The sequence below is a fragment of the Giraffa tippelskirchi genome, chromosome 10 (genome assembly GCF_054371585.1).
Source record: "Giraffa tippelskirchi isolate mGirTip1 chromosome 10, T2T-mGirTip1v1.2.pri, whole genome shotgun sequence".
Taxonomy (NCBI): domain Eukaryota; kingdom Metazoa; phylum Chordata; class Mammalia; order Artiodactyla; family Giraffidae; genus Giraffa; species Giraffa tippelskirchi.
In genome coordinates this window covers 147,147,917-147,579,912 of record NC_137284.1, presented here as the reverse complement: position 1 = coordinate 147,579,912, position 431,996 = coordinate 147,147,917, and the positions used below count along the sequence as shown (strand labels likewise).

At 41.7% G+C, this 431,996-nt stretch overlaps 5 protein-coding genes, 5 long non-coding RNA genes and 1 pseudogene across 57 annotated transcripts; 5 read left to right on the top strand and 6 right to left on the bottom strand.

Moving 5' to 3' along the window:
* Positions 1-16,545: 16,545 nt before the first annotated feature.
* LOC145523645 (uncharacterized) lies at positions 16,546-54,192 on the bottom strand. The gene is made up of 4 exons (XR_014066803.1): positions 53,088-54,192; positions 52,312-52,433; positions 42,847-43,019; positions 16,546-16,966 (listed from the first exon to the last, which is right to left on the bottom strand). It is a non-coding gene; the product is annotated as an uncharacterized LOC145523645 (long non-coding RNA).
* Positions 30,124-41,118, bottom strand: LOC145523650 (uncharacterized). Its single transcript, XR_014066809.1, has 3 exons — positions 40,868-41,118; positions 35,264-38,181; positions 30,124-31,747 (listed from the first exon to the last, which is right to left on the bottom strand). It is a non-coding gene; the product is annotated as an uncharacterized LOC145523650 (long non-coding RNA).
* A 76-nt stretch (positions 54,193-54,268) lies between the features above and the next one.
* Positions 54,269-235,125, top strand: BRAF (B-Raf proto-oncogene, serine/threonine kinase). 26 transcript variants are annotated; one of them, XR_014066797.1, is made up of 21 exons: positions 54,269-54,633; positions 63,991-64,102; positions 125,224-125,325; positions 137,009-137,272; positions 149,930-150,033; positions 150,891-150,993; positions 156,786-156,934; positions 157,791-157,910; positions 160,271-160,430; positions 172,901-172,937; positions 176,669-176,805; positions 177,712-177,829; positions 180,606-180,690; positions 181,729-181,905; positions 199,826-199,872; positions 200,676-200,794; positions 204,496-204,627; positions 213,510-213,644; positions 217,120-217,273; positions 231,368-231,632; positions 234,902-235,125. XR_014066797.1 is itself a non-coding variant. In XM_081534332.1 (21 exons), exons 3-21 carry the CDS (start codon positions 95,122-95,124, stop codon positions 231,403-231,405), a joined length of 2,208 nt encoding a protein of 735 aa, XP_081390458.1. In that variant the 5' UTR covers positions 54,269-54,633; positions 63,991-64,102; positions 95,080-95,121; the 3' UTR covers positions 231,406-235,125. The 26 variants fall into 26 exon arrangements, 19 of the variants coding, with proteins under 19 accessions (XP_081390458.1, XP_081390452.1, XP_081390457.1 ...); XM_081534332.1 differs by adding an exon at positions 95,080-95,148 and having other exon boundaries at positions 231,368-235,125; XM_081534326.1 differs by lacking the exons at positions 231,368-231,632; positions 234,902-235,125 and adding exons at positions 216,127-216,177; positions 223,018-224,378.
* LOC145524992 (5S ribosomal RNA) lies at positions 156,366-156,484 on the top strand (annotated as a pseudogene).
* Positions 234,649-242,876, bottom strand: NDUFB2 (NADH:ubiquinone oxidoreductase subunit B2). The gene is made up of 3 exons (XM_081534346.1): positions 242,727-242,876; positions 238,482-238,626; positions 234,649-237,215 (listed from the first exon to the last, which is right to left on the bottom strand). Exons 1-3 carry the CDS (start codon positions 242,831-242,833, stop codon positions 237,141-237,143), a joined length of 327 nt encoding a protein of 108 aa, XP_081390472.1. The 5' UTR covers positions 242,834-242,876; the 3' UTR covers positions 234,649-237,140.
* Positions 242,877-242,941: 65 nt separating this feature from the next.
* On the top strand, positions 242,942-260,766 carry LOC145523646 (uncharacterized). Its single transcript, XR_014066804.1, has 7 exons — positions 242,942-243,487; positions 245,753-245,955; positions 252,345-252,473; positions 253,892-253,917; positions 255,649-255,726; positions 257,611-257,727; positions 259,355-260,766. It is a non-coding gene; the product is annotated as an uncharacterized LOC145523646 (long non-coding RNA).
* Positions 247,694-276,746, bottom strand: ADCK2 (aarF domain containing kinase 2). 3 transcript variants are annotated; one of them, XM_081534341.1, is made up of 16 exons: positions 276,342-276,746; positions 276,087-276,164; positions 272,526-272,655; positions 272,214-272,432; positions 271,982-272,028; positions 270,292-270,421; positions 268,014-268,153; positions 263,373-263,479; positions 261,704-262,607; positions 259,860-260,006; positions 257,593-257,721; positions 256,524-256,619; positions 256,121-256,372; positions 254,451-254,579; positions 253,163-253,216; positions 247,694-248,112 (listed from the first exon to the last, which is right to left on the bottom strand). In XM_081534341.1, exons 7-16 carry the CDS (start codon positions 268,044-268,046, stop codon positions 247,972-247,974), a joined length of 1,992 nt encoding a protein of 663 aa, XP_081390467.1. In that variant the 5' UTR covers positions 268,047-268,153; positions 270,292-270,421; positions 271,982-272,028; positions 272,214-272,432; positions 272,526-272,655; positions 276,087-276,164; positions 276,342-276,746; the 3' UTR covers positions 247,694-247,971. The 3 variants fall into 3 exon arrangements, with proteins under 3 accessions (XP_081390467.1, XP_081390468.1, XP_081390470.1); XM_081534342.1 differs by lacking the exons at positions 263,373-263,479; positions 268,014-268,153; positions 270,292-270,421; ... (3 more) ...; positions 276,087-276,164; positions 276,342-276,746 and having other exon boundaries at positions 261,704-263,309; XM_081534344.1 differs by lacking the exons at positions 253,163-253,216; positions 263,373-263,479; positions 268,014-268,153; ... (4 more) ...; positions 276,087-276,164; positions 276,342-276,746 and having other exon boundaries at positions 261,704-263,309.
* DENND2A (DENN domain containing 2A) lies at positions 262,942-375,827 on the top strand. Of its 7 annotated transcripts, none has more exons than XM_081534315.1 (22): positions 262,942-263,000; positions 267,953-268,087; positions 306,275-306,374; positions 309,810-310,967; positions 326,433-326,560; positions 328,120-328,241; positions 334,881-335,081; positions 340,004-340,097; positions 340,486-340,536; positions 341,680-341,867; positions 346,576-346,685; positions 347,906-347,975; positions 349,075-349,152; positions 352,538-352,678; positions 353,253-353,420; positions 354,009-354,157; positions 367,509-367,686; positions 369,443-369,484; positions 372,385-372,502; positions 372,887-373,138; positions 374,518-374,604; positions 375,484-375,827. In XM_081534315.1, the coding sequence occupies exons 4-22, from the start codon at positions 309,940-309,942 to the stop codon at positions 375,513-375,515; spliced, it is 3,237 nt and encodes a 1,078-aa protein (XP_081390441.1). In that variant the 5' UTR covers positions 262,942-263,000; positions 267,953-268,087; positions 306,275-306,374; positions 309,810-309,939; the 3' UTR covers positions 375,516-375,827. The 7 variants fall into 7 exon arrangements, with proteins under 7 accessions (XP_081390441.1, XP_081390437.1, XP_081390442.1 ...); XM_081534313.1 differs by lacking the exons at positions 262,942-263,000; positions 267,953-268,087 and adding exons at positions 276,800-277,045; positions 304,814-304,929; XM_081534311.1 differs by lacking the exons at positions 262,942-263,000; positions 267,953-268,087 and adding an exon at positions 276,777-277,045.
* Positions 325,394-342,252, bottom strand: LOC145523648 (uncharacterized). Of its 2 annotated transcripts, none has more exons than XR_014066806.1 (3): positions 341,132-342,252; positions 327,960-328,468; positions 325,394-327,701 (listed from the first exon to the last, which is right to left on the bottom strand). It is a non-coding gene; the product is annotated as an uncharacterized LOC145523648 (long non-coding RNA). The 2 variants fall into 2 exon arrangements; XR_014066807.1 differs by having other exon boundaries at positions 325,394-327,561.
* A 34,953-nt stretch (positions 375,828-410,780) lies between the features above and the next one.
* MKRN1 (makorin ring finger protein 1) lies at positions 410,781-430,626 on the top strand. 14 transcript variants are annotated; one of them, XM_081534308.1, is made up of 10 exons: positions 411,663-411,812; positions 412,175-412,222; positions 415,650-415,757; positions 417,504-417,632; positions 423,913-424,139; positions 424,609-424,835; positions 426,790-427,004; positions 427,733-427,843; positions 428,404-428,542; positions 428,903-430,626. In XM_081534308.1, the coding sequence occupies exons 4-10, from the start codon at positions 417,511-417,513 to the stop codon at positions 429,110-429,112; spliced, it is 1,251 nt and encodes a 416-aa protein (XP_081390434.1). In that variant the 5' UTR covers positions 411,663-411,812; positions 412,175-412,222; positions 415,650-415,757; positions 417,504-417,510; the 3' UTR covers positions 429,113-430,626. The 14 variants fall into 14 exon arrangements, with proteins under 14 accessions (XP_081390422.1, XP_081390436.1, XP_081390435.1 ...); XM_081534306.1 differs by lacking the exons at positions 411,663-411,812; positions 412,175-412,222 and adding an exon at positions 411,366-411,609; XM_081534298.1 differs by lacking the exon at positions 412,175-412,222 and having other exon boundaries at positions 411,366-411,760.
* LOC145523636 (uncharacterized) lies at positions 415,447-418,796 on the bottom strand. Its single transcript, XR_014066794.1, has 3 exons — positions 418,509-418,796; positions 417,296-417,403; positions 415,447-416,240 (listed from the first exon to the last, which is right to left on the bottom strand). It is a non-coding gene; the product is annotated as an uncharacterized LOC145523636 (long non-coding RNA).
* Positions 430,627-431,996: the final 1,370 nt, after the last annotated feature.

Sequence of the window (431,996 nt, the reverse complement as noted above, 5' to 3'; positions counted from 1 at the left end):
AACTAATTATTCTCTCTTCTGTGCTCCCTGATACTTGACACCCACATCCAGTACATACCTCTTCAAACCACATTATAATTATGTGCACCCGTGTCTGTGTCCCCCACAAGACGGTAAGTTACCCAGGGGTAAAGGGCAGGCCTTATTCATCTATGTTCCCCAGCACCCAGCCGAGGACTTGGAACAGTAGCTCAATAAATGTTACATGAAAACTACTTTTCATGATCTTTCCTCTCATTGTTCTCCAGTCATGTCATAGTAAATCTTGTGCTGCCTGAAGATTTTCATATGGTAACCTTCTATCCTTTAATAAACTCTTTTTACATCCTTAATTTGCTAATTTACAGTCATGATTCAAAAACATTTCCCCTGGCTTACAAACAATCTCTGAGCCTATGCTTTACTGGGATAACTATTTCTGCCACTTTTCCTTTGCATACAGACCTCTTCCACAACATAACATATCCATTGCTGATGAAAAGCCAGCTTACAGAGCAAATATTTGGGGGCAGCAGTGGTAGATGGTATAATAAAAGGAATTATTGTATCTATTTATTTATATTGAGCCTGTCTTGATGCCAATATTTCCTTACAGGTATCTAACTGGTATTGCTGAACTGTTTGTGAGTGAAAGGCAAAAAATAATAATAATAATAACACACAACAGTAAAGAGAAGAAAGTAAAGTAGAAGATAAGTAGTGATCCGAGTCACAATAATTAATAGCTGTGTTCTTAAGACAAACACACTAGAAAACCCACAGGTAATTATGGGGCACTTACAGAGTTGGCACAACCCCTCAGATTAACAGTGAACTCTTGAGAAACTTTATACAGTCATGTACCAGCCTGTATGAGGTAACCCACAGCCAGAGATGTTTACCAGTAATATACAAGAGTATAAGAGGCATTTACACTGCTCGTGCTGGTCATCGATGCAAAGCCATAAGCAGAACGTGGTCCAAAAGACTCACCCAAATGGCCCCAAAATTGGTCTCAGTCGTTGTTCACATGTATTCTGAATGTATAGCCCTGACAGTGGTAATCAAGAGATATTATGTAGGGAAGCTTTTGCTTTCTAAAGAGGCCTTTGCAATATTTATCAAGAGGTTAAATATGAATATCCTTTGACTCAGGATTTCCATGTGACTGTAGCATAGGAATAAAGATACAAATGCACAAAAATGTTCACTATGGTTTTTATAAAAAAAGTACTTGTTTATCAATAGCAAAGTTATTAACTAAGCTGTACTATACATCCATACCCTGGATATTAAACAACTAGTTCTTAAAAAGAGATATATGTATATTTCCTGACATTGGAAAATGTCAATGATACAACATTTTAAAAACTCAAGTAGCAGAATATTCTATTATAGTATGAACCTACTTAAAAATTATGCGTAAGAACACATATACAGACACGTACACATCTATTTATATATGCATAACATATGTTTGTTTTTGAGATTGCATCCAAGTACTGCATTTTGGACTCTTTTGTTGACCATGATGGCTACTCCATTTCTTCTAAGGGATTCTTGCCCACAGTAGTAGATATAATGGTCATCTGAGTTAAATTCACCCATTCCAGTCCATCTTAGTTCACTGATTCCTAGAATGTCGACGTTCACTCTTGCCATCTCCTGTTTGACCACTTCCAATTTGCCTTGATTCATGGACCTAACATTCCAGGTTCCTATGCAATATTGCTCTTTACAGCATCGGACTTTGCGTCTATCACCAGTCACATCCACAGTTGGGTATCGTTTTTGCTTTGGCTCCATCCCATCATTCTTTCTGGAGTTATTTCTCCACTGATCTCCATTAGCATATTGGGCATTTACTGACCTGGGGAGTTCATCTTTCAGTGTCCTATCTTTTTGCCTTTTCATACTGTTCATGGGGTTCTCAAGGCAAGAATCCAAGTCTATGCCCCGACCAGTAATGCCAGTGATGCCAGTAACGCCAAAGAAGCTGAAGTTGAACGGTTCTATGAAGACCTACAAGACCTTTTAGAACTAACACCCAAAAAAGATGTCCTTTTCATTATAGGGGACTGGAATGCAAAAGTAGGAAGTCAAGAAACACCTGGCGTAACAGGCAAGTTTGCCCTTGGAGTACAGAATGAAGCAGGGCAAAGGCTAATAGAGTTTTGCCAAGAGAACACACTGGTAATAGCAAATACCCTATTCCAACAACACAAGAGAAGACTCTACACGTGGACATCACCAGATGGTCAACACCAAAATCAGATTGATTATATTCTTTGAAGCCAAAGATGGAGAAGCTCTATACAGTCAGCAAAAACAAGACCGGGAGCAGACTGTGGCTCGGATCATGAACTGCTTATTGCCAAATTCAGACTTAAATTGAAGAAAGTAGGGAAAACCACTAGACCATTCAGGTATGACCTAGATCAAATCCCTTATGAGTATACCGTGAAAGTGACAAATAGATTTAAGGGTCTAGACCTGATAGACAGAGTGCCTGATGAACTATGGACAGAGGTTCGTGACATTGTACAGGAAACAGGGATCAAGAAAATCCCCAAGGAAAAGAAATGCAAAAAAGCAAAATGGCTGTCTGAGGACGCCTTACAGATAGCTGGGAAGAGAAGAGAAGCGAAAAGCAAAGGAGAAAAGGAAAGATATTCCCATCTGAATGCAGAGTTCCAAAGAATAGCAAGGAGAGATAAGAAAGCTTTCCTCAGCGATCAGTGCAAAGAAATAGAGGAAAACAACAGATTGGGAAAGACTAGAGATCTCTTCAAGAAAATTAGAGATACCAAAGGAACATTTCATGCAAAGACAGGCTCGATAAAGGACAGAAATGGTATGGACCTAACAGAAGCAGAAGATATTAAGAAGAGGTGGCAAGAATACACAGAAGAACTGTACAAAAGAGATCTTCACGACCCAGATAATCACGATGGTGTGATCACTCACCTAGAGCCAGACATCCTGGAATGTGAAGTCAAGTGGGCCTTAGAAAGCATCACTACGAACAAAGCTAGTGGAGGTGATGGAATTCCAGTTGAGCTATTTCAAATCCTCAAAGGTGATGCTGTGAAAGTGCTGCACTCGATATGCCAGCAAATTTGGAAAACTCAGCAGTGGCCACAGGACTGGAAGAGGTCAGTCTTCATTCCAATCCCAAAGAAAGGCAATGCCAAAGAATGCTCAAACTACCGCACAATTGCACTCATCTCACATGCTAGTAAAGTAATGCTCAAAATTCTCCAAGCCAGGCTTCAGCAATACGTGAACCGTGAACTTCCAGATGTTCAAGCTGGTTTTAGAAAAGGCAGAGGAACCAGAGATCAAATTGCCAATATCCGCTGGATCATCGAAAAAGCAAGAGAGTTCCAGAAAAACATCTATTTCTGCTTTATTGACTATGCCAAAGCCTTTGACTGTGTGGATCACAATAAACTGTGGAAAATTCTGAAAGAGATGGGAATACCAGGCCATAGGACCTGTCTCTTGAGAAACCTGTATGCAGGTCAGGAAGCAACAGTTCGAACTGGACATGGAACAACAGACTGGTTCCAAATGGGAAAAGGAGTATGTCAAGGCTGTATATTGTCACCCTGCTTATTTAACTTATATGCAGAGTACATCATGAGAAACGCTGGGCTGGAAGAAACACAAGCTGGAATCAAGATTGCTGGGAGAAATATCAATAACCTCAGATATGCGGATGACACCACACTTATGGCAGAAAGTGAAGAAGAACTAAAGAGCCTCTTGATGAAAGTGAAAGAGGAGAGTGAAAAAGTTGGCTTAAAGCTCAACATTCAGAAAACTAAGATCATGGCATCTGGTCCCATCACTTCATGGGAAATAGATGGGGAAACAGTGGAAACAGTGTCAGACTTTATTTTTTTGGGCTCCAAAATCACTGCTGATGGTGATTGCAGCCATGAAATTAAAAGATGCTTGCTCCTTGGAAGGAAGGTTATGGCCAACCTAGATAGCATATTTAAAAGCAGAGACATTACTTTGCCAACAAAAGTCTGTCTAGTCAAGGCTATGGTTTTTCCAGTGGTCATATATGGATGTGAGAGTTGGACGGTGAAGAAAGCTGAGTGCCGAAGAATTGATGCTTTTGAACTGTGGTGTTGGAGAAGACTCTTGAGAGTCCCTTGGACTGCAAGGAGATCCAATCAATCCATCCTAAAAGAGATCAATCCTGGGTGTTCATTGGAAGGTCTGATGTTGAAGCTGAAACTCCAATACTTTGGCCACCTCACGCGAAGGGTTGACTCATTGGAAAAGACCCTAATGCTGGGTAGGATTGGGGGCGGGAGGAGAAGGGGATGACAGAGGATGAGATGGTTGGATGGCATCACTGACTCAATGGACATGGGTTTGGGTAGACTCCAGGAGTTGGTGATGGACAGAGAGGCCTGGCGTGCTGCAATTCATGGGGTCGCAAAGAGTCGGACACAACTGAGCGACTGAACTGAACTGAACATATGTTTGTAAGCCTATCCACCAAACTGCTTACTGTGATTATATCGAGTAAGAAATCACTTTCCCTTTTATAGCATATACATTTCTTACTGTTGTTGTTTGGTCACTAAGTCATGTCCGACTCTTTGTGACTCCACGGACCAGGCTGCTCTCTGTCCATGGAATTTTCCAGGTAAGAATACTGGAGTGGGTTGCCATGCCCTCCTCCAGGGGATCTTCCTGATCCAGGGATTGAACCTGTGTTTCCTGCATTAGCAGGCGGATTCTTTATCACAGACCCACCAGGAAAACACATACATTTGTATTTTTTAAAAACTTTCGATTTTGGCAAAATTTCAGTTTTACATTACATTGCAAAAATAGTGCAAAGAGTTACTTTACAACCTCCACACAGATTCCCCAAATGTCACATTTGTTTTCTCTCTCCCTCTTCCTTCTCCCACTTCCTCTCTTTCTCTCTCTCCTTCTCTTTCTGTGTGTATATGTGAATTTTTAAAACTGAGAGTAAGTTGCAGACATGATTCCCCTGTACCTCTAAATACTTGAGAATCTATTTACTAAAGCAAAGCACTCTATTACATAACCACAGTACAATTACCAAAATCAGGAAAATCAAGAAATTAACTTCGATAAAAAGCTATTAGCTAATCTACAAATCATATTTCAACTATTATCCCAATAATGACTTTTGTAGGAAAAGAAAATCTCAGATAATGGATTGCATTCAGCTGTCATGTTTCTTTAGTCTCCTTTTATCAGAAACAGTGCCTCAGTCTTTCTTTTTGTTGTTTTGCTTTTTAAAAAATTTTTGATTATGCTGGGTCGTCCTCGTTGTGTGCATGGGCTTTTCTCTAGTGGCACGAGTAGGGCTATTCTTGGTTGTGGTGCTTGGGTTTCTCATTGCCGCAGCCCCTCTTGTTGCAGAACACAGGCTATAGGCATGCAGGCTTCAGTAGTTGCAGCATATATGCTTAGCAGTTGCAGCCTACAGGCTCTAGGACACAGGTTCAGTAGTTGTGGTGCATGGGCTCAGTTGCCCCGAGGCATGTGGGATACTCCTGGACCAGGGATCGAACCCATGTCCCCTGCATTGGCAGGTGGATTCCCATCCACTGTACTACCAGGCAAGTTCTTTCTCTGTGTTTCATGATCCTGATGTTTCTGATGAATAAAGTCCAAGTATTTTGAAGAATGTGCCTCAGTTTGGAATTGTCTGATGTTTCCTCATGATTCAGGTTATCATTTGGGATGGGACTATCACAGGTGTGATGTGTTCGTCCCCGTATCAGGAGGCACACAATGAACCATCACAGGTGCTGTTAAGCTTCGAACACTTGGTGAAGGTGACGTATGCCAGGTTTCTCCACTGTTAATTTACTAGCTTTTCCTTCGTAATAGTAACTTTCTAATTCCATCATTCCTTCTACATTAATTAGTTGTTGTGTGTTAGTCGCTCAGTCATGCCCAGCTCTTTGCAACCCCATGGACTGTAGCCTGCTAGGCTTCTCTGTCCATGGAATTCTCCAGGCAAGAATACTGGAGTGGGTTGCCATGCCCTTCTCCAGGAGATCTTCCCAACCCAGGGATCAAACCTGGGTCTCCTGCATTGCAGGCAGATTCTTTATTATCTGAGCTACTTGGGAAGCCCTAAGTAGCTAATTAACTAACATTAATTAGTTAGAATATTACTATTAAGGAAAATTTTCCCCTTCCCATTTATTCATTATTCGTTCTTTGTTTCATACACTCATACTGGTTTAAACTCATGGAGTCTTTACTATCATTATTTATTTTGATGCTCAAATTGTCCCAGGTTTGGTCAGGAGGAGTCCCTATTACCCAAATCCTATGTTCTTCTGCTATATTCCCTCTTTCTTTGCTCATTGCCTTACTTTCTGACACCAAAATGTTGCACACTCATCTTGCACTTTCCCAGCCCCAGCCCTGGAATCAGCCATTTCTCCAAGGAAGATGTGGTTCCTTTTAATGAAGAATGGCACTTAGAAACCAAGATATGAGTGCTAAGTGTGCTCATTGCTACTGGGTGTCATCGTTTTGGGGCCCTCTCAGACAGAGCTGTTAAACATATAATATATGAATTTATATCCTCTCAATACACACATATCTAAATCTATTTCTATTTTTAGCTATCTAAATATGTTTCTAAATACTGCAAGTTCATACCCATGCCTTCAATTCCAATCCAATACCACTGACTCCCTTTAGATTTCCCTCACCACACCCTTCTTTCTTTGAGCACATTCTTACTGTCTGACACAAGGCAATTAGACAATGAACCTTAAAAAATGTGGAGTTAATCTGACTTTCATTCTACCTCTTGGAATTTAGCCAAAAAGTATAATCAAGTATGTTTGCAAAAATTAACAAAAATGATGACAGCCACATCACTGTTTATAAGGACAATAACTTTAGAAACTACCTAAATGTCCAACAAGGATAATTTAGTGAATAAAATATATCAATATAACAGAATGCAGAGAGGTGGTTAAGAACAGATCCTAAATCCAAGCAGACTAAGTTTGAATCCCAGCTCTACCAATTATTATATGTGTGACATCTAATAAGCTACTTCTTTTCTACATGCTTCAATTTCCCATGTGTAACATGAAGATAATATTACTTTCTTCATAGGCCAGCCATGAAGATCAAATTTAATTTATGTAAAGCACTTGGAACTGTGCCTGGCATATAGTAAATACAATGTAAGTGCTAGTTGTTATTATTAATATTGTTGCATGTGTACTAAATCACTTATCCCATCATTAAAATGATACAGAAAAACTTATGATATGATATTGGAAATATGCCCAAAAGTTAACAAATGTTTACTCTTGGGTGATACCATTGTAAATGACTTTTATAAACTTCTTGCTTCTTTCAGTTTTCTAACTTTTCCACAAAAGCATCCATGACTTGCTTAATTAAAATTTTTAAATAAATAAATAAATGCCACTGGAGCAACTGGAAAAAAAAAAGTGGATTTTTTTCTTCCCAAGAACACAGAAGCAAAAATAAGCAATGTTGTCTGACTATAGGTTCAGTGGCACCAACCTGGGCACTACTAGATTATAATACTTTTATCTACATAGTAATTGCCTTGTTAAATACACATTTCAGAGGCTTGTTTAAAACTATAACATTCGGGAATTTTCCTGGTGGTGCAGTAGTTAAGACTCTGTGCTTCCACTGAAGAGGGTCTGAGTTCAATTCCTGGTTGGGGAACCAAGATTCCACATGCCATGAGGTGTGGCCATAAATAAACAAATAAGACCTATAGTATCTGCTGTCACTTTAGTTTCACAAGCTGTTTTGATATTTTTCCTGTAATTAGGCAATGTGCCAGCAGGTGGCAGTAGTGCATCAGTCATGGCTGAGTCATTTGACCAATAAGGATTTTTACTATAGGAAGGTGTTCTAATATATTGAAACATACATGGTTTTATTCTTTGCTCTGTTTTAATTCTTTACGAAAATCTTTTAACTTAATTGAATATGGTAGCTATTTATTACATACCAAGATAAAGAAAAGAGAAAACAAAAGATTTAACAACAACAACAAAATACTCAAGAAAAGTTAGAGCCTAGGCAACCAGAGTAACTTAAAGGAATATTAGCTTGCCTTTCTAGTACTCCTAATCAACTATAAAGCTCCAGGCTGCTTCCTGTGACTGTCCTGAAATGTATTTTTCGTATGGCTAAAGAAAAAGAACAAGAAAACTATCCTTGTTAGGTTTCTCCTAGTTGCAGGATTAAAAAAAAAAGTCCAACTTTTAGAGCTGGAAGCAACCTTAGAGATTTAGTCAAAGTCCCCATATAACAGCTGAAGAAATTAGCATGTCTTGAGCCAGATGTTTTGCCCTAGGGCCCCTGAAAATGCAGAACTAGATCCCAGGTTACAGAAGGACTCTTGGCAAATGTCCTCAAACAGGGCACAAATGTCAATTTGTGTAATCTGTGGTCACTTTATAAGGCTGGGTTTACCAAGCCAGTGCTTTACAAACCAAGCAGTTCGTTCCTCTTAGTCACTGTGTTTACAATTCAGGTAAGTTAAAAGATAAATTCCTCTTAGTAGATGCTAGACCAGCCACTGAGGTTTTGTCCAAGTAGAAACAATCATGAAGACTTACATTATAATTTCAAGTAAACATTAAATGTGTTAGCAGAATTGATAACCAATACAAATATTTGAATAATCCACAATGATGAAATAAAAATAAGTAGATTTAAAGTATAAATAAAACATATGAAACTACAAATATCTGCCCTTCTTACACTGAATTTCAAATTGTATGAATGCTTCATCTAATTCTGATTCTCCTTACTTCACTTCAAAAGAGGAACCACTTCCTCTCACTTAGGCTCCACATCTCCATGTAGCTCACCTTCTGTGCCCTGACACTCAACTTTTACATTTATCTATTGTTTCTGTTTATCATGGGGTAATAATAAAGAGAGAATAACTGAGAGACTCCCAGTTAGCTTTGCCCCAGTTCCCTAACTCTTCTATTTCTCTGTGTCTTTTGAAAATGAGGAACTGTGTGTTCTGCAACCCATAGCTATCTGTCAATCTTAGGGAAAGGTCTTAAGACATCGTTCCTTGAATCCATGGCTACTACAAATTTATTGTAGAAACTCAGAAATTCTAAGAAAAGAATGGAAAACGTGAAGAGGCCTCAAAACCAGCATGAAAATCCACCTCTCGAGACTCTCTAACCATCCCCTCCCAGTCACCTCCACACTTCATGATCAGCAGCTCACTGACAGTCACAGGCGTTTCTTTCAAATAGTCTTATCAAAGTTTGCAGTCCAACTGGTTCCTAACAGAGACCAGCTTTGCCTTCATAATGAATCATTACTTTTGCTTTCTTTGAAATATATCCTCAGACTTTGGGGGTATGTGCTTTGCATTTAAAATAGCTTATGGATATACAATGAAAGAAAAGAGAAGGAAAACTTTATTAATCTCTGGACTGGAGATAACTTTTTAAGTTTAAAAATAAAAGAAAATAAGAGATTAAAATCTGAGGTGTATCAAATATTTAAACTTTTATACATCAAAAAGATACAGAAGCAATACAAGCAATCACTTGAGAGAAATATTTACTAAAACAAATATTATGGCCCAAGAATTAAATGAGCTCATACAAATGAGTTAAAAAAAACCTCTCTAAATTCTCAATAGACAATGGACAAACAATATGAATAGACAATGCACATGCAATTGGATGATAGACATTTGGTAAAATGATTAACTTCACAAAAATCAAATAGCCAAGAAGTAAAACTATAAATACATGATAATTTACCCACCTACAAGTTGAGCAAAGATGTGTTATAATGTGAATGTTAACTGATGAAAGTGTGGCGAAATGGGTCCTTTTGTATTTTGCTGGTGGCAGGAATAAAAATTAATACAACTTTTCAGGACAGCAATTTCACAATGTGTTTGCTGCTGCTGCTAAGTCGCTTCAGTTGTGTCCAACTCTGTGCGACCCCATAGACAGCAGCCCACCAGGCTCCGCCATCCCTGGGATTCTCCAGGCAAGAATACTGGAGTGGGCTGCCATTTCCTTCTCCAGTGCATGAAAGGGAAAAGTGAAAGTGAAGTCACTCTGTCGTGTCCGACTCTTAGCGACCCCATGGACTGCAGCCTACCAGGCTCCTCTGTCCATGGAGAGGCTTTAAAATGTTCTACACTCTGACCTTGAAATTCCATTCTTAGTAACCTATGCTAAAGCAGTTATCCAAAATATGCACAAATATTTTGGCATCAAGATGAATGGTGTAAAACTTTATATTCAGGTGAAAAATAGACATTGACTTAACATCTAATGATAGAAGTCTGTTTAGGCAAATTCTATAAATAAAACACTAGGTAGCCACTTGAAATTATAGTTATAAACAATTTTTTAAGTAAGAAAAAGGCCTGTCTTATAATATTGTGTTAAAAGCAGAGCATAAATATTTGTTATGCATGAGTCAAGAGAGTAAAGGAGTATTTCTAAAGGTTGATAGTGTTGTAACTAGGAGATGGGATCTCAGTTAATTTTATTGCTTTTTTATACTTTTATGCATTTTACAAATTTTCTGCATTCAATATGTATTTCTTTTCTAATTAGAAAAAAGATATAAAAGAAGGAGAAAAGCCAAAGAACAACAAAAAAAATTAATAAAATGACTGTGATTTCTCCACCCTCCCTCAATAACAAAAAAAGTTTCCAGAAGACCCTGCAAACCCACCCTTCAGGTAGTCCTTCTGGCCTGTTGTTTACAAAGAGGAGTTGGTATATTGCAATATTATGTGGTAAATTGAGAAATACCCTAGTTCCTGCCACATGTCTTTATAGGGTGCTGAGTTCTCTGCAATAACACGTATAATAATCTTTTTAGCAATCCCTGCAATTAGGGGGTTGCCAAACTGGAATTGTTCCTCTGAGACAGGTAAACACACATATGCACACACACACAATACCAGACTCAGAACCAACTTACCCCCTTGAAGAAAAACGGTGTAATCAGCTCTCCTTTTGGATGGAAAGATAGTCTACCAAATCTAAATATAAACAGATTTTGGTTTGTTTGTTTCAAAAACATACAGATTATTAGCTTCCACCACATATTGGTCAGAAGTCAGGTAGATGATACCGTGTCTCAGGGGTATCATAGTGTTCTCTGGACCTTAGGACAACAAGCTAAACTGGTGACTAGTAGGAAGCAGAGAGCCACTGAGCTTTGGAGTTGAATAAGCAATGAAGGAGGTTCTCAAGCTGCACCGTGAGAACCAATTTTCTCAAGCAAAACTTAATTACAACTGCACAATTATCAAAACATTTATGGAGAAGGCTAACCTTACACCCACTGCTGAGTTCCTGTTAAGCTGATTTCCTTTAGCTGAAATATTCCCATGGAGTGTGTGTATTCGTGTGTGTATGTGAGAGAGAGAGAGAAACAGAGAGGGGGAGATAAACAGAGAGATGAGCAGGCAATTACTACTGTTTTTGCTCAATATCAACACTACTTTGTCTCTTCCTCATAAGGCTAAATATCTCTCCCTTGACAAGAATCCTAGTTGGAGGATACCTTAGCGAGCACCTTGTACTGGTCCAGCTACTGTTTTAAACACAAGAAAACCACTTTTCCAAGGTTATACAGCTCATCAGTGGTCCTGGTTTTAGCGGAACCTGGTTCTCTGAGCTTGATTCCATTGTTACTGTTTCACTGCCTGAGCAGTTTGGTATCCTTGGTTGCTTTTCTCATAGGAAAAACTAACATATGTATTTCAGATTGTGTCTTTGAATGGAAAGAAAATAAAAGATTAAGACAATCGATCAAATAATTCCATAGCAGGGAAATAATTGCCATTTGTGGTCTGAAGGAGTCTCACTGCCCTGGGACTACAATTTGGAGTGACTTGGTGAAGGGCCCCCACACCAAGCACTGCTGACCATACAAATGAGATTCCACCCATGCAGGGACAGGAAAGAAAAGGCACCCTGGCCAGGTAGCCAGGCATCAAGGACAAACAGGTGATTTGAGGGAGAAGGATGGGAGTGCATGCAAGGCAAAGAGCAGGCAGATGGATAAAGAGTCTGTTTCATCTCCATGCGTTGTTTGAAAATAGGGTCAGGGGTCTTCAGAGGAACTCACGAGTGGGCCTTTCATCACAGCCACACGCAAACACACACACACACACTCACATACCTCTTAGACTCTGCCTTAGGGCAGTGCTGATATACAGACACACTTTTTGTACTCTCTTCTTAAAACAATTTATTTATTTATTTGGCTGTGCCAGCTCACAGTTGCAGCACACAATATTTTCGATCTTTGTTGCAGCATGCAGGATCTTTAGCTGAGGCACGTGGGATCTAGTTCCCTGACCAGGGATTGAACCCCGGGCCCCCTGCACTGAGAGAGAAGAGTTCTAGCCACTGGATCACCAGGAAAGTCCTGGTCCTCTTTCCTTTTGAACCTGCAATTTCTTCTCCTTTATTGCTCTGATGTGGCTAACTTTTATCTGTTCTTAAACACTTAGTTCAGAGGCTTCCCCTATGGCTCAGTGGTTAAGAATCCATCTGCAAAGCAAGAGATGCAAGGTTCAATCCCTGAGCCAGGAAGATCCCCTGGAGAAGGCCATGGCAACCCACTTCAGTATTATTACCAGGAAAATCCACGGACAAAGGAGCCAGATGGGCTACAGTCCATGGGATGGCAAAGAGTCGGATACCACTGAAGTGACTGAGCGCGCGCGCACACACACACACACACACACACACACACACACAGTTCAAGCAACCCTGCCTTCTCTGAGTCACTCCCCCATTCCTCCCACTCTCACCAAAATGGTGTTACACACCCTTCCTCTGTGTTCCCACACAACTCAGAGTGCTCTACCAAAGTGATTTTCACACTGCATGGCAATTGTCAGTCTCTGCTAAAGGGACCATCAGCTACTCAAGGACAGGGACCCCATCTTTCCTCTTTATATCCCAGTGCCCAACACTAGAAGGAAATGGCAACCCACTCCAGTATTCTTACTTGGCTTGGTGGACAACAGTCCATGGGGTCACAAAGAGTTGCACATGACTGAGTGACTCACACTTTCACCGTCACCAAACACTAGGGGCTTCCCATGTGGGGCTAGTGGAAAAGAACCCACCTGCCAATGCAGGGGATATAAGAGACACATGTTTGATCCCTGGATTGGTAAGACCCCCTGGAGAAGGGCATGGAAATCCACTCCAGTATTCTTGCCTGGAGACCACAGACAGAGGAGCCTGGCAGGCTACAGTCCATGGGGTCACAAAGAGTCAGACATGACTGAAGCAACTTAGCACGCATGCACGCACACACTGAACAATAGGCCTGTCACAGGTTAATGAGTAAATGAATCCATTCATCAAGAAGATGATGACAGAGCACGTATTTTGTGCTAGCACTGGGCAAGCTCCTGAAGACACAGCAGTGGGTGAGATATACACATCCCTGCCTTCATAACACTCCCCAAAGTGTCTCTAAAGAAATGATATTTAACATGATGGATGAATGTCAGATCATCCTGACATTAAAAATTTCCTATCCTGCAGTATTGTCCTACTTCAGTTTAAAATAGACTCAAGGAGAAATATTTATTAGGATTAAGGTTTTGTTAGACAAGCTAAATTTTATAGAGTACTAACAGGGAGACAGTACAGACAAATTGGCTTGAGGCTGGTTACCAGTAACTCCTAAAAAGATAGACATTATATTCTTATACTAGAATAAAGACAGTCATGACCAAACCTTACTTAATTGAATTCTGCTAATTTTGAATCTATGAATTACTCAGAAATTGGCTGACCTATACTTTGACACTGCACACAGAGAATCAGACTTCTGGGGAAAACTAAGAAGAACAACCGCCATATACCTCTTCAAAGTTTCTATCTTTCATACATAACATCTGGTCTCATAACGAGACTCTAGCTACTTCCACCTTTCAGATCTTTACCTGCGAGTTTTAGCCACTCTCAGTAGGATGCAGTAAAGAATCTGAAGTTTGATGACTCACTGTTCTATCTGAAATGAGTACTTGGGCCACGATTCAGGTGAGGACACTAACTTCAGGTGATGTTTCAGGCACTGACTCCATCATCACACACAAGGAGTCCTCAAGTTCCAATCTGAAATGTTACGTTTTTATTAAAATGTAGACTTCTGCCTTTAAGAATAGAGCTTAGAGCTGAGGAATCTTATTACTATTATTATTATTTTGTGGCCACATTGCATGGCATGTGGGACCTTAGTTCCCAGATCAGGAATCAAACCCTCACCGCTGCAGTACAAGCACAGAGTCTTAACCACTGGACCACCAGGGAATCCCACAGAGCTGAGGAATCTTAACTCATCACTTCTTTTCTCTCACCATGTCCAGATCTTGAGGAAAAATACCTCTTCAATATAAGAGCAGCAGCATGTTAAAATGGACTTTTCAGCTGAGTCACCACAGCTCTAGCTATTTGATACGAAAGGAATTTTCTTTTCTTAAAAAAATATTTATTTATTTGACTGTGCTGTGTCTTACTGATGGCATGCGGGATCAAGTTCCCTGACCAGGGATGGAACCCAGATCCCCGGAATTGGGAGCACAGAGTCTTGGCCACTGGACCAACAGAGAAATCCCAAAGGAATTTTCAAGATGGACTACCTGATAGGAATTTTTCAGTAGATATCTAAAACATTGGTAGCATGGCTCTTAGAAACACTTTACCCTTTATCAATCGCCTCACATGGTTATTATCATTTGCTTGCCTTTTTTTTTTTTGGTGAGAACACTTAAGATTTCCTCTCTTAGCCAGGATGTGGAAGCAACCTAAATGTCCATCACCAGATGAATGGATAAAAAAGATGCGGAACATGTATACAATGGTATATTACTTGGCCATAAAAAGGAACAATGGGTCATTTGTAGAGATGTGAATGGACCTAGAGTCTGTCATAGAGAGAGAAGTAAATCAGAAAGAGAAAAACAAATATTATGCATTAATGCACATATGCGGAATCCTCTATGCTTTTGTGTATACAGTTCCCTCTGGCTAAGGCATTCTTTTCCTTCAGTGTCATGTGACCCATCTCTCTGATTTCTGCCCTACTGAGCTCTGCTGTCACCTTCCTAAGATCCCCAGATGGGAAGGCTGCTCTGCCCCTGGGCTCCATTGCAGGAACACAGCCTGAAGATAGCTCTCAGTTCAGTTCAGTTCAGTCGCTCAGTCATGTCTGACTCTTTGCAACCCCATGAATCGCAGCACGCCAGACCTCCCTGTCCATCACCAACTCCCGGAGTCTATCCCAACCGATATCCATCGAGTCAGTGATGCCATCCAACCATCTCATCCTCTGTCGTCCCCTTCTTCTCCCGCCCCCAATCCTACCCAGCATTAGGGTCTTTTCCAATGAGTCAACTCTTTGCATGAGGTAGCCAAAGTATTGGAGTTTCAGCTTCAACATCAGTCCTTCCAATGAACACCCAGGACTGATCTCCTTTAGGATGGATTGATTGGATCTCCTTGCAGTCCAAGGGACTCTCAAGAGTCTTCTCCAACACCACAGTTCAAAAGCATCAATTCTGCGGAGCTCAGCTTTCTTCATCATCCAACTCTCACATCCATACATGACCACTGGAAAAACCATAGCCTTGACTAGACGGACTTTTGTTGGCAAAGTAATGTCTCTGCTTTTAAATATGCTATCTAGGTTGGCCATTGGCTGTTTGCCTCTGTCTTCCTCAAAGATGTAATCATGTCTTCCTAGCATATTGGACATTTTCAACAACATTCACTGAATTTATGGATGGTGGAATAAGGCTATCAGAGTATTTTCCCAAGATTATGTATCAAGGAACCATGACCTTTGACCTCAAAGCCTAAGTTCTTTCACTATACCATGCTGGAGGTTTCTCTGTTTATCCTCAACTCAAGTCCCAACTTCCAAGCATCTGTGTGATTTTGTTTTGAAGCTGGTATGCAACTTCATGTGACCAATACCTTGAATAAGCACATCTTCAGGGAATGTAATCAGGGAGCACATCTTTATTTTTGCCTCCCACTGTTCCTCTCCTCCAGCTCAGACCATCTGTAGACAGGAAGCTTTCTTCACTTCATGCTTCACCCCTCTCCTTCCTCTTGCTAAATAACCCAAATTTCTGGGTTCTCTTAAGTTGAAGGGGTGAAAAAGCAAAAAAAAACAGAGCTGGAAAACAGGGTTGGAAGGAAGGTGCTTGCTTCAGGTGCAAAATTTTAAAGGCATCAGTAATCAAGATAAATCATGTGAAGTTTTTTTAAGAAATCAAATGCAAAAACTCCAGGATGAACAACACACCAAAAATGTAAATAAAGATGGACTGTCCAGTTTTGTTTGTCTTATGACCTTGAGTTATTGTGCAATGGGAACAGTGTTTCGAATCATCAGCCTGTAGTTCCAGGGCCACGGGGTCATCATGTCCCCTGATGAGTATGTTTGTGAGGGTTTACAATGGAGAGAGAACAGACTGGGCAACCCAGACTTCATGTGTCATCCTGTTTTTAGATCGTGAAATCTTTATTAACATTTCCACTTGGTTCAACATACAGGTGATCATTTGGTAAGTCTACATAGGGGTGCAGATTGGCACAGCACTGAAGGAAAGTTCTTATCTGACTGGTAGACCTGGAAGGTGACTTTACAGCACTGGGCCTGGCAGATGTCTCTAAATGATATTTTCTCTCATGAGACTCTTCTTGGGTTCCTTGGAGGCAGCCCCTGGGAACTCTGGGCTGCATTTCCTGTGGTGTGAGAGACAAGTGTTTTCTGCAGGTTGGCCAGTTTTCTCTCTGGTTTCTCAGAGGTTTGCTCCATGGAGACTCTTGTCTTCTGCAGTCCCTCCTTCCTTCGTGTGGTCCTTTGGGGCTGGGTCCAGTATGGCTCCCAGGTGGCTCAGCGGTAACGAATCTGCCTGCAACACAGGAGATGTGGGTTCAATTCCTGGGTTGGGAAGATCCCCTGGAGAAGGAAATGGCAACCCACTCCAGTATTCTTGCCTGGGAAGTCCCACGGACAGAGAAGCCTGGCAGGTTACAATCCATGGGGTCGCAAAGAGTTGAACCACAACCGAGTGACTAAACAACAACAACCAGTGTGGGTCCAGCTGGGCTCTCTACTGAGAGGCCACAGTGGGTGTTCAGAATACTCAAGCATCCTCTGCTCTGAGACTCTGGGAGCAGGTTCTGGGAGCAGGACCACCCCAAGCAGCCACTCTCTTATACTCTCACTATCCTTCTTTGCTTCTGGATCTGAAGTTGGCCCTTCTCTAGCTTGGGGCTTTTCCAGGTAGGAGTCAGGCACCGGTTCGCTGTGTGTCTTCTTTCCTTATCTGATATAAAGGGAGAATTACCCCCTACTCCCCTGAGGGGTGAGAGAGAGAATCACAGAACAATTTTCCCCAAGTCAATTTTGCTACAAATTCTTCTTTTTCCACAATTTGCTTCTTTTATTAATATATGTTAATTAGCTTGACTGTGGCAATTATTTCATAATGTATACATACAGCAAAGCAGCAAGATGTACACCTTAAATACACACAATTTTTATTTGTCAATTATTCCTCAGTAAAGATGAGGGTGGAGGAATATGAAGGGCGAGCCATAGTAACATCACTGGTTTTCTGTACACATTTGTGAGACATTCTAGTTAAATCTCACACACAGAAGGTGCCATAGAATGCTAATTATCCTTCTCATTACTTCTATCCTGTTGTTATTATATATCTGCTGGCCAAGACTCAGGCTAAGGATATTGATGCTGGTTACACTCCATATCTAGGGTGTACCTTTCACATACTGTAGGTTTTGTGAACGGCAGCGGCTGGAATTGGTCTTGCCAAGATTTTATTTCAAGGATAAAGTCTTAAAGGCTTCCTGTGTCTTTAAGAACATGGTAAAATATACAGGCTTACATCCCTTAGGAGTAAAATCTTATTGTCCTCTTGGATCTTTGATCTTCCCAGCAAAAAATTTATAAAATCTAAGCAGTGGGCCTCAGGATCCTCTGGGTCCAAGCTGCCTCTGGCATGGAGGTGGAAGGTGATGAAAAGACAGGTAATGCCAACAAGTGAGAAACACTAATTAACAGGAAGTCTTTGGCTCAGACTTTCTCCCGTGAATGTTGCTTATGCTATGCAGACAGAACCTGTCCATCCTGACCGTGGTCTATGTAATTTGTACAGGGCCTGTAAAGCAGGCTGCCACAGCATGTGAGTGTGGCCTGTAGGAGTGGCAGCCCACACAGAGGGCAGAGGGTCTGGAATGTTTGGCATTGTTTCTTCATCTGATCTCTTACCCACCAAATGCAGTTGTCCATAAATAAAAGACAGGGCCCAAGAGAAAACAATTTCTGGACCAGAATTGTGGAACCTCACCTTAGATGAAAACAATTCAGATTATTTCCCACTGAGCCACACAGGGATGTCCCCAAAATTACTGTCTTAGGCTGCTAATGGGGTTACTTTGGAAGGTGATGAAAATTTTCTAAAATTAGATATTGTGGTCATCTTGCTCTGAATAGACTGAAAATCAGTGAATTGTACATTTAAATGGGTGAATTCTATGGAATGTAGATTATATCTCAGTAAAGCTGTCGTTTCATTTTTTTCAAAAGTGCTCAGCTGCTCAGTCGTGTCCAACTCTTTGTGACCCCATGGACTGTAGCCCACCAGGCTCCTCTGCCCATGGAATTTTCCAGGCAAGAATACTGGAGTGGGTTGTCATTTCCTACTCCAGGGGATCTTCCCAACCCAGTGATCAAACCTGCATCTGTTTAGTGGGCAGGTTCTTAACCACTGTGCCACCTGGGAAGTCCTTTTTTCAAAAGTACTTGCATATAAAAAATAAAAAATTTACCAGTGTAGTAAGATTATGAATCTCCATCCACCAATCTGCCTTAGAAAAAAAAAGTGGTTTTTTTGGACCTCAGATCTAAAGGGATGAGTAGGATGTATAAAGGTTCTGGGGCACTGTTAACAGAAATAACATGTAAATCAAAAGAAGCAAGTCACTTCTCTTTTCTCCAGGTTTCCTATCTACAAGTAGATGGGAAATCTATAGACAGGAAATAAAGCTAACAAAGGAGATGTGTAGCTTCCAAAGTCCCAGGCCCAGCATAAAAGGGCAGAGAAGAGTGGGTCTGGAGCTAAAAGACAATAACTTAAAAATCAGTACAAAGGCCCCTCAGCAAAAGGAAGAGGAACCTTGGGGAAAATCATAGAATCAATAAATAACAGAAAACCCAAAATTGATAAAAAAACTGATTTTTTAAAAAGTTGTTAAGTTTAGTTAGTTAGTTCAGTTGCTCAGTCATGTCCGACTCTTTGCGACCCCATGAATCACAGCAAGTCAGGCCTCCCTGTCCACCACCAACTCCCAGAGTTTACCCAAACTCATGTCCATTGAGTCAGTGACACCATCCAACCATCTCATCCTCTGTCGTCCCCTTCTCCTCCTGCCCTCAATCTTTCCCAGCATCAGGGTATTTTCCAATGAGTCAGCTCTTCACATCAGATGGCCAAAGTATTGGAGTTTCAGCTTCAACATCAGTCCTTCCAATGAACACCCAGGATCGATCTCCTTTAGGATGGACTGGTTGGATCTCCTTGCAGTCCAAGGGACTCTCAAGAGTCTTCTCCAACACCACAGTTCAAAAGCATCAATTATTTGGTGCTCAGCTTTCTTTATAGTCCAACTCTCACATCCATACATGACTACTGGAAAAACCATAGCTTTGACTAGACCGACTTTTGTTGGCAAAGTAATGTCTCTGCTTTCTAATATGGTGTCTAGGTTGGTCATAGCTTTTCTTCCAAGGAGCAAGCATCTTTTAATTTCATGGCTGCAATCACCATCTACAGTGATTTTGGAGCCCAGAAAAATAAAGTCAGCCACTGTTTCCAGTTTCCCCACCTATTTGCCATGAAGTGATGGGACCGGATGCCATGATCTTAGTTTTCTGAATGTTGAGCTTTAAGACAACTTTTTCACTCTCTTTCACTTTCATCAGGAGGCTCTTTAGTTTGTCTTTGCTTTCTGCCATAAGGGTGGTGTCATCTGCATATCTGAGGTTATTCAACAGAATAAAATGATAACCCAGAAATAAATCCTTGCATATGTGTTCAAATGATTTTTGACAAGGATACCAAGACCATTCAATGGAGGAAGGACAGTCTTTTCAACAAATGGTATAGGGAAGATTGGATAGCCACACGTAGAACAGTGGAGTTGGACCCTCACTTACACCATATATAAAAATTTACTTAGGGGAATTCCCTGGCAGTCAGTGGTTAGGACTTCATGCTTCCACTGCAGGGGGCATAGGTTGATCCCTGGTTGGGGAACTAAGATCCCACATGTCCCGTGGTGCAGCCAAATAAATTTTTTTTTAATTAACTCAGAATGGATTAAAGACCTAAACATAAGAGTAAAAACCATAAAACTTTTAGAAGAAATGCATCTTGTTATTTAATTTGACAATGATTTCTTGGAATGACACAGGCACAGACAACTAAAGTGAAAAATAGATCAACTGGACTACATCAAGATTTACAATTTCTGTGAATCAGAGGACACAAGCAGGACTTCCTTGGTAGTTCCGTGGGTAAGAATCCATCTGCCTACACAGGGGACACGGGTTTCATCCCTAATCTGGGAAGATTCCACTTGCCGCAGGGCAAGTAAGCCCACGAGCTGCAGTTACTGAAGCCTGTGTGCCTAGAGCCTGTGATCTGCAACAAGAGAAGCCACCACAACGAGAAGACTGTGCACTGCAACTAGATAGTCTCCACTCTCCACAACTAGAGAAAGCCCAAGCACAGCAACAAAGACCCAGTGCATCCAAAAATAAAAATAAATTAATTTAAAAAAACTTGAAAAACAGAGTAAAAAGTCAACCCACTGAATGGGAGAAAATACTTACAAACCATATATCTGATAAGTAGTAAATATTCAGAATATATAAAGAACTCCTACAATTCAACAATAACAAAAATCCCCAAGTAACATAATTAAAAGACAGGCAAAGGATTTAAGTAGATATTTCTGAAAAAAAAAAGTTATGCAAATACCAACAAGCACAAGAAAAGATGCTCAATGCCACTAGGCATTGAATGGAATGTGTGCTCAGTCGCGTCTGACTCTTTGCAGCCCCATGGGCTGTGGCCTGCGAGGTTCCTCTGCCCATGGAATTTTCCAGGCATGAATACTGGAGTGGCATGCCATTTCCTCCTCCAGGAGATTTTCCTGATCTAGGGATCAAACTCGTGTCTCTTGTGTCTCCTGCATTGGCAGGCAGATTCTTTACTACTGGTGCCACCTGGGAAGCGCCAAATAAAAATAAATCCTCAAAACTAAATAAATAAATAACCACATAATCCAGCAATTCCACTTCAGGATATATACCCCAAAGAATTGAAAGCAGGGTCTTAAAGAGACACTTGTACGTCCATGTTCAAAGCAGCACTATTCACAATATCTGAAAGGTAGAAGCAACCCAAATGTTCATTTACCACTGATGGATGAATGGATAAACAAATGTAGCATATATATACACAAGAGGAATTTTATTAGGTCTTTTGTTGAATTTTTTATAATATTACTTCCATTTTATGTTTTGCTTTTTCTGGCCACTAGGCATGTGGGGTCTTAGCTCCTCGACCAAGGGCTGAATCTGCACCACCTGCGTGGGAAGGCAAAAGTCTTAACCACTGGACTACCAGGAAAAATCCCCAAAGAGAATATTATTCAGCCTTAAAAATGAAGGACAGGGACTTCCCTGGTGGTCCAGTGGTTAAGACTCTGTGCCTCTACTGCAGGGGGTGATGGTTTGATCCCTAGTTCCGCATGCCGTAGCTCAGTAAAAAAAAAAAGGACATCTTGTCATATGCTACAACATAGATGAACTGTGAGGACACTATGCTAAGTGAAATAAACCAGTCACAAAAGGACAAATACTGTATGATTCCACTTGTGTGAAATCCTAAAGTAGTCGAATTCATAGAGATAGAAAATAGAATGCTGGTTGCCAGAGGTTGGGGGTGGGGAAGTTAGCATTTAATGGGTATAGAGTTGAAATTGGGACAGACGACAAAGTTCTGGTGATGGCTGCACAACAGTGTGAATGTACTTAATGTCACTGAACTGTACACTGAAAAAATACTCAGCATGGTAAATCTGATGTGTAGCTTATTACAACTTGTAATGAATGAATGGTAGAAAGTATCTGTAATGCATAAAATCAACAAAGAACTAACATCCCAATTATACAATGGGCCACTAAAAATTAATAAGGTGGTGATAACCCAAGAGAAAGACTAGGAAAAATGTATAAATAGCACTTCACAGAAGAGAAAAACACTGACAGACTTTTGTGTTTACCCAACAGCCATTCACCTCTTCTTCCTTATTAACAGAAGCCAGATTTTGTTCCAGGTAGCAATGCTTTCAGCTAAAAATATTCACGTTCTAGAATTTTCTTGCATATCAAAGAGGCCATACAATATAGTCTTGACCATGGAAACAAAAATGAAAGTGCTGAGGATTTCTGGAGAAGTTTTTCATTATTGATACAGCTAATGCCTTTTCTTCCTTCCTCTTGTACAAATGTGTGTTCAAAGCATGGAGATGCAGCAGCTATATTGTGCATAACAGGCAACCAGCAAAAGAACACAGGCCAAAACACTGAAAGTGTGGAAAGATATTAATACAAGAAGCCTGGACTCAGAGACTTCCTTGTACCAGACCTAGACTACCTACTTATTCCCCAATTTTTTGTGGTGTGAGCCAAATACTCCTCCATCTAGTTATAGCCCCATTGAAGTTTTTGGTTTCTTGGAAGTGAAATTATTCCCGACCAATTTTGACTTTCTTTTTAAGGTATGAGAACCCACAAGAATAAGAAAACAAAATTGTGGAATTGGTCAGAGAATACCAAGAATCAATCATTTCAGGCTGAGAAGGTGGTCAAATTTGATATGAAATATCTGGGCAGAATATCATCTATCATATCTTGTCATATAATGTGCAGTCTATAAAGTGCTACAGGAAAGAAATAGCAAAGTAGAGGAGATGAAGGAGTTTTATGAATAGGAGCTGCTTTTTATGTGAAGCGGTCAGAAAGAAAACTGAGGTAATGTGAAAAATAGGCAGACACCAGAGGGAAGTGAAAGAGGGAGAGAGCCGTGAGGTCACCTGGATGACACTGTCCAAGCAGTGGGTGTAGGAGGAGTATCCTGGGAATGTTTATGGAAGAACAGGAGTCAAAAAAAAAAGAGGAGGATAGTAAAAACTGATGTAGAGGGGACTGTGGTGGGGGAGGGGAGTGAGAGCATGGAAGGCCTTTGGGCCACTGTAAGGACTCTGAGTGTGGTAGGAAGCCAAATTGTTAGGGAACCAATGATCAAACTGCCCACCCTGGGCAGGCGCCACAGTAACCATTTGCATGAGTTATTTTACGACCCGAGGTCCTAATAAGGAACACAGAACTAACAAGCCACCACCAGCCTAAAGAATTCGGGAAAGGCCAAAAGGAGACGCCACATGTCCTACTCAGAATCCTCCTCACTGGAATCCATTTAGGCTGAGCAATGCCTACATCACTAGGGAGGACCCTGAGCCAGAATGATTGGGCAGAGACAACCCAAGACTAAAGTCTGAGACTGTGGGCCACTTGGCCCAGCAGTCCTTCTGGGTTCCCTTGCCCTCTTGCTCTCCACCCGGGTACCTCTTCCCAATAAAATCTCTTCCTTTGTCAGCATGTGTATCTCTGCAGACAACTCATTTCCGAGCGTCAGACAAGAGCCCACTCTCAGGCCCTGGAAGGGGTCTGCTTTCCTGCAAAAAAATATCTTGCCACTTCCAGCAAACGGTCTCCAAAAAGGAGCAAACTGAAACTCAAGTTAGCCAGATGCAAACAGAGGGAAGGGAGTGTGGAAAACCTCAGGGCTAAGAGGGTCTCTGTCTGCAGAAGCCCACTGTCCTGGAGCTGGGATCCTCGTGAAACTGAAAAAGTCAGCTGCTTCAATACCTTACCCTGAGGTCCAAGCAAGCCAGGCTGCGAAGCAACAGGCCAGCAGGGCAGAAGACTGGAAGCCCAGAATTTTAACCAGTACCTTTCCTGTTAAGAATTATTTGCCTGACAAAGAAGGAATGTCAGTGGAAGAAGATGGGATTAAGGGTGTTGTCTTCCTGCCTTTGCTTTAAAAGCACTGCAAGGCTGTTGTTGTTCAGTCGATAAATCGTGTTCAATTCTTTGTGACACCATGAACTACAGCATGCCAGGCTACCCTGTCCTTCACTATCTCCGAGAATTTGCTCAGATTCGTGTCCACTGAATCGGTGATGCTATCTAACCATTTCAGCCTCTGCTGCCCCCTTCACCTTTTGCCTTTAATGTCTCCCAGCATCAGGGGCTGGGACCATTACATTCTGGGAGTGGAGGCCTGGCAGAGTATTAAGGCTGGCCTAAGAGTCCCAAATTCTCAGACTCAAAGACTATCTATTAATATAAAAAATCTTGACTGTGGTTACATGCACAAAGAATTAATTAGAAATAGATACTCCAAAAACCTACTAGGTTTAAGAGAACTGTGTAGATTAAAAAACAAACAAAAAGAAGACAAACAAAACGTGGTAACAGCCTGTGGCTACTGAATTTAAGCAATCTCTGGGACCCCAAATAGAGCCAGGAGAAAGAGAAGGTCACTATCTCCAGAGATGGAGGGAGACACAGGTTTACCCCAGGGAAAAGATTAGGGGCTACCAGACTGGCTCATCAAGGAACTTATTTCTCTATCAGGGCCGGGAGTCCTCACTGTTCCTGTCTAGTAGGATTCAGTAATTGTCCAGCAGGATTTGATTAATTTCTAAAGGTTGGTAACTGCTGTAATTTCCCATTTCCCCCTTTCTCTGAGTGGGAGTTTTATTGCCATTATCCTGGTCTTCTCACCACTGTATATCAGGTATCCTGGACACTAGCAACTTGTCATTAATGTTGCGAAAGTCTTGGCTCCCTGTCCACTGATGCTGAATAAAAATATGGACAGAGAGACTGGAGGAAATAGAAAAGAGCAGTTTTAGTCTTTGCCAGGCCAAGGGAAAACACAATAGGCTAGCACCTCAACAATTGTGCCCTCCTCTCTCTCAGGAACAGGGAGAGGTTTTATATCCTCATGAAGGTCATGCTTTTTCTTTTGCAAAGTTTCTTTTTTTTTTCTTTTGCAAAGTTTGCTGGCATCAGGCAACTTAGCAACTGGTCTGGTGTCCCTGAAGTTATCACCCATGTCCTCTCTGAAATGAAGAATCCTACAAGAGAGTGTAGGGGTAGAAGAATGCCAGGTGCAAAATACGATTCATATGAAGTCAGAGAGTAATTAGCTTTGCTTAGCTTTGTGAAGGACAAGTCTAGCTATAAGTGTTTGTTAGTAGTAACAGCTAAAGAATAACAAAGATTGCTTAACTCTTTCAAGCCTGTTTATGCTGTTTCCCACAGGTAGACGATTGCTATGGAAAAAGGTGACCCTAGGTGACACCTGTTTTTCCACTTTGTCCTACTTTGCTTTCTACTCAACTGGATGTGGTTTGTGCCCCTCCATAGTTAAGGTAAGAAGGAGGAGGGGAAAACCGGTAAAAGACAAGACAGATCTTATCTAGTACTGTAACTGGCATATTAACGTATAACAATCTAGTCCACATTCATTTCAGTTCAGTCGCTCAATCGTGTCCAACTCTTTGCGACCCTGTGAACCACAGCACGCCAGGCCTCCCTGTCCATCATTAGTACCAACTTAATTTCAATTGTATGCAAAAAACCTTGCTCCTATAAGCTCCATTCCCTTCCTGCTCCTTTGTGCTATTACTGTCACACAATACACATTGTATGTGCATCAACACAGATCTATAATTATTGCTTTATGTATCAGTCTTTTAAATCAAGAAAAATAAAGAATTACAAACAAAAAATACAGTCGTATTGCTTTTAATATTTACCTTTGCAATTACCTTTACAAGTGTGCTTTACTTCATGAGAATTCAAGTTACTATCTAGTATTTTTCTTAAAAAAATATTTATTTTATTTGACTGTGCCAGGTCTTAGTTGTGGCATGAAGGATATTCAGTTGCAGCATGTGGGATCTAGCTTCCTGACCAGGGATCCAACCCACGCCCCTTGCGTTGAACATGGACTCTTAGCCACTGGACCACCAGGGAAGTCCCTATAGTATCTTTTTATTTCAGCCTGAAGGAGTCCCTTTAGTGCTTCTTATAGGGCAGGTCTGCTAGCAATACATTCTTTCCAGTTTTTGCTTATCTAAGAAAGCCATGTTTCTCCTTTATCTTCGAAAGATAGTTTGCTATTGTTGTTTGTTTGGATATAGAATTCTTAATTGACAGCATTTTCTTTCAGCATTTTGAATATGTGACCCCAGTGCCTTCTGGCCTCCATAGCTTCTGTAAGAAATCAAATGATAATCTTATTGAAGATCCCTTGTAATGTGATGGGTCACTTAACTCTTGTTGCTTTCAAGGTTCTCTTTGTCTGACTTTTGATAGTTTGATTATGATGTGCCGAGCTCTGACTCTCTTCTTGTTTATTCTAGTTGGAGTTTGTTGAATTTGATGTGTATAGTAATGTGTGACATTAAATTTGGCAAGTTTGGGGCTACTTTTTTTTTCAAATCCTCTTTCTGCCCTTTGTCTGACTTTTCTTCTGGGGCTACCATAACTCATATGTTGGTACACTTAATGATGGCTTATAATCTCTAGGGCTCTCTTCATTTTTTTTTTCTTTCTTTTTGTTCTTCACATTAGATAACTTCAATTTAATTAACTTTAAAGTTCACTGATTCTTTCTTCTGTATGTTCAAATCTTCTGTTGAGCTCTTCAAGCTAAATTTTCATTTCAGTTTGTGTACTTTTTCATCTCCAGAATTGCCACTTATACATTATTGTTAACTATAGTTTATATTAGGTATCCAGAACTTATTCATCTTATAACTAAAAGTTTGTACTTTTTGATTACTATCTCCCCCTTTCCAACCTATTCTTCCATGGCTAGATAAGTCTGTGTTCTAAAAACTTTGTTTAACCAGAAGTCACAAAAATACTTTACTATCTTTTCTTTTAGATGTTTTATAGTTTAAGCTTTTATGTTTAGGTTTATGATAAATTCAGAATTAATTTTTAGATTTTCAAAGACGGCAGAGGAGTAGGTGGACATGGAGCACATCTCTCTCCCTGGATACATCAGGAATACACCTTCAGACACAGACGTGGATGCAGAACACCAGCTGAGAGCAGACAGGAGTATCTGACCAGAGGAAAAGAATATAGAGAACCACGCAAAACTTGAGATCAAGCCCTGAGCCTTTGGAGTGGGAGTTCTGACTCCAAGACCGCAGACCACCAGAGAACTAACCCTAGGGAGTATCAAATAGTGAGAACTCACACAAAGGAAACCACTTGAGTACAAGACCCGGCATCACCCAACCACCAGTAGCACCCTATGCTGGACGCTTCATCTAAACAACAAACAAAACAAAAATACAAACCCAATCATCAGCAGACAGGATCACCACCTCACTCAGCCTTGCCCATCAGAGGAAAAACAAACAAAAACTAAGCACAAATCTCACCCTATATGAAGCTTATACAAACCACTGAACCAACCTTAGGAGAGCAAAAACCAAAAGGAAGAAAGAATTCAACCTTGAAGCCTGGGAAAAGGAGAACTCAAACACAATAAGTTTAAAAAAAAATAATGAAAAGGCAGAGAAATACTACACAAGTGAAGGAACAAACTAGAAACACAGAAGTCCAAATAAATGAAGAGGAAATAGGCAAACTACCTGAAAAAGAATTCAGAATAATGATAGTAAAGATGATCAAAAACCTTGAAAACAAAGTGGAGAAAATGCAAGAATCAATTTACAAAGACCTAGAAGAATTAAAGAATAAACCTACAGAGACAAGCAACACAATTACTGAAATTAAAGATACTCTAGAAGGATTCAATAATAGAATATCTGAAGCACAAGAACCAGTGAGCTGGAAGATAAAATGGTGGAAATAACTTCTGAAGAGCAGAAGAAAGTAAAGAGAATGAAAAGAACTGAGGATAGTCTCAGAGACCTCTGGGATAATATCAAATGCCCAACATTCTAATTATAGGGGTCCCAGAAGAAGAAGAGAAAAAGAAAAGGTATGAGAAAATTTTTGAAGAGATTATAGTTGAAAATTTCTCCAGAATTAATTATTATATATGATGTGAGATAGTTAAGGACTTTCTATACTGATATCCAGTTCTAGTATAATTTGTTAAAAATATTTGCTTTTTTATAAATCTTATAAAATTTTATAAATTTTATAAATAAAATTATTTTATAAGATTATAAAATAATCTTTTATAAAAAGATTGCTTTAATATCTTTGCTGAAAATGAAATGATTATATGTGTGTGTGTGTTTCTGGGCTTCTTCTTTAGTTTCATTCATCTATTAGTTGATCCCTATACCAGTACTATGCTGCCTTGATTATTTTAGATTTATAGTAAATACTGAAGTCAAGCAATGTTAGTCCTCCACCTTTTTATTATTTTGTAAGACTGCTTCGGATTTTAGAATGAGCTTTCAACCAAAAAAAAAAAAGTATAGTGGAATTATGATTGAGACTGCATTCAACCCGCACTGTACTGTCTCTTAGTAGTGTCTGACTCCTGGCAGCCCCGTGGACTGTAGCCCATCAGGCTCCTCTGTCCACGGAATTTTTCAGGTGAGAATACTGGAGTGAGTTGCCATGCCCTCCTCCAGGGGACCTTCCTGACCCAGGGATAGAACCCAAGTCTCCTGTGTCTCCTGCACTGGCATGCAGAGTCTTCACCACTGAACCACCTGGGAAGCCTAAAAGCATAGATGCATTAACAATATTGAATCAGCCAATCCACATGGTTAGGGAAGCCCAGTCCTCCTCCTGTGTGTCCCTCCTTTAAACTCGCACTACTACCATGCCCACAACACTTCTGACACTAGATATATGGTGGTTTTCTCATCCCAAACAATTCTCTGTGACACCAGTTGGGAGTCCTACAATTTAACTCAATTCTACCTGGAGATGGCAACAGACCCCACAAGTTAAGGGCTCATTACTGTGAGACTGGCCCCACTTCAGATGTCAGTCACTAGGTCCCCAGGTGAGCCACAAATTCTGACTAACTTGGCTATAGTTCAAGGTTTCCCATGATCTCCTCCCCGCTGGATTCTATTACTTGCTAGAACAGCTCACAGAGCTCAGGTAAATACTTGCTTACATTTACCTGTTTAGTGTATAATAAAGGATAACATAAAGGACACAGGTGAACATCCAGATGAAGAGTTACACAGGGCAAGGTTTGGGAGGGTCCTGTGGAACTGGAATCTGTCACATTCCCAGTATATGGATATGTTCACCTATGTAGAAGCTATACAAACTCCACACTATTGGGGTTTTAATGGAGGCTTCATCATGTAGACATGATCAGTTACTATTCCATTTTTAGCACCTCTCTCCTCTCCTAGAGAATGAGGGAGTGGGACTGAAAATTCCACGCTTCTAACCAAGGCTTGGTCTTTCTGGTGACCAGCTCTGACCCAGGAATCAGCCAGCAGTCCATCCAGAATTGCCTCATTAAAACATAAAACATTCCTATCACCCAGGAAATTCTAAGGAATTCAGAAGCCTTGTGTCAAAAACTAGGGTCAAATATTAGAACAAAAGATGCTCCCAGTGCTCTTATCATTTGGAAATTACAAGAGTTTCAGAATCTCTATGCCAGGAACTTGGGTTAGAGATGAAATGAAAAACAGGATTCTCTCAGCATCCGTATTAATAAGGGATTCAGGACCTCTGTGTTAGGAACCAAGGATAGAGACCAATATATGTATTTCTTATTATTTCACACTATGAGTATGGTTAATTCATCATTTATTTAGATTTTCTTTAATTATTCTTAACAATGTCTAATAATTTTAGTGTAGTTACACATCTTTTGTTAAATTTATTTCTAAGCATTTTAGCTTTCTATAATTATTATAAACAGAGTTTTTTTAGTATTTCATTTTCCAATTATTTTTACTATGATATATATACAACTGATTTTTTATAACCTTGTATCCTGAAAGTGAAAGTTGCTCAGTTGAGTCCGACTCTTTGCAAACCCATGGACTATACAGTCCATGGAATTCTCCAGGCCAGAATACTGGAGTGGGTAGCCTTTTCCTTCTCTAAGGGATCTTCCCAACCCAGGGATAGAACCCAGGTCTCCTGGGACCTTGTTAAATTCACATATTATTTGTGGTGGTTGCTTTATGGAATCCATAGGATTTTCCTCATATTTTAAATCATATTATCTGCAAACAGAGACTCAGACCCAACACTTTCAGTTCAGTTCAGTCGCTCAGTCGTGTCTGACTCTTTGCGACCCCATGGACTGCAGCATTCCAGGCCTCCCTGTCCATCACCAACTCCTGGAGTTGGGAGCCGGTGATGACATCCAACCATTTCATCCTCTGTTTTCCCTGTCTCCTCCCACCTTCAATGTTTCCCAGCATCAGGGTCTTTTCCAATGAGTCAGTTCTTCGCATCGGGTGGCCAAAGTATTGGAGTTTCAGCTTCAGCATCAGTCTTTCCAATGAATATTCAGGACTGATTTCCTTTAGGATAGACTGGTTGGATCTCCTTGCTGTTCAAGGGACTTTCAAGAGTCTTCTCCAACACCACAGTTCAAAAGCATCAATTCTGTGGCACTCAGCTCCTTACAGTCCAACTCTCACATCCATACATGACTACTGGAAAAAACCATAGCTTCGACACTTTATATCCCACCAATAAAGAAATCTTTCTAAATTTGTATCTTTAGTATGACCTCTTCCCTGACTTGCATGTATACTAATTCTTAACATTTTCCCTAGGCATTTTTTATTCCGCAAGGTTTTTAGGTAAAATTTACATAATATAACATTTACCATTTTAAAGTGTACAAGTGTTTGGTTTTTTTTTTTAGCATATTCACGAATTTATGCAATCGTCACCATTATCTAACTCCAGAGCATTTTTTTCACCTCCAAAAGATACCCTGTGCCCATTAGTAGTCATTCCTCATTCTTCCTCCCCTCAACCACTGGCAAACTATTAATTTGTTTGTCTCTACATATTTGCCTATTCTGGACATCTTATATAAATGGAATCATACAACATGCAACCTTTTCTGTCTGACTGCTTTCATTTAGAATAATGTTTTCTTGGTTCCTCCGTGTTGAAGCATGTGTCAGTACTTCACTCCTTTAAATGTCTGAATAATACTCCATTGTAAGAGTATATAACATTTTGTTTATCCATTCATCAGTTTATGGACATTTGGATTGCTTTTTGGCTATTATAAATAATACTGCTATGGGCATCCATGTACAAGTTTTCATGTGAACATATGGTTTCAATTATCTTGGGTATAAACCTAAAAGTGGAATTGCTAGGTCATGCTTCCCTGGTGGTTCAGAGGGTAAAGCACCTGCCTGCAATGCGGGAGACCTGGGTTCAATCTCTGGGTTGAGAAGATCTCCTGGAGAAGGAAATGGCAACTCACTCCAGTACTCTTGCCTGGAAAAATACCATGGACGGAGAAGCCTGATAAACTACAGTCCATGGGATCGCAAAGAGTCAGACACGACTGAGCAACTTCACTTTCTTTCACTTTCACAGTAACCTTATTAGAAAATTTATAGATTTGTTATTTGGCTTAGAACAAAGGTGTTACCAAACTCGACCTACTTATCTGCTGATAAGGATTTTAATTTAAAAAGACCCTTTGACAACAAAATAAGAAAAACCAAACACTACTCCCCACAATACTCTAAGACAAGACACCTTGATAACCGTGAAAATATTTTCTTTCTCAGTATAAATTTGACTGCACTTTTCCTCAAGGTAAAGAATATTCTTGCCTTCCCCAGTGACTCAGAGATAAAGAATCCAGCTGCAATGCAGAAGACACAGAAGACTCAGATTCAATCCCTGGATTGGGAAGATCCCCTGGAGGAGGAAATGGCAACCCACTCCAGTATGCCTGCCGGGAAAATTCCATAGACAGAGGAGCCTGGTGGGCTACAGTACATGGGGTCACAAAGAGTTGGACATGACTGAACACAAGCACAAAGAGTACTCTTAGCAAGGAATTAGATAAAAGGTTGGAATTAGATAAAAAACCTGTAAAGGTTACATAGAAAAATAAATTACTGAGTATAGCAACAGTGAACACATAAGTGAACACATCGATTTGTTAAAAGCGTGAACATTTATTTTAAAAGTTTTACTCTGGGTTCATAAATGACAAAGAAGATAATTACACTAAACTCATATGCATTTCTCATGTTTCTTTCCATTAGTTTTTGTCTGCTGTATAATTTCTTATTTTGCAAATTGATTTCTTATTTTACTTTTTTATTTTTGGCCACACTGTGCAGCATGCAGGATCTCAGTTCCCTGACCAGGAATCAAACCCATGCCCCCTGCAATGGAAGCACCGAGTCTTAGCCACTGGACCACCAGGGAATTCCCTTTGTGGCTTTTAAAAAAAAGCTTCTTTGAGATTTCTTCTGGGGAAAAACACTGTCCCTCTTCATCATCAAAGACAGCTGGGAGATGTATGATGCTTTATGACTTCAATTACTCTATTAATAATATAAAACATATCTTTAATAAGTGAAAATATTAATAAACCTTTATGAGTCTAATTAGGGACAAATAAAGGAAATAAAAATATACACGATTAGGAATGAGATAGGAGATATACCAGAGATGGCGTGATTAAAAGAATTCTAAGAGAATACCACATACACCTTTATGTCGATACATTTGAAAGCTGGAGATAGATGATTTCCTATATAAACCAAACCTATCCAAGAAAGATGGCAAACATGAATAGAACAATTACTATAGGTAGAGTTGAAAGTGTTTTAAATTCACCCATTGTAAACTGTGCCAGAACCAAATAGGTTCCTAGCAGATTTTTATTTACTCTTTAAAGAACATAATATTTAATGTGGTTTAAACTATTCTTGGCTATTAATGGAAAGATAGAAAGCCCAGTAGTTCATTTTATAAAGTTGCTGCTGCTGCTGCTAAGTCGCTTCGTCGTGTCTGACTCTGTGTGACCCCATAGACAGCAGCCCACCAGGCTCCCCCGTCCCTGGGATTCTCCAGGCAAGAACACTGGAGTGGGTTGCCATTTCCTTCTCCAATGCGTGAAAGTGAAGTCGTTCAGTCGTGTCTGACTCTTAGCGACCCCATGGACTGCAGCCTACCAGGCTCCTCCGTTCATGGGATTTTCCAGGCAAGAGTACTAGAGTGGGTTGCCATTGCCAACAAATTTTAAATATAAACTTGATGAAGAAAATGCAAAAAAAAAAGGAAGAATGTAGACCAGTCTCATTCATGAGTATAGACACATATTTCCAAGTTTATAAGTATAGATGCATGGTTCCAAACAATTTACATTTAATCCAGTAATGTAATCAAATGTTTCTGAGGTGGGTAATAATAAGAATTCCATCAATATATTCCATTCTGTCAACAAATTTTAAGAAGAAAAACTATATAATCATGTTAACAGGTGCTAAAAAGATTTTTGATAAAAGCCAGCAGCAATTCCTAATAAAAATTCTACATAAAATAGAAGGACACCTTTCATATAATGGATTATTTACCAAATCCCAACAGAAAATAGCCTAAATAGCAAAATACCAAAACTATTTCACTAAAATCAATAAGCAGTCAGGACGCTATGTTAGTATTATTAAACACTGTCTTGAACAATCCAGTACATTCAGTGTGACAGGAAAAATGGTACAAATATTATGAGAAAAGGAGATGAAACTCAAGAGGTACAGATTAAAAAAACACTGCAAGAATTAATAACAGAATTTGATAAGATGCTTGAAGACAAGATCAATGTATAGGAATTACTGATTTTTCTCTACTCACTTTAATAAACATTTAGAAAAGGAAATGAGGTTAAAAATGCTACTCACAATAGGAGAAAAACATATATATTACTTAGAGATAAATTTGACAAGAAAAGCACAGCAAATAGAGATAATAATAATATCTTATTTCAGAACAAGAAGCAAGTGCTGAACAAAAGGAAAAGCATTCATGTTCTTAGCTGAGGACATTAACACTAGAAAGTCAATTTTCTCATAACAATACATAAATTTAATAAAATTTCAATTAATACTCTAGGGTATGGATGCAGGTTGGAATTAGATAAAATACCTGTAAAGTTTATACACTAAAATAAACGATTGCATATAGCAAAATAAACAATAAAGGAGGACTTAGCAGACATTAGAACACACTGAAAAGTCACTGTTATCTAAATTAGCCAAACATATCAATGGAAGGGAATAAGAATTCAGAAAGATTTCAGCATACATGTGAAAAGTAATATGGGATAAAGGTGGGTGGAATCACTGTGGGAAAGAAGAATTATATAATAAATGGTGCTAACTATTGAGCCAGATATTAAAAATATACAGATAGATAAAATCTTTAAAATATTAATCAAACAAAATCTTTGAGGAAATAAAATCTAGGAAAATATATATTTAATCAACAGGTAGATAGCATTGGAAGGCCAGAAGGTATAAAAGAAAGAAAAAGATACATACGACTCTAAAAATTTTTAAACTTTGGTATGAATAAATATGGAAGAGATAGCATAATTTAAACTAAGAGACAACCGATTCGGAAAAAATATTTACGTAACAGAAGGGGATAGTCAACAACTATGATAAATAATGAACTCTTACAAACTAAGGCACAAGAGAATAAGAAACTAGTAGAAAAGTAGGCAGAAGACATTTAACAGACAATTCACAGAAGAAAAAAAGTTAACAACTGATAAACACATAAAAATACTATGATCAGGAAAATATAAAGTAACTATGAGATATCACTTTAAATCTATGTCAAAAAATTTCTAAAGTGATAATGGCCAGTACTAGCAAGAATGTGGGAAGGAGATCCAAATGTATCGTTGGTGGAAATAGGAAGTATTAGAGACTTTTTGTAAAATAATCGACAGGATCTATTCAAATGGCAACCCACTCCAGTATTCCTGTCCGGAGAATCCCATGGACAGAGGAGCCTGGTGAGCTACAGTCCATAGGGTCACAAAGAGTCAGACATGACTAAAGAGACTGAGCACATACCTTTTTCAAACAACGTCATACCTGCTTTTTTTTGGCCTCACTGAACAACTTGTGGGGATCTCAGTTCCCCAACCAGGGATTGAACCCAGGCCATGGCAGTTGATTTTGAGGGATTATCAGATATTTTTAGTAATATTAAGAAAAGTAAGATGTCTAGTGTGGTCAACTTGTCACCGAGTGACCAACAGTTCTCCTCAACAAATGGTGCAATATATCAAGGCTCAGCATTGGTCTCTCTGGCTGGCAGGTTGGCACCAGTAGCTACAGCCATTTTGGCAAGTAGGTGGCCAGACTGTTGGGTCCATGAGTAACCTCAGTCTCTTCTCCCACAGCCAATTTGCTCATGTGCCTATTGTGCCAGTACTGGGATGTCTTATGACATAGGCTAGCTGACATCAACTAGCCTAACCGTTTTGTCTCTTTGCTTGTTTAATGCCTTATCCATGTGTGGATGCTCCCTGGCAGATGTTAACATTTGATATAAAGATCTGCTCACTGGTGTCAACTCTCACAGGTCTATTCACAAGGCTTTTCCCTAGATTTCCTTGTACAGATCTGTCAGTCTCTTCTTTCTAGGTTCCTGATCATTGACCATGGCTAAAGAATCTGCATATACTCTCCTCTTGGCCCACTTCTCCTCCTACAAAGTGCATGACCAGTGGTACCATTCATGACTCTGCCTGTTGGGAAGATCTTCCCTGCCTACAATTGTTCAAGGTTACCCCTAAAAGTGGATATAATAATGCTGCCATAATCATATTCAGTTTTCCTCCATGTACCAGAGACATCACTTTGCCAACAATGGTCTGTATAGTCAAAGCTATGGTTTTTCCAGTAGTCATGTAAGGACATAAGAGTTGGACCATAAAGAAGGCTGAGCACTAAAGAATTGATGCTTTCAAGCTGTAGTGCTGGAGAAGAGTCTTGAGAGTCCCTTGGACAACAAGGAGATCAAACCAATCAATCCCAAAGGAGATCAACCCTGAATATTCATTGGAAAGACTGATGCTGAGGCTGAAGCTCCTATACTTTGGCCACCTGATGCACAGAGCTGACTCACTGGAAAAGATCCTGATGCTAGAAAAGATTCAGGGCATGAGGAGAAGGAGGAGACAGAGGATAAGATGGTTGGATGGCATCACCAACTCAATGGACATGAGTTTGAGCAAACTCCAGGAGATAGTAAAGGACAGGGAAGCCTGCTGTGCTGCAGTTCACGAGGTGGCAAAGAGTCAGGCACAACTTAGCAACTGAAGAACTAACAACAACCTACACCTCTGTGAACCTGCTCCTTTAGCTGGTTTTATAGGACCTCCCCTGACAAGACAGAAGTATGAGTGAGGAAGAGGGTACCTGTACGTGGGGGGTCTAGGTTCCCTTTCTGCCCTCTGGTCTTCCTTGATGTCACTCTTTTGACGAATGGCTGCAGGGCCATCTGACATAACTGGGCAGGTCTGACAAAATCCCTCATGAGCATTTCTGGACCCGTGGCTCCTTAGCTCCTCACAGTCTAATAGTCTGTCTCTATGAGGGCCCAGTAATACACCAGGAGATGTTTCTCAAAGGTGTGTAATTCTCTTCTTCAAATGGCATATCCTCACTCCTGAAGGTCAGCACAGTGTGACTCTCCCAGCGGAGCTTGCTTCATACTGAACTCTGTACTGAACAGATTTATCTTTTTAACAAATTCACCTCAAAACTCAGGTATGAGTGAAAACTGTGGAAATGGAGAAAAATTTAAATAATTTAAGTAAGCGATAATATACTGTTATGAGAATCACTCTATTCAACACTGGTTCACAGTCCTTGATCCACCTACAAGTCACTCCAATCCCTCCTGTAAATGGGCTGTTGGAAGGCCTATCTCATCAGTCCTCCATATACACTTGAATCTGGAACACTGTTGAGACTCTCGCTGGATCCCTGCTGTGAGAGAACATAATAATATCTGGCAAGAGCTTACAAAACTAACCAATGTAAATTCCCAGATGTTATCAGAATAAATGAATAAAATGACGACATATTAACTCAAAACTCAAAATCACAATGACTTGGGTTCCTACCCGGTGTTTGATAGTTTGAACCTCAGCAGCGCATTTAAGGCAGCCTGTAATTATTTCTGGGAACCTGCGAAAGCGATGCTTCCCAGGATCAGACAGCCACATTGCCCAGTTCCGGGGGTACAATTGACACTGTGTCTTGGGTGAACATCACTCCCCGGAGCACAACTGAGATTCACAGTAAGTAAAATGTGAATGGTGTCCTTGCAATGGCACAGCATTGACCCTGAGCCTTTAAGGTGTTCACAGACCAATTCCCATTCAGGATCTACTATGTTCTTCCTCCTCTGCTTCAGGTGCCCCTGGCCATTGCTGTCCTTGACACTGTCTAAAAGAGAACCACTGATACTAATGTTGAGGACGCCCATGGCAGCTCCCCATTACTCACGCCAAGGATGCAGTCCCTTAATAGTCCTAGCTCCATTGTTTGCCCATATCAGATCAGGCTTGGGTTTTGTGCAGAAATTCAGAGAAAGGCCTACTCCCTACAGCCATGGCACTTTGCTTCTCAGGTACTTAAGCCCAGACCTCATAGTCTTTCACCAAAGTGATCAATCAGCTTCCTGTCTCCATTCATTCTTCATCTCCTGCAAACAGCTCTCAACATCACTCCCTACGAAGAGTCCACCTTAGCTACAAAAATAAGCAACTGGTTTTGGGTAACCTGCCTCAATGCGTAATACAAATATGCCTCCATATGCCTTCTCCAACCTCTATCCAAAAGGACAAAGAAGCATATATCTAAATCAGAACACCTAATATTTGTGGTTATTCAGTGGTTGTTGTTGTTGTTCAGTTGCTAAGTTGTGTCTGACCCTTTGTGACCACATGGACTGCAGCATGCCAGGCTCCTCTGTCCTCCAGTATTCAATGGTGTTTATATGTATGTATTTTGAGGAAAAAAAGATCGGGTACTTGCTTTATATCCAGACCCATTCAAGAAATGAAACTTCATAACTTTTAAAAATCTTTAATTTACTGAGCATATTTAGCATTTCCAAACTATCTTCCTATGATTTATTTTTCTACAGACAATAATTAAATAAGCCACATCCAAAGTAATTAACTGTATGTGGAAAACTTGACAATGAAATAAGTCTTCAGGGACAGAGAAAGGAAAACTGGTTTTATACCTTCCATAACTTGAAGTTTCCAACATGCTGCAAGGTCAAATTACAAGGACAAGTGTCTTGAGGAAAGCTATGATGGCCTTGAAGAAATAGTTCCTGTTCCATATTATCAAGACAACTGTAATATTGCTTATTGTTTACAAACACCTTATAACTAGAATGTCAATTCAACACAAAAGGAATAAACAGATACCTTCAGACTTAGTAAAAATAAGCTAGTTAAGAATACGGATGACCCTCACCTTGGATATTGCAGTAATTAGCCATGTCAATTTTTTTTAGAAAGAGGCTTTAATAACTTTCTTCAGTGTGTTTATTTCACCTTTAACTTGTAAATTTTTAGCTTGAGACCTCTCTAAGCATCCTTCCATATGGGGTGAGGAGTTTCAACCTTGATCTATATATTAAGAAACTTCTAAAGATACAGTAATATTATGAAGTTGCTGTCTGCATTTATCAGTATCTTGTAAACTAACAGCAGAAAAATTCAGCTTCTGGTTGAGTCCAGCCTAGCTGTCTGCCACCACTCTAGCCTTGCTCTCACTGACAGTCTCCTGCTTGTAAGTTTTAGGGCAGTTTTAACTGTATTTTCTCTTCAGTGTTTCAAAAATCTTTGGGCCTAGTCTCACCCAGAACAATCGACTACATTTACAGTATGTTTGAAAGGCATCACATAGCAGGAAATACAAATACGATAAAATATTCAGTTTTCTTTAAAGTAATAGAGTTCTTGGCACCTTAAGTTCCTAATATCTAACTTCTATCATTATTTTAGCAATTAATAACATTTGCTAAAGAGTGAATTAATGTCCTGTGCAAAATCATGGAAGATATATTTATACTCATGTAAGAAAAATTCTTATTTGAAAAGTGCTACCTTCAGACCATTACTAATTCTGAACAGTATAAAAGGGTCAGAATAATTTAGGATATTTGTTTCCCAAACCAATAGTGTTAAATATGACTTAAATTATCTGGTACTGAGTCATGAAAATAAAAGTGAAGAGAAGTGATCATGGAAGATGCTGAAACCAGAAACCAGGAGCAAAAAAGACAGCTGAAAACTTATCGAAGAAATAAATAAGAATTTTAAAAGAAGAATCCAGATTTTTCAGAGGACACCTAAAATGGAAAAGATGTGAAGATGAAGAGAGATACATTTGCCAATTTATTGTTTAAAAACTTCAGAGGTAGCTTAATTCAATTACTAAAAAAAGATTACAGAAATCAACTTAAAGATTTTTGTTATATCTACAGCAGAGAATGAAGTATATAGTTAGTATTTATACTTATATTAAAAAGTCAAAAGGTGGTACCATCAAATGAGATTTTAAAAAATATTAAAGATGAGCAGCTGTTAAAGCAGAAAGTGCAGATTGTAGAGCTTGGTTTGGTACTTGTGGAGTCTGCACTGTTTGTGACATATTCAAGTGAAGGTATCTAGTTGGTAGTTGGATACTGAAGGCTGAGGTCAAGGTGGAGATACTTAGACTGTGATATGGATGTAGAAGTCATCATTGCAAATAAAACCAATGGAACTGATAAGAGAATAAAAGGAGTTCTGTGAGAAAAAAAAGTTGGCAGAAGATGAAAGCCCAGGTTATATCTATGGTAAAACCGCAAATGGTGAAAGTAGACCCTCAAAAGGAAACCAAGAAAGAACTGATCTCTTATGAGGAGTATCAGGAATGTGTAGAGTCATAAAATCTAAGGCAACAGAGATTTTTGAGAAAAAGGAGACAGCTAACAGTATCAAATGCATAATGAGTGATACTTCATACTATGAGGTAGGGAAGGAGATAAGAATGAATAAAAATGCACAGATGTTCCTACTTAGGGGAGCTGGAAACTAGAGTTGATGCCTTAAAGCCTCTATTTCTTCCATGAAACAGGAAGCAAGATTCTACAGACAGGTTTATATACCTAAGAATCAAAGACAAAAGCAAAACACAGATTTAGAAACCAGCATTAGAGACATTAAACACACACACACAAAACAGTAACAGAAGTTCTGATGTCTCTAATGTTGAGAATTATTAGCGATTTGCTTTTTAACCATCTATTGTATGTGTGCATGTCCCTTGAACAGCAAGGAGATCCAATCAGTCAATCCTAAAGGAAATCAACACTGAATGTTCATTGGAAGGACTGATGCTGTGGGTGAAACTCTAATACTTTGCTCACCTAATGAAAAGAACCGTCTCATTGGAAAAGACCCTGATGCTGGGAAAGATTGAAGGCAGGAGGAGAAGTGGATGACAGAGGATGAGATGGTTGGATGTCATCACCGACTCAATGGACACAAGTTTGAGCAAATTCTGGGAGATGGTGAAGGACAGGGAAGCCTGGTATGCTGCAGTCCATGGGGTCGCAAAGAGTCGGACAGGACTGAGTGATTAAAAAACAACAACTGTATATAGTCAAGGCTCTTTAATAGTGACAGTAAGTGCTGAAGCAAACAAACCAAAATCTAATACTCTCATTATTGTTCAGATCACATAAAAGCCTAGTACCGTGTCTAGCACCCAGTAGGTACACAGTAACTATTTGTGGAATGAATGAAGAAATGAAGACATGAACTATGAGACAGCATAAAAATATCTTAAGAATGAGAAGATACTAGGACAGGTCTTGTTGCAAATATTTGAAATTTAAAAATACGTACTCCAAACACACACTTATATTAACATAACAACATTTAAGATGTGAGAAAATTCTCACTTGATAGGTAGAGAGGTGCATTACAGGGTCTTACTAAAACCTGAGCGAGATACAGCAAAATTTTTGTTTCATGATTCTTATTGTCTATAAATCATGACACAAAATGGTTTAATTCCAGTGTATCAGAAAATAAAAGGTATTTTCAAACAAGATTTATCAGAAGTAGATCCTAGGCAGGTCATGTAAGAAGAAGGTAAAACTTGATGTATTATTTTTATAATAAAAACTGTTTCTTCCAACAGATTTGGAAAAACTACAGACATACAGAAGAGCTAAAAGAATAGTATTACAAATGCATTAACTGTCTGGATTCCCCAACTGTTAATATTTGCAGCTTTTCTTTATCTCTTTCTCCATTTGTTTCTCAGCCACTGTAAAATATGTTGCAGATATGACATTTCAGCCCTAAACACTTCACCACTCATCTCATAGAAATAAGAATATTAACATTAATTAAATTAATTAACATTAATTCAAAATTACCACTTAATATATAGCCCATATTTAGATTTTCCCAACTGTTCCTAACATATCTCTTCGAGTTTATTTTCTTATCCAGGATTCAGTTAAGTTTCATGTATTACATTTGATTGTTATAGCTCTTCATTCTGTTTTAAACTAGAATAGTCCTCTGCCCTTGACCTCTTTTGTTTTTCACAATGGTGAATTTTTAAAGAGTTAGAGCTGGTTGTCTTATATTTATAATGTCCCACATTCTGGCTCTGATTGTTTCCTCATGATTACATCCAGGTTGAACACTTTTGGACCCAAACCCAACACAGATGATGCACTGCATTAGCACTTTTATAATAGTGAACTGTTCCCCTACTGGTGATGCTAAGTTTTATTACTTGGCTAATATAGTGGCTCCCAGATCTCTCCATTGTAAATATACACTTCCCCTTTATAATTAATAAGAGGTCTGTGCGGTGGAATTATGAAACCATAAGACGGTCCTGTTTCCCAGCAGTTTTTTACCCAATAATAGTTTCAGCAAGTCTTCATGGTCCTGACCTAGACTAATTACCACACTGGTGGTTGCAAAATGGTGATTTTTCTAATTCTATCATATCCTTGTTCTTGCATATACAAGGTACATCCTGTGCAAACTCAGTTTATAAATTTACTGTCCCAGATGGATGTTCAGTTCGGTTCAGTCACACAGTCATGTCCGACTCTTTGTGACCCCATGAACCACAGCACGCTAGGCCTCCCTGTCCATCACCAACTCCCGGAGTCCACCCAAACCCATGACCATCAAGTCGATGATGCCATCCAACCATCTCATCCTCTGTCGTCCCCTTCTCCTCCTGCCCTCAATCTTTCCCAGCATCAGGGTCTTTTCAAATGAGTCAGCTCTTTGCATCAGGTGGCCAAAGTATTGGAGTTTCAGCTTCAACATCAGCCCTTCCAGATGCATGAACCATTTGTTAAAGAAGTTCATGCTACTTTTAATGGAGAACGGCATTTCAAAATCAAGATCCAGGTACCAGATATGCTTACTACTATTCCTAAGCACTTCTCTCAGTGGGCAGAGCTAACAAGCTATGAACTATATCTATACCAATCTATGAGTCTACATCTATATCAATACAGAGTACACATATACATAAGTATTTATATACTTCTATACACATAAGTACTTACATATATACAAGACTTCCCAGGTGGCTCAGTGGTAAAGAATCCACCTGCCAATGCAGAAGACACAGGAGACTTGGGTTTGATCCTTGGGTTGGGAAGATGCCTTGGAGGAGGAAATGGCAACCCACTCCAGTGTTCTTGCCTGGGAAAGCCAATGGACAGAGGAGTCTGGCGGGCTGTAGTCGATGGAATTGCAAAGAGTCAGAAACGGACTGAGCGACTGAGCATATATATGTATATATATACACACACACACACACAAAAGTAGTTATATAGTATGCATATATACTCTATATAGGTATAGATATAAATAAAGATGTATAAATTATAAGTATTTATAAAGATATACAGTTGACCTCTTGAACGACGCAGGCGTTAGAGGCACTGACTCTCCTTGCACTTGAAAATCCATGTGTAAGTTAGAGTTGGCCCTCTGTATACACAATTCCTCTATACTCGCATTTCTGCATCTGTGGATTCAATCAACCTTGGATCATGTAGTACTATAGTATTTACTATTAAAAAAAGACCTATAGATAGGTAGACCTGTGCAGCTCCAATCTGTGTTATTCAAGGGGCAGCTGTACACAATTATATAGCATTTGGCCTTGGAGTACAGAATGAATCAGGGCAAAGGCTAACAGAGTTTTGCCAAAAGAATGCTCTGGTCATAGCAAACACCCTCTTCCAACAACACAAGAGATGACGCTACACTTGGACATCATCAGATGGTCAACACCAAAATCAGATTGATTATATTCTTTGTAGCCGAAGATGGAGAAGCTTATATAGTCCCCAAAAACAAGATCAGGAGCTGACTGTAGCTCAGATCATGAACTCCTTATTGACACATTCAGACTTAAATTGAAAAATGTAGGGAAAACCACTAGACCATTCAGGTATGACCTAAATCAAATCCTTTACAAGTATACAGTGAAAGTGAAAAATAGACTCAAGGGATTAGATCTAATAGAGTGCCTGAAAAACTATGCACAGAGGTTTGTAATATTGTACAGGAGGTGGAGATCAAAACGATCCCCAAGAAAAAGAAATCCAAGAAGGCAAAATGGTTGTCTGAGGAGGCCTTACAAATAGCTGAGAAAAGAAGAGAAGTGAAAGGCAAAGGAGAAAAGGAAAGATATACCTATCTGAATACAGAGTCCCAAAGAATAGCAAGGGGTGATAAGAAAGCCTTCCTAAGTGAACAATGCAAAGAAATAAAGGAAAACAACAGAATGGGAAAGACTAGAGATCTCTTCAAGAAAATTAGAGATACCAAGGAAACATTTCATGCAAAGATGGGCACAATAAAGGACAGAAACTGTATGGACCTCGCAGAAGCAGAAGATACTAAGACGAGGTGGCAAGAATACACAGAAGAGCTATACAAAAAAGATCTTCACGACCCAGATAATCACGATGGTGTGATCACTCACCTAGAGCCAGACATCTTGGGGTGCCAAGTCAAGTAGGCCTTAGGAAGCATCACTATGAACAAAGCTAGTGGAAGTGATGGAATTTCAGCTGAGCTATTTCAAGTCCTAAAAGATGATGCTGCGAAAGTGCTGCACTCAATATGCCAGCAAATTTGGAAAACTCAGCAGTGGTCACAGGACTGGAAATGGTCAGTTTTCATTCCAATCCCAAAGAAAGGCAGTGCCAAAGAATATTCACACTACTGCAAAATTGCACTCATTTCATATGCTAGTGAAGTAATGCTCAAAATTCTCCAAGCTTGGCTTCAACAGTATGTGAACCCAGAGCTTCCAGATGTTCAAGCTGGATTTAGAAAAGGCAGAGGAACCAGAGATCAAATTGCCAACATCCATTGGATCATCAAAAAAGCAAGAGAAGTCCAGAAAAACATCTACTTCTGCTTCATTTACTATTCTAAAGCCTTTGACTGTGTGGATCACAACAAACTGGAAAATTCTGAAAGAGATGGGAATATCAGACCATCTCACCTGCCTCCTGAGAAGCCTGTATGTAGTCAAGAAACAACAGAACCAGACATGGAACAATGGACTGGTTCAAAATTGGGAAAAGAGTATGTCAAGGCTGTATATTGTCACCCTGCTTATTTAACTTCTATGCAAAATACATCATGGGAAATGCCAGGCTGGATGAAGCAGAAGCTGGAATCAGGATTGCTGGGAGAAATATCAATAACCTCAGATATGCAGATGATATCACCCTTATGGCAGAAAGCGAAGAGGAACTAAAGAGCCTCCTGATGAAGGTGAAAGAGGAGCATGAAAAACATGGGTTTAAAACTCAACATTCAAAAAACAAAGATCATGGCATCCAGTGCCATCATTTCATGGCAAATAGATGGGGAAACAATGCAAACAGTGAAAGACTTTATTTTCTTGGGCTCCGAAATCACTGCAGATGGTGACTGCAGCCATGAAATTAAAAGACACTTGCTCCTTGGAATAAAAGCTATGACAAACCTATACAGCATATTAAAAGTAGGGACAATCTTTGCCAATGAAGGTCCATACAGTCAAAGCTTTGGTTTTTCCAGCAATCATGTATGGATCTTACAGGTGGACCATAAAGAAAACTGAGCACCGAAGAACTGATGCTTTTGAACTGTGGTGTTGGAGAAGACTGTTGAGAGTCTCTTGGACTGCAAGGAGATCAAACCAGTCAATCCTAAAGGAAATCAATCCTGAATATTCATTGGAAGGACTGATGCTGAAGCTGAAGCTCCATTAATTTGGCCACATGATGCAAAGAACTGACTCGTTGGAAAAGACCCTGATGCTGGGAAAGATTGAAGGCAGGAGAAGAAGGGGACAACAGAGCATGAGATGACTGGATGGCATCACCGACTCAAAGGACATGAGTTTGAGCAAGCTCTGGGAGATGGTGAAGGACAGGGAGGCCTGGCGTGCTGCAGTGCATGAGGTTGCAAACAGTAGGACATGACTGAGCAACTGAACAACAAGAACAACACTTATACAGTAGCATGTTTTTACACAACTGATATACTTATTAGCATATGTGTTTCTAATTGCATCATTTCTTCTCTGTATATTAACTAACATATATTCTTTTAAAAATTATACAATGTCTATGTGTGTGTGTATATATATATATATATGTATGTGTGTGTGTGTGTATGTATTTCCCCCACTAAATCTTATGTTAGTACTACTACATTCCAATTAAATACAACACCACAGCATTCTTCTTCAACTACCCCTATTCCATGTGTGTTTCTACTTTTTCCACAGTATGAACCCAGATTCCCAATAGCAATATATGTACTCATTTGCTCTACGCCGCAATAACTACAAACTGTTTCAGAATTACAAAACCAAGATTACTACCAATAATAAATATAAATAAAGATTTATTTGCAATTAATTTTGTGTTTAGATTCTTTTCCAGTAAGTACTTAATCAGAAGCAGAAGCACTAGGAAATGTAAATAATTTATTTACATTAGGGATTTGATATTATGCAACTGTGGATCTGGGAAGACAGTCTATGTGAGACCAGGGTCTACTGCTGGAAACCATGAGGAGGGACTGCAGGATAAGTCAAACTCTTACCACCCAGGGCTCTCATGACAACTCCCATGACGGACATACTGTAGGAGAAGACAGTGCTCTCCACCACAGGTAAAAGTGCACTCATAGAAATGGTAGCAGTTATTGGCATTTCTGGATTACGAGAGAGAGCCACCAAAGAGCTCTAAAAGTTACCCTCACAGATTCATATCTTATATCTTTGGTGAACAGACTTTGGACCCTCTCATGGGATAGATGTACCCTCTTATGTAAGTTCATGAATCAAAGTCAATTGGACACGGTCAAGCAGAACATCACCATATTAGGAATCAGTGAACCAAAATGGATGGGAAAGGGCAAACTTAATTCAGATGACCATTATATCTACTACTGTGGGCAAGAATCCCATAGACAAAATGGAGTAGCCCTCAAAGTCAACAAGAGAGTCTGAAATGCAGTACTTGGGTGCAGTCTCAAAACTGACAGAACGATCTTGGTTATTTCCAAGGCCAACCATTCAATACCACAGTAATCCAAACATATGCCCTAACCACAGATGCTGAAGAAGCTGAAGTTGACCAGTTCTATGAAGACCTACAAGACCTTCTAGAACTAACACAAAAAAAGAGGTCCTTTCCATCATGGGGGATTGGAATGCAAAAGTAGGGAATCAAGAGATACCTGGAATAACATGTAAGTTTGGCCATGGAGTACAAAATGATGTAGGGTAAAGGCTAACAGTTTTGCCAAGAGAACATACTGGTCATAGCAAACACCCTTTTCAAACAACCCAAGAGATGACTCTACACATGGACATCACCAGATGGTCAATACTGAAATCAGACTGATTATGTTCTTTGCAATCGAAGATGGAGAAGCTCTATGCAGTCAGCAAAAACAAGACCTAAGAGCTAACTGACTCTGGCTCAGATGATCAGCTCCTTATGGCAAAATCCAGGCTCAAATTGACGAAAGTAGGGAAAACCACTAGGCCATACAGATATGACCTAAATCAAATTTCTAATGATTATATAGTGGAGGTGACAAATAGATTCAAGGGATTAGATCTGGTAGATAGAGTGCCTGAATGACTGTGGATGGAAGTTAGTAACACTGTACAGGAGGCAGTGACCAAAACCATCCCAAAGAAAAATAAATGCAAGAAGGCAAAGTGGTTATCTGAGGAGATTTTACAAATAATTGAGGAAAGAAGAGTAGTGAAAGGCAAGGGAGAAAGGGAAAGATATATCTAACTGAATATAGAGTTCCAGGGAAGAGCAAGGAGAAATATGAAGGCCTTCTAAAGTGAATAATGCAAAGAAATAGAGGAAAACAATAGAAACAGAAACACTAGAGATCTCTTCAAGAAAACTGGAGACATCAAGTGAAAATTTTATGCAAGAATGGGCACTATAAATGGCAGAAGCTATTAGGACCCAACAGAAGCAGAACAGACCAAGAAGAAGTGACAAGAACACAGAGAAGAACTGTACAAAAAAGGTCTTAATGACTCAGATAACCATGATGGTGTGGTCACTCACCTAGAGCCGGACATCCTGGAATGTGAAGTCAAGTGGGCTTTAGAAAGCATTACTATGAACAAAGCTATTGAAGATGACAGAACTCCAGCTGAGCTATTTCAAATCCTAAAAGATCATGCTGTTAAAGTGCTGCACTCAATATGTCACCAAATTTGGACAACTCAGCAGTGGCCACAGGATTGAAAAAGTTCAGTTTTCATTCCAATCCCAAAGAAAAGCAATGCCAAAGACTATTAAAATTACCACACAATTGTGCTCATTTCACATGCTAGCAAGGTTATTCTCAAAATCCTTCAAGCTAGACTTCAGTAACATGTGAACTGAGAACTTCCAGATGTACAACCTGAATTTTGAAGAGGTGGAGGAACCAGAGATCAAATTGCCAACATCCATTATATTATGAAGAAAGCAAGGAAATTACAAAAAACATCTACTTCTGCTTCATTGGCTAAGCTAAAGTCCTTCCTTGACTGTGTGGATTCAACAAACTGTGGAAAATTCTTAAAGAGACGGGAATACCAGACCATCTTACCTGCCCTGAGAAACCTACATGGGTGTTAAGAAGCAACAGTTAGAACTGGACATGGAACAACGGACTGGTTCCAAATTGGGAAAGGAATTTGACAAGGCTGAATGGTGTCACTCTGCCTAATCGAAAGCTGGAATCCAGACTGACGGGACAAATGTCAACAACCTTACACATGCAGATGATATCACTCTAATGGCATAACATGAAAAGGAACTAAAGAGCCTCTTGATGAGGGTGAAAGAGGAGAGGGAAAAAGCTAGCTTAAAACTCAACATTCAAAAATCTAAGATCATGGCAGCCTGTCCCATCACTTCATGGCAAACAGAAGGAGAAAAAGTGGAAGCAGTGACAGATTTTCTTGGGCTCCAAAATCACTGTGGATGTTGACTACAGCCATGAATTAAAAGATGCTTGCTCCTTGGAAGAAAAGCTATGACAAACCTAGACACCATATTAAAAAGCAGAGACATCACTTTGCAAACAAAGGTCTGTATAGTCAAAGCTATGGTTTTCCAGTAGTCATGTACAGATATGAAAGCTGGACCATGAAAAAGGCTGGGCATTAGGGAAGTGATGCTTTTGAACTGTGGTGCAGGAGAAGACTCTTGAGAGTCCCTTGGACAGCAAGGAGATCAAACCAGTTAATCCTAAAGGAAATCAACCGTGAATATTCATTGGAAGGACCGACGCTGAAGCTCCAATACTTTGGCCACTGACATGAAGAATCAACTCATCGGAAAAGACCCTGATGCTGGGAAAGATTGAAGGCAAAAGGAGAAGGGGCCAGCAGAAGTTAACATGGTTAGATAGCATCATTGACTCAATGGACATGAATTTGATCAAACTGGAAGACAGTGGAGGACAGAGGAGGCTGGCATGTTGCAGTCCATGGGGGTCACAAAGACTTGGACAGGATTTAGTGACTGACCAACAACAATGGGATATACTTAAGGAGATGGTCAGCAGGTCTTAAAGGATGTAAGAGGATTCTGGGAAACAGGTCCAGTTGAGATAATTTAACACAGTAAATCCACCATAGTCTCCAGTCAGGAAATGAATTAATCATTTTATCTGTATGTGTGTTAGTCATTCAGTTGTGTCCGACTCCTTGCAGCCTCATGGAGTATAGCCCTCTAGGCTCCTCTGTCCATGGAATTCTCCAGGCAAGAATACTGGAGTGGGTTGCCTTTCTTTTCTCAAGGGGAATCTTCCTGATCCAGGAATCGAACCCAGATCTCCTACACTGCAGGCAGATTCTTTACCATCTGAGCCACCAGGAAAGCCCTTTCTTCATATAGTTATGTTATTAATTTGATGTGAAATTAGATTTAGTTTTTTAGATTGTACTTTTTCATTTATTTACACTCATAAAGTAAAACCATATTAAAGGTATACTCAGGTAACTCAGGGAAGTCTTGCTCCCACCATACCTCCTCCACCCTCATCCCTTAGCAGGTACTATTTTCAATATATAGATATAGTTTTCCATATCTGATATGGAAAGCTACACCTACACCTTGAAATAAAAGCAAACTTTAAAAATTCAGCACCCCATATTACCAAATTCATAAAGAATGTTCCAAAGAACTCTATCTAATTAACAAGACCAAGGATAGTATAAGCAAGATGTTATACGATTAAATAGCATATTTATATAAATATCCTCTGTTAAATGTTAGAAATATAATATTTAACAAATTTCATGAATTAAAAAGCAAGATCTTCCTTCAAGAGTTAAAGTCTGAGAAATATTAGTTCAGTGGAAGAGATGACCAACGCTAAAATGACTGAAAATCTAGACTTGATGTAATAGCATTTTATTTAAAAAACAACAAACGTTTTTTTGCTGACTGTAACCTTCCTATGTAAGAATAATGGGGTGGGATTGCTTATATGATTTTTTTATAATATTAACAAGTGCATGGTTCCTAGATTATTGCAATGAGAGAGTCTATTATTTGTTAGTTGGACCAAATCTGGAACAGTGTTTAATTCACAGGACCACGTTTTAAGAGAAACATTGAAAAGAGTACACAGAAGGAAGAGAAAAATGCCTTCAGAGAACTTCCTTCAAATATTTGAAAGCAGTTACACAGAATAAGAAACAGATTCATCCTGTGTTCCTCTATTAGGCAAAACTTAGATCAGAATATAGATGTCACAAAGAGGAAGATTTCAAGTTACAGTTGAGTAGAGGATTGTATTAGTGAGGTCTCCCTCACTAAAGTATCTGAGTAGATTCTAGAATTTTACAGATGAGATTCCAAGTGTCTCTCAGTAGGAAGGTTGTGTGGAATCAATTCTCTGATTCTATTTTCTATGTGCACCTAAATACTTACAAGAGTAATCTACTATTAAACAACACAGGAAGTATTATTTGTAATGATGACCTTGATTAATAAAGAAAATATTAAACTGTGATTAGCTATACAGCATTGAACATGGTTAGAGTTTCTAAGCTTCCTAGAAGCCTTTTACCAGTTTTCAGTAATTGACAACATTCATGAGGGATGAGACCTGGCTGGTCAGTCTGGCTCATGGATGGGACTATCCAGTGTCTATTGAAATGCAGGTTTCAGGATAGAAACACCAGTTGGAAATAAACGTATAGTCAGGGAAGAGCGGGTCAGACATAGCAGCAAGGCTTTGTAACAGTGTCTCGGTCATCCACTGGAGCAATATTCTGAGTAGTGTTTCTCACCTAGATTGTTTTCCAGCATCCTGTGAAACCATGAATGCCGTAGAGGAAAAGGGGATGGTGTGCATGTGTGCTCGTCATGTTCAACTCTTTGTGACCCCAAGGGGATGGTGAGCAAAAGCTAAAAGAACTGTGTTGACTAAAATGTCTGCAAGACTTTAGAATGCAAGATAATACTGCTTTGATGCCCATATGGCATGCTATAACACAAAAGGGAGGTGTTATTTCTGTTTCTGCTCAACACAAACTGGCTTGGCTCATTACAGGCTCCGAGAACACAGTGTCACTGTTTTGTGTAGAGGGTTTCAGCACATCAATACTGTCTATGTGAGCACTGAGATTTAGGGGGAAATGTCCAAGACGAGAGAGTTAGGCTGTGTCCAAAGGCCAAGGACCTGCATTTATTTTTGCAAAGAGTGGAGGCCTCTGAATCTAAAGAAAGAAGGTAAAGGCTTCTTCATGACCATACTGAGATATGTCTTGGCAATTCTCTGTAATTAAAGGGGGAGAGTGTAAGTGTAAAATCCCCTCTGGAGAAGATAAGGGTAAGTAGCCATTTCTACAGAGTAGCTAGTTCATTATTCTAAACATGATCTGTCTGAAATGAAGTATGTCTGTAAATTCTTTGGCATGTTTTTCGTTGAATTTGGGAAGGATTTCGTGACTTACTCGTATCCAATAAAATGTAGCAGAAGTGATGCTGTGTGACTTCGGAAGCTAGGTCATAAAATGCAATACAGCTTCCACCTTGCTTACAGGAACCAGAGGGTATGGAGCCCTCAGCCACCTTGTTAGAAGTCTCACTACTCTGAGGCAGTCACGCTAGGAGGAAGCTCAGGCCACCTGAAGAGAGGAATTCTGGCTGACTGTCCTAGTTATGGTCCCAGCTTCAAACATCAGCGATAGGAGGAAATCAGCTTCCCAATGATTCCAGTTCCCTACCACCGAGACACCTCCAGGCAGTCAATCTTCCCAGTCGAGGTCACAAACATCACGGGGCAGAACTAAGCCACGTCTACTATGCCTTGCCTGAATTCTGACCAAGAGGGTGACTATATTTTATAAAGGGCAAACCTATTATATTTGATCCTCACAATGTTACAGATAGACAGGACTGGCATTATCATTACCCTCATTTTAGAGACTGAAAGAACAGCAGCCTTACCAGAACAGTGCTTACCAGACTTGAGATTATACAGCCAAGATGTGGCATGCCGACACTAAAATACTAATCTTCGGACTCCAAAGTTTATGCTTTCCACTATATTTTTCCATCTGGATTCTGTGGGTCTTTAGAACGGCCTAGAAGATATATCAAAGAAGATACATCCAGAATTTGATGATGAAGTCAGAAAACACTGAATAAACGAAAGCTATAAATATTAAATGGATGAGATCCCCCATCCTGTGGAGAAAAAATAAGAGATGATCTACAGATCGTGGCAGATAAAGAAGGTTATACTTTAAAATGTAACCAATGGAAAAAAATCTTGGGAGTTTTAATGCTATGAAGAAGTGAGATAATGATGTGATATTTCTAGGGGTTGATTTTTTAAAAAATGAAATAGGACAGGACTATTAGAGAATAAAAACTCTGCCAATTGTATTCCTGATAGTATCGAGGGGGAAAGTTGCTACAATTGGCTGCTGGTTCCATGTTCCTCTGCTCAGAATTCCCTATAGTAAAGAAGGGTCCTTCAGACTTGTATAGCTTAATGACATTATCCTTTACCATCATCCTCTACCATCATCCTCATTTACACTACTTTTGTCAAGCCATCTTTTGATTTAAATTTAGTGTCTCAAAGAGACTTCTCTACTTAGAAGAAAAGTACAGAGAATACTATGCTCATTCGATAGGTGGTATTCTATTTTTCCCCTATTGTCCCCTATTTTTCAATGTAGGGGAATATTAGCATTCTGATTAAACAAGAAGCCTCACACAGAACTCCTTACCTTGGGAGTAATGATCAGCTCCTGGGCTCATATTGACTCTATCCATACGCAGGCATCCTGCTTCAGATGTCAGTAGGATAGCTTTCTATCTCTTGAATCATGGTGAATACAAGAAGGTCACTGGTGACTTCCTCCCATGGTAGTCCACTTAGAGCATACCATGACTTGATGCTTAGGTTATTTTGTGATTACCTGTACTCCATCAGGAGTTCACAGTAATTCTCACTGCTTTTCACTCTGATTTTTCCCTTTCTTAAGTTTTTTCCCCAGCACATTCCCCCTTCTTTTCACGTAAATGTATTCTTTAATAATAAGCCAGATTTAACGAATTCCATTTTGTAATTGGGCCTCTCAAAGGTAATTTACCTCTCCTCTCGTTTTCACGCATATTTGCATAGAGAATGCCTTGGGCTATTCTGTTTATGAACTGCACAAAAGTACTTAAAATATTTTGAATCATTTTCTTGAAAATTAAATGATTCAAGTTTGGATGCTTCAGATGTCTAGAATGCTCCATGCCTTGTGCAGGCCTTAGTGCATGGTAAGTGATCCACTTCCATTTGTTAAATGAACGAATCTGGAAAACGAAAAACAGACTAAAACATTTCATTCCTAAACGATGGTAAGGAAAAAAAAAAAGCTTTTAGACTTCCATTTAGACCCGCTTTGACAGACCAATCCTTTAATGAAGAGGATCCAAGCATCATTCTGGTAACCTGGCTTTTCCTAAATATATTTCTATCAAATTCTGCTTGGCTGTTGCAACCTCGGGGTTTCGAGTCTTATTTTTTTTTTCTTTTTTTTTTTTTTAAGCTTCAAGTCTTATTTTTATGACTCGGAGACGTTCGTTGTAATGATAATGGAAATAACACAGTAGTATGGGCTTTCCGCCTTTCCCCCTCTAGGATTTCAACTTCTTCTCCAATCTCCTCTTCGAATAAATCCGACAACACAGAACAGGTTTAGGACTGAGGAGAAGAGAATTAATCGGAGCCATGGAAACTGCCGAGCGGAGGAAACGTGGGAGAGGAGGGTGGGCAGGAGGGGTAGGCACCCTCCCCAGACGACGGCGCGAGGGCGCTCCGAGGATCACGTCACGCACCTCGGGTGACGTCACGACCGTGACACGCGGGTGACGCCGTTGCCGCGGCGACTTCCAGTCGTCTCCGCCCCCTACCCCCGCCCCGCCCCCCCCGGCCTAGCGTCCTTCCCCCAATCCCCTCAGGCTCAGCTGCGCCGGGGGCCGCAGGCCGGTTCCCGAGGTGGCCCAGGCGCCCTCCCACCGCCGACGCCGCCCGGGCCGCCCCTCCTCACCGGCCCCCGTCCTCCGCCTCCTCCTCCCCCCGCCCTCCGCCTCCCTTCCCCCTCCCCGCCCAGCAGCGGTCGCTCGGGCCCGGCTCTCGGTTATAAGATGGCGGCGCTGAGCGGCGGCGGCGGCGGCGGCGGCGGCGGCGCGGAGCAGGGCCAGGCTCTGTTCAACGGGGACATGGAGCCCGAGGCCGGCGCCGCGGCCTCTTTGGCTGCGGACCCCGCCATTCCCGAGGAGGTGAGTGCCGGCGCACCCTGCACCCCTCCGATCTCGGGGCTCGGCTGACTGGTGTTTATTTTGGGGGAAAGAGGTGGCGTTGGGGGCTCCAGTTGCCCTCAGCCACCTTCTCCTCGGGGCTCTGCGGGCTGGGAGACTGGCTTTCCCCACCTGTCCCTCCCCGCCTGGCAGGAGCTCGCTACGTAAACACACACAATGGCCCAGAGGGGGTTTCCCTGGTCCGCGCTCGGGGCTTGAGGGATTCGGGCAGCCGCGGTGGAGCAGGAGGCTATCAATAGGGGGCGAGACTCGGGGTTGGTCCGAGAAGGTCACGGCTGGCTGAAGGTAGCCAGCCTCGCATCTCCTGGATGTTTTCTTTATTTTTTTTGGGGGGGGGGCGGGGAGGGGGAGCTGGGGCCGGCATCCTGGTGAGTGAAATACGTGGGTTAGTAGCCGGGGCCGGGACCCCAGCCCGAGTTAACGTTGTGTGTAATTATTACATGGTCACGGTGAAGATGGGCGCATCATTCTCTCTCTACCTCTCCCCACCTCTCCCCGACTCTCCCCCTTTTCAGGCCGCTGCCCTCCCTCCGCTTCTCTACTTGTTAGGGCGGAGGGGAGGATTTCTCGTCACCTGTTTTAACCAGCTAATGGTTTAGATCTAGCCTCTACTTTTTCAATCCTGAGTGCCAGTGTTTCCGTTCTTTCTTCCATCCCGACCTCAGACCCCCGGTTCCTAATGTTTGTCAGTGTCGCCAGCTGGTAACCCCCATCCCAATTCCACCTGCCTCCCCGCTCCTTTGCCAGTGGTCGGACCTGCCTGCTCCTAACCGCAGCTTCTGCTTAAGACGATTTTTTGCACTCCTCTTGTCTTAGTCTTGTTGAGGCCCTCTACTTCATTCCCCCGCTTCGTAACATGTTAAGGTCACAAATCCTTCTGGACACTTTGGAACTTCTTACTTTATGAATCCTAAAGCTGTCAAGATTCTGTCAGATTTCACTTGCTTTCCTGGCACCTTTTAGTCCATCATCCATTGTACATCCACACCTCTTTGTTTATTCCTACCTGTGGTTTTTAAATAGGTGTGATTGATTTCTTTTTCTGTCCTCTTTTTTTTCTTTCACTTTTTCTTCTTTAGTCCTTCCATCTCTCAGCCACTGTTTATTTTAGTCTCTTATCACCTTGTCAGATTACTTTCTTTACATTTTGTTTTTATTATGTAAAATGTATTACATAAAATAATACACTTTATTATGCTTTCCAAATAATGAGATAATGTATGGTATGATAACTGTGCTTTGTAATTATTGATTAGATAATGTGATTTAACGCCATTGACTGCTCAAAGTTCTTTCCTTCGTACTACAGCACTTGACATTTTATTGCCCAATTCTCATAACGTATCATTCTTTCTTCTGTCTATGCAGTTCTCTTTTTCCTGCATCATCATCTTTACTTTGAGATTCATCCCATATGCTTGTTGTATTCAGTATCAGTTTGTTCACAGTACTATTTGTTTTTCATTCTCTTACACCACTTGCATTTGTGCCCAAGATGTGTTCTGTAGTATCGTTTGATCTCATCTTAAGTTCTCATTTGTATATATCTATAAATATATATTATAAAAAATAATAGGCATCGGTTATGAATTGTAATTTTCTGATTGTAACATTGTTTTTGTTGAGAACTTTGTTTCCAACATATAAATATCTATATAGATATATGTGATGTGTGTATGTATATATATGTGTGTGTGTGTGTGTGTGTGTGTGTATCCTTTACACCACTTCCCACTTACTTTTCTGTTTGCATTTCTGCTCAGATCAGTTTCCTTTAATATCTGTTCATTTCCTCTAGTTTCTTGGGTTTTAAGGATAGTGGTCATCCCTTCTTCCATTTCCTAGTTCATTCTGTTTTCCTTGTCCCCAGTTGCCATTCATTCTGCTTTGTTTCCTGGCTTTTGGTACTTAACTTGCTGAGGCTTCCTCTTGTCTTCCCCACACCTCCACATTCCTTCTTATTTATAAACAACTTTGTTCCGTTGACATGGAAATTTATTTTTAGAATACATTGTTTTTAATGGATAAATACTTGGGGTCACATCTGCTGTCTATTTTTTCCATGAATCGGATATGCCTTTGTCTTACTCCTCACAGGTGCTTCTAGGCTTGCTTTACTTTATACCTCTTGTGTGGTTTTGTTGAATTGCATCCAGAAGAATGGGAAGATTAATGGGGCTTCCCTGGTGGCTCAGATGGTAAAGAATCTGCGTGCAATGCAGGAGACCTGGGTTCAATCCTTGGGTCCGGAAGGTCCCCTGGAGAAGGGAATGGCTACCCACTCCAGTGTTCTTGCTTGGAGAATTCCATGGACAGAAGCTGGCAGGCTACAGTCCATTAGGTCACAGAGTCAAACCCGACTGAGCAACTGACACTTTCTCTTTCTATGAAATTGTAATTCTGATTATAACATTATTTTCATTGAAAACTTTGTTTCAAAATTATTAGAACAGTTTGCAGTGATATAGAGAAATTTTTTGTTAAGTACAATGTCTGCTATTTTATTTGAAAGGCCCAGATTGTTTGAGCTGTACTCTGAAGATTCTGACTCAGTAGGTGAGAGCTAGGGCCATGAGTTTCTGTATTTGGCACACTTCCTGGGCAGTTCTCATGTGCCAATACTTGAGAACTTCTAGGCTAGATGAATTCAAGTTTAAATTGGTAATAATTGGAAAAGATATTACTATCTCTTGAAACCAAAAGTATACTCTTAACTAATTTTCAGTAGAAGTGTTTCCCCCTGCCTCCTCTACCCAAGTTTTTACGGCTAGTGATGAATAGTAGTTTTTCCTCCATATTTTCTTATAAGAGTATTTGACTGGGGGAGGGGAGAGTAAAGGGTTAAAAACTAATCTCTTTTCAATATAAATATCAATGTTATGGATGATAGAATAAATTCCTCCAAAAAATAATTTTAAATTTGAAGTTGGCTTACTGTCATATTTTAAACTGTCTTCCTTATATGCACTTTAGGAGATAATGTTATGATTGTCAAGTGCATAGAACGAAATGAAAAAAAGTGTCTAAAGAATTACCTTACTTGACAGTAAAGTACAGATTTTTAAAAGTTTCTCAGAGGAAAAACACATTTATTATTGAAAAATTAGAAACACATAAGTGCAAAAAATTTTGAAAAATTACCTGTAATCTTGCCACTAAGATATAATTACTATAAAACATTTTAGTGTATATACATACATTTTTTTATGCTTGCATAATGTATGTGGTTTTGTAATATTTTTAAACAGCATCATAAAAGATTTAATGTGTGATTTTAACAATTTTTTATATTGTTTTTAATTTAAAAAATTTTGTTGTCAGACATCTTAAACATAGAATGTAGATTTAGTTTTTAAAATTATGTTGGTAAGTGAACAAATTTCATATCCTGTATTTGTAAGTATTACTTTGTAGAAGCTCAAAATAGAATAATCTGATAAATGACAGGAGCTTATTAAATATTTATAAAATAAATGTGCTTTTACTTTTGTCATTAAACATTTACTTCTGACCATTTATATTTCCCTGATGTTATTTTCTTTCTATGACCATATGGTATAGTATGGGACATTATGACGATATGGTATAAAAATTTTTTTTTTTTCTTAAAGTGTTATGCCAGGGTATGATGTTTATTAACCATTCCTCTTACGGTGTATTTTTGTAGAAAGGAGCCTCTTACAATTGCATTACAATTAAAATTGTATTGTTTTCAAAATCTGTTATCACCAACCTTGGTTAAACTGTGTAATTATAATAATGCACTGACTAGGTAGTATTCTGGGATAGTATGTCCTTTATAATGAGATTTGGTGTGTTAAAATACATTTTTATGAATCATGCCAAACCAGGTTGAATTGCATCATACTTTTAAAAAGTGGTAGGCCTGCTAAACTTTGTGTTTCTACAATTCTGACTATTGCTGTATGAACTTGTTAAGATACATTTCAAAGTGGACAAAACATGCCTGTTAGTTAAAACCATAAAATAACTGTGTGTCTTTGGTGTTTCTAGCATTCCCTTTCTGTAGTCTTTCTCTCTTATCATTTAATGAACTCCCTCCTTTAGGCACCACTCACCTCTTCTTTTATTTAGAAATTTTCTGACCTCTGTCACTTACGTATGCTGACCCTTAAAGGAATTGATAGTCAGTAAATGGACAAGAAAGAAACTTTGAAACTGAGTACTCGAATCCTTGAATATAGTAAAACCTGAAAGCAACTTGATTTAATTGTATTTAGATAATAGGCTAGACAAATTTTATTAAGACTATAGGCGAGAGAAGTCTGATTTATTTTGATTCCTGTTTCTGGCTTTACTGTTGAGGGAGCCAATCAGGTCATAAAAAATGGAAACCTACGCTCTTTGAGTGCTGGGGAAGAAAGGGAGGGAGCTTTGATAGCATTTGTAGACTGCTTTGTTAGCGTTTTCTAAGACCTGATGCTTACTTGTTGAAGAATGAGACATTTATTTAATGTTCTTTTTTCTCCAACCATAAAGCTCTTTTTCTCCTTTAGAAATGCAAAAGTGCATTTTTCCCCTTGACATCTTGATATTAATTTAGCTGGTACTTAGTGAACATTTTGTGTCATCTTCCTCTTTTATGAAATTCAGTATGTTCCTGTGCTTCCTAAATTTCTGCCTTGATTGTCAGATAAACCTTTAGAGTCAGTGGCTTTTACTGAATTTTTCTTCCTCAGAAGTTGAATTGTTTTGAGTCCTTTTACTCATTCTCTTTGTCTAGTTCATCTGAATTGGTTATTCTGTAGAATCAGGATCAGCAATAGTTATACAGCTTCTGAATTCAAAATGGATGAGCCGGTTGAGGAGCTTTTCTGTTTTGTAAACAATGCTTGCATGGTCATAACGTTGTAGATAAGAACCAAAAATCTAGCCTTATTTCTTCTATTCCTTCCTTAAATATTTGGTGGAGGCATTGACATGTTCTGAGAAGTGGTTTTTATTTTTCAGTTTTCTTTTGTCTACCAATCTAATTTGCTATCATGCATAATTAGCACGGTAGTCAGAAGAAACTCTTTCATACAGCCTCTACTCTAACATTAAGCGGTTATTTTTTTCTCCCCTCTATCCTCTGAGATTATTTTGGTTTCCATGTTTTCTCTTGGGTTTAAAAAACTGTTATTCTTGTTCCTCCTCATATCAGGACTGTGCTTATAGAGGCAAAGTGGTGCTCAGTAACATTACATTTCTTTCTGGGTTCTGGGAATGCCCTTGATAAAGAATATAAAAATTGCTCTGAACTCAGTTAACTTTATATCTTTTGGAAGCTGTGTAACATCATTTTTATTCTTGTAATATAGCTGCAATTATTGACAGCACTTTGGGGACAAATGTGCCATAAGATTGTGGTTTTCCAAGTACTATAGAGCTGTAGTACTGTATATTTAATTTAATAGGAAACTGTCAAACTTTTCTAAATTGCCACTCACAGTGAATTGAGAGTTCCAAACTTTATCCTTGTCGACACTTGGATTATTAGTCTTGTTAGTTTTAGCAGTTCTAATATGTATGCAGTAGTAGCTCATTGTGGTTTTTATTTGCGTTTTCCTAATGATTAATGATATTTGACATCTGTTTATATGCTTAGTTCCGTTCAGTTCAATCACTCATTCGTGTCTGACTCTTTGTGACCCCATGGACTGCAGCACGCCAGGCCTCCCTGTCCATCACCAACTCCTGAAGTTTATTCAAACTCATGTACATTGAGTCGGTGATGCTATCCAACCATCTCATCCTCTGTCATCCCCTTCTCCTCCTGCCCTCAATCTTTCCCAGCATCAGAGTCTTTTCAGATGAGTCAGCTCTTCGCATCAAGTGGCCAAAGTATTGGAGTTTCAGCTTCAACATCAGTCCTTCCAGTGAATATTCAGGACTGATCTCTTTTAGGATGGACTGGTTGGATCTCCTTGCAGTCCAAGGGACTCTCAAGAGTCTTCTCCAACACCACAGTTCAAAAGCATCAATTCTTCAGCACCCAGCTTTCTTTATAGTCCAATTCTCACACCCATACATGACTACTTGAAAAATCATAGCCTTGACTAGACGGACCTTTTTTGGCAAAGTAATGTCTCTGCTTTTTAATATGCTGTCTAGGTTGGTCATAACTTTTCTTCCAAGGAATAGCGTCTTTTAATTTCATGACTGCAGTCACCATCTGCAGTGATTTTGGAGCCCCCCAAAATAAAGTCTGCTACTGTTTCCACTGTTTCCCTATTTGCCGTGAAGTGATGGGACCGGATGCCCTGATCTTAGTCTTCTGAATGTTGAGCTTTAAGCCAACTTTTTCACTCCTCTTTCACTTTCATCAAGAGGCTCTTTAGTTCTTCTTCACTTTCTGCCATAAGGGTGATGTCATCTGCATATCTGAGGTTATTGATATTTCTCCTGCCAGTCTTGATTCCCGGAGAAGGCAATGGCACCCCACTCCAGTACTCTTGCCTGGAAAATCCCATGGACGAAGGAGCCTTATAGGCTGCAGTCCATGGGGTCGCTAAGAGTTGGACACGACTGAGCGACTTCACTTTCACGTTTCACTTTCATGCATTGGAGAAGGAAATGGCAACCCACTCCAGTATTCTTGCCTGGAGAATCCCAGGGACGGGGGAGCCTGGTGGGCTGCCGTCTATGGGGTCACACAGAGTCGGACACGACTGAAGCGACTTAGCAGCAGCAGCAGCAGTCTTGATTCCAGCTTGCGCTTCCTCCAGCCCAGCGTTTCTCATGATGTACTCTGCATATAAGTTAAATAAGCAGGATGACAATATACAGCCTTGACATACTCTTTTTTTCCTATTAGGAACCAGTCTGTTGTTCTATGTCCAGTTCTAACTGTTGCTTCCTGACCTGCATACAGATCTCTCAAGAGGCAGGTCAGGTGGTCTGGTATTCCCATCTCTTTCAGAATTTTCCAGTTTATTGTGATCCGCACAGTCAAAGGCTTTGATAGTCAATAAAGCAGAAGTAGATGTTTTTCTGGAACTCCCTTGCTTTTTCTGTGATATGACGGATGTTGGCAATTTGATCTTGGGTTCCCCTGCCTTTTCTAAATCCAGCTTGAACATCTGGAAGTTCACGGTTCACGTATTGCTGAAGCCTGGCTTGGAGAATTTTGAGCATTACTTTCCTAGCGAGTGAGATGAGTGCAATTGTGCAGTAGTTTGAGCATTCTTTGGCATTGCCTTTTTTTGGGATTGGAATGAAAACTGACCTTTTCCAGTCCTGTGGCCACTGCTGAGTTTTCCAAATTTGCTGGCATATTGAGTGCAGCACTTTCACAGCATCATCTTTTTGGATTTGAAATAGCTCAACTGGAATTCCATCACCTCCACTAGCTTTGTTCATAGTGATGCTTCCTAAGACCCACTTGACTTCCCATTCCAGGATGTCTGGCTCTAGTGAGTGATCCCACCATTGTGATTATCTGGGTCGTGAAGATCTTTTTTGTATAGTTCTTCAGTGTATTCTTGCCACCTCTTCTTAATATCTTCTGCTTCTGTTAAGTCCATACAATTTCTGTCCTTTTTGGGCCCATGTTTGCGTGAAATGTTCCCTTGGTATCTCTAATTTTCTTGAAGAGATCTCTAGTCTTTCCCATTCTATTCTTTTCCTCTATTTCTTTGCACTCATCACTGAGGAAGGCTTTCTTATCTCTCCTTGCTATTCTTTGGAACTCTGTATTCAAATGGGTAAATCTTTCCTTTTCTCCTTTGCTTTTTGCTTCTCTTCTTTTCACAGCTATTTGTAAGGCCTCCTCAGACAGCCATTTTGCTTTTTTGCATTTCTTTTTCTTGGGGATGTTCTTGATCCCGTTATTCTGTACATTGTCACAAACCTCCAACCATAGTTCATCAGGCACTTTGTCTATCAGCTCTAGTTCCTTAAATCTATTTCTCATTCACTTAGTCATATATTTTCTTTGGTAAAGTAGCCATTCAAATCTTTTTATTCAGTATTTACCTTCTTATTATGGAGTTGTAAGAATGTTGTGCACATAACCTGGATACAAGTTCTTTGTATCAGACATGTGTTGTGTACATGCCTCCCAGTCTATGGCTTGTCTTTTCATTTTCCTAAATGTTCTTTGAAGAGTAGAAATTTTGTTTTGATGAAATCAAATTTGTCAAATTTTTCTTTTATGTTTCATGCATTCTGTGTGCTACCCAGTATATTTTGCCCAACTTAAAGCCATAAAATTTTCTCCCATGTTTTCTCCTATAAGTTTTACAGTTTTAGCTTTTATATTTTGGTCTGTGATCCTTTTGGAGTTAGTTTTTCTATATATTGTGAAGTACGGGTTAAGGTTTGGTCATTCGTTTTCATATGGATGTCCAGTTGTTTCACCTTTCTTGAAGAGACTAACCTTTTTCTGTTGAATTACCTTGGCACCTGCATTTAAATCAGTTGATTGTGTTTGAGTTTTATACTCTGTTTTATTGACCTGTATGTCTCCTCTTTGCCTGGTACCACACTGTCTTGATTACTGTAGCTTTATAGTTCAGTCTTAAAATTAAGTAGATTCAGTTTGTAGGATTTTTAGACCTTTAAAATTTGATTTTTAAAATTCTTTTGTGCTATTGTATTTTTTGACAGGACAGGGTTTGTAATTTTCTCCCAGTTCTCGAAGGTGTCTTCTAGCCAGGAAAAGTTTAAACTCACTGTAGTCTATAGTTAACACATCCCTTCCTTGATGTATTTGGTGGAGCGGTTGTGAAAAGTGGCAGATACAGAAAACATGTTTCATCCAAAATTAACTTCATAAGAAATGAAGAAGATATTCTAGTAGGTGGCACCAGAAGGCCAACAGTGTCCTTTTTTTTTTTTAACGTACATTTCAAAAATATTAACTCTAAATCAAGATATGTATGGGTGAAAGTGAATATGTTAGGTTGTTTATTCACCAAAAAAGTTATGGAAAATGTGAATCAAGTGGTAGGAATTACTAGTCTATAATACTAGCTATGTTATTCTCCGTCTTCACTGTGAGTTTTTCTATTTGAAATCTATGTCATGTTCTGTGATGTTCCAGAATTAGCACCTTTATTACTCTTAGAGTCATCATTAAATTGTTTTTACTAAGGATAAGCATATGGTGGTGGTTGGTCATATTTCTGCCTTTTTCATTGGGACCCATAGGACCTATTACCTTGTTTTAAATTACAGTGGTGATAGCTTTTTATTCCATAGCCTGAAGGGCTTCCCTGCAATGTAAAATGATAGTTCTAGTCATGATTTTACTTAAGAATTTTGAATACATTACCTGATATTTTTGTTTGTTTGTTTGTTTGTTTCCTTGTTAAGGAAGGAAAACTTACGACTTAAACTTATCAGCGAAAGTCTTGGAATACCTGACTTGGTACAGGGTCATATGACAGTTGGGAGGATAGATGCTATTCAGGCTTCTGTTCATGTTGTAAGTAGTATTATTCTAATTGCATCTGGCTACTTTGCAAATTTTGAAATGGCACTTACAGGGAGAGAGAACCACAACATTTTTGGAGACTATTTTCAACTGTTGTTCCAAAATCAGTGTGTTTTAAAAAAGTATGCATCTCCTTATTGTAAAAAGATGCCTTGTGTTTAAATTGAGAAATACTCTGCTTTTGTTTTATATTTTTCTTTCACTAAATATGTAACCTTTAACGTAATAACACCAGAAAAATTTGACTTTATTTCCAGAATGGCTTACCTTAAATTTTAGGATGCTTTGAATTAGTCACTTATCTTTGACTATTTGAAACAGTTTAAATACTGCTTGGGGGTTATTCTTCTGTTGACCTAAGATTTTTATACTGTATTTGCTGCATTACAGCACTTATTTTGCAAAGTAAATTTCTGTTTGTATTTATAGATGTGCTTTATTAAAGGAGTTTACTAGCTCCAGCAGTGATATTGTAAATAGTTATTAGAACTTCTATTTTTTTTTTCCCCACATTGGGTCTAATCCCATTTTGTCTGTTTTAAAGTTTATACTCTCTACCTAGAAATCTCTCCAAAGCATAAAGGGAAAAACCCCAACAGTAACTAATTTGAGAGTTTTATTTTCAAAGAGTTCTTAGTAGCGTAATTTCTGGTAATGTATGAAGGTAATTTAATTTCCATTTATTATTAAAAAAAAAATCCTACCTTTTCCATGAGTTCCAAACAATTACTGCCTTTCTAACTTTTTTCTTTTACTATGAAAAGATAAAGAACTATTGTTAATTATTGCTACATAACTCAGAATTCATTTTTTACACATCACATTACTAAATTTCCATGAGAATAGTGTCAGAGAGCTTGAGCAAACTCTGGGAGATAGTGAGGGCCACGGAAGCTGGACATTCTGCAGTTCATGGGGTCCCAAAGAGTTGGACATGATTGAGTGACTGAACAGCAACAGGTGTCAGAGAACTTCAGATAGAGAAGACTTAATGAGTTAGTATAGTCCTTGCATTCCTGTTGTACAACTACTAAAAGTGTTCATTTCATCTTAGTTTTTACATGCTTGTTCCTAAAATTTGAAATGTTTTACCCATATATTCTTTCTGCATGTCTTCTCACATTAACAGTAAATTACACAATCTTAAAGTTTCAATATGCATAAAGATTTAGTGCAGTATAACGTTTTGGTAAGTTTATTGCAGGTGATTTTTCTACTACTGAATTTGGCACTTCAGTTGCTCTATGTATTTAGGAATCAAACTTTTAGTTATTGGTTATCATGAATGGGTACTTGAGAGAATATCATGAAGTCATAACTATTCAGTGTCATAGCCATTCATACGCTGCTTGGTTTTCACTGGCAATTCTTGATCCTTGTCCTGCCCTTCCTCATGCTATGCACTGAACTTGTAAGTGGGTAACAGGGGTAGCGTGAGAATACGTACAAGTCTTCACAGAATTATAGTTGTGTTATTTTTCTGCCAATTTTGGGGACAAAGATAAATATATGCGAAATTTTGCTTTCAGAAATCTTTCTGGCGTTTTTAAAGACTGTCCAATGACATACTTTTAGTACAGGGCTCTAGTTGTCAAAAACTTTTGGTTAGTTCTTAATGTAGGACTGATGATTGACCCAGTAGAATGGTTTCAATGTTGCCAACATTCTATTAGTGTTATCTTTAAACCACTATTGAATTAAAGAAATTTAAAGTGGCAGCATATTGGTATTTTGGGTAAACATTTCATAGGAATGAGGTATCTTCTCTTTATGATAGTAGAAAGACTGTATCTCATGGCTTTATAGGAAAAATGGTTACCATTAGGACTTGTGTTTTGGCATTTTTAAAGCTATTGTCCACCATTTGCCTTATCATCCTTCCAAAACTACATTGATAAATTTTGTATTGAGTCATTTCACAGGACAATAGGTATTTATATATTCAATAAATATTTGAATTTCTACTGTGCCAAGTAGTAGTCTAGCTGCTTAGTACATTTAAAGCCAAAACAATGCAAAGATCTCTCCTTATCTAGCTTACATTCTGGTGTAGGGGTGTATGTGTGTATGAGAGAGAGAAACAAACACACACATAAAAAGAAAATTTTATAGTGTGTTTGAAGGTAGTAAGTACTATGGAAAAATGAAAGAGCAGGTAAAGTTTGGGGGTTAGGTAGCTATTTAAAATAGATGTGGGTAGGACCTTGTCTGAAAAGGGTGATATTGGAGCAAAGATTTTAGGAGAGCAGAGAAAAACATATCAGAAGAACCAAGATCAAAGGTTCTGAGCCAGGAATGTACCTTGCCTACTCAAAAACAGCAAGGGTGCCAGAGGTGCTGCAGTGCCTTGAGGAAGGGAGGTGAATAGTAGGATGAAATCTAAGAGGTGTTGAAGCAGCAGTGGGAGCATGACCACGGGCCGTGTGAGGAGTTTGACTTTAAGTGAAATACGTAGCAGCTGTGATCTGACTTTTGTGGAAATAGGAATGTTCTGATGGCTATGGGGGCGATAGGTTGTAAAGGGCCAGGATAGACGCAAGGGAGCCAGGGAGGGGCCTCGTCCAGTCCTCTAAGGCAGTGGCTTACCAGATTGGTAGCAGAAGAGGTCTTGGGAAGTGGTCAGATTTTGGACATTTTGAAAGTAGAGCTGACAGAATTTGTTGATAGATTGAATGTGAGATGTGCAGGAAAGAGAGGTGTCATGGGAAAGGGGAGGGTACAGATTAAGAATTCAGTTTTGAGGATGGTAAGTTTGAAATACCTATTAGATGTCCAAAATGTTGAGTAAGCAGTTGGTACATGAGTCTGGAATTTGAGAGTGAGGTCCAGTGGCAGAGACTGTTCACCATATCTGTATCTTATTTTCTTTGAATATAAAGCTAGACAATTCTCCCTTGTAGTTAGGTGTGATCATGTGATTAAGTTCAGGCTAATGTAATATGAGCACAAGTGATGTGCACACATTCTAGGTCTAGGCCATACCATCATCTTCCTTCTGGTTTTTCGCTTCTAGCCTGCTGGAACAGAGGTGATCTTTAAGGAAAGTTGGAAGCCATCTGTTGTAAATAGTACATTGTCCACCAGTCTAGATAAGAACCATCTTGCCAACCTGTTTAGCCACCTAGTACTATTAGATGAAAAAGAAATAAATTTAATGAGTTTGAGTCCTTATACCTTTAAGATGTATTTGTTATAACAGCTAACTTTAAATCTGGGCATTTAGGTGTTTTTCTTTTTGTTTTTTTAGAGTCAGTGTCACCACTTATTCATCCTAGGAGCTTTATTATTCCACAAATCTTATTTTCACTTTATATCTGATGTTTTTTTTTAATCAAGATATTTCCCTCCATGACTAACCCACTTCACCATTCAGCCAGAGAATCCATTCCAGTGTTCACTAAATTACATTTAAAAATTTTCTCTTACATCAAATTAGTTTTATTTTCTCTTTTAATTTTTATTGGGGGCTTCCTTAGTGGCTTGGATGGTAAAGAATCTGCCTGCAATGCAGGAGACCTAAGCTCGGTCCCTGGGTTGGGAAGATCCCTTGGAGAAGGGAATGGTAACCCACTCCAGTATTCTTGCCTGGAGAATCCCATGGACAGAGGAGCCTGGCAGGCTATAGTCCGTGGAATCGCAAAGAATCAGACACGACTGAGTGACTAACTTACTCACTTATAGTTGCTTTACAGTGTTGTGTTAGTTTCTGCTGTGCAGCAAAGTGAATCAGTTATGTGTTTATATATATTCACTCTTTTTTAGATTTCCTTCCCGTTTAGGTCACCACAGAGCACTGAATAGAGTTCCCTGTGCTGTACAATAGGTTCTCATTTGTTCTTCGTTGTTCAGTCGCTAAGTTGTGTCCGACTCTTTGCAACCCCATGGACTCCAGCACATCAGGATTCCCTGATGTTTCCCATCTCCTGGAGTTTGCTTAAACTCATGTCCGTGGAGTCTGTAATACCATCCAACCATCTCATGCTCTGTTGCCCCCTTTTTCCTCCTGCCCTCAATCTTTCCCAGCATCAGGGTCTTTTCCAGTGAGCCAGCTCTTTGCATCACGTGGCCAAAGTATTGGCGCTTCAGCTTCAGAATCAGTCTTTCCAATGAATATTCAGAGTTGATTTCCTTTAGGATTGACTAGTTTGATCTCCATGCTGTCCAAGGAACTCTCAAGAGTCTTCTCCAACACCACCTTTCAAAAGCATCAATTCTTCAGCGCTTAGCCTTCTTTGTGGTCCAACTCTCATACCCATACATGACTACTGGAAAAACCATAGCTCTGATTAGACGGACCTTTGTCAGCAGGGTAATGTCTCTGCTCTTTAATATGCTGTCTAGGTTGGTCATAACTTTTCTTCCAGGGAGCAAGCGTCTTTTAATTTCATGGCTTCAGTCACCATCTGCAGTGATTTTGGATCCCAGGAAAATAAAATCTGCCACTGTTTCCACTTTTTCCCCATCTGTTTGCCATGAAATGATGGGACCAGATACCATTATCTTAGTTTTTAGAATGCTGAGTTTCCAGTCAGCTTTTTCACTCTCCTCTTTCACTTTCATCAAGAGGCTGTTTAATTCCTCTTCAGTTTCTGCTGTTAGAGTGGTATCATCTGCATGGCCGAGGTTCTTGATATTTCTCCTGACAATCTTGATTCCAGCTTATGTTTCATCAGCCCGGCATTTCCCATGATGTACTCTGCATAGAAGTTAAGTAAGCAAGGTGACAATATACAGCCTTGATGTACTCCTTTCCCAATTTTGAACCAGTCTGTTGTTCTATATCTGGTTCTAACCATTTCTTGTTGACCTGCAACAGGTTTCTCAGAAGACAGGTCAGGTGGTCTGGTATTCGCATCTCTTTAAGAATTTTCCACAGTTTGTTGTGATCCACACAAAGGTTTTATCATAGTCAGTGAAGCAGAAGTAGATGTTTTTCTGGAATTCCCTTGCTTTCTCTATGATCCAGCAAATGTTGGCAATTTGATCTCTGGTTCCTCTGCCTTTGCAAAATCCAACTGGTACATCTGGAAGTTCTTATTTCACGTACTGCTGAAGCCTAGCTTGAAGGATTTTGACCATTTCCTCGCTAGCATGTGAAATGAGCGCAGTTGTATGGTAGTTGGAATATTCTTTGGCATTACCTTTCTCTGGGATTGGAATGAGAACTGACCTTTTCCTGTCCTGTGGCCACTGCTGAGTTTTCCAAATTTGCTGACATATTGAGTGCAGCCCTTTAACAGCATCATTTTTTAGGATTTTGACTAGCTGAAATTCCATCCCCTCCACTAATCATAGTAATGCTTCCTAAGGCCCACTTGACTTCATATTTCAGAATGTCCAGCTCTAGGTAAGTGACAGCACCATTGTGGTTATCTGGATAATAACCAGACCTTTTTTGTATAGTTGTTCTAGGTATTCTTGCCACCTCTTTTTAATCTCTTCTGCTTTTGTTAGGTTCATACTGTTTCTGTCCTTTATTGTGTCCATCTTTGCATGAAATATTCCTTTGGTATCTCCAATTTTGTTGAAGTGATCTCTAGTCTTTCCCATTCTATTGTTTTCTCCTAATTCTTTGCACCATTCACTTTAGAAGCCCTTCTTTTCTCTCCTTGCTAGTTTCTGGAACTCGGCATTTAGTTGGATATATCTTTCCCTTTCTCCCTTGCCTTTGTCTTCTCTTAATTTTTTCAGCTATTTGTAAGGTCTCCTCAGGCAACCACTTTGCCTTCTTGCATTTCTTTTTCTTTGGGATGGTTTTGGTCACTGCCTCCTGTACAGTGTTACAAACTTCTGTCCACAGTGTTTGTTGGACATCTGTATGTCTTCTTTGGAGAAATATCTATTTAGGTTTTCTCATTTTTGATTGTGTTGCCTTTTTTTTTTTTTTTTTTTTGATACTGAGCTGTGTGTATATCTATTGTTGTTTAGTTGCTAAGTCATGTCCAACTCTTTTGCAGTCCCATGGACTGCAGCCTCCCAGGTTTCTCTCTCCATGGGATTTTCTAAGCAAGAATACTGGAGTGGGTTGCCGTTTCCTTCTCCTGAGGATCTTCCTAACACAAGGATCAAACCCACGTCCCCTGCCTTGCAGGTGGAGTCTTTGCCTTTGAGCCACCAGGGAAGCCCGTTTGTATATTAGGTGGTTTTTAAAGCTGTGAGATCGATATGGTCATCAAGGGAATGAGCATAGATAGGCAAAAGAAGAGCTCCAAGGTTGGAGAAAAGAGGAGGAACTTGAGGAGCAACCAGTGAGGTAGAAAATTAAATGAAGAAAGTTTATTAACAGAGAGTGGTCATTTGTGTATGCTGCTATGTTAAGTAAGATAAAGACTAAGGATTTTCCACTCGAGTTAAGGTATGGATGGTATTGATGATTTATATACGAAGATGCTGAGGGAGATACTCTGATTGAGTGAGTTTAAGAGAGAATAGGATGGGACATGAAGATAGTGAAGACTTTTCCTGCCAAGGGAAAAGAGAAATGGGACCATAGCTAGTGAAGGAGTTGTGGTCATGAGATTTTTTTTTTTAATGGTAAAAAGGTAAGGGCATATAATGAAAGAATGAACCATTATGGTGTAAAACATTAGTGATTTCAAGAGAGACGGAAGAATTGCTGGAGCAATGTCTGAACAGGCCAAAGGGAAAGGAATTTTGTGTACAAGTGGATGGACTGGCTCCCAGTAGGAGCAGTCTACTGAGACGAAGCATCAGAGACTTTGTCTTTGATGATAAGTGGTAGGGCAGAGTATGTAGAGTAGCAGTGCTGATAGGTAGATAGATATGATGCTGGGAATCTGTACGTGTTGTCTTCCAGTTGCCTCATTTTTTCCCAGTGAAGACAGACTGAAGGTTATCAGCTAAGATACCTTGGTGTTTTGGTGTTTTGGGGATGTGGTGTTTTAAGGAGAAAGGTAAAGATGTTAGAGGTTGTTAGAAGTGTGTGAGAGTAAATAGACTAGGAATAGTGAAATTGATAGACAATATCAGGTTATTTCCCTGGAGAAGGAAATGGCAACCCACTCTAGTACTCTTGCCTGGAGAACTCCATGAACAGAGGACCCTTGCAGGCTACAGTTCATGGGATCACACAGAGTCGAACACGACTGTGTGACTATGTTCAGTTCAGTTCATTAGGTTATTTTACTTAGTATTTTACTTGCTGTTGTCCAGACAGCATTGTGGGCCTCCTAACTTGTCCTAGATCAAAGTTCAATGTAACTTGCCAAGGCAATTTAATAATTGATATGAGTCATTCTCATTTTGACTCACAAACATAGAATCATTGGGAAATAGAACATGAATTATTACTTCTTCATGAAGTATCTGCCATTATCCTGCTAGGAAAGCTAAATTTGGAGAGATCTGGTTACTAATTTTCTTTCTAAAAGTAATTATTTATTGAAAAATTTTTGAATATTGTTTTTTCTTTCTGGAATAGCATCCCAGCTATTGCAGCCTAATTTTTATACTGTTCAGTTCAGTCGCTCAGTCGTGTCCGACTCTTTCCAACCCCATGAATTGCAGCACGCCAGGCCTCTCTGTCCATCACCAATTCCCGGAGTTTACCCAAACCCATGTCCATCGAGTCGGTGATGCCATCCAACCATCTCATCCTCTGTCGTCCCCTTCTCCTCCCGCCCCCAATCCTACCCAGCATTAGGGTCTTTTCCAATGAGTCAACCCTTTGCATGAGGTGCCCAAAGTATTGGAGTTTCAGCTTCAACATCAGACATTCCAATGAACACCCAGGATTGATCTCTTTTAGGATGGATTGATTGGATCTCCTTGCAGTCCAAGGGACTCTCAAGAGTCTTCTCCAACACCACAGTTCAAAAGCATCAATTCTTCGGCACTCAGCTTTCTTCACCGTCCAACTCTCACATCCATACATGACCACTGGAAAAACCATAGCCTTGACTAGACGGACTTTTGTTGGCAAAGTAATGTCTCTGCTTTTAAATGTGCTATCTAGGTTGGCCATAAACTTCCTTCCAAGGAGTAAGCGTCTTTTAATTTCATGGCTGCAATCACCATCAGCAGTGATTTTGGAGCCCAAAAAAATAAAGTCTGACACTGTTTCCACTGTTTCCCCATCTATTTCCCATGAAGTGATGGGACCGGATGCCATGATCTTAGTTTTCCGAACATTGAGCTTTTAAGCCAACTTTTTCACTCTCCTCTTTCACCTTCATCAAGAGGCTCTTCAGTTCTTCTTCACTTTCTGCCGTAAGGGTGATGTCATCCGCATATCTGAGGTTATTGATATTTCTCCCGGCAATCTTGATTCCAGCTTGTGTTTCTTCCAGCCCAGCGTTTCTCATGATGTACTCTGCATATAAGTTAAATAAGCAGGGTGACAATATACAGCCTTGACATACTCCTTTTCCTATTTGGAACCAGTCTGTTGTTCCATGTCCAGTTCGAACTGTTGCTTCCTGACCTGCATACAGGTTTCTCAAGAGACAGGTCAGATGGTCTGGTATTCCCATCTCTTTCAGAATTTTCCACAGTTTGTTGTGATCCACACAGTCAAAGGCTTTGGCATAGTCAATAAAGCAGAAATAGATGTTTTTCTGGTACTCTCTTGCTTTTTCGATGATCCATAGGATGTTGGCAATTTGATCTCTGGTTCCTCTGCCTTTTCTAAAACCAGCTTGAACATCTGGAAGTTCACGGTTCACGTATTGTTGAAGCCTGGCTTGGAGAATTTTGAGCATGACTTTACTAGCATGTGAGATGAGTGCAATTGTGCGGTAGTTTGAGCATTCTTTGGCATTGCCTTTCTTTGGGATTGGAACGAAGACTGAACTCTTCCAGTCCTATGGCCACTGCTGAGTTTTCCAAATTTGCTGGCATATCGAGTGCAGCACTTTCACAGCATCACCTTTGAGGATTTGAAATAGCTCAACTGGAATTCCATCAGCTCCACTAGCTTTGTTCGTAGTGATGCTTCCTAAGGCCCACTTGACTTCACATTCCAGGATGTCTGGCTCTAGGTGAGTGATCACACCATCGTGATTATCTGGGTCGTGAAGATCTTTTTTGTACAGTTCTTCTGTGTATTCTTGCCACCTCTTCTTAATATCTTCTGCTTCTGTTAGGTCCATACCATTTCTATCCTTTATCGAGCCCATCTTTGCATGAAATGTTCCTTAGGTATCTCTAATTTTCTTGAAGAGATCTCTAGTCTTTCCCAATCTGTTGTTTTCCTCTATTTCTTTGCACTGATCGCTGAGGAAGGCTTTCTTATCTCTCCTTGCTATTCTTTGGAACTCTGCATTCAGATGGGAATATCTTTCCTTTTCGCTTCTCTTCTCTTCCCAGCTATCTGTAAGGCCTCCTCAGACAGCCATTTTGCTTTTTTGCATTTCTTCTCCATGGGGATTTTCTTGATCCCTGTCTCCTGTACAATGTCACGAACCTCTGTCCATAGTTCATCAGGCACTCTGTCTATCAGGTCTAGACCCTTAAATCTATTTGTCACTTCCACGGTATACTCATAAGGGATTTGATCTAGGTCATACCTGAATGGTCTAGTGGTTTTCCCTACTTTCTTCAATTTAAGTCTGAATTTGGCAATAAGCAGTTCATGATCTGAGCCACAGTCTGCTCCTGGTCTTGTTTTTGCTGACTGTATAGAGCTTCTCCATCTTTGGCTTCAAAGAATATAATCAATCTGATTTCGGTGTTGACCATCTGGTGATGTCCACGTGTAGAGTCTTCTCTTGTGTTGTTGGAATAGGGTGTTTGCTATTACCAGTGCATTCTCTTGGCAAAACTCTATTAGCCTTTGCCCTGCTTCATTCTGTACTCCAAGGCCAAACTTTTATACTGTACAGTGAAGCAATTGCTATCCTGTTACTTTATTTTAAGAACCCTCCAAATTTGACCTGTCTTCACTTGTGCTTTTCCTGCTGCCTGAAATACAGATTCCCCCTCCTAAACCCATCCGCCAAACCTTTCAAACTTGGTTCACTTATTGTTGGAAGCCTTCCTTATCCCCTTTCCAAGACCTAGTTAGGTGCTTCTACTTTGTGCTTTTGTAGCCTCCTGAAGTATATCAGTATCATTTTACTTACTGTATTGTGTTACTGGCTTTTTGTTGTTATGTGTCTACTCCCTCTAGACCAGCATTGTTCAGTCAAGATAGCTGTCATGATCAAAATGTTCCCTCATGCCCAATATGTCCACATGTGGCTATTGTGTACTCAGAATATGTATAGTAAGACCAAGTACTGGCTTTCAAATTTTCATTTAATTCAAATTTAAATAGTCAACACTTGGCTATGGCTACCTTGGTCAGTTCTAGACCTTTTAAAAGTCAAGATTCACTTATTTAGAAGATAGACTCACAGACATAGAAAACAAACTTCTGGTTACCAAAGGGAAAAAGAGAGAGGGGGGGAGGGAGGAGTTTGAGATTAATAGATACACACTATTGTATATGAAATAGGTAAGCAAGGACCTGCTGTACAGCACAGGGAACCATATTCAATATCTTGTAATAACCTATAATGGAAAAGAATCTGGAGAAGTGTATATATATATGTATACATAACCAAATCACTTTGTTGTATCCTTGAAAGTAACACAGCTATACTTCAATGAAATTGTCAAGGGTTGTGCAGACCTTATTAGCCTATGCTGCTGCTGCTAAGTCGCTTCATAAGGTCTTGATGGAAGTTAATGTTTAACCTAGGCAAGTAGAAGGAAGGAAAAGGACTGTAATAGGCAGTGGAAATAGAATTCGAAAAGAATTGGAGTTGGAAATTCGTAAGGTAGTTTTTTTTAAAGAACAGAATAGTCTGTAGGTAAGTGAATTGTATGAAGTAAAATGTGGCTAAATTAGATGCCACTGGATTGTAGAAAATAATGATTGACTGAAAAAAATTTTTAACTTTATATTATATGCAGTGGGATGAAACTGGAGATTTAAAATAAAAAATTATAAAAGTTATATTCCAGGGTGATTGAATTGGTGAGTGTCTGTAGGGTAGAATCAAGATGGAAAGAGGTCAAACAACAAAAAATGTTTATAGAAAGACTTGGTAGTCAGGTGTTACACTAGGCCACAGTTGGCTGTTGGGTTCTTTGAAAACAGATACTGAGACATTTTTTGCAGTGCAAGATTTTATTAGAAATCAATACCTGCAAGAGGAAGAGGCACTGTGTGGGACTGAGCAGAGAAAAAAGTTCTCTCATCAAAGTATTGTGATATAAGCCTCAGAAAACCTTTACCTATCAGCGTAGAGCTCTGGAGTGAGAGATTGCCTATCAGAGAGACCCATATTTAAGCCAAGATGGCTGGGCCTTTGTTTGGTCTCTAATCCTGGCAGCAGTTGAGGTGGACCTTGGAGGAGGGGACATTTGGAGGCTGTCTGCTGACTAGACTCACAGCGGGGCAGCAGTTCCTTCCATGAAGAAACGCTTGGTGTTGCATCCCTGTGTCTTCTACAGCCAGAGGGTCTGCGTGTAGGCAGTTCTTCCCTAGAGGAAAGGTTCTGAATACTTGAAGGTGTTTTGCTTTTTAGCAAGGTGGGGGAACAGGGCACTTACTAGCATTCAGTGAGCAAGGACCGGGAAAGTCAGCCTTCCCACAGCGTTCAGGACAGTCTGTATATTTTAAAATTGTTCAGATAATCTAGAATGGGTTGCTAGACTTTGAGGTAGGGGAAAAAAGTGATCGTAATGATCTGAGCTTAGAAACTAACTTTGTTTTACATATGAGTCATTATTTTCATAGAGTACACTAGAAGTTTCAGGAATTTATCACATATATTGGAGAAACATCAAAAGTTTTCAATCAGACCTTTATCAAGAGTTCTTTACCACTTTGGAAAATCACATAAATTATGGCAGTGCCACTTGTATAGTATTGGTGACTCAGATACTCTTCTCCTCAGTCTGCAGTTGTAACCACCACAGTCACAGTGATTCTGCATACAGATGCAAGCACCTGATGGCCTTGTTATGTTGTTTATTACAGTAATTGCTTTCACATTTTGAAATTAATATTTTATTATAACTTAATTTCTTTCATCTGATTGAAAGTACAGTTAGGGTATTATATTGACTTTTTAAATTGTGCTTATGTAGTTTATCTCTAAATTTCAAGAAGCAGTACAAAATAGTTGTCATAAAGTGCGGAAATAGATTTGTTTTCAGTAATGGTAGATTGGGTTATTCAGACAAACTTTTGATGAAGACAACTAAAAATCTTTGAAACATTATTTTAAAAGATCTTAATGAAGAGCTGAAAAGATAATGGAGCATTGTGTGTGTGTGCACAGTCACTCAGTTATGTCTGACTCTTTGTAACCCTGTGGACTGTAGCCCACCTGGCTGCTCTGTCCATGGAATTTTCCAGGCACGAATACTGGAGCAGGTTCCCATTTCCTACTCCGGGAGATCTTCCCAACCCAGGGATCAAACCCGTGTCTCCTGCATTGGCAAGTAGATTGTTTACCACAGTGCCACCTGAGAAGCCCAATACAGACTTGCCAGACCAAAAGCAAAAACCCAAAGAAAAAAGAAGGTGATGAAGTAGCTTTTGCCCTAGGGGCATTTGCCAGTCTGTTTGAAGTTGGGCTTTGGTTTTGGTGGACGTCATGGGGGTGAAGAGGACAGAAGTCAAGACCTAGAGTTCATCCAAGGTGACCATCAAAAAGAAGAACGACTCCATTGAGGATGGTACTCCAGTAATTTCATCATTAGGTTAAAGGTGAAAGACAACTGTTTACCTATTCCAATATCAAGGGAGTTGTAGGGTTGATTGGAGCAGGGCAAGAAAAAGGAAATTAATTAAAATAAACTGTTCAAGTCTTGACCATAGTTTTAGCCTGCACACTGATTGACAGTTACATTTGTCCTGCTGGGGTGATCCAGGTCCCCTTTTATCATGGCTCTTGTGTCCGACTGGTGGTACTCCCAAGGTTTGGCAGAAGGAAAGGCAAATCATCTGTAGGGCAGAGTCTTTTTCACTCTGAGGGAATTACCAACAGAAATTTTTCAAGGACAGAAAGCAGTAGTACATTGTCATAAGTAACCAGGCATATTTGAAAAAAACTAGGCAAAATTACATGATGTATGTATAGTTTGGTGCAAAAGTAATTGTGATTTTTGCATTATTGAAATTTGCCATTTGATACTGGAATGCATTCCAAATAAATGTGGTTATGTTATATATCATTTTAATGTGCATTTCTCACTTTATGTTTTTTTTTGCTAATGACTTATTACTTGCTGTTTGTTTAAATTTTTTTGACTGTAGAAATGATGTCAGACAAAAAGCAAATTCAAGCAATTTTTTTATTCGAGCTCAAAATAGCTTGAAAACAGCAGAAACAGTTTGCAACATCAACAATGCATTTGACCCAGGAACTGCTAACAAAGGTACAGTGCAGTGGTCATTCAAGAAGTTCTGCAAAGGAGACGAGAGCCTTGAAGATGAGGAGCATAGTGGCCAGCCATCAGAAGTTGACAACGACCAATTGAGAGCCATCATTGAAGCTGATCCTCTTACAACTACATGAGAAGTTGCTAAAGAACTCAGCGTTGACCATTTTGTGGTCGTTCAGCATTTGAAGCAAATTAGAAAGGTGAAAAAGCTCGATAAGTGGGTGCCTCATGAGCTGACCACAAATTAAAAAACTCATTGAAGTTCTATCTTCTCTTATTGTAGCCAACAACAATGCACCATTTCTTGACCGGATTGTGACTTGCGATGAAAACTGAATTTTGTATGACAACTGGCAATGACCAATTCAGTGGTTGGACTGAGAAGAAGCTCCAAAGCACTTCCCTCTCAAAGCCAAACTTGCACCATAAAAAGGTCATGGTTACTGTTTGGTGGTCTGCTTCTGATCTGGTCCACTACAGCTTTCTGAATCCTGGCGAAACTATTACATCTAAGAAGTATACTGAGCAATTCAGTGAGACACCCCGAAAACAGCCATGCCTGCAGCTGCCATTAGTCAACAGAAAGGGCCCAGTTCTTCTCAGCAATACTCAAATGTATATCACACAACCAGCGCATCAAAAGTTGAACAAACTGGGCTGCAAAGTTTGCCTCATCTGCCATACTCACCTGACCTCTCGCCAGCTGACTACTGACTGCTTCAGCATCTCGACAGCTATTTGCAGGGAAACCACTTGCACAGCCAGCAAGGGGCAGAAAAATGGTTTTGAAGAGTCTGTTGAATCCCGAAGCACAAATATTTATGCTACAGGAATAAACAAACTTATTTCTCATTGGTAAAATATGTGTTGATTGTAATGGTTCCTGTCTTGATTAATAAAGATGTGTTTGAGCCTAATTATAATGATTTAAAATTCACAGTCTGAAAGTGCAGTTACTTTTGTACTAACCTAATAGAATTCAAGTCATATAGTTAAGATTTGTGTAGTTTTAAAAATTGAGATATAACTGACACATAAGTGGTTTTTCTTTGTATACGTATACCTCAAAGTAAGTTTTTTACAAAGAAAAATATAGTAACATGCATGGAAATGGCACTGTGAATAATAGTGAAGAGCATAAATGGATCCACAAAATTCTTAGATGTTGCAAATATCACTGAAGTTAAAACAGTTGTTTTTTATGTTTAAAGGATCAAAGACATTTGAAGAGAAGCAGGAAAGAAGACGTATGAAGTGACACTTTGTTGTTGTTCAGTCACTAAGTTGTGTCTGACTGCATCCTCGTCGACAGCAACACTACAGGCTTCCCTGTCCTTCACTATCTCTTGGATAGTGAAGCTCATATCCATAGAGTCGGAGATGCTATCTAATCATCTCATCCTCTTCTGCCCCCTTCTCCTTTTGTCTTCAGTCTTTCCCAGCATCACGGTCCTTTCCAGTGAGTGGTCTCTTCACATCAGGTGGCCAAAGTAGTGGAGGTTCAGCTTCAGCAACAGTCCTTCCAGTGAATATTCAGGGCTTATTTTCTTTAGGATTGACTGGTTTGATCTCCTTGCAGTCCAAGGGACTATCAAGGATCTTCTCCAACACACTTTGAAAGTGTTAGTTCTTTGGCCCTCAGCTTTCTTTATGGTTCAGCTCTCACATGCATGCATGACTACTGGAAAAACCATAGCTTTGACTACATGGACCTTTGTCAGCAAAGTGGTGTCTCTGCTTTTTAATATGCTGTCTAGGTTTGCCATAGCTTTCTTCCCAAGGAGCAAACATTTTTTTAATTTCATAGCTGCAGTCACTGTCAGCAGTGATCCCTTGAATCTGTTTGTCACCTCCACTGTATAATGGTAAGGGATTTGATTTAGATCATACCTGAATGGCTCAGGACTTCCCTGGTGGTTCAGACCGTAAAAGAATCCACGTGCAATGCAGGAGACACAGGTTCTATCCCTGGGTCGGAAAGATCCCTGGAGAAGGGAATGGTAGCCCACTCTGGTATTCCTGGATGAAGAATCCCCATGGACAGAGGAACCTGGCAGGCTATAGTCCATGGGGTCGCAAAGAGTTGGATACAACTGAGCAACTGACGCTGAATGGCCTAGTGGTTCTCCATAGTAATTCCCTTCAATTTAAGTCTGAATTTTGTAAAGAGGGCTCATGATCTGAGCCACAGTCAGCTCCAGGTCATGTAAAAACAGCTCTAACTGTATGCAAAGAATATAGTCAGTCTGATTTTGGTGTTGACTATCTAGTGATGTCCATGTGTAGAGTTGTCTCTTGGGTTGTTGGTAAATAGTGTTTGCTATGACCAGTGTGTTCTCTTGACAAAACTCTGTTAGCCTTTGCCCTGCTTCATTTTGTACTCCGAGGCTAAACTTGCCTGTTACTCCAGGTATCTCTTGATTTCCTACTTTTGCCTTCCAATCCTCTATGATGAAAAGAACGTCTTTTTTTTTTTGGTGTTTGTTCTAGAAGGTCTTGTAGGTCTGCATAGAACCACTCAACTTCAGCTTTTTGGCATTGGTGGTTGGGGCATAGAGTTGGATTACTGTGATGTTGAATGGTTTGCCTTAGAAATGAATGGAGATCATTCTTTTTTGAGATTGCACCCAAGGACTGCATTTCAGACTCGTTTGTTGACTATGATGGCTACTCCATTTCTTCTATGGGTTTCTTGCCCACAGTAGTAGATGCAGTGGTCATTGAAATTAAATTTGCCCATTCCCATCCATCTTAGTTCACGAATTCCTAAGATGTTGATGTTCACTCTTGCCATCTCCTGCTTGACCACCTCTCATTTACCTTGATTCATGGACCTGACAGTCCAGGTTCCTATTCTTTATTGTTCTTTACAGCATCAGACTTTACTTTCACCACCAGACACATCCACAAGCCGTCGTTTCCACTTTGGCTTGGCTGCTTCATTTTTTTCTGGCGCTATTAGTAATTACTCTGTGTTCTTCCCCAATAGCATATGGACACCTTCCAACCTGGGGGCTCATCTTCCGATGTCATCTCTTTTTGTCTTTTCATACTGTCCACACAAGAATGGGCTGTTTCATACTGTTTTCCAGGCAAGAATACTGAAGTAGGTGCCATTCCCTTCTCCAGTGGACCATGTTTCAGAAATCTTCACAGTGACCCATCCATCTTGGGTGGCCCTGTACGGCATGGCTCATAGCTTCATTGAATTGCACAACCTTTGCCACAGTAAGGCTGTGATCCATAAAGTGGAAAAAGTGACATAATGTACTTGAAAAAACCAAAGAGAAATTTCAGAAACAAAACTATGTCAAATATACCTAAGGGGAAAATTTATCAAATTATACCTAGCTGAAGAAAGCATTAGTTACCTGGATGGTAAGGCATAAGAAACTCCAGAATGCACCACAGAGAGTCAAAGACATGGAAAATACTGAAGGGAGGTGAAGTGTTGTGAAAGACAGAGTGAGACCTAACATAATTAATCAGAGCTCCAGAAAGAGAAGAAAAAGAGATTGATACCAAGGTAAGGTTTGAAAAGGTATTTCTGGCTGACAAATTTCTAGTTTTGATGAGAAACCAGCAATAGATTTAAGAAGCTCTGTGAATTTTTAACAGTATCAATAAAAAGACATCTGTAGCCACACAAATCATATAGTGAAACGGCATAAACTTGAATACAAAGAGAAAAATCTTAAAAGCAGCCCAAGGAAGATTTCTTTCAAAGTAGCAACCATAGACCAAAAGCTGAGTTCTCAATAGGAAAACATATATTCACAAAATACCTGCAGATTTATATTTATAAATTCTATACTTAAGTATCACTCAAGGATGAGGGTAAAATAAACATCTTGTTGAACAAAGTCCATCAGCCCTTGGGTAAAGGAAATGGAAGGATGTGTCATACTTTAGACAGAAAGTTTTACATATTTGACTGTATAAAACAAGTTTCAACAGATTTCAGAAGATTGAAATAAAAAGAGCATCTTTTCTTTCCATAACACATTTTTATTAAAATTTGTCAGCAAGGTAGTTTTAAAAGCTTCATATGTTTATAGAGTGTATAACCACTTTGAGTTAATTCATATGTTAAGAAAGAAATCACAATGGAAATTAGAAAGTACCTTGAGCTGGATGAGTACTTAATTTTGATGTCAAGTTGTGGAATTTGATCGATCTCAGGTTGTTAAAGGTGGGATAAGGAGATGTTATGTCCCTCACATTTAAAGGATCTTGACAGAAAAATAGAAATTACCCAGCACCAGTCTATGAAAGATTCTTTATTGGAAAAAAAAAATAACTTGAATCTTATCAAATCTCTTGATCAGATCTCTAGATCTAGCTGGTTTGTGGAAAATGTGGGAACAAGGTAAGTGACCCCGTGAGAAAACAAATCCACCAAATCAAACCAGAAAGTGGGACTTTCTACAGTATACCTGACTTTTTTTCCTGACAAATCAATGTCACTGTAAAGGAAAGAAGAGTAGGGAAAAGGAAAGGATAGGTGTACTATTAAAATAAAAGTTTTGATTAATGTAACAGTCACTCCTCCCTAGTGGAAACAAAATTAAAGTTGTAGAATGCAACTGAAATAGTGCATGAACAAAAATTCAGTCTTAAATGTGTTTGCTGCAATACAAGAAGTCTCATTAATAATTAAGTTTGATATCCATTTATAAGAGCAACTTAATTTTGATGAAACCTGGAAAATAAAGAAGGAAGTAAATAATAAAGAAGAGGGTCATACAGTGGAGAGCAAAGGCAAAATTTACTTTTTAGAAAGGGAAACAGGTAAATCTTGAATGGTAGTGATCAAGAAAAAAAGTCAAAATAACCAAGAGCAAGGAGCAAAAAAGAAGTAGGAGAGCAGGGGAGAAGATGGTATTACATGTCCTGAAAACATTTTAAAAGATCAAAGACAGAATTATGAATGGTTTTAAGCCAGTTAATTAGAAAACATCACAGAAATGGACAAATTCCTAGAAAAATAACACCAAAGCTGACTCTAGAATATTCAGAAAACCTGAAGGAATATTACAGCTTAAACCTGTAAGTAGTCAAAGCTTTCCCACAAAGAAAACTAATAGTTCATTCAAGGAACAGAATTTCTGTCTTGCATATGTTCTTCCAGAGAACAGTGAGAGAGAAAATGTTCTCAACGTCTTTTAAAGTTAGCATAACTTTGATTCCAAAACGAGACAAGAAGAAATTGTAAAAGAAAATTAACAGATTACTTTCTTTTATAAGCAAAGATGTAAAATTTCTAAATAAGATATTAGGGTATTTATCTAAATAAAGTGAGAGTGCATTATAACCAAGTTAGATTTATCCTAGAAATGTAAGATTTGAAAAATAAATAAATAAAATAAATTTATTTAAGAAAAATAAATTTATTTGTAATACCATCTTAACAGCTTAGATATGAAACATGATCTGCTGAATAGTTGCAAACAGTGCTTGATAAAATTGAGCATTCATTCATCATAAAACCTGAAACAAAACTCATGTGCTAAGGGTATCTACTATAAAAAAATCAAGTTTCATAATGTTGGAATATTGAAAAGTTTCCCTCTGAGATTGGGAGAGATACAATGTCCATTATGACTACTTTTTGTCAGCATTATACTAAAAGTTGTGACCTTCACTAAAGCAAGAAAAAGAAATTTTAAAAACTTGAAGTGGAAAGGAAGAAATAAAACTATCACTATTCACAGACTTAACATGAGTGTGTATTTAGAAAAATCTAAAGGTATCTACATTGTTAAAAACAGGGTTTAACAAGATTGCTGATTAGGAAAATGAAAGATCACCTCTTACTATATTCTAGCAAATAAGAAAAATCTAAAACTGTAATTTCAAAATAGAACAAAAAATATGTACCCAGAAATAAGTCTAAAAAACAAGTGTAAGACTTCTAGGATCCTTGTTGAAATAAATTTTAGAAGACCTAGTAATTGAAGCAAAATACCATATCCATGGATTGATAAAATATTTTATCACCATTATCATTATACCCCTGATTTTTCATAATGCCCAACAAAAACTACTCATTAAAAAATAATTCCTTCTCTCTCTCTTTCCCCCCTTTGGTAACCTCTATTATACTTTGTCTTTATGGGTTTGCCTATTCTAGGTACCTCATATAAGTGAAATAATATATTATTTGTTCTTCAGCAGATGAAATGTAGTGTCTGTCTTATTTCACTAAGCTTAATGTTTTCAGAGTCCATCTTAGTGATGATATATATCATACTAACCACCAAACTCTTTTCCCGCTGGCATTCCATTTACGTTCTCACCAGCAATGCATGAGGATTCCAATTTTTTCACATCCTGTAAGCATTGGTGGTTCACTGATAAATTCTTGCCTGCCAATTTCTCCACATCCTTACCAACATTTCCAATGTTTTAAAAAATTTTTAGCTATCTTAGTGGACATGAATTGGTATCTCATTGTGAGGTTTTTTGAAAACTGCATTTGTGGCATGTGGGATCTTAGTTCCCCAACAAGAGATCAAACCCATGCCCCCTGCAGTGGAAGTGTGGATCCTTAACCGTTGGTCCGCCAGGGAAGTCCCTCATTGTGAGTTTTGTATTGGGTGATTTATTTTTAATGGCAGCTCCTCAAAAATCTAAACAGAATTATAACACTACCCAGGAATTGAAAACAGAGACTTGAACAGATAGACTATATATCTATACTGTATATATATATATTAGTATGCACGCCTGGTCACTCAGTCATGTCTGACTCTCTGATCCTTTGGACTGTGGCCTTCCATGTTCCTCTGTCCACGGGATTCTCCTGGCAAGAATACTGCAGTGGGGTACTGTTTCCTCCTCCAGGGCCTCTTCCCAACCCAGGGATCAAACCCATGTCTCCTGCACTGCAGGGGGATGCTTTGCTGCTGAGCCACCAGGGAAGCCCATATACTGCTGCTGCTAAGTCGCTTCAGTCGTGTCTGACCATGTGCAGCCCCATAGATAGCAGCCCACCAGGCTCCTCTGTCCCTGGGATTCTCCATGCAAGAATAGTGGAGTGGGTTGCCATTTCCTTCTCCAATGCATGCATGCGTGCTAAGTCGCTTCAGTCGTGTCCAACTCTGTTCGACCCCATGGACAGCAGCCCACCAGGCTCCTCTGTCCTCAGGATTCTTCAGGCAAGAATACTGGAGTGGGTTGCCATTTCCTTCTCCATATACTGCTGCTGCTGCTGCTAAGTCGGTTTAGTCGTGTCCGACTCGGTGCGACCCCATAGACGGCAGCCCACCAGGCTCCCCCGTCCTTGGGCTTCTCCAGGCAAGAACACTGGAGTGGGTTGCCATTTCCTTCTCCAGTGCATGAACGGGAAAAGTGAAAGTGAAGTCGCTCAGTCGTGTCCGACTCTTAGCGACCCCATGGACTGTAGCCTACCAGGCTCCTCCGTCCATGGGATTTTCCAGGCAAGAGTCTCCATATACTAGATGTCTGCTAATGTCTACTAATATTGATTGCAGGGTTATTTACAATAAGCAACAGGTGGAAACAACCCAAATGTCCATCAACAGATAAATGAAATGTAGTGCATACAATGAAATATTACTCAGTCATAAAAAGGAATGAGGTTCTGATACATGATATAACATGAGTAAACCTTGAAAGTGTTTTGGTAAGTGAATTTAGCCAGACACAGAGGACAAATACTGTAATTCTATTTATATGAAATACTTGGAATAGGCAAATTCATAGAGACAGAAAGTAGAATAGAGGTTACCAGGGGCTGGAAGATGAGGGAATGGGAGTTACTGATTAATATGAGCATTAGTTTGGGTAAACTCCGGGAGTTGGTGATGGACAGGGAGGCCTGGTGTGCTGCGATTCATGGGGTCACAAAGAGTTGGACACGACTGAGCAACTGAACTGAACTGAGTTTAATGTCAGGTGGAACCTAGTCTTACTTCTCACCATAGTGCAGACTTTTTTTTCTGTAACATTCCTGACAGATGTTCAGTTGAATACCCTTAATAGTAAGGCAGTTTGTTCCTTTGTCAAGTATCTTTACTATTAATAAAGATAAAATTGTAGAGCTCAAATTTACCCTCTCTAGGTTCAAACTTCAGTCTTAGTTTAGTTCTCTGAGACAACACAGAACAGTCTGTCTCTATCTCATACCCTGACTCTCTTATTGTTTGACATGAACACACACACACACCGTTTAGACCTTTCTTTGACACTGTTTACTTGTTTGCCTTCAAACGTATTCAAGTCATCCCATCCAAAAACAAAAATACTTTCCCTTACTCTGTTACCCCTTGAGCTTTTTACTTCTGGTCACTAAATGCCTTTTCTTAGTAACTCACTCAAACCTTATTTCTTGAAAGTCCGTCTTCCATTTCTGTTGCACAGCTGAATTCTGGTCTTTTGAAGGCCACTGGTGGTGGTGGTTTAGTCGCTAAGTCGTGTCCGACTCTTGCGACACCATTGACTGTAGCCTGCCAGGCTCCTCTGTCCATGGTGTTCTCTAGGCAAGAATGCTGGAATGGGTTGCCATTTCCTTCTTCAGGGGATCTTCCTGACCCAGGGATCGAACCCCGGTCTCCTGCATTGCAGGCAGATTCTTTACCAACTGAGCTACAAGGCAAGCCCTTGAAGGCCACTATGTGCCCTTAATAGTCAAGCTCCCCTGTGAACTAGTGTCAGTTCTCATTTCCAGTTATCTCTTGAGTATTTTACCTTAATGTCTCACTGACATCACAGAGTGAGCAGGTCCAAAACTGCGTTAGATATCTTTCCCTTTCAATCTTCTTCCCTTTTGGTAATATTTTCCATTTAGCATACCTATGCTTGAAACTTCAGAGCATCTCTGATTTCACCTATCTTCTTTTTCCCGTGCAGTCAGTGGAACTATCATGATTGGGATTATTAGTGCTTTTATAAGTGACCTCAGAGAGCTAACTTGTCCCTTCTTCCATGTGAGATTACAGCTAGAAAGCACCATCTGCAACCACAGAGTGGATCTTCACCAGACCCTGAATCTGTTGGCACCTTGATTGTGGACTTCTCAGCCTTTAAATCTGTGACATGTCTATTTACAGATCACTCAGTTCGTGGTGTTATTTAATAAGCAGTCCAAACAGAGTAAGACAATTGCTATTCCTATTAAGGCTTATGAGACTGTGACCTCCAGGTCAGTAAGGAGTATCATTACAGAATTCCTGATGCCCTGTATATCATGTGACACTAGTATTAGGCCTTTATAAAGTATGTGTCCAAAGTATGAGTTACTTTTAGAATTAGATAATACATCTGAGAACCCCATGTATTATTATGTCCAGTACATCAGTTCAGTTCAGTCGCTCAGTCGTGTCCGACTCTTTGCGACCCCATGAACTGCAGCACGCCAGGCCTCCCTGTCCATCACCAACTCCTGGAGTCTACCCAAACCCATGTCCATTGAGTCGGTGATGCCATACAGCCATCTCATCCTCTGTCGTTCCCTTCTCCTCCTGCCCCCAATCCTTCCCAGCATTAGAGTCTTTTCCAGTGAGTCAACTCTTCACATGAGGTGGCCAAAATATTGGAGTTTCAGCTTCAACATCAGTCCTTCCAATGAACACCCAGGACTGATCTCCTTTAGGATGGACTGGTTGGATCTCCTTACAGTCCAAGGGACTCTCAAGAGTCTTCTCCAACACCACAGTTCAGTGATTCTTTTCCTTATAAGATAGTTTATGCTTTACATTCATTGATTATATTTATTCATTCTTTTGTTTAAAGTTTAAAAATATTGAGCTCCCTTGTGCTGGTTGCTGGGTACTATGATAGAGAAATGAGTGTCAGTCTCTGTCTTTAAGGATCTTATAGTCTAGTGGTAGAAGCAGACAAATCAAGAATTAGAGACAGTATACTATGTTTAAAGTGTGGTCCAGGTGCCAGAGGAATCATAGAAGAGGAGCATATAATTCAAAATGGTTGTAGGGGATAGAGGATGGAAAGATTTTTTAGAAAAGGGATACTTAAACTGAATTTTAGCTATTGAAGATGTGCAAGACTTTCATAAAGAAGAGTAATTAAACTTTATTTAGAGACACTAAGCAACACCCAAATGAGTTATATACCATATCCTGAGGATGGATTGAAAGACTGAATGGTGAAAATGTCAGTTTTTCTCAAATTGATCTCAGTAATTTATTGAAATCTACACCTCTGTCAGTTTTTCTGGGGAACTTGACAGCTTGATTAACGGTTTCTTTTGAAGTAAAAAGAGGCAAGAATTGCCAAGATATTCTTAAAGAACAGTAAGATGAGACGACTTCTGTAATACATTTTTTCAGTCAACAAATTTGAATGCCTTCTATATGTGAAGCACTGCTGGGCCCTGGTTATTACCTTGGTGAATAAGACACGTGGCTCCCACCAAAGGTCACATTTAGATTTATTTCTGGTGATATCTGGAGGTTTTAACAAACCACTTCTAAAATGTCAGATGAGTGCCAAGAATATGAACAGACTTATCACTCTAATTTTTATTATATGATTTTTTTTTCATATTTAAAAATTTTCCTCATTGTATATGTTTTTTGTCTATATTTTCCTTTGTGAATTTTTTTAAATGGTAGGAAGCCTAGAAGTAGACTGGTTTTTCTTTAAATAGATCTTTAAGAGTGTCAGTTGTGTTACAGCCTTGTTAGAAAGGCAGGAGAGGGTTGGGATCTGCTGCTGAGTGATGTCCAGAGCAGTTAACCTGACCTTGGGGAGCCAGGGAGAGTGACTTTGAGGGTTCCACAGGCATGGTTTTGAGGCCTAGGCAGTTGGGTATCTGTGGTCTAGCCTGTGGGATGTCTTAGGTGCCTATAAGAAGAAAAGGGAAGATGAATAACAAAGTGATAGATGATATTATATAAGTAGAGGTTGCTAAATGAGCTTGATATGCTTTTATGGGGGTAGGTGGGTGGAAACATGCTTAATAGCAAATTAGTTGCTTATTGCATTAAATAAATGAAGTTCTACCCCACCTCTTTCTTACTATGCATAAAAATTAATTACTAGTGGATTGAGGATTAAATACAAAAGACAAACTCAGAAAGCTTTTTAAAAGAAGGGGCATACTTTTATGAGCTCAGAGCAGGGAAGGATTTCTTGAGACTGAAAAAACCATAAAAATTGATGAATTTTTGACTATGTTAAAAATAGAAACTTAATTATTGAGACTCTCTTAAGAGACTAAAAGATAAAGTACAGGATCAAAGATGTTTGCAACACATGCAGTAGCTACCTATTGCTGATAACAAATATTTGTCTCTCTGGTTCTGTGGGTCAGGGATCTGAGAGCAACTTAGCTTGGTGGTTCTAGCTCAGGGTCTCTTGTGGGGCTGCAGCCAAGGTGTCAGCTGGGCCTGCAGTTATCTCGGTGCTGGACTGAAGAAGGACCTCATTTTGTGCTCCCTCATGCACATGTGGCAGCCTTAGAAGGTCCAGTTCCAGGTTCACTCACATGGGCCTCCTTATAAGGGCCCTCTCACAGCATGGCAGCTGGCTTTCCCAGGATGAGAGATCCAGACAAGAGGGAGACAGACTCTCTAAGGTGACAGCCACAGTCTTGGGCTGGGGGGGGGAGTGGTGAGTCAAAGTCAGTTACTTGTGTCCAGCTCTTCGTGACCCCATGGACTGTAGCCCGCCAGGCTCCTCTTCCATGGAATTCTCCAGGCAGGAATACTGGTGTGGGGTGCCATTCTTTCCTCCAGGGATCTTCCTGACCCAGGGATCAAAGCCAGGTCTCCTGCACTGCAAGGAGACTCTTTAACCATCTGAGCTACTGGGGTCTTTTTTTTTTTTCTAAAGCTGTGTTCCCTGTGCTCTCCAATATATTCTTGTAGCTTATTTATTTTATACACAGTCATGCTGCTGCTGCTGCTGCTAAGTTGGTTTAGTCATGTCTGACTCTGTGCGACCCCATAGACAGCAGCCAGGCTCCACCGTTCCTGGGATTCTCCAGGCGAGAACACTGGAGTGGGTTGCCATTTCCTTCTCCAGTGCATGAAAGTGAAAAGTGGAAGTGAAGTCGCTCAGTCGTGTCCGACTCTTTGCAACCACATGGACTGCAGCCCACCAGGCTCCTCCATCCATGGGATTCTCCAGGCAAGAGTACTGGAGTGGGTTGCCATTGCCTTCCCCATACATAGTCATTTGTACCTCTTAAGCCTCTACCTCTGTTTTACCCCTCCCTCCTTTTGCTTTCCTACTGGTTCTGTAATCTCTGTGACTCTGTTTGGTTATATTTATCACTTGTTTTATTTCTTAGATTCCATATGTAAGTGTATTTGTCTTTTTATGTCTAACTTATTTCACTAAGCATGATATCCTCCAAGTACGTCCATGTTGTGGCAAATGGCAAAAGTTCATTCTTTTTTATGGCTGAGTAGTATTCCATGTGTATCTATAGATCTGCCGCATTCTTTATCCATTCGTCTGTTGATGGACACTTAGGTTGATTGTCTTCTTAAAACTTAATCTTAAAAGTGACATCGCATCACTTATGCCAGTCTATTCAATAGCAAGTCAGTAAGCCCAGCCCATACTCAAGGAGGTGATTGTACAAAGGCATGAATGTCAAGAGGTGACAATCATTGGGGCCATTATAGATGTTACATCCACCATGTAATGAATGGACAACTGTTATGGAAAATATACCTAAGGAACTGTTCACTAAGACAAAGAACACCAAGTAGAAAAAGGACAAAAAAGTCTGAGAAGGCATTTGATGATAAAAGAAATTTAAATGACTAGTGAACATATTTAAAAGATCATTATCCTCATTAACAATTGAGTAGAAACTCAAACCAATGGAGACAATTTTATACAGGCTACACTGACATAAATATCTGACAGCATCAAGCATTAGCAAGGATTTGGAGCAATGGGAGTTCTTCCACTGCTGGTAGAAGTGTGAATTGATAAACCACTTTGCAAAATAATAGTTTTCTACAATCTACAATACTACTGCTAGGCAGTTACCCTAGACCAGTGGTTGTAAGATTTGAGTGTGTATCAGAATCACTTGTCGGGGTGCAGACAGATGTCTGGGCCCACCCCAGAGTTTCTGATTCAGTTGGAGTGGAATGGAACCTGGTAATTTGTGTTATTGACAAGTTCCTAGGTGATGGGAACTTGGCCAAGGAATCATACTTTGAGAACTAACCATTGTGCTAGAGAAATGTGTCAATATATGGACTAGGAAGCTTACTTATAGAAAAATGTTCATAGCAGCATTATTCCTATTAACCCCAAAGTATACAGACACAAAACTCAGGTGTCCATCAATAGTTCATTGGATAGATAAATCATTGTATATTCATTTATGGAATAAAAATATTGTTCAGATAGAAAATCTATCTCCTCCATCGATCCGTATGAATCTCCCAAACATAATTTAGTCAAACATTAGAAAATCACAGAAGATTCTTTTCATGATTCTATTCATAAAAAGTTCAAAAACGAATGGAATTAACTATATTGTTCAGGAATGCAAATCAAGTTATCAAGTTCTATAAAAAGTCCTACTGGGATTTTCATAGTGATTGTGTTAAATTTATATATTAATATGGGGACATAGATATTTACAAATTGAATTTTCTAGTTCATGAACATGGTCTTGATCCTCATTTATTTTAGTCCCATTATTTCCTTAAATAAATGTCTCTAGTTTTCTGTATAATATTCTTATACTTTGAGGAGTGGGGGATTAGTTTTATTCCCAAGAATCTTTTGTGCTACTGCAAATGGGATTAAAAAAAAAAATTTATTGTAGGGAACCGATTGTTTCTTTTGTACATTGATTTTTTTTTAAATCTGATTCTTATAGAAGTCATGTTCTCAAATTCATCAGTGGATTGTCTTGGATTTTTAAGTAATACTCATATGTACAAATAATGATTGTTTTCTTTTTTCCTTTCCCACGCGTAAGCCTCTCTTTGTTTTCACACACTGCTTAGGGTCTTGCATACAATATTTGAAAGTTGTAGTGATCTATATCACTACATCTTTATTTCTCCTATCTTTGATGGGAATGCTTCTATATGCTTGGTGATGCAGTTTCTAGTTTGAGAGATTTATGTGTGTGTGTGTTTCAATCATAAATGGGTATTGAATTTTGTCAGATTTTTTTACCCACATCTATTAAGGTGATTGTATGGTTTTCTTCTTCTACTAATGTAATTTAATTCATTACATTTGCCATACAACTTTTTATTTAGTGCTGTTACATCTGTGCTTATAAATGAGATTAGTCTATAACTTTCTTGTACTGTTCTACCCAGTTTTGGTATCAGAATTATATTTGTGTTGTTAGGAAGAGCTGATTAATTTTCTTAAGAATTTTTTTATGGTCTTGAAGAGTTTTTATAACAGAGAAAATGTTTCTTGAAATAAAATGATTATGGTTTTATCATTGCTTAGGATTCCCTGATTTAACTAACCTTTTCAATTAACCAACTATCGGACTTCAGGATTACAATTGTAATGATTTACTTTGTAGAGCTGGGGTTGCAATTTCTCTTAGCACCCTACTTTTCTGGTCATCTAAACTTATAGCTGAATTATTAGGCAAAATGTTTTCAAACTTTCTCTTTTGGAATGGCCGTTTACTCTCTCAGAACCATAAGTTCTTCCTTGCTACAAAGCAGGGTTTTCGTAGGATACTAAATTGATCAACAGTAGTTCAGATTCTCATTACTTCTTGCTGATAGTTGTAGCATGTTTTTAATGAGAGTTGGCCTCTAGTACCTCTCTGACTTATTAGTTAACTTAAACATTGTTGCCAGAGTAAACAACCTAAAATATATATCTAATCAGATCAAAAGACATTTGTAACAAAAACTGCATTTAAAAAAGTTACTGTATGTGCTGGCTTAGATAAGTCTCTGCTATCAGCTGTCCGTTAAAAAATTAGTTTAAAAATATATACATGCACACAAATTCTGAATTGCGATTATCTGCTATAAGAGTTTCGGAGAAGGCAATGGCACCCCACTCCAGTACTCTTGCCTGGAAAATCCCATGGACGGAGGAGCCTGGTAGGCTGTAGTCCATGGGGTCGCTAAGAGTCAGACATGACTGAGCGACTTCACTTTCACTTTTCCTGTTCATGCACTGGAGAAGGAAATGGCAACCCATTCCAGTATTCTTACCTGGAGAATCCCAGGGATGGCGGAGCCTGGTGGGCTGCCGTCTATGGGGTCGCACAGAGTCGGACACGACTGAAGCGACTTAGCAGCAGCAGCAGCTATAAGAGTTTAATGAGTACGCAGTATAGATTGGGAGGAGGTTAGTGAGGAGAGGCCTCTTGGAGGAAGTGAAATGTAAAAATCTCTTCTATCTGAACAAGTTGTGCTAGCTTGGAAAAGTTCTGAGCCAAGTTTTCCAGGAAGAAGGAATAGCGGTAAAGGTTTGCTGCTGAAACACCATTGTGGTTGAGTTTATTGAGTAAGGTATGGAGAGAATAGTGCCTAATGAGGCAGGAGATAGACGGGCAAAATCCTTTAGGATCTTGTATGCTTTGCTAAGAACTTCAGGTTTTATTATGAGTCATTGAGGAGCCGGTGAAAGGTTTAAGCAAGAATGATTGTGATCAGATTTGTGTTTTAGAGATTTCACTCTGACTGTGGAGAAAGGATATGAGAGGAATGGAAGTAGGGCAAAAGAAGTGGGGGAACCAGTTAGGATGCCTTTGTAAATAGTAATTCAGGGAGAAAAGGTAGTAGTTTAGAGTAATGATAGTAAACAAGGTAATGCATGGAATGATTGTCTCATAAAGCCATTAAAATAACCTATGAAGTATGAACAGAAAAAGATTTGGAATAAACTTATCAACAGTTCATCTAGTAAATGGTGATACAGAATTGAAACCTAGGGTGTTAACCATTTGATCATGTCTTTAAAATAAAAGCCAAGCTCCACTGAAGAATTTTCAGCCTAACTTTATTACCTTTATCACCTTTATCACCAATGCTATAGCCAGACCAAACTATGGCAATAGTTAATTTGAACATAACCTGTACCTTGATGCCACTGATGATTGTTTACTATGACTAGAGTACTCTAACCGCATATACTTAATAAAATTCAGACTATCCTTTGGGATCCAGGTCAAATATGAAGCTTTCCAAATTTGCCTCCTGATACACATTGTCCCTTTACCTTCTTTTGAAGAGAGTAGTTTGTTTGTATTGTAATATGTTAATCCAGCAGATATTTATGTGATGACTGTGTGCTGGGCACTGTGTGTACACATTGTGGACATATTTATATATAGAAATAGATATAGTCGCTGTCACTATAGAACCTATAGCCCGGAGTTAACACAGACTTTGAACAAAATCTGTGCACACATATTGTTGTTTAGTCGTGCAGTCGTATCTGACTCTTTGCAACCCCATGGACTGCAGCACACCAGGCTTCCCTGTCCTTCAGTGTCTCCCAGAGTTTGCTCCAACTCATGTCCATGGAGTCAGTGATGCCATCTAACCATCGCATCCTCTGCCATCCTCTTCTCCTTCTGCCCTCTTTACCAGCATCAGAGGCAGTTGGCTTTTCACATCAGGTGACCAAAGTATTGGAGCTTCAGCTTCAGCATCAATCCTTCCAGTGAATATTCAGAGTTGATTTCCTTTAGGATTGACTGATCTCCTTGCTGTCCAAGGTATTCTCAAGAGTCTTCTCCAGTACCACAGTTTGAAAGCATCAATTCTTTGGTGCTCAGCCTTCTTTATGGTCCAACTGTCACATCCGTACATGACTACTGGAAAAACCATAGCTTTGACTACAGAGACTTTGTTGGCAAAATGATGTCTCTGCTTTTTAATATGCTGTCTAGATTTGTCATAGCTTTTCTTCCAAGGAGCTGCTGCTGCTGCTGCTAAGTCACTTCAGTTGTGTCTGACTCTGTGCGACCCCATAGACGGCAGCCCACCCATGTCCGCCATCCCTGGGATTCTCCAAGCAAGAATACTGGAGTGGGTTGCCATTTCCTTCTCCAGTGCATGAAAGGGAAAAGTGAAAGTGAGGTCGCTCAGTCGTGTCCAACTCTTAGCGACCCCATGGACACGCAGCCCACCAGGCTCCTCCGTCCATGAGTTTTTCCAGGCAAGAGTACTGGAGTGGGGTGCCACTGCCTTCTCCTTCCAAGGAGCAAGTGTCTTTTAATTTCATGGCTGCAGTCACCATCTGCAGTGATTTTGGAGCCCAAGAAAATAAAGTCTTTCACTGTTTTCATTGTTTCCCCATCTATTTGCCATGAAGTGATGGGACCGGATGCCATGATCTTGATTTTTTGATTGTTGAGTTTTAAGCCAGCCTTTTCACTCTCCTCTTTCACCTTCGTCTAGAGGCTCTTTAGGTCCTCTTCGCTTTCTGCCATTTCTGCACACACATATTTGAATTAATAATTATAAATTTTGAAAAGTGATTATTAAGGAATAGTAAAGAGTGCCTGTGGGTTCTTGAAACCCTTAGAGGGTCCTTAAGTCAAAACTGTTTTTATAATACTAAGACATTATTTGCATTTTCACTCTCATTCTCTTGTGAATATACAGTGATGTGGTGTGTCATAGTGCCGCAGATTGAATGCAGAAGATATGAGAATTCAGATGTCTTCTGTTAAGGTAGATATTAATTAGTATTATAAAAGAATGCCAGTTTCCATCTTCACTGTTTTTTGTTGTTTTGGAAAGTGTAGTTATGTTTTTTCGTAAAAACTAGATAATTTGTGTTAATGAACGTGTTGTAATTTTTAAGTGAATTACGTATAAAAATTTCTTGGATATAATTTTAATATAGGTGAATATTGATTACTATAACCTACATGAATAAGGCCTCAATAATTTTTAAGACTCTAAAGGGATCCTGAAACTAGAAACTTTTAAGAGTCTTTCTGTAGTGAGAACCTGACTTAAGTTGGTAGCTTCTGCAGAAGTAAAAGATACCTTATGTTTCCTTTTAAACTCTTATGTTTTTTCTAAAAAATTGAGTCTGGTTATCTCCGTATCTCTAAAGCCTGTAATTATTTGCATATAGTGGATATGTTTGTTAAATTCCATTGTTAAAGTCTATTGTAGCTGGTACATTGTTCGAAGCCTTTGTTCAGATACTGTCATTTCTAATTGCTAAAGGAGATGGATCTAGATTCAGATCCCTCTTCTTATGAGTTTGAGCAAGTTACTTAACCTTGCTGAGCCTTACCACTCATCTGTAAGATGGAATACATATTATCTTATTCTGTTGTAGTGATATAATGAGTTAATACATGTAACCTGATTAGTAAGTGATACTTACTATTTTATTGTGTGTTTTTACAAACACACCTATTTCTGTGCCTGTTGTTATTTTACATACAGAGCATGTACATACTGGACTTAGTTATATTAGTAGGCAGAGAGATCTGTGAATAAGTATGTAATTTAAAAAAGTCACCATTTAAGTACATATAACAGTTTATCAGGAAGGTTGAAAACCAAAATAATGTATTTTGTGGTTATTCATCTTCATAGACAAGGGAACTGAAACAAAATGTGGGCTTGGAATAGTTTTAAGTAACCCCGTTATACTATAAGAATAGGGACAGTGCCTCACATTTACTGAATCTTTGAACAGTATTAAATAGCTGGAGATACTTCAAAACATACTTTAGAAACCTTGAAAAATAAGTACTGTAGATTAAAGGTTAAGCCCCAAAATATCGCACATGGCTGATTGAAAAAGTAACTAAAGGCACCATGGAAGAAAAACAGAATTGCCCTGAGAGAATAATATGAGATGTTACAGAGTGTGACTAAATATGATCTAGTAAAATAAGAGAACATAGGACATCCTACCTGTGGTGGATTCTAAATTCAGTGGTTTAAATCCTAACTATATTAAAGGTAGACTCCGTAAGATAACAGTGCAGAATGTTTGCCAAGGGGTGACCAGGAAATAGGAAGATCAAGTGACTGCTTTGCTTTTCATAGCAGAAAGCTGTAGGAAAATTATCCTTTATATTCTCTTTGGAAGCAGATAGTTCAGTTGTGCTTAAAAACAAAAAAAGAGAAATAATGTTTTTTCTTAAATGAGATAAAAACTAAGTTGGCTACACTTCTAGGTTTGGACCTAGAACTTGGTCACGTTTTAAATAGAAAGGGTTGTAGACATTCTGTTCTTTGTTCAGTTGTGAAGTTTTCTAGGATGTGTGTATGTATGTATCCTATATATACACACATACATATATTCATAGTATTTCTTATTTGAAGATTTTGTCAGTTTAAGGTTTACTTGATTTTTCATTGATTATTACTGTGTATTATCTCCATAGCTGTAGTCTTTGAACTTGCAGTCCCTTAGGTTGTGATCTCACTTGTATTTAAAGCAAATGAACAGCTATCCTGCTAGTTACGTTTGCTATTTAAGTTGATCATGCAGTCAGTGCCAGTTGATTGAAAAAGGTTGTTAATTGAAAATGGTTAAAATGGAAAATGATTTAAGGAAAGAAGGAGATACATATTTCAATATAAAGCATATAAATATATTCATATGCCTATATTTTGATATAGGGTTTAAGTTTTTTGTTTGATTAATGGTATTCTGAATGGAGTTACATGTTTTTAATTCCGCAACCATATGGTAATGCATTATCCACAGTTGCCTGTTTTTCTTTTTATTTTAGTCATCCGTGAGTTCAGTGAACAAATTAGTGGAGATTCTAGGGGAGAGATGATGGTAGCTTGGACTAGAAGGGGAAATGGTAAGAAGTAATCTGATCTAGGATGTATTTCAAACATGGAACCAAGATAATATTCTCTTGTACTAATTTCCAAATGTATAACTTTTGGACCTGAAACTGAAAAAGAGAAACCACTGCTCAGAACTGAATATGTGTTCCGGAAGATCAAGTAAGATCTTTTTTCTTCACATCTGAAATCCACTTTTCCAGTGAGCTCCATTGGCTCTACCTTTGAAATACAGTAAGTCTTCAACATAGTAACCTTCAAGTAGTGAACTTTAAAATATGTGAATGTGCAATGTATGAAAGTCCTATTATTGACAGTCTTTCAGCTTTACCATCTCCCAACCCCTGCTTCCTCCTCCAGGCAGTAATTCTTGCCTGTTCACTAGCTACCAGCCTGTTTGCCAGCTGTTGTACTGTACTGCTGTACTTTTCAGGATACTGTACTGTAAGATTAAAAATGTTTATTTTTTGTGTTTTTTATGTATCATTTCTGTGAAAAGTATTATAAACCCATTACAGTACAGTCCTATATAGCTGATTGTGTTACTTGATTACATAGGCTAATTTTGTTGGAGTTATGAACACACTCTTGGAATGGAACTCATTCATATGTAGGGGATTTTGCGTACCTCTTAAACCAGATAACTTCTCACTGTTTTCTTTGCCACCATCCTAGTCCTTGCTGCTGTCATCTCCCCAATTATTGCAATAATCTTCCAACTGATGTTGCCCCCTTATATTTTGTTCTGTACATACCAGTAGGAGTAATTATTTAAAATGTAATTTATATAATGATACTCATTTGCTTAGAAAACTACACTTAAAAGAAAACCTGAACTTTAAACTGTGGTTTCAAGGTTTATATAATCTGGCCCCTACCAGCTTCTATAGCTTCATCTTCTAAACCAGTGATTCTCAAAATGTGGTCCAAGGGAAGCTGGAGGTCCCGAGTCTCCTTTTAGGAGATCTGTAAGGCCAAAATTATTAATAATACTAAGATGAAATTTACCTTTTTCTCTCTCATTCTCCTGAGTGTAGAATCAAGTTTCCAGATGCTACATGATCTGTGTTATTGTTACAAGTTAATGTAGAAACCGGTGTGACAATCCAGCTACCTTCTATTAAACTAGTCATTAAAGAGAATTGCAAAAATGTAAAACAGTGCCATTCTTCTCACTAAATTTTTTGCTTGTTTTGGACAGTGGACTTGTTTTTTGTTTTTTAAAAAAAGTTGTTTAACACATGATAGTTTTATTCAAATAATTTTTAAAATAATTTCCCAGTCTGATTTCTTAATAGGGCAAATATCATTAGCTCTAGCTCACAGAAACAGCAGTTTGGAGGAGCCTCAATAATTTAAGAGTGTAAAGGGATCATGAGAGCATACTCATAAAGCTTGAGAGCTATTGTCTTGCACTGTATGCATTTTCTTACGTCACATCAGCCTCACTGGCTTTCTTGTTGTTTGTAGAATATTCCAAGCATACTTGTAACCTAGGGCTTTTTTCATTAATTGCTATTTTTCTCTACCTGAAGAATATTTTCACCAGCTTTCTCACTTTATTCTCATATCTGTTCAAATGTTACTACCTCTTTAACAAGACCTTTCCAAACCACAAGCCTACGGTTTTTGAAAGAGCCTTCTCGGGACTTCCCAGGTTGTCCCATGGTTAAGACTCTACAGTTCCATGGCAGGGGCACTAATTCAATCTGTGGTCAAGGAATTAAGATTCCACATGCCACATGGTCGTGGTGTGGCCAAAATAAATAAATACAATTTTAGAAATAAAGCAAAAGAGCCTTCTCCCTACTCTCTGTCTTTTACCTTGATTGAATTTCTTTCAAAGCATTGATTCACTGCTGGAAATTATACAGTTGTTCTCTTGTTTATTTGTTCCCTTAATAGAATGTATACTCCATGAGGGGAGGAGCTTTGTTACACGCCTAAAGCCTAGAAGAGTGTTTGGTACATAAACTGTTAATCAGTAAAAAGAAAATACACAGAAATGGAATTCATTAGTAAAAATGTACGTGACTTAGAGGATAGACTCAGGAGATCTAACATGAATTAATAGATTTCTAGAAGGAAAAAAGAAGCAGGGAAGTAATAGTTAACTGAATAATAGAAAACTATATCCAGACCTGAAGAAAGACTTGAATCTGTATACTGAAAGGCAGAATAATAAGCAGAAGTTATCCTTCATAGTGAAATTACTGAATATTAGGGATAAAGATGATCAGAAGCTTAGAAAGAAAGCTCAGATAGAACAAAAAGGAAAGATAATCAGGTCAACAGTGGCAACACTGAGAGGTAAACAACAGCTGTGATTAAGAATCCCATACCTCACCAAGATATTTTCAGACACAGAAGGAACCAAAGTTTGTCCATCACCCATGTACACTATTTGTACATTTGAGAGGGATGATTAGTAAAACTGGAAATCAACAACATCTATAGAGAACTGACCTCATATCTTTTAACATAACTTTTTTAGAATTATGAAACATCCTTTTAAAAAACTGGTTCTCAAAGTGTGATGCCCATACCAGCAGCAGCAGCATTACACGGGAATCTGTTAAAAATGAAGACTCTCCTGTAGACTTACTGAATCAGAAACTCTGAGCTTGATACCCTGTAGTCTGTATTTTAAGAAGCCCTTTGAGTGATTCTGATGCATATTTAAAGTGAATTGCTTGTAGAAACTGTGTATTTAGATGTTTTTCATCCCTTCTGATGGTCTTTATTTTTTCATTTGTATCTGTACACTATTTACATTTAATATAATGATGTATTTTTAAAAGTTTATTTGTTTACTTATTTTTGGCTCTGCTGGGTCTTTGTTGCTGCACAGACTTTGCTCTAGTTGCAACGAGTGAGCAGGGGGCTACTCTCTAGATGTGGTGCACCGGCTTTTCATTACAGTGGCTTCTCTTTCTGTGGAGCGCAGGCTCTAGGGAACATGGGCTTCAGTAGTTGTGGCATATAGCCTCAGTGGTTGCGGCTCCCGGCTCTGGAGCACAAGCTCAATAGTTGTGACACACAGGCTTAGTTGCTCTGTGGCATGTGGGATCTTCATGGATCAGGGATCGAACCCATGTCTCCTGCACTGGCAGGTGGATTCTCTACCATTGAGCTACCAGGGAATCCCAGTGTGTTTTGATTTAGGTTAACCAGTTTAGTAATTCATTTTCTGTTAGTTTCCTCTGTTTTTCATTACTCTGTTTCTCCTTTCCTGCCTTCTCTTAGGTTATTTGAATATTCTTTTAGTATTCCATTTTAAATTTACCTAGTGTGTTTATTTTCTTTAGTTATATCTCTCAATAGTTTCTTTAGTGGTTGCTCTGGCAATTACAGTATATATAATAAAGTTTTCATTGTCTGCTTAGAATAAATTCTCTTCTCCGCTAAGTGGATTATGGAAATATTACTACTATATAGGCCTCTTTATGCACTCCCCCCACCACCAACAACTCCTTTTCTGTTCTTCTTGTCTTGCATGTGACATTTCCTTTATGTAAAGTCTCATTAGGAAATGCTATAAATTTTTCTTTCAACTATTAAACATATTTAAAGAGTATAAGAGGAGGGGATTAATGTATTGTGTTTACCCAGATATTTACTTTTTTTTGCTCTTCATTCCTGCTCTTTAAAGTTTCCTTTTGATACAGTTTCTATTCTGTTTGAAGAATTTCTTTTAGTAATTCTTTTGGCAGCAAAATTTCTTTGTTTTTATTTATCTGAATATATCTTTATTTTACTTCATTGCTGAGAGATATTTTCACTGGGTATAAAACACTAGGTTGACAGTTCTTTAAATACTTTAAAATGTTGTGCTACTACTTTCTGCCTTCATGGTTTCTTTTGAGACACCTGTAGTCATCTGAAATGTAGTTTATGAGTCATTTGTCTCTGCTTTCAAGATAATGCTTTGTTTTTAGTTTTCAACACTTGATGTGTGTGGTATATGTTTCTGTGTACTTATCCATTTTGGGACTCATCTTTCAGAATCTGTAGTTTTATGTGTTTTGTCAAATTTGAGGAGATTTCAACTAGTATTTCTTCACATATTTTTTAATTGCTTCATTCTCCTTTTCTTTTGGAAGTTCAGTGACACAAATGTTAGACTTTATTGTTGTTGTCCTGTAGAACCCCAATTTTTAAAAAAAAATTTGATCTCTTTTTTTTTTTCCTTCTGTTAAGACTGGATAATTTCAGTTGATCTGCCTTCATGCTCCCTGACTCCTCTATCTTCATTCTTCTGTTGAGCCCATCCATCAAGTTTTAAAATTTTTGTTATTGTAATTCTTACTGTCTTCTGTTGTTTTCCGAGACTCTAGTTTTCCATTGGCTTCTAGAGTATATTGATTGCTTGTTGAAGCATTTTTATTAAAGTTGCTTTAAAGTCTTTGTCAGGTAACTCCAACATCTGGGTCATCTTGGAGTTTGTAATTTTTGCTTGTCTTTTCCACATGACTTGGGGGTTTTCCAAGTTCTTTGTATGCTGAGTAATTTTGAATTGTTTGCTGGATGTTTTGAATATTATGTTAAGAGAATTAATCTGATTAGGGAATGATAGTCATATAAGTTCACAATGAGGCAAAGAAGTGTTCTCTGTGATTCTCTCCTCTCCCTCACTCCTTTTTTTTTTTTTTTTTTTTTTTTTTTTTGCTGTAACTGTGTTCAGGAGAGCAAAAAGTTGTAGCATCCTAGTTGGAAGATAGACTGAAGCCCTTTTTTGTCATTACCTGAGTCAGAAAGGTGATCTCACTAAAGATTTGGGAGTAAAGAGAGCTACCTGAAAGGACTTTTGACGCTAAGATTACCTAGAACCTGGGAGATGTGTATACTTTCAGGTAGGGCCTTTTGCTATTAGTTAAGAAAAGTTGAGAACTCTCATAAATAGACTGAACTAATAATATTAATGAGAAAGAGTTCAATTGCTTTTTTCCCTTTAAAGTTTTAACATGTCCTTTTAAAATGTAGTTTTGAATATGTTTGAGATTTGTTTTTATTTTAAACTTTCTTAAAAGTTAATATAAAACAAGCATGTACATCTTCATATTGTAACTCATAATAGAAAAGGGTATATTGTTACTTGATTATCACAATAGATTCCTAAAGTATATAAAGGAAAGAATTATTCATTTCTTTGATCAAAGAAAATTATCTTAAAAGTTTAAGCAGAATAAGATTTCAACAGATGTCAGAATAGTCTTAAGTTCTCTGTCACTATCATAGCTTTATTTTGTGGTAGGTTTATAATCCCTGTTAGGAAATGTTTTCTAAATGCTCTGCAACTGCTATTTTCTCCTGTACCCTGATGACAAAAAGAGGCCTCTGATTACCTTTTAATCTCTGCTCAGGTATTCATCACTGCCCTGCCATGCTCAGAGGTGCAGATTCATATACAATGATGATTTCTCTTCCCTTTACCCTTTACCTCTCTCTTCCTCTCTTCTTCTTCTTTTTTTTTCTTTGTTGAATCTATGTAAATAAGATCTATTGACTATATCAAGTTTCAGTGAAAGTTACCTCCTTGTGTTAAAAGTTTTTATCTTTTTCAATTTATACTTGGTAACTTGATTTGGCTACTTGAATTTATAAGGATTATTGCTTATCAGATTTTTAAAAATCATTAGCACAGGTAACTTCTGTTCATAACACATTGAATAGAACTATTTATGTAACCTTTTACATAACCAGAATAGTAGATACCTCTAGCATATGAATATTTCTTTCACATGTCTGTTTTTCAGTGTTAATCGATTTGAGCCTTTTATCTGGGCTTTCCAGCCAATCACAGAATTCATTATGAAGCTTGAATTAGATGGGCATGTTTGTAGCCAGATGCATTTCTTCCTAGTTTTCCTGTCGTCTACAGGGAATCTGGTCTTCCGATGTTCTTCAGCCAATGGACACTAAACCAAACTCTTCTTTTAAATACATTATTTGGCAAAAACAGTGTTTGTCAAAACAGAAACTTAACTCATCCAGCTTAATCAAAAAGAGGGAAATTTATGGGAAATATACTAGAGTAATGTTGAGCTACAGGAATTAGTTGAGGTGGACCTCAACATTAGTTGAGCTACAGGAATCAGTCAAGGTGGACCTTAAGTTGTCCAGCACCACTGAATTCTAAATATTTTCCACCTTTTTCTGCTTGTTTCTAAATATTTGCTCCTTATCTTCTGTTGGAGATAGACTTTCCCGTGTGCTGGAAAGCATGGCTGTAAGTAGCCCTAGGTTCAGTTGCTTCCATTTAAATGACTATAGTCGAATGTGTATAGTGAAGAACAGATAGAAAGCCACACATATAATAGTCAGGAAGGCTGCATTTAGGAAAATTGCTGGGAAAGAATTTAATTGTTCCTAACTAGAATCATGTGCCCACAATACTCAATTACCTGGGCTAGTGGGATAAAGTACATAATTAGCCCATCTTGTATAACGTGTCCTTCCTGTGGCCAGGTGGCAGTGTGTGTCATCAGAAGTCAGGTGTTAATATAATTATTATGGATCAAGGAACACCCTAATTTATGTTTATAATTTCTTCTTTATAGATAGCTATTTTGCTACCTAATTTTTTCTCTTTTATGATTGGGAGAAAAGAACAACATTAAATTACAAGTTTTTTAGTTTCCTGGACAAATGTTACTTAAAATTGTAACTCAGATTTCTTACGATTGTATTGTTTATTTCTATATGAATCAGCTTAAGTATGGCTAATCCGTGTGTTTGGGCTTATGGTTTTTGTTCATGTTAAAGACTTCAGAGGAAAAAACCTAGTTGCCCATTTGGTTATGTTGTGAGATGGTGTGGCTAATGGAAGAATGTTCTAGCAGAGGGAACAGTGTATTCAAAGACCATTAAAATGTAGATAGTGTTTGATAGATGTAGTACATTTCTTCATTTCTTCCATGACATCTAGTAATCATTCTTTCTAAGCCAAAGTCTCAGACTGTTTTTCTATAGTTTTCTTGTTCCTATGGATTTCTAGATAAATTAGCCTTCCCTAGTAGTCATTTGTGCTCTTTACCCATATCCAGTTTTCCTACCTGGTCACAAAGAAGGCATGTGATTACTTCTATTCTTTTTGTTATAAATATGACCTGTATCACCTCAGGTGACATACCCTATGTCTAGTTGCCAGTGTCAGGCCCTCCATAGTTTTTTTTTTTATCCAGCCTGGTGATTAGCATTATTAAAAACAGTGATTGCTGCTGCTAAGTCGCTTCAGTCATGTCCGACTCTGTGCGACCCCATAGACAGCAGCCCACCAGGCTCCTCCGTCCCTGGGATTCTCCAGACAAGAATACTGAAGTGGGTTGCCATTTCTACTGCTCTGTTAACCTGCATCCCTGCGTGACTGCAATAAACAGGGCTTCCCTTCCTACCTGAAATAGACATATAGCATGAATGAAAACTAAACTTATTTTGTTTCAAGGCACAGAGATGGGAGATTCTTTTTTTTTCCTGATTGTAGCTACAGAGATGGGAGATCCTTAACAGAGTATAATGTAGCCTATTCTGATTGCACACCTTCCCTGGAAAATGGCTCATTGATGGAGCTTCTGATATTTAAACATTTGATGATAACATTAGTAACTAATAATTATATTTTCAATTATTTCTTAAGCAATCTGCTTGGTGTTTTGTAAAATATCTCACTAAATTCTTGATGTTTTCCTGTGAGGTAAGAACTGTGATTAGGTGGGAACTTGCCTATTTTAGTGCTTATTTTCACTTAACATTTTTATTTTACTTACTGACGTAGTCTGTTGATTGAATAAAGTATAGTTGATTTCCCAATACAATGTTGTGTTAGTTTCAGATGTATAGCAAAGTGATATACCTTTCCAGATTTCATTTCTCTTATAGCTTATTACAAGATATTGAATAGCGTTCCCAGTGCTGTATAGTAGGTACTTGTTGTTTATCTGTTTTATATATAGTAGTGTGTATCTATTAATCTAAATTCCTAATTTATCCCTCACCTCAGGTAACTCTAAATTTGTTTTATGTGTCTGTGAGTCTGTTTCTGTTTTGTGAATAAGTTCATTTGTATCATTTCTTTAGATTCCACATATAAGGGATATCATATGGTAAAATATGTTTACTGAAGACCCTTTTGAATAGTAGTGGTGAGTAGTCTTTGTCTGACTTACTTCATTAAGTATGATAATCCCTAGGTTCATCTGTGTTGTGGCAAATGGTATTATTTCACTCCTTTTACTAGCTAAGTAATATTCCATTGTGTATGTATACCACATCTTCCTTATCCATTCATCTGTTGATGGACACTTAGGTCACTTCCATGTCTTAGCTATTGTAAGCAGTTCTGCGATGAACATGAGGGTGCATGTATCTTTTCGAATTAGAGTTTTCATGTTTTCCTGATACATACCCAGGTGTGGGATTGCTGGATCATATGGTAATGCTATTTTTAGTTTTTTAAGGAACTCTGATTTTGTCCTCCATAGTGGCTGCACCAGTGTACACTCCCATCAACAGTGTAGGTGGGTTACCTTTTCTCCACACCCTCTCCAACATTTATTATTTGTAGACTCTTTGATGATGGCCATCCTGACTGGTGTGAGGTGATACCTCATTGTAGTTTTGATTTGCATTTCTTTACTAACTAGCAATGTTAAGCATCTTTTTATGTGCCTATTTACCATTTGTATGTCTTCTTTGGAGAAATGTCTGTTTAGGTCTTCTGCCCATTTTTTGATTGGGTTGTTTGTTTTTCTGATATTGAGCTGTATTTTGGAAAGTAAGTCATTGTCAGTCATATCACTTACAAGTATTTTATTCCAGACATAGCCTTTTTAAACTTACTTACTTCATCAATATCAAATTTATGCTTGGCATCTCTATTTATGTCTATCTGCATACATAACTTTTTGTTTCAGTATGGAATCACGTTATAATCTTGAATTGTGATTTCATCAGTCTGCTCTGAGCTTACCCAGAATATAGAGATTTTTATATTTTCAGGTAGCCAGCACCTATACAGTACCTGCTTCTTGCTGGAACACTTAAGTGCTAGGAGTAAAACAGTGATTGATGTGTAACCGATCTCAACTTTACTGAACTTATGGCCCTTATAGGTGATTATGCCCCTGTTATTTATTTGTGACAGTGTTTTCCCACAAATCTTTGATTTTAGGATGTGACACGTAGAAGTGTTTCCCATGGAAACAGAAAGTGCTTTGGGATAGGAGGTTTACAATGGAAGAAAATTATGACTGAAGAGTTGTATCAGAACTAGTAGCAGAAGACATGATATGTTTTTAAGATATGCAAAAGTATTTGCAGTTGAAAGTCCTGAATATCTACTGCATCTGTTTCACATGATATGAATCTGCATTTTCATTCAGTTTTATTCCTACTTCAAATGTAGTTTCATTTAATTCAGTTATATGTATGTGGCAAAATTTTGATCTGTTTACTAAAGACCGTTTTGAATAGTAGTGGTGAGTAGCTGTTGAACTTTTAGTTTAAAAACTAAGTAAATTAGTGGACAATTCTATGGACAGTTTAAAATAATTCATTTATGTGCTGTTTTCTTTTGTGCTTTGTCAGGATCAAGGAAATGTTAGGGTTTACTTACTCTTAATCAACCAGAAGAAATGGTTTTATTCACTTATTCTGTTTTAGATCATTTTAATTTCCAAGCTTAACTCAAAGTCAGGACATTTTCTATTTATTGATTTCATGAGTACCACTTTCCTATTTTTATTTCTCACTGTCTACTGGCCAAAGTAATTGTGAAACTGTGTTCAACAAACTTTTAAATCCTCAACCTCTTTCTTAAGCTCTGAAAGGTTCCAGATAGCTGTCTTGCCCTTGATTACAGCCCTTCTTCGGCTTTCTCAAGTGAAACTGTTTCTTCACAACTCACAGGCTTCAGGACGAAGATTTTAGTAAGGAGTGCCTGTAAGAATTAATAATATCCTTGACTCTCTAGTCCCTCTCCCCATTTATGGGCAGACTAAAATACCAACTGGCCACCGTCACTCTGCTTGCACTCAGGCAGTTGAATGTACTGCTCAAAATTTATGTCATGAACCTCAACAGGGCTTCAACAATGTCTGGCAGTGCTGCTACTCCTTCTTCACATTCCCTGTTAATACTGTGTTTCCACTCATTGGAAACCTCTCACAGCCCCCACTCTCATCTATGGACCTCACCTCAAACTTCATTGAGAAATCGGATGCAGCTGTCATCATCTTTGCATCACTGTATCTGCAAACCTACCTGCATTGGTGTTCAGGTTCTCAGTCTTCCTTTCTCTTCTTCTTAAGAGACCTTCCTTGCCAGTCTAATTCCACTTCTTGTGACTCAGGTTCCATCTCTTCTTATTGTTCTCTAGGGCTTCTTTCCTGCAGCTGGCATCTCTTTTACACATCATCAGTTTGTCTTTCGGTTGGATTTTCCCTCCAGCCTACAAACATACTCTGTTATCTGCCAGCCCTGATAGATACGCAAATATATATCAATATGATGACAAACTATATACAGATACTACTATTTCATTCTTCTGTCTTCTATCTAATATTTCTTGTTCCTGTTCTTATCTAATAAATTATCTTCATTGAATCAAGTTTTTCTCCTACCTCAGTGTCTGTTTCTTCTCAATCATTTTTGTGTACTCTATTCTTTCTCAATCTTCCAAATTTTGGTGGGCTCGGGTTGAGTCTACCTATACTCTGTTGGAGATTTCCTTATTAGCATTCTGTGACACCTAAATATATATCCTGCCTCATAGTTTTTCCTGAGTGCTGAAATACATAGCCAGCTGCCTACTTGATCATTTAATTAACCTCTCTTTTAGGTAATATAATACTTGACTTCTTCCCCTAGAGATTCCCCACTTCAGTAAATGGTGTCACTGTCCATCCTGTTACCTACTCAAAATGTTGGGGTCATCTTTGATACTTATTTCTCTCATTCTTCTCCCATGTCTAATTTAACACCTCTGTGCCACAATGTTCTCATCTATAAAATGAGATGATAATTGTCAGTAATAAAATATCAGATTATGACACACATAACATCTGCTTTTGAAAATTCAAATTCTCATATCTTAGAATAAAATTAAAGCAACTTACCATGACTTTCAGGACTCTTCATAACCAGACCTTATGTCTAGTTGTTCTGACTGCTTTTTGTTACCACTTTTGCTATCTTTAATTCTCTACTTTAAAACATAACTTTTTATGGGATGTCTTTTTGTTAGGGGGTGGGAAAGCAGCTTCGGTCTTTGCTTTGTGCTTGTTTTGTGGTATTAAAATGTAAAGATAGTGCCAAATTTTAAATCAGTTGATGTTTTTTCACCTAGTGAATCATTTATCTTTATGAATAGACCTACTATGTTTTTCTAGTTTTGTGGAAGATTGGTAAAAATTCCTAGAAGTGAAATTGCTAAGTTAAAAGATAGGAGTGTTTTCAGACCTGTGAATCCTATTGAGGTAAATTTTTGAGATGTTACATGACCAAAAAGTTTTCATTTACCATCATGCTTGATTACGGAGAAGGCAATGGCACCCCACTCCAGTACTCTTGCCTGGAAAATCCCATGGGTGGAGGAGCCTGGTAGGCTGCAGTCCATGGGGTCGCTAAGAGTCGGACATGACTGAGCGACTTCACTTTCACTTTTCCCTTTCATGCACTGGAGAAGGAAATGGCAACCTGCTCCAGTATTCTTGCCTGGAGAATCCCAGGGACAGCGGAGCGTGGTGGGCTGCTGTCTGTGGGATCGCACACAGTCGGACACGACTGAAGTGACTTAGCAGCAGCAGCAGCATGCTTGATTGGTAGTTTGCCTGAGGGTAGAATTCTAGGTTCAGATCATTTTTATATAGGGCAGTGAAAACATTAGTCCATTGTTTTTTCTGTTTAACAGCCTTATTGAGGTGTAATTCATATATCATAGAATGTATCCATTTAAGGGGTATACTTCAGCAGTTTATAATATGTTCCCGGAGTTGTGCAATTGTCACCCCAGTCACTGTAGAACATGTTCACCACCCAAGAAAGAATCTCCCAGACAGCAGTCATTCCCCATTCCCACTAATTCACCAGTCTTAGGCAACAAGTAATCTACTTTCTCTTTTCATGTTGCTGATCAAAAGTCTGATATTCTAGTTATTTTGTAGGAACCATTTAGGGTTTTCTTTTCAACTCTGAATTTCTGAAATTTATTCATGGAAACTAGGATTTATTCAGACATGAGCCTATTTTACTTATCTTACTTTACTTAAAACTTTATAAACTTTCTATTTTGTACTGAGGTATAGTTGGAGAAGGAAATGGCACCCCACTCCAGTACTCTTACCGGGAAAATCCCATGGACAGAGGAGCCTGGTAGGCTGCAGTCCATGGGGTCGATAAGAGTCAGACACAACTGAAGCGACTTAGCAGCAGCAGAGGTATAGTCAATTAACAATGTTGTGATAGTTTCAGGTGAACAGCGAAGGGACTCAGCCATACATATACATGTATTCATTCTTCCTCAAACCCCCCGTCCCATCCAGGCTGGCACATAACATTAAGCAGAGTTCCCTGTGCTATACAATAAGTCTTTGTTGGTTATCCATTTTAAATATAGCAATGTGTACATGAGCTTCCCAGAGTCTCTAACTATCATTCCAGGATGTCTGACTCTAGGTGAGTGATCACACCATCGTGGTTATCTGGGTCATGCAGATCTTTTTTGTATAGTTCTTCCATGTATTCTTGCCATCTCTTCTTAATATCTTCTGTTTCTGTTAGGTCCATACCATTTCTGTCCTTTATTGTGCTCATCTTTGCATGAAATGTTCCCTTGGTATCTCTAATTTGCTTGGATTTTCTTGAAGAGATCTCTAGTCCTACATTAAAAGAGATCTCTAGTCCTACATTTAAAAATACATATATAGTTGGAGGCGGGGCTAAGATGGCGGAGGAATAGGACGGGGAGACCACTCTCTCCTCCACAAATTTATCGAAAGAACATCTGAACGCTGACCAAACTTCACAAAACTACTTCTGAAGGCTGGCAGAGGACGTCAGGCTTCCACAAAGACAGCGCATTATCTTCAAAAGAGGTAGGAGAAATTATAAAAGATAAAAAGAGAGACAAAAGAGTTAGGGACGGAGAGGGAGGGTAGGAGAAATTATAAAAGATAAAAAGAGAGACAAAAGAGTTAGGGACGGAGAGGGAGGGACGTCCCAGGGAGGGAGTCGTAAAAGAGGAGGAATTTCCAAGCACCAGGAAACCCTCTCACCGGCGGGTGTGGGGGAAGATTTCTTATCTCGGAGGGCAACGTAACTGGGAGGAAAAAATAAATAAAATCCACAGATTACGTGCCTAAAGCAACTCCCAGCAAAGAACCCCAGACGCTCGCATCATCCGCCACCAGCAAGTGGGGGCTGAACGGAGAGGAGCGGGCGACACTGCCTAGGGTAAGGACCGGGCCCGAGTGCCCCGAGGGCAATCTGAGGGAGCTAACGTGAGATAGTAACCTAAACTGTGGGACAGCCAGAGAGAGAGAACTATCCCGCGAAAAGCCCAACTCTAAGGCACTGCCGGCTCGCTCACAGAACAAAGGACTGAGCGATACCAGAGGAGAGCTAGCCGGCTGCGGACCGCCCCATCCCCCGCCGGACACAGCGGGCAGGCGGGGCCCGCCAGAGCCGGAAAGGGGCAAACTCGGCCCCAGAGAGGGCACCCCCTACCAAACTGCAAACAGGCTCCCAGTTTCTAAGCAAAGACTGCCTGAGATCCCGGAGGGTCGACAGCCGCCGGGAGGGTCGCAGCCAGAGACCAGCTCCCCAGAACCGACACAAAGCACACCGGAGCCGGGCGCACCCGTAAACCGAGGCGGGGGACCAGGGAGGTGATAAGCCACACCGCTCCTACAGGGGGGAGCGCGCTCGCGAAACTCCTGGCTGCCTGAGCAGCTCCGACCGGGAACAGCACAAGCCGCGGGCGAAACCGAGTCTGCGCCTTTGTGGAGTAACCGGGAGCCTGAACCTGAGCGGCTTAGACCTGGGAAGTGCACGCATCTCAGGGCCCACTCCCTGGCGGAGTAACCTGAAGCCTGAGCAGGGTAGACGGGGAAAGCACACACGCCGTGAGCGGGGGCGAACCCAGTGCGGCCGAGACACTGCGAGCTCACCACACACACGCCAGATTTGCAGTGTTCCTTCCTCCCCACAGCACGATTGAACAAGCGAACCTAAAGAGATCACCTCCACCGCTTTGTTGCAGGGCGGAAATTAGATACTGAAGAGATCTCCAAACAGAAGCCAAATAAACAGAGGGAAGCGCTTTGGAAGGGACAGGCCAACAGATTAAAATCCCTGTAGTTAATACCGACTGCATTGAAAAGGACCTATAGATCTTGAAAAGTATAAGCAGGAATAAGGATCTATCTGAAACTGAGCAAACCCCACACTGCTCACAACAGCTCCAGAGAAAGTCCGGGATATATATTTTTTTACTATTATTTTTTTTTTTTAATTTTTTTTTTTAATTAAAAAAAATTTTTTTTCTCTTCTTTCCTTTTTCTTCAAGTCCTCTATTACACCTTTAACTTTCATTTTCATAACCCACTATTAACTTGCAAAAAAAAAAAACCTATTTTTGAAGCAAACTACATACATATATTTTATACCTTTTGTGTTTTCTTTTTTTACTGTTTTACTTTTTTTACTGTTTCTTTTTTTACTGTTTTACTGTTTTTTTTTCGTTTTACACTTTCCTTTTTTCTTTTTTTTTTATATTGTAAGTTTTATAAGAGTCTAACCTCTACTCTAGATTTTTAATCTTTGTTTTACATATTTGATATCAATTTTGTACATTTAAGAACCCAATCTTTAGGACCCATTTTTACTCAGGAGTGTGATCACTGGCCTGATTACTCTCTCGCCCTATTGATGCTCTTTCTTCTCCCCCAGGGAACCTCTATCTCCCACCCTCCTCCTCCTCTTCTCAACCCAATTCTGTGAATCTCTAAGGGTGATCTGGGTACCGGAGAACACTTCAGGAACAGGATACTGCCCAGATCTCTCTCTCCCCTCTTGATTCCTCCCTTTCTACTCATGCTCACCTCTATTACCATCCTCCCCCCTCTCTATGTATCTCTGTGAACCACTCTGAGGGTTCCAAACTGGAAAGCACAGAGGGAAGTGCTTACTGGCTAGATTGCTCTCTCCACATTTGAACTCCCCTCTTCCCCTCCTGGTCACCTCAACCCCCCCCCCACCTCATCTCTCCATGTAACTCAGTGAACCTTTCTGGGTATCCCTCACTGTGGAGAATCTTTTCACCATTAACCTAAAAGTTTTATTATTGATGCTGTATGGAAGGAGAAGTCTTGAGGCTACTGCAAGAATAAGACTGAAAGCCAGGGGAAACATTAATTAATAAGAGACCATCCAATAGCCTCCACATATACACTGAAACCAAGTTCCACCCAAGAGCCAATAAGTTCCAGAGCCAGACATACCACGCAAATTCTCCAGCAACGCAGGAACATAGACCTGAGCATCAATATACAGGCTGCCCAGAGGCACACCAAATCCATAGACATCTCAAAAATTAATACTGGTCACTCCATTGCACTCTAGAGAGCAGAAATCCAGCTCCACCCACCAGAACACCGACACAAGCTCCCCCAACCAGGAAGCCTTGACAAGTCACCTGTCCAACCCCAACCGCAGTGAGGAACCTCCACAATAAAGAGGAACTTCATACTACCAGAATACAGAAGGGCCACGCCTAACACAGCAATCTAAACAAGATGAAAAGGCAGAGAAATACTCAGCAAGTAAAGGAAAATGAGAAATGCCCACAAAACCAAACAAAAGAGGAGGAGATAGGTAATCTATCTGAAAAAGAATTTAGAATAATGATAATAAAAATGATCCAAAATCTTGAAAGCAAAATGGAGTTACAGATAAATAGCCTGGAGACAAAGATTGAGAAGATGCAAGAAATGTTTATCAAGGACTTAGAAGAAATAAAAAGGAGTCAATATAGAATGAATAATGAAATAAAGGAGATAAAAGACACTCTGGAGGGAACCAACCGTAGAATAACGGAGGCAGAAGATAGGATAAGTGAGGTAGAAGATAGAATGATGGAAATAAACGAAGCAGAGAGGAAAAAAGAAAAAAGAATCAAAAGAAATGAGGAAAACCTCAGGGACCTCTGGGACAATATGAAACGCCCCAACATTCGAATCATAGGAGTCCCAGAAGAGGAAGATAAAAGGAAAGGCCATGAAAAAATACTCGAGGAGATAATAGTTGAAAATTTCCCTAAAATGAGGAAAGAAATAGTCACAGAAGTCCAAGAAACGCAGAGAGTTCCAAACAGGATAAACCCAAGGCGAAACACCCCAAGACACATATTAATCAAATTAACAAAGATCAAACACAAAGAACATATATTTAAAGCAGCAAGGGAAAAACAACAAATAACACACAAGGGGATCCCCATAAGGATAACAGCTGATCTTTCAATAGAAACCCTTCAGGCTAGAAGGGAATGGCAGGACATACTTAAAGTAATGAAAGAGAATAATCTACAACCCAGATTACTGTACCCAGCAAGGATCTCATTCAGATATGAAGGAGAATTCAAAAGCTTTACAGACAAGCAAGAGCTGAGGGAATTCAGCACCACCAAACCAGCTCTCCAACAAATGCTAAAGTATCTTAACAGGAAACACAGAAAGGATGTTTCAACACGAACTCAAAACAACAAAGTAAATGGCAACGGGATCATACTTATCAATAATTACCTTAAATGTAAATGGGTTGAATGCCCCAACCAAAAGACAAAGGCTTGCTGAATGGATACAAAAACAAGACCCCTATATATGCTGTCTACAAGAGACCCACCTCAAAACTAGGGACACACACAGGCTGAAAGTGAAGGGATGGAAAAACATATTTCATGCAAACGGAGACCAAAAGAAAGCAGGAGTCGCAATACTCATTTCAGATAAAATAGACTTTAAAATAAAGGATGTGAAAAGGGACAAAGAAGGACACTACATAAAGATCAAAGGATCAATCCAAGAAGAAGACGTAACAATCATAAATATATATGCACCCAACATAGGAGCACCACAATATATAAGGCAAATACTAACAAGTATGAAAGGGGAAATTAACAATAACACAATAATAGTGGGAGACTTTAATACTCCACTCACGCATATGGATAGATCAACTAAACAGAAAATTAACAAGGAAACACAAACTTTAAATGATACAATAGACAAATTAGATTTAATTGATATTTACAGGACTTTCCACCCCAAAGCAATCAATTTTACCTTTTTCTCAAGTGCACATGGAACTTTCTCCAGGATAGATCACATCCTGGGCCATAAATCTAGCCTTGGTAAATTCAAAAAAATTGAAATCATCCCAGCCATCTTCTCTGACCACAATGCAGTAAGATTAGACCTCAATTACAGGAAAAAAACTATTAAAAATTCCAACATATGGAGGCTAAACAACACGCTTCTGAATAACCAACAAATCACAGAAGAAATCAAAAAAGAAATCAAATTATGCATAGAAACGAATGAAAATGGAAACACAACAACCCAAAACCTATGGGACACTGTAAAAGCAATACTAAGGGGAAGGTTCATAGCAATACAGGCGTACCTCAAGAAACAAGAAAAAAATCAAATAAATCAACTAACTCTACACCTAAAGCAACTAGAGAAGGAAGAAATGAGAAACTCCAGGGTCATTAGAAGGAAAGAAATCTTAAAAATTAGGGCAGAAATAAATGCAAAAGAAACAAAAGAGACCATAGCAAAAATCAACAAAACTAAAAGCTGGTTTTTCGAGAAGATAAACAAAATTGACAAGCCATTAGCCAGACTCATCAAGAAACAACGGGAGAAGAACCAGATCAACAAAATTAGAAATGAAAATGAAGAGATCACAACAGACTCCACAGAAATACAAAGGATCATAAGAGACTACTACCAACAGCTATATGCCAATAAAATGGACAACTTGGAAGAAATGGACAAATTCTTAGAAAAGTATAACTTTCCAAAACTGAACCAGGAAGAAATAGAAGATCTTAACAGACCCATCACAAGCACAGAAATCGAAACTGTAATCAGAAATCTTCCAGCAAACAAAAGTCCAGGACCAGACGGCTTCACAGCGGAATTCTACCAAAAATTTAGAGAAGAGCTAACACCTATCCTACTCAAACTCTTCCAGAAAATTGCAGAAGATGGTAAACTTCCAAACTCATTCTATGAGGCCACCATCACCCTAATTCCAAAACCAGACAAAGATGTCACAAAAAAGGAAAACTACAGGCCAATATCACTGATGAACATAGATGCAAAAATCCTTAATAAAATTCTAGCAAACAGAATCCAACATCATATTAAAAAGATCATACATCATGACCAAGTGGGCTTTATCCCAGGAATGCAAGGTTTTTTTAACATCCGCAAATCAATCAATGTAATACACCACATCAACAAATTGAAAGAAAAAAACCATATGGTTATCTCAATAGACGCAGAAAAAGCCTTTGACAAAACTCAGCATCCATTTATGATAAAAACCCTCCAGAAAGCAGGAATAGAAGGAACATATCTCAACATAATAAAAGCTATATATGACAAACCCACAGCAAACAGTATCCTCAATGGTGAAAAATTGAAAGCATTTCCCCTAAAGTCAGGAACAAGGCAAGGATGCCCTCTTTCACCACTACTATTCAACATAGTTTTGGAAGTTTTGGCCACAGCAACCAGAGCTGAAAAAGAAATAAAAGGAATACAGATAGGAAAAGAAGAAGTAAAACTCTCACTGTTTGCAGATGACATGATCCTCTACATAGAAACCCCTAAAGACTCTACTAGAAAATGACTAGAGTTAATCAATGAATATAGTAAAGTTGCAGGATATAAAATTAACACACAGAAATCCCTTGCATTCCTATACTCCAATAATGAGAAAACAGAAAGAGAAATTAAGGAAACAATACCATTCACCATTGCAACAAAAAGAATAAAATACTTAGGAATATATCTACCTAAAGAAACAAAAGACTTATATATAGAAAACTATAAAACACTGATGAAAGAAATCAAAGAGGACACAAACAGATGGAGAAATATACTGTGTTCATGGATTGGAAGAATTAATATAGTGAAAATGAGTATACTACCCAAAGCAATCTATAGATTCAATGCAATCCCTATCAAGCTACCAATGGTATTTTTCACAGAACTAGAACAAATCATTTCACTATTTGTATGGAAATATAAGAAACCTCGAATAGCCAAAGCAATCTTGAGGAAGAAGAATGGAACTGGAGGAATCAACCTGCCTGACTTCAGGCTCTACTACAAAGCCACAGTCATCAAGACAGTATGGTACTGGCACAAAGATAGAAATATAGATCAATGGAACAAAATAGAAAGCCCAGAGATAAACCCACGCACATATGGACACCTTATCTTCGACAAAGGAGGCAAGAATATACAATGGAGAAAAGACAATCTCTTTAACAAGTGGTGCTGGGAAAACTGGTCAACCACTTGTAAAAGAATGAAACTAGAACACTTCCTAACACCATACACAAAAATAAACTCAAAATGGATTAAAGATCTAAACGTAAGACCAGAAACTATAAAACTCCTAGAGGAAAACATAGGCAAAACACTCTCTGACATAAATCACAGCAGGATCCTCCATGACCCACCTCCCAGAATATTGGAAATAAAAGCAAAAATAAACAAATGGGACCTAATTAAAATTAAAAGCTTTTGCACAACAAAGGAAACTATAAGCAAGGTGAAAAGACAGCGTTCAGAATGGGAGAAAGTAATAGCAAACGAAGCAACAGACAAACAATTAATCTCAAAAATATACAAGCAACTTCTGCAGCTGAATTCCAGAAAAATAAACGACCCAATCAAAAAATGGGCCAAAGAACTAAACAGACATTTCTCCAAAGAAGAAATACAGATGGCTAACAAACACATGAAAAGATGCTCAACATCACTCATTATTAGAGAAATGCAAATCAAAACCACAATGAGGTATCATTTCACACCAGTCAGAATGGCTGCTATCCAAAAGTCTACAAGCAATAAATGCTGGAGAGGGTGTGGAGAAAAGGGAACCCTCTTACACTGTTGGTGGGAATGCAAACTAGTACAGCCACTATGGAGAACAGTGTGGAGATTCCTTAAAAAACTGGGAATAGAACTGCCATATGATCCAGCAATCCCACTGCTGGGCATATACACCGAGGAAACCAGAATTGAAAGAGACGCGTGTACCCCAATGTTCATCGCAGCACTGTTTACAATAGCCAGGACATGGAAGCAACCTAGATGTCCATCAGCAGACGAATGGATAAGGAAGCTGTGGTACATATACACAATGGAATATTACTCAGCCATTAAAAAAAAAATACATTTGAATCGGTTCTACTGAGATGAATGAAACTGGAGCCCATTATACAGAGTGAAGTAAGCCAGAAAGAAAAACACCAATACAGTATACTAATGCATATATATGGAATTTGAAAGATGGTAACGATAACTCTATATGCGAGACAGAATAAGAGACACAGATGCATAGAACAATTTTATGGACTCTGAGGGAGAAGGTGAGGGTGGGACGTTCTGGGAGAATAGCATTGAAACATGTATATTATCATATGTGAAACAGAACACCATTCCATGTTCGATGCATGAGACAAGGGCTCAGGGCCGGGGCAATGGGATGACCCAGAGGGATGGGATGGGGAGGGAGGTGGGTGGGGGGTCCAGGAAGGGGAACTCATGTAAACCCATGGCTGATTCATGTCAATGTATGGCAAAAACTATTACAATATTGTAAAGTAATTAGCCCCCAACTAAAATAAATAAATTTATAAAAGTGGGAAAAAAAATAATTAAAAAAAAAATACGTATATAGTACTGAGTTATATTTGAGTTTGTCCTCACAGGTTAGATTATTTTGTGGCTTTATTTTTTTGTTTTTGTCAAGTTTTGACATCTAGATTTTGCTAGCTTCATAAAATTAATTTGAAAGGTTTTCTTTTTTTATATGTACTATCACCTATTAATTGATAGTGCATTTCCTTAAAGATTTGATAGAAACCATTGATTTGAACCTGATACCTTCTTGTTGGGAGGAAGGGCATCAGTGCCTACAGTTTTTTTTCTGCCATTGCCAACTTTTTTTTTTTAAATCAGGTTTTTTGGAGAGTGAATTTTGCCATTTGTAGAGTTGTGAGAAATGATTGGTTGTTTACTAATATTTGGTTCAGTTCAATCGCTCAGTCTTGTCCGACTCTTTGTGACCCCATGGACTGCAGCACGCCAGGCCTCCTGTCCATCACCACCTCCCCTGGAGTTTACTCAAACTCATGTCCATTGAGTTGGTGATGCCATCCAACCATCTCATTCCTGTCATTCCCTTCTCCTCCTGCTTTCAGTCTTTCCCAGCATCAAGGTCTTTTCAAATGAGTCAGCTCTTCCCATCAGGTGGCCAAAGTATTGGAGTTTCAGCTTCAACATCAGTCCTTCCAATGAACATTCAGAACTGATTTCCTTTAGGATGGACTGGTTAGATTTCTTTGCAGTCCAAGGGACTCTCAAGAGTCTTCTCCAACACCACAGTTCAAAAGCAACAATTCTTCGGCACTCAGCTTTCTTTATAGTCCAACTCTCACATCCATACATGACTACTGGAAAAACCATAGCCTTGACTAGAAGGACCTTTGTTGGCAAAGTAATGTCTCTGCTTTTTAATATGCTGTCTGCTGCTGCTGTTGCTAAGTCGCTTCAGTTGTGTCCGACTCTGTGAGACCCCATAGTCAGCAGCCCACCAGGCTCCCCCTTCCCTGGGATTCTCCAGGCAAGAATACTGGAGTGGATTGCCATTTCCTTCTCCAATGCATGAAAGTGAAAAGTGAAAGTGAAGTCGCTCAGTCGTGTCCGACTCCTAGCGACCTCATGGACTGAAGCCTACCGGGCTCCTCTGTCCATGGGATTTTCCAGGCAAGAGTACTGGAGTGGGTTGCCATTCCCATCTCCGTAATATGCTGTCTAGGATGGTCATAAATTTTCTTTTAAGGAGTAAGCATCTTTTTATTTCATGGCTGCAGCCACCACCTGCAGTGATTTTGGAGCCCCCCAGAATAAAGTCTGCCACTGTTTCCACTGTTTCTCCATCTGTTTTCCATGAAGTGATGGGACCAGATGCCATGATATTTGTTTTCTAAATGTTGAGCTTTAAACCAACTTTTTCACTCTCCTCTTTCACTTTCATCAAGAGGCTCTTTAGTTCTTCTTCACTTTCTGCCATAAGGGTGATGTCATCTGCATATCTGAGGTTATTGATATTTCTCCCAGCAATCTTGATGCCAGCTTGTGCTTCCTACAGCCTAGTGTTTCTCATGATGTGCTCTGCATATAAGTTAAATAAGCAGGATGACAATATACAGCCTTGACATACTCCTTTTCCTATTTGGAACCAGTCTGTTGTTCCATGTCCAGATCTAACTGTTGCTTCCTGACCTGCATACAGATTTCTCAAGAAGCAGGTCAGGTGGTCTGGTATTCCCATCTCTTTCAGAATTTTCCACAGTTTATTGTGTTCCACACAGTCAAAGGCTTTGGCATAGTCAATAAAGCAGAAGATGTTTTTCTGGAACTCTCTTGCTTTTTCAATGATCCAGCGGATGTTGGCAATTTGATCTCTGGTTCCTCTGCCTTTTATAAAAGCAGCTTGAACATCTGGAAGTTCACGGTTCACGTATTGTTGAAGCCTGGCTTGGAGAATTGTGAGCATTACTTTGCTAGCATGTGAGATGAGTGCAATTGTGCAGTAGTTTGAGCATTCTTTGGCATTGCCTTTCTTAGGGATTGGAATGAAAACTGACCTTTTCCAGTCCTGTGGCCATTGATGAGTTTTCCAAATTTGCTGGCATACTGAGTGCAGCACTTTCACAGCATCATCTTTGAGGATTTGAAATAGCTCAACTGGAATTCCATCACCTCCACTAGCTTTGTTCATAGTGATGCTTCCTAAGACCCACTTGACTTCCCATTCCAGGATGTCTGCCTCTAGTGAGTGATCACACCATCATGATTATCTGGGTCGTGAAGATCTTTTTTGTACAGTTCTTCTGTGTAGTCTTGCCACCTCTTCTAAATATCTTCTGCTTCTGTTAGGTCTATACCATTTCTGTCCTTTATTGAGCCCATCTTTGCATGAAATGTTCTCTTGGTATCTCTAATTTTCTTGAAGAGATCTCTAGTCTTTCCCATTCTATTATTTTCCTCTGTTTCTTTGCACTGATCACTGAGGAAGGCTTTCTTAATCTCTCGTTGCTATTCTTTGTAATTCTGCATTCAAATGGGTATATCTTTCCTTTTCTCCTTTGCTTTTCGCTTCTTTTCTTTTCACAGCTATTTGTAAGGCCTCCTCAGACAGCCATTTTGCTTTTTTGCATTTCTTTTCTATGGGGATGGTCCTGATCCCTGTCTCCTGTACAATGTCATGAACCTCCGTCCATGGTTCATCAGGCACTCTTATCAGATCTAGTCCCTTAAATCTATTTCTCACTTCTACTGTATAATCATTAGGGATTTGATTTAGGTCATACCTAGATGGTCTAGTGGTTTTCCCTACTTTCTTCAATTTAAGTCTGAATTTGGCAATAAGCAGTTCATGATCTGAGCCAGTCATCTCCCGATCTTGTTTTTACTGACTCTATAGAGCTTCTCCATCTTTCGCTGCAAAGAATATAATTAGTCTGATTTTAGTGTTGACCATCTGCTGATGTCCATGTGTAGAGTCTTCTCTTGTGTTGTTGGAAGGGAGTGTTTGTTATAACCAGTGCATTCTCTTGGCAGAACTCTATTAGCCTTTGCCCTTTACTAATATCACTTGGTTTTAATTGCTTTGTTCTGCTGAAGAGATCAAAAAAGAATAGGAAATCTTCTAGTACCTTTCTTGAAATTTTTTGTTTTTAATTCTTTCATTTCCCTTTTAGGATTGTTGTAACAGTTTTTCTTGTTTTTTCAAGAAGACATTTTAAGCCAAAACTCTCTATCTACTGTTAACTTTACAATATCTTATTCTTCTTTTTAATGTATCATCAAAGTATTATCATCATCACAGTTTCTTTTTTCTTACTCTTTAGGAAAAATCTGAAGAGTTTGCTTGCTCAGACTCATTTTTTCTAATTATAACTGAGTGTTCCTAGTGATTTTTCTTCATTCTTTGGGTATAAAATTACTTTTGTTTGAAAGTTAAGAAACCTGCCTTTCAGGCAGTTGTGGTTTGGCTCTGCCTTATGTAAATCTTAGCATTTTCTACTTCCAGGAAGAGAAGAAATCAATTCTAATCAGCTCAGTCTCTTCATTTCTCGCATGCTCTTTGCCCTCTCTGATTTTTTTTTTCTTTTCCCTTTCTCTCATTCTTTGGGTGAATGGTTCTGTACCCTAAACACACGAGTTTTATCTGTGGAACTTTAAGGGGGAAAAGAAAAAAGAGAGACTATAGGTAATAGAGTACTTAATTTCTTGGACTGTAAAGAACTGCTAAATTAGGATTAATTTTTCTCTCTTATCCTATTCTGAAGAAAGCTTAAATCTTAGCTCCAGCACTAATTTGAATACCTGTAATGACTAAGACACCAAGATAAGTGATGAGGGAATAAAAGATGAATAAAACATATTTCTGATTTCAAAGTAGCTAATAGACATGAAAAACATAATCAATTTTAGAATATCAAATTCTGATTATAAAGCAGTTCTGCCCTGGGTGGTCAGTGAACTCATCGTAGAGGGAGTTTGTCATTTTCTCAGATGAAGAGACTGTAAGAAAAACAGATTTTGAAACAGGACTTGGTGGATAGATCTCAGGTTAACTTTTGAACATGTTAAGTTTGAAATACTTAATACTTATCTTAATAAGTATGCAGGAATGTACAGTAGGCACCTGAACAAAAATACCATGGAATTGAGAGAACAGAGCTGGATTTAAAAATTTGGACTTCGTCAGTACATATATAAAGCCACAAGATTAGATAAGACTACTTGAGGAGTAAGTAGCTAGAGAAAAAACATCCTAATGCTTGCTGGGGATATGAGAAATTAGCCAAGGATTCATAAAGGAAAATATTGTAATATATGATTATAGAAAAAAGCTAGAAACTTCTGTCATTTCTTCTCAAACTTTAATAAGGATCATTTTGTAAGTAGCTAGAGAAAAAACATCCTAATGCTTGCTGGGGATATGAGAAATTAGCCAAGGATTCATAAAGGAAAATATTGTAATATATGATTATAGAAAAAAGCTAGAAACTTCTGTCATTTCTTCTCAAACTTTAATAAGGATCATTTTGTTAAAGTTCAGTAAGTTTGAAATGGGGCCTGAGATTCTGCTGCTCCTACAAACTTCCAGAAGATTATGCTGCTGGTAGTCTATGATCCATGCTTTGAGTAGGAAGAGTATCTGTGACTAAAGAGACAAAGTAAAAAGAAGGAAAGACTGCAGCGTTTGTAGGAGAATAAGGATTAATATCCAGAATAAAGGGCATCTATAAACTGAAAAGAAAAAAATAGAAGGGAGAATGAATATGGATAGAGAATTTTTCATAAAGAAATTTAAATGGTCAATAAACGTGAAAAATGCTCAACTTCCTGGGAAATACAAATTGAAAGAAGAAGATCACATTTCCCGCATTAAGATCAGGAAAAATTTTAAAGTTTGATAATATACACTGTTGGTGGGATTGTGGGGAAAGGGTGGACTGCTACCCTAAAAGGGGGTATCTTGGTACTTTTATCCTTTTGGAAGACCATTTGCCATACTGACTTTTTAAATATGCATATCCTTCAATCCAGGAATCCTGTGCCTCACTGTCTAAAAGGAAAACTTCTACCTTTGCCCAGAAAGGTATTTCAGAGCCATTTTGAAGCATTGTTTAAAGCTGCTGCTGCTGCTAAGTCGCTTTAGTCGTGTCCGACTCTGTGCGACCCCATAAATGGCAGCCCACCGGGCTCTCCCGTCCTTGGGATTCTCCAGGCAAGAACACTGGAGTGGGCTGCCATTTCCTTCTCCAATACATGAAAGTGAAAAGTGAAAGTGAAGTCGCTCAGTCGTGTCCAACTCTTAGCGACCCCATGGACTGTAGCCTACCAGGCTTCTCCATCCATGGGATTTTCCAGGCAAGAGTACTGGAGTGGGGTGCCATTGCCTTCTCCAGTTTAAAGCTGGGAGAGGTGAAATAATCTGAATGTCTTCCAGGAAGGAATTATTAAATAAACCAAGTGCCTTTTGCTTATTTATTCTCCTTTGTACATTTAAAAAATTATCTCACGTTTTTCATTATAACTTTAAATAATTGAAGTGGCTGTGATTTCTAGAGTATATTTATGTTAAATACATTTTCAGTCACATCATAAAATTACAGATTTAAATCATTCAGTTCATAGAGAGTATCTGTTGACAGTATATACTGTAGTGTAATTTGCAAAAAGCATGTTCTCATACCACTCAGATAAATTGAACTCATTTTTCACTAAGAAAAATAATATGACTGCTTATTTATCTTAAACATGTAATATGTGCCTATACTATGACCACTAGACTTCTGAATTCTCAGTTGGGTGGCTGGATAATGGATAAGGCTTGAAACCTTCCCAACAATTTGTTTCACTGATAAAATAAGGCCTTGCTCTTAATATCCCCCCTTTTCTGTCAAGGGATTTTCCTTTTCTTGTTTGTTAGGTAGTTTGAAGTTTATATAGCTCAGAAGAGTACACGTTAGTAGATGAACTTGAGGTGGATAAGAATTTTGCCCTTCTTTTACAAAGTGGAGAATTACAAAGTAGTGATTTTTAAAGGAGAGGAAGAAAGGAGAACTAGTTCTTAAGCAGATCAGTTAGGAAGAATATAAATAGACACTGGAAATCTGGAAATGATTCTCTTAAAATCATCCGTATCCACCTAACCTTAAGTTACCTTTGAAGTTTGAAGACCATTGAAGTAAGCAGTATCCTAACATTATGAAATGAATGTTGTCTGTCTGAACTTATGATGTTGTAATACAGCCATTTAAAAGGTGTAAAATAGGACTACCCTGGTGATATAGTGGATTAGAATCCATCTGCCAATAAGGGGACATGGGTTTGATCCCTGGTCCAGGAAGATTCCACATGCCATGGAGCAGCTAAGCCCTTGCACCACAACTACTGAGCCTGTATGCCTAGAGCCTGGGTTCTGTAATGAGAAGCCACCGGAAGGAGAAGCCCACACGCCACAATGGAAAGTAGCCCTCTGCTCACCACAACTAGAGAAAGTCTGTGCACAGCAACGAAGTAAAATAAATTAATTAATTAAAACTGAAACTATATTAAAAGAACAAACACTTAAAAACACTCAAAAATAAAAGAAAAAATACATACATATTGACATGGAAAGAATTCTGAGGCATGTTGTTTGGTGAAGAAAGCAAATGTTGAGAATATTTTAATATGTAATATTTATATGTATTTGTCTGTTTTGTATATGTATGTATTTTTGTTTTTTATTTGAGTAAAAAGAAGTTATAGAAGAATGTATACCAAACCATAAACAGGACTTACCTTTTTGGCAGGATACCCAGAAATATGGGGAATGTGAAAAGAGATTTTTATTGCTTGTTCCTAAATACTTATGTATTACTTAAATGTTTTATAGTTGAGAATATATTATATTCCTAGTGTAAGAAGAAGTTTAAAGAAGTCTAATAAAAGAAGAGGAAAACCACTATACTAAATCATCTCGAGCTCTCTAAGCTCTAAATTTCAAGGAACACTGACAGTTACTATAACATTTCAGTAGAAATATTAAGATATTTCTAATTCATATTCTAAATGATTTGTATTTAAATTCTTTTAAAATATTTTTTAGGTGTGGAATATCAAACAAATGATTAAGTTGACACAGGAGCATATAGAGGCCCTATTGGACAAATTTGGTGGGGAGCATAATCCACCATCAATATATCTGGAGGTAAGCTTTTGAGTGTCATATCTGTAGTAATTTTGAGAAAAAGAAAATGAACTTGTAAGATGCATTTGTATTGGTAATATGGGTTATTTTAGGAAGTGGGATTAAAAATAGATATGGGAAGAGAGAATTCGCTTTGTCTTTATTGTACTCTTTAATGTTGTTTCACTTGTTATAATGAATATGTAGTATTTGGTAATTTGGAAAATAGCAAAACTAAAGAAGAAGTTGTATATAAACTTCAAAATATTACCCTGGTTTAAAAAAAGAAAAAATTATTGAAAAAAATGAAAACATTCTTTTCTGGAGGTCAGCAAACTAGTTACTGTATTAGAAAATGGGGAGAATTTTGCAAAATATCTTGTTTCTAGAACAAATCCCCCCAAATAGGTTTTTGCTTCCTCATGGGTAAAATTTACAAAATTTGAGTATCTCAAGATTGTTAAACATTACAGTTTAATAGTGCCTTGAAGCTTTTGTATCCAGTCTTGAACATCATTTTAAGTTTATAGATTAGTTATTGTTCTTAATCCTATGAGGTAGCAGTTACTGTAATAATCACGGATAAGCTTTCTTGGCATTAGTTTCCTTATGTGAGTCACTCAAGTTCCACAGCAAGGAAGCTGTTATAGAATCTAGGCAGTCAGGCTCCACAGCCCATACTACTTACCACTGCACTATACTGCCGGTCTTCATAAAAGCTAGCTCCAAGTATAAGCACCAGTCATACTAGGAGATAACCCTAAATTACAAATGATCAGATTACCATTTGCCTTCAAATGCCAGAGATTTTTCGGAGAAGGCAATGGCACCCCACTCCAGTACTCTTGCCTAGAAAATCCCATGGACGGAGGAGCCTGGTAGGCTACAGTCCATGGGGTCGCTACGAGTCGGACACGACTGAGCGACTTCACTTTCACTTTTCCCTTTCATGCACTGGAGAAGGAAATGGCAACCCACTCCAGTGTTCTTGCCTGGAGAATCCCAGGGACGGCGGAGCCTGGTGGGCTGCCGTCCATGGGGTCGCACAGAGTCGGACACGACTGAAGCGACTTAGCAGCAGCAGCAGCAGCCAGAGATTTTTAAGGCATGGATTGACAGACTCCTAAACCAAAATTCTAATTTAGTAATCTAATTACTTTTAAAGGGTAAGTTAAATCTTCAGTATTTCAAGAGAAAGTAAGTTTGTATATTTCTAAAATAACCTTGAAAGTTTGGAAATAACTGCTAATAAACTATTCCCTCTTCATATGGCTTATCACAGAGCACACTGCCAGTTAGTATCAGTGCTAGGACTGGAACTCATACCTCTGAATACTAGATAGTGTATTTTCTAATATCAAATGCTCTCTGTTTTACTTTTATGTGTGAGGAGAACAAGCAAAGGAGTCATAAGGAGGCAAATAGCCCTGGTGAAAATGGTAATTGCTTGTTAATCAGAATTAGGCAACTTAACCAGCAGTTTTTCTGCCAACCATTTTTGTGTCAGGAAACTTTCCCCACCCTCAGATGTAATACATTTGCATCAATAACATGTTTTTACTATAACAGGGATTCTTTTGCCTCTCCACACACATACTCTTCAGGCTTTTTACTATTTGAATTATATCTAACTAAGACAGTATAGGGCTTCCCAGGTGGCTTAGTGGTAAAGAATCTGCCTGCAGTGCAGGAGATGTGGGTTCCATCCCTGGGTTGGGAAGATCCCCTGGAGAAGGAAATGGCAACTCATTCAAGTATTCTTGCCTGGAAAATCTCATGGACAGAAGAGTGGCGAGCTACAGTCCATGGGGTCACAAAAAATCAGACACAGCCTAGCAGCTGAACAACAACAACAGGACATTTTACAGCAGACTATACCTCATAGGTTATATCATTAGCACATAGATTCTTACTGTCAGGTACTAACATTACACAGTTTCTCTGTAGAAAGCAGTATAATATAGTGGTTGATATGAACCATGGAGTTACACAGACTCTGTGCTTGAATTGTAGCTCTGCCTTAATTTCTGCAGACAGGTTACCTAACCTCCCTATACCTCACCTAATTGGTAAAATGGGATTCACACATGGTAATTTAAAGACTTAAATTTTGAGTTTATGATTATGAAATAAGTGCTCTGTAAATCTTTGATACATTTATTCAACAGGCAATTATTGAGTGCCTGCTAACATTTGTACTTGTCTAGGCTCTGGGGCGGAGAAGGAAATGGCAACCCACTCCAGTACTCTTGCCTGGAAAATCCTATGGACAGAGGAGCCTGGTAGGCTGCAGTCCATGGGTTCGCTAAGAGTTGGACACGACTGAGCGTCTTCACTTTCACTTTTCCCTTTCATGCATTGGAGAAGGAAATGGCAACCCACTCCAGTGTTCTTGCCTGGAGAATCCCAGGAACGGGGGAGCCTGGTGGGCTGCCGTCTGTGGGGTCACACAGAGTCGGACACGACTGAAGTGACTTAGCAGGAGGCTCTGGGGATATATATATTAAAAAAAAAAAATCCCCTTCTCCCAATCTCTGCCTTCAGATAGCTTATATTTTAATCAAGGGAGTGGTTTACAGAAAATAAATACATAAATAAGTTGAAACATTGAACTTAACCACCATTTGATTTACTGTGAAGAGGAGCCTGGCCGGAATTGAGAGTTTTCTTCCCTGAGGAAAGTTGACCAGGCCAAGGGAAAAGACTTGTGGATCCTGATATTTGAAGGCCCTTAAGTGAGTAATCTACTGATTACCCGCTGAGATCCACCATTCTCCTTTCTGTCTCTATGAATTTTGCTACTCTAGGAATGTCGCACAAGTGAAATTCTAACATATTTATCCTATAACTGACTGATTTCACTTAGCATAATGTCTTCAAGCTTCATCCATGTTGAAGAAAGTGTCAAAAGTTTCTTTCTATTTAAGGCTGAAAAATATTTCAGTGTGTGTGTGTATATATATATATGTGTGTGTGTGTGTGTATATATATATACACCTGATTTTATTTATCCATTTATCTATCGATGGCTACCATCAGTGGTTGGTTGTTTCCACCTTTTGGTTATTGGAAATAATACTGACTTTACTTTTTTTGGGTGTATATACCCAGAAGTAGAATTACTGAATCATAAGAGAATGCTGTATTAGATTTTTAAAGAAATTGCCATTCTGCTTTCCATAAGCAGCTACGTTTTGCATTCCCATTAACAATCCTTTATATCTTTGCTAAGACTTATTTTCTGTATGTGTGTGTGTAATAATAGCTATCCTAATGAGTGTGAAGGGTTATCTCATTGTGGAAATGCAGATCTCCAGCTTTGTTCTTTTTCAAGATTGTTTTGGCTATTTGGGATCCCTTGGATTTTCTCATGAATTTCAGGATGGTGTTTTTCTATTTCTGCAAACACATTGGGATTTTGGTAGGGTTTGCATTGAATCTGTAGATTGCTTTGCATAGTATTGACATCTTAAGGGTTCATAACTCTTAAATACAAATGGACAGTTAAGAATAACCAGACGTTTGAAGAAAGCTTTTAACAGGAAAGATAATGGCAGAAATGGTCAAAAGGGACTCAGAAACAGTGCAGAGAACAGAAGAAAATATGAAAATAACTATAACATCAAATAAATTTTTTTTGACTTGGGCTATACTTGGGGTCCAACAGTTGCCAGATGTTTTTCTCTATTCATCCTTTCTTTTGGAGTTGTCATATCAAGAGGAGGATAAATAAGAGCCTTTAAAAAGAGAATAAATAATATTCTAAAGATTTTTTAAGGTTACAAATTAACAGAAGAGTTCTGAAAAGTCAGCCAAATTATCTACTTTCTCTTCAACTAGAGCCTCTTATAAACTAGCATCTTACATATTTGCAGGGAACCAGCTTGGTTTCCCGGAGAAGGCAATGGCACCCCACTCCAGTACTCTTGCCTGGAGAATCCCAGGGACGGGGGAGCCTGGTGGGGTGCCGTCTATGGGGTCACACAGAGTTGGCCACGACTGAAGTGACTTAGCAGCAGTAGCATAACATCAAAGATAAGAGACGATCCATAATCTGTTCTTGCTTCATGGTTGTATTAAAGAAGCAAAAGTATTAAAGAGTAAGAAAGAGCTCTTGGAAATTAAAATAGTAAGTTAAAATAGTATAGTAGGGAATTTATATATGTGTGTGTATCTGCATGTGCATATAAACAGACAAATAAACATACACTATAAAGTTAAGGACATCTTCCAGAGAGCAGAATAAAACAAAGATTGAAAATATTAGAGTAAAGATGGGGAAAATTAGAGAATAAATCTAGGAGGTCTGCAAAAACCAAACAATAGGCTGTCCAAACTTGTTTTTAATTTCTCCTCCCATAATGAGAAACATGGAGGTAAATTATTCAAAGATTGGTTCTACAGCTCAAGGTTGTTACACACTGGCATAGATTGCTACCATCCTTTTGGTTTTTCTGTCTGCAGCAGATCTGAGAATTGTACTCTTAACACAATACCTCAAGTCCAGAAGCAGGGGTCACAGATACTCTCTGATGTACTGAGTTATTTCATGGAGGAAAACCTTCCCCTCAAATCCCCTACAAGTCTTTACATCTCACCAACCAGAATGGGGTTACATAACTCTTAGACTAGTGACTCTGCTTACATTTTCTGAAATAAGAGGCTAAAAAGTAAAAATTTTCCAGTGTTCACAAACTGGCTTCAGATTAGTTTGTGCACTGGTAGATAGAAGTTGTGCTCTAGTTATTTCATTACATAGCATTTCCAAAGAAACCATTTTGATGTTTCCATAGAAAGTTAAATCTTTACCCATCCCCACATTTCTTCCTCATAGCAAAACAGAATGAAATCAGTTATATCACCATCAGAAATCCTCGTGACTTTCTTTTTTCTGTGTACTAATTTATTTAAAAGCAAGCTTTTAAGTTCTAGATTTTCTCCTACTGGCATATGAATAATAATTAACATTCTGTTGATTCCCTTGACAATAGCTGCAGTGAAATGAACTATCATACTCTAAAAGAATTTCAGTTTTGTCTTTTCAGTCTTTGGTTCCAATCTTTTCTTTTTACCATCACACAAAGAAAAGATACTTCCCCAAAAAGTCATTTCCCAGAATTTCTTATTTTTGTCCCAATTATTTTATTTTTACTCATCCAACAAATTATTCGAATGCCTTCTGTACGTGAGATATAATGCTGGATGCTTTTCTAGAAGTAGATTCCTGTTTCTGGACCTGATTTATTGGATTCCAGAAGTGAAGGGAATAAAGTTTCTGGAATAACCCTCCAAGCTACCACCGAGTTTATAGTATGCTCAGATCCCCTGCAGACAGACAGACAGTAAAGCTCCTAACATTTATTGAGTGCTTGCTATGCCAGGAACTGTTCCAAGCATATAGTAGATCATTTAGTCCTCAACCTGCCCTATGAGTTATATTTAATACTCATTTCCATTTTATCGAAGAAGAAACTCAGGCAAAGAGGATTTGAATAATAACACGACCAGCGTTACACAACTAGTAAACGGGGTAGCCAAAGTTTGAAGCCAGACATTCTGAATCCAGAATCTTGGTTTTTTTTAATGAGTCTTCTGTGACTCCTTACATTTTCCCCATGTGTATGTCGTCTTTTTTTTTTCTTTTTTATCAGAACCTGTGCTTTTACAGCCTTTCTGATCTTTAGCCTGTGTAGAACCCAAGATAATGCAAAGACATTTATCGAAACAGATACTGTAGTGAAAATAATACTGGAAGCTAGGTGCTTCCTGTGGAATGCAGAACAGTTCATTAATTATCAGTTGTGGACAGCTTGAAAGATTTCATTGTATCTTCTGAGATTAAGTTCAATAAGAATAAATATAATGAACTCTAATGATAAAAATTTTTTATTCTATTGTTTTTTCTAATTATGTTTTAATTAAGTAGGGCCTTAATTTTCTCCCCATTTTTAATTGAGAGATAATTCATGAACTATGATTCACTTTTTTAAAGTATACAGTTGAGTAGTTTATAGTATATGCACAAAATTGTACAGTCATCACCATCATATAATTCCAAAACATTTTTATCACCCCCAAAAGAAACCTTTTACCCATTGGCAGTCAGTCTCTCCAATCCCTATCAACCACTTACCTAGTTTCTTAATCTGTGGATTTGCCTTTTTGAACATTTTGGGTGAATGAATTCAACCAAGTCGTAGCATGTAGCGTTCATTCCTTGTTTGGCTAATATTCTATCATATGGATACATCACATTTTGTTTATCCATTAATCAAGTGATGGACATTTAGGTTGTTACCACTTTTGGGCTATCATGACTAAAGCTGCTATGAACATTCATGTACAAGTTTTTGTGGTAGACATGTTTTCAGTTCTTTTGGTTATGTTCCTTGGGATGGAATTGCTGTGTCCTTTGGTTACTCTGTTTTAACTTTTTGAGGAACTAGCAAACTGCTTTCCAAAGTGGCTGCACCATTTTGTATTCCCACAAGCAATATGTAAGGGTTCTAGTTTCTATACATCATTGCCAACTTGTTAGTTTCCATTTATTATTATTATTGCCATCCTAGTAAGTGTGAATTGGCATCTTCTTGTGTTTCTGATTTGTAATTCATTAGTAACTAATGATGTTAAGCATCTTTTTCATGTGCTTATTAGCCATTTTTATATTTTCTAGGGGAAAATGTCTATTCAGATCCTTTGCCCATTAAAAAAACTGGGTTGTCTTTTTATTGCTGAGTTGTAAGAGTTCTTTGTATACTCTGGGTGGGAAATCCTTGTCAGATTTGATTTGCAAATATTTTCTCCCATTCTGTGAGATTCTTTTTTTTTTTCCACTCTTTTGATAGTGTCTTTTGAAGCACAAAAGCTTGAATTTTGATGAAGTCGAGTTTCTCTGTTTCTTCTTTGGTTGCTGTGTTTTGGTGTGTCATCTAAGAAACCATTGCCTAGTCCAGGGTCATGATGATTTACTTCTATTAATGTTTTCTTGTACGAGTTTTTAGTTTTAACTCTTTTAAAAAAAAAAAAAATTATCTTTAAATGGAGGATAATTGCTTTAGAACGTTGTGTTGGTTTCTACCGTACAACAGTGAGAATCATCCATAAGAATACATGTATCCCCTCCCTCTGGAACCTCCCTCCCACCTCTGTCCATCCTGCCCCTCTAGGTCTTGCTCTTCCTAAGTGTATGATCCACTTTGAGTTAATCTTTGAACACGATGTTAGGTAATAGTCCAGCTTCATTCTTCTGCATGCAGATATTCAGTTGTACTAGTAACATTGTCAAAAATCAATTAACCATAAATGTAAGGCTTTTTTCCCCCTGGACTCTTAATTTGTTGTGTTATGTGTATATCAGTACCACATGTCTTGATTATTGTAGCTATGCAGTAACTTTTGAAATCAGGAAATGTAAATCTTCCAACTCTGTTCTTTTTCAGGATTGTTTTAGTTATTCCAAGTCCTTTGTACTTCTATGTGATTTTAAGATCGGCTTGTCCATTTCTGCAGAAAAGCCAACTGGGATTTTGATATTCAAGGATTGCATTGAATCTATATATCAATTTGAGGAGTATTTTCATCTAAATAATATTGTGTTCTTTTCTCTACATTCTTTTGTTTTTTTAGATCAAAAACTATACTTCAGTTTAAAAAAGAAGACATTGAATGAATGGATGGATAAAAAAATGAATAAATAACATGAGTTGTGCCCTCAAGTACCTTACAGTTTGGTAGAGTCATGTTGAGAACCTAGTTAAGTGATATATTGGGTTAGAGAAAAAATTCAGGTTTTTCTGTAATGTCTTATGGAAAAATTTGAATAAACTTGTTGACCAACCCAGTAGTAGTAACAGTAATAATGATAAGAACTATTACTACTTATTAACTACTAATAAAAGTATTGGGTTTTTGCTATGTGGTAGTCTCTGTAGTAACTTTCTTTACTATTATTTATCTCACTTAATGATCACAAAATTTTTTCACAAATGATTTTTTTAAACCATATAAAGAGAAGTGTGGTAATACTGTAAAGAAGGTGAAAAGAAAGTACTGATTTTTGGATTTTATCAAGCAGAGCTTTGAATTGGACTTTGAAAAATGGGTAAGATTTTGATGAGAAAGAATGGGATTTTGGAAAAGCTGCCTCTTAAAGAAATACCTGGTTTCTTCAACTTCTTGAAGCACCAAAGGAATTTTGTTGATGGTAGTATTGGTGCTTGAGGTATATGTTTATGCAAGAGGACCCACTCACATTTTCAGGGTAAGAAAACAAAGGAAAAGGGAAAGTTGGAAGATAAAAGAAAAAATGGAGATAGTGATGAACCAAGGCCTCCGTAGTTAGGGACCTTAACCACCCAGTGCTAGCATTAAATTAACAAAAGAAGGATGGGGGAAAATGGGGAGAATTGCTTAGTCAAAGAAAGAAGAGGAAGCTTTTATTTGATGGCTATGATCTTCAGAGTAAATTTGAATGTAGTGGTATTTTCTGAGTAAATTAAATGTTGGGGAAGGAAGTTAGGAGCCAGAGAAGCATAGAAAAGGTTGGAGTAAATGTTGTGAGAAATGTAATATGAATTAAAAATAAGTACAAATTTTCATGCAGTAATGTGGAGGACTAATTTCCATGAATTGATAATGGAACTCAATGGCCTTGTTTTATTATTTTCTTCAGTAATGTGTGGTAACCTGAGAAAAAGAATGGAATAATTGAATGATGGAATTTACCCAGAGTTGGTATTTAACAAGCAAGTTGGTAAAAGAATAAGAATTAACCAGACAGTCTAAGAGGTTACCAGTGGCATTGTTGAAATAGTGAGTCACAAGGCATGGGAAGAAAATAGCAAAGAAATCTGAAAAACTTTAATAAGAGATTAATATTGGCCATGAACCAGAGTAGTGTGGTGGTGAGATTTAAGACATTTAAGAAATTTAAGACAGTGGGATAAGTGTGTGTGCACAGGAGTGTGGGAGGTTCCCAACTGAGATCTTGTCATCACTTAGAACGCTTTTGTAAAGAATTATTTGTATCTCTGAATCTTGTAGGTAGAGTAGAAATAAGTGCCTTTGTAGATAAGAGGTTTAGAGAACTTGTAAGACAGGAGTGTTATAAGAGTAATCACCATCCATACTGAATGCAGCAAGGATAATGGGGTGAAATGAGCCAAACCAGATACGAAACAAGGCGGGGAAGGAAGTACCTTGGTAGATTGCATCTATGAGAATGGAGAGGGGTGGAATAAGTAAACGTTTTTTGTTTAAGAAAGAGTTATTGATAAATGCAGTGAAATAATAGATTGTAATCCACAATGGAGGGAATAATATATTTTCAAAAATTAAGGCTAACATTTTGATACAGAGTTAACATTCTGAAAATTTGTTTACATTTATTACTTTTCCTAAGCTTAACTTTGTGTAGTAAATGTACCTGCTCAGATGATAATAAGATTATATGATCTGTGTGTGCAAGGAGGAATTTTAGTCTCCTTAGGCTGTATGTATATAATCTTCAAAGGGTAGGAATTGTATTGGTCTTTATTTTTGTGGTTTGAGCCCCAAATAGTACCAGGCACATGCATGCTCAGTATATATTTATTGAATGATTAAGTATCAATAAGTGGATCATATTGAAAAAAGATGTCCTTAAGTAATTAGCCCATGGAACTGAAAGCTAAATAGAAACATAGCTCAATAGATATTGGACTGATTTGACTATAATGCCCTGAAATGGTGTGAAACATTTTGGGGCCAGCATTGAGCAACTTTTGGATTGTAAAGGAGAGTGCTTTTTTATGTAGTTTAATTAAGCCCTTCAGTAGCTCATTTTAGTATTTTCCCTCTACCCTAAAAAAGGTTATATGGTGAGATCAGACATCAGGTGTGGTGGCCTATATTGAATTGAAATTTCTTCTTTATTCTCTTCTGAAAGTATTAGTCACTCAGTCATGTCTGACTCTTTGTGACCCCATGGACCGTAGCCCACCAGGTTATTCTGTCCATGGAATTCTCCAGACAAGAATACTGGCGTGGGTTGCCATTTCCTTCTCCATTATTCTCCTCTACCTGTGATAATTCTTCCTTGCTTATAGAGTGAAGTTCAGGCTTCAAAGCATAGCATATACACAGTCTCTCCAAGCTGGTCCTTTACCCACTTTTCTAGTCTTATAATTTGTGTTCCTATTCTTCACTTAAATTACATGAACATCTATTGATCCCTTGATATGTCCCAGGTATTGTATGACAGTCAGTTATACTAGTCCATAGTTTTCCTCTGTCTTAAAATTTCTAACCTCCTTACTCTGTTAAAAATGTCTCCTGTACTACACAGTACTCTCTTCTCCCCACTTAAATCTATCTATATAAGTGCTAACATTTTAAGCCCCCCCCCTTTCCTTAGTCTTACCTTGTATCAAAAACATTCTTTCTCATATACAACACAAATAAAAAGGCAGCCATTTGCTTCTCTGCAGCCCAATAATAAACTCTCTAGGTAATGGGAAATGCCACTTTTAAAATTTTGTAGCCTTTTATAAATGTTTGTAGTGTCGCATCTGTTTGGGGTGGTAGGGAGACGTGGTGGTGGTTATGGTGTGGAGGGGAGAAGGTGATTACCACTGCAGTAAAGAACCATGGGCATATACATTCGAATCCATTCTATCTCTTAATTTTCAATTATCATTCTATTTATAAGATTCTTCTTCTTTTAGAAAATGATATTTTATGTGATCATTTGACCTTTCAGCTTTAGAAACATACCCTGATGGATAATGGTCTCAAAATTTCTTGACTACAGGATGTACACCACCTTTTCAAATAAAATTCTATTCTCTAAGCAGTGTTTGATGGGAAAGGGGAGGTCATAAGGTATCCATAGTGCAAAAAAGAAGATAATTTTAACTAATAACTGTTTCAGAAAAAAGGTCACAGTTATGCATCCTCTAATCCCTGTTGAGGAGACTTTGATGGTTATGGTGAGATCTGGCACTGTGTACCTTTGCCTGCCTGCCAAATCGCTTTAGCATGTCTGATTCTTTGCAAACCTGTGGACTGTAGCCCATCTGGCTCCTTTGTCCATGGGATTCTCCAGGCAAGAATATTGGAGTTGGTTGCCATGCCCTCCTCCAGGGGATCTTCCTGACCCAGGGATCGAACCCACATTTCATGTCTCCTGCATTGGCAGGTAGGTTCTTTACCATTAGCGCCACCTGGACTGTATACCTTAGGCTTGTCTTTTTGACAGATCTCTCTTAACACCTCATCTCCTTTTCAGCCTCTCTCAGTTGTTTAGAGAAAGACCGAGAGAGATGTGAAACCTTATATACCTATAACTTATCTAGAAAAAAATGCTTTGATGTAGTAGTTTATCTTATGTTAGATGTGTAGTTTGGAAGATAAATTGTGATTTGGCCAGAAAATAGCTAACACTAGTTTTTTTTAATTAATATTCATGGCTGTTATGGACATCATACATGTATGTATGTGTGTGTGTCAGTTTCTAGATGTAGTGTCTTATAACAGAAGATTTATCAATTTAAAGATAAAAGTACTAATTTACAATACTCCCAGTACTTATTTTGTAATTTGTAACACAAAATCCTTTACCTAGATTATAAAGAGATTATAATCAAAAACTAAAATTTCATATTTCCTTTTGTTACTGTCAGGAAAAAGTCCAGATTCAATGTAAGTCTACTTTATTTTATAGGCCTATGAAGAATACACCAGCAAGCTAGATGCCCTCCAACAAAGAGAACAACAGTTATTGGAATCCCTGGGGAATGGAACTGATTTTTCTGTTTCTAGCTCTGCGTCAACGGACACCGTTACATCTTCTTCCTCTTCTAGCCTTTCAGTGCTGCCTTCATCTCTTTCAGTTTTTCAAAATCCCACAGATGTGTCACGGAGCAACCCCAAGTCACCACAAAAACCTATCGTTAGAGTCTTCCTGCCCAATAAACAGAGGACAGTGGTGAGTCAGCTTTTAATTCATCATGGCTTTTTCTTCGTATTTTTCAGAAAGGCTAGTTGTGGAAAATGAAATGTGATACCCAGTGGTCATGCGAATGGAAGCATCCATTTAAACAAGAATGGAAAGGACATAGTTATTTGGTGCCAAAGTCTGTGTTCCTTAAGTGGAACAAATTGCATTGTCTTTAGTGTCACATGTATACCTGTCTACCAAGCTTGAACCACACTCACGTCTGAGTACTAGTTTAGAATCAGTCAGAATTTTGAGACTTAAGCTTGTTTGTTGTCTAACATGTGTTAGGTAAGATTTGTTCTTTGCCATAGAGAAATCCGTATTTGGATTTATTATCAAATGTTGGATTCTTAGTGTGCTTGACATTTTTCCTCTTGTTTACATAAGTTTTGATTGTTGATCATTATGTCATCATTGGAACACAGTACTCTGTAAATAACCTTTACAGCAGGGAAATCTGCAGGAGAATTATAGATGGTCTGTAATCTCAAGTGCAACAAGTACTGCCAGTGGACATAACTGAATGGAAAAACGCACCTACCTGCATCACTCATATTTTATAGTGTATATGGCTATTTTAATATTAATAAAAAACCATTTCATTACCAAATACAATTGAAGCCAAAGTCATCTTTTAATTTTTCCCCTCAGATAGCATTAGTAATGCTTCACGGAAAAAGTTTGCTGACGTACTTATGCTATAGTGGCCTCCAGTGGGGTCAGTTTGTTACCCGGTGAAACAAAGGCATGTGAATGTCATTATGTGGAGATACAAGACTAGGCCTTTGGCCTGTGTCACAAAGGTAGTTGAAACTTATATCCTCACATAGTCTGAACCTTTGAAAAGCTTTACCTTCAATAAAAGGGTGAATTAGAAGAAGCTCTGTTCACCAGCATACGTAAATAACAGGGAAACTTTCTGTCTTTGCCGGGGCCCCAGATAAAGGTTAAAGTTTCCCTTGTGAATTCTTAACTATAGATCTGTTCTTACCATAGTGTGGGGTTCATCATTATGTTACCTGCATTATTCAGGAATTCTCAACCCAAGAAATGAAAATAAAAACAGGCTCTGAAATAGTAATAGCACTCAGGCACTGGGCAGAAATAAATGTAAATCCCTCCCTTAGCCCATATAGGTCTTATGGAATTTATACACATAATACCTCAATGACAAGGTCAAAATCCCAAGTTATAGTATGCAAGGAGAAATAGTCTGTCATCAGTGAGTTAGAAGACTTAATAGCAGCAAGATTAGATTCCTAAGAAGGAACCAAATAGAATTTGTAGGTGGCCTTAAAATTTAAAACTCAGTGTATGACACTTATCATCTCTGAAGTATTATTGCTAAAAAGAATTGTGTCAAATGTTAAGCTTCTGGTCCTTCCACTTTATAAGAAAGGACAAGGAGTAAAGGGAAAAGTTAAGCACCATGAGAAGCAGACACATTCGAAAGGTGGACATTCCATAAGACAGCCTGGACTCTCAATTCATGGAGAATAAAACGTTGGCGATTATTCTACACTAAATAGACCAAAGAGACAAAACAACCAAATGTATTGTGTAATCCTGGTTTGGGACTAGGGTGAGAAAGAGCTGTAGAAGTCCTTCTTGAGATGGGATATGTCAAATGTTGGTTGAATGTAGTATGTTTTTATGAAATTATTAGTTTTCCTAAGTGTGATGATAGAGATATTATTATATAGGAGAATATCTTTATTCTTAGGAAATATATGCTTAAAATTTAGGGGTAAATTGTTATGATGCCTGCAACCTCTCTTGCCTCTTTTTTAAAAATAAAACTTAAATATAGTAAAGTGTACAAATCTCAAGTGTACAGCTCAGTGACCTACATGTGTAACTGCCATGCAGATAAAGATTATAGAACATTTCTAATGTTGAGAGTATACTCTTGTGCTCCCTCAATTGAGTACCCACCTTTAAGAGTAACCACTATACTGAATTCTGTCTCAATCAATAAATTTAGAACTTACTTTCAAATGGTATGATGGAAAACAAAATGTTAAAGAGAGAAAACAAATATGGAGAAGTAATTTTAGAATCTGGGAAAATTGTATGTTAATTGTGCCATTCCTTCTAATTTTCTGTGTTTGTAGTTTTTCCTAGTGAATTTGGGAAAATTCAAAGAACATGGAACAAAAGAAAAACAGAAAGTTAAAAAGAAACAGTTGTCCCTAGGAAAAAAAATTAGTGAGCATATTGATACTGATTTGAGGAAGTAGCAAAGTAACACTTTTACTAAAATTTCAGTATATCAAGCTGGTTACAGCATATTACAGACCAAGTGTTAAAATGCTATATAAAAATCAAAATATTTATTTTTAAAAACTCAATGGATTAATTTAAAAGTAGATTGAATCCAGCTGAAGGAGGAGAATTGGTGACCTCTGTAAAACAGAGAAAGAGAGTTATAGAAAATATGAGAGGTTAATAAGTATGAAGGATGGACTGAATAGTTTCATCATATGCCTCAAAGCAGAAAATGAGAACAAAATAAAGGAATGGGGCTTCCTGATAGCTTGGTGGTAAAGAATCCACCTGCCAATGTGGGAGACATGAGTTTGATCCTTGTTTCAGGAAGATCCCAAATGCTGCGGAACAACTAACCCTGTGCACCACAACTGTTGAACCTGTGCTCTAGAGCCCAGGAGCCCCAACTACTGAAGCCCTCGTGCCCTAGACCTAGAGCCCATGCTCCACAGCAAGAGAAGCCACCGCAATGAGAAGCCTGCCCACTGGAGAAAAGCCTGTGCAGCAACAGCCCTAAATAAATAAATAGATATTTTTAAAAAAAGAAAAAGAATAAAGCTAAATTCAAGCAAATGATGGCTAACCTTCATTAAAGACACAAATTAAGGATTTGAGACACATAAGCTTTGTTTAAGTAAATTTGAATTCATTCTTATTAGATGTAACAAAATGAAAGAATATTGTTTTAAAAATACTTAGGAAAAATTACCTATAAAGAAATTCCAGTTAGATTATCAAAAAATTTCTTTATAGCAGCTATAGAAGCCAGAAGACAGTAGAATAATATACTCAAAGTGCTGAGTGATGCTGTAAGTTGCTTAGCTAAAGTATGAGTTTAACTTATCGGGTTCACTATGAGTCAGGGCACAGTAAAGCCTTTCCAGATGAGGAGTTTACTTTTCCCAAGCTCTACCTGAAGGGACTACCCTGGACATGACTTAGAGAGAAAACTGAACACAGAGGAAGGAATGACAAGTAAGAATTAATTGTAAAAATGTAAACATTTTTAAGTAAGAATTAAATGTAAAAAATTGAACACAGAGGAAGGAATGAAAAGTAAGAATTAAATGTAAAGCTGGTTTGTGCAAGAAAACACAGAGGAAAATATTTTGTGACCTGGAATCTGGCAACAGTTTCTAAAATATGACACCAAAACACAATCCATAATGAACATGTTGATAAGTTGTACTTTATCAAAATTAAAAACTTCTTTCCTAAAGACTATATTAAGAGAATAAAGAGACAAACCACAGACTAGTAGATAGTCTTTGCAAAATATATATCTGATCAAAGACATGTATTCAGAATATATAAAGAACTCTTAGAACTCAACAGTAAGGAAACAATTAAATGGACAAAAGATTTGATTAGATACTTCAAAGAAGATATGTGAATGGCAAATAAACACATAAGAAGATGCTCAACATCATGGGTCATTTGGAAAAAGCTGATTAAAGGCACAAGATACTACCACACACCTATTAGAATGACTAAAATGAAAGAGTGGCCTTACCAACTATTGGTGAGGATGTGGAATGGAATAACTGAGTTTTCATACACTGGTGATAGGAATGTATAATGGTATAACCACTTTTGAAAGCAATTTGAAGATTAACTGAATGTTTTAAAGTCTTTTAGCTTTAAAGTCTCAATAGCTTTTTTTTTTTTTGGAAAAAATAGAAAAATCCACCCTGAAATTCATATGGAACCTCAAGGAATCCTGAATACTCAAACAACTTTGAAAAAGAACAAAATTGGAGGTCTCACACTTCCTGATACTAAAAACTTATTATAAATTAATAAGTAAATCATTTTGGTACTGATATAGACAGATAGACCAGTGAAATAAATGGAGTACTTTTAAATTATTTCTTTTTGATTATAACCTTCCTGTTGCATATGAAGTGGGACTTTGTTGTGATTTTGATATACTTTTCTCTATTGGCTGATGATATCAAGTGGCTTTTCTGTATCTTTCCTGGAGAAAGTATTTACTTTTATAAATAGTTTTTGCATGGCATGTGCAAAACTGGGCATTACCCAAGTGGCTAAATAAGTTTGTTATATCTGTCAAATGGAATACTACTTAGTAGAAAGAATATATTACTAGTACACATAACAGCATAGATGACTCTGAAAGTAATTATGTTAAGTGAAAATAGCCAGACAAAAATGACTGTATACTTTATAATTCCATTATAAAAGTCTAGAGGAAATTCCCTGGTTGCTCAGTGGTTATGACTTGGCACTTTAACTGTCACGGCCCCTGGGTTCAGTCCCTGGTCAGGGAACTGAGATCCCACAAGGCATGTGGTGTGGCTGGAAATAGATATGTAGGTAGCTAAAGCAATTACAGAAGATATGAACAACATAGTTGTCAATTCTATGTAACAGACATGTAAACCTTGTACTAATCAATGAAAGAACACACGTTCTTTTCAAGAGTGTATGGGACACTGAAAAACTTTTTTGACTGCATTTTAGGCAAAAAAGGGAATCTTCACAAACACAAGGTATGTTTTTTGAGCATAATGTAATTAAAGTAGAAATTAGTAACAATAATGGGAAACCACATTTTTAGAGATCTGAAGACACTTGTGAATGTCATATGTCAGAGAAAAAATATGAAAAAAATCCTAGTCCTATCTAAATTTTATTCTTCTGTAAAAAAGTAAAAAAGAACATTTCCTAACTCATTTATAGAATTTGTGTATCTTGGTTCTCAAACCAAAGATCATTTGATAGAGAAAAACTAAAGGTTAATCTAATTTAAGAACATATTTGCAAAAATCTTTAATAAAATACTGGTCAACTGAATCTAACTGTATATATTTTTAAAAAATAATTATTCTAGGAGTACAACAATGATTTTTAAAAATTAGTGCAGCTCTGGTATTTCCTTGATGGTCTAGTGGTTAGGACTCCATGCTTCCACTGCACAGGGCATGAGTTCAATCCCTGGTTGGGGAACTAAGATCCCATGTGTGTGTGGTATGCCCCCCTCCAAAACAATCAATGCAGTTCTTATTAGCAGATTAAAGGAATAACAGTGTATAGATATCTCTAGATACAGTAAAGACATTTGATGTATTGAAAACCTTTTTGTAACAAGAAAGAAACAAAAAACCTGGAATAAAAGACAACTTTCTTGGTAAAGGGTATCTATCAAGTATGTCTAAAGAAGGATTCTGCGTTCTCATTAAAATTGGAAGCAAGACAAATCTACTACTTATGGAGTTGAATATTCTAGCCAATCTCCATCAAGACAAAGAAATAAAAACATAAATATTAGAAAGAAACAAAACTGTTATTTTTAGCAATTAATTTGTCTACATAGAAAATCTACTAAATTATTATAATAAATAAGAAACTCTGCACTTAATAATTGGAACATGCAATTTTATTTAAAAAAGGATATCATTGACAAAATAATTTTTAAATGTTTAAGACTTTTATAAAGAAATTTGTACAACTTTATTGAAAGACATTTGAAGAGAGTAAAGAAATCAAAAGTTACTTTGTTCTTGATAATCTTCCTAAATATATTTGTCACCCAAATTGATCAAAATTATGTGCAGTTTCTGCAGAATTCTAGGGTATCTCATCCCATCCTTAATACCTTATCTGAAAAGTTGATTCTCAAATTTATATGGAAAAGCAAAGAGCTACCGTAGAGGCCTCTTCTAGGGACTGACCTCTTTTAGTGTGAAGAAGTGTTTATTTGAAGTTTGGTTCTTTTTTCTTACTTGTCTTTTATTGCATTAAAATTCACATGAAATGCATGTAAAACTTCTTTTCTAAATGTTACAATGATTGTTTCTTGGTGGTATTAGAGGTATTTATTCTTCCTTGTCAGAATTTCTAACAAATATGTTTACTTTAAAATTTCAAAACTGTAATTTCTTAAAAAGTAATTTAGAGATTTTATAAGATACTCTGTATCAAAATGAATGTGTACTCATTATTTCTAAAAATGAAAAAAGTATAAGCAAGGTAAGTGTCCCTTGGTACAGAGCTACTTAAGACTATCCAGGTCATGGATTAGATACAGTGACTAAAAAGAACATAAATGTGTGTGTCCTTTGAGATAGTTTTGAATCATATATAAAAACCTGTTAATTGCGATTATCTGGAGGATGGGGACATTGCTGGGGGCAGGAGAAAGGGACTAATCTTTTTGCCTTATACTTACCCCCTTCTTTCACATAATACCAAGCTACTTGTTTTATTATGGTTAAAATTATTGTTCAGAATGATCATATCTGATTTATTAACTATTTCATTATGGATAATTAAATGCTGCAAAATACATTTAAATACACATATCCTGAAATGTTGTGGGAATATTTTAACGTTAGGGACTTAAATATTGGGTCATGGGGTATGCACACTTAAAACTTCATAAAATGTATATTTTATGCAGAAAAATTTTATTTTACTGGTTTATATTCTCTCTAGTGTATAAGACTTCCTTTTCCCACAAGACCCTGGTCAACATTGAATGTTAATGAAATTTAGATGTTACCGCCTTCCAATGCAGGAAACGTGGGTTCGATCCCTGGGTTGGGAAGATTTCCTGGAGAAGGAAGTGGCAACCCACCCCAGTATTCTTGTCTGGGAAACCCCATAGATAGAGGAGCCTGGTGGGCTACGAAAGAGTTGGGTATGACTTAGCAGCTAAATAACCAATCTAATAGAATTTCAAGTATATTAGACATGAGAGACCCTCATTCATGTAAATTTTTCAATGTGTTGTGTTAACAACAATAAGTTAAAAAAAATCTCGCCCAATTTTCCTGAAATGTGGCTTGTCCTAAGCTGACTTTCTTAGTTTAAAAGACAGAATTTGCTTATTCTATTTTTTATAGGTTTACTAAAATATCATTTATAGACATACAATTTACTTATTTAAACTATACAATTTTAGTCTATTCACAGAGTTATGCAACTGTCAGCACTGTTAATTTTAGAACGTTTTCATCACTCTGAAAAAGAAACTGTGTACCCCTTAGCAGTCACTCACCATTTCTCCCCAGTCTTCCCAGTCTTAGCCAACCACTTACTTCCTTTCTGCCTCTCTAGATTTGCCTGTTCTGTACATTTCATTCCATATAAGTGGTATCATATAATATGTGGTCTTCTGTGAGTGGCTTCTTTTGCTTGGCATAATGTTTCCATGGTTCATCCAGATTATAGCATGTGTCAGTGCTTCATGCGTTTTTATGGTTGAATAATCTGTGTGTGTATCAAACCACATTTTATTTATCCATAATGAATTTTGTTTTCACTTTTGAGTATTAGGAATAATGCTATGAATATTCATGTCCAAGTTTCTGTGTGGACATATGTCTTTGTTTTTCTTGGATATATTTGCCTTTGCAAATATTCAGATGATTACATTGACTTTAGATCTTTGTTAAGGTAGGATGCTAGTTTTTACACTTTTTTAGAGAAGTTATTGCAGCTTCAATAGCCTAATCAAGGACATTTAATTTTGGAATTTGGAAAAGAGGCATTAACTTGGTTCTTCTGAAAATATCTTTTTAGTCTTTCCATCTATAAAAATTGAAACAATGCTCCCCTACTCCTTTACTGTTGTTGTTTAGTCCCTGAGTTGTGTCAGACTCTTTCGCAACACCATGGACTATAGCCTGCCAGGCTCCACCGTCCATGAATTTTCTAGGCAAGAATACTGGAGTGGGATGCCATTTCCTCCAGAAGGCCTTCCCGACTCTGGGATCAAACCCACATCTCCTCCATTGACAGGAAAATTGTTTACCACAGAGCCACCTGGGGAGTCCACCCATTTTCCTTTGTGAATAGGTAATTCTTACATGTGGTGTTTGTATCAAGAAATCTTGTTTCTGCCCCTGTCCCTATACATCCAGGTTCCCCTACACCTTTTAGGTTACTTTTTATTTGGGGCTGGGGGGTGGTGTGCTGCGTTTCTAAAGGTGTAGCAAGAAGAAAATACAAAAATATATTCTTATTTTCCCACTCCTCTCCATACAAGGCATAATACTGTATATGTCATTCTATATTTTGCTTTTAATGTTTTGCTATGTTTTTCATGTTTAATGTTTTGCTTTTAATGTTTATGTGAGCCAGCCGTGTATCTATAGATTCCATTGTACAGATGCACTATAGTTTGCCAGTTATATATATATATATATATATATATATAGTATATGATATACTAAAAGTAGGCTTCCTTGATCAAAGAGAAATATACATTTGTAATTTTGATAAGATACTTTGAAATTTTGCTTCATAGATTTTGCTTAATTTTTCACTGCTGCCAGCACTACAAAATTCAGTAAACTAAGATCATGGCATCTGGTCCCATCACTTCATGGCAAATAGATGGGGAAACAGTGGCAAACTTTATTTTGGGGGGCTCCAAAATCGCTGCAGATGGTGACTGCAGCCATGAAATAAAAAGACGCTTACTCCTTGGAAAGAAAGTTATGACCAACCTAGACAGCATATTAAACAGCAGAGACATTACTTTGCCAACAAAGGTCTGTGTAGTCAAAGCTATGGTTTTTTCAGTAGTCATGTATGGATGTGAGAGTTGGACTGTAAAGACAGCTGAGTGCTGCAGAATTGATGCTTTTGAACTGTGGAGTTGGAGAAGACTCGTGAGAGTCCCTTGGACTGCAAGGAGATCCAGCCAGTCCATCCTCAAGGAAATCAGTCCTGAATATTCATTGAAAGGACTGATCCTGAAGCTGAAACTCTAATACTTTGGCTACCTGATGCGAAGAACTGACTCATTTGAAAAAATCCTGATGCTGGGAAAGATTGAAGGCGGGAGGAGAAGGGGATGACAGAGGATGAGATGGATGGCTTCACCAACTCAATGGACATGAGTTTGAGTAAACTCCGGGAGTTGGTGATGGACAAGGAGGCCTGGCGTGCTGCAGTCCATGGAGTCACAAAGAGTCGGACATGACTGAGCAACTGAACTGACCAGCACTGTATGAGATGCCTGTTTACCATAGCCTCACCAACAGAATATGTTGTCAGACTTTTGTATTTTTGCCAATTTGATAAGTGGAAAAATATTTTGGCAAGTTTGAGTTCGCTTTTCTCTGAGGTTGAACACTTTTTCATAATTTTGAATCCCATTTATAATTTGTTTTCTTGAACTCTCTTTCTTTTGCCCATTTTTCTGTTGGGTTGGTCTTAAATCTCAATTTTTCAGGAGCTCCTTATGTATCAGGAAGATTATATTCCTGTTACATAAGTAGCAAATATTTTTCCCAGTTTGTATTTGTCTTTTGACTTTGCTTATATGGTCATTTTCCCAGTATTTGTAGGGGATTTGTTCCAGGACCCCATAAAGCATCCCCTACAAATATTGGAGGATGACTAAGGATACCAAAATCCTTAGATGCTCAAGTCCCTTATATAAAACAGCATAGTATTAATATTTGCATATAACCTATGCACATCCTCCTGTATACTTTAAATCATCTCCAGATTACTTATAGTAGGCAAATTTAAGGTTTACTTTTTTGAAACTTTCTGGATTTTTTAATAAATATTTTTGATCCTCGGTTGGTTGAATCCATGAATGTGGCACCAACAGATATGGAGAGCTGACTGTAGTATGTTGTGTGAGTGTTTTCTTTTATGGCTTCCAGATTTTGCATCATAGTTTTATAGGCCTTCTTCACTTGAGATTGTAAGGGAGCTTGCTATGTTTCTTCTATTTCTTTTATGGTTTGTCCCCTCCTTCCTTCAACATTTAAATCTTTGATCCATTTGGAGTTTACCCTAGGATACCGTATGAAGTATGGATGAAGTTTCTTTTCCTAGATTGGTTCCAGTTGTCCCAGCATCAATTACTTAGAAGTTCATCTTTACCCTATTACAGATGCTGCCTTTATTTTGATTTTATTTATGTGTTGAAGAGTCTGCTCTTGGTTTTTCTGTTTCATTCCATTGGTCTGTCAGTTTGTTGAACAGGTAGTATCATGAAGAAACAAAAATCAGCCTATTGAAGTGGATGAAGGACAGATTGATGACTTTCCCTTGGTGATAAGAGTGGGAAACCAAAATTTTGCCTGCTGATATAACATATATACACCTTGGAATCAACCTGTTCAGAGAAGCATAAGGGAGCTTAGCTATATTAGAAGATGGCATTATAGGAGTGCATGAGAGAAATTACCAAAGAAACTGAAGGGTGGACAAGCCCCAGTCCATTAATGACCTTGTATGCTGTATTAAGGAATTTGAATTTCACCCTATAATTAACTGGAAAAATTTGAGAAGATGAATGAAATGTAAGGTTATATCACAGAATGAAATTCTGAGTTCAGTGGGCTCCTCAGCAGTCCATAGATGGGCTTGAAGTTTTATGTTTCAAAGAGATTATTCTAAGGCTTTTATCAGGTTCTCAGAAGTATTTGGCAAGCATTCACACACACACACACACACACACACACGTTAAGAATGCCTTCTTTTAAAAAGATTTCACTGATAACAGGATAGGATAGATTGGATGGGGTTTGAAACTAAAGATAGGGTTGCCACCTAAGAAGTTTTGCTTTAGAGTAGGCAGAATACGAATAGCAGAGGGGAAAAGTGAGCTTTCCCTTCTGTTCATTATTTCTGGAAGGTATGGCCAATTCTCACTATTGGCAGTAGATATGTTCTGTATATTTCCTGCAAACACTGAATTAGTGAATACTGAACCACTGCTCCTAGGACAAGTGCAGGATTACTATTATAAATGAGCCAAAGATGACCTCTGTATATTGGCCCCTAGATAGTTTATTTCTTCACAGCAGGCTGGGGTCCATTAGCTTAAAAGTCACCTGGCATGGGCAGTTGTTTACAGTATGAGAGCTAGAAAAAGAAGACATGTCACCTTGATTAACCTCAGCTGGGAAGGGTCAAATTTGTCTTCTGTGCATGCCTGCAAAAGCATTGCAAGTATTGATTTGGGGGTTACAAATAAATTCTAACAAATAGGCAAATACAGAATCCATGAATTAAGATGATCAACTGTACAAATCCAGTCTCTTGAATACTTCCAGTGATGAACCTACTCCCTCAAACTTTTCCCTTGCTGGATAGTTTTTAACAGTTATATTGAGCTAAAATCTGTCTCCTGTTTTTCTAATCTTAGGTCCTAATTTGGCTTTCTGGATTGTTCCCCATTGACATACTATTTAAATTCAGCTGTCTGTTTTATATTCACTTTCACTAAATTTTTCCCTCTCTGGCATAAGAGTCCCAATTTCTTTAGAAACTTTTGGTTTGCTAAGTACCTTAGTGATTTAAAAGAATGAAGCCTTTAATTTTGTTATTAACTAACACATCTTGTCTGTCACCCTCCACTCCCCTCTCCGCATAAAAACTGACCAACCTGAACTCCCGTTGCTTCACTTTAGTCTACACTGTGTTTGTCAGTTCTTTTTCAGTTTTAAATTATTCAAATTAATAAGAAGGGAGATGAGTCACTGGCAGAAAAGACCAAGATAGAGATAACTTCAAATATACAGAAAGATTATTTTTCTCTCTTTTCAGTGCCTCTTCTCTCTTCGCTCCTAATGTCATCTCTGCTTCTCCTTGAGTTAGCTTCATTCTGTAGCCAGATTTTTCTCAATGTACTAGGGAAGATAGCCATTAGGGATTCCATATTTCTGTCTTCTTGGAACTTTACAGTAGGAAAGAAACTTCTGTCAACCAGAGTCTATCTGTCAGTTAAAGGAAGAACCGTAGTACTGTTTGGGTCATATATCTAGCCCTGGATCTGGGATATGGGAAACTGATTAGCCAGCTTATGTCATGTGCAGCCAGAAAAGTAGTGACCCTGGATTCATAACTTCTCGAGTATGATGTGGTTTTTAGGGAAAGGTGGGTTCCCAGAGGAAATAGGAATGCCAAACAACTAAACAACAAATATCAGCTGTATACATTAAGACAAGTATTCTATGTTTAGGATCAGTAAGAGGTCTCTTAAGGACCATGATAATGATTGAAGGATTACAGTTTTCAACTTTGAACAATGTTGGATCAAAATTGATTTTGCTTTAAATGTTGACATTTATTATTTCTCAGCAGAGAGCACTTAGTGATCTGTTGTATTTTCTTTTCTTTTATGTGTTGAAGATATTTTGTAACTTTAATAAAAAACTAAAAATTAATTTTGCCTTAAGTTGGTGAGCAATAATAGATGCTTGAGTCATAATTTTCCATTAATATTGTTAGCCCTAGAAACAGTTTTCTGACATAGTAATCCATATGACATTTTCAAAATGTTATAAAGGTAAATTACTGGGTTTTGTTTTTTTTTTCAATGATGTGGAAAAATATATGATTTATTTCTTCTGCCTCATGCCTGTCTTTACGATGCCCTAGGTACCAGCACGGTGTGGAGTCACAGTCCGGGACAGCCTGAAGAAGGCCCTGATGATGAGAGGTCTGATCCCAGAGTGCTGTGCTGTGTACAGAATTCAGGATGGGTATGGTTTGTATGTGATGCGAAACTGTGTTTGAAAAAGGAAAAAAAATCAGATACTAAATTTTGAGGTTTTCTGTAAGATCTTTACCCAAACCTAGGGTATTGAAAATCAACCTCAGAAAAAAAAAAAAAGAAAATACTAAGTTAATTAGCCTAAACAAGTCTGGTATTCCCTTTGAGGAGTGAACATTAGATAATTTTGTGTGATGATGGTGTTTATTATTCTGATCAAATGACTTTATATGGAGTTTAAGATTCTTAAAATTTTGAACAATTTTCTCTGTTTCTTATTTGAAGAATGGACTCTTTTCCACTCCTGTTTTTAATATACTCATAGTTCCACCAAAGACTTATCAAAATTAACATTTTATATTGAACTATTTTTCAGAAAGCATGAAATTATGCCATGACCCCCACCCCTTCCACTCCCAATTTTGAATCCCATCTGGAAAAGAAAAAAAAAAGAGATCTCCTTTTTGGGGGCATATTGTCCCTTGAGTACTCTTTTTCTTTGAATGGATAGGTAAATCCATACCTGTGATTTTTTTTTTGTTTTTTTTTTTTTTTTTGGACCCCAGGAACAATCCATTTTCTGCTGTTGTAGGTCTTTTCTGGAGCTGACTTGAAGAAAAGAGTACATCTCTTTACCCTGCTGTTTGTCCAAGAGTGATACATTTATTTGGGGTAAACTTAAAAATTAATTTATTGCCATTTAAATTTCTAACGATGGAAGACTAGGGAGCCAAAACTCCCTCACCATTACTAGCCCCTCAATAACCAATTTTCATATCTTCAGCATGAGGTATATGAAGCTTTTTAGGTATGATAACCAAGAAAGGCTGTGTCTGCACTTTTCAGGGAGAAGAAACCAATTGGCTGGGACACTGATATTTCCTGGCTTACTGGAGAGGAATTGCATGTAGAAGTGTTGGAAAATGTTCCACTTACAACACACAACTTTGTATGTACTTTTTATATTTTTTTTAATGTCAAAAATCGTTAAGTTCTTTGAGTTTTTATTTAAAGAATATGAAGTATGAGATGAATAATTTTGGCTCTTTTTTTCCCTAAGTTGAAAATCAGTTTTATTATTTAAAGGAAAAAAAGCATCACATATTAAGGAGGTTTTTTTTTTAATCATTATACTTTGTCTTTAATTTTGAAAAGTAATAGATAGTCATTATTGAAAGAAAATTCTTAAAAAATTTGAGTGGTATGAAAGTATATCAAGTAAAAATGTGGAAGTACCCTACCAGAGGTAAATAGTTGTTATTAATAATTGATTATTGTGTAGTCTTTCACAGTCTATCTAAAATGTGTGTTCTTATATCTGCAAGCCCAAAATATTCTTTCTTTTTTACTTCCTTCATTTTCCTTCATTATTTTCCATTTCTTTCCTTTTTTAAAAAAACTAAAAATGGAATTATATTTTGTATGAACACAGCATCATAGGCATCTTTCCATGTCAGTACACCTAGCTATATTATAATGATTACATAGTAGTCCATAAGAATATAAATTCAGTGTATTTAACCATTCCTCTTTGACATTTATGTTTTTAAAGAATCCATTCTAAACATGGTTAAATAGACTCTGCATACACCTTGACACACTTGTGTAAATGTTTCTGAAAGATAGCGTAATGGAAGTGGAATAGCTCTCCTTGAGGACTGAAGAAAGACAGATGTTAAAGCTCTCCTTCCGTACTTCTCCCTTTATCTAGTTTTTGCATCTGCCAGAACCTAGCCTAAGCTAAGTGTCTCCAGCATGAGGCCTGGAACAATGGAACCTCTCTACCTAGGAGATAGGGTACAGTTCCCAGAGCTTGAGAACCTCTCCCCTGAACGAGTAGCCAGCAGCCAAGATTAGAGTGATCTATAAGGCAGGAGTGCGTTTCTTACTTTTCTGTGCATGAAATTTAAACTGTAGTTTATTTTTCTAGATGGATAGTAATTGCTTCCCTTTTGGCATCAAGTGTTTTCCCTTGTGCCTTTGTGATTAGAACAGCTGGGTTCTTCTGATTTCCCAGGGGGTTAGTGTTTTGGGGGCTCCATTAGTGGTGAATAATGAAATCGGGTTTGTTCTTCAATAGATAAGGCATCTTTTGGACAAGTGTAAAATACACCTGATGTCAGTCAGATTTACCGCAAAGCAGATAGTTTTATAATCATGAAATAAGGCATTCGCTAGTATTGATTTTGTTTTTTAACTTGCAGAATTTTGAGAAGATAAATCTTAAGAATTTTTATTTCAGTTTTTAAGAATTAAAAAAAAATAGTTGAGTTTACATTTCACAGTGGTCACTACTCTTTTTCTTAGTTATTCTTCTTAATTAAAAATTGGATATGAGAAGGTAAAGGAAGTCCTAAGTTAGTAACCTTGAAGTAGTGTCTCAGGCAGGTCCTTGCACAAGAGGACAGTGAAAGCAAACTGCAGGTGAGTTTCAGGGTATGGGAATCTGCACAACACAGTTGGAGACCTGCCAGTAAATATTTGTTGAGATCTTTTTGTCTGCCAATATTTTGTCTGATCTGGGGATATAACTGTGAAGAAGGAAACAGGATCCCTGCCTTAGGGCTTCCCCGGTAGCTCAGCAGTAAAGAATTTGCCTGCAATACAGGGAACACAGGTTAGATCCCTGGGTTGAGAAGATCTCCTGATGAAAGAAATGGCAACCCACTCTAGTATTCTTGCAAGGGAAATCCCATGGACAGAGGAGCCTGGCAGGGTACAGTCCATGGAGTCGAAAAAGAGTCAGACACAACTAAGTGACTAAATGTTTTAATTAAGAATTTTCATTTAACACTCTTAATTACTATATACATTTAAAGTGCTATAGATACACAGAATAGAGATTCCTAGAATAAATGTTTTAATTAAGAATTTTCATAAAGACTCTTAATTACTGTATACATTTAAAGTGCTGTGTGTGTGTGTGTTAGTCGCTTAGTCATGTCCAACTCTTTGTGACCCCATGGAGTGGGGCCCACTAGGCCCCCTGTCCATGGAATTCTCCTGGCAAGAATGCTGGAGTGGGTTGCCATTTCCTTCTCCATTAAAGTACAATAGATACACAGAATAGAGATTTCTAACCTGGCTTTTGCGGAATCAGGAAATTTTCCCAAAGGAAGAACAATCAAAGCTAAGACCTGGTGGATGAGGAAAGATGAGTGAAAGGAAGACTGCTAGACAAAGGGAACAGCAAGAAAGCATGTTACCTTTTCAGTTTTGAGAGAAGTTTAGAATGGAGGCTACATACATGGAGAGGCAGATGTTAACGGTGTAGCATGTATACGAGTGGAGTAAGCTCATGTGAGTCCTCGTATGCTCTGTTGAAGATTTGGACTTTTCCCTAAAATCATTGGAAATTTAATGACTGTTATAGGCAGGGGGCAGAGAAGGCAATGGCACCCCACTCCAGTACTCTTGCCTGGAAAATCCCATGGACAGAGGAGCCTGGTAGGCTGCAGTCCATGGGGTCGCTAGGAGTCGGACACGACTGAGCGACTTCACTTTCCCTTTTCACTTTCATGCATTGGAGAAGGAAATGGCAACCCACTCCAGTATTCTTGCCTCGAGAATCCCAGGGACGGCGGAGCCTGGTGGGCTGCCGTCTGTGGGGTCGCACAGAGTCGGACACGACTGAAGCAACTTAGCAGCAGTAGCAGCAGCATAGGCAGGGGGCAGCGTGATTAGATTTGTGGTTTTGAACGATTGCTCTTAGCGTCATATAGAAACAAGAGTAAGCCTGAGTTCTGCTTAGAAAGGGCAAGAATTCCTCTCTCTGCTTCTGTTTGCTGAATTTTGTTGACTATGGGAGGAAGGCTGCTTATGCCCCCTGGTTTCATAGTCTGTTACAAAGGCGATTCCTTCAGCATTTACCTATATCCCAGGAATCCTTGGGAATGGGCAGGGTGGAGGAGGCAGGAAAGGTAGAGAAGCAAGATTAGAAACAGATGCCATGGGTCCAGACCTTCCCATTTTCCACAGATGCTAACCTCAGACAGCCCCACACCTTACAAATCATTGCTTGCAAATGGCCTGTTCTGTGGCCCACATGCGTTTACCATCCATGTCTCAAATTCCAAAATAAGCATAAGTTGTGGCCCAAAAGAAAAGATATATCTTCTTGTACCCGCTTATAAGCAAAGATATACATACAGAGGTATATGTCGCTCAGTTTATGCTTAAATGTGTACCCATATTTTCTCCTTTTGGCGTCCCTCCTTTCTCTCTTCCTTCTCTTTTTCTCCCACTTCCTTTACATACAGAAACAATCAGTTATGCATAGTTTTCAAGTATGTCAGTGACAGGAAGAAGGACTGCAATGGACTAGATTAAAGAAGGAAAAGAAATTAGGGCTTCATGAAGCAGATTATTAGGCAATTGAAAATATAAGTACCAAAAAAGATAAGATGACTATAAAATGCTGATCCCTATGAATACGATTTACATTTTTCTGTCCTCTAACTTCCAGAGGTTATGCTCGAGTATAAAAAGATGCTTGCTTTAATAAATAATAGCCACATAAATATTAAGAAGCTTTTTCTTACTGCTTGTATATCCAGAGACAAATGTAAAAGGAACAAAGCAAAAAACCGTCAGTTGCCTTTTTATATCTTCTATAACTTGCTCCATAGTCAGAATGTGAAGAAAGCAAGAGCTACTCTTAAAACTATCTAATAGTTTATCTAAATAGTCTCAAAAAGCCAGAATGGATGATATGTCAAGGTACCATTTTCTATGAAACATTTCTTTTAATAACATTTTATCCTGTTAAATATGTGTTTATTGAAGAGTTTTATAAAGTGAGTATTGAAATCAATTTAATGGATCATGAAAAGCATTTATATGCAATAAAATGGATTAGAAATTCTGGTGTGCATTATATATAGTTAGAGTAATATTATAAGAATACAACTATATCCTGGATCACAATGTATTTTACTCATTATTATGTGTGATTAATGTCGTCTGAAAACTTGAGAATATACAGCTAAAAACAAAGGAAAAAAGAGAGTCACCTACGCTCTCATCACTCTCAAATAGCCGTTGTTAACATTTGTCATTTACTTATCCTTCTTATGTTTTCTGCTTACTACATACACAAACCAAAAAGTTGTAAACAATTTCTGCTTTTGTCCGTTACCAAGATAGAATCTCCCTAGCAAAGTTCTGTTTATGTGATCCATGTTTGCCTTCTGACATGGAGTTCCTACATGTTGCCTTGTAAGCCTCCCGTAGAGGAATGTTCACAGATACATTGAGATGTTCTGATCCTCTAACAAACTGATAATGTTAAACATAATTCTTACCATCTTTTAGGTGATGTTCCTATCCTTTCTCCTAAGTTAACAAGTTTAGGTAGGGTTAATCTGATTTTCATATAATTTTAATTATAAACTAGTTTTTTTCTTTTGTAATTTTTTAACACTTTAATCAAAGTATATTACATTTTAATCAAACGTATATAGTTTTTAAAATAGTGCAAAGGGGTTGCCCCAACCCTTATTAGCCTCTAATGCCACTGTATAGAGGAGATCATTCTTTTCCTTTTATTTATTCTTTCTTTTTTAAATTTGAAAAAAGACATAGGAGACTTAGAAAATACAGAACAAGGTTACATATAGTTCCACTATATATTACAATTATTTCTTAAGTAAATTAAGATTTTTGGTTGGAGCTTCAATATCAAACTCTCAAAAATCGATTGAATAGAAACGTAGAAGGATATAGTAGACCTGAAAAGCTCTATGAACCAATTCAACATAATTACATTCTTAACTTTTAATGGTTTCTGTTTTAAGCTCTTCTAGTGATTCTTTTCACATTACTGAATAATAACTTTAGGTCACAATTTCTATATCAGTTTTAGACATCATTTACTGATGGTCAGTTCCATTGGAAATTAGATCATCTGTAACATGGCAGCCTTTCCCCCTCTTTCCTCTTCTCCTCGGAAGTGTTTTAGGTTTTTGTGGGTTTTTTGGTTCCTCTGTTCCATACCTTTGTCACTGTAAGCATGCTGTTGTTTCTTGTTGTGTCAACACCAATAAGCATCTCTTAACTCCTTTGTAGAATTATTCAAGTGTACTCTTATTCTTTCTTTCCCTCTATTACTTCCTTCTCCTGTCACCTCTGCTTTTACGTTTATATAGTAAAGCTTGAAATTAGTTTCTAGTCTTTTGTTCATCTCCCATCTTCTTGACTTCTGAATTTAATTGAATAGTGGGTGGGAGATAAATTCATGTAGTCCATCTGTTACCTTGAACCCTCTGGTTTCGTTGTAGTATCTTGGTGGTTAAGTCGGTTCTCATGATGTAAACATAGTAAGTCTGCAGCTGTACCACCCCGAACGCACCAGAGCACATCTGATCGCAGAAGCTAAGTAGGGCTGAGCCTGGTTAGTACTTGGATGGGAGACCGCCTAGGAATACCGGGTGCTATAGGCTTGGGCTTCTCTGATGGTTCAGACGGTAAAGAATCTGCCTGCAATGCGAGAGACTCGGGTTCGATCCCTGGGTTGGGAAGATCCCCTGAAGAAGAGAATGACTGCCCATTCCGGTATTATTGTCTGGAGAATCCCATGGACACAGGAGCCTGGCAGTCTCCGGTCCATGGGGTCGAAAGAGTCAGACACAACTGAGCGACTAACACAAACATAGTAAAAATATGTTATTTTAAACAAAAGAGTAAGTAAGTTGATTTCTAAAAAGATTCTTACAGAATCCTCCATGATGTTTTACTTTGCAGGTACGGAAAACTTTTTTCACCTTAGCATTTTGTGACTTCTGTCGAAAGCTGCTTTTCCAGGGGTTCCGCTGTCAAACATGTGGTTATAAATTTCACCAGCGTTGTAGTACAGAGGTTCCACTGATGTGTGTTAATTATGACCAACTAGAGTAAGTAATCAAAAAATTTTTCTTTTCTGCCACTTTATATTTAACTTTTCTTAATGTAAAACTAGTACGTCTTAGAGTCTGTGGAAGTTTTATTTACAGAAGAATTGTTACAGGGAATTTTTTTAAGTTTGGCTAGACAGTAGTATACCCAGTACTTCTCTTTCAGATTGTAATTCTGGTTTGCTGTACATTTCATTTATGTTTCATATTCTTTTTTAATTAATATAAGATCCCTTCTCCATAGATATCACTTTTAGATGGTTTTCGAGTGTTTAAATTAAATTAACTATTATATTTTTGGACCACAGATTGGGGACTCTGGTTCTGTCAGCTGTTTTGTAAATTAAGTTTTCTCTTTCTCTCGAAGTTAGTGTCTGTCTGTGTGTCTCTCTCTCCCCTCTCTCCTACTCCCTCTCTTAATATATTGAGTTAATTTTAATCTTTTTGTGTGTATTGTCACTACTGCTATTAAGGTCTTATTTTTTGATCACTGAAGTTAGGGAGAGTTCCAATCAGTAGTTTAAAGTACATGATAATAATGTAATCTTTTGGCAATAGATACATTTTCTTCTAATTCCTTAACCATAAAGCATGAGTTTTCCTCTCTACTATGTAGAAATTTGCTATATAGAACAATTAGTTTTAGATTCTGAGCTTGTCTTTGAAAGTAGAGTATAATTTTTTTACCATAAGCTATCAGACAGAAATACAGCTAATTGAATTTAGCAATCCTTCCTGAAAATGCAATTTGAGCTCAGATATTTTTGTTAATTCTTTAATATATTCTGGTGTATGAAGCTTCTGGGTTTTGCACAAGTTAGGTTTGTTTTGTTTTGTTTTTGTTTTTGCCTCACAGTTTGCTGTTTGTCTCCAAGTTCTTTGAACACCACCCAATACCACAGGAGGAGGCCTCCTTAGCAGAGACTACCCTTCCATGTGGGTCATCCCCTTCTGCGCCCCCCTCCGATTCTATTGGGTATGATTTGATTCCTGCTGTTCAGTGACATGCTACTTGAGCTGATTTGTTTTTTTTTTTTAACTTTTAGTTGCTTAGAAACGTTTCCAACATTTGGGTCATTAAATAAAGGACTTTTTTTTTTTTCAGGTAACTCATCACACCTGTCATACATTTGGTACAGATACACAGGGTTAAAACTGACATAGACTGTTGCAGGACCATACTTGGAAAAAATTAAGCAACAAATCAATTTAGAGTCCCTGCCTTGTGCTTGCTTTATTTTAAATATCAGATACAGAAGTATATGATTTCCATTTAGAAAAAAAGCATTAACATGGGAGATAATGGCCAACAGTTTTAAGCTAATATATAATTATAATCTACAATTTATGATATATTATTTTAAACTATGTGATAAATATTGCGATGTTAACAAAAGAGAATAGTGAGAGAGAGTAGTGAACACTTAATCAAGAAAGTGAGGTTTGAACTGGACCATAAAGAATTCCAGAATCTGAATGAGCCCAGGAAATAAAAGCACAGGAGTGATGGTGGGACCAGCGGGGCGAGGGGAGAAGAGAAGGACAGAAACAGCTTATCTTCATTTTCTAGTTTATCCATTTTCTTTAGATTTGATAATAACATTTATCAGATTTAAACCAGGTTTTTGTTTTTCCTACGTAAAAACTAGTGTCCTTTGCATACATATTTCTGACTTATGTGCTACATTTTGCTATCACTACACCAGATCAATTATTTTAATTAGACCGCCCTCTACAGTTGTAGTTAGTTCAGGCTTTTTCTACTTTTAACTTCTGACATAAAGTGTGTTACTGCCTTGAGACTTGAAATTAGCCTCTAAGTATTTAGAAAGTCAGTGCATGTTTCAAAACTTTCTAAAAACTAATACTGTCATTTTAAAATTCTTTTTACCTGCTCCCAAAATCCCTTGCCAAAGGCTGTTATTGGCTGTCTAAAGCAAAAGTAGAGACAGCTTTGTCACAAACTAAAAATTAATCAATTAATCATAATAAAAAGGACCAGTAGGGCAATTATTTTTATTTCAATTCTAAGTGGATTCATTTAGTTAATATGAACAATTAAAGTTAAAATTTATTTCCCTACCCTTTTAAAAGGGTGCTTCAAAGAAGTAAAACTCATAAGCTGGTATGGTTCAGATTCTAGTAATATATTTTATTTAGAAGCTTTTTGTCACAACTTGGCTTTTTTGGCTCTTCCGACCTTCATCTGGTCCAAAACTATATTTTCTTCTAATTCCTCTTTAAACCCTCTCTCCTCTTAAAAATGTCTTTTTATTCCCTCAGCTGTCTTTCTGGCCATCTTATATAACCATTTGATACTGCTGATTAGTTACAGAGTTTGCATGAGATGGGGTGCAACAATAACCAATCTCTGAAGAGAAGCTGTTAGCATTGAATCCTTCATTGGTCCTGTCGGAGCTCACTGAGTCGCACCTCATCAATCAAGTGGTACTCACTTCTCAGCTCCCTTGGATATTTTTTCTGAGGGACGTAAACTTCTCATGGGTGGTTACAATCTGTTCTCAAAACTTTAATGTGCTCTGAATGCCAGCTTCATTTTGGGGGCAGGGAGAGATCATAGACTTTGTTATTTATCTACACTATCAAAATAGGTCAGTCTGTCACAGTTTCATCAGAGAGTAATTTTTACAAAATTTGCGTTAAGTTTTAATATATTCTTCTGTGTGTCTTGTATCAATTAATGGGCATGGTAAACATTTCAAACTATGAGAGATTGACACTCTGAGTATCATCTTTTGAATTTGGAAATTATTTTTGCCATTTTTGTTCAAGATTTTAATTCACCTTTTGTATAAAGCAATAGATACATCTTGTATAAAGCAATAGATACCTGAAATACACATGTGTGCTTTTAAAAGATTTATGATTTCTTAATACTTCCCATAAAAATTTCATCTTAGTAACTTCAACTGTCAAGAAATGACAAAGGTAGAAACAATTAGCAGACATTATTCAGTCAGTGTGTACTTAGAACATTTTTGTATAATGTTAAAGAACAAGAGTTTCTTCAGCTGATTAACCACAGGTAATTTCTAGCCATTTGTGGATTTCTCTGGAGTTTTCTGGATAAAATCAGTGTTCTTATCATTGATACTTTGTGGAGGGTCTGCTTGAGCAAAGCAGCTTTGTTGGTGTTAGTTGTAAGCGTATATTAGTTTTTTAAACTAATTCTTTTAAAAGCCATTACTGCCATTACCTTTATTTTAAGGTTTTATTTGAGAATATGAAAACAAAATCTTTATATAATTCATTTTTCTGTTATTATCTCTAGAAAGTTGCTCTGAATTTTATCTTCCAATCACTTGACTTTTCCAGGCCCCCAGTTCTCACCAGTCCGTCTCCTTCAAAATCCATTCCAATTCCACAGACTTTCCGACCAGCAGATGAAGATCATCGAAATCAGTTTGGACAACGAGACCGGTCCTCATCAGCTCCAAATGTGCATATAAACACAATAGAACCCGTCAATATTGATGTAAGTATTCAGCAGTGTTTGAATCTAGAAAATTCAAGTGTATTTATTTTTCTGCTACATTTATAATATAGATCAGAAATAAGTGCTATCTTTCATTTATCACAGTTATTATAAGTGATAGACTTTTCATGAATTACAAATCAGAAAAGCCTTGTCATCTTCTCTGATGGCATAAATATTTAACTGGTACCAAAGTAGAGAGTTATTCTCATTGGTTTTTTCCTTATGACACCTCTGTAAAAGTCTTATCTTCATTTATTTAACAGATAATCAATCCACTTGACCCATTTGAAGGTATAGAAAAAAGAATATATTTGCATATTTCAATGTGAAATCTTTACCTAAATTTCTAAAAGTTCAGCTTTGAGTTAAATAACCCTTAAGGACTAATGATGACTTCATGTACTTCTCATGCAAAGCTACCATTTACCTTCTTTACTTTCTTGAGTATACCATTGTACTCCATCTCTATACAAATCAATTATTTTAGCTACCTCTGGCTGATCACTCTTGAATTTTTTCCTTTTCTAGTTTATGTTACACACTGGAAGTTAATTATGTACCTTAGTGTCACTTCTTCAATTTAACCTTAACTTCTGGACAGCAAAAACCATTCCCAGTATAGTTCCCTAAAATAGGAACTATTAGGTGATGACTTAACTTAAGAGGTCATCAAAAAATATTTGTATTAATAAAAGGCTTAGAAGACAAAGCAGAGACCTGTTTCCCATAATATAGACCAAGGGTCAGCAAACTCTTAAAGGGCCAGATGGTAAATATTTTAGGCTTGTGGATCTTGAGATCGCTAAAGACAGCTGTTGAACTCTGCCACTAGTGTGAAAACAACCATAGATAATAAATACATTTTAAACAAACAGGTGAGGCTTTATTCCAATAAACTTCAGTAAAGCAGGTGGCCAGCCCATTGTATTTTGCCAGTCCCAGATACAGACAAAAGGGAAGGAAGAGTTGATAAAAAAAGATGACATACACAGGATCACTCCAAAAGGACTGGTTCATTCAACTGTGTCATCCTGATAACCAAATTCCTAAAGAGAATAAAGAGCCCTTGACATCTAAGCTGTGGTGGGGTCAGGATCATTTTTCCCATAATTTATACTTTAGAATAAAAAATGTTGGTTATCCTTAATCTTTGAATGTAATAAGCAACAAAACAGAAAAGCTACCAAATTTGTTTGCATTGAGAAGTAATCATATTTAAAAAGAAATCTGAAACTGTTTACCCAGATAAGCAGGATACTGAAGTTACTCTGGGGTCATGTGTATGCTAGAGGACAGCCTGTTGTTCTCTAATGAGCCTAATGTTCTCATTATACAGGCATTCTTTCTGTGAGTCCTCATAAGGTTGAGTAAAGGAGCCAAAATTATCCTAACAGGAAAATATTCACTAATTAACAGACTCCCCTAATAAGTCTCCACCCACATACCCCTCCCTCCCCATTTAATACAAGCTTGCATTCCTGCCCTTTTCCATCACTATCCAACATTGCAGTGAAAAAATGAAGCAGACTGATTGTTAGTCTCATAACAAAAAAAAGATTTTAAGGATTTATTGAAGACAGTGAAAAGTCATTGGGAAATAAGGATACAGCAGAATTAAATTAGTGCAATTAACAGTAAAAGAGAGTAAGTGTCTAAAGGATGACAAGAGAACAGGCTTTTCAAAAGAAAATGAATTAAATATCAAAGGATTGATGGAGGCATTGAGGGAACTGATGAAATCCTTTAAAATTTTTATAGAAGTGATGATTGTGATGTGAAAGAGGAATGTTAAATTGAGAGTTTCAGTTTATGCTGTTGTAAGTTTGATATTACGACCAACAAAACCTTGATTCCCTCTGTATTAATTCTAAGAATTAGCATATTGTTGACATTATAACTTAATATTTTTGTTGAAGTAAATGAAAATAAACTTTTTATCAATCTTAATTTCATTTTTCAAGATACATTCCCAAGTCAGACTTTCTTCCTACTTTTTACTATGAAATTTTTTTTTCTGTTTTTGTTGGATTTATTTAAAGTATTCTTTTCTTTGGAAAGTGAACAGGTTGGGTGGCTTGGAGCCTCATGCCACGCAGGTTACAGGATGGAGGAAGGCTAGCTCTTTTAAAGTATTCTTTTCCACAATTTGTATGGAAATATAAGAAACCTCGAATAGCCAAAGCAAGCTTGAGAAAGAAGAATGGAACTGGAGGAATCAACCTACCTGACTTCAGGCTCTACTACAAAGCCACAGTCATCAAGACAGTATGGTACTGACACAAAGATAGAAATATAGATCAATGGAACAAAATAGAAAGCCCAGAGATAAACCCACCCACCTATGGACACCTTATCCTCGACAAAGGAGGCAAGAATATACAATGGAGAAAAGATAATCTCTTTAACAAGTGGTGCTGGGAAAACTGGTCAACCACTTGTAAAAGAATGAAACTAGAACACTTCCTAACACCATACACAAAAATAAACTCAAAATGGATTAAAGATCTAAACGTAAGACCAGAAACTATAAAACTCCTAGAGGAAAACATAGGCAAAACACTCTCCGACATAAATCACAGCAGGATCCTCCATGACCCACCTCCCAGAATATTGGAAATAAAAGCAAAAATAAACAAATGGGACCTAATTAAAATTAAAAGCTTTTGCACAACAAAGGAAACTATAAGCAAGGTGAAAAGACAGCGTTCAGAATGGGAGAAAATAATAGCAAACGAAGCAACAGACAAACAATTAATATACAAGCAACTTCTGCAGCTGAATTCCAGAAAAATAAACGACCCAATCAAAAAATGGGCCAAAGAACTAAACAGACATTTCTCCAAAGAAGACATACAGATGGCTAACAAACACATGAAAAGATGCTCAACATCACTCATTATTAGAGAAATGCAAATCAAAACCACAATGAGGTACCATTTCACACCAGACAGAATGGCTGCTATCCAAAAGTCTACAAGCAATAAATGCTGGAGAGGGTGTGGAGAAAAGGGAACCCTCTTACACTGTTGGTGGGAATGCAAACTAGTACAGCCACTATGGAGAACAGTGTGGAGATTCCTTAAAAAACTGGGAATAGAACTGCCATATGATCCAGCAATCCCACTGCTGGGCATACACACCGAGGAAACCAGAATTGAAAGAGACGCGTGTACCCCAATGTTCATCACAGCACTGTTTACAATAGCCAGGACATGGAAGCAACCTAGATGTCCATCAGCAGACGAATGGATAAGGAAGCTGTGGTACATATACACAATGGAATATTACTCAGCCATTAAAAAAAATACATTTGAATCGGTTCTATTGAGATGGATGCAAAACACCAATACAGTATACTAATGCATATATATGGAATTTGAAAGATGGTAACGATAACCCTATATGCGAGACAGAATAAGAGACACAGATGCATAGAACAATTTTATGGACTCTGAGGGAGAAGGTGAGGGTGGGACGTTCTGGGAGTATAGCATTGAAACATGTATATTATCATATGTGAAACAGAACACCATTCCATGTTCGATACATGAGACAAGGGCTCAGGGCTGGGGCAATGGGATGACCCAGAGGGATGGGATGGGGAGGAATGTGGGAGGGGGGCCCAGGAAGGGGAACACATGTAAACCCATGGCTGATTCATGTCAATGTATGGCAAAAACTACTACAATATTGTAAAGTAATTAGCCCCCAACTAAAATAAATAAATTTATTAAAGATAAAAAAAGTATTCTTTTCTTAATATCAGTTTTTCTTAACTAAGAAGGTCTTCTTCCTTCTGACTAGACCCACATACAAAGGGAGAAAAAAGTAGGAGAGGGAAATAGATGAATAAGGAGATTGTGTGAAATAAGAAATCAAATCTTATTTCTAGGTTAGATCTATCGTCAGTATGTTCAAAGTTGTAAACTTTGTATTTACTTTCAAAACTAACATTCTTTTAGAGTATTTCTCTTTATATTTAGTGTTACTAAGGTTCTCCTGTTCTCTTGGGCTTGAACTTTTGGAGTGTCATGTTTATATCTTGCTTTTTCATCTTCCACATAAGCAAATAGTCATAAGATATCACTTTTCCTTTTGATATACATCTCAAATTTGTTTTTTCTACCACCATTTGGGCCCATATTTCTTCACTTGAACTGCTTATAATATTAATCTGCTATATAAATTTCCTGCCATTGATTTCTCTGTCCATTTACATTCTTTATTGCTACTGTCAGAATAGGGTTTTATTCTGTTTTATTATTTATTGTAAGACTTCAGTCACCATCTGTTCCTTTGTTGTAAAACTTTTGTTTACTTCCCATTGATTATAAAATATAAACCTTTTAGCATTTCATTCAGTTTCAGTTGTTTTATTCAGTTTCAGTCATTATTTGTCATTTATTATTCCAGGAAACCAAATTTAATATTTACTGTGGGATAGGCACTGTGTCGGAATAGGAAATTAAGATGAATTAGCACAGTCTTTGCGCTCAGGGAGGTCACGGTCTAATTGATGAATCAGACATATAAATAAATAAACACAAAAATATACAGTTTATAGAAGGGGATGAACTCTACCTTATTAAAGACAGTCAAGTTTAGCAGAGAAGAGACAACATTTAAGCCAGATTGTAGAAGATGAACGATGAATATGAAGGAGTAGGAATTTATTAAGTACCTAGTGGTAGGGGTTTTAAGAAGGAAGAGCATTTGTTAAGGAAATTATATGTGCAGAAGTATGAAAGTACCTTTATGTGGGATGTAATTAATACTTGATATTGTAGGGAAGATGACATGTATTATTCTGAAGTCTCTGTAGTAGTTGATGGTAAAGGGTCCAGTAAACTGAGTGGGAAAGAAAGTGGTCAGCTCTTTACTTTGGAAAAATTGTTTGAAGTAGTGAGAGATTTGATAGACACAGTTGTTAGGATTGATACGGTAAATGGCATGCTTACTATGTGCTAGGTCCTTTACCAAGTACATAAATTTTCTTATTCCATCCTTATAAACACCTATGAGTTAAGTACTATTATATTCCTTCTTTTACTGTTAAGAAAATTAGATTTAGAAATGTCAAGAAACTTATTCCAGATCACACAGGTGATAAATGATTGAAATGGGGTAAAACCTGGCCATTCTTCTTATAGTCAATCACTGTTCTATCTAGTAGTAGAGGAAAGAAGTGGGAGATGAGAGATAAAAAAAAGACAATGCCTAGAATTCTCTGCCTTAGGTGAATACATAGTATTTATTTGATTCATTAAGATAGAAATGCCTAGGGAAGAACAGGGTTTGTAGAAATGAAAATGTTAACTTTTATACTGACTTGAAGATGTCTGTGGATCTTTACTGGTTTAGAAGTCCAGTAGCAGTTGAAATAAAGACCTTGAGTTCAGTTCAGTTCAGTTCAGTTCAGTCACTCAGTCGTGTCCGACTCTTGGCGACCCCATGAATTGCAGCACGCCAGGCCTCTCTGTCCATCACCAACTCCCGGAGTCCACCCAAACCCATGTCCATCGAGTCAGTGATGCCATCCAACCATCTCATCCTCTGTCGTCCCCTTCTCCTCCTGCCCCCAATCCTACCCAGCATTAGGGTCTTTTCCAATGAGTCAACCCTTCGCGTGAGATGGCCAAAGTACTGGAGTTTCAGCTTCAACATCAGACCTTCCAATGAACACCCAGGATTGATCTCTTTTAGGATGGATTGATTGGATCTCCTTGCAGTCCAAGGGACTCTCAAGAGTCTTCTCCAACACCACAGTTCAAAAGCATCAATTCTTCGGCGCTCAGCTTTCTTCACCGTCCAACTCTCACATCCATACGTGACCACTGGAAAAACCATAGCCTTGACTAGACGGACTTTTGTTGGCAAAGTAATGTCTCTGCTTTTAAATATGCTATGTAGGTTGGCCATAACCTTCCTTCCAAGGAGTAAGCGTCTTTTAATTTCATGGCTGCAGTCACCATCAGCAGTGATTCTGGAGCCCAAAAAAATAAAGTCTGACACTGTTTCCACTGTTTCCCCATCTATTTCCCATGAAGTGATGGGACCAGATGCCATGATCTTAGTTTTCTGAACGTTGAGCCTTAAGCCAACTTTTTCACTCTCCTCTTTCACCTTCATCAAGAGGCTCTTTAGTTCTTCTTCACTTTCTGTCATAAGGGTGGTATCTCTGCATATCTGAGGTTATTGATATTTCTCCCAGCAGTCTTGATTCCAGCTTGTGTTTCTTCCAGCCCAGCATTTCTCATGATGTACTCTGCATATAAGTTAAATAAGCAGACCTTGAGTAGAGATACACATTTAGAAATAATTAGCCTATTTGTGTTCAAGTCATGAATGTAAATTATACTACTCCAAGATTATGTAAATTGAAAAGAGGGTAGAAATGCAATCCCAGTGATCATTAACATTTGAGATACAGGCAGAGACTGTCTTTCTCTGTCTCCTTATAGGCTCCTCTTCCTAAATTTAGCTTCAAACAAATAAGAGAAAGTAGTGTTGAAGAAGCCAAAGGGAGAAATAGGGACTTCAAGAATACTAAAGTAGTTGGTGGCAGTTGCCATTTAGACTCAAATGAGATATAACTATTGAATATTTTCAATATAACTATTGAACTGGGCAATTACAGTGTCATTTTGATGTCATTGAGAGCTGTTTTAGAGGTCTAGTGGAGGAGAGCAAAAGCTGGTAAAGATGTGGGATTCATTGCCAGATTTGAGAAGCTTGGCTACAAAGGAATGATGAAAGCCATAGAATGAAGCAGTCATGTGAGAGACTTGAGCATACTTGTAACTTGAGGGGAAGGAGCAAGTAAAGAGAGGGGTTCAAAATAACAAGCGAAGGAATAATTAAGGCAGTAAATAAAAGTTCCTTGAACTTGGAAGTGATGCTCCTCGGGGGCTATGAGGAGTTAAAGGTGAACATAGTTAGGTCCACAGCTCTTTAGAGGCAGTATGACCATGGGCAGAAGACTTAACCTTGGGGCTAACAGTGTCTACCCCTTGTAGTGATGATTATTCTTGGCACAAAAAGAGAATTCAGAAACTATAGATAACATTATTATGCAGATGTTTGTAGATATAGAAACAGAACAGAATGTTCTTTGATAGCTTCTGTTTTCTCTATCATGCTAAAAAGGGGAAGAGCAGTAATTAAGAAAGGAACCATAGGAAATTGGGGGAAAGTTTGAAGCAGCCAGTATCGGAATACTAGAAGGTCTTGTTTAACCTAGATCACATAGAAAAAGATTTTCAGACAGCTTTAAGAACATATTTAAGATTGGAAAATACAAGCTTATGGTGGTTATTAGCAGTAGGTTGTCCAGAAGGCCTTTCTTTATTTTTTTTTTTCTGGCAGCGCTGCTCAGCTTATGGGATCGTGCTTCCCTGATGAGGGCTTAATCCCCAGCTCACAGCAGTGAAAGCTCAGAGTCCTGGACCACCAGGGAATTCCCCTTCTGCTTTTCTGCATTCCTATCTACCGCTCAAATTCCAGCCCTTAGATTAACTTCTTCAAATGTTTCACCAGTGACCAAGTTCTATAGTTATTTATTTATCCTTTGAACTTATGTTGCACCAAGAATCTTTTTACATATACCGTTTATTTGGCAGTTAACAACTTTGACACGTTTTTTATTGTTTTCTTAAGTTCTTATTTTTAGGTAATTTCTATGTTTGTATATCTTTCTTAGATGATAAGCTCTCAAGAAAGCTTCCCTGCTGGCTCAGAGGGTAAAGTGTCTGCCTACAATGCAGGAGACCTGGGTTCGATCCCTGGGACCGGAAGATCCCCTGGAGAAGGAGATGGCAACCCACTCCAGTACACTTGCCTGGAAAATCCCATGGAGGGAGAAGCCTGGTAGGCTACAGCCCATGGGGTTGCAAAGAGTCGGACACGACTGAGCAACTTAACAAGCTCTCAAGAACTCAGTTAGTGAGACCACCATGATTTTATATTTATTGGTAGTCATACAACCGCTAACACTTAGCACCTTATTTGCAGATATGAGTATTTGTTGATTATTCTGTACAAAATGTTAAAGGTTTTTTATAGTACATTGAACATGGCAGAAATGCTTCTGTAAAGAATGTTCTTTTGTTTTAGCTTATAAGCCTTTGAGCATATTTAGAGACATTTAGGGCAGTTCAGTTAGTCTCTCTTATCAGTTATACTGTGTAAACTAAGTTCTGTCTGTCAAGGTCCAGTTCAGTTCAGTTCAATCACTCAGTCGTGTCCGACTCTTTGCGACCCCATGAATTGCAGCACCCCAGGCCTCTCTGTCCATCACCAACTCCCGGAGTCTACCCAAACCCATGACCATCGAGTCGGTTATGTCATCCAACCATCTCATCCTCTGTCGTCCCCTTCTCCTCCTGCCCCCAATCCTACCCAGCATTAGGGTCTTTTCCAATGAGTCAACCCTTCGCGTGAGGTGGCCAAAGTATTGGAGTTTCAGCTTCAACATCAGACCTTCCAATGAACACCCAGGATTGATCTCTTTTAGGATGGATTGATTGGATCTCCTTGCAGTCCAAGGGACTCTCAAGAGTCTTCTCCAACACCACAGTTCAAAAGCATCAATTCTTCGGCGCTCAGCTTTCTTCACCGTCCAACTCTCACATCCATACGTGACCACTGGAAAAACCATAGCCTTGACTAGACAGACTTTTGTTGGCAAAGTAATGTCTCTGCTTTTAAATATGCTATCTAGGTTGGCCATAGCCTTCCTTCCAAGGAGTAAGCGTCTTTTAATTTCATGGCTGCAGTCATCATCAGCAGTGATTCTGGAGCCCAAAAAAATAAAGTCTGACACTGTTTCCACTGTTTCCCCATCTATTTCCCATGAAGTGATGGGACCAGATGCCATGATCTTAGTTTTCTGAACGTTGAGCTTTAAGCCAACTTTTTCACTCTCCTCTTTCACCTTCATCAAGAGGCTCTTTAGTTCTTCTTCACTTTCTGCCATAAGGGTGGTGTCATCCGCATATCTGAGGTTATTGATATTTCTCCCGGCAGTCTTGATTCCAGCTTGTGTTTCTTCCAGCCCAGCGTTCCTCATGATGTACTCTGCATATAAGTTAAATAAGCAGGGTGACATTATACAGCCTTGACGGACTCCTTTTCCTATTTGGAACCAGTCTGTTGTTCCATGTCCAGTTCTAACTGTTGCTTCCTGACCTGCATACAGGTTTCTCAAGAGACAGGTCAGATGGTCTGGTATTCCCATCTCTTTCAGAATTTTCCACAGTTTATTGTGATCCACACAGTCAAAGGCTTTGGCATAGTCAATAAAGCAGAAATAGCCGGGGGCCGGGGGCGGTGGCCGACAGGGGCTAGGCCGGGCCGGGGGCCAGGGGCGGCGGCTGACGGGCTAGGCGGGGGTGGGGGGGGTTGGGGGGGGTGGGCAGGGACCAGGGGCGGCTGCCGACAGGGGCTAGACCAGGCCGGGGGCTGGGGGCCCGCGGTGGCGGCAAGAGGAATTACCCAAGGCCCAAGGTAAGAGAAACCCAAGTAAGACGGTAAGTGTTGTGAGAGGGCATCAGAGGGCAGACACACTGAAACCAGAATTACAGAAAACTAGCTAATCTGATCACACGGACCACAGCCTTGTCTATCTCAATGAAACTAAGCCATGCCGTATGGGGCCACCCAAAACGGTTGGGTCATGGTAGAGGGGTCTGACAGAACGTGGTCCACTGGAGAAAGGCATGGCAAACCACTTCAGTATTCTTGCCTTGAGAACCCCATGAACAGTATAAAAAGGCAAAAAGATAGGACACTGAAAGATGAACTCCCCAGGTCAGTAGGTGCCCAATATACTAATGGAGATCAGTGGAGAAATAACTCCAGAAAGAATGATGGGATGGAGCCAAAGCAAAAACGATACCCAACTGTGGATGTGACTGGTGATAGACGCAAAGTCCAATGCTGTAAAAAGCAATATTGCATAGGAACCTGGAATGTAAGGTCCATGAATCAAGGCAAATTGGAAGTGGTCAAACAGGAGATGGCAAGAGTGAACGTTGACATTCTAGGAATCAGCAAACGAAGATGGACTGGAATGGGTGAATTTAACTCAGATGACCATTATATCTACTACTGTGGGCAAGAATCTCTTAGAAGAAATGGAGTAGCCATCATGGTCAACAAAAGAGTCCAAAATGTGGTACTTGGATGCAATCTCAAAAACGATAGAATGATCTCTGTTCGTTTCCAAGGCAAACCATTCAATATCACAGTAATCCAAGTCTATGCCCCGACCAGTAACGCCGAAGAAGCTGAAGTTGAACGATTCTATGAAGACCTACCAGACCTTCTAGAACTAACACCCAAAAAAGATGTCCTTTTCATTATAGGGGACTGGAATGCAAAAGTAGGAAGTCAAGAAACACCTGGCATAACAGGCAAGTTTGGCCTTGGAGTACAGAATGAAGCAGGGCAAAGGCTAATAGAGTTTTGCCACGAGAACGCACTGGTAATAGCAAACACCCTCTTCCAATAACACAAGAGAAGACTCTACACGTGGACGTCACCAGATGGTCAACACCGAAATCAGATTGATTATATTCTTTGCAGCCAAAGATGGAGAAGCTCTATACAGTCAGCAAAAACAAGACCAGGAGCAGACTGTGGCTCAGATCATGAACTGCTTATTGCCAAATTCAGACTTAAATTGAAGAAAGTAGGGAAAACCACTAGACCATTCAGGTATGACCTAGATCAAATCCCTTATGAGTATACAGTGGAAGTGACAAATAGATTTAAGGGACTAGACCTGATAGACAGAGTGCCTGATGAACTATGGACAGAGGTTCGTGACATTGTACAGGAGACAGGGATCAAGAAAATCCCCATGGAAAAGAAATGCAAAAAAGCAAAACGGCTGTCTGAGGAGGCCTTACAGATAACTGGGAAGAGAAGCGAAAAGCAAAGGAGAAAAGGAAAGATATTCCCATCTGAATGCAGAGTTCCAAAGAATAGCAAGGAGAGATAAGAAAGCCTTCCTCAGCGATCAGTGCAAGGAAATAGAGGAAAACAACAGATTGGGAAAGACTAGAGATCTCTTCAAGAAAATTAAAGATACCAGAGGAACATTTCATGCAAAGATAGGCTCGATAAAGGACAGAAATGGTATGGACCTAACAGAAGCAGAAGATATTAAGAAGAGGTGGCAAGAATACACAGAAGAACTGTACAAAAAAGATCTTCACGACCCAGATAATCACGATGGTATGATCACTCACCTAGAGCCAGACATCCTGGAATGTGAAGTCAAGTGGGCCTTAGAAAGCATCACTACGAACAAAGCTAGTGGAGCTGATGGAATTCCAGTTGAGCTATTTCAAATCCTCAAAGGTGATGCTGTGAAAGTGCTGCACTCGATATGCCAGCAAATTTGGAAAACTCAGCAGTGGCCACAGGACTGGAAAAGGTCAGTCTTCGTTCCAATCCCAAAGAAAGGCAATGCCAAAGAATGCTCAAACTACCACACAATTGCACTCATCTCACATGCTAGTAAAGTAATGCTCAAAATTCTCCAAGCCAGGCTTCAGCAATACGTGAACCGTGAACTTCCAGATGTTCAAGGTGGTTTTAGAAAAGGCAGAGGAACCAGAGATCAAATTGCCAATATCCGCTGGATCATTGAAAAAGCAAGAGAGTTCCAGAAAAACATCTATTTCTGCTTTATTGACTATGTCAAGGTCCAGATTGGTCCAAATTGTACTGCATTGCCAGTAGACTCCTCCCCTGCTGCCCTGCCTCACATTGTCTGTTGTAAAAAGCTGTATTTTAATAATAAAGACAAAAAATTTTTTCCCTTCTAGTGTGTCCTTGAACATTTATATTTTTATGATTGTATCAGCATACACTTAATTTTGTATCCTTTTTTAATTATAAACATGTTTCATGGTTCAAACTTCATAACTGTTTTAGTAGCTGCATAATATGTTCTAAATTAACACACTGTAATTTACTTAACCAATATGTCAGTATGCCTAAAATAGGGAAATAATTATTTCTGGGTTTTTTTAGTATAATGGATAATGTTGCACTAAACATCTTTGTGCATATCATTTTTTCTTCTGAATTATTTCTTTAGGAAAAATTCCCAGAAGTGGAATTAAGGATTAAAGAGTATGAACATTGGCTCTTAATATGTGCCAGTAGAATGTTTTTAAGCATTAATGCAGCCATTGGTTTTGAATGGCCTGAAATGGATTTCAGCATTTGATCAGGACTAATAATCCCTTCAATCTAGGGTTAGGTTGGCAAGTGTTTCAAAGTTTTTATTTTATCATGTTCACTAGCTAATTCCATATTCTTTCTGTTTTGCGAAGTAATTTATAAGACTGGTATTGTTCTGAATTCACTTTTCTGTTAAAGCTTAGTGGAAAATAAAATGTTGTTGCTTTTTTATCATATGCTTTCATTAAGTATACATTACTATTTATTTGTAGGACTTGATTAGAGACCAAGGGTTTCGTAGTGATGGAGGTAAGTAGTGATTTCAATTTAAAAAAACAAAAACCGGGGAAGAATGCAATTGCTTTGCTGCTTGTCTCCTTTATATTTGCTTCTTTCCTGAAACACACACACAGAGTAAAACATGTAGAGAAAAATAAAAAATTGTTTGCTTTTCTTTAGTAATTATCATTTATCTCTAATAAAATTTTAACTGATTTTAAATTTTAACTCCAGAAACAGAGAAAAAGAGGGAACATAAAAGGGGAGTCTTAAATGTGACATCTGCAATTTTTAAAATGTTGTTATCAAAGAGAAATCTTAATTATTTTACCCACTTTATTGCTAACTATCTCCACTAATACTTAAAGACTGAGCTTACAATCAGTTAAAACTTGACTTCCTTAAATTATTCTTGGGGAGAATCCCTGGGATTACCTGCTACAGCTTGTCAGTTTGATAGACACTGTCAGCTACTTCCCTTCAGCTTTCTAGAAGGCTCTGGAAGATACATTTTATAGTGTGGACCCCTATTAGAAAAGCCTAGTTCCCCTCTTACTAGTCCAGTAAATAAAATAAGCAAATGAGAAATCAAATTGAGATTTCTTAAAGAATTTTTATCAGCTGTTTACTCTGGCACCCAGTGAATATTGGGGTCATAGCAAAACATTACTTTAGAAAATACTTTTTAAAATAAGAGTTTACCCCCATAAGATTTTTGTAAGAGATGCTGTTTGAAACAGTCTTGACGTTTTCTTCCAGGTGGTCCTTTATGCTTCTTTCTTAAGCTGTCCTCTATTTAATAAGGAAGCCCTGCAATGCCCACATACTTTGCTTAGAGTCAGTCTCTTCACTGTGACCCTGCTTTATATTCAAAATATCTAAGCCCAGATGCAAAGATACTTTATGTCAAATGTTGCATGAACCATCATTTGTTATATTTCTATATACTTGTGGACCTACCAAAATAATAAGCCTGTGTTATGTACTCTGGACTTGGTATTTACTATATGTAGTACGTAGTGAACAAAAGTTTTTTTTTTTTCCTGTTTGTTATTCCATGAACCCACCAATTAATGTTGCTGCCAGTTTGACTTTCGTGTGTCTTAATAACTGTGGCTTTTGACAATTTTGCCCAATACATCCGGCATTTAAATGTTGCCATCATGTTAGCATCACAGAGTTAACTTAGTCATAAAAATTGCCTGCTTAGTACCAAAAATCAAACAGCATTTATCCTTTTTATGAATCACTTTTAAAAGAATGATTGGAGTTTTATGAAAATAAGCAGTTTTTTAAACATCCAGAATATTTTGTGAAGCAGGCTTCAACTCATCTTATTTATCCCCGTGACTTCTTTCATTTCCTTTGTGTCTGTCTTCCTGTGTTGCCTGCCCCTCTCTTTCTCTTCTAACAGCCCCTTTGAACCAGCTGATGCGCTGTCTTCGGAAATACCAATCCCGGACTCCCAGTCCCCTCCTACATTCTGTCCCCAGTGAAATAGTGTTTGATTTTGAGCCTGGCCCAGTGTTCAGAGGTAGTTGGGCTCTTCTTTCTTGTTTTCACCCAAAGAAAATTAAATATAAACAACAGATACTGTTTGTGTCTCACCCTCACAGTGTGTTTGTAAGTGTGCGAGTTTTCAGTACTAAATTTCTCCTTGGCCTGGCTGGAATGCTCTGAATGTGCTTCTCACACATACTCACTTCCACAAGCTTTCTGTATGCTGTCTGTCATTAATGTTTAAAAGCGAGAGCTGAAATTTCCATCTTGTTTTTTGTTAATATTACTTTTTGATCTTGATAATTTCTTAAACTCAGGGGGTGGCAGTAAATAATGTGGGGAGGGTTTTCTTCAAGCTGAATTTCTTTCACTTTAATCCATTTAGGTGATAACCTTGATGGTTGCTAATATTATCAATTTTTTTGGTTTTTAAAAAATGGAAATCCCTATTATGAGTTCTTATTAGACTTTTGACTTTGTCTTTTTCTAATATGTGTTCTTTTTCTTTAAAGTGTAAGCCATGTTTTATATTTTATATCAAACCATATTTTATATCAAAACTAGGTTACTTAAAGAAGATCTGTAATATATTTGAGGTATTTTAGCATACTTCAGAAAATTAAGATTGATACTTTCAGTTATGCTCTCGTATGAGGGGAAAATTTAGCAGTATAATTTCACCCACCCATTTTCTCTCACCATTCTTTAATTAGTGGTCAAACTAATTCTTAAAAATTTAAGTCAAAATTTAGACACATGTCTTGCTGTAAATATTTTTAAAGAATTATGTTTACTGGTTTTTGCTAGTGTCTGTTACTTATTCTGAATGAATGATGGTTTTCAGATTTTTGCTCTTTCTGCCCAACTTTCTCAGAGAATCCATGGAATGGGCTGGAAGTTATAGAGAACCGAGTAGTGTAATTAAAGTAAGTGATGCAGTACAGCACTGAGTAGATCAGAACTGTGAAGCCTGGGTAAACAGTTAAGGCTTTATGATGTTGAAATATTATCAGTGGAAGGCAGAATATGGATTGTAGTTAATAGATATTCCACTTAATAACTGTAGTTAATGGATATTCCAGGTGTCATTTTCTTTTAGAAAATTGCATGTGAGATCATGGAAATTCCACATGATGACATATGTGGTATAGTAATGATGAAATTTCTACACAGCTTTAGCATTTTAAATGTTGCCATTAGTATTCTGATCCTTGTCCTTTGAGAGAGAGTGACTTTTTAACTTGAGAATAGTTATCTACTTTTTTTAAAAAATGGAAGTCTTTTTGTTCTGCTTGTGCAATTATTAACTGACATCTCAGTCCTGCTTAGCTATACTCAGGCCCCACCAGGAGTCATTACCCTGAACCCCTCTGAACAAGGTGCTTTCTGTACATGAATTGGGATTTTTTGCTCAATCAGCACTTGGAAAAGTATCCATCAGAAAGGTATGCAACCCTGCCAGCTGAGTCCATTTTCAAAGAGTGTAGCCCTTGGACTCATTTTGCTGATAAAATATTTCCATTTGTAGTAACTTGGCTGAGATGCCATTGCACTTAACCTTGTTCTCATTTTATAGGCAGAGATTTTTCAGAAAGTCTTGAGAAACCTACTTGGCTTTGTTGGCATTAACTTTGTTGTGCAGGTAAAATTAATCTTTGTCTAGCAAAATAAGTCTCCAGAAACCAATGACAGTGACCAGTATCTCTCTTAAATAGTATATAGTATATAGTGTAGGATTTTTTAAAATTTTAGTGGCTAATATGAAAGAGTTAGATAATGTCAGTATTAAGGCCATTATTAGATTATTAGAAAATGTTTCCTTTTGGGGCATTTCTATCTTTTTTTATTATTATTATTGATTGGCTGTTAATGTCACTTAAAGTTTTTTTTTTTATGTTTGCTTTTAAGTTGATTTTGCTTTTTTTTTTTTGATCAAAGGAAAAATTGGGGTATATTTAAGATTGTTTTTCTCCTAGACTCTGCAACAGTAAGCAAAGTATATATCTGTAATCATATATTTTAAAGGTTATTAAATTGACCAAAATGCTACAATTATAAAACTAAAAGAAACTATAGTTTTCAAATTTATAGTTAATCACCAAATGAGGCCCTCTTTTTGCCTGTCCTTTCCTAATGGTCAGTATTAAAACATACACTGCATTTTTTAAAATAAGTCTACATCTCCCTCCACCCTCTGCCCCCAGTAAGCTAAAGTACTGGATCATCCTTTAATAGATAAACTTTTCCTTTCACTAACTTAGGATCAACCACAGGTTTATCTGCCACGCCCCCTGCCTCATTACCTGGCTCACTCTCTAATGTGAAAGCATTGCAGAAATCTCCAGGACCTCAGCGAGAAAGAAAGTCCTCTTCATCCTCAGAAGACAGGAATCGAATGGTGAGAGTATATGATATCTTTTTTCCTCTGAAGTGCTTTCTTAGAAATCATTAAGAGCTGATAGTTTTTTGCTTTAAAGCATATTCCCACAACATTGATTTTTGCTCTCAACTCTAATATAATTGAGTAAAAGGCAGTTTGGGAAGAGTTATCTGAATAGTGTTCTGTTTCTGAACTATGGAAAGAGAGTAAGCTGGTATTTTAGGAAACATTAGACATATATGTTGTAAAGAGTTGGTCTGAAGTTCAAATATCTACGAGAGGACATTTTTCCCTATTGAAAAATTAACTCTATGCTGTAACTTAAATATTTATTAAAAACTAATCACATTAGCAGTAGTGCACTAGTATGTATTGGCTAAGTGGATTCTCTGTCATACCAGAGTTTTTATGTGTTGATAACATTTTTGAGAGAGAGATTAGATCAGATAAGACGTATGAAGTAATTTAGTACTGACTGGGAGAAAATAATTAGATTATCAACAGTTGCCTAGTACATTAACTCAGATTTTTGGCCTTTGGAGCCAAAGCTAGTCACAAGTGTGTAGTGCTTATCTTGCCCGTAGTAGTCTTCCAATTGATTAAAAAAAAAAAAAAAAGTTGCTTTATTTTATTGATTTTAATGCTGAAATTTAATATAACATTTCTGCTCATAACCAGTAAATAATTTTTATTTTTACTGAATTATTTCCATCCTAATATTGACTTAGTTCTTAAACTTAAGTTCTGTATTGTAAGAATCATCTTTCTATTATTCCTCTAGAGTATAGTTTTGTTTTGTTTCTCCCCAAAGTTCTTATTCTCTTCTTATGTCCCTTTCAGAAATAGAGGAATGTAGTTAGTGTCAAACATAAAGTTTTCCTTTTTTGTTTGCTTTGGCTTGACTTTTGCCTTATTTTTATCAAGAAAACGCTTGGTAGACGGGATTCAAGTGACGATTGGGAGATTCCTGATGGACAGATCACAGTGGGACAAAGAATTGGATCTGGGTCATTTGGGACAGTCTACAAGGGAAAGTGGCATGGTACGTACGTCATACAGTGATCTTGTCACAACTTTTGTTAAAAAAAAAATCAAAGGGAGTATTCACTGTTTGTATCATTAAGCTGTTTTGATCAGATGCAAGAGTTCCCCAAAGGTTTTTTTTTTTTTTTAAATTTTATTTATTTTAATTGGAGGCTAATTACTTTACAGTATTGTAGTGGTTTTGCCATACATTGACATGAATCAGCCACGGGTGTACATGTGTTCCCCATCCTGAGCCCCCCTCCAACCTCCCTCCCCACCCCATCCCTCTGGGTCATCCCAGTGCACCAGCCCTGAGCACCCTGTCTCGTGCATCGAACCTGGACTGGTGATCTGTTTCACATATGATAATGTACACGTTTCAATGCTATTCTCTCAAATCATCCCACCCTTGCCTTCTCCCACAGAGTCCTAAAGACTGTTCTATGTATCTGTGTCTCTTTTGCTGTATCGCATATAGGATTATCGTTACCATCTTTCTAAATTCCATATATATGTGTTAGTATACTGTATTGGGTGTTTTTCTTTCTGGCCTACTTCACTCTGTATAATAGGCTCCAGTTTCATCAACCTCATCCAACTCATTAGAACATAATTTTTAACAAAAATTATGGGAAATAAAAATTGGATTCACAGCAACCAGAAGTCCTCTCATTATACTTCAGTAATAATTTTTAAAGATGATGATCCTCCGGATGAGCTAGTTCCCAAGATTTTTTTTTATAAGTCTTTCTGCTGGTAATTTTATTTGTATTATAAACCACAAGTAAACATATAAAAAGAGAACTTAACCAAAGAAAGAAAATGACCAGGAAACATATAAACAATGTTCAGTCTCACTACTTGTGAAAGAATTGAAAATTCAAAAAAATAGAAATCATCATTGCTTCTCAAGTGACTTATCTTTCTTTGAAAAAATAATCAAATGGACAAAAAATTATTTTAACTGATTGTTTAGAGTTGTGATTGTAATGCTGCTGGTGGGAAAGTAAATTGCTATGAATTTTCTGAAGGGCAGTTTGGCAATATGTATATGGAGCCAATAATTTTATTTGTAGAACAGGAACAAACAGATGTGTAAGTATATTCATTGGAGATTTAATATTAATGAAAAATGGAAATAACTTAAAATGCCCATTAAAAGAAGATTGGATTACACTGATAACCTCCATATATAATACACTGATAACCTCCATATATAATTATATAGACAGTAAAATGGTATGGTAGATCTATATTTATTGATATAGAAAAGTTTCTGTGGTATATTTTAAAAGCAGCATGTATAATATCCCATATTATGATGCTACATATATATATATCATAATTTTCTAAATGACCATCAATATTTTAGTATATATCTTTTTAGGTTGTCTTTTTTGCGTGTGTTAGTCACTCAGTCATGTCTGACTCTTGGCAATCCCATAGATTGTAGCCCTCCAGGCTCCTCTGTCCATGGGATTCTCCAGGCAAGAATACTGGAGTGGGTTGCCATTTCCTTTTCCAGAGGATCTTTCCGACTCAGGGGTCAAATCTAGGTCCCCTGCATTGCAGGCAGATTCTTTAGTGTTGAGCCACCAGGGAAGCCCCTGTCTTTTTCATACATATTTATAAATATTCATACTGTGTACTTTTAAGAGCCTAGTAAGAAATACAACAGGTCTTCCCATGTGGCACTAGTGGTAAAGAATCCACCCTGCCAGTACAAAAGATACAAGAGACGTGGGTTCAATCTCTGGGTCAGGAAGATCCCATAGAGGAGGGCATGGCAACCCACTCCAGTATTCTTGCTTGGAGAATCTCAAGGACAGAGGAGCCTGGCAGACTATAGTTCGTAGGGTCACAAAGAGTCAGGCACAACTGAAGTGATTGAGTGTACACACAGGGTATACAGGAGTGGGTTAACAGTGATGATTTTTGAATGACATGATTATGAGAGATTTTTATTTTATTCCTTATGCTTTTAAAATGTTTACTTTTTTAAGTTTGTTAGGTTTTTTGCTATAAGCATTTGATAATCAGGAAACATCAATGTTAGTTTAATTATATGGAAATATACATGCATATAAGGGCACTTTAATGTACAGGTAGCTAAAATTTTGCAAAGTCAACACATCTGTTCAATAAACAGAGCATTCCCAGAACTCTATAAGTCCTCTTCATGTCCCCCACCCCCAAGAGTAGCCACTATCCTGACCTGAACAGACATAATAATACAGTATGTACTCCTTTGTGTCTGGCCCTTTTCACACAATATTGTTTATAAGATTCATCTATATTATTGTATGCAGTTGTAGGTTATTCATTCTCTATATAGTGTTCATTATGTGACTATAGGCATGACTATTTACTGTGTGACCAGCATTTGAATAGTTTCCAGGTTGGGGCTTTTAATACACTGCTGCTATGAATATTCTTAGCCCCTGTCATTTAGTGAGCATATGTGTCCATGGTGGTTGGTATATACCTAAGAAAGACTTGTGGGGCCAATAGTAGATACTAACAACAGTGTTTCAGGTGGTTGTACCAATTTATATGTTTTTGAGGGAGGGGGGGACAGGGATTGGTATTTTAAAATACTAGTATAGGAGTGTTATTTTTAGTTTTTATCCCTAGAAAATTAATGCCGTTTAGGTAGTTAAGGTATAATTTATTTGCAGTTTTGTAATGGTATGGTTTTAATGCTGTGGTAATTTGTGAAAATACCCTAGAATTTTTTATATTTTTAAATTTTAAAGATTGGAATGACATTTGGAATGGCAATTACCTTTTAGGTGATGTGGCAGTGAAAATGTTGAATGTGACAGCACCCACACCTCAGCAGTTACAGGCCTTCAAAAATGAAGTAGGAGTACTCAGGTGAGCTTGTGTGAATCGTGTTTTCCAGAGAAGTTTCCTTTATCAACTTGTGTTTTCCAGGGACCGCCGCTGTTAGCTTCACAGATCTACTCAAAATGGACAAAACAAAAGTCCTTCTGAGTATATTTTGTCTTTGACTGTTTTCTTTTAAGTGGTATGCAATATTATATGGTACAGCTGATAAAAATATTAATCCTAGAGTGAATTAATGGAAACACAGTGTTCCGATCATGAAAAGTGATGCTTCTTATTATGGGAATACTGCTCTCAAAATTCTAAGGTTATCAGAACACATATAGAGATTGTATCAAATCTGGAACTTGAGGGAAATGAGCAAAGTAGAGTATGTCCAGGCAAGGAGAACTTAGATGTGGAGGATTCTGAAACTATAACTTAGTGGAAAAATTGTCAGCAGAACTGAGACTATAGGCCCATAGGAGGCTATTATGTCCAAAAGAGTATACTTGCTCTGTTTTATTCTAGAGAGTAGAGCAGGGAAGCCAGTGGTGAAAGTTGCAGGAAAATGTTTTTTTTTCTTAGGCTAAAATTTTACTAATACTAGAACTACTTTAAAGGGAAGAAAGGAAAGAAGAGGGGACTTCCCTGGTGTCCAGTGGCTATGATCCCACACTTCCACTGCAGGGGCACAGGTTCCATCCCTGGTGAAAGAACTTTGGATTCCCTGGTTGTGGAACATGAATTCCACATGCCGCATGATGCGGCCGAAAAAGTAGTGGGAACAGGCTACAGTCTCAATGATGAACATCCCATAATTAAAGGTATTTAAACAATATCTAGTTGCCTATCTATAAGGTACACTAAAAAAGATGTTTATGAAGAAGTTAGGATGTTAGACTAGATAATTCCCAAAGACATCTAAATTTATCTTTCTGCTGCCTTGCTAAAAAATACCTTTTTCTGACAGCATCTTATTGACAAGTAGACTGCTTTGGCCCTGGTTTTGTGTTTTGGTTTTTTTTTTAACATTTGCTAAAGTGTATCAACATTTACTATTTCCTGTTACATTTCTTTTTACAGGAAAACTCGACATGTGAATATCCTCCTCTTCATGGGTTATTCAACAAAGCCACAACTGGCTATTGTTACCCAGTGGTGTGAGGGCTCCAGTTTATATCATCATCTCCACATCATTGAGACCAAATTTGAGATGATCAAACTTATAGATATTGCACGGCAGACTGCACAGGGCATGGAGTAAGTTCCATTCTGTTAAATCTCATGTGAATTACTTTTGAAGACCACTGAGGATGTTTTAAAGGTTTTAGCTATTATTCTTTTGACTTAAATTCCCAGTTACTCTCCAGCATCATATAGACACATGGACCACAGCCTTGTCTATCTCAATGAAACTAAGCCATGCCGTGTGGGGCCACCCAAGACGGATGGGTCATGGTGGAGAGGTCTGACAGAATGTGGTCCACTGGAGAAGGGAATGGCAAACCACTTCAGTATTCTTGCCTTGAGAACCCCATGAACAGTATGAAAAGGCAAAAAGATAGGACACTGAAAGATGAACTCCCCAGGTCAGTAAATGCCCAATATGCTAATGGAGATCAGTGGAGAAATAACTCCAGAAAGAATGATGGGATGGAGCCAAAGCAAAAACGATACCCAACTGTGGATGTGACTGGTGATAGACGCAAAGTCCAATGCTGTAAAAAGCAATATTGCATAGGAACCTGGAATGTTAGGTCCATGAATCAAGGCAAATTGGAAGTGGTCAAACAGGAGATGGCAAGAGTGAACGTCGACATTCTAGGAATCAGCGAACTAAGATGGACTGGAATGGGTGAATTTAACTCAGATGACCATTATATCTACTACTGTGGGCAAGAATCTCTTAGAAGAAATGGAGTAGCCATCATGGTCAACAAAAGAGTCTGAAAGGCAGTACTTGGATGCAGTCTCAAAAACGATAGAATGATCTCTGTTCGTTTCCAAGGCAAACCATTCATTATCACAGTAATCCAAGTCTATGCCCTGACCAGTAACGCCGAAGAAGCTGAAGTTGAACGATTCTATGAAGACCTACCAGACCTTCTAGAACTAACACCCAAAAAAGATGTCCTTTTCGTTATAGGGGACTGGAATGCAAAAGTAGGAAGTCAAGAAACACCTGGCGTAACAGGCAAATTTGGCCTTGGAGTACAGAATGAAGCAGAGCAAAGGCTAATAGAGTTTTGCCAAGAGAACGCACTGGTAACTAATGGCTAGCTATATGATACTAAGAAATAGAATAGTCTGTCTCTAAAACAGTCTTTAAAACATTTATCAAATATTTGATAATATATATGTAACTGTGAATTTATGTTTAGTATGCTATAATTTAGCTAAGCAGTGAGGGATCAAAAGAGAAAAATAGTCCCTCGCCCCTGCAAAAATAAATCCACTGAAAAGTCATTAACAGTTATTGAAGTATATAAAGTGATAGCTATCCTTTCAAGTTATTTTCTCCATGTGCCCCCATTTTCTATTGCAAAATAATCATCTGTGTAAAATATAGTAAAAATAAAAGTGAAAGTCTGCATTTTGATCTTTTTTGATGATTTCAAGTTGACTAGTTCATTGAATTTTACTTTGTAATTTAAAAGATTAAAAAATTATTTTATAAAATTTATCATAGGCCAAAGTAAGAAATTGACTACCAAGGATAGATTTTGCATACAAGTGCAAATAAACAGTAAATAAATCAAAAGGTAAAATTAAATATATTTTGAAAGCACTTAGATGAAAATATTTAAGTGAATTAAATACAATTTTGAAGGTTCCATATGTAGTTTAAAAATATGCGTGTGTATTGTCAGTTTAACATTTTATAATATACAGATGATTTTCACATACATAGTCATTATGTCATTTAATTTTTATAATGTTATGAAGTAGATATTTTATGTTTACAGATAAAGAAACTGAGGCTTCTAAATGACTTGTCTAGACTTCGCATTTAATAAGCAGCAGCAAAGATGTTTAGCTCAAAATTTTTGGCTCCCAACCATTATTCTTTCCCCATAACCACTATACCACTTTTGCATTATAAAATTAGAATAAAACAGTAAAAGAGTATACATATATTAATACCTAAAGCTCTGACTCAGGGTCATTTATAGCAAATAAGCATAGAACCAGGACTCAAAACCTGATCTAGCTCTTAATTTCCCACTGTCCTACCCTCTCTGTCACAAAACTAGGCAGTATATTTGTAATTTAGATTGTTTATAAGTCTGTATTCAGCCAAAGTCCTTATTGCAGCAACTTATTACTTTATTCAGTAACAGTCCCACTTATCCAGTAGACTAAAACAGCCCCACCTCTGACTCTGAATCTGTTCAAATCTGAAAGGTTATATTAAAGTCTTGCAAAGAGTAAACTGTGGCCACAATGGTAAACATTGAAAGAGAAACAAATCTTGCTCTGCCTCTACCCCACCAGTCTCTTTGCTGCTTCTTCAGCAGGCCAAGTATGCTCTTTGCTCAGGGCCTTTGTACTTGTTATTTTCTTTTTAGGGTAAGTACTCCCGCCACTAAGTATTCATAGAGCTTCTCCCTTATGTCTCTGTTCCAATGTTGTCTTTTCAAGGAAGCCTTCAAATGATCACCTTATATAACAAACACATTCCTACCCCACTCTGTCACCCTGTACCCCACTCCTGTTTTTGTTTTTAACACCCAACTCCATATGACATATTTGTTTATTGTCTGTCATCCCCACTAGGATACAAGCTATATGAGAGCAGGGGTTTAATGTTGTGTTCCTTGTTTTATCTCTAATTCCTGAAACAAGGTCTGACCTATGATAGGTACATATGACAAAAATTTTAAAATGGAACCATGATTACACGCAACAGCATATTATTGCTAGGTTTACCTTCCAGAAGAGAGAGCAGCCACATTCTTGTCGTATCAAAAGTGAGAAATGTCAAGAAAAGGAAAAACAGTCAAAGACGTAATCAAAGATTAACAAAGGGGGAAAGGCTTTTGCTGTACACAGAGGCAGCAGAGAATAGTATTAAATATTGTTTTAGAAACAGTGACTGGGCAGTGAAGTGCAGTGTTGATTAAGGTAAGAAGTGGCGGTAGAGAACACTGTCAAACTGGAATTGTTCTGTGGTCTGGGAAATAGTTAAGAGGCAGTATTTTCCCATTACTTTACAGTTTGGGATCTGTAAATATAAACCTTTACAGTCTATGTTTACTCTAAAATACTTTGCATTTTGAAGTAACTCTTTAACTATATGATGAGTATACCTGGCTGTGAATGTAGATCATCCCATTAGTTTGTCCTTTATTTTTTTTTTTTATTCAGGAGTGGGCTGGCCACTGGGGCTCAGCTGAGCTTTTTTTTTTTTTTTTTAATAAATTTATTTATTTTAGTTGGGGGCTGTCCTTTATTTTAATAGCTGAAAAATATTAATTATAAAATATAAGACTTCTAATAGATTATATTTTTTTATTGCCAGCTTAAATTTAACCAAAGAAGATACAATTCCTTTTTTTCCTTTTAGTTCTTATAAGACAATATATGCATCTGGTTAAATGTTCCAACATATCTTTAGTTACTGAAGGCTTTGGCAGATTGAAAATCCTCTTATTAAAGTGGCTTTGTGGCTTTCAGGTTAAGGTGACCCATTTTTGTTTCCTTGAGATGCCACCAAAACTATAATAATAAGCATTGTTTTTAAGCATGAACATATAATGACGGAGAGGAAGAAAAGAATAGCAGTAATATTTTAGAAGCTAGAAAGCAGATGAAGAAGTGATAATAGACGTAGTGTACCCAAAAAAAGTAAATTATTAACTGGGTGTGGAAAAATGGAAGCCAACCTGATTTGTACCACAGAATCCTCAAGTCTCAAGAACTGGGAATGTGAATTATCTCTGGAGGAGGAAAACTACATAAATGAAAAGGCCTGTCTGAAATGTTTCTCTAGATCCCTTCTCGTGCTCTATGCTGCTGGGTGGACAACCCATGCCTACCCTCGCAGGACACTGGAAACATATTCTCTAGAGAGGAGAGAAAATTTCTGGACTCAGGACACAGGGGAAATGGGGTACGGGAGTGGGGCTGGGGGGTTGGGTGATTGCCTACTAAGTGATGAATGGAGAGTTCCCTAGTACTCTCTTTTCATTTGTTTCCCAGAGTGCTGGCAGCCAAACCTTCCCCTTCAGGCAGGAGACTGGAAGACTTGTTTGAGGAATCAACCAGCCAAGAGTAGAGACACAAAGGTAGTGATACTAGGAATTCCATCTAGATGGGAGTACATGGGAATTCAGAACAAGAATTCCATCTGTATGCTCCAAGCTTTCAGACTGTCTTTTAGTCTCACTTAGTCTGGGTAACGGAGAAGGCAATGGCACCCCACTCCAGTACTCTTGCCTGGAAAATCCCAGGGATGGCGGAGCCTGGTAGCCTGCAGCCCATGGGGTCGCTAAGAGTCGGACATGACTGAGCGACTTCATTTTCACTTTTCCCTTTCATGCGCTGGAGAAGGAAACGGCAGCCCACTCCAGTGTTCTTGCCTGGAGAATCCCAGGGACGGCGGAACCTGGTGGGCTGCCGTCTATGGGGTCGCACAGAGTTGGACACGACTGAAGCAACTTAGCAGCAGTAGCAGTCTGGGTAAAGACAAATTATCTCTCCATTACCAGACATCAGAGGGAAGGTCTCTTAGGCCAGTGACAGAGAACAAATGGGGGAAAGGAAACTAGGACTAAACAAACACAATTCAAGGAGAAGGGCTAACATCCCCCAACCCCTGCAAAAAAAACTCTTTTATCAGTTTCCTCAGAGATAAAAGATTTTCTATGAAATAAGGACAGATGCTTCATAAGGAACATTCATATAACAATGTAAAAATGTTAACATGCTGATGTTTATAGTCAACTAGAAATTACGTTCCTTCCAACTATTTAAACTTTTAGATGTCAGGTCCCTCTTCCATTGTCCTTCACCATCACTTCACCAAGTACAGAACAAGCTAGATGTAGCTGACCAGTAGATCTGTAGACTGTTTAAATAGTTGCTTAGTAATGGCCTTTACACAACCCTCATTTCAAACTAGTCTGCGTTTGAATGATTTCCAGAGACTGTTCAAAATGACCTTTTCTGACTACTTTCCAAAACTGATTCTAAAGTTCCAGGATGTAAGCAGAATAAGAGCATGCTGTCTCACTGTATAAAGTACTGGAGTTGCAGTCATTCCTAGATAAAACCTTTAGGAATTAGGAAGATTGAATTATTGGGACTTTCAAATGTGTCCCCTTTATTGGATTACAAAATATAAGCTGACAGTAGATGAGTGACATTTTTCCTGTGTGACTGTCTTCTCTCTTCAGCAAAAGATCATTTCTGATTCCCAGGTTTACTTTAAGAGAGCAGAGCTATTCTAGTGGCAGATAATTACAGACTCACTCTTGGGAATCAGGATTCACATGTTTATCATCTTCTCACCTGACAGTCATGGATTCTGCCAAAGGGCCAAGGTATTTAAAGAATAAGTTACAAAGAAATTCCAGGAATCGTGGGCCTGCCATGCTATTTCTTTTCAGGGCTTTTCATTTCAGTCTCATATTTATTGTATAATTTTAAATGTAGCATTATTAGAAAATTTACTAAATGTTTACTCAGGGAGGCACACAGAAAAAGTTGCAGTCTGTTGTTCTCACAGGAGTGATATATTCTGATTGTAAGGTGATTAAAAATAATTTGAGGATAAATTCTTACAATTTACTTAAAAGACAGTAATGAAGCATATGCTTCTTTTTACTCGTAGGTAAGCCTAGTTAAAAGAAAGATAAAAGGAAGAATTGAAGCTGAGAAGATGGTAAACATGTATTAATGACTGAAAATAATTCTGATTGATCGAAGAATATTTAATTATAGTAAATGTTATTTTCTGGCGGATAAAAACAGTAGTTGAGAGGAGGATGCTGATAATCACAAAAAATGCAAATTAAAAGAAGTACTATTTTTTACATACTAGAATTCCTAAAATGCCCCAATTCTGGCAAGATTAAGTATTGATAAAAATTAGGGGGATTGCTTACTGGGACACTGCTGATGCAGCCAGCCACCCTGGGGATAACTTGGAAGGATCTATTATAACAAAGTGTTTGGTCTGCCCCCAAGAAACAACCAGCTTTTGTTCCAAGAGAGGTATATTGAAGGAGATATACTACAGGAAAATATCTACTAGTGAAAATTTGGAAACATAAATGTTCGTTGGTAGAGGACTGCATAAATAAAGTGTTGGCACATATGTGCAAGGAAAGAATATATAGCACAAATGAATAATATATGTTTCAACATCAGCTTTAAAGTATGTCAAGTGAGAAAAGCAAGCTGCAGCATGAGACCACTTAAAATTTTACAAACAAAACATTACGTATATTTTTAAATCTTATGTATGTATATATGTAGAAATATTAAACAAAAACTTAGAAGGTACACAGCAAGCTCAATCAGTAGTAGTTGTCTCCAGGATGGCAAAAAGAGTCTACGATGGGGATAGCTTATCAAAGACAGAGAGGCTTTAGTTTTACCTATGTAAAATTCTTGTGGTTTCCATCTTTTTATTTAAAAGATTCTACAGTTGTGTTTTATTTTCACAACTTTCTTACAGGTGTAATTTTTTTTAAAAAAGCAAATGTGTAAAAATTTAAAAGCGTTAAGTATAGTGAGGAAAAGTGGTTTCTACAATTAGCCTTTGTTGCAGTTTTTCTTAATTTCAAAATATAAAGTATTATAAGGAAATAAATAATCGCTATAGAAAATTTAGAAAATGTAAGCATAAATAAGCACCAGTACCTACTGAGAGAGAATTACTGTTAATGTTCGGATGTGTAGTATTGTGTATCTTTTCAGAATTCTGTATTTTAATACTGTATACAGTGGTTTGTTGTTTTAAATACAGAATCACACCAGTTTTACTTTTTTTTTTTACTTGCTCTTATTTTAGACATCTTTACCAATCAATAAATATTATGTTCTAACTCCATCTCTGCTACTACTAGTAACTCACTCTTTTTTTTATACCAACTATGTTTTGTGGGGTTTTTATATACAGTGATACATTTAGCAGTTACATAATATTTGTTCCAAGCACTGTTCTGTGTACTTTATATATACTATCTCATTTAATCCTTAGCAACCCTGTTGTTGTTCAGTCGCAAAGTCTTAACTCTTTGCAACCCCATAGACTGCAGCATGCCAGGCTTCCCTGTCTTTCTCTGTCTCCTTGAGTTTGCTCAAACTCATGTCTGTTGAGTCAATGATGCCATCCAACCATCTCATCCTCTACTACTCCCTTCTCCTTCTGCCCTCAGTCTTTCCCAGCATCAGGGTCTTTTCCACCCTGCAGGTAGATACTGTTATTACCCTGTATTTACTGGTGGAGAAACTACAGTTTAGAAGGCCAGGTGACTTGCCGCAAGCACTTTGGCTCCAGATTGTATTTCCTTGACCTCTTCACTGTTCTGCTTCTTCAGTTTCGTTAGTCCTTTCAGCATCTAAATGGGCCCTGAACACCATGCAGCCATCATACTTCCACTCCCTGGGTTTTTGCTCTTCTCTCTCGTAGACCTTGTCATACTTCTTTTATCCTTAGTCCTCCAATATCTTCTCCAAGTACTGTCAGCTGATAACCTTGCTTGCCATTTTATTAACTATTAGAAACACCCACCACAATATCTTCCTACCTACCTACATTCATACTCAATTTTTCTGTCTCATTGTTAAGAGTAAAAGCCAGTCCTTCCATTTTGTGCCCACATACCATCGCCTTTCTCCTACAGACTGATAACTTTTGAGTAGTGCTCTCCTGTTCAACATCAGATTTTCCTTTTCTACTGGATTTTCTTGTGTTTTAAAACATCTTTCTTATGTACATTTGGAAGAATATTGACAACTGTTAAACCTAGGTGCAAGTCATAGGTTATTTATTATACTATTCTTTTCATTTTTCTATGCATCAAAGTTTTCATAATAAGGAAGTTGTGGGAGTCCTTTTCTTGACCCCACTTCCCTCTCAAGCTATCACTTCATTCCTCTTCTTTCTTTTATAGTAAAACGTCTCAACTGAGTTGTCCTAACACACTCTCTAAATTCTTCCCTTCCCTTTTTTCATGGACCCCACTCCAGTCAGGCTTTTGCCCCTGACACTTCACTGAAATATCTCTTAATAAGATAGTTACCACGTTGCCATATCCAGTAGTTAAATACTAAGTCCTCAACCATCAGAAGTATATAATGCAGTTGATCACACTCTTCTTCATGAAACCTCTTCTTAATCCCTTAAACTCTACCACCTGGGAGCCTTTTAGAAAAGCTGAATTTTAAACACCACCTCATACATACTGAATTGAAGGCTGCATTTTAACAAGATCCCTAAGTGATTCTAATCATTAATCATGCTAAAGTTTGAGAAGCATTACTTTATATTCTCCTGATTTCCCTTCTCCTTACTATCTGTTCCTTCTCAGCTAGTTCTTCAACTCCTTAACCTCTCTAAATACTGAAATAGTCCTTTGGTAATCTCATCAAGTTTCATGACTTAAAATACCGTTTAATTTCCATTTCTATGGCAGTCTCCAGCTAATTCATTTCCTCTGAACTCCATACTGTCATATCTAACTGTGCTTAACATCTCTTGATTGTCTAATGGACGTCTCAAATGTAATATGTCTGATTCTGAGGTTCTGATTTTTTTCCTCAAGCCTGCCCTTCCTGCAGTCTTTTCATCGCAGTAACTGGCAGCTCTCTTCTTAGGCTGCTTATATCTGACATTTTGTTCCTAGTCTTTGACGTCTTTCTTTTTCTTATACCATACTACCAATCTATTAATCAGCTCCAGTTATCTTTATCTTTAAAGTATATCTAGGATCTTACTCTAATGGCAGAAAGAGAAGAAGAATTAAAAAGTCTCTTGGTGAGGGTGAAAGAAGAGAGTGAAAAAGCTTAAAACTCAACATAAAAAGAAAACAGTAACTAACTAAGATCATGGCATCCGGTCCCATCACTCCATGGCAAATAGACGGGAAACAATGGAAACAGTGACAGACTTTATTTCCTTGGGCTCCAAAATCACTGTGGACAGTGACTGCAGCCATGAAATTTAAAAGACGTTCCTTAGAAGGAAAGCTATGACAAACCTAGACAGTATATTAAAAAGCGAAGACATCACTTTGCTGACAGACATCTGTATAATCAAAGCTATGATTTTTCCAGTAGTCATGTATGGATGTGAGAACTGGACCATAAAGAAGGCTGAGTGCTGAAGAATTGATGCCTTTGAGCTGTGGTGCTGGTGAAGACTGTTGAGAGTCCCTTGGACTGCAAGGAGACCAAACCAGTCCATCTAAAGGAGATCAAGCCTAAATATTCATTGAAAGGACTGTTGCTGAAGCTCCAATACTCTGGTCACCTGATGCAAAGAGCTGACTCATTGGTAAACACCTTGATGCTGGGAAATACTGAAGGCAGGAGGAGAGGGGTTGACAGGATGAGGTGGTTAGATAGCATCACCGACTCAATGGACATGAATCTGAGCAAATTCCAGGAGATGGTAAAGGGCAAAGAAGCCTGGTGTGCTGCAGTCCATGAGGTCGTAAAGAGTCAGACACGACTTAGAGACTGAACCGCAGCAAGAATCTCACAGCTCCTCATCACCTATTCTGCTGTTACCCTGATTCAGGCCACAGTTACCTCTTGCCTGGGTGAGTGCCTTACTTCCACCCTTACCCACCTTCATTGTATTCTCAACTTAGTAGCCAGAGTAGTCCTTTGAAGACTTCAGTCAGATTATGTTGCTCTTCTGCTCCTCCAGTGTCTTCACATTTCATACAGAAAGGAAGCCAGAGTACTTATAATAGTTCTTAGAATGTCACCACCACCTCCCTCCCTCCCCCACTGCCTATTTTACTACCTCTCTCAACTGAGTTACTACTCTTCTGCCTCTTGCTTTCTCATCCAAGCCAGATTGCCTTTGCTATTTGTAGAACGCAGGAAGCACACAGCTGCCGTGGGGTTTTGCCCTTGCTCTTCCCTCTGCCTGCTGTGTTCTTATCGCATATCTGCACGACTCTCTCCCTCTCCTCCTTTGAATCTTTACTCAAGATGTCCTTTGAAAAGAGACCTTCCCTGGCCTGAAATTACAACCCCCTGAAACTCAGCATTTTCTGTTTCCCACCTACTTCTTTGCATCTTTTTCATATCTTCTGTACTAAAATGCAAGCCCCTTTAGGATAGGGATTTTCTGCTTAATTTCCAAGACTTAGAACAGTTGTTGCTTAGCACAGAGTGGGCCTTCAATAAATATGTGTTAAATAAATGAAAGAAAGAATCTATGAAGGCAAACATTATCTCCATTTTACATGTTAGAAATCCAGAGCTTCAGGAATTATGTCATGTACCCAAGGTTATACGGCTAGTAAGTGATACAGTTGGCTCTCAGAGCCAGATCTGCACATTCACAACCCATGTCCTTTCCTCTGCGCCTTTCTGGTCACAGCACGTAGGTCCTCTGGGCTCTGGTTTTCCCATCAGCAAAAGTGACCTTATTGCCCTTTTGCTTGCCTCACAAAGAAACGCAAAGGTTATAAAATCAAATGATGTAAAAATATCCTGAGAACTTGAAAATACTTTCCATGTACAGGAGGGTGATAGTAATTCTTTGGTTTTTTAATAGAAGTTTTACAATTCTTGCTGTTAGTTTTAGTTCTTCCACCTACTTGGCATTAGTATGAAGCAAGGATTGAAGATTTTCCCCATGTGGGTATCCAGTTGCTCCAGCAGCAGTAGTTGAAGTACGTACCATTTCCCACGGTTGGCTGTCTTGCTCTTATAAATAAACAAATACCATGCTTCTGAATTTATGTATTTGAGCTTATGAATGCTATTCTAAGAATAGCATGGTTTTTGCTATTCCATCAATATCATGATATTCTGTGTTTACAGTACACTCTCAGTCTCTTCAGGCCAGTGTTGTACTTAATTACAATGAGAGTATTTTCCAAAGGGAGATTATACCCTCTCTAATGTGAGTCCCAGCCAGGAAACAGGACATGCAGATATCATATTCATGGACTAGAAAACTCAGTATTATTAAGATGTCTGTTTTTTCCAAATTGATCTATAGAATCTAAAGGTTCAGTACAGCCCCAGTCTCAGCAGGATTTTGGTATAAATTTACAAGTTGATCCTAAAACATATGGAAATACAGTGCAAGAATAGTCAGTTTTAGTCAGTCAGACAGCTTTGAAAAGAACAAAGTTGAAGGACATTTAATGTGAGATTCAAAACTTTCTATAAGCTGCCACAGTAGTCAAGACAGTGTAATTATTAATGATAGATGTGTGACTCAATAAAACAGGAAAGAAAGTCTAGAAATATATCTATTATGTCTGTGATCAGTAGTTTTTTTTGTTTTTTTTTTAAACACCAAGATGCCAGGGCAGTTCATGGAGAAAGGATAGTCCTTTCAAAAAATGTTACTGGAGATTGATTCTCAGCCCCCTCAGAGGAGGCTTGTCTTACAGCTTCACCATCAGCAGTCGTCTTCTCTTCTAGAATTCCTCTCCAAGAATTCTGGAAGGATTCAGAATCCCCCTAACCTTCTGGAATCCACCTCCTTATCCTCCCCCAGAGTCCTTTTCCTCTTAAAGCCCCCTTCCCCAGAATCTAGCTTTCACCAAAACTTCCTTCCTTTCAGTCTCCTCCTCCCAGAATTCTCACAGAGGCCCACTCACAAATCCCCCTTGTCAGAGCTCTCTCCTTACACCCCCTCTTTGCCTGAATCTATCTCCCTCCTCTCGGGGGCCCCCTATTCCCCACCCCCCCAACTCCCGCCTACTCTCCCCAGAATCTTCCTCTCCTCAGAGTGCATGACCCCTGCATCACCCTCCTTCAGAAGCTCCCTCTCCCAATCCACTTTTCCCAGAACTGGCCCCCTAGAGCCAGTTTTCACAAAATCTTCATCCTGGGACTTCTCTGGTGACTAAGCCTCCTCGCTCCCCATGCAGGGAGCCTGTGTTCCATCCCTGGGCAGGGAGTTAGATCCTACATGTCACTACCAAAGAACATGCGCGCCACAACTCATGTGCAAGGAAAAGCAAAGATCCCATGTAACTAAGACCCGGCACAGCCAAATAAATATTTTAAAACAAACAAAATAAAATGTTTCCGGAACAACTGTATATCCAAATAGGATAAATAACTGGCCCTTTTCTGGCACAAGACATGAATATTCATTCAAAATGGATCAAAGGCCTAAGACTAAAAGCTGAACATCTAAAACCTCTAGAAGAAACAAAGGAGAAAATCATTGTAGCCTAAAGATAGGTAAAGATTTCTTATGACACAAAAATTAAGAACCATAAAAGAAAAAATTAATAAATTAGACTTCATCAGAATTTAAAACTTTTGCTTTTCAAAAGACACTGTTAAGAAAATGAAAAGACAAGCCACAGACTTGAAGATAATGTTTGCAGGACACATTATCTGGTAAAAGAATTATATCCAAAGCATATGAAGAACTCTTAACAACTTAGTTATAAGACAAACTACCCAATGAAAAAAGGGGCAAAAAATTGGAGTACTTTATTAAAGAAGATGAAAGAATGGCAAATAAGCACATGCAAAGATGCTCAACATGTTAGACATTAAAGATGGACAGGATACCACCACACACCTGCTAGAGTGCTTATAATCAGAGCCAACAATACCAATATTAGCAAGGATGAAGAGTAACCAGAGCTCTTACGTGTTGCTGGTAAGGATCTTAAATGGTGCAACCACTTTGGCAGGTTCTTTTCAAATTAAAATTAACCATATGAGCAATTCTAATCTCACTGACTTCCCAAAAGAAATGAAAACAAGTCAGCAACAAAGACTCATATATGAATGTTTATATGAATGTTTATAGATAGTGTCTTATTCATAATTGCCAAAAAACACAACAACCCAAATGTCTGACAACTAACTGGTTAAGTTATGGTATATCTATCCATGCTAATACTATAATGCAGCCAGGGTGTGAGTCTCCAAATCATGCTGAGCAAAAGAAGCCAAGTGATTTTGTTTATGTGAAATTCTAGGAAAGGTAAAGCTAATTGCTAGTAATAGAAATCATTATCAATGGTTGCCTGAGCCTAGGGAGGTACCATTAATTGTAGAAATGTATGAAGAAACTTTAGGGGTGATGGATATTCTTCACCTTGATTATGGTTGGTCTTTAGACAAGTATACTTATGTGTCTGCCAAAAACTCTTTAAACTGTACATACTAAATGGGTACATTTTGTGTTGTATACTGGTTACACTTCTCTGTAAATCAGATTTTTAAAGTGAGAGAAACTGAAAAATCTAAGTAAAAATTGAATTTAGACCACTGTAGAGTACAACTGAAAAATGTGTGATCTCCACTTACTAGGGACTTTCATCATTTTAATGTGGTAAATGATTACTAACTACGTAAGACTGGCAGAATGGCATTCCCTGAAGTCTTGCTTACCTTCTACACTGATTATAAGGGATGAGGAAAACATCAAAGTAGAATGAAGACTGGGATTTGAAACTCTATTTGGATAAAATAACACCTTGTCACCACCATCGCGCATTCCAGTCCAATCAGCTGCTAACAATTCTCCGTTGGTGTCAGAGGAGAGATTCATCTTGCTGTGTAAAGACTGATGAACTTATTTCAAATTGTGTAGCATTAGATGAAAGAGGACTAAAATGCTAATGTGTGTGTAGGTCAGTTGCTTGATTTTAGAAATAGCTGAAAGTATAAGAAAACAGCAGCAAATGAGTGAGAGACACTTGAGGCTTTTATAAATAGATTAGACTGATAATTTGGGCAGATGGTGTAGGCGCAGTATTTGAATCTCAGCAAAGTAGTTGACTAAAATCTCTCATGATATTCTTGAGGATAAAATAGAGATGTGTAACACACATGAAGAATTTAACTAGGTCCATAACTGTATAATTACCATACCTGAAGCTCTTACGCTAGGAGAGTTTTGTCCTTGCTCTTCTCTTAAATATGACTAGCATATATTTACACATTACTTAGATGAAGGCATCATTAGCATGCTGATAAACTTATTTTTTAGTGAAAACTAGAACTTTAATAAGCTACAATTACAGGCCATGTCTCAGGACTTCCTGGTGACTCAGACAGTAAAGAATCGCCTGTGATGCCAGAGACCTGGTTTTGGTCACTGGGTTGGCTAGATCCCTTGGAGGAGGGCATAGCAACCCACTCTAGTATTCTTAGCTGGAGAATCCCCATGGACAGAGGAGCTTGGCAGATAACAATCCATAGGATCACAAAGAGTCAGACACTACTGAGCAACTGAGCACACATAGGCCATGTATGCAAAATATGAAATCTTATTCAAGTCCGAAAAAGAGAAGTACACAAATTTTGGATAAGGGAAATGGTTTTGTAGGAGCCATGCAAGAACAACAACTCTCTAGGGCTGTAGTTGGATATAATTTTAATAGGAGTCAGTAGAGTGGCTGTAGCTGCCATAATAACAGTGGCTGATTTAATCAACATATTTTCCCACCATAAGGAAGATGAAAGGAATTTGGGTTTTGTTTTGCTTTTTCTGTTTTTTGAGATTCCAAAAGTAAGTGACATCATGCAGTATTTGTCTTTCTCTGGCCTGTTTCACTTAGCATAATGACCTCGAGATCCATCCATGTTGTCATAAATGGCTGGATAGCCTTATTTTTTATGGCTGAATGCTATTGCTGTGTGTGTGTGTGTGTGTGTGTGTGTGTGTGTGTGTTAACATTTTCTCTATCCATTGATGGACACTTCAGTTGTTTCCATGTCTTGGTTGCTGTGAATAATGCTGCAGTGAACACGAGGGTGCAAGTGTCTTTGAGATCCTGAGTTAAATTTTTTTGGATATATATACCCCAAAGTGGGATTGTTAGATCATATGGTAATTCTGTGTCTAATTTTTTGCAGAACCTCCATTCTGTTTTCCATAGCAGCTGTACCAGTTTATGGTCCCACCAACAGTACATAAAGATTCCCTTACCTATTCCTTGTCAACACTTGGCATTTCTTACCTTTTTGATAATGGCCATTCTAACAGATACAACGTGATATTTTGTTGTGGTTTTGGTTTGCATTTCCCTGGTAATTAGTGATGTTGAACACCTTTTCATGTATGTACCTGTTGGCCCATCTGTATATCTTCTTTGGGAAAATGCCTATTTTTAAAATGATTGATTGAGTTTTTGGTTACTGAGATGTGAGTTCTTTTTATTTTTTGATATCCCCTATAGATCCATGATTTGCAGATACTTTCTCCCCTTTGGTAAGTTGCTTTTTCATCTTGGTGGTGGTTTCCTATGCTATGCAGAAGCTTTTTAGTTTGGTGTCAGGGCATCATAGTGTGGTCTGAAAAGACTGCTGAAAAATTGAATCTTGCATAAGACCTTGAAAGAAACAGCATAGAGAACAAATTTTACTAACTGATGTGCCAGCTTCTTAAGGTTAAATTGATTCTGTAGATGGATACTTTTCTTCAGGGAAGGAGACTCCTAACAGAAACCTATGAAGAGCATGATATTCATTTAGTTTATAACATGTTTTTTCTTTCCTACTACTTATATGGACTTCCTTGGTGGCTCAGATGGTAAAGAATCTGCCTGCAATGGAGGAGACCTGGGTTCGATCCCTGGGCTGGGAAGATCCCCTGGAGGAGGGCATGGCAACCCACTCCAGTATTCTTGCCTGGAGAATTCCATGGAAAGAGGAGCCTGGCAGGCTACAGTACATGGGGTCACAAAGAGTCGGACATGACTGAGCAATTAAGCACTACTTTTATAAACTTATAGGGTTCTCCTTGACATCTTTGAAAGGTTAGAAGGAGTTCCAGTGTAACTGTCCTACATAATGGATAGACTTTTGTATCATCTATAGCAAAGTCAGTTTATTCTTGCTCCCTTCCTTACCCTCAGCCAGTTGTGTGGGGTGTGGCATCTTACGTTGTGACTGGTTGATGCTTAAGAAAATCATGGTTTAGGGTCAGCCTATATCTGGAATATTATGTAGGGATTGAGGTATGATACTCATCCCTCTTTTCCAGCTGAGGAGTTTGAGTCATCCTCTTTCCAACCTTCCATTATATAGACCAGGATTTCTGCTCTTTTGCTGCTTTTGTTATAGAAGTGTTGCAGAAAGAGAGTTTATTAAATGAAATACAAGTTAGTAGAGCAATTTCTAAACAATAACGGATTACATAAGGACAAAGTAGTATTAGTTCAAGGTGCAGCTGTATGCAACTTGGCCTATAATAGATTTATGCTGTTTACGATTATATATCACTAGCTCAGCCATTATATTTATATCTTGTTAATTATCTAGTACTTTCCTGGTCAGAAATTTTCTCTCTTTAACCCTCTAGTTACATCTCTATCTACATTATTCTTGGTGTATTTCTTTGTATCGAATTTGTTGAAAAGATTGATACTATCCATCAGGAATACCTATCTCTTCCCATCTTGTAACTTCATCATGCCTCTCTGTTTTCATATGTACCACCCATTTGTTGTTGCTGTCTTTAATTCCAAAGGAGACAGGACCTCTTTCCAGAGACCACACCTTTTCTGTGTACTAAAGACTAATAAGCTAACTGAAGCCCCAAACTCCACCACCAGTATCGTGACCTGTCCGCTTTCCTTTCTAATGAGGATAAGGTCTCCCCATCTTGGAACAGCTTTTGATTGACTCATTTTCCTCCTTTTTGAACCTTTCTATGTCACTGCAGAACTTTTCAAGCATATAAGGCCTATAACATAACCGTGTTTTCTTTTGATGGAAGAGTGAGTGTGATGTAGCATATCAAACTCTCAGCCTAAAAAATCATGACAGTAAGATAATTTCAGATTGTGATAAATGCTGTGAAGGAAATAAACAGTATAATGTAAGAGTAATTGGAGGAGAAGGAGTTGCCTTGGTATAAGCAGTAATTATAAATAAAAATTTTGTCAGAAAAAAATTTCAAAGTCTTGATCTCTGGATGAGGAAATTGAAGATGAGAAAGCATAAATAGTTAATTATTTGCAAATGTTTTATTTTTAACAGTGTTCATTATATAATTTTGATTATATCATTTGAATTTTAAGGTCTTACTTTAAGGCAAAATTTATTTCCTAATAGTCATCGTTAGATTTCAGAAGTCTCATATATGTGTTGTTCCTACAGTTAAAGGAAGAAAAATAACCTTCACTAGGACATTATATTTATCTCATTGTCATTGATTCAGCGTATATGTATTGAATACTTACCACATGCCAGGCACGCTACTAGGCACTGGGGATAAACAGAAGTAAACCAGACACAGCTCTTTCCCTCAATAAACTCAACTGAGACAGTTTTTAGGGGTAACAGATGATTTAAATTTATCATTGACTTTCAAATAGATTCACTGTGTCCATTACAGTAGAAAGTTCCTCACTAGTTTTAAGAAGGTATTTTAAGAACATATAACACAACATTTAAAAGTGATTTTATTTTATCAAATGGAGTTTATATTCCAAATAGAAAGTGAACATAGGTAAAAAAAAAAAACAAACATGAATCAAATTGTTACAGTAATTACTACGTAACTGAACAGGGGAAAGATCACTTCACTTATGGTTGAGTCTTGCGGAAGACTTCACCTAGGAGTCAGAACATATATTCAGTCTTAAGGAATAAGTCTGATTCAGTGGAGAATAGAATGAAAGCTAATTTGGTGTGGGAGGGGAGCATTGATCACAGAGATGGGATTAAATACCAAGGTATACTTAAAGGACTTGGATAAATAGACGTGACTGGAGTAGAAGGTTTGTATTGGTAAATAGTAAAAGATAAAGCAAAGTCATTAAATAGAAAAAAAGATTTTGGTTGTATCATAATAGTAATATGTTCCTAAAATCCTCAGTTCACTTGCAGTCTATTTTACTGTTTCTTCTATAAAGGGGTTATCACAATGTGCAGTTTGCAGTTGTATCATGATTCTAAATAAATCTTTGTTTACACCCCTAAATGTGTTCTATAGATACTGAGGCCAGAGTCATTAGCCCTCCTCAGGTTAAAATGATGTTTTGTTTTTCAGTTACTTACACGCCAAGTCAATCATCCACAGAGACCTCAAGAGTAATAGTATCCTTCCTGAACTTGTCTGCGAAGTTTGAAAACATCCTGACCTTTTCTCCTGCATTTTATCTTCACATTATGTAAAAACAGTTTTCACGCAGAGTTCAACAGTACACTGTAAAGGGAATCAATAAATGGGTTTGCACAAGAGGGTAGTAGTAGTACACGATACTACAACCTGCTTTTGGTTTTTGAACAGCTAACCATTGCAAAAAAAAAAATCTAGTAAGTCCTTATGATAGTAGGACTGTGATTGCTTGTTTATGTTCTGTAAGCACTATAACATGCATAGTTTTGTAGCTATCTACTAGCTTCTTTCAGTGCTCTGACCTTGTTCAGTGGTCATTGAGATGTAATTTGCGGCTCTACATTATATAACAATGAGGTGAGGAAAACATAACATTCCTTCTTCCTCCATGAGCCCATATTCAAACCTGATCTGCCAGGTGCCTCAGTGCCAGTGAAGAGCTTTATAGCCTTCCTAGCAGTGCCAGGAGGATATTTGGGCCTCTTTTACTAAAATCCGATGGGGAAGTCTCAAGGTCTCCGACAAACTTAGGAAAACAGCTTACCTCATCTTACCACGTTTCAGGCACCAAAAATCCTAAAAGCAGGTCATACAGTTCAAATAACACTATTTTTAAAGCATATTTATTAACTTTAAAAGGAAATGCGAAGTACTATACTTCCTTTTAAAGAATATCATAATAAAGAATTGTGGAAATTATATCTCATACCTGAAATCTTCATAATGCTTGCTTTGATAGGAAAATGAGAACTGTTGTTTTCCTTTACTTACTACACCTCAGATATTTTTCTTCATGAAGACCTCACAGTAAAAATAGGTGATTTTGGTCTAGCCACAGTGAAATCTCGATGGAGTGGGTCCCATCAGTTTGAACAGTTGTCTGGATCCATTTTGTGGATGGTAAGAATTGAGGCTATTTCTCCATTAATTAAATTTTTGGCCCCTGAGATGCTGTTATTAGAAAGTCATTGAAGATTTCAACTATAGTGTTCTCATAGTTCTCAGTATTCACAAAAACCAATGTTGATCTTATTTGTATATAAATTAGATTTTAATTTTATCTTTAGGAAGAATATTATGGAACCGGCTTCAGTATATCTTAAACAAAAGAATGTATCTTTTATAAGCACTGCCTAAGTTTTATTCAGAATTGTCTCTCTAAAATATTTTGTGTTTAGAATGTTCTGTGTATGCTGTTTCAAAAAAAAACAAGTACGCAATTTAAAAGTAGGTGTGATCTGCAGCCATTATTAAGGTTTCAATAAAAGAACTACTCCTTTTAAGAAAAGACTGTTTCACAATCTTACTTAAGCCTAAATTGGAAAGTTGCTTTCTTTAGACTAGAAAGAACTGTATAATTATGGGCAGCTGGGAAAAGAAAAAGAAAAATGAAAGGTAGATTTTTAACACTGTCAGCTTTGTGTGCCCTGCATAGCTCCTTCTTGTTCTTTCTTTATTCCTATTTCTGCTTTGTGGAAAAGAAGAAAGAGAAATTATAAGAAGAGGGAACTAAAACTTTTGCTCAGTTCCTTTCAGCAGGCTGTGAAAAGGGCTGTCATAGGGCTTTTCTTAAGCCAGCCCTTCTCAAGAGGGTCCTTAAGACCCTTTAAGGTTTCCCAAGGTCATCCTCTGTGAGACTAGCTTTTTCTTCATACTGTTCAACACATCACAACAGATTGAATGCATAAGTGAATATGTGACCATAGCTGGCTGCTGTTAAACCAGTCAAAAAGAACTACAGGGGCTTCCCGGGCAGTCCAGTGATTAAGGCTCCATGCTTCTACTCCAAGCGTCACAGGTTCAGTCCCTGGTGGGGGAACCAAGATCCTGCATGCCTTGTGGCATGGCAAGGAAAAAAAATTGCAGTATTATTCTTCTCACTAAGCTTTGTTTTTGAAAATCTAGTTTTCATTTTTTTTTAGAAAAGGGTAATCTGTCTTAACGGCTAATGGTTGTTTTATAATTTAATAAATATTTTAACAGTTCCTCAGTTAAGTTTTAATATGATCAATAGCCATAGGTATAATCCACATAAACAGACACTTCTTGGGGCCCTCCATAATTTTTAAGACAAAAAATCCTGAGACCAAAAAGTTTGAGAACCTGTGCTCCAAGTTGAATACAGGATGTTCCAAAACTGTTAGTGCAGTTTTAAGTTTTGAATAGCTGAATCTGCAATAAAACTTTGGGACACCTGCTCGAAATAGCAAAACTGCAAGGGCTTTCAAAGCCATATTTGCCTGAATTTCCTGAACTTATCTGTAGCAGTTCTAAGAGGATTCTGAATTAGTCAAGATAAGCCTGGGGTTAAATTTGGCTATGATTTCTTATAATAACTGGCATTAGCATGAGTGGCAAGGTGGAAGGGGGTTGGCATTGGACTTGGAGTCCAGAGGTCTGTACTCTCGTACTTTTGACTCTTAACCTGCCTGTTTCTTGACCTCCTCCCAGTCTTTCCATCTTTAACACTGAGTTGAACTAATGGATTTTGAATGCCTTTTCTGGGATTTAGTAATTAGAGCTAGCTATATTTTTCTTTAATATATGTTTGTTTTAATAAATAATTATAAACAAGCTAATTAATCATTGTAATCTGGATCTCAGACACGTTTAAGGCATACACCTTGTAACAAAGATAACAATGTATCCTGGGAGGGGGTGAAATTGCAAAATCTACAATTACAAAGAAACAGTTGATACATGTTTTAAAGGTGTGTTTATTTTAACTAGTGTGGGAAAGTTAGGCTCAGTCAAGTTTCCAGGTTTGTCCTTTTCCAAAAACCTTAGATTATACAGTTTATAGACTATTATGCATTGTTTTATATTTTCTTTTAATTTCTTTTTTGTTGATACCTGGGCAGATGGGTTCATCCTTTATTCTAGCAAGCTGAGTTTTAAGATGAGAGGTTAGTCAGTAGTACACTTAATTGTTGAGTAAAATTCCTTTTGAGTTGATATTGCCTTCATAAACAGGAACATCCATAGACTAGGAGAGAAGAACTTGGTCAGAACCAAAGGTTAGGTAAGTCCCTGAATTATTTACAGTGGTATTCTCAATCTTGCTTTATTTATATCTTAAATATGAAAACCTTTTGTGAAAATTTTTATAAGTTACTAAATTAATTGAGGATAAATCATGCATTTCTTATAAATAGATCACATATGACTTTTCATCAAACCATCTACCAAGAGCAGTGAAGTAAAACTAAATTTCAAGAAGGCAGTTCTTCAACTGTTCCTCACAGAAATTGCATCCTGGCTTTGAATATTATGTCTGTATCATAACCAGCCTCTTAATAAGGCTTGTTCATTACATCACAGTTGTATGGGGTTTAGTTTGCACTGTACTACCAAGAACAGTTATCAAGAAAATACATGACAAACCAAGCAGATGTCACCTTCACCACACCCCACCCCACCCCATCCTTTACTCGCATCTGGATCTCCCATACATCTTTCCTCAGTGGTTCTCAACCTTGGTGGACTTTAAGTCATCTGGGGAGCTATAAAAACTAGCAGTTGAAACTGTTCCCATCCCTAGACTCTGATGGTGTATTACTGAGCTACTATGATGTTGAGAGGTGAAAGGCTGCACAGGTGATTCTGTTTTGCAGGAAAGACTGAAGAGTGCTGTCACTCCTTGTAAGATAGTCTGCCCTGCCTTACCCTGACCACTAACTGGGAATCTTGCTCCACGTCTTTGGGCCATTTTTGCAGCTCATCCTAGTTTTGGTATCAGACTCATGTTTTCACAAAGTCTTGTTACCCTGCAGTTTCTCTAATTTCTTCCCAATGAAACAGTACAGAAGATGCAAGGTGAAGGAACTCTTTAAAGCTAATATTTAATCAACCATTTATTGTATTGCATGTAAATGGCTAATAAGGAATCTAGTTATAGACTATAGTAACTGAAATGTGTAAAAATATAGCAAATATGATTAGGTCTGTATCTTTGCCCAAGAAGCAGCAGCCAAAAGAATCTTCATACCATTTTCTACTAAATCTACCTACTGTCTGTTGTTTTGTTAATAAAGCATCCATGGCATAATTATACTGCTTTTGGAGACAGGAAAGATGTTTGAAAGTATCAGTCTTGAAATTTTACCATGATTGTCTAAGATGTGCTGAGATGAGGAGAATCATTTGTACCAATGGGAAAACTTAAATTCTCAGGCGATTACCATAGTGGTTATGCTACTTCCAAACATCTCATAATGACAGGTCTAGGGTTTCTTTCCTGAGTCAGTAATGGAAAGTGGGAACTCACTCTTAATAGGAAAAGTAATGGGAAAAATTCAAATGGCAGTAATGGTATTTTGCATAGGAAGAGGGCAGCTATTAAAATTTTTTAAATATTAATAATGTATATGGAATCTCAGTATCTCTGCTTCTCTCAGAGTTTACGGAACATTTGTTTTTTGTTTATCTTTGATAGTCAGTTTTCTTTCTTTGGCCATAAATAAGAGAATTGGTTACATATTTTACATAGGTTATTTAATGATAAAAACATTGTTCTGAGAATTATAATAATTTGGTTTTCAGTCTTTATTTGGTTGATGTGAATAATAAACAAGAATATTTTTCTTTTTATATTCTACCAGGCACCAGAAGTAATCAGAATGCAAGATAAAAACCCATATAGCTTTCAGTCAGATGTATATGCATTTGGGATTGTTCTGTATGAATTGATGACCGGACAGTTACCTTATTCAAATATCAACAACAGGGACCAGGTAAATATCCACCATTTCTTGGGGTTCATTTTACTATTTGTCGAGAGGCTCCAATTCATTGTAGCAAAGAGGTCTGGGATCCCAGGTAAGCATGAAGAATAGAACTCTTGATCTTGGGTTTAGAACCTTTTGTTCAGTACTTTTGACAGTAATAGCAGCGTGTAAGAGCTTCCCTTGAAATACCATTCTTCAGTGTTGCAGTGGAGTGAACCTCCTGCTCTCCTGACTAGAAGCTAGAGACACAGTGCTGGATCTGGCTCCTGCCTCATGACCACACACAGTACTGTAGCATCTGGGCTTAGGCCTTTTCCTCTGTCACAGACTGTGCAGTCAGGTCTGAGCAGGTTCTCGGCTGTGAATTTCTTGATACCAAATCCTTTTAAAATTGCTAAGATTTCTCCCTACTTTTTAGACTTTTAAAGCTAGCTATATGAAAGGACTGTTACATCGTGCTTCATTTTCCTGTGGTAAGAATTCAAGCAGGAGGGAATTATTGACTTCCCTCTTCCTCAGCTCCTGCTCTCCCAGAGCGTCAGCGTAGCCGCGTGCAGCGCTTGGTCATTTTGGTCCCAGCCGCGCTACATTCACCTGGGCTTTTAACACTGGTCAAGAAAAATGAATTGTTTTTACTGAAATTACCTCATATACCTCAACATTTTAAAAGAGTGTGGGTGTGTGTGTGTGGAGAGAGATTGCAGCGGTTACACTGTTAATATATTAGAAAACAATAGTTGACCATATAAACTGGGATTAAAGTAGTATTTGTACATTATGCTGTGATTTGCATGTGAATCGCCAGGATAATTTGTTTTAAAAATGAAGATGCTGGAGCAGGTGCTGATTCAGTGGGGTGGGGTCCAGGCATCAGCATTTTAATGGGTTTGCTGGGCGTTTCTAACACACATGGGGAGTCACCAGTGTAAAGTCTTTAAAAAAGCATGAATGTTGTATGTGTTTGAGCATAACCTCCCAACCTAATGAAATGATAGTTTTTAATGTATAATGCTTCCTTGAGTCGTTTTTTGGTCAGCAGTTCAACTGTCAATCTTTTTGGTAATACTGAAGCTTTCTAGAGATACTTGGTAGCTTTCTCGCTAAGAATTTTTAACTATCATGTAGTATCAGAGAAGTAATCTAAGTTGTCATATGCTTGTGTGTACTTATTGAATCACCATATCACCCTAACTCAACAACGGCCTTGATTCTCTATCTTGAGGATTTTTTAAATGGCTACATTTCCACCTAAGTCAGTCTAAAACTGAATTTTTTTAATTGTTGTTTGGTCTTTCTAACTACTTCATAGCTTTAAAATGTTGAATTATAGCTCTAAGTGTTAAAAAGAAATCTATGACCTGGCTTCTGATGATCTGATTCTTTTAAGCCTCCATGAAACTTAGATTCAGAGTGGGCTAAAATAGAAGCTAAAGAACATAACTGAAACATTGCACTTACTGTCCTTGTGACAGATTCTAGATCACTGAGATGACTGATTCGATGATGGCATTCTGAGGAGCAAGATCGCCTCTAATTTACCAGCTTCACGTGCTCTGCCTCTTACAGTCTTATTAACTCAGCTATCCAGCATAATACCCTGTGCCATGTTCAGTTTTCCTAGCCATACTATTCTTCTAGACAAATTATGAGGGAATTTTAGTTTAGTTTTAGTTGATTTATCATAGACAAAAAATAATAAAAAAGTTACGAACCTAAGATCTGGATGAAATCCGTTTGTCAGTGAATAAGTTTGTTTTAATAAAATAATAAAGTTATATTATGGAAATAAGTAGTAGTGTCTCCAAAATATGGAAAAAGCATCCCAGAGTTCTGCACTCATCCACTTCTTGGCATTTTAGGTGCTTTGTCCTCCATGGGAGTGTAATAAATGCTGTGCAAGGGCTTACTTCCCATGAGAGAAGTGAGTGACCAACAGATGGGTAAGGCCTTTACTAGTTAATTCTTTCTGGTAGTATAGCTAGAGCCTTCTGGAACTTGCCATTCTGAAACCAAGTGTTTGATGAAGAAGGATGTGAAAGAATTGTGTACTCTTCCCACCATCCCCATTCTACTTCATTACTTTCTAGTCTGCTTTCTTTAAGTGGTGCTTTTCATGGAACTCCCTCTTTTGAATCAGAAACTCTAGTCATTCATCCTCAGTGAAGTAACCCCAGGTAGTGTTCCATCCATCTCCTTGATTTGATTTTTCTTTCTGTCTTTCTCATACTTTAATCTCCATGGCTCTTAGACTGGACTTCTGTTTGAAAATCTAGGAATATTCTTTATTTTTTCCATGGGAGATGGTACAGCTGCTGCTTTAGCCCATTCCCCCATATTCTCACCCCTCTGTAGTCTGAGGTGGCAGGCTTTGCCTGTAAATTCAAGACAGGACTGGTCAAACAGCCTGATGTAATGGCACATGTTGGACTCACAACCTGCATGACCTGGCCACTGCACCTCTCTAGGTATCTTAAATCTATTACAATATTGTAAAGTAATTAGCCCCCAACTAAAATAAATAAATTTATAAAAAAAAAAAAAATAAGAGATTGAACTAAAGAATCTCTGTTAGCCTCTTAACTCCTTGAGGAATGACCATCCCTATATGACTTTGCCAAGTAGCATGCCTTTTTATTTCACTTACCCGAGTGCCAAAAGTCTGAGAAATTGCTTTGTCCTTTCCCCTCTCTTTATCATTCTGTTTTTCTGTCTAGTCACCCTATCTTACCTCTTGCAGTGCAGCTTCGCTACTAAATTGGGATTAATAATGTGCTCAGTTAAGCTAGGTATAGTGACTTTTTTTTTCTCTTGGAGCAGAAGTGTCATCTCAGAAGAAAATAACAGATAATGTTTATATTTCACATGAATTCCAGTTATTACTGCTGTATAACCAACTAACCACCTAAAATGTAGTGACTTAAACTATAAATCTGCAGGGTGGGCTTATCTCAGTGTGGAGCGTTTATCTCTGCTTCACATGGATTGGCTGTGGTCAGTTCACTGGCTGGTAAAGGATCTACTTCCAAAATGGCTCATTTGCATACCTGAGAAGGTGTGACCAGTTAACCAGTTAGCTGTCAGCCGGAAGCTTAGTCATGGCCAAGGGCCAGGGGCCTCAGTTCTTCTCAACATGGGTCTTTCTGTGAGGACTTTTTCACAGGAACCTTGGACTTTCTCACAGTATGGTGGCTGGGTTCTAAGCCACAAGATCTAAAGGAGACAGGATATGACAATTACCAGGGAATGATAACAAGTATCTTCTTGTTGTTGTTCAGTTGCTAAGTCATGTCCAACTCTTTTGTGACCCCATGGACTCTATAGCCTGCCAGTCTCCTCTGTCCATAGGATTTCCCAGGCAAGGATACTGGAGTGGGTTGCCATCTCCTTCTCCAGGGGATCTTTGCGACCCAGAGATCAAACCTAAGTCTCCTGAATTGGCAGGTGGATTCTTTACCACTGAGTCTCCAGGGAAGCCAATAAATTATCAACATGCAAACTACTTTATTTTAATAAAAAAATTTGTGATACCTACTGTATGGGATTTAGAGCAATACAAAGATGAGTAAAACACAGGCTGTGCTCTCACGGGAGTTCACAGTTCTGTTGAGGCAGTGCAGGAGGTGATGTTGAGGATGAGCAGATGTGTGCTCCAATAAAACAGGAGTGAATGGAGGGCAGGGATACCCGGAGTGCAAGTGTAGATGTGTAGAATGAGGATGAAAGTAACCAGTCCCAGAATTTCAAACCAAGCTGTTGATTTTGTAGTATAAGTGCCAGTTTAACTTCCTATCCATGAATTACATCCAGGAAAGACATTCCCTTAAGTTTAAATCATTGCAAAGAATGTAATTTTCAGTATATTATATTGACATTTCCAAAAAATGCAATTATATAACTTAAATGTACCAATTAAAATCTAAGTCATACTTTATTTCAATACTGACCGTCATTACTTGTTTAAAAAATATAAAACCTCTTCATTAATTTTTGGAAGTTTCAGAACTTCTGTGGCCATCCAGTGGTTAAAACTCTGTGCTCCCACTGCAGGGGACACAGGTTCTATCCCTGGTTGGGGAACTAAGATTGCAGAATGCTGCCAAAATATGTATATATATGTATGTATATACATACAAAACATGTATGAGTGAATATTATATATATATATAAATTTCTGCAAGTTTTACATGGCTCTTTTTTTGCCTTTAAACTATTGAATATTTGTATTTTTCTTTCTCCAGTGAATTTTTTTTCCTAATGTAACATGTTTTTATGCCTTAAAACCTCTTATTGATCACTCAGATTATATCTCTGCAACAAAAAATACGGATTTTAATTTAGAATTTTAAAAAAAGTTGCCAGTGACCTTAGGCTCTGTTAACTTTTTAAATTACAAATTATCTATTAACAATTATTAATATATACCTGATGAAAATAACATACAGGTTTTGATATATAGAAACAGGTAAAATTTTATTGGGAATGTGTATTTTAATGAACAACATGGGACTTTTGTTTCTCTTCATCCATATATTTGTGAAAAATAAGACTTTTGCTAGAATAAGCTAGGACTTAGCATCAGTCCTTTCTCTAGTTTTATTTTTAAAGAAGTGCTGAGAAATATTGTTCAAATAAATATTAATAAGCGTATGGGAAAGTCAGAAGTTTTGTTACAACTGTATGCAGAGTTCAGCAGACCACCCTCAGGTTCAGTAACTCATTAAGTCTTACAGAACTCACTGGAAGTTGTTAATACGCACATGATGGTTTATTAAAACAAAAGGATACAGGTTAAAATGAGCCACAGGAAGAGGCACATAGGGCAGAATCCAGGAGAGTGTCACATATGGAGCTTCCAGTTGTTCTCTTCCAGTGCAGTTGTGGCCAGTACTAAGTTCTGGCAGCCACGTGTGACAGCATGCAGGAAGTATTGCTAGCCAGGGAAACTCACTGGAGTCTTGGAGGCCAGAGTTATTCTCAGGCCTCAGTCACATAGATACAGTTGACCACCTTAGTTTTTAGCCCCTGCAGAGGCTGGCAGCCACGTGTGACAGCATGCAGGAAGTATTGCTAGCCAGGGAAACTCACTGGAGTCTTGGAGGCCAGAGTTATTCTCAGGCCTCAGTCACATGGATACAGTTGACCACCTTAGTTTTTAGCCCCTGCAGAGGTCAAACTGATACCATATAACTTAAAGCCCTCTCAGTAAATCACACTGATAGAATAAGACTGTCTGACATGATCTTAAGACTCCCAGGTAAACAAAGGCACTCTTATCAGGCAGGACCTTCCAGGGCTCAGAGATTGCCTTCCAGGTGGTGCTGGTACTTGGTCGCTCATTCACTCCTCCTCCAGGGGCTCTTCCCAACCCAACCCAGGGACTGAACCAAGGTCTTCTAGGAGCCAAAGATAAAAGCCAGCCCTCCCTGTGGACAAGATTAATTCTTTACCATAACTGTGTCACTGGTTATTTGAACTCTTTCTATGGTGGTGGTTTAGTCGCTAAGTCGTGTCCAATTCTTGCAGCCCCATGGACTATAGTGTGCCAGGCTTTTCTGTCCATGGGATTTCCCAGGCAGGAACACTGGAGTAGATTGCCATTTCCTTCTTCAAAATATATAAATATATACATAGAAATACTATAGTTTTATTAAACTAAAAGAAATAGCAAGTTATTTATTTGGAGAAGAGTCATTAAAATTGAATCTTCTAACTTTATAAAACCAATTATACTTCACTAAAATACTCTAAAAGTTGAATTTAATTTTCAAAAGAAAGCATATGAAAATATGTATCTATTCTACTAGTTGATCACATAAAACCATCTTAAACTATTTCACAAGTCCCCAAAATAACAAGACTTGTCAACTTTCACACAGATTATATTGTTTGACCTACTTATTGCTTCTATTGAATTTCTTCTTTGCTTTATTAAAAAACAGAAGTTATTGTCAGTTAAGACAAAGCTATGGCTAACAAACACATGAAAGATGCTCATCATCACTCATTATCAGAGAAATGAAAATCAAAACAACAATGAGGTACCATCTCACGCGGGTCAGAATGGCCGCTGTCAAAAAGCCTACAAACAACAAATGCTGGAGAGGGTGTGGAGAAGAGGACCCTCTTACACTGTTGGTGGGAATGCAAACTAGTACAACCACTAAGGAGAACAGAATGGTGATTCCTTAAAAAACTGGGAATAGAACTGCCGTAGGACCCAGCAATCGCACTGATGGGCATGCACACTGAGGAAACCAGAATTGAAAGAGACACGTGTACCCCAATGTTCATCACACTGTTTACAATAGCCAGGACATGGAAGCAATCTAGATGTCCATCGGCAGATAAATGGATAACGAACTTGTGGTACATATACACAATGGAATATTACTCAGCTATTAAAAAGAATGCATTTGAGTCAGTTCTCATGAGATGGATGAAACTGGAGCCTAGTATACAGAGTGAAGTAAGTCAGAAAGAAAACACCAATACAGTATACTAATGCATATATATGGAATTTAGAAAGATGGTAATGACGACCCTATATGCAAGACAGCAAAAGAGACACAAATGTAAAGAACAGACTTTTGGACTCTGTGGGAGAAGGCAAGGGTGGGGTGATTTGAGAGAAGAGCGTTGAAATGTGTATTACCATATGTAAAATAGATGACCAGTGAAAGTTCGATTCATGAAGCAGGCATTCAAAGCCAGTGCCCTGGGACAACCCAAAGGGATGGGGTGGGGAGGGAGGTGAGAGGAGGTTCAAGATGGGGGTACACATGTACACCCGTGGCTGATTCATGTCAATGTATGGCAAAAACCACCACAATATTGTAAAGTAATTAGCCTCCAATTAAATTAATTTTTTTAAAGTCTGTGCAAGGAAAAAACTATGATAATGGGCCATAAGACCTCTCTGTCTGAAAAGAGCAATGAAAACATGAGTGGCAAGAAGGACAATGAGAAACTGGATCATGGATAATGTGTTTTCATGGTCTCAAAGAATAAATATTACTATGTGTAAAAAAAAAAAAGACAAAGCCACGGATCAGAAGCACATGGCCATAACTGAAGATTTTGTGAACTCTCACAATGAAAATGCTCTTTGAACAATAAGAAGGAACTCTATAAAACAAATGTAACTGAGATCTGTTCAACAGGTTGAAAGCTGAAAGATGCCATTGGAACTGACAAAATGTTTCTTAAACATAAATGATCAAACAATGAAACTACATAATATCTCCTGTGGCTGAAACATTCAAGAACTTTGAAGTCCTTAAGTTAAAAATAAAATCCTAGTAAACAATGAGGACTTACTGTGTAACATAGGGAATATTTTATGATAACCTGTAATGGAAAAGAATCTGAAAAAGAATATATATAACTGGATCACTTTGCTGTAAACTAGAATCTGACACAACACTGTAAATCAACTACACTTTCTGTTGCGTAGCAAAAATTATTTAATAATTTGTCATTAAAATTATTTTAATAATTAGCTGGCAATTCAGTTGATTTTGCTGAAAGCAAATAATTGGAAACCAATTGTCTTACAAAGGGATTTGCTACCCATTCATTAGAGTCCAGTTAGACAGCACTATTTGAAAGTGTCCCTTTGGTACCCTGAGCAGTTTTATACCTTGGCACAGTGTGATATATGCAATATATTGTGATTGCAATATATCACACAATAACAGTGTCATATATGCGATACATTGTGATGTGCAATATATTTAAATTGCATATGGGTAAAAGATACGCCTGTTATGAAGTGGGAGAAGAGCAGTTATGACAGAGGAGATGGGAAAGGAGGTAAGCAAAATTAAACTAACTTCACTTTGGTGGTGCTCGGGCAAATCAGCGTGTAGTTAAATAAGGGTTAGTACAGCACCAAACTGGAAATAACATAAAGTAGGATATCAAACTTGGCTGTTCCTAAAATTCATCAATTCTGCCCTGTAACCAAGGATCTCTGACTGCCTCTTTCCACCTTAGCCTCTGTTGTTGTTCAGTAGCTAAGTCATGTCCCCATGGACTGTAGCACTCCAGGCTCCCCTGTCCTTCACCATCTCCCAGAGTTTGCTCAAATTCACGTCCATTGAGTCTTGTCGTACTATCTAACCATCTCCTCTGCTGTCGTCTTCTCCTTTTGCCTTCAGTCTCTCCCAGCATCAGGGTCTGAGCATCCAGTCTACCCCTACTGAACCTATTCCAAGATCAAAACCCCTCTCTTCTCCCTGAGACTTAAGACTGCTAACATCTGTCTTTGCCCACTTTCAAAAGAACCGCAAGTCAGAAAATTAGAAAAGAAAGAAATCAGAAAAATTACAAATCTCTGCACCCAGGGAAGATAAACCTTTTTACTTTGTTAAACAGAAGATGTTAGTTCCCAACTCACCTTCATCTCTCTGGCGGAGACTCTGGTTCTCAGACTTATATAACTCAACTCCCCATTAGAGTTTCCTCAACAAAAGAGTTCAAAGTTCAGATGCCAGAACAACTGCTAACAGATTAACTTTGGTTAACCAAAGGTTAACTCTTGGTTGAATGGAAGAGGTACTATCTGATGTGTGTTTCAGAATGGTTACCCAATCAGTGGGAAAATGGACTGGATAAGCAGACTGCAAGTGTGGAAAGCAGTTAGGAGACCTTTGCAGTACTCGTGGGATCATGAAGATTTCAGCTTGCAGCACATTAAGTATTGATTCCCCATAATCTATGATATATAAGACTGAATACTAGTGGCATTGTGCTTTTTGATTTTTTATTTAAGTATAATGTACATACAGAAAAGTCCATGTCTTACATGCACAACTTGTTGAATTTTCAGTATTTTCACTTATTTACAAGATTATATGATTTGCCTTTTTTTTTTTTCCCCTCCCCAGATAATTTTTATGGTGGGACGAGGATATCTGTCTCCAGATCTCAGTAAGGTACGGAGTAACTGTCCAAAAGCCATGAAGAGATTAATGGCAGAGTGTCTAAAAAAGAAAAGAGATGAAAGACCACTCTTTCCCCAAGTAAGGAAAAGCTTTATGTTACCTAAAAGGACAGACTGATAATTCTGATGCAGATTTTTAAGCACTTGTTTAGAGCATACAGTTTGAATTTCACAGATTTGGATTCCTTGTGATTATGTGCAGACTCATATAAGTAAACACATTATTATTAAAGGTGATTTAATAAAGGTTGAACCTAGTAACTTAGGATCCCAATACAAAATATTTAGAAAGCTTTTGCTTTTGTCTGGCAGTTCTCAAACGTTTTGGTCTCAGAACCATTTTCTACACCTAAAAATTATTGAAGACCCCCAAAAACTTTTTGTTTTTGTAGGTAGTAATTCCCGTTTTAGAAATTAAAACTAAGGTTTTAAATATTTATTTATAAATTTACTTAAACATAATAAAACAAATACATGTTAAATGTTTTATGAAAAAATGTATTTTTCCAAACCAAAAAAAAATTAGAGAAAAGTGACATTTGTTTTACACTTTCTTGCAAATTGCTGCAAAAAGAAGACAGTTGGATTCTCTGCTTTGCATTCATTATATTGTAATATCTTACATTATATAACCTCTGAAAACTCCAGTTATAAAGTAATGACAGTAAAAAAGGCAAATAATATCTTAGTGCAAAAATAGTTTTCTACAGACTACACTTTGTGTACTGCTACTTTTATTCTTCTTGACAATAAAATAAATAGGTTTCAAGCATCCCTCTAATATTAGGTTATTTGAAGAGGCATTTTTACCTGGGGCAAAAAGAGAAGGCAGCTCTTGGTGTTGTCTGCATTCTCTAACTCTTGGAAACTTTCCACAGATTCTTTTCAAGTTGGAAGATTTAACAGCCTTAAGTTAATAATTTTTCATAAGCCTCATGAACTGGAACTAAGTACCTGAACAAGCTTAGGAAGTTTAGCTGTAGTAGGTATGGTCATAAAAATTCAGTGTTTTATAATACCTCAGAAATTCATCATACACAGTATAAATCTGTTTCAGTTAAATTCATCATACACTGTATAAATGTTTCAGCTAGTCAGTCCAGTTTTCACGTGGGAAGTGCTGACTTCCATAACTCAGCTACCAGAATTACTGACTTGGTCTTTTGTGAATCTTACGCCTGTGAGTACCCAGTCCTAGCTAAGTTTCTTGGAAGTCAGTGTTACAGGGATGTGTGAGTTTTTTATTCCCGACTAAAGAATTAAAGATAGAATTTATGCTTTTAACCAGTCTCTCAGGGGCTTGTCCCAGAGCAGGGAGGGAAGGCTGAAAGGCTGGGTGGGTAGATTTGTTTTACAAATTGGAATTCTACATTGCTGTTCCTTTGAAGAAGAGTTGGGGTTTTTTAAACCCAGGAAACCACTGGCTTATGACTGTCGAAGTAAAAACCGTATTGTTGGCCAGTGTCAGCAGGACTCTGCACCATGTTCTCCTTTCACATCCCAGGTGCTAGGCCTCCCTGTTAACATGGTTGATGTACATTAATAATGCAGATTATATCCTTAGGCTCACTTTTCAGATGGTATTAAAAGGGACAAAATGATCATATTTCTAAACATAAATAGTATTTTACTCTTTTCATGGTATTAGAAAATGAAGTCCATATATGAATACTCCAGATTATTAAATGCTGCCACTTTAAGTACTATTTTCACATTTTCATTATAGGATCTCTTTTCCCACCATACACACACAGATTTCAGATGGCTAAAGGTTTACATGTAAAAAACAAAACTATAACAAATGATTTTTACAACCTTAAGGTAGGAAAGGCTCTCCTAAGCAGGAGACAAAATTCAGATGTTATCAGGGAAAAGATTAGCAGGTATGACTACATTAAACATTTTACATCTCTATATAGTAAAAACAATATTGAAAGATAAACACTGAAGAAAAAATTGTAGCATGTATGATAAAGAGTGATTACGTTATATAGATCCATAAGTAAAGGTAATTAGTAGAAAATGAACAAAAAATATGCACTGGTGATTCACAAAAGAAATACAAATGGTGAATGAACTTGGCACAAGATGTTAAGAATTCAGTGATAATCAGTAAAATGCAAAGTCACAACTGTGAAATACATTTTTATTTTTGTTTCTCAGATTAACAATATATCCAGCATTGGGAACAATGTTGGGAAGTGAGGAAGAGCTGTTCTTTTAAATTTTGTTGGTAGGAATATAAATTGGTTTGACCTTTTGAAAGGACTTGGTAGATTCCATAAACTTAAAATACATACACCTTTTGCTCTGGTAATTCCACTCCCAGAAATCTACTCTATATGCTACAGAATCTGCTTCCAAGTATCCAGATAGATACTAGACTGTTAACTGTAATAGGAAAAATTAAAGACATAAAGATCAAGGTGTCTCTGTAGATGGCTTGGATATCAGTGAGGGGAAAAGAAAGTAATGCCAAAAAATGTGTAGTGTGATACCATTTTAAATGGTGGCGAGGGTGAGGCTGGGCTCTGTTTTCATATGTGCATGTTTATGCATAGGAAAGGTCCAGAAGAAAGTATAGACTCTTTAACAGTGATTACCCCTGGAAGGTACGATTTATACTTTTCTGTATTATTTGAATTTGTATTTGTGTGTTATACTTATAATTTTAAAATATTTGTAACAATGCTTACTTTTTTGCCTTCTTATACTAATCATTATACAGATTTCGTTTAACTTTAAAAAAAAAATTTTGGTAGCTCAGAAAAATAATAATAATGTAGCATGTAATGTATAATACTACTGTATAGTATATAATCATAGTAGTAATAATAGTGGCTGCTAAAGTTTTATTGAGTACTTTCTATATGCCAGGCATTGTGCCAAGCTCTTTTCATGTATGTTTCATGTGTTATCATGCTGTGTCCTTTCAGGAGTCATAACCTGTTTCTTTGTACCTTAAAAATGTGCTGAATTTCTACATTTTGTTTATTGGTGTCTATTTGTGGAGTTTTATTGTCTTTTTTTTTTCACTCATGGGTCATCATCCGTCACTTCTCACTCCTGTGGCACTAGGGTCATTGGGGCCCTATTTTTAATTATATGTGTGAAAGATATCTCCCATTACTAAATTTCTTTAAAGAATGAGTTGCTCTAATGGTTCTGTTTATGAAGTCATATAGTGCCTTAGTTATTTATGCTCCATCTTCTTCCCAAAAGGGACTTGTGGTCTGTGAGAAATTGATTTTAAATTTTTTATTGTTTACTATTCCAAGGCTGGCAAATGATCTAAAATTATAAGATGTAAATAAAAACTAACTATGGGTTTCTTTTCTCATTCTGCTTATAGAGATTAAAAGATGTAATAGTTAGGTAATTTTCCCTTCTTTTAAAGCAAAAATATGTTTCTTTAGTAAGTTCCAGGCATTTGATATTACAGTAAAAACAATGTAAGATTTCATACACTTTCTTATAAAGTATAATGAGGCTCTTAAAGATTAACACCATCTACATTTTCATTCTTTTTTTTCCTTTTTTTTTTCTTTTTTTAGATTCTCGCCTCTATTGAGCTGCTGGCCCGCTCATTGCCAAAAATTCACCGCAGTGCATCAGAACCCTCCTTGAATCGGGCTGGCTTCCAAACAGAGGATTTTAGTCTATATGCTTGTGCTTCTCCAAAAACACCCATTCAGGCAGGGGGATATGGTACGTTTCCTGTTCACTGAAACAAACTAAGTGAATGACGGCGTATAGGAGGGTAGGGACAAAAGAAAGTGAACATATGTTTGCTTATATATTTGTTAAATTGAATAGGATTTTCTTTTTCTTTAAAGGTGAACAAAAGAACTTTAAAAACATAAAGTCTGGATATAGTTTTTTTCCCAGTCTAAAATCCAGTTAGCATTAGATTTTCAACATCAAATGTTTTTTTTTTAATTCACAGACATTGCTGAAAATTTACAGTACCTTTTCCAGAGGCTTTACTTCCCATTCCAAGTTTGTTTTGTTTACTTGGTTAGTCCAATCATTAAATTTTAGTTAAACTTTCCTCATCTACCTTTTGCTATTAGCTATCCCACATCCATTAGGGGCTCTAAGAACAGCACTATCTGTGTGTGTGTGTTGGCAGGTGGGAAGCTGATGGTAAGTTAGGCTGTGTTAGTGAAGGTAAACTGACCAGGTCTAATTAGGAGTCACTAGAATTGAATAAGCTTATTTTTATTAATATTTTTTCTTATAACTATTTCTTTTTGTAATAATTTAGAAAATGTAATTGTTCTTTATTCCCTTAGAGCAGTATAAATTATCGGTGCAGGTAACCAAAGATACCACTGAGGAGTAGCATGTTTGACAGGAGTAACATGGTTTAACTTTGGATTTTTAGTTAATATTTCTTTATATATTAAGGATATCTTACACATTATAGAAGTCAAATTTGCTGACAAAAGTATTGCTTCCTCTGCCTTCCAAAAAGCACAGCAGAATTCTCTGAGAACTTGTAGGTTTGTTTGTTTTCTTTTGGATAACTGTGGTTGCCAAACAACCAAGTAATTGATTTTTTTTAAATTATTATTGCTTTAGATTATACTCACCTCTCATGATGCCTATTAGCAATCACCTTATCCATGTGTCTTGTAAAATATCTTCCCTCCTTATATTCTTTGCCCAACAAGAGTCCACTTGTTATGAATGGATGCTATTTTCTTTTTTTGATTCCCCAGTATAATTAGTATGTTTAGTGCTTTCTAGGACTTCCAGTTTCTTGTGTAAAAAAAAATAACTGTAATGTGGCAGTCAGTATATTCTTACTGTGAATCAGAGTCTTTACTGGGAATCAAAGTGAAAGAAACAGTATTGGTGTTTCGACTTCAGAGTCAGCCTAGGGACCAAAGCCAGCCTCTTAAATACACCTTCATTTACTCAGTTTGGATTTGTGATGATTTTCATTATAGCTGACAGTTCAAGGTTATTCAGCGGCACACAGATAGCATCTGAATAAATGCCGTTCTTCTTGAAAATAAAGGAGAAAATTGGGAAGACTTTACGCTAATGATAGTTTAGTCTTTAAGTACCACAGATAACACACACCATAAATAAAATTTTGAAATATTTTCTTTATTTAAAGAAGTTAGATTCGTCTAGGGAAATCACTCATTGATAAGTTTAGCATAATTTTTGCCCTTCATTTGGGTAGCTTAAGATAAACAATACCATTCATGCTTTTAAAAATCGATTCATAACTTTCAGTTTAGGAAGAGTAGTGAAAAAGAACATTTCTTGTATTTTAAAAAATGAGAATAAGAAAATCATAAAAGAATGTGACTTATTCAAAAACATCAAAGTTCATGATTTCCAAATTTTTCGGTTACACTCAAGATACAATAATTAGTAACTATTAGGCTGGGTTTTATTTATTCATGAATTGAACAGCAAGCATGTAGCTAGCAAAGTTTTTACAAAATTTACTTTGGTCTGTGGAATGTTCAAAGGCGTGGGCAAGAGTCAAAGGATCTTTTTATTGATAGAGCTCTTTTATAATTTCCCAGCATAGCTTCTTCACTTTTATCTTCCTGTCTTTGTTCACCCTCTTTCTTCCCCCCAACACTACCCCCACACCAACACCACCCAGCCAGCGCTCCATATCTGCCTGCCTCTGACTCTTTTCCTTCCTTTCTTTACCAGCCTCCTTTGCCAGAGGGCATTGCTAAACTCTTAGAACTGCTGGGAAAACATTATACCATCCCATTGACATTTGAACATGCCTTCACAGGGTTACATAGTAATTCTCTTCTTTCCAAATTGGGCCCACTGGAAATGTTATTGGGAGAACATTAAAAATATAGCAGGTGAAATATTTAAATAACATGGATCTGGAGAAGTATGAAGCATTAGAATGATACATGTTAGTTTTCCTTTCTGTTGTTGCTGTTTGTTTGAGACTGAGTTTTAGATGTGTTTGTTCTCCAAACAAGAAAAACATTTTCCTAACCATATGTAGAGTTAATCTTTATGACTAAGGAATTGAAACAAAAGGACGTTCACTCATTTGTGACTGACAGCTCCTTTCCTAAAACCTGTACCCTCATATATTTTCATTAAAGTTGATTTCCTTCTTCAGAAGGCAACCTTTTTATAAAACGTTTTACATTTTAAAAGTTTACTAGTCAGTGATAAGGAATGAGGTTTGTCTTCTTGATTTTAAGTAATTTAGGGATCACAGCATTTAAATAAGATACTTCAAGTTTGTTTATTTTCAGATATTACTGTATTATTGTACCAGCCATTTAAATCCTAAGCAAGTAGTTAAACTCATTCTTTCTAAAGTAGTGACTATTTAACACAGTAGCTTATATGGCCTTTCTGCCAAGTGGATCAGTCTAAATGTAAGGAAATCATCTACCCTTTTTTTAAAGTATTATGAAAATATTTCATGACAAAAACATTTTGTCAGTTATAGTCTTATTTGAGAAGTATTGAGCATTTCTATAGTACCTTTTTTGTGATTATTTCTCTAAGAATTTTAAAAAGTTCAGTGTGTCAGTGCCAGAATGTTCCTCATTTTTTTTAAACTGCCTGAAAGGTCACCACAAAGAAGGAATGGGACTTATTCTCGTTTCAAATGACAGCCCCTCTACATCTAAAACAGGGATTTATTTGTGTAGAAAATAACATTAGATTTTTCCTAGACTATTTTATATTTAAGGAATTTTTATCAAATTATATGTGTAACAGTCACTGAAATACATTTAACTCTCGAATTAAGGGTGATTACTTAGTAACATCTTAAAACTAGTTAGTAAAGTCCTTAGCTTTCAGATAAACAAATACTTGATATTTGAAGTGTCTGAAATCTTGGGGTCTTCCCAAGTGTTCTCTGCCCTTTTCCTAAATAAAATCAAATGGAAAATAGAGCTTAGGTTATTCTCAACCAGAAAAGAGGTTTTTAAAAAGTTTCATTTTGACCTCTGATTGATTTTTGGTTAATAATTAAATTAATATACTGAGATTTTTTAAAAAGTCAGAGTATCTAGATGTTTCATTTTAAATAACTTCACAGAAGCAGATTTGGCTCTTACATCAAATAAAATACAGTAGAAGGTGGGATTTAGAGATTTCCTGATATGCAAGAAGGAATAAGCAAGCAAAAAGGTTTGTTTTTCCAAAATCATATCTGTTATCTGTTACCTCTACTTTTTCTTAAATTGTCTGTGATTTCAGAGACATGTAGAAAGACTTTTATTGATACCTAAACTATGAGCTCTTGTTTTTTTTAATGTTTGGTTTTTTGGCCAAGAGGCATATGGTATCTTAGCTCCCCAACCAGGGACCAAACTCACACCCGCTGCATTGAAAGGTGAAGTCTTAACCACTGGACCACCAGAGAAATTCCTAAACTATGAGTTCTTTTTGTCATCCCCCGCCCCACCATACCCTCCACCCCCAACCTAAAGTCTGATGATGAAATCAACAACTATTCCATTAGAAGCGATAGATTCTGGTAGCATGATCTTTACTTTGCTTTCTTGTTATTTGATTTGAAGTTTGTTAGTAAGATTTTGTGCTTTGCGGGGGTTGTGTCGTTTTATTTTTAAGGCTAATATTTAAGTTTGTCAAGTAGAATGCTGTTCAAATTGTAATAATGAGTAGGAAACATCTGGGGTTTTTTTTTAAGTTATTTTTAACATGGTATATACAGTTGAGCTTAGAGTTTATCATTTTCTGATAGTCTCTTAATAGATGAATTCTAGCCATGTTTATTTATAAAGTTTTCTGTTAAGCAAATCCTGTTTTCACATTGGCTTCCTTTAAGGAGTTTTAGATTCTGCTGGATATGGTGACTGCTCATAAGACCGTTGAAAATTACTTTTAAGATATGTATACTTCTGAAAAAAAATAGCAACCTTAAAGCCATAAGCAAAGGTAGTAAGGATGTTTATATATTTCTAGAGTCCCTGTTTACATAGTAGCCTCCTGCAGTTGTACTTTCAATGTTTTGCTCTCCAAGGTTTTAGTAATTTGGCTTTTTTTCCCAATCAGTGCCAAACTCCCCAGCTCTTTTAACTCTAAATATGAGGTAATAAATCTTTTACCCTTCCTTGATCTTTTGACTTATAATACCTTGGTTAATTGTTTGTTAAAAGGAATCCTTGAAAGAAACAATATCACTGTCTGCAGTTCCAGTTAGTAGTTGTATTCAGAATGGAAAAACAGATTATTCATTATTGAAAATTGTTTAGGGGTATGTTCATTGTTAAGACCTTCGACTTTAGATTCAGTGCCTAGCTATGCATTCCAGGTCTGCCATTTTCTGGCTGTGAAATTTTGGACAAGTTACTTAACCACTTTAAACCCCATCTTTAAGTAAATTAACTCCAGTAAATTAAGAAGTAATAGCAGCCGCTTCATAGAGTTGTTATGAGGCTCAGATGCAGTGCAAATGTGTATAAAGTATTCAGGGAGTCACTTGGTATACTATAATAGACACTAGAGTAGTTGCTAATATTATCAGCATACAATCTGAGGATTCTGTCAGCCAGTCATTAGCAATCTGTTGTTTGTTGGGACATGCCAGTGTTCTCTAGTTACCAGTTGAAATCAGTAACAATCTAAAACCGGGTAGATTATTCCTCATTTAAATAGTGTATTCATATAAGTGATTGCTTGGATCCTTATCAGAAGCTGCTGTTACTGAAAAATGATGTTAAGGCTGACTAAATTGTGACAGTTGTCAGTTACTAACCAATTCCCAGAAATGAACTAGGGTGTAATTAATAAGAGGAACCTATCTCTAGTTTCGAGTAGAAGGTATGGACAAAATAGTAGGTGAAAAATAATGTCTTGAAGCCCCCAAATTCATTAAGCTTAAAAGAGTACCTCAGAGGGTCTTTGCGGTTTAAAATTTGTATGCTGAGAATGATGTTCATTGACATGTGCCTATATGTAATTTTGGGGTAGTTTAAAAGGTGAAATGAACTACAAATGGGAGAGGTCTGAATTTTCTTTCCTTCAGTCAAATGTGTAATGTGGACATATTATTTGACCTGTGAATTTTATCTTTTACAAAAGGAGATTAATTTCTGCTTCTTCCTTCCTAATAGTTGCATTTATTATAATAAAATGAGTTGATAATTTGGGGGGAAAGTATTCTACAAATCAACCTTATTATTTTACTGTTGGTTTCTGAGAAATTTTGTTCATTTGAACTGTTTATAGCTTGGTTCGAATCATAGCATGTAAAACCCAACTGGGGGATTATCTGCAGACTTAATGTAGTATTATGTACTACATAGCTGTCTTCTTTCATGATTTCGGCCATTTTTGCTTTTGTCGTTGCTAGATCTGTAATATATAGCTAGTCACCTTTCAGTGAGGTTTCAACGAGGCTTTTCTGCATCTCTAGGTTATTTGAGATAACTTTTTTAAAATTAGCTCTTGTCCTCCCTCTACAGGAGAATTTGCAGCCTTCAAGTAGCCACACCATCATGACAGCATCTACTCTCATTTCTTAAGTCTTGTGTTCGTACAATTTGTTAACATCAAAACACAGTTCTGTTCCTCAACTCTTTTTAAAGATAAAAATTTTCAGTGCATAAGCTGGTGTGGAACAGAAGGAGATTTCCCATCCAACAAAAGAGGGAAGAATGTTTTAGGAACCAGAATTCTCTGCTGCCAGTGTTTCTTCTTCAACACAAATACCACGTATACACAAGTCTGCCCACTCCCAGGAAGAAAGAGGAGAGACCCTGAGTTCTGACCTTTTGATGGTCAGGCATGATGGAAAGAAACCGCTGCTACAGCTTGGGAGATTTGCTCTGGGAAGTCTGCCAGTCAACTTTGCCCTTCTAACCACCAGATCAATATGTGGCTGATCATCTGATGGGGCAGTTGCAATCACCAAGCCTCGTTCTCTTTCCTGTTCTGGGATTGTGTTGTGGAACCCTTTCCCCTAGCCACCACCGGTTCATTTCTGAGGGATGGAACAAAAATGCAGCATGCCCTTCCTGTGTGGTGCATGTTCAGTCCTTGACAAATTTTTACCAAAATGAAGCTACTTTATTTAAAAGGAGGGTGAGAGGTGAGGAGGTCGGTTTGGGTGTGGAGGAAAGGGAATGCTGCATCTTTTTCCTGGGCTGCTGGGGCTCTGGCCTTGGCTTCCTTGCACACGTGGGTCCCTGCCTGGCAGGCCGGCCAGAAGCGGCACGCATCACCTTCTTTTCCCATTGGGTCCAGCAATGAAGACGAGTGTTTGGGGATTTTTTTTTCTCCACCATGTAGCAAGTTCTCAGGAAAATACAATTGATATCTTCCTCCTAAGCTCTTCCAGTCAGTCACCAAGTACTTATGTGGCTGCTTTGTCCAGGGCATAAAATGCCTGTATCTAATTAAAAGCCTACAAAACTGCTTGATAACAGTTTTGAATGTGAGACATTTATGTAATTTAAATGTAAGGTACAAGTTTTAATTTCTGAGTTTCTTCTATTATATTTTTATTAAAAAAAATTTTCAGATTGAATTGGAATAAAATAATATTACTTCCCACTAGAATTATATATCCTGGAAAATTGTATTTTTGTTACATAAGCAGCTTTTAAAGAAAGATCATTACCTTTTCTCTACCTAAATATATGGGGAGTCTTAGCCTAATGACAAATATTTATAATTTTTAAATTAATGGTACTTGCTGGATCCACACTAACATCTTTACTAATATCTCTATTTCTTCCAACTTACTCCTACACTACGTCCTACATCTTCTTCCTAGTCTTTTATCTAGAATATGCAACCTCAAATAAAAATGGTGGTGTCTTCATTCATTCTCCTCCTTCCTTTTTTCCCAAGCCTGATCTTCAAAAGGTTGGTTAATTTGGCAACTGAGTTCTCCAGGCAGAGAATAGAGCAATTTTAGGTGTATTGGGACTGAGGGAGGATGTGTAAAGATTAACATCAGTAAAGAACTGCTGTGGAAAAATTAAGAACCTTGTTCTTTATCTTTATAAATGGAGAATATAACCTAATCATAACTTCCCTTAGCCTTCACTAAAGTGTGGCGTAAATCACAGTAGCAGCAAAGAAAGTGACTCTGGATGTGTTCCTGGCCAATACCTCCCTTATCATGAATCTAGACTCTCTTATCAAGATTTAGGAATGTAAATCAAACCAAATGTACCCAGCCCAGTCAAGCTATGTAGTAAAGGACCTGAACGATATTAGGCAGAACCTATAAAATAAATCAGGGAATCAGAAATTATTTAAAGTTTTCAAATTGTAAATTGCCCCACATCTTTCAGCCTACTAAAGCTTACTGCCATTACATTATTTTTGCTACAATACCTACATTCAGAGGATGAAAATTCTATGGATTTGTAAAAATTGTCCCAGTAAAGTGGAAAATAATCCTCGAAGTTATTAATGAGTTTGAAAAGCAATGAGTTCTTAAGTCTTTGGTGAGTAGAGCAAGATCCTACAAAATTCAGAAATTGTAAAAATGGATTCATGCTGATTTGGAAAGCATCTGTGTGCATAATGCTGGCTCTCTCTTTTAAAAGCAGTGTCTATTTTTCTTTTTAAATTTGTCCCCATAGATGGTTTTGAACATGAACATGCTTGTGTTACCTTTTCCGAGACTGAGAAGAGCCAGGAGCTCTCAGGCAGGGCCCCCTCCCTCAGCCAGGCAGGGGCTGCCCAGGAAGAGCTGGTTATGGAGGAAGCTTAGCGTTGGCATTTTCAAAATTCAAAGTGATAACACTTTTCTTCTTCCCTTTCTGTTTTAGAATAGATTGCTGTCTGATTTGAAAAAGGGAAATGGATTTGTTCTCAAATGAATCTGTGCCCAGAAGCCAGGCTTAGGGCATTGAGAGATTTGTATAGTGCCCTCAAAAAATAACAAAATTTTAGCTTTCCTTTTTCTTCCTTTTCTCCATCAAATTCTTTTTTCTCTAGTTTACAAATAAGATGGAAAAGGAATTTGCTCTGAGTTTTGTATGCCTTTTTTTTTTTTTTTGATGCTTAGACTACAGATAGGCGTGTTGAGCTCCTAAGAAAATACAAGGAAGAACTCTTTGTTGTGCAGAGCACTTTATGAGTAGTTTGCGTGGATAGTATGTGACTGCTTCCCTGACGAGCTTGTGAGGCTGTACTTAATGTCTTTCCTGTAAGGCGGCTGCGGCTGCAGTGCCTTCTGTAGTGTATATAAGGAAAGGTTACGCCTTTTGAAAAATCTCAGAGCAGCCATAAAAAGATTATTTTAAAATACGTAGTATTACTGATGGACTTTTTCATCATTAAATTAGTCTAGGATCTAAACTTTTACCACTGAAATAATATTGACCAAAAAGCAATTTATAAAAGGGATTTGTGAATAGAAAATACAATGTGATCATTTGTACTTATGTGCACCTTAAAAGAGGATTCTGTCTAGCTGTCAAATTCTGGTTCCTTAACATCCAGTCCTCAATTGCATTTGAGATATGGTAGGACATGCTGGGGCACGCTAGCAGATAAAATCCCATATAGTTTAGGATAGATGTTATATTTATGTCACTGTTGGCAAAGAGCATTGTGTAGTAATAAAGAATTCAAGACTTTAGCACTGTCAACCTGAAACTTTGTAAATATTTCCTAGATTGTCATTTGATGCAGTCACAGCTCTTTATCACACAATGTTATCTTTTCCTCATCAGGCAATTTTAGAACTGCTGCACGCCCCTCCTCAGATCTCACCTGCCCTTCCTGTACATTCACCTCTCCAGCCTTGTGCACACCTCATTTAGCTTTAGTTTGAAACACATTGCAGGGTTCAGGTGACCTCTTCAAAAACTACCTCCTCAGAATGAGGTAATGAATAGTTATTTATTTTAAAATATGAAAAGTCAGGAGCTCTAGAACATGAAGATGATCTAAGATTTTAACTTTTATGTACACTTGTATTTGAGCACTCTCCTTTTGTCCTAAAGGGCATTATACACTTAAGCAGTAATACTGAAAAATGTAGCTCAGAGTATCTGAATGTTGTTGAAAGTGGTGCCAGAATTTGTTTTAGGGGTACGTATCAGAATCTTAACCTTAAATCAGTTGCATGAAATTAAATAGTTAATGGTAACACTTGACTGATATAATTTTAATTTTTGGTAGCCTTTTAGCAAGACAGTACATCTTCATAATGAGTTAGCCATAGCTTCATCACATGCACAGATTTTCCTGTTGAGAGACTGCCCAGTTAAGAGGGTAGAATGATGACCCATTTTTCAAGATGCTCTTCTTTGTCCAAACTGGCATTGTGAGTGCTAGAATATCAGCACTTTGAAACTAGTGATTCCAACTATTAGGCTATTAAAAAGCAAAACAAACCAAACACTCAAACCATAGCCAGACATGGCAAGTTTACTATGAGTATAAACAGCAAATAGCTTGCAGGTCATACATTGAAATGGTGTAGGTAAGGCGCTAGAAAAATACCTTGACAATTTGCCAAATGATCTTACTGTGCCTTCATGATGCAATAAAAAAAAAAAAAAAAAGCTAAAATTTTAGCAGAAATCAGTGATTTGTGAAGAGAGCAGCCACCCTGGTCTAACCCAGCTGTGTTAATATTTTTTAGCGTGCAATTTAGACTGCAAAGATAAATGCACTAAAGAGTTTATAGCCAAAATCACATTTAAAAAATGAGAGAAAACACAGGTAAATTTTCAGTGAACAAAACTATTTTTTTAAAGTACATAATCCCTAGTATAGTCAGATATATTTATCACATAGAGCAAATAGGTTGAAATCACAATTCAGTGACATTTCTAGAGAAACTTTTTCTACTCCCATAGGTTCTTCAAAGCATGGAACTTTTATATAACAGAAATGTGTGATGGACATTTTAAATTGCTGTAGTTTGGGGCTGAAGTACTGTGTGCTGGGCAGCAATCGTATGTATTAACTAGTGAGGAGGGAGAAATTAAGATACAGGACAGAATTTGATTTTCTGGTTCCCAGAGTACTGCTGCCGACTAGACACTGAGTTTCCAGAGACTGAAACATAAACTTGCCACTTAGGACTTGTTGTGCAAGTTCCTTGGGACTGTCCTGCTTATGCTGTTCAAAAATGCTCTGAGGGCCAGGTGGGCTCTCCAGGGGCTCCTCTCTGAGGGGACAGCAGACTAGCTAACGACCTGGCGGGCGGATATGAACTGGACACACTCCATGGTGTGCTTCTTGTATCTTGGTTCCTCGCCACCTTCAAAGGCTTCAGCGAGTTCTCTAGACGTTTCCGCTAAGGTGTGTTACTAACACCCGTAGGTTGTTGAGCACCCAAGGAGTGCAGTAGCATCTCGGCGTGATTGTATATTGGCCTGAGGAGAAGGAAGTGGCCAGTGTACTTATGTTCCATGTTGCTAGCTCTGGTAAATTGAAAATACTGGTAAGGTTTTTGTTTTATCAGTACACTAGAGAGTAAGCTTTGTTTTGTTGTTTTTAGATAACCAATTTTCACTTCCATTTGGAAAGACATTTAAATTGAATTTCAGTCCTAAATTTTGCCAGTCATGGTAATTAGCAGTTTCTATCAGGTATTTTTAAGCTAGAAGAGGATAGAAACATTAAGTTCTAAAATCTTAAGGTAACCATGGTTTATTTTAAAATGCTTAGGGGTGGTTAGTCTCTACCTCAAAAAAAGTGATTGAGTGAATCTTTTATTTCGGCATTCACAAGTTCAGTTGTTGTTTTTGTAATACTTTTTTTTTTTTTACCCTTTACCTAAGTGTCAATGTAGCTTTATTAATTACTGAATCAGTTTCATTAAAATGTTTATTTAGCAGTTTTGACTAATTGCAATGATACAATGTAGGCAGTTGTGCATGAGGACACAGCCAATGAGTATATCTGGGGTTTTTTTGTGATGCTTTTTTTCTTAAGACTTCTGTAGATTTATGAAGTACTCATTGAAAACAACTAAAATATGTTTATTCATGTTGGTATGAAAAAAAAAAAGCTATGTGCAGACCATCTGCTTCTTCTGGCAGGCTGAGCACATTGTCCATCACCCACAAGTGGCTGGTTCTCATCGCAGAATCTATGTAGGCAATCGGGCATGAAATTCACTTAAGAAATAGAGCAGAGGAAGTGTTTTGTTTACAGGAATGGAGATGGGAGTTATGAGTAAGTTGCTTAGTCAGTTGGCTTTGTTTTGAAAATTACTGTGTTACATTTGTGTGTTAAGTCTTTTTAACCTACTTGTGTTTTGACAGTATATGTCACATAGGAAGAAACCTCAGACTAGCATAAGCAACAGAGCTCACAGACTAGGCACAAATGCAGACAAAATGGACCAAAATGGGAGGGGGGAAGGTATGGGAAAAAGTCTAGGGGTAGGGAAAAATTGATGTGAGGGTGGGAAATAAACTGTAATTACCTGAAATAAAATGTAAGAGTGCAATAAGTGTGCTTTTTATTCTAAGCTGTGAACGGGTTTTTTTAAAAAAATCATTCCTTCCTAATGCATTTGCCTATGTTCCATAGCTGATTAAAACCAGCTATATAAACATATGCCTTTTTATTCATGTTAGTTACCAACATAAATGGCTAAACTTTATGTCTTATTTATCTTCATGTTATGTTAGTTTACATACAGGGATGTGTGTATGTGTGTGTGTATGCTATAAATTTTCCCTCCTTCATTTGAAAATGCACTTGTTGGGTCCTCTGTGTTTCCTTAGGCCACGCCACAGGTCATAGTCTCAGCTTGGCCTTCGTATCGCCTGATTTGAAGGACTATCACAGTGACGTAGCTCGTTCATTGGTTGTACACACTCTAACCCTTTTCCTTGCTCAGCAATTACTGTTTCTTCTAAAACGAGTGTACAACCATGAGATTGAAATTAACTGTTTGACATATATCCCTTTGAATTCTATTTATTAGTTATGATTGCTCTTTGGTTTGTACCAAGAAAAAGGAAATCCTGCCTCCCCACCTTTTCACTTATTTCTTAGTTTGAGGACAATTCTTCTGTAAGAGAGAGGAAAGGGAACTCCTTCATGTTTTAACTGCAGCAAGTTAATGGCCCTGGTTTACACCAAACCTTATGGCGATTCACATTCACATTCCTCTCCTCTCTTGCTGCCAAAGGTTTGGGTTTTGTTCACTTCAGTTCTGCTTAAGCATTGAAAAGGTTTTCATGGAGTCTGGAGTGTTCCCAGTGAAAAGATGGTTTTTAATTGTCCACAGACCTCTCTGTACCTGCTTTGCAAAAATTACAAAGGAGTAACTATTTTTAAAGCTTATTTTTCAATTCATAAAAAAGACATTTATTTTCAGTCAAATGGATGATGTCTCCTTGTCCCTTAATCCTCAATGTTTGCTTGAATCTTTTCTTTTTTTTTCAATTTTTACCCATCCCCACTTCTTGATACTTCTTGGGTTCTCTTTCCTGCTCAGGTCCTTTCATTTGTACTTTGGAGTTTTTTCTCATGTAAATTTGTACAATGGAAAATATTGTTCAGTTTGGATAGAACGCATGGAGAATTAAATAAAAAAGATAGCTGAAATTCAGATTGAAATTTATTTGTGTAAAGTTATTTAAAAACTCTGTACTATATAAAAGGCAAAACAAGTTCTATGTGCTTGATGTGAATATGCGAATACCGCTATAATAAAGATTGACTGCATGGAGAAGTCTTTATCAAGACAATTATTTTTCTAGCGCTGTCACATTCAGTAATGGAAGTAGGGTTTTGACAGTTCTTTCAGACAGCGGAGGGACTTGAGAAGTGTATATTGTTTCATATCTAATGAAATTTTATATATATTTCGATTACTGCTTGGTGGGCAGAAGGTATTTATATGAGAAATACATTTAAAGTTAAGTTGTCAAGATAAATACTTGGTACATTGCACCCGTTACCCTCTTGTAGAAGTGACAGTTTTTGTCTGATGTTGGTGATGATCCTCAAGTACTGTGTGATGGTGTGATATGACTGTCCCCCTCCAGGGGCTCAGCTGAAGAGTGTGCTATAATTGAGTCGTATAAGTAGTAGTCTGTCTGGAGAAGTTCCCTCTTCTGAACTGTGAATGGTGTCTTTCAGCTTTTTGACACAACTTCCAAAGATATATTTTCTATAGGAACACAGACTGTAGACAGAAATATATGTATTTGAAACTATGCATTCATGTTTTATACTTCCCATTTTAATGCTGGCTACCTTGACTTTATACATTTAATCTCATGAAGTTTGAAAGACACCTAGAGTATCATCAACGCTATGTGATATTACCAGGCAAAGTTTCCAGAAGAGAGATAAATAATTCTAAAACTTCACCAGGAAACCCTGTGTCTGAGAACAGTATAAACAGAAAAGTCTTCAGGCGCATGTTTGAGGAATCTGGTTTCTGACCTTTGTGCCCCTCCAAATGAATAATAAAATGCTAGTGAGACAAGTACTTTCTCTGAACTGCAGTTCTCTCCTCTGGAAAATGTAATTCTGTAATACCACATAACAGAAACTCACTTTTAAATAACCTTTCATACATGATGGAGTGTAATTGTGGATTCACTTCTTAATGCATTGTTCTAAGTAGTTTTCCTTAAAATCTAGTCCAGAATTATAAATCCTTTAATTATTGTGATAAAATTCTATTATTATAAAGAAGCATACCATACTAGCTTTTCTGAAATTTTATCAGGGGTTTGATAAAATTTGAGCCTACTATCTAGGCTATGTAGTTCTCCTAGACTTGCCAAAAGAACTCTTAAAGAATTTGTAGCTAGAAAAGGAGATTATGCCACTTGCATATTCCACTTGCTCTTCTGTCTTCTCCAGTCAACAAGCCCACTGCTCATGCAGGAGATAGAAGGTAAAGGCCAAGTACTGAGGCAGGCCAGTACCAGCTCAGACAGCACCCGTTTCCGCCACTATGCACTGCTGTCCTCTGAGGCTCCTGATGAGATGGTGGCAACAGGCACCGGGGTCTGCCTCTTCCACAGACTAGTTCCAGAGGCAGGTGGGACCAAGAGGACATCTGTAGTTCCCAGAAGACGCACAAGCATTCCTTCCACAGTACCTCCGTGCCTCACAACTTTATTAGGTAATCAGTTGTGTTATTTACACTCAAGTTTCCATAGGAAACTGGGTAAACTCACACGTGTGTTAAATTTTGACACTTGATATTTTCTGTTGCTATCAATTCTTTCACTGCCTTCCTTTCCATTTATGAAGGTACATCTCTCCATCTACCAGGCCACAGCCTAAAACTAACTTTGTTCTTTTAGCCACTCACTAGGAAGAAAAAGCCATCCTAAATGTCTGTCTTGCTTTAGGCAGAGGAGAGGGGTGACTCTGCATCTGCTGAAATATGTTTACAGTTTGTCTCCATATGGAGGCTTATTTATAAAAATCAAACTAGGACTCAAGTGTCACTATAAACTTAGTTTAGACCCAATGGTTTGGAAATAACATCTGCTTCCATTTAGGGTATTTCCTTCCTGCCAGATGTAGTTCTGAGGGCTTATGTGCAAATTCATTGAATTTACTTAATCCATTTTACAAATGAGGGCATTGAAGCAAAGTTCAAACAAGTAATCTGCCCAAACTCCCAGCAGGCACTCCATAAATAAATGACCAGAGCTAGGAGTCAGACCCAGCAAGTCTGGCTCCAGGGCCTGAGTTCTTCACTGTGCCAGTTTTCCAACTGCAGGTTGAAACCCATTAGTGGGTAGTAAAATCAGTCTCAATCAACCATTTGTTTAAATGTAGAATGGAATAAAAAAGAAAATATAACAGGTAAGTTTGCATAAAACTTTTCTATTATATATGTATGTATACATGTATACACATAACACACACACTCTAGGTCACAACATAAAATGATTTAAGAGTAGGTAGGTCATGATCACAAAGCTTTACACTATCTACCTCACTCAGACCTACAGCCAAACAACCAGGATTTGAACCTTAGTTCTCTAACTGTTGAAACTTGGGGAAGTTACCTAACCGCTCTACAGTTCAACTTAGAAGTTAAAGTTGGATGTACAGGTCACTCGGTTGTGTCCTACTCTTTTTGACCCCGTGGACTATACAGTCCATGGAATTCTCCAGGCCAGAATACTGGAGTGGGTAGCCTTTCCTTTCTCCAGGGGATCTTCCCAACCCAGGGATCGAACCCAGGTCTCCTGCATTGCAGGCAGATTCTTTACCAGCTGAGCCACAAAGGAAGTTCAACTTACTCATCTCTAAAATGGAAAGAATATGAGAAGAGTAAGAGGTTTGTTCCTTTGAGAGTAGGCTGGCTGGGACAATTTTTGCATCAGCACAAACTGATTTCACAGCTAGGGTATGGAAAAGAGGATTCAGTATGTGGAGGCCACATTGGCTGATTTTAAAAGACAGCTAGTTTTAAAGTAGTCTTTAATTCAAGTCAAGCAATTCTGATTGATTTCTCAGGAAAAAAGCTAATGGAGTTATCCTACTTGAGTTCACTGTTACAGACTGTATTCTTTCCCAAACAACTATTGATGGGGGGAGGAGCAGCAGTGGAAAACCACAAAAAATGAGACCTAAGAAGCACATAGGAATCTGATGGTCTTTTAAAGACCATAAATATTTATCAGGTGAGACAGCACACTCCTACACAGGTGAGTAAACACAAAACCAAGAGTGTCCAGCACCTGTGCACCAGGCTCAGGACTGCTGGAGCTGACAGTGGGGAGGGTGAAAAACTGTTTCACTTGCTTCCGCTTTTGCTGCCATTGTGCCCACTCTGACCATTGGGGAGAACCAAAGGGTGAGTGAAAGCCTAGGAACTAGGAACTCAAACTGAACCATCCCCTGCTTAAAGCTTGTGAGCTTTCTCACTGCCTGACCTTATCTAGTCCCACCCTCTCCTCCCTGCCCACTGGACAGAACCTTAAACATGGTGACCCTGGTCCCACCCTAGACCTTGGTCCTTGCCCTTCCTTGTCCCTGTGGCACTCTTCCTTCAGACCCCACACAACTGGTTCCTGCTACGTGTCAGGTTTCAGCTCAGATGCCTTCTGTCCACCAAGAAGTATCAGCACAGACCCAGCTAGCTCCCAGTATAACTGCCTTTACAGCAACTACTTGTCTGTCTGTCCTTGCTGAAGTCTGAGTTCTCATCTCTCTTGTTTAGCATGGCAGTCCCAACACCTAGGTAATCAAAAACATAAAAATGTTAACAGCTATGCTTCTGGGCAACTCCTTAAGCTGCAGCTGCTACTGCTAAGTTGCTTCAGTCGTGTCTGACTGTGTGCGACCCCACAGATGGCAGCCCACCAGGCTCCCCCATCCCTGGGATTCTCCAGGCAAGAACACTGGAGTGGGTTGCCATTTCCTTCTCCAATGCATGAAAGTGAAAGTGAAGTCGCTCAGTCGTGTCCGACTCTTAGCGACCCCATGGACGGAAAACCCTCCTTCCATGGGATTTTCCAGGCAAGAGTACTGGAGTGGGGTGCCATTGCCTTCTCCAGTCCTTAAGCTATTCGAGTGCCTATTTTTATCTGTAGATAGAAGAAAATTCTGTCCTACTTCCTCTTAGAACTATGATACTAAAGAAAGTTGAAAAGTACTATGAAACAAACTTTTGAAAAACTGCATTATCCTATTTCACCCTTATCTTGCATTCTTCTGGCCCTAAGAATTCCTAGTTAGAAACATGTCTTAAGAGTTCCACAAATGGTGACTCACCACAATGTCCAGCCCACAAGAGATACATAAACATGAGATGGACTGCACCGACCTCTAACCTCTGTATACTTTGGGCAAGAAAACACTAGCAGTAGAGAAATGGCAAGATCTTCACATAAACTGTCAATGTACATGTGGCTGAGACAGCTAAGCAGGTAGGTAGTATGGCACTGCTGTTATGCATGGGGTCAGACCTAATGTCATTCACTCAGCAGTGTGTGACCCTAAGCAAGGTTACTTCATTTCCTTGAACGTTGATGTCCTCACTGATCATCTATACCATGGGGTACCCAAGAAGATCCACCGAAAGGGCTATAAGCAGTTGGCACAGCAGTTCAGTGCACAGGAAATCATCCATAAAGGGTGGCTGTCATCATCAGAAATATCCATAACTCAGTTCCTCATTCTTGACCAACACACTTTAATTTACAACTTTAATACACAATATGATGTCCTTAATTTCTTGAAATTCTCACCTGGCTCCTAGAGGGAAACAAAAGTTGGAAAGCTTCTAATCCATCGCTCTTGTTCATTCAATTATTCAAGCATTCACTGAGCATCAGTCATGTGAGTGGCCTTGCAGAGGAGTCAGATCACCTTGCTTTCTCAACAGGCTTACGGTCTAATCATTAAAATATTAATGACTGTGTGCAGGAATATTGGAAAATATATGAGAAGATAGGAGAGGCTAGTGCTGCAGACCTATTCACACTGGAGAAACAAAGAAGCCTGGTGAGGACGGGGACCTCTGCCTGGTCCAGAGCAAAGCCAGACCCAGAACAAGCTGTAAAACAGCTTAACTGTTTGCCCCCACCCCCTACCCCCACAGACTCAAAACTACTGTAATTTTCATGTCAATAAACTACTTCTAATTAAAATAACAGCAATACTAGTAGTCTGATTAAACAGGAACACTTAACTGTCACTTAATGCTTCCTATTCTTTAAAACAATTTCCAAGGTATTTTGAATGATGGCAATTATTAATGTGCAATGGTTAATTTTTATGTTTTTTACATTTTTATGGAGGTGTAATTAAAAATGTGCAGATACTAAAGGTTTAATTCAATGAATTTTGACAACTGTATTCACCCACATAACCCCCACCCTATCTCTACAGTTTCCCCAGTTTGTAGACTTCATATGAATGGAATCATTCATTATGCACTTTTAAGTGACGTTCACTCCTTTTGCTTAATATGATGACTCTGAGATTCATCTAAATGATCTTGTCTTATAGCTTGTTTTTAACTGCTGAATTATTATTCAGTTGAATGAATATACTGTAATATGTTTATCCATTCTCTCATTGATGTACAATTAGGTCTAGTTTGGAGATATTATGAAAAATTTTGTACATGTCTTTTATGGACATATAGTTTTCATTTCTCTTGAGTAAATCCTAGGAATACAGTTGCTGAATCCTAGGATATACATGTTTAACTTTATTAGAAACTGCCAAACAATTCTACAAAATCATTGTACAGTTTTACACTCTTACTAGCAAATATTGCTAGTTGCTCCAAACTGTCACTAACATTTAAAGTTGTCAGTCCTATTTTAGCCATCCTAGTGAGTACAAAAGATCTTACTGTGGCTTTAATTTGCATTTCCCTGGTGATTAAAGACATTAAGAGCCTTTTTTCATGTGATTATTGGCCATTCATGTATCTTCTTTTGTGAAGTATCTGCTCAAGGCTTTGGCCCATTTTTCAATTGGATTGTTCAATCTAATTTATGATTACGGGGTTCTTTACATATACCATGGAGAAGGCAATGGCAACCCACTCCAATACTCTTGCCTGGAAAATCCCATGGATGGAGGAGCCTGGTGGGCTGCAGTCCATGGGGTCGCTGAGTCGGACATGACTGAGCAACTTCACTTTCACTTTTCACTTTCATGCATTGGAGAAGGAAATGGCAACCCACTCCAGTGTTCTTGCCTGGAGAATCCCAGGGACGGGGGAGCCTGGTGGGCAGCTGTCTGTGGGGTCGCACCGAGTCGGACATGACTGAAGCGACTTAGCAGCAGCAGCAGCAGCACATATACCAGATACAAGCCCTTTGTTGGATATAGATGCTATATTTTTTCCAAATAGTGGCTTATATATTTCATTCCTTAATGGTATCTTTTGATAGCAGAAATTTTTGATGAGGCTAAATAAAATTTATTGTTTTTTTAATCAGTGCTTTTGTTTTTTCTCCAAAAGTTTTTTGTCTGCCTTAAGATTATTAAGATAGTCTCCTGTGCTTTCTTTTAAAAGCTTTAAAAGGTTGGGCTTTATTTTAGGTCTATTATCCATGCAATGATTAATTTAAAAACATGTTAAATGACAATCTCTTAATCCCTAAAGGATCTGTGAGGAAAAGAATTCCTCCCAGTATCTTCCTTTTGAAAGAAAAAACTCCTGATCTGGAAAATGAAAGGGCCATAACCTTTTACTGTTGAAAGAGTTAATTTCCACACAATTCTAATATGTAACATTCCCATATGCTCAAATTTTTCATTAGAACTATTTTTGCAACTACAAACAAGCTCCCTATCTATCTTGTCCAGCAGAGCTGGTGCTTAAAAAGTCTTTGATCAATAGACAGACAAATGGGACCCTAAACTGTAACACAGCTTAAGAAAAAATAATTTTTTAAAACATAAAAGGAAAAGGAAGATGAGACTAAAAGTATGTAGGGGGAAGAGGGGACAGAATGACAGCAAATGTGAAAATAGGAAAAGCAGAAATTAGACGTGATGTGTTAATTATTCTTTATGCTGTTATAAAATGCACTGTTTCTTCAGAACCATCATAGGTGCAAAGTCAAAACATGTTTACAGACAAATGTTAAACATAACAAGAAACATGGGGTGCACCCATTTGGCAAGAGCTGAGCCTCCGTTTTCAGTCTTCATCATCCGGAGGGATACCCAATTCCTCATCCGTCCACTGGGAAGGGTCGGGATAAGGAAAGTGACCCTAAGGACAACCAATTAAAAAAAAGTTCAAGAATCTATACTTCACAAAACTATTAATAATCTATACTAGATACAGTTGATTAAATTTTAAAAGAAATCTTGGGGGGAGGAAAAGTGATTTAAATAATAAACAATCCTTGATATACCCCAGGAGCAAATTCTATTGCACTTCAACTATCTGATGGTCCAACTATTCTTCAATCTGTTCAGAACGTGCCGCGGCCTGAATTTGAGAAGCTTGGCCATTTTGGAGCTTCCGCCTGAGCCGGCATTTGAGTATGAGTTTTGGATGGAAGGGAGGGGGAATGGAGACAACAGATTTCAAAGACACCCCACATCACAACAGTCCCTGAATTGTTGTGAATCCCTTGACAACAGTGTTGTCTTGAATCCCTGACAAAACATAGTGTCTCAAACTGTCCTATCGTTCCTGCTGGGAGACCTGGGAGCCTCGGGTGGACTGACTCCTCTTTGATCCTGATCTAGGGCATGTCATCGTCTCCTGCCAGCCAGCCGCACGCAGACCTGACAGCTGACCACAGGGACACAAAGGTGTCTGTGCGCTGCCAGTTCACAGACACCAGGCAGCTTCTTTCTGGGGGACGAGGGCACAGAAATTGAGAGAAGTGGGGCACTAATCAACCTGATGCTTCCAGAACTCACTGTGTAAATATAAGATTTTTCCCTATCCTTAAAAAAAAAATAACTAAATTTACTGAAATTCAAAGTATTCTGGAGCAATAAGCATGGATTTCAATGGCCTAAAAGTGTAATTTCCTAGAGAATGGCATCTGTGCAAATGTGATTAAAAGCTCATTTGAGGCCAGTTACATGTTAGAAAGTCACCAGTAATTAATTTCCCTGCTTCAGACAAATTAGCTCACATCCATTCCACCTCAACCTGGCTGCCTTGGGCCTCTGAACAGACTAGATGACACGTATCATTTAAAGGCATTTAAGGGTGAAACTTAACCTGCCAATCACCCCCTACCCAGCTTAGAAGGTAAGCGAATTAGCTTCTGTAGTCTCCCTTCCAGATATGGCCACCAATTGGCAACCGTAAGACACGCAGTACCTACGTGCACATCCTTGAGTGGAAAAGGTCAGAGATGATAATGTTTCCTAAAATAAAAGGATCCCTGCATATACATGGACAACATACCTCCAGATAGAAAAACAGGCTACAAAAAGAAAAACAATCTAAGCTATAAACAGATCTTCCCTCCCCACACCCAACGAAGGACGGGGCCGACTCTCCTGCACTTACCAGCACAGCATCTGAGTCGTGCCAGAAGCGCCAGAGAATCCAGAACCACATGGTCGCGCTGAAGAACTCGGCCTGGATCACCTGGGATCTGGTCAGCTGCGGGAACTGTCTGTACCGGGGCTCGATGTGCGCACCGCCGCCAGCCCTACACAACAAAACGGACGTGTGAGGCAGCTTGCTCTTTGAGCTCATCCAAAACTCTATGAGTTACAGCCAGAAACTAAACCTTTCCTTCCTCCTCCGCAAAAAAACAGAAGGATAATGCTCCATGGTCCCTCAAAATACTCCACTTGCATAAGCGTGCTGTAAACGTGTGCAGCAGCAAAAACTGGCCTGAACTGACGAGGGGCTAATTATGATGTTCACTGAGTGAATATCCATACATTTTACACCAGATATGAACGTGCTGATTAGCAGGGTACTGGCCCCACACAGTTGTTAAGGGATCGTGAATCTGCAGTAGGTCACTAGCTTATCCAGAGAAACAAATCAGCAAATTAATTTTGTTCTAGAGAGCCATCTGTTTCAAAGACAAATTATGTCCTCTGCTGTATTAGTAATACAATCTTTATTAAAAGACCACTTTATGGAAAAGAGAACTTAGATCCTTTTTAATAAGCCAACAACACTGAACAAAGCAAACAGACTTAAACAGTAAGTTTGAGCAAGTTTTTCTGGTTTTTGTTTTTTCATTTAGATACTGTTGACAAGGTGTGGGATATCATCCATAGGGCTCCCTTCATTTTATTTTGTTGGATTATAATTATTATAGCTTGAATCTAATGTAAATAATGTAAGTTGTACTTAATGGGGCTACTTTCAAGTCCTTTTCAGCAGCTATACATATACTATTACATAGAAATGGATATAGAAATTTCAAAGAAAGTTTCTACATAAAACGTGTTCACAAATTTCATTCCAGGTAAGAATCAGCTTATAAAACAATGTTCCCTTTTGTTTGACATAGAAATGAGTATCTGTACAAAAACTTCAGTAAAATCACTTCAAAATGCACTACAGTTTTGTGAACATTAATACTTCCATGGTTCTTGATACATATTACCTAGTACCCTTTTTATTCTCTTCTACTCTAAAAGATTACTAACAGTTATTATTTACAGAGTGTCTTATCACCTGTCAGACACCACACCAAGCACTTTATACATTATCATTTAATTTTCAAAACAACTTGATGAGATAGATCTATGGTTATCAATGTTTACAAATGAGGACACTGGAGTATTATTGTTTGGTGGCAAACCCCAAGCTCTTAAATACTGCCCACAAACAACATTAATTCCATATTTATGTAAAGATCTATCCAACACTCTTATTTGAAAAATTCTATATAAAAAAATATTAATAGTAATTAGCTATGTATGGTATCAGAAATGGGTTTTATTCTTTCTGCATGCATGTGTGTATTCATGTAAGTATGTATCCTTTTTTTACAGTGACCATATATTACTTTTTTTCTTTCAAACATTTATTAAAGCCAACTTCTAAACTTTAATTAGTTTTTAGGTAATCTTTTACCAATGTATAGTACTAATTTTTTACTGAGAATATGATATTACATTTGTATGGAACTTTACAGACTGCAAAGCGCTTCCATGTACATTTATTGTTTGAGGCACCAATAACCCTCTGCACGACATGTTACTTTTAAAAGCTTCTGTCAAGCATCACTACTTTACACCCTGAATTTATCACACTGTTTCTGTATGCCAATTTTATTTAACAGTACCTATGCAGGAGCTATCTGTGCATACAGATACTACATTATGTAAATAAACCATGGGGGTGGGAATTCAATATGTTAACAACAGGCTTCCTCTTTGATAGATTTTAGATACAATCTAGTAGTAAGTGCTCATCAGTTAAACTCATTTAAAATAAGTTTTGAAAATTATAGTTTAGATCCCTTCCCAGAACTCTCCACATTTCATTATTATGAGAGTGATATCTTGTTTTTTAACTATGAAATAAGTGGGTCATTGACTGCAAGGTATAAATCTTTTTGAAGGAAGATTTGAAACACTGCAATTAGAGAAAGGATGAATGACATAATGATTGCCATGATTAAAGAATATAAAGAGTCCACAAACATCTAATTTTATGTTCCAAGAGAGGTTGTTAACTGCACTAAGGCAAACTATATAGGCCTGAACAACCCTCCAAATAGAAACTATGACAGCAGATTAATTTTTTTTTAACTTTTAATAAATCATTAAAATCTTGGTATGGAAGTAGCAAGACCGCAGCGAACAGGAACACCCCCTCGTCTTCCCATGCAGGCTCAAAGGCTGTTGTTGGTGGCTCTCGATCTCTGTCCTTCTCAGGTCACACATGCCTTTTCCTTCTCTCCATCCTACATCTGTCCCAGTTCCATATTCATAACAGACACGTGGCTTTAAGCAAGTCACTCTTTTCATTTAGCTGGATCTCAATGGCAACCCACTCCAGTACTCTTGCCTGGAAAATCCCATGGACGGAGGAGCCTGGTAGGCTGCAGACCATGGGGTCACTAAGAGTCGGACACGACTGAGCGACTTCACTTTCACTTTTCACTTTCATGCATTGGAGAAGGAAATGGCAACCCACTCCAGTGTTCTTGCCTGGAGAATCCCGGGGACGGTGAAGCCTGGTGGGCTGCCGTCTATGGGGTCGCACAGAGTCGGACATGACTGAAATGACTTAGCAGCAGCAGCAGCAGCAATTCCCTAATAACAATAGCTATTTATACAATACCTGTATGGTCTTTCCTGGGCACCAGCAACTCTTGTAAAAACACTTCAGAAATTTGTTATTCGTTTACTTCCCCGGAAGTCAACATTATTATCCCAGTTAAACCGGTGAGAAAACTCAGTTCTTATGAGATCATGAAACTTTCCCAAGATCATACAGCAAGAGTGTCGTAGAGGTGAGATTTGAACAGCCTGGGGGCAGAATCCTGCTTTTAACCACTATCTTGCAGTGCCTCTTAGTAAAGTGTAGACCATGGTTGGAGAGGCTTGGAACATCACCTGGAAAAATCCAGTGTGCTGCTTTCAGTCCTGCACTTACTGAATGTCTCTGCACTCCCAGCTTGCTTCTGGCAGACCTGCCCTCCCTTGGCATCAGCACTGGGCTCTCCAGTGGGCTTCTCCCGCTACATCATGGGTGACTCTGCCTTTGCTCACTCTCTTAAATTCTGGTGTTGCAAAGGTAAACTCTAAAGGATACTACAGGCTTTGGGTGACAATAATATCTCAACGTAGGCTCATCAACTGTAACAAACATACCCTCAGGTGGGGGATGCTGATAATGGAGCAAGCTATGCATGTGTGGCTTGGGGGATTTATGGGAAATCTCCGTACCTTCCTCTCAATTTTTTTTTTCTTGGAAACAGAAAACTGTTCTACAAAATACTTTAAAAAAAAAAACTTCTGACATTGCCCAAGCATCCACTTTTGGCTCTCTTCCCACCCTTTCCCACTCCACCCTCGTGCCTTGGAGCACTAATTCTCCACTCTGCAACCATAGTAATTTTTTAGAATTAAAATGTGGCCACGTGACATCTGATTAAAACGACCGATCAGCGCCTCTGTTGGAAATCTCTCAGGCAGGCCTGTGTGTCTTAGTCGGGCAGTCGTGTCCGAGTCTTTGTGACCCCCATGGACCGTAGCCCGCCAGGCTCCTCTGTCCAGAGGATTCTCCAGGCAAGAATACTAGAGTGGGTTGCCATTCCCTTCTCCGGGGGAATCCTCTTGATCCAGGGATCGAACTCGGGTCTCCCGCATTGCGGGCTGATCCTTCACTGTCTGAGCCACCAGGGAAGCTAGGGCACAGCCACGCATAAGGAGCCTCTACCATTCTTTCCCTAGACCCGAGGTCTCCGGCCTCACCTCTGGCCTCACCTTGCCGCTTCAAACTACCCTGTACAGGTGATTTCCTCTGCCTGACGCCCTCGCCTCCTCAGCTCCTGTCCTTGCTTCCAGATTAGCTCTGACTGTCTCCACGTTCAACTGGTCAGCTTCCCGGGGGAAGCCTCCCTCTGGGGCCGGGACCGTCAGATACACACCTCTATCGGCTTCACGGGCCCCGGCGTCTCGCCGTCAGACTACAAGTTCCAGCATGCCTCAGGGGTGGAGGCCGCCGCAGACCAGGATCGGCCCCTGCTGCTCGGCGTCAAGGTGAGGGCGTTCGGAAGGCTAATGCCTTCCGCTAGAAGCGGGCAAAGCCCCAGCCCCAGGCAATACTCACCGACGGACGCCACCGGCTCCAGCCGCCCGCGCGCAGCGGCCTCTGAAGAGGCGGCCTCCAACATGGGTGAAAGGCGCCAGTCGCTTCAGAGCCGACATGCCAGCCATCGTCAGCCCTGCCGTTGCCCAGGCCGCACAGCCGCTTCACGTCACTTCCGCTGGCACCGCCGGGTGACGTCACGGTGCCGGCCCGTCCCTCTCCCTGTGACGTAGGGAGGGGCGGGGAAGCGGTAGTTACCGCCCCGGAGGAGCTTCCCAGTCCTTTACCTAAGGTGAGAGCGTCCGGGGCCGCGGGCTGAGCGCGCCGTTTGCTCGGAGCCACCAGGCCGGGGCTCGCTTTGTGGGCCTGGTGGCGCCCTGACGAAAGGTCAGGGATGTAGACGGCCCTGGTGGAGGCCGCGGATGGGCGTGCCGCACCTCGGCGCTCTGTTCCTGGAACCCCTCTTTGTTATGCGGACACTGAGAAACTTAACACTGACGCATCTCGCTCTTTGCTACGGGCGCTGATCTAGGCGCTGTTACCCAACCCGGACCCGCCCCCCTGCCTGCTCCTCCCAAATTAACTACCCTTCCAGACCCTCCTAGGCTGCCAGACCCATTTTGAACCAGTCTGTCCTTCCCAAAGCTAGTCCATTGTATTCCTCCCCTCAAAGGCTCCACGATTTCTTTAAAGCCTTCATCGTTACACGGTTGTTCTGCAAACCTGAGCTTGATAACCAACCCGCAGCCCGTAGTTCTCAGATGTCAGCACCTGGACTGGAGGTATCAGAATCCCCCGAGGAGTCCGACCCCAGCTATTATGTCTGAAGTAGGGCCAAGGAATCTGCATTTTAGCAGGCCACCAACATACGCGGTGCTCTCGATCCCTGGATCCTGAGCCAGCCCTGGATTCTTGGCATTTGTTTCTTAATACTGCCTTCCTATTAAGTCCTGAATGAACTTCAAACTTCCCAAACTTTGGGGAACTGAAGAACCCCTTTCTCCAGCCTTGAGAACCCCAGCTCCCAAATTCTTCGTGTCCCCACTTATGGGTTATAGTTTTCCTAAGAATTCTCGATTTTTATAAACTTAACCTGCCAGCCTCACACCTTGGAGATTTCTGTTTGAAATGGATCACCTACCAAGCACTGAAGACTTCACACTGAGTGATTAGCATGAAAAATTGGAAATTTATGGAGAGAAACATAGACCTGAGTTTAGGGATTTGAGTGTATTGAATATAACTGACACTCCTCCTGTGGCAAGATATGGGCCTCCATGTGCCCAGTAGCTAGGAACCTCTCTCCCTGGAGAAAGGCTTCCTCCGGGAGACAGTGAAGGACAGGGAAGCCTGGAGTGCTGCAGTCCAAGGGGTCGCAGAGTCGGACACGACTTAGCAAACAAACAACATACCTTTCTGCAGAACTTACTGATTGACCCTCTGGCCCTGTAGAACTCATGCCCCTCCCCACATCCACCCACTATCCCTCCCCACCCCTACCTTCTCCTGTCCTCCTAACTTCTAAGTATATAAACTGTAGGAAAGAATGTACTGTTTTCTGGGCGCAAGTTGACTTTCCAGCTGATATGCAATAGTGTGGCTTTCTCTGGGCTACCATTTACTACTTACCCTTCCTAGTACATGTACAAACCACTAAGAGATGTTCATTAGTGGGGAGAGCAGGGTCTTCCATCCTTCCAAAGAGAGCTCTCTGCCCATATGATAGAGCTGCCTGCCTTGCTCCTAGGAAAGAACAATGCTGTGATTCCTAGGCCACCAAAAAAAAAACAAAACAAAACAGCTTAAACAAAAACACTCCATAGAACTTGATAGTCTGAAGATCTGGAGTTCAGCCTCAGCTCTACCAATGATTAGCTCTGTCCATTTGGCTAAGTCACTTCTCCAGGTCTCAGTGCCCTTCATCAGCCATTCAAGAGAGTACCTGGCCCACAGCATGTACTCAGCAATTTTTTATTACTTTGTCAATATTTTCCTGGCCACAAAAGCTTTTCAGGTAAACTAAAATTCACTCCCCCCCCGCCCCCACCCGCCTGGGCCATCTTCCTTGCTCAATTACAAAATAAAAACTTTTAACTTTAATGCTGGCTTGTATTTAAAACAATATTGTTCTATAGACCATTTGTGGGGTCCTTAGCTCTCATGTTTTGCATCACTAATTCTGATTTTTTACTGTGAAAAGTTTAGGGTCCCAATCAGTACACTATTTTGACTGTGTAACAGCAACGTATGTTTGTGTTGCAGACATGTTCTAAAAATTCCAAGGGCAAATATCCCTGACTGCCTTTTGCAGTTGCACAATGGCCGTCTTTTTGATTCTCAGAAAAGCACACTGTTTGAAGGAATGCATATTAGAAGGTGAGGGAAAGGATAACAAGCCCTGACACAGTTCTCAGCTTTGACAGGCAAATCATTTCCCCAGTCAAATTTTAACAAACTGTGAGGACAGACTCTAAATAGCCTAACTTACAGCAGCTAACCCCAAATCAAAAATGTATCCTGTAACTGGAAATACAGAACACAGCAGGGGAATGAGGAAGGAAAAAAAAAACTCGGGTTCACATGGCTTCATGTTTATTTAATTTTCTACTTTTGTTCTTTCTTTTTTTTTTTGGCTGCACTGCATGTCTCTTGAAATCTTACTTTTGCAACCAGGGATTGAACATGGACCATGGCAGTGAAAGCACTGAGTCTTAACCACTGACTACCAGGGAATTCCCAAATTTTCAACGTTTAAAGGTTGCTTGATCTCCCTTTCCCTCTAAGTCTCTGAAAGAAGAAAGGAACTTATCTTTCCGGCAGTTTTAACACAGAAATGAACCTTGTTCTTTCTACTTTGGAGCGACTAACCTGGGATCTCCCTTCCAAGTGACGCCCCACTGCCACTTTATCTACTTACAAGAAGTAGCGTTTTCTCCTTACGAAGATGAATGTATAAATCAAGTTTAGCCTTTTTAAGATGCTTATTTTAAAAATTAGCAAATTACCTATATTAAAGCGCAGCCATTAATAACCATTTTTCTCTTCAGTTCAGCCTGTGTTCATTTTCTGTTGCTGCTGTAATGGCTCCTGAGCTACTGAGGCCCTCGGTCCAGCAGCCCACAAGGAACTGCATGAGTGAGCCTGAATTCAGACCTACCCCAGAGGAGCCCCAAGATGCTTGTAGCCATGCAAGACTGAGCAGAGGACCTGGCGAGCTTTGCCCACATTTCTGACCTGCAGAGACTACCAGGTAACAAGAATAGTTGTGTTAAACTGCTGTATTTGTGGGTAGTGTGTATGCACTAAGAGATAACTAACGATTGTCACAGTAAGTTGATGGAATCCGTTGGCTTTCAAGAAAGGCTCGGAGGTGCTGGTGTTCGCTCAGGGAGACACCGCTCTGTGTTAGTGCCCCCGTCTCTTGTCCCACAGCGCAAACAAATGCATGTGCATTTGGCACAAAGAGCTGAATGTCTGGCTGGTTTGCCCATGAGGGAGCTGAACAGGGTTACCTGGAACCCCCAACCCCTCACTGCCTGACTCAAATACCCTACCCTCAAGACTTGGGAAGTGCCAATAACATCTCCACCCCTCTGAAAAAAAAAAAAACTGCACCAAGGGAATCTCTGTCCAACATGTAAAGATAACTTCTGTCCTCAGTCAGTCAGTTCAGTCGCTCAGTCCTCAGTTGTTCCCTAAAAGACGAGAACTTTATCCTTAAGAAGGAAAGAATGGGAGAATCTAGTCCTGCGGTCACAGCAGGACTCAGAGAGCAGGAAGGCTTGACTTTCCACTCACTGTCTAGAGCAGTCTCCAAAACAAGCAGGAGAATCCACTGAGATGCAGGAGAAAACATTACTTTTAAACAAAATTAAGAAATTAAGCTTTATTAATATCCACTCTACAAACTGACCCTGGGATGCTCTAAGTCCATGCGGGCCAGCCACTTGTCAGACCAGCTTTGAGAGATGCCCCCTGGGCCGGCCCAGAGCAGAGGGCCAGGCAATGGCCACCCTGTTTTCCTTCACTGTTGGAGTGTCGCTGGGCGCTACTGCAAATTTCAAGTCCTGGTTAACAGGATGTGAAAGTGTTAGCCACTCAGTCGTGTCCGACTCTCTGCGACACCATGGACTATAGCCCCCCAGCCTCCTCTGTCCACGGGGTTTCCCAGGGAAGAATACTGGAGTGGGCTGTCATGCCCTTCTTCAGGGGATCTTCCTGATCCAGAGGTCGAACCTGGTCTCCAGTGTTGCAGGCAGATTCTTTAGCGCCTGAGCCATCAGGGAAGCCCTAACAGGAATGTACTGATTATATTATCTATTTGTTAATATTAACCAAAATTAGCCCTGTACAATGCTCAAAAAAACCAGTATCTAAATGCTAATATGTGAGCACAGGGAAACTTTAAGAAAAATAGCAGAGCTGACTCTGTTCCTGTCTCCAGTATGTCACATTAACCATTGATCATTGTGTTTTTTTTTTTTTCTTTTACCTTATAATAAAATTTAGCAAGAGATTGGCAAAAAAAGATTTTAAATTATCAAAAGGATAATTTGAGATACAGTGAAACGTGCCGTAAGTGTAAGCTGTGTCTTCAGAGACTTGCTGGTGATGGTAGAACCTGTATAAACCTTATAAATAAATTATATGTGCATGTATATATAAATATATGCAACCCTTTACCAACAGGGCACATAATCAAAATATTTTGGGGGAAAAAAACAAAACAAAAAAACAACACAAAATACTTGGGGGAATTCCCTGGCGGTTTAGTGGTTGGGACTCGGTGCTGAGGGCATGGGTTCAATCCTTGGTCAGGAAACTAAGATCTTGCAAGGTATATGCCACGCCCCCCAAAAATTTGGAAACCATGGGTCTACACGATTCTGTGACATTTTCTAACCTAAATATCAGAGTCTGGAAAGGACCAGGAAGACCAACCTGATCCAGGAGTACAGAGATTAAGAAGGGAAGAAAAAAAACCAGAAAACAAAATAACTAAGTTTAATCGTCCTCCTCCAGAGAATGTCTTCCTGAAACAGTTTCTCTGACATCAGGCCCCGCTTCCACGAGTCAGCTGTCAGGACCCTTCCTCCTTTTACTTCCCCAGGTAACCCAGACCTTTGGAAACAGATGCTTGAAACCAAACCATGGTGAAACACAGTGGCAGGCCCTCCACAATCCCAGTTCTAGAATGTCCAAGCTGCCACAGGAGAGGCTGTTGGGAGCAGCCTCTGGTTCCGAGATGAAGCCACCACTGCTGCCATCAGCGTGAGGTCACTAGTCCTTTTAGGAGGAAGGGCTTTGCTGCCTCCAGGATGTCCAGTTTAGGGTCCAGTGAGCGGCCAAGCCCCTCCAACACCATGATGGCAAACACGATTGAGGCAAAGTTGCTCTCAAGCTTTACCTGAAACAGAAAAACAGGGGTTCTTTCCAAAGCCCACGGATAGACGGAGAGTATCCTGAGTTAACAGATCAACATCCACTCCTGACATCGTGTGTCTGCCCACATGATTTTTATCATCTACATAACATTCTTACAGATGAGAGTTGAACTATAAAGAAAGCTGAGTGCTGAAGAATTGATGCTTTTGAACTGTGGTGTTGGAGAAGACTCTTGAGTGTCCCTTGGACTGCAAGGAGATCCAACCAGTCCATCCTAAAGGAGATCAGTCCTGGGTGTTCATTGGAGGACTGATGTTAAAGCTGAAACTCCAATACTTTGGCCACCTCATGCGAAGAGTTGACTCATTGGAAAAGACCCTAATGCTGGGAAGGATTGGGGGCAGGAGGAGAAGGGGACGACAGAGGATGAGATGGTTGGATGGCATCACCGACTCGATGGACATGGGTTTGGGTGGACCTAGGGAGTTGATGATGGACAGGGAGGCCTGGCATACTGCGGTTCATGGGGTCGCAAAGAGTCGGACACGACTGAGCGACTGACCTGAACTGAAAGGACAGAAATGGTATGGACCTAACAGAAGCAGAAGATATTAAGAAGAAGTGGCAAGAATACACTTCATGACCCAGAATTGTATTTTTTTCTATGAATACACTGTATGACCCAGATCTTCATGACCCAAAAAACCACGATGGTGTGATCACTCACCTAGAGCCAAACATCCTGGAATGCAAAGTCAAGTGGGCCTTAGGAAGAATCACTACGAACAAAGCTAGTGGAGGTGATGGAATTCCAGTTGAGCTATTTCAAATCCTAAAAGATGATGCTGTGAAAGTGCTGCACTCAATATGCCAGCAAATTTGGAAAACTCAGCAGTGGCCACAGGACTGGAAAAGGTCAGGTTTCATTCCAATCCCAAAGAAAGGCAATGCCAAAGAATGTTCCCACTACCACACAATTGCACTCATCTCACACGCTAGCAAGGTCATGCTCAAAATTCTCCAAGCCAGGCTTCAACAGTACGTGAACTGTGAACTTCCAGATGTTCAAGCTGGATTTAGAAAAGGCAGAGGAACCAGAGATCAAATTGCCAACATCCATTGGATCATCAAAAAAGCAAGCGAGTTCCAGAAAAACATCTACTTCTGCTTTATTGACTATGCCAAAGCCTTTAACTGTGTGGATAACAGCAAACTGTAGAAAATTCTTCAAGACACAGGAATACCAGACCACCTGACCTGCCTCCTGAGAAATCTGTATGCAGGTCAAGAAGCAACAGTTAGAATTGGACATGGAACAACAGACTAGTTCCAAATCAGGAAAGGAGTACATCAAGGCTAATTAACCTTGTACACCCTGCTTGATTAACCTATATGCAGAGTACATCATGAGAAACGCTGGGCTGCAGGAAGCACAAGCTGGAATCAAGATTGCTGAGAGAAATATCAATAACCTCAGATACGCAGATGACACCACCCTTATGGCAGAAAGTGAAGAACTAAAGAGCCTCTTGATGAAAGTGAAAGAGGAGAGTGAAAAAACGGGCTTAAAACTCAACATTCAGAAAACTAAGATCATGGCATCCAGTCCCATCACTTCATGGCAAATAGATGGGGAAACAATGGAAACAGTGAAACTTTATTTTTCTGGGCTCCAAAATCACTGCACGTGATGACTGCAGCCATGAAATTAAAAGACACTTGCTCCTTGGAAGAAAATTTATGACCAACCTAGACAGCATATTAAAAAGCAGAGACATTACTTTGCCAACAAAGGTCCCTCTGGTCAAAGCTATGGTTTTTCCAGTAGTCATATATGGATGTGAGAGTTGGACTATCAAGAAAGCTGAGCGCTGAAGAATTGATGCTTCTGAACTGTGGTGTTGGAGAAGACTCTTGAGAGTCCCTTGGACTGCAAGGAGATCCAGGCAGTCCATCCTAAGGAAATCAGTCCTGAATATTCATTGCAAGGACTGATGCTGAAGCTGAAACTCCAATCCTTTGGCCACCTGATGTGAAGAACTGACTCACTGGAAAAGACCCTGATGCTGGGAAAGATTGAAGGCAGGAGGAGAATGGGATGACAGAGGATAAGATGGTTGGATGGCATCACTAACTCAATGGACATGAGTTTGAGTAAGCTCCAGGAGTTGGTGATGGACAGAGAAGCCTGGCGTGCTGCAGTCCATGGGGTAGCAAAGACTCGGACATGACTGAGTGGCTGAACTGAACTGAACATTCTTTTCCCTATCCAGTCATTTTCCCCACCATCTCATCTACTCACCCAACCACCGCCCCTCCCTCCCCCCACCCCGCAACCCACTAGAAATAGTAAGAAAAAATCTGGGGGATGCAGTGTGTACAACTCTTCTCTAAGAGAGGTGTGTGAGTGTATGAATGACTTAAAAAAATACTAAAGTGAAAGGTTCACAGCTACACCAGAAACTGGGCTTCCCTGGTGGCTCAGCAGTAAAGAACTCACCTGCCAATACGAGAGACTTGGGTTCAATCCTTGGGTCAGGAAGATCCCCTGGAGAAGGGAATAGCTACCACTCCAGTATTCTTGCCTAGAGAATTCCATGGACAGAGGAGCCTGGTGGGCTACAGGCCATGGGGTTGCAAAGAGTCAGACACAACTTATCAACTAAACAACAAATAACACCAGAAACTATAAATCTAAATATGGGTCATCTTCGAAATCCACAGTAGTCTTTTTGAGACCAGGCACATCTGGCTTTGCTCAAATACAGCAGTGTTTCTTCCCCTTTGGAGCCAGGTTAACAGTAATAATAGTTCACATGTATTACCCAGTTAATCCTCAAAAGTACTTCATTATGCCCATTCAGTAGATAAGGAAGCTAAGGCTCAAGGTGGCTGAGTGATTTGCTCAAGTCCTCTGGGTGAAGAGGAGTCTGTTTGTTTGTTTTAGTCACTAAGTCATGTTTGACTCTTTTGGGATCCCATGGTCTATAGCCCACCAGGCTCCTCTGTCCATGGGATTTCCCAGGCAAGAACACTAGAGTGGGTTGCCATTCCCTTCTCCAGGCGATCTTCCCAAAGTAGGGATTGAACTTATGTCTCCTGCATTGGCAAGAGGGTTCTTAACCAGTGAGCCACCAGGGAAGCCCACATGAGGAAGAGTTGAGCCGGGATTTAAACCTAGAACAGGAATCTGCTTTCAGGTAGACAGAAGGTCAAGAGGTGGAAAGATGACTCATGGGGAAATAACCTTTGATGAAAGTAAAGGGTCTTTGTCTCAGTTAAGGCCCAAAAAGTTGTCTGAGGGGTCAGATGGGCAAATCAGAAGAAAGCAGCATGTTACGTATGCACACTCATGGTAGGAGTGTAGAATTGTGTAGACTTTGGAAAACAGTATGGAGCTTCCTTAAAAGCTAAAAAAAAAAAAGCAAACCCATAATATGTATAAATCTAGAAAGTGAAGTCGCTCAGTCGTGTCCAACTCTTTGTGATTCTGTGGACTGTAGCCTACCAGGCTCCTCCATCCATGGGATTCTCCAGGCAAGAATACTGCAGTGGATTGCCATTCCTTCTCCAAGGGATCTTCCCAACCCAGGGATCGAACCCAGGGATCGAACCCAGGTCTCCCCCATTGCAGCCAGATGCTTTACCCTCTGAGCCACCAGGGAAGCCCTGTATAAATCTATACTTCAATTAAAAAAAAAAAAAAAACTGTATCATCTAGCAATCCCAATTCTGTGTAAATATCCAAAAGAATTTGAAACCAGGATCTCAAAGAGATATTTGCACACTCGTGTTCACTGCAGCGTTGTTCTTAGTAGCCAAGAGGTACAAGTGGCCCAAGTGTCCATCAGAGGATGAACAAATAAAGAAAATATGGTTAAGTACATACAATGGAATATTATTTAGTCTTTAAAAAGGAAATCCTGTCATGTGCTACCATGTGCTTGAACCTCAAGAACACTCCATTGAGTGAAATAAGCCAGTCACAGAAGGACAAATACCGTATGATCCTATTTATAGGGAAAATCAAGAGTCATCAAAACCATGGACCTGGTGCTTGCCAGGGGCTCAGGGAAGAGAGACACGGAGTTTTTGTTCAGTAGGTATAGGGTTTTATTAGAGATCTAGAGATCTGTTACACAACTATGTGGATGTGGTTGACACTGCTGAACTGTACACTTGGAGGTGAGTAGGGGTAAACTGTATATTAGTTTTTAACCATAATTTAAAAATTTTTAATTATTTTAAATTAAGTGCCTGGTGAAATATTTGAAGAGAATGGCTGTACGTGGCCCACTCTCTGCTCTCCCATCCTGGGAATCACAATGACAACAGCAAACATCTAAAGCACTGGTTACCGTTGTGTCCTACGCAGTGTGTGAGGTAAGCTGTGTACCAGTGGGAGCCCCGAGGCTAAAGAACAAAGTCGCTGGAAGCGGGGCTCCCTGGTCGGGCGGCCTCGGGGGCCAGGGCGAGTTGCTTGGTGCCAGCCTCGAGGAATGGTGGGATTAAATCAGATACTAATAGATGTTATAAGACTGAATTAGGTGGATAGAGGGAGGTCAGAGCACCCTGATCACCGTGTCACGGCCTCATCTGGCCCTCCTGGCAGCCCCGGGGACTTGAAGAGGCTGCCCAGGTCAGAGCTGGTGGGCATCGAGCTGGCTATGAGCCTCACCTTCCAGCTCCTGGTCCTGAGCAAGTGAACTCCCGGGAGTGTGTGTTCATTCCCAGGTCTCTCCAAGCCAGCCCCCAGCAATGATGAAAGCTTTCCCTAATCCTAACATGAGATTTAAGTCATTTTTAAAATAGAACTTGTCAAAACTCTTGGAAAGCATAAAGTTTTTCCCCCAAAATCCCACCAACGTGGGGTTACAACGTGATCAAAGGAAAACCTTGCTGGACATCAGGGAGTAGAAACGGCACTCTTAGCAGAGGGATTGGTGTGCAGAACGTTTCCAAAAGAGATCTCCCGTAAGAGAAAAACCTGCCACAACCCTGAGGCCACTTGCCTTCCCCACAAAACCTCCCTCCTGCCTGACCAGACTGAGTGCTCCCCACTGAGGCCTCACCTTGTGAGTCATCAGCAACTTAAAGACATTCGAGAGAAGGCTGGAAACTTGAAGCTGGAAAACAGAACAAAGAGCCTGAGAGCCACCAGAAACCACTTCTCTCCCTTACCTGCCCCTCACCCACATATTCATCCACACCCACACCCCCCACACATACCCACACCCACACCCACACCAGTGATCAGAAATGGACTGCCTGACAAATCCCCAAAAGGACTACATTCACACAAGCCCAACTTCCATCTCATGACTAAGTTCAAAGACTCCCTACCAGGAGAACCAGCCTGGAGGCCTCTACCCCAGCGCTCCCGGCACGTATAGAAATCACATCAGAATAAATAAGACAGGCAGTGCCGAGGGCCAGCTGCCGCTCCTCACTGCCAGGGGGCCACCTCTTGTTCTGACTCGATCCGGCTAGAGTGGACTTGGCAATGAACTTGGGAAGAAAAGTCAGCTTTGTTAGAACTGTGTGTAGAATTCAAAGTGGGCTCCACTTCAGACAAGGGCTTGCCTGGTGGCTCAGATGGTAAAGAATTCGCCTGCAATGCAGGAGACCCGAATTCGATCCCTGGGTCCGGGAAGATCTCCCGGAGAAGGGAATGGCAACCCACTCCAGTATTCTTGCCTGGAGAATCCCCTGGACAGAGGAGCCTGGCGGGCTACAGTCCATGGGGGTTGCAAAAAGTTGGACACGACTGAGCAACTAACACTTGCACTTTTCTGCTGCAGGTCTAAATAAAGAACGTGAACACTAGGTGAGTCCTTTGTCTGCTCAGGAGCCTGAGTGCTCCCCCTCTCACCCCATGCTCAGCTGAGCTCCACGTAGATGAAGCTGCAGAACAGCCACACCCAGGTCTGGACAGGTGTGCAGTGTCACATATATTACCCCCTCCCCCCAGCAACCACCCAGCAGAGCCCGGTCAAGGAGCCACTCTTGAGAGCTGGAGATTTCAGTGGGCCTCCTTACCCCTGGAGGGTGTGGGCAGAGGAAAAGGTTTGTTCTTTATCTGCCTTAAAACTCAAGCCAGGGGGTAGGAGGTGGGAGTGAGATTCAAGAGGGAGGGGACATATGTATACCTATGGCCAATTCATGTTGATGTACGGCAAAAACCAACACAATATTGGATAAGCAATTATCCTTCAATTAAAAATAAATTAAAAAAAGAAAAACTCAAGTTCCCTTGAGAGCTCTCCCCATGACCTCTCCCTTAGACCTGCTCTGTCCAAGGGCAAGGTCGGTAAACACCCCAAGACCCCAAGACCCCCAGCCCTCCAGTGGCCTGCTCACCTTTTCCAGGGTGATGGTGTTCTTCCTGGCCTGGGTCACCAGCCGGGCCATCTCAGCCTTAAATCCCTCCACGTCCTCGCACTCGCTGGCCCGGGCATGGTGTAGGATGAGCTCAGCCACCCTTTGGCCCTGGAAGATGGAAAAGGAAAAACCTTGCTAGAATCAAGAGGGCCTAACCCTGGATTCTCTGCCCAAACATCTTCAGATCCTAGTTCTTTCCACCGCAGTTTCTCTACCCTCCTGCTTTTGCGCGCACCGCCCACCCCCCCACCCCGCCACCATCCCTTTTTAACTTTACCTCGCTGCCTTCCAGTAATACCTGGTCATCAATCAAAGCCTTTTGATGCTTCTCTCGGTTGGTGAGGACCCCCCCAACCATGCCCCGTGCTCAGCACAATCAGAGGCAGGAGCTGCGTGGTCTCCTTTGTCTCCGAGGCCACACAGGCCCAGTGGCCAAGCCAAGGACCCGCTGCTCATGCTCCTCGAGGCACTGCCTGCCAACCAACTGGCCTGGCCCAGAGGCCTGCCTCTGGGATGGACTAGCCATACTCTCCTCAAGGGCGGTCTTCCTGCCCGAGCAGAATTCCCCACTCACAGCCTGCTGGCTCCTCCTCCACCCAGGATTCTCCAAGGTCTTCCTAACACCCACGTGGCCCCCTTGATCATGGCCAGGGAGCCAAGCTCTTCCTCCTTGACTGTGACCTTCTTCCTTTGCCCAAACCTGTGCAGAGGAGCATCTCCCAGCACCCACCCACCACTGCACCTTGGTGTTTAACCTTGGCCCAGGGGACACTTTCAAACTGGCTCAGACTCACGCCTCTAGTCTACCCACTACCCCCACCTCCACCCCAGAAGCCTCCTAAGCAGGGGCTTCTCTCCATTTTGCCCTTTTTTCCCAGGTGTTTTCTTTTTTTTTTTTCCAAAAATTTACTTATTTAGCTGCATCAGGTCTTAGTTGCAGCATGTGGGACCTTTGGTTACGGCATGCAGACTCTTAGTCCCGGCATGTGGGATCTACTTCCCTGACCAAGGATCGAACCCAGGCCCCCTGCACTGGGAGGGCGGGCCACCAGGGAAGTCCGTCCAGCTCCATCTTTCCTGCTGAAGATTTCACTATCACCCTTGATGTGGCACTTTAGTTTGACTCAGTAGAGGTTTCGCTGAGTCCCTTTTCCTAAATAATATTTCTCAACCACAGGAGCCCCTCAGAGGCGTGGGATGAGGAGTGAAAACCAGTCATCTGCCCCCGCCCTGGGTGTCTTCCCATACCTGGAGAGTAAGTTCCCTGAGCCGCTGCTTCTTTCCAGCCCCGCCTTCTCAGAGCAGATGGCACACACTTGGGGCCCCTGTTAGTCAAGAAGCTAGCATTTCCAAGGCCCAACTGCATACTTACTTAGGAAGGAAGAGAAACCACCAGAACAACATCACTTGAGAAGGAGGCATTTCTTCCCATCGTCCTAAACCATGAGCCGCCAGGAACAAGCCTGTTCTGTCTACGGACCCTCAGTGGCTTCATCTCCTGGGCTCCTCTTCCTCCTCCCTCCTTCCTCTCTCTGGAGCACCCTTGGCAAATGCCGGCATTTACAAGAATGACAAACCCTCAGGAGCCCTGTGGTTAAAAAAAAAAAAAAACTCGGCCCCAACCCCCCAGAGGGCCCGGCAGGCCTCACCTGGCCCATGGCCACGGCCATGAAGACAGCCCGGAAGTTCCTCAGGTCGGCGGCCTGCAGTTCGGCCACGATGCCGGCGTCCAGCAGCACCAGGCACAGTGGGCAGCGGGCCGGCGACACGGCCACCGCCAGTGCCTCGCAGACATCCACCCGCTGTAGCCGCGCCTCCGGGCCCTGGGCAAGACCGTCGGCACCCTGGACGAGGATGTTCCCAGGGTGAAGGTCCGCGTGGACAAAGTTGTCCACAAATATCTGCGGAGAGACCAGAGCGACTCCAGGCTAAGTCAACCTCACCATCCCATCCCCACCAGGGCACGCGCAGAAAAGCTTCCAGGGTGATGGCGAGTTCCCGGAGATACAGGACAAGGTGGAGAGGCGGGCTTGCTCCCCGCCGTGAGCTCACCATCTTCAGGAGCATGTTGATCCCCAGCCGCGCAATCTTCCTCTTCACATCCAGGGGAATCCCTGCGTGCTGGTAACTGGACACAGGCACACTCTCCTGTGAGGAAGACGGGTGAGAACCGCTTCAGCTGCACAGCCTGCGACTGCCCAGCTCCTCATCCTCCCAGAGACACACAGGTACTGCCTTCCCTCTGACTGGGAAGTGACCCGAAGAGTTTTTCCTTTCCTAGAACGCCTGTAAAATCCATCACCCACAGTGAGTTGTAACCGACGTTTACACTTCCCTTCTGTAATACATCTCAATAAGTCCCATAGGTTCCCCAGGGAGGAAACCCACTGACTGCCACCCAGAGGTAAGAGAGGCTGTGAGGTCAGGGTGAGCTTGTTCCTAGTCAAGAATCAGCCAGCAGGGACACGAAGGAGCTCTGTGACCTCACTGGAGGAGACAGAAAAGGAAGAGAGAAGCAAGGGGAGCTGCTCCATAGGCACTTGATACAGGTTGGCTATTTAATTGTCAAAGCAGCCTGTTGAGATAGGTCTTGTAATCCTTAATTAACAAATTAAAGAACTAAAGCCCAGAGAGTGTAAGTAACTTGCTCAAAGTCACACAGCTAGTAACAGTGGGGCATTCAGGCCACTCCTCTGGGTCTCATTACCATCTTTACAAAGGAAGCTGGACCAGAAGACAGCTAAGGCCACGAGGCACTTCCTCTGTGCATACTCTGTGTGCAGGGCATTTTGCATTCAATGTGTCATCGACTCGTAGGAGGCAGGAAGGGTATCCTGCTTTTCTACAGGAGGTAACTGAAGCCACCCAGCAAATATTGGGTTGGCCAAAAAAGTCATTCGGGTTTTTTGTAACAGCATAGGGAAAAACCCGAAATCAGATACAATTGGCAGAGCAGACTTCCAGCAAGTCTGAGGTCTGGGCCAGGTTCTTCCCGCCTTGCTACCCTACCTCCCACCCTCAGGCAGATCCAAACCCCTCTCAGACTCAAGCCCTCCTGTGGAGCAGAGACTACCTGGCTGTGAGTAAAAGGCACATGGCTGGGGGAAGCGCTCGCTCTTACTTCATATGTCTCCACCAGAACATCCTTGGTGATGAAGGGACGCAGAGGTGTGGGGAATTTGACGGAGTTCACATTCAGGAAGTTGCACTGGAAGAGTTCAAGATTCCGAGCCTCATACCGCAGGTCAATCTACAGGCAAGTGGAAAGAAGAGGTGAGGGTGGGGGTAGTCTGGGCCAGGGACAGCAACGCTGAACCCCCCAAGAGCTGGCAGAGCCCGAGACTCACCTGCCTGCCCCAGCTAACCTCCTGCAGAACTCCCAGGACACTTGAGGGTGAGGGCGGCCCCTGAAGTCCCGACCTCCCACCCCTCCCCACCACGTGACTCCAAGCAGCAGACAGCAGACACACTGGAGTACTTATCAGAGTTCACATTCACTCCGTCCCCAGGAGTCCCTGTAGAGCATTCCTTCTCTCTCACCCTCCACACCCATGGGAGACCCGCTGCCATCAGCTCTGCAGCCCTCACCACACTCAGAGCTGTTTTTTTCCATCCCGCTGTTCCTCCCAAGGTGACTCGAAACCAGTCACCTGAACCCCAACAGAGGTGTCTTAGTTGGGCTCCCTGCCCCCCACCTCCCCTCTCTACAACCCATCTGCTGGCGCTCCCTGCCGACCTGCAGGATGGAGTCTGCACTGGTTAGGATGACGTCCAAGGTGGGTCATGGTCTGGGCCCGGCTTCTCCAGGTGCATCTCTTGTGATATGGCCTCCTTCTTTTACAGCCCCAAACTCCAGCTGCACCCAATCTGTAGAGCGGGAATGTCCCAGCCCACCTAACACTTCCCCTCTGAGTGCCTTCTGTACTCCACCTGACTGGAATATTCTTCCCTCATTGGGTCTAACTGCAGACACTCTCTGTTCAAGACTCCACTCAAGCCTAGGGAGCCGAGGGACCACTTCCTCTGTTGGGCCTCAGCTAAGCCCAGCTGAACCCGTAAGAACTCCTATTGGAACTAGCACTTCTGCTGCAAATATTTCACGTCAGCCCTCCTCCTCCTAGTATATACTTCTTGGGACCAATCAGGAGGGCACATTTGCCCAGCCAGGACTGGGTCCTACCATCAAAGGAGATTCAGGGAACCCCACTTGTTTTCTTAGTTCACCAGATTCTAACAGAGTTTTTAATACTTTTTATATGAATTTATAAATGAATATACATCCCCCTACATACACCCAGACTCTAAGATTTCAAGCCAGGCAGCATTATAAGACCACCAAGAGCTACAGCTGGTAGAAGAGTTGATTCTTGAGGCAAAACAGGGTGAGTTATAGAGCTATAGAGGTCTGAACTTGAAGTGATGGGATCTCACAATGCGTATCAGACCTCTTGAAGCAGAACTGAAGCTCAAGTGGGTGGTGGAACTGAGAGTATTAACACCAAGATGGGTGTTGGAACAGCAGCTGTTTTTCTCTGTTTTAATTTTCTCTCATTATCAAAGGTGGACACCTCCGTATCATAAAGCAAAGCTTTCTAAACATGAAAATGCATCCCTGGGGCTTAAAACCCTAAGTCAGATGACATAAATGAAGATTGGGCACATGGCCTCTGAAAGCCTGTCCATTTCTGTGCCAGCCGCCAGGAAGGCAGCACAGATGGCTCCTTGGAGCCCTGAGCGATTCCAGTGTATCTACTGAGTCTGGCTACTTAAACAAGTGTCCCAAGGGCCCTGGACAGGCCCCTTGTCTACTCATTAAACCCCAGAAACAAAGCAAAACAAAGGCACAGTATGTGACTTTGCTGATTATTATTCTTCTCTTGCAGTGCGGCCATTGATTGCAGCACAGATAATGCTATCTGTTCCACCAGACTCATTTCATTTGCAGCCCAGGCTGTACACAAGACCGCCTTCCCCAAGTTCCCTCAGAGTTACACTGGGCCTGACGGGTAGCCTGGTCATCACTTCCAGGCCTGGCCGCATAATCCTTTACGTGACCCTTCATGGTCTCTCTGCCCATTCCATACTGACCCTAGATGACTGATTTTGGAGGAAACTGGGTCCCTGAATAACTATGGAGTGAAGCTCCCACCTGCTCCCTCAGTCTACCTGCATGGAACTTCCATAGAATAGCAAGAAATAACCTTGCTGCCTTAACTCACTGAGATTTGGATATTCTTTGTTATATCAGCTAGCATCACCTATCCTGACTGATACTCTACATTAGCCATGGCGCCCTGGGAAAATGCTCATCCATTCAGCATTTACTAAGCAGCTGCTAGTAGCAAAAACTGTCGTGTGCTATTTACGACTGAGAGAAGGAGAATTCACCTGTTGCACCATGAGCTTCTCAAATTCCTCCACGATCTCAGGCAAGCTGAGCCACTTGATTCCTGGCAAAAGTGCAAGGAGCCGGCTGCCCATCTTCATCAGCAGCAGGTCCATCTGCACCTGAGCGAGCAGGCCAGGGTGCAACACCTGCCAAAAGAGGAACATTGAGACAGAGGAGAGATCAATCAGGAGGGCACATTTGCCTAACCAGGGCTGGGTCCCACCATCAGAAGAGATCTAGGGGACTTCCCTGGCAATTCAGCAGTTAAGACTCCCTGCTTCCAATGCAGGGGGTGCAGTTTCGACCCCTGGTTGAGAAACAAAGATCACACGTGCCTTGTGGTGCAGCCAACGTCCTCCCCACAAAAAAAGGACAATCAGCTGGCCAAGGGGAAGCAGTTCCAATATCCATTCCTTTGTGCCTTCCTGAGGGGACAGGAGGGCAGCTCCCCTGAGCGGCACTCAGCTTTGCTGGGAAGAATAGGTTGGCCTCCCTTCCAAATACACTGAGCTTAGATCAGTGGCTCCCAAACATTAGCGAGCATAAAAGCTAACATGGGCTGCTTGGTAAAAGTGTGGACCCCCAGCCTCCTCCAAGACCTACTGAATCAGACTGGCTGGGAGGCGGGGTGGAAATCTGCATTTTACTGAGTGTCCAGTAACTGAGTCAGGTAGTCCCAAGGCTGCAAAATACTGCTCTAGAGTCACAGGACTCCAGAGGTGAGATGGAAAGAGCTCTGAGTTTCAAAAACTCCAGTTCTGCAACTCATCTCCTGTATGAAACTGAACCGGCCACTCAACCTCTTCTCAGCCTGCTGTTCCATCATTTAAAACACGCAGATAACAGCCTCTACCTCCACCACAAATCCTTTTCAGAATAAAGTGGAATATAAACGTGTAAGAAAAAGTAGTACAGGGACTTCCTTGGTGGTCCAGTGGCTAAGACTCTGGGCTCCCAATGCAGGGGGCCCAGGTTCAACCTTTGGTGGGAGAAGGAGATCCCGCATGCCACAGCTAAGATCCAGCACAGCCAAATAAATAAATAAGCAAAAAAAATTTTTTAAACCTGTTTAAAAAAAAAAATGCCCACCTCAGGCACCTCATACAGATTAAATAAAGCATCTGACTTGATGGGCACATTTCCTGGTATATAGCAGGCATCTACTCCTTTAGTCTCCCCCAGAGCAAAGGGAAACTTCAAGTTATACTTTGGACAAGTGTTTCCTAAACATGCCTGATGTTGCACTCATTTGCAGCATTTATAAAAAGCCAGGTCAGGCTCTCCCCTTGGAAATTATTTCAGCCTGTCTCAGTGAGGCACCCTTGGGAGGGATTTTTCTGTGAGGGTGAGAACACCAGGGCATTGGCTACTAGCATCTGCTAGTTCTCCTGGGGGTGTTCAGATCAGGGATGGAAAGGTGTGGAGAGGAGAGATGATGGAGCCGAGCAGGAGTGACTGGAAATGAACAGAGAAGGAAGCTGATGTTGTAAAAACGAACACTGGGCTCGCCACAGCACACCTAATCTAGTCTGTCTCCCATTTATCTTGACCCCAGAGCCAGGAGGTCAGCTGGATGGATGGTGGGTCCTCCCCCCGCAGAGACAGCCAACTCCAGAGCCTCTTCATCTTCCTTTTTCAGGCCATTCGCATCAACTCTCCTTCAAGCCAAGAAATCAAACAGCTTGGGTGTCACTGGTACTCAGATAATGGTCAAGCTGAAAGAAATCAATGGAAGGCAAGGTGGGGTGACTTGCAAAGGGGTGTGTCCTGACCTGGGTAGCTCCATGGAGTTGGTGAGGTTTTAGAGATGGGAGAGCCTGGCTGCAAACATCAGAACACTTACTTTCACGGCCACGGGAACGAGGTGATCTGGCTCCTGTTCATGGGCAGTCCCTGAAGCCTGAGACAAGGATGCACTGGATCCAACCAGGTCCGCTTTAGGGAAGAGCAGCCTTTCTACAAATGACTGGTCGGCAAGACTCTCTTGAGGCCTCCCCACTTTCCCCAGGTGTCCAGGGAGCTCGCCCAGCCCCCCGACTGCCCCAGTTTCCGAGGACAGCTGCAGTCTGGAGGCCGTGGCCAGTCTCTGGATGCTGTCGTTCTCCAGGAAGGCAGGATTGGCACGTGCTTTGTACACTTGGGCCACGCAGCCAGAACCCACAGGCTCCTGCTTCTCAAAGCAGAGGACCCTCCCCCAGTCCTCCCCAAAGGCCTGGCGCAGGAAGTGTTCGGTGTGAGTCCAAGGATGGGGCGACACCTGGACGTGCAGCCTGGAGAACTGGGCGCAGAACGCCTCTGAGAAGAGATCCCGCCGGGTGCTGGCCCACTGGCCCAGTTTGATGTAGGTGGGGCCCGAGGTCTCAGTGGCTTTCAGAAGCAGGTGGAGCCAAAGACTGGAGACACTGGGAGCCAGGTAGGTGAGGGGATAGAGTAGGAGGAGGGGGAAGAATTTCACCAAGAGAGCCCCTGCTCTGAGCCAGATGCGCACGTGCAGGAGGAGCCAGCCCAGCCGCCCCTTCGGAGGGACTCTCTCCAGCGGCCCATTTTCAGCCAGGTCACTCCAACTGGTCCTCCGCTGACGCACGCTCTCCGGGGCCCCCTCGCCAATGTCCTCACAGGTGGAGATGAGTTTGGGCAAAGTGCCAAGCAGAAGCCAACAGAGTCTAGCCTTGCGACAGCCCCCAGAGGGTCTCAGAAGGCCGAGTTCCCTTCTGAGCGCAAAACCTCTCAAGTGCGCCAAGCAGACCCTGAGAGAGAAGCGCCAGGGGGTCACCATCCTCTCCCAGAGGTCACGGCCTCGGCTGCCTGCCTCCACTTAAGGAGCGCCCATCTATGTTCCTTCTTTCCGCAAGGCGGACATGAGTCCGGGCCTCCGCTGAGTATTCCGCTTAAGAGCGAGGCAGCAGCGAGATGAGGGGGGCGCTCAGACCTGGCCGCCCGTGTGCATTCCCCCAGGACGGGGACGTGACCTGCGCGAGGTGGCCGCGCGGGCGGAGACGGTGCCGGGCGCCTGCAGGGTCACCGCGCACGCCCGCCGGCGCCAGAGCGCACCCGCCGAGGGCCAGGACGCAGCCGGGCTGCGCGGAGAGGGGCGCGAGGGGGACCGATCGGAGGGCCGCGGTGCGGAGAGCCTGGTGGGGGTGAGGAAGAACCAGAGAAGGCGAGGGGTGGAGAGCTGGGCCGGGGGCAGTGCGGACGGCCGAGGACCAGGGCAGCGAGCGCGCGGTGGGGAGGAGTCGGGTGGGAGCTCCAGAGAGCCGAGGTCCCAAGGGCACTGGAGGTCTGGGCGCTAGGGGCGGGGAAGGAGAGCGGAGGGTCGCGGAGCGGAGGACCGGGGATCGGGACCCGGGGGGTCCGGGGGTCAGAGGACCGGGAATCCGGACCTGGAGGGCCGGGGAGCTGGGATCCCGACGCCCAGGCCGCGCGACGCTTGTCTTCCGGGACCGCCCGCCCGCCGGCTCGGGAACCGCCCCTTTAAAGCGAACGCGACCCAGACTCCGGCGGAGACTCACCCGGCCCTCGGGTTCTGGGGTCCCACAAATAGGATTAACCCCAAACGCGCCCTCCACACCCGGTCTCTCCACTGTGCGTCTGTCTCTCCAATGACATTGTAGCTTTCCTTACAAAGAATGGAAACGCGGAAACGCTGGGTAAATTGACAGCCGGTTGCTGAACACAGGTCTGGTTTTCAATTGAGCGGGACCGGGAGGGTGGTGGGAGGAGCAGGGTGGGGGGATTCCCAGGCTGCCCTGATTTGGGGAACGTGTTTGGACCCGGGGCTGTGGCTCCGGAAAGAGTGTTCATTCATTCAACCAAGTCTATATTTCTTAAACTCAATTTAATATTTATCGAGGCTCAATAATATCTACCGTGCGAGGTTCTGGGGACATGGAAACACACATCCTGACCTTGCAGGCTCATCACTTTTGAGGAAGATCCCGCTGTGAAAGAAGGGAACAATGGGGACGATGCCGGGCTGGGCCCTGCGGGGCCCCTGGACACGAAGGTCTCTTTATCCCCCATTTCTTGTAGGCAAGACTCCAGCCTCCATGACCTTCTCTGAGTCCCAAAGGGCAGAACAGTTGCTAATCAAGGGAGGAGCAGCCAGGAAACCACCTGAGGCAAGATTACCACCTTGATCCTGCTCAGGTAGCCTTGCCAGACTATATAACCCCTCCCTATTTACCAGGGAGAGGGGCACAGTTCTTGAGGCGCTAGCCTACTGTGTTCCCCCTTTGTCTGGCAAAGTAATAAAGCCACTCTTTCCTTCTCCTCCATAACTCTGTCTCCATATTTCTGTTTGGCACTGGTGCACAGAGCCAAGATTTGGGCAATGAGGAGACACCCCCCCCCCCAGGAAGGCAGCTACTTGGGAGAAGAAGGGAAGATAGTACGGGTGGGAGGGTGTTCAGCCACAGAAAGAATGAAGCCCCCAAACAGGAAGATGTTTGGTGTGAGTTTCTGGGGGAGTTTAACTATGAAGAACCAGAAGAAGGCCAGATAGCTGTACAAAGCAAAGAGGAGCAGAGCAGAGCTTGGAAATGAGCCAGGACAGCCAGGGAAGGCCAGCGGTCTTCTGCTCTGCTGTTTGGGGCTTGGAGGCTGCCTGTGCTGGGGTACCACAGTCACCTCTACACACACGACCCTTTATCTCCACGTGGGAAACAGCCTTCCAGTCTGCCAGGGACTCACAAGTGGAAAGACCCTGGAGACGTGGCCCATGCCTGCTGCTGGAAGTGTGACTGCCACTCACAGCCTAAGGAGTGCCGGAAAACTTGGGGACTCCTGCAGTGCCAGCTAATAATCCAACTCCCATTTCCCAAGATGTGCAGACCCTTTTGAAGTTCCCAAGACAGAAGTCATACCTAACTCTGCTGGTTTCAAGTATGGCCAGCCATTAACTATACTCTCCAAGCTTCAGAGTACAAAATGAAACAAGGCAAAGGCTAACAGAGTTTTGCCAAGAGAACCCACTGGTCATAGCAAACACCTTCCAACAACACAAGAGATGACACTGCACATGGATATCACCAGATGGTCAACACCAAAATCAGATTAATTATATTCTTTGCAGCCGAAGATGGAGAAGCTCTATACAGTCAGCAAAAACAAGACCAGGAGTTGACTGTGGCTCAGATCATGAACTCATTATTGCAAAATTCAGACTTAAATTGAAGAAAGTAGGGAAAACCACTAGACCATTAAGGTATGACCTAAATCAAATCCCTTAGGATTATACACTGGAAGTGACAAATAGATTCAAGGGATTAGATCTGATAGACAGTGCCTGAGAAACTATGGATGGAGATTCATAACATTGTACAGGAGGCAGTGATCAAAACCATCCCCAAGAAAAAGAAATGCAGAAAGGCAAAATGATTGTCTGAGGAGGACTTACAAATAGCTGAGAAAAGAAGAGAAGCAAAAGGCAAAGGAAAAAAGGAAAAGATATATCCATCTGAATGCAGAGTTCCAAAGAATAGCAAGGAGACGTAAGAAAGCCTTTTTAAGTGAACAATGCAAAGAAATAGAGGAAAACAATAGAATGGGAAAGACTAGAGATCTCTTCAAGAAAATTAGAGGTACCAAAGGAACATTTCATGCAAAGATGGGCACAATAAAGGACCGAAACAGTATGGACCTAGCAGAAGCAGAAGATATTTAGAAAAGGTGGCAAGAATACACAGAATAACTATACAAAAGATTTTAATGACCCAGATAACCACGACGTTGTGATCACTCACCTAGAGCCAAACATCCTGGAGTGTGAAGTCAAATGGGCCTTAGGAAGCATCACTACAAATAAAGTTAATGGAAGTGATGGAGTCCTAGCTGAGCTATTGCAAATCCTAAAAGATGATGCTGTTAAAGTCCTGGACTCAATATGCCAGCAAATTTGGAAGACTCACCAGTGGCCACAGGACTGGAAAAGGTCAGTTTTCATTCCAATCCCAAAGAAAGGCAATGCCAAAGAATGCTCAAAGTACCCCGCAATTACACTCATTTCACATGCTAGCAAGGTCATGCTCAAAATCCTCCAAGCTAGGTAGGCTTCAACAGTACATGATCCGTGAACTTCCAGATGTTCAAGCTGGATTTAGAAAAGGCACAGAAACCAAGGATCAAATTTCCAACATCCATAGATCATAGAAAAAGCAAGACAATTCCAGAAAAACATCTACTTCTGCTTTATTGACTACAGTAAAGCCTTTGACTATGTGGATCACAACAAACTGTGGAAAATTCTTAAAGAGATGGGAATACCAGACCACCTTACCTGCCTCCTGAGAAACCTGTATGCAAATCAGGAAGCAACAGTTAGAACCAGACATGGAACAACAGACTGGTTCCAAATAGGAAAAGGAGTACGTCAAGGCTGTATATTGTCACCCTGCTTATTTAGCTTATATGCAGAATACATCATGAGAAATGCTGGGCTGGAAGAAGCACAAGCTGGAATCAAGATTGCTGGGAGAAATATCAACAACCTCAGATATGCAGATGACACAAGCCTTAAGGTAGAAAGCAAAGAGGAACTAAAGAGCCTCTTGATGAAAGTTAAAGAGGAGAGTGAAAAAGCTGGCTTAAAACTCAACATTCAGAAAACTAAGATCATGGCATCTGGTCCCATCACTTCATGGCAAATAGGTGGGGAAGCAGTGGAAACAGTGAGAGACTTTATTTTGGGGGGCTCTGAAGTCACTGCGGATGGTGACTGCAGCCATGAAATTAAAAGACCCTTGTTCCTTGGAAGGAAAGTTATGACCAACCTAGACAGCATATTAAAAACAGAGATATTGCTTTGCCAGCAAACGTCTGTTTAGTCAGAGCTATGGTTTTCCCATTAGTCATGTATGGATGTGAGAGTTGGACCATAAGGAAGGCTGAGCACCAAAGAATTGATGCTTTTGAATTGTGGTGTTGGAGAAGACTCTTGAGAGTCCCTTGGACTGCAAGGAGATCAAACCAGTCCATCCTAAAGGAAATCAGTCCTAAATATTTATTGGAAGGACTGATGCTGAAGCTGAAACTCCAATACTTTGGACACCTGATGCAAAGAACTGACTCATTGGAAAAGACCCTGATGCTGGGAAAGATACAAGGTGGGAGGAGAAGGGGATGACAGACGACGAGATGGTTAGATGGCATCACTGACTTGACGAACATGAGTTTGAGTAAGCTCCGGGAATTGGTGATGGACAGGGAAACCTAGTGTGCTGCAGTCTATGAGGTCGCAAAGAGTTGTACACGACTAAGTGACTGAACTGAATTAACCTGGGAGCTATGATCCCCAAAACAACTCATTATTGAAGATTCCTGTTATGGCAACTACACTGACCTTGAGCCTGTCTACCAGCAGAGGGCGTGGTGCCTCAGCCTTCCTGGAGACGCTTTCCTGAGCAGGGTCCAGTCCTGCTCGTCCCCACAGGCCCAGATTTTCAGTCGAGTGTCACAGTGTCACCATGGCCTAGCCAAGGCCACAGCCCTTTCTTCAGCTGACTCACTGCTTTTTGCATTAAAAAATAACTGTAGATGGAAATTAGTTTGGCAGAAGGATAAATTAAAAATTTTTTGATCCCCTCCCCAAAATAAAAGAGGTAACCACATGATTTCCGATGGTCTGTGTGGGCCTCTGTTTGTGCTCAAGCAAACTGGGGCGGGGACTCTGGCTAAAGCTATACAAATTCTCTAGACTTCCATCCATGTGGCAATTAGCATCTTTTTTATTTAATTATTTATTTCTTTCTTGGCCTCTCCATGTAGCATATGGGACCTTAGTTCCCAGACCATGCCCCCTGCACTGGAACAATGGAGTCTTAACCAGCGGACCGCCAGGGAAGTCCGGCAATTGGTATATTTAACAGTAATTAAGAGCAAAATTCTGGAGCCAGATAAGCCTGGTTTCAGTTCTGTGTAACCTGCATAACGTTAGGGACAAGTTACCTCGCCTTTTGGAGCCTCTATTCCTTGCTTGTCGGATGGAGGTATAAACAGATCCTGCCTCTCAGACTTTTGAAAGCCAAAACTGTATATGTTAGCAAGTATTGTCGTTTGTATTATCTAGATAAATAAAAGTTGTTCTGTTTCACAGATTCGGAGGCAACATCGTGGAAGATCTGACTTGAGCCCCTTGTGGCATCCTAGAAACTCACCTGAAGTGGAGGCTCTCTAACTTCAGCATCCATCAGAACCCCCTGGGGGCTGGCCTCATCCCGTGTCTGATTCTGTAAGTTGGCGTGGAGCCTGGGAATCTGCAGTTCTAACAGGTTCTGATCTGCTGCCGCCTCTGGGCCTGGGAACACAGTTTGAGAATCATCGATCTTGTGGTGGTAGTGATGGAGCTAGAGATGGCAGTAGATGGAGGCGGTGGTGGTGGTGATGGTAGGACAGGGGCAGCATCTCAAGGAATTAGTCACCCACACAAGCACAGTTGAGGGCTCCCTGAGGCCCATGTGGATTTCAGTTGGGAGAGCAGTGTTGTACACAGTAAGACATCATGGACAGCAAAATCAAACAGTTATACAAAATATGAACCCTACATCAAAAATTGAAAGGGCAGGCTTTGAAAATCACAGATGTTGATTTGCAGTCAAGCTGCTTCTCACATGGATAACTCTATGTAATGTTTCATGATTAGTAACAGCAGGACTGTATTTAGAATGGCTAATGAATTAAGAGGCTGGATATACAAACAGACACTGGCTGGACTGTATATGACAATAGAACTCTGATCCACAGCCTCTACAGCAATGGGCCCAGAATACTCAGGACATAGTCAATGACTGCAACTTCTCTAATTTTTGCCCCCAATACCTACTCAGAGCCAATCATAGAAAGCCAAATATCCTCTCCAAACCCAGTCACACGAGATGCCCCAGCCTCTAGCCTCCCAAAGCCAACAACCTTCAACTTAGGGCACCTGACGCCTTTTCTTTTCTCTCTCTAAACCTTTTCCACAAGCATTTGATTCTCCACTTGTACTGGAGTCTCTGCCAAATACAATTGATTGTAACTGACTCTCTTGCTGTTTGAAAGTTCTGGATAAATAGCCTCTACTTGTTCTCATTTGGGTGATCTTCGTTTATTTTCATAGAAGCTTCACAGCGGTAAGCAGTAAACCCCTGAATAACCAACAGTTTCCAGCTCTTGGAAATATTCCTGCTGGTTTTAACTCTAGTATCACTAGGTGGCACCAGTCTCTTGTGAAGTGCATCCAAAGCGTCTGCGGGCTTGCTGCACAGGCTGGAAAAGAATGGGAGGGGGACAGAGATGCACGTGGCTGTGCTGATTTTTTTCACTTGTGCCAAATGACTGTGATTGTAGCATCGCCCACGTCATGTTGCTCCTTAGCAGATGTGATCCGGTGCAGGTTTTTATTCAAGATCCTGGAGAGGGGGTGGGGATGGTGACCTGGGTGGCTCTAGGGTTTTTAACCTCCGCTCTTTGGGGCAGGATAATTCTTTGTTGTGCGTTAGGGGAGGGGCAGGAGAAGCTGTCCCAAGATGTTCAACAGCACCTCTGGCCTTGACCCACTCAATACCAGAAACACTCTCCATTCCCAACTGTGACAATAAAATGTCTTCAAAATTTGCCAGATGTCCCCTGGGGGAGCAAAGTTGTCCCTAGGTAAGGACCACTGGTCTTAGTTTCTTGAGGAGGACAGTTCTCTGCTGAGACCCTTTCAGCATCCTGCTCGCCCCCCCCCCCCACCCCGCATCACACATGCTCACTTTCTTCAGAATATGGGGAACGGACACCCCTCCGCGCCTGCTGCAGCCCGCACTTCATCCCCACCTTGAGCGGGTCCTCACCAGGGAGTCTGCAGTGGGGACGGGAGCCGCCTCCGCCAAAAACACCTGGGGTGCCTGTAAAACTGCAGATTCCAGGGCCCCTTTCCAGTCTCCCTGCATGAGGATGCCTTTGGGAAAGAGTAGAATCTGCTCTTTTTCCCTCCGCAAGCCTAAGGGGAATACCACGCTGCCTGCAGCTCTGCTGCTCTTGGTCCTGTAACCTCATCCTCCTGTAACCTGTAACCTCATCATTTGCACGCTGGGCGGATGAGAACAGCAGCTCCTGACAGCAGTTCCTGCTGGCGTCCAGACAGCAAAGGCAGGCAGGGGTTGTCTGGGGTCACACTGCTGGGCTCTGGCGCTCATTCATGGTAGCCCTGGGCAAGCTACCTGGCTCTTCTCGGCAGTGGCTTCATTGGTAAATGAGGCTGCTGTTAGAACCCACCTCCTAGGTGATCTGTGGGAAGCCTCGGCGCTCCCTGGCACCCACCCAGTCACCCAGGACAGAGCCGGATGAGGGTGAAAACAGGCAGCTGCTTTGTGCTTTTCCCACCCACCTGAGGGGGTGGAGGCTGGGAGAGACCTGAGGGCCATCTGGCCCCATCTCCCCAGGAACCTGAGACACACAAACAGAAGTCACCTTGCTCAAGGTCGCACTGCTCTCCGAGGAAGTCAGAAGTCACCCAGCTTGGGAATTTGCCTGGTGATCCAGTGGTTAAGACTTCGACTTCCAATGCATGGGTTGTGGGTTCAACCCCTGGTCAGGGAGCCTCATGGCGAAAAAAAGAAACATAAAACAGAAGTAATATTGTAACAGATTCAATAAAGGCTTTAAAAGGTGGTCCACATTAAAAAAAAATTTTTTTTAAGTCTCTTGACTTGCCTTTTATTTTTTAAATTGAAGTATAGTTGATTTACAATGTTGTCTCTGGCTTTGCTAGTGGTAAAGAACCCACTGCCAGTGCAGGAGACTTAAGAGACTTGGGTTCGATCCCTGGGTGGGGAAGAGCCCCTGGAGTAGGAAATGGCAAACCACTGAAGTATTCTTGCCTGGAGAATCCCATGGACAAAGGAGCCTGGGGGGCTACAGTCCGTGGGGTCGCAAAGAGTTGGACACAGATGAAGCAACTTAGCACACACACACATATAGTTGATTCACAATTTTGTATCTCTGGCTAGTATTTTGATTTTAATCTTATTTGACCTGAGAGATACAGGAAGTAGATCAGATTTTAGGACCTTCAAGAAATATGTGTCCCCAAACTGTGGCCTCCAAGAGCAGCACAGTGACTTATCACCCTTTGGAGGTCTGAAGGCTGAGATCAGTGCCTGGGTAGGTGTTATCAGGGACGATGAGCTGGCAGGCTTTAAGCCCAGAGGTATGCTGCCCAGATCCTAATGTCTTGTGACGAAAGTGTTTGAGGGGGATTCTTGCCTCTGCCTCGTGTCAGAGGAGATCATCTAGTTGATCAGGAAATAGATGCGAAGCCTTGTGTCTTAAATATGGTCCAGAGTCGGTCCGACTGCCCTACTGTGTTCTGGAATCACAGTGCCCAGGAAGACCAGGACCTGCTTAAACACAGAAATTCATGTCTCTAAAATAGTATCTCAATCACCATCCTCTAGTTCCTTTCCCTGAAGTCTACTAGGTCTTCCAAAAGGAACAGAGAAAGAGCATAAGCAAAGAGGGTACTGGGCATCACAAGTAATGACACTGGAGACTTTGCCTAATGGTGAGAGATGCAGGCCTTCTGTGACTTGATTCTCTGCTTTTTGTCAAAGACACACTCATTCTTGTAAAGTTAGGAACGCTTTAATTCTCTGTGAAAAAAAAGAAAATATGACCCTTCAAAGTAAGCTAGCGGCATAGGAGTAAAACAGATGGTGCTTATGCAGAAATGAGAGTATTGTGATATTTGCCAATTTGGTGATTCTTTGAGATTTCCAGGGGTATCCTGACAAATGTCAGCGGTGTGTGTGTGTGTGTGTGTGTGTGTGTGTGTGTGTGTGTGTGTGTGTGTGTGTGTGTGTGTGTGTGTGTGTGTGTGTGTGTGTGTGTGTGTGTGTGTGTGTGTGTGTGTGTGTGTGTGTGTGTGTGTGTGTGTGTGTGTGTGTGTGTGTGTGTGTGTGTGTGTGTGTGTGTGTGTGTGTGTGTGTGTGTGTGTGTGTTCGCTTCTGTCATGTCCGACCAAACAAGAATACTGGAGTGGGTAGCCATTCCCTTCTCCAGGGGATCTTCCTGACCCAGGCATGGAACCCAGGTCTCCTACATTGCAGGCAGATTCTTTACTGTCTGGGCCATCAGGGAGTGATAAACAAATGCCACTTACTCCACAGCGTCCCCTGCAGGGTCCCCACAGCTTCCAATCTCCCAGCCCTAGTACAAGAAATAGAGGACAGGAGAACATTAAGCGGGAGGTGGGGGGGCGCGCCAAAAAGACAGGTCCCTCGAAGCCAGGGGGCGATATAGGAGGCCCAGGGTCCTCGGTCTGGGCTCCTCTCACCCCTTCCCCTGGGTGGCCTCCACTTCCCCAGTCCCATACTTCCCCTCCCATCCCATACCTCCTGGACAGATTTGATCCCGGACTGAGAACAAACCAAGCTTGGGTTTGAGGTTTGGGTGGGATGCTTGACTTGGTTTTATTTCCTCAGAGGGAGGTAGCCAGGGGTTGTGGTGGGCCGGGCAGGAGCTCGCATCCAGCTGTCTCCAGGCTGGGGAGAAAGGGCCACGGATGCGATGACAGTGGCGTAGACCCAGAGCAGCAGGCGGGAGATGGCTTTCTGGGGAGGCAAGGAGTAGGATGCCTGTGGAAGCCCCGCTGCCAGCCCAGATGGCTCCGTGGGCTCAGGCTGAGGCATAAGGAGAATCCTCACCAAGGGTGTGTCAAGGTGAGGCTGTGCACTTTGTCTGCCCCGAAGACAGCCTCCTTCCTTGCTCGACTTCATCCAAATGTCACGATGGCCCAGAACACAGATAAACAATTCCCCTCTCCAGGCCAGCTCTCTAGATAAAAGAATAGTAATTTTTAAAAAACAACCAAACTTCTCATTTATCATCTACACTGTATATGACTTTCAACTATGCCACTGGCAGGCCAGTGGCACTGAGAGAGATGTTCCTGTCTGGCAAGAAGTTGGAAAGGAATGGGTCACAGTGACCCACCAGACTTCCCTGGTGGTAAAGAATCTGCCTGCAATGCAGGAGACCTGGGTTCGATCTCTGGGTCAGGAAGATCCCCTGGAGAAGGGAATGGCTACCCATTCCAATAGTCTTGCCTAGAGAATTCCATAGACAGAGGAGCCTGGTGGGCTACAGTCCATGGGGTCACAAAGAGTCAGACATGACTCAGCAACTTAACAACAACAACAAACCCAAGCAGGGTTATCTCTAGGGAGGGGTGTCAGAGATGCCTGTGGCTTCCAGAGTGGGACAAGGGTTTAAATGCTTATCCAGAATCCCCCCTCCAGAGTGACACTGGGCAGAGCCCTTGCTCTCAGGCAACCTGGTTTGACAAAAAGGCTGGGACCTGTGTGACCTCGAATAAGTCACATCACCTCTTAGAACTTGGTTTTCCCACCCAGAAAATGGTAGGGATGATCTCTGATTGCCCAGGAGCGTGGAATGGATCAGGTGCCCTGACATAGGTGAAGTGCCTGGAACTGAAGAGATGTTGCTCAGGAAGTGTTTAGCATCTCAAAGGAATGTAAGTGGACATTCAACAATTTGGGGGAGAGTGGAGGTTCAAAGGCTGCTTCTCAGGTTCTCTGCCTCGCCTTATTCAGACTAGCCTCCCTCCCCAGTCCCACGGTTCCCCTTCACCTGGCTTATACTCAGGGGATGTCAGCTCTGGGCTGACGGCCATGCTCTGGCTGAAGGCCCTGGACGTATAAGGGGTGGGGGGAGGGGGAAACTCAACTCAGAGGGGAGAAGAAACACGGCCTGCTGCCCTCCTCCCTCCTTGACCTCCGAGTGCCACTATGCTCCCGCAAAGAAATGAGAGATTAGGGGAAGAATAACAAACAGGCATCCGGTCCCATCACTTCATGGCGAACAGAAGGGGAAAAAGAGGAAGCAGTGACAAATTTTATTTTCTTGGGTTCCAGAATCACTGCAGATGGTGACCGAAGCCATGAAATCAAAAATGCTCCTTGGAAGGAACGCTATGACAAACCTAGACAGCGTATTAAAAAGCAGAGACGTCACTTTGCTAACAAAGGCCCAAGCAGTCAAAACTATGGTTTTACAGATGTGAGAGTTGGACCATAAAGAAAGCTGAGCACTGAAGAATTGAACTGTGGTGTTGGAGACAACTCTTGAGAGTCCCTTGGACTGCAAGGAGATCCACCCAGTCAATCCTAAAGGAAATCAACCCTGAATATTCATTGAAAGGACTGATGTTGAAGCTCCAATACACTGGCCACTTGATGTGAAGAGCCAACTCACTGGGAAAGACCCTGATGCTGGGAAAGATTGAGGACAGAAGGAGGCAACTGATGATGAGATGGTTGGATGGCATCACCGACTCAATGGACGTGAGTTTGAGCAAACTCCAGGAGATAGTGGAGGACAGAGAAGCCTGGTGTGCTGCAGTCCATGAGGTCACAAAGAGTCGGACACCACTTAGCCACAGAACACCAACCAACGACGAACAGGAGCTGAGGGAGAGTGCCCCCCATGGGCCAGGCCTGGTACTACACCCTTTACCGGAAGATCTGCTTTAATCCCCACAACACCTTGCGGTGCGTACAACTGCTATTTCCAGCGCACAGCTGAAGATGCTGCCAGTTAGAGGCCAAGCAACCTGCTCCAAAGCCAAATCTGGCTGTCTGTCCCAGAGCCCGTACTCTTCAACAGGATGCTGAAGGAAGAGGAGGACAGGGATAAGAGATGGTCTGCTGTAACTTGTGGCTGCTCTAGGTGGATAAAGCAGGATTCAAGGTCAAGAAAAATGAACTCCGTCCCGCCTCCTCCCATCAGCACCTTTCCAGACTGAGGCCAGGCACTACCTCCTACTCCAGGCCTATTTTTCAATGTGGGGAAAATCTCAGGACAGTCAGGGAGACCAGGGAGAAGAGAGGACTACTGAGAGGGCCTTCCAAGTTCTAAGGCACCCCCCACCCCCGCCAATCCCTTGGAGGGCTATTCTGCCTCCTGGAGCTAGAGAACCAGGGCTGGGGAGGGACCAGGGGGAGCATCAAACTGGGGAAAGCTCCAGGGAGCCAGCTGGGACGGGGGCACATAGGAAAGGAGGGCCAGGACCCCTGCCATGGTTCAGGGTCAACCATGGGATGGCCCAGGGTGCAAGCAGCCAGCCCTGAGGAGCAGTGGGGTCAGGGGCTGTGCCAGGCAGGCAGGGATAGAAAGTTACAACGCATAGACCCCAGCATCGCCCATCAGAGTCTGACCTGATGAGCCAAGGCAGGGAAATTTTTCTAAAACAAGTTAGTGTCCAGAATTCAACGATGAAGGAGCAGACCAAGGAGTGGTGGCCTGCCATCTGAGGGACACCAGAAGGGGCTCCCTGGCCTTCTCTCTGATTGCCCACTTGAAATGTGACTGGCAGTTTGAAAGCCACAACACTGAAGGTGACTGACCTGTTCTGTGCAGTGGTTTGGGGGAGTCCCCTGGGGGACCTCTCAGGTCAATTGTTCTCCATTTGCTCTTTTCTCCGCTTTGCCAGTTTGCCTCATGATATCCCAGGACTAGGGAGTCATTAATCCTCAAGAAGCCAAGTCTCTGATCTTTTTTTGTGAAGTGAAAACTTACTGAATGATGCTTTAGCAAACAAAACAATAAATGCTTACACTTAAAAAAAATACTGCTTACACCTTGCAAATTTGTGTTTGGAAAGTTAACCATGTATAGGACTTCCCTGGTAGTCCAGTGGTTAAGACTCCACACTTCCACTGCAAGGGGCCCAGGTTCGACCCAAGGTCAAGGAAGTTCCACATCAAGGAAGTTCCACATGCCACACAGGCATGTTTAGCGTGTTTAGTTGAAATGGGTGTGGTATGGTGGAATTTGGGGAGATTTAAGGAAGTCTACAAAAGCTTCAAAGATCTCGTAGAGCAAACCTCTCAGCATAGGAGGAGACAGCTTTTCCATCTTTGTAACTGTTATATCTGAAAGCCCCTCAGACCTCAGGTCCTCTGTCTGTAGCAACTGCCTGGGCAGTATGTAATGTTCCCCACTTTCTACAATCCTTTATTTTCTCTTTCCCCTCTCTCCTACACACTTCTTCTCTGAATTCATAGGCTAAGCCTCTCTTTCCCTTCTCTTGCCTTGCCTAGGCTTTAGTGCCGCCTTTTAGGAACCCGCGGACTGAAGACAAGAATGACTTTCCTGGGAGATACAGATGGGCGTGGAGCCTTCCCCCACATCCACAAGTCACACTGCCAGCTCCATCTCCCTTTCAGCAGGGAACTCCTGCTTACCAACTTTCCGCGGTCCCGGCACGGCCCGCAGCATCAACTGCCCACAGCATTTTCACGTGGACTTCTTCTTTGGCAGTTCTAAATCAAAATCAAAAGATCAAGCTTTGTCCCCTGATCTTTTGTCCTCCGCGAGCGGTGGCAGCAGGCGCCATAAAGTCGCTTTTCCTCTAGGAAGCTTTTCCTGATACCCACCCCTCCCCACCCCCACGCGCGCCCGGTTCGGAGTCTCGTGCCCGGCGCTCAGGGGCCCTGGACTTTCTAGGTCAGCGTCTCGGTGCAGAAGGACTTGGAGCTGCAGAGCCAAGGGTGGTGGCTGACTCGTTGCCTCGGGCGTCCCACCCCCAGTCCTGCGCCCGAACCCCAGTCAGCGCTCCCACCAACGCGTTACAACGACTAGAGGGAACTGAGGTCAGGGAGTGTCGCGGCCACTCCGCAGCATCTGTCTGAAGGGCTCAGGGCCCCGCTGAGCGCGAATAAACCCCCCGGCCGGGTGGAGACGCAGCCGGCCACTCGGTGGTCTCCAGCAAAGAAAGGGTTAAGCCTCCATCTCCCCACCCCCCACCCCCACCCCCACCCCCAAAAAAAGGGCGAGGGGAAGAGTCCGGCAGAAGGTCCTGTTTACGGGAGCCGCTCTCGGGTCCGTGCTGCCCTGGGAGAGGCGTTGCCGTGGCAACGGGCCGGGCGCCCGCCAGCTGCGGGTGAGCTCACCGAGCGCCGGCGGGCGGGGGGCGGCCCGGCTCAGAGCCGCCGCCGCCAGAGGAAGGGGCTGCCCTCCACTCGCCCACAGAGGCGGCCAGGCGGCGGGCACGCGAGCGCGGGGCGCGGGGAGAGGCCCGGCCGACACGAGCGCGGGGGACTGCGGGCCATGGCGCCCCGGGCCCCCGCGGGGCGCCGCCCCCGCCCGCCCGAGCGCCCCCGAGCTGCGCCTCGGAGCCCGCGGAGCCGCGGCCAGCCAGGAGGTAGGGCCGGGCCGAGGGACGCTGGAGGGGACGCGGGGGGACCGAGGAGGGGACGCGCGGTGCAGGGGGTTGTAGGGGGGAGAAAGACGACGGCCGGAGCTGCCTCGACCAGGAGCCGTGAAGTGGCTCGTTGCTGACCAAAGACTGGGTTTCCCGCTTGCGGACGTGGGGACCGAGGCGCTGCAGCTCGATCTGCGGGACTAGAGCAAAGTGTTGTCCGGACGTCCTTCCGGGAGCTCCCGAGGCCGTGGTCCCGTGCCCGGGAAACCAGCAGAAACCGGGCAGAGCCCCCGCCCTTCGCTGTGCTGAGAGTCCCAAGGGCGTGTGTGTGTGTGTGTGTGTGTTTAGCAAGAACCGAGAAAAGCTGAGCAGCCAGACCTCCCCCTGCCCCCCACTGTGGTCAGACTGTGCAGTGTTGAGAAAGCTGAAAGGTGAAGATGATTGCATGATCTCCTTTCTCCCGCTTTCCCCCTCAGGATGGGGTTGGCAGCAGATGGAATCCTGGGGGAGTCTCTTAACGCAGGATAGAAGAATATTTAGGAGGGTCACAGGGAACTGGATTCGAACCACAGCAGAAAGCTAGACCTCAGCGGAGGAATCCTGTCCTGGAGGGCACCGGGTGGGGAATCTGGACGTCGCCCTCCAGGGGCAGAGATTGGGGCAGGGGAAGTGCACTGACTTTGTTTTTAACCAGCTGCTTCCCAATGGCTCAGTGGTAAAGAATCCGCCTGCCAATGCAGGAGACTCGGGTTCGATCCCTGGGTGGGGAAGATCCCCTGGAGAAGGAAATGGCAACCTACTGCAGTATTCTTGCCGGGGAAATCCCATGGACCAGAGAAGCCTGGCGGGTCACGGTCCATGCGGTCACAGAGTCAGACAGACCTGAGCGACTAAAACAGCAAGCTGGGGAAGGTGCCTGCGGACTTTTAGCTGGTATTGAGATACGCTTTAGTACTATGACTTTTCTAAGGTTCTAGATGTCCCAGTGTAATAATGGCCCCAGAGTTGTAATAGGCGCTACAGTAATTTTGTTATTAAAGTTACACCTGCGGTGATTACTACATAAGAGAAAAGAACAATATCCTTTCTGCTTGCCAGTCATCAAGTATCAAACACACCAGAGGAGTGAAGCAGAAGCGTCTTTGGGGTGGGCTGCCTACAATGAGCAGAATTCTACACGATGTCAAGGGCAAAGAGTAACTGTTCTTAGGAAAGGCAATGAAGAGGCTGGCCTTCTTTCAGTCCTTTCATTCTGGAAGATTTGAACCCTGCTTCCCTGGTGCCTCAGATGGTAAAGAATCTACCTGCAATGTGGGAGACCTGGGTTCATTCCCTGGGTTGGGAAGATCCCTGGAGAAGGAAATGGCTACTCCCTCCAGTATCCTTGCCTGGGAAATCCCATGGACAGAGAAGCCTGGCGGGCTACAGTCCATGGGGTCACAAAGAGTCGGACACGACTGAGCAACTAACACTTTCCCTTCTTTTCCGCTTCCCTGTGTCCTATATTCATTCACTTAGCAACTCTAAGGACTAGGCTAAGGGAATAAGATATCTGCCTTCCTTCCAGGCACTCACCATCCTAACTGGGTAGTCAGACAAAAAACTAAATCCAGTTGGCATCTGGCCTCGCCGTGAGTGCTGTGTCCTCAGGGAACCCAGAGCAGGGACGCCCACAGAATAGGTAAGGCCAGGCTGAGCCCTAAAAACCTCTTCACCAACAAAGCAAAAGCAGAGAGGATTTTTTCAGGCTGAGGGAACAGCCTGTGCATTGTCACCAAGGGGGAGGGAGAGGAACAGGCAAGCGTGGGGAGAATTCATGGGTGTAATTCCCAGAGGGAAGAAGGATCTCCCTGAAGCAGGAGCCACGAGATCACTCTGTATTCTAGAAAGTTCACCGTGCTTACTGGGTGGAGGCTCAGAGAGGAGGAGACCGCGGCCTTGCAGCACCCAGGCTGCAGTTACTGACCCGCAGGGTGACGGCAGTGGTGACGTGGGTGGAAAGAGCCAAGAGATAAAGAGGTGGGACCTGGTGGCAGACTTGGGGACAGGGTCAGATGACTTAGATGAGAACTAAGTGCAGAAACGCTCAGGAGAAAACAGAGCAAAGCAAAAGGAATGGAGATTTTGAATGGCCCGAATTTAGCAGATTACAACACTTGGACAATGAATTTGGCTCTGAATTCTCTGGCAGCTTAGAGACAAACAAAAATACTCTGGATTGCACAGTTTGGGATTTTGGACAAGAGAAAGCATACAAATTCATTTTCAGGACAAATTTTTTCCTGGAATTGAACTCAACTGGGAATTTTTCATGTGGAAGTTGGTGTAAAGACTAAAGAGTAACATAGCAAAAAAAAAAAAAACTTCACTGTCAGTGTTACAAAAGATGGGAAGATAAATCTCCACATGACCATTTTCCTATACCATCTTCCTTTATGACTTGAGGACATACTGCACTTCTGTGGGAGGCCTAATGAGGCTCAGGCCTGTGGGCAGTGGCGCTGTAGGGCAGTGTGGGCCTGGGGAATCCTATGCAGGAGCCGTGGGCTCTCAAATGGAGGAAGAGATGATACCTACTCTGATGAATGTAGCGACCACAGCATCCCAGTGCCCAACCATGAAGGGGGAAGCAGGCAAATCCCAGTATAGCCCATAGGCAGGTGGGCTGAGACTGGTCTGGAGAAGGAACCGGGTAAGGCAGAGTGTTGGGAAGATTGGCATCGGAAATCCTGACCAAAGAGAAACAGAGTGAAAGGAGCATTTGAGGATTCCGTTCAACTGGGCAAGTCCAGTTCCCCTGGTGGTCCAGGTCTTTGTGCCCTCCGACCTGATGCTAAGGCTGTTCCTAGGGGTGGAGGAAAGGGTGGGGCTCAAGATACCAGAGATCCACTCTGCTGAGGTCAGGGAGGGCAGGAAAACTGTTCACTGCAAAGTAAGGAATGTTGCAGAAGAACAGAGGGTGTGAGCTGGGTGGTTCTGCACTCAGCCGCTCATCTGGCCAGGGCCTTCCTATTGGTTTCTGCAGAAGGATGAATCTGCAGAATCTATGTCAATGCATTCTTAATGTGCCCTCCAAAGTTTAAAGCACTTCTTGCCCACTCTAGAAGTCTTAAATTGAGTAGGTATGATAATCTACCCCATCTGCCCTCCCATCACAGTCCTTAGCATTTTAAACTCAGGGTACACGTTAGAATGCACGTTTAAATGCTAAGGGGAGGCGTTTTTTAAACAACTGATGCCCAGGCCCCACCCCAGACCAAGTAAATCAAAATTTCTAAGAACAGGCCCTGGGTATCAGTATTTTTAAAAGGTCCCAGGTGGTTTTAAGGTACTACCACGGTTGAGTGAGGTTGCTACTAGCCATCACCTAGAGGGCTCGTCACCGGAGGGGACTGAAATCACAGATTCCAAAAGCAAAGACCTTGTAAAATTTAAAGTTTGAAAGCCTGTTCCTTACAATGAAATCCCCTGACTAGTCAGCCTTCACCATCAAGATCTACAGCCACCTTGAACAGATACAGGTAAGAAGGCTAGTATGTATATGTGTGTAAAGTACTTTTTAACAGAAAGTCTAAAAGCATAATCGCAGGCCTTCTACAGTTAGATCTGCTTGGTCTAATACTATTGGATGCAGTGCCTCACCTTAGCCAAAACTGAAAAGCCTTGGTACCTTTCTCTCTCTGCCTGGGACCCATATAGGTCTGTCTGTCTTGACTGCTGAGCCTCTAAGCTGTGGATTCTTTCTACTTCCCTCCCGATATTCAAGTATATGTGTTCTCCGACCTCTGTGTTCCAGATTGGAAAGAAGCTGGGAGAAGTAGCTTGCCATTTAACATGCATAAAGTCTCAGTCAAAAGGAAGGAATCTCTAAGAGCTGAATTTCAGTAACCATGATAGGATAATAGGGGTAGTATTTTGAGGCTCAATGGCTTTTCCCAAAACCCTCAAGTATAGCTTGCAGGCAGTTGCTTCTTTGGCTGTGGGCAAAGTTGACTCAGCCTCCCCCACGCTCTCTGGAACCTACCCCCTTTATTTTGCTTCCTGAGGGTCCATGGAATGTCTGACAGTTACTCGAGAGTGACAAAGACCCCTGCTTGGGCCTTGTGTCATGCCCAGTCTCCTGTGTCCCAGGCGTGGTCCCTTCCTCCGCCAGAACCAGACAGCTGCTACAGGCACCTGGGCTCTTTGAAACCCCTGCACTGGCCACCCAGCTGAGGGACTCAGACACAACTGCCCCTTTAATGATGGGAGGCGAGTCAGTGCCTGGGACTAGAGTGAGTGATTGACTCAGTTCTTTGACTCAGTTCTCTACATTTGGCCCCAAAAGAAGGGAAGCCAGAGTCAGACCATCCTTGACCCTCATGTTAAAATCATTGTCCGATTTGGGCAAATGTTAATCCCAGCTCACTTTGCCAACGGGAGCCCAGAATTGGCTTCCCTTTGACACATTCATCCCTGGCCTGTGGTCAGCTGAAAGAGGGATGAGCCTGAGACCCCGTTTTCCAACTGGCTGAACTACTAACAATCAAGTTATGGTTCCCCCCCAACACTCCCCACCGCCCGAGCCTTAGAGAAGGAAGGGGTGAGTCACCCTTGCAGCAAGCTTAGGGAAGAGGATCTGTATTGTATTGAACCTGAGGATTCATGCTTCCCTTCAGCAGGAGAGGAAGGCAGGATGGACCTGGGGAGTGGGAACAGGACAGGAAGCCGTGAATGTGACATGTCTTCCATGTTACCCACGCTTTCCAAGGGCTTGTGTATCTTATCAGTAGGGCTGTCAGACCAGTTCAAGCAGAGTAGCAAACCCATTTCCTTTTTTGTTTTAAAAGTGTACTTTTAAAACTTTCAGATTGGGGATTTCCCTGGGGGTCCAGTGGTTGGGACTCTGTGCTTCCAATGCAGGGGGCACAGGTTGGATCCCTGCTCATGGAACTGGGATCCCACCTGCCGCATGGTGTGGCCAAAAAATTTTTTTTTAAGAATTAAAATGTTAAGATTACTTTTATATACACGTGTATGTATTTATATGTAAACAATAAAAACTATCCTTATTATAAAACGTTTAAGTGCTAGTCGCTCAGTCGTGTCTGACTCTTTGGGACCCGATAGACTAAAGCCTACGAGGGTCTTCTGTCCATGGGATTTCCCAGGCAAGAATATTGAAGTGGGTTGCCATTTCCTTCTCCAGGGGATCTTCCCCACCCAGGGAAGATCTCCTGCATTGCAGGTGGATCGTTTACCAGCTGAACCATCAGGGAAGCCCCAAGCAATACATAAAAAGGACAGCTACCTGTCCATGGGGTCGCAAAGAGTTGGACACGACTTAGCAACTGGACAACAACAAAAAGAACACAGTGAAAATTTTCCCCATATTTATCCCTCCTCAGAGGTGATCACTGTTTGGTATGTATGTTAAATCCCCCTAGACTTCTTTTCTTTACATGTAATATATTATGTTTGTTTGTTTGTTACAAAAATGGAATAACTGAACAGTATTATGTGAGAATAATTCCATGTGGGACATAACATAGTCCTCTCCTTTCTAACAGCTACCTAGTCTTCTTTTGTATGAATTGACTTTATTTGTTTAACACATTGTCTATTGATGAGTTGGAGAAGGAAATGGCAACCCACTCCAGTATTCTTGCCTGGAGAATCCCAGGGACAGAGGAGCCTGGTGGGCTGCCATCTATGGGGTCGCACAGAGTCGGACATGACTGAAGTGACTTAACAGCAGCAGCAGCAGCAGCAATTAATCAGTAATTAGTTGCTTCTGATTTTAATCACTGTAAACACTCTCCAGCACTTGTTCCAACATTTCTGTATATAAATTCCCAGAGGTGGAAGTGCTAAATTAAAAGATTTCAAAGCCAAATGTATATTGAATATATCCGTGCCCAGTGATGGATATTTTAATGAAATGAGATTCTTTTTTTTTTTTAATTTATTTATTTTTTAAGTGAAAATCACTCAGTCGTGTCTGACTCTTTGCAACCCCATGGACTATTCAGTCCATGGAATTCTCCAGGCCAGAATACAGGACTGGGTAGCCTTTCCCTTCTCCAGGGGATCTTCCCAACCCAGGGATCGAACCCAGGTCTCCCGCATTGCAGGCGGGTTCTTTACCAGGAGAGCCACCAGGGAAGCCGAATTTATTTTTTAATTGAAGGATAATTGCTTTACAGAATTGTGTTGTCTTCTGTCAAACATCCATATGAATCAGCCATAGGTATACATATATCCCCTCCCTCTTGAACCTCCCTCCCATTTCCCTCCCCACCCCACCCCTCTAGGCTGATACAGAGCCCCTGTTTGTGTTCCCTGAGACATACAGCAAATTCCCATTGGCTGTCTATTTTACATGATAATGTATGTTTCCATGTTACTCTCTCCGTACATCTCACCCTCTCCTCCCCTCTCCCTGTGTCCATAGGTCTGTTCTCTATGTCTGTTTCTCCATTGCTGCCTTGCAAATAAATTCTTTAGTACCGTCTTTCTAGATTCCATATATGTCTGTTGGTATATGATATTTATTTTTCTCTTTATGACTTACTTCACTCTGTATAATAGGCTCTAGGTTCATCCACTTCATTAGAAATGACTCAAATGTGTTCCTTTTTGTGGCTGAGTAATATTCCATTGTATATATGTATAAAATGAGATTCTGATACTCAGTTTTTCAAAAATTGTAAAATAGTATTACCTCTCTCACCCTCGTTCCCCACTGAATTTACTATGAATTTCCATTTAAGTTAGAAATTGTGTGATATATTCATAGAGGCAATCTATTATTTTGAGTTTTGTTAAATTTTTCAAGGCAACATATTGAAGCTAGAGTTTCTAAGAATTTTTCTAGGTTTGTAGATCGTCATCCAACAAATTGTCCCAATATTGTCTCTTGCTGTTGGTTTGTGTTCCAAAAATCTTGATCTCATATAACCACGAGTTCACACAATTGTGTAGGCTGAAACCTAGAATGGGCAGGGTGGGTTACACATAAGAGCCAGCCCAGGGAAATAATCCAAGGTGTCTTCCTCTTTCTCCATCACGTTGTTGTTCAGTCAGTAAGTCGTGTCTGATTCTTTGTGACCCCATGGACTGCAGCACACCAGGCTCCCTTGTCCTTCACGGTCTCCTGGAGTTTGCTCAAATTCATGTCCACTGAGTCAGTGATGCCATCCAACCATCTCATCCTCTGCCACCCCCTTCTCCTCCTGCACTCAATCTTTCCCAGCATCAGGGTCTTTTCCAATGGGTCGGCTCTTCACACCAGGTGGCCAAAGTATTGGAGCTTCAGCATCCGTCCTTCCAATGAATATTCAGGGTTGATTTCCTTTAGGATTGACTGGTTTGATCTCCTTTAGTCCAAGGGACTCTCAAGAGTCTTCTCCAGCACCACGGTTTGAAAGCATCAGTTCTTTGGTGCTCAGCCTTCTTTATGGCCCAACTTTCACATCCCTACGTGACTACTGGAAAAAAACATAGTTTTGACTATATGGACCTTTGGTGGCAAAGTGATGTCTCTGCTTTTTAATCCTGTCTGTCTATGTCATAAGGGTTGGACTTGATTTAGCCCTAAGTTGTCTGCAAATCCACTTTGTACAACAGATAGGGTAACTATATATACAAAGTGGGACACTTGGAAAGTAAAAAAGAAGCACTAAAGATAAATTGTTTGTTTGTTTGTTTTATTTAAACACACCTCTCTTCATTTTTTCTTAAAGTACTCTTGAAAGTATTTACTTGAAAGGGAAAAGGACAGTATCAAATTTTAAATATAAAAATAATTTTTATAGTAGAATTGGTAATATCTAAGGATATGATCTACCATATTGTCTGGGTTGGTATATATTGTTTTCTACTTGTTTCTTACTATTTTGCCATTAACAAACAAGGAAAAAAATGAATTGCTAATTGCTATACAGCCAGCCAGCCTGTCCTGGGGCCATCCCTACAAACTGCCACCTGGCGAAGGGCTGGACATGCCCATCCATTCTTCCTGCAGGTCTAAGTGCACCGACCCAGGGACATGATTCCGTGTCATCCCTCTGCCCCCCAGCTTTTCTTAACTCCCACCTAAAGTAGAGACCTGAGTGCAGGGAAGGAGGAGGGGTGCGGTGGCTCACCCAATGCTGCGTGTCAACTCGTTCCCACTAAACGAGTCAGAGGAGATGGGTACCACTCCCTACTGCCCACAGCTCACTGTGGAAGGAAATACAGCTGCCTTTTCCCAGCAGACTGGAACCATTAAAGCAGAACATTCTATAATTTTATGTGTGTTTCTCACGTCCCTGGGAAATACAGACTCAACCTCCCAGATGACCGAGCAGAGGTATTTGTGGGAAATTGTGCCACAAATCAGGATTAAAACTGGCCTTGCATGGTCAGGAGAGAAGTTAGCTGGGGGAGAAGCCACAGAGCACTGATTCATTCAGTCACTGGGCAGGAGCGTTGGGGCAGCCTGAGACGTAGGACCTGCATCCCTGCAGCTGGAGGGGGACCAGTTTCTCAGGCACAGACTTGCTCAGAGCCGCGGCTGGGAAGACACGGACCACCAAAGCAGCATGCCGGGGCGCTGGGCTTCTCCCAGGGCAATGTCTCTAGCTCGCTGCAGGTCCAGAGGGCTTTCTCCCCTCGCTGCTCTGAGCTGGAGGTGGGAGTCGTTCAGATGTGAAATGAAGTGTGTGGTCAGCCAACCCCACATACAAATCCCTGGCCGCCTGACATCCCTTTCCATCTGGTCTGTTTCATCGTCTGTGTCTGTGACAATCAACAAACACACACAGCTCCCAGGACATCAAACAGGGACCAGTGCTCTGTTTACCCACCAGCTGAACTGATGCATCTAACAGGATAGAAAAACATCAGAGAGGAGGGGCTCCTTGATACTTCCCCAAGTGATGAGACTTGGTGATTCCGGCACCGCAGAGTCAGAGTCAAGAGAGTTTCCTGTTCCAGGCTCTCCTTTCACCTGCACGCAGGGAAGCCAAGATCCTTGACCCGGGACAGAGGGAAGAGCGACAGGGAAAAGAGTCAGAGTGCTTCTAGACACACACAGAGCCCGGGTTCAGGCCGCCTGTTGACTGGAGAACAAGAGAGGAAGAAGACTGCTTTCAGGATGGGGAGACAGAACACCTGCCCAAGCCCCCAGGGCAGGACCACAAGCTCCTCCTCACGTCCCTGAGATCTGGCCTCCATCCCCGACTGTCTGTGGAGACTTCATCCCGTTACTGATGGTGCGGCCACTGTACAGCTAGTTCACTGTTCTTGGTTTCTGAGCTTCCTAACATACATGACTCGCCTGACTCAGGTCACGGTCAATATAAAATTGCTACGGTGACATGTCTGCACCACCTGTCAAAAGGCTTGAATGCTTCTCTAAATAGTCACTCCTGGTATCCCACCATTCTGGGACCCCCACGAGCAGATCCAGCCCTGAAAGGGTCAACAGTAAGGCCCTGGTGATTGACCGGGGCCGAGCCCCACCTTTGTGAAGCATTTTGAATAACGCCTCCTCCCCTGAGACACCACACCATCTGGGTTATGCTAATTGTCTCTGGAGAAGATCTCCTTCACTGATTCCTTTTCTTCTCATTCAACAAGCATTCACGCTGCACCCATAAAACACCAAGATCTGTTCCAGATAGACACTGTGGAGGAATAAAAAGAAGCCCAAGGAAGGTGTTCTGCCATCAGACCTCTCTGTCCAGTTGGAAGACCCAGATGAAGACACATTGTAAAGAGCTCAGTCAAGAGAGAGTCACCCCCACAGCTCAGTTCCTCACTCTCTTCTTTGGCTTCACTTTCTCCCCGGGGAGAGCTTGTCCACACTCACTGGTTCTTCGGCTGCGTCCCCAGTTCTTCACCCCCCCAGTGTTGTTCTCTCACCAGACTCTTAGATCTCTGCCTCTGACTGCTTGCTCTATATGTTCCTCTTGAATATATCAGTTCATATCTTCCATCACGCACATGCCTGCTCAGTCACTCAGTTGTGTCTGACTCTGTGGACTGTGGACTGCAGCCTTCTAGGCTGCCCTGTCCATGGGATTCTGCAGGCAAGAATACTGGAGTGGGTTGCCATTTCCTACTCCAGGGGATCTTCCCCACCCAGAGATTGAACCCGCATCTCCTGCATTGGCAGGCAGATTCTTGACTACCAAGCCACCTGGGAAGCCCCTTCTATCATGGATCCTGTTTATACTCTGTGGAGAGCAAACCTTACCTCCGCGTTCTGATTCTAGAACGTCTCCAAGCCTCATCTGCCAGCCCTTCCATCCTCCTCTCCATGTTTCCCCATCACATGTCCCAAAGAGGCCGTCCCACCATCAGTCTCATGTCCAGGGCAGGACGTACTGTCCCCTTTTCTTCATGCTCTTGCCTCACCTGGACAACTCTCCCAACTAGTCCAAAGGGCCACCAGATTCTACATCTTCTCTGAAGCAGTCTGTGACCCCTCTGACTCTCATTGCCTGCCCACTTCTAAATTCCTCCAGTTTTATTTCTTTCATAACATTTACCACTGTGGTTTGAATTTAGTCCCTAAACCCCTCTCACATTGTGGCTTTTGTTAAACATGTTGTCAGGCATCCCCTGGACTTTTAAACTAATCTTTTGGTGTTGAACAGTTATAATCTTTCATTGCCAGTGGTTGATTGGGTTTGCATCTTTTATCCCTAGCTCTAAGGCAGGGACCATTCCTACGTGTGTATTTCCCAGCAGCGCCTCATGTGCTCAGCTCCTTGATTGATCTTGTGGATTAATTTCAAACCCATCCACGCTGGCTCAGATTAGTTAAATAAAAATTGCCCATATCTCAAAACTTAGCTAAATAAAACAGAGCACATTCCCAGGCATTACACAACTTCTGAGTACAAAACACCAAGCATAGATAGTAAACAAACAGAAATGGAGCCTCAGCTTACAAAGAGCCAGAAAACAGGGTGGGAGGGCAGGGGAGTCCGGGCGAGCAGGCCGTGCTAATGGGGTGGGTTCCTCCTAACTTTCACTTCTGGCTTCAAGGCTGAGCCCTGACTTTAATGAAAAGGGAAGGGGGTCAGCTTCTTTTCCAATTTCAAGACCAGTTTTTGCAGATTACACTGTAACAGTAACGATATGTTTGAGAGGTTTTACAGCTTTACCACACTTGCAGACAATTGAGGCTGGGTCTGCAGGTGACTCAGATGGTATAGAAACTGCCTGCAATGCGGGAGGCCCCCAGATCAATTCCTAGGTTGTGGAAGATCCCCTAGAGAAGGGAATGGCTCCCCACTCCAGTATTCTTGCCTGGAGAATTCCATGGACAGAGGAGCCTGGCGAACTACAGTCCATGGGGTCGCGGAGAGTCGGACGCAACTGAGTGACTAACGCTTTCTGCAGCCCTGCAGATGAGTTGAGGAGGTTGTATTGTCATTATTAATATCAATATCATAACAAAGTCCTGTATTTTTACTTGTATTATTTGGCAGGGTTAAGTTCAGTTCATAACAACAGAAGCTGTGTTGAGCTTCTCACAGGACACGCACTGTGCCCACTGCTTTCCAGGTGCCATCTCGGGTAAGCCTTTCAAAGCAGGAGCTGTTCCTGTCACCACTTCACAAAAGAGAGAACCAAGGCTGAGAAAAATAACTGGCCCAAGGTCCCATGACTCTCAAGCGGCAGAGCTGGAGTTTGAATCTGGGGCTGTGTGCTTCCAAACCCTTTGTTTTTAACCCCCACGATACGCCATCTTTCAAGCTCCTTCCCAGAAATGGGAGTGGGGTGGGAGCGGCCCCAGTCCCCGGCTCCCTCTCTGGGCTCGGGGAGCCACGGTGCTGGCCCCCGGCAAAGGGGATGGGAGATGACGTCTCCCTCCAAGATTGCTGCCTTTTGTCCAAATGTGCTGGCCGGGAGCCAGGCTGGAAACTCTCTGCTCATGGAAAGAAAGAGAACAGAAGCCAGCAAAAAGAGGGTGGGAAAGGGTCTGAGAGGGGAGGAAGGGAAGAGGAGGGCCGGAAGGCAAAAGGGAGAGGAGGTGGGAGTGAGGCGTTTGGGGCAACACAGCTGGAGCCCCGGAGGGCTGCCGGAAGGAAATAAAGCATGGCCTTCTGTACATCCCCTCCAAGTGGCTACTTCTGGTGTGGTGTGAGCGGCCGGGTACCCAGGGGCCAGGATACAGGACAGAGCCCAGCGGGGGCCCTCCTTCCCGCCTCAGTACTACTGATCAATGCATGAGTGATAGTCACTCAGTTATGTCTGACTCTTTGCAACCCCATGGACTGCATCCCACTAGGCTTCTCTGTCCATGGAATTCTCCAGGCAAGAATACTGGAGTGGGTTGCCACGCCCTCCAGGATATCTTCCAGACCCAGGGATTAAACCCAGGTCTCCTGCATTGCAGGTGATTTCTGTACTGTCTGAGCCACCAGGGAAGCCCCACTATCAGTGAGGCCAGGTTAAAATGAACATGAGGAAACCCTTCAGAGGGAAAAATAAATCCCAAAATGGCAGCCCAAGGGCTGCCTCTGGAAGTGGACGGGATAGCCAGGCAGTGCCCTGGGGCCAGGGTGTGCTTGGAGAGGAGGGAGAGAGTGAATAAAACCCAATCAAAACAATTCCCTGAGTAGCTAGTCTGTATCCAGGAGGGGAAGGCCTATAACCTGCTCCCAAAGCTCTCGACTTGGCGTTAGGCACCCGGACTTGAATCTGACAACCGGGATTCATTTGGCATCCATGTGGCCTTGAGGAAAGTTCCTCTCTCCAGGCCTTGCTTCCCACATCTGTAAAGCTGAGGCAACTGTAGGGTGGGTGTGAGGAGTTGGTGAAGCAATCTGTGTGGAATCTTGCCTAGAAAATAGTCAGTGTTCGATAAGTGTTCATCATTCATTCATTGTTGCAGTTCAATCTGTGGTGTCAAACATAACTACGTGAAATCCTAAATTAAACATATAACTAACAATTGAAGCCAACCATGAAAGAGATACCACATGGTTATGCACATTTATTAGGGTTACCAAGTGTAGATAAGTTAAAAAACACCCAGAGAAATTCAGAGGAGAGGGGGAAGAACTTCAATTTGGGGTTTGGCCAGGGCTAACCCCAGAAAGAAGAAAAGAAGGATATGTAATTAGTAGACCCAGATTCCCCTGGAATAACTTCTCTATAGAAATGTGTGTGTGTGAGCTAAAGTCGCTTAGTCTTAGTCACGTCCAACTCTTTGTGACCCCATGGACTGTAGTCCACCAGGCTCCTCGTCCATGGGATTTTCCAGGCAAAAATACTAGAGTGGGTTGCCATGCCCTCCTCCAGGGAATCTTCCTGACCCAGGGACTGAACCCATGTCTCTTAAGTCTCCTGCATTGGCAGGCTGGTTCTTTACCAGTAGCACCACCTGGGATTTTGGGCTTTCTTTATAGCTCAGTTGGTAAAGAATCTGCCTGCAGTGCAGGATTCAGTTCCTGGGTTAGGAAGATCCCCTGGAGAAGGAAATGGCAACCCACTGTAGTATACTTGCCTGGAGAATCCCGTGGATAGAGGAGCCTGGCAGGCCATGGAGTCGCAAGAGTCGGACACGACTTAGCGACTAAACCACCACCACCACCTAGGAAGCCCCCTTATAGAAACGTGAGTCTATACATTTTTCTGGGAAAGAGAAAGGACCGTGCAGGAGGTGAATGAGTCCCACATGGGATGACAGGAGCCTTGAGTCCTGTTCTTGCCTCTGCCACCCCCCAGACAGGTGACTGAGGCTAGATGAGCCACAAAATCATGGCCCACAGTGTGGTCATTTCTAGCCCTTCTTACCTGCTACCATCCTCTGTTCATATTAAGGAGCTTCTTCATGCCAGGGGCTTTTCTAGTGTCATTATGTATCTTTATCCCCCCTTTCCTCTTTGAATTTCCACACTAGACTGAGGACTGTAAGAAGCACTGTCATTTGCAGGCTGGGTTCCCAGTGACTGATGGGGGTCACAAGGGGAGAGCTGCTGAGGCCAGGAGGAGGATGTGGAAGGCTGGGTCAACCAGTGCAGGCGTCATTCCCAACAGGGTCCTGGGAGAGGGGCTCAGCATTTCCTGAAGGGAAATGACTCCCATAAATAGACAGAGGGATGGGAAAAGGACTGGTCCGTCCCTTTCCTACTGTCAACTCAGCTCTTCTTCTGGTGTGCAGACAATGCAACCTCTCTAAATGTTTTTCATTTGGATGTGTCCCTGCCAGTGTGTGTGGGAGAGATGTGAGACCCGCTTTCTTGTATACTGTAGATCCAAAATAAGAACCAAAGAAGGCATGGATTCCTTTATTTGTTCATTTACCCACAGTGACCTCTCATTGGTCCACTCCAATGTAAGGCCAGAGTTTTTTCAGTGAGGTTTTATTAAGAAGGAAAGAAGGAAACTGTAGGCCTTCTGATACCATGTCCTATTTAAAACTTCATCCTAGAGTCCAGCAGATCCTCTTGTATCAATGCTTATAATATGTTGTTCAGGTCCTTAGAAAGATTAGGTCTCATGACATGGCTTTACTAAGGCTTTGATTCCATTATATTAATTATATTGTCATTTTTTTATTTGTTTTTTTTTAAGTTATTTTATCCATCTGATTTAGAAAAACGAACTAAGGCTTCAGATGTTCTCAACACCTTCAGTGATGCGTTCCCCTCCCCCACCCCCCAGGAAGAGGAAGGAACTTCTTGACTCTCGATAGTGTAACAGGAATGATAAGATCACAGGCAACTTCTGTGCCAGGCTGGAGGCAAACCTAATGGGGGTTTGGTTTCCTTAGTAGCTGCAGTTGGCTCAGCTTCAGCCATATGGGTGCAGAGTCATGTTTAAAGCTCACATGCACGCTAGCTTTCTTTTTTCGTTTTGGGAAAGTACTTGAACATAGATTGAACATGACACTGTGTTAGTGGGGATTCTTTTGGTTGCTTAAGCAAACAAGGGTATGAAGGTATCTTGTGGAACCCGTGGGCAGGAATGCAGCTTGGCCCAAGAGTGGATTGGGCTGAGGCAGTGCAGAGCCCTCTTTCTGCGGGTATCATGTCCAGCTCCCTCTGCTCCTTGGTCTGCAGGGTGTAAATGGCTGCCTCACAGCGCCATGTTTCCGTGTTCTGGCCACACACATGGACGCAGCTCCCTGGCAGTGGAACGTGATTGGCCCGACTTTCAGCTAGGCCTCCTCTAGAGCCAATCAGCTGTGGCTAGGGGTGGGATCATCATTCAAACATGGCTGCCCGGGTCCCTGTGGCCTCCGTGGAGGAGGGAAGGGGCGGTTTGCAGGAAAGTGGCTGCTTTGTGAGGTAGGCAAGCACCAGTGCATGCTTGTGAGATCTACTACCCAGTTATATTTCTGTAACCCTAATGTGTTCATTTGTCTTAACCGTTGTACTCATAAGAATCCTGGTTCCTCAGATTCACTTGCTACTTTGCTAGAGCTAGTGCTTGTGAAGGAGGTAATGGTGTACTAGAGGGAGGGCTTTGGGGCTACACACCTCTCTTAAAATCCCAGGGATACTATTACAACTTCTTAATATGTACCTGGTGCATGCTTGCCAGATGCTTAGTGTCTCTGTCTCTCTCCACCCCTACCCACTCTTCTTCCCTTCCCCATTCCTCTTCCCTCCCTTCCTTCCTCCTCTCTTTCTTTTTAAAATAACAGTCTTATTGAGGTATAATTCACATACCATAAAAATTCATCCATTTAAAGTGTATAATTTAATGATTTTTAGTATATTCACAGGCTGTGCAACCATCACCAATCAATCTTAGAACATTTTTGTCACTTGGACAAAGAAACCCAGTACCCCTTAGCCACCACTCCCAACCCCAGCTCCATCTGCCTCAGCCCTAAGCAACCACTAATTTACTTTCGTCTCTGTAGATACCTCTGTTCTAGGTATCTTATATAAATGGACGTATACAATATGTGGCCTTTTGTGATTGGCTTCTATTCCTTTAGCTTAGTGTCTTACTACATGTCTCCTATCCATGTTGTAGCATATGTCAGTACTTCATTCCTTTGATGGCTGGATATTATTTCATTGTATGGGTGTACCACATTTTGTTTGTTCATCAGTTGATGGCACTTTGTGTGTGTATCTACTTAATGGCTATGAAAAATAATGTGCTCCGAATATTAATATACAAGGACATATGTGGATGTATATTTTAATTTATGTGTATGTGCATTTGTGTGTGTGTGCATGCACACACTCAGTCATAGTCCAACTCTTTGCAACCCCATTGGCTGTAGCCCGCTGTGCTCCTCTATCCATAGAATTCTCCAGGCAAGAATACTGGAGTGAGTTGCCATTTCCTTCTCCAGGGGATCTTCCCAAGTCAGGGATCAAACCTGTGTCTCCAGCGTCTCCTGCATTGACAGGCAAATTCTTTACCACTAGTGCCACCTGGGAAGCCCTCATTTCTCTTGGGAGATGCGTTATTTCTATGATTATGTTGGTTAAGTACTTAATGCATTGCCTGACTGATCACAGGACATAACAGCGTTCATTTCCTGACCCTGACCTTCCCAAAGGTTATGAATGAAAGTTATTTCCTGCTTACTGCCCTGAAAGAAGAGGGGTCAGGCCTTCAGGTTACTGTCCCCAGGGGTACTAACACCACTGAGTAGCAGATTCTTGCATCAGACTTGTGAGAGATGTTGATGGGGTGGTTCTGACTGAAGGTACTAAGAGAGCAGATAACAAGGTTTGGAGGAGAAATATAAAATCAGAGTAGAAAGATACAAATCATAAGATTTTCTGTTCTGCTACTTAAACACTGTGATCCTGGGCCAGTCGCTGAAGCTTAATCTTCTCTTCAAAATAAGCCTAACAAGAATTACACCTGAAAATTGGGAGGAGGGCAGAGGCTTATATATGTTATAATGTGCTTATGATGTGAAAATCAGGTGCTGTATGAATGTATGATAAAGTCTAGGGGGGGGAAAGTCAAAATTGTGAAACTGCATTCAAATCATAGCAGGTTCAGAGGAGCTCTTGAGGGGCGGTGGTCAGATCCTTCAGGGGCTGCTGTCAACCCCTCAGGGCTGCAGCCCCTCTGTGGAACTAGCGCTTGCCTGCAGCTGGATTCTGGCTTTGAGAAAGACCCGAGTCATCCTCAGTTTACCAGGACCACAGGCACATCAGATCTGCAGTGTGATCTTAACTTGAACACCTTTGGGCCAGTCAGTTATTCCCCCATTTATGAGAAAGTCCATCTTTGCCCTAGTGATTTAAGATACCCCCTTGATCATATATAGAGACCTATGATTATTTGGAGGACTTCCCTGTAGCTCAAACGGTAAAGAATCTGCCTGCGATGCAGGAGACCTGAGTTCCATCCCTGGATTGGGAAGATCCTCTGGAGGAGAGAATGGCAATCCACTCCAGTATTCTTGCCTGGAGAATTCCATGGACACAGAAGCCTGGTGGGCTACAGTTCGTGGGGTCGCAAAGTGTTGGACACAACTGAGTGACTAACACACACACACATGAGTACTTAGGTCTATGTCTAGACTGTCTGTTCTATCAGTCTATTTATCTATTCTTATGGCAGTACCATCCTGTTTTAATTGTAGAGGCTTTACAGTATGTGTGAATATCTGGTAGGGCCAGTCACCTCTGCTCTTCAGTTTTTTTATTTTCTTGTGTTTTCCTAGCTCTTCTTGCATATTTGGTAATTTGGTTTTGAAGAGTTCAGTGTCCTCCTGAGAGGTCCTGGTGGAGGGTCAGAAGTGAGTTGGGGTTGAGTTGTCTTTTGGACCTGGGTTTGCTGACTTACTTCAGTAAACTGGTTTTGTAAGATTCTATTTCCTTTTAGATTCATAAGCACTGAAGGCTTCTAGTGGCTTGATAGCACTCATATTCCCTGGAGCTCCAAAAGAGCAATTCAGAACACTCTAATTGAAGGAGAATATTAAAACTTGGTGAATTTAGATAAAAGAGTACATGAGTTTTCTGTACTGCTCTTGCAGCTGTTCTGTAAACTTGAAATGCTTTTGAAATTAAAAAAAAGTTAATGTTGTCCTGCTTCTGGTAACATTTGGTAAAAACTTTCAGAAACCTGTACAAGTTGTGTTCAGATCCTGCCTTAGTTCCCATTTCGATTGACTCCTGCGAGGAAATCGAGCAAATGCGTTAGGTGTCATTCCTTAAAGAATCAGTGCTGCTTTTCATTTAGTGGCTTGTCCTTCCTTAAACATTTAGCCATTTGAAGATTATGCAGACATCTGTGCTTTTCACCCATACACCCCAAAGGAAATTCAGCCCACCCTCTAAGCCCAGATACACAAAGGAACCTGCTGTCACCTGTTTTGTTTATATCATGTTTTGTGTTAGAGACATTTGTTTGCATCTTTTTTCTATCAGCTTTTTTGAGATTTAATTGACATTTAACATTGTGTACTAGGGGCTTCCCTAGTAGCTCAGATGGTAAAGCATCCACCTGCAATGCAGGAGACCTGAGTTCGATCCCTGGATTAGGAAGATCCCCTGGAGAAGGAAATGGCAACCTGCTCCAGTATTCTTGCCTGGAGAATTCCATGGATAGAGGAGCCTGGTGGGCTGCAGTCCATGAGGTTGCAAAGAGTTGAACACAACTGAGTGACTAACACACACATTGTATAAGTTTAAAGTATATACTCAATGATTTAATATATGTATATGTTGTGAAATGATTACCATATTCGGTTAGTTAACACATCCATGACCTCACACAGGTAACTTTTTTTGTTTGTGTTGTGAAAACATTTAAGATCTACTCTTCTCTTAGCAAATTCCAAGTGTATAATACAGTATTAGCATGTGAATGACATGACATTCACAGGATGAGGATGAAAGCTCTCAGAGGGCAAAAAAAATGATTTATTTCACATTTCCCCTAGTTTCACTAAGTTCCCCGTGGGAAGTAAACACTAATAATTGGAAGAATGAATTACATGAGTAATTTCCCTAATAGCCATAGGTCCCCATATAATCTCTTTGAACCCACTGAAAGAATGGGTTCTGTACTAGGAAGTGGTCACTGGAGACCAGGATCCAAGTCTTGGTGGTCACTAAGGGAAAGGAGGTAATGAGAATAAAGTACCACTTACCCTTCTGTTCAGGAGATACAGTGGCAAAGCCAAACAAGTAATGAAGTGATGGGCTCAGCTGAGACCCATGCCCTGCAGTTGTGGTTGTGGCTGAAAAGCAACTGTGTGGCCTTTTGGGAGCACCAGGGCAGACCCAGACACCCACAGATAACAGCAGAGTTTACATTTTTCCCGTTATTTACAATAGTGATAATGTTGTTGTTTAGTCACTAATTCGAGTCCGATTTTTGCGACCCCATTGACTGTAACCCGCCAGGCTCCTCCGTCCATGGGATTTCCCAGGCAAGAATACTGGAGTGGGTTGCCATTTCCTTCTCCAGGGCATCTTCCCAACCCAGGGATTGAACCCACATCTCCTGCATTGGCAGGCAGTTTCTTTACCACTGAGCCACCTGGGAAGCCAATAGTGACAATAATGCATGTGTGAGCTCAGTCGCTCTGTCTTGTCCAACTCTTTGCGACCCCATGAACTATAGTCCGCCAGGCTCCTCTATCCATGGAATTTTCCAGGCAAGAATGCTGGAGTGGGTTGCCATTTCCTCCTCCAGGGGATCTTCCTGACCCAGGGATCAAACCTGCATCTCCTGAGTTTCTTGCATTGCAGGTGGATTCTTTACTTCATGAGCCATCTGGGAACCCCCATGATAATGCATGTTTATTACCAAAACATTGGAGATATATTTTTTTGTTGAAAATATAGATAAGTGAAAAGAAAAAAAATTATTCAAAGTTTCTTCACTGATGATAGCTACTGTTGATCCTTTGTTTTATTTCCTTCCAGTCATATTCTTACATGTGAGATTTTGAATAGGAATTAATTTCTTGTCCCCCTGCCACTCCCTTTAAAAACTTGTTTTATTAATATTGTATGCAAGCTTTTGGATCTTGTTCCTTTTGGCTAACATCACAATATGAACATTTTTTTCCATTTAGTAATAGTCTTTTTTTCTTTAGCTTAATTTACTTTTTAAAAATAACAGCTTTATTGAGATATAATTCACATATAGTTCAATTTACCCATCTAAAGTGTACACTTTAATGGTTTTTTGTGTGTTCACAGAGTTATGCAACCATTATCACAGTCAATTTTAGAATATTTTCATCAGTCCAGAAAGAAACTCCATACTTGTTAGCAGTCACGCCCCTTTTTTCTCACTCACCCACTTTGGGCCTAGGCAACCACTAATCTACTTTCTATCTCTATAGAATTGTAGTAGTCTTAAACATAATTTAATTTGCTTCATAATATTTCATTGAATATGTTATAGTTTATCATTACATTGCTTGACACTTGAGTTATTTGTAGTTTTCAGTATTTTAAATAAGATAGTCATGAACATTTATGCGTACATTTTTCCATATACAGGATTATGCTTTAGGTAGACTCCCAAAGTACAGAAATGTATAATCACAGAACCATGAAAAGAGAGGCCCACAAAAAAAAACCTTCAGTCTCCCTCCCAGCTCACCCAGTAAGTATTTATTAAATTCAGCATGGTGTAAAAGGATAAAGCAGTTGCTGATCTCGAAGAGCTTAACAGCACCCAGAATAATGAGCTAGAGTCTAACTCGCATCTGGTTTAGGTAATGTAATATGAGGCCATGGAGATACTGTCTAAGGAGCACCAGACTAGGGCTCAAAACATAGACTCACTCCTGGTTCTGACACTTAAGAGCTGCTGTATGAACTTAAACAAATGACAGCTTCCCTCAGCTTGATTTCCTTATCAGAAAAATGGTAGGAGCATTGACTTTGACTTCTGTAGAGGTTAGAAATAAGAAGTGGCTTCTGGCCTAGCCAAACACAGAAGGAAGAGCAAGTTTAATTGTTTGGGAGCTGAAAGAAGTTACAACCTGACTTTTCCCATTTTGGTGACCTGTAATACCTAAAAGCAAAAAGGAATGTACTTTTTCATTTAAAAGAAAACTACATATCTGAATCCAGATTTTAAACCATATTTTGGCAGCATTAGCATATTTTATAACTCTCATAACTCCTACTGTTATGGTTTATGGCAAACTCACAGTAACTTTTTCTAGACAGGTGACATGAGTAGTAATGAAGCCTTAATTCGGGAGGGCTGACACCACTAAAACCTTATATGCACAGTAGTTTAGTGTTCATAGGCAAAATGGCCACCTAATTGTACTTTTTCGCTTTTTATCCCCCACACAATGGTGAAGCCAAAGGCAACATATGGAAGTATTTCCACATTGTAAGTGAGTGAGGAGAAACGCATGATTTGCAAATATTGTCAAGTGAAAAATGTGTTTCCATCCTACTAAGGTGGCCAAATACATCTCTGTATGTAAGAATGTTCTGCAGATGTGAAAAACTCCTTCCCGGGTTTACTAAAAGTGAGAACAGTAAACATCTTTTGCTATCTCAGGCCTCAAGAGCATCACAAAGTGTGGTCCAGTCTACAGGCTCAAGCCACAAATTCCCCTTGGTTTCATTTGTCACAAAACGGACCCTCAAAACGTGTGGGTCAAGAAAATACTGATCAAGTTGTTCAAAGTAAATATTAGTGTCAGTAACTAGGTATTCACACCCATAGAAAGTCTTAAATTACTCAGATCTTGCTCTTGGTCTTGAGGCCACCCCTTAGAGTGATAACACGCCTTGTTGACGCCTGCCTGTATAGGGAGGATCTATGAAAGAGCATCTTGGAGCATTTATACCTGGGCTCGAGGGACAGGAGCAACTTGCTGTGTGCTGATAATGCCTCCGTCAGATTTCAGAGATGCTCTGAAAAAACAAGAGCAAACAGACACACTGGAGTAAAAGGCTCCCTTACAAAGGAGAGGGCAAAGGAGAGTAGATCTGTTGCTGACTGACAGTGCCAGTGACTGGAAAATAAACTCCAGGGTTCAACTCTAAGCCTGTGAATTCCCCAGGAAACTTATAAATGCAGATTCCTAGGCCCTATTCTAGCAGTCTGATTCTTTCACTCTGGGTGGGGCCAGGACTCCTCACTTTTAGCAGCTGTCCCTGCTGATTAAAAAAATAATAATAACAGCCTTATTGAGATATAATTCACATACCATAAAATTCATCCCTTTAAAATACACAGTTGTGTTTTTAGCATATTAACTATTTATTGCAACCATCACCACTATCTAATTTCAGAACATTTTCATTACTCTCCTCCCCCTGAAAATCCATGCCTATTAGTCATTCCCCCACTCCCCCTTCACACAGCCCCTGGCAACACTAATCTTCTTTCCATCTCGATGGATTTATCTGTTCTGCACACTTCATGTAGATGCAATCATACAACATTTCTTTTGTGTCTGGCTTTTTTCCACTTAGTATGTTTTTAAGGTTCATCCATGTTGTAGCATGTAATAGTCCTTCATTTTTTTAATGGCTGAATAATACTCCATTGGAGGAGGAAATGGCAACCCACTCCAGTATTCTTGCCTGGAGAATCCCATGGAGCCTGGCAGGCTACGGTCCATAGGGTCACAGAGAGTCGGACATGACTGAAGCAACTGAGCAATACTCCATTGTATGGCTCAACCAGTCATCTGTTAAGTATAAGAAGATGGTATATGTGTTCGCTCATTCAACAAACATTCCTTGAATACTCTTAATTTGGGGGAATCTTTGGGGGTCAAAGCAGAACTCCTAGAAATAGGAAGACTTTGGTTCATAGAAAAGCCATTACTTTGGCTTTACTTGGTGTGTGTGCTGAGGACCTGGTGTCTGGTCATGGTGTGAGGCACGGTTTAAGCATTTGGTCCAAGAATGCAGACTGTGATTTTGCCAAATAATGGCCCCTGGGTGTGGTTTTGAGGCAGCATGTAGGCTTTGGTTTCAGTTATTCCTCATCTACTTCAGAATCCCCCATCTTCTTCCAAATGTGAAAAAAAAAAAAAATTGCTTTTTTTTTTTCAGTGAAAATACTCCATGCCAAAAAAGCTGTTATGTAAAGAACCAGAGCAGCCTGTTTTAATTTTAAAAATTATTTTTTTTTGTTTGAAGATAATGAAAATGAAGCATCAAGAGGCTCAGGAATGAGCTTCACTAAGCAGTTAGATGCAGCAAGAGTTGTATTATGTGATTGTGTGTGTGTGTGTTTTCCCTTCTCAACATATTTTCTGAAAGCAGACACATTCTGGGTATGCTGGCTAATAAGAAAAATGCTCAGGGAGTTCCCTGGTGGCCCAGTGGTTAGGATTCTGGGCTTTCTGCTGTGGCCTGGGTTCAGTCTCTGGTCAGGGAACTGAGATCCCACAAACTGCTTGGTTAAAAAAAAAAAAAGAAAGCTCAGTTGAGAAAATAACTATTTTTGTTCTGCTGTAATTGTTATAGTTTCTTCTCAGTTCTGTTGCCTGCTCTTTATAAGCTGATAAAACTAAGTTATTAGAATCATTAAAGCTGAAGAGCTTGTTTTATTTGCAACAGAAATAAAAACCACTTAAAATTTAGTTTTATTAGTATGATATCATTTATGATATAAACTGTATTTTTCACTCAGTATCTCAAGTCTATTTTATGAATCAAGTTATATATATATATATATATATATATATATATATATATGTTTACCTATATTTTGGAACCAACATACTAGCCTTTGAACATTAAAGGCACTGGAAAATTACAGTTATATATATTTTATTCCTCACTTCACCTCCTCTGTTGCCCAAATTAATTTTTTTCCTTTGAATATCCCTGTACTGTATTTTCAGTTGAGATATAATTCACATAAAGTTCACCATTTAAAAGTACACAATTTAGGGACTTCCCTGGTGGTGCAGTGGTTAGGACTCCGCACTTCCACTAGTGTGGGGGAAGCTTTGATCCCTGATTAGGGAACTGCTGCTGCTGCTGCTGCTGCTGCTAAGTCGCTTCAGTCGTGTCCGACTCTGTGCGACCCCATAGACGGCAGCCCACCAGGCTCTGCCATCCCGGGGATTCTCCAGGCAAGAACACTGGAGTGGGTTGCCATTTCCTTCTCCAATGCATGAAAGTGAAAAGTGAAAGGGAAGTCACTCAGTCATGTCTGACTCTTCGTGACCCCGTGGACTGCAGCCTACCAGGCTCCTCCGTCCATGGGATTTTCCAGGCAAGAGTACTGGAGTGGGTTGCCATTGCCTTCTCCAGATTAGGGAACTAAGGTCTCACATACTGCCTGGCGTAGCCAAAAAATTAAAAAAGGTAAAAGTGCACAGTTTAGTTATTTGTGATGTATTCACAGTGTTCTGCAGCTATCGTTACTATCTCTTTCCAGATCACTTCCATCAGCCCCAGAAGAAACCTTTACCTATTAGCAATCTTCCCAATTCCCCCTTCCCTCCATGGATTTACCTATTCTGGTCATTTCATATAAATAGAGTCATGCAATATTCCTTTTGTATCTGGCTTTTTTCACTTAGTATGTTTTCAAGGTTCAGCCATGCTGTAGCATGTAGCATGTAATGACCTTTTATTCCTCTTAACACTGAACTGAATAACGTACTGTGTGACTAGACCACATTCTGTTTGTTTATCCATTCATCAGTTGATCGACATTTCCAGATTTCAATTTTTATTTAAATCACTGTTTTTATAAGATTTGGGGAGGGGACTTCCGTGGTGGTCCAGGGGCTGAGAGTCCGAGCTCCCACTGCAAGGGGTCTGGATTTGATCCCTAGTCAGGGAACTAGATCTCTCATGCCACAACTAAAGACCAAAGATCCCACACAACTAAGACTCGGTGCAGCCAAGTAAATTAAATATTTTTTAAAAAGAAAGATTTAGAGAGAAGCAGTTTTTCCTCCCTTCATCCTCACCCCATCTCCCTGTGACTTAAACATGTCCAGATTTTTTTTATAGCAGTCTCTGAACCAGTACGATCCGAACTTCTTTTTCTAAATGACTTTGATAGCAAAATTTCTATCGACCATATATTACTATCATCTCCCTTTTCCCAACATCAAAACCCTACCAGAGCTAAAAGGAAGAAGGTTATTACTGTTGGGTGATATCAACAATCAGTAGCATCCTATTTAATTTTTAAATATCACAAATGGATAATTAATTAATGCCCAGAACAAAATACGAGCAGTGCTTCATTGTAAGAGGCCAGGCCTCGGACCACGAGCAGCGGTCTTCTTGGGCTTCTGGTATTGAAGACGGTGCTGGCTCCAGCAGGTGGATTTCCCACCTGCCGTTACTGTTCCTTCGGTGGCAGTGCACGAAGGAGAGCAGCAGGTGCGGGCCGGGCTCTAAAGGAGTTAGCATCTGCCAGCCGGGGGCTCCTGGCTTGTTTTCACACAGGGCTGCTCCCCTCCCTACTCAGGCACCCTCGGGTTCTCCTGTAAGAACTGCTCTCAAGGAAAGATCTGATAAGTCACCTGCCTCCTTCCTGTTTGTGGAAAAACACTGTACATCTCTTTGAAAATCTTGATCCTTTTTTGGAGAAATACTTGTTTTTATAGCGATCTCACAGTTAGTACTCCAATCCCCCTTCAAAAAAGTGTTTTCAGAGATCAGGCTTGAATTTTAAGCCTTAGTGGGTAAACTTAAAGGGGTCACAAAATAATATAGCATTTTGATCTTCAGCCTGGAGCAGTTAAAATTTTCTGTGGGCTTTTGAAGCTGTTTAGAAACGTCTCACTATACTTTCTTTCTCTCGAAAAAGTAAAGGTAATTCAGAGAAGTAATTAGGAGTAACAGGATGAGACATTTGAAGGGAGTTCCTAACAGATTAAAAGCTTAGAAGACTCTCCCACCACCTCTTAACTTCACCTGAGCCCTCCAATCAGCTTGACATTGAGACCAAAGAGAAACAGGAATCAAGAACAGATTTTACAGTATTCACTTTAGCAAGGAGAAAAACAGGATTCAGTTATGGACTAGATTGATAAATATAATTAGCTATAGATGTTGGCATTTGAAAAAATATCTTCTTCAGTTTGTAAAACAATTTATAAACTTCTGGAAATGTTCGTATGTGCAAAACACATGAACCTTCATGTGCCCATCACTTAGCTTTAAAATTTTGTGTGACATTTTATTCTAACTAAGATTATTGGTACTAATTAAGCTCATCTAGTGAATGGGAAGTTCTATATTTTTGTGGCAGTTGAATGAGAAAATGTATCACCAGTCATGCATTCATAATACCTACTGCAAACCAGCCTGTTTAGATCACAAGGCCAAATTACCTAGCAAGAAATAAAAGAAACTTTGGATTGTGTAAAAATCACCCAAGGCCTTTGACTTACCATATTTATGGTTTTGTTGTTTGTTTGTTTTGGCTGTGCTGGGAGGCTTGTGGGATCTTACTAATAGTTCCTCCAACCGGGGATCAAACTCGGGCATCAGCAGTGAAAGCTCCAAGTCCTAACCACTGGACCACCAGGGAATTCCTTGATTTACCATATTTAAGTGCAGGTTCCAGGCCGGCCCCAGACAGTTGGTTTTGGTACATTGGGTTGGTGCCCAGGAATCTACATGTCTGACAAGGTTCCCAGTTTGACTAGATCAGATCCTCAGTGGACCACACTTTGGAAAATAGCTCCATCTTGCAATCCCAGACCTATAAAGTGATAGAGAAGTTTGTCTTGGTAACTTAAGTCACAGAGTACTCCCACCTAGCAAATTAGGCTAGGTTTGTCACCTAATTAATGACCTTGAAACATCAGAAACAAAAGGCAAGTGTCAAAGTTTTGTTCAAGCAGCGTTTTCTGTTCTCCTATGAATTCAGAAGTGTTGGTGAGCTGATTGCTGAGTGTGCTCTGGGGTCTGTGCCCCACTCAGTTCCAGCCCCTTAAGCCCACTTGAACTTGCTTCTCAGATGAGGGTATCAGCAGTGTCTCTAGAGACTGTGGTTTTTGGACTGGAAGTTATTATTGCCTGATGGGAATCAAGTTCACTTAAGTCCCGTCTTTTTTAAGTGTGTCTCTGGATCTTTAACCTCAAAGTTCATACATGGTTCTCTGTGCATTAGACACAGTGGGCTTTGTGCTTTTTGAAAAAGCTGTGGCTTCCTGGGAACTTCAGAGAAACCGTTCTCTTTGGGGAGAAGGGGGGTTGCGGGCTGGTGGTGACCCGAGCACAGGCCTGGTGCTCTCTCCCTGGGGGCAGATGCCATGCGTTACTCATCTGTGAACCCCCACAGCATCCGGCACAGGGCCTGGCACCTATTCCTAGTGCCAGTGAGAGGGTGCCAGCCTGAAAGAAGAGGGTGGGCGGCGAGAGTTGCTGCTCACATGGAACAAGGCTCTGTCGCTGGGGGCTTGGTCTGTGTGGAGGCGGAGTGCCGACACGCGGAGGGCAGTGGGGAGTGGCTGTTATCCTGAGTCCAGTGGGACCTCTGCCAGAAGCAGGACAGAAGAGCAGTGTCTGTCAGCCCAGCAGAGTGGAGAGGCTCCGGAATCTTTGCAGAGCATCATGAGAGAGGCACTGAGTTCCTTCCTGCCCTGCAAAGGCCTCTCAGGACTCACCTTTCTAACAGGAGGAGAGCCCTGGAGACCGGCTTCTTTTAAGAACCGAGCTCGCTTTTAGCACTGACATATCCCAAAATGCATGGTGCCACTCTCTGGGAAAGGGGGCAGCTGGGTTCCCTGCACACCCAGGCCCAAGCTCCATCCTCCTCCCCAAACACATGGTTTCTCTTGATGTTTTCTGAGCTCACCATTTCCTAACCTCCCTCTTTTTAATTTATTGCCCATGTCCATTCTTCCTTTTCTCTTTCTCCCTCTAGACTTCTTCTCCTCATTCCTAAGAGTTATATGCATGTCTTAAAGCCTGGCCCTTCGGTTTCTTGGGGGAAGGGGGTGCCTAGGCTGGGCCTTGGGGAGCCGCGCTGTCACCTGGCAGGTAAACCATCCTGGGAGAGGGGATAGAAATCTTGGAAATGTGAGAAGGAGCTGGGAGTGGGATTCCTGGGAGGTTCAGTTAGGGCTTCCCTGATAGCTCAGTTGGTAAAGAATCCACCTGCAATGCAGGAGACCCCGGTTCGATTCCTAGATTGGGAAGATCCCCTGGAAAAGGGATAGGCTACCCACTCCAGTATTCTCTGGCTTCCCTTGTGGCTCAGCTGGTAAACCATCCACCATAGTGCAGGAGACCTGGGTTGGGAAGACCCCCTGGAGAAGGGAAAGGCTACCCACTCCAGTATTCTGGCCTGGAGAATTCCAAAGGGGTCGCAAAGAGTCAGACACAACTGAGCAACTTGCACTTTCAGTGGAAAAGACATGTGACTCTCCAGAGTCTGAGTATTCTCCAAACCTGTAGTCAAGGAGTCACCTTCTCTCCATCAAATAGGACCCCAGTCCCTCATGTTCATGCTTTACAGAAGAATTGCAGGGCGGATCCTGTTGGCATTCGATGACGGGTCTCATCTTCCTAGCCACATCCACCTAAGCCATGCTTGTTTGTCCTTGTGATGAGAGACACAGAGTTCTGTAGGGACTTGCTATTGAAGTAGTACATTTAATCAGTTACTTCAGTTCATTTGGATGTCAGGCCCTGAAGTTTTATAAAACTGCTGCTTCTCCACTGAGATTGCTCCTTTGGTACCTACGTGGTCCTTAGCATCTTGCAGGTTTGAGATGTTCTGTGGGAAGCCTGGGTCTGCTAGGATCGTCTCCTAGTTTTCACAGACCAGACAGATGACGTAGTGGCTGAGCGTTTGCCGCTCCTGGATTCTGAGCCTCTGAAAGAGTCTCTTCATGCAGGGCTCTAAAGCCAAAGACAGTGGGTTTACACCCAGCGTCAGGGCAGCAGAAGAATAGAATAGCTCTATGTAGGCATTGCCACTTGAGCAGGTGGTTTATTTCTTGTTTCAAATTAAGTAACAACTCTTCTCTTCTTTGGGGTCTGTTCGCACATCACTGGTTCTTACAGAGCCTTGAACAAGTGTCAAGTTGTGCTGGTATTTGTTATACTTTCTAAGGTTACATATTTTCTAAAAATTTTTGGTTACTTTTATCTAAAAGACACACACACACACACGCCTGCATACATGAGAAGCACTGGCATGGGTGCTGAATGTGGGTGGACCTCGGATTCTGTGCCTCTGACCCCACCCCTCTCTGCATTAGGAATTCTATATGGTGCAACCCTGTCACCCCCTAGTCCAGGGTGGAATCCACCAGGGATAGTTTGGGGTGTAGACCCTGGATTTGCTGCCATCCTCACTGAGTGTGCCTTCCTGTTCCAGGCAACTCGGAGCTCCTCTTGGTGTTGACATGATGACTGTGCAGGCCGGCCAAGGGCAGCCACAGCCGGACTGAAAACCTGGGCTACAAATTGGCTGACAAGTAAGAACTTTTCTCCCCCATGACTGCAGAAGTTGGCCCATATTCTCAATCACCTTCCTTTTTCCACTGCCTTTCCCTCCTCACGAACCCCACCTCCCTGAACTAAGGAAGCTTTCTGGTCTAAGTCGTTGTGATGAGCACCCTCCCCTGTAAACCGTCTCCATGCCCTGTGCTCAGTCAACGGCACAGGACCACAGTGGTCAAGGGAAGGTCTGGCTGATGCCCAGGGTCCACCTCGGGCCTTATCCCCATGTATGCCTTCCAGTCCAGGGTTTATTTTTCTTTTTTAAAAACTGCATTTTGTTTATTTATTTTTAGCTTTTTATTTTGTATTGGGATATAGCCAGTGAACAATGTTGTGATAATTTCAGGTGAACAGCAAAGGGACTCAGCCATACATACACATGTATCCATTCTCCTCCAAACTCCCCCCACCCATCCAGGCTGCCACATAACATTGAGCAGAATTCCCTGTGCTGCACAGTAGGTCCTTGTTGGTTATCCGTTTTGTTCAGGTGTTTTAATTATTGTTGAGCCCTAAAGCTTTGCGCCTGCACCTGTCCACACAGCCTTTTTACCCATCTTACATTAGCAGGGTTGTTTTCTCCCCAGATACAGCCCTTTCCTCCAGTACCCTGTCTCACATTCTACAGTGGAGTTGGCAGTCACTGAGCTGTTCACAGATCACTGAGCTGTTCACAGCTGTGCACCCCAGTCCAGAGCACCTTCAAGGGCCACAGAATGCTGGAAACGGGAACTAGAGAAGTTCTTGGGTCCAGCAAACATGTACAGAAGGCACTCTGCCCCTGGTTTCATCATCCTTCCCACTGCTGCTTGAGCTTTATAATTCCAGGGTAGTTTTCTAACAGACTAGCCTTTTTTCCTCTTCAGTTTTTAGATGGACCCTCAGTGATTGTAAAGTCCCTCCAGATGTTTGGGATCTTAGACAATAACTAGAACTATTACAGTAACACTAGTTACCATTTATTGCTATCAAGACTTATAATGTATGCTGTACTGTGGGTAGTTTACATATATTAACACATCCTTTCACTCATTTAATTTATTGACTACCTGCTATATATTGAGCATGGCAAACAAAATAAATTTGGCCTCCACACCAATAAAATTTCAGTATTCTCATTGTAAGGTGAAAAAAAATGAAACCAAGGTCCAAACCCAGGTCCCTTTAACTCCAAAGTCATATATTCATCTACTGTCAATATTATTTAATAGTACATATGATGTTAATGATTATATATTATATCATCAGTTCTCACTAAGCATGAACTAACTTGAATTGTGTTTTTATGTGTCCTGTTTCTTCATCTTGCCTCTAGACAGTTAAGAGCAAGGAGTTAAATTTCTGGCTTTTGAATTCTCAGTAGAATATCTAACTGATTCTAACTCTGATTCTGACTAAAATTTGAATTCATGCTAATGTCCTCAGTGGTAACAGAACTGTTAAAAAAGTGTTTCTTTTCTGTAAGTGCTCTGTTATGAATGGTAATTGATTATTTAAATAAGGAAATCTGCTTTGATAGCCATATTTAACATGAAAATGTGTTTGCAATTTCACAAGTTTCTGATTTATCCTAAGCAACCAAGAAAAACAACATAATTTACATGTTAATATCTCAAGCCAGGAAGAAGTCTTTATATAAACAACCATTAGTCTCTGGACTAGAAAGCTAGATAGTAACAGGATGCGTGAAATTGCTAGTTACTCATCCCTCATGTGAACCTTAGCTGGAGTTTCCGAGAGCCTGTGTATTCAGAAAACATGCACCATCAAGTCGGTCCATGCACACTTGCTCATCTTGGCACATTTAAGGTCACTGTGCTCACTCATGACCTTTGCTGGTGGAAGAAATGCTTCGCATTGCAAAACACCGATACTCTCACGCTCATTGCTGTCCAGTCACTAAATCGTGTCTGACTGCGATGCCGTAGACTGCAACACACCAGGTTTCTCTGTCCTTCATTATCTCCCAGAGCTTGCTCAAACTCATGCTCGTTGAGTCAGTGACGCCATCCAGCCATCTCATCCTCTGTCGCCCCCGTCTCCTCCTGCCTGCCATCTTTCCTAGCATCAGGGTCTTTTCCGATGAGTGAGCTCTTCACATCAGGTGGCCCAAGTATTGGAGCTTCCGTTTTTCTTTCTAAATAATTTTTAACATCTTCATGGCGCTAACTGATCTTCTAAAATCACATTTGGAGGCCTATGTCCCCACACGTTTTTGTTGAGTGAGACCTTTTTGCAGTCATAGAAATTGTTTTCTACTCCATCCAGTATAGTAACTGTTAACCACACGTGACTACTGAGTCCTTGACATGTGGCTGCTGCAACTGAGGAACCAAAGCTTTGATTTAATTTGATTTTAGTTTAAATAGCTGCATCTGGCTAGTGACTACTATACCAGACAGTGCAGTTCTAGGCCATGCAGGAAATCTGCATCTGCTCATTTACTCGCTTATTCATGCAACAGGTATTAGTGACCACCTACTCTGCCAGGTGTTGTTAGGGGTGCTAGGGATGAATAGACAAACAAAACAATCCCCATCCTCCCAGAGAAACCAGCCTAGTAGGGTTCACATTCTAGAGGGGTTTCCAGTCAAATGCAGCCAATCATTGTGGCTTTACCCACTCAAATCAGGACAATTTATCAAGCCCAGAATTAGGAAAAACTTCATGACTTGTGGCATTTGGTTTAATTTTTAAATAATCATTCCAAAGGATCTTCTGTTGGTATAATTTTCTATCTCGTGAAACTTCTATTTTCATTGGGAAAAAGCTAGCAATAATGATAACTGCCATTTATTGTACACTCACACCATACTAGATACTTAATATGGGCTAGTTTATTAAGTGTTTACAGCCACCTTGGTAGGTATGTGTATTGTTATTCCCATTTCACAGATGAGGAAACTGAGGTTTGGAGAAGTTAAACAACTTAGCCAAGATCACACAACTGGTCAGTGGTTGAATCAGGATTTACACCCAAGTCTACTGAACACCATAGTCCAATAGCTCCTTTCATTCCATTATGCTGTCTCCCCAAGAGAAGAACACAAAGTGATTTTTTAAATAGTGGTTTCAATGTTTGTGGCTTGCAACTAGTATCTAACATTTATATCTGAAAGTGAAAATGAAAGTCGCTCAGTCATATCCGACTCTTTTCGACCCCATGGACTGACTATACAGTCCATGGAATTCTTCAGGCCAGAATACTAGAGTGGGTAGCCTTTCCCTTCTCTAGGGGATCTTCCCAACCCAGGGATCGAACCCAGGTCTCCCACGTTGCAGGCAGATTCTTTACCAGCTGAGCCGCAAGGGAAGCCCGACAATTTATATCTAAGTTTCAGCAAATCGCTGTGACGTGTGAGGAACAATAACCAAGAATGCCTCACTCAGTGTTTGTCTTTCTTGTTTAGGGTCAAGGTGGACGGTCCAAAGACTGGAGAAGACCCTCAAAGGAAGCCATTTAGGTCCTCCATCCCTTTCCTAGAGACTAATCAGGATCCAGCCTTCTGAAGAAGCCCCCTGGAGAGCCTCCATAACCTGATGCTAGAGCCAAGAGTGGACTGTTTTCAGCAGAACATGTTCAGCTCAGATATGATCATCAGTGACTCAGCTTCAGATCTCAGCGCTAAAGGAACCAGCAGGGCTGGCAAGAGGCAGCTGGGCAGTGTTCAGGACCCCTGCCCTCCCGCCCAAGGCAGGGCCCGGCACACGTCCCTCAGCATAAAGGACAAGATATCAGAATGGGAAGGGAAAAGGGAGTTGCCCACTCCTGCCCCTGGCAGGAAGGCAGATGGCCAGGAGGACTACCTGGTGTCCTGTGTGACGGAGAGGAGAAGCAGTGATGGTTCGAGGACTCGGATCGCCGAGGCTCAGAACGGAACGAGGCTGGACGTGGAAAGTAGAGAGGATGAGCGGAATAAAGTGAAGGTCAGAGCACAGGATGCTGAGCAGAGGCCGGACCTGAGCCAGCCAGCCCGGGAGCTGGCTCCCAGCTCGGGCAGAGGCCGGGAACCCAGGCTTGGCAAACAGCGCTTTCAGAACGATAGCCTCTCTGTGCTGAAGCAGGTCAAGAAACTCGAGCAGGCTCTGAAGGATGGGTCTGCCGGGTTGGATCCCCAGTTACCAGGCACGTGTTATTCCCCACACTGCCTGCCGGACAAGGCCGAGGAGGCGCCCACCCTTCCTGAGCACCGTGGGGGTGGGAGCGGCTCAGAATTCAGAGCCCACCGCCTGGACCTGGAAGCCAGGGAGCCTACCCTTGAGGCTGCCGAGGAAAGGAAAGGCTTGTGCAGGAGGCCCTGTGACCAGAGCCTGGAGAGTGTGTACAGAGGCTTGGAGGACCCCCCCACAAAACCCTTCATCAACCCCTTGCCCAAACCCCGGAGAACTTTCAAACACGATGGAGAAGGGGACAAGGATGGGAACCCAGGCACGAGCTTCCGGAAAGACAGAAGGAACCTGCCTCCTCTGCCCTCTCTACCTCCCCCGCCCCTGCCCTCCTCTCCCCCGCCCCCCTCTGTGAACAGAAGACTGTGGAGCGGGAGACCAAAAGCCAGTGCTGACCACAGGTAGGTGACCAGTGACTTTATGCCCCATGGCAACTGTCTGTCCTCAGCCTAACTGTTTATTAAACCATCGGATCTTGTAGTTAGTCGAGACCATCCATAGCTTAAGATGGTTCACTGATTAAACTGAAGACGTGGTAACTGATGTACAGGTGTCTTGTGCTTGTTCCTTGTCCTCAGAAAAAGAGTATTCGCTTTGAAAGATCACCCTGTAGATGTGAATGAGTGCTTGTAACTCAGACAGTAACCAAGGGTTAAATGAAAACGTGTGTTAACACTGGCAATCTACTAATTGATGCTCATTCTGCCACTACCATCCCCACCTTGTATGTGGTGCTCCAGGTCTCTCCTCCCTCTTGCTTTCGTGTTTTTTCTTGGTATGGACTCTAGAAACACTACCTGGGCTATCCTGGCCCTCTCACGGTCTGTCTGACTTGGAACAAGTTACTTAATGTCTCGAGGCTTCAGTTTTCTCACTTATACATATAGATGCTCACATGGTAAATATTCTGTAATATTAAAATACCTTAGATAATAAAAACCTGTGAATGCTTAAAGGTAAAATCTGTGCTTTGGAGACAATTTCTTTGCTGTTCTGAAACCTGATCTCTAGTCTGTTTCTGTAATGTGCTAATTGGTTTGATACCTCCTAATCTGGAAACCCTCTACTGAGGAAAACCTCCTCCAAATAGCTGTCTGTCCCTGCTGTCACCACTGCTTCCCGCCTGGGTTTAGCCTGACTCCCTGCAGTAGGGCTTTTGCTACTAATCCTAGAACTTCTGTTGGCCAAGTCCACCTACGACCTCCATCCTTGCTAAATCCAGTATGTCAGTTCTCTGTGCTTTTCTTGACTGACCTCGCTTAGCCTTTGTGGACCAGCTTGACTCACACCCCCTTATCTTATGTCCACTGTAGGCTTCTAGATCTTCTGCCTTCCTGTTAGTCATACTTCACTGGCTGTTCCTCCACTCCTTCTACCTGTTGAGCAACATCCCCCCTTAACCCATCTACACCCCATCCCAGGATCAGGTCTCCTCTCTTCCATCTACACACACTCCCTTAAACTGGTCTTACCCACTCTCATGTTTTTAAATGTTAATTACATGCTTATGATTCCCAAATGTGTGTCTCCGGCCCTGACCCTCTCCTAGCTTTTGGTTTGTATAGTCATCTGCTGCTTGGGTCTCCATTTGGTTATCTAATAGCTTGGACTTAATATGTCTAAACCTAAATTCTCAATATGGGCCACTACTAAAATGATCTCCTCCCCAGATAGATGCTCTCTGATTAAATGGTATCACCCTTCATTTTGCTTATGCCCCAAACCCTAGGAGTCATTTATGATTTCTCTTATTTTCGCACACCACCAATCTAATTCATCAGCAAGTCCTTTGGTTCTAGTTTTAAAGCATTTTCTTACACCTGACTACATCTCCTCCACTGCTGCACCTTAGTCATGTTGTATCTACCTGCCCCCCACCCCCAGTATTTTCCTTCCCAGCAGCCAGGGGAGTTTTTTTGAAATACAGATTCAATCATATCAGTTTCCTACTCAACATGGTCTGTTAGGAAGGATTCTTTGGGTGCCAAAAATGTAATTTCTTATGTTCTCTTCTAGGGGAAAAAAGGTTGGGTATTCTACAATTTCTAGACATATACACATATGTCTTATATCCTTTAAAAAATGAAATCATGCTGTATACCAACCGTGTTTTACTTAAGATATCATTGAGATAGTTCCATGTTGCCACCTTTTTCTTTTCACCTTCCTTTTTTAACTGCCATCTTTACATCATGTGTCTAAACCATATTTTAATTAACCATTTCCCTGCTGATATACACTTAGGTTGTCTCCAGTTTACAAATAATGCTGTAATGAGCAGAATATAGCATTAGAGAAGACTCTAGAGCTGGAGAACTTACTAACTCCGCTACTTCCTAGCTGTGTGACATTGGACAAGCTACTGAATTTGTCTGAGCCTTATTTTACTTATCTGTAAAATGGAGATAATTATAGTAACCATTTCATAGCTTTGTTGTGAAGATTGGATGAGTAAATATTTGCAAACATAAGTTAAAATAGAGTCTGGTATATAGTAAATGATTAATAAATGTTAGCTGTTATTTTTCTCTGGCTGTATTCTGTTTAATTAATCAGGGTACGTATTTCTTTTCTAAGACCAAACAGTTGTAACTATTTTAACCTCTTAATCTGTTTTACTATCTAGTAGAGCTTAACAAAAATTTCTTATTGTTGCTAATAATTAATCAGTGGATTCTTTTGGACATTCTACATATTCTATCATGTAATATACACACAAATGATCATTTGGTCTCCTTTTTAATAATTATAAAGCTCTTATTTATTTCCTAATTATTTATTTCCTGATTATTCTCCTTATTCAAAAATGTCTTGAATATTCTTGGGTGTATTTTTCTAAGTATTCTATGCATCGCTGTCAAATTTCACACACAGTAAATATGTCAGCTTTTAATTGGGATTCCATACATTTGCTAAGTTTATAGTATTTTATCTTTTTGTTGCCATTGTTAATGGAATCTTTTTTTCTCATTATATGGTCTTTGTATTTAAGAAAACTATTTTTATATATTACTCATTTGAAAGAGCCCTTGAAGAAATTTATTACTGTTTCTAGTTATCAGTTGATTCTCTTGGACTTTCCATGTATATAATAATATTGTTTGCAAAGAATTATCATTTTAAGTTTTTTTCTTTTTGATTTATATCTCCAAATTCTCTCTCTTACTAAATTGCACTAATACTTTTATAACAGTGTGAAATAATAGTGCTGATAGCACCGGGCAGCCTTGTCCCACCCTAACTTTAATGATAATGCTTCTGGTGTTCTACTTTCAAACACCCTTGTTGGAGTTACATTTTCATTCTATCAAGGTAGTGTTCACTGGTAGTCCTTTTTTCTTTTTTTAACTAAGAGTTTTAAAAAATAGGATTGGGTTTGTCAAATTACTTTTCAGAAACTTTATATGATCATATGGTTCTTCTTCTTTGACCTATTAATGCTAATATTGTATTTAAGATTTTCGTATAAATATTCTGTAAATGGGACTAGTCTATACTTGGATTTTATTGTACTAACTTTACAAGCTTTGGTATCAGTGTCTTGTGATATCTAAAACCAATACAATATTGTAAAGTTAAAAAATAGATAAAGAAGCTAATTAAAAAAAAAAAATTTGAGGGCTTCCCAGGTGGCTCAGTGGTAAAGAATCTGCCTGCCAATGTTGGAGACATAAGAGACATGGATTTGATGCCTGGGTCAGGAAGATCCCCTGGAGGAGGGCATGGCAACCCATTCCAGCATTCTTGCCTGGAGAATCCCATGGACAGAGGAACATGGCGGGCTACAGTCCATGGGGTCACAAAGAGTCGTACATGACTGAGCATCCAGGAGGAGAACGAGAAAAGAATTTATGTGCTAAGAAAGTTTGAATCCATCTCTAATTCTAAATTCTTTCCCAAACCAGCGCCAACCTCAGAGGCCTGGGTGCTCTTATGACTTTTCTGCTTCTGTCCCCCGTGCTTCTCCACAGAAGCCCTTCTGTGCCCTTTCTGGGATGTTGCTCCAAAGAAGGCCTCTTTCCCAGGGGCAGGCTCGTTCTGAGAAATTGGAGTCTTTGAACTGTGTCATCTGTGGGCAGACAAATCAACCTGGTGAACAGTTATTCCCATTATCTTTTCTCTCTTAGCTACCATCTGCTCTTTTCAGTCCTCTAGCATTTTCTCTAAAACCAGCTAAAGTTACTTTGTTTCAGTCCAAAGATGAAATTTTTTTGGCCAATTTGGATATGGTTGCATCAGCTGTGTTTAAAGAACTTTTGGCTTTGGAGTTCTCCTTTTGTTTGAAATTGTACAGTGGAGGCGATGAGGGCAAGATGTTCGCTTTCTACTCTTAAAAAACAAAATATGCTCTTTATTGTGGTCCTGTCGCTTAAAAAAAAGAAAAGGCTTAACTCTGAATTTGGCAGACTTACTGTCCTCTCTGAGGCAGGAAAGCCAAGCCAAGTTGAAGAAAGAAATGATTAAGGATTTTGAGGTTATGAGGGTTTAGAATTACACGGCCAGGCTGTGCACTGCCGAGAATGTATCCAGCTTATTTTCATATGCCGATTAGTCCACCTCAGCAAGAGCCAAACCAATGGATTCCGATTCTGGGTTTGAGAAAATGTCTTTTTCTTCTCTTTCTCTCTTCCTTTTTTCTCCTGCTCTTTTTTCCCCTCTTTTCTCTCCTTTCCCTCTTTCCCCTTCGTCTGTCTTCTTTCTTCATTTCTCTAAAGCCCCAGGAAATTAAATGCAAGGACTTACGCCTTCAATCCTAAATGGAGCACGAGAAACCCTCACATGTCAGGAAATTCCAAAGATAAGGTTCCTACAGCAGCATTAACTTGGTTATGTATGTTTTATGGCATACGTTTAATAACTTTGGCAGGAATGCCTTGAGGCTGACATTTAACAAGAAAAGTTATTATTTTTTAAGTGTAAGCAGCATCCTGAATTCACATGTGTCTGTATCCCCAAAATGTTTTAATTTGAATTCAGATTTTTTTATTTTAGTTTAATTTGATCACATGACAGAATTTTTGGATCTTTTTGAAATCGAATAGCCATGATGACCAAAATTTCAACTTTTCAACCGATTATCTTGGCATCACATAGATTCAGCCTTTCCTTGGGGCTTTAGTGTAAGACTTTGAGGACTTTTTGAGGACATGAAACCTCGGTCGTTAAATGGCTGCCAAATCATATGGTATGTTATCGATTCTATAATTTCCTTCTCTCTAGGACTGATGGGGACCCCCTCAGCAGTCCAGCTGGGCAGCCACCCTCAGCTATCATGCGTTTAGTCGCTCATGTACCAGCCACGCTGTGGTCTATCCCTGTCATTGTGAGTCTGTCTCGGTCACCATGACATCCATGAGGCAACTCTGCCATGCCTAAAAACAATATTTAAAAATCTTCAAAGGAGCAAATTGTTTGATTCATTTGAGATCTAGAGCAAAAGTTACTCTGGAAGCATCTGAGAAGCTTGACTTTGCAAATTCATTTAAAAATTTCAATGGCAGTTGCACTGGAAGACAACAAGATGAGAGTAGAGGGAGTGGTCATTATTCTTCATTAGAACAGTAATTGTCATGTTTTATTTCTCATGAGAAGGTGGAAATGATGGATATTAGGCACAATAGTGGCTAAGGATAGTTTTTCTTTTTTTTATGATTCAAGATAGTTTTATTACATCAAGCTACAGATTTCCAATCAAGAAAATGTTGAAAATATGTCATTTAGTGTTTCTCATCTGAATAGTCCCATCTCTTTAGCGATATCTTTTTTTTTTTTTTTAGCTATATCTTTTTAAAAGTGTCACAATTTTTTTCTGTAAGCTTAAAATACTTTAACATATTTTTGCGGAAAATAGCATACAATTTGCATTAATCTTTCAAAGGTAGACTTTTGCATTTTTATAAAAAGCAAGAGACATAGAAGGTCTGTAATTTGAGCAAAGTTATATATAAAATTAATAACAAAGCTAAAATGAGAAGTAGTTCTCTTTGAAACTCTAGCGTTTGTTAGGTATCAAAGTGAGGGCAATGAATCAATGTTTTCACTTCAGGAAGGAAGCTACAGTCCTGCATGCTCCACAGTCTGCAAGATAGTTTCTGCTTCTTTGTGAAGAGTTTAGGCTTTCCTGATGACTAACAAGATTCTAGGAAAACATTCTGCTATGAAATAGTTACATTTTTCTGTTTGACCCAGCCTCAATGTTACTTTGAAATTAATAACCATCTCTTTCAAAGAAAGGATCTCTGAAGAGCTTTTCTAGGTAATTTTGAGGGCCATCATAAACTGAGCTAGCTGTATTTTCCCCTTTCCTTTTTTAGGGGGATATACTGAACGTGCATCAAAATGTGCAGGGTAATTCAGTTCATACTTTTATATTGCTTCCTTCTCGGCTTCATTATCCTTAGTATGTCATATATTAGCTTTGAATTTGATGAAGATGGTCGAAATAAATTATCATTGTTCATAAACTTTTTATTTTCCAAAATCCTCCCCATTCTAAAAGTATTAGGAGAATCTTCCAATATGATGCACCCATTGAGGATGTCTGTATCTGAATATCATTTTTTTGGTCAATACCCTTAAAGCAATATGGTTCCTTTAGACATGAATTTGTGCTGGACACTTCAATACCTGATAAGGGCCTGGAGTAAAAGATGATTTTTTTTTTAATTCCTAAGAGGAGTAAAATTAGCTTGATATTTTATTTATGGGTTTGAAAATCCTTTGAAGAAATAATAAGGAAACAGAAGGACTGGTGCCCAGACTAACTTTGACAGTGTCATTCAGCTTGTTCATTTTAGATCAACTACTAATATCCGAGTCTTGTTCTTACAACATTATTAAAATCTTCTCCATACTTTAGCTGTTTGTGACACCACTGATTGCTTCTGTTTTTTTTTTTAGGTGAACAGTTTTAATGCTTGCGTATCAGAGGCAGATTGTTTCTCCTGTAGCCACAGTAAGGTTGCATGTGTGTGTGTGTCTGCTCAGTTGTGTCTGACTCTTTGTGACTCCATGAACTGCAGCTCGTGAGGCTCCTCTGCCCATGGGATTTCCTAGGCAAGAATACTGCAGTGGGCTGCCATTTCCTTCTCCAGGGATGGGTTTTGATTTTGGATCCAGGATACAGATAAGCAGAAACCCACAGCGTGCAGTCATAGCACGGAACGGAGGAGAGACCCAGTAACAGAGTGAGAGCTTAGAGCTGAAATAAGCGTTCTCTTGCTTAGCCCCCTACTCAGATCACCTGGTGGTGAGACAGGCTGGGACCTGGGACCCTTTGCTACAGTGCTGCAATGCTTGATCCTCAAGCAACAAAATACAAAGAAACTATAGGGGACTAAAAATAACTGCGTGCATGCACTGTTGGGGCAAATTCTGAGCAAAAAATCCAAAGAGACCAAAAAACGCAACTGCCACTTCTGAAGAACTGGGAGCAAAAGCAGGGTACTGTGCATGTGTTCAGCACACACCACCACCTAAGGAGTGGGCAAAACACCTAAGTCATCCCTCTGGCCCAACCCCTAGAAACACCCCTACCCTCACATCATATGAGGAACCAGCTCACCTCCACTCCTCCTCCAGTGAGTGAGCAACCAAGGGAACCTGCTATTTGTTCTCGCTCCAGCTGGTGCAGCAGGAGCCCCATAAAGTGTTGCCTGAATTGCCTGTCTGGTCCCTGATCAGTTTCTGTTGGTGAAGGAGGCCAAGAACACTGGTGGGTAACAGTGGTATGAATGCTCTTCCCAAGAAGAGCTGCACCTGGTCACGAGGCATGGAGGGAAAGTGAAGTCGCTCAGTTGTGTCCAACTCTTTGCGAGTCCATGGACTGTAGCCTACCAGGCTCCTCAGTCCATGGAATTTTCCAGGCAAGAGTACCGGAGTGGGTTGCCATTTCCTTCTCCACGGGATCTTCCCAATCCAAGGATTGAACCTGGGTCTCCCACATTGCAGGCAGATGCTTTACCATCTGAGCCACCAGGGAAGACCACCGGCATGGAGGGAAGCAGGGTCTATGGCAGCTGGGGGAGGGGGGTGAGGGACTCCGAGCACGGCATCCCTGGTTTCAAGCTCATGTTTTTAGGTGGGTGCTGGGTCTCAGGCCATCCAAGCAAATTTAAATACAGTTAAAATAATTCTGGGGGTGAAATGTGTTCAAAAAATTAACAAAAAATCAGCTCTCAGAATACAGATAAAAAAATTTTTACCCCCGAATAGGGATGAATTGTGATCAGTAAAGGTGGCCATTAAAACCAACTTTTAAAATATTCACTCACTTATTCAGCCAACGAATATTTGCTATGTATCTGTGTAGTACTGGGGCTTCCCTGGTGGCTCAGATGGTAAAGCATCTGCTTGCAATGTAGGAGACCCGGGTTCAGTCCCTGAGTCATGAAGATCCCCTGGAGAAGGAAATGGCAACCCACTCCAATACTCTTGCCTGGAAAATTCCATGGACAGAGGAGCCTGGAAGGCTACAGTCCATGGGAACGCAAAGAGTTGGACAAGACTGAGCAACTTCACTTTCCTTCTTTCTTCTTTCTATGCAGTATTAGGTTACAGCAAGGAACATGGTAGACTGAGACCCTGCCCTCATGAAACTTACAAGCTAGTAATAGAACTACACATCTAGTTCTGTTATTCACCACTCTCAGCGCCATGAGGAAGCCAGTGGTGCTGTGGGAATGTTCAGCAGGGGTAACTAGCCTGTCATGGAAACAGGGCCGGCTTGGTTACAGGGCCTCAGGTACCCAGCAAGGGGGTGGGCTGGAAGATGAGGGATGCATTTTGAGTGAACAAACAAGCAAAGACCCTGGGGCAAGAAGGGCTTGAGCCCACCAGAGGACGTGAAAGGCAAGGGTTGGGCCAGAGGGATAGGAAAGGTGTGAGCTGAGGCCCAGGGGCCTCTAGAGACAGCTCTGAAAAAGCCCTGTAGCCCAGGCAACGGTTGGGCCTGTTACTAAAGAGGAACAGGAAACATTTGAAGGTTTTTAAGAAGAGGGGAGACACAGTCCGATTTGTGTTTTTTAAGAGCTCGCCCCTCCACTCCGCAGCAGCGTGGAGATTGGCAGGGACACCAGGGGACAGGGCGGGTAGTCGTCGGGGGTGAGAGGAAGATCACACACCTGGGGTCACCCTGTGGTGTAACTGCGGAGGGGACTGAAAGAAGCCAGTGGATCTCAGGGGTACTTTGTAGGTAGAACTCTGGTTAATTGGCTCAACGTGGGCAATGATGGAGAAGAAGAACCTGCACAGGACTTCCAGGTTTAAGGCATAAACACTTGGATGGATGGTGACAGCCTTTGCAGTTCGTTTTGAGCTTCCCGTGCGTCATCTGTTTACTTGTTTATTTTATTTTTGGCTGCACTGGGTTTTCACTGCTGTGTGGGCTTTCCCTGCTGTGTGGGCTTTCCTCTAGTTGCAGTGTGCGGGCTCCTCATTGCAGTGGTTTCTCTTGTTGGGGAGCACTGGCTCCAGAGAACAGGCTCAGTAGTTGTGGCTCCTGGGCTCTAGAGCATGGGCTTAGCTGCCTGGAGGCATGTGGAATCTTCCCGAACCAGGGAACAGACCCAAGTTCCCTGCCTTGGCAGGCAGATTCTTAACCACTGAACTGTCAGGGAAGTATCCACACGTCATATAAATGGAGACATAGGATGAGCTCTTATGTTAGTATTTCATTTACAAAAATATGAAAAAATCACAAAGGATATTCAAAATACTACTTGAAATTGCAGGGGTTTGGGTTTTTTTTTTTTTTTTTTGGCCACACCACATGGCACGTAGGATCTTAGTTCCCCAACCAGGGATTGAACCCATGTCCCCCACAGCAGAAGTGTGAAGTCCTAACCATTAGACCACCAAGGAAGTCCCAGGGACTTCTTATCTTTGCATCACCAGCTGTGAGTTCAATTCCACTCTAAGAAGGTGCTTATGAAACATGCAACTGAATGTGGAACAAACATGGAAGTGTTTAAATGAGAAAGAAGCCGATCTGGATGTGGTTATCATTAGCCTTTCAAAATTTCCTTTCAAAGTTAATATGTAAATAAAAGTATTAAAACCTTTTTCTGAGTTAAGAAATAATTTCATAGAAAAGACTCAGCTAAGTGATAGGATGATCAGTTTAATCCGTGAGCCTCAGAACAACAGTACTGCAGTCCCAAGGGGCATTTCTGCAGATGATGGAAATAGTGCTGAGGAGGAACCAACCATGATAGAGCTATTATGTTGGTGAAAATACGTTACCAACACAGGACAATGAGAAATCAAACTCTGTGACTGGAATTTTCTTTTCCCACTGCCTCTGGAAGCTAGGCATGTAAAGATTTCTGGTTTCTTCTTGATCATGTATGGACAGTAGCTTCATGTTGCTTTAAAGTTTGTCTTTCAGGCTTCCTATATAAGAATTAGGCACCTGAAAAGCAACACTTTAATACAGAAATGGAACTTCTTTTTAAGAAACCCTGTGATGAATTAGACTGGTGTTACCTTTTATGTGTTGGTAATCAAATGCAAAATACAGCTGATACCTTGTATTATCATCTTATTCTTGAAAGTACGGAAAGATCATAAATAACATTCAAATTATAGCTTGAAATCCCAGTGTCTGACAGCAGCTACTTGGATTACAGGCTAATCCCATCCTAACAAACCCCAACAGATGATCCAGATTCTTGTGTCACATATGCTCGAAGTAAGGGAGCTGTCCACTGGGACTTGGAGAGCCTTTAGCATACAGACATCTTTATTGTTAGGGCATTTATTATTAAAACATTTAAACTACTCAGATATTATTTCATAAACGTGTACATGCTCAGTCACTCATTCGTGTCCAACTCTGCAATGCCATGGACTATAGCCCACCAGGCTCTTCTGTCCATGGGGTTCTCCAGGCAAGGATACTGGAGTGGGTTGCCATGCCCTCCTCCAGGGAATCTTCCTGACCCAGAAATCAAACCGGCATCTCTTGTGTCTCCTGCCTTGGCAGGCAGATTCTTGACCACTATTCCACCTGGGAAGCCTCCTATTTCATAAATACTTTATAATAATTTTTATTATTTTAAGATTTGACCTATACAAATACTGCTTCAATGATACCTCAAATGAGATGTGAGATGTTTAACAGCAGACAATGATAGAGCTCTCTGCAGGGCAAAGCAAGGCCCAGCTGCAGCCCCTTTCTGCAATCAAAGAAAAGACCTAGCTTAGCCTGGGTCATGCTGGAATCCCAGGCAGTCAAGCTTTACCTGTGGGCAGTGGCCACCACCCTGTCCCTCTGCTGCTGGGAGTAGAGCTTCCTGCCGCTGTGGCAGAAACTGCTCAGCTCCCAGTGAAGTGCCCCCCACCTGTCCCTCTTTTCCCTGTGAGGGTTCATAGCATCTCCTCATATAGTTTAGTTACATTATGGAAAACAGAGGGAGATAGAGGGCTTACCTGGGCAATGCTCAGTAGTGTGTAATACTGTTTTATACAGGAATTAATTTGGAAATTCCCTGGTGGTCCAGTAGTTAGGACTCTGAGCTCTCCCTACCTAGGGCCCAGGTTTAGTCCCTGGTTGGGGAACTAAGATTCCACAAGCCATGAGGCCAATAAATAAATAAATACATTTTTTAAATTATTTCAGATTCCACACAAAAACCTTTGGAAACTCCACCTGTTTTAATTTGGGGCCTGTGACTGCAGCTGTCCTCCTGCCTTGACTTACTTGCATACTCTGCATGATGCCTGTCAGTTTAAGAGCACCAGCCTCCAACCAGATTTCCTGGGTTCTCCTGCTGTAACTGGGAACAATTTACCTTAGGTCTCTGGACGTGGTTTCTCATGCATAACATGTGTGTAATAACAGTAATCTGTCACAAGGTTGTTGTAAAGTTTGATTGTGCTGATCCAAGATAGGCACTCGGTCAGTCTCAGTAAGTATTGAATGAATGATTTGAACAGTGTGCCTTTTCCCTACCATGTAGTGTACGTGCTGAGTGAGGACTCTAGCTGGTGTAAAATTTGGTCTGCCCAGCAGGGGAAACCCAGGAGTTCTGGCCGCTCTAGGCCAGTTACTTGACACTGCTCTGGGCCACACCTCAAGCCCCAGTCCACCTGTTGGCTATTGCCAGCCTGGGCTAACGGAAACCCAGACTAGCAAGTGTTCAGGGTGGGGTCACAGCACAGCCCATTCCCATCTTAGAGAAACAGCTCAGACCTGCTTCCCTTCCCCCAGCGCCTTCTACTAGAGCTCTGAAGCTCAGTCCTTCCTCTCCTATTTGGACACCTCAAGGGGAAAAAGAAGGAGCTTGTGGGTCGGGACCCTCCTTTGGAGCATGACCTTCTGTTCCTAAGCCCCAGAACCCCAGGTGACAGTTTGAGCCTCGTGGCCTGACTTAAGGCCATAGAGATCCAGCCTAGAACCCTGTCTGTGCTCCTAAGTGCCAAGTTCAAGTATTAAGGAATGAGGGTGGGGTGGAGATAAGGGGCGATGAATTCAAAAGTGCAAATATTGAAAGTATAGAGCCTAGGCAACTCCCTGGTTATCCAGTGGTTAGGACTCTGCACTTTCATTGCTGGGGCCTGGATTCAATCCCTGGTCAGGGAGGTAAGATCCTGCAAGCCGCACAGCCAATCAATCAATCAATAGTATACATCCTAAAGAGGAGAAGCCTTGGGAAATGCCTACACCCAGAAAGAGGAAGAGGAAGAGAGCTGCCATTGCAGGCCAGGAAGAGTGGTCTGACAGGGCATGGGGAGTTAGGGCCACCTTGCATCCACTTCCTCAGACCCTCCAGAGGTGTGCCCCATCCTTTGCCGAACATTGCGAACAACGCTTTTGTGAAATACAGTAAAAAAAGGATTACAAGAGGTATGAAATGAAAAAAGACATCATTTTTGAGCTTCAAAATCCATGCAGATGGTGACTGCAGCCATGAAATTAAAAGACGCTTACTCCTTGGAAGAAAAGCTATGACCAACCTAGACAACATATTAAAAAGCAGAGACATGACTGCCAACAAAGGTCCATCTAGTCAAAGCTATGGTTTTTCCAGTAGTCATGTATGGATGTGAGAGTTGGACTATAAAGAAAGCTGAGTGCCAAAGAATTGATGCTCTTGAACTGTGGTGTTGGAGAAGACTCTTGAGAGTCCGTTGGACAGCAAGGAGATCCAACCAGTCCATCCTAAAGGAAATCAGTCCTGAATATTCATTGGAAGGACTGATGCTGAAGCTGAAACTCCAATACTTTGACCACCTGATGCGAAGAACTGACTCATTTGAAAAGACCCTGATGCTGGGAAAGACTGAAGGTGGGAGGAGAGGGGGACAACAAAAGATGAGGTGGTTGGATGGCATCAGCGACTCGATGGACATGAGTTTGAGTAAACTCCGGGAGTTGGTGATGGACAGGGAGGCCTGGCGTGCTGCAGTCCATGGGGTTGCGAAGAGTCGGACACGACTGAGCGACTGAACTGATACAAACCTCTGTTTATTTGTTTGTTTGTTTGTTTTAAGTTCATTCTGTCAGATTGCCTGAAAAGTTTGTAAACACTTACTCTCAATTTCTGTACTTACCTCAGCAAGGACTGGTAAGAGCTGGCACCCCAGCCCTGACCCACAGGTCACACTTTGAGCACTGCTGCCTTTCACTGTAGAAGCCAAGTGGTGTCATACAACGAAAGGAGCAGAGTGGTTAGGTTTTACCAGAAACTCACTAGTGACCTTTAGGAGGAATTTCAGAAAAAGGATGCACATGGACAGGTTGAGAGAGTAAAGGAAAGAAAAAACAGTGAACTATGGTAAACTAAGAGAATAACCTCTGCTCCTCCTCTCCCCCCAGTTAAAAGTGTTGGCAAGGAAGGAAGGTGAGAAATAGCAGAACTGCAAGGGCCATTGCTTCAAAGGAAGGCTTTTTAAGATAGAGGAACCCCATGCATGTTTGGGCTTCCCAGGTGGCACAGTGGTGAATCATCCACAGACTTGGGTTCAATCCCTGGGTCAGGAAGATCCCCTGGAAAAGGAAATGGCAACCCACTCCAGTATTCTTGCCTGGAAAGTTCCAATGACAGAAGAGCCTGGCAGGCTGCAGTCCACGGGATCACAAAGAGTCAGACACAACTAAGCGACTGAGCGTCGCATGCGTGTTTAAAAAAAGAGAAAGAAGCTAGTGGAAAAGGAAACATTTTAAATGCAAGAAATCCCCAAAGCTTGGCAAGTAGGCAGATAGCCTCTGCCTGGTTCTGCCCTTCTGTTGCACGGCACTCTCCACCCTGTTCCTGCAGTCCAACGAGCTGACTGTCTGTCTGCCATTCCCTGATATGCACCAAGATCTCTGTAACCTCAGGACTTTCTCACATGCCCATCCCTCTTTTGGGGACACTCTTTCCCCGGCTAAGTTCTTTTTGTTCTTCAAATCTCAGCTTCAGTGAGTGACTTTCTCATTGAGACTTCCCCTAATCCATCCCCCAACCTGAACTGAACCTTCCTCCATATCCTACCAACCTGTGTTTTTCTGTCATTGAACTTATTTGTGTGTGAGCTGGTTGAACATCTGTGTTCTTCCTTAGAATGTAAGCTCTTTGAGGCAAGGACTCTGACTGTTTTAGTCCTTCATTACCAAACCCTGAGCACAGTGCCTCCCTCAGTAAATATAGCACTGGCTACGTAAATAATCAGTAGCACCACAGCAATAATAAAAATAGCTGGTGTGCTCAGTCACTCGGTTGTGTTCAACTCTTTGCAACCCCAAGGACTGCAGCCCTCCAGGCTCTTCTGTCATTGGAACTTTCCCAGCAAAAATACTGGAGTGGGTTGCTAATTCCTACTGCAGGTATAATAACAGGTAACATTTTAGGTTTTAATTTTTTTATTGGACTATAGTTGATTTACAATGTTGTATTAGTTTCTCCTGTACAGCAAAGTGAATCAGCCATGCATATGAATATATCCACTTTCTTCTAGACTCCACTCCCATATGGATCATTACAGAGCACTGAGTAGAGTTTCCTGTACAGTATGTTCTTATTAGTTACCTTGTTTGTATATAGTAGTGTGGATATGTCAATCCCAATCTCCCAATTTATCTCCCTTCCCATTATAACTAACATTTGTTGCGTGCTTATTAGGTGCCAAGGATTTTATAAACGTTGTCTTTTCTATTTTTTGGACGGTCCTATCTACTGTCCTAATTACTATCTACAAATCAGGACACTGAGTTTCAGCTCAGGTAATTTATCCAAGAAGGAAAAACTTGTGAATGAAGGATTCAGGGTCTGTGTCTAGATTTATTCAATCCTAGAACAGCCCATGTGGATGTAGGATGAAGGGAGGGTGGTAATAAGCCAGGCCCCAGACAGAGACCCAGCGGTGTTTGTACAGATCTCAGAGTTCGGTGGGGTGCCTCAGCTGACCTTTGGGTATCTGATAATAACCACTTAGGTGAAAGAAAGGGGGAGGGACCAGGCCTCTCCTCTGCTCTGAACTGGCCATCACTGTTCCTTTCTGGTTATTAATATGCGTTCTGTAGAACATTTGAAAAATCCAGAAAAGCAAAATTGAAGAGAGGCCATCCCTCAGTCCTGAGATAGCAGCTCTGTTTCACTTCCTTTCTTTTTTATCTCCTCCTATATATGTTTACTTACAAAGTTGGGTTTGTATTTAAATGTATACTCTACAATCTTTAGTTGGCATAATAGCATAAACATTCTCACAAGTAAAAGCCACATCTCATATTTGAAGATTTTCACACTGTCTTGCAAGAAACAGAGTTGATTTTGGCATTAGAAATTTTTACAAGAAAAAAAAAACTTTTATGGTATATATTCTCTGAACCAGCCTAATCTGATTTAAGTTCTTGGGTTTTTTTCTTCCCACCTCGTACAACCCAGAAAGTCCTATGAGTTTGAAGACTTACTTCAGTCTTCCTCTGAGAACAGCAGGGTGGACTGGTACGCACAGACTAAGCTGGGGCTCACACGCACTTTATCGGAGGAGAACGTCTATGAAGACATTCTAGGTAAGAGGCCAAAATGTCTGCGTGAGTCTGTCTATGAGACGGAGGGGGAAGGAGGTGGGGCTGGCTGCTTGAAACACACACACGCTGGAAGACAAACATGTACTCAAACGAGAGAGCAGGTAGGTGGGTGGAAGAGTGACCCATGGTGAAATGAGAGGAAGGATTGGGATGAATGGCCAAGGAGGCAGCGTGGTAACAGTGGGAAACACATGAGACCTGGAGCCTCAGTATCTATGGCTGAATCTTGACTCTGCTACTTGTTAGCTGTGTGACGTTAAGCTGGTGACTTAATGTCTCTGAACTTCGTTTCTCTCATTTCTGGACTAAGGAGGATGATAGATACTTAACAGGGTTGTTAGAGGACTGGAGAAGATGGTATGTAAAATATCTGGCTTATGACAGACTCTTGGTGAATTGTAGTGATTACTGAATGAAGGAAAGCTGAAGACTACCGTACTCTTTCCAAAACTGTAGGAGTGTGGCAGTAACACCGTCAAACTTCAGACTGAAATGTATTTGAAAAGTAACTTTGGCCTTGCTCCAAAGAATTCTCTGATTCCAAAATGGGACTCAGATTCACAGAGCTTGTGTGCATTTAGATTTGGTGAGTTAAAATCTTCAGGGAGGATCACAGTTTCAGTGAGATGTACACTCAGACCATGTCTGCATATGTTGGGGTTGGGGGGGTGGGGAAGAAACGAGCTAGTGAGAGGGAAAAACCCATCTGTGTGCCTATGCAAGGGGCAGATCCGGCAGATACACGCATTCCTGCATGCACACAGTCCTCAGCACTGGAAGAAACTCCAAGGTGGGAGGAAACGTGAGACTTGGAGAAGCCGGGATACTAAGCCGAGCTATTTGAATTACTGAGTCCAAGCTGCCAGAGACGGGTTCCTGCCAATGCAGTAGATGTCCCAGATCCAAAATGAGTACGAGATCTAGACTTCTCTTAGTGTGTGCCTGGCAGGGTAGCTTTCAGTTACAAGGAACAGAAAACCCAGCTGAAACAACAAAGGGAGTTTGTTGGCTCACAGGACCAGAACTGGCTTTCTCTGCCTTCTTATCTCTCAAGTTAGCTCCCTTCTCAGCAGGTGTCCCACGGTCACCATGGTGGCTGCCATCAGTTCCCCAGGATGCCTGCCTGCAGTGAAAAAGGAAAGCCTGTCTCCTGCAAGTCCCAGCAAACACCCCAAGGTTCACTCTCACTAGACTGGGTTAGGTCCCTGTTCAACCTTCAGAGCCCAGGAATGCCATGCAACAGGGGGCTTCGGCCTGGAATATGAGCCCTTCCTGAAGTGGTCACTGAGGCCAGAATTCAGAATATTCAGATTGGCTTAAGCTCTGAGACCGGGAGTGGAGTTAAGCTCACACATCTGAGAATGGGGAGACAGAGACTTACCCCAGTGAAAACCGAGATCCATTACCAAGAGGAAGGCTAAATGCATAGCAAGACAACATACATCCCCACAAGGAGAGACCAAGGCGTTGGGTAGAGATCTGACAAGGAGAGCTTCCTTGGTGTTCCCAGTTTCTGATCTGTTCATTGCCTTTGACCGCAGATCCACCCATGAAGGAAAACCCTTATGAGGACGTTGAGTTACATGGTCGCTGCCTCGGGAAGAAGTGTGTCTTAAACTTTCCAGGTTCTCCCACCTCTTCCATCCCTGACACGCCTGCCAAGGTATGAGCCCCCAGAAAAACGGTGCAGGGAGGGGGTCCCCAGCACCGTGGCCTTGAGCAGGCTGGGGTTCTGGGTTACACGGGAATGCCGGGCGTCCTCACTGCAGGCTCCTGGATTTGTTCGTCAGCGGCCTGCCTCTGCTTCCTGCCTCTAGTTCTCCTGGAACCGTCTGCTCAGCAAGGCTTCCTAAAATAGCGTTGTAGAATCTGGCTCAGAATTCTCCCCAGCTGTAAATAAGATAGTACGTCCACGTTACACAGCTGTGAAGAACAATGTCCTGACGTAAAACAAACTCATGTATATTTGTGAATGCACAAGAATGTCTCTGTAAGGGTCCCTAAGAATGAGTAAGCAGGTACCTCTGTGGAGTTGTCTGGGTATCTAGAGGTCAGGAAAGAACACTGACATTTTCTCAGAATATCTTTTTGAACCTTTTGCAGTTTTGTAGTATGTGCCTACAGATAATATTACTGTATTCTCATACATGATAACTTCAACACATTGCCTACGGAACTGAATTTATATTCTTCTTTTTTAACACATGTAGCTTTATTCATAATGATCCAAACTGGAAACAACCCCAATGTCCTTCAGTGGGTGAATGGTTATATATAGTGCAGTACCTTTATATGATAGCATATTATTCGGCATTAAAAAGGAATAAGCTATTGATGTATACCAACCTGAATAAATCTCCAGAGAATTATGGCAAGTGAACAAAGCCATTCTCATAGGTTTACATACTACATGATTCCATTTATATACTTATACTTTTGAAATGACAAAATTAAAGAAACAGAGAACACATTAGTATGAATTCATATTCTTTAACGTAACATTACGCATTCTTCAAAATTGATCCCACAGTTCCTACATACAAAATCTTCTCTCCAGCCAAAGCCTACTAACTGCCTCTGATGTTGTAGCCCCAGGAGCAGCAACAGTTTTTTCTAAAGAGCCAGGGAGTGAATATATGGTCTCTGTTTTGACTACTCAGCACTGCCATTGTGGTGTGGAGCAGCCACAGACTATATGTAAACCAGTAAGTGAGGCTGTGTTTCAACAAAACTTTATTCATCGACACTGAAATTTGATTTTATATAATTTTCACATGTAATGAAATTTTTTTTTTTAGTCATTTAAAAGTGAAACTGTTCTTGGCTCGTGGCCTGTACAAAAACAGGTGGTGGCCCAGATGTGGTCCACAGGCTGTACTTCGCCCACTTCTGTGCTAGGTCATTTCTACCTCTGCCCTTGGCCCTTGCCTGGACCTCTCCCTTCCAGTCCTTTAAGGCCCAGCTCAATCATGCCTCCTTCAGAAAACCTCCAGGCCATCCTAGTCCCTGGGACTTGTTCCCCTCTGCTCTCCTGTAACGCTCAGTGGGCTAAGCATTCATTTTACACCAACTTGTATATTCCATCTTATGACATCTCTTACTTTGATGGTTTGAAGTCTGACTTAAGTCATGTTGCTGTTTAGTCGCTAAGTCGTGTCCAGCTCTTTGCCACCCCATAGACTGCAGCGCACTAGGCTTCCCTGTCCTTCACTATCTCCTGGAGTTTGCTCAAATTCATGTCCATTGAGTCAGTGATGCTATCTAACCATCTATTAAGTCATGTAATATGTCTTAAAAATATCTCCTAAACTAGACTGTAGACTCCTCAAGGTCAGAAAGTATATATTTGGTTTCTTTGTGTTTCCCGTAAGTAGTTGTTATACAGTGGTTTAGTTGTTGAAGAAATTAAATGGAGACCAAATCCAGGCTACAAGTGTCAGTTTAAATCCCATCAAAAGGGTCTGTTTACAGCCTAAGAAAAGAAGCCAACTTCCTCTCTAGGCTCCTCTCAAGGTCAGCATTGGCTGGCAGGTGTGGAGTATACACATACGGCCTGATAGTCACAAAGGGAGTCTTCCTCAAGAGAGTGGAAGGTAGAGCCTTTCAAGAAGACTGGATCTTACTGGCCCAGATCAATTGCTACAGTACTTGCCAAAACCAATTAACTGCTGTCTTCTCCTCCTATGGAAAAGAGCATGATCATGAATAATCCATGACAGCCAATAATTGGCAAATAGTTTCTACTTGCCTTTGAAATGTGTTGTTTGTGTTTTCGCTGGAATTTGGATGTGCTCAGCATTTAGGGAATCCTTCATTTCCCTCAGTGAATAAGTCTGGCTTAGAAGAAGGCTGTCTGCAGACTTTTTGATGGTGGCCATTCTGACCAGTGAGAGGTGATGCCTCATTGTAATTTAGGTTTCCATTTCTCTAATAATTAATGATGTTGAACATCTTTTCATGTGCCTCTTGGCTATCTGTCTTTCTTCTTTGGAGAAAAGTCTTTAAAGAGTAAGTGCTGGAGAGGGTGTGGAGAAATATCTTACACTGTTGATAGGAATGTAAATTGATACAACCACTATGGAAAACAGTATGAAGTTTCTGTAGAAAGCTAAAAACAGAGCTACCATATGATTCAGCAATCCCACTCCTGGGAATATATCCAGAGAAAACCATAATTTGAAAAGATACATGCCCCAATCGTCTTTGCAGCACTATTTACAATAGCTAAGTCATGGAAGCAACCTAAGTGTCCATCAGCAGAGGAATAGATAAGGAAGATGTGGTACATGTATACAGTGAAATGTTACTCAGTCATAAAAAGGACAAAATAATACAATTTGCAGTAAACATAGATGGACCTAGAGATTGTCATGCTGAGTGAAGTAAATCAGACAGAGAAAGACAAATGTCATATGATATTGCTTATACCTGAAATCTAAAAAAACAGAGACAAAAGAACTTATTTATAAAACAGAGATAGAGTCATAGATGTAAAAAATGAACCTATGGTTACCAGGGGGAAATGGTAGGGGATAGATTGGGAGATTGAGTTTGACATATACACACTACTGTGTATAAAACGGATAACTAATAAGGACCTATGTATAGCACAGGGAACTCTGCTTAATACTCTACAATGACCTAGATGGGGAAAGAATCTAAAAAAGAGTGGATATATGTATGTATATATATATATATATCTGAATCACTTTGCTATACAGCGGGAACTAACACAACAGTATAAATCCACTATACTGCAATAAAAATCTTTAAAAAAAGAAAAGGCTGTCACACCCAGTCTGATCCATTGGTATTTTACTCAGTTCTGTCCCACTTCATGCAGGGCGTGAACTCCATAGCCTCTTCAGAACAATGGAAAACATCTACCCAAAGCAGATCTACCTGCAGAACTGGGTGTTCCTCCCTAGTATCAGAAAATAAAGGCTTAGCAGCCCTTTTCTCTTTTTTCCTCCAAATGTTTATTTATTTTGGCTGTGCTGCATCTTAGTTGCAGCTCTCAGGATATTTGTTGCAGCAGTGTGGGCTTGTTAGTTGCAGCATGCATGCAGGATCTAATTCCCCAATCAGGAATTGAACCCAGGCCCCCTGCATTGGGAGGATGAAGTCTTGTCCACTGGACCACCAGGGAAGTCCCTTAGCAGCTCTTTTCTTCCCCTTCCTGCCAGCTAGAGAAAACCTTGGTCCTCTGTCCCTAAAATAGTGCAACAGAGGACTTTCCTGGTGGTACAATAGATTGGAATCTGCCTGCCAGTGCAGGGGATACAAGTTCAATTCCTGGTCTGGAAAGAATCCACGTACCAGGGATAAACTAAGCCCGTGCACCACAGCTACTGAGCCTGTACTGTAGACCTGGAGAGTTGCAGCTGCTGAGCCACAACTAGAGAAAGCCTGCATGCAGCAACCAAGACCCAGTGCAACCAAAAATAAAATAATTAAATTTTAATAATTTTTAATAATTAAATAATTAAATATTTGATAACTAAATTTTTTTTAAAAAGCAGTGAAACACAGTAGGTAATCCTGTCATTGAGAACTTGAAGTCCAGAGGCGCTATCCTGCAGAAAGATAACCCAGTTGCCCAATGCACATCTGATTGCTGCTCATATTTGCAGGCTGTTGGGGCCTTGGCAAGTCATCAGGAAGACCGTGCATCATGCGCAGTCCTCTGCTTTCCACATCTGGGTATCTGGTCTGTGTCCCTGTCCTGGGGCACAGCCACAGACCTCTCCACCACCTCCATTAGCGCACCAGTATTCATGAAGTGTCTGCTGCATCTGGGCTGCATCTGGGACTTAGAACTTACTGAAGCAATCTGTCCATGACAACCTCCTCTACCAGCCACAGAAGGGTGCTAAGACATCTTGGAGGGGGCGGTTATTTAACTAGATTGTGCCTCTTTCTAGTAGAGAGGTGAGGGGTGACTGGACAGGTTTTCCTCAGACACGAGAGACATGCAGCTGGGAGCCAATGCTGATGCTTACAAACACGCAAGGCAAGCTCCTGAGAAGGGGCTGTTTTCTTTTCTTGTTATTCCCACACGTAGAATAGCACAGCGAATATGGTAGGAACTATTTTTTGTAATAAGGGAAACCTAATGTTCTTTCTTATGTATTGACACTTAAGGGGGAAAAAAAATCCCTAGTTGACCTGGGTAGCTCACCCACACCATCTTCCACCAACAAACCATCTGTCACCTCGTGTGGCTATGTAGGGACACTGTCTGGTCAAGGGTGTGGGTCTTGGAGCCTGACTGCCTCCCTTCAAACTCACCTAGACCGCTTGCTGGTTGTGTGACTGTGGGCAAATGATCTTATCGCTGTATATCCATATATCACTGGTGAAAATCGGGAATGATAATACACTCCTCTGAGATGGTGAAGGACGGGTAAGCCTGGCGTGCTGCACTCCATGGGGTCACAAAGAGCCGGACACAACTGAGCGACTGAACAACTGAGGGGTCTTGTGAAGGTTAATCAAGTTAATTCTTGTATACCACTTAGACTAGTGCCTGCAGCATAACTATTATTTAGGTATGTTTGCTTAAGCTATAGAATGAGGCTTTCAATATGTGTCCTTTTAAAAAATTACGTTTTCTAAAAGCAGAACATTCTCATTGTAAAATTCTTTTTAAATACCAAGCAGTGTAATTAAAAAAATCATCTGTAATTGGGAATTTGTAGTTTTTCTTTATACTCACCTGTATTTTTTTCTAAAACAGATGGTTATTATGTATATATGTGTGTGTATGTGTGTGTGTTTTAAAAGCCTTTTAACAACTGCATGTAATCCCAACACCCAGAGAAAACCACTGTTGACACTTTGGTTTACTTCCTTCCAGACCATGTCACAGTGTGTGTGTATGTGCATGTGTGTGTACATAAAAAAAGATTTAGGATGATATCGTATATACATTTTTTTTCGTGTACACTTTTTTGCTGCCCTATTACATTTATCATGAATATTTCCCCATGCCATTAATTTCTTTTAAAACATGATGTGTATTGCCTGCAAAGTATGCCATTGTTTTAATGTAATACCACGGTGGTACGTCAGTATAACGTCCCCAGTTGTCAGAACACGCATGCCTGCCTATATATTCCTGTGGGTGTACGGTTAAAGGAGCGTCTGAGTGTTCATGGGAATGTGTATATCTGTGAGCACAGGTGAACAACTGTATGTGTGTGTGAATGGCATCCCAGTGCTTCCTGGGGGAGTCCTCTGTACGTGAGCGGAGGAGTGAGGTTGAGATAGGTAAAGAGGAGGTGGGATATTTTATATCAAGGACCCTTTGAGTTTCCTGCTGTCAGTCTCCTGGGGCAGTAAGACAGCAACTTGTGAGGACTGGAAGGGGTTAAGCCACCAGCCACATTCACAGACAAGAAGGGTGAATGAACCCTGGCTGAGTCCAGGTCAGCTCTGTCTTCGAGGCACAAGGCACGTAGCTTCCTCGCCACCCCCTCCTCCCTAAGGGGGATCAGGGGGGAAGGGATAAATTAGGAAACTGAAATTTATACATACACATTACTATATATAAAATAGATAACTAGTTAATAAGGATTCACTTTGCTGTACAGCAGAAACTTAACACAACGGTATAAATCAACTGTACTCCAATAAAGATTTAAAGAAGAAAAGAAAAATATTTCTTCAGTGGCACTTTCATTTTTTTTTCTGATGAGCAAAGCTAAGAATCTTTTATATATATCTGAAAATTATTATATTTCCTTTCCTGTAAACCTTCAGTCCTTATCTTTTGCCTGTTTTTCTTTTGAATTATTAGTCTTTTCATTAACTTGTAGCATGTATTAGAAAAAATGAGTTCTATAAATTGCAGATTTTTTAATTGTTTTTTTGTTGGCCTTTTGACCTTAAAACAGCTCATTTTTAAGAATCAGACATTGAGGCTCAGAGAAGTGAAATTCCTCATATTAGAAGGAATGGGGGTAAAGCTAAACTTAAGAGATAAAGCTAAACTTAAGTCTTGTAACTCCCAGTACATGGTGTCAGAAAGCCTCATTTGTAAAGATAGAGCCGGATGAGTTTCCACTTGTCTAAAAAGAGAGAGTGGATTAGACTTGCATCCTTTATCATCTTCATTTTCCATAGTTGGATGATAAGTGTTTATTAGGCCCTTACAGCACAGGCGACCTCACTGTACCCTTGGGGACTTAGACTAGCTTCTCTTCTTGACCTTCTCGGTCTCCATCGCTGGCAGCACCATTTTTCTCTCAGGAGGTCTCTTTGTATTTATTTGCTCTTCTTTCCTTCTCTCCCCTCACAGCACTCCTTGTCCAAACCTGCCTTTTTTCGGCAAAATTCAGAAAGGAGGAACTTCAAACTGCTGGACACGAGGAAGTTGAGTCGGGACGGAACTGGGTCGCCTTCCAAAATCAGCCCTCCCTCCACCCCCAGCAGCCCTGATGACACTTTCTTTAACCTCGGGGACCTGCAGAATGGCAGGAAGAAAAGAAAGATACCCAAGGTAAGGCTTGCAACAAGCTTCGCGTTCAGGGGTGCACCCCCCGACACACACACTTCTCTGCAAAGGAAGGCTACAGAGGAGTCTGGGCAGAGATCAAATGGCTGGGTCCTCCTACCTGCTTCACCACAGGCCAGGTAGACATGGGGAAGCCAGCAGCTAGCTAGCTGGGCCTTGGTCATAATAATTGGGGTCTTGTAGGGCTTACCAGGTGGCACAATAATAAAGAGCCTGCCTGCAATGCAAGAGACACAGCCAGGAGATATGGGTTCAATCCCTAGGTGAGGAAGATTCCCTGGAGAAGGAAATGGCTACCTGCTCTAGTATTCTTGCCTGGAAAATTCCATGGACAGAGGAGCCCCTTGGGCTACAGTCCATGGTATCTCGAAGAATCAGACATGACTGAGCATGCACACACACAGACTCCCTCTTAGCCATCCCTCTCCCTGCCTGACTACTCTTGTGATCCCAAACTGTGTTTCCAGCGCCCAGCCTCCGAAGGCCACATCTCCCTCTTTCATGGCCTCAAAAAGCAGAGCCCGATCGTTGTGCCCTGACGCAGACTCCATCACCTCCCACTGCAGAGGGGCACCGCATGGAGCCTGTACTCTGAGGGAGCATTTGTCGAAAATACATCTTTTCTGGGACTTCCCCGATGGCCCAGCAGTTAAGGCTCTGTGCTCCCCCTGCCCGGGGCACGGGTTCAATCCCTGATTGGGGAACTGAGATCCCACGTGCCCTGTGGCACGGCCAAAAAAAAATTAAAATTAAACAATGGAGGGCTTATGTGAACAAGGTTCTCCTCTTTAAAAAAAAAATATATATGTATATATATCTTTTCTGGCTCTTTTCAGCCCCAAAGGCAAAACAGGCCCAATGGCTTGAGTGTGCGTGAACTGTGGCTGCTCTTTCTTACATTGGTGTTATATTTCCTTTTGCTCAGTCCAGCCCCTGCAATGCCTGTCATTCTACACTGGCCACTTCAGTACCAACTTCCTACAGGAGCTTTTTTTTAATATATTTAAAAAATGTTTGTTTTTCAGCTGTGGTGGGTCTTTGTTGCTGCACGCGGGCTTTCTCTAGTAGTGGTGAACGGGGGCCACTCTTCATTGCGGTATGCTGGCTTCTTATTGCAGTGGCCTCCCCCATTGTGGAGTATGGGCTCCAGGCACACGGGCTTCAGTAGTTGCAGCTCTTGTGCTCAGTAGTTATGGCACATGGGCTTAGTTGTTTTGCTCCAAAGCATGTGGATCTTCCCTGACTAGGGGGATCGAACCAGTGTCCCCTGCATTGCAAGGCAGACTCCCAACCACTAGACCACCAGCGAAGACCCCACTACAGGAACTTTTAGAGAAGGAATTCTTCATTTCAGAGTCCGCAGATGGACTTCAGGGAATCATGAAACACATTAAATCATGTAAAGCTGCATGGATGAGTTTGAGGGGATAAAAGGAAGGGAGGTGGGTTGTCTATAGGTTTCATCAGATTTTTCAAAGTGACCCACTGACCTAAAAGTCAAAGGACATTTTCACCAGCTAGTCCCTCCTGACTCAGTTTGGTTCATCAGTATTTTGAGCCAAAATACCACCTCCATCCCTTACGTTCTTTTTCAAGTGAAATTAAGTCACCTTGATAATCAAGAGTGCATTCTGAAGGGTAAGGGCAGTTAGAGTCAGGTGGTCATGAAGAGACCTAACGCTGCAGCTTGGTGGTTGGGAGAGGGCAGAGAGCGGGCGCGGGGCGGGACTCGGGGCTCGTACCCCTTCCCTGCTTCCTGCTTCTGCCTTGCCCCAGCCAAGGTGCAGTGCACGTTGCACATTGATCATCGGGTGTTCGCTGGATGAGCTCCCACTGGCATGTGGACCCCAGTCTCCTTCACCCCTGGCACAGTCGCTCCCTGTCTCCTTTTGACTGTCTTTGAGTCACTACCCTGTGCCGTCGTTGTGGCTGCTCGTGGGGACCCCAGAGTGTGGGGTCTTGAATCACTCCCTTAATTCCCCTCTTCTTATTCTAGCAAGGCTCACACATATCTGTAACGTCAAAAACCTGCTATTGTGGAATAATTGCACGGATGGCTAGTAACATCTATACACCCTCACCATTATTTTAGCAAATAAAACAGGAATAATCAAATGAATCAGCTTTAGGTTAAAAGAGCTTTGATACAACTCTGAGTTTGACTGTGTGATCTCTTAATAAGTACTTAACCTCTATCTTCCACTGCCTTCATATTATTTTATTATTTAGAAAAGATTTTTTGATTAAGGAGAGGAAAATATGTGTGCATACTTTATATGAAAGTAGAGAGGTAGAAAGAAAAGTAGAATTGTTTCTGCCACTTGCTATGTGTTTAATTTACAAGCAGCAGTTTGTTTTCTCTTAGTTTATTGCCTGAAATTAAAGTGAGTTGCCACCCACTTAAATAGTGCCCAGGCACTTATTCAAATAGGCTTTGACAGATATAATCAAATCTGGGAAAAAATCAGCTTTGACAGATACAATCAAATCCAGAGAAAAATCACCATGTTTTACCTGTGACTTTCACAACAACAACAAAATCCTATTAAAACTTTAGTCTTACAGGTGAAGTACACAATTCTTCAAAGGAACGCTTATTTTTTTTATTTTTTGGCTGCACCGCAAAGCATGTGGGATCTTAGTTCTCCGACAAGGGATCAAACCCACACCCTTTGCATTGGAAGCATAGAATCCTAACCATTGGACCGCCAGGGAAGTCCCAAGGAATGTCTAAAAAGAAAACAAATGACTAATTATAGTTTATTCTAAGTTTCATGAATCCTCAGTTCTGTCACTTGCTACTTAATCTTAACCTAGACTTACCCCCACTCTTGAGTATGAAGCTTCTTTCTAGATGCTCTGAATCCTTTTCTTGAAGTCAAAAGTTCTTTTTTAGGCACATTCATGACTTCCAGATTTTGGACCCTTAAAGCATTTGCTGTCCAAAACCCTGGCTGTTGTGTTTTGATCTAGCAAGGACTTCATGGTCTACTCACAACTGATCAGACTGTGGGTTGGTTGGCATTCCTCCAGCTGCCTCTGCTGAACCGTGCAACAGAGAGTCCCTTCTGGAAGCATGGATGCTCCCCTTGGTTTCTCCCACCTTGGCCCTAAGAGAAATGAAGGCCCCGGTAGAGGAGGGGAGAGAGAAAGAGACACTCCTTCCCTGCAGTCTCCTAGCAACCCTGTACCTTCATTAATGCAGCAGCTGAAACCGAGCAGTTATTTACTCAGTGGTATGATGTCCTCAGGATTCATGAATCACGGCGCCGTCCTTTCTAATGAGAAGCCAGCTCCCCCTCAGTGCACACAGCAGATTTGTGTGAAGCCCTGTTTCTTTGGCAGCCACCATAGCAGAATTAAGTACCACATGACTCTCTGAAACACACCATCTTCCAAATGAACTTATAGTTAAAAATATTTTTTTCAACTTAAAAATGGCTTCTAAAGAAGCCAGTACTTCTGGTACAGAACACTTTAATTTATTTTTTTTTCAGAACACTCAAAAAAAGAAAAACTTAATCTCCTGTTAAAGTTCAATTGTGTGACAGCCGGAGAAATGGGGTTAGTGTCATATCCTACCAGTCAGAACATGCTTGGAAAGAAGAGAAGGCCACTTCAAGGGGGGTGTTCTCTCAAGGAGATGGCGAGTTAGTGAGAGCAAACAGAAAGAGTCATCACATGGCAGGGGTTTGGGGGTGAAGGCAGAGGCCTCATTCAGGTCAGATTCCTGGTTAGGGGAGAGAAGCAGGCTCAGAGAGTGGGCATGGCCAGGGCTGGGCTCCCCGTCAGGAGCCAGAGGGCCCAGGTGTCCGGAGATGCAGCAGGGCCGTGTCGGGAGCGCTCTGCAGAACTGGGGGCATGGAACCCAGACCCGCCATGAAGAGACCTTGAGGAAAAGCCCCCCACTCCCTGCCAGGTCCATGCTTGTAGAGGGGAGCCAGCGAGCTCCTTTAGGGAATAGATCAGAAGAGCGGAGGCTAGAGATGGGTATTGGCAACTGTACCCACCTGGGACCCATCACCCGGTTTACTATAGCACATCCTTCCTATTCTTCCCAACGTACAGAAGAATTTCAAGCTTTCCAAGGTAGCTTATAGCCAGCTCGCCTTTAACATCAGTAGTTGGCTCGCCTTGATTATGCATGGGTAGACCTCCCTTTCTCCCAACCAGGTGGGACCCAGGAAGCTTCTGCTCTTGGAAGTTACAGGTGACGCTGTAAAGTTGGATGGGAAGTAACCCAGGGGCCTCCATCACCCGACGGCTCTGCTATAGTCAGCCTGGAGGATGTGCCATGTAGGAAGCCGTCTGCTGAGCGGCTCAGCTTCTGAGCACCAGGGTGGTCCTGAGAGGCCTCGGCCAGCCTGCAGGAAGGGCAGCGTGCTGGGGGGCCGGCCTGAGTCCCTGCCGACACAAGCTCAGACTCAAGAGCCACGACAACCCTGCTCCCTTCCTGCCTGCTGCTCAGACGCACTTTGGCATGGTTCCCATGAAAGGGGCCCTGCCTGGGAACAGCTTTTTTCCTGTCTCTTCCTTTTCTTGTTTTGTTTTGGGGGCAAAGGCTCCTTCCCAAACCACACTGGGATGGCACTGTCAGAAGGGGTGCAGCCATCACACCATTAGCCAGTGAAATGGCTCCCTCTGTGTCTCTGCGGGATGCATTAGATTCAGTCAGCACCACCCGCCCACCAGAGAGGCTGGCCGCGCTCCTGACGGGTCGGGCTTCTATCTGGCTGAGAAGAATGACTAAAAGACACCAGCGGGCCAGTGGGACGTGTCTCCACCACCTCCTGCCCCCTGGCCCTGGTCCACCACGGTCCTCAAAGAGAATGGGCAGCGAGGGCATCCCAGCGGCTCTCAGGGAGGAGACTGCTCACACTGGCTTCCCTTTTCCCCATGTCTGGCAGCTGGTATTGCGAATCAATGCCATCTATGAAGCCCGGAGAGGGAAGAAACGCGTGAAGAGGCTGTCCCAGTCCACAGAGAGCAACTCAGGAAAAGGTAGGGGCCCCGCCACCGCCCCTCCTCCCCCAAGAATCTGAAAACAGAATCTCCCTTCCCCTCTCCTTGTCCATCCATCCTGTCAGCCCAGGGCTGCATACTCTGACCTCAGCGGGGGAGCCACCTTCTTTGCTTAATTTGCACGAAAGGGGCCAATATCTTTGACTGGATTTGATAGAGGTACTATCTGAAGTACAGCCAAGTTAATCTGGAAACACATGCAGTTGGACAAAGACATAGTTTGTTCATGACCTTTAAACAGAAAAAAAAGAAAACAGCCCCTCTGAACTAGAACTCTTGGATTTGTGCTACCACATGAAAGAGTTTCCTGCATTAGAAACACCCACATTTGCAATTTTTGGTTGTTGTTTTTTTTTTTTTTGTCTAGTGACAGATGAGAACAGCGAGTCTGACAGCGACACTGAGGAGAAGCTGAAAGGTGAGAAGAGCCGTTGTTGTGCAGGGTGCGTGTTGGCGTGTTGGCGACTGGGAAGGTGCAAAGGTGGCCCTTCCTGCTGAGTGTGAGGGGGGACACAGCGTCCTTGCAGGAGCTTGCTGGGCAAGGCATGGATGTCTGAAACCGGCTGGGGTGGGCCTGTCTGGTCCCTGAGCCTCTGGCTACACCCTAGAGAGTCTAGAGACTCAGGGTAGCTACCGCTGTGGTGACTCCCTGTCCCCGCACCTATCCATTATGTTATAGGTGTTCTTCACACCTGTGAAAGGTACAGCATGCTGGCCTAGGACTCCAGAGACCTGGGGCCCTTGCCCTACTTCTATAAAATGGCTCCATGATCTGGAGGAAATCATTGAGATCCAGGGCCTCTACTTCCTCATTTGTTAAGTGAAGTCACTGAAATTATTGGTCCCTGTGGACCTAAACTTGGTGATCTTAGTCTAGGTCTTAGTGAGTTTTCCACAACTTTTCAGACCCCAGGGGCAAGCCAGGGAATGCTGTAGTCCAGGGTTGCTCAGCAAGGTGATGGGGACCCACCTGTCTGCCCAGTGGCCCTGCCTCTTTGGCCTCTGACACCCACCTGCTCCCTGACCCATCTCGGGAATGAGGCCAACCGTCTGCAGCGCACGGAGTGGTAGCAGGAGAGAAGGCAGATGGGAGTTCTTGATCAGTCAGGTCTCGGCCACTTGAGTCACATGGGATGTTTACAAGGCTCCCAGCTCCAAAAGCTCTGGGGTCTGCATTTTATCACATCCCTCAAGAGAAAAGGTGAAGGAAGTGACTGAAGGGAGGAGTCCCCACCCCATCTGACACAGAAACCCCGAGGATCACTCACGCCGCTGCCCCCAGTCCAGACAGCAAATCCATGGTGGAATGGAGGCCCTGCATTCCAGGCTTCTGCAGCCCAATTAGGCTGGCAGTGGGTTGCTGCTCCTAGAACTTTGGCAAGAATCCCCAATAAAGAGCTTTGTACTAATTTGTTAAATGTGGGAACGCTTTTGCAGGATTAGAAAAAGTACTTTGAGCTGGGAATCACATAACCTGTCGCAGCTCTGTGCAGTTCGACACTGGGAGTGAGTCATTTTCAGGCGGTCCTCCTCTCTCTGTCTCTCTCTGCTCCCTCTCCAGCCCACAGCCAGCGCCTGGTCAACGTGAAGTCACGGCTGAAGCAGGCTCCAAGATACCCGTCCCTAGATCGGGAGCTCGTCGAGTACCAGGAGAGGCAACTTTTTGAGTACTTTGTGGTCGTGTCCCTGCACAAGAAGCAGGCCGGGGCTGCGTACGTGCCCGAACTCACCCAGCAGTTCCCGCTGAAGGTACGGAATGGGCCAGGCTCCGTGGCCTGCCACGGACTGCAGCATTCTTGGAAAAATCTTACTGGGACTCATGGTTCAGGGAGGTGCAGGAGCCCAAGGAACATGCAGTATCCAGAATTTCAAAAATGCGTCCTAATTAAAGTATATCAATGAAAAAAAAATGCTGCTGGAGAATTTGGGAGGTCCGAGGGGTGTGAGATGCATAACAGTTCAGTTCAGTTCAGTCGCTCAGTCATGTCCAACTCTTTGCGACCCCATGGACTGCAGCACGCCAGGCCTCCCTGTCCATCGCCAACTCCCGGAGTTTACTCAGACTCATGTCCATTGAGTCGGTGATGCCATCCAGCCATCTCATCCTCTGTCGTCCCCTTCTCCTCCTGCCTTCAATGCATGACTCAAGCAGGGACAGAAATACTCACTTCCTGTGGTCACCATGCTGACAGTACCATTCTATCCACTCTCCCCGTCTCCTCATCCGGCCACATCTCTCCCCAGCCCACCCTAGAAGCCTCTTCCCCATCAACTGCGCAAGGACTGTCACATTTGTGTCAATGCTGCACATGCCTGTGTGCCCTGTGTGCCTCTGTGTGTGTGTGCGCGCGCGCAAGAATCCTGTTCTATTCTCACATGCGTCACTCCTGTGTGGATTTGGCTTTACCATATATTAAAGTGAAAGTCGCTCAGTTGTGTCTGACTCTTTGCAACCCCATGAACTGTAGCCCGCCAGGCTCCTCTGTCCATGGGATTCTCCAGGCAAGAATACTGGAGTGGGTAGCCACTCCCTTTTCCAAGGGACCTTCCCAACCCAGGGATCGAACCTGGGTCTCTTGCATGGCAGGCAGATTCTTTGCTGTCTGAGCCACCAGGGAAGCCCTCCTGTATCGTTAATCATGGCTCCTAAAATGAAACGGCGCACAATAAAGCCTGCAGTGGCATGGCCTGTCATAGATAAATGACCCGTAGACTTTGGCATCAGTGATAGAAAGCTTTCATCACTTTCTAATGCAGCTCAGCCAGGATTTACTGAGACCCTATTACATTCCAGCTGGTTTCTGCTTGGCCCCAGGGGATTACAAAGATGAGCAGAATTTGTTTCCTGTCCTCGGGAAGCTTACCCTCTAACAGGAGGGCATGAGAGACTCCAGAAACTCATGAGGTAAAATGTGCCAGTCTCGGTCCAGTGCACACAGCACAGGTGCTCAGAGACGGGAAGAGGGGAGGGCGCTCGTGTCCTGGTCCCCTCAGGGCCTCCCTTCACTGCCACCCACCCAAGCATAATCCTGGCATCTGCCAAGACTGGGGTCCAGCTGTCCCTCTCCTCCTCCTGAGCCACCACTCCTTCCGTCCTGCCCACTGGAGACCAGCAGAGCAGTTGCGTCCTCGGCTTGGAGTTTAGGACGGAAATATGTGTACGGGAGATAAGCCATAGGCACCAGCCTTCCACGCGGGCACTGACTCACTTCCTCTATCTCCTCCAGGGGTGATCCCTGAAGACCTCAGTGCTACGTACGCCCACGTTTAGTTGGGGACCTCAGAGAGCAAGCACCAAGACACGAGGGACAGTCCTGTTTTTTTGTTTACTTCCCTCAGGGCTTGGCACAGTGTTACACATACGGTGATGCTTAGTGTTCCAGGAATAAAGTCAATGTCCCATGAATTAATTAATGAACCACCCTAACTATCAAATGCTTGAGTTTCCAACATGGAATCTCCAGCCTCCTAGACATTACATTAAAACTTTTTTTTTGAGTGGAAAGTTGCCTAGTCACTGTGGAAAGGGAGACTAATACAGAAATGTTTAGAGAAAAAGTCATCTCCAATCCCACAGAGATCCTTGCTGTTGGCATTTTATTGTCTTTTTCCAGTCTTTTCTCAGAGTAGAATTTTCTTACAAAACTGAGATCGGACATTGTGTAATTTCCGTGTCATGTTTTGTAAACCCATCATTATTTACAAATTCTAAAACATCATTTTTGAAATTCCACAATACTGCATTATGTGGGTATACCCTGATCTATTTAGCAGCTCTCTTTCTGTTGGAAATGCATCTTGCTGCCAGCTTTTCTTTAGATGTTTATCTTTAATGTTCTGGTGATCATTCTTTGTAGGCATTTTTGCTTGCCAGGCTACTATATATATCTCCTTGCCTTCACCTGCTCCCTCTGTCAAAGCCCCTTTTTCTTCTTTTTTCTCCTAATTTTTAACCTTTTTCTTGAGTTTTTTCTCCCACTCCTATAGACACCTTGATCAAAGTTTCCACTCCATATTTGTACACTAGCAATCATGCCTGCTATATTCCATTAAAATGCTTGACACTTCGCAGTTATCTTTCATGACGCCTCACAGAGATCAGGCTGTTTCCTCCGTCTACGATTGATGATATTTGTAAGAGAGCTCTCTGTGTGTCTCTTCCTGTAAATGTGCTCCTGTGTATGTTCGAGCATGTATGTGCACATGTGGGTTGATAACTCGTATGTTGATGACAGTGTGTATATGCATACATGTGTATACACATATGTGTGGGTGTCGTGCACGTGGTCTGAGGGCAGGTGTGTTCAGGTGGTGACTGGGCCACGTTGAAAGCACTGGAACTCACTTTCCTACAAGGCTTGCTCTTCAGTTCTCTCATTAATGCTGTTTCTGCTATGGAGAAATGTCATTGTTCCTTCCTTTTGTGTTATTTGTTGTTTGGGGTCCATCACTCTATGGTGATTAATGATCCCCCCAACAACTACACCCGGCCGGTATTTGCTTCTTTGCAAGACTGTCCGAGGGTAATCAAAAACTATTGCTTTGGCAACAGTCTGAGCTAGTGAATTGTCAACTCAAAGACTGTTCCAGCACCAGCTGGAATCTTCTGAGTCATGGATGGAAGAGAGAACCATTATACAGTAAAGAAAGAGTGACTATTTATTCTGAAGAAGAAAGACTGAAGAACAATTAATGACGGCTCCAAGTCTACATATGGTGACTGTGTTTCACTCATCGATAGTTGTCTCAAGCATTAATATTATATTAGTAGCAGCTTTAGTGAAATTTGATCTGGCCAAATAAGGATCATACTAGAAGTGGGTTTTCAAGTTGAAAGCCATCAGCCCAATGTCCTATTCCTTTGGATGCTGTCTTCAGAGACCTCTTCTCTCTGATGTTTCATGGCCTTGGGAAGGCTTGTGGATCCTCTGTGAAGGAGTACCATTGGCCAACAGACCTCAGAAACTGCAAGGCTGGTTTAAGGTGGTGCTGTGCTAAGTCACTTCATTCATGTCTGATTCTTTGCAACCCTATGGACTGTAGCGTGTCAAGCTCCTCTGTCCATGGGATTCTCTAGGCAAGAATACTGGATTGGGGGCCATTTCCTTCTCCAGGGGATCTTCCTTACCCAGGGATCATACCTGAGTCTCTTAAAAAGTCTCCTGCATTAGCAAGCAGGTTCTTTACCATTAGGGCCCCCTGGGAAGCCCTGGTTTAAGGTGGAGGCCAATGGAAAGATATGAGAAACAAAATAAGAAATTATGGACAATAGTATAGTAAGACTTTAAGTTAGACGTTACAATTTCCTAATTTTAGAAATTCACACTCCACTCAGTTCAAGTAGCTGATATTTTAGATGATTGAAGGCAATTTTATCATGGTTTTTTTTTTTAACTGTTTATAAGGGAAATGTAACAAGTGTAAACCTATCAACAACACAACAAAAAGCCAACAGTTCTTCCCAGCGCTTTAGAAGTACCAATTTATAAGCTAACTATGCTAATTATAAACTATTCTTTTTTTGTATCCCAAACTTTATACCTAGAGTGCCTTTTTTTCAGTTGAGGCAAAAAAAAACACATGGCATAAAATTCAGCATCCCAACATCTCCAGGTGTACAGTACAGTGTGGTTAACTACAGGTGCATTGCTGTCCAACAGATTCCCCAGAATGGAGTGCTTTTTGAAGCAGATACCCATTCAGACACAGAACAATCAGACTCACGGCTTTAAACATAATCTTTTAAGTCAGTCTTCATCCATTTGTTCCGTTTTGAAGTGAAGTGATATTCCTCCAGTCTGTGATGTGTCAGATAAATCAGAGAGCAAGAAGAAGACAGAAATTAAGATCATTTTGATTCTTTCCTGGGTTCCATTCTAGCTGTGTGATCATGGACAAATCACTTAACTTCTCCTGGCTTATTTCCTTCTCTCTAAGAATGTCAGCCTCGTGTCTTGTTTTCCTTTAATTCTAATATTCAAAGACTTCCTGAAATGAATTAAATTTCACTGTATAACGTAATTTACCTGGATGGATTCACTAAGAAGGGCTGTGAAACATCTCTGCCGAGATCGAAGAGGGCCAGCTTTGCCTGGGTCCAGACGTCAGACGACTAGATTTGCGGCTCTGCCTTGCAGATTTGTGAGTCTCGGATTTGGAAGCCGTTGCTATGACAGCTCTTCCTTATTGATTAAAATGCTTATATTCCAGAATGTTAGGCATAGAGAACATTTCTCTAAAGCACACTATTTTTTTCTCCTTGCTCCCCACATAAGACTATAGTTGAAACTGCCCTGAGGGAGGAAATAGCTTAAGCCTGAGCTGCAAGCCCTCCTCAGCGTGGAGGTTAAGGGGACAGTTATGACTTCAGGGCCGTGGGGGCTGTGCGCCTGTCGAGCATCTGTCTTGCTCACACCGGGGCTTATTCTCTAACCTCCTCTCGCCCTTCTCCCTGCAGCTGGAAAGGTCATTCAAGTTCATGAGAGAAGCTGAGGACCAGCTGAAGGCTATCCCCCAGTTCTGTTTCCCCGACGCCAAGGACTGGACTCCGGTCCAGCAGTTTACCAGGTATGTGCTGGCGTCTCCCCGCCCTCCCCCGACCTCGCCAAGACTGAAGTGAGAACTAGAGAGGGGTCGTCGATGGCAGACCCCGTATGTAAGTCAGTGCTACTGGTAAGTAATCCTGACAGACCCGAGTGTATAAATTTCCCCCATGGGTGTTTGTAAAGCTTGTGTGAAGACAAGACTCATCCTGCCAAATGTGCAGGTTCCAAGACCCCCCACTCCATCTTGGAATGTGTTTCATAAGCTGACGTGATGGGCAGTAAGGTGATTTGTAGTCTAAGAAAACCTTGTCCGGTGCGGTGAAAATACTTCTTCAGCAACGCATCCAGCCGTTACTCAGATTGTGATCAAGTTTATATTTCTGCTTTAACCGAAGTTGTTGGGTGGAAATATTTTTTTATCAGAGGTCTCAACAACTGACCAACTCAGGAGGCTCCAAATCCTAAGTGTTCGAGGGACACTGAGTTCCTCGAAGTTGGCCCAGCAGTCTTTAAGGACATTCGCAGCCTCGGTGCCCAGGAGAGCCACCCCATGGGCAGCTCCAAGAAGGGCACCACTGTTGCCTCTTCCACTGCTACCTGCCCCCCCACCCCCGGTCTTGAGTCACTCCCGGGCTCACCCCAGGAGAGGCCCAATGACCGCTGTGTCTGTTTGATGGGATGGCCCAGGTGATAGGATTATATGAGGGCTGAGGGTGGAAAGAAAAGTGCTCACTTCCTCTCAGGACACAGCGACACTTGAGATCCCCATGTCCCTGACAGAGACTCCAGAGCCACAGCCCAGAGATGGACGGGCAGGACAGGGAGCCGTGCTTTCTGACAGCCTCCTCCCGAGTGTCCCCTGGTGGCTCAGCACGATGCGACTTTTGTTCTGCTTTGTAACACACTTCCTCTTCTTTTTCCAGTTGCTTTAGGTGTAAAGTTAGGTTGTCTATTCGATGTTTTTCTTGCTTCTTGGGGTAGGATTGTTTTGCTATAAACTTCCCTCTTAGAACTGCTTTTGCTGCATCCCGTAGGCTTTGAGTTGTCGTGTTTTCATTGTCATTTGTTTCTAGAAATGTTTTGACTTCCCTTATGATTTCTTCAGTAACCTGTTGGTTATTTAGAAACGTGTTGTTTAATCTCCATGTGTTTGTGTTTCTTACAGTTTTTTTCTTGTAATTGATACCTAGTCTCATAGCGCTGTGGTCGGAAAGTAACGCACTTTCATTTTCCCAACCACAGTGAAACATTCTCGTTTGTCTTAACTGGAGAAGATGGGAGCAGAAGGTTTGGTTACTGCCGAAGACTGCTGGTCAGTACCCCCTGTTCTCGGGCAGCAAGAGCTCCGTGCGGAGCCCCCACTGGCTTCCTAGAGCCTCATTCGCCACAGGCCACAAGAGAAGGGACAGGAGGTGTAGCAAGTTCGTCAGGGCCGTTAAACACAGGGAGGAGTGTTTGGGGGTCCACATGAGCCTCACTGTGTATGGAAACACTGTCTGCCTCCCTTGGAAAGAAAATGCTTTCTCCATTGTTTTCCCTGCCAAATAAATGACCATCTCTCCTTAAGCCAGGCATCCTTTCTAATAAAGTGTGCTCAGCGGACTCTGAGAGCTTACAGAGAGCTTTCATAATAGTGGTAAGGGCCAAAGAAGGATGGCTTTACTGTTCATGACGCAAATAATTTAAGTGTCTCCTTCAGAACATTAACCTTTAAAAGTCAGAAACTTACTTCAATGAGATGATCATGCCGAAACATTTTAGAACTTGTCTTTTTGAGGCCTGTTTTTGGGAGTGCCTTCAGTAGTGGCAAATCATTTTCCACTGAGAGTGTATTTTAGTCTTATTATACATAGGCTAATATAGTTAAGAATAATGTGTGGCACATAGTGGCTACTCAGTAAATATTTGTTGAATTAGTGAATAAAAAATGTATGGATAATAATCGAAAAAGTTAAGTGGGATAATAAATTCTGTTACTATAATTACTTTGGAGTTTAAGTATTGAGATTGTTTTCCTTTCTTGTTTTGAAAATTAATAGTTTCCAAAAAGGATTTTTAGAAATGATTTCTCATTTGGAGTTATAATTTATAAGGAATAAGTAATTTCCTTGAGAAAAACCACAGTGATATGAGTAAACAAGATTCCTCATTTTATGGTTCTGTAGGCCACATTGAGCAGCTACTGTGTGCACAAAACTCCTGATTTGGTCCCTTTGGGAGAATTTTAACACATGTCTGCATAACCAGAAGTGGTTCCACCTGTAAGACGGGGTATCGGTAACTGCTTACCTTATTGATTTTCAAAAACTCTGGTGTGTGGAAACAGTTAGCACAATGTTAAAAACATCTGGGGTCTTTCCTTCCCTGAGATTGGTCACACTCATAATCTCCTTGTGTTTCACTCCCAAAAGCCTGGTGGCAAAGGAAAGCGTCTTCCCGAAGTTTACTGCATCGTGAGCCGTCTGGGATGCTTCAGCCTCTTTTCAAAGGTGAGGACTTGGGCCCCAGAGGAGGGAGGGAGCGTATGGGAGTTGCAGGGCCCAGGAGGACTCAGGAGACACCCCAACTCCCAGGATTTTTATCTTCTTATTCCCCCACCTGTTTTCCTTGCCACTTCCTCCTCCTCCCTTCCTTGAGCCTCACTGAGATAATCACTGGGACAGGAAATGAGTGGATGAAGGTTGTGGTCTAGAAAGTGAGGGAGGGGAAAAGGACAAACTAATTGCAGTTGAGGATGGAGGGGCAAAGGCTCTCCCCAGAATGTTCCATGTGTTTTACTTTCCCTCTCTTAAGCGTTATCTTTTGTCACATTATGTGTTGTATATGTGTGTTATGTGTGTGTATCTGTTGTGTGTGTGTGAGATTTGTTATTGTAAGACTACTCTAAGTCTGTCAAGGTGAAAGTGAAGGTCACTCAGTCATGTCCAACTCTATGCAACCCCATGGACTATACAGTCCATGGAATTCTCCAGGGCAGAATACTGGAGTGGGGAGCCTTTCCCTTCTCCAGGGGATTGTCCCAACCCAGGGATCAAACCCAGGTCTCCCACATTGCAGGTGGATTCTTCACCAGCTAAGCCACAAGGAAAACCCAAGAATACTAGAGTGGGTAGCCTATCCCCTTCTCCAGTGGACCCAGGAATCGAACTGGGGTCTCCTGCATTGCAGGTGGATTCTTCACCAACTGAGCTATCAGGGAAGCTCTCTATCAAAATCTTAGTATAATTTGGTCCTTCTTTTTGGAAAATGAAGCCATATATCAGGACACAGGAATTGCCATGGTGAATTGGCTCAGCCACCCTAGTGTTCTGGATTGGCATGTAGGAGATAATTGCTATGCTGTCTGATGCCAATCTCAAAAATTAGGTATGACTCAACATTTGTTTCTTCTGTTAACGAGACATAAATATATAATCTATACATGTATTTTAAGTCCTTAAGCATGTATTTCAGTCCAACTTTTCTTTCTTTTGGAAAACTGAAGTCCTGCGTCTACTGTCCTTGGATGAAAGCAGCACTCCCTCAGCATTCTGAAACAAAATTCCCGCTCCTGCCCACCCTGTCCTGAACTCAGAGGAAGCCTAAATTAGACTGATGCAGTGTGAGCTCTGGCTATGGTAGCGCTTGTACTTGTACGCAAGTCTAAAGTAATTAATGGTGCCAGTGTCACCTGAGTCATGGCCTTCGCTCTGCGTGAGGAGGTAGTCATTGTATGTTACAGTCAATCACTCACAAGCTCTGACGCAGATACGCACTGCTGCTCGTGCCAGTCTTCATCGTGGGTTTGTTTCAACATGGAAAGGAGGCTGTAGGTCAGAGACCCTATTGTGAGAACGCTTATGAATCTAGGAGTAAACGGCTCCTGTGAGGTATCTGAAGTTCACAGAAGCTGCACTGCTACGTCATGGGCAGGAGATGCAGAGCAAGCGAGCATCCTAACATACTCGTGTGATACACAATCCTGCATTTTCATGTTAGTTTTGTGACTGTGAATTTTTTAAGAATACAGTATGAAAACTTGCCAATGACCACACAGCAAATATTCAGCATAGAACCATAGACAGAGCTTTGGCTAACTTATTCCAAGACCTCAGGCTATTTCTAGGTAAGGGGCAAGGACCGTTATGGCAAATTGTCCTTCAGTACAGACAAAGGGATAATGGATAAGAACAGGTCTCAGAATCTCTGAAGAAAGCGTAAGTATTGTTGCAATGATGCTGTGTAACAAACCGCAGTGGCTTAAAGCAGCTACCATTGACTCCCACAGAGGGTCAGGGCTCTGGGGTTCTGCTCTGCTAGACTCCATGGCTCACTCTTGTGCTTCCAGTAGGCTGGGGGTTGGCTGATCCAGACTGGTTGGGCTGTGCTTCAGGCTGCAAGTCTGGATGCGGGCCTGTCACCCCCCTGAGACAGGAAGCTGTCCCATGCATGCACAGGGAGACAAGCAGAAACACGTAAGGCAAGTGTCTGCTTGCCTCCCAAGCCCTGGGCTTAGCACTGGCACATGGTCGCTTCCACCTCATCCTGCCTGCCCAGGGGTCCTCAACTTTTTTTCATTATTGTTCTAGTGAGCAGCCTTTTTAGATTTTTTTTCCCTCAATTGTCTCTCCTCCCCATGAAGTTATTTTTAACTTTTTGTCATATTATTTTCTTTTTACTGTGCTAAACCATACATAACATTAAATTTACCATTTCGGTCATTTTTATGTGTACAATTGATTGGCATTATGTTTATTCACTTTGTTGTACCACCTTCACCACCATCCATCTCCAGAATTTTTTCATCTCCCCAGACAAATTCAGTGCCCATTGAACATTAACCTCTCCTCCCCCAGCCCCTGGCAACCACCACTCTACTCTACTTTCTGTCTCTTTTATGAGTTTGACTCTAGGATCTCCTGTAAGCGGAATCATATAATATTTGTCCCTTTGATGTCTGGCTTATTTCGTTTAGCAGTGTTTTCAAAATTCATCCATGTTGTAGCATGTGTCAATATTTTATTCTATTTCATGGCTAAATAATATTCCATTATATAGATATCTCATTTTGCTTATTATTCATAAGTTAATGGACATTTAGGTTATTTCCATTTTTGGCTACTGTAAATATTATGCTGCTGTGATCATTCATGTTCAAGTTTTCGTGTGAACATGTTTTCATTTCCATTGGTTAAATATCTAGGGGTGGATTTGCTGGGTCATATATGTTTAATTTCTTGAGAAGCCACCAGATTGTTTTCAAAAGAAAAACTTCGCTAGTTTACATTTCCACCTGCAGTGTATGAGGGTTCCAATTTCTCCACTTCCTCACCAACACTTGTTACCTGCTTTTTTATTACAGTCATCCTAATGGCTGTCAAGTGATATCTCATTGGTTTTGGTTTGTGTTGTCCTAATGGCTTCCCCCGGGAGAAAATTCAATTCCATAAATATATCACATATCTGTTTATGTACTTTGGCCCCTTAGAAGGGCACAAACCCTCACGATACCTAAGTTTTTTCACCAACCCCCAACCAATTTTTACCCCCTTGGGGGGCACTGTTCTTCCCATTGAGAACGTATATGATAATCAATGTCACAGGGGTATGCAAACTGACAAACAGGACAGTTTTCAAAGTCAAGGGGGCCAGAAACTATACTTCATCCTTTAAGCGGGAGAAATTGCAGAGTCACATGGAAAAAGAGTGGCTGCAGAGAGGGTGAATCCGGGTCTTAACCTGTAGAGTGAAAGAGACTGTAGGTTTGGCCTGATGAGGACCCCCTGGCTTCCCCACGGTTCCTCAGCCTCAGTGGCAGGCCCCCTTCATCTGGAAGAGAGCTCCACCTCACAGCCTGACTTCAGGGTAGCTGAGCTGCTTTTCTGTCCCTTGCAGATCTTGGATGAGGTAGAAAAACGACGAGGCATCTCTCCTGCCCTGGTCCAGCCTCTCATGAGGAGCGTTATGGAAGCCCCCTTCCCAGCCCTGGGCAAAACCATTGTGGTCAAGAACTTCTTGCCTGGATCAGGAACTGAGGTACGCCGTCAGAGTCCCCTCCTGTCCCAGGGGGCGTGGCCCTGGCAGTGATCAGGTCACGGTGATCCCACAGGCTGGTTTTCAGGGGGCTGTCACATTCAATGGTGGCCTCTTGCTCCTCAAGCCGGCCCAGATCATCCATCTGTGAAAGAGTCATAAATTCCACCCTAAGTCCAGTCCATCTGTTGGTTGCTGGATGAGAGAACTGTGCCAGGGCAGTGAACATCTTTAGCTTCTCTTAATAGCCCACCACCTTCATAAATCGTATTTGAAACTTTTTAGGGTTTTGATCTATATCACCACTACCACTTAATATGCAAAGCAGATTCTTTTTGGGGAAGACAAGCTCAAGTGCTACTTTTTATTCATCCCAGACTTTGAAGCATGTCCGTTTCCTTGGCTGGGTGGGATTCGATACCAGAGCTTGTTTTCATCTTCCCATCCTTGTATGTGACCCATTCAGCCTTGAGTCTCCAGTTCTAAAGGCCCCCAGAAAAGCGGGTCACCTTTGGGGACAGGGGCAGGACGAGGATGTGTCTGGGATATTCTGGAACCGCTCAACTTCCCAACACAGAGAGCAGCGGTCTCCCTGCTGCTGGAGAATCCTAAACCAGCCCATACGGATGCAGGTGACTTGGCCATGGGGAAGTTGACCTTAGTGAGCCCCGCTGTCTGGGCAGCACCAGGCCGGTGCCATGCTGAGAGCAGAAGCCAGATTCTGCTCGCCACGAAGAGGAAGCACGTGAGTAGTGACTTGAGATGAACTCAGGAACATGTCAACAAGTACAGAGTGAGGAGATATATGCACACTAAGCATACAAGCTGAAAGAGCCATCCCTGGGGAGGGGTTGGAACGGGGTTGAGTTCATTAAGAATCGCCTTGTAGAGGAGGGGAGCCTTGAAAGAAGTGCTTGGATCTGCTGGTCCTTCTTTGTGAGCCTGGGAGTCCCTTGTGAGATCAGACGCTCTGCTGTGGGACTGCAAGGGACTGGCCTTCAAAACTCCCTGTGGGGGCTCACATGTGTCATCGATGGGGTGAGGGGGGTGGGCTCCAGCCATCATGGCCTGAGGGGCTCTGGTTCTGTGTCCTGTCTCCCCACCTCCACGCAAACTACCCTCACACGCACCTGTGAGACTGAGTCCCTACCAAACATACTTCCTTTCCCTGCCATCTTTCTTTCCCCAGTCCCTTTCATTTTCCTGTTTTTCTCTCCCTCCTCCCCTGGCAGTGGGCCTCCCTGCTGAGGACCCAGAGCCCCAGGCCTGCCCGATGCAGGAGAGGCCTGGCTGACCAGGCGGGCCCCCTGATGCCCCTCGTGTTCCCCGGCAGGTGATTGAACTGTGCCGTCCACTGGACTCCCGGCTCGAACACGTGGACTTTGAGTCTCTCTTTTCCTCTCTCAGCGTCCGACACCTTCTCTGCGTTTTTGCCTCCCTGCTCCTGGAAAGGAGGGTCATCTTCATCGCAGACAAACTCAGGTATCAACCTTGGCAACTTCCGCTGAAGTGTTTGCACAACGGTCAGTCTCACACTGTCTCTAAAGTGTTTGCGTGACGGTCAGTCTTGCACAGGGTGGAACCTATAGGGGGGATCGCCTGGAGTTCAGAGGCAGCTCCTCTGCAGGAGTGAGAGTCAGTGGGCAGCTGAGGCTGGAGGCTTGTGAGGCCCCCGAGTTGTGTCAAGTGAGCTGAGCTTGCACTTCTGCACTCAGCTCGTCTGGTACTTGGCCTGCTCTTCACTCATTCTGGTAGGTGCTGGGGAAACGGGGGAAAGACACTGAGCTGTGCTTCAAGAGGCCTCAGTCCGGCGGGGGGATGGAGAAGTAAACAGACCACCCAGTACCTGTGCTATAAAGGCGACTAAAGGCAGAGCATTCTCATTCGTAGACAAGACGAGTTCCCTGCATCTTAAAGCCAAGAGCAAGTAGAAAGCATGTTCCAGGCAAAAGGAGCTGTCAGTACAATGGCAGGGAGAGGGGAGGCCAGGAGTTCCTTCAGGAACTGCAGAGCATCTCAGTATAGTGGAACAGAGAGGAGAGCCAGGAACTGGCAGAGGCGGGCAGGGCCCAGCTCCCGGGAGGGCTGCAGGACCAGGCGGGAGGCACGGACAGAGCCAGAGGCATGCCTTCGACTAGTGCTCACAGAATCCACGCACACAGACCCGCTGCCCAGCAGGGTGCACACACATCCTAGTGGTCACATTCGGTGCCTGGCGAAGCCCAGATCACAAATCAAAGAAGATCCTGAAGAAGATGCAGATGGGGGGTGGGGTTAGTTCTGAACTTTAAAAAAGAAAAAAAAAGAATTCTTGGCGTTTTCATCATGTCAAACTACTGAACCAGAGCCTTCACTTTGGAACTGAGGGCGCAGAGGCGCAAGTCGTGGCTGCTGCTCCAGGGAGGGCTGAGACGTGGGTCCTGGCTCGAGATGAGCCGGCCAGGCGGGAGAGGCCAGCTGAGAGTCCATCTGGAAAGAAGCCGTGCCAAAAACATGTAAAACTCGGTTTGGAGAGGAAATAATGACTCCCAACTCGAGAAGACAAAGGGGAAGAAGAAGAAAAGGGAAAGAAGAGTGCAAAGGACAAAGCGTGTGAACGTGCGGTCCCTCCGTCCGGAGGCGTGGTGGGAGATGGAATCCAGCCCTGTCTCCACCGCAGCCCATCTGGTCACCTTGCTCACGCTCAGTCTTTGGACCGCAGCCACTGGGCTCCTCCCAGGCTGCCCCCGGCCTGCCCGAGAGTTAGCTATTCACGTTTAATGTCACAGTTATTGTACTCTCTGCCCGCTCTTGTCAGCAGGCCCTGCCTCTAGCCTGCAGCTGGTGCTGTGGGCAGCTCTCCAAGATCCCTGGGCACTGGGGGATTCGGACCAGAGAGTTCTCAAGGTGGGGGCCTGCAAGCTGAGGACGAGGAATAACCCTTCCGTGACCGGGATCAGATTTCACCAGTGCTCTGGTGACTCTCTGTATTCTCTGGAAGCCCCACCATCCCCCACTCTCCACTGTCTTTAGTTGTCGGATTCTCAGGCTTTCCTTGGGAGGAGGGGGAAGTGATGGATCTCAGCAAGACCCAGATCAGGAGTGGAAGGACCTCCGGGGAGTGGAGATGGGGCAAACAGTCCCGAGGGGCGCTTGCTTCTGGTTTAAAGATGTCAGGCTCAGGAAGGATCCACCCTGCCCAAATATCTGAGAAGATGGACGTGACTCAAGAGGAGCAGGGGACCAGGGCCTGTGGCCCCCCAACTTTAACCCAGGCTTTCTTCAGGGGGGAAGGAGAAGGGATAATATCATCTATTTTTCTCACAAAGGGACAATGAAAAGAGAAGGTGAGAACAGAAAGGGAGGGAGCCGCATCAAAGACAGAGGCATCCCTGAAGGGCAGCAGCAGGCATATGTCAGAATCTTCGGGCGCTGAGACGCCCGGAAGGGCTTAGGACAGAGACCTCTGGGGAAGGACTTGGCCACCCCACCTTGTCCCTGGAGAGACTTCTGGGTTGACAGGTGGGACTCACACAGAACTGTTGTCATGAGAGACAATGAAAGGAACCCCTCCCTGAGCATGGGGCCTGCCCACTGCCTGGTATTGCTCGGTCCTCCCAGCCCCCTCCCCTCCTGCCCTGGCAGGAGACAGGTCACTGCGGTGATCTGATTGGAGGGACTTTGGGGTTTATGTCATCACCCCGCCTCCCAGGGTGCCTGGCACTCTGCCCTGAGAGATTTAGTCTCTTGGAGCAGCAAACACCCATGAGAGGGCAAAATGCCAGCCGTGGCTGCAGGACGCTGTTCTTGCCATAAGGCTTTTACAGCCCACTGGCTGTTTTCTCTTGCAGCAGCTGCCAGCCGTGGGGCACTGAGGGGGTAGGATTTTTGTCGGGTGGGAGTGCGGGGACGTGGATAACTTGGGTGCCCTCTTTGGGTCCGGAGCCAGTGTGGCGTGTGCATGCATGTGTGTATGAAATACTGAAACGACACTGCAGACCCTTTACGACACTCAGGCTGGCACGTCCAGCTCTCGTCCCATGGGAGGGGCCTTCCCAGACAGCGGGGAGGCCTGAACGTCCTCAGCTGCTGGCCCTGGGTCTCCTCATTTAGGAAACAAGGGCTCCTCCGTGCCCAGCCACTCAGAGCTCTGACTTGCCAGGGCTCTGCTGTCTCATGGTCCCCGGAAGTAGCCTGTGATTGTCCCATTACAAATGGTTTCAAGTGTTCTCTCTCTTGTTCAATAAATTTGCTTTTCAGCCAACACTAGTTAAGTGCAGATCTGAAGAGGCGAGGAAAGAGAGAAAGAAAGGCCCCTGAGAGCGCTGAGGCAGAAAGCACAGTGCGCATGAACCTGATGAGAACAGCAACAGCTGAGCCCTGAGGTAGAGAACCCAGGAACTAGCTGCCCTGGGCCGGGCTCCTCCATTCTCTCAGCCTATCGAGAACTCCATCAGTTAGGTTCTGTTAGCGGGAGACTGAGAAGCACACGGAAGTGAAGTCACTTTGCTCAAGGAAGGGGTCAGTGGGAGAGCTGGAATCAGACAGGGGTAGCTGGCTCCAGAGAAGACGAGGGGGCAAGCAGGCCACCATGGTCTGGGTGGGGTAGAGGAGTGTCTGTGAGGCTGTCTGTCTACACAGATACATAGGTACAGTCTTTAAAAACGTGCCATCACAACCTGCTCTGTGCTTGGCAGTCCAGCCAGAATTGTCTCCTGAGGAAGCTCAGACATCTGTGCTTTTCTCTCCAGGGGCCACCCACCCCACCCACCCTTCCAGCCAGGACCCTAGTGAGGCAGGTGGCTGAGGGAACTTCCAGAGTCTCTCCCAGCTCTGACCTTCTCTGACTTGGTGGGCTGGGGTGCCCCAGGTGTCCGCTACACCTCTTGGTGTCTGCCCAGCCAGCAATCTTGGTCCCGGACCTGCTGAAGTACCCTGCCCCCATTCCTGACCCAGGACTCACCCGTCTCAGGCATGCTGTACTTTCCAATGTCTTGGGGTAGCCACCTCCTCTGTCCAGCTGTATGATTCCCATGGGACCCCTCCAGCTCAGATGCTCTGGGATTCCACCCCCACGTGGCCCACTCCTCTCCCAGGGGGTTCTGATTCAGTAGAAACCATCTGGATAGCATTTTCCTGAGAGTGGTTCTAGACGTAGGCACTTCAGGGTGGTGAGGTGCCGAGGTAACTAACTGTGAGTCCCCTTCTAACGCCCCGCTTAACCTTATCTGGGTTGAGGATAAATAAATATACCCTGTGTTACGGATCCACTCTCCCAGGACTCCCAGGCCTCTGCACTAGCCTGTGCTCAGAAGTCAGGGCACTATCTGTACCTCCTCTTGCAGCTTTAAGTGCTTTCTTCTGAGGGGGCCTCTCTGACACTCAGACTTGCCCCCTCCCCTAACAGAGAGCTCACACAGGAAGTCTGGCTCACCTGTGAAATAGAGACCTAGCTAATGATCAGAGCATAGCAACACCGCCAGAGAACATGCTGCATGTTACTGAGTGAGAAAGCTGGAACCCATCTTCTCTTCTCCAGCCTGCTCCACCTAAGGGGTTCCTCTGGGAGGAATCAGTCTCCACCTACTTCTGATTTATGGGAAAATAGCTCTAGGGAATTGAAGCATTCTTCAGCTAGGCCATGACAAACCAGTGGCTGGCTGCAAGTCGTCTGACCTGGAAAAGTCTCTGAAGAAAGCCTTCAGCCTAAGTTCAACTGGTGCTTTCATTCTCCTCAGCAGGCACCGCTCACTCTCTATGGGCTGCACATGCCCTGATTTCTAGCCCTGCTCAGCTGGAAGTAGAAGTAGGCGGCTCCAGGTTCCCATCTGTAGCCCCCCATCTTCTCAAGGCCACGGAGCAGGGCATGAGAACAGGGCATGCCGCAGACTCAGTGAGTGGCCCCTGACATCCCGGGGTGAACATTAGCCTGCCGGAGGCCTGTGGTCACTGCCGCCAGCACCCTCCCCCACCACACAACTCATTTCATCATCATCTCAAGTGCGTCTGCCCACTGCAAGAGGAAATAGCTGGGAGTTGTGGCAAATATTGTATGAGTTATAAAAAGGTTTTAAGTGGAGCCAAAAATCTATCAAATTTAGAATAACATTCTTGCTCCGTTTCATCTTTACGGTGGACGTTGTTTCTTAAGGCTCTGTCAAGCCAAAGTTTAGCAGATGGGAAAGAAAGAATGTTGTTGTGATCGCTTGTTCTGTTGTCATAACAACCTAAATAAATATTTCCCTATACCCCTTTCTTCATTTCCCTGATGATAAACATTTTGTTTTTTCGTTTATTAATTGCAGTTCCCAAGGTTTTAGCCAAATCTACACACTAGGCTGAATAAGGGCGTCAGAGCTGCACATAAATGATTTGTGTAAGAGTTTTAGGCAGGATGATGGTTTTTAATATTCGAGAAACTTACTTATCTTTCCATTGTGCATTCACACCAGAAGCTAAACAACAGAATTAGGTGGTCAAATCTGGACAAATAGTAGAGCCTGAATCTTGGCCTTAACGTGGGTGACTACACAAATAAGTCCATGTGTAGCTGTGCACCTTCATCTTGTTGTGTGTTCCTTTTAGTTCATTTTTAATCAATTTCTGTAGGTTTAAATGGGGCCTCGTATCCTGTCTCAATCAGTTGCACCATAGTGTTTCAGAAAAAGGTTGGGTTTGTGGCACACCCTCTCCAGGCAAGTGAGCTTGCCAAGGGCTACTTGAGAGTGTGAGTAGCCACCATCTTGGTGGTCCGACATCTAGAGTACTACTTCAGAGGTCCTCAAGAAGCTAACAGGGAGATACCTATGTTTAGTTCAGCACAGTGTTGTGAAAATGCCATCAGACTGATTACACATTAAGTATTAACTACCTTTTTTTTTTTTTTGCCTATGAACACCAAGCTAACTTTGAAGCAAGGTTTAGACAATAGCATAGCCACAAATTGTCTTTGACTCCAAACCCATCACCAACAGGATCTCGGATATAGCATTCTCCAGCTCTCTTCTGGAGTCAGGTCCCTCCAGGCCGGGCTGGCTCTAAGTGTAGTCCTTCGGGGGCTTACTGTGGCAACTTAAAAACTCTCCAACATTGTATCCACTCATTCCTCGAAATGAGATGTCACCATTGCTTTTCTGTCCTGTCTCCATTAATGAGCTCTAGAATTACCCTCCAGGCCTGGGTTTTTTTCAGTGTCAGTTATTTTCAGCTCCTGGCTCCTACTTCCAGTTCCTGGCTTTCTCGCTCTCTCTCATAGTTCGTGGTTGGCAGACATTAAAGCTGGAACGCCCACTTTCCTTATGTTACAGATGAGAAAGCTGAGGCCTGGAGAAGAGCTTTACCTGGGATCACACAGAGAGTAGCAGACCTAGTTTTGTTGAGGTCCAGCCTGGGTTCTTTTTTAACTGAGTGACACATTTCTTCAGGGTCTGAAAGTACAGTAATGGAAGCATGGCAGCCACCTCCCACTAGGTCTCAGCAGGCACCAGACCACATCAGAGTCACCCACTTGCTCTGGTTCCTGGGAATCACACACAAAGGGAGAGACGCTTTGCATGCAATCCTAAAGGATGCTGCTGGATTCATCTTGCAAATTCCTGGGGTCTCTCCAACTCTGGAAGCTCACCCTTCACTTTTCTGGTAGCATCTTAGAGAAAGCTCTGTGCCTGACTCTTTCTGGTTGCTAGGTGAATTGGGAGGCTGCTGAGCATAGTAATAACTAACCGCAAATTGGGCTAGAACCCTGGTGCTGGGAAAGATTGAGGGCATGAGAAGGGACGACAGAGGATGAGATGGTTGGATGGCATCACTGACTCAGTTGACGTGAGCTTGAGCAAACTCCGGAGATGGTGAAGGACAGGAAACCCTGGCGTGCAGCAGTCCATGGAATCGGAAAGAGTCAGACATGACTGAGCGACTAAACAGCAACACATAGGGCATAAGGGCTTTGTAGCAGCCAGAACTGAAGCGTCTTCTCCAGGAGAATCTGAGTGCTCAAGTGCACCCTGGTGTCTCTGGCCTAATGTTTCAACCCTCAGGAACCACCACCGAGTAGCAAAGCATTCTGGGACCTGACCCTTCTCCCCTGTGCCCATCTTTTAACCTTGTGGCCCAGCCAACCTCCCACTGGGGCATCTCCTCCCTCCCTCGCTTTTGTGCAAATTGATCACAGCTGCGGGGGGCCGGCATTCCTTTCCTCCACCCCCACTGTAATGCGAGCCAGCTGCCAGGGCTCCCTCCTAGGACTTCCTTCAAAAACACTGCCTCTCCTCCAACCAGCAGATGCTCAGTAAGGCTCCACATTAAGTGGCAAGCGAGCCAGAACAGTCATCCTTAGCATCCCTAGATCTGTAGACTGTACTTTGCGTGTTCCTAAGAAACCACCAGTCCTAGCAGTGCCCACCCCCATGGAAGCTCCTCTAGCCTTTATGGGTCGGGGAATAGAATCGCAACAAACTACACTCAGAATAATCCCTTCTTTTCTCTTCTACCATTTTTTTTTTTTAAGACTCACTTATTTTTTGGCTGTGGTGGGTCTTCGTTGCTATGCGGAGGTTTTCTCTAGTTGCAGCAAGCGGGGACTACTCTCTCGTGGTGTGCAGGCCTCTCATTGCGGTGGCTTCTCTTGTTGCGGAGCACAGGCTCTAGGGCACACAGGCTTCAGTAGTTGCAGCTCTCAGCTCTAGAGCACAGGCTTGGTAGTTGTGGGTGGCACACGGGCTTAGGTGCTCTGCAGCATGTAGAATCTTCCCAGACTGGGGATCAAACTGGTGTCCTTTGCATTGCAAGGTGGATTCTTAACCACTGGACTACCAGGGAAGCCCCTCTTCTACCATTTATTTGGAAGGAACAGCTGCCACTTGCTGTATTATTTGCAGAATCTGACCTTTCCTTCTGGTGTTTCAAGAGGCAGAATTTTGTTTCAGAATATTGGAGGGGGCTGGAGAACAAGAGGGATGCAACACTGCCAGCACCGCCTGCCTCTCAGGTGGCACCTGACCCCCTGTGCTCCACAGATGCCAGCTAACAAGGTGGCAGTGGAAACCAGGTGGGAAACATTGGGACCCAGTTCCAACAGCAATCAGACTGTTTTTAGAAAGCAAACAAACAAAAACCACTTGTTAACAGAATCAACAATGGCAGCACCAACCTACATGGCCAACAGGTGACACAGTTGAGTTGTCATTTGTCCCCATCCAGACTGAGTACGCTACTTAGCAACTACAACAACAGCAGACTGAATACCGGTGTCCTTCAGCTCCCTGCATTCCAGTTAAATGAATGCATTTCTTCTTTCCATGACATGTCTTCACCTGCCCGGTGTATCTAGTGCTGGCATTGCTTATCATTGTTTTCTCTACTTGTTCCAACTACCTTCCCCGCCCAGCTGGTTCACACTCACTGCAGCTGAGCCACACGCCCTCCCCTCCCAGACCCCTGGGCTTCAGCCAGAGACACAAAGGACAGCAGCAGTGGAGAGAAGGGGAGACTCCCTGCAGACCTGCTTCCTCCACGGCTGAGGCCAAAAGAAGGCAAAAGGGCAGGAGGCCATTTCTCTGAATTGGTAAAAAAGAAAAAGAAGGAAAGTTACTCAGATTTCTTTTTCTTTTTTTTAATTTTTAATTGGACTTTTAAAAAAAACTTTTTATTTGGGGCTTTTTGGTCACACCACACAGCATGTGGAATGGTAGTTCTCCAACCAAGGATTGAACCCATGCCCTCTGCATTGGAAGCTTAAAGCCTTAACCACTGGACCATTGGGGAAGTCCCCAGATGTGTTTTTCTATTGCATTAATCAAGAAAAACGCAAAGGCTTCTGGCTATGCCTCTTCCTGCCTCCGTTCCTCAGTCTGTATCTCTCTTCCTTCTCCTACCTGCAGGACTCCTCGCTCCCCACCCTGCCCTCACCCTGAATGCAGAAGTTACTTTAACTTCTTTTAGCCAGGGGTTCATTGTTGTAGTTCAGTTGCTCAGGAGCATCTGACTCTTTGTGACCCCATGAACTGCAGGATGCCAGGCTTCCCTGTCCCTGTCCCTGTCCTTCACCATCTCCTGGAGTTCTAAAACCACTTCCAGGTCTAAAATTCTGTGATTCAGTAACTTCCCCGGAGTCAGAAATGCTTAAACCACACTTCTGAAATGTAAGTGCACTCTTAAACATGAGTGGTGCATTTTTATTCTCCTTTAGTGACTTGACTAAAGTGCTAACTTGCTTCAGTCATGTCCGATTCTTTGTGATCCTATGGACTGTGGCTGGCCAGGCCCCTCTGTCCATGAGATTCTACAGGCAATAATAATGGGTTGCCAGGCTCTCCTCCAGGGGATCTTTCCACCTCAGGGATTGAACCCAAGTCTCTTATATCTCTTGCATTGGTAGAAAGGTTCTTCACCACTAGTGCCACTTGGGGAGCCCTTGACTAAAGTGAGAATTTCAAAAACTTGCTGAAGAGACCATGGATGACAGAGTCCACAACCTACACCACTGCATGATCCACTCTTTCTCCAAGTGATATTTAGGAGCTTAATAAAAAATGTGCTATAAAAAGAGGTGGATTTCATACACAAGGCTTCCTTCAGGAAATTCCTTCTTAGGGTCTCTTTTAAAGAGCTCCCACTAGCCACTTGGAAATGAGAGCTAACATCCCAGTAAAAGGTGTAACATCAAAATTCCAGGTCAACCATCACTTTCTACCCACTCCCCACCACACCCCACCCCCAGCTCTCTAGTCAAAATCATTGGCTTCCAAACCTTTTTACTACAGTCCGCAATTAGAAATACATTTTATATTCAGACCTAATATACACCCCACATAATACACACATATAGTTATTTACAGTTGGGGAAAAATGCAACACACTCTCTTATTTTCTATTACGTTCTTTTTGTTGTAGTTGTTTTTAATGCTGATCACAGTCCACTGAAATTATTTCAGGACCCCCGATGGGCTGCAAATTATAGTCTGCAAAAACCTGCTCTACACATGACTATCCTTGTTTATAGTATTATGTCCTTCTAGTTTTCTGAGTCATGACCCATAGTACTTGAGCAGATCAGCTTTGTAGACTGGCCACACACAAATACAGCTTAGTCCTAAAAAATCAATGTTTTAGAACAAAGTGAATTCAGCACGTTCAGTGATCTATAGATAAAGGAAATTAAATGTAAATGATCAGCAATTCACTAAAAGTATCAACATTCTTGACTTATCTGGTAGAAAGTGACGCCTTAAGAAATAAAGCTCCTATCCAAACTACCGCACAATTGCACTCATCTCACATGCTAGTAAAGTAATGCTCAAAATTCTCCAAGCCAGGCTTCAGCAATACATGAACCGTGAACTTCCAGATGTTCAAGCTGGTTTTAGAAAAGGCAGAGGAACCAGAGATCAAATTGCCAATATCCACTGGATCATCGAAAAAGCAAGAGAGTTCCAGAAAAACATCTGTTTCTGCTTTATTGACTATGCCAAAGCCTTTGACTGTGTGGATCACAATAAACTGTGGAAAATTCTGAAAGAGATGGGAATACCAGACCATCTGACCTGTCTCTTGAGAAACCTGTATGCAGGTCAGGAAGCAACAGTTAGAACTGGACATGGAACAACAGACTGGTTCCAAATAGGAAAAGGAGTACGTCAAGGCTGTATATTGTCACCCTGCTTATTTAACTTATATGCAGAGTACATCATGAGAAACGCTGGGCTGGAAGAAACACAAGCTGGAATCAAGATTGCCGGGAGAAATATCAATAACCTCAGATATGCAGATGACACCACCCTTATGGCAGAAAGTGAAGAAGAACTAAAGAGCCTCTTGATGAAGGTGAAAGAGGAGAGTGAAAAAGTTGGCTTAAAGCTCAATGTTCAGAAAACTAAGATCATGGCATCTGGTCCCATCACTTCATGGCAAATAGATGGGGAAACAGTGTCAGACTTTATTTTTTTGAGCTCCAGAATCACTGCTGATGGTGACTACAGCCATGAAATTAAAAGACGCTTACTCCTTGGAAGGAAGGTTATGACCAACCTAGATAGCATATTTAAAAGCAGAGACATTACTTTGCCAACAAAAGTCCGTCTCGTCAAGGCTATGGTTTTTCCAGTGGTCATGTATGGATGTGAGAGTTGGACAGTGAAGAAAGCTGAACGCCGAAGAATTGATGCTTTTGAACTGTGGTGTTGGAGAAGACTCTTGAGAGTCCCTTGGACTGCAAGGAGATCCAATCAGTCCATCCTAAAAGAGATCAATCCTGGTTGTTCATTGGAAGGTCTGATGTTGAAGTTGAAACTCCAATACTTTGGCCACCTCATGAGAAGGGTTGACTCATTGGAAAAGACCCTAATGCTGGGTAGGATTGGGGGCGGGAGGAGAAGGGGACGACAGAGGATGAGACTGTTGGATGGCATCACCGACTCGATGGACATGGGTTTGGGTAGACTCCGGGAGTTGGTGATGGACAGAGAGGCCTGGCATGCTGCAATTCATGGGGTCGCAAAGAGTCGGACACGACTGAGCGACTGACCTGAACTGAACTGATGCTTTTCAAGATAATTTTTTTAAAGTCTTTACGTTTATTGAATCCAAAGAGAAAACAATGATTTACAGAATGGAAAAAAAAAAGTGTGTGTCATGTCTCAGTGCCTTAGGATTTAATTTAACTTAATGGATAGGGTTTATTTACAGGTTTAAAAACTACATTTGCTAATATTTTTATAGTATAACCTAATATTTCAGTTGTGGAAAGAGGCTGTTAGTAGTTATTAAAGAGTAAATGGTGATAATAATAGTTACAACCTCAGAGTGCTATTGAGAGATGTCTGTTGTTGTTGTTCAGTTGCTAAATGGCATTCAAGAAGATCTTTTAAAAAGCAGAAGTCACTTCACCCCAAGCTCCTGGCTGAATTATTGATGTTGCTCTCTTGGTATAAGTCTGAACTTTAGTTTGTCTCACCCTTACTCAGCTAATAAAGAAGTCATTATAGTGATAAAAAACAAAATGTTGGGGTAGCATCTTTCTCATTTTGAGGGTGATCATTTGAAAGAAAACATAAGACCAAGTATCGGTGAAATATGTGGCTGCTCCACTACTGAGAGGTATCTCATGACTCCAGTGAGTATTAGGAGATTGATTATTTGCTAAGATAGAAACAGGAAGGTTAGGAGACATACTGATAAATGGACAAGATTCAACATTGCTCTTATTAGGTTGGGCTTCCTTAGTGGCTCAACTGGAAAAGAATCTGCCTGCAATGCAGGAGACCTGGGTTCAATCCCTGGGTTGGGAAGATCCCTGGAGAAGGGAATGGCTACCTGCTCCAGTATTCTGGCCTGGAGAATTTCACGGACTGTACAGTCCATAGGGTCGTCAAGAGTCGGACGTGACTGAGCAACTTTCACTTTCACTTATTAGGTTAGGAGCCCCCAAATGGGAGCAGGATTGAAACGAGGCTAGTGCATATGTGAAGGATGTCTCAGGGGGTGCTAGATTCAGAGGAACTTACTAGATTCAGAGGAATCTAAATGATTTGGGGAGGGTTGCTTTTTTATTGCAGTAAAATATGCATAAACATAAATTTTACCATTTTAATAATCTTTAAGTGTACAATTCAGGTGCATTTAGCACATTCACAATGTTTGCAACCATGACTACTATCCATTTCCAGAGCGTTTTCATCATCTCAACTGTAATTCTGTCCTCTTTAAGCAACAGTGTGCCCCTCTCCCTTCCTCCAGCCCCTGCTAACTTCCCTTCTACTCTGTCTCGATGCATTTGCTGATTCTAAGTCCCTCGTGTAACTGGAATCATACAGTACGTGTCTCGTTCTGCCTGGCTGAGTTCACTTGCTAGCCAGTATCTTTTAGTCTACTTCTTTTCTTCTTAAGTAAACCAGAGCTAAGTGATTTTTTTGGGCTCAGGAAAGTTTTATGGCAACGAGATTATAGGTGTGTGGCATCATGGGAACACAGTAAAGGAGCATTCATCCATCGAGAACTCAGCTTCCTTGCAACTTGACGTGAACAGAGCACAGCTGAGAACCAGGGCGAACATTCAGAAGGTGTCCTAACAGATGCAGTGCTGGTTACAGGGACCCGAAGATGACCCGGTATACTCTCGGGCGAATCTACTGGGCCCTCACTTTTGTTTTACTCTTGCATTAGACACTTCTAGCAAGCTTCTAGAGTTTCCAACCCCATAGCATTTTAGAAACATCATATCAGGATGAGAGGAGAGGGGAGCCGCTGGGAGCAGCCTCACTTAGTGATAAGAAGCGATTTCGAGGAAGAAGAGAAAGTCTGCTCTCACTCATCTTGGAAGCCGCCAGTCGTCACTATGCTGCAGCTCCGCAGAAATGATATAAAAGCAGTGCTCCCAGGTAATCCACCCGTTCATTCCACAAACCGAGCACAAATGCAGGCACGGAGCAAAGCCTTGTGGATCCCACACAATTGTCAGACCCAGCGTTCACCAGTACAAGGCTACATTATGATCATCCTGGTTTAAGAGAGACTGAGTCTGTCTCTCAACGTTGTTATTGTTCTGTGGTTTGAATTCTGGGCAAGAAGTATATGAATTTTGCTTTTACACAACTGAGCCATTTGGAGCGGACAGCTACACTTGAACACTGAAGGATGTACCCTGTCTCCCCTGACCGCACCTAGGTGTTCACACTTGAAGGAGAGAACGTGGGTCCCAATACAAAGCCTCTTCACTAAGAGAAGGAGCACCCATGAGAAAGGAGGCTTTCGTTGTTTGGGGGTTTTCTGTGGGTGGCGTGTGAACCTTTTTCTCTGGCGTCTTTGTGGAGGCGACCCACCCTCCTGAACCGACCCTTTCTCTCCTCTCTCCCCGCCTCAGCACCCTGTCCACGTGCTGCCACGCGATGGTGGCGGCCATCTACCCCTTCACCTGGCAGCACACCTACATCCCTGTGCTGCCTCCCGCCATGATCGACATCGTGTGCTCGCCAACACCCTTCCTCATCGGGCTGCTCACCAGCTCGCTGCCGCTGCTCAGGGAGCTGCCGCTGGAGGAGGTGAGCTCCTGTGGGGGCAGGGGTAGGGGGAAGGGGCTGCCTATGGCTCTGCCAGCAGGCAGGATCAGGGGAGCAGCGGGACCCCACAGCTTTGTCTGTGAGTCAGCACCCACCCCCGGCCAAGTCAGCTTCAGCAGAACCTCTTGACTGCAGACTCAGTATCCCCTCTAAATGAACCTACAGGCGTCAACACCCATTGAGAAGGGCTGCAATCAACAATTTGTTGCTGTTATTGAGTCGTGTCCCATTCTTTGTGACCCCACGGACCACTGTCCATGGGATTTCTCAGGCAAGAATACTGGAGTGGGCTGCCATTTCCTTCTCCAGGGGATCTTCCTGATCCATGGATGGAAAGCTGTGTCTCCTGCATTGACAGGTGGATTCTTTACCTCTGAGCCACTAGGGAAGCCCAACCAACGATTTACTAGATTTTAATACACCTAGTCAGTAAAGAGCCATCTGCCCTATACTTCCCCCATCCACCCCTCTGTCATGGGAAGAAAGCACATGAAGAGCTCATGGTAACAGGAAATCATCTTTGGGCCAATAACAAAGTCTTGAGGACTGTGTTCCTATAAGTAGGTCCTTTTTCGTATCAGTTAAAAAGACAATAACCTAAATGTATTCAGTGACTGAGTTCTGGATCCAAATGAGAAAAGCTCTGCTTAGCGTCTCTGTGGTTATTGAGTCTCAGCCCCTTCCTCAGACTGGTTTCTGTCTCCAGTACTGAGAGCTTCCAGCAGTCAGAGCAGAACCGTGGGCACTAAGTGATGCTGCGCAGAACATCCAGGCCTAAACCCTCCCGGTGTCCCGAGACGCAGCTCCTCTAATTGCCCAGGTGGTCCCACAGTCCCATTAAAGATTAACCAGCAGACTCAGGTCTTTGAGTGTGGGTTTGTGAACTGCAGAGGGTTTTCCTGGGTGCCCTGTGAGCCTGCAGACAGCTCAGTTCCACCCCCAGGAGAGGGTGTGAGAAGGAAGGGCAGCCCCCCTCAGCTCCCAGCCCCTGTGTTAGAGCCCGTGGTTCCTGCTGTTGTGGAAACACGGCGGGCACGCAGGCTCTCTGCTCATCCTCCGTCATAGCCAGCGGTCCACACTGTGTGATCCCGTGAGTGGGCACCTTCTTAAGTTTTGCACCCTAGACCCTTCACTTGCCTCTCCCTAGTTGTGGCCCTGAGTCTCAGCCTCACTGTGAGGAAGGAGGACGAAAGTGCTTTACCTGAAAGCCTTGACTCATGGAAGCCCAGCACCTGCAGCTTGGCTTACTGTCCCGTTGGGTCCAGTCCTCTGGGTCTCTCCCCTTTTATCCCATTAAGAGAAATGACAAGACTAAGTGGGTAACTGGGAGGTAGGAGGGGAAGGCCTGGCGGGGGGGGCAGAATCCAGTGGAATGGGAACAGGCTGGGGCTCTAGCCTCTCTCTCTGTCTCAGTGACCCACACGCTAAAAAACAGTCAGAGCGGCTCTGCCTTAGCCAGTCCAGGAACAGGGCAGGAAGTCCAGCCTTTGGCCCACACGTATCCTAGCCTGCGGTTACAGTGTTGAAAGCATGCATGTCTGGAAAGCTTCATCATCTGGAAAGCTCCCCCTTCATCATCTGTGGCTTCAGTGGCAATGTCAGGAAACCACAGTTGGCCCACTCCACCCCCACCCGGCTGCCTCTCTGGGTGCCAAGAAGGAAGAAGGCTAACAGTCCATCCGTATATTCTGGAAGCCCTCCCTGCTAACAGTAACAGTCCCTTTTCCTCACCTCGTAGGTCCTCGTGGTCGACCTCGTCAATAATCGGTTCCTCAGACAGGTAAGAAGCACAGCTTCAACCCACTGCTTGCTCTGTTTTCACCTCTTTGTTGTTTAGAGCTCACCTTGCCAGCTCTGTGATGGGCCTGGAATTGCAAAACAGGCCAGCAGGCTTGGGCAGTCCCCGGCCAGGGCTTGACTAAGGACAGGACCGAAGGCAGGGGCCAAAGAAGAGGGGTTTGGACAAGGGATTGATTCCCATGTGCTCTGTCACAAAATGGTTTGCTGACAGAATCTTTCTATAGGTTGTAACTGTAGACACTTAACCTTTTGCAACATGCCTTTAAATATTTGACAACAAATTTCATGATATAACATGAAGTGGAAAAATCAGGATAAAAATTATATACATTACCTTGCTGATCTTTTTTTTTAAAGGATAGAAATGAAGGGAAAAAAAAAAAATATATATATATATAGAAAGATAGAAAGGAAAACTCACCAAAACATCAATTCTGGTTGTCTTAGGGTGGGAGACTGAAAAGGAGACAGATTAAGAGTGATTTTAGATTGTTTTAATATTTTCATACATTTTCTATAATGATAAGAAACTACTTTCATTATCAAAGAATGGGGGTTGGGTGCTGTTCAGTCCCTGGTGGGGGAACCCACGTGCCACATGGCATGGCCAAATAAATAAATAAAATAAACTTGGAGTGGCCACTGAAAAGTTATGCATGGTAATCCTAGTAGTTTCATCTACTTCCACTTTCCAAGGGCCCTCTGGGTAGGCCCATCCCCACGGCCCTCCTGCTCTGAGACCCAGATCATAAAGCCAGCTTTCAATCATACTGGTCATTTGCCCTGACCAGAGCCCCCTGAAAAGAATTAGCCACTTCGTGGTGTGGGGCATTGGGAAACATTTATTGAGTAGTCACTTAGGTGAAAGGCACTTTCACAAATTAATTGTGTTGCATTTAATTCCTCCCAGCTTTACTGAGCTATTATTGACATATAACATATTTAAATTTAAGACCTACATCATTATGATTTGATATACGTATGCATTGAGAAATTAGAACCACAATACGATTAGTTAACCCCTCCATCCCCTCACATAATTACCTGTGTATGGGGGGATAACACTTAAGATCTACTCTCTCAACAACTTTCAAGTATACTTTAACTATAGTCACCAAACTAGACATTAGATTCCTCAGAATTTACTCATTTTATAGCTGGAAATTTGTGCCCTTTGACCAACATTTGCCCTTTTCCTCACCCCTCTCCCCTGGTAACCACCTTGCTACACTCTGTTTTTATGAGTTCAGTTTTTTAATTTATTTTTTTGAGTTCAGTGTTTTAGATTCTACATACACGTGGAAACATCAGTATTTATTTTTTGCTGTCTGGTCTACCTCACTTAGCATTATGTCTTTAAAGTCTATCAGTGTAGTCACAAAAGCAGTATGTCTTTCTTTTTATGGCTGAATAATATTCCATTGTGTGTGTATATGTATGTGTATGTGTACATGTACACATACACATGTATATACACATACGTACACATCTATAAAAATGTCTATTCGTGTCCTTTGCCCTTTTTTTCTCTTGAGTTGTATGAGTGCCTTATATATTTTGGATAGTAACCCCTTATCAGGTATGTGATTTACAGATACATTCTCCCATTCTGGAGGTTGCCTTTTTGTTTTGCTGACTGATCGCTTTACTGTGTAGAAGCTTTTCACTGTGGACTCTGACCTGTTAATTCTTGCTTTTGTGGCTTGTGCTTCTGGTGTCATATTCCCAAAAATTGTTGCCAAGATCAGTGTCAAAGAGCTTTTCACCTGTATTTTCTTCCAGCAGTTTTACAATTTCTGGTCTTACATTTAAGTCTATAATCCATTTTTTAAAATCCACAGAATTTGGGGGAGAGGTACAAGATAGGGATTCAATTTAATTCCTTCAAATGTGGATGTCCAATTTTTCCAGTACCATTTATGCAAGCAACCATCCTTTTCCCGTTGAATATTCAACTCCCTTGTCAAATATTAGTTGACCGTATATGAATGGGTTTATTTCTGGCCTGTCGATTCTGTTATGTTTGTCTTGTTCAGTCGCTCAGTCATGTCCAGCTCTTTCAACCCTATGGACCATAGCACGCCAGGCTTCCCTGTCCTCCACTGTCTGTGTTTCTGTTTTTATGCCAGTTGATGCCGGGAAAGATCGAAGGCAAAAGGAGAAGGGGACAACAGAGGGTGAGATGGATAGATAGCATCACCAACTCAATGGACGTGAGTTTGAGCAAGCTCCAGGAGAGGGCACGGGAGGACGGGGAAGCCTGGCGTGCTGCAGTCCATGGGGTTGCAAAGAGTTGGACAGGACTGAGCAACCAAACAACAACAACCATACTGTCTTGATTACTGTAGCTCCATGGTAAAGTTTGAAATCAGGAATTAGGATGCCTCCAGCTTTGTTCTTCTTTCCCAAGATTGTTTTGCCTATTCAGAATCTTTTATGGTTCCATACACATTTTAGGATTTTTTTTTTCTATTTCTGTGAAAAACATCATTAGAATTTTCATAGGAATTTGCATGGAATCTATAGATGGCTTTGAGTAGCATGGACATTTTAACAATATTTATTCTTTCAATCCATGAACACAGAGTATCTTTCCATTTATTTTATATCTTCTTCATTTTCATTCATCACCATCTTACTTGTTGCATTTAATCTTCACAATGAGTTAACCCATTTTACCAAGTGGGGAGGCTGAGGCTCCTGTAGCTTGTTAAGAGTGGAATCAAGATTCAAGCCTCTGGTTCTAAGTTGTGTTCTTTCCACTAAACCAGGAACTGTGCCGGGCCTGCCCTGCAGAATCCACTGTGTCCTGCTGGCCGGGGTGCAGCCACCGTCCCAGGAAATGCTGAGACAATGACTCCCTTTTTTTCTGCTTTACAGATGGACGACGAGGACTCCATTCTGCCCCGGAAGCTTCAGGTAGCCCTGGAACACATTCTGGAGCAGAGGAATGACCTGGCTAGTGAGCAGGATAACGGGCCCCTGGAGAGCAAGCGAGGTAAATGCTCAACCACCTCCCAGACTGCACCCCCACCTCCATCCTTGGAGCCAGGGAGCAATGGACTATGGGCATCTGTCCACTCGGCATGGGGTTAAGTCGGAAAATGGGTAGCGAGGTGTACAAGGAGAGAGGCTGGTGCTCATCCCCTTCAGCAGCGAGTTGTAGGAAAAACCTTTCCCACCCCACCCCCAGTTTAGCCCTAAAATATCTGTTGAAAGGTAGGGAAGACATGACAGGCTCACTGCGGGGAACCTCTTTCATGGATCATCACAGTCGGCCTTCCAGGGACCTGGAATAGCATCCTTCGTCTTTTCTGACTGGTTCATCCCAGAGGCTCTGCCTCCGCCCTCAGCGGTCCTGGTCCTCCCCTGCTCTGCTCAGGCGCTGAGTCCAGCCCCTTGAACGAGGTGGTGTCTGAAGCCTTTGTCCGCTTCTTCGTGGAGATCGTGGGCCACTACTCGCTGTTCCTGACGGCGGGCGAGCGCGAGGAGAGGACCCTGCAGCTGCAGCGAGAGGCCTTCCGCAAAGCCGTCTCCTCCAAGAGCCTCCGCCGGTTCCTGGAGGTCTTCATGGAGACCCAGACGTTCCGGGGCTTCATCCAGGAGCGGGAGCTGCGCCGGCAGGACGCCAAAGGTCAGGGGCCCTGCTGTCTCTTCGGGTGTTGCTTTCCCTCTGCTCCCCACGCCCAGAGCCCAGCTCCTGGCTCCAGTGTGAGTCCTCTGTCCTTGTCTCCCCAGCTTGACCAGACTCTCATGGACACCCTTTCCCTCCTCTCTCTGTGGCATCTCTCCTCCGTTTCCTCAGGCCTCCTCTTGTCCCTTCTGCCCTCCTTCCTTACCCTCTCCCCTGGGACCTGGGGATGGACAGAGGAGGAGAGGCTGGCCCGCACCCTCCGCTCCATGTGCGGCCACCAACGCCCAGCGGGCTAGCTGTGGGGAAGGAGGACAGCAGAGCCCCCCACCCCAGCCTGGGGAGCCCGAGAGCCCTCTCTCCACCCCGTCCCCATCCCCGGCTCCTTAGGTTCTCCTTCAGGTTCTCCTTGTCTCCCTCAGTGTCCCTGTTGCTGGGTTCCATCACGCCTCTAGTGATCAGAAGCGGGAAGTGTGCAGAAGAGGATGAAACCATTCCCGTCTCTTTCTTCCATGCTCTCTAAGTCCTTTGGGGAATCTGAAAGCTAGAAATATCAGGAAAGGCTGCCCCAGGTGGGAGCTAGGCCAGAGGACCGAAGAGGTAGATGATTAACCCTGAGGAGACGCCACCCAGTGACGAGGGTCGGGGATATGGGAGCAGCTGACCCAGGCCTGGGTGTCCCCTGGTGCCGCGATCGCAGACCCTGAGCTAAGGCAGCAAAGCTCCACATCCCCAGAGCTCTGTGCAAAGCAGAAAGTGGGCCTCTCCTACTTCAGATGATTCTGATAAGGGTATCTGGAGAGACAAGAGAAGGTGGATTAGAGACTAGGAGGAGGCACACAACTCCTGATGAAAGAATTCACTAGAAGACCTGCCAGGTACACAGATCACTGTTTGATAGAAAATCAGTGGGAGATGAAGACAGTAGCCGGAGGCTGCAGCCCTGGGCGAGAACTGAAGGTCCCTGCCCGCCCCTCCCTCCTCAGTCCTTAGATGGCAGCCAGGCTCCCAGGAGGAAGGCCTCTTGGCCAGGGGCCCTCTTAGGGGAGAACTCCAGGAGAAGGGAAGGGCCGGGACCGTCTGGTTCTTCTCCGAAACCATGGGCCTGACACAGTGCAGGTGTTTGGAAGGTGTTCGTCGAGGAAAAATAGGACTTCACGTATGAGCTAGCTTTACAGCTCTCCAAAGACAGTTACTGTACGAGGCTGGGAAATTATAAGGTCAGAAAAAAAACCCTTTTAAATCTTACGATTCAGAGCATGTTTATAGAGCAGCTCCGTCTCAGCGGCAAGGTTTCTCTTGTCTGCGGCAGTAAGGAAACGAACACGTATAGAAGCACCAAGAGAATGAACTAAAGTGGTTTGGATTTCTCTCGTCAACAGGTCTATTTGAGGTCCGAGCCCAGGAGTACCTGGAAACACTGCCCAGTGGAGAACACAGTGGTGTCAACAAGTTCCTGAAGGGACTAGGTGAGGGCCAGGGGTCTGGGTTCCCGGCAGCAGCCCCTGGGGCCACGGGGTCTTGGCCAGTTCCTGCCACTAGAGCTGGGGCTCATGATGCTGAACTCTGAGGCCTGCGCCCACTGGGCCCAGTCAGCATCTTACCACCCTCCTGTTCTGCCCTGTCCCCAGAGCAGAAGCTGAGGACACACAGCCCTCTCCCTGCCCTCCTGGGTGCTGGCTGTGTTGCTCTTCTTTCACTCCCACATCTTCAGTCTTCTGGGGAGTGGGGCTTAGAAGTATGATGAGTGGAACCAGAGAAGGGGGCCTGGCTGTAGAGTCCTGGGCCAGCCTCCAGATGACCCTGAAAAGTGGAAATGTAAAAATTTAAAATAAGGACTGCAGTTTAACCAGCCAAAAAGGCCCTTGCTAGGAAATGGAAGAGGAGAAAGCAAAAGGCATGAGGGAGGGAGGGAGCAGGCCCCAGTGCGGAAGAGCTGCGGTGAGGAGAAGCCCCTCGGAGGACCTGCAGGGGTCATGCTCAGAGCCTCACCCGGGGGGCCGGTGCCTGGGAAGGGACCACCGACCTCCCGCAAGGCCAGGCCGAGTGTCTGTTCCCATCAGGGCTCCCAGGGAGTCGTGACAGTCCATGCTTCCTGTGTCACCATTTCAGAGGCAACTGACAGTCTGCAGCTCTGACAGTCTTCCCTTCAAAAGATCCCTCTTCACAGGGGAGGCATATGAGGAGTACAGCGGGCACCCAGGCAGGGGGAATTCCCCCCCAACTTCTCCTGAGCCCTAGGGTGAAGCTCAGGGATGGTGTGGGAGCCCCAGTTGGTGTGGAAAGGGCAGGATTTTAACTTGGCTCCTCTGTCTGCCTGGTGCAATGTTCTCATTTTCTTTTTTTAGGCAATAAAATGAAGTTTCTCCATAAGAAATAGCCCTCAACACAGACTCCAGGGAAAACTTCCTCCCAGGGCAACCACATGTCTTAAAAACAGTCCTGGTGGTCTTCCTGAAAAGTCGGGTCCTTGGTTGTCCCAGGTGCTGGGATAAAGGCCAGGATGGTTTCCAGCCACCCCTGGGCTCTCCCCAGGGCCAGGGCCCCAGAGCTGCCGGTAGGCAGCTTCTTCAGAACAGCACTGGAAATGGGACCTGGGACCAGGCACGTTCAAAGGGATTGTTTTGGGTTGTTGGATTTGGGGTCTTTTTTTTTTTTTAATCTTAGATATTAAAAAAGAAGAAGAAGAAAAGTGTTTGGGTTTTCTTTTTATTACGCCAAAGCTGAGACAGCTGTCCTGCCCTGTGTCATGAACCTTTCCCCAGTTCATCCTGCCTGGCAGCTCACCCTGGAGCCAAGAGGAGGCTACTGTTCCCAGAGACTTGGAACCGAGATGCTCCTCGGGGCAGAACTGGGAACAAGTTGGGGGGTCAAGGGAGAAGCACCGTGGCGACACCCACAGGCACTGCAGGCCCCACACCGCGGGTGTCAGGGCGGGAGTCCTCTCCGGGAAAGGATCGCCGGTAGTGGAGCCAAGTCTGTGCTGGAAAGGTCAGAGGACAGCAGCAGGATTTGGTTTCCTGGGATGAACTGCTCTTTCAGCCCAGCTGGTGACGCCACCTGGTGGCCGAGCCTGCTTATCGTGTCGCCGACGCCTCTGGTCCCAAACGGACCTGACTCTCCTGGACGGCCTCTTTTCCCCTCAGAGGCCACAGAGCCCGCGCCTGCCACGAGTCCATGACTTTTACAGGTACACACAAAAAGAGGCTCTCTCTTCATAAGATGTTAATAAAATATTCTTAGGGCCTTAAAGTTTATGATGCTGCCCACCTTAAAGCCCACAAGCCACGGCCTCAACCCCATTCCTATTTTACTGCAGGAGATTTTCCCATCTCTGTGTAGGGCCCAGAACAGCACATGTAAAGTCGTACACGCTACACATGTAGGATGAATGTAGGGACTTCCGTTGTCATCAAGAAGCAGCATCAATGTTGGGTACATACATGATTTGAATGAACTTAGAAAAAGACTCACAGACTTAGAGACCGAACCTATGGTTGCCGGGAGAGGTGGGGGAGAGGCTGGGGGGAAGGGACAGTTAGGGAGTTGGAGACAGACATGTACAAACTGCTATATTTAAAGTGGATAACCAAGAAGGACCTTACTGTACAGCATGGAGAACTCTGCTCAGTGTTATGTGGCAGCCTGGATGGGAAGGAAGTTTGGCGGAGAATGGCTACATGTTTATGTATGGCTGAGTCCTTTGACTGTTCACCTGAAACTATCACATCTTTGTTAATCGGCTATACCCCAATACAAAATAAAAAGTTAAAAAAGAAAAAAAGGAGCATCAAAATTTTGTACAGCCAGAGGGGAGGAGGCAGGAGGTGCGGGAGAAGGCTGCACTCCGGGGGGCGCTATCCTGCCCCGGTGGGAAGAGAGCCTTGGGTGACACAGGCTCTCTCTCAAAGCAGGCCTCAGGGCCACCCCACGGCCAACCCGCTGCCTATGTATCCCACCACGTGGATTCCCTCTGGGTGGCACCAGGAACCCTACAAAAACACACAAAAGGAATGTGCTCTGACCCTGGCGATGGCCCTGGGTTCTCGGCTGCCTGGTAGAGGTTCTTGACCTTTAAGGAGTTGGGAGCAAAGAAGTCTTTGGAGAAAAAATAAGAACGAGAGGAAGATGATGTGAGATCGACCTCTGACCCCATATTAGGGGGTTCTTAACTAAAGTCATGGTCCACCAAATTGTATCCAACATTTGATGTGTCCATTCGATTCTGGGGCAAGAATCCCTAGCTGACATCAGATTCTGAAAGGGGCCCAAGGCCCCCCAAAAGGATAGGAACATAACAATTACCTACGTGTATAGATATGTATGGTTGGGGGTTGGGGAAGACTGAAAGAGAATCTCTGGGTGTGGGGACTCAGGAATTTGTAACAAGCGCCTCAGATTAGCTAACTTTATTAACACCAATATTCTGCCCAAAGATGATCACTTTCTTAATATTTTGTAATATACTTTCTTTTCTAACTTATTTCATATTATATTGTTTACTCAACACCTCTCAGTGAATAAATATACACTTTTGTCAACATTTCTAATGGCTATGTAATATTTTGTTTTACGGATTTGATAAACGTTATTTTACCAATCCTCTCATGCATGCAAGATATTTCCTATTTTTAATATCGTAAAGAGCATTGAGAAAAGCATCTTTGTAAAAGTATCTTAGTACATATGCTTTATTTTCAATTTTAAAGATTATTTATTTATTTTTGGCTGTGCTGGGTCTTTGTTGCTGCGTGGACTTTTCTCTCGTTGGGGCGAGCAAGGGCTACTCTCTAGTTGCGGTGCACAGGCTTCTCGTTGCGGTGGCCTCTCTTGTTTCAGAGCATGGACTCTGGAGCACAGGCTCAGTAGCTGTGGTACACAGGTTTAGTTGCTCCACGGCCTGTGGGATCTTCCCGGACCCACGATCAAACCTGTGTGTGTCTCCTGCATTGGCAGGTGGATTCTTTACCACTGAGCCACCAGGGAAGCCCCCTATTTTCATTTTTGTTTGAAGTAAAATATATATACAGAAAGGTGCTCAGATCATGAATACACAGGCTCACAAACTTTCACGAAGGACCACATCTAGGTACCAAGTCCAGGAGCAGAACATCACTGGATGCAGCTCACCTTACCAACATCCCTCTCACCCTACTCTACATAAGTTTAAACTAAATCAGCTAAGGAAGTGCCTTCATTTTGCAAAGTGGTAGATGAGGATAGGGAAGATCAGAAACCAGAGGAAAAAATAGAGTTGTGATTCCCCGCTCACAGTCTAGGGCAGACCTTGGATGGACAATGCTATTTGGGTTTAGAAACCAAGTGTGGCCAAGAAGCATGGGTGTGTTAGACAGAACATGGCCACTCAACCTTTTCATCTTGCCTCACACCAACCATCTGTCCAAGAACCAAGTCCTCTGATTCCATTAAAAAAATTAAGAAAAAAACGCTCATACATTTTCCATGAAGAATGTGTATTTAGAAGCATTCCATTATCATGTTTCAATTTGTGATCAATCACATGGTTATGAAAACCAGTTGGAGCAGGACTTCTGGGTGGGTTTCATTGCTGTAGACTATCCGAGACACTGGTGGGCAAGGGAAGGGATGAGTGGGAGCAGGTGTGGCTGGCATGCCTTGGTAACTGGCCGGAGATAGGGAATCTGAAAGAGAAGGCAGCTGTCACTACTGCTGAGACAAGGGAGAGTGAGTTCCTAGAAATTATCACACAAATCTTTTCTCATGCAGACCAAGAATAATGAGAAGATCTGCTATTTATTGAGCACTTCTTTTTGCCCATTACTATGTTCAGTTTAGGCTTCCCAGGTAGCACTGGTGGTAAAGAACCATCTGCCAGTGCAGGAGATGTAAGAGACGTGGGTCAGTCCCAGGGTTGGGAAGATTCCCCTGGAGGAGGGTATGGTAACCCACTCCAGTATTCCTGTCTGGAGAATCCCATGGACAGAGGAGCTTGGTGGGCTACAGTCCACGAGGTCACACAGAGTCAGAGATGACTGAAGCGACTTAGCACGCATGCACATATGTTCAGTTCACCATGTGTGATATTTGATCACTTGAATGTAAGCATCATGAGGGAAGGGACTGTGTCCATCACGTTCAATGCTGAATTCCCAGAGCTTAAAGTCAGTGCCTGGCACAGAGTCGTCTCTCAGTAAATGTTTGCTGACCAAAGCAACAATTCCCACAGTAGTACTAAGGGTGGGACTGTACCGACTCTGTCTCAGGCTGCAAGCTCAGTAGAGATGCATGGGTACCCCTCCAAGTCAAAAGAGTGCTTCATCAGGAGATGCCAGCCTGCTCCTGACAGTAACAGCCACTTCAGGTAGCTCAGATACCTTGTTTTCAGCACAAGCACCAAGCAAGCTCCTAGGAGACCACATTAATAATCAGAAGGTTGCTTGGTGAGTAGGAAAGCAGAGCAAAGATGTCAGAGAGTCTGCAGGCACATCTCCCCAGGAGGAGAGGGGAGCCCGACAGACTTCCCTGTCTCACAGAGGGTCTGTTCCCCTGGACATTTCCCCTGCCCGCACCCCACCCTCCATTTTTTTTCTTTGTTTTATTTTACTGGGGGGAAATTCGTGTAACACAGAAGTCCATTCATCACTCGATGGATACTTGGGTTTTTTCCACCTTTTGCCTATTGTGAATAGTTCTGCAACAAACATGTGTTCATGTATTTGTTTGGGCTTTCCCAGGTTGTGCTAGTGGTAAAGAACCTGCCTGCCAATGCAGGAGATGTAAGAGACACAGTTTTGATCCCCGAGTCAGGAAGATCCCCCTGAGGAGGGCATGGCAACCCACTCCAGTATTCTGGCCTAGCGAATTCCATAGAGAAGCCTGGCAGGCTACAGTCCATAGGGTCGCAGAGTCGGACACGACTAAAACAACTTAATGTACACTCACGCATGTATTTGTTTGAATAGTGGACTGAGTTGTTCGTGATCAGTTGTTTCTGACTGTGTAACCCCATGGACTGCAGCCCTCCAGGCTGCCCTGTCCATGGGATTCTCCAGGCAAGAATACTGGAGTGGATTGTCATTTCCTCTTCCGGGGGATCTTCCTGACCCAGGATGGAACTCGTATCTACTGTGTCTTCTGCACTGGCAGGCAGATTATTTACCACGGAGTCACCTGGGACACCCACTGGTTTGAGTATCTGTTTTCAATTTCTTTAAGTATATACCTATAAGTGGAATCGCCAAGTCGTAGATTAATATCTACATTTAAACTTTTGAAGCACATTAAAGTGTTTTCCACAGAGGTTACACGATTTTATACTCCTGCCCTCAAGGTATGAGGGGTGCCCCCTTTTCCTATGTTCCCTCCCTTTCTTCAGACAGATTCCAGCTTTCTTAACTATATACATCACCTTCCAGCCATGCCTCTCAGAGGGGACCCCATGTTTCTCAGGGGTGATTGGAATACCTGCCTCAGATCCACCTGGGATATTAAGTACAGATGCCTGGAATCCACCTTGACTTATCTGGGACTAAGGCCATAGAGCCCTTGATTGGCTGCAAGTTTCCCAAATATCTTCAAGTACTCACAGGTCTCTGTCTTAGATGACTCACTTCTTCAGGAGACCCAATCTCCTCCCTATAAATTATCCTGTAAGTTTCACTGACAGAGAGTAATCTTAGGGCCAAGTTTTGAAATTAAGACTTTTGCACGCATGGCCCAAGTTCAGTATTACATAAGAGCTGAAATGCTTTAAAGAACAAAAATATTGATGAAAGCTTGAAAGAGTCCACAGACCTGGTGAATTCAGGTTGTGTTTTTTTTGGGGGGGTGGCGGGTACAGTGGTAAAGAATCCACCTGTCAATGCAGGAGACCCAGGTTCGATCCCTGGGTTGGGAAGATGCCCTGGAGAAGGAAATGGCAACCCACTCCAGTATTCTTGCCTGGAGAACCCCAAGGACAGAGGAGCCTGATGGGCTACAGTCCATGGAGTCGCAAAGAGTCGGACACGACTGAGCACATACATTAATCACCTTCCCTAGGCTTAAAAGCAAACCCACTGCGGTACATGTTAGACCCCCCAAAATCCTGAGGAGGGATGGCTGCGGGAGTGAACTCAGAGGAGGGCAAGGTGGGCGGAAGCTGGAACCTCAGCTCAGAGTTCAGGAGGGTTGACGTGAGCTGAGAGTTCAGACTGGGTGCTTGGGAGGGGCTGGAACAGACAGAGGAGGAAGGGGAGATTCCTGGCCGAGCAAAGGTTAGTAAGGAAAGCAATAGGCAGGTGAGAAGGGCCGCTTAACTCTCTGGCGCCTGTCAAGGCCAATTAACTTCCCTTCCTGGCTTGTCCAGCGACCACGCCTCACCTCCACCCAGCTGTTGCATGGGGTTGCGCTGCCAGCCTGCAGCTTCTTCCAGGCTACAGTGAGCAGAGGCCTGCTGCCAACCTCCCTGACACCGGGCCAGGGGGCTGTCTCACCTTTGATCAACGCTGTGCTCCCTACCTGCCCCTCTGACTCTCCTTGCCCACAACTTTCACCCCTCCTCACCTGACCATAATCCTGAGCGCCTACGGTTCAGTAGTCCTGCAACCAAACCTCACCACGGGTTGTCCTTCCTACCACGGAGCTAATTCCCTGACCCGTACGGGCGGAATGTGGGCCGAGTTGTTTTTCTGGCAGATTCAGGTGGACCCACCCTTCGCTCTCATGGCCCCCGGACAGGTGTGAAAGGGCTTCTTATCCGAAGGGGCTCTGGGTGACAGCGGACCTGACAAGCCAGGGGGGCAGCTGATGTGGGTCCTGAGAGGGGCAGGGCTTGGCAGGCTGACAACTGTCCTGGGCCACCGGAGCCCTGGTGCCTTCAGCATGGTTCCCAGGCTGAGGACACCCTTCTCCCCTCTCTGCCCTGGTTTATCCAGCCTGGGAAAACTCTGGGCAGGAGCTGAGGTGGCACGCAGCCCTGCCAAGGGCAAGCCAGGGTCAGCCAAGCTAGGGTGACTCACAGAGTCAGGGGTGGGTGCCTTCCCAGCAGCATGGGGTCTGTGGGCTCCACATCCTTGGTTCTGTCCACCTAAATGGCCCCGCGAGGCTGGTCAAGCCTCACTTTATGTGGAGGTGGAGCTATGGAAGCAGAAGGCTGTCAAAAGCCCCCTCTCTCGAGATGGGGACACTTGCCTTCTGGGGGTATGGGGAGGGTAAGGGCCCTGCCATACCGATGGGGGCGGTCCCTGTCGTGTGTGCACTTTGTAGCCACGTCAAAACGTTACTCTTTAAAAACAGAAAGCAGATGATGATTGCACAACGATGTGAATGTACTTAACACTACTGAACTGCAAACTTAAACATGATTAAACTATCAGATTTTATGTCACGGGCCTGCTGTCTTAGAAAAACAATTAAAAAGCCCATAGCAATAACGTTGCATGTATTTATATTCTGTGCAATTAAATTAACCTCAATGGTAAAGAATCCGCCTGCTAATGCAGAAGACCTGGGTTCAATCCCTGACTTGGGAAGATCCCCTGGAGAAGGAAATGGCAACCCATTCCAGTATTCTTGCCTAGGAAATCCCATGGACAGAGGAACCTGGTGGGCTGCATTCCATGGGGTCACAAAGAGTCAAACATGACTGGGCCACTAAACAACAACAAATATATTATCCAAGGGCTTCCCAGGCATTGCAGTGGTAAAGAATCCGCCTGCCAATGCAGGAGATGTAAGAGACGCAGGTCTGACCCTTGGGTCGGGAAGATCCCCTGGAGAAGGAAATAGCAACCCACTCCAGTATTCTTGCCTGGGAAATTCCATGGACAGAAGAGCCTGGCCGGCTACAATCCATAGAATTGCAAAGAGTCAGACATGACTGAGCACACACACATGTATCATCCACACAGTATTTCTACAGGATAAACACCAACTTCTTCCTCTATGCAATTGTTTCCTTTCACTCTCCAAAGACTGATCCTGGGAACGCTTTTCTAAGTCTACGTGGGAAAGAAATATTGTTGTTATTGTTTAGTCGCTAAGCCGTGTCTGACTGTTTTGTGACTCCATGAACTGTACCCCACTGGGTTCCTCTGTCCGTGGGATTTTCCAGGCAAGAATTCTGGACTGGGTGGCCCCACTCCAGTACTCTTGCCTGGACAATCCCACGGACAGAGGACCCTGGTAGGCTACAGTCCATGGGGTCACGAAGAGTCGGACACAACTGAGCGACTTCACTTTCACTTTTCACTTTCATGGATTGGAGAAGGAAATGGCAACCCACTCCAGTGTTCTTGCCTGGAGAATCCCAGGGACGGCGGAGCCTGGTGGGCTGCCGGCTATGGGGTCGCACAGAGTCGGACACGACTGAAGTGACTTAGCAGCAGCAGCAGCAGAACTGTACCCCACCGGGTTCCTCTGTCCATGGGATTTTCCAGGCAAGAATTCTGGACTGGGTTGCCATTTCCTTCTCCAGGGGATCTTCCTGACCCAGGATTGAACCTGTGTCTCCTGCCTGGCAGGCAGATAGATTCTTTACCACTGAGCTACCTGGGAAGCCCAGGAAAGTAATATATGTTCTTCTGAAAACTTTGAGTCCTTACCATTGCAGTACTGACCCAGGAGATGGTGAAGGAGCCCTTTAATGCCTTCCTCTGAGGTGTGGGGATGACAAATGGAGGCTGAGGACAAGACCAAGTGCATGTGGTCTGCATGGCCCAGCAGAATTTTGCTAACCCTTGATCTTCCCTTCTTCCTCTGCTTTCTAGAAAGCAGCCCCTCCTCCTTCCTTTCTCAGCCTCAGAGCTCCACCTCCCCTCGGCCCAGAGATAAGCTCTCTCAGAGAATCAGGCTATGGTGATAACTGTTTAGGGAGTCACCCCCACAAGGCATTTTCAACCACTGACTCTTAAGCTATAACCCCAGAAGTGCGGATTCCAGAGCTGAGACCAGTGCTGAGGGAGCGGGGGATGTCATTGGTGGGGGGGTGGGGGAGTCTGTCCTGAATGTCCGCCCCCCCCCCGGGGGGGGACATTGCCATCCCACCCTGGTCTCCATCGTGCCCGACTTGCCAAGCAGCTTCCCAGCACCCACACCCACCAAAGTCTGAGGCCACACAGCTTGCCTGGGTGCCCCGTACATACGCCGACGACCTTCAGGGCAGCCCTGAAACCTCCTCACTTGAAGTCGAGTGTGAGAGAGGGTCTGAGCCCTCCCAAAGCCCTGCTTCTCCGCTGCAGCATCGCCCAAGCTGCTGCCCACAGCAGCTGAAGAGAGGTGCAAGCTCTTGAAGAGATGAGAGAACATTCTGGAATTAGACAGTGGGGATGGTTGCACAACTAATAGAATTGCAACACCTTTGCAACTATATTGCAAACCACCAGATCGTACCCTCAATTTTATTATTTACTTATTGTTAGACTGCAGCTTGCAGCTTGAAGGGTCTTAGTTCCCCAAGCAAGGATGGAATGTGTGTCCCCTGCATTTGAAGTGTGGAGTCTTAATCACTGGACCACCAGGGACGTCCCTGGAGGGTATACTTTAATCATTAAAAAGATTCATCTTTGTTTCATTTAAAATAAATAAGACAGAAGAAAGAGTGAACTTTGTAGTATGTGATCTATATTTCAATTAAAGTAAAAGACAAGACCAGCCATTGGGGGACAAAGGAGAGTAAGCTTGGTGTATGGGATAAGCTGAGCCTGCAGCCGCCCCAGGTTACAGGACCCAAGGGGCTGCAGAAATTAAAAACAGCACTGCTCACACCCCACCATCAGGAAAGAGAACCCCTCCTCCACCTTCTTAGTGTTCGGCTCTGGTAGTAGGGTGGCTACTGTCACAGCAACTCCTGTGACCAATAACATAATTACCACCAAGTCTTACTAACAATTCTCTCATATTCTGCTCATTAGAGAGGCTTGTTTTCAGGATTCCCTGGCAGGCCAATGGTTAGGACTCGGCACTTCCACTGCAGAGGACCTAGGTTCAACCCCTGGTACGGGAACTAAGATTCCACAAGCCGCAAGCTGGGCAGAGAGGCCAAAAAAAATTTAAAAAGAGAGAGAAAGAGAAGCATATTTTCACTGCAACAGCTGATATAGCATCATCTCCTCCAACCCTTCACTCCCTGCTTTACTGCGTGTTCTGTACACCAAACTCCCAGCAGTATCTCCTGGATGGATCCTCCTCCCAGAGATTCATCACCTGGCTGGGTCCAGACTTCAAATAGTTCAATGAATCTTGGCCTTGCTTCCAGCCCTGAAATAAAACCTGAAATAGCTCGAACGTTCTGTCCCAGACCACGCCCCACACTTCCACAGGCCCCTCACTGTTTTATATTTTACATTGGAGTATAATTGCTTTACAACACGGTGTTAGTTTCTGCTGTACAATGGAAATCAGCCATAAGTGTATCTGTATCGCCTCCCTCTTGAGCCTCCCTCCCACACCCCTATCCCATCCCTTAAGGTTGTCACAGAACACTGGGCTGGGTGCCCTGGGTTACACAGCAGCTTCCCACTAGCTATCTCTTTTACACATGGTAGTGTATATATGAACCCACTCCAGTATTCTTGCCTGGAGAATCCCCATGGACAGAGGTGTCTGGTGGTCTAGAGTCCACGGGATTGCAAAGAATCTACTAAGCGCAGCACAGCAGTGTATACAGGTCAATCCTAATCTCCCAGTTCGTCCCACCCTCCCCTTCCCACCTGTGTCCACATGTCCATCCTCTATGCCTGTCTCTATTCCTGCCCTGCAAATATGTTCATCTGTACCATTTTCCTAGATGCCACATATATGCATTAATATATGATATGGCATTTGTCTTTCTCTGTCTGACTTACTTCATTTATGATAACCTTTAAATCCATGTATGTTGCTGCAAATAGCATTGTTTCATTCTATTGTGGCTGAGGGGACTTCCCAGGTGGCGCTAGTGGTAAAGAACCCACCTGCCAATGAAGGAGATGTAAGAGACCTTGTAATAGTTTGATCCCTGGGTTGGGAAGATCCCCTGAAGGAGGGCATGGCACCCCACTCCAGTATTCTTGTCTGGGAAATTCCATGGACGGAGGAGCCTGGCAGGCCACAATCCACGGGTCGCAAAGAGTCAGACACAACTGAGTGACTGAGCGCACACATACATAATCAACAAAGGATTAGGACCTAAAATATATAAATAGCCCCTAGGGATCAATAAGAAAAGGCAAACAATCTAGCAGAAAAATAGGCAAAAGAAATGCATAAATAGGCAAAAGAAAGCGAAAGGTAAAAATAGGCAACAGAAGAGGAAGTACAAATGTTCTATAAACATAAAGTGTTTTCAAACACAATATTAATCAGAAAAACACACATTCAAGCCACTACATGTTACCATTGCCAACCTCACAGATGATCAAAAGTTCAAGTCAGACAGTTTTTTAAATTGAAATGTAACTCACTTCACATACTGTACCATTTGCCCTTTTCAAGTACAGAGTTTGGGGGGTTTTAGCACAGTCACAAAGTTGTACAACTATCAGGACTGTTTAACTCCAGAACACTTTGATCACTTGAGAAAGATTACATCATTTTTAAACTGCTGAGGGCAGCAGCTTGGGCCACAGCATGGAGTAAGAAGAACAGGGATTGGGAGCGTTCACTTTCTCTGGGATATACTGTTTAAAATGTAAGAATGTGGAGCAGCAGGATATGACAGGACTAAATAGTATCAACACTGAAAAACTGACATTACCAAGTAATGGATTACCAATGATCCAGTAATTCCACTCCTCCTGTTGTTGTTTAGTCACTAAGTCATGTCTGACTCTTTGTGACCCCAAGGACTGTAGCCCACCAGGCTCCTCTTGTCCATGGGATTTCTAGACAAGAATACTGGAATGTGTTGCCATTTCCTTCTCTAGGGGATCTTGCAGACCCAGGGACTGAACCCGTGACTCCTGCATTGGCAGGCAGATTCTTTACCGCTGAGCCACCTGGGAAGCCCACTCCTAAGCACACACCCAACAAAACACATGCATGTGTGCATCAAAAGACACGTGCAGGAATATTCAGAGCAGCCCCATTTGTAACAGCCAAAAACTGGAGGCAATGAAACGTTCATCAACTGTAAAATGGGCTGACCGTACACGGAACACTATGCAACAGTGAAAGCGAAAGTCGCTCAGTCGTGTCCAACTCTTTGCAACCCCATGGACTATGCAGTCCATGGAATTCTCCAGGCTAGAAGACTGGAGTGGGTAGCCTTTCCCTTCTCCAGATCTTCCCAATCCAGGGATCGAACCCAGGTCTCCCGCATTGCAGGCAGATTCTTTACCAACTCAGCCGCAAGGGAAGTCCAAGAATAACTGGAGTGGGTAGCCTAGCCCTTCTCCAGGGGATCTTCCCGACCCAGGAATTGAACCAGAGTCTCCTGCATTGCAGGCAGATTCTTTACCAACTGGGCTATCAGTGAACCAATGAAGTTGCTCAGTTGTGTCCTACTCTACGATCCCATGGACTGTAGCCTACTAGATTCCTCCATCCAGGGAATTTTCCAGGCAAGAGTACTGAAGTGGGTTGCCATTTCCTTCTCCAGGGGATCTTCCCGACCCAGGGATCAAACCCAGGTCTCCCACATTGCAGGCAGACACTTTATCGTCTGAGCTACCAGGGAAGCCCTCAAATGCAACAGTGAAAAACCTATAAACTATGCCATGTGCGTCAATATAGAGTAATCTCACAAACACAAGATAAAGCAGCAAGAAACATAGGATATGAGTTAGATTCCACTTAAATAGAATTTTAAAACAGGCAAACCTAGTAATGTATTATTTAGGAATCCATGTGTAGCTAAAAACAAAGGTAAAGAAAACCAAAGGAAAGATTAACGCAAGATTCAGCAGAATGATTTGCTTAGGATCAGGATGTGTTACAGAAGAGCCACACAGGATGGAGAGGGGATAAACTGGAGCTTGGGATTGACATATACATACTACTGAATATAAAATAGGTAGATTGGAGCTTCCCTGGTGGTCCAGTGGCTACAACTCAATGTTCCCAGTGCAGGGGACCTCCAGTTCAATTCCTAGAAAGAGAACTAGATCCTGCATGCCATGACTAAGACCCAGCACAGCTTGCTTCCCTGGTGGCTTAGTGGTAAAGAATCCACTTGCCAATGCAGGAGACATGGGTTCGATCCCCAGCCCAGGAAGATCCCACATGCCACGTGGCAACTAAGCCTGTGCGCCACAGCTACTGAAGCCCAAATGCTCTAGAGCCTGCACTCCAAAACAAAAGAAGCTATGGCAATGAGAAGCCCATGTACTGCAATTAAAGAGTAGCCCCTGCTTTCTGCAACTAGAGAAAAGTCCACACAGGAACTAATACCCAGCATAGCCAAATAAATAAATAGTATTTAAAAAAAAGGGCACAGCCAACTAAATAAATATTTTTTTAAAGATAGCTTCAAAAAAGTAGGAAGTCTACTCAATACTCTATAATGACCTATGCGGGAAAAGAATCTTTAAAAGAAGGGATATATGTCTATGTATAACTGATTCACTTTGCTGTATGTTTCAAATTAACACAACATTGTAAACCAACTATTAATATACTTCAATATAAATAAATTAAAAAAAAAAAAACAGGCTTCCCTGGTGGCTCAGTGGTAAAGAATCCACCTGCCAGTGCAGGAGACGTGGGTTCAATCCTTGGTCCGGGAAGATCCCACGTGCCTCGCAGCAGCTAAGCCAGTGCACCCGAAAGAAGAGCAAAACCCAGAGACACACAGGACTGGACTTTTCAAACATGATAATATTCTACTTCTTGATATGGGTGTCTGGGTGTGTGTTTTGTTGGAGGAAAAACTCTCTCTACACTCTTACAGCCTGTGAATTAGACTTGCAAAAGGCAGATTGACAGGATAAAAGGCACTCACTTTGTGTTGATGTTTATGTGCATAGAAGTTCACCAAAAGTAAGTGAAAATCAGAGAAATGGTGAGACTCAGGGGTTCATATGCCATTGTAACAAAGGAAACATGGCTTGGGCTTCAAGGAATGATAAACTTGGAGAAATGACTAGGAAATGCATGCGGAAAACTAATGACAGATAGGGGTTCTGTTATAAGATCTGGTTGTGCAGACTCATGTCCACGCTGACATTTCCATCTCCGGAATGAGAGTTGCACCCTCTTCCTGGAACCTTCACAAAGGAAATGTATGTCCTGCTTTTAGGAGGAGATGGGGCAGAAGGGCAGAGAACCCTGACTACATCTATTCATTCTAAATTGCCTTCAATTCAAAATGGACAGGTGGCGCTAGCAGTAAAGGATCCACCTGCCAATGCAGGAGAGTCAAGAGATGCAGATTTGACCCATGAGACAGGAAGACCCCTGGAGGAGGAAATGGCAACCCACTCCAGTATTTTTTCCTGGAAAATCCCATGGGCAGAGGAGCCTGGCGGGCTACCATCCATGGGGTCGCAAACAGTCAGACACAACTGAGCACACAGCACACATAGACATTTGTGCACTAGTTTGGGATACGGGTGGAGGGAATAGACGGACTTCTCACTGGCAAACTGATAGTGTCCTAGCCTCACCTGGGGAATAGAAAGAGATTAATTTCAGCCACCATTCCAGATCCTGGCCTGTCCCCTGGGGAGACCCTGGCACCCAAGGGACAGTGAGGTTTGGAAGGAGGGAGGCATGGAGCATCTTCCCACAGCTCCGCCTCCAGGTGACTGTGGAACTTGGGGGACAGCTCCTCACCTCCTGCCCCTCCGTCTCACCACCTGTGAAGTAGGTGAAGAAGTCCCTTCTGACCCAGACTTGACTGTCTGTTGCAACGCCTGCGGCCGCAACCAAGAAAAATGGCCTAGAAGCCCGGTCAGGGCAGGACCCCAGGGTTTTCAGATGATAGGGCCATTGGGAAGATGCAAGAGGGAGGGGGACCTGGGGGCCGTGGCAGGACAGGTGGGCGCATGAGGAGGAGGAAACACGAGTGTCTCCCAGGTGGTGAACAGGCATCTCCCAGGCAATGAACAGCTGAGCTGATCTGGAAGTCAGGGCATGCCTCAGCCATTCTTAGCAGCTATTTATAGCTCCTGCACCTCCGTGTTTCACAGCTGCCTGCAGTGTGCCGGCTGCATCTTCTCTGCAATGAGGTCTGTCTTCCGTGTGAGCACACCGGGCTCCTGTGTAGGTCTGACTCACACAGGGCTTCTCACAGAACAGGCACGGGACTGTGTGTGTTGTCTGTTCCAAATACTCCTAAACCCATTCATAGTTTTTAATTTCTAAATGTGTTAAATTACACAAAATAGGGGCTTCCCTGGTGGCTCAGTGGTAAAGAGTCCTCCTGCCAATGCAGCAGACGTGGGTTCGATCCCTGGGCCGGAAAGATGCCACATGCCGCAGAGTAGCTAAGCCCATGCGCCACAGCTACTGAGCTTGGGCTCTAGAGCCCAGGAGTGGCAACTACTGAAGCCCGAGTGCCCTAGAGCCCCGGCTCTGCAACAAGCCACTGCGATGAGAAGCCCTTCCTTTCCTCAACTAGAGAAAAGCCTGCACAACAACAAAGACCCAGCACACCCAAAAGTAATCAACAAAAATAAAATTTTAAAAATACTTAAAATTACACAGACTGTAAAACCAGCATCTTAGCCATTCCTGAGCGTACAGCTCCCAGTGGTGAGCATATTCACACTGCTGTGGGACCAGCACCATCCTTCATCCCCAGAACCTTCTCACCATCCTCAACTGAAAACTGGTACCCATTCTTCCAGTTCCCCTCTCCTCCCTCCCCCCTGGCCCTACAACCTCTATTCTCCACTCTGTCTGTATGAATCTGACTTAGTCTAGGTAGCTCATATAAGCGGAGTCATGAGGCATTTGTTCTTTTGTGACTGGTTCATTTCACTTAGCATAATGTCAATGTTCATTCATGTTGGAGATGTGTCAGAATTTCATCCTATTTTAAAGCTGAATTGTATTCATTCTATCGTATTAGTTCCCGGACCAGGAATGGAACCGGTGCTCCCAGCAGTCGAAGTGTGGAGTCCTAACCACTGGACTGCCAGGGAATGTAAAACACATTCTGTTTTATACATTCATCTATCAACGGACACTTGGATCACACCGCACATTTTTGCAATTCAAATACAGTGTTGGAACCAGAATCCCCGCTACCAGAGTATAATCAAAAGGAATCAGACAGCTTTCTATTTAAAGACTGCAGCCTTTCATTGATTTAGGGCAGGATCTGATAAGCAGTGGAGAAGAAAATGGCAACCCACTCCAGTATTCTTGCCTGGAAAATCCCATGGCCAGAAGAGCCTGGTGGGCTTTAGTCCATGGGGTTGCAAAAGAGTCAGACACAACTAAACAGCAGTAACTGATCACCAAGCAAGAAGATTTTATGACAAATGGCATTTTTGTGGGGGGCGGGGGGTCCCAAGCTCACAGGATTATTGTCCCTGAAACCCCAGGATTGAGAATTCTGAAGGGGAGATACAGGTTGTGGTCAGAGAATAGGCTATAAGAGCAGTGGTTGGAGGCAGAGCAATTATGTGGCCTGAAAAGGCCTGGGTATAAACAGTAGAGAAGGATAACTTCTCGGGTGGTCCACTGGCTAAGACTCCAAGCTCCTAGTGCAGGGTCCTGAGTCCCATCCCTGGTCAGAGAACTAAACCCCTAATGCCGCAACTAAAAGTTCACATGCCACAGCTAAAGACCTCACATGCCACAAATAAGACCCCACGTAGCCAAATTAAATGAATATTAAAACGAACAAACATACAAAAGATATCTGGGATCTTTTTAAGTAGGAGAGATATATATATTAATATCATTGAAGAGTAGTAGATTTACAGTGTTGTGTTAGTTTCAGGTGTATAGCAAAGTGACTCAGTTATACATACATGTATCTATTTTTTCTTTAGACTATTTTCCCTTATAGGTTATTACAAAATATTGAGTATAGTTCCCTGTGTTATATAGAAGGTCTTTGTCAGTTATCTACTTTATATATAGTAGGGAATTTTTTTTTTTTTAAGGTAGGAGATGACCCCTGAGGGTGAACACATGGAAAACTGGAGTCAGCATGGTCCCTGTGGATTTTAAAGAGACCCAGCCTTCTGGTTTGGCCTGGGGAAGAGAAACTGCAGGGCAAGTCCAGAGTCCCTGATGAATGGTCAGGCCCTGTTTCCTGGACTCAGTTAAGAGGGTTAATCTGTTTTCCGGGACAGCTTGTACAGAGAAACCTTGCCTGGGACTCTGGAATCATCCAGTTAAAAGGGTAGGTACCACTGTGAACGTTAACAGCTGCAGGACTCAGAGCTCCGTTTCTCCCACTGCTAGACTGTGATCTGTCCACCGTCGCCAGGCTCCTGCCCAAGATCTTCCAGGGTGGGGGGCTCCCCACTGCCTGCAGGACCTTGTCCAACCCCTCCGTGTCCTCTCCACCTCCCCGCAAGCTGGCTGCAGCCTCCAAAAGTGAATGCAGAACTCCTCGCAGCTTCCTCCTCCACCAGCTCATCCCTGAGCACCTGTGTGTCTGCCATCTGACTCAGCTCACTCAAAACTCAGCCCAGGCAGCACCTGCTGCTGCTACCCCTGCTCTCAACCAGTCTGGCATCAAGGCTGCCCCTCTGACTCCTGAAGCACCTTGCAGATGCCTCTAGGGCTGCACATTCCCAGTAAAAACGTCCTGCTTTGGGGTCAGTTCTAAACTCCTTGAAAACAGGTGTCGTTTCTTTTGGCCTTTGTTTCTCCCATTCATTCACTCATTAGACACATATTCGTGAATGGCAATGATGTGCCTCACACCGCTCTGGTTTGAATGAATGCATGCCCTGGGATTGCACCTTGTTGACTCTCATTCATTCATTCTACACATACTGAGTGATAGATACTGGAGGTACAACAGTGAACAAATATAAATACAGTCACGCTCTCAAGAGATTTCGGGGTTAAGACTGACATTCAAATAATTGCATACAAACACACGTACCGTTGCCATCATAATGGGTGTTATGAAGGATGGGGAATTAGAGGGTGAGAGTGGATCAGAGGGGTTGGACTTGGTCAGGAGCTTACAGAACAATTCCCCAAGAAAGTGATACTTGAGCTGAGGTTGGGGAGAGGAGGGACTAGCATTCCAGAAACAGGGAATAGCATGTGCAAAGCCTCAAGTCATACATTGGTCAGAAATGGAATGTCTGACTGCCAGTGGCTTAAACCATTTTATTTTTTCCCACAACAGGAAATATGGAGTTGGTGGCTGCTGGCACTGGGCCAGCTGCTGCAGTCTGTCTTTTAGGCTTTTCTGCTCTCTGTTCCACCATCTTCCGTATGTTACTTCTTATGCTCCAGTTGGGTCTCTCGTCTGTCTAGCTCTAATCATCAGGATGGTTTTCAAAGGCAGGAGGCAGAGAGGACCAAACAGAAGGCTGTCACTTCTCCAGGAAACCCAGGACATCTTTGCAACAAGCCTGCTCACATTCTTCCCCTCACAGCTCATTGGCCGAAGCTGGTCACATGAGTGGGCCTCCCAGATGGCTCAGTGGTAGAGAATCTGCCTGCCAATGCAGGAAATGCAGAAAATGTGGGTTTGATCCCTGGATCAGGAAGATCCCCTGGAGGAGGAAATGACAACCCACTCCAGTGTTCTTGCCTGGGAAATCCCATGGACAGAGGAGACTGGTGGGCTACAGTCCATGGAGTCACAGAGTCAGACACAACTGAGCAACTAAGCACACAGGAACAATCATATGGCCATCGTTGCAAGGGATGCTGGGAAAGTTAATACTGCATTTCAGTGGTGGGAATGAGCAGGAGAGAGAAGGCTGGGAATGGCTTGGTACAGCCATTGTACATGGTACACGGTGGGAGGGAGCAAGGCAAGTTCTGGAAACTGACAAAAGGGAGTTTTGTAGAGACAGTGGAGCTGGAGGGGTATGTAGGGGACTGCATTAGTTTACTAGGCCTGCCATAACAAAGTACCACAGACTAGGCAACTTAAACAATGGAAATGTATCGTCTCACTATTTGTTGTTATTCAGTTGCTAAGTCATGTCTGACTCTGCAACCCCACGGACTGCAGCGTACCAGGCTTCCCCGTCCTTCACTGTCTCCTGGAGCTTGCTCAAACTCATGTCCATCAAGTCGGTGATGCCATCTAACCATCTCATCCTCTGTCGTCCCCTTCTCCTCCTGCCTTCTATCTTTCCCAGTGTTAGGGGAAGCAGGCTGACTGAAACCGCCCACCCTGGCCAGGCACCATAGTAACCATCTGCATGAGTTGTTTTACAACAGGAGGTTCTGGTAAGGAACTCCGAACTAATAAGCCACCACCAACCGGAAGAGTTCAGGAAAGATCAAAAGGAGACACCACATGTCCGACCACCTCCCAGAATCCTCGCTAGCATCCATTCTGGCTGAACAAGGTGTGCACCACCAGGAAGGACTCTGAGTCAGAATAACTGGCTAAAGACAACCGGAAACTAATCCCATCATGATAAAACCCAAGACTCAGTCACGTGGCGGAGCAGTTCTCCCGGGTTCCCTTACCCTAATGCTCTCTGCCCAGGAGCCCTTACCAATAAAATCTCCTGCTTTGGCAGCACAGAGTCTCCTCGGACAATCCATTACCCAGTGTTAGACAAGAGCCCACTTTCAGGCCCTGGAAGGGGTCCCCTTTCTTGCAACACCAGCATCAGGGTCTTTTCCAATGAGTCAGCTCTTCGCATCAGGTGGCCAAAGTATTGGAGCTTCAGCTTCAGCATCAGTCCTTCCAGTGAATATTCAGGACTGATCTCCTTTAGGATGGACTGGTTGGATCTCCTTGCTGTCCAATCTCACGGTTTAGGAGGCTGCCAGTCCCAGAGTTGCTTTCTTCTGAGGCCTCTCTTCGTGACTTGCAGATGGACCCTGTCTTCTCCTTGTCTTTCCTTTTTATGTCCGGGTCCTAAGTGCCTCTTCTTCAAAGGACACCAGCCATATTAGATGAGCCAATGCTCCACAACAAGACAGGCCGCCACAAGGAGAAGCCTGAGCACCCTGACTGGAGAGCAGCCCCGCACCCCCACCTCAACAAGAGAAAGCCTAGACCTAAAGCAGCCAAAAAGCAATGAAAACAAAAAGGCCAGGATTTAGGCAGGGGGGTGGGGAGTAGGGGGTGGGGTGATGGGGGCTGTGGGAAGAGAGGAAGAGGAAGTCATCTGTAGCCCTGGTCCTTGCCGGTGGTCCTATGTGGGAACCAGTGCCCGGGAGGCTGGGCTGGTGCTGTAAGAGGGGCTGTAGGCACCGAGCTAAGGTGGGATCTATGAGCTCAAGGCTCCCCTGCAGGCTAAGGGGCAGGCTGTCTGCTTCTCTGCTTCAAGGGTGAGTCTTGGGAGCTCAGATTGCAGTCCTAGGAAATGTTAGTCCCTCAGTCGTGTCAGACTCTATGTGACCTCATAGACTGCAACCCACCAGGCTCCTCTGTCCATGGAATTCTCCAGGCAAGAATGCTGGAGTGGGTTGCCATTTCCATCTCCAGCAGTCCTAGGAGGACACAGAAATGCAAGTATTTTCTGCTCAGCTCTGTAATCAAAGAGCATTGGTTTTATCTGTCAATCATATGTGCACTTTTGTTTTTTTGAACAATAGGTGCAAGATGCCATGAGATATACATTAGAAAATGTAGGGACCCTCTCTGGATATAAAGGTGACTTTAAGCTGAAGACATCTGAAACTCAACAGATGCAGAAAAAAACCTTTTCCCAGATTTCCTTATCTGACTAAAAGCAGTAATTTCTAGGCAGTGAGGACACCATAAATCCACTTAATGATTAAGAAGACAGAAATATTGTGCATCCTTGTGTAGACAAGCATCACCACAAACCTTCTTATCTCTCACCTGTTCTCCTAAAAACCCACTGGGCTTCCCTAAAGAAACCTATTGGGCTTTTCCCATAAAAGCCTTCTCTGGCCCTCTCTTTTCCCTACTAAGTTAGGTATATAAACTTTTAATCATTTAAGGCACCAACTACTCTTATGCATATGAAACAAACTCTTTTTTCCTGTTAACCAGTCTTTTATCAGTTTAATTAGCATGTGCTAGTTAATGAACCTAAGAGAGTAGAGAAAGTTTCTTTCCCTGTGGAATACCCACCAAATCCAGAATGCATTGCTCTAATCCTTCAGATAAAAGCTCCCTGATAAGTGTGAAGCCAAAAGTATGAACAGACAGAAAGCTAGACAGACGTTCTATACCTGTGATTAAAGGGTCTGTGTTGTCCCTACCCCCAACTCACAACATCCTTCTCTTTCTTCCCCCTTCAAGTAGTCACCCCAGGATGACCCCTGCTTCAGCTCAGCTTCACTGGGTTTGATAACTTCCACCTGGCTGGTAGGTTCTCATCCAAAGGATGCTAGTGTCAGGAGGAATCTGCTCCTGGGGACTCTGTCCCTCCCTCCCCATGGCTCCCTAAGCAGCTGCCCTGTCTCTGGCCACTCTCAGCCTGACTCAATGGGCTCCAGCCATACTGGAATCGGCCATTCCTAGACTATACCATGCATGACGGCATCTGGGGGCTTCTACTCTCGCCCTTTCTGTCTTGTACACCCTTCCTTCAAATTTTATATTGGCTTGTTCTTTTGAATTCTCTAGGTCTCTGTTCAAACATCAGTCTTAGAAAAGACTTCCCTGATAAACTCATCTAAATGAATGAATAAGTGAATACATTCACCAATGCCCATTTAGGCTGTACCTGGAAGAGGCTTTTTCTCAAAAGATCAGTCGGTCAGTCAGTTCAGTTGCTCAGTCGGGTCCATCTCTTTGCTACCCTATGGAGTGCATTACACCAGGCTTCCCTGTCCATCACCAACTCCCAAAGTTTACTCTAACTCAAGTCCATCGAGGCAGTGATGCCATCCAACCATCTCATCCTGTCGTACCCTTTTCCTCCAGCTTTCAAACTTTTCCAGCATCAGGGTCTTTTCCAGTGAGCCAGTTCTTCGCATCAGGTGCCCAAAGTATTGGAGCTTCAGCTTCAACATCAGTCCTTCCAATGAATATTCAGGATGGATTTCCTTTAGGATGGACTGGTTAGATGTCCTTGCAGTCCAAGGGACTCTCAAGAGTCTTCTCCAACACCACAGTTCAAAAGAATCAATTTTTTGGCACTCAGCTTTCTTTATAGTCCAACTCTCACATCCATACATGGCTACAGGAAAATCCACAGCTTTGACTAGATGGACCTTTGTTGACAAAATAATGTCTCTGCTTTTTAATATGCTGTCTAGGTTGGTCATAGCTTTTCTTCCAAGGACCAAGCGTCTTTTCATTTCATGACTCCAGTCACCATCTGCAGTGATTTTGGAACCCCAAAAATAAAGTCTCTCACTGTTTCCATTGTTTCCCCATCTATTTGCCAAGAAGTGATGGGACCAGACGCCATGATCTTAGTTTTCTGAATGATGAGTTTCAATTAAACTTTTTCACTCTCCTCTTTCACTTTCATCAAGAGGCTCTTTGGTTCTTTGCTTTCTGCCATAAGGGTGGTGTCATCTGCATATCTGAGGTTATTGATATTTCTCCCAGAAATCTTGATTCCAGCTTGTGCTTCATCCAGCCTGGCATTTCACATGATGTACTCTGCATATAAGTTAAATAAGCAGGGTGACAATATACAGCCTTGATGTACTCCTTTCCCAATTTGAAACCAGTCTGTCGTTTCATGTCTAGTTCTAACTATTGCTTCTTGACCTGCATACAGATTTCTCAGGAGGCAGGTAAGGTGGTCTGGTATTCTCCAAAACTTTCCACAGTTTGTTGTAATCCACACAGTCAAAGGCTTTGGCACAGTCACTAAAGCAGAAGCAGATGTTTTTCTGGAACTCTCTTGCTTTTTCTATGATCCAGTGGGTGTTGGCAATTTGTTCTCTGGTTCCTCTGCATTTTCTAAATCCAGCTTGGGATTTAAGGGATTTGGTTTAGGTCATACCTGAACGGTCTAGTGGTTTTCCCTACTTTCTTCAATTTAAGTCTGAATTTGGCAATAAGGAATTCATGATCTGAGCCACAGTCAGCTCCTGGTTTTATTTTTGCTGACTGTATAGAGCTTCTCCACCTTGGGTTGAAAAGAATACAATCCATCTGATTTCAGAATTGACCATTTGGTGATATCCATGTGTAGAGGGTTCTCTACACGTGTGGACAGGTCTACATGTGGACACACCGTGGTGGAGAGTTCTGACAAAACATGGTCCACTGGAGAAGGGAATGGTAAACCACTTCAATATTCTTGCCTTGAGAACCCCATGAACAGTATGAAAAGGCAAAAAGATAGGACACTGAAAGATGAACTCCACAGGTTGGTAGGTGCCCAATATGCTACTGGAGATCAGTGGAGAAATAACTCCAGAAAGAATGAAGAGACAGAGCCAAAGCAAAAACGACATCCAGCTGTGGATGTGACTGGTGATGGAAGTAAATTCCAAGGCTGCAAAGGAACCTGGAATATTGCATAGGAACCTAGAATGTTGGATCCACGAATCAAGGCAAATTGGAAATTGTCAAACAGGAGATGGCAAGCGTGAACATCGACATTTTAGGAATCAGTAACTAAAATGGACTGGAATGGGTGAATTTAACTTAAAGAGATAAACAAACACATTTCTGTTATTTTATTCCCTAGCCTTATTTTAGCCAAATAAGTCTAGGAATTTTTTTTTTTAATGGAAGTATAGTTGATTTACAATACATTTATATGCAATGATTTAAATACATTTATACGCACACACACTTATATATTCTTTGTTGACTAAAAAATATAGTCACAACCTCTAAGCAGAGAGTCATTTTATTTTAAGCCCAGGAAACAGCATCTCAGTAGTTCTGAGAAAATGCTCCGAGGAGGAAGGAGTGAAAGTCAGGCTATATACAAGTTTGCAACAAAAGGAGCAGGGCTGTCTGAACAACAAAGGTCAGGTATCAAGGAATTTAGCATTCTCTGAGGCCAATCCTGTTTCCTTGTTCACCTTGCTGCTTGCATTGCCCCAGCTCCTCAGCAATCAACTTGGGGGTGGATTGCAGTTTTGGGAGCCCTCATTCACATTTGGAGGCCAGAAATCGCTAATGGCTGTGACATCTTGTTTTTATTATTTATTTTCTTGTTTATTAATATGGCAGGAGATATTTTCATTTCACAATTCTTTAGGTCTCTGTTCAAATATCAGTCTTAGAAAAGACTTTCTGATGACCCTATCTAAATGAATGAATAAGTGAATACATTCACCAGTGCCCATTTAGGCTGTACCTGGAAGAGGCTTTTTCTCAAAAAGATAAATAAATGAACAAATTTCTGTTATTTTACTCCCTATCCTTATTTTAGCCAAATAAGGCTAGGAAAAAAAAATTTTTTTTAATGGAAGTATAGTTAATTTACAATGTCATGTGAGTTTCAGGTGTACAGAAGAGTGATTTAAATACATGCACACACACATATTCTTTTTCAGAATTTTTTCCTTGTAGATGATAATGTAATATTGACTACAGTTCCCTGTGCTATACATATAGCAAGCCCTTGTGGGTTATCTATTTTTATACATAGTAGTATGTATCTGTTAAACCCAGCCTCAGTTCAGTTCAGTTCAGTCGCTCAGTCCTGTCCGACTCTGTGACCCCATGGACTGCAGCACGCCAGGCTTCCCTGTCCATCACCAACTCTCAGAGCTTGCTCAAACTTATGTCCATGGAGTCGGTGATGCCATCCAACCATCTCATCCTCTGTTGTCCTGTTCTTCCTCCCTTCAATCTTTCCCAGCATCAGAGTCTTTTCCAGTGAGTCAGTTCTTCACATCAGGTGGCCAAAGTATTGGAGCTTCAGCTTGGCATCAGTCCTTCCAATGAATATTCAGGGTTGATTTCCATTAGGATTGACTGGTTTGATCTCTGTGCAGTCCAAGGAACTCTCAAGAACCTTCTCCAACACCATACTTCAAAAGCATCAGTTCTTCGGCGCAAAGGAATACCAGTCTAGGGAATTCTTAAATTCATTCTCAGCACCCATTTCTTAGTATGGACTCAATAATTATTTCAAAATAGATAATTCCTGTGGAGATTAGGCTGCCCTCTCCAACCTCTTCTTCCTAGAAAGCTTGGGCAGAAGAGAGTAGGATTTATTTAAATAGCTAAAACACACTCTCACACAAATCCTAGAAAGTAAAGGTTAAAGCAGATAAGAGTTTTCTAACTTCCTGGTATTTTCAATGTTTACTATGAGCCCTTTTTTCAAATCCTTTTTTTCAAAGCCCTTTGTTTCAAATTGATCTTTTTCCCCTCTCACCCTTAGTGGGGTCCCAAGGCCTTTGTGGACTTTGGAGATTACTTGCTGATTTCCAGCTCATACTGCTAGCAAACAGAAGGTAAGAAAGGAAATTGGAAACATTATTAGCGTTTTTGCCCTTCCCTAAGAGAATGCCCTCAAGCTGCAAAAACTACTTGGTCTGCACAAAGGCTTGGGAGAGGAGGGGAAGGGCTGAGACTCCTGAGGGGGCACTGAGTTTGCTCCAAGTTTTCCTAATTTTTCTGCTAAGATCTTAGCTCCTGTCCTTTTAAGTGAGGGAGGGGAGCTTCGAGCTTACAGTAAGCCTGCCGGAATCTAAATTTGCATTAATTTCTACATCAGTCCATTGGTATATCTATTCCTTTATTACCCGACAAACATTTTGGGTCAGGGCTTCCCTTGTGGCTCAGCTGGTAAAGAATCCGCCTGCAATGTGGGAGACCTGGGTTCGATCCTTGGATTGGGAAGATCTTCTGGAGAAGGGAAAGGCTACCCACTCCAGTCTTCTGGCCTGGAGAATTCCATGGACTGTATAGTCCATGGAGTCACAAAGAGTTGGACACGACTGAATGACTTTCACTTCACTTCACTGAGCTAAAAGCCGAGAAGAGCTCCAAGCATTATCTGCAGATTGGTGGAGGAGTGGAGCAAAATGTTTAATGGTAAAAAGAAAAGTAACAGGCCTTTTTAAATTAGACAATGAAATGCTTAAGTTTACATGTACAAGATAATGTGAGAACATTTCTCCGGGAGAAAAAATAATACGGCCCTAACAGATATTATATACCTTCAATAACATAGGGCACCGGAATTTAAATAAAGAGAACAGAAAGTTCACCGATTTGTGAATTCAATATGCCATAAAGATAGCATCTCAAGTCAGTGAAGAAAAGATAAACTATTCAATAAACAGTGTTGAGACAACTGGGGAACCATCTGGGAAAAATTAAAGCTGTCACACCTAACACCTCGAGACTGGACAAATTACAAAAGGATTATGAATTTAAATATAGCAAACTCGACCATAAAATTACTAGGGAAAAAAAAAACCACAGGTGACTACTTCAGTAATCTTTAGGAGAGGAAGACTTTTATAACTATGATACAAAATCCAGAAACCACGGAGTTAAATCGCATTTAAAAAAAATCCACATGGCAAAAATCAGAAGGAAAATCAACACCAACAACAAACTGAGAAACGGGTTTGCAGTTCACGAGAAAGAAAATGGTAATTTGCTTAATATCACTTACAAATGATCTAAGCAGAAAAATAGGTCAAGGATGTGAAGAGATAGAAAAGGAAATAAAATATCTCCAAAACGTACGAGGATTAGGAGGAATGGAAGTTAATTGTAAATCAAGTGTACTTCAATTTTTAAAAAGAAAGAGGAATTCTCTGGTGTTCCAGTGCTTAGGAAAACGGGGGGAAAGGAATGGGGTGGGAGGATGATAGCTTATGGTGAACGGTGTCGGATTCATGATCTCTGAAGAAGATTTAGCTTCAGGACCAGGGACCAGGCTTGATCACTCAAGAGCTTTTATATAGCAGAGTTTTATTAAAGTATACAAAAGGGACAGAGAAAGCTTCTGACATAGACATCAGAAGGGGGACTGAGAGTGCCCCCCATGCTAGTTTTAGCAAGCTGTTTTATGTCTGTTAGAAAGTTAATCAGATAAGAGAGACACCTCAAGGCTGAGGGAGTTTCACCAGGCCCCTCTCCCACAACAGGCATTTTCTAGATAGAATGGCAGGAGGTGTGTCATCCCCCAGCCATAAAACAATTGGTATGAATACTGGTCTGTTGAGCTATTATCAGCCAAAAGTTAGTTTTAGGTGGAACCATTTTGAAGAAAGGCAAATCCCAAAGCAAATACATAGTTTCATTAACGTAGCTTAAGAAAAACCATTCCATGAGAAAAACGCATTGGTTAGCTCAAGGTTTGAGAAAACTTAAGTTCAGGTGGAACCAGGTGTTGTCATAGCAACACAGAATTTTAAGAGACACTTGCAGCCTATTTCCTCCATTTGGAGACCCATGGTTTTCCTGCCTGTTATCCTCTTAGGGATGGGGTGGGGGGGTGTCTGTGGGCTCCTGAGCTTGGAAGCCTTTTTCGTCCCATTTCCTGTAGGCAAGACTCCAGCCTTCATGCCCTTTCCTAAATTCCAAACAGCGGATTCAAATAGTTGCTAATCAAGGTAGGAGCAGCCATGAAACCACCTCAGTTCAGTTCAGTTGCTCAGTCGTGTCCGACGCTTTGCTACCCCATGGACTGCAGCATGCCAGGCTTCCTTGTCCATCACCAACTCCTAGAGTTTACTCAAACTCATGTCCATGGAGGCGGTGATGCCATCCAACCATCTCATCCTCTGTCATCCCCTTCTCCTCCCGCCTTCAATATTTCCCAGCATCAGGGTCTTTTCAAATGAGTCAGTTCTTCACATCAGGTGGCCAAAATATTGGAGTTTTAGCTTCAGCATCAGTCCTTCCAATGAATATTCAGGACTGATTTCCTTTAGGATGGACTGGTTGGATCTCCTTGCAGTCCAAGGGACTCTCAAGAGTCTTCTCCAACACCACAGTTCAAAAGCATCAATTCTTCAGCACTCAGCTTTCTTTATAGTCCAACTTTCACATCCATACATGACTACTGGAAAATCCATAGCTTTGACTAGATGGACTTTTGTTGGCAAAGTAATGTCTCTGCTTTTTAACATGCTGTCTAGGTTGGTCATAGCTTTTCTTCCAAGAAGCAAGCGTCTTTTCATTTCATGACTGCAATCACCATCTGCAGTGATTTTGGAGCCCCCCCAAATAAAGTCTCTCACTGTTTCCATTGTTTTCCCATGTATTTGCCATTGCCAAGAAGTGATGGGACTGTATGCCATGATCTTAGTTTTCTGAATGTTGAGTTTTAAGCCAACTTTTTCACTCTTTCTCCTCTTTCACTTTCATCAAGAGGCTCTTTAGTTCTTCTTCACTTTCTGCCATAACGGTGGTGTCATCTGCATATCTGACGTTATTGATATTTTTCCCAGCAAACTTGATTCCAGCTCGTGCTTCATCCAGCCCAGCATTTCTCATGATGTACTCTGCATATAAGTTAAATAAGCAGGGTGACAATATACAGACTTGATGTACTCCTTCCCCAATTTGAACCAGTCTGTTGTTCCATGTCCAGTTCTAACTGTTGCTTCTTGACCTGCATATAGATTTCTCAGAAGGCAGGTCAGGTGGTCTGGTATTCCCATCTCTTGAAGAATTTTCCACAGTTTGTTGTGATCCACACAGTCAAAGGCTTTGGCATAGTCAGTAAAGCGGAAGTAGATGTTTTTCTGGAACTCTGTTGCTTTTTCTATGATCCAACAGATGTTAGCAATTTGATCTCTGGTTCCTCTGCCTTTTCTAAATCCAGCTTGAACATCTGGAAGTTCATGGTTCACATACTGTTTAAGCCTAGCTTGGAGGATTTTGAGCTAGCATTCGAGATGAGTGCAATTGTGCTGTAGTTTGAACAATTTTTGGCATTGCCTTTCTTTGGGATTGAAATGAAAATTGAGCTTCTCTAGTCCTGTGGCCACTGCTGAGTTTTCCAAATTTGCTGGCATATGGAGTGCAGCACTTTAACAGCATCATCTTTTGGGATTTGAAATAACTCAATTAGAATTCCATCACCTCCACTAGCTTTGTTCATAGTGATGATTCCTAAGGCCCACTTGACTTTGCATTCTCGGATATCTGGCTCTAGTCCACTGATGACACCATCATAGTTATCTGGGTCATGAAGATCTTTTTTGTATAGTTCTTCTGTGTATTCTTGCCACCTTTTCTTAATATATTCTGCTTCTATTAGGTCCATACCATTTCTGTCCTTTATTGTGCTCATCTTTGCCTGAAATGTTCCCTTGGTATCTCTAATTTTCTTGAAGAGATTTCTAGTCTTTCCCATTCTATTGTTTTCCTCTATTTCTTTGCACTGATCACTGAGGAAGGCTTTATCTCTCCTTGCTATTCTTTGGAACTCTGCATTCAAATGGGTATATCTTTCCTTTTCTCCTTTGCCTTTCACTTCTCTTCTTTTCTCAGCTATTTGTAAGGCCTCCTCAGGAAACCATTTTGCCTTTTTGCATTTCTTTTTCTTGGGGATGGTCTTGATCCCCGCCTCCTATACAATGTCACAAACCTCCACCCATAGTTCTTCAGGCACTCTGTCTATCAGATCTAATCCCTTGAATCTCTTTGTCACTTCTAATGTATAATCGTAAGGGATTTGGTTTAGGTCATACCTGAATGGTCTAGTGGTTTTCCTACTTTCTTCAATTTCAGTCTGAATTTGGCAATAGGGAGTTCATGATCTGAGCCACAGTCAGCTCCCGGTCTTGTTTTTGCTGACTGGATAGAACTTCTCCACCTTTGGCTGCAAAGAATATAATCAATCTGATTTCGATATTGACCATCTGGTGATGTCCATGTGTAGAATCTTCTCTTGTGTTGTTGGAAGAGGGTGTTTGCTATGACCAGTGCATTCTCTTGGCAAAACTCTACTAGCCTTTGCCCTGCTTCTTTTGTACTCCAAGGCCAAATTTGCTGTTACTCTAGGTAACACTTGACTTCCTATTTTTGCATTCCAGTCCCCTATAATGAAAAGGACATCTTTTTTGGGTGTTAGTTCTAGAAGGTCTTGTAGGTCTTCAACTTCAGCTTCTTCAGCATTACTGTTTGAAACCACCTATGCAAGTGTAAAGGAACCAGAGAAGCTCATCAAGATTAGAGGACCCTGCCCACACCCTAACCTTGTCAGCAACCACACCCTTGAAATTGTTGTCCAAGGCTCTGTAATGCTGGGCTCCTCTGTCCTCTACTATCTCCTGGAGTTTGCTCAAATTCACATCCATTAAGTCTGTGATGCTATTTACTCTTAAAGTATTGTTATAAAACTCCTTGTCAGGGACTTCCCTGATGTTCTAGTGGTTAGGACTCTGCATTTTCAATGTAGGGGGTGCAGGTTCAATCCCTAGTCAGGGAATTAGGATCTCAAGTGGCACAGCCAGAAAATAAAAATAAAATTAACAATAAGAAAAAAAAAAAGACTCCTCATGAAATCATCTAGCATTGGGACACAGTTTTTTGAGGCAGGAACCTGCTGTATATCCCTTTGCTTGGCAAAACAATACTATCCTTTTATATTTCACCTGGTAGCCCACGAGGCTACTCTGTCCATGGGATTCTCCAGGCAAGAATACTGGAGTAGGTTGCCATTTCCTTCTCCAGGGGATCTTCCCAACCCAGGGATCGAACTTGTGTCTCCTGCATTGCTGGCAGGTTTTTTTTTACTGTCTAAGCCACAACGGAAGCCCTTGTAGTACATATTTCATCCAAACCTCTGTCTAAAACTCTGTCTCCAAAATTTAATCCAGCACCAGTGCAGAGAGGCAGTTTTCAGCACCATTAGGACTTTGAATTTTCACTGCCAAAGGCAAGAGTTCACTCCCTGGTCAGGGACTAAAATCCCGCAAGTCACCTGACACGGAGGAAAAAAAAAACAACCACACACACAAAAAAAAGTTTGAAAAAAAGAAAGAAAAAGGAAAAAAGTTAAAATAGAGAAATAATTAAAACTGCACTGAAAAAAAAAAAGCCAACTACACTGAAATGTTATTTCCCCACCTGATTGCTAATATCCCAAAGTTTGATGGCTATTTTGGATTGAGAGGGTGTTTGCAGGCAGGGTCCTTATACACTGTTGGTGGGTCTGCATATTGGAAGATGCTTTGGTCAAGTCTGTGACTGTCACTGACCCCCATTCTCTTTGACTCAGCAATGCCAGTTCTAGGAATTTATCCTACAGACATAATGTCACATGTGCAAAACATCATATATAAAATATTAATCGAAGCACTAAAAGATTGCTAATAATTTATAGCCAAGGAGCAGAATGAGGGGTGAGGGGGTTAACTGGATGGAACATTCTAAGAGGAAAGGAGGGTGGGGATTCTGGCTAAAGTGACATAACAAGATTCTTAGTGAAGGCAGGCCAGGGCAGGAGATATCACCTGAGATAGTGAAAGAAAGTGAAAGTGAAGTCGTTCAGTCGTGTCTGATTCTTGATTCTTTGCGACCCCATGGACTGTAGCCTACCAGGCTCCTCTGTCCATGGGATTTTCCAGGCAAGAATACAGGAGTGGGTTGCCATTTCCTTCTCTAGGAGATCCTCCTGACCCAGGGATTGAACCTGGGCCACCCGCATTGCAGGCAGACGCTTTACCATCTGAGCCACCACCTGATCAGATATGGAAGGGGATCAGATATAGAGAATGGAGGATTCTGGCTAAACCAATTTAAGAGGATTCTTGCTAAAATTGTGGACATACAAAAATTGAGGCCTCATTGAAAAGTTTAGCGGGTCCTGAGCAGAATGTGGTCAAGGAGAGAATCTTTGTCATGTCCTTTTCCACTTTTAAAAATATTTAGTCACATGACTGTATTATTGTAGTTTTTATTTGCCATGCTACACAAGGCATGTGCGATCTTAGTTTCCCCAATAGGGATTGAACCTATGCCCCTTGCGGTGGAAGCATGGAGTCTTAACCACTGGACTGCCAGGGAAGTCCCATACAAGAAAACTTTTTTATATAAACCAAAAAGTAACAAAGCATTTATACAAAATAATCCATAGACCGTAGGAGAGGATACTTAGACTGAAAAAAGCAGGGAACCATTGACCTATGTGAAAATATAAAGTGTTTTTACAGGAACCAAATCGTTATTCAAACTCCCTTTGGAAAGAAAATAACAGGAAGATTGATATTGGTGTTTATGGTGTAGAGTTTCCACATTAAGATTCTCAAAGTTTGTGCAACACAATATCAAGTAGATCTGCTCTCAGGAATAGAATCCTTGGTGGCTTGGCAGGATGCCAGCCCTATCTCTTATACTTTCTTTAATTTTGTAGCACTCAGCAGACACCAATAAGTGGGATTGCTTCTGCTTCGGCCACTCTGTAGTCTTCCCTTTTAAATTAAAAAGTTCCTCTGGGGGAGAGCCTGACTTTCAGCACCAGTAGGGGAAGGAACACTAGCCCCACAGCTAAAATTCCCAAGATTCAAGCTATCCTCTGTCACTCACAGCGTGTGTGATCCTACACAGCATCTCTGCCTGTCTCTCCAACTTCATCTTCTCATATTTAAAGGGGCAACGTCATCTGTGCTCATCCAACTTCAAAAACTTGAAAAAAATAGACAAGGTGGGCGAAAGGCCTTTGAAAAGCTCCAAGTATCGTTCTGATGTAGGGCTGCCAGATAAAATATAGGATTCCAAGTTGTATTGGAAATTCAGACAAACAGCAAATGCTTTATGTATATATCCCATGGAATATTTGGGATTATACTTACACTGAAACTCAATTTGTTATTTATCTGAAGTTCAAATTTAACTGAGCATCCTGTATTTTTATTTGCTAAATCTGGCAACCCTTTTTGCTATTATATAACATCATCAATGAAAACAATAGCAAATACTTACCTAGCGGTTACTATGTCCAGGGACTGTTCCTTGAGCCATATATATATATATATATATATATATATATATATATGTATATATATATATATATGTACATGTATATCTATCTATATATAAACTCACTAAATACTTATAAGGAAGGCGTATTACTAGACTTATTTCACCTGACTTAGTTAAGGCAGGAGTTTGCCCAGTGTCACCTGGCTACTATGTTCAGGCACTAAAACTTGCTCATGATTTCTATATAACCTGTTTGGGTAGCACTGGCTCAGCAGAATCACTGATAAATGTTTTGTGTGTGAAGAAATGCATGGATTGTCCTTGTGCTAAAATGTTCTTCCAGAGAAAGAGATGACTCTTTATTTTGTTTCCCTATAAGACAAAACATCATTATTCCCATTGATATATATGGTGAAACAAGGCATAGTAACTTTTCTAACATCAGAGAATTCTTTCATCCATAACCCAAATATTTTATTGAACAACTACTATATGCTGCACACAGTTCTAGAGACTTGTGATATATCAGAACAAAATAGGCAAAGATCCCTGGCCTTACAAAGCTTATGTTCTAGCTAGGAGAAACAGACCAAAAAAAAAAAAAAAAAGCAAATTTTATAGTAATTAGAAGGTGAAAACTATGCAATAAAAATAGAGCAAAGAGTTCCCTGGCAGTCCAGTGGTTAAGACTCTGCAATTGCACTGTAGGGGGCAAGGGTTCGATTCCTGGTGGGGGAACTAAGATCCTGCAGGCAGTGCATTGTGCCCCTCTCCAAGAAAAATGTTGTTACTTAACAGGTAAACCCTAACAGATAAAACTACCAGGAACACACCTGTAGTCCAACAAAGAGGTTAACTTGCTGCAGCAGGGAAGGCCACACGGGGGAGGAAGGTGGGCATCTTGGAAAAGGGAATAGGGAAGGGCTTCTCACAGGATTGAAGCTCTTTTTGGATAACAGCACGAGTAGATGGAAGACCAGCTCTGGGTTGGGTGCTGTTGTGAGGTGCAGCAATTTAGGAACTGGGTATCTTATAAATCTTTGGGAGCTCAGGTAACAGGGATGAGCCAAGTCTGACTCCATGTTGGATCTGATTCTTTGACTTAAACCTTGATTGTCATTGCTCTTGTTATGATAATCATACATTATGGCCTCCCTCAGGGAACCCTGCCTTCTGCCCTCAAGTTAAACTAAAGTGGCTTTGTTCCACTCATTGGGAGACAATCTGACCATGCCCACCTGTCAATGGCTGCAAAAAAAAAGTGATTAACACAGTCCCTCCAATTTTGCAAGATAAAGCTACTTTACTTCTTCACCTTCTGTCTCTCCCTGTTCTATAAAAGAAACTGGCATCCAGGCCCCCATAGGATGGTATTTCAAAGACCTAGTCTGCTATCACCTCGGTCCACAGGTGATACTTTCCTATTCCTGGCCTCTACAGCTCATCTCTCAGTTTATTGGCCTGTCATCAGCAAGCAGATTGAGTTTGGACTTGGTAACGGAGGGAGAAATGAAGCGGGGCTGGGCAAGTCATTAGTAAAAATGCTGCATTTTCTCAAAAGGGGATTGTCAGTCATTTTGCAGCCATGCTGTGGCCTTGAGGGAAACATTGTTTTTTGTTGGCTTTGCCACTGTCCTTGTTCGCGTCTGTTGGGTACATTGTGGTCTGATTATCTGTGAGATGAATTTTCACTTTCTCAAGGTAAAGAGATTATGTAAAAAAGCAAATTTAAGGGCGTATGGAAAACTGCTCAGGATTTAGTATGCAGCATCTCAGTGGACCGGGGGCATTAACGGGGAGGTAAGAGTAAGCACTTTTTAATTTTCCTGGTTTTAGAAATAACTCTTTGAAGCTGGGATATTTCAGACAGCTTTTATTATTCAATACCTATTAAAACTGTAGCGTGAAGCACACTGTTAAGGGTTTTACATGAACTTTAAGTTTCACAACCATCATCAGAGATGTTGTGCTTCAGAGAGGTGTGCTTAGTGGCTCAGTCGTGTACGACTCTTTGCGACCCCATGGACTGTGTGTGGCCCGCCAGACTCCTGTCCATTCGGATTCTCTCGGCAAGCATACTGGAGAGGGTTGCCATGCCCTCCTTCAGGGGATCTTCCCAACTCAGGGATCTTCCCGACCCAGGGACCGAAGCCAGGTCTCCCCCATTGCAGGCGGATTCTTTACCATCTGAGCCACCAGGGGAGACTCTCTGGGGGTAGTCCTGGTATTATTTTAAAATTCTTTTTATTTTACAGACGGAGAGGAGGAACACTAAGAGGTAAGTTAACTGACTCAAAACTACATTGTTAGGAATGAGAGATGGCCAGAGGTTAAGGGAGACAAGCTGACTGCACAGCCTTTGCTTAGCCACCTTGCTCTTCTCTTGGGTTGAGAGATCACACCGCCAACGGGAAGAACACGAGAGAACATTTGTTGAAAGTATTTCGTTTGGCCAGGCACTAAAAGCTCAGTGAATTGCCACACATATAAAGCCTACTCGTATAAGGAAACTGAGGCTAGAGAGAATGGGTATCCGGCCCAAGTTCGTCCAGTTATGTTAACTGGGAGAGCCAGGAAAGTCTGGATTCAAACTCAGGAGCCGCCCACCCATCCCACTTCCGCCTCTCCACTGCACCAGCCTCTACTGGGAAGGACTCCTTGAGGTGAGTGCCCTTGAAATGAGGACTTTGGTTCCCTAGACGTGGAGCCTGGGGGCAGTAGGTGGGGCGGGGGTGGGCGCTCACCTGGGGGAGCCCGCCCTCGCCCCGCCCCTCCCGGGCGGAGCCGCCTCGTCCACCAATCAGAGGGCGCTGGGGGCGGGCCGAGGGGGCGCTCGGGCCCCGGCCCCGCAGTTCGAGCGGCGAGAGCGCTCGTCGACGCGACGCCGGGGCCGAGGGGAGCGAGCGGCCGCTCAGTGTCCTTCCCCTCCCCACCCGTTGCCTGGCCGCCTTCTCCTCGCCGCGGCCGGACCGGAATTATGTGATCCCGGAAGTTCCGGCGCCATTGCTGTGTGGGATAAACAGTAATGGCGGAGGCTGCAGCTCCCGGAACAACAGCCACACCATCAGGAGCAGGAGCGGCAGCGGCGGCGGCGGCAGCGGCCTCCCCCACCCCTATCCCCGCAGTCACCTCGCTGTCCCCGGGGGCGGGGGGCGGGGGAGGCGGCAGCGACGGCGGCGGCGGCGGCTGGACTAAGCAGGTCACCTGCAGGTGAGACGCAGAGCGGCCGGCGCCGGGCGCGGGGAGGGGACCGAGCCCGCGGAGGAAGGGGGCGGGCGGCTGGGCGGCCGGGCGGCCGGCCGGGGGCGGGCGGAGGTGGGAGGCGAGCCGGCGTTGCAGTCCCCGCGGTCGCCGCGCTGCGTCAACCCCCGCCGGCGGCCGAGGCGGGGGCGCGCGGCCCCGCTGCGGAGCCGCTGCACCGCCCGCCGCCTCCCCGCACCGGGCCGAGCGGCGCGGCGCGGCGCGCGCGGGGAGAGAGGTGGGCTGACTCCTCCCTCCTTTTATTGTCGCCGATCCCCCCACCCCAACCCCCGGCCTGCGAGCTCGCCGGTTCCAAAAGGGGGTTTGGCGGTGTGGCCCGGAGACCGCCTCCCCGCAGCCCTGCCGGGCAGGGGATTGCCGCCGCGGGCCCGCGGGCGAGAAGGGGGGCCCGGCCGCCGGCCCCGCCGCCGTGTCATCCGTTTGTAACGTCTTCCCTGGTCTCGGGCCCCGCCCGGAGCGGGGAGCTTTTGTGATTTCCACTCCTGTGTGTTACCGGACTGGGCGGTTCTGAGCTTTGTCTCCGAACCGAGTGCCGGCCCGGGGCGGGGGGGTCTTCTCCACCGCCTTAGGTGATACGAGCCGGCATTCCCGTTCCCTCCCCCCCCCGCCCCCGGCTAGAAGGTGTCTTGTTTTCAAGTCCACGCGTCTTAAGGGAGTCGGGGAGCTCGTCGCTCCGCAGGGAGAGGGATTTTGTTTTGGGTTTGGGATGTCAGATGAACATATTTGAAAAAAATAAGTGATTAGCAGAGGGCGGGTATGCGGACGTGTGGCGGCTGTGCGTCTAAGATAAGGGCATTTAATTGGATGTCGTACTTGAGTTTTTTTCTTAAGTGATCAGTAAGCGACTAGAAGCTTTTGTTTTTCTGTCGGTTGAAAAATCAGTTGAAACGCCGTTATTCACCTAGGTGGGGGTAATTTACATGTAAATATCAATACTTGAAAATATTTTTAATATACAGAACTCACTGTCCTGGTATTAACAGGGGTGAAGCGTTCTCGGTGCTTAATATGATACATTTAAGACATGAATGGTAAGCTTAATTGTTTTCAATAACGGAATAGAGAAAGCATAAAAGCTGTTTTAGGTAGCTTTTTTCAGTCATCTGTAGATCTGAGAATACTTGTGCAGTATCCCAAAGAGTGAGAATTTAAGAATTCCTATTCATGGAACCAGATCTTTGAGTCTGTTATTTCTGTTTACTCGGCAATGCTGCAATTGATTTATATCTGCTAGCTGAATCTTTTAAAATAAACTAGTGTAACCTTTATATTCCTGAATTTTCTAGCCTTTTACCCTACAGTTCCAATCTGTCTGCATGCACTGAGAATAATCATCCTTTAATATGTGGATTCTTTAAGAACTCCATGCAATGCCTTAATTTTATCAATACACACCGACTCTAATCTCAATTATTGTTTGGCTTTGAATACCCATCGCTAGCTTGACATTACTTTATATATTACTTGTCTCATTATTATCCTGTTGTGTCTGTGTCTGAGCTCAACTCATGTCTGCAGAGAATCGTTGTCACTTCTGCACTTTACTTTCCTCTCTGTTAGAAACTTTTCCCTGATCTACTTCCCCTTTTCTAGTTCCTTACCGGTGTCATGAGAATTCAAAACAGCTCACTAGACTAATCAATTCCTCTTTGCCTGCCTTTAGATCTTTCAGTTTCTGAAATATTCTAGGTCACTCCGGGACCAGCGAGAGTTTCTTGCACATGAACCCTAATAGATTCATATATTTAAGAAATTTACATCATCGAGTAAGCTATTTCTAACAAGCATTATGTATCAGATACAGGGTTAGAAACGCTGTTGTTGTTTTTCATATAAAGCAACCTATAGCTTTTACCTGAAACTGTTATCCAGTAAAAAGTACAGACTAACTAATGTCTTGAGTTTTAATACTTGACATTACTTTCAGTTTGTTTTAAGTACTAACATGATCTATTAAAAATCTTTCTTCTTTGTCTAGGGGAATACCAGATATATATTCATTCATTTATTGTAAACTTTGAGCTTTTCGAGAACAGGGGCCCTGTTTTGTTTATCATTGTATCTGTAGGGCTTTATTCAGTGCCTGGTAAACTCAATAGATGCTTAAGTTGATGTTGATAAATCCACACCTAAACTTGCCCACTTTCATATGTGCTTGTAGGATTCCTCTGCTTTCCTTAAAGGAGGAGGAGGAAGAGGAAACCCTTGTAAATTATAGGTCTCAATAGAACATGTATCTATCTTTCTGGGACTAACCTCATTCAGTTATTCTGTAAATAAGTATCTGTGTGCTTACAATGGGAGACATAGAGCTAGATGTTGAAGGAAATGCAGGAATGCACTGCATTATAAATATTTGCTTTGTGTTTGATAGCAAAATCTCCCTTGAAGAGAATTCAGGATAGTGCTGTGTTCTAGTTTGAGCCTCTTTTCCCCTTGTATCTAGGAATTTGACTAGGACTATTTTCTTCAAGGGTATAATCCTTAGAAGTTGTTTGGATGTTGGAAATTTGTTTTTAATTGCTCAGAATCCTCTGTACTTTCTTGTTGGTTATTCTTTTCTAAATATTTCTGTTAAAAATTCTATCTCATTGTGTTATTTTCACAGCTTAAAAACCTAGATATAGTTTTCCCAAAGAACTGTGTTATGCTGCCCCCACCAGGCTGTTTTGATAACTTTTATTAGAGGAATTCTGTAAAATAGAAATGCTATTGCTTCTAGTTTTCCTGAGTGTGGGGGATTGAAACAATGAAATTGTAACTTGCAAGTTGAAATTTTTAATTTAGACACTGCTAAGTATTATGTGCGGAGAAGGCAATGGCACCCCACTCCAGTACTCTTGCCTGGAAAATCCCATGGATGGAGGAGTCTGGTGGGCTGCAGTCCATGGGGTCGCTGAGTTAGACACGACTGAGCAACTTCACTTTCACCTTTCACTTTCATGCATTGGAGAAGGAAATAGCAACCCACTCCAGTATTCTTGCCTGGAGAATCCCAGGGACGGCGGAGCCTGGTGGGCTGCCGTCTATGGGGTCGCACAGAGTTGGACACGACTGAAGTGACTTAGCAGCAGCAAGTATTATGTGTACAGGTCGTTTAGAAGATAAAAGGCAGAATAAACTCTGGTTCTTAAACACCAGGAATTTGCAGTCTGGTTTGAGAAATAGGGACGCCCAGGGTACATGTACTTGTCAAGAATTAAGTAACAAAGTAAGAAATGTCACAGCAGATTAAGTGATTAACTGCCAACTTACTTAACATTATGTAATTTCTATTAACAATCCCAGATGCCTACCTATAAGTACTTTGAGGGTCTTGTTTGGTTCTCTTGTACCCTCACAAGCTGTTGGGGTTTCTTGTATGTATCTTGGTAAAAGTACTTAGGTTTCCAAGAGGTGCAGCAGTCAGGGATTCTAGTCAGTTGTATTTGTGTTTATTACCAGACAATGTCTGGTTGGCATCATGGAATCTTCAAGGCGGAAGGAGGCTTAGAGATCCTTTGGCCCAGCCTTTAACAACAAAGGCAACTCAGCCTGGACAATGTCATCAAGATGAATTTGGGTGATGGCTTTTGGTGGTGGCATTTAAAAAAGAAAAGTGCTTGTGTCTTGATTGGTTTTGTAATGGGAGAAATTCTTGGAAGAGTTGACATTTTTTCCTCTCTCTGTTGTAACTTACACTATCATGTCATAATCTCTTAGATGTAGAGATGTGTTGGCAAGGAGGGATATCACTGTGAAGACTGAGAGGCAAAAGGCACGAAAAACAAACCAGAAACCCAGACAGTATGTGCCAAACGCCCCTGTAAAATAATGCTTAGTATTTGGCAGTAACTAGTTAGGGCTTGTATTCTAGTGTTTCCGTTGATGTCACAGTATCAGGTGATTTTGTGTCTGCTTGAGTTCCTTCGGTGCTGCTAGTTCTGGATCTCAGTAGCTTATGCCATTGCTGAATAGTTCTAGTTCTCAGTCCTTACGTTGAATCAGATTTATGATGTAACTTCCTACATATATTTACTTTGCCAGGAATAGTGCTGGAGGTTACTCCTTTGTCTTCTCCTGGCTAAATTACTTGAGTTGCTTAAAATCTTACGGCATGACATCCAGGTCTTTCCCTGTTGGTTGCCTTAGTCTTTCTTAACTGATTGGTAAAGTGTGTACCTTGGAAACAAATATAGTCAGGGTGTTTGCCTGCCAGGACAGAGGAGAGATGTGGAGATGAACATGAGCAAAGACGTTGTACAACTGCTACTTACTGAACACGTGCTCATTTTTTTATTTTTAAGTTTTAAATCTCAGGGGGAACTAAGATTTGTGTAGGTGGTGCTCAGACAGCTTCAAAGCTTGCAGAAAGTTGCCCTATAGTTGTGCAAAAGTTCAGACCTTGTTAGATTGTTAAGCCTGAAAACAGTTGAAATTAGGTTAATTACAATTAGAATTTGACTTCTGCTACTGTAGTCTTACATTTCGTCATGGACTGAAACCCTTGGGCACTTCAGGATCTTGCTAATTACAGCTCTTCCTATCAAGATGTTACATTTTTTTCTTTCTACCTTTACATAGAAGGTATGTATTTGCCAGTAATCTGAATAGAACCTTTCACATTTCAATTTGAAGCAGCCTTCTTCAAGGTTCCTTTAAGTAAATATGACTGAATCTCTTCTATACATCATTCAATCCAGTGGACAAGTGGGGTACTTACTGCTATTCTACCTTCCATCTGTAGATAACTGTGACACTTAAACCTAGGAATTAGACACTTTCCCTTACTCTGTACCAGCTATGTTGTCCCACTCTTCTCTGACTCTTGTGATCCCATGGACTGTAGCCTACGAGGCTCCTCTGTCATTTGATTTTCCCGGCAAAAATATTGGAATGGGTTGCCATTTCCCACTCCAGGCAGCGTATCTTCCTGATCCAGGGTGTCTCCTTCATTGGCAGGTGGATTCTTCACCACTTACCACTGAGCCACTTGGGAAGCGCATACCAGCTGTACATAAATGCATATTTGGGGCAGTTATGACTTGCCAAAATTAAATCTTCATAATTCTGTTCAAGAGAAAGAGACCAAAGTCAGTGATGAGAGGATGAGCGGGAGGATGGAGGGTGTGGTGGTGATTCTATTTATTAGAGTTATCTTACAAAAAATAAGACCCATATCACTTCCCTGATCAGCTTAGTTACTTCAGATTTCTGCTTGGCCCCAGCCCCATTTTCAATTTAGTAGGTCTAAGGGAAGGTGTCCAAAATTGCATTTCTAGCTGAAGCTCCAGTACTTTGGCCACCTGATGCCAAGAGCTGAGTCATTGGAAAAGACCCTGATGCCAGGAAAGATGGAAGGCAAAAAAGGGGATGGCAGAGGATGAGATATTTAGATGGCATCACCGACTCAATGGATGTGAATTTGAGCAAACTGCGGGAGCTAGTGGAAGATGGGGGAGCCTGGTGTGCTGCAGTCCACGGGGTCGCAAAGAGTTAGACACAACTTAGTGACAGAACAACAACAAAGCAAATTCCCAAGTCTTCTTAGAAACTGAGTCAAACTCAGTTTTTGGAAATTTCTAGTTAGCTACACATGTTCTCCTGTAAGGCAGAGGAACAAGAGTCTGCTAAATGAAGGACAGAAAGTGATTTCCTTTTGCCCATACCTTTGCAACAAATGTTACTTGTGTTTTCACATGTGACTTTTAAAGAATTAAAATGGTTTCTCAAAGAATTGAAACATACAGTAGTCTGATCTGTTTCAGTTTACATTGTTTCTTCTTCTTCTTTTTTTACAGATAAAGCTGCAGATAAAAATTATGACTAAAGTTAGTGGAAAACAAGAAGCTATCTATAGGACTGTAAATTGAGAGCAGTGGTCAGACAACCTGTAGAGACAAGATTAAGGATGACCTCAAAGTTTAAATCTAAATTGGTGCCTCTGTCTACAGGCAGCCTTCCTGTGGTACCATTATAGATAATTTTATGATTATATGGTCCAGTTCAACTATCTTTGTGTTCACTTCTCATGTTTGTGTACAAAGAATATAAAAGAATGTATTACTAGTATCGAGTTAGTGCTCATGTGTTAGTGGTAGAATATATTGGCCATGGGGACTTACCAGTGGATGAGACTTCATGCTTCCAAGGCAGGGGGCCCGGGTTCAATCCCTGGTTGGTGAACTAAGATCTCTCATGCCAGATCTAAGCGCGCACACTGCGCGAAAGACCTAGTGCAACCAAAATACATAATAATAAAACAGAAAAGAATGTGTCAGTCATGAATTGAGTACTGGCTTGTAATCCAGCTTGTGGTTCTTGGTCTCACAGGTATTTCATGCATGGGGTTTGTAAGGAAGGAGACAACTGTCGCTACTCACACGACCTCTCGGACAGTCCATATGGCGTAGTATGCAAGTATTTTCAGCGAGGGTACTGTGTTTATGGAGACCGCTGCAGGTAAGAGTTCGTTTCCAACTTAGTTTTGTTTGGGGTGGATGGGGAGGTTGGGAGAAAAAACTGAGAGTAAAACGTGAAGTTGCAACAGCTTTGTAAATAATCGATCTGCAGTGGTACTGCTGTGTGGCTTGTAGGGTCTGAGTTCCCTGACCAGGGATTGAATGCGGACCATGGCAGTGACGCCAAGTCCTCACCACAGGGCTGTCAGGGGATTCCCTGAATAGCACTTTAAAAAGTGTCCCTTAGGAGTGTTAGCACATTCTCATAGCTAGATCTCTCATCCCTCTGATAGATCGATCTCTCACTTGGAAAGAATGTATTATTCCGTTTACCAAATGCGTTTGTAATATAGTCCTAAGTTTCAGTAGTGCCTGAGGAGCATGTTGGGCAAACCCAGGGGTAAGGTGTGGTGAAGGCGTGTTTGTTAATGGGATTTCCTCTTTAAGAACCAAGAATAAGGTGCATGTTTGACCAGTTGGGACTGGTTTCAGTTCTCTATTAGATTGAATTATGGAGGGAAAACGGGATTGTTGAATTATGGAGGGAAAACGGGATTGTAGGCGTTTGGGACAGTGTATTAGGTTATTACTGAAGAGGGCTTGCCATTCCAACTAAACTGCCCTAAACCACGTGAGCTTGCGAGACTAAATTATAAGCTGACATTATGGAAAATGCTTTAGCAGTGTCTCTGGTTTCCTAGAATGGTGGAGAACCAAGAGAGGTCAGTTACTAAGTATTCTCTCCTTCTTCATTGCATTGGTACCATAGTCCTATCAAACTGTAATTCAGCAGCAGTGGGTTCTGCTAGCCATTGGGTAGAGCTAGTTTACAAAATACCTAGGAGTATTAGTTTTCTATTGATGTTAAAGAAATTACCCTGAAATTTAGCAGCTTGGAAACAATAGATATTTATTATCTCATGGTTGCTGGGATCTGGAATCTGGGAGTAGCTTAGCTTGGTGAGTGGTCCTAGCTCAGGCTCTCAAAAAATTGCGGCCAAGATTTCAGCCGGGCTGCCAGCATCTGCCATCCTCTGCAAGTCTTGAATGGGGGCTGGAGGACCAGTTTGAGGATGGCTTACTCATATATCTTAGTTTCTCGCCTGGTGAACATTTCCCTAGGGCTGCTTTAGCATCCTCACACTAACTTATGCCCAGAGTAAGTGATTCAAGAGAGTTGTCAGGAATGAAGCAACAATGCCTTTTTATGACCTAGTCCCAGAAGTTGCAGGCTGTCACTTCCACTATATTTTGTTTATTACAAGCAAGTTACTAAGTCCAGCCCATGTACAAGGGGAAAGAAATTGGGCTCCACCTGTTGAAGGGAGGACCATCACTAGATAAGATATTTTGACAATGTCATATCCAGTTTTAGCAGAAAAGAATTGTGTCAGCTATTGGGGTTCAAATGCTTAGAGTTCAAAAGACTAAGAAATTATTGATGAGCAGGATATTGATACTAGGTTACCTCACATCTTTTTTACTAGGAAATCTAATTAAGAGGAGAGAAAAAGGAAAAGATTCTTTCCATGTAGTCCATCATTTTGCCCTCTGCTAAATTGTTGCAGTTTTGCTGGAGAGGAAAAAAATGATACAGTGACACTCCTCAAAAAGAAAAAAAACTAAAACTAAATAACCCAGATATGTCTTTTGACAATATTAAAGAGGGCAAAAGTGTTAAAAATCTAATCCTACCAGAAATGAGCGATTGCTCCTTTGTAGCAGGGTGGTCCAACTTAATTGTAGGGCAGTTGTGTTCCTTGACTAGGCAGTCAGTTGAGAGACCTTATCACTATAGGGAGAGAGGAATTGAACATGGGCGAGAGTGGAGATGGACTCTGAGGTGCTGAGCAGAGAGATATAATATAGACTCTGCATGAGTATGGCTGGTAACAGATGAACCTCTTATTTCAGAAGAGGTACCCCTCTGATTGGACCATAGAGCTGAAATGTTTGGGAAATAAGGTTAAATGGAGAAATCCGAACTAAATCCTAGACTCTTTTGTGTTAAATCAGCTTATTTTTCAGGGACCTCTGCCAGCCCCAACAGCATTCCATGTTCTCCTTGGGACATCTGTATAGAAGTCCATCTTCTGCATAACCCTGTATTTAGAGTGGGCTTCCTCGTGGGAGACAATTTTAGTTTTCTTTTTAGTAAGGGTATACAGCTCCCTTTTAGGGAGAATGATCCTGATTTGAGGTGGCTTTAGAGCTCTTAGGATAAAGTGAAAGGAATTAGAGAAATCTATATCCTAATAGTCTGCCTGAGAGGAAAGTTTGGTGACAATTGTTTGGGACTGGCTGATACAGGTGATTATTAAGAGCTTGATTATAGAATAGCTAAGGAAGGAATTTTATGGGCTCTTTCCAAGACTGTTTTCTTGTTAAAAATTGACTTGGAGGATTAAGCCTACTTTTCACTCTTACTATGTAGGGTTTTTTGGGGTTTTTTGAGAAACATAACATTTTAATAGATGAAATAAATACTCCAACTTGACATTGAGGTGGGGGGAACTATCTCTTATGTAAGGATCTTGTTATACAACCTGACCAATGTCCAGGGATTTCGAATAATTTAACTCCTCATGAAGGCAGTAGTTTATAAATGAAAGATGATACCCTAGTTTCCAACAGTTCAGAAGTGTTGCTGTATTCGTTTTGCATGACGGGGCCCTGTTATTTAGTCAAGCCAGTTCTTTGTTGCTCAGGACTGTTGTCCAAGATGTAGCATCCTTGTTGTTCAGTCTCTCAGTCATATCCAACTCTGTGACCCCATGAACTGCAGCAAACCAGGCCTCCCTGTCCTTTGCCATCTCCTGGAGCTTGCTCAATTTCATGTCCATAGAGTCAGTGATGCTATCTAACCATGTCATCCTCTGCCACCCCTTTCTCCTTTTGCCTTCCATCTTTCCCAGCATCAGGGTCTTTTCCAATGAGTTGGCTGTTCACATCAGGTGGCCAAAGTATTGGATTTCAGCATCAGTCCTTCCAATGAATATTCAGGGTTGATTTCCTTTAGTGTCCTTAGTAAGTGCCACAGAACTCCCAGTCATTGTTTCTGAACACCCACTTGGGAAAGGGACAGGATTACCTTCTTTGACAGCTATGGTTATGTCAGATCTTGTTTCATTTGGAGGGTTTTTGTTTGTTTTGACTGCACAGCATGCAAGATCTTAGTTCCCCTACCAAAGATTGAACCCTTGCTTCCTGCAGTGGAAACATGGAGTCCTAACCATTGGACTGCCAGGGAATTCCCCTTTGGAGGAGTTTTCACTGTAGACATACTGAATCCTATACATTAAAAGGTTAAAAGGCAGATATCAAACCTCACAAGGGTGGGGTGGTGGGCGTTGCAAGCCAACAAGATGAAGAAGTGTTGTTCTTTTGTGTAGAAGAAAAATTAAACTTCCTTTGCTGGAAACTGTATCAGAGTACTCTGCAAGATACGAAAGGAAAACACAATATTGGTTTCAGTGTTGTCTCAGCATTAATCCCCCATTCAACACTTTGGCTAAAAAGGATCAGCGATTCTGTGATAATTCATTAAAGAATTAATTTAATAATGTTAACAAAGCCACTGTCATGACTGTGAATCCAGTAGATATGATTAGCCGGAGCTGGCAGACTTTCAGTATGGGGCCAGAGAATTAATATTTTTAGCTAGGCAGGCCATATGGTCTCTTGTAGCACAAAAACAACCCTAGATAATACATAAGCTAATAGTGTGGCTAGATTCCAGTGAAACTTTATTTTGGGACATTGAAATTTAATTTCATATCATAAAATGATCTTTTTTTCCAGCGTTTAAAAATGCCAAAACCATTCTTAGCTCCAGTTAGGTTTGACCTGAGGCTTGTAGTTGGCCAGTTCCTGTTCTAAGAAGAGCTCTCTGCTTCACTGAACCATTAGCTTTTAGCAAATTCCTTTCAGAAGAGGAGTCTTGCTTTTTCTTTCTTAATTTGTTAGTTCTTTCTTGTGCCCTATCTTTCATGGTGCTTACTCATAAATTTGTACTTCAGAAGTATATTTTATACAGATCTATTCTGCACTGTTTACACATGTGAACCTTCTTGCTAATATTCTGTGCTATCAAAAATATTGTATCTTGTTGATTCCTTGATAAATTTACCTTAAAACCAAAATGCACTCCTTTCAAAAAACTTCGTAGTGGGACTTGCTAGTGGTCCAGTGTCAAAGACTTCACACTCCCAATGCAGGGGGCACCTGAGTCTATCCCTGGTCAGGGTGCTAGTTCCCACATGCTGCAGCTAAGACCCAGCTCAGCCAAATAAAAATAAAAAAACCCAACTTCGTCGTATTTGCAATTTGATAGATGATAATAAGCATTCTAATTCTGGTTTTTAAGTAGATATTTGAGTCATTTACACTGAAATTCTTTAAATGAATATGGCAACGGAGAAAGAACAGAAACTAAAATATGGGCATTGAAAATAGTTCTTAGACCCTTTACGCATCTTGACATTTAGTTTTACTTAATCCTTTAAAACTTCCTCAAAGCCCTGAAGGCTGTCTTCATTGGTGAAGCTGGCATCTTAATTCCAAAACCTGGGTTCTTTTCTAAGTTAAAGGCTGCAAACGTAATTAAAATATGAGTACTGGGAACTCGATTTCTAAGGTTCCCTAAAGCTCTACAACCTCAATTCATTGAGGCTGAACAGCAATGCTGTTCAGTAGAACTTTGTATGGTAGCATGAATGCTTTCTATCTGCTGCCCAAAAACGAAACTGCTAGCTATGTGTGACCACTGAACATTTGAAAATGTAGCTAGTGCAAGGACCAAGGAACTGAGTTTTGAATGTAAGTGTAAATAATTAGATATAGCTAATGGCTGCTCTGTTTTACAGGGCAGCTTTAGAGTCACATTAGAGCTAGAACACTGTTTAACACGTCATGTCAAATATATTTTTGATGATGAAGTGAGACTGTCCAAGTGAAAAAGCATATTCATGATCTTTAGCTTGCATAACTCCAGCCTTGAATAAGTGCCTTGGGTTTTCGTGGCTGATACCAAGATACTCAACCTACTCAAAGTAGGTTACCTAATGCTTAAGAGTTGAAATAGGGTTTGAGATAATATAATGATAAAAACCAGCTCAGCATATGTTTGCCATGTTAAAGAGCAGTCTTTAGTTAGACATGTTTTATCTTTTAGATGTAAACACGACACTTGTAACACAGATGACCTATGGTTAGTATTGCCAGTGAGTTAATTAATTTCAAGAACCGCTAGATACATACTGTACATTATAACAGTTTATGGATTGGGTTAGCCAAAAAGTTGGTTCAGGTTTTTCTGTAAGATGCTATGGAAAAACCGAGATGAACTTGGCCAACCCAATACTACATTCATCATTAATTTCTTGTGTCTGAGTGAATCTCACAGCCTAAAATATTCTAAGAATTGTGAGGATTTTTTCAGGCAGCAAGGTGTTTCTTGAGGGAAATTAGTTTTTTTCTGTATTTGGAGGTGAGGTTCAATGATAATTTTACAGATGACAAGGAATCAGGAAATGCATAGGGTAAGAGTTTAGAAAAGTAGGTGAGTGGATGGATGTAGGAGAAAAGGAAGTACACATTGTATATTTTTATAAATACTGTTTGTCCCTTTTAACATTAGGAGCATTTTAATTTATGTGTTGGTAAAATGGTCTACATTTTTACTTGTCGGATTTGAGTGTCAGCCTTGCTTTGCTTAATCAGTCAGTTTTGGCTGCATAGTCTTTTTTTTTTTTTTTTTTTTAAAGCAGAGGTGCCATGGTAACAATAGATTGTCAACTCCTGAAACTCCTAATGAGAGTGGAATTTGAGGGGTACTAGATGGTCTACAGCAAGGGTGGGTGAACTATGGCTTGTAGGGTACATGTGACTAGATGCTGTTTATGTAAAGTTTTATTGGAACACAGTCACACACAGCTGTTTAGATAATGCCATGGCTGCTTTGGAACTACAGTTACAGACTTAAATAGTTGCGACACTGGCGGTTTGACTTGTAGAGCCCTGAATCTGTATGGCCTTGCTACTCAAACTGGTCCTTGGACCAGTGGCATTGGCATCGTGCGGGGACTTGTCAGAGACATGCAAAATTAGGGGCTATACTCCAGACTCAGAAATTAGGTATCTGCCTTTTAACAATTTCCCACATGATTCATAGGCACCATAATTTGAAAAGAACCCAAGGACAGGACTGGGAATGTATATTCCACCTAGAGGCTTCTGGTTAGACAGTGATGGCTGACTGTAAATTTTCTTTTCTTTTTAAGATATGAACATAGCAAGCCACTGAAACAGGAAGAAGCAACTGCTACAGATCTAACTGCAAAGTCATCCCCTGCTGCTTCCTCAAGTCTCCCATCAGTTGGACCGACTGTTGATATGAATATGGGCGAAGCTGAGTCAAGAAATTCAAACTTTGCAACTGTAGGAGCCGGTTCAGAAGACTGGGTGAATGCCATCGAGTTTGTTCCGGGGCAGCCCTACTGTGGCCGGAGTGAGTATCTTTGAAGAAAAAAGAGTTAGAAGGCTGGAGAGTGTTTTATCAATTAGCTGAGTTTTCACAACTTTCCTGCTTCCAATGTTCATATTTAGCCTAGTCTTAATAGCTTAAATTAGGCCACCTTAAAAGAAAAAAAAAAAACAGATGGAGCAAAAGAAACTTCTTGACTTTCAATAGTAATGAATGTAGAATGTTTTGAAAAATAGATGTTTATCTCCTTTAATCAGTACAGTTGAAATACATTCAAAACCTTTTTTTAAAAAGCTTTTTTTTTTTTTTAAACAAGGCTAATCTTGGAAATATTAGTAGCAAAAGACATTCATTTCTTTCAAGAGTGGGGGATTAGTTTCAATAGACTATTTTGGAGTTTCTCTTAAGTTCTTCTTATCCTCTTTAGCGAGACTAGTTCATGTATCTGTCTTAACCTTTTTGGACCTTTACCACCCTCTTAAACATTTTTCAGCTGCCCCTTCCTCTGCTGAAGCCCCCCTGCAGGGCTCAGTGACCAAGGAAGACGCGGAGAAGGAGCAAAGTGCGGTGGAGACCAAGAAGCAGCTCTGCCCCTATGCTGCGGTGGGGGAGTGCCGCTACGGGGAGAACTGCGCGTATCTGCATGGGGACGCGTGTGACATGTGCGGGCTGCAGGTCCTCCATCCTGTGGATGCCGCCCAGAGGTCACAACATATAAAAGTAAGTCGGAAGGAAGCACACACACTAACAGGTGTGAGAACTGCCCTTGCCCTTTCACAGCATTGTCAGCTCATGTCAGAGAGACACTGGGTGAATCAGATGGTTCTCTTTAAGTAGGATTGTTTCCCTTCCTGGCCTTCTTGACTGTTTTATAAGGAATTAGGCTTTTAAAACCTCAGATTATGGGCTTCCCCGCCCCCTGCCCTTTTTTCTTTCCTTTTTTTAAAGCAATAGCTTTTCTGAAATTCAAGTTCCATACAGCTTACTCTTCTAAAATGCATATTTCATTGGTTTTTAATAAGTTGTGAAGTTGTTCAACCATGACCAATATTCTCTAATTTAGGACATTTTCATTCTCCCCAGAAAAGAGACTTAATACTCATTAACTCCTTTAGTCTCCATTCTACCCTTCCTCCAGCTCCTGGCAACAACTCATTTACTTTCTGTCTCCATGGATTTTTTTGTTTGTTATGGGAATTTCCTATGAATGGAATCATATGTGGCCTTTTGTGACTGGCTAAAACAGTAGCATAATGTTTTTAGGATTTGTTCATGTTTTAGTGTGTATCAGTACTTTAGTCCTTTTCATGGCTGCATAATAATCCTCTGGATGGCTGTGTGATGTTTTGTTTTTCCAGTTGGGTTGTTTCACATTTTGCCCATTAAGACTAATCCCCTGAACATGCATGTATAAAGTTTTGTGGACATACATTTTAATTACCTTAAATTAAGGTTGCTACGTCATATGGTAACTCTGTGCTTAATATGAGCAACTTTTTCCCAGTGATTGTACCATTTTACATTCTCATTAGCAGTGTATGATGGTTTCAGACTATAGTTTTAAGCCCATTTGTATCATTTTTTTGTTTGTGAGTATACTGTATTGCAAACCTGATTAGAGGAAATTTTGCTTCTAATCATAATCATCTCTGTTTAATAAAAATTAATTTGGTTGTGAGGGTGGGGGTGAAGCATGGTATTATAACTAGCATGTTTTTTATAGAATAAAATATGTGTAGTATAATGTTATATCAATTATACCTCATTTAAAATAAAAAGTATGTGATGTCCACACAGAAATGTGTACATGAGTGTTCATAGCATTATTCATAATGGCTCCAAAGTGGAAACAACCAAAGTATCCATCATCTGATAAATGGAAAAACTAACTGGTCTCTCCATACGATGGAATATTACCCAGCAATAAAAAGAAGTGAAAGTCATATATTCTACAACATAGATAACCTTGAAAATGTTGTCAAGTGAGCAAAACCAGTCACAAAATGACCACATATTTTTTATGAAATGCCCTGCATAAGCATATCCACAGATTCGTCGTTGCCTAGGACTGAGGGTGTTGAGGGGAAGTGACTGTGGATTTGGAGTTTCTCTGGGGTAATGGAAATGTCCTGATACAGATTGAGGTGATGTTTGTACAACTCTGCATGTACTGAAAACCATTTCATTGTATGCTTTGAGTGAATGCATTACATGATATGAAACTATATATCTCAATACTGTTTTATTTTGAATGTGAAACTTACATGCCTGGCACATAATTGTCACCTAATAAATGTTAGTTTCCTTCACTCTTACTTTCTGACAGGTGGCAAATTAGAGTCTTAATCCTAATTACATTTTCCATCTAGAAACGAGTACATCAACAAACAATATGAAAAATAGCCTGTAATGTGGGTAACTACAGGGTTGAGTTGCAGGATAGAGAAAACTGGGTAATTCTTTAGTTCTTGAAGTTGAGTCCTCAGAGTTTGACTTGACAGTATCGTGAAGTCCCTCGGTCAGCACACCTGTATGGCCTGGTAAACAAAACTGTCTCTGATGTCATATTGGGAACAATTCTCTTTTCAGTTGGCTGTTTGACTCTCTAAACAGGAGTTCTTAGCGGTCTATCATGATTCCCCGACCTGACTGCACCTCTGTGTCCACTCTCTAGTCCTGCATCGAGGCCCACGAGAAGGACATGGAGCTCTCGTTCGCAGTGCAGCGCAGCAAGGACATGGTGTGTGGCATCTGCATGGAGGTGGTCTACGAGAAGGCCAACCCCAGCGAGCGCCGCTTCGGGATCCTCTCCAACTGCAACCACACCTACTGTCTCAAGTGTATTCGCAAGTGGAGGAGTGCTAAGCAATTTGAGAGCAAGATCATAAAGTGAGACTCCTCCCCAATCTTCGTTTGTGCTTTCTATTTTGGGGAAGAATTTAGTATCTTGTGCCAACTTTCAGCCAGATGGACCGCATTTAAATGCATGCATTTTATCTCGAAACTGGGGTATTCTTCTAATTGGGAGTTCTTCTTTGTATTTCAGCTAGCTTCTAGATTAGTTGGTATATCTACTTTTACTTGAACGAGGAAAACCCTATGTATCAGTTAGTAGAATCTTCGTGCTTTTTTCTGAGGAGATTGTGTTTAATGGATTAGCCAGTTTAGGCTCAGAGAAGAAGCGTATCTAGCTCTGAATGTATGTTTCCTGGCATTTTACATTTTCCACTTTCCTATTCCATCCATTAAGCTAGCCAATAATCCACCATCCTTTAAAAATTGTTCTCATAACTGAACAAAAACTACATAATCTAAACAGAGCAAAGTTACAAGAAATAAATTTATTTAAACGAAAGAAAAAGGAGTCTGTGTGAAATGTCTTCTTTTTGTTGTTGTTTTTTTTTAACCTAAAGTTACTTTTTTAAATGAACTGGCTAGCCATTGAGTTGAACTTACAAAAAAAGGAAATGGTCAGTTGTGTGGAACCCTTGCAGGAAGTGCCCATTTGCCTTTCAGTTAAGTCCTTAAATCTGGAGGTGACACACCAGGGTGTGTCCTTGAAGGAGAGTGGGCCTGTAAAGGGGAATTTGCATTGCAGCCTGTTCATTGTTTCCCAGGTCCTGCCCAGAATGCCGGATCACATCTAACTTTGTCATTCCAAGTGAGTACTGGGTGGAGGAGAAAGAAGAGAAGCAGAAACTCATTCAGAAATACAAGGAGGCAATGAGGTATGAGCACTGCAGCCTTTTCTCAAGCTAAGATCCCAACGTGTCGCTTGGGCTCACTTTGAAAAGAAACAGTGCTGCATTATACACTCCTACCTCCTTCCTACCCTTTCTTTTACTTCCCAGTACGGTTTGTCACCCCTGATGACGTTTACCTGGTGTGTATCTTGCTGTAACACAGTCGCTGGGGTGCACGCCCAGGGGCTGTGTTATAATGAAGCCTGCACTGCTGGTATGGCTAACTCCCCAGGAATGGGGTCTGCCTTATCCCGAGTCTGTGTCATAGTTGTCCTACCGTATTCTTGTGTGTGGGCATTCTCGAAGGTTCTCTCTCTGCTGGGTCTGCAATTCTAGGGCTGTTAAACAGCTCGACTTGAACAGTTTCTGGTTCTAGTCAGTGTTTTCATGCGGTAGCACACACATGTTTAAGAACACACCTTGGGGAGGGCTGTTAACAGACGTACCGGTTCTATTCCCTCCCCATTTTAAAGAAACCCCGGATGATAGTCGAATACAGACCTGAAATCCACCGTGAATAAGGGTTGCGATATTTTCCTTTCCAGCAACAAGGCGTGCAGGTATTTTGATGAAGGCCGTGGGAGCTGCCCATTTGGAGGGAACTGTTTTTACAAGCATGCGTACCCTGATGGCCGTAGAGAGGAGCCACAGAGACAGAAAGTGGGAACATCAAGCAGATACCGGGTAACTCTCACTGTTCTTTTAAAGGAGGGGAAATACCACACGCTGAGTCTGAGGCCCGCACAGACAGGGGCAGGGGAAGGCGAAGACCCAGGTCTAGGAGTGAGAGACTAGAGAATTAAAGGAGGAGACCAACCTCAGCAAACCGGGAGGGCTATGAGAGGAAAAGCTAGAACGCTTAAGGCTCTAGACTAAACGGTGTGCCGAGTAACCGGCGGGGAGGCGTTGGTAAAAGTCGAAACCCTAAATCAGAAGTCTTGGTTCGTCATGCCCTCTGGTGTGCTGGACGTTTTGCCTTAGAAACCACAGACTAGAAGATGCTGCCCGGCAGTGCCACCCCTATCACGGCCTTGTTTTTTACAGGCCCAACGAAGGAACCACTTCTGGGAGCTCATCGAGGAACGAGAGAACGGCAACCCTTTTGACGACGAAGAGGAGGTTGTCACCTTTGAGCTGGGCGAGATGTTGCTTATGCTTTTGGCTGCAGGTGGGGACGACGACCTGACAGACTCTGAAGACGAGTGGGACTTGTTTCATGATGAGCTGGAAGATTTTTATGACTTGGATCTATAGCAGCTCGGCGGGGCGCGTGAACTGGTCTGCCCAGCCTCAGACGGCAGCGGGCCTCGGGGGGTGGCGGCTGTCCTGACCGCGCTCCTGGGCAGGCCTCTCAGCTCCAGGTGCTGTCGTAATCATTTTCACCCAGGGCCTGTCTTCTCAACCCCTCACCTTTCCCCAAGGAGTATGTTGTTTTCTCTGTTTGAAAAAGTTACAAAAATAAATCTGAAAGTTAGTTTTTTTGTAACATGAATTTAACTGTCAGACAGTTAGTGTAGGTTTGTTGCGTCATGTTTTTCCATCAGATCCACACAGTTTGAGGGGAGCGTACCTGGATTTCCAGGACTCATTTTGGAGGACTCCAGGTTCAGAAGTATCAGCGCTGGGCCCTGCTTTGGGGGTCCAGGAAGCGGGGTGATGGGTGAAGGATCTGAACAAGTAGCCTCCTCCTGCTCTAGACTGGGGAGGTGGGTGCTTGGTTGCTGGTAAAGTCTGCACACCTGTGTTTTCTGTCTGGTCCCTGTCCTGTCGGTCCCGCCCTGTGCACCTGTCCTGTGGTTTTGGTCTCTCTGTTTCATTGCACACAAGTAATACTACTACTGGGTAACCAGAACCAGGTGTGAATGTATTTGAGATTTTTATTGTCTTTAGCTTGATAGGAAAATTGTGCAAGAACACATATAAAGAGATGGGAGTGGAAGAAAATAATGCAGAGTTGGAAGCTGACTGCCCAAGGCTGATGGACTTGGGATATGTGAGTGTGAGTGCTTGACAAGCTTCCCATCCCTGCATAGACACAGTGTTTGTAGCCTTAGCGAAAAAACTCGGTTTAGCGGTTTCAGCCTCGTGTGGCAAATAGATCTTAAAGGACAAAGCAGTTTATTGGTAGCTGTTAATAGAGCAGTGCTAGCTCTGTCTGTATAAATAGAGAAATGGGCTTAACCATAGAAGTGCAAACTATCTGGTTATGCCATGTATTAAACACAACCTAGGGCTTGGGTCCACAGTTGTGTTTAATGTTGTATGATCTCCTAGACTTTTCAGTCCAGGCACTTCTTGGCAAACTTTTGTCCTCATTTGAGGCGTTTCTTGTCAGGTTTTTGTGTTCCTTTTTTGTGGGTATTTGCCTCATTCCATCCCCGAGTTTTGCAGCTAGACAGCGAGATTCAAAACTACATTCTAAGGTGTCTCCTGTAGTGGAGTCATCGGTTGGCGCTATAGTAAGTCAGGCTTTTCCACTAAAAGGGGAAACAGAGGGTGGTAATCCACAAGATAAGCTAATGTTAAATTGTTAGAACAACTCCTCGATCGGAAATTTTAGCTTTGCGTTTTGTTGCTCTTTCCTGAAAATAACTTGGAGGTGCCCCGGATGTGTCCATCTACTGCTCTGATGCCTCGGATATCACTCGTTCTTTTCACTTAAAGAGAAAAAGATAAAAACAACAGTAATTGTTGCAGAGGTCTCTGTATTTTGCAGCTGCCCTTTTGTAAGACGCACTTTTCCCAAATAAAACAATTTTTAAAACCCATGATTTGGCTTCCTGTTTTGTGTAATGGGCCGTTCTGAAATGTGCAGATGTCAAAGCGTGCTACTTGTTTCTTGTATCGCCTCTTGGATCAGTTCATCCACGAGTCAGATTTCTGTGGACATAGTTTCATTGAGAAAAGTTGACATCTCTCCTAAAATATCTAGCCTACTGAGAAATGTTTGAAGGATAGAGGACAACCTTACGAACTGTTTTGTATTTTAGAATTTGCAAGATTAACCCTTAGGCCTCTTTTATTGGCCAGAGGCACTGTCAGTTTCTGCTGCCATCCTCTGGTAACTTGCTTCGGATCCACAAATAATGGTGTTTTTGTTCCTAATTCTATTACATACTTTTTTCTTTTTTTGCCATATCTTGCCGCTGTCGGGATGCTAGTTCCTTAACCAGGGATCGAACCTGGACCTTCAGCAGTGAAAGTGTATAGTCCTAACCATGGTACTTCCAGGGAATTCCCTATATGAATTTTTTTTTATTAATAAAAACCCTTCCACCACTCCCATGGAAGACCTTAAATAACCTTTTACAGTGCTTATTTGTAAAATAGTTTAATGTCTATAATTAAGAGTAAATAATTGTGTTGCCTACGTTAATAATCCATGCAATTTGAAAATATTTCCGTCTAGGAATTATGTGATGGCGACTTAACTGTAGTCCTGATCGTAGCTGGAGATCCACTGAGGAGTCTGTTTCTGTAAGCTCCCTTCTGGTGGATCTTCAGCTGAAGCTGCTCCCTTCCCAAAGTACTCAGAGTTCGTACTGATAAGGCCTTGCTGGGGACCACACATATTCCCAGAGGGATGCTAGAGAGCCTCAGAGGTGAGGTAGAAGTAGTGGGGATCTGGGGGGGTGGAGCAGAGAGAGACTTAAACCTCCGGTTTTGGGTGTCCAAAAAGTAGGAAGAGGCTCATCAGTAGCTGCCTTGTTGGCACGTTGGTCCATGGTGGGGAGAATGGCTTGGGCATGACCCAGGTGGTGGTAATAGCTGGAGTTCAGGTGGGTTGATGTCTGGAGCAGTTTTTCTTTGTGTCTTTGTGGAAAAGATGGTGGAAATTTATGTATAAGCCAGCCCTTCATTCGTGTTGCTGCCCTGCCCTGCCTGCACCGAGAGAACTTTTTCTGTGTGCTTGTTAAAAGGTTGGGGGAAATACGGCGGAAGGTATGGGGGAGGGAGGAGGGATGCCATCAACAAAAGTATTTGTAGGCGGCCTTGGTTGTGCTCTTGGAATCAAGTCTGCTTTCTGGGTGCGTGGTACGGTTGCAAAGCGCATCTAACTTTCGTGGGCTGGGGAAATGCAAGCGGAAGGGACAAGATGTCATCTCCAGGTGAATCGTTGAAGATCCAGCCCATGGTT

What these genes read in the sequence shown, in the direction of transcription:
- DENND2A (XM_081534315.1), top strand. Translation starts at nt 309,940, where the DNA reads ATGCTAGAGCCAAGAGTGGACTGTTTTCAGCAGAACATGTTCAGCTCA. An exon ending in AGAAAAGAAAGATACCCAAG is followed by an intron (nt 335,082 to 340,003) that starts GTAAGGCTTGCA and finishes CATGTCTGGCAG; the next exon opens with CTGGTATTGCGAATCAATGC. An exon ending in GCCCCTGGAGAGCAAGCGAG is followed by an intron (nt 372,503 to 372,886) that starts GTAAATGCTCAA and finishes TGCTCTGCTCAG; the next exon opens with GCGCTGAGTCCAGCCCCTTG.
- MKRN1 (XM_081534296.1), top strand. Translation starts at nt 410,956, where the DNA reads ATGGCGGAGGCTGCAGCTCCCGGAACAACAGCCACACCATCAGGAGCA. An exon ending in ACTAAGCAGGTCACCTGCAG is followed by an intron (nt 411,141 to 417,503) that starts GTGAGACGCAGA and finishes TTGGTCTCACAG; the next exon opens with GTATTTCATGCATGGGGTTT. An exon ending in GTTTATGGAGACCGCTGCAG is followed by an intron (nt 417,633 to 423,912) that starts GTAAGAGTTCGT and finishes TTTCTTTTTAAG; the next exon opens with ATATGAACATAGCAAGCCAC.
- BRAF (XM_081534319.1), top strand. Translation starts at nt 54,499, where the DNA reads ATGGCGGCGCTGAGCGGCGGCGGCGGCGGCGGCGGCGGCGGCGCGGAG. An exon ending in CCAATAAACAGAGGACAGTG is followed by an intron (nt 137,273 to 149,929) that starts GTGAGTCAGCTT and finishes ACGATGCCCTAG; the next exon opens with GTACCAGCACGGTGTGGAGT. An exon ending in CATTCAGGCAGGGGGATATG is followed by an intron (nt 217,274 to 223,017) that starts GTACGTTTCCTG and finishes CTCCCTCTACAG; the next exon opens with GAGAATTTGCAGCCTTCAAG.
- NDUFB2 (XM_081534346.1), bottom strand. Translation starts at nt 242,833, where the DNA reads ATGGCTGGCATGTCGGCTCTGAAGCGACTGGCGCCTTTCACCCATGTT. An exon ending in GGAGCCGGTGGCGTCCGTCG is followed by an intron (nt 238,627 to 242,726) that starts GTGAGTATTGCC and finishes TTTGTTGTGTAG; the next exon opens with GGCTGGCGGCGGTGCGCACA. An exon ending in ACGACTCAGATGCTGTGCTG is followed by an intron (nt 237,216 to 238,481) that starts GTAAGTGCAGGA and finishes GGTTGTCCTTAG; the next exon opens with GGTCACTTTCCTTATCCCGA.
- ADCK2 (XM_081534341.1), bottom strand. Translation starts at nt 268,046, where the DNA reads ATGGATGCTGAAGTTAGAGAGCCTCCACTTCAG. An exon ending in TCGTTCCCGTGGCCGTGAAA is followed by an intron (nt 260,007 to 261,703) that starts GTAAGTGTTCTG and finishes CTCTTTTGGCAG; the next exon opens with GTGTTGCACCCTGGCCTGCT. An exon ending in AGAAGCTCATGGTGCAACAG is followed by an intron (nt 257,722 to 259,859) that starts GTGAATTCTCCT and finishes ACTTGCCTGTAG; the next exon opens with ATTGACCTGCGGTATGAGGC.